At 42.9% G+C, this 512,844-nt stretch overlaps 1 protein-coding gene and 1 pseudogene across 3 annotated transcripts; both read left to right on the forward strand.

Moving 5' to 3' along the window:
- Positions 1 to 2,994: 2,994 nt before the first annotated feature.
- On the forward strand, positions 2,995 to 70,111 carry LOC145348615 (attractin-like; annotated as a pseudogene).
- An 82,597-nt stretch (positions 70,112 to 152,708) lies between these two features.
- Positions 152,709 to 482,496, forward strand: atrn (attractin). Of its 3 annotated transcripts, XM_080194537.1 has the most exons (29): positions 152,709 to 153,024; positions 193,175 to 193,258; positions 198,436 to 198,549; positions 222,474 to 222,602; positions 237,411 to 237,616; positions 243,474 to 243,636; positions 244,542 to 244,632; positions 247,035 to 247,278; positions 259,646 to 259,829; positions 264,739 to 264,893; positions 277,133 to 277,217; positions 279,164 to 279,384; positions 281,710 to 281,831; positions 285,890 to 286,028; positions 287,111 to 287,292; positions 290,740 to 290,959; positions 297,079 to 297,264; positions 305,146 to 305,367; positions 305,521 to 305,658; positions 307,141 to 307,234; positions 311,162 to 311,214; positions 319,217 to 319,311; positions 319,870 to 319,948; positions 324,465 to 324,622; positions 348,271 to 348,332; positions 357,521 to 357,599; positions 435,391 to 435,498; positions 466,829 to 466,943; positions 474,387 to 482,496. In XM_080194537.1, the coding sequence occupies exons 1-29, from the start codon at positions 152,753 to 152,755 to the stop codon at positions 474,509 to 474,511; spliced, it is 4,125 nt and encodes a 1,374-aa protein (XP_080050663.1). In that variant the 5' UTR covers positions 152,709 to 152,752; the 3' UTR covers positions 474,512 to 482,496. The 3 variants fall into 3 exon arrangements, with proteins under 3 accessions (XP_080050663.1, XP_080050758.1, XP_080050850.1); XM_080194632.1 differs by lacking the exons at positions 466,829 to 466,943; positions 474,387 to 482,496 and adding an exon at positions 441,578 to 441,869; XM_080194724.1 differs by lacking the exons at positions 435,391 to 435,498; positions 466,829 to 466,943; positions 474,387 to 482,496 and adding an exon at positions 378,443 to 378,850.
- Positions 482,497 to 512,844: the final 30,348 nt, after the last annotated feature.

Below are 512,844 nucleotides of genomic sequence, written 5' to 3' on the forward strand. Positions count from 1 at the left end.
TCATTGTATGGTGGAGTTTCTGGTGCAGATGGAGGAGGAGAAAGTGGGTTCCCGGACGCGCGTCCTTTGTTTGAATAGAGGGGAGTATGGTAGGATGAGAGAAGAATTGGCGAATGTGGACTGGGGGAATGTGTTGGAAGGTAGGTCTGCTGAGGAGCAGTGGAGGATCTTTAAGGAGATCTTTCTTGGTGCTCAGCAGAAATTTATTCCGATGGTTAAAAAGGACAGTAGGAAGAGAGGTAATAAGCCGTGGATAACGAAGGAGGTGAAGGAAAGTGTTAAATTAAAAGCGGAGGAATTTAGAGTAGCTAAGAGCAGTGGGCGAGAAGAGGATTGGGAAAGGTTTAAATGTCAACAAAGATTGACAAAGAAGTTGATAAAGGAGGGTAGGAGAAGCTATGAGGCTGGGCTAGCACTTAATATAAAAAAGGATAGCAAGAGTTTTTATAAATATATAAAAAGGAAGAGGCTGGCTAGGGTGAACGTTGGTCCTTTAGAGGATGAGAAAGGGGAGCTAGTGGTAGGGGATGGGGATATGGCGAAGGTCTTGAATAACTTTTTTGTTTCTGTCTTCACGGAGGAGGACGTGAATAATTTGCCGGGTGTTAGCGATGGAAAGGTGGTAGGAATGGAGGGTCTTAATGACATTACTGTTACTAGAGAGGTGGTGCTCGACAGACTGGAGGGGCTGATTGTGGACAAGTCCCCAGGACCGGATGGAATGCATCCGAGGGTTCTGAAAGAAATGGCGGAGGTGATAGTGGATGCCTTGGTGGTTATTTTCCAGACGTCGCTGGATTCTGGGGAAGTGCCGGAAGATTGGAAAACGGCTAATGTTACGCCGTTGTTTAAGAAGGGTGCCAGGCAAAAGGCGGGGAATTATAGGCCGGTTAGTTTAACGTCTGTGGTAGGTAAAATGTTAGAATCTGTCATTAAGCAGGAAATTGCGAGGCATCTTGAAGGGAATTGCTTGATAGGGCGGACGCAACACGGTTTCATTAAAGGGAAGTCGTGTCTGACAAATTTACTGGAGTTCTATGAGGATGTGTCTAGGGCAGTGGATAGAGGAGAGCCGGTGGATGTGGTCTTTCTGGATTTTCAGAAGGCGTTTGACAAGGTACCTCACAAGAGGTTATTGCAGAAGGTCAGGGGACATGGAGTTGGGGGTAGGGTGTTAGCGTGGATAGAGGATTGGTTGTCAAATAGGAGGCAGAGAGTGGGGGTCAATGGGTGCTATTCGGATTGGCGGATGGTGACTAGTGGGGTGCCCCAGGGGTCAGTGCTGGGGCCTCAGCTATTTACCATTTATATAGATGATCTGGAGGAGGGAACCGAGTGCAGGGTGTCGAAATTTGCTGATGACACCAAGATTGGGGGAACGGCAAATTGTGCGGAGGGTGTGGAGAGTCTGCAGAAGGATCTAGATAGGCTGGGCGAATGGGCCAGGAAATGGCAAATGGAATTTAATGTTGGCAAGTGTGAGGTGGTCCACTTTGGTAGGAAGAATGGTAGGAAGGACTATTACTTACGTGGCAAAAAACTGCAGCAGGCGACGGTGCAGAGGGACCTCAGGGTCCTTGTGCATGAGTCGCAAAAACCCAGCTTGCAGGTGCAGCAGGTGGTCAGGAAGGCGAATGGGATGCTGGCCTTCATAGCGAGGGGGATTGAATATAAAAGTAGGGAGGTCTTGCTGCAGCTGTATAGGGCATTGGTGAGGCCGCAGCTGGAGTACTGTGTGCAGTTTTGGGCGCCGCACCTGCGCAAGGATATTTTGGCCCTGGAGGGAGTGCAGAGGAGGTTTACTAGGCTGATACCGGAGTTGAGGGGATTGAGCTATGAGGAGAGGCTGAATAAACTAGGCTTGTACTCGTTAGAGTTTAGAAGAATGAGGGGAGATCTCATTGAGACGTATAAGATGATGAATGGGATGGATAGGATAGAGGTGGAGAGACTCTTCCCGCTCAAAAAAGACAGTAGGACTAGGGGGCACAGCCTCAAGATAAAGGGGAGGCGGTTTAGAACGGAGTTGAGGAGGAACTTCTTCACTCAAAGGGTGGTGAATCTCTGGAATTCTCTGCCCGTTGAAGTGGTGGAGGCTGCCTCGCTAAATATTTTTAAGAAGCGGGTTGATGGGTTTTTGATAAGAGAAGGGATTGAGGGTTATGGGGAGAGGGCGGGAAAGTGGAACTGAGCCACGACAGATCAGCCATGATCTTATTGAATGGCGGGGCAGGCTCGAAGGGCTAGATGGCCTACTCCTGCTCCTATTTCTTATGTTCTTATTATGTTCTTATTTGTCATCATAATAATGGGTAACAGTCCATAAACATTGTGGAAATTCACAAAAAGTTGATGTTGCATGAGAAACTGAGCCAGTGATCTGGCACTCAAGCAGGCCTGCACGTGCTTCACCAATGCAAACCTGCATATAAATTGGAGTCGGTGAGGGGGGAAGTTTTGTTCCTGGACCATGGCAGGAAGATACAACCATGCCATGCAGCATGGTGGTATCTGTTCATCATCATCATCATCATCATCCCCTTCTACCTCCAATTTATCCTCCTCCGTTTCTCCCCTGTTCTCAAGGTCCACACCTCTCCAGGGGGGTTGTTATGGAGAACACAGCAGACCACAACAATAACTGAAACCTTTACAGAAGAGTAATGGAAGACAATATCCAACTGGTCCAGGAACTGGAATCAAAACTTCAAAGCTTCCTGCTCAATGATTGTCTTGCTGAACAGGTGCTATTGGTTGTATGCCACTGTACTTTTGTCTGGGGCTCCCATACAGAGGTTAGTAGCCCCTTTAAGGGATGCCTTTGTATTCGAGAACCCATCAATGCACTTTGAAGGTTGGAGTAAAAATCTGGACTGGTGGAGGATGTAATCATCATGGAAACAGCCAGGAAGATGCAGTGGTGTGCAATCTTTTTTTGGTGCCACTGAGTATTTGGAAACAGAAACTTCCGTAAGTCAATAAAAGTCCTCGTATATGGCAGTTATGATCATCACACTCCTGTACTATAGTGAAACGTGGACTGTATCAGTGACAGATATGAAAGTGCTCGAGAAGTGCCGTCAGCAATGCCTCTGGATTCGATTTGTCAAACAAACATTACTGTTCTCCTTTAAATCCAGCTTCTTAAGTGTTCAGGCAAAGCTCTTGCAGAATCAACTATAATGGACGGAGAGTGTGTCTGGATGGCTGAAAAAAACTTACTTTTTTCAACTCTCAAAAAACTAATGTTCAAGCGGAGATAAGTAAATGCTTCAAAGACAACTTGAAGTTCTTCTTGAAGCACTGCAGCATTCACACTACTGACTGGCAGGCACTTCCGACGAATTATTCAAAATAATGCTGACTTGTCCATTAAGCAGTATCACAACTCATTAAGCAGCCACAATATCTTAATGATGAGGCAGGTGAGAAAAAGCAAATCCTGCACTCTGGATCCCAGTGCACCGTCAGACATCCTATCCCATGTGCCCAAAGAACCGTGGGTCCAGAATCAGGCCATTCGGTGACCTGAAGACCCATGTCTAAATTTCAGTTTAAAGTTTATTTATTAGTGTCACAAGTAGGCTTATTGCAATGAAGTTACTGTGAAAATCCCCGCACTCCAGCGCTGAGGGAGAATTTAGCATGGACAATGCATCCCAATCAATCACGAGTCCCTGGCGCTGTGAGGCAGCATTGTGCCACAATGCCACCCACGACACTGTGTACACATCATTCTTAAACTGAGGGACAGGAAACAATCTAAAGAAGAACATTCCAAAGACACCATTCTTTTCATCTGTGTTGTCGGTGCAGGCTTGAAGGGCTGAATGGCCTCCATGCGCGCTGAAGAAATCTGATTACAATGGCTCAGAATTTCTTTCACACATGCGCACAGTGCAGACGGTGGGAATCAGTGTGAGGTGGCGCGCATGCCCAGTGCCTGTGCTCTCCCTCTCGGGGACAGGCTGCGGATCCGACACAAAGTTGAGAACATGGCGGCGGGGGCATGAGGGATAGGGTTCCGGCTCCGGACTGAGCTTAGGCCGCGGAGGCTTCTGGCAGTTTCCTGAATTGGGGCCTCTTGCTGGCGCTGTGTGTGGCTGGCCCGGAGCCCAGGGCAGGGAGTGTGAGAAGCGGTGTGTCCACGGGAACTGCAGTGCATCGGGCGGACAGTGTGTGTGTCAGGCCGGCTGGGTCGGGGACCTGTGTCAGCATTGCGGAGGCAGGTTCAAGTGAGTAAAGAGGGTCATGGAGCCGGGCTCCGCATCAAGAGCTCGCCTCATACCAATCCAATGCCCTCTCCCCACCATCCCCCCAACACCCACCACCCTCCGCCCACGCCCGGCCTCTCCCTCCCCGTTGGGCGACCAGTGTCCAAAAGGAAGGCCCTTCTTCCATGAGCAGACAGCTCAACAACTGCCATCCGCCATCACCACTCCTCTGTCTGGCTAAACCTGCTCTGCCACCCAATAATTTCTCCTTTCACATGTCCTCTTTCCTGCAAAGAAAAGTTTTGGCTATAGGTACCTTTGCGGGCTCCAGTTATGCCTGTCTTTTTGTGGGGTATGTGGAACATTCCTTGTTTCAGTCCTACTCTGGCCTGCTCCTGGAATTTGTTTTCCATTGACCTTCAGCATCACTGATGCAATCAGAATTGGGTAAACTTGAGCATTATATTTTATGATGTTCCAGCACTCTAGATCTGGAACATCGCAATTAGCATTAGCAAAGGATAATTAGTGGGTGCTGGGAAGCAGTGACATTTGAGAATTCAGGGGTGGTCGTCCTGCCTTTTTATGAGTCGCGCTAAGCGCAAGTTAGGGTCCCATGTTCAGTGTTAGGAGCCATGGCCAAAGACATAACTAGTCAGTAGTGATGGTGAAGGACAAACAACTGCTTGCAGATGAAAGATCCTTTGAAAAAATGGCTTGCTTTCTTGAAGCACAGTTGAAAAAGGAAATGGAAAACCACCTCGTAGTTTTTTTCTTCAATCATACAAGTAGCTGGCGAAAAGGGCATATGGGACACTTGTCTTTATCAATCGAATAAGAAGTCTCACAACACCAGTTTAAAGTCCAACAGTTTTATTTGGTAGCAAATGCCACTAGCTTTTGGAGCGCTGATCCTCTGTCAGGTGAGTGCAGAGTTGTGATCACAAACAGGGCATATAAAGGCACACACTCAGTTTATAGAATACTGATTAGAATGCGTGTCTTCACAGCTAATCAAGTCTTAAAGGTGCAGACAATGTGAGTAATCATAGATTAAAGAGATGTATATTGTTTCCAGACAGGACACTAAGTGAGATGTTGCAAGCCCAGGTAAGTCTTAGGGGTTACAAATACTGTGACATGAACCCAAGATTTATCAATCGAGGCAGAGATTACAAAAGCAGGGAAGTCACGTTGCAGTTGAGGCCAGAGCTAGAGTACTGTGTGCAGTTCTGGTCACCACATTATCGGAAGGATGTGATTGCACCGAAGGGGGTGCAGAGGAAATTCACTAGGTTGCTGCTTGGAATGTATCATTTAAGTTATGAAGAGAGGTTGGATAGGTTTGGGTTTTTGTTGGAGTAGAGAAGACTTGGGGCAACTTGTTCGAGCTGTATGAGATTGAGAGACATGGACAGAGTGTATAAGAAGCAGCTACTCCCCTTAGTTAAAGTGTCAGTCACGAGGGGACATAGGTTCAAAGTCAGGGGCAGGAGGTTTTGGGGGGGGTGTAAGAAATTTTTTTACTCAGAGGGTGACGAAGGTCTGGAATGCACTTCCTAGGAGGTTGGTGGAGGTGGGTTGCTTCACATTCTTGAAAAGCAGGAGTAGGCCATCTAGCCCTTCGAGCCTGCCCCGCCATTCAGTAAGATCATGGCTGATCTGAAGTGGATCAGTTTCACTTTCCCGCTTTCTCCCCATAACCCTTAATTCCCTTGTCTGTCAGAAACCTATCTACCCGTGACTTAAATATATTCAGCGAGGTAGCCTTCACCACTTCAACGGGCAGAGAATTCCAGAGATTCACCACCCTTTGAGTGAAGAAGTTCCTCCTCAACTCCGTTCTAACCTGCCCCCCCTTGAGGCTGTGCCCCCTAGTCCTGCTATCCTTTCTAAGCGGGAAGAATCTCTCTACCTCTACCCTATCCATCCCCTTCATTATCTTATACATCTCTATAAGATCCCCCCTCGTCCTTCTAAACTCCAACGAGTACAGACCCAGTCTATTTAGTCTCTCTTCATAGTCCAAACCCCTCATCTCCAGTAGTGAACCTCCTCTGCATTCCCTCCAAGGCCAATATATCCTTCTGCAAGTGTGGTGACCAAAACTGCACACAGTACTCCAGCTGTGGCCTCACCAGTACCCTGTACAGTTGCAGCAAGACCTCCCTACTTTTATATTCTATACCCCTCGCTATAAAAGCCAACATTCCATTTGCCTTCTTGATCACCTGCTGCACCTGCAGACTGGGTTTTTGCGAGTCGTGCACAAGGACCCCCAGGTCCCTCTGCACCGTAGCATGCTGCAGCTTTTTGCCTTTTAAATAATAATCTCTCCTACTAGTATTTCTGCCAAAGTGGATAACCTCACACTTGCTAACATTATACTCCATCTGCCAGGTCCTCGCCCACTCGCTCAGCCTATCCAGATCCCTCTGCAAACTTGCCATACCCTCCACGCAATTTGCTTTTCCACTCATCTTCGTGTCATCAGCAAATTTCATCACCCTACAATCAGCCCCCTCTTCCAGATCATCCATATAAATGGTAAATAGTTGAGGCCCCAGCACCGATCCCTGCGGCACTCCACTAGTCGCCAACCAGAATAGTACCCATTGATACCAACTCACTGCTTCCTATTAGACAGCCAATCCTCTATCCACGCTAACACCTTACCCCCATCTCTGTGCACCCTAACCTTCTGTAGCAACCTTTTTTGAGGCACCTAATCAAACGCCTTTTGGAAACCTAAAAACACCACATCCACCAGTTCCCCTCTGTCTACCGCACTAGTCACATCCTCATAGAAATCCAATAAATTTGTCAAACACGACTTCCCTTTAACAAATCACCTCACTATAGGAAGGATGTGGAAGCTATTGAAAGGGTGCAGAGGAGATTTACAAGGATGTTGCCTGGATTGGGAGGCATGCCTTATGAAGATAGGTTGAGGGAGCTGGGACTCTTCTCCCTAGAGAGACGAAGATTGAGAGGCGACCTGATAGAGGTTTATAAGATGTTGAGAGGAATAGATAGGGTGGATTCTCAGAGGCTATTTCCCCGGGCTGAAATGGTTGCTACGAGAGGAGACAGATTTAAGGTGCAGGGAAGCAAGTACAGAGGAGATGTTAGGGGTAAGTTTTTCACTCAGGGTGGTGAGTGAATGGAATCGGCTGCTGTCAGTGGTGGTGGAGGCGAACTCGTTGGGGTCTTTTAAAAGACTTCTGGATGAGTGTATGGGATCTAATGGGATTGGGGGCTATAGATAGGTCTATGGCTTAGTAGGTATAGAAGTGATCGGCGCAGCTTGTGGGCCGAAGGGCCTATTTGTGCTGTAGTGTTCTATGTTCTAAATCCGTGCTGCGTCTGCTCTATCAAACCATTCTTTTCTAGGTGCCTCGCTATTTCTTCTTTGATGATGGATTCTAGCATTTTTCCAACTACAGATGTTAAACTAACCGGCCTATAATTCCCTGCCTTTTGTCTGCTACCTTTTTTAAACAGCGGCATAACATTAGCCATTTTCCAATCTTCTGGCACTTCCCCGGAATCCAGCGAATTTTGGTAAATAATTACTAAGGCATCCACTATCACCTCTGCCATTTCTTTCAGAACCCTGGGATGCATTCCATCCGGTCCTGGGGACTTGTCCACCTTCAGTCTCATTAGCCTATCAAGCACTACCTCTCTGTTGACAGTAATCGCATTCAGGCCCTCAACTCCTACCATCGTTCTATCTTTAAGATCTGGCAAACTATTCGTGTCCTCCTCCGTGAAGACCAAGGCAAAAAACTTATTTAAAGCCTCAGCCATTTCCTCATCTCCCACCGCTAAATCCCCCCTCTCATCCTCTAAGGGGCCAACATTCACTGTAGCCAGCTTTCTCTTTATATATTTGTAAAAGCTTTTACTGTCCTTTTTTATATTTAGTCCTAGTTTAGCTTCATAGTCTATCTTTCCTTTCTTTATCACCTTAGTTATTCTTTGTTGATTTTTAAATTTTTCCCAATCTTCTAATCACCCACTACTTTTAGACACTCTGAACGCATCAGCTTTTAATTTAATACTCTCCTGTATTTCCTTAGATAACCACGGCTGGTTGTACATTCTCCTACATTCCTTCTTTACCATCAGAATATATTTCTGCTGAGTATCTGGTACTCAGTTTCTGGATAAGCACTTGGCACACCATAACATTCAGGGCTATAGGCCAAGTGTCGGTAGGTGGGAATTCAGGTGTTTCTAATGTGTCAGTGCTCGATGGGCTAAAGGGCTGCTTCTGCACTGTATGATTCTAGGAATAAAAGTTTAAGTATGTACAGCAGACACTTCAAACCCTGACGAAGCCCCACCAGTGTTATCTCCGCAAGATTCTTCCAAGCTTGCATGATCATGCTGCCTGACTGAACTAAAACCCCTATTCTTCTGGGGACCATATCCCTCTATTCTCATCCTATTCATTGCTTTGTCAGGATGCTCCTTCAAAGTCACCATAGTATCTGCAAGATTGTATAAATCCATTGGCAGAATAGGCACACCAGCGTCAGTGTCTCACTTAGGCAATTATCCCCAGCATCAAAGCATTGACCACACTCGATCAGCTCCACTGGGTGAGCTACATTGTCTGCGTGCCTGACACGAGACTCTCAACACAGCAAATGAGCATCGGAAGTGCTTCAAGGACACTCTCAAAGCTTCCTTTATCCCCACCAATACCTGGGAATCCCTGGCCCAAAACAGTCCAAAGTGGAGAAAAAGCATCTGGGAACGAAGTGAATACCTTGAGATTCATTGCCGAGAGCAAGCTGAAGCCAAGTGTCAACAGCGAAAAGAATGTGTGGCGTCATGGACACTCCACCTACCTGTTCCACCAACCACCATTGTCCCCACCTGTGACAGAGACTAGGTTGAACGTTGGACTCAGCCAGCCTAGAACTCATTTTTAGCGTGAAAGCAAGTCATCCTCAACTGAGGGATTGCTTAAAAAGATGTACTTTTTTTAATGTGTTAATTACTGCCAATCGATCTCTAGCAGTGAAACTTAACTGGTATAAGTACAGCATTGCATTTGGAGATATAAAAACAAGTAAAATTGAAAAATAATTATTTTTTCTCTGGTTTGGCATTGATTTCATGCCTCCAAATTGCACTTGCTTTTAGATCTTATTTATTTCTGATTCCCTGGCTCTGGTTAATGAGGTGCCCTGTTCACTTGAGACCCAAATATCCTGTTTTCCTCACTGCACTGTTCCAAGTTTATTCTAGGAATTTGCCTTGCAAAAATGTAAAAGCCTAAACATGCAAAGCCATGTCTAGTGCTGTTAGATGCCACGATGTATCAAATTCTGGCTATGGCTGAGGCTTAGTATAAATTCCTTGCTTTTGTAGTCTACACCTCAGTTAGCCAATTATCCCCTATTCTGTTTTAATGTTCTTCCCACTTGCCTTGACGTTTTCATGCCTCTTTAGTATCGTATAAAGGGAATTCCAAAGAATATCAGATGCCACCAGTCACTAATGGAGTTAATCAAGACTGCATGCTAGTGCCAGTCCTCTTGATCGTTTTTTCTTTATGACTAATGAGATCGCAGCGGAGGAAAAGCAAAAAATGATGCTAGTCACAATCTGTGGCCCGCAAACTTAGTCTAGCGAGGAGCCTAATACCACCTGACGCATTGGATACATGGAGCAGGATTTTCCTCCCCCTCCGCGGTATGTTTTGCGGTGTCGGGGGGGCAGTGCATGCTCAACTGAGGCAAGATCTTATGGTCTTACTGTTGTCAATAGGGTTTCCTGTTGAGCACACTCCTTGTTGCCAGAATCTCACAGGGTGTGCCGTTGGCAAGACTGTAAGATCTCGGCAGCGTGAACAGCCACAAGATCTTGGCAATGTCTTTTGATCAGATAGTGGGATTAGTCAAAGAATATTTTAACCCGTGTCATTCAATCATCATGTTGGGGTATAAGTTTCGGCTGTAAGAGAACCAGAGGAAAATGTTCTGTGGGCAGATTGAAGGGCTAGCAGAGCACTGCGAACTTGGTCAGCTTTGGGGAACGATGCAAAGAAAATTAAACTCAGCAACAGGCCCTGCAGCTCTCCAAGCTTGCACTGATCATGCTGCCCAGCTGAACTAAAACCCCTATTCCTCTGGGGACCATATCCCTCTGTTGTCATCCTATTCGTTGCTTTGTCAGGATGATCCTTAAAAGTCAGCATAGTATCTGCTTCCACTACCTCCCCTAGCAGCGAGTTCCAGGCACCACCACCGCCCCCACCCTCCCACCGCATTAAAAAAAAAGACTTGCATCGTACATCTAGCTCTAGATCTAGATGTTAAGAGACTGTTTAGCCCTAGACCAAACTATCTCACCATATAAACAAAACTGCTGGCTGAGACGAAAATCTCTTTGAAAGAAGCCATAGAGATGGCTCAGGTGACTGAATGCACTGAGCAGGGTATAAGTGAATTACAAGGTGTGAGAAATGAGATAAACTGTTTGTGTTGGAAACGGCTGCTGTGAAGAAGAGACCAAGTGAGGACGCAGCAGGGCCTGAGAGGAGTGGTACAGCACCAGGCTTAGAAGCTTGTTTTTGGTGTGAGGGAGAGGACACCCAGAGTACTTGCCAGTGCAAAACTTATACATGTTTCCATTGCAAGGAGGAGGATCATTTGCAGGCTTGATGCAGAGCAAAGCAGTCAGGACACAAAAAAAACGACAGCAGTTAAGCTAACACTGTTAAAGCAACTGGATGAGGAACCAAACAACGATTCTGAAACTTGTACTTTTAACTCGGTCCAATGCAACAAGGTGCTACCTATTGAGATAGTCTTGAAGGTCAACGGCAGATCTTTAAAGATAAAGGCTGACACTGGAGCTGTGGCCAAAGTCATAAGCACAGCGTGACGTAAAAACATTTAAAGCTTCTATAAAAAAGCAAATTCAAAGGCCACAGCCTTTGCATTTGGCAAGTTTCTTGTTGTATAATGCTATACCGAACACCGGTTACACCGGCTGAATTATTAATGGGGCACTGCATACAGATGTACTTGGATTTGGTATTTCCAGATTTGTCTAGGAGGATGGAGGCTAGGCAAGCCTCCCAGAAGACCATGACAACTTAAAAAAAAGGAACTGAGTTTTTGAAGTTGAAGACCTAGTCATGGCAAGAAATTTTGGTGGTGGATTGGTTTGGGTGTCAGGAAGAATCATAGAAAGAAAGGGACCAGTTTCATACGTTATAAAAGTACAAAGTTGCCGTGTGGAAAAAACGTGGATCGTTTGAGGGAGAGAGCTGGGCCTGATGCAGAGGACCAACAGGTATGTCCTCGTGTCGGCTTGTGTATGCCAACTACAGATCCAGGCATACCTGCAGCTTTTGTGGACCATAAGCAGCCTATGGCTTCTGGAGCCAAGGAGGAAGGAACCACTGGAACCACTAAAAGTACCTTTTACTTCTGCAGGACCAGATTTGCTGCTTACTGAAGGGCTCAGTATCAAATTGCAGTGTTCTGCAAATCTCCAGACTGATTGACTTTGAATGAATGTTCCTTTGGTGTCCCTAATTTGATATTGTGTCTGTATCATATTTGTTTCTTTTTTGTTTTCATTCATAGGTGGACTTGAGTTAAGGTAGAAAGTGTGGTAACATGATCCCTTTAAGGGGCGATCCTTTATGGGCCACGTGGGAAGCTGGCCAATCAGGAGCGAGAATGTGTGCTGGGATGGGGAGGACCTTCAGTTGGAGCCAGGGAGGAGGAGAGTAGATCTGTGCATATGTTCTGTCTGACTCTTGTATATGTATGTAAAACACTAGTTCAATAAATTTTCTTGTTGGAGCCACAATGAATTGCCTCCAAATTTACTACAACCCCATCAAGCACCCCAGATAATGAATGTGGTCATTATTCATCTTGAAGGATGCACAAGAGTATTGTTCCGCAAAAGCAATACTTATTTATTATTGGACCACCTAACTTATATCACATCCCTTCATTCTTCTTTCCAAAATGCATCACACTTCTCTCTGTTAAATTTCATCAGATATATCTTCTGAAACCTACTGCCATCTTCCTCACTACTTCTGAATTTTATGTCATCTGTAAATTCTAAAATTATGTCCACTACATCCAAGTTCTGCTTATATCAAGACTCATGGGCCTAAACTGACCTCGAGAACACCACAGCATACTTCCTTCCAGTTTGAGTAACAGCTGACCACCACTAAGCCAATTTTGTTGCCCGCTAGCTAATACTGTATTCTCACAGCAGCTATATCATTTATCCCATGTGCTTTAATCTTCTTAAATCTAATTGTGATACTTCTGTATCAGTCTCCTTTCAAACATACAGAATAATCATAACATCTGTATCAATGGGGAGGCAGTGGTGTAGTGGTACTGTCACTGGAATAGTAATCCAGAGAACCACAGTCATGCTGTTTATGTCTGTGTTCAAATCCCACCATGGTAGATGATGCACTTTGAATTCAATAAAACCCTGGAAATAAGAGTCTGATGATCATGAAACCTTTGTCGATTGTTATAAAACCCATTTGGTTCACTCGTGTCCTTTAGGGAAGGAAATGTACCATTCTTACCTGGTCTGGCCTGTATGTGATTCCAGATCCACAGCAACGTGGTTGACTCTAAAATACCTAAGTAAATACCAATGTAGCCAGCGATGCCCACATCCCATGAATGAATATTTTAAAAACTCCTCTGAATTCATAAAAGAACAATTGAGTTTCCCTTCGATAATATGTATTGTTGTTATTCATTAACCTGTGATTTTCCAAGTGATGATTCATTTTGCACCAGATTGTTATGTCAAGTTTATTCATTGCCTGACCCATATTAAACTTGTTTATCTCCTTCTCATTTTTTGGAACAAAGATGTGACACCTGTAGCTTTTGAAACACTCTTAATATTCAAGGGAAATTGGAAGATTAATGGCTTTCACTGTTTACATTTGTAGCTACATCCTCATAAATCCAGTGTAGACTGGGTGACTTCCTACTTCTGAGTGCTGTTAATGTTTTGAATGTTTAGTGCTATATACTAGATACATTGATGACATTTTCTTCCTTTGGACTTATGGTGAACAATCATTGAAACAACAATATGATGACATCAACAAGTTCCATCCCACCATCAGACGCACCACGGATTACTCTCTGGAATCAGTTGCATTCCTGCAGACAAGCATCTCCATGAAGGACAGTCACCTCAGCACTTCACTGTACTGCAAGCCTACGGATAACCTCACGATGCTCCATTTCTCCGGCCTCCACCTAAACATGTTAAAGAAGCCATCCCCAATGGACAAGCCCTCCGTATACACAGGACCTGCCTAGATGAGGAGGATCGCAACAGATACCTCCAGACACGAAAGATGCCCTCATAAGAACAGGATATGGTGCTTGACTCAATCAATCCAACATGTCACAGTGAAAAACTGCACCGACCTCCTCAGAGGACAAACACAGGAGACGGTGGACAGAGTACCCTTCATCGTCCAGTACTTCCCTGGAGTAGAGAACCTAAGACACCTTCTCTGGAGCCTTCAACATGTCATTGATGAAGACGAACATCATGCCAAGGCCACCCTCAACCCCCACTTCTTGCCTTCAAACAACCACAGAACCTCAAACAGACTATTATCCGCAGCAAATTACCCAGCCTTCAGGAGAACAGTGACCACGACACCACACAACCCAGCCACAGCAACGTCTGCAAGATGTGCGGGATCATCGACACGGATACCATCATCTCATGTGAGAACACCATCCACCAGGCACACAGTACGTAGTCTTGGAACTCGGCCAACGTTGTCTACCTGATATGCTGCAGGAAAGGATGTCCTGAGGCATGGTACATTGGGGAGATCACGCAGATGCTACGACAGCGGATGAATGAACACCACTCGACAATCACCAGGCAAGAGTGTTCTCCTCCTGTTGGGGAACACTTAATGGTCACAGGCATTCGGCCTCTGATCTTCAGGTAAGCGTTCTCCAAGGCGGCCTTCACAGCAACGACAGTGCAGAGTCGCTGAGCAGAGACTGATGACCAAGTTCTGCACACATGAGGACGGCCTTAACCGAGATCTTGGGTTCATGTCACACTATCTGTAACCCCCATGACTTGCTTGGGCTTGCAAAATCTCACTAACTGTCCTGTCTAGAGACAATACACATCTCTTTAACCTGTGCTTAACACTTTCTCCACTCACATTGAATATACCTCTTGAGACTTGATTACCTGTAATGACTTGCGTTCCAACCATTATTTTGTAAATTGAGTTTGTGTCTTTATATGCCCTGTTTCTGAATAGAACTCCCACTCACCTGACGAAGGAGCAGCAAGCGCTCCGAAAGCTAGTGGATTTTCCTACCAAATAAACCTGTTGGACATTAACCTGGCGTTGTGAGACTTCTTACAATGTTTTGAATACCAGCTCAGTTAATTTTATCCAACCCACCTTCAGTACTGTCAAATCCTTTACATTGGCAGCAAGCCTTTAAAAACAGGAGTTACCAAATTCTTAAATACTTAAGTCACCAACTCACCTTCCAGAATATTACCTGATTTTTGGTCCATTTCTTTTGTATTTATTTATCTGAGCAGAGTTATGCTAATGGTACTAAATTAGTGACATAGTGGACATGAGTTCAAGTCTCACCATGGCAAATTGAATGAAATGTATCTCAGATTGTGGGCGAGCATGGAAGCTTATTTCATATGAATTCAACCGATTTGTTCATTGATACCAGCCCTATTTAATCAGACCCCTATGTGACGAGTCCATGTTAAATGGCTTGTTGGACCACTGAATTGTGCAAACTAATCACGAGAAATAGAAAACAAATGCATCCTTGCCAATGAGCCTTACCTCCAGCATTTTTTAAACTACTTTGATCTGTGCTAATTTAAATTGGTTGGCACCTCTCCTTCGACTGGCCACTGCATGCTGCCAATCTCAATCTAACTTCATACCTCGAAAGTAGCCTCCTGTGTCTTTCACTTGCTGAAGAGCCTTAGGGCATGATAAATGCAGTAATGCTAACAACCACCTGCTGAACAATTTTACTTTTGCAAAAGCTAAACTTGCTACACAGAGCAGATTGAAAAGTAGCAAAATACTGAACGAGTATTTGAATTGTTGAAGGCATCATCTCTGAGCTAAATCTTTAAACCAAGACCTTGATCCTTGGTTGGGTACAAAAGGTTGGTGCATCCAACCTTGGTTACTGCCTTAATGACTATCGCCCAGTGGCTCTGACATCCATCATTATGAAGTGATCCAAAATATTAGTCATGGCATGCATTGACTCCGATCTCCCAGATTGCCTGGATCTACTATAGTTCGCATACCGCTGCAGCAGGTCCATAGCAGGTCCATCTCCCTGCTCTGCATTCAACTTTGGAACACCTGGAAAACAAAGACACTTGTATCGGTCTCCTACTTATTGACTAGAGCTCAGCCTTCAGCACCATTATCCCCACACAACTAATCTGTAAACTTCATGGCCAAGGACACGGCTCCTCCCTGTGTTTTTGGATCCTAGACTTCCAAACCCACAGACTGCAATCAGTAAGGATAGGCAACGACACCTCCACAATTATCCTCAAGGCTATGTCCTTAGCCCCTTATTCTCCTTATAAACTTATAACTGAGGTCAAATTTGGCTCCAACTCCATTTTCAAGTTTGATGATACCACCGTAGTTGGTCGGATCTCAAACAATGATGAGACGGAGTACAGGAAAGAGAATCCGGTGAAATGATGCAACAAATTAACCTCTCCCTCAATGTTAGTAAAATGAGGGAGATAGTCATTTACCTCAGGGAGCATAGTGAAGGATGTGCCCCTGTCTCTATCAACGGGGATGAACTTCAAATTTCCAGATCACCAACCTGTACTGGTCCTTCCACACTTCCCATCCATTGACTCTGTCTACATTTCCTGCCACCTCAAAAAAGCAGCCAGCATAATCAAGGACCCTATGCACACTGGACATGCTCTCTTCCACCTTCTTCCAACGGGAGAAAGATATAGAAATCTGAAATCATGTACCAACCAACTCAAGAACAGCTTCTTCCCTGCTTTCATCGGATTTTTGAATGGCCCTACCTTATATTAAGTTGTTCCTTCTATGAATGTAACACTATATTTTGCACCCTTTCCTCCCCTGTGTACTCTTCCAATGCTTTGTCTGTTTAGGATGCGAGAAACATTACTTTTCAATGTACACCAATACTTCTGACAATAATAAATCAAAAAAAATCCCATCAGTAGTATTTTGAAGGAAATAGGTTAAAAAGTAGTCTTCATTCTTTCTTCAAAACTGTAATTAAAACTCAAAGGAAAAGATAAATTCTCAAGAAATTATATATAAAAGTAAGTTTAATAACTTTCTGCAGCCAAAAATAGCTTTTGAAGTTAAACCAAAGTGTAAGGCTTTCCATTTTATTGCTCCAGAATCGCTATTCTCTCACTAGAACAAAGCAGTGCTTTAACCTCTTGTATCATTTTATCATAACTTATCCTGCTCCTTACTTAGAACCATAGAAAAGTCACAGGACAGAATGGGACCATCTTGTCCATGCCAACCCGAGGACACCCAGGTGCCCTTTCTAATCCCAAGTGTCCCATAGCCCTGTAGTGTACAGCACTTTAGGTGCAGATTCAAAAGGAGCCTAGGGTCCCTGTCTCCACCAGCAACTCAGGCAGTGAGTTCCAGACCCTACTACTCTGCATTAATAAAAAGTTCTTCCCGTGTCCCCTCTGTATCTTCTGCCACTTATAGAACGTAGAACACTACAGCACAAACAGGCCCTTCAGCCTACGAGTTGCGCCGATCACATCAACACCTACCAATCTATAGACCTATCTATAACCCCCAATCCCACTAAATCCCATATACTCATCCAGAAGTCTTTTAAAAGACCCCAGGGAGTTCGCCTCCACCACCACTGACGGCAGCCGATTCCATTCACTCACCACCCTCTGAGTGAAAAACTTACCCCTAACATCACTTCTGTACTTGCCTCCCCGCACCTTAAATCTGTGTCCTCTCATAGTGACCATTTCAACCCGGGGAAATAGCCTTGAATCTATTATCTTGAATCTATGTCCCTGGTTCTAGAATTCTTCGTAAGAAGTCTCATAATACTAGTTTAAAGTCCAACAGGTTTATTTGGTAGCAAACACCAACTAGCTTTCGGGGCTCTGCCCCTTTGTCAGGTGAGTATATAAGGAGCTAGTGGCGTTTGCTACCAAATAAACCTGTTGGACTTTAAGCTGGTGTTGTGACACTTCTTACTGTGTTTACCCCAGTCCAACGCCAGCATCTCCACATCATGTCTAGAATTCTCCATCAAGGGAAACCAATTTACCCGGTCCACTCTACCTCTCTCTCATAATTTTGTACGCCTCTATCAATCCTCAGCCTTCTTTGTTAACTCTAATCCATCTAATCTATCCTCATTGCTACACTTTCCTAGTCTTGACGATATTCTTGAAAGCCTCTTCTGCATTATCTCCAGAGCAATTATGACCTTCCTGTAATGTAACTAAAACTGCACACAGTACTCCAGTTGTGGCCTCACCAGTGTTTTGGATAATTCCATTATATCCTTATTTTTATATTTTATACCTCTACCTGTGAAGAAGAGTATTCCATATGTCTTCTCTACAACCTTGCCTACTTGCACTGCAGCCTTTCGGGACCTGTGTGCTTGTACATCAAGATCTCTCACTTCACCTACCGCTCTTAGTATATTCCCATTTATTGTGTGCTCCCTACAGCTGTTTGACCTCCCTAAATGCATTACCTCACATCTCCATATTAAAATCCACCTGCCACTTTACTGATCCGTCCAACAACCCATCTATATCGTTTTGGAGATTGCAGCTATCCTCTACACAATCCACTACTCAGCGAGTCTTTGCATTGTCTCCAAATTTCCCAACCGGGCCCCTGATGTTGGTGTCCAAATCATTAATACATAATGCAAACAGTAAGGCCCCCGGCACTGAGCCCGGTGGAACACCACTTGAAACGCCTTTCCATTTGCAAGGGCATCCATCGACCATTATTCTTTGTCTCCTGTAACTACACCAATGTTTTGTCTAATTTGCCGCATTACAGTAACAAATTAAAACCTTTACTGTCAAAGAACAAAGAAAATTACAGCATAGGAACAGACCCTTCAGCCCTCCAAGCCTGCACCGACCATGCTGCCTGAGTGAATTAAAACCCCCTACCTTCCGGGGACCATATGCATCTATTCCCATCCTATTCGTGTATTTGTCAAGACGCCCCTTAAAAAGTCACCACCGTATCAGCTTCCACTACCTCCCTGGCAACAAATTCCAGGCACCCACTACTCTCTGTGTATAAAATCTGCCTTGTACATCTCCTTTAAATCTTGTTCTTTGCACCTTAAACCTGTGCCCCCTAGTAATTGACTCTTCCACTCTGGGAAAAAGCTTCTGACTATCCACTCTGTCCATGCCTCTCATAATCTTGGAGATTTCTATCAGATCGCCCTTCAACCTCCGTTGTTCCTGTAGGCTCAGATGTGCTAGTTAGATGGTAATAGAGATCGGGGGCGGGGCATTTCAGACATACCCTTAGGTATGGGGACAGGGATGACATCTGGGATAATCCCCACTTGACAAGTATGAGGTGGAATTATTAGTCCCACTCGCACCCATGCCCATGAACCCTATCAAAATATCACATGGCGTAAGGAGCGGCAGCTCAAACCTTCAAACCGCATCCCATTGCTTACAGGATAGGCAATCAATCACTGTCTACTTGGTCATGAATGTTGGAAAGCTGTGCCTCTGTTAGGGGCATAATTCTCTCAAGAACACAACACACAAGGATCTGTGTTCAATCACCGCCTGTTCCCAACCACAACTGTCCAATCAACTCCCGAGCTTGTTCTGTAGCTGCGCAACCTGTTCTTTGCTGCTCCCACAGTGCTTTGCCTGATACAAAGATAACCCCTTTCACCATTAGGCTTTGCTGGTCTCTTCACTTTGCTGGTCTTTTGTTAAGATACAACAGAATGACATACTACATAAATATAAGTTAATTGAATTTAAGTACTTAAGTTATATCTGACTAAAGAGCAAGTTCAAAAAGCCAAATCAGTTCAGAGGATCATAGAATGGTTACATCACAGAAGGAAGCCATTTGGCCTTTTGTGTTAATGCCAGCTCTGCAAGAGCAAATCAACATTTGTCTATCTTTTTCCCATACCTCTGCAATTTATTTCTGTTCAAATATTTATTAAATTCTCTTCAGAAAGTTACAATCGAATCTGCCTCCACAACACACTCAGGCAGTGCATTCCAGATCCTAGCCACTTGCTGTCTCCCCAGGTCTTTTAACAATCACTTTAAGAACATAAGAACATAAGAAATAGGAGCAGGAGTAGGCCATCTAGCCCTTCGAGCCTGCCCAGCCATTCAATAAGATCATGGCTGATCTGTCGTGGCTCAGTTCCACTTTCCTGCCCTCTCCCCATAACCCTTAATCCCCTCTCTTATCAAAAACTCATCAACCCGCGTCTTAAAAATATTTAGCGAGGCAGCCTCCACCACTTCAATGGGCAGAGAATTCCAGAGATTCACCACCCTTTGAGTGAAGAAGTTCCTCCTCAACTCCATTCTAAACCGTCCCCCCTTTATCTTGAGGCTGTGCCCCCTAGTCCTACTGTCTTTTTTGAGCGGGAAGAGTCTCTCCACCTCTATCCTATCCATCCCATTCATCATCTTATACGCCTCAATGAGATCTCCCCTCATTCTTCTAAACTCTAACGAGTACAAGCCTAGTTTATTCAGCCTCTCCTCATAGCTCAAGCCCCTCAACTCCGATATCAGCCTAGTAAACCTCCTCTGCACTCCCTCCAAGGCCAAAATATCTTTGCGCAGGTGCGGCGCCCAAAACTGCACACAGTACTCCAGCTGCGGCCTCACCAATGCCCTATACAGCCGCAGCAAGACCTCCCTACTTTTATATTCAATCCCCCTCGCTATGAAGGCCAGCATCCCATTCGCCTTCCTGACCACCTGCTGCACCTGCAAGCTGGGTTTTTGCGACTCATGCACAAGGACCCCGAGGTCCCTCTGCACCGTTGCCTGCTGCAGTTTTTCGCCACGTAAGTAATAATCCTTCCTACCATTATTCCTACCAAAGTGGACCACCTCACACTTGCCAACATTAAATTCCATTTGCCATTTCCTGGCCCATTCGCCCAGCCTATCTAGATCCTTCTGCAGACTCTCCACACCCTCCGCACAATTTGCTGTTCCCCCAATCTTGGTGTCATCAGCAAATTTCGACACCCTACACTCGGTTCCCTCCTCCAGATCATCTATATAAATGGTAAAAAGCTGAGGCCCCAGCACCAACCCCTGGGGCACTCCACTAGTCACCATCCGCCAACCCGAATAGCACCCGTTAACCCCCACTCTCTGCCTCCTATTTGACAACCAATCCTCTATCCATGCTAACACCCTACCCCCAACTCCATGTCCCCCGACCTTCTGCAATAACGTCTTGTGAGGTACTTTGTCAAACGCCTTCTGAAAATCCAGAAAGACCACATCCACCGGCTCTCCTCTATCCACCGCCCTAGACACATCCTCATAGAACTCCAGTAAATTTGTCAGACACGACTTCCCTTTAATGAAACCGTGCTGCGTCTGCTCTATCAAGCAATTCCCTTCAAGATGCCTCGCAATTTCCTCCTTAATGACGGATTCTAACATTTTACCTACCACAGACGTTAAACTAACCGGCCTATAATTCCCCGCCTTTTGCCTGGCCCCCTTAAACAACGGCGTAACATTAGCCGTTTTCCAATCTTCCGGCACTTCCCCGGAATCCAACGACGTCTGGAAAATAACCACCAAGGCATCCACTATCACCTCCGCCATTTCTTTCAGAACCCTCAGATGCATTCCATCCGGTCCTGGGGACTTGTCCACAATCAGCCCCTCCAGTCTGTCGAGCACCGCCTCTCTAGTAACAGTAATGTCATTAAGACCCTCCAGTCCGACCACCTTTCCATCGCTAACGCCCGGCAAATTATTCACGTCCTCCTCCGTGAAGACAGAAACAAAAAAGTTATTCAAGACCTTAGCCATATCCCCATCCCCTACCACTAGGTCCCCTTTCTCATCCTCTAAAGGACCAACGTTCACCCTAGCCAGCCTCTTCCTTTTTATATATTTATAAAAACTCTTGCTATCCTTTTTTATATTAAGCGCTAGCCCAGCTTCATAGTTTCTCCTACCCTCCTTTATCAACTTCTTTGTCAATCTGTGTTGACATTTAAATTTCTCCCAATCCTCTTCTCGCCCACTACTCTTAGCTACTCTAAATTCCTCCACTTTTAATTTAACACTTTCCTTCACCTCCTTCGTTATCAACGGCTTATTACCTCTCCTCCTACGGTCCTTTTTGACCATCGGAATAAATTTCTGCTGAGCACCAAGAAAGATCTCCTTAAAGATCCTCCACTGCTCCTCAGCAGACCCTCCCTCCAACGCGCTCCCCCAGTCCACATTCGCCAATTCTTCTCTCATCCTACCGTACTCCCCTCTATTCAAACAAAGGATGCGTGTCTGGGAACCCACTTTCTCCTCCTCCATCTGCACCAGAAACTCCACCATACAATGATCACTCTCTCCAAGAGGATCCTTCACCACAAGGTCCCTAATTCTGCCTGCCTCATTACATAGCACCAGATCCAAGATAGCTCGCTCCCTCGTCGGCTCCAACACACACTGTTCAAGGAAATTATCCCGGCAGCATTCCAAGAACTCCTCCTCGAGCCCACCGCGTCCAACATGGGTCGACCAATCAATATGCAGATTGAAATCCCCCATAACTACGGCCGTCCCGTTCCTGCACGCCGCACTTATGTGCGCGTTAACAGCCCGCCCCACCTCCAGATCATTATTCGGGGGCCTATAGATGACACCCACCAGCGTCTTCCTCCCTTTGCTGTTCCTAATCTCCACCCACAACGATTCCACTTTAAATCGGTGTTTTCTAGTTCACAGCCATTTGATCAATAGGAAAAGCTCCTCTCCATCCGCCTAGCCTGGACTCATGGGGGCAAATCTTACCGAAACATGGCAATATGTTGTTTTCAATGAGAAAACCGGCATGTTTCATTTTTGTCATGCGGAGGGGTGGGACCAAGGCATGCCGGCAAAACCCAGACCTACTGAGATTGGAGTGCCATCTTTAAAGATCAGAACATATATAAATCTCTTCCCCTCAGCTCATCACAGAAGTTTTTGGGGTTCCCCTCACTATTCCTGATCGGAGTCAACACTTCTCTGCCCCCCACAGTTGGAGCCAGTGCCAACCACCCCTCCCCACTCTGCCCAACAGCCTTTGCCAGTATCACAGCTATTCTATCCGATCCCAGCCACTGTCAAATACAAATGAATTCTCCCCCCCCCTTCCACATGAGGCTCCCACTAGGGCCCGTCCTTGGCACAGGTTGGTACTGCCAGGTTGGCCACAGCCTGGCCATGACCCTGTCCCCTGGGTGCTATACTTAGCTTTACACACTACCGGGAAGACACCCATGACAGGTTCATATTTAGGTGAACCATATCAGCAGGGTGTCAATATATGGTGGGGGTCAATATCTGGTGAGGGGTGGGTTAATTATAATAACATTTATGAAAATGCATGTAAAGTAGGTTCATTCCTGTTATGGCAAGGGACAGGAAAGATCTGAAATTGCAATCTCGTCGGTAATATCTGTGACTTCCGGATTTTGTGTCCTTGCCGGTATTTGCATGGACGGTGAACATGGGCTCAAGAACGCCCTAATGATTTTGAATTAGTTGAAAGGCAAATATTAGGAGCACTCAAAATTCTATGCTCGATTTCTGTAAATTTAAGTTTCACATTTTGCCGAGGCCACATTTAGACTAACCATAGGCAACTTCAGGCGTGAAGAAATTTCCTAATCCACCACACCAGTGGCCAAGCCAAGAATAGAGAACCTTAGTCTGCTGAGGGTGATTGATAATAGGTAAATAAATTAATCCAGCTAAAAAAGAACTTCAATAATAATTTTGTTTAAAAATTTGAATTCAGAGTAACCACTACATTGATGGGCCCTTAGAAATATTGAAGATGTGAGACCCCCCCCAGAAATTACCTCCATTTAACCACTGTGATGAAGTTCCTAGCAGATCAGATATAATTTATTAACAAATTGTTAAACTTAGTTTGTAATACATTATGAAGAGAAAAAAAGTTGATTGTTATTTTGCCTTATGTGAATATTTGGAGATTTGTTTATTCATATTTGAAGTTGCTTAGTTTGTGTACCTCTATAAAGCTCATTACACTGCTTCCCCAAATTGCATTACATTCTTTTCCTTTTTAAATTTTAAATAATGTGTTCATGTTATAAGCATGCTCAGTGCATGATAGAAATACAGAAAATAGGTGCAGGATTAGGCCATTCAGCCAGTCGAGCCTGCACCACCATTCAATATGATCATGGCTGATACTTTCAGTATCCTACTCCCACTTTCTCTCCATACTCCTTAATCCCTTCCGCCACAAGGGTCATGTTCATCTCCTCTTGAACATATCCAACAAGCTGGCCCCAACAGCTTTCTGTAGTAGGGAATTCCACAGCTTCAAAACTCTTGAGTGAAGAAGTTCATCCTCATCTCAGTCCTGAATGGCTCACCCCCTATTCTTAGACTGTGACCCCCAGTTCTGGACTTCCCCAACATCAGGAGCATTTCTTCTGCATTTGGCCTATTCAGTCCCATCAGGATTTTATATATTTATTATACCATTAAACCTATGATCTGACTATCTTGGTTTGAACTGTATTGTTCGAGTTTTTCCCCCAGTATAAGCAGGTTTTCTTGATGAAGATTAAAGTACAAAAATATTAGCATCAAACAGTAAAAATCTAGTTCTCATAGTTTGCTGTTCAGATGCAAGATTTTGGCTGGTTTATATGAGGCCTGAGCTTTAAATTGCCTCATAAGAATCATAGAATTATCAGAACTAGAGCAGGAGTAGCAACTGAGCCCCTTGAGCTTGCTCTGCCATTTAATATGATCATAGCTGATCTCCTCTCAGCCTGATCTCCACTTTTCTGCCCGTTTACCACAGCCCTTAAAATTCTTATTAACTAAAAATCTGTCCACCTCTTCCTTAAATTTACTCAAAGTCCTGGCATCCACCACATTCTGGGTAGTGAATTCCAGACTCGAGCCTTTGGAATCCCTGTTTTAAATTTGTACTCTTACTCTAAAACTGTGACTTCTTGCTCTCGATTGCCTTACAAGAGGAAAGATCTCCATGTCTGCTTTGTCAATCCCCATATTGTTTTGTGCACCTCAATTAGATCTGCTCTCATTCTTCTAAACTCCAGGGAGTACAGGCCTAAACTGCCCAATCTGTCTTCATAAGATGAACCCATCATCTCTGGAATCAATCTAATGAACCTCCTCTAAACTGCCTCCAATGCAACGACATCCCCCTTCAAGTTAGGGGACGAAAATTATGCACAATATTCTTAGTGCTGTCTCACTAATACTTTGTACAGCAGCAGCAGCACTTCACTACTTATATATTCTATTCCTTCAGCAATTAATGCCAAGACTCCATTGGCCTTCCTTATTACCTGCTGCAACTTTAAACTAGTTTTCTGCAATTCATGCATGAGGACACCCAGCTCCTTCTGCACTGAAGCATTCTGAATTTTCTGTCCATTTAGATAATAATTTGCCTTTGTATTTTCCCTATCAAAATGGAAAACCTCACATTTATCCACATTAAATTCCATCTGCCAGATTTTGACCCATTCACTTAACCTATCCATATAGAGACATAGAAAAACTACAGCACAAACAGGCCCTTCAGCCTGCAAGTTGCGCCGAACATGTCCCTACCTACTAGGCATACCTATAACCCTCTACCTTACTAAGTTCCGTGTACTTACCCAAAAGTCTCTTAAAAGACCCCATCGAATCCGCCTCCACCACCACTGCCGGCAACCGATTCCACGCACCCACCACCCTCTCAGTGAAAAACTTACCCCTGACATCTCCTCTGTACCCTAAACCTGTGTCTTCTTGTGGCAACCATTTCAGCCCTGGGAAAAAGCCTCTGAGAATCCACCCTATCTATTCCTCTCATCATCTTATTCACCTCTGTCAGGACACCCCTCACCCTTCGTCTCTCCAAGGAGAAAAGACCGAGCTCTCTCAACCTATCCTCATAAGGCGTGCCACCCAATCCAGGCAACATGCTTGTAAATCTCCTCTGCGCCCTTTCAATGACTTCCACATCCTTTCTGTAATGAGGCAACCAGAACTGAGCACAGTACTCCAAGTGGGTCTTATACAGCTGCAGCATTATCTCCCGACTCCTAAACTCAATTCCTCGATTGGTGAATGTCAGTACACCATACGCTTTCTTAACCACAGCCTCTACCTGCGAAGCTGCTTTGAGTGTCCTATGAACCCAGATCCCAAGATCCTTCTGACCTTCCACACTGCCAAGAGTCTTAGCCTTAATATTATAATCTGTCATCCTATTTGACACCACACACTTACCTGGGTCGAAGTCCATCTGCCACTTCTCTGCCCAGTCTTGCATCTATCAATGTCTCGCTGCAACTTCTGACATCCCTGCACATTATCCACAACACCTCCAACCTTTGTGTTTTCAGCGAACTTACCAACCCATCTCTCCACTCCCTCATCCAGGTCAAGCAGGGAATCAAGCCCAAGGTCCCTGGTGCTGTGAGGTAGCAGTGCTAACCACTGTGCCACCATGCCACCCTCCATTGTGCCACCCTACATTCCCTACTCTAGGATAAAGTATTAGAACTAAAGGCTGACAAATCCCCAGGCCCTTATCAAATGCCTTCTGGAAGTCTAGATATACTGCATCTACAAGAGTCTCATTAAGAACGTAAGAAATAGGAGCAGGAGTAGGCCATCTAGCCCTTCGAGCCTGCCCCGCCATTCAGCAAGATCATGGCTGATCTGAAGTGGCTCAGCTCCACTTTCCCGCTTTCTCCCCATAACCCTTAATCCCCTTGCCTACCAAAAACCTATCTACCCACGTCTTAAATATATTTAGCGAGGAAGCCTCAACCACTTCAACGGGCAGAGAATTCCAGAGATTCACCACCCTTTGAGTGAAGAAGTTCCTCCTCAACTCCGTTCTAAACTGCCCCCCTTTATCTTGAGGCTGTGTCCTCTAGTCCTGCTGTCCTTTCTGAGCGGGAAGAACCTCTCCACCTCTACCCTATCCATCCCTTTCATCGTCTTATACATCTCAATGAGATCTCCCCTCATCCTTCTAAACTCTAATGAGTACAAGCCCAGTTTATTCAGCCTCTCCTCATAGCTCAACCCCCTCAAGTCCGGTATCAGCCTAGTGAACCTCCTCTGCACTCCCTCCAAGGCCAAAATGTCCTTGCGTAAGTGCGGTGACCAAAACTGCACACAGTACTCCAGCTGCGGCCTCACCAGTGCCCTGTACAGTTGCAGCAAGACCTCCCTACTTTTATATTCAATCCCCCTCGCTATGAAGGCCAGCATCCCATTTGCCTTCCTGACCACCTGCTGCACCTGTAGGCTGGGTTTTTGCAACTCATGCACAAGGACCCCCAGTCCCTCTGCACCGTAGCATGCTGCAGCTTTTCACCCTGTAAGTAGTAGTCCTTCCTACCATTATTCCTACCAAAGTGGATAACCTCACACTTGCCAACATTGTATTCCATCTGCCAGGTCCTCGCCCACTCGCTCAGCCTATCTAGATCCCTCTGCAGACTTTCCACACCCTCTGCACAATTTGCCGTTCCACCAATCTTTGTGTCATCAGCAAATTTCGACACCTTACACTCGGTTCTCTCCTCCAGATCATCTATATAAATGGTAAATAGCTGAGGCCCCAGCACCGATCCCTGGGGCACTTTATTAGTCACCAACCACCAATCCGAGTAGCACCCATTGACACCCACTCTCTGCCTCCTATTTGACAGCCAATCCCCTATCCACGCTAACACCCTACCCCCAACTCCATGCCCCCTAACCTTCTGTAACAACCTTTTGTGTGGCACCTTATCAAACGCCTTCTGAAAAATCGAGAAACACCACATCCACCGGTTCCCCTCTATCCACCGCACTAGACACATCCTCATAGAACTCCAATAAATTCATCAGACATGACTTCCCCTTAACGAAACTGTGCTGCGTCTGCTATATCAAACAATTCTTCTCAAGATGCCTTGCTATTAGAACATAGAACATAGAACATTACAGCGCAGAACAGGCCCTTCGGCCCACGATGTTGCGCCGACCAGTTACAAAAACAATGACCCACTAGCCTATACCAATCCCTTTTCGTCCATAAACCTATCCATAGATCTCTTAAACGCCCCCAAACTAGGCGCATTTACAACTGCAGCAGGCAGGGCATTCCAATCCCTCACCACCCTTTTTTTCCTTGATTTTCTCCTTGATGACGGATTCAAGCATTTTTCCGACAACAGACGTTAAACTAACCGGCCTATAATTCCCTGCCTTTTGCCTGCTACCCTTTTTAAACAGCGGCGTAACATTAGCCGTTTTCCAATCTTCCGGCACTTCCCTGGAATCCAGCGAGGTTTGGAAAATAATCACCAGGGCATCCACTATCACCACCGCCATTTCTTTCATTATCCCCCTTGCTTGTTCCACCTTTACCCTAAAGTCTTAAAAGAAGTGGCTGTTGAGATAGCAGATACATTTTTTCAAAACAGATTGGAAAATAGCAAATGTGACTCTTTGTTCAAGAAAGGAGGGAGAGAGAAAGCAGGAAACTACAGGACAGTTCTCTTAATATCTTGTAGGGAAATTGCTGGAATCTATTAAGGAGGTTATATCAATTACTCAAATCTCAATATAATCAGTCAGGTACTGCATGGTTTTGAAAGGGAAATCATACTCTCATTAATCACATTATCACATGACCATGTTAATCTAAACTCACCTTCCACTCATTTAATCAAATCCCCCCTGTCCTTGCAAATTTTTCTTTTTATAAATTAAAGTCCATTACCTCTTCCCTAATTTATTGGAGTTCTTTGAGGAAATAACCTTTTTCTTTGAACAAACCATTAACAAAACTCAAAAGCTGTTTTCCCTCTGTTGGCGAATGTTGACTGGGGGAGCGCGTTGGAAGGTAGGTCTGCTGAGGAGCAGTGGAAGATCTTTAAGGAGATCTTTCTTGGTGCTCAGCAGAAATTTATTCCAATGGTTAAAAAGGACCGTAGGAGGAGAGGTAATAAGCCATGGATAACGAAGGAGGTGAAGGAAAGTGTTAAAAGCGGAGGCATTTAGAGTAGCTAAGAGTAGTGGGCGAGAAGAGAATTGGGAGAGGTTTAAATGTCAACAAAGATTGACAAAGAAGTTGATAAAGAAGGGTAGGAGAAACTATGAAGCTGGGCTAGCGCTTAATATAAAAAAGGATAGCAAGAGTTTTTGTAAATATATAAAAAGGAAGAGGCTGGCTGGGCGAACGTTGGACCCTTAGAGGATGAGAGGGGGGACTTAGTGGTAGGGGATGGGGAAATGGCTGAGGTCTTGAATAACTTTTTTGTTTCGGTCTTCACGGAGGAGGACGTGAATAATTTGCCGGGCGTTAGCGATGGAAAGGTGGTAGGACTGGAGGGTCTCAATGACATTATTGTTACTAGAGAGGCGGTGCTTGACAGACTGGAGGGACTGTTTGTGGACAAGTCCCCAGGACCGGGTGGAATGCATCCGAGGGTTCTGAAAGAAATGGCAAAGGTGATAGTGGATGCCTTGGTGGTTATTTTCCAAACGTCGCTGGATTCCGGGGAAGTGCCGGAAGATTGGAAAGCGGCTAATGTTACGCCGTTGTTTAAGAAGGGTGCCAGACAAAAGGCAGGGAATTATAGGCCAGTTAGTTTAACGTCTGTTGTAGGTAAAATGTTAGAATCTGTCATCAAGGAGGAAATAGCGAGGCATCTTGAGGGGAATTGCTTGATAGAGCAGATGCAGCACGGTTTCGTTAAGGGCAAGTCATGTCTGACAAATTTATTGGAGTTCTATGAGGATGTGTCTAGGGCGGTGGATAGAGGAGAGCCGGTGGATGTGGTCTTTCTTGATTTTCAGAAGGCGTTTGACAAGGTACCTCACAAGAAGTTATTGCAGAAGGTAAGGGGGCATGGAGTTGGGGGTAGGGTGTTAGCGTGGATAGAGGATTGGTTGTCAAATAGGAGGCAGAGAGTGGGGGTTAATGGGTGCTATTCGGATTGGCGGTTGGTGACTAGTGGAGTGCCCCAGGGGTCGGTGCTGGGGCCTCAGCTATTTACCATTTATATAGGTGATCTGGAGGAGGGAACCGAGTGTATGGTGTCGAAATTTGCTGATGACACCAAGATTGGTGGAACGGCAAATTGTGCGGAGGGTGTGGAGAGTCTGCAGAAGGATTTAGATAGGCTGGGCGAATGGGCCAGGAAATGGCAAATGGAATTTAATGTTGGTAAGTGCGAGGTGGTCCACTTTGGTAGGAATAATGGTAGGAAGGACTATTACTTACGTGGCGAAAAACTGCAGCAGGCGACGGTGCAGAGGGACCTCAGGGTCCTTGTGCATGAGTCGCAAAAACCCAGCCTGCAGGTGCAGCAGGTGGTCAGGAAGGCGAATGGGATGCTGGCCTTCATAGCGAGGGGCATTGAATATAAAAGTAGGGAGGTCTTGCTGCGGCTGTATAGGGCATTGGTGAGGCCGCAGCTGGAGTACTGTGTGCAGTGTTGGTCGCCGTACTTACGCAAGGATAGTTTGGCCTTGGAGGGAGTGCAGAGGAGGTTTACTAGGCTGATACCGGAGTTGAGGGGGTTGAGCTATGAGGAGAGGCAAAATAAACTAGGCTTGTACTCGTTAGAGTTTAGAAGAATGAGGGGAGATCTCATTGAGACATATAAGATGATGAATGGGATGGATAGGATAGAGGTGGAGAGACTCTTCCCGCTCAGAAAGGACAGTAGGACTAGGGGGCACAGCCTCAAGATAAAGGGGGGACAGTTTAGAACGGAGTTGAGGAGGAACTTCTTCACTCAAAGGGTGGTGAATCTCTGGAATTCTCTGCCCGTTGAGGTGGTGGAGGCTGCCTCGATAAATATTTTTAAGACGCAGGTTGATGGGTTTTGGATAGCGAGGGGATTAAGGGATATGGGGAGAGGGCGGGAATGTGGAACTGAGCCACGACAGATCAGCCATGATCTTATTGAATGGTGGGGCAGGCTCGAAGGGCTAGATGGCCTACTCCTGCTCCTATTTCTTACGTTCTTATGTACATGCCTGGCTCCTCCCATTAATCACATTATCACATGATCCTGTCAATCTAAACCCATCTTCCATTCATTTAATCAAACTCACCCCACCCTGGAAACTTTTCTTTTTGTAAATTAAAGTCCATTAGCTCTCTCCTAAGTAAACACTACATGGCTAAAATGAGTAATTATCCCACTTTTGCAGCATCTGAGCTACATTCCCAATAGACATACCAACTACCTGTGAAAAAAGACTTTAAAACATCCCCTTAAACATAAAAGTAATATATACATATATATATATACCCATAGCAATAGACCACTATCATCACAATGGCAACTTGGAAGAAATATCAAATGTAACCTTGGCAAATATGCATTTGTTTCAGCCTCGTACCTGCTCCCAAAGGGGTGCTGACCTGACAGAAACATCCTTCAGAAAAACCAGATAGATGGTCTAAAATGAAGAGCAGTATGAGAACATAATTTGTCCACTTGAGATCAATTGTCCATGCAGAATTGCCTTGATGATATTTCCCCTCCACCATCACCCTCTTTGTGCGCAACTCTTTATGCAGCAACAGACCCCAGAAGTTGATAATTGTGTTTAGTATCAAAATATTAAAGAACCTCAATTTTTTTCAATATAATAACTAATTTTGTTTGATTAACTGGATCATCTGGATACCTGGACCTGGGAACTATAAATACAAGAGAAAATGTACTTGGCTTATTGAAGGACAGTGAGTATTTGAGGCCCCCACTTTCAAAGTACAATGTTAAATTTTGTATTAAAGTCTTTCCTTCAATTTTCCTTGAGTCAAATGTTGCCATCAGCTCAAGGGTGGGGTTTTGGATTGACATAGCTGCTCATGCCATAGCAACAGCTGAAGAAATGTTAGAGCAGCTTGATAGTTGTAGCTGATCACTCCCCAGTAAATCTCTAAATGTTTTTAAGTAATCAGATATTATATGCAGCTCACCAATGACTCCCCTATGATCCAGAACCTGTGCCAGGAAGTGCTGTGGCCATTAGCAGCTGCAGACTGAGTTCACATTAAAGCACAGGTCATATCCCTGACAGTGTAGATAATTGTCCAGATATGTCTTCTCATGCTCTGGCACTTCCTCCAATCGGTAGTAAATAATCCTTGTTGCATTTCCCATTCTATGGTATGTTTGGAGTATCACAGGTATACTGTAAAATAAGGAATCAATCTAGTGAAGCTACCAAACAGCTTTTTGTGTCCCTCAAACCCAACAGCAGCAGCCCATACCAATGGATCAAAGCTATACTCTGAAGTCCCACCATATTCAGTTGAGAATAGTGACGAAAAAACAGGCAGTGGAAGAGGAGACATCACTGTCCTTAATGTTTTACATGAGATAATATTCCTGAATTGTTCTCATGGGACTTATTACACAGATGTGAGAGACAAGTCTAAAGTGTTTTAAGCCAGAAATGCCAAATGAAGGATCCAACTTTAAGTCATACCAAAGTTCAATTGTCATAGCTGTCCTCCCAAACTCTAACTTCTTCCAACCCTACAGCATCCCCAAACAGTATTCTTCTGAACTCTTCCTGCTGGTTTTGATTTGATTTGATTTATTATTGTCACGTGAATTGACATACAGTGAAAAGTATTGTTTCTTGCGGGCTATACAGACAAAACATACCATTCATAGAGAAGGAAAGAAGAGAATGCAGAATGTAGTGTTACAGTCATAACTAGAGTATAGAGAAAGATCAACTTAATGCAAGGTAAGTCCATTCAAAAAGTCTGACAGCAGCAGGGAAGAAACTATTCTTGAGTCAGTTGGTGTGTGACCTCAGACTTTTGTATGTTTTTCCCAAAGGAAGAAGGTGGAAGAGAGAATGTCCGGGTGCATAGGGTCCTTATTGATGCTGGCTGCTTTGCCGAGGTAGTCAGAAGTGTAGACAGAGTCAATGGATGGGAGGCTGGTTTGCAAGACAGATTGGGCTACATTCATGACCTTTTGGAGATCCTTGCAGTCTTGGGCAGAGCAGGAGCCATACTAAGGTGTGATACAATGAGAAAGAATGCTTTCTATGGTGCATCTGTAAAATCCTCAACCATCTTGGGCGGCATGTAGCACAGTGGTTAGCACGGCTGCTTCAAGCTCTAGGGACCTGGGTTCGATTCCTGGCTCGCGTCACTGTCTGTGTGGAGTTTGCACATTCTCCCCTTGCCTGCGTGGGTGATTGGAGAAAACGACATTGATCAACATAGACCAAGAGGTAACCAAAATCTCTCTTGGCTAAATGATTCAATGCTGCATTGTTATGTTCATAGTCATTAGGGTTGCCAAGAGATGAACTTTTGAACTGTTTATAAATAAAAACTGTCTTAACCTGAATTTGTTTTTAAAATCTAGGCCAAACACAATACTGAGGCTTCGATTCATTCACTTTGCCACAGAGTGCAGCTGGAACCATTTATCTGTGTATGATGGGGATTTGGTTTATGCACCATTGTTAGCCGTGTTCAGGTAAGGAGAGTTGCTCAGCTTGTTCAACTGGATTTAAAATGCTTTGATTAATGCAGATCATTGCTCAATTAAAGCTAAGGCCATAATGTCCAAAAAATATGGAATAAAACCTGGAGATGAAGGCAATTGTAAAGCCTAAATTTAATTCTTGGCTGGGAAGAAAACTCGAAATAGATTTCCTCTCATGATTAACACCATCTAAACTTGTCTTTAAATGACTGTTTTTTAATGATTCTGCATAACATAGTTTTAGTCTGCATTTTCCAGTTTTGTGAACACTCATTATCTGGTGTCTTGCCCCCATCTGTCAGTATTTAAACAGGAGACTGGATATTTAGTGTTATCACATAAGGGCATGGTGTTGATGCCATCAACCCTCATCAATTATTGTTTGCTCATGAACTCAATTTACAGGAGAAGGGGTGCATTTAAGGACCGCTTTCGTGAATGAACAACCTTGGCTAATTTTCTTGTCTTGTATCCTGAGCACTAATGTTATTGTGATATCCTCTTGGCTGTCCTTACTGAGATCAGCTGTATCAGCACAGATTTGTAATCTTACTTGTCCATATGGCTTAGTTCCCCTTTTGGCAGTAACTCTGAGATATCAAGATGCCATGATTTGTTTAAATTTTATGACACGCACTGATTCAAAGGGAATGCTTTATAGTTTCCAAGACACCAACTGAGTTTGTTTGTGTTCTCTTTTTCTTCCTCAGTGGTTTAATTGTACCTGAGAAGAATGGGAATAGGACTGTACCTGAAGTTGTGTCAAGATCTGGGTATGCTTTGCTGCATTTTTTTCAGTGATGCCTGCCTATGCTCTGACTGGATTTAACATAGCATACAGGTAAGTATCGGGTAATGTGGAAATCTAGAATGTGAGTTAAATTAACTTCAAAATAGAGAATTTTGGAAATAGAAAAAAATAAAAGATGACACTTTGATGATCAGTAAATAAGGTTCAAGTGTGGCACCAATCTAACCGTGTTGTTGACTGGCAAATTGCACTGCCAAAGACAAGACCATTAGACACTGGAGCAGAATAGGCCATTTGGCCCATTGAGTCTGCTCCATTCATTGAAATCATGACTAATCTATTGTCATGATTCTCAACTCCACTTTCCCCCCTTATCCTGGACCAGTACCTGGGACTTTGATGTTGTGGCCATTTCAGAGACGTGGATAGAGCAGGGTCAGGAATGGATGTTGCAGGTGCCGGGGTACAAGTGCTTTAGTCGGAGTAGAGAAGGAGGTAGAAGGGGGGGTGGAGTAGCATTATTGGTCAAGGACTATATCACAGTGTCAGAGAGGAAGTTTAATGAGGATTTGTCTGTTGAGGTAGTATGGGCAGAAATTAGAAATAGGAGAGGAGAGGTCACCCTGTTGGGAGTCTTTTATAGACCTCCAAAAAGTTCTAGAGAGGTTGAGGAAAGGATTGCAGAGACGATCCTGGTTAGGAGTGAAAGTAATAGGGTAATTGTTATGGGGGATTTTAACTTTCCTAACATTGATTGGAATAGCTATAGCTCTAGCTCGTTAGAGGGGTCAGTTTTTGTTCAAAGTGTGCAGGAAGGTTTTTTAACTCAATATGTAGATAGGCCAACTAGAGGTGAGGCTATATTGGACTTGGTGCTGGGAAATGAGCCAGACCAGGTGCTAGACTTGGAAGTTGGTGTGCTTTTTGGTGATAGTGACCACAATTCGGTTACGTTCACCTTAGTGATGGAAAGGGATAGGCATGAACCTCGGGTCAGTAGTTTTAGCTGGGGGAAGGGTAATTATGAGGCCATTAGGAGAGAATTAGGAAGCATTGGTTGGACTAGGAGATTACAGGGACTAGGAACGTCTGAAATGTGGAGTTTTTTCAAGGAGCAGCTACTGTGGGTCTGTGATAGGTATGTCCCTGTCAGGCAAGGAGGAATTGGTAGGGCTAGGGAACCGTGGTGCACAAAAAAAGTTGATTTGTTGGTTAGGAAGAAGAAGGAGGCTTATGTTCGGATGAGGCTTGAGGGCTCGGGTAGTGCAGTAGAAAGCTTTAGATTGGCTAGGAGGGAGTTGAAGAGGGAGTTAAGAAGGGCTAGAAGAGGGCATGAGATGACTTTGGCTGATAGGATTAAGGAGAATCCTAAGGCGTTCTATAGGTATGTCAAGAATAGAAGGTTGGTCAGGGCAAGATTAGGGCCAGTTACAGACAGTAGGGGGAAGTTGTGTGTGGAACCGGAAGAGATTGGAGAGGCATTGAACCATTATTTCTCTTCGGTGTTCACGCAGGACGATATGAATGTAGCTGAGGAGGTCACTGGGGTGAAGGGGTGTAAAATAGAAAGTATTGTAGTTGATACAGAGGATGTGTTGGATATTCTCGATGGGTTGAAAATAGATAAGTCCCCTGGTCCAGACGGGATTTACCCTAGGGTTCTATGGGAGGCAAGAGAGGTGATTGCAGAGCCACTGGCTCTGATCTTCAGGTCGTCGTTGGTCTCTGGTATAGTACCGGAAGATTGGAGGACAGCGAATGTTGTCCCATTGTTTAAGAAGGGGAGCAGAGACTTCCCTGGGAATTATAGACCAGTGAGTCTTACTTCTGTAGTGGGCAAGGTTTTAGAAAGAATTATTAGGGATAGGATTTATAGTTATTTGGAGAGTAATGAATTGATTAGAGATAGTCAGCATGGTTTTGTAGCGGGAAGGTCGTGCCTTACTAACCTTATTGAGTTCTTTGAGAAGGTGACCAAAGAGGTGGATAGGGGTAAGGCAGTAGATGTGGTATATATGGATTTTAGTAAGGCGTTTGATAAGGTTCACCATGGTATGCTTCTGCAGAAAATGCAGATGTATGGGATTGGTGGTAATTTAGGTACTTGGATCAGGAATTGGTTAGCAGATAGGAGACAGAGGGTGGTGGTTGATGGTAATTATTCATCATGGAGTTCGGTTACGAGTGGTGTGCCTCAGGGATCTGTTTTGGGGCCACTGCTGTTCGTAATCTTTATTAATGATCTGGATGAGGGTATAGTTGGGTGGATTAGTAAGTTTGCTGATGACACCAAAGTCGGAGGTGTGGTAGATTGTGAGGAAGGGTGTCGAAGTTTGCAGGGTGACTTGGACAGGTTGCAGAGCTGGGCCGCGAGGTGGCGGATGGAGTTTAATGCGGAGAAGTGTGAGGTAATCCATTTCGGTAGGAATAACAGATGTGTTGAGTATAGGGCTAACGGGAGGACTTTGAATAGTGTGGAGGAGCAGAGGGATCTAGGTGTGTGTGTACATAGATCCCTGAAAGTTGGGAATCAAGTAGATAAGGTTGTTAAGAAGGCGTACGGTGTCTTGGCGTTTATTGGTAGGGGGATTGAATTTAGGAGTCGCAGCGTCATGTTGCAACTGTACACAACTCTGGTGCGGCCGCACTTGGAGTACTGTGTGCAGTTCTGGTCCCCACATTACAGGAAGGATGTGGAGGCTTTGGAGAGGGTGCAGAGGAGGTTTACCAGGATGTTGCCTGGTATGCAGGGGAGGTCCTATGAGGAGAGACTGAGGGATTTGGGGTTGTTTTCACTGGAAAGAAGGCGGCTAAGAGGGGATCTTATAGAGACATATAAGATGATTAGAGGTTTAGATAGGGTGGATGGTGATAGCCTGTTTCCTCGGATGGAGAAATCTAGCATGAGGGGGCATGGCTTTAAATTAAGGGGGGGTAGTTATAGGACGGATGTCAGGGGCAGGTTCTTTACCCAGAGGGTGGTGAGGGACTGGAATGCCCTGCCTGCTGCAGTTGTAAATGCGCCCAGTTTGGGGGCGTTTAAGAGATTGGTGGATAGGTTTATGGACGAAAAGGGATTGGTTTAGATTAGTGGGTCAATGTTTTTTTTTAAAAATAAGACTGGTCGGCGCAACATTGTGGGCCGAAGGGCCTGTTCCGCGCTGTAATGTTCTATGTTCTATGTTCTATGTTCTATGTTCTATCCTCATAACTTTTGATTCCATTACTGATTGACAATATGACTATGTCAGCCTTAAACATATTTAATGACCCAGCCTCTACAGCCCTCAGAGGTAAAGAATTCCATAGATTTACTACCCTCTGAGAGAAGAAATCCTCCTCATCTCTGTCTTAAATGGGTAATCCCTTACTCGAGATTATGCCTCTGCTCCTTCTAAAATTGGAAAACTCAGTTTGCCAGGGTGATGCAACTCCAGTAACATTCAAGAGTTCAACACCATTCAGGACAAATCAACCTACTTAATTGGTACACCTTCTACAAACATTCACTCTCACCACCACTATAGGAGACATGGTTAGTAAGTTTGCAGATGCCACCAAGATAAGTGGCATCCTGGACAGTGAAGCAAGTTATCTCCAATTGAACGGGATCTTGATCAATTGGGCCAGTGGGCTGAAGAATAGCAAATGGAGTTTAATTTAGACAAATGCGAGGTGATGCATTTTGGTAGATTGAACCAGGGCAGGACTTACTCAGTTAATGGTAGAGCGCTGGGGAGAGTTACAGAACAAAGAGAACTAGGGGTTCATGTTCATAGCTCCTTGAAAGTGGAGTCACAGGTGGACAGAGTAGTGAAGGAGGCATTCGGCATGCCTGGTTTCATCGGTCAGAACATCGAATACAGGAGTTGGGATGTCTTGTTGGAGTTGTACAAGACATTGGTAAGGCCACACTTGGAATACTGTGTGCAATTCTGGTCACCTTATTATAGAAAGAGTATCACTAAACTAGAAGATTAGAAAAGATTTACTGGGATGCTACTGGGACTTGATGGATTGAGTTATATGGAGAGGTTGGATAGACTGGGACTTTTTTCTCTGGGACATAGAAAGCTGAGGGGTGATCTTTTAGATGTCTATAAAATAATGAGGGGCACAGATCAGCTAGATAGTCAATATCTTTTCCCAAAGACAGGGAAATCTAAGACTAGAGGGCATAGGTTCAAAGTGAGAGGGGAGAGATACGAAAGTGTCCAGGGTGCAGTTTTTTCACGCAGAGGGTGGTAAGTGTCTGGAACAAGCTGCCAGAGGTAGTAGTAAAGGCGGTATAATTTTATCTTTTAAAAAGCATTTAGATAGTTACATGGATACGATGTGCATAGAGGAATATGGGCCAATTGCAGGCAATTGGGATTAGCTTAGGTGTTTTAAAAAAAAAGGGCGGCATGGACAAGTGGGGCCGAAGACCCCCGCTTCCCCCCCACCCCCATCTGTCTGGCCCTGTCCCCTTAGCACTGCGTGATGTCTGGTGGGCAGCACCAGGGTGCCAGGCAGGTAGTGCCCACCACCCTTGTCCCCGATCTCCTGGGGAGGGCCTTCAGTGGCCTCTGATTCTACCAAAAAGGCCTTCACATCTAATCCTCGTTGCTGAGAACTAACCGTGATTCTCACCAGAGAGAACGTCCCCCTGCGAGGCCACAACGGAAGTGAGCCCAGACGATTGATTCCTGGGTTTGCTAATTGGACTTAAATTTTATTTAAACTTAGTTTAAATAATTTATTCAACCTCATGCCGGAAATGGGTGGGAGGCTGTTTGCGCCAGACTCCGGTGCTAGTTTGATCGCGAGAGACGAGAAATCGAGCGTGAACCTGATTTCTTGGCTCTTGCGCGATCTTATCAGCTGACCCTGCCAATCAGCCAGTGGACACGATGGTAATGTTGCCCCCCTGCCCCCCCCCCCCCCCCCCCCCCCCCCCCAACACCACCTGTGCCTCCCTTTGGCCTTCCTGTTATTGAATTTTGGGGAACTTTTTGAAGGTTTTCAGTGATGAATTAGCCTGCTACCAGCGTGTACTATTCCCTCGTTTCAGCTGTCTTTTAGTATTCAGAGATGATTTATGAGATTTAGTTATAGAAATCGTTAATTGCTTTTCTGCCCATCCATGAAAATAACAAGTCAGACTGTCATGCACTGTCTGTTCCTGGTGTGTCTGTGCAGGACCATTTTTAGCTCTGTTCCTACTTTTGCACATAATCCCTTACAGGGCTGTTCTGTAATATGGAATGTGACAGGAGATTTAACATATATGTTACTGACACCCTTAGCCCCCTTTGCACAATGATGCATTATTAGGCCAAGGTTTATAAATATCTGCAATGCCATTCGTCTCTGAAAGTGGATATAGTTATCTTCTGGATTGCAGTTGACTGATGAAGATTGGCTGTCTGCCCGCAAGAACATTTAGAAAATGATTGATTTTTCTCATCATGTGTCAGATGACTTGGCAATAGCCTCTGGAACTATTGCTTGACTTTTTTTCTCCTTAGACTGTAATTGCATATTATTGACAACTGAAATTTAGATATTTTGTCTGCTAATGGAATTTGTGACATCAGAGTTATTACTCAACATTATTCCATCCAATATATGTAACAGCCGCCCTTGGATATCTCCTTCAAACATCTTTGCTCATGAGTGAGGAAGTTGGCAAGCAGAGGTTAGGTTGACTACTAGCTTGGTAGATGATGATGTGTTCGTCTCCACGCTAACCTGATTCATATGTGTCATGTGCTGATGTTGTCAGTCAAATCTCATTCAAATTTGTATGGACCTATCATAAATTAAGTTGATCTTTCTCTACATCCTAGCAATGATTGTAACACTACATTCTGTACTTTCTCGTTTCCTTCTTTATGAACGGTATATTTTGTCTGTATAGCATGCAAGAAACAATGCTTTTCACCATATACCAATGCATGTGACAATAATAAATCGAATTGAATAAAAAAAACAAACATCAACAGGGGCCTTAGAATCATTGGTATTCATTAATGTATTAACGAAGTCCATTTAGTCTAATGCATTGTGAAACTCTTTGGAGTGATTCCCCTGATGTCTTCTTGCACCCTTGTATTTATCTGGTCTTCCCTTAAAAGATGCAGCAATCTACCTGTGAAAACAAATTACTGAAAACTTCCCCTTCATTATTTAAGGTACAATTTTGAGATACAATAAGCCATGATATAATTGATTTATCTCAAGAGGTTGATTGCCCTTTTCCCTTTTTCTTATGCTTGTAGTTTTAACTTGACACCTTTTTATTGATTTCCTGATCCAAAGATCAAAGCTTTTACAATTTTAGAAACATCTATTAATCTCTTGATCTTGTCTACTTAAGTGGAAGTAGTCCTATTATCTTCACAATCGATAATCGTTTCTCAGTAATGTCATCCAAGCAAATTATGGTGTGTGCTTTTTATAGCTTTCACTTCTTTTCTGTAATGCAGCACCCAACACTACATATTAAAGTAATTCATTAGTCATGCTGCTTTATATTAAACGTGTCAGCCAGCTTTGATTCTTGTGTTTTAGGCAACATTGAAAGCAAAAATTGTCTTATTGCTACTCCACGTCTTGCATCAGGCTTTGCTTGGAGAAATAGCCAACTTTCAGAACCCCTTCTTTACCCAGAGGGTGGTGAGGGATTGGAATGCCCTGCCTGCTGCAGTTGTAAATGCGCCTAGTTTGGGGGCGTTTAAGAGGTCTGTGGACAGGTTTATGGACGAAAAGGGATTGGTTTAGGTTAGTGGGTCATTGTTGTTTTTTTTTTAACTGGTCGGCGCAACATCGTGGGCCGAAGGGCCTGTTCTGCGCTGTAATGTTCTATGTTCTATGTTCTATTGCAGTATTACCAGGGGTAATACCTGTGGTTTTCTTACTCTGTATGGTGCAGTATCTTTGTAGAGTGGTAAATGGTCATCATGCCCATTGGGAAAATTGACTCTTCTGGAAATAATACTCAGATTTTGGAGATATTTCAGGATGACCAATAATTGAAAAGTTCATAGCTTCAATATTGATGAGTTGTCTTTTGTTTGTCAGGTTTAGCTTAATTTTTCCTTATTTTGCTTTCAAACAGCATCAACTCCTGCCCAAACAACTGTTCAGGCCACGGAGAGTGCCAGGAAGGTACTGACAACAGCACTGTGTACTGTGTGTGTAGTAAAAACTGGAAAGGAGAATCATGTGATGTCCCTTCCTGCAGAGACAATTGTGGATATCCAGATCATAGCAAATGTGACCTGAATGATACCAAAGTAGGCCTATGCAATGATGACTGACAAGGTAAGTTTCTTTGGACATACTGCCAAAAGAAAAGCAAATTTAACTGCTCTGTTCTGCTTCCCACTCTGACCACCCCCACTCCAATCCTCACCTCAGTTTTCTTTCCTGTACTACTGAAGGTTTTGGGATAAAGTTAGCAGCTGCAACAACTTGGAATCATAGAATATACTGCACAGAAAGTGCCATTTGGCTGATGGAATCTGTATTTACTTTTTTGAACAGCATTCCCATTAGACCAATCCAAGACTCTTTCTCCAAATCCCCAGAATTTTCTTCCCTTTTAATTATTTATCTAATTCCTTTTGAAGTCTACTATTAAACTTGTATCCAGCACTTCATCAGTGAGTGCCCTCACAACCACTTATTGCCAACAAATATTTTTCCTCATGTACCTTCTGATTCTTTAGTCAAATACCTTAAATCTGTGCCTTCTGATTATTGTCATTTCAGCTAAATCATTGAGCATTTGAACATTGAATTCTGCCCATCACATTTTGATTTGGTTTAGTATTGTCATATGTATCAGCATGCAGTGAAAAGTATTGTTTCTTGCGCGCTATGTAGGCAAAGCATACCATTCATAGAAGGAAAGGAGAGAGTGTAGAAAGTAGTATCACAGTCATAGCTAGAGAAAAATCAACTTCATGCGAAGTAGGTCCAAAAGTCTGATCGCAGCAGAAACTGTTCTTGAGTCAGTTGGTACTTGACCTCAAAGTTTTGTATCTTTTTCCTGATGGAAGAAAGTGGAAGAGAGAATTTCCTCCACACTCCAAAGATCTGCAGGTTAGGCTACGGAGCCCTTAGGCTCCGATTGGTAGAATTGGGCCCATTAAGTGGAATCATAGAAAATAGTGACAATCAACTCGTTCTCTTCGTGTCTGCGTGGGTTTCCTCCGGGTGCCCCCCTTTCCTCCCCACTCCAAAGATCTGCAAGTTAGGTGAATCGGCTACGATAAATTGCCCTTTAGTGTAAGAGGGACCAGGTGGGGTAAATGCATAAGGTAGATAGAGCTTGGGTGGGATTGGGTTCGATGCAGACTCAATGGGCCGAATGGCCTCTTTCTGTGCTATAGGGATTCTATGAGATCGTGTGGCACATGTCCCTTCTCGCATTTCCAGCCCCTATTTTATACAAGAACACTAGCTTTTATATAAAATACTGTATTTGTTACATTGGGAAATCTCTGATTCATCTGCATGAAAAATTCCTCTGCTTTAAGTTTTATTCTTATGTCAGTTCAACTCCTGAAACAAACAGAAGTACTTGGCCTATGTTGGTTAATATGTTGCAAGATTCTGGAGAGAAATTCTGTGAGCAAATGCCTCCTCCTGTATCTGCATAGTCTCTGCATGAGTTAATTGTAGAACTATAATAGTGACTTCATTGAATGATTTTGCTTCGTTTTGCATTTCATCAACCATCGAGAATGATCATGTATGCCTGTAATTTTGGATGAATGATGATGCTTATTTACATTACAAAACTGGCAGTAACTCATAATTACTTTATGTATATTTTTCCACAGTACCAGATTTTTTTAACTTTATTTTCAGGCTGGTTAGCAATAGGAATGGCTGTCAAAATTTTGTATTTCTTGCCCACAGATATGACCTGAGAGATCTGAAATGATTTCCATTGAAGGAATCTGTGAATCTGGTTGTTGGGAGATATGGGCATTTGGTGGCTTTACATAAGGTGAGATGTTTGCATTTAGCAACATTGGTGCTTGAGAACAAAGGAGCTTGCAATATTCACCAAGTTTTATTTGTCCTGTTACCTGTGCAGTTTGCACCTGTTAATGCATGCTGTCCTGCCTGACTGTGGGGGAAATGCAAATGTCCTGCCTCCCCCCACCCCCCTTCCTCTCTGGGATGTCCCAGTTCACCTACTACAAGTCCGTTCCCCTCCACCCCATAGCAGTGAATCAGACGTGCATCCAGCAGAATTTACCGCATGTGATCTTGATTAGAACTTAAGAACATAAGAACATAAGAAATAGGAGCAGGAGTAGGCCACCTAGCCCTTCGAGCCTGCCCCGCCATTCAATATGATCATGGCTGATCTGTCGTGGCTCAGTTCCACATTCCCGCCCTCTCCCCATAACCCTTAATCCCCTCTCTCATCAAAAACCCATCAACCCGCGTCTTAAAAATATTTAGCGAGGTAGCCTCCACCACTTCAACGGGCAGAGAATTCCAGAGATTCACCACCCTTTGAGTGAAGAAGTTCCTCCTCAACTCCGTTCTAAACCGCCCCCCCTTTATCTTGAGGCTGTGCCCCCTAGTCCTACTATCCTTTCTGAGCGGGAAGAGTCTCTCCACCTCTATCCTATCCATCCCATTCATCATCTTATATGTCTCAATGAGATCTCCCCTCATTCTTCTAAACTCCAACGAGTACAAGCCCAATTTATTCAGCCTCTCCTCATAGCTCAACCCCCTCAACTCCGGCATCAGCCTAGTAAACCTCCTCTGCACTCCCTCCAAGGCCAAAATATCCTTGCGTAAGTACGGTGCCCAAAACTGCACACAGTACTCCAGCTGCGGCCTCACCAATGCCCTATACAGCCGCAGCAAGACCTCCCTACTTTTATATTCAATGCCCCTCGCTATGAAGGCCAGCATCCCATTCGCCTTCCTGACCACCTGCTGCACCTGCAAGCTGGGTTTTTGCGACTCATGCACAAGGACCCCGAGGTCCCTCTGCACCGTCGCCTGCTGCAGTTTTTCTCCACGTAAGTAATAATCCTTCCTACCATTATTCCTACCAAAGTGGACCACCTCACACTTGCCAACATTAATTTCCATTTGCCATTTCCTGGCCCATTCGCCCAGCCTATCTAGATCCTTCTGCAGACTCTCCACACCCTCCGCACAATTTGCCGTTCCACCAATCTTGGTGTCATCAGCAAATTTCGACACCCTACACTCGGTTCCCTCCTCCAGATCATCTATATAAATGGTAAATAGCTGAGGCCCCAGCACCGACCCCTGAGGCACTCCACTAGTCACCATCCGCCAATCCGAATAGCACCCATTCAGATTTCTTGTCATCTTGTAACTGAAAGGAAGAAAAACAGTTTCTTGCCTCCTGAGCATTAACCAGTCCAAAGATGTGTGGGTTAGGTTGATTGGCCAAACTAAATTGACCCTAGTGTCAGAGGTTAGCAAGGTAATTGTGGGGTTACAGGAATAGAGCCTGGATGGGATTCTGGTTGATGCAGACTCGATGGGCCGAATGGCTCCTTCTTTCACTGTAGAGATTCTATGATTCTACTCTGTGTGTCGTGATCCTACAAATAAAGCAGTCATCTTGGTTATGTAGAGTTAACCATGACTTGTTATATAGATGGATTCCCTCAGAAGGAGTCATAGAATCATGCAGAACAAACAGTGGCCCTTCAGCCCATCATGTCTGTGCCAGCCATCATACATCAACCCCATTTTCCAGCATTTGGTCCATAGCTTAGTATGCTATGGTGTTTTAAGTGCTCATCTGAATGCTTTGTTAATGTGAGAATTCCCGCCTCTACTGCTGTTTCAGGCAGTGAGTTCCAATTCCCACCAAATCTGCCCACTTAAAAACCCAGAAAGTTACCAGAGACCCCAATACTTTACATGTTACCTTGTTTTTGGTTACCTCATATGCAGGATGCAATCCAAGCCATGTGCGCAGGATTTCTACAACTTTCAGTTCACAATATCACATGATCGAAACTAATTTTATCTTACGTATTCCAATCATGTTAAAACTTTCCAATTAGGATGTTCCATCTTTATTTTCAATAGTGCAACCAATGCTGATCTTCATTTGTTTATTTTCTCCAATTTTTTTTAGGATAAAATCTATATGTATGGAGGCCAAATCAATTTGACTGTGAATGTCACAGATGAGCTCTGGGTGTTTCATATTCAGAATCAATCATGGATACAGTTAACTCCAAAGCTAAGCAACAGTACGTCGTTGTAGGCCATTCCGCACATATTGTACAATTGAAAGATGGCAGTTTTGTGATGTTGGTCATCTTTTGGTGCTGTCCACTTTATGGATACATCAGCAAAATTCAGAGATACAATCTTGGTAAGTACTGACAAATTGAGGGCAGCAACCAAAGCGCTCGTTCTCAATTGAGAGGCGAAAAGAGTTGTGTAACAGATTTAACATTCATCCTTTTTGAAACAGTTATCCTAGTTATCCCACAGCAGGCTCGTCTAACCTTTTCGCCTGGGCTGGAACTGATGAGCTAATTATGGAAAGATAAGGTTTGGCGCAACATTAAAATGAAATAAAGCAAAGTCTAAGCAATAAATTAATGGGTTGAAAAAAATGTGTTTAATCAAAATGACCTTTAGTGTGGGAGAGACTGTGTATGTGTGTGTGCCTAGCTCACTTCAGCTATTGGATGGTATCTTACCAAAAAATAGACAATGTCAGGATCTGACAGAAAACCAGTGTGTTTTGCTCCAGAGAAACAAGCAGGTTTTCTCTCGCGATGTGATAGCACTTTGTCAAAAATAGCAGGGCAGTAGGGGAGTGGGAGTGGAGGGGGGTGTGTTTCACATTGTCATTTTGAGAGGTAGGGCCTAAACACACTGGCAAAGCCTGGCTCCAGAGAGATTTTTTTTAAAGGGCACCCAGGTCAGAGCCGAAAATAACCTCCCCCCACCCCACCATGGAGGTATCAGGGCTCCCCCACTCCCTCAATCATCACTTACCTCCCTCTTCAGTACATGCGCTCTCCCTTCCCTAAAACTACATGTACGTGCCCTCCCCTCAGCCATGAGGCTCTGACTTGGGTCCACCCATTTATGACCCCTTTGCCAACCTAGCAGTGCCAGCATGTGTCAGGGCAGTGCCTGGGCATGTACCTCTGTCCCAGGGCCTATATTTAACTGTTACACCCCCAGAGAGATCCCCATGACAGTTCACATGTAGGTGAACCTTTTATAAATCTTGCCGACGTGGGTGAGGCTGATTCTCTCCAGATTTTCAGCCCGTATTGCCATTCTCTCTGACTGTGAAGGCGGGCTGAAAATCGTCCCCACTGCACATGCACACAGCTTTAGCCTACAGGCTGTAGGTTGGACAAGCCTATTCTACAGCTACAGCCTTTGTGCAGTTTTTTTTCACTGAATGTGCCCTTTTCAGTGTTAGCCAACCTACTGGCAAATGTCTGTTGTTTAGTGAAGAAAATTTGCGCAAGAGATATGACAAAGTCCAGCTCCTGTGTCCAGAGTTTATAGACCAGCAGAGATTTGGCAAACAAATTGTATGTATTTCTCAGAGTGAATGTGATGATTGATAGAAAAAATACAGTGAGATGGACAAAGAGCTCTTGAGTAAACTGGGAAAAGAGGCCTTTGTTTTTGGCAGTCACAAAGTATTTTTGAACAGTTTCACAATCTGAATTAGCAGCAGAGATTGTTGATTTATAGAAGTCTTTAACCCAACAAAAAATGGTGGAAAAATTCCACCACTGTTGGCACAAGTATTACAGGCTTTTATTGAGGATGGTTTTTGAGTGAATGCCTTCTTTTTGAACCCATGTTTCAGTTTGTTGAAACTGTTGCCATGGTTTTGCTGCTTCTTATAGCTGGCAACAAATTTGTATGGAGCATTTAATTGAGCAATTCAACTGAAAATACAGGATTCCTTTGGTCAGATAAGTTTTGTGCATACCAGATCCTGGTTTACGATGACTAAAGGCTAAATTAAATTTCATATCTATTGCACATAACTCTTGCATTTCACTGGATTTCAAAGGATCACAGTTACGTCTGCAATTCTGGGCAAGCTGTAAACAACTTGGGCACAGTTTTACCGGCTGTTTACATCACACTCCCACTGCAGCAAAATTGGAGAATTTGGTGCCCAGCCAAATCTCAGTTTGTTACAGCAGGTGGAAAAATCCTGCTAGCATGAGCGGCTGTAACATTCCCACCCTCGCCTTTCCCAGAATAGCCATGGCAGCTGGTTTCTGGCGATTGAATCAAGCAAATTGCTTTGTTTCCACATAGGAGTTTTGAATCTTAGTCAAGTTTGGTGTAAGTTGTTTGAATCATTTATTAATAGTGTTTATTGTTTGCATACTAATTTATGGTTGTGCATGAGTTACAATTAATTTAGCAGCCTGCTTGACTAGCACTCCATTCATCACCTTAAACATTGACTTCCCCCATCGTCAATAAATAGTGACAGCAGTGTGCACCGTATACATAATGCACTACAACAACTCGCCAAGACTCCTGCAACAACACCTTTCAAACCTGTGACCTCTACGGAATAGAAGGACAAAGGAAACAGACACCTTGCGATGCCACCACCTGTAAGTTCGCATCCAAATCGTAGACCATCCTCACTTGGAATTACATCATCATTTCCAGAAGTTTGGAATTAAAATGTAGGGCTTTTGGAGAGAACCATTGGGCTGTCTTAATTAGCAGAAAAACATTTGGGTGAGGCAAATTTTAAGAACCAGACAGGAACCAACTTCGCTTGGAACTAACCACTTTCAAGGTCAGATGTCCATTCAGTTTAAAAGAAGTGGGTAGTGGCTATTCAGATATTTAAATGAAACCCAGCAGTCAGGTTTTTCCATCCCAGCAAATGAAAAAGGGCTAAATCTGTAAAGTATCATAAGAACATAAGAACATAAGAAATAGGAGCAGGAGTAGGCCATCTGGCCCTTCGAGCCTGCCCCGCCATTCAATAAGATCATGGCTGATCTGTCGTGGCTCAGTTCCACTTTCCCGCCCTCTCCCCATAACCCTTAATCCCCTCTCTTATCAAAAACCCATCAACCCGCTTCTTTTCAGCATTGTAGCAAACGCCACTAGCTTTTGGAGTGCTACTCCTTTGTCAGGTAAGTGGGAGTTCTGTTCACAAACAGGGCATAACTCATAACAGGACACAAACTCAATTTACAGAATACTGATTGGAATGTAAATCTTTACAGCTAATCGAGTCTTAAAGGTACAGACAATGTGAGTGGAGAGAGCACAGGTTAAGCACAGCATTAAGCACAGGTTAAAGAGGTGTGTATTGTCTCCAGACAGGAAAGTTAGTGAGATTTTGCAAGTCTAGGCAAGTTCGTGGCAAGCCCAGGCAAGGCAGCCTTCACGACACAAGACAGCGCAGAGTCACTGAGCAGAGACTGATTGCCAAATTCCGCATACATCAGGACAGCCTCAACCGGGATCTTGAGTTCATGTCACACTATCTATAACCTCCACGAACTTGCCTGGACTTGCAGAATCTCATTAACTGTCCTGTCTGGAGACAATACACATCTCTTTAACATGTGCTTAGTGCTCTCTCTACTCACATAGTCTGTACCTTTAAGACTTGATTAGCTGTAAAGATTCACATTCCAATCAGTATTCTGTAAATTGAGTTTGTGTCTTTTACATGCCCTGTTTATGAACAGAACTCCCACTTACTTGCCAAAGGAGCAGCGCTCCGAAAGCTAGTAGTGTTTGCTACCAAATAAACCTGTTGGACTTTAACCTTGTGTTGTAAGACTTTTTACTGTGTTTACCTCAGTCAAACACTGGCATCTCCACGTCATGGCTATAGGACAGGCCAGACACTTGGAATCCTCATCCCTGCCTCTCCAGAGCCTGTCCAACATCAGGCTTGTACAAGGCACAGGTCAGGAGCATGATGAAATATTCTCCATATCCCTGAAAAAGTGTAGCTCCAACAACATTCAAGCTTGACACCATCCAGAACAAAGCAGCCCACTTCATTAGCATCCCTTCCACAAACACTCATTTTCTCCACACAGTGATAGCAGTGTGTACCATCAGTACTGCAGAAATTCACAAAAGCAAGCAACCTCCAAACCCATGAACTGGAAGAACAAGAGTATCAGATGCATGGTAACACTGCCATTTGGAAGTTCCCTCCATGCCACTCATCATCCTGACTTGGAAATATATCGCCATTCTTTCACTGTCGCTAGGTCAAAATCCTGGAATTCCCTCCCTAATAGCATGGTTGGTACACCTATACATGTAAACTGCAATGGCTCACAAATGCTACCATCTACTCAGGGATAATTAGGAATTGACAAAAATGCTGCCCTAGCCAGTAATTACCACATTCCCATGAATAAATAAGCAAACGATCCAGGCAGAAAGAGAGCCATGATAGTGGTAGAGTGAGACAGAGAAATCTAAAGTTAAACACAATGTAATTGTGAACAATCATCTTCATAATTGATTGAAGTGGCCACCAGGAAAAGTTGTGAAAATTTGTGGTCCTTGCACTTATTTGGTAATGAAGTTTGATAGTGGAAAGGGTACTTGCCATCCTGACTTGGCAATATATCTCCATTCCTTCACTGTTGCTGGTCAAAATTCTGGAATTCCCTCCCTAACAACAATAAGATGAACCTACACATCAGTGACTGCAGCAGTTCAAGAAGATAGTTCACCACAACCTTTTCAAGGGCAACTAGGAATGGACAAGAAACACTGGTTTAGCAAAGGATGCCCACATCCAGCAAATTACTAAAAAAAAGTGGTGCTATCTATTTATCAAAATATCTTTGGGTACATTGGTCCAAGCTCTCTCAGGACTCTAAAATGTAATATTGAATTCTCTTCGGAATTCAGTTTTTAAAATCAAAATTGAACCATATTGTAAATTTGGTGAGTTTGAAACTGTAGGTGCTTTAATATTATCAAGTCAGATTACTTCTTTGTTTGAACTGAAGATGAGAGTATGACTGGTAAGGTTAGCACTTATTGCCCATTCATTTGTCCTTGAGAAGGTCACCTTCTTGACTTCAGCAGTGCTCGTAGTGTAGATATGTATACTGTGCTATCAGACAGAAACTAACATTAGGCAGATAACATTAAGATTGGTATGAGTTGCAGAGTTTTTTGCATGATAATCCATTTACTGAAATGCCCCGAGGTCTGGTCTGTGCTGCGATTTAATGCTAGGATCACAATCTGTGTCTCAAGTTTTTTCTCTCATCTGTGTTATCATGGTGTTTTGGCTATTATAACAAAACAATTAGAAGCTTGTCCTTTTGGCCCTTCAAGCATTTTCCACCATTCACTAGTTGATATATCTAATATCCCTTGATTCTCTTGGTATCCAAACTTATAAAGAAACATAGAACAGTACAGCACAGTACAGGCCTTCAGCCCTCAATGTTGTGCTGAGCTATGTCCAAATCCAAGATCAAGCTATCCCACTCCCTATAATTCTGGTGTGCTCCATGTGCCTATCCAATAACCGCTTGAAAGTTCTTAACGTGTCCAACTCCACTATCATAAAGGCAGTGCATTCCACACCCCAACCACTCTGAGTGAGGAATCTACCTCGGACATCCCTCCTATATCTCCCACCATGAACCTTATAGTTATGCCCCCTAATAACAGCTACATCCACCCGAGGAAATAGTCTCTGCCCATCCACTCTACCTATCCCCCTCATCACCTTATCAACCTCTAAGTCGCCTCTCATCCTCTTCCGCTCTAAAGAGAAAAGCCCCAGCTCCCTTAACCTTTCCTCATAAGACCTACCAACCAAAACAGGTAGCATCCTGGTAAATCTCCTCTGCACTCTCTCCAATGCTTCCACATCCTTCTTATAGTGAGGTGACCAGAACTGAACACAATATTCCAAATTTTGTCTCATCAATGTCCGGTATAATTGCAGCATAACCTCACGGCTCTTAAACTCAAACCCCTGTTAATAAACACTAATACACTATAAGCCTTCTTCACGGCTCTATCCACTTGAGTGGCAACCTTCAGAGATCTGTGGATATGAACCCCAAGATCTCTCTGTTCCTCCACATTCCTCAGAACCCTGCCGTTGACCCTCTCATCCGCATTCAACTTTGTCCTACCAAAATGAATCATCTCGTACTTATCAGGGTTAAACTCCATCTGCCAATTTTCGGCCCAGCTCTGCATCCTATCAATGTCTCTTTGCAGCCTGCAGGAGCCCTCCACTACTCCACCAATCTTGGTGTCATCAGCAAATCTACTAACCCACTCTTCAACCCCCTCTTCCAAGTCATTGATAAAAATCACATCTATCTTCATCTTAAGAATACTGAATGCTTGAACATTCACAGTGTGCCAGTGTAGAGAATTGCAAAGATTCACAATCCTCTGACAAAGGAATTTCTACTCTTCTCAGCCCTAAGTAGCCAATTCCTTATTCTTAGAGTGCAGTTCTAGAATCCCCAGGTAGGATAACATCCTCCCAAAATCTCTCCCATCAAGCCTCTTTGGAATTTTATGTTTCAGTTTTATATTTATCTTCCAAATCTGGAGGTATCAGCCTTACAGGCCAAATCCCTGTCCCAGGATAATCTGTCCTCGTCCCAGTAATCAGCCTTATGAACCTTTCTTGTACTCATTCCAAGGCACTATATATACTTCCTTTGCCAAGGAGGCACATGTATATATACCTCCTTCGCCAAGGAGGCTAAAGGAGTTCTGGTGTGGTCTCACCAAGGTCCATACCAATGCAATAAAACTTTACTCAGCTCGCCAATCCCTTTGAAACAAAGGTTAAAGGATCACCTGCATTCCAAACTAATTGCATATATACATGTCAGTTCCTGTGATTTATGTACAAAGACAAGAGAACTAATGCAATAAAACCTACCTCCGTCCATTGACTCTGTCTACACTTCCTACTGCCTTGGCAAAGCAGCCAGCATACTTAAGGACCCCATGCACACCGGACATTCTCTCTTCCACCTTCTTCCTTTGGGAAAAAGAACATGAGAACATAAGAAATAGAAGCAAGAGTAGGCCATCCAGCCCCTGGAGTCTGCCCCGCCATTCAGTAAGATCATGACTGATCTTATAGTGGTTTAGTTCCACTTACCTGCCTGCTCCTCATAACCCTTTTTGATCAGAAATTTATCTACCTGTGACCTAAACATATTTAACGAGGTAGCCTCCACTGCTTCAATGGACAGAGAATTCCAGAGATTCACAACCCTCTGGGAGAAGAAGTTCATCCTCAACTCTAAACCCCCTTACTTTGAGGCTGTGTCCTCTAGTTCTTGTTTCCCTTCTAAGTGGATAGAATCTCTCTGCCTCTACCTTTAACAAATAGCATGTCACAAAATGGTAAACAGGGGTATTATGAAACACAGTGAGCTGCATGGTTGGGAGTGCTTTCCACTCCTTGGAGCATATTATCTGGCATGGTGACATTGAATGTCACTCCCAATGCCATCACGTTGATTTCAGGTAAGACCATACGCAGGCAGATCAAAAAGTCTGGAAACCACCCACTTCATTCAGATATCAGTTTAAAAGCCCATTGAGGCAATTAACAACCACTCTGACTAAAATAAGCGAGTAAAAGACAATAAAATACCTTTAAGGTCAGGTTCTCATCAGGTGGGAAATCCATTTTTTAAGAGCAAGCTTGATTGGTTGGGTTTTAAACTGCAGCTGAGATAGTACTTCAGCCTTGCAGTTCAGAAACCATTGGCTGCATGGAATGCTCATTCAACTGGAAATTGTAGAATTCCAGATATTTTCTCTTCAAAATGACCCTCCTCCCATTCAGAGGGATCTTCTGAAACCTCATTTAAAATACTGCCCCAAAGCCAGCGTGAGTAGTGTCAACTCTCGGATGCAGATGAGGATTGTGCTCTCAATAAGAGACACGACTTCCAGTGAGGAGGAAAGGTGGATTCAGAAGAATAGAGTGAGGAGAAGGGTGAGAGAACTAAGGGATCAGATGGATACCCAGGAAACTGTGGGTCCTCAGGTTGGGGACAGAATAGCACCAGGTCCCAATGGTCAGGAGTAACTTTGCAGTCCCGTTGGGGGCACAGAGACATTCTGCTACACTCATTCCCAGACAGGAGCCAGGAGAGAGGGATGCAATCAGTGGTGAGTGAGCAGAGTTTATGGCAGCTGCAAGGACAATGGCTTTGGTCTTCCTGATATTTCACCGGAGGAATTTTCCACTCGCTCATTAATGGATGTCAGATAAACCACGTGTATGTTAGAGACAATGAGGGATTGGAAGCTGGTGTAAAACTGGATGTCATTGACATATGTGTAGAAATTGACACGTCTTCAAATGATGTCATTGAGACTGTGTCAGTGAAAAATGGGAGCAAGCCAAGAATAGATCCTTGGGGGGTGGTCACCACAATAAATGAGAATAGGAAGAGAAACTGATTGGCTGACTGGTGTTAACAAATTGTCCCTAAATTAGACCTCCCTTAATCTGGCGCGCATATAATTCTCTAAATTTGCACACCTTTATTGTGGAGTCCAAGAGGTGTAGACAAAAGTCATAGGTAGAAGAAGGTAGATGATGCACTCACTAAATGTTAAAATGGCGGCGCGGACTTGTTGGGCCCAAGGTCCTGTTTCCTGTGCTGTGTTGTTCTTTGCTCTTCGTTCTAAACCATTGGCAGCCATTGTCCGACTAGAGTCAGAGGTTTACAGCATGGAATCGGGTCCTTCAGCCCAACTTGTCCATGCCACTTTTTTTTTAAACCCCTAAACTAATCCCAATTGCCCGCATTTGGCCCATATCCCTCTAGATCCATCGTACCCATGTAACTATCTAAATGCATTTAAAAGATAAAATTGTACCTGTGACTAAATTGAATAGATAAGAACGGAATCAAATGAATGCAGCCCCTTCTGACTGGACAATAGTGAAGAGGAAGCTAATGTGATCAGCTGTGTCAAAAGCTGCAAACAGTTCCACAGGTTCCTCCTCAGCTACTTGCTAATTACAACCTCAAAAATGTCAAGTTGTACTTTTAGTTTTTTCTACTCCAAGTCTGTTTTTTTTTTAGGATTTGCAATTTCAACTGACTTTTTTTTAAGATGGACAATTTCAGTTAACTGGCATTTTGGGAATGTCTCATTTTGTAAAACAATTGCTACCAAATGTCAGCACATATTTGCTGAAAATGTCACAAAGCATTCTTAATGGCTGAAAGAAAGTTAAATTACAGAGTTGTACTCAGGTGAGTTTATGCACAGAATGTGATTGGAATGGGTTTCAAAGTTTGAGTGCTTGAACACTTTTTTGTGTTATGTGAGAAGCAGAAAATTATATACTGATCAGATTTCTGCCTGGTTAGCTTGTTTGAGCTTTGATTTCATTAAGTTTTTAAATACAATTTAAAGTGTGCAGCATAAATTTTCATTTCACTGTCAGTGCAGTTTTTAGTTTGATATGTACAGGATTGTATTATAGGAATTACGATGGACAAATAGGGAAATGTGACAATTGAATTGACAGCTGATAAAGGCTTAGGATTTGATGCTTCTTTTGTAGGATGTATTCTTGTCATCATTAACATCAATCAAAAGGCATTGTTTAAAACCAGACCTGTAAAATGCTTCATCCTTTTCTTTTGAAAAAAAGATAAAAATGACAGTATAAAAACCTGAGAACAACTAAGTTTATGGAAATAATTGCATTGAGGGTCATGCTGACCTCAATGAATGTCTTTTCAGAATGCAGACTGAGATTAAAAATGATTTTCTTTCATTGTGGAAAAAACCCTGTGACAGGTGTTATTGAGCAATTTATACACAGGTTGAATATACTTTATCTGAACATTTAAAACTGGAACATTTTTTTGAATAGCTGCACAGTTTATTTGGCTATGCAGATTAATAGTTAAAGCACATTATAAAGGATGTAGTAACAGAGCATTTAGAAATGCATAATATAATCAAACAGCATCAGTATGGCTTCATGAAGGGAAAATCTTGCCTGAAAAATTTAGTACAATTCTTTGAGGTGGTAAGGAGAGATAAAGGGGAAGTAATGGAAGTGAAAAATCCTCCCTACAGTGCAGAAATGGGCCATTCGGCCTATCAAGGTTGCACCAACACAATTCCATTCAGGCCTTAATGCCATAACCCCATGTATGTACCCTTCTAATCTCCCTGACACTAAGGGATAATCAACCTAACCCGCACATCTTTTGGATTGCGAGGGGAAACCAGAACATTGGAGGAGAAAGTGCAAACTCCACACAGATAGTCACCCAAGGCTGGAATCGAACCCGGGTCCCTGGTGCTGTGAGACAGCAGTGCTAACCACTGTGCCACCATTCTTCCCTTAAACTACATAGCTTCCTGTTAAGGAATTGAACGCCGGTCTTCTGTGTAATAGGTGGGGACACTAACCACTATACCAACGAGGAACTAATATATTTGGATTTCCAAAAAATGTTCAGTAAGATACCACACAAAAGGATACTTAATAAGAGCTATAATGTTTGGGTAGTCTTTTTGCAAGGATGGAGGATTGGCTAACTGAAGACAGAGAGTTGGGGTAAGAGAGAAATTTCCAGAATGGTAACCTGCAACTAGTGAAGTGCCACAGGGATTTGTGCTGGGGCCACAATTATTTACAATATATATAATGACTTGGATGATGGAAGTGAACGAACTATTGCCCGTTTTGGGAATGGCACAAAAATAGGTGGGAAGGCAAGTGGTAAGGGTGACACAAAGGGCAGAATTTTCCTATCCAGCTCATCTTGGGAATCATAGTGGACAGGACAGTTCCATTTAAAGGTCTGTTGATCTTGGCTGGGATTTTCCAGTCTTGGGGAACACGGAAAAAAAATCCTACCCACAGGAGGCAATTTTATCGTTTTGATTCTAAGCACTGAATCTGGACGTGATTCAGATCCGACTTGTAAACCTGTTCTCAGGCGCCCCGAATGCACTCAGCGTGAAAAAAAGTTGTGAATCACGCTATGGGTGGGGCTTATCACATCTGAAATGCTGCAGCTCTGATCACAATCTTCATCTGCACATGCGCAGTAAAAAAAATTTGAAAAATGCTCCCCTGCTACATTGCTTCCAGGCTGCAAATAGCAGATAAAGCAGCCCGGGAGTGATGGCCCCCACAGCCATTGCCCCACCCCACAACATAACTGTCTTCCTTATCCACTGCCCCCCACTACCCAGACTGATTGCAACCCCCTCCCCCACTTCTCCCCCCACTGATCGCCAGCAGAGTGAGAGTGGGCTCACCACTAACCTCCCACTGAATGTCCACAGAATGGCAGCGGACAACCTTCTTCTCCCCCACCGATCGCCCACAGAGTGGCAGCGGACCCCCCCGCTTCCACACCACCACCACCACCACCATCTGGCCTCCCTCTTCCACTCCCCCACCAGAGCACCATCTGGCCTGCCTCCTCCAAATTTGGATGGGCGAACGCGATGGTAAAGGGGAAATGCTAGTAGGTTTGGGCATTCAGCTCATGAAGTCAATTTAGATGCATTTAAATTGACGTCACGCCCGTTTTGAGGATGGTTCGGATTGCAGCCATTTTCTAGCTTTGGTAAAGGGCGAATCAGCGCGGAGACGAGTGTGGATTGCACTATTCACCTCACGCCCGACTTTAACAACATTTTGTGCTCGAAAACTGGCGCAATGCAATGGTAAAATTGGGCCCAAAGGGTCTACGAAGGAATATAGACAGGTTAAGTGAGTGGGGGAAGAATTCACAGATGGAGTATAACATAGGTAAATGTGAAGTTATACACTTTGGTAGGAAGAATAAAGCAGCTGAATATGATTTAAATTCAGAAAGCTTCAGAAGGATTTAGCAGCCCTCATGAGTAAGTCACAAAAAGCATGCAAATTCAGCAGCTGATAAGTAACGTAAATAGAATGTTAGCCTTTATTTCAAAGGGAATGGAATATAAAAATAGGCAAGTCTTGCTAAAACTATATAAAGCACTTCTTTGACCACGTCTGGAATACTGTGAATAGTTTTGGTCTCCTTATCTAAGGGAAATCATAGGCTGTCCATCAGGATTGGACTCTGTCTACATTGTGGTCAGGATCAATGGGGTATGTAAGGTGCAATCAACCATGAAGCAAAGTCAAAATAAACACTGGTGGCTGGAGGATGATAGAAATCCACTGAATTGACAGATGGACCTTTTACAAGGCACTACACAAAGAACAAAGAAAATTACAGCACAGGAACTGGCCCTTCAGCCTCCAAGCCTGCACCAACCATGCTGCCCGACTGAATTACTACCTTTCCGGAGACCATATGTCCCTCCATTCCCATCCTATTCATGTAAGTGTCCAGATGCCCCTTAAAAGTGACTTTCATATCCGCTTCCACTACTGCCCCCAGCAGAGAGTTCCAGGCACCCACCATCCTCTGCATGAAAAACTTGGCTCATGCGTCTCCTTTAAACCTTGCCCCTTGCACCTTAAAACTGTGCCTCCAAGAATAATTGACTTTTCCACCCTGAGAAAAAGCTTCTGACTATCCATTTTGTCCATGCCCCTCATAATCTTGTAGACTTCCATCAGGTAGCCCCTCAACCTCTATAGTTCCAGTGAGAACAAACCAAGTTTCTCCAACCTCTCATAGCTAATGCCCTCCATACCAGGCAACATCCTGGTAAATCTTTTCTGTACCCTCTTCAAAACCTCCACATCTTCTGGTAGTGTGGTGACCAGAATTGAACATTATATTCCATGTATGGCCTAACTGATATAAAGCTGCAAAATAGTTTGCCAATTTTTAAACTCAATGCCCGGCCGATGAAGGCAAACATGCCATATGTCTTCTTGACTACCTTCTCCACCTGCATTGCCACTTTCAGCGACCTGTGTACCTGTACACCCAGACCCCTCTGCCTATCAATATTCTTAAGGTTCTGCCATTTACTACATATTTCCTATCTGTATTAGACCTTCCAAAATGCATTACACGTTGAACTTGTTACAGATCAAAGGTTTCAAGTGCAATGGTTAGGGTTTAAATGATTTCAGCTTCAGCAACTTCAAACAAAGTTGTGTGCCTATATTGGGGCTTAGTGCACGGCTGGGCAGACTGGAACCCCCTTCCCCAGGTAAAATTGACATCTCCTTTCTGTCAGAGGACTTCAAAGGGTTCTGCTATTACCTGGAACTTATGGACCAGAGAAAGGAAAATTTTTGCTGTGGAATGGAGTGCTGAGTGGTTTAAGACCCTGTCAGATGACTAGGGTGCATGGAGATTAAGGCACCTGGCCATTTCAGACTGACAGGCAGGAATGCAGATATTGATCACAGGGCTGCCTGAAATCACCATGAAAGTGTTGATCTTCAGGTCTGCCAGGGTTAGAAGGGGCAGGACAGCCATGCCACCCCCATTCTGCGAACTGTAGTGAGGTCAACTGCCAGCCTTTGCCCCCAGCCCATGCCCAACCAATCTCCTAGACCCTTGAGAGACCTGTTCTCTGCAGCTTGGCAGCAGCAGAGGAACAAATAGCCACTGGACCTACCTCATTGAGTTCCCTCAGGGCCTAAGGCTTCAGGCCAGGGTGTCAGTGCCTAAATGCCAGAGGGCAGTGTGTTCTAGGCACTGCCAAGATGTGTGGCCTGAAGAGAAACCAAGTGGGGTCCTGTGGGGAAGGGGGCCTAAGAGGGGGATCTGGGGAGAAGGGTGGTGTCTGAAGGGGAAGTGGGCGGGTGCTAAGAGGGGTTGGGTCGGATAAATCTCATGCCTGTGTGATGTGGTGGTGAATGCCTCTCATTGCTGAGGAATTGGTGGTGCTTCTTTGACTCTCTGGGTCCAACTTGCCAGATTCTCACTTGTGAGGGCCTCTACGAAAGCCCACCCAGTGCTGATCCCACTGGGGAGGCTGGTGAATAGCAAAGACTATTTGACTCGTGCTGCAAGCCCTCTAACAGTATTTAAATGTGAGCCTTTATTCTGCATCAGGTGTATCAAATATGCCCTCCATGGGCAGGAATCCAATCAGGGCTGGCAGGACGGCCTGGGAAGGTCACAGCGGGTGCCAGGTGCCAAAGCTGCTTTTGCTCCGATTCCCAATTCTTCGGATCATCGTGATTCACAATTGGAACTAGCTGGCCCAGAAAATCCCTGCGTTATCTTGTTTGTCATTCTTTGCTGATTCTTAAAACCTGTCTAATCCTATGACTAAAGTTTGCTGATTTGTACAGTGTTTCTTTCAATTTAATATTATCCTTCCTATTTAGACATGGATGGTGCATCCTTTTCAAAGATCCTGGGCGGATTCTCCCAGCTCACTGCGCTGCTTTAGCAGCACAGCGGGTCAGGAAACTCAAGTGGAGGTCGTTTAGCAGGCTTCCCTCCGAGTGCTGTGGCTTCCACAAGTCCCCGCGCGCTGGAGTTCCATCAGCTTCACACCACAAATCATTGCAGAGCTGAATAAATTATTCTAATCACAATTTAGCAGGCTGGGGACTGAAATCTCCGTGCTCGCCAGAGTCGTTGTGACCCTCTTCCTCCCCCACACCCCTGATAGCCCCTGACAAGATGGGTCACTCCAGCATGGTTTACCAGCTCCTCACTTGCCTGCTGGCCCCAACCAATGCCCATTCCCCTCCACAGCCCCGACCCCCTGGCAGGCTAACCCCATCCCACCCCAATGGCCAGCCCCAATTGCTGGCCTCCCTCCCTCTGTCACCACCAATTGTCACTTTGCCTTTTGGGCAGTGCCAGGGACCCAGGGTGGGGGGGTGGGGGGGACTTGGCAGTGTCAACCTAGGTGCCTGGTACTGCCCAAAGGGCAAAGTGACAATGTCCAAGGGGCACCTTGATGCTACCCAGTAGGCATTGGGCAATACAAAGGAGTGAGGCCCGGGGGCCTACTGGGGGAACGGGGAGGGTGGGGTGGGGGGTGGTGTTGGTGGAGGAGGCTGCACTCTGTACTCGGTGATCACAAAGAGAGGGCAGCTGGTGGGGCTAACCCGGACAGGGCATGGGGGGATTGGAGGGGCAGCGATGTGGAATTGCGGGCTGGCCAGCGATCAAGGCAACAAGGCTGATCTTGGGACTGACTAAACATGAAATTCAATTATGTTATGACAGCTGTAACCCAGAAACTTCAAGATGGGAAAATCCCATTGGTGTGAACGGTGGCAAAAGTCAGCTCTTAAGTTTTAAAACAAACTAATCATCGAGGCATGGTTTTCAGATTTTGTGAATTAACATTTTCTTTTTTTTCATTCATGGGACATGGGCACCCCTGGCTGGCCAGCATTTATTGCCCATCCCTCGTTGCCCAGGGGCAGATAAAAGTCAACCACAGTGCATAAGAACATAAGAAATAGGAGCAGGAGTAGGCCATCCAGCCCCTCGAGCCTGCCCCGCCATTCAATAAGATCATGGCTGATCTGAAGTGGCTCAGTTCCACTTTCCCGCTTTCTCCCCATAACCCTTAATCCCCTTGCCTACCAAAAACCTATCTACCCGTGTCTTAAATATATTTAGCGAGGTAGCCTCCACCACTTCAACGGGCAGAGAATTCCAGAGATTCACCACCCTTTGAGTGAAGAAGTTCCTCCTCAACTCCGTTCTAAACTGCCCCCCCCCTTATCTTGAGGCTGTGCCCTCTAGTCCTGTGCTGTGGCTCTGAAGTCATATGTAGGCCAGACCAGGTAAGGATGGCAGATTTCCTTTCCTAAAGGCCATTGGTGAACGAGATGGGTTTTTCTGACAATCAACAATGGTTTCATTGAGATCTCATTGAGACGTATAAGATGATGAATGGGATGGATAGGATAGAGGTGGAGAGACTCTTCCCGCTCAGAAAGGATAGTAGGACTAGGGGGCACATCCTCAAGATAAAGGGGGGGGCGGTTTAGAACGGAGTTGAGGAGGAACTTCTTCACTCAAAGGGTGGTGAATCTCTGGAATTCTCTGCCCGTTGAAGTGGTGGAGGCTACCTCGCTAAATATTTTTAAGACGCGGGTTGATGGGTTTTTGATAAGAGAGGGGATTAAGGGTTATGGGGAGAGGGCGGGAATGTGGAACTGAGCCACGACAGATCAGCCATGATCTTATTGAATGGCGGGGCAGGCTCGAAGGGCTAGATGGCCTACTCCTGCTCCTATTTCTTATGTTCTTATGTTCTTATGTTTCATGGTCATCAGCAGATTCTAAATTCCAGATTTTTTTTATTGATTCAAATTCCACCATCTGCCATGGTGTGATTCAAACCCAGGACCCAGAACGTTAGCTGAGTTTCTGGATTGATAGTCTAGTGATAATATCACTGGGCCAGTCTGGTTCTTAGCTTTGGGCATTTCTGTTTGTTTTCATTTCTATGTTATGATCCAAGCCAGAAACTCCAAGTTGTTTTACAAAATTAGCGTAGACCATAAGTTTTGCACGTTGAATTTGGCCCGGATGAGCACAAGATGTTTCACTCCAAGTCTGATTCAAGTGAGTCATTAGGAAACTTATATCAAATAAAGTTTATTTAGGAAAACAGTTAACATTCAATAAGAAAATCAGCATAACTTTTACCAATTACAAAAGAACAACCAATAATATTGTACAAACCTTACAGCTAAATATACTGTTCCAAAATCAAACAACCTGCACAAACATACATCTCAAGGTTTAGTACAGAAAGCAAGTATGCAACTATGTGATGCTGGATTTTGCAGCTTTTTATCACTTGCTATGGATTCATCCTTTGGATGTTGAATTAAAATTCTGGGGCTTTCCCAGTCCTGGAGCTTTTATCACACCCCGAAATAGAGATAGAGACACTGCTTAGCTTATAGCTAGCAGCCACAGACAGCAGAATTTTCACTCCAAGGAGAGAGGGCCAAAAAAAAACTGCTTCCAGTCTGCAGTCCAAACAACTTCTGACCAAAATGAAACTGAAACCTTGTATTTTTCTGTTCGAAAAAAATGTCCAAAGCCAGTACCTGACCTGTCAATCATGCTCCACCCAACAATTCCAAAAGGGTCATAAAGCTCCAAGGACACTGTATTAGTCCAGATTAAAGATAAGCAAGATGCTCATTATGTTGCTTTCATAACAATCAGAGGAAATCAACTCAGACATTATGGCAACAATACAAAAAAGACCAAGCCTGCTGAAAAAACTCCAGAGAAACATAATTAAAATACATTTCTTAAAGACAAAGTAGTTCTTTCCACATAATGTGGTGAATGTGGCAGACACTGATTTGAGGGAGTGCAGGGCTGGTTGGCTGGCAGTGGGGGGATGGGGTTGGTGGCTATGGTGGTGGAGAAGGAAAAGGAAATTTGCAAAGGTTGGAGAAAATAAAATTTTTCAGCCCATGTTGCCACCAAGAGTTTTTAGAAATTGGAATTGAAGTGTATTCTGACCATCGTTCTGTTGGACGACAATGCGTCAAAGTGAAAAGTGGGCAGAAAACTGAAGCAAAATACTATGGATGCTGGAATCTGAAACAAAAGCAGCACATGCTGGAAAATCTCAGCAGGCCTGACAGCATCTGTGGAAAGATTCAGATTCAAAACGTTGGCTGTATTTTCTCACCTGCTGAGATTTCCAGGAAATTAAAATGTCCCTGAAATTAGTGTTATCTCTTTAATTCATAGCGAACCACAGTGCAAAGCAGTGTCACTCACTGTGTGCTGAGGATTACGTGCAGTGAGTGTACCGGCGGCAATTCTGAGTGCATGTGGCGCAGCAACATAAAGCAGTGTGTGGATGCAAATGCATATGTGCCTTCCTTTCCATTTGGCCATTGGTACACCAAAACTGGCTGTCAACGTGAGTATAAATTAATCTCTTTCTGTCTTGTTATAATTTGTGGTTCTTTCCACATATACTTTGAGTTCAATGATTCTTAATTGTGGTGAACTTGATGCTCATTGCTCTTCTAGATGGAGTTTTAAATCTTCATTAAAGTTCTCACGAGACATATTTGCCTTTTGACATATTACAGAATTTTATTTCCATATGTTTTGTTTTCATGTAGTTTATATACACTAAAAAGTTTGAAGTATTTGTTCCATACTAAATAGTAAAACCAAACGATTGTGAAATTGTGCATTTTTTTTCTCTCTTACACACCTCATTGCCCCTCACCATCCCACCCTAATTTTTTTCCTTTCTTCTCATGAAGAAAGAGGTTCAAATGGAAGATGGGATGCTTGGCAGCTACAAAAAATGTAAGTGGCCTGCATATAAGCAAAATAGGGAACGGACATAGGAACGAATAAAAGCAAGTTAAGGCAATAAAAAGAGTTATCATTTAGGAATTTAAAAAGATTGTTAAACTTGAAATGAGAGGAAATCCTATTAAAAATTAATTAAAACATCTGCACAACATATTGTCCATAATAAAACAAGGGAGCTGGTGGTAATCATGCATTGTGATGAACCCAAATATGCTAAATATGATGAACCCCAAATAAGCATGACGTTTTAAAAATGAGACAAAAATATTGGAAAATCTTAGCAGGTTTGACAGCACCTCTGGGGAGAGAAAAGAGCCAATGTTTCAAGTCTAGATGATCCTTCCTCAGAGCTGACGAAACTTGCTTTTAAAAATGAGAACTAGGAATCAGATGTTACAGGATACAAAACAGTTCAAAAAGATAGAGAAGGAAAATGGGGAGGTGGAATAGCTGTAGTTATTTGGAAAAATGAATGCAGCTGTTAGCAAGACAAAATTGGAATTCATATTATGCAATAAAGCAAGAACTTTCTGGCCGGAATTTTCCAGCTGAGTGCCAAATTTTCTGTCCTTCCTTGCAGTAGCGGCGGAGTGTGAATGGCTAGAAAATTCCAGCCAAAGGACAATAAATAATCATTCACATTAATAGGTGTGACCTATAGTATTACAATCCAGTTAGGAACCCTTAACATTAGCAGAGAAGTTACTCAGTGGTAATTCCAGAGGTTCAGGCTAATATCCACAGCAGCTGGTTAAATTTGAATTTAGAGTCATAGAGGTTTACATGGAAACAGGCCCTTCAGCCCAACTTGTCCATGCAGCCCATTAATTAATTTGCTTAATTAATAACATTCAATTGATCAATAAATTTCTGCCCACTTTATATATATCCCTTTGCATACTCCTTGTATCCTCCTTACATCTCCCTTTCTTTATATCATCTGCAAATTTAACTACAGTCGGTTCCTTCATCCAAGTCATTAACATAGATCATAAATAGCTGGAGCTGGGACCTCAGCTATTTATGATCTATATTAATTACCTGGATGAAGGAACCAACTGTAGCTAAGTTTGAAACACCAGCTTGCATTTATATAGCATTGTGAACATAGTTCACAAGTGTGTAAAGAAAAGAATTCAGATGCTGAGCTAGTGAAATAGATGTTGGGCAAGATCTTCTCGCTCATCACACTGGTGAGATCTTCTTGTCCCACCAATAGCACACACCCACCACAGGTTTCTCAACAGCATGGGATGAAATCAGTGGGAAATTCCATTGATAGTAGTGGGACCAAAAGGTCCCACTGCTGGCCAACGGCGGGTTAGCTGCATGCCGTGGGGAGGCCAGAGAATCTCGCCCATTAGCAGGAACAACTAAATAGTCCACGTGTTGTGTTTAAAGAATCTTCCCCTAAAAGCAGTTGACAAACTTTAATCACCTCCATTAAAACCTCACTCTGACCATATACTTTCTCATTTGGCTCAATGTCAATTCTTGTCATAATTTGTTGTATAATCCTTTTGGACTTTTTTTTCTAGTTGCTCTCTTTCTTCACAGTCTAGCCCTGCCCTATTGTATACAAATAATGTGTAAATATATTTTTGCATGGAATCATAGATCAAGTTGGGGACAGAATGTGCTTATGATGTATGTCTTTCCTGTTATTGTAGCTGAAACCTGTTCTGGTTATCGAACCTGCAATCAGTGTTTGGAGCTGCCAGGATGTGGGTGGTGTACTGACCCCAGCAATACCGGAAAGGGTCAGTGTATAGCAGGATCTTATCTGGGCCAGTGAAAATCCCCACAATAAATGTCCCCTTTTACCCATTCTGAGTGTCAGTATGTGCCAGCAGAAACAAAATACAACTGGTTCTTTATCCATTGCTCAGGATAGTAAAAGGCCTATCGCAGACAAATAGAAACTGTCTATTCTCGTATATTTAGTCCAAACACAATGTTTGGAGAGAGAAAATTACGTATTACTTGCTGCTTGCCATTTTATATCTCACATTGGATGAAAACATGTTTGTTTTTGGTTTCTCTTAGCTTGCCAGTGTAATGGCCATAGCAAATGTGTTAATGAAAGCAACTGTGAGAAATGTGAAGATCTAACAACTGGAAACCACCGTGAAACTTGCATCTCTGGTTATTATGGAGATCCTAAAAATGAAGGGAGTTGCCAATGTAAGTGTTAGTTTATTGATAAGCTTCTAATTTTGCAAATTTTCCTTCATTCCTAAGCTTTTGACTCTTGGGGCACAGTGGCCTTGTGGCATCTTGTAGGTGAAATGAAAATGGCCATTCTTCATCTATGAAGCTTCGCAATGACAATGGACAAGAAGATTCAAAGAATCAAAGCTGATTCCTTTATGACTCAAGAACGTTCTACACAAATCTTGAGGCAATAAGAAATAATTAATTGTACATAATTCGAATTTTTTTGATCTGAGCAGTTTGTTGCATCTTTGGCAGAGGATGAAGTATATACCTTTCATTTGCAATGGTCTCAATGTAGTATGAAGGATTAACAAATGGGATATGCCAGTGTATGGTGTAGGTAATGATATTTCACTGACACTGGTTAGTCATGTGTTCATCAAGAAAGAGAGAGGTTGGAATCATGCTTGGGGGCAATGTGCCTGTTCTGTACTAATAAACAGGTGTTAAGCACAGAATACCTGCAGTCTGTCTAAGAACCAAATCCCATTCCTAGAGTTTAAGATAGAAGGACCCATCTCGGAACACCATGATAACTAAACTTGTTGCAAGTCAGATGTTGCAGTTGTACAAAAGAGTTTTATTTACAACTTTTTTATTTTTTTAATATTCATGGGACATTGGTATTGCTGGCCAGGCAGGTTTTTTGCCCATCCCTAATTGCCCCCAACTAAGTGGCTTGTAAGAACATTTCAGAGAGCAGTTAAAAGTCAACCACATTGCTGAGGGTGTGGTGTTACATGTAGACCAGACCAGATAACAATGGCAGATTTCCTTCCCTAAAGGGCATTAGTGAACCAGGTGGGTTTTTACAACAATCAACAATTTTGTGGTCATCAGTAGACTTCTAATTCCAGATTTTTATTAAATTCAAATTTCACCATCTGCCATTGTGGAATTCAAACCCAGGTACCTAGAGCATTATCCTGGGTCTCTTTAGTCTAGTGACAATACCATTAGGCTACTGATTAGAATGCTGAAATATTTCTGTTGAATTACCAGCAGGGAATCTGATTCTTGCATAAAAAGTATTGTTCTCTGTTATTCTGCTCAATGCTGAAGTGTTATTGCCTATCTGTCATCAAGGCTCACAAAAGAACTAAATTAGACAAAGTCTCAGACTTTAATTGAAAGAAAAAGATGTTTTTTAGATATTGGTACAATGGTTTTAAGTAAGTTCCAAGTTGCTGTTTGAAATGAAGTTTTTATTCTTATTATGCAATGTGATTTTATTTAAAGTAGGGAATCTTGTGTAGTTGGATGATATGCTTCCATTGGTGATCTTTGAATGTTGATTGATGATATATGAAGACAATGGGCCTTCACAAACATCAGTCCTTTCTCTGGCAACATGCCATGATTGAATAGAAATAACCCATGGCCATTCAGTTGAATTCCTGAAACTGGAGGGCCTTCTCTGTTAGACAAAGACCTATTCTCGCTGACTAATAAATAACCATGTGTGATCGGGTGTGTTAGCTGACTGTCCTTTCATCTCTGTTCACAATTTGAATCCAGTTCTAGCTGGTAAAGATCTGCCTGTTTGATGAGTTGAATTGGGTCAATCTCCAACTTGGCAACAGTACGAAATGGCCTACAATTCTCTGTGCATTACAAAGCTGGCTATAAAGCTGGCATGGGAAATAGAAGTGCTATACTGATGCAGTAATGGATTATTTTCCAAAGTTGAGGTTAAGGTCTATTTTGGTGCAGATTGCATGGTAATAAAAGGACCCACATAAATTAGCCTGTTCTCTTCATGTGTAGTGAGCAAAGATAAATGCTTGTTTTTATAATTTTTCACTTGCTGCATTTTTTTGATTCTGTTTACTACTTCCTCAAGCCTGCAAGTGCAATGGACACGCAACCATCTGCAATACCAAGACAGGAAAATGTTTCTGTACAACAAAAGGAATCAAAGGTGACAAATGTCAGCTGTAAGTTACATCCAGCGCATTTTATGTGCACACTGCTTCTGGTGGATGTTTATAACTGCTATAAAATTCCTATTCATTTCAGATCCACTGTGACAATGACATTTTCAATTAATGAGCAAGCTAACGTAATCAAATTGTGTGTTTGGAGAGTAATTTAAAAAGAACCCTTCATAAACTAAGATATAAAAAGGGCAGGAGAATATTGTTGAATTCATTTCTTATCACAATTTAAGATACTTGTTACTTTGAAATAGTCAGGCTTTTCATCTCTTATAATCCAGGTCAGAAACTCCAAGATATTTTATGAAGTCAGCCTTGACCATAAGTGTTGAACTTTGAATTTGGCATGGGTAGCACAAGATGTTTCACTTCAGATATGATTCAAATGACCCACTGGGGAGCTTTTATCAAACAAAGCTTATTCAAGAATACAGTTAATAGATAGAAAGAAAATTAGCAATAACTTTTACCAATTACAAACAAGAAAAAGAAACCATGATATTGTATAAATATTAAAACTAAGTGCACTGTTCCAGACAAACAAACACTGTTCCAAACATCCATGGGTCCCAGGTGTAGCACAGAAAATAAGAATACTCACATGGTGTTGGATTTTCTAGCTGTGCGACATTTGCAGTGAATTAGTCCTTTGGATAGAGAATTGAAACTGATTTCTCAGTCCTGTAACTTCTAGCCCATCTAGAGGTAAAGATAGAGCCACTGCTGGCGTCCAGCTAGCAAACCCCTCACAGCAAAATTTTCACTCTAGAGAAGTAAGAAAGCTTCCAAATTAGCCAGCAGAATTTCAAATACCAGGAAGAGACACAGAAGTCTGGAGTCCAACAGCTTCTAACTAGCCAGCAACCAAAACTGAAAGTAAAAAAACTCCTGGGAAGAAAAATCTGTCCCACCTGACCTGCCAATCAATCTTCCCTCAAGAATTCAAAAAGGGTCATAAACTCCCAGAGACTGCATAGGCCCAAATTAAAAATAAAATAAAAATAAAAATAAAAACCCATTAAATAATTTAAGCAACAATAAAAGGATGTCTTGTCAGACAGGTCAGCAACAAGCACAGAAGTTGTCATTAGATATAGCCTACAGGGATCAAAGGACATGGGTGGCAGGGGAGATCAGGATATTGAATTTGATGATCAGCCATGATCAAAATGAAGGTGGAGCAGGCTCAAAGTGTCAAATGGCCTACTCCTGCTTCCAATTTCTGTATTTCTATATTTGCTCAGTCTTGTTTAGGCAGGCTATATGAACTTCCATAACAGATGGACAAGTGCAAGGACTGAAAGTCCTACAGTGCTACCCTCTGGATTCCCATATCTTTCCTTCTTGAATTCACACCCTCCTGTCCTGAACCATGGAGCAAATCTGAAGTAGTTAACCTCAGGGATGTGATTGCCTCCTGGAACCAAGTGTCCAAGTAACCTTCCCCCACTCTGATATGGTGCAGTGTCCAAAATTTGGACTCGAGTTCATCAAACCTAATTTGAAGCAAGCAGCAGATACTTCCCCCTTCCAGATGTTATTGCTGGGATCATGTTGGTGTCCATCGACTTCTACACGCTGCAGCTACTACACATCACCTAGGATCTCATCACTGTTATATTTTATTTAACTAAGTATTTAAGCTTTGAAATATCATTCACAACTATTTGTGCTTATACTAAGCAATTTAACAAGTTGAGCTAGATATTTAATATAGTGCTATTATCTCCCCAGTCCTAGCTTATACCACTGCCCCAGTTTTAAAAAAAGGAAATTGTAAAACTTGCCAATCACCTAGCCACTCAACTGATTTATGCCTCCTGACCTTAACTGTCAGGTTTCACTGTCTCTCACTCCCCCTCTTGGTTAGCAGCTTGCCTTGAAAAAAATAGAACAGCACCTCCTCCCTCACTGTACTGAATTCCTTCACACACCAAATTTACGACTTAATTATAGAAAATGCTGGATAAACTCAGCAGGTCTGACAGAATTTGTGCAGAGAGTTATCATTTTGAGCCCATTTTGAGCTTCTACTGAATGGTTATCATCAAATCCCTGCAGTGCAGAAGGAAGCCAATTGGCCCATCGAGTCTACATCAACCACCCAGGCCCTATCCACATAACCTCACATATTTACCCTAGCTAGTCCCCTGATACTAAGGGGCAATTTACCATAGGCAATCAAACTATCCCACACATCTTTGGAGTGTGGGAGGAAACCGGAGCAGCCAGAGAAACCCCTACAGACACAAAGGGAACGTGCAAACTCTACACAGACAGTCACCCAAGGCTGAAATTGAACCCGTGTCCCTGATGCTGTCAGGCAACAGAGCTAACTACTGTGCCACCGTGCTGTTCTATACTTGTGGATACTACAGGACTGTTTTATATGTATCTCCAGCTGCTCAATCTCGGAGTTTCCGAGAAGCAACTGGAGTCCCTGAAAAGCATTAGGAAAGCTGAGACTACATTCCAGGGTGTGGTTACCCCACAGGCAGGGAGAGTTCAAGATAGTAAGTGGGTGGCCCATGGGAAGAGCAGGAAGTGTAGGTATCTTCAGGATATGTGTCATTCTTATACTCAGCACGGAGACCACTAAGGATGACAAGTAACTTCAATTTAAAGTAACTGTGTGAAAACTACTTTGGAACTTCAATCAGAAACGTGATGAGACTTAATAATGGATATTTCTGTGCCTTACTGGTGTAGTCCAACATTTCAATCATTTTTTTTTGCCTTTCACAGATACTCTAATAATTGATTACCAGTTTATCTTCAGCCTCTCTCAAGAGGATGATCGTTACTACACTGCCATCAACTTTGTTGTCACCCCTCAGGCAGTAAGTATCTCTGGTGACTGACTTTAAGTAGGGCTTCAATCCAGTTCAGTGTCTTTATTAGAAGCAAATCCAGAGGATATATTACATTAGGCGCTTGCAGCCATTCAGCTGATAATCCTGTCCAGAGATCCAGCAGCATTGGACACTTATGTGTTAGAGGAGATGGAAGCAAGCTTCAAATGAAGACTTGCGTGGTCTGAATGGGCTTTTGTATTCATATTTTAGCTGCTTTGTTTGTTTTTCTGGTCTTTGGTTATTAATCTTGAGTAGTTCTACATTCATAGCTTAGGCATTTTATGATGTCTGATTCTCTTTATTATCTTGTTTCTTTGTGCAATTTAGGTTTCAAAGGTTCAATGTGTTACATATTCTTGTCTTGCAATCTTCAGCAATTAATCCCTTGATTTTTAATTGTTAGCTATCTGGAAACATTTAAAAAATAAAATTTTATTCATTCTGTTTCAGCGAAACCATGACCTGGACATGTTTATTATTGCATCAAAAGCTTTCGGTCTCAAGATTACATGGTCTGGTAGCTTTGTAGGTAAGATTGATGGGACTGTGATTGATGAAAACTGTGTTGCCTGGATCTTGTTCAACCTGAGTTGCAAAGTTGGACAAGACAAGGTCAGAAGAAAATTAAGGTATATAATTGGGCACAAGTGGCAATCTGACGCTGATTGCAACAGCGTGGAAGCTATGGACCATTGTCAAAACTCCAAATATTGCATTAAAATATTAGGGGACACATGAGACTCATATCTTTGCTCAAGCAGTTAAAAAATCTAATCTATAATGTACTGAGTTTAGAAGGTTGCTTTGTCTGTATAGCACACAAGAAACAAAATTTTTCACTGTATACCAATATATGTGGCAATAATAAATCAAATCAAATGAAAGTTTGTGACACGGTCTAATAAATATAATAAAGAGAACTAATAGCTCTCTTTGGGAATTCCAGAACAAGGGTGTATAATCTGGAGTGGTGTGTACAGTTTGGAACTCTGAACATAAGGAAGGATGAATTTACCTTGAAAGGGATGCGACCAAGGTTCACCAGATTGATTCCTGAGATGCACCAATTGGAGAGATTTGAACAGAATGAGTCAGTACTCCCTTGAATTTAGAGGAGTGAAAGGATATCTCATTGAAACTTCAGATTCTGAGATGGCTTGACGGGATAAGAAGCTGATGCCCTGGCTCAGCAGTGTAGAATTAGGGCCATGGTCTGAGTATAAGCGGACAGCCGTCTTGGACTGAGATGAGAAGAATTCTGCTCACTTGTGTTATGAATCTTTGGTAACCTCCAGCAGAACATAGTTTTGGATGCTAAGTCGATTAATTTATTTAAGACTGAGTATCATAGATCTTTGGATTGTAAGGACTAAATTTTCATCCCTGGGTCAGGTTCAGAGAGAGAGGGGATCTTCCAACCTTTAAACATATCCGCCTGCAGGTTGGCTTTTCAGTGTGGGGGTGGGGGGAAGGGGTGGGTAGAGTCGCAGTTGTTGAGCCAGGTGACTCTGTAACAAGCTAGGAGGCTGCAAGGTGCAGGGGCAGCCTGGGAGAAGACCTACACTGTGTTTAAATGAACGAAAAATAACAAAACAAAAAACATCCCTCCAGCCCTGAGGTTGACGATCTGTCATGATCTTGTTAAATGGTGGGATAGGTTTTAACAGGCTATTTGCCTACCTGCACCAGATTCAGTGACAGGTTAGGTTTGGAAAATACTGTTGAAGACCTTACCAGAATTTGTCCAAGTGTCAGGCTGAGTCAGAAAACTGGCGTCTCACTCTCCAGTTGCACAGACCAGTTTTCTGTCCAGATTTTGAGCCACAAACTTCATGGTCCTCCTGCTTCAGACATCAAAGTTTGGTAAAGATTAATGTGCATGGATGGGAATTACTTGAGCTTTTTACTGTTACTGTGATCTTTATGTAACTAACACTCCTTCAGAACAAACCATCCACAAGGTATCCAAAATGAGAGCATTCACAACAGCTGCATGGGATCATCACCAGATGTCATTCTCTGAATGGCATTCTGAACACATACAACTATCATAGTGCTGACTGTGACACATCATTCTTGCTGGACATGAGGGTGAGGATGTAGTCCTTGAAGCATTATTTTTCAAAACCAATGCTGTCCTTGTATCAACATCAGTAATACTGCGCATCTAGATAAAAACCAAATGTTTTTCAGCTCACTTGAATAGGCCCTCTCTGGCATTCACACACACAGTGCAGAAGTGAAACAGAACATGCTCAAAGACAGTATACAATATATAATACTACACTCAACATACGCAAAGCAGGACCAGAAGATGCTAACTGGTTCAAGGCTAGCATCACTGTTCTGGAATCAAGCAGCTTGAAGCCAAGCAGTCTACATGGTGGCACAGTGGTTAGCACCACTGCCTCACAGCGCCGAGGACCTGGGTTCAATTCTGACCTTGGGTTACTGTCTGTGTGGAGTTTGCACTTTCTCCCCGTGTGTGCATGTTTCCTCCAGGTGCTTTGGTTGTTGGTGATCTCTACAACTAAAAACTTGAAGCTCTTGACCTACTTCATCCCCATTGATGTAGACACTACCTGAGGTTGGTGACATTCTTCTTCATTTTGTTAACATTACTGGAGAAATTATTGTTGCCGCACCAGTTCACCAGATTCTCTATCTCATTCCTGTACTCTGTCTCATCATTGCTTGAGATCCAATGTCAGCAAACTTGAAAATTGAATTGGAGGGGAGGGGAATTTGGCCACACAGTCATCAGTCATAGATGTATAAGGAGTATAGTAGGGACTGGGAACGCAGCTTTGTGGGGCACCAGTGTTGAGGATAATCATGGAGGAGGTGTTGTTGCCTATCCTTACTAATTGTAGTCTGTGAGTTAGGAAGTTCAGGATGCAGGCGCACAGGGAGGTGCCGAGGCCCAGGCCACGGAGTTTGGAGGTGAGTTTTGTGGGAATAGTGGTGTTGAAGGCTGAACTGTAGTCAATAAATAAGAGCCTGACTTAAGTCTTTCAGCCCATCAACTCTGCTACTCTATTCAATGAGATCATGACTGATCTGCAATCATAATCCTCAACTCCACTTTTCCGCTTTATCCCCATAAGCCTTGATTCCCTTACTGATTAAAAATCTGTCTATCTCAGCCTTGAATATACTTAATAACTTGAATATATTTAATAGGATGCAGAGCTGGGCCGAAAAATGGCAGATAGAGTTTAACCCTGTTAAGTGCGAGGTGAATCATTTTGGTAGGACAAATTTGAATGCGGATTACAGGGCCAGTGGCAGGGTTCTGAAGAATGTGGAGGAACAGAGAAATCTTGGGGTTCATATCCACAGATCTCTGAAGGTTGCCACTCAAGTGGATAGAGCCGTGAAGAAGGCGCATAGTGTGTTAGCGTTTATTAACAGGGGGTTTGAGTTTAAGAGCCGTGGGGTTATGCCACAACTGTACAAGGACCTTAGTGAGGCCACATTTGGAATATTGTGTGCAGTTCTGATCACCTCACTATAAGAAGGATGTGGAAGCATTGGAGAGAGTGCAGAGAAGATTTACCAGGATGCTGCCTGGTTTGGAGGGTAGGTCATTTGAGGAAAGGTTGGGGGAGCTGGGGCTTTTCTCTTTAGAGTGGAGGAGGATCAGAGGCGACTTAATAGAGGTTTATAAGGTGATGAGGGGGATAGATAGAGTGGACGTTCAGAGACTGTTTCCTCGGATGAATGTAGCTGTTAAAGTTCATGGTGGGAGATATAGGAGGGATGTCCAAGGTAGGTTCTTTACTGAGGGAGTGGTTGGGGTGTGAAATGGGCTGCCTGCTTTATAGTGGAGTCAGACACTTTAGGAACTTTCAAGAGGTTATTGGATAGGCACATGGAGCACACCAGAATCATAAGGAGTGGGATAGTTTGATCTTGGTTTTAGACAAAGCTCGGCACAACATCAAGGGGCGAGGGGCCTGTACTGTGCTGTACTGTTCTATGTTCTATGTAACCCGACCTCAACAGCACTCTGTGGTAAAGAATTCCACAGATTCACTATCCTCATAGAGAAGAAATTCCTCCTCAACTCTGTCTCAAACGGCCAACTCCTTACTCTGAGATGATGTCCATTGGTCCTAGGCTCTCCCATAAGGGGAAAACAATCTCTCAGCGTCTACCAAGCCCCCTGTCTCAGTAAGTTTGCCTCTCAATCTTTTTGATTTGATTTATCATTGTCATATGTATTAGTACACAATGAAAAGTACTGTTTTCTTGTGTGCTATACAAACAAGGCATACTGTACACTGAGAAGGAAAGGAGAAGGTGCAGAATGTGGCGTTACAGTTCTAGCTAAGGTGGAGAAAAATATTAATTGACATAAGTCAGGTCCATTCAAAAGTCGGATGGCAGCAGGGAAGAAGTTCTTGAATCAGTTGGTACACGACCCCAGACTTTTATATCTTCTTCCTGATGGAAGGAGGTGAATGAGAGTATGTCCGGGCTGCATGAGGTCCTTGATTATGCTGGCTGCTCTTCCGAGGCAGCAGGAAGTTTAGGCAGAATCAATGAATGGGAGGCTGTTTTGTGTGATGGATTGAGCTTCATTCATGACGTTTTGTAGTTTCTTGCGGTCTTGGACAGAGCAGGAGCCATATCAAGCTGTGATACAACCAGAAAGGATGCTTTACATGGTATTACTGTAAAAGTTCTAATCTTCTAAAAGTCATAAATAACAGGCACTGTCTACCAGGCAATCGGGAAGTGGGGGTGGGTGAGTAATGACCAGAATTGCAATTGATGGCTTTGGCATGGGGGTACTTGTCTCAAATAAACTGGTTAAGTACAACACTGGCATCTACTCGACCACATAAAAAAATTGCCCAGGTATGTTCTGTACATAAAAATCCAACCCGGCCAATTACCGCCCAATCAGTCTACTCTCGATCATCAGTAAAGTGATGGAAGGGATTATCAACAGTGCTATCAAGGAGCATCTGCTCAGCAATAACCTGCTCAGTGACGCCCAGTTTGGGTTTCGCCAGGGTCACTCAGCTCCTGACCTCATTACAGCCTTGGTTCAGATATGGACAGAAGAATTGAATTCTAGAGGTGAAATGAGAGTGACAGCCCTTAACATCAAGATGCATTTGACTGAGTGTGGCATCAATGAGCCCTAGCAAAACTGCAATCAATGCTTATGGGGGGGGGCAAACTTTCCACGTTTGGAGTCATACCTGGTACATAGGAAGATGGTTGTGGTTGTGGAGGATCAGTCAGCTCAGATCCAGGACATCTCAGCAGGAGTTCTTCAGGATAGTGTCCTAGGTCCAACAATCTTCAGCTGCTTTATCTTTCCATCCTTCCCTTGGTCATAAGGCCAGAAGAGGGGATGTTTGCCAATGATTGCATGATGGTCAGCACCATTCACGACTCAGATATTGAAGCAGTCCATGTTCAAATGCAACAAGATCTGGACAATATCCAGGCTTGGGCTGACAAGTGGCAAGTAACATTCGTGCCACACAATACCAGGCAGTGATCATCACCAATAAGAGACACTCTAACCACCGACCCAACATTCAATGCTGTTACTATCACTGAATCCCCCACTGTCAATATTCTTGGGGTTATCATTGATCAGAAACTCAACTGGACTCACCACATAAACACTGGCTACAAGAGCAGGTCAGAGGCTAGGAATACTGCAGCAAATAACTCATTTCCTGACTCCCCAAAGCCTATTCAACATTTACAAGGCATAAGTCATGCAATGGAGTATTCTCCACTTGCCTGAATGGGCACAGCTCCAACTCAAGAAGCTTGACACCATCCAGGACAAAGTAGCCCACTTGATTGGCACCATATCTACAAACCTCCACCACTGACAGTCAGTAGCAGCAGTGTGCACTATCTACAAGATGCATTTGCAGCAATTCACCAAAGATCCTTCGACAGCACTTTCCAAACCTACAACCACTTCTATCTAGAAAGACAAGGGCAGCAGATACATGGGAACACCACCCCAATCAAGTTCCCCTTTATGCCACTGACTTGGAAATCTATTGCCGTTCCTTCACAGTTGTTGGGTCAAAATCCTAGAAGTGTCTCCCTAATGGCATTGTAGGCCAACCCACAGCACGTGGACTGCAGCGATTCAAGGAGGCAGCTCACCACCACCTTCTCAAGGGCAACTAGGAATGGGCAATAAATGTTGGCCCAGCCAGAGACGCCCATTCCCACGAATGAAAAACAAAAGTGATCGCCTTTTCATAAAACCAATCCAACTCTTCTTCCTGATTACCTTGAAGGTGGAAGAGAGAATGCCCAGGGTGTGTGGTGTCCTTAATTATATTGGCTGCTTTGCCAAGGCAACAGAAAGTGTAGATATAGTCAATGGATGAGAGGCAGGTTTGCATGATGGATTGGGCTACATTCATGACCTTTTGTAGTTCCTTGCAGTCTTGGGCACAGCAGGAGTCATACCAAGCTGTGATACAACCAGCAGGAATGCTTTCTATGGTGCATCTGTAAAAGTTGGTGAGAGTCATAGCTGACATGCCAAACTTCCTTAGTCTTCTGAGAAAGTAGAGGCGTTGATGGGTTTTCTTAACTATAGTGTTGGCATGGGTGGACCAGGACAGGTTATTGGTGATCTGGACATCTAAAAGCTTGAAGCTGTCGACCCTTTCTACTTTGTCCCCGCTGATGCTGACGAGCATGTTCTTGTTTGCGCTTCCTGAAGTCAATGACAATCTCCTTCGTTTTGTTGATATTGAGTTTTTCTAAGTGCCCAAATATAACCTCATTCTAACACCTTCCCCATGGCAGACATCAAGCTGTCATAAATTGACTTACAGTTTCCTGTTTTCTGGCTCCCTCCATTCTTGAAAAGAAAGGTTAAATTTATTGCTTTCTAATCTAATGAAACCTTTGCAGAATCTTGTGAGTCTTCACCAACACATGTACTGCTTTATTAGACACTTCTCTTAAAATCCTTGGAATAAGACCATCAAGACTTGGAGACTTGTCAGCCCGCAGCTCCGTCAGTATCATTTCCCTAATGATTGTAGTTTCATCAAGTTTCTCTTCCCCTCTGATTTACAGCTATTACCGGGCTGATTGTATATCCTCTATTGTGAAGACTGAAGCAAAATATTTGTCTATTTCATCTATTTCCTTATTATCTATTATTAACCCCCATTCTCACTCTCTAGAGGACAAACACTCAGCTTATCTACTCTTTTCCTTTTTAAATGCCTGCAGAAACTCTTGCTAGCCATTTTTATATTAACATCCAGTTTCCTCCTATATTCTAATTTCCCCATTAACCTTTCAGGCATTCTGTTACCATGCTGTATATTCGGACCAATCATCTGACCTGCCATGCAGCTGAATACTTTTTCCTTAAGTTTGATGCTTTTGTTAACTTCGTTAGTTAACCATAGATGGTGGGTCCATCCTTTAGAATTGTTCTATATAGTTGAAATATTTGATTTGATTTATTATTGTCACATGTATTAGCATACGGTGAAAAGTATTGTTTCTTGTGCATTATACAGATAAAGCATACCATTCATAGAGAGAGAACAGGGCTTTAAACTAATTGGGGGGGGGAGGGTGCGAGGGTAGGTGACGTTACGGGGTCTAAAGTTGAGGAGAGGGTACAGGTAAGGGAAGAGGCCGAGGATGTCCCAATAATAGAGGGAGTAGGGGGCGTGAGTATGGTTGGTGGCGTTACGGCAAATAGGGTCCAGGTGAAGGCTGGGATGAAGGCACTTTACCTGAATGCACGAAGCATTCGGAATAAAGTGGATGAGCTGGTGGCGCAGATCAGCACAAATGGATATGATCTGGTGGCCATTACAGAGACGTGGCTGCAAGGTGACAGGGACTGGGAGCTGAATGTCCAGGGGTATCAAGTGTTTAGGAAGGATAGGCGGGAGGGAAAAGGGGGGGGTGTAGCTCTGCTGATTAAGGATAGCATCAGGGTGGTAGCAAGGGATGATATTGGAGCCAAGGAGCAGAAAGCGGAATCGTTGTGGGTAGAGATTAGGAACAGCAAAGGGAGGAAGACGCTGGTGGGTGTCGTCTGTAGACCCCCAAATAATGATCTGGAGGTGGGGTGGGCTGTTAACGTGCAAATAAGTGCGGTGTGCAGGAATGGGACAGCCGTAGTTATGGGAGATTTCAATCTACATATAGATTGGTCGACCCATGTTGGACACGGTGGGCTCGAGGAGGAGTTCTTGGAATGCTGCCGGGATAGTTTCCTTGAACAGTGTGTGTTGGAGCCGACGAGGGAGCGAGCTATCTTGGATCTGGTGCTATGTAATGAGGCGGGTAGAATTAGGGACCTTGCGGTGAAGGATCCTCTTGGGGAGAGTGATCATTGTATGGTGGAGTTTCTGTTGCAGATGGAGGAGGAGAAAGTGGGTTCCCGGACACGCGTCCTTTGTTTGAACAGAGGGGAGTACGGTAGGATGAGAAGAATTGGCGAATGTGGACTGGGGGAGCGCGTTGGAAGGTAGGTCTGCTGAGGAGCAGTGGAGGATCTTTAAGGAGATCTTTCTTGGTGCTCAGCGGAAATTTATTCCGATGGTCAAAAAGGACAGTAGGAGGAGAGGTAATAAGCCGTGGATAACGAAGGAGGTGAAGGAAAGTGTTAAATTAAAAGCGGAGGCATTTAGAGTAGCAAAGAGAAGTGGGCGAGAAGAGGATTGGGAGAGGTTTAAATGTCAACAAAGATTGACAAAGAAGATCATAAAGAAGGGTAGGAGAAACTATGAAGCTGGGCTTGCGCTTGATATAAAAAAGGATAGCAAGAGTTTTTATAAGTATATAAAAAGGAAGAGGCTGGCTAGGGTGAACGTTGGCCCCTTAAAGGATGAGAAGGGGGACTTAGTGGTAGGGGATGGGGATATGGCTGAGGTCCTGAATAACTTTTTTGTTTCTGTCTTCACGGAGGAGGACGTGAATAATTTGCCGGGTGTTAGAGATGGAAAGGTGGTAGGACTGGAGGGTCTTAATGACATTACTGTTACTAGAGAGGAGGTGCTCGACAGACTGGAGGGACTGATTGTGGACAAGTCGCCAGGACCGGATGGAATGCATCTGAGGGTTCTGAAAGAAATGGCGGAGGTGATAGTGAATGCCTTGGTGGTTATTTTCCAGACATCGCTGGATTCTGGGGAAGTGCCGAAAGATTGGAAAACGGCTAATGTTACGCCGTTGTTTAAGAAGGGTGCCAGGCAAAAGGCAGGGAGTTATAGGCCGGTTAGTTTAACGTCTGTTGTAGGTAAAATGTTAGAATCCGTCATCAAGGAGGAAATAGCGAGGCATCTTGAGAGGAATTGCTTGATAGAGCAGACGCAGCACGGTTTCGTTAAAGGGAAGTCGTGTCTGAGAAATTTATTGGAGTTCTATGAGGATGTGTCTAGGGCGGTGGATAGAGGAGAGCCGGTGGATGTGGTCTTTCTGGATTTTCAGAAGGCGTTTGACAAGGTACCTCACAGGAGGTTATTGCAGAAGGTCAGGGGACAGGGAGTTGGGGGTAGGGTGTTAGCGTGGATAGAGGATTGGTTGTCAAATAGGAGGCAGAGAGTGGGGGTCAATGGGTGCTATTCGGATTGGCGGTTGGTGACTAGTGGAGTGCCTCAGGGGTCGGTGCTGGGGCCTCAGCTATTTACCATTTATATAGATGATCTGGAGGAGGGAACCGAGTGTAGGGTGTCGAAATTTGCTGATGACACCAAGATTGGAGGAAAGGCAAATTGTGCAGAGGGTGTGGAGAGTCTACAGAAGGATCTAGATAGGCTGGGCGAATGGGCCAGGAAATGGCAAATGGAATTTAGTGTTGGCAAGTGCGCGGTGGTCCACTTTGGTAAGAATAATGGTAGGAAGGATTATCACTTACGTGGCGAAAAACTGCAGCAGGCGACGGTGCAGAGGGACCTTGGGGTCCTTGTGCATGAGTCGCAAAAACCCAGCTTGCAGGTGCAGCAGGTGGTCAGGAAGGCGAATGGGATGCTGGCCTTCATAGCGAGGGGGATTGAATATAAAAGTAGGGAGGTCTTGCTGCGGCTGTATAGGGCAATGGTGAGGCCGCAGCTGGAGTACTATGTGCAGTTTTGGGCGCCGTACTTACGCAAGGATATTTTGGCCTTGGAGGGAGTGCAGAGGAGGTTTACTAGGCTGATGCTGGAGTTGAGGGGGTTGAGCTATGAGGAGAGTCTGAATAGATTAGGCTTGTACTCGTTAGAGTTTAGAAGAATGAGGGGAGATCTCATTGAGACGTATAAGATGATGAATGGGATGGATAGGATAGAAGTGGAGAGACTCTTCCCGCTCAGAAAGGATAGTAGGACTAGGGGGCATAGCCTCAAGATAAAGGGGGTGCGGTTTAGAACAGAGTTGAGGAGGAACTTCTTCACTCAAAGGGTGGTGAATCTCTGGAATTCTCTGCCCGTTGAAGTGGTGGAGGCTACCTCGCTAAATATTTTTAAGACGCGGGTTGATGGGCTTTTGATAAGAGAGGGGATTAAGGGTTACGGGGAGAGGGCGGGAATGTGGAACTGAGCCACGACAGATCAGCCATGATGTTATTGAATGGCGGGGCAGGCTCGAAGGGCTAGTTGGCCTACTCCTGCTCCTATTTCTTATGTTCTTATGTCCTTATGTAGTGTTACAGTCATAGCTAAGGTGTAGAGAAAGATCAACTTAATGCAAGGTAAGTCCATTCAAATGTTTGACAGCAGCAGGAAAGAAGCTGTGCTTGAGTCGGAAAGTATGTGACCTCAGACTTTTGTATCTTTTTCCCAATGGAAGAAGGTGGAAGAAAGAATGCCCGGGGTGTGTGGGGTCATTAATTATATTGGCTGCTTTGCCAATGTAAGGGGAAGTGTAGCTGGCAAATGGAATTTAATGTTGGCAAGTGCGAGGTGGACCACTTTGGTAGGAATAATGATAGGAAGGATTATTACTTACGTGGCGAAAAACTGCAGCAGGCGACGGTGCAGAGGGACCTCGGGATCCTTGTGCATGAGTCGCAAAAACCCAGCTTGCAGGTGCAGCAGGTGGTCAGGAAGGCTAATGGGATGCTGGCCTTCATAGCGAGGGGGATTGAATATAAAAGTAGGGAGGCCTTGCTGCAGCTGTATAGGGCATTGGTGAGGCCGCAGCTGGAGTACTGTGTGCAGTTTTGGGCGCCGTGCTTACGCAAGGATATTTTGGCCTTGGAGGGAGTGCAGAGGAGGTTTACTAGGCTGATGCCGGAGTTGAGGGGGTTGAGCTATGAGGAGAAGCTGAATAAACTAGGCTTGTACTCGTTAGAGTTCAGAAGAATGAGGGGAGATCTCATTGAGACGTATAAGATGATGAATGGGATAGATAGGATAGAGGTAGAGAGACTATTCCCGCTCAGAAAGGATAGTAGGACTAGGGGGCACAGCCTCAAGATAAAGGGGGGGCGGTTTAGAACGGAGTTGAGGAGGAACTTCTTCACTCAAAGCGTGGTGAATCTCTGGAATTCTCTGCCCGTTGAAGTGGTGGAGGCTACCTCGCTAAATATTTTTAAGACGCGGGTTGATGGGTTTTTGATAAGAGAGGGGATTAAGGGTTATGGGGAGAGGGCGGGAATGTGGAACTGAGCCACGACAGATCAGCCATGATCTTATTGAATGGTGGGGCAGGCTCGAAGGGCTAGATGGCCTACTCCTGCTCCTATTTCTTATGTTCTTATGTTCAATGGATGAGAGGCAGGTTTGCGTGATGGATTGGGCTACATTCATGACCTTTTGTAGTTCCTTGGACTCAGTTTTGGACTGAGCAGAAGTCATACCAAACTGTGATACAACCAGAAGTGTTGTATTCTATGCTTTCTATGATGCATCTGTAAAAGTTGGTGAGAGTCATAGCTGACATGCCAAATTTCCTTAGTAGAGGCGTTGGTGGGTTTTCTTAAGTATAGTGTTGGCATGGAGGGACCAGGACAGGTTGCTGGTGATCTGGACACCTAAAAACTTGAAGTTCTCGACCCTTTCTACTTAGTCCCCGTTGATGTATACAAGCATGTTCTCATTTGCGCTTCCTGAAGTCAATGACAATCTCCTTCATTTTGTTGACATTGAAGGAGAGATTATTGTTGCCGCACTAGTTCACCAGGTTCTCTATCTCATTCCTGCACTCTGTCTCATCATTGCTTGAGATCAGATTCAAAATGGTGGTGAGATCAGCAAACTTGAAAATTGAATTGGATGGAGGGGAATTTGGCCACAGTCATAGAAGTATAAGGAGCATAGCGGGGGCTGAGAACACTGTCTTGTGAGGCACCAAAGTTGAAGATGATCATGGAGGACGTGTTGTTGCCTATCCTTACTGATCGTGGTCTATGAGTTAGGAAGTTCAGGATCCAGTTGCAGAGGGAGGTGCTGATGTTGTACTGGAGAATTTCTTGTTTCCCTAGTTGTGATAATTAAACTTAACAAAGTTTGCTTTTCTAAAAATCAGCTAGTTTTTATTATCACAAAACTGCATGCAGTATATGGCTGAATCTTGGAAACAGAGAGCAGTCCACACTAACTGCTGATTTTATCCCAAGACTGCACCCACTACAAGGATCAATTCAATAATGATACATTTTCTTATCGGCTTACATGATTTTAGTAATACAAGCAGTGGTACATTGAACAAAACAAATTCTGTGACTCCCTTATCCCCAGCCTTGGTTCTGTGACTCCTTTATGCCTTGTTTTCTGTAATAAACAAATTCTGTGACTCCCTCCTCCCTGACCTTATCTAATGTCTCGTATGTTATTTCATGGTATATGGAGTCAACCGTGTTAAGACAGGCTTCCCTGGTGTTAATCATGTCTCATTCAGGATGTGTGGCGTCAACCTTATCAAAACAGACTGAGGCCAAGCATTTGGCCTTCACTGGTTGTAGTCATTTCTTTGTTCAGAGTCAGTCAGTTTTACAGGGGTCTGGCATTTTGAAATGGCTTGGTCTGCTGTCCTTATTTCATACTAAACGCTTGACCATTTTTCCCATCATGCCACTGCATCATTCGTACACTATCACACTGAGGCCCAGGCCACAGAGTTTGGAGATGAGTTTCATAGGAACAATGGTGTTGAAGGCTGAGCTGTAGTCAGTCAATAGGAGTCTGACATCGGTGTCCTTGTTATCTAGGTGTTCCAGGGTTAAGTGCAAGGCCAGGAAGTTGGCATCCGCTGTGGACCCGTTACAGCAATAGGCAAACTGTAGTGGATCCAGGTAGTCCAGGAGGCTGGAATTGATTCGTGCCATGACTAGCCTTTCGAAACACTTCATAACAATGGATGTCAGAGCCACCAGCTGATTGTCATTAAGGCATGCTGCTTGGTTTTGTTTTAGGTACTGGGATGATGGTCATCTTCTTGAAGTAGATAGGGACCTCAGATTGTTGTAAGGAGAGGTTGAAGATGTCTGTGAATACCCCGACCAGCTGATCCGCGTAGGATCTGAGAATAATATATATATTGTTGCTGGAAAATGAAATGTGTTGAAGGAAAAACAGCGATTTATACTGTAATGGAAGAAAGTGGTGGATTGGTGACTCTAATTCATGTAGCCATTGCCATGGAGAATGCACCAGGTGCCTGATAATTAACTTCCAAGCATTGTCTGAAATTTAAACCAGGCACCACCCTGAGGAATGAGTCAATGGATGGCTGGCACGAGGGGTGGCACAGTGGTTAGCGCTGATGCCTCACAACACCAGGGACTTGGGTTTGATTCCTGACTTGGGTCACTGTCTATGTGGAATTTGCACGTTCTCCACATATCCGTGTGGGTTTCCCCTGGGTGCTCCAGTTTCCTCCCACATTCTGAAAGATGTGCATTGATCCGAACAGGCGCTGGACTAGGGGTGACTAGGGAATTTCACAGTAACTTCATTGCAGTGTTAACGTAAGCCGTACTTGTGACTAATACATAAATTTTATTTTGTTTGGCAGTTAGGCAAAATCCCTACCAACTAATGTTGGCTTAACTCAGTGGATGGACAGCTGGTTAGTGATACAGAGCGACACCAACAGCACGGGTTCAAGTTCCATCACAGCTGAGGTTATTCATGAAATCCCACCTTCTCAACCTTGCCCCTCTCTTGTGATGTAGTGATCCTCAGGTTAAGATCATCACTAGTCACACGCTATGGTCAGCTGGGACTATGACAACTTTATTTTTACTTACTCTTAGTATTCTGAAATATCCCCTTAAAAGCCTGTCACTGCTCTTCTATTGATCTAACCCGTGGCCCACTACCCCAGTTCACTTCAACTAGCTTAGATTCCATGCCCACGTAATTGCCCTTATTTAAGTTTACATGGGCAAAGAAACGGCAGGTGGAGTTTAATCTGGACAAGTGTGAGATAATGCATTTTGGAAAGTCCAATGCATGTAGGAATTAAGTAGTATAAACCTTAGGAGTATTGACAGGCAGAGAGATCTGGACGTACATGTCCACCAATCACTGAAAGTGGCAATACCAACATCAAGCAATACATGGATAGCTTCTCCAATGGGAAGATTGATTTTCGCAACAGCCTCAATAAAAGCTTCTTTGTGTATGTCAACAACTTCACCTTTAAGATACAGGTTGCTTTCTTCCACCTGCCTAGTTTGGAGTAGTGCAGTACTTCTTGTTCCTTTTCTGAAAAAAAGCTTGAGAGTTTTTTTTTTGCTTACATTTCTGAACCAAAGCTGAAGTCTGTGTGTTTGCTCAAGTCCGGGACTGCAGGAGCTTTACAAACAATCAAGAACTCTTAGGCCAAAATCTTTCACCCCAATTTGTGGCTGGGATTTTCCAGTACTGTTGAAAGTGAATGGAGTTTTGGCTGGAACACCAAATTTTCCATTCTCGCTCCCAATGGGTCCCACCATGATGAGACCAAAGAATCCAGCCCTAAATGTCCAAAAGTAGTGCATTGATTGCAAAGGAAGGATTAGATTCACTTTGGAGTGGCTCAACTCTGAAGGTAGTGCTCATGTTTTGGAGTGTTAGTGCTGGCATTAGGAAGCAACACTTTTAATCATCCAGTCTTGTGACACCAGGCAATCCCAAAACCAGAATATGGCCAGGTTCTGAACAAACTCACTGATGTAACAGGTATTTCCCCACACATCTTCACAATAGCAATCTCAGCTGGACCACTGGCACATTTTTCTGTTTCTCCCAGCAGCCATCCTCTAACCAGTGTTGAACTAGGAAAAATGTAGGTAGAATATTTACAGAAAAATAATTTGGGAGAGACGTTCACTGTCAGTCTGGGTTAGATTTTATCTGGAGTAGATTTGAATTTTTCACATGGGGTGGAATTCTCCAAAAAGTATCTTAAGTATTGAATTTGTGGGAAAGCTGGAGTAATTCACACTGCTTGTTTCAGTGGGAGTTCACAGTGGAACCTCCCACGCTCTATGTGCAATGCATGCACAATGGCCCTGATCCGTCAGCCTCCCATTTGCTGGCCAGCCCCAACCTCCCCACAGCCCGATGGCGGCTCCACCCCCCAACCATTCTCGCTCCCCCCACCCCATCCTGGACTGCCCCAATATGCAGCCCCCCCCTCATAGTGCCAACCACCCCTGGCGGACCCCAGCCCACCCCAATCGCTGGCCTTCCACCTGCCCTCATCAATTCCAGTGCAGAGTCACAGCAGGAACCCCACCCCCACCAATTGCCCCCTTGGCCCTATGCTCCCCCAGGTGGGCAGTGCCAAGGTGCCCCATGAGCATGGGCACTTTGTCCTTTCAGCAGTGCTGGGGGCACAGGCTGGCAGTGCCAGGGTGACCATGCCCAGGGGCACAGGCCCTGCCATCCGACACCCAGGGGGGCCCTGATTGCCCCGCTCACACCAGCAGGGTCGGGCCACTAGCTCCGCAAACGTGGGGAGCTTGTATATCTCCACTGGATTGAAACACCCTGGCAGGGTGGGAGAGGCTAGTGGGCCCGGTGAATTCAGTCCTGGGCCTGCTATTCACATTTAAATGATATGTAAAATATCATTTAAATACTAGCCCTGCCTCCCTACTGATTTCCGGCATGGGCAGACTGCGCTGAAATTCCGGCACTGGGAGACGCTAGCAGGGCACGAACGCTTGTGGGAATCCCCCCCCGCCCCGTGATTCTCCCAGCCCGCTGTGCTATAAAATCGGTGTAGCAAGATGGAGAACCATCCCCGTGGTTCCCTGACATTCATGTATTTTGAATCGATGTTTAGATAGCAAGTACAAAAGCTTCCCTCCCTAGACATTCTTTCCTCCTGCATAACCTTCCTACAATACACTGAAAGACTGTCTCCCCTCCCCAGCATGGTGCCAGGGGCATGGAAAAGGAAATGAATTACCAATAAAAAACCCAGCACACTCAGTAGAGGTCATACTAAAGTACTAAAGAACTAAAGAAAGATTGAATGAGAATAGAAAATAAGGTTTCTGGAAAGAGAGACATTGTTAAGAGAAAACAGATAAGGCCTGAAGCTCAGTTACCATATTTGTGATATTTACACGTTAAAGAATTTAAAAACATCATCAGTTTTCTTTTGCATTTTACATTTGACAGTTTTTGATTTGTTATTCTGACTGCAAATAATGGCTAAATACAATGATTACTCTTTGTCAAGATTTCTATATCAAGCTCTTGAAACTGTGGATTTTCTGAAATACGCTAAACTCATTTAACAATTTAACCGATCAGTAAACTGTAACTGATTTTTCTTACCAACCAACACTTGAAGAATTTTTGAAGTAAAACTTGATATAAGACAACCAGGAGAAGATGATGGCATGGTGATATTGTCACAAGACTAGTTATCTAGAAAACCAGGGTAACACCCTTTAGGGAAGGAAATTTGGCATCCTTATGTCCTGACCTACATGTGCCTCCAGTGTGGTTGACCCTTATATGCCCTCTGAAATGACCTAGCAAGTTGTATCGAACCGCGAGACAGTCTATAAGTCAGGCTCCCCGGTTACCAGGCTGACAGCAGGGCAAAATCCACGCTTAACCTGTTCCAGGCAGCCAATAGACTGAGCCCTTCCAATCAAAAGAGAAAATGCTGGAAAATTTCAGCAGGTCTGGCAGTATCTGTAAGGAGAGAAAACAGCTGATGTTTTGAGTTCAGACGACCCTTTGTCAAAGCCCTTTTATCCAGCTCCTTCCAACCCTACCATGGTGTACAAGCTGGCATTACTGAATGGGCTTACAGAGATAGGGAAAGGCAAGGTCACAAGGGAATTGGAAGACAAGAAAGAACATTTTTTAACCATGGCAGCACAGTAGTTAGCACTGCTGTCTCATAGCGCCAGGGACCCGGATTCAATTCCAGCTGACTGTGTGGAGTTTACACGTTCTTCCGGTGTCTATGTGTGTTTCCTCTGGGTGCTCCAGTTTCCTCCCACATGCCAAACATGTACAGGTTAGGTGAATTGGCCATGCTAAATTGACTCTTAGGCCTTGATTTTACCGGAGGGAGCAAGGCTTATAAAATGGCATTCTCCATTGGTTTTGGGCACAATCTTACAATCCTTGGGTGGATGTGCTGGTAAACTTCCAGCACTGTTTAAAGATATGTAGGTTAAATGGATTAGCCATGGTAAGAATGGCCTCTTCTGTGCTGTCATCAGACTGTTGAATATTCTGCACTGTCTTCTTTCCTTCTTTCCTATGTACTCTATGAACAGTAAGTTTTGCCTGTGTAGCGCACAAGAAACAATACTTTTCACTGTATCCCAATATATGTGACAATAATAAATTAAATTAAATCAAATAAATGCGTAGGCTTATAGGTATAGAGTGAGGGAAAAAGGTCTGTGAGATACTCTGTCAAGAGAGTCAGTGCAGACTCAGTGGGCCAAATGGCCCACTGCAATGTAGGGATTCTATTATTCTGCAGCTGAGGAAGGAAAGATGGGTTTATCACATACGTATCAACTTGGGAGCCAGAGACTTTACACCTGAGTGGGGAACCATTGTATCAGTCATGGAAACAACATCATTATAAATGTTTGTCTGAACGAAGGCAAGAACCAGGCATAAAGAGATTAAAAGATGTTAAGCGCTGACCATCCAAACAGGATGTCTGTAGGAAATATGCTTACAGGTTTTTGATGAGGTTTTATAATAAAGAGGACGAGACAGCTTTGTCTTGTATTGCAGTCACTGAGGAGGGGCCAGGATCAGTTACCCTGATTCATGAACAAGAGCTCGCAACGCAAGGACCAACTGTGTTGAGAGTTGTAAGTATCAGCCAGTCCTGGGGGATCTTAGTGCTGAGGTTTAAAGATATTTAAGGGCAGCAATTAAATCCTGAGGACGCTTGAGTTGAGGTTTGTGCAGAAAGGAAGAATTTTGACTCTGGTTTCCCAGAACCTTTTTATTAATAAGTCGCTGATCGAGAGTTATGTGGCCCTATTCTAGTTTAAAGCTCTTGCAATAGGGCATCAGGGTAGTTTCTTTGTTAATAAAAACATTTGTGATTGAGCCTAAAAGCCTCTTTCTGTGCAAGCTTGTCCTTTATAAAATCCTAGTCAAGAACTGACAGTAATAGGAAAGGTGAGGGTGCATCACTTACTGCACCTGTGAAGACAGAGAAACATTCTCAGCGGTGACCTTTCAGTGTGAGTACAGAGGCAATGAGGAAATAACCTTGAAAGCTGTCAAATTGATGGATTTTACGACTGCACCTTCTTGTCCCTGCACTAACTTCACCCCACACTCCACCTCGTAAAAACTAACTTTACCAAGCAGCTTGTCATCACAATGGTCTCCTTGTCCTTTCCACCAAAATCTGCTACCTCAGACTTCTGTGCATTAAATTTAATCAGCTGATTGTTTCCAGCGTTTTCTACTTTTATATGAGACCTCCAGTCACCTCTGTATTTTGCCTTTGTGTTCAGGAACAAGAATTTCCCCTGCTGCAGGAACCTTGAAGTTTGTAATTAAAACAGATAATGTTGGTAATGTCGGGTCCAACAGTGTGATTGGAGAGAGAAACAGAGTAAACATTTCCAAGCGATGACCTCCCTCCAGTGTTTAGCTTTTTCACAGAGTGCAGGAGCAGTAAATCAAATAGACTCAGATGTTACAAACCCAACAGTTTATGACGAATGAAAATATTTTAAATACTTTCACATTCAGAATTCCCTCCCCCAAAAAACTGTCTTTACCAAGTAGCTCATTATTTTGATTTCAGTGACTTTGTGTGCAAGTGATGTTGCATCTCAAAGCAACTCTGATCATCACGTTCTGTATCTGAAAACAAATACTTTATAACAAAGGATGATTCTGTGCTAGAAGGGTATAATAATATTAGCATTTCACCCAATGAGGACAAACAAGTCTCAACTCAAGTGGTTCTGAATGCCATGATGATATTTTGGCTGGATATTTAACCTTGCTTCCTCTTTCACATACAGGCTAACTTAATGAGCTAGCTTCAATAAATTGACAGCCTTAAGCCAAACCTGGGCTCAAATCTTAGAGCATGTCACAGGAAAGAGTTCGACTGAAGGTGTAAAAAGACTATTAGAGCTGAAATGTAATGTTATCTATATGAGTTCATTCAATTTCAACACTGCACAGAGGTTAACACTGCTGCCTCACAGACCCAGGGAATTGGGTTCAATTCACGGCTTGGGTCACTGTGTGGCGTCTGCACATTCTCCCTGTGTCTGATGGGTTTCCTCCAGGTGCTCTGGTTTCTTCCCGCAGTCTGAAGGGCGTGTTGGTTAGCTGCGTTGGCCGTGCTAAATTTTCCCTCAGTTTACCCGAACAGGCGCCAGAGTGTGATGACGAGTGGATTTTCACACTAACTTCATTGCAGTGTTAATGTAAACCTGCTTGTGACACTAATAAATAAATATAAACTTAAAGTAGTTGCAGCTTTGGTAATCCTAATATTAACAAAGAGGAATATGGTCATTGAAGACAGGAGATTTAATTTATCTTGATGAAAATGGCAGTTTGTCCCTCCCTATGAAGAAGGTGGACATTGATACTTATCACTGGGATTGAGTTGCTGACGACTGTGACCTCTGGAGACTGACTGTCTGGAAGGACGTTAGAAGAAGTGATCAGAAAGGAAAAGCGTTTTGTGACACTGGGGATCGATTCTTCCAGCCTGCTGTGGAAGCCTGCTGCGGCTCTTGCTGGGTGCCACAGCCTCCATAAGTCTCTGACTGCCAGCACCAGAACTCGATATGGAGCTGTATAAATTCTGCAAATGTAATTAGCAGGCCCGGGACTGAAGTGTCGCCTCTCCCCATCCCCCTAGCCAGAGGCATTTCACTGCAGTAGGGTTTACAATGCCTTCCCACTAGTGGGTAACTGGTGGCCTGATCCCATTGGAGTGAAAGGGCCCACCCAAGGAGGTATGGGGTAAGGGGGGAGATACCCCCTGGGCATTGCCAGCTTGGCAGAGCCCGCCTGGCCCCTGGCACTGCCCAATGGGACAAAGTGGCAATGCCCAGAGGGCACCTTAGCACTGTCGACTGGGCATAGAGCAGTGCCAAGGGGATGTAGCAAGAGGGGGCAGGGCCTCTGGGGGAGATCAAATGAGATCAGAGGAGTTGGGGTCCTGCTGCCACTCTGTACTCAGCAGTGACTGAGGGAGGGAGGTCAGCAATCGGGGCTGGTCATCAGGGAGGGAGGAGGGGGGAATCGGGTCTGCCCGGGGAGGTGGGGGGGGGTGGCAGTGATCAGGAGGTTGGCAGTGCAGGGCTACTGCACATGTGCCAATCTTGGCTCTGACAGATCGGCGCATGTGCTGTGGCCTGCTCAGCACTTTGCTATCAGTCCCTCCAGTGGGAATTGGCCCTGCCCATAGCTTTTTAATGATATTCACGCAGTGTTTGAGTGTGTGAGATTCAGTTTGAAAATCCCACTGAAAAAACCAGCAGGATTTACTTCAGTTTTTACTCAAATTCGACACATTCCCACCTTCCATAGATTTCTAAAATTTAATTCATGGGATATGACCTTTGCTGGCTGGGCTAGCATTATTGCCCATCCTTAATTACCCCTCGAGAAGGTGGTGGTGCAGTGCATTCTTGAAACACAGCAGTCTATGTGGTCTACCTTTAGGGAAGGAATTCCAAGATTTTGTTCCACCGATTTGAAAATTGCCAATGTAACACTCTTATTTAAAAAAGGAGGGAGACAGAAAACATAACTTCGATCATTGCGAAAATGTTAAGAGTCCATAATAAATGATGTAATAGCAGAACACTTAGAAATGTATAATGTAATCAGGCAGCATCAGCATGGCTTCTTGAAGGGGAAACCATGCCTGAATGATTTAAAGTAGTAATGAGCAGGAGAGATAAAGGGGGACCAATAGATGTAATATACTTGGATTTCCAGAAGTGTTCAGTAAGATACTGCACAAAAGGCTACTTAAAAAGATAAAAGCTAGAGTGTCAGGGTTATGATATCAACATGAATAGAGGTTGGCTCAATGATGGAAGAAGGACAGTTGGGATGGTGACCTGCAACTAGTGAAGTGCTACAGGGGTCAGAACTGAGGCCACAATTACTTACAATATATATTAATGACCTGGAATGAGGGAAGTGAAAGTACTGTTTCCAAGTTTGTTGATGGCACACATTGGTAATTGCTAAATCGAAACCCGAGACTACCTGTTCTTAGATGATGGTAAAGAATATGTTCTTATGTTCTTAAGAAGGCCAATATTGCAATCTGTGAGTCTTGAGGCAAGCAAACATGGAACTGGCCAATGAGCAAAGAACAGTACAGCACAGGAAACAGACCCTTCAGCCCTCCAAGCCTGTGCTGCTCATTGGTCCAACTAGACCATTCATTTGTATCCCTCCATTCCCAGTCTGCTCATGTGACTATCCAGGTAAGTCTTAAACGATCCCAGCGTGTCTGTCTCCACCACCCTACTTGGCAGTGCATTCCAGGCCCCCACCACCCTCTGTGTAAAAAACGTCCCTCTGATAGCTGAGTTAAACCTCACCCCTCTCACCTTGAGCCTGTGACCCCTCGTGATCGTCACCTCCGACCTGGGAAAAAGCTTCCCACTGTTCACCCTATCTATATCCTTCATAATTTTGTACAACTCATTTAGGTCTCCCCTCATTCTCCGTCTTTCCAGGGAGAACAACCCCCGTTTACCCAATCTCTCCTCATAGCTAAGACCCTCCATACGAGGCAACATCCTGGTAAACCTCCTCTGCACTCTCTCCAAAGCCTCCACGTCTTTCTGGTAGTGTGGCAACCGGAACTGAACGCAGTACTCCAAATGTGGCCTAACCAACGTTCTATACAGCAGCAGCATCAGACTCCAGTTTTTATACTCTATACCCCATCCTATAAAGGCTATAAAGCAAGATGTGGAAAAATCAGCCCATGACATGACAGGTCAGTGCATGAACAAATATTCCATCAAGTGGAGTCCAGTGAATCCAAGTCTAATATCAGTGGCTTTGCTGGAGTCTGTTCTTTGTCCATAAGAGACTTTCTGAAGGCCAGTCTTCAGGGCAATGGGGATAGTGATTCGAACTATCTGCATGTGACCAGCAGCCATTATATCAGCCCAGCAAATGGTGGTCCCTTTCGAAAAACAAAATTTAAACAGGAGAATATGAAAGAGGGACACATTTTTAAGACTTTGTTGCTTCATTCCTTGTTGTCATGGCAATTCAGATTGCTTTTCTTGTACACTTTTTCTTCACAGAATCATCAATCACATCTTCATAGGTAAAATCTTGTAAAGATGCACTTTCAATCATCAATATTGCTGAACTTGTCAAATGTTCCTGACTCATCACACTTGGCAAATAATCGTTCACTCTTTTCTATGCAGAGAATGAATGTTCACCAAAAGTATTTGTCCAATGCCTGCATCTCCACCTCAGAAACATTAGTGATATGTATTGTTAAAAATATTTTTCAGGATGTTTCCACATTTGGACAGGCTGCCAGAAAGCCAACAATACAAGTCTGTACAAATCAATTGGTGATCTAGAAGCACAGAACTGGTCATAATCAATGAAATGAATGAATTGTTTCCCTTCTTCTGCAGATGGATTTATGTCTATGTCATCCCTGTGGAATTCACTTCATGTCTTACTGAAGTGGTTTTTAGCATTCTCATCCAAACTTCTGTCTAAAAGTGAACAAAGAACAAAGAAAATTACAGCACAGGAATAGTCCCTTCGGCCTTCCAAGCCTGCACCAACCGGGAGACCATATCCCTTTATTCCCAGCCAATTCGTGTATTTGTCAAGACGCCCCCTTAAATGTCACTATCGTATCCACTTCCACTACTTCCCCCAACAGTGAGTTCCAGTCACCTACCACCCTCTGTGGAAAAAACTTGCCTCATACATCCCCTTTAAATATTGCCCCTCACACCTTAAACCTATGTTCCCTAGTAATTGACTCTTCCATCCTGGGAAAAACCTTCTAACTGTCCACTCTACCCATTCCCCTCATAATCTTGTAGATTTCTATAAGGTTACCCCTCGACCTTTGTAATTTCAGTTTTTCCAACAAACCAAGCTTCTCCAACCTCCCCTCATATCTAATGCCTTCCATGCCAAACAATATCCTGGCAAATCTTTGCTATACCCTCTCCAAAGCCTCCACATCCTTTTAGTGGTGTGGCAACCAGAATTGAACACTATATTCCAAATGCAGCCTAACAAAGGTTCTATAAAGCTGCAACATGACCTGCCAGTTTGTAAAATCAGTGCCCTGGCCAATGAAGCCAAACATGCCATATGCCTTCTCAACTACCTTCTTCACCTGCATTGCCACTTTCAGTGACCTATGTACCTGTACCCCCAGATCCCTTTGCCTATCAATACCCCAAGGGTTCTGCCATCTGTATATTTCCTATCTGTATCAGTTATTCCGAAATGCATTACCTCACATTTGTCTGGATTAAATTCCATCTGCCATCGCTCCACCCAAGTCTCCAACCAATCTATATCATGCTGTACCCTCTGATGGTTTTCATCATTATCTGCAAGTCCACCAACCTTTGCGTCGTCCACAAACTTACTTATCAAACCAGTTACATTTTCCTCCGAATCATTTATACATATATTACAAACACAAATTAAACCAACAATTTTCTTCAGCAGTTCACTTCACCGCTGCAATTGTTGTGTCACAAATATAACATTGGCAGTTTCAACAATGATCTTCTCTCTCCTTTTTTAAAGTGACTTCATTGTCTCTATTTTCACCAAAAAATTACTTCCTGTGCCTTTTACACTTCTCATCATCAGAGGGATCTACATTAATGTTAGCGTCTCTGCTTCCACCGAGCTATAATCATTTCAAACTTCCCTGACAAAACTTTTAACTGAGGCCGACAATTGTGAATCATTCAGTAAAGAATCATAGAGTCATAGAGGTTTATAGGATGGAAACAGGCCCTTTGGCCCAACTTGTCCACGCTGCCCCTTTTCTTTAAGCAGTGTAAAGTTGTATCGATGTTTTGCAGTGATTTGCTAATGGCATTAATTCTTTGACGTAAACAGTTCCACAAAAGAGGAAAGAGAGCAGTATTGTATTTTTCAAACTTCTCTTTTAAGGATTTTGCTTCAGCTTTCACATGTCGTTTTTCTGAATTTGATGTGGCTACATCTGATAAAGTTCCCTTTATATCATTTTCAAAGCCAAAATAGCATTGGTCAGGGCCCAGTGCACAGGCGCTGATATGTTTCATCAGAAGTCCGCCTCTGTCTGTTCCCTGAACAACAGAACTGCCCTGCGGTTTTTATGGGGCTTTTTTTAAGTCTTTTTAATTTTGTCTCCAGGTTTCCCCCTGTCAGCCAGCCCTGACTGGCAACCTGATTGACTTGCTGGATCCATACAATAAAGTACAATTCCTACAGTGCAGAAGGAAGCCGTTTGCTCCTTTGGGACTGCACCAACTCTCCCAAAGAGTATCGTACCCCAGAATTACCCCATTAACCCCTGGGCACTTACCATGGATAATCCACCTAACCTACATACCTTTGGACACTAAAGGGTAATTTACCATGGACAATAAACCTAACCTGCACATCTTTGGAGTGTGGGAGGAAACAGAAGTACCTGGAGGGAACCCATGCAGACACAGAAACATACAAGCTCGACACAGACGGTGACCCAAGGCCAGAATCGAACCCAGGTCCCTGGCGCTGCGAGGCAGCAGTGTTAACCACTGTGCCAGCATGCTAAGGTTTAAATTATCCCTTAGATTCTATGAATCACAGTTTGTTTCTAAGCAAAACCTGTGGCCAGTCTTGTGAACAGATGGGTAACATAATCCATACAACACATAGAAACATAGGCCAGATTCTCTGATCTCTGGCTTGGATTCTCAGGTCCTGCTGTCGTGAATGGAGATTTGGCTGAGCACCAGATTCTCAGTTTCTGCTGGCAGTGAGCATGCAAGACCAGAAAATCTCATCCATAGAAAACATAGAAATGTGGAAATTTGGAGCAAGAGTAGGCCATTTGACCCATTGAGACTATCACACCATTCAATGTGATCATGGCTGATCTTCTATCTCAATGACATACTCCAGTGCTCTCCCCATTACCTTTGATGTCTTTTGCGTCTAGAAATCTATCTATGCTCAGTGACTTGGCCTCCACACCTTTATGTGGTAGAAAATTCCATTGGTTCACCACCCTCTGATAAATCATGAAATGATTTTAACATTAAATACATATCGGTTCTTTATGAAGTCACTCTTTTTGTTCATTATCTGCAAGATTAATTCGGGGGCTCCTGAGGACATGCTGTGCAGAATCACTCCCAGTTCCTGTGGTCTCATAATTCAATGTGAAACATGTAGCTGGGTGAGCAAGATCTATTTTTGGATGGTGGAAGCAGTGGGTGGAGCCTTAGATAATGTGGCTGTTTTTTCCTGCAGCGGTACCATAGGTTTATTTTTAGTATTGCAGAAATCGTGGATGCAAATAAATCAGTGTTGCTAGCCTTTCTTCTAAGACTCTTTCAAAGAGACAGATTCAATTATCAATGCCTGATAAATCAACATTTCATTCAAATAATTCACATTTCACTGTTCAACAAGGGTATAATCTATGTTTTCATGTGACCAATCTTATTTTATTGACACATCTGCAATTTGTATCAGTGGATAGCACAGTGATACAACTAAAATAGATTTATCTAACCATTTGCCTTAGTGCATGGTATCTAGTTTATATTACCTATCTGTATTATCACATGGAAAGGTGATGCCCTAGCGATATTATCACTAGCCTATTAATCCAGAAACTCAGTTAATGTTCTGGGAACCTGGGTTCGAATCCTGTCACGGCAGATGGTGGAATTTGAATTCATAGAATTATAGAATCTTACAGTGCAAAAGGAGGCCATTGGCCCATCAAGTCTGCACTGACCACAATCCCACCCAGGCCTTATCCCCTATAACCCCATGCATTTATTCTCATTAGTCCTCTTGATATATAGGATATAGTGGAAATATAGCATGACCAATCCACTTAACCCGCACATTTTTTGCACTGTGGGAAGAAACTGGAGCACCCAGAAGAAACCCACGCAGACACGGGGAGAATGTGCAAACTCCACAAGCAGGAACCTGGGTCCCTGGCACTGTGAGGCAGCAGTGCTAACCACCGTGCAGCCCAGTAAAAAAAATTTTGAATTAAAACTTTACCGATGACCATGAAACCACTGTCAACTGCCAGAAAAACCCATCTGGTTCACGAATGTCCTTTAGGCAAGGAAATCCAGGGAAGGAGACCTTACCTGCTCTGGCCAATATGTGATTCCAGTGCCATATCAATGTGTTGACTCTCAACTGCCCTCAGGCAACTAGGGATGGGCAATAAATGTTCAACAGCCAGCAATGCCCATATCCCACAAATGAATAAAAGATGTCTTCCACCTAACATGAGCATGAAAAGCCAGCAGGTAATCCAAGCATTTGCCTCGCTATATGAAGGAGCAAACTCGTCCAATACTGATAGCCAACCATTTATCTTAATTATTTTTTATTCATTCATGGAATGTGGGCATCGTTGGCTGGGCATTTATAGAGCAATCAAGAGTCAACCACATTGCTGTAGTTCTGGAGTCACTTGTAGGCCTGACCAAGATGACGATAGTAGATTTTCTTTCCTAGAGGACATTAGTGACCAGATGGGTTTTTATGACAATCAACAATGGTTTAATCATCATCAGTAGACTCCTAATTCCAGATACTTATTGAATTCAAATTCCACCATCAGCCATGGCAGGATTTGAACCTGGGTCCCCAGAACATTACCCTGGGTCTTTGGATTCCTAGTTTAGCCAAAATACCGTTAGGCCATTGCTTCCCCTGAATGCATCAAAATTTCTGCTCAAAATTTCTCAGGTATTAGAACCAGTCTGAATATGTTGATGGCCCTTTTGTCTTATGAATGGTATTTCCTTCATTAACAACTCCCCAAGCAATAATGGCTATAGAGCAAACTTGGGAATGTCTGGTATGAGGAAGTTAAACAATCCATGCTAATATATTATCTTATGAGTTCTTTTCCTTCATTTCCTTATCAAATGCCTTTTGGAAATCCTGGTATATACATCTACTGGTTTTCCCTTATCTACCCTACTCGTTGCATCCTCAAAACTAATAATTAGTCAAACACGATTTCCCTTTCAAAAAACCAGATTGACATTGTCTGATCATTCTACCATATCACGCAGAACAGGGCCAATGACCAAAGTTGGAAACTTTCTTTCCTGCTTTATATCTTAAGCCACGCATTGATCCTCCCGATGTTTCTATTTGTACTCTCACTTGTACGTGGCACTGGGCGTAATCCAGAGACAACTGCTTTTGAGGTCTCTCTTTTTAACTTCCTCCCCAGCTCCTGAAAATCTGACGTAGAATGCGTGGGACCTGCCCTCCTGATGGGCAGAATCTTACAGCTATCATGTAATCATGCAACCACTTAAATATATAACCTGATTCCTGACAATAGTTTCATGGAGAGAGGCATCTGCAGGAGACAGGCTGGTGAGGATGAGGTCAGGTATGTATTTCCCTCTTGTTGGTTCCCTCACTACCTGCCGCAGACCCAATTGAGCAACTCTATTCTTTAGAATTCGGTCAGCTCAGACTGCAGTGGTGCTACTGAGTAACTCTTGGTCAAGTTCACCACCCATATTCTGCACTCTTACTACCCTCAGTGTTACCCCCAAACATTGTCCGACATGGAGTAGTACTGATTCATTGGCTGCGTTGGGGGGCCAGTGGGTGGGGAGGGGAATGGAGGTAATGGAGGGGTATGTGGTAATCAATGGGAGGTTTCCCTGCCCATGTTTGACCTAACAACAACTTACATTTATATGGTGCCTTTTATACAATAAATTGTCCTCAGACCTTGTTGTCTGATTTCAAGAAGAAATTAGATATAGCTCTTGGGGCGAAAGGGATCAGGGGATGTGGGGGGAAGGAAAGAATCAGGTTATTGAATTCGATGATCGGCCATTAAATGGTGAAGCAGGCTCAAAGGGCCAAATGTCTACTCCTGCTTCAAGTTTCTATGTTTCTATGACTTTTCACAGGAACATTATAACACAAAAGATGAAAATGACAATAACAATGTCTGTAAGATGATATCTGACAGAAATCTTTGTCACAATTACCATCAATAGAAGAATATTTAGGACAGAGTAATGGAGAAGGCATTCGCATGCTTGGTTCCATTGGTCAGAACATTGAATACAGGAGTTGGGACGTTTTGTTGAAATTGTGCAAGACCTTGGTAAGGCCACACTTGGAATACTGTGTACAGTTCTGGTCGCTTCTATAGAAAGGATATTATTCAACTAGAAAGAATGCAGAAAAAAATTACTAGGATACTACTGGAACCTGATGGTAAGGAGAGACTGGTTAGACTGGGACTTTTTTCTCTGGAGTGTAGAAGGCTGAGGGGTGACCTCATAGCGGCCTGTAAAATAATGAGGGACATAGATCAGCTAGATAGTCAATATCTTTTCCAAAGATAGGGGAGTCTAAAACTAGAGGGCATAGGTTTAAGATACAAAAGTGTCCAGAGGGGTAATTTTTTCACACAGAGGGTGGCGAGTGGCTGGAACAAGCTCAGTAAGAAGTCTCACAACACCAGGTTAAAGTCCAACAGGTTTATTTGGTAGCACAAGCCACTAGCTTTCAGAGTGCTGCCCCTTCATCAGGTGAGTGCGAGTTCTGTTCACAAACTGGACATTTAAAGACACAAACTCAATTTACAAAATAATGGTTGGAATGCAAGTCTTTACAGGTAATCAAGTCTTAAAGGTATAGACAATGTGAGTGGAGAAAGGGTTAAGCACAGGTTAAAGAGATGTGCGTTGTCTCCAGCCAGCAAACTACCCAGCCTTCAGGAGAACAGTGACCACGACACCACACAACCCTGCCACAGCAACTTTTGCAAGACATGCCAGATCATCGACATGGATGCCATCATCTCATGTGAGTACTGTGTTCAGTTCTGGTCACCACACTACCAGAAGGACGTGGTGGCTTTGGAGAGAGTGCAGAGGATGTTGCCTGGTATGGAGGGTCTTAGCTATAAGGAGAGATTGGGTGAACTGGGGTTGTTCTACCTGGAAAGACGGAGAATGAGGGGAGACCTAATAGAGGTGTACAAAATTATGAAGGGTATAGATAGGGTGAACAGTGGGAAGCTTTTTCCCAAGTCGAAGGTGACGATCACGAGGGGCCATGGGCTCAAGGTGAGAGGGGCGAGGTATAACTCCGATAACAGAGGGACGTTTTTTACTCAGAGGGTGTTGGGGGCCTGGAATGCACTGCCAAGTAGGGTGGTGGAGACGGAGACGCTGGGATTGTTTAAGATTTACCTGGATAGCCACATGAGCAAATTGGGAATGGAGGGATACAAACTAATGGTCTAGTTGGACCAATGAGCAGCACAGCTTGGAGGGCTGAAGGGCCTGTCTCCTGTGCTGTACTGTTCTTTGTTCTTTGTTCACAAACAGGGCATATAAAGACACAAACTCAATTTACAAAATAATGGTTGGAATGCGAGTCTTTACAGGTAGTCAAGTCTTAAAGTTTCAGACATTGTGAGTGGAGAGAGGCTTAAGAACAGGATAAAGAGATATGTATTGTCTCCAACCAGGACAGTTAGTGAGATTTTGCAAACTCAGGCAAGTCATGGGGTTTACAGATAGTGTGACATGAACCCAAGATCCTGGTTAAGGCTGTCCTCATGTGTGCAGAACTTGGCTATCAGTCTCTACTCAATGACTCTGCGCCGTCATGGGTCATGAAGGCCACCTTGGAGAACGCTTACCCAAAGATCAGAGGTCAAGTGCTTGTGACCGCTGAAGAGTCCCCCAACAGGGAGAGAATACTCTTGCCTGGTGATTGTCGAGCAGTGTTCATTCATCCGTTGTCGTAGCATCTGCATGGTCTCCCCAGTGTACCATGCCTCGGGACATCCTTTCCTGCAGCGTATCAGGATATGGCTGAGTTGCAAATATATGTACCGTGTACCTGGTGGATGGTGTTCTCACATGAGATGATGGCATCCATGTCGATGATCTGGCATGTCTTGCAAAAGTATGGCCTAATCAACGTTCTATATAGCTGCAACATCAGACTCCAGTTTTCATACTCTATACCCGTCCAATAAAGGCAAGCATGCCATATGCCTTCTTCACCACTTTCTCCACTTGTGTTGCCACCTTCAAGGATTTGTGGACTTGCATACCTAGGTTCCTCTGTGTTTTTTATACCCTTGATGGTTCTGCCATTTATTGTATAACTCCCCCCTACATTAGTCCTACCAAAATGCACCAGTTTGCATTTATCTGGATTAAGTTCCATAGAACTCCCACTCACCTAACGGAGGAGCAGCGCTCCGAAAGCTAGTAGCTAGTGGCTACCAAATAAACTAGCTGGACTTCAACCTGGTGTTGTGAGACTTCTTACTGTGTTTACCCGTGTCCAACACCGGCATCTCCACATCATGGAACAAGTTGTCAGAGGTAGTAGTAGAGGCGGGTACAATTTTGTTGGTTAAAAAACGTTTAGCTACATAGGAAGATGGGTATAGAGGGATATGGGCCAAATGCAGGCAATTGGGACTGGCTTAGTGGTTAAAAACAAAGGTGTGGCAGGGGCAGGTTGGGCCAAAAGGCCTGTTTCCATGCTGTAAACCTATATTATTTTAATATTTTATTTTTAAACAACTTTTATGCAGCTGATTCTCATTCAACATCTAATGCGAGATGCTGAATTGTGAAATGAGACTCAGTTTTGCACGACAATATGCTAATTATACAGGCAATTCAAGAGTTTCCCTTTAGTGAGGCCCAGGCACATAATTCTCTGCCATCTGTCGTGTCTGACATTTGGTGCGAGCCAGAAGAGACTGACAAAAATTTAGATTAAAATGTTAATTACTACATTCAGATTTCAGGACAATGAAGAGAATATATTTCTATCAATTGTCATTTGATACTTATTCTGATCACTCGGAGCTTGCTCACATCTTATTTGCATTTCACAACAGTGGAAAAGCCTTACAAAGAGCAGGAAGATGTCTGGAAATGAAGGAAATTTCAGAAGAGAACTCTTTATATTGAGCAATTTATGCTGCAGCCAGTGTCACTGTCAAAGTAGATGCAGCTCAATAAAACTCTCATTAGTTCTATCGGTGACAAACCTGCTTTTATAATGTTGAGTTCACCACAAAGTCAGACTCTGTCAAAACCTAATATGCAGAAATGTGTGTATATGTGTTTGCATGTGTGAATATACTATTTATCACAAAGTCACTTTATAATCAATGAAGTTGTTGTAATGTAAGAAACTCACAGAGCGGGGTTTTCCAACCCCATCACCTCGAAACTAGAAAATCCCATTGAGGTCAAGGGACCTTTTCATGCTCCCCCCCCCCACCACCCTCCCCCGCCCCCACCGTTCACACCCCCTCCAACCCCCTCCACCACCCCCTCCACCACCCCCTCCACCTTCCACACCTTTTTCCCACCCCCATCCCCATCCCCCCAACTCAGCAATTCCCATGCGGAATGGAAAATTCCCCCCATAGAACTCCCTCAGTGTAGAAGGAGGCCATTCGGCCCATCATGTCTGCACCACCTCGCCAAAGGAGCATTTTACCCAGTCCAATGCCCTATCCTAACCCTGTAAGCCCACACATCCATATAACCTACACATCTTTCAACACCAAGGGGCAGGTTAGCATGGCCAATCCACATAACCTACACATCTTTGGACTGTGGGAGGAAACCGGAGCACCCGGAGGAAATCCACACAGGCACGGAGAGAGCATGCAAACTCCTCACAGGCAGCAGCCCGAGGCTGGAATTGAACCCAGGTCCCTGGTGCTGTGAGGCAGCAGTACTAACCACTGTGCTACCGTGCCTTACAATTTATACTCTACAAGACCCCACGCAATAGCAATATGATAAAGACCAAAATATTAGTTTTTGTGATGCTGGTTGAGGGATGAGTATTAGCTAGAAAACAAGGAATAACTTCCTTATGTTTCTTCCAAGTAGTGACATGATGGCTGAAGTTCTCCTGTCTCGCCTGCCGTGGAATTTGTAGCAGGTGACTCAGGAAATTTGGCAACTCAACAGACCGTTGAATGGTCTGCTGAACTTTCTGTCCAGCCCAGTTTGGTTCCCACAGTGGGCGAGATGTCAGAATTTCAGCCAGGGTCTTTTATATCCAGATGAAAAGGAAAATGGTGCCTGAGATTAACATCATGTCTGAAATACAGCACTCTCTCAGTGTGTGCTTCAATTTCTCCCTGTGTCTGTGTGGGTTTCCTCTGGGTGCTCTGGTTTCCTCCCACAGTCCAAAGGTGTGCAGGTTAGGTGGATTAGCCATGCTAAATTGCCCCTGAGTAGCAGGGGGATTAGCTAGGATAAGTGCATGGGGTTATGGAGATAGGGCCATGGTGGGGTTGTTGTTATTGCAGACTCGATGGGCCGAATGGCCTCCTTCTGCACTGTTTGATCGATGAAACCAATTTTCCTTCCTCCTGCGCTGGGAATGAGACAGTGACAGTGTACTCGAGGTGCACTGTGCCTGTCAAGGATGTAGAGATACTGGCATTGGACTGGGGTAAACGCAATAAGAAGTCTCACAACATCAAGTTAAAGTCCAACCAGTTTATTTGATAGTAATCCCACAAGCTTTCGGAAACACTGATCCTTCGTCAGATGTGTGGAACCTTCCTGACTGGTTGGACTTTAACCTGGTTTTGTGAGACTTGTTACTGTCAAGGACTCAGTTCTGGGCCACTGTGTTTGGAAGCGTAGGTCTGAACTGGATTACAGCAGTAAGGCAAGGAAACCATCAGCAGCAAACGTGGCTTCGAACTTTCAGTCAGAAGATCCTGTTGCTCATAGATCTCTGATGTTTTTCTCCCAGGTCACCCTCCTCTGCCCCACCAACAGATGCTCCACCTTTTGGAGGGTGCTCGCATAAACCCCACTTTGCATGGCACCCATTGCTTTTGACAGGCCTTTTCATTTCATTCATGGGATGTTATTGCCCATCCTTAATTGCCCCTTGAGAGGGTGATGATGAGCTCACTTCTTGAACCATTGCAGTCTGTGAGATGCAGGTACTCCCACTAAGCCGTTAGGAAGGGAGTTACAGGATTTTGACCCAGTGATAGTGAAGCACAGTGATATATTTCCAATTCAGAATGGTGAGTGTCTTGGAGGGGAACTTCCAGCTGGTGGTGTTCCCATGTACCAGCTGCCCTTGTCCTGCTGGATGCTCATGGGTTTAGAAGGCGCTGTCTAAGGAGCCTTGGAGAGTTCTTGAAGTACATCTTGTAGATAGTACACGCAGCTGATACTGAGTGTTGGTGGTGGAAGGAGTGGATGTTTGTGGATGGGGTGCCAATCAAGCAGACTGCTTTGTCCAGGTTGATGTCAAGCTCTTAAGTGTAACTGGGGGGGTGTATACTAATGGGACTTGTGCCATATAGATGTGCACAGGCTTTGGGGGTCAGGAGGTGAGTTACTTACTGCAAGTTTCCAGACCTCTTATCTGTTCCTGTAGACATGATACATATATATGTGGCTACTCCCATTGACTAACTGGACAATGGTAACCCCCATGATATCAATAATGTCAGATTCAGCAATGGTAATGCCATTGAATGTCAAGGAGTGATGGGTAGGTTTCCTGTTGTCGGAGACGGTCATTGCCTGACATTTGTGTGGCATGAATGTTACTTGCCACTTGTCAGCCCAAACCTAGATATTGCTCCGGTCTTATGGTGCTGAACATTGTGCAGTCATCATTGAACATCCGCACTTCTGACCTTATGATGGAAGGGAGGTCATTAATGTCATTGATGAAGATGGTTCGGACTAGAAGACTATCCTGAGGGATTCCTGCAGAGATGCCCTGGATAGACAATGAGGAACACACACAAAAATACTGCAGCTGCTGGAAATCTGAAATAAAAGCAGAAAAATGCTAAAAGTACTCAGCATCTGTGGAGTGAGAAATAGAGTTAATGTTTCAGGTCAATGAACCTTCCTTCAGAAAAAGAGGAAATTTTGTAAAAGCTTTTGTTGTGAAAGCTGGCAATGCATTTTCCTTAGCATCACAAGGCACAGAGAGTGCAGGAACTGTCAATATGGAAATGCTCTCGAAATGCAGTGAAGTTGTAGAGTTGCAGAGCGCACACTCACACATCCCTCTCCACAGTGGATGACCATTTCCCTGACGTTGCAGTGAGGAAAATAATCCGCTGGTGATTATTTCTAACAAGTGATTTGGACTTTTTTTTGCAGTCAACACCAGTTAAAAGGTAACTGTTTCTAGCTGAGTTCACAAAGGGCTAAAAAGATACCTGCAGTAATGCTAAGGTTTGTGAGAAATTACTATATTTGGGAGATGCTAAGCGTGATCTTACCACCTGTTCATGCTACAATCCCATTACAGCGAAGATGGAGAATTTGGCAGCAAGTCAAATTTCTGTTCACTGCAGTGAACTGGGAAAATCCCACCAGCATGAATGGGCGCAACATTCCGGCCCTTATTTGAAATAATCCCTTCCCTAAAGCACATTAGAAATAATTGTGCAAATCAATGGCTGGAACTCAGAGATTGTGTAAAAAACCTTTAAGCCAAAAAAAACTAAAAAGAGAGGTGTAAAACCTGAAAGTGAACTCTTGATGGAAGCAATGGAGGGAAAGTTTAGTTTAAACAAAGATTTGAAAACAGAATTTGAAAACACTCTTGTTGAAGTCGAAGTTTTCGTGACACAAGGTGGCTGAAAGCACAAGAATCATGTGGGGGCATTGAAGCCAGCTGAACTTCTTACAGTCTTGATTTTGCTTTCATTCAACTTCTTAAAGTCTTGTAATTGTGACTCCAGAACCACAGCAACGTGGTTGATTCTCAACCACCCTCATCAAGCCCAAGATGGGCTGCAATGCCTCATCTGATTTGGTTTGATTTGATTTGATTTATTGTTACATGTATTGGTATACAGTGAAAAGTATTGTTTCTTGTGTGCTATACAGACAAAGCATATGGTTCGTAGAGAAGGAAAGGAAAGGGTGAGAATGTAGTGTTACAGTCATAGTAGGGTGTAGAGAAAGGTCAACTTAATGCAAGGTAAGTCCATTCAAAAGTCTGATGACAGCAGGGAAGAAGCTGTTCTTGGTTGATACGTGTCCTCAGACATTTTTTTCCCGACGGAAGAAGGTGGAAGAGAGAATGTCTGGGGTGTGTTGGATGCTTAATTATGCTTTCCCGAAGCTGCGGAAAGTGTGGAGGAAACAATGCATGGGAGGCTGGTTTGTAAGATGGACTGGGCTTCATTCACGACCCTTTGTAGTCCAGCTTGCATCTTGCTTGTCTCTCTTGTGGGGACCATGAATTGGATTCAATTGGAATTTGAATTTTGTTTTTTGAATGGATTTAAAATTTGGAAAAAAATTAGGGCTTGGCAGCAAAGGCTGGCCTTGCCACTGACACCACATCACGTGAAAGTATCAAGAAAAATGAACTTGCATGATGAGGCCTGTAGCTTAATTTCCTGCTCCAACTTTCTCAATCTCACTTTGAAGTATGGTTGTGAACTTTCATCGTGGAAATGTTGGTGAGTCGGATTTTTATGTTCAAAACTTATGAAAGCAGAAGTTGACTCAGGCCATTTGAAGCAATCAGGACCAGACAGTAGGGGGTGCAGTGATATCATATAACTCCAGGCTTCCAACCTGCTGTGTTTAATGTTGTCTCTGCTGTCAGTGTTACTCAACTAAATGGGGAGCTACTGTTCACATGTATTGTATTTAAAATTTCTGTATATGAATTATAGAGATACAGATTATGAAGTTCGCCCATGTCAATGGACAAGAATGGGTTTCATGGGAAAATAGGGTTAAAAAGGAAAGATGTACAAGGATGTTACCGGGACTGGAAGCTTTGAATTATAGGAGAGTTTGGATGGGATGGGATTTTTTTCCCTGGAGCTAGGAGGCTGTAGGGTGACTTTACCGAGGTTTATAAATCCATGAGGGGCATAGATGAGGTGAATGGTCAAATGGTATTATTGTTACATTATTAATCCAGAAATTCAGCTAATTTTCTGGGGACCCGGGTTCAAATCCTCCCAGTCGAATATGAATTCAATTTTTAAAAATCTGGTATTAATTGTCCCATTGGTAAGACATAACATGGGTTCATGAAGAGAAGGTCATATTTGACTAATTTGGTGGAATTCTTTGAGAACATTACATGTGCAGTGGACAATGGGGAATCTGTGGATTTCCAGAAGGCATTTGACAAGTTGCCGCATCTTGTTACAGGCAATGTATTAGCATGGATAGAGGATTGGTTAACAACCAGAAAGCAAAGAGTGGGGGTAAATCGGTGTTTTTCTGGTTGGCAATCAGTGACTAGTGGTGTGCCTCAGGGATCTGTGTTGGGACCGCAGTTGTTTACAATTTACATAAATGATTTGGAGTTGGGGACAAATGTAGTGTGGCAAAATTCACAGATGCCACTAAGATAAGTGGCAGAGTAAAGTGTCAGAGGACACTGAAAGTCTGCAAAGGGATATAGTCTAAGTGGGGGGGGGGGGGGGGTGGAGGGGTTCTGGCAGATGGAGTACAATGTTAGTAAATGTGAGGTCATCCATTTTGGTAGGAATAACAGCAAAATGGACTGTTATTTAAATGGTAACTGGCTTGGGAGGAGGAGACAGCGAGTAGTAGTGGAAGGCTCCTTTTCCAATTGGAGGTCTGTCACCAGTGGTGTGCCGCAGGGCTCGGTACTAGGACCTCTTCTATTTGTGGTATATATTAATGACTTGGAAGAGGGGGTAGGTGGTGTGATCAGCAAATTTGCTGATGACACTAAGATGTTTGGATTGGCGGGTACTGAGGAGCAGTGCCTGGCAATGCAACAGGACATAGACAGGCTGGTAGATTGGGCAGATAGATGGCAAATGGAATTTAATCCGGAGAAATGCGAGGTGATGCACTTTGGCCGGAATAATGTGGAGGGGAGTTATACGATAAAAGGTAGAACTATCCGGAGTATAGAGACGCAGAGGGACCTGGGGGTGCAAGTGCACAAGTCCCTGAAGGTGTCGGTGCAGGTGCAGAATGTGATGAGGAAAGCGTATGGTATGTTAGCCTTCATAGGAAGAGGTATAGAATATAAGAGTAGGAGTCTGATGTTGCAGTTGTATAGAACGTTGGTTAGGCCTCACTTGGAGTACTGCGTCCAGTTCTGGTCGCCGTACTACCGGAAGGATGTAGAGATCCTGGAGAGAGTGCAGAGGAGATTTACCAGGATGCTGCCTGGTATGGAAGGGCTGTCTTACGAGAAAAGATTGAACGAACTTGGGCTGTTTTCCCTTGAGAGACGTCGGCTGAGGGGGGATCTAATAGAGGTTTATAAGATTATGAAGGGGATAGATAGAGTAAATGGTGTTAAGCTTTTTCCGATGTTAGAAATGGATAGAACGAGGGGTCACGGGCTTAGGGTGAGGGGGGCTAGGTATAAGACAAATATTAGAGGGCAGTTTTTCACTCAAAGGGTAGTGGGGGTGTGGAATGCACTGCCGAGTAAGGTGGTGGAAGCAGGCACGCTAGAGTTGTTTAAGAGTCACTTAGACAGCCACATGAGCGGGCTACATATAGGGGGATATAGTAGGCCTTACTAAACATTGTAGGCTTGGGAATACGTTTGGCCTTAGGGATGTTACAGTCTTTGCCTGTTTAATAATGAATTTTTTTGTCTCCACAGGCATTTAAGTCCAGCAAGGGGCATGCATGCGGCAGGTTGTAGTGGGCTGCTCTTGGACGTTGCTTCGGGAGTTGCCTATTGCTTCATGTCGTTAGTGTGCTTAAACTGGACCATCTCGAGGGCAACATGACAGCTCAGAGACTATCTCTGTTGCTGTGCGGACACATGGATTTGGGCCTGTGTCTGTGGGAGTTTGCACGTTCTCCCCGTGGTTGCGTGGGTTTCCTCCGGGTGCTCCGGTTTCCTCCCACATCCCCAAAGATGTGCTTTTAGGCTGATTGATTGGGTACTAAATTGTCCCTAAATTGGACCTCCCTGATCCTCGCACATTAGACGTAGACTAAAATCATGAATAGGACACTGAGACAGTGGGACGGCGGCGCGGGCTCGTTGGGCCGAAGGGCCTGTTTCCCGTGCTGTGTTGTTCTTTGTTCTTTGTTCTTTGGTAAATTACAGCATGCTGCTGTGCGGAGGGACTTGGTGTACTTGTGCAAAAATCTCAAGGAGTTGGTTTGCAGGTGCAGCAGGTAATTAAGAAGGCAAATGGAATTTTGTCCTTCATTGCTAGAGGGATGGAATTTAAAAACAGTGAGGTTATGCTGCAGCTGTATAAGGTGCTGGCGAGGCCACATCTGGAATACTGTGTACAGTTTTGGTCTCCTTACTTGAGAAAGGATATACTGGCACTGGAGGGGGTACAGAGGAGATTCACTAGGTTGATTCCAGAGCTGAGAAGTTGGTTTATGAGGAGAGATTGAGTAGACTGGGGCTATACTCAGTGGAATTCAGAAGAATGAGAGGAAACCTTTAGAAACATATAAGATTATGAAGGGAATAGATAAGATAGAAGCAGGGAAGTTGTTTCCACTGGCAGGTGAAACTAGAACTAGGGGGCATGGCCTTAAAATAAGGGAAAGCAGATTTAGGACTGAGTTGAGGAGGTACTTCTTCACACAAAGGGTTGTGAATCTGTGGAATTTCCTGCCCAGTGAAGCAGTTGAGGCTACCTCATTGAATGTTTTTTGGCAAGGATAGAAAACTTTTTGAACAGTGAAGGAATGGTGAGCGGGCAGATAAGTGGAGCTAAGTCCACGAAAAGATCAGCCATGATCTTATTGAATGGCGGAGCAGGCTCGAGGAGCCAGATGGCCTAATCCTGCTCCTAGTTCTTATATTCTAAGAATCTACTGATGACCGCAAAACCATTGTCTATTATCAGAAAAAAATCTGGTTCACTAACATCCTTTAGGGAAGGAAATCTGCCGTCTTTACCAGATCTGATCTACATGTGACTCCAGAGCCACATCAATGTGGTTGACTTTCAAAAAACAAAGAACAGTACAGTACAGGAGCAGGCCCTTTGGCCTGCACCAATCATGTTTACCTATCTAGACCAATTGCTTATATCACTCTATTTCCTGTTTGTTCATATGTCTATCAAGATAAATCTTAAATATCATCAATATAACTGCCTCAATAACCTCACCTGGCAGTGCACCCCAAGCCCCCACCACTATGTAAAAAACTTCCCCTGCACATCTCCACTGAACCTTTCCTCCCTTATCTGGAACTTGTGCCCCCTTTTAATTGTCATTTCTGTCCTGGGAAAAAGCTTCCAGTTGTTAACCCTATCTATACCACTTGTAATTTTAAAACCTTCTATCAGGTCACCCCTCAGCCTCCGTTTTTTCCAGGGAGAACAATCCCAGTTTATTCAATCTTTCTAATAACCAATACCCCCCATACCAGGCAACATCCTGGTGAACCTTTTCTGCACTGTCTCCAAAGTTTCCACATCTTTCTGGTAGTGTGGTGACACAGTATTCGAAATGTGGCCTAGTCAACGTTTTATACAACTGTAACGTAATTTGCCAACTTTTATACTTGATGCCCCGCCGATGAAGGTAAGTGTGCCATATGCTTTCTTCACCACCTTTTCCACTTGTGCTGCCACTTTTAAGGATCTGTGGACCTGTACTCCCAGCTCCCTCTGTACTGCTGATGTGTCTATGCTTCTGATGGATCTGCCATTTATTTTATAGCTCCCACCTGAATTGGATCTACCAAAATGCATCACCTCATATTTGTCCGGATTAAATGCCATCAGCCATTTCTCCACCCATTTTTCCAGTCTATCTATATCCTGCTGTATTCTCTGACAATGTTCATCACTGTCCGCAATCTTAGTATCATCCACAAACCGCTAATCGGACCAGCTACGTTTTCTTCCAAGTCATTTATATATGAAATTCCAGCACTGATCCACGCGGAGCATCACTAGTTACAGACCTCCATTCAGAAAAACACCCTTCCACTGCTACTCTCTGTCTTCTATGAAGTCTCACTACACCAGGTTAAAATCCAACAGGTTTATTTGGTAGCAAAATCCAGTAGCTTTCGGAGCGCTGCTCCTTCATTAGATAAGTGGGAGTTCCGTTCACAATCAGGGCATATAAAGACACAAACTCAATTTACAAAATAATAGTTGGCATGCGAGTCTTAAAGGTACAGACAATGTGAGTGGAGAGAGCGTTAAGCACAGATTAAGGAGATCTGTATTGTCTCCACACAGGACAGTCAGCAAATTACAGAGGAGATTACAGATAGTGTGTAGCATCTCCACTTCTATGGCTAAGCCAGTTCTGAATCCATCTAGCTAGTTCACCCCTGATCTCTTGAGATTTAATCTTTTGCACCAGCCTGCCATGAGGGACCGTGTCAAATGCTTTATTAAAGTCCATGCTGACAACATCCACAGCCCATCCCTCATCAATCATTTTTGTCACCTCCTCAAAAAACTCAATTGACCCACTCTCTCAGCTGCCCCTGAATGATTCAAAATGAGAAGCTCAGCTAGCCAAGAGGGCCCGGGGTAACTAAGGCCAAGCGAGCTGTGGCTCTCCTCAGCTCATTGTCTGCAGCAGAAGTGACAGAGGCAGCCATTAGCAGAGTAGGAAATCTGAGCCATGACAGGCAATACTTTACACAGAGTTGACCAGCGTTGATCAAACCATTGTCTGCCGAGATGGGAGGCTGCCCCGAGGCTGGTTAAGGATACTTCTTCCTTCGATACTGGAGCATTGGAGACTTGGGTCAGAAAAGTTTTACTTTTCCAAAATGATTAATCTCCCCCCCTTCCCCTCTTTTCCGGTTGCCCCACCAACTTCACAAACAGGTCTTGAGAGAGCCTTAAATATCTTAGCAGTGGAAACCTGTCAACCTCTTCGACTGGCAGGACATGATCCATTTTCCAGGCAGAGATATGTCATGTTGTGATTTCCTGAACAACACCCCCCTCCCCCCACCAAGGTAAAGGTCACAGATTGAGGCAAGCAAGGGGTATTCTCCCCTTGCCAGTGGGACATCAGCAGAGTCTGGGTGATTGAATAATGCAATGTGCAGGTGTCTTTGGCTGACCTGTTTATCACTGAGTATGTGACCTCCTTCATAGGTAAGCCGCAAGGTTTGATCTATCCCTCAGTGTAACCCGGCTGAGGGGTGCACTCTCTGTACACGATCGTGAAATTGATTCTGCTCATGTTCTTTCATTTCTCTGCTGATGTTGATGCTGAACTGCACAAACTCACTGGGGATTTTGAGTGCAGGGAAATTCAAGTTGGAAAATAACCTGTGGCTTGTCCCTCTGGAGAATTTGTGTTGTGTGGAAATCACAGGATGGAAGACTAAAAATTTGCCAGGCTCTGGGGAAAAGAGCAGGGCTGAGGAATTCGTTGCATGAAGCTAGCACCAGATGGAGGGGCCAAGTAGCCTCATCCTGCACTTGTAAACTTCTAGGATTGGAGGGTTGAATTTCACGTGGCTGGAAGAGTGTCCATTGTTTATACACGGATTGATTCACAGTAACTTCATTGCAGTATTAATGTAAGTCTACTTGTGACTAATAAATAAACTTTAATTTTGTTATTCTTCCCAGGGATTACAATTTCAGTTCTGGCCACACTCCGGTGCCTGTTCGGGTACACTGAGGGAGAATTTAGCATGGCCAATGCACCTAATCAGCGGGTCTAATCAGACTGTGGGAGGAAAACAGAACACCCGGAGGAAACCCACAAAAACCTCACTAAACAGTTACTGCGTTTCAAAATAAATCACTGTGTGTCAAAGGTGTAGAGGGGCAACTCCCAAATTTGGAAGGGGAGGGAAACCAGGCAGCTATTAAATCGCTCCCTATTATACTCCTGACCTTGTTTGTTTGTCCATAGAGCCAGTGAAACTGTGTGTGTGGGAGGGTAAGGGGGAGCAGGTGACTATCCTGTACCTTCCCCATTTATAATCATAGAATCACACAGTGCAGAAGAGGCCCTTCAGTCCATTGAGTCTGCACTGACACGTGAGAAACACCTGACCTCCTACCTGTCTTCCCTGCTGAGGTGGATTGATATCACTGTGAGGAAGTGTTACATGAAGACGAGGTTATCTCTCCATTTCTCTCACTGATGCAGGGCAGGAACTCAAACCAAGGATTTTGAAAAACATTTTTTAAATATTCAGATGAAGGAAACATAAGCAATGGCTAAGAATCAGTTTACTATTGTTTAAATTTATTTATTAGTGTCACAAGTAGGCTTGCATTAACACTGCAATGAAGTTACTGTGAAAATCCCCCCAGTCACCGCACTCCGGTGCCTGCTCGGGTACACTGAGAAAGAATTTAGCATGGCTAATGCACCTAACCAACACGTCTTCAGACTATGGGAGGAAACCGGAGCACCCAGAGGAAACCCACGCAGACACTGGGAGAACATGCAAGCTCCATGCAGACAGTGACCCACCCAGGGAATCATACCCAGGTCCCTGGCGCTGTGAGGCATCATTGCTAACCATTGTACCACTACTGTTGGCACAGAATGATACAGTAAGTTGTTAGGGCTAACCAGTTGCTGTGGTTCTGGTTTCAAATCCCAATCCACATGCAAGTTGGAAGGTGATTAAAAGGCACTGAACTTAGCCAGCTGCAGCAGGGAATTGTGCATTGCACATGATACAGTGCTTAGTCATGGAATGAGTACTAAATTACATTACTGAAATGATCTCTTAAATCTACAAAACCATCCTTCACATTTTTCAGCTTGTCTACTAATGAAGAATAAATCAGCATTTGGACGTCGTGTCTATTTTATAGGCAAAAAGATAAAAATGGATTAATTGCACTGGAAACAGACCTTCAGGATGATTCATCAAACATGGGTCAAAATAAGAACATAAGAAATAGGAGCAGGAGTTGGCCATCTAGCCCTCGAGCCTGCCCCGCCATTTAATTAGATGATGACTGATCTGAAGTGGATCAGTTCCACTTTCCCGCTTTCTCCCCATAACCCTTAATTCCCCTGTCTATCAGAAACCTATCTACCTGTGACTTAAATATGTGCAGTGAGGTAGCCTCCACCACTTCAACGGGCAGAGAATTCCAGAGATTCACCACCCTTTGAGTGAAGAAGTTCCTCCTCAACTCTGATCTAAACTGCGTCCCCCCCCTTATCTTGAGGCTGTGCCCTCTAGTCCTGCTATCCTTTCTAAGCGGGAAGAATCTCTCTACCTCTACCCTATCTATCCCCTTCATTATTTTATATGACTCTATAAGATCCCGCCTCAGCCTTCTCAACTCCAACGAGTACAGACCCAGTCTATTTAGTCTCTCTTCATAGTCCAACCCCCCTCATCTCCAGTATCAGCCTAGTGAACCTTCTCTGCACTCCCTCCAAGGCCAATATATTCTTCCGCAAGTGCGGCGGCCAAAACTGCACACAGTACTCCAGCTGCGGCCTCACCTGTACCCTGTACAGTTGCAGCAAGACCTCCCTACTTTAATATTCTATCCTCCTTGCTATAAAGGCCAACATTCCATTCGCCTTCTTGATCACCTGCTGCATCTGCAGACTGGGTTTTTGAGATTCGTGCACAAGGACCCCCAGGTCCCTCTGCACCGTAGCATGCTGCAGCTTTTTGCCTTTTAAATAATAATCCCTCCTACTCTTATTTCTACCAAAGTGGATAACCTCACACTTGCTAACATTATACTCCAATATGACATTGTTCGTATATACAATATGACATTGTTCTTTATGACACACTGACCCCAGACAGGGAAATACCTGTCATTAATCATCATTAAGTGTGATTTGTCATCGTAATAGCAGGCAGTCATTGTGGGAATTCACAAGAAGTCCCTAAGGGTAGGACTCATAGCAGTGTAGAGGATCAGGAGGACCTTGGGGTCCGGGTCCATAGGAGTCTTAAATTGGCCTCGCAGGTGGAGGATGTGGTCAAGAAAGCGTATGGTGTACTAGCCTTCATTAATCGAGGGATTGAGTTTAGGAGTCGGGAGATAATGCTGCAACTTTATAAGACCCTTGTCAGATCCCACTTGGAGTACTGTGCGCAGTTCTGGTCGCCTCATGACAGGAAGGATGTAGAAGCTATTGAAAGGGTGCAGAGGAGATTTACAAGGATGTTGCCTGGAATGGGAGGCATGCCTTATGAGGATAGGTTGAGGGAGCTAGGTCTCTTCTCCCTGGAGAGACGAAGGATGACAGGTGACCTGATAGAGGTTTATAAGATGTTGAGAGGTATAGATAGGGTGGATTCTCGGAGGCTATTTCCCAGGGCTGAAATGGTCGCTACAAGAGGACACAGGTTTAAGGTACTGAGGAGATGTCAGGGGTAAGTTTTTCACTCAGAGGGTGGTGAGTGAGTGGAATCAGCTGCCGTCAGTGGTGGTGGAGGCAAACTCGTTGGGGTCTTTTAGGAGACTTCTGGATGAGTACATGGGATTTAATGGGATTGAGGGTTATAGATAGGCCTGGTAGGTAGGGATATGATCGGCGCAACTTGTGGGCCGAAGGGCCTGTTTGTGCTGTAGTGTTCTATGTATTGCTACCAAAGTAGATACCATCACATTTATCCACATTATACTGCATCTGCCATGCAGATGCCCACACACTCAGCCTGTCTAAATCATGCTGAAGCATCTCTGCATCCTCCTCAAAGCTCACTCTCCCTCCCAACTTTGTATCAACTGCAAATTTGGAGATATTAAAAGAGTTCCCTCTTCCCAATCATTAATATTTAATGTAAACAGTGGGGCATCCTAGCACAGATCCCTGCAGAACCCTATGAGTCTTTGACTGTCAATCAGAAAAAGACCCATATATTCCTGTTTGTGAACCAGCTTTCTATCCATCTCAAGATATTACCTGCTTTCCCTTTACATAGTAGTTTGTTATGTGAGACCTTGTCAAAAGCCTCCTGAAAGTCTAAATAAACCACCAGTTTTCATTGATCATAGTTGAATCCTTAAAAAATTCCAATAGATTTCGTCAAGCTTGATTTCTCCTTTATAAATCCATACTGACTTTGTCTGATTATGCCACTTCATTCCAAATGCCGAGTTATGAAATCCTTGATAATAGACTCTAACCATTTCCCCAGTCGTGATATAAGACTCACTGGTCTGTAGTTCCCTGTTTTCTCTCTACCTTCGTTTTTGAATAGCAGGCTTACATTAGCTCTGGAATAGTTCCAATTTGTAGGAACTATTCCAGAGTCCAAAGAATTTTGGAAAATAACCACCAATGGATCCACTATTTCCAGGGCCACTTCCTTAAATACTTTGGGAAGATTATAAGGCCCTGGAGATTTATCCACCTTCAATCCCATTAATTTCCCCAAAACCATTTCTCTACTAATGCTGATTTCCTTCAGCTCATTACTAAAACATGTTTCTGTCAGAACTTCTGGTAGATTATTCATTTATTTCTTTGTGAAGACTGAAGCAAAGTGCAAATTTAATTCCTCAGCCGTTTCTTTATTCCCCGTTATGAATTCTCCCATTTCTGACTGTAAGAGGCCTACATTTGTTTTTTGTCGATCCTTTTCTCTTTACATATCTATAGAAACTTTTACAGCCAGTTTTTATGTTTCCTGCTAGTTTACTTCCAAGCTCTATTTTTCCCTTCTTAATCAATCCCTTTGTCCTCCTTTGTGGAATTTTAACTGCTCCCAATCCTCGGGCCTATTGCTTTTTCTTGCCAATTTGTATGTTTCTTTCTTGAATCTGATAGTATCTCTAATTTCCCTTGTAATTTCCCTTGGCCACAATTCCCTTACAACTCTTGTGCCCAACAAGAGTAATAATTTCTGGAGTTCACTTATTCATTCTTTAAATATCCACCATTGCCTGTCCACTGCTTTTCCTTTCAGTAATGTTTCCCAGTCTATCATGGCCAATTCATGCCACATACCATCATAGTTACCTTCATTGAGATTCAAGACCTTGGTCTCAGAGCCAACTACATCATTATCCACTATTCTACCATGTTATGGTTACTCATCCTCAAGGTTCTCTCACAACTAGATTGCCAACTACTCCTTTCCCATTGCACAACACCCAGTCCAAGATGGCCTCCCTTGTTGGTTCTGTAGGTTCATCAATGTATTGCTCCAGAAACCTATTCCCTATGCACTCCAGAAATTCCTCCTCTATGTGACTAATTTGACTCTCCCAATTGAAATCGAAAGGACTAGGGGGCACAGCCTCAAGATAAAAGGGGGGCGGTTTAGAACGGAGTTGAGGAGGAACTTCTTCACTCAAAGGGTGGTGAATCTCTGGAATTCTCTGCCCGTTGAAGTGGTGGAGGCTACCTCGCTAAATATTTTTAAGACGCGGGTTGATGGGTTTTTGATAGGAGAGGGGATTAAGGGTTATGGGGAGAGGGCCGGAAAGTCCTGCTCCTATTTCTTATGTTCTTATGTTCTTATGAAATGCTGATTAAAGTCACCCATAATCACAGATGTTCCTTTGGCACATGCATCTCTGATTTCCTGCCTAATGCTTTTCCTAATATTACCACCACAGTTTGGTCTGTATACTACCTTCATCAACGTTTTGCACTTTGTTGTTTCTTAACTCAACCCATACAAATTACATAATTTATGCTAATATCTTGCCTCAATATCATATTAATATCATATTTATTCAACAATGCAACTTCATCACCTTTTCCTTCCATCTGTCCTTCCTAAACACTGAATGGCCCTCAATGTTTACCTTGGAGCCACACCTCTGTAATGCCAACTATATCATACCCCTTTACATCTATGGATGATCAACTAATTCATCCATCTTATTTCGAATGCTCCGAGCATTCAGGTACAAAGCTTTAAGGTGGGCACTTTTAACATTTCTTTTCTCTTTCCTACTATTTTTTACTAGGTCCCTACCTGACTTTGGTCCTTGATTTCTCACTTCCCTTATTCTCTGTATTGTCTTTTCCTCTTGTTCTTAATTCTTCCTGCTCTGAGTCCTTGCAAAGGTTCCCAGCCCCCTCCCATTTTAGTTTAAACCTCCCCAACCACTCAACAAGTACCTGCCCAAGGACATCAGTCCCGATCCTGCCCAGGTGTAACCCATCCAGTTTGTATAGGTCCCACCTCCCCCAGAACTGGTCCCAATGCCCCAGGAATCTGAAACCCTCCCTCTCACACCATTTTTCAGCCAAGTATTCATCCAATGTATCCTGCTATTTCTACTCTGACTAGCACGTGGCACAGGTAGTAATCCTGAGCTCACTACCTTTCAGGTCCTACTTTTTAGCTTGCTTTCCAGCTCCCTGCATTCTGCTTTTAGGACCTCATCCCTTTTTTTACCTATGCCATCTGTACCAATGTGTACTACAACCACCGGCTGTTTGTCCTCCTCCTTCAGAATGTCCTGTAGCTGCTCCAGGACATCCTTGACCCTAGCACCAGTGAGGCAACATACCATCCTGGAGTCTCATTTGTGGCCACAGATACGCCTGTCTATTCTCTTTACAATTGAATCTCCTATAACTATTGCATTCCCACACTTTTTACCCCTCCTCTCTGCAGCAGAACCAACCATGGTGCAATGTATTTGGCTGTTGCTGTTATCCCCTGAAAGGCCCTGAAAGGTTGAATGGTGCAATAAGGAAGGTAGGATCCTTCTAGATAGATGAACTAACATAGCCTGGTGGTCACCCAGTCACTTCCTGCTTGTTGACTCTGAGCCTGCAGTGTGACCACCTCTCTCTCTATGTGCTATCCACAATACTCTCTGCCTCATGGATGCTCCATAGTGTCCTCTGCCGCCACTCTAGTTTGAAATGCAGGCTTCCAGGAGCTGCAGTTCGAGACACTTCTTGCACACATGCTGGCCCCAGACACTGAAAACATTCCCAGCCTCCCACAAGGAGCTCTTTGACACCAGTTCTTCCTCTACCCACTATACAGTCAGGATGACTGTGGCGACTTCTCCCAGAATACTCCTCGATGAAGTCTGTCTGCTGCCTCTGCTGGATCAATTATGCAAGACAATCAAGCAATAATCAAAAAGAAATTATTTGAAATTATGCTCCAAGAATCGGACAAGGCAGCACAAGTTCAAACTAGGGATTTAAGTTCAGAACATAGGTCAAGAAGATTTTCACACAGAGGCTGAATAACGTGGGGAGGCAATGGCCTAGTGGTAATATCATTAGACTGTTAATCCACAAACTCAGCTAATGATCTGGCACCCAGGTTCATGGCAGATGGTCAAATTTCACTTCAAGAAAAAATAATCCGGACTCAAGAATCTTCTGATGACCATGAAACCATTGTCAATTGCTGGAAAAACCATCTGGTTCACTAATGTCCTTTAGGGAAGGAAATCTGCTGTCCTTAGAACATAAGAACATAAGAAATAGGAGCAGGAGTAGGCCATCTAGCCCTTCGAGCCTGCCCCGCCATTCAATAAGATCATGGCTGATCTGTCGTGGCTTAGTTCCACTTTCCGGCCCTCTCCCCATAACCCTTAATCTCCTCTCTTATCAAAAACCCATCAACCCGCTTCTTGAAAATATTTAGCAAGGCAGCCTCCACCACTTCAACGGGTAGAGAATTCCAGAGATTCACCACCCTTTGAGTGAAGAAGTTCCTCCTCAACTCCATTCTAAAACGCCCCCCCTTTATCTTGAGGCTGTGCCCCCTAGTCCTACTGTCTTTTTTGAGCGGGAAGAGTCTCTCCACCTCTATCCTATCCATCCCATTCATCATCTTATACATCTCAATGAGATCTCCCCTCATTCTTCTAAACTCCAACGAGTACAAGCCTAGTTTATTCAGCCTCTCCTCATAGCTCAACCCCCTCAACTCCGGTATCAGCCTAGTAAACCTCCTCTGCACTCCCTCCAAGGCCAAAATATCTTTGCTTACCTGGTCTGGCATACATGTGACTTCAGACCCATGATAATATGGTTGATTCCTTATTGCCCTTGTGCAATGAGGGATGGGTGATAAATGCTGGCCCAGCTAGTGACATCCATGAATGATATTTTTTTTAATTGTAATTGGGGAACTAGGAATGTTTCAGTCATTTAAAAAAAAGTTGAATGGTGCAATGAGGAAGATAGGATCCTCCTGGACAGATGAACTAATATAGCCTGAATAGACTTCCTTATCTGTAAGTGGTCTTGTGACTTTGTTCTGAACATGCGTTGCACATTCTGCTAAAGTTATCTATCTCTGGCCTCCCAGTCGCAGAGGAAGAGCAACTTGTGAAATGTGATTTTATCACTATCACTTCCCTGAGTCCTTCATACTAACCCTATCATCCTGTCTAGCAAGCAGCAGTCTACAGAAGATAATAAGGCCACAAGACACAGTAAGTAGTCTCACAACACCAGGTTAAAGTCCAACAGGTTTATTTGGTAGCATGAGCTTTCAGAGCGTTACCCCTTCATCACCTGCCATGACATCTTTTTGCGGACTCAGCTCCATTTACCCGCTCACTCACCATAACCCTTAATTCCTTTACTGTTCAAAAATCTATCTATCTTTGCCTTTAAAACATTCAATGAGGTAGCCTTAACTACTTCACTGGGCAGAGAATTCCACAGATTCACAGATTCCACAGTTCTGATGTGATAATCCTCTTTCCTGCCTTGTACCCATAACCCTTGATTCCCTTACTAATTAAAAATATGTTCATTTCCACCTTCAACATTCTTAAACCTCTGCAACCCTCTGCAGTAAAGAATTCCGCAGATTCACTACCCTCTGAGAAAAGACATTTTTCCTCATATCTGTCTTAAATGGATGACACCTTGCTCTGGGATTATGCCTATAATACTCAACCTCCCCTCGTCAGAAAATCCCTCCATACTCGGAATCAACTTAGTGAACCTTCTCTGGATTGCTCCAATGCCAGTATATCTTACTTTTGATAAGAAGAGCAAAACTGTTCACAGTATTTCAGCTGTGGTCTGACTAGTGCCTTGTATCGTTTAGTGCCTTGTAGCAAGACTCTCCTATTTTTATACTCCATTCCCTTTGAAATAAAGGCCGAATTTCCATTTGCCTTCTCTACTACCTGCTGAACTTGTATGCTGGATTTTTGTGATCTATATTTGAGGATCCCCAAATCCTTTTGTGCTGCAGCTTTCTGCAGCCTTTGTAAAATAATATCCAGCCCTTTTATTCTCCCTACCAAAGTGGATCACTTCACATTTTTCTACATTATATTTCATCTGCCAAGTTTTTGTACACGCATGTAAGCTGCCTACATCCCTCTGTCTATATCCCTCCAGAGATCCATATAGTGACCTAGCTGCCAGGATGGAAGTTGTTAAGGGTTAGAGGGTTGACAATTGGTTGTCCTTGGCTCAAGAATCTCTGGATCTAGATGTCAAAAGTAAATTTACAAAAAGGAGCAGTAGACTTTTTTTAATTGATTCATTCTAGAGATGAAAAGATCACAGATAAAGTCAAGGCGCCACATCAAATGTTATTGCAGAAAATAAAAGATCAGCGTGTCGGGGGAAACATATTAGCATGAATTGAAGATTGGCCGGCTGGCAGGAAACAGAGAATTGCCATAAATGGGTCTGTTTGGTTGGCAAGATGTAACGAGTTTTCTGGGGACTCAACTTTTTACAATTTATATAAATGACTTGGATGAAGGGACAGCAGGTACAGTTGCTAAATTTGCTGATGACACAAAGCTGATAGAAAAGTAAGCTGTAAAGAAGATGTAAGCAGTTACAAAGGGGCATTGAGAGGTTAAGTCAGTGGGCGGATATCTGGTAAATGTGGGAAAAGGTGTAATTGTCCATTTTGACAGGAAGAATAAAAAGGAAGCATGTGATTTGAATGGCGAAAGATTGTAGGGGTTGGCGGTTCATACGAAACTGGGTGTCCTGTTGCATGAATCACAAAAGGCAGGCATGCAAGTATAGCAAGTAATGAGGAAAGCTGATAGAATATTATTTTTTATTGCAAGGCAACTTTAATATAGAAGTAGTGGGGTTTGTTTCAGTTGTACAGGACACTGGTGAGATCACATCTAGAGTTCTGTGTAAATAGTTGTCCCCTTATTTAAGAGAGGATGTAAATGCATTTGAAGCAATTCAGAGAAGTTTACTAGACTGGTATCAGGAATGGGAAGATTGTCTGATAAGGAAAGTGAACAGGCTAGGCTTATATCTGCTGGAGTAGAAGAGTAAGAGGTAACTTGATTGAAACATATGAGATCTTGAGGAATCCTAACAGGGTGGATGCAGAGAGGGCATTTCCTCATGTTGGAGAATCAGAACTGTAGAACTAATAGAATCATAGAGGTTTATAACATGGAAATAGGCCCTTCGGCCCAACTTGTCCATGCTGCCCTTTTTTAAAAACCCTGAAGCTAGTCCCAATTGCCTGCATTTGGCCCATATCCCTCTATACCCATCTTTCCCATGTAACTGTCTCAATGCTTTTTAAAAGACAAAATTGTACCTGCCTCTACTACTACCTCTGGAAGCTTGTTCCAGACACTCACCACACTCTGTGCGAAAAAAAATTCCCCTCCGGATACTTTTGTATCTCTCCCCTTAAATCTATGCCCTCCAGTTTTAGACTCCCCTACCTTTGGGAAAAGATATTGACTATCTAGCTGATTTATGCCCCTCATTATTTTATAGGCCTCTATAAGATCACCCCTCAGCCTTCTACTCTCCAGAGAAAAAAGTCCCAGTCTATCCAGCCTCTCCTTATAACTCAAACCATCAAATCCCAGTAGCATCCTAATAAATCTCTTCTGCACTCTCTCATGTTTAATAATATGTTTTCTATAATAGGGTGACCAGAACTGGACACAGTATTCCAAGTGTGGTCTTACCAGTGCCTGTACAACTTCAACAAGACATCCCAACTCCCGTATTCAATGTTCTGACCAATGAAATCAAGCATGCTGAATGCCTTCTTCACCACTCTGTCCACCTGGGACTCTACTTTCAAGGAGCTAGATCTCTTCGTTCTGTAACTCTCCCCTGGCTTTATTCAATCTACCAAAATGCATCACCTCTCCTTTATCTAAATTAAAATTCATCTGTCATTTGTCAGGCCACTGGCCCAATTGATCAAGATCCTGATGCAATCCAAGATAACTTTCTTCACTGTCCACTATGCCACCAATCTTGGTGTCATCTGCAAACTTACTAACCATGCCTCCTATACTCTCATCCAAATCATTAGTATAAATGACAAATAACAATGGACCCAGCACTGATCCTGAGGCTCACCGCTGGTCACAGGCCTCCAGTTTGAGAAACAACCCTCTCCAACCACCCTCTAGCTTCTGTTAAGAAGCCAATTTTGTATCCATTTAGCTACCTCACCCTGGGTCCCATGAGATTTAACCTTATGCAACAACCTAACATGCGGTATCTTGTCAAAGGCCTTGACGACATCAACTGCACTGCCCTCATCTAGCTCTTTTGTTACTCCTTCAAGAAACTCAATCAAATTTGTGAGACATGATTTTCCACTCACAAAGCCATGCTGAATGTCCCTAATCAGTCCTTGCGTCTCTAAATGTCTGTAGGTCCTGTCTCTCAAAAGACAGGATCTACAGTTTCTCCAGTGGAAGCAAAATGTTTGAATGATTTCAAGGCCGAGCTAGATGGATTCTTGATAAAAAAGGGACAAATGGATATCTGGGGTAGACAGAAGGTTACAGTGTGAGAATTTTTTTTATAATTTGGGTAAAATTGTATTATTCTGTAAAGATGGCAATGTGTGTGTATTTGTAAATGATTTAATTAAACCGGGGAAAGGTTAATGGGGATCACTTGGCTGCAAGAGTTGAGGGAGAAGTGGTAGAGGTGCCAAATTCAAGTGTTTGCAATAAAGCTACGGTTGAGTGGTTTTATAAGTAAATAAGAATTTGCATTAGAGATAAATAGAGACCTTTTTTTCAGCTGTTTTATTTCAAAGGGAAGTATAAATCTTTGCAGCTTGCAAAGGTTTCATAAGCAAACACAGGAAGTTTATTAAATTTTATTTGATCCCAGAATTGGGAGCAATAGAAAAGACACTAAAGATTTTTATATGTTGACAAAGTTAAGCTCCAAAAAAGTGCTGAGATCAATGGAACCAGAGATCAAAGGGGGGAAAAGGTCAATGGAACCAGAGATCAAAGGGGTGAAAAGGTATTATGGAGTTACTTGTAGAGAGTATAGGTGTTGGCTGTGTGAGGAAGATCTTCAAGAAACAGCTCTAGGCTGGGAGAAGGTGCTATCCAAGCCAGAAAATGGGAAAAGCAGTATTGTTCTGAAAGTTGAGATTTTCCAGCCCCATCGTGGTCCCTCCCCATCCCCATGGGAGATTCAGTGCCTCAGTGAAAAGTCCATTGACTTTTGGCAGGACCAGACAATCCTGGCAGGAGGTGATGTTGGATGATTAGGTTTCCACTGTAGGAAGACAGTTTGAAAGATTGTGTGGTATGGCTTTACAAAATCTACATCAATCTGTCGTGTTAGTGGATTTTTACAGTTGAACATCTATAAAGGAGTGTTACCTAAAAGGGTTTTACTTGTGGACCCGACCAAGCACGGAGTCTTTTGGGGCAATGTTTTGTTAGACTAATTTAAGCTGTGCTTAAATTTTGTTTTCTTCTTGTTAGTAAACCTATTGCTTTTAATTTTAAAATCCCAAAAGCAGGTGACATGGTGGCACAGTGGCTAACACTGCTGCCTCACAGCACCAGGGAACCGGGTTCAATTCCAGTCTCTGTGTGGAGTTTGTACATTTTCCCTGTGTCTGCATGGGTTGAGGAGGAACTTCTTCACTCAAAGGGTGGTGAATCTCTGGAATTCTCTGCCCGTTGAAGTGGTGGAGGCTGCCTCGCTAAATATTTTTAAGAAGCGGGTTGATGGGTTTTTGATAAGAGAGGGGATTAAGGGTTATGGGGAGAGGGCGGGAAAGTGGAACTGAGCCACAACAGATCAGCCATGATCTTATTGAATGGCGGGGCAGGCTCGAAGGGCTAGATGGCCTACTCCTGCTCCTATTTCTTATGTTCTTATGTTCTCCAGTTTCCTCCCACATTCCAAAGATGTGCAGGTTAAGTTGATTGGCCATGATAAATTGCCCCTTAATGCCGGGGGGATTAGGAGGGTAAATATGTGGGGTTATGGGGATAGGACCTGGGTGGGATTATTGTCGGTGCAGGCTCAATGGTCCAACTGGCCTCCTTTTACACTGTAGACACTGTTGCTGGATTTGTTGCTGCTGAGATCAAAACTTTTCTTCTCATTTTCAGAACACAAAAAAAAATGCTATGGCCCGTAGTACAAGTTCCCATCTGGGATTTGGTTTGCTCAACAACTAACATCTGCTCATAACAACTGTCAGATGTGCCATGATCTTATTGAATGGAGGCGCACACTCAAAAAGACCTTCTCCTACTCCTAACTCATATGTTCATATACTTGTATTCATCTCCTGTTCTTCATTTCTCTGCGAAGGTGCCAGTGGGGATGAGGTGGGGGGAAGGAGGCAATGTTCTGCTTCTTGGACCATTCATATAGTGGTTTGATACAAATGATGTGCTCACCCACTTAAAAGGTCAAACACGCTGTTGTGGAACAGGAGTCCTGTATGAATTGGTCAGGATAAGTACGGCAGACTTCCCTCCTAAAAGAACAGCAGTAAACTTGTTGAGTTTTTCCAACAATGCTACGAAACTAGCATCCCATCCATTATCCCTGTCTACACTTCCCGCTGCCTTGGCAAAGCAGCCAGCATAATTAAGAATTGAACACACCCCAAACATTCTCTCTTCCACCTTCTTCCTTCGGGAAAAATATACAAAAGTCTGAGGTCATGTATCAACTGACTCAAGAACAGCTTCTTCCCTGCTGCCGTCAGTCTTTTGAATGGACTTACCTTGCATTAAGTTGATCTTTTTCTATACTCCAGCTATGACTGTAACACTAAATTCTGCATTCTTTCCTTTCCTTCTCTATGAACGGTATGTCTTGCCTGTATAGCGCAAGAAACAATACTTTTCACTGTATGTTAATATATGTGACAATAATAAAAACATAAGAACATAAGAACTAGGAGCAAGAGTAGGCCATCTAGCCCCTCGAGCCTGCTCCTCCATTCACTAAGATCATGGCTGATCTGGTAGTGGTTCAGTTCCACTTACCCACCTGCTCACCATAACTGTTAATTCCCTTATTGGTCAAAAATCTATCTATCTGTGACTTAAACACATTTAATGAGGTAGCCTCCACTGCTTCAATGGGCAGAGAATTCCAAAGATTCACTACCCTCTGGGAGAAGAAGTTCCTCCTCAACTCTGTTCTAAATTGACTTCCTCGTATTTTGAGGCTGTGCCCCCTGGTTCTTGTTTCCATTCTAAGTGGAAATAACTTTGTTGCTTCTACCCTGTCTAGCCCCTTCATTATCTTATATGTCTCTGTAAGATCCCCCCTCAGCCTTCTCAACTCCAATGAGTACAGGCCCAGTCCACTCAATCTCTCCTCATAAGCTAACCCCCTCATCTCCGGAATCGACCTAGTAAACCTTCTCTGCACCCCCTCCAAAGCCAATATATCCTTTCTTAAATAAGGGGACCAAAACTATACACAGTACTCCAGATGTGGCCTCACCAGTACCTTGTACAATTGCAGCAAGACCTCCCTGCTTTTATGCTCCATCCCTCTCGCAATAAAGGCCAACATTCCATTTGCCTTCTTGATCACCTGCTGCACCTGCATGATTCATGCACAAGGACCCCCGGTTCTCTCTGCACAGTAACATGTTGTAATTTTTCACCATTTAAATAATAGTCCATTTTACTATTATTCCTTCCAAAGTGGATAACCTCACACTTACCAACGTTATACTCCATCTGCCAGATCCTTGCCCACTCACTTAGCCTATCCAAATCTCTCTGCAGACTTTGTGTCCTCCACGCAATTTGCTTTCATAGAACATAGAACATAGAACATTACAGCGCAGAACAGGCCCTTCGGCCCACGATGTTGCGCCGACCAGCTTTTAAAAAAAAACAACACTAACCCACTAATCTAAACCAATCCCATTTCGTCCATAAACTTATCCACAGATCTCTTAAACGCCCCCAAACTAGGCGCATTTACAACTGCAGCTGGCAGGGCATTCCAGTCCCTCACCACCCTCTGGGTAAAGAACCTACCCCTGACATCAGTCCTATAACTACCCCCCCTTAATTTAAAGCCGTGCCCTCTCGTGCTAGCTTTCTCCATTCTAGGAAAAAGGCTATCACTATCCACCCTGTCTAAACCTCTAATCATCTTATACGTTTCAATAAGGTCCCCTCTTAGCCGCCTTCTTTCCAGCGAAAACAACCCCAAATCTCTCCATTCATCTTTGTTACCCTACACTCAGTCCCCTCTTCCAGACTGTCTATGTATATGGTAAACAGTTGAGACCCCAGCACTGATCCCTGCGGCACGCCACTCGTCACCGACTGCCAACTGGAAAAGCACCCATTTATTCTGACTCTCTGCTTTCTGTTAGATAGCCAACCCTCAATCCACACTAACACTTTACCCCCAACTCCGTTTACCTTTATTTTAAGCAGCAACCTTTTGTGAGGCACCTTATCGAATTCCTTCTGGAAATCTAAATATACCACATCCACCAGTTCCCCTCTGTCAACCGCACTCATTATATCTTCATACAATTCCAGCAAATTCATCAAACATGACTGAAGTAGGGAAAGGGTTAATGGATTTTGTACCTAGAATATGTCACAAACATAACCTTTTCATCATGACTGATCTTCTTCAGTTTATACTGCTCCTGACATTAATATAAGTTATTTGTTCATGTATTACATGCTTTAACTCTCATTTTTATGAAGACAGATAGTTTAATGTGGCTGTTATTTTGTAGACTTTGCAAATCTTACCTATTTGTCTTAGCTGGACATCGTTACACAGATGGTAGTTTACGATACCGGCTTTTGACAGCTGCTGAGGGCAGATAGTGATACCAGCTTTTAACAGGAAGCCTCCTGCTGGGATATTCATAATCGCACAAGTAACTTCAAAGACAGAGATGCCGGTACTGCTGCAGGAAGGTTTTGAATCGTGACCGTATGTCATGACTGCAGCTGCCAGCTGGACTGTGAATTGTGATTAAATCTGGGGCTGCATCACGACCAAGGAAGGAAGACCCGGAGTTCTGGCCGGAATGGGAAACTTGTGTCGTGATTGACGCTAAGACTCATGATGTATAAATGCCACTTGTGTTTGTGTTCTATGAGAAGTCTGGTAGCTTCTCCCAAAATTCTGGAATGTACGCCAGAGTTTTGAAATAAAAACCACTGTATTTTGACTCACTAACAGTCTGAGGTATTATTTTACCTCCAACAATGACTTTCCCTTCATGAATCCATGCTGTGTCTGCTTGATTGAACCATTCTTTTCCAGGTGTCCTGCTATTTCTTCCTTAATGATAGATTCCAGCATTTTCCCATCTACGGATGTTAAGCTAACCGGCCTGTAGTTACCCGCCTTTTGTCTACCTCCCTTTTTAAACAGTGGCGTTACATTAGCTGTTTTCCAATCAGCTGGCACCTCCCCAGAGTCCAGCGAATTTTGATAAATTATAACTAATGCATTTGCTATTACTTCTGCCGTTTGTTTTAGTACCTTGGGATGCATTCCATCTGACCCGGGGACTTGTCTACCTTTAGTCCCATTAGCCGACCCAGCACTACCTCTTTAGTAATAGTGATGGTTTTAAGGTCCTCATCCCCTACAGTCCCATGACTGTCAATTATCGGTCTGCTATTTGTGTCCTCCACCGTGAAGACCGACACAAAAAACTTGTTTAAGGCCTCGGCCATTTCATCATTTCCCATTATTAAATCCCCCTTCTCATCTATTATGGATCCAACATTTACTTTAGCCACTCTTTTCTGTTTTATATATTTGTAAAAACTTTTACTATCAGTTTTTATATTCTATAATAAATCAAATCAAATCATATGTTCACTTTTACTGATACTGGCTTTTATTTCCATATTTATTTTTAAACAGAATTCAAATTTTCAAATGACCAGGGTGGGATTATGGGAATGGGAGTTTGGCCATTCAATCTCTCAAGCATGTCCCATCATTCAAGTTGTTTATCGTTGACCTGTATCTCAGTTCCATCTCAATCTTCCTTAGTTCAATGAGAAAAATCCATCAACCTCTACTCTAAAACTTTCAAATAACTCCTTGCCGCAACACTGCTTTTGAAAGAAAAAGTGCAAATTTCCACTAAACTTTGCAGGTATTTCCTGAATCATCCCTGAACAGCCGAGCTATAATATTAGCATTATGTAAAGTGGATAAAAGCAAATTACTGTGAATGCTGGAATCTGAAACCAAAAGAGAAAATTCTGGAAAATCTCAGCAGGTCCAGCAACATCTGTAAGGAGAGAAAAGAGCTGATGTTTCGAGGCCAGATGACCCTTTGTCAAAGCTGGAACTGGAGCTTTCACCCAGCTTTGACAAAAGGTCATCTGGACTCAAACGTCCGTTCTTTTCTCTCCTTATAGATGCTGCCAGACCTGCTGAGATTGCCCGGCATTTTCTCTTTTGATATTAACATTATGTGCCTTTTCATGGATTCATAGAATCCCTACAATGCAAATGGAGGCCATTCGGCCCATCAAGTCTGCACCAAATCTCTGACAGAACATCTTACCCAGGCCCAGTTCCTGTCCTATCCACGTAATCCCATACATTTAGCCCACTAATTCACTGAACCTACGCGTCATTGGACACAAAGGGGCAATTTAGCATTGTCAATCCACCTAACTTGCACATCTTTGGAGTGCGGGAGGAAACTGGAGCATTGTGAGGAAACACACACAGACATGGGGACAATGTGCAAGCTCTGCAAAGACAGTGATCCAATTGAATCTGGGTCCCTGGGGCTGTGAGACAGCAGTGCTAACCACTGTGCCACCTTCTGATCTGGGTTCCTTGGATGAGGAAATGATTTGTCTTTGTCTACCTTTCCAAATCCTTTAATCATCTTAGACATCTTTTGAGCAATGTTGAGGCATGAAATTGGAAGGCCTGGCTCTGCAGAACATTGGGTTATCCAAGTACAAAGAGTCAAATGCCACCTATGGAGCCTGAGCCCTTCCAAATGCATGTGTCATTATTCCTCTGTCAGAAGCATTTCTTAACGTGAAAGATATCTGCAGATCTCTCCCTTGAAAGGTGCTGGGTTGACTGAAATTTCTAAGACTGAGATTGATGAATCTTTGTCATTGCTGAGAAAAGAGACGCACTATTGAAACTATTCATCTCGTACTCACGAGGACAGCGATACAAGATAAACCGAAGCCGTTCTGCCTATCACACAGATGAGTAATGTGGTATATGAATATCAATGCCGGTGTGATGTCAAGTATGTAGGCCGCACAGCTCAATTACTTGGGGATTATATCAAATGGAACATTTCTTCAGCTTTTCACTGCAGGCAGAATCATTGAATCCATACAGCGCAGAAGGAGGCCATTTGGCCCATTGAGCACAATACCAGCCAGGTCCTATTCCTGCAACCTCTCATATCTACCCCACGAATCCCCCTGACACTCGGGTTTAATTTAGCTTAGCCAATCAACCTAACCCACACATCTTTGAAATGTGGGAGCAAACCGGAGCACCCGGGGGAAACCCACGCCAATATGGGGAGGACAGCTAAATGCCACACAGTCAGTGACCCGAGGCCAGAATTGAACCCGGGTCCATGGCATGTGAGGCAACAGCATTAACCACTGTGCCACCATGCTGCCCATACAGCCCAAAGAGTATTCGACCGGCCCATACTTGCAAAATATAAAACATAAGGGGGGATTTTCTGCTCCCATTTCTGAGGGATGGCAACAGCAGAGGGGACAGAGAGTCGTGCAGAAGCCCCAAAATGGTTTTTACACCGGCGGGATTTCCCTGATCAATTGTTTCCGGCTCCTATCATTTCCGTACGAGGAATCCCAGCTTTAAAAGTTGACACCATGGTTAGACTTTATGCTGATAGTTCCCCCATGCTAAACTGTCGACCCTTGTCATTGTGAAAGCATGCCAATGTGAAGTATGACAGGTCCCCCACAATGTATACCTGGCAAGCAGAAACCATCGGAGCCACACAGGTAAGTACAGTCCCCAGGAGGGGAGAGGATCAGGTCTGGGCATTGCTCCCAGCTCTGCAGCCTGGCACTGCCTCCAGTACTGTCCAGGTAACACAGCCAGGGGGTACAGTGCAGTGCCAGAGGGATCTTTGGGCGAGGGAGTTCCATGGGGAAGAGGGGTTTCCCTTTTTATTTTTAGAAATTTAAAAGCGTAATGCTGGCGAGGTACGACATCGTGGGAGCCACGTCTTCATTTTCTTTTATTCGTGAGTTTAAATATATGGTGGGAAAACCCAACAACAGGCCACCTTCCTCTTTTCCCACCCAAGCTAAAACACCCAACACATATGGATGCTCAGTGGTACAGTGGTTAGCACGGCTGCCTCACAGTGCCAGGGACCCGGGTTCAATTTCTGGCTCAGGTCGCTGTCTGTGTGGAGTCTGCACATTCTCCCCATGTCTGCGTGGGTTTCCTCCAGGAACTCCAGTTTGCTCCTACAGTCCAAAGATATGCAGGTTTGGTGGATTGGCCATGCTAAAATTGCCCCTTAGTGCCAGAGGGACTAGCTAGAGTAAATGCATGGGGTTCTGGGGATAGGGCCTAGGTGGGATTGTGGTTAGTGCTGACTCAATGGGCCGAATGGCCTCCTCCTGCACTATAGGATTCTAAACCTTAATGATAAAGGGAAGTATGCCAGGAGCAGCACCAGATATACCTAAAAATGAGCTTCAAACCCAGTGAAGCTGCAATACTTCATGACGTGCAAGCTCATGTGGAAGAGCCATGTGGTAGGCAGAACTATGCAATCCCACCACCAATCGATCAGCTCAAAATCTTGCAGTCCAGTCCTTAGTGGTGGCAGACAATTAAATAATCATCCGGATCTGGAGACTCCATGGACGTCCTCATCGTCAGTGATGGGGAAGCCTAGTAAGGCAAAAACAAGGCTGAACCCTAGGGTTAAGATGATTGGCTTCCAACAGCTACAACCATCTTCCTTTGTTCTAGCCATGAGTCCAACCAATGAAGAGTTTGCCCCCTGATTCTTCCACTTCAGTTTGCTGGGGCTCCTTGGCTCCACGCTCAGTCACATGTGGCCCTGGTGTAAAGGGCTGTCACTCTCACCTCAGCTCTGCAGCTCAGCTCTCTTCTCCATGTTTGGTTTACGGCAGTAATGAGTTCCGGGGGATGAAAACTGATGGAAGTGGTTATTGCTGCGTAAGTACTGTCGATGGCAACTGCTTGATTTTGCTGATAATTGAGTAGGCTGACAGCAGCATCATTGGCTGGATTGGATTTGTCCTGATTTTTGAGTACAGAATGTATGGGCAGTTTTCTGTATTGTCTGGTAGATGCCAGTATTGTACTTGTTCCTTGACCAGCTTGGCTCAGGGCGTTGTTAGTTCTGGAATCCAGATCAAGAGTGTTATTGTCAGGACGTTGTCAGGGCCCATCGTCTGTGATGTACCCATTGACTTCAGACATTTACTATTAACACATAGAGTAAATCAAATTTGGTTTGATTTATTATTGTCACATGTATTGATGTACAGTGAAAAGTACGGGGGGGTTATTCTCCCATCTGTGAGCACAGCGGGCCAGGAAGCTCGAGTGGAGGCTGTTTTGCGGGCTCCCAGCTGGGCGCCATGGTCTCTGTGAGTCTCCAAGCACCGGATTTCCAGCGCCCTCAGCTCCGTGCCAGAAATCGCCCCCCACTCCAATCGGGCTTACAGTAGCTCCCCACCTGCAGCAGGCTGGTGGCCTGATCCCACTGGAGTGATCAGGGGCAATCGAGGTCCCCAGAGGGTTGGCTGCTAGGAGGAGGCAGAATCCTATGGGCATTGCCACCTTAGTTGTGCCAGCCTGGGCCCCCTGAGCCAAGTGGCTAAATGTCAATGCAAAGAAATCCCACAACACCAGTTTAAAGTCCAAACAAGTTCATTTGTAGCAAACGCCGCAAGCTTTCGGGACAGCCTGTCCCTTCATCAGGTGACTGGGAGTCCTGATTGTAAAAATGACACAAAGACACAAACTCAATTTTCATACATAATGATTGGAATGTGAGTCTTTACAGCTAATCAATTCTTAAAGGTACAGACAATGTGAGTGGAAAGAGCTTTAAGCACAGGTTAAAGAGATGTGTATTGTTTTCAGACAGGTCAGTTAGTGAGAACTTGCAAGTCCAGGCAACTTTTGGGGGTTACAGATAGTGTGACATGAACCCAAGATCCCGGTTGAGGCCGTTCTCATGTGTGCAGAACTTGGCTATCAGTTTCTGCTCAGCGACTCTGCGCTGTCGTGTGCCCTGAAGGCCGCCTTGGAGAACGCTTACCCGAAGATCAGAGGCCGAATGCCCGTGACCGCTGAAGTGTTCCTCAACAGGAAGAGAACACTCTTGCCTCATGATTGTCGAGCGGTGTTCATTCATTCGTCCGCATCATAAATGTCAATGCCCAGGGGACACATTGCCACTGCCCAACGGGCATTGGGCAGTGCCAAGAGATGGGGCATAATGGGGGCAGGGGCTGATGAGGGGGAGGGGCAATGCCTCTGAAGGGAGATTGGTGGGGGTGGGGAAGTGTCCCGCTGCCACTCTGCCATTGGGTTCAGTGACAGAGAAAGGGGGGTCAATTATCAGGACTGGGCAATGGGATGGGGAAGGGGGGGGTAAACCTGCTGGTGGGGTCATGGTTACCATGGTTGGGGTGGGGTGGGAGTGGGAGATCGGGGTTGCGGTGGTGGGAGGGGAAAGGTACGTCGAGGCGGACTGGGGTTGGGGTCCCGGACATGTTCGGGAGTCAGCGATCAAGGTCATGGGGGGATGGTCGAAGGGGCAGCAATGAGGGATTGTGAAGCTGGCCAGCAATTGGGAGGCTGGCAGTGTGAGGCATACGCCAATCTCGGTGCTGATACCCATGGATGCCCAGATAATTCCAGGACCAGCCATAGTCTGCCAGTTGGTGCTGGTTGTTGGGGTGGCAGGAGCATAGACAATGAGATGAAAAAATGTGGGGGGTGGGGGGGAGGGGGGTGTGGTCTCTGATTGCCACCAGAGATCTGGTAAGAAGGCAGTCCCACACTGTCTTCACTGATCCAACCCTCCACGCAGACATGGGGAGAACATGCAAAACTCCACACAGACAGTAACCCAAGCTGGGAATCGAACCCAGGTCCCTGCACTGTGAGGCAGCAATGTTAACCACTGTGCCACCATGCCACCTGTTAAGAGTAGGTGTTTAAAACAATGAAGTAGAGGGAGCTCATCTTTATTGGACAATAAGTGGTTATGATTTGGAAAACACTGTCCAAAAGGCTGGTGGAAACAAATTCCACAGTAGCCTTCAAAAGGAAATTGGATAAATACTTACAGGAGCGAAAATTGCAAGGCTGTAGAGAAAGAGTGAGGGTGTCAGACCAACCAGATGTGGGTGCCGGCGACGTAGGCAAAGTGCGGACTGAGGATCTGGGGAGGGAGTTTGAGAAGCTGAGAATGGAATTAAAAAGTAGAACCGACAAGGTGGTCATCTCTGGGCTACTGCCTGAACTGAGTGCAGACGGGCGTAGGGTTGACAGGATAAAGGAAATGAATGGGTGGCTCAGGGATTGGTGTGGGAGGAATGGGTTCGAATTTATGGGGCATTGGCACCAGTATTGGGGTAGGTGGGACTTGTTCGGGCGGGATGGGGTTGGTCTGAACCGTGCTGGGACCAGAGTGTTGGCGAATTGAGTAAAGAGGACTGTAGACAGGGCTTTAAACTAATTAGGGGGGGGGGAGGGTGCGAGGGTAGGTGACGCTACGAGGTCTAAAGTTAAGGATAGGGTACAGGTAAGGGAAGAGGCCGAGGATGTCCCAATTGGTGGCGTTACGGCAAATAGGGTCCAGGTGAAGGCTGGGATGAAAGCGCTTTATCTGAATGCACGAAGCATTCGGAATAAAGTGGATGAGCTGGTGGCGCAGATCGACACAAATGGATACGATCTGGTGGCCATTACAGAGACGTGGCTGCAAGGTGACAGGGACTGGGAGATGAATGTACAGGGCTATCAAGTGTTTAGGAAGGATAGGCAGGAGGAAAGAGGGGGTGGCGTAGCTCTGCTGATTAAGGATAGTATCAAGGTGGTAGCAAGGGATGATATCGGAGCCAAAGAGCAGAAAGTGGAATCATTGTGGGTGGAGATTAGGAACAGCAAAGGGAGGAAGACGCTGGTGGGTGTCGTCTATAGGCCCCCAAATAATGATCTGGAGGTGGGGCGGGCTGTTAACGCACAAATAAGTGCGGCGTGCAGGAATGGGACGGCAGTAGTTATGGGAGATTTCAATCTGCATATTGATTGGTCGACCCATGTTGGATGAGGTGGGCTCGAGGAGGAGTTCTTGGAATGCTGCCGGGATAATTTCCTTGAACAGTGTGTGTTGGAGCCGACGAGGGAGCGAGCTATCTTGGATCTGGTGCTATGTAATGAGGCGGGTAGAATTAGGGACCTTGCGGTGAAGGATCCTCTTGGAGAGAGTGATCATTGCATGGTGGAGTTTCTGTTGCAGATGGAGGAGGAGAAAGTGGGTTCCCGGACACGCGTCCTTTGTTTGAATAGAGGGGAGTATGGTAGGATGAGAGAAGAATTGGCGAATGTGGACTGGGGGAGTGCGTTGGAAGGTAGGTCTGCTGAGGAGCAGTGGAGGATCTTTAAGGAGATCTTTCTTGGTGCTCAGCAGAAATTTATTCCGATGGTCAAAAAGGACAGTAGGAGGAGAGGTAATAAGCCGTGGATAACGAAGGAGGTGAAGGAAAGTGTTAAATTAAAAGCGGAGGCATTTAGAGTAGCTAAGAGCAGTGGGCGAGAAGAGGATTGGGAAAGGTTTAAATGTCAACAAAGATTGACAAAGAAGTTGATAAAGGAGGGTAGGAGAAGCTATGAAGCTGGGCTAGCACTTAATATAAAAAAGGATAGCAAGAGTTTTTATAAATATATAAAAAGGAAGAGGCTGGCTAGGGTGAACGTTGGTCCTTTAGAGGATGAGAAAGGGGACGTAGTGGTAGGGGATGGGGAAATGGCTAAGGTCTTGAATAACTTTTTTGTTTCTGTCTTCACGGAGGAGGACGTGAATAATTTGCCGGGTGTTAGCGATGGAAAGGTGGTAGGACTGGAGGGTCTTAATGACATTACTGTTACTAGAGAGGTGGTGCTCGACAGACTGGAGGGGCTGATTGTGGACAAGTCGCCAGGACCGGATGGAATGCATCCGAGGGTTCTGAAAGAAATGGCGGAGGTTATAGTGGATGCCTTGGTGGTTATTTTCCAGACGTCGCTGGATTCCGGGGAAGTGCCGGAAGATTGGAAAACGGCTAATGTTACGCCGTTGTTTAAGAAGGGTGCCAGGCAAAAGGCGGGGAATTATAGGCCGGTTAGTTTAATGTCTGTGGTAGGTAAAATGTTAGAATCCGTCATTAAGGAGGAAATTGCGAGGCATCTTGAAGGGAATTGCTTGATAGGGCAGACGCAACACGGTTTCATTAAAGGGAAGTCGTGTCTGACAAATTTACTGGAGTTCTATGAGGATGTGTCTAGGGCAGTGGATAGAGGAGAGCCGGTGGATGTGGTCTTTCTGGATTTTCAGGAGGCGTTTGACAAGGTACCTCACAAGAGGTTATTGCAGAAGGTCAGGGGACATGGAGTTGGGGGTAGGGTGTTAGCGTGGATAGAGGATTGGTTGTCAAATAGGAGGCAGAGAGTGGGGGTCAATGGGTGCTATTCGGATTGGCGGTTGGTGACTAGTGGGGTGCCCCAGGGGTCGGTGCTGGGGCCTCAGCTATTTACCATTTATATAGATGATCTGGAGGAGGGAACCGAGTGCAGGGTGTCGAAATTTGCTGATGACACCAAGATTGGGGGAAAGGCAAATTGTGCGGAGGGTGTGGAGAGTCTGCAGAAGGATCTAGATAGGCTGGGCGAATGGGCCAGGAAATGGCAAATGGAATTTAATGTTGGCAAGTGTGAGGTGGTCCACTTTGGTAGGAAGAATGGTAGGAAGGACTATTACTTACGTGGCGAAAAACTGCAGCAGGCGACGGTGCAGAGGGACCTCGGGGTCCTTGTGCATGAGTCGCAAAAACCCAGCTTGCAGGTGCAGCAGGTGGTCAGGAAGGCGAATGGGATGCTGGCCTTCATAGCGAGGGGGATTGAATATAAAAGTAGGGAGGTCTTGCTGCAGCTGTATAGGGCATTGGTGAGGCCGCATCTGGAGTACTGTGTGCAGTTTTGGGCGCCGCACCTGTGCAAGGATATTTTGGCCCTGGAGGGAGTGCAGAGGAGGTTTACTAGGCTGATACCGGAGTTGAGGGGATTGAGCTATGAGGAGAGGCTGAATAAACTAGGCTTGTACTCGTTAGAGTTTAGAAGAATGAGGGGAGATCTCATTGAGACGTATAAGATGATGAATGGGATGGATAGGATAGAGGTGGAGAGACTCTTCCCGCTCAAAAAAGACAGTAGACTAGGGGGCACAGCCTCAAGATAAAGGGGAGGCGGTTTAGAACGGAGTTGAGGAGGAACTTCTTCACTCAAAGGGTGGTGAATCTCTGGAATTCTCTGCCCGTTGAAGTGGTGGAGGCTGCCTCGCTAAATATTTTTAAGAAGCGGGTTGATGGGTTCTTGATAAGAGAGGGGATTAAGGGTTATGGGGAGAGGGCGGGAAAGTGGAACTGAGCCACAACAGATCAGCCATGATCTTATTGAATGGTGGGGCAGGCTCGAAGGGCTAGATGGCCTACTCCTGCTCCTATTTCTTATGTTCTTATGTTCTTAACACACCCTTGATGGGCCAAATGGCGTCCTTCCATGTTGTGCTATTCAATGATTTGTGATGTTTTCAGAAATGTTGGGGAACTTCTTTAAGAAGCACATTTCCCTCTTTCATCCAATCAGACAGTTCTAAAGATGAACTTTGGACCTAGGAATCAGAATAGGCCACCAGCCCTCAAGGCTGCTCCACCATTCAATAAGAGCCCAGCTAATCTTCACCCTCAGTCCCACTGGAAAGCTGCCCTTGATCCCCTTTCGCATTCAAAAACACTGACTGTACAGATTCTCCCCCGCCCTGCGCTTCCAGATTGATGTAAGGGAATGGGCCTGCTTGTTTACGGGGTGAAAAACTGCAGCAGGCGACGGTGCAGAGGGACCTCGGGGTCCTTGAGCATGAGTCGCAAAAACCCAGCTTGCAGGTGCAGCAGGTGGTCAGGAAGGCGAATGGGATGCTGGCCTTCATAGCGAGGGGGATTGAATATAAAAGTAGGGAGGTCTTGCTGCAGCTGTATAGGGCATTGGTGAGGCCGCATCTGGAGTACTGTGTGCAGTTTTGGGCACCGCACCTGCGCAAAGATATTTTGGCCTTGGAGGGAGTGCAGAGGAGGTTTACTAGGCTGATACCGGAGTTGAGGGGGTTGAGCTATGAGGAGAGGCTGAATAAACTGGGCTTGTACTCGTTAGAGTTTAGAAGAATGAGGGGAGATCTCATTGAGACGTATAAGATGATGAATGGGATGGATAGGATAGAGGTGGAAAGACTCTTCCCGCTCAGAAAAGACAGTAGGACTAGGGGGCACAGCCTCAAGATAAAAGGGGGACGGTTTAGAACGGAGTTGAGGAGGAACTTCTTCACTCAAAGGGTGGTGAATCTCTGGAATTTTCTGCCCGTTGAAGTGGTGGAGGCTGCCTCGCTAAATATTTTTAAGACGCGGGTTGATGGGTTTTTGATAAGAGAGGGGATTAAGGGTTATGGGGAGAAAGCGGGAAAGTGGAACTGAGCAGCGACAGATCAGCCATGATCTTATTCAATGGCGGGGCAGGCTCGAAGGGCTAGATGGCCTACTCCTGCTCCTATTTCTTATGTTCTTATGTTCTTATGTTTCTCAGCACCATGTTGCATGCACCCCTTTAAATAGAAACATTCTTCTTGCTTCCAAGCCTGCAGGACTTCTCAAGTACGCAGTAACCTAACAGAAAGCTTATTGATGCATCGATTTGTGGAGCTTGCCAGATATCTAGGCAGCTTTGATCTTGTAGGGTGGAGAATCACATGAGGCCAATTGCTGAAGTCGGGAGTTTCCTTGATCTTCTGAGATTTGTTGGTAAATGTTTGCGATCCATTCACCCTCTCAGTTGGGGAAGTTAAGCTCTGCTGGGAGGCCAGAGAAAGGGGGAGGAAGTAATAAAATGTATCCAGAATGAAACTGCAGCGTTGAACAGTGGTGGCAATCCTGTGCAGACCTGGCCCTTTCTCTGCATTGGGTCCTGCAATTAAAATTTAAAGGTAAACCATTTGACACAGTTCAGAGCATATATTTTCCAAATCCTGATGTAAATGTTATGAAATCTCTGGCACCTGGCCAGTACTGCTGCCGCACAGCACCGGGGACACAGTTTCGATTCCAGCCTTGGGTCAAAATTTTCTAACTGTTCCCATCATCTTGTCCCGCTGACAGTGACCCCTCACCTCACCGCAGGTTTCCCCAGTGGCAGAGGGTGCAAACAATGGGAAAGCCTGTTAACACCAGCCAGCCAATAGTGGGCTGTGTTTGTCACCACAAAATGCACCATGTGCGAGGTGCGGGGTGGGGGGCAGGGGGCAAAGATCCTGCCCTGGGTTTCTGGATTACTAAAATAAAAACAAATCAGTGTGGATTCAGGAAATCTGAAATAAAAACAGAAAATGCTGGAAAACCTCAGCAGATCTGGCAGAATCTGCAGAGAGAGAATCTGTATGCTGAACACGGCACAGCAGGGCGGCACAGTGGTTCACACTGCTGCCTCACAGTGTCAGGGACCCAGGTTCGATTCCTAGATTGTGGAGTTTACACATTCTCCCCGTGTCTGCGTGGGTTTCCTCCAGGTGCTCCGGTTTCCTGCCACACTCCAAAGATGTTCAGCTTTAGGTGAATTGGACATGATAACTTGACCCTTAGTGTCAGGAGATTAGGGCTTATGGGAATAGGGCCAGTGTGGAATTGTTGTCGGTGCAGGCTCAATGGGCTGAATGGCCTCCTTCTGCACTGAACTGATTCTGTGATTCTAGACTTTGCAGTCTGTTCCTTAAATTTGATACTATCCTTAGTTTCTTCAGGGATCATGGATGGTGCATCCTTCTCATAGAGTCTTTCTTTCTCAATGGAACATATACATCCTTGTTGACCACTATGAAGCATCTCCTTAAATGTCTGCCATTTCTTATCCGCCATGCTACTTTTTAACTTATCTGCCCAGTCCACTGTCTTCATATCTTTGCTAAGGCCTTGATTTAAGTTTAGGACACTAGTTTCAGTTCCAGGTTTCTCTTCCTCAAACTGAATGTGAAAATCTACCATGTTATGGTCACTCTTGCCTAGATGATCCTTTTCTGTGAGATTCCCTGTGTCTGGCGACTCCAGTTTCCTCCCACAGTCCAGAGATGTGCAGACGAAGTTAATTGCTTGAAGTTTGTTTATTGGTGTCACAAGTAGGCTTACATTAATACTGCAATGAAGTTACTGTGAAAATCCTGTAGTCGTGACACTCTGGTACCTGTTCAGGTACACTGAGAGAGAATTTAACAAGGCCAATGCACCTAACCAGCATATTTTTTGGACTGTGGGAGGAAACCGGAGCAGCTGGAGGAAACCCATGCAGGGACGGGGGAGAATGTGCAGACTCCACACAGACAGTGACCCAAGTCGGGAATTGAACCTGGTTCCTTGGCACTGTGAAGTAGCAGTGCTGACCCCTGTGTCATTGTGCCACCATGCTAAATTGACCCTGGGATTTTCCAGCCGCTCTCACCCCAAAACCAAAAAATCCTGCCGTGGTCAATGGACCTTTCCATGGTCTGCACCCCCCACCACCCCCCCCACCCCCCACACACCGCCCCCCCCCCCCCCCCCCCCTCCCCTCCCCCTGCACCCTACGATTCCCATGATGGGTGGAACAGCAAAACTCTCCCCTTAGTGACAGGGGGAATAGCTCAGATAAATATGTGGGGTTAAGGGGATAGGGCGTGGGTGGAATTGTTTTCTGTGCAGGTTCAATCGGCTAAATGGCCTCCTTCTGCACTGTAAGGATTTTATGATTCTAGAGGTTGGACTGCAAATGTAAATCTGGGCTGCTGTTTAAAGAAGGCAAACACGTGATAAGCTATTTTTTTGTCACCAACTAAAACAGATTGGCAACACTTCTTCCGACATGCTGCATTAACATTTATGTTCCGAAACTTAAATGTTAGATTGCCATAGCTGAAGGCAGCAAGTGTATCATTTCCTGATCAAAGAATGCTGTAAGGTCTGTGCTGCCACAAGTTAATAAGACTATTTTTAGTCAGGCTTTGTAACCGGTCTCAAGCTCATTATTTAGGGTCAGCCAAATGAAAGTGAAGGATACAATCAAAAGTCCCAAACTTGAAAGGTCCACATTTAAATTATTTCTCAGCATACTGTGGGTAAACCAATGTGCAATTAGATCCGCAGTCTGATTTTAACTCTGGGACAGTTTACGAGGGGTGAGTGATGCTGTTGAGTTTGAAACTCACCCAGTAATACAGATCGGAAGCCCAGTGCAATTGTGTGAATGGGCGAGTGGCCAGAGATATTCCCCGGGATCCACATACAGATGGCATCACGAGCATTAATCTGCAGGAAAGTAAAACAGAACAAGCTGGAAAAACTCAACGGGTCTGGCAACATCCATGGAGAGTCAAACAGAGTTAATGTTTCGAGTCCATAGGACTCTTCTTCAGAGCTGTGTTCCTTTCTTGTTTCTCTCTCCACAGATGCTGGCAGACCTGTTGAATTTTCCAGCATATTCTGTTTTTATTGCAGATTTCCTGATCTGCAGTATTTGCTTCTAATCTACAAGAAAAGTCTGGTGAAGAACTACAGCAACAAGGCAAGTATTGAAACTTTTAGAAAGAAGAATTTTGTAAAATAGCAGCAGAAATTATCAATAAAGGGAGCTATTTAACAACAGAATAATTATTTATGTTAATAATGGGAGGCATCTTCATCATGTTTTTGCTCCGTTTGCTACACTATTCCCTCTAACTGATTCAAGCCCCACTAAAAGACTTGAATACATGATCTTAGCCGATACTTCGGCACAGTACTGAAGGACTGCTGCACTGTCAGAGGGGTCATGTTATAAATAAGCGCCAGAAACCTCCAACCCCATCCATGTTTGGGATTCTCCGGTGTCGCTGCAGTGAATGGAGCTTTGGTTGAGCGCCAACTTCTCCATTCACACTGACAGCAGGGCAGAAATGAATTACATCAGAGAATCCCACCTGCAGGGTCCGTTCATTCCTCTGGCTAGACAGAGACAGCACTGATACAAAGTTGAATTTCTTTTATTGAACAGGTCTTAAAATTAACACAATACAGAAGGCAAAAAGAAGTTGGAGGGAGAGAGAGAGAGAGATACTGGCAAAAGCCAGTCCTTTACTGGTCAAAAAACTCAAAACATACTAGCTGGCTACACATGTTAACCCTTATCTCATATTGAAATTGTTTGGTACATGCTGTCTCTGTCTGCGAAAGCAGGTTTTTGCAGCTTGTTATGAGACCTTGCAGATGTGGCCATGAAAAGCTGCTGTTTATGAACAACTTTGACTTCTGAAAAAGCCTGTTTCTGCTAGCACTGTACTTTCAAAGAAAGTAGTCAATTTTTCGAACTCATGCCTGTGGTCAAGTTAGCTTTAAAAGCTGAGTATTTAAATGTAATAGCATCTGCAGAAATGAAGTCTTTGCATTAGTGAAGCAAACAGAGCAAATCATACGTAAGATCCCTTACCTCCTAAAACCTTGTGTGACCTCTTAAGTGGACACAAAAGACCCAACTGCAACCTTTGAATGAGAACATTGATTTTTTTTCCCAGTGCCGAGGCAAACCCTGAACCAACATCACCAGATGTATGAACAAACGGGGAATAGAGGGATATAAGCAGTTGGTCTAGATAGGTAAACGTGATTGGCACAGACTTGGAGGGCCAAAGGGCTTGTTCCTGTGCTGAAATATTCTTTGTTCTCTTTGTTTGTTCTTTGTGAGTCGTTTGTCATTTATCTCATGGTTTGAGGGACCTTGCTGTGAACAAATCGTTCACCACATTTCCCACATTATACCAATAGCTATACTATACAGTATTTTATTGGCACTTTGGAACATCCTGAGGTCATGAACGGTGCAATATTAATGCAAGTTTGTCCTTTCTTTTTGGGAAACAAGTTTAGAAACAATAAATCGCAGTTGCTAATCTCACGATGACTTGTCCAGCTCGGCACTGGACTAGGGAAGGACAAAAGAATTAAGGCAATCACTGCATTGCTGAAAGTGTGGTTGAGTATGGCACCAATTCTGAGATGGGTGGAACCTACTCCACAGAAATGGGCCTACAACACAACAACAGGGGTGTGGATGCACTGACAAAACAACTAAACGGGGAAGTGATTACTTATTTAAAATATGAAAGGCATCCTGGAAAATAAAGTCAGAAAGTAGCAGCTAGTAATGAAGGAAAGAATAGATGAGGCTTATGCTCATAGAAATTCTAACCGCATAGACAGGGTAGATTCAAAAAGAATGTTCCCAATGGTTGGGGAGTCCAGAACTAGGGGCCATTGTTTGATGATAGAGGATAAACCTTTTAAAACTGAGGTGAGGAGAAATTCCTTCACCCAGAGTTTGGTGAATGTGTAAAATTCACTCCCATAGAATGTAGTTAAGGCCAGTTTTCTGATTTCTAGAGGAAATTAGATATAGCTCTAGGGGCTAAAGGGGTCAAGGGATATGGGGGGAAGGGGGATCAGGATATTGAATTCTGTGATCAGCCATGATCAAAATGAATGGAGGAGCAGGATCGAAGGGCTGAAGAGCCTACTCCTGCTTCTAGTTTCTCTGTTTCTATGACATCAAATCGTCAATAGGAATGTGGAACTGCAGAATAAAATGAAAGGGACTTGTTATAAAAAGAAATCAGTTTGATGGGATTTTTCAGGCTAAAGGCTAAAGATAGAGAGAGAGAGAGAAGGGTGTTATAAAAAAGCAAAAAAGGGTTAAATACAATGCATGGAATGTGAGAAATAAACCAAGGGAATTTGATGCATTTATTTCAAAGGAAGGACTTATGCTGAGGTCTTGTGGCAGTGGGCAGCATCCCTGCCTTCTGAATCAGAAGGTCTGGGACTGAGTCCCACCCCAGGACTTGACGGCCAAAGGAAGTGTGTGATCATAATGTGGTCAAACAGGTTGAGTGTGCCAACCTGTAAATGCTTCAAAATGACTGTTGGTAAGATTGGAATAGACTGTTGGTCAGCCACACTTGATGTGGAATGGTGTAGATCAAGCTAAACGCTTCTAGAAACAGACTAGTAACCTGGAGTGCTGAATGTTGCTGAACATTGTAACATCATCAGTCAACAACCCCACTTCTGCTCTTCTGATGGAAGGAAGGTCGGTGATAGGCCATTATCTTGAGGAACTCTTGCAATGATTTCCGGGAGCTGAGATGATTGACCTCCACCTGGTTAGTGCCAAGTTTTCTTCTTAGTTCACATTCATTTCAATTTTGCAAAGGGTCCTTAATGCCAGATTCAGTAAAATATTGCCTTGGGGTTAAGGGCAGTCACTCTCACGTCCACTCTGGAAATCAGTGCTTTTGTCCATCCAAGGCTATAATAAGATCTGTTGATGATCCCTTCCATCACTTCACTGATGATCATGTAAATATTGATGGGGCAGTAATTGACAGGGTGGAATTTGTCCTACTTTTTGTGTACAGGACATACCTGGGCAATTTTCCATTTTGTTGGGTTGATGCCAGTGTTGTAACTGTACTGGAAGAACTTGGCTAGGGGAGCAACAAGTTCTGGAGCACAAGTCTTCAGTACTACTGCCAGAATATTGTTCGGGACTAAAGTTTTTGCAGTACCCACTTCCTTCAGCTGTTCCTTGATATCACGTGGAGTGAACCGAGTTATTTAAGACTGGCATCTGTGATGCTGGGGACTTTTGGAGAAGGCCGAGCTGGATCATCCACTCATCTGAAGATAGTTGCGAATGCTGTGGCTACAAGAGCTGTCAGATGCTTGGAATCCTGTGGTGAGTAGCTCAGCTCTTGACTCCCCAAAGCCTGTCCACCATCTACAAGGCACAAGTCAGGAGTGTGATCAGTTTGCCTGGATGGGTGCAGCTCCAGCAACACTAAACAATTTGAACAGCATCCAGGACAAGGCAACTGCTTGATTGGCACCCCATCCACAAACATTCACTCCTTCCACCACTGAAACACTGGCAGTCATATGTACCATCTAAAAGGTGCATTGCACAAAATCACCAAAACTCCTTAGGCAGCATCTTCCAAACCCACAATCGCTACCATCTTAAATGACACGGGCAGCAGATTCAATGGAACTTGATCATCTGCAAGTTCCCCTCCAAGTCATTCACCATTCTGACTTAGAAATATATTGCAATTCCTTTACTGTCGCAGGGTCAGAATCCTGGAGCTCCCACACTAACAGCTTTGTGGGTGTATAAACACCACGCGTACTGCATTGGCTCCAGGAGGCACATGTGAACTGCATTGGTTCACAGTTCGGCAGCTCACCACCATCTTCTCTAGGGCAATTAAGGATGGGCACTAAAAATGCTGCGTATTCAGGGGTGCCAATGAATAAATAAAACAAATTGTCGAAGAAGAGAGAGCAGTCAGTGGTAATCAAAAGGAAGGTTTTTTTTGCCCATGTTTGATCTGCTGCCATGATTCATGGGGTCTAGAAACAATGTTGAAAGTCACAGGATCATTGCAATCTTGATTGTACATATACGTACTGCCACCTCACTTTAGTAATTATGGCAAAGTCTTAGTGAAGATGCAGAAAGGATTTAACAGAGCATGAGAAACAGGAACAGGATTAGGCCAGAAGATCCCTGAGCCTGCTCCACCATTCAGTTAGTTAGACAGTTCCGACGTGCCACAGCGAAAAACCACACCAACCTCCTTAGAAGACAAACACAGGACACGGTGGACAGAGTACTCTTTATCGTCCAGTACTTCCTCAGAGTGGAGAAGCTAATGACATCTTCTCCAGAGCCTTCAACATGTCATTGATGAAGATGACCATCTCGCCAAGGTCATCCCCAAACCCCTACTACTTGCCTTTAAACAACCAAGCAGACTCAAACAGACCATTGTTCGCAGCAAACTACCCAATCTTCAGGAGAACAGTGATCACACCACCACATAACTCTGCCACAGCAACCTCTGCAAGACCTGCCGGATCAGTGACACGGATGCCATCGTCTCACGGGAGTCCACCATCCATCGGGTACACGGTACATACTCTTGCAACTCGGCCAATGTTGCCTACCTGATATGCTGCAGGAAAGGATGTCCCGAGGCATGGTACATTGGGAGACCATACATACACTACGACAACGGATGAAAGGACACTGCTCGACAATCACCAGGCAGGAGTGTTCCCTTCCTGTCGGGTAACACTTCAGCAATCAAGGGCATTCAGCCTCTGATCTTTGGTTAAGCGTTCTCCCAGGCGATCTTTATGATACACGGCAACACAGAATTGCCGAGCAGAAATTGACAGCCAAGTTCCGTGCACATGAGGACAGCCTTAACTGGTATCTTGAATTCAGGTCATACTGTCTGTAACTCCCATGACTTGCTTGGGCTTGCAAAATCTCACTAACTATCCTGGCTTGAGACAATTCGCACCTCTTTAATCTCTACTGAACCCTCTCTGCACTCACATTGTCAATACCTGTAAAGACTTGATTGTCTGTTAAGACTTGTGTTCCAACCATTATCTTGCAATTGAGTTTGTGTCTGTATATGTGCTGTTTATGCACCAAATCACCTCATGAAGGGGCAGTGCTCCAAAAGCTTGTGCTATCAAATTAAACCTATTGGACTTTAACCTGGTGTTGTGAGACTTATTAAGTTAAATTATTGTTGATTTTCTAATTCAACTCCACTTCAGTCGTGTATGGCGCTGGAGCAAAGCGACTTCTTGCAAACTGTGCCCTTCTAATTCTATCTCTTACTCTAATTCTGTGCTTCTAAAACTTCATTCTAAGTCTTTTAAACTCTCTCACAATGCTTTATCTTTCCCTACACCCTAACTATGACTGTAACACTACATTCCGCACTCAATTTGGTGTATTGCATTCGCTACTCCCAATGTAGCCTCCTCTTTATCGGAGAGACCAAGCGTACACTAGGTGATCGCTTTACTGAGCACCTTCAGTCTGTGCACAATCAGAACCCTGACCTTCTGGTTGCTTGCCATTTTAACACACGATCCTGCTCCCATGTGCACATGTCTGTTTTGACCTTCTGCAATGTTCCATTGAAGCTCAACACAAACTGGACAAACAGCATCTCATCTTCCGACTAGGCACTTTACAGCCTTCCGGTCTCAAGTTCAACAACTTCAGATGATTTGCTCTACCCCACCTCGACCCCTCTGTTTTCATTCTATTTTATTTAATTTTTTACTGTTCTCTACCTTCTATTTCTTTATGTCTTTCTTCATTTTTCTTCCACCCCCCACTCTTTCCTTCTTCATCCCCTTTTCGACATTCTGTCCATTTCTCCCCCCTCCCTCAACATCTCCACCTGTCACAGCTTACAGCTTCTCTACTGTTTGGCCATTCACACACTTTATTCTCTCTGTGGACTGCCATTACCAGTCTTTTCCCCTGGTTTCTGTGGCTATGACTCATCTTTCATTTCCTCTCCCTGAAATATAAATATCTCCTACTTTTTATGCCTTTTAGCTTTGACAAAGGGTCATCTGGACTCAAAATATCAGCTCTTTTCTCTCCTTACAAATGCTTCCAGACCTGCTGAGATTTTCCAGCATTTTCTCTTTTGGTTTCAGTTTCCAGCATCCGCTGTAATTTGCTTTTATTCTGCACTCTCTCATTTCCTTCCCTATGAACAGTATGCTTTGTCTGTATAGCATGCAAGAAATAATACTTTCCACTGTATAAGACCATAAGATATAGGAGCAGAATTAGGCCACTTGGCCCATCAAGTCTGCTCTTCTATTCAAACATAGCTAATATTTTTCTCATCCCCATTCTCTTGCCTTTTCCCATAACCCCTGATCCCTTTATTAATCAAGAACCTATCTATCTCTGTCTTAAGGACTATCAATGAATTGGCCTCCACAGCCTTCTGCAGCAAGGAGTTCACAGGTTCACCACTCTCTGGCTGAAGAAATTCCTCCTCATCTCTGTTTTAAAGAATTGTCCCTTTAGCCTGAGGTTGTGCCCTCTGGTTCTAGTTTTTCCTACTAGTGGAAACATCCTCTCCACTTTCAGTCTATCCAGGGCTCACAGTATCCTGTAGTCTCAATAAGATCTCCCTCATGCTTCTAAACTTCAACGAGTACAGAACCAGAGTCCTCAGCCGTTCCTCATACAACGAGCTCTTCATTCCAGGGATCATTCTTGTGAACCTTCTCTGGACTATTTCCAAGGCCAGCACATCCTCACTTAGATATGGGGGTCAAAACTGTCACGTACTCCAAATGGGGTCTGACTAGAGCCTTATACAGCCTCAGAAGTACATCCCTGCTTTTGTATTCTAGCCCTCTCGACATGAATGCTAACATTGCATTTGCCTTCCTAACTGCCGACTGAACCTGCATGTTAACCTTAAGAGAATCTTGAACAATGACTCCCAAGTCCCTTTGTGTTTCTGATTTCCTGAGCATTTTCCCATTTAGTCTATACCTCCATTTCTCCTTCCAAAGTGCATAACCTCACACTTTTCCACACTGTATTCCATCTGCCACTTCTTTGCCCACTTTCCTAACCTGTTCAAATCCCTCTGCAGCTCCTCTGCTTCCTCAATACTACCTGTTGCTCTACATAACTTTGTATCATTTGCAAATTTAGCAACAGTGCCTTCAGTTCCTTCTTCCAAATTGTTAATGTACAGTGTAAAAAGTTGTGGTCCCAGCACCGACCCCTGAGGGATCCCACTGGTCACCAGCTGCCATCCTGAAAAAGACCTCTTTTACCCCAATCTCTGCCTTCTGCCAGTCAGCCAATCCTCTATCCATGCCAGGATCTTACCCTTAACCATGGGCACTTAACTTATTTAACAGTCTCCTGTGCGACACCTTGTCAAAGGCCTTCTCAAAATCTAAATAAATCACGTCCATTAGATAATCTTTATCTAACTTCTTTGTTACCTCCTATAAGAGGATATAGAAGAATAAAGGAGGCATGGTTTGTCAGTTTGCAGATGACATCAAGACGAGTGGATAGTGGAGAAAGTTATCTCCAATTGCAACAGGATCTTGATCAATTGGGCCAGTGGGTTGACAAATGGCAGATGGAGTTTAATTTAGACAAATGTGAGGTGATGCATTTTGGTAGATTGAACCAGGGTAGGACTTACTCAGTTAATGGGAGGACACTGGGGAGAGTTACAGAACCAAGAGATCTAGGGGTACATGTTTGTAGTTCCTTGAAAATGGAGTCACAGATGGATAAAATGGTGAAGAAGGCATTCGGCATGCTTGGTTTCATCGGTCAGAACATTGAATACAGGAAATTGTACAAGACATTGGTAAGGCCACACTTGGAATACTGTATGCAATTCTGGCCACCTTATTATAGAAAGGATATTATTAAACTAGAAAGAGTGCAGAAAAGATTTACTAGGATGCCACTGGGACTTGATGGATTCAGTTATAAGGAGAAGATTGGAACTTTTTTCTCTGGAGCATAGGAGGGCTGAGGGGTGATCTTATTGAGTCTACAAAATAATGAGGGACACAGATCAGCTAGAGTCACTATCTTTTCCCAAAGGTAGGGGAGTCTAAAACTAGAGGGCATAGGTTTAAGTGAGAGGGGAGAGATTCAAAAGTGTCCAGAGGGGCAATTTTTTCACACGGAGTGTGGTGAGTGTCTGGAACAAGCTGCCAGAGGTAGTGGTAGAGGCGGGCACAATTTTGCCTTTTAAAAAGCATTTTCATAGTTATATGGGTACGATGGGTATAGAGGGATATGGGCCAAATGCAAGCAATTGGGATTAGCTTAGGGGTTTAAAAAAAGGGTGGCATGGGCACATTGGACCATTGGCTGACCAGAGGCATGTTTCCATGCTGTATACCTCTATGATTCTCTGACTGTATGACCCCTCCTCGACAAAGCTGTGCTGACTCAGTCCTATTTTATCATGCACTTCCAAGTACTCTGCGATCTCATCTTTAATAATGGACTCTAAAATTTTGCCAATGACTGAAGTCAGGCTAACCAGCCTATAATTTCCCATCTGCTGCCTCCTTCTCTTAATCAGTATAAGTTAATAGATGTGACAATAATAAATCATACGAATAGAAGCCGGGATTTTTCTCGTTAGGACAGATCAAATTATTTGGCAATTCCATGTGTTCAAAATTGTTCAGGGTTTGGATAGCATTCTACATAGTAACTTTCTCCTGATATGAGGATAAAGATGTAAAATCATTAGCAAAAAGAACAGGTGGGTTGGAAGGTAGAATTTTTTTACAGGGCAATTTGAACAACACTGCCTGATGTTGAAAGCAAATTTAAATGTAACTTTTGGATATGCATGAAAAATAGTGCATTTGCAGGGCTGGAAAGAACACGGAAGTGGGACTAATTAGGATCCACTTTCAATGAGCTAGCACAGGCATGATTGGATGAATAGCTTCCATCTGTACTGTAAAACCATAAGATATACAAACAGAAGTAGGCCATGCGGCCCCTCATGCCTGCTCTACTGTTCAATTGGAACATGGCTGATTGGAGATTCGTCAAATGCACCTTCCTGTCCCTTCCCCGTAATCCTTGATTCCCTTACTGATCTATCTCAGCCTTAAATATACACAAAGACTCTTCGCTCCCACCCTCAGCCCCCCCACACAGCTAAGACCCACAACCCTCTGAGAGAAGAAATTCCTCCTGGCGTCCCTTTATTCTGAGACTGTGCCCCCTGGAATAATAAGAACATAACATAAGAACATAAGAAATAGGAGCAGGAGTAGGCCATCTGGCCCTTCGAGCCTGCCCCGCCATTCAATAAGATCATGGCTGATCTGTCGTGGCTCAGTTCCACTTTCCCGCCCTCTCCCCATAACCCTTAATCCCCTCTCTTATCAAAAACCCATCAACCCGCTTCTTAAAAATATTTAGCGAGGCAGCCTCCACCACTTCAACGGGCAGAGAATTCCAGAGATTCACCACCCTTTGAGTGAAGAAGTTCCTCCTCAACTCCGTTCTGAACTGCCCCCCCTTTATCTTGAGGCTGTGCCCCCTAGTCCTACTGTCTTTTTTGAGCGGGAAGAGTCTTTCCACCTCTATCCTATCCATCCCATTCATCATCTTATATGTCTCAATGAGATCTCCCCTCATTCTTCTAAACTCTAACGAGTACAAGCCTAGTTTATTCAGCCTCTCCTCATAGCTCAACCCCCTCAACTCCGGTATCAGCCTAGTAAACCTCCTCTGCACTCCCTCCAAGGCCAAAATATCCTTGCGCAGGTGCGGCGCCCAAAACTGCACACAGTACTCCAGCTGCGGCCTCACCAATGCCCTATACAGCTGCAGCAAGACCTCCCTACTTTTATATTCAATCCCCCTCGCTATGAAGGCCAGCATCCCATTCGCCTTCCTGACCACCTGCTGCACCTGCAGGCTGGGTTTTTGCGACTCATGCACAAGGACCCCGAGGTCCCTCTGCACCGTCGCCTGCTGCAGTTTTTCGCCACGTAAGTAATAGTCCTTCCTACCATTCTTCCTACCAAAGTGGACCACCTCACACTTGCCAACATTAAATTCCATTTGCCATTTCCTGGCCCATTCGCCCAGCCTATCTAGATCCTTCTGCAGACTCTCCACACCCTCCGCACAATTTGCCTTTCCCCCAATCTTGGTGTCATCAGCAAATTTCGACACCCTACACTCGGTTCCCTCCTCCAGATCATCTATATAAATGGTAAATAGCTGAGGCCCCAGCACCGACCCCTGGGGCACCCCACTAGTCACCAACCGCCAATCCGAATAGCACCCATTGACCCCCACTCTCTGCCTCCTATTTGACAACCAATCCTCTATCCACGCTAACACCCTACCCCCAACTCCATGTCCTCTGACCTTCTGCAGTAACCTCTTGTGAGGTACCTTATCAAACGCCTTCTGAAAATCCAGAAAGACCACATCCACCGGCTCTCCTCTATCCACCGCCCTAGACACATCCTCATAGAACTCCAGTAAATTGGTCAGACACGTAAGAAACAGCTGGATGTTACGATGGAGGATGTATAAATTGAATGAGCATTCTCATCAATAAATATTTAATACATAAATAGGTGGTGTGCCTGAACAGAAAAAATCTCACTCTAAAACCACCTCCTCCTTCCAAACTGTATCCATCTCTCTGAGGTTCACACATGCGCAAACTTCCGTCCCGACCGTGGGAAGCAAGCAGGAACAAACACGCATGCCCATTGAATAGGGAGAATGCTCATGCCCATTGGACGAGGAGAACGCGCATGCCCATTGAACGGGAAGAGCGCGCATGCCCATTGAACGAGGAGAGCGCGCATGCCAATTGAACTGGGAAAAAGCGCAGGCTCGTTGAATGGGGAAAGCGCGCATGCCCGTTGATCGGGAAAAGTGCGCATGCTCATTAAGCAGGGTGAAGGAAGTGGGCGTGCCAATCAGTGGTAGCGCGCATGCCAAGTGAACAGAGTAGGTGCGCAGGCGCAGTGCCTGTGCTCTCCCTCTCGGGGACAGGCTGCGGATCCGACACAAAGTTGAGAACATGGCGGCGGAGGCGCGACGGAACGGGTCCCGGCTCCGGCCTGGGGTTAGGCCGCGGCTCCGAGTGGCGAGGGCTGCGGAGGCTTCTGGCAGTTTCCTGAAGTGGGGCCTCTTGCTGGCGCTGTGTGTGTCTGTGTGCAGCTGGCCCGGAGCCCAGGGCAAGGAGTGTGAGAAGCGGTGTGTCCACGGGAACTGCAGTGCATCGGGCGGACAGTGTGTGTGTCAGGCCGGCTGGGTCGGGGACCTGTGTCAGCATTGCGGAGGCAGGTTCAAGTGAGTAAAGAGGGTCATGGAGCCGGGCTCCGCATCAAGAGCTCGCCTCATACCAATCAACCCCACCACCCATCTCCTCATCCCCCAGCTTCCCATCACCAGCTGCCCCCCCCGCCCCGATCTCTCTCTCCCCCCCCCACCCCGATCTCTCTCTCTCCCCCCCCACCCCGATCTCTCTCTCTGCCCCCCCACCCCGATCTCTCTCTCTCCCCCCCCACCCCGATCTCTCTCTCCCCCCCCACCCCGATCTCTCTCTCTCCCCCCCACCCCGATCTCTCTCTCCCCCCCCACCCCATCTCTCTCTCCCCCCCCACCCCGATCTCTCTCTCTCCCCCCCACCCCGATCTCTCTCTCCCCCCCCCCACCCCGATCTCTCTCTCCCCCCCCCCACCCCGATCTCTCTCTCCCCCCCCCACCCCGATCTCTCTCTCCCCCCCCACCCCGATCTCTCTCTCCCCCCCCCACCCCGATCTCTCTCTCCCCCCCCCACCCCGATCTCTCTCTCCCCCCCCCCACCCCGATCTCTCTCTCCCCCCCCCACCCCGATCTCTCTCTCTCTCCCCCCCCCCCCACCCCGGTGTGTCATTTCCCCCACTCCCCCCACCCCCGGTGTGTCGTCCCCCACCCTGCCCCCGCCCCACACCCCTGGTGTGTCGTCCCCCACCTTCCCCACCCCCGGTGTGTCTTCCTGATATAATGGTCACAATTCCATTGCTTTTGATTATTTTCTGAATTTGTCAATTACAATTTAATGATCCACGTGCCTGTGACAAAAGTTGGGGCAGTTGATGAATGCTGGGATTTGTTTAGTTGACTATTGTGCTAACAATATCGGCTTCCTGCCGATACATCTGTCTTCCTAGAATCCCACAGTGCAGAAGGGGTCTATTCAGTCCATAGAGTCTGCACTGACCACAGTCCCACCCAGATCCTCGAACCCCCCGCATGTACCCTGCCAATTTCCCCAGACACTAGGGTCAGTTTACCATGGCAACCACACATCTTTGGAGCACCCAGAGGAAACCCATGCAGACACAGGTAGAATGTGCAGACTCCACACAGACAGTGACCCAAGGCTGGAATTGAACTCGGGTCTCTGGTACTGTGAGGCATCAGTTCTAACCACTGTGCCACCCGTGGATAAGTCAAGTATTTCTTTTTAATTCTTTATTGGCAGGGTAGTATCTGTTTGCTCGTCTGGAATGACCCTGAACTGAGTGCCATTTCAGAAAGAAGTATGAGCCAAGTACATTGCTGTGGGTCTGGTGTCACATGTAGGCCAGATCACGTAAGGACAGATTTCCTTCTGTAAAGGATGTTAGTGAACCAGATAGGTTTTACAACAATTGATGGTAGTTTCATGGCCACCATTACTGAGACTGTTATTCAATTAATTGAATTTAAATCCACCAGCTGCCATGGCGGGATTTGAAACCTTGTCCCAGAGCATTAGCCTGGACCTCTGGATTGCTAGTCCAGTGAAATTACCATGACACAACTCCAAATATATGATTAGTCTTTTATGTTCCGTTTGCAAAACTGCTTGAATACTGCAAACTGCTGGATTGTGCAAGTTTTAAGGTTACACTTAAGTTGAGCAGAAAACCTACTTGGAACCGTCCCCTGAGCTTGTTGCAGTGTGGTTAGACTGTCACTGAATGGAGTGAAGTTGTGACAATATTTTTGGGCCTTTCTGCATTAAATTGGCTCACAAATTTATATAGCTCTGCATTCTGAAATAAGTTGTCTGTATTAAATCTTAAAAGGCAGGTGGCGGAGGATAGAACTGGAGCCAATCTTTACTTGCTTTTATAAACATTTACTTGGGGATGCACATTGCAAATATACAGCCTGATGGTCCTGGTTTCACTCTGTTCCTAATCATTGGAACACAAATGAATCCCGACTTAATAGTCCTGCCTTTTGTCCAGAGGCACTTGTTATTTGCAGCTGGTGCACTTGGAGACGGCGTGTTTTGCCAACTCACCGGGCAACAGGAGGTAGATGGTGGTCCGGATTTCCCGGGAGGAGATGGTCTGCCATTTGCTGTAGCAGATGAGGCGGGAGGCCTCGGAGGCGATCCGCTTGAAGATGTCGTTGACAAACGAATTATGACGCTCATGGTGGAGCAAGAGATACTGGTGTCTGGGTGGACCTGCTTCAGCACCTTGTAGATGTAGATGCTGTAGCTCTCCTTGCGGCTCTTCTTAACCTGCTTCTCACCCTTGGCGTGCCTCTTGGTGGCTGGGGAGCCATACCCTTTGCCGCTCATTCAGGCATTGCCTATTGAGCTGAATAGTCTTGCATATAAATGTGATTAACAGTCTGTGATCTATAATGTATCTACACAGAGAACCCCTCGTGTAAAATAATGCACATTATTGAACAGGTGTCATGTGAAACTTGTTGTAGAACAAACTTAGCTCAGTTATAGGAGCTGCGTAGGCCCCTTGAGTCTGTTTTGCTATTCAGTTGAATCATCTTGTATCTGTATAAGACTCCATATCTTTTGATACTATCGCCGCACAATAATCTTTTAAATTTGTTTTTGAAACTTCCAAGTGCCCCAGCACCTATAGACTTCTGGGGCAGAAAATTATGCATTATAGATATCAGTTGTTATGGGACTGTTCCTGGTGGTAGTGGAACTATTTGAGGTGAGAACTTGTATTTGCGATGTTTGTATTTTTCATGTGGTTTGTTTATATTGACACGAATGAAAATACTGGTTTAAGTTTGGGATTGTGCTCAAAATAAATGAGCTTTTTTCACTTTTGCACAACAACTAAGTGGTGTGCTCATCATCTTGCGTAAGTTGGACCATTGGCTGACCCTTGATTTCAGGCTGATGTCTACTCGGCTGCAGGTTTCTGGGTGGTTTTGTGACTGAACGTGGCAAGTTTTGACCCATGGATCTTTGAGCACATAGAGCAGGATGTCCATGATATAATGGGATCTGGAGTGCAGGATTTTATTCCCTTTTCTGTCACTGCCCTGGCTCGTTATTTAAGAACTTGTGACTTGAGGCATGATGCAATTCATTTTGAATGATTGCCATGATGCAGAGATGCTGGCACTGGACTAGGGTGGGCACAGTAAGAAGTTTCACAACATCAGGTTAAAGTCTGACAGGTTTATTTGATATCATAAGCTTTTGGAGCGCTGCTCCTTCATCAGGTGAGTGGAAGTTGGGTTTACAAACAGGGCATATGTAGACAAAGACTCAATTGCAAGATTGGAATGCGAGTCTTTATGTAATCAGATCTTTACAATACAGACAATGCGAGTGGAGAGAGGTTTAAATCACAGGTTAAAGAGGCGTGATTGTCTTAAGTAGAACAGTTAGTAGGATTTTGCAAGCTCAGGCCAAATGTTGGAGGTTACACGTAGAGTGAGATGAACCCAAGATCCCGGTTTAGACTGTCCAAATGTGTACGGAACTTGGCTATCAGTTTCTGCTCCGCAATTCTGCGTTGTGTGTCTTGAAGGCCACCTTGGAGAAAGCTTACCTCAAGATCGGAGGCTGAATGTCTTTGACTGCTGAAGTGTTCCCTGACAGGAAGGGAACACTGCTACCTGGCGATTGTCGAGCAGTGTCCATTCATCTGTTATATCTATTATCATAGCATCTGCATGGTTTTGCTGATGTACATCCTTTCCTGCAGCGTATGAGGGAGACAATGTTGGCTGAGTAACATGGGTGTATCTGGTGGATGGTGTTCTCGCATGTGATGATGGCATTCGAGTTGATGATCCAGCATGTTTTCCAGGGGTTACTGTGGCAGGGTTGTGTGGTGTCTTGGTCACTGTTCTCCTGAAGGCTGGGTAGTTTGTTGCGAACAACAAATAGGTTGCGCGTTTGTTTGAAGGCTAGTAGTGGGGATGGCCTTGGCGAGATGTTTGTCATCATCGATGACATGTTGAAGGCACTGAAGAAGAAGTCGTATGTCCTATGCTCCAGGGAAGTGCTGGACGACGCAGGGTACTCTGTCGGTCGTGTTTTGTGTTTGTCTTTTGAAGAGGTCAGTGCAGTTTTTTTGTTGTGATGCGTCGGAGCTGTCCATCGATGAGTCGAGCGCCATATCATGTTCTTATGAGGGCGTCTTTCAGCATCTGTTGGTGTCTGTTGCGTTCTTCCTCATTGGAGCAGATCCTGTGTATACAGAGGGCTTGTCCGTAGTGGGTGGCTTCTTTAATGTGTTTAGGGTGGAAGCTGGAGAAGTGGAGCATCACGACGTTATCTGTGGGCTTGCGATACAGTGAAGTGCTAAGATCACCATCCTTGATGGAGATGCGTATGTCCAAGAATGCAACTAATTCTGGAGAGTAGTTCATGGTGAGTCTGTTGATAGGATGGAACTTGTTGATGGTTCAGTGATGTTCAGTTTCATGAATGCAGGATTGAAAAGCTCAAGAGTAGCTTGAAAATCTGACGCAGAGTGAGCAAAGACACTAATCATCTGCAAACTGCGGGTCAGGCATGTTTGTATGTGTAGTCAGCTTAGTTTTGGCACAGAGGCAACTGAGGTGAAAGTTTTCCATCTGGAATGTATTGAAAGCTCAAAACAATGGGCGGTTTAGGTGAATAACCTCTGTCAGATGAATTGTCAATTATATGTGAATATCACAGCCTTACTCGCTGCTCCTGATTTTGAAGGCATCTGTTTCAGATCTCTCGCAATCATATCAGCATGAAACAGTTGCGGAGTTGTAATGGAGTTTCTTGGACATTTAAACCTTTTGCAGCAAAATCCACAGTCTCAGTCAAATGCTCTGGTCAGGTTGACGAATGCAGTGAAGTGTTTCTGGTGTTGCTCTCAACATTTTCTTGATTTTTCTGGCAGCAGAGATTCTTCTAGAAGATCTAAAGCGACACTTTATTTACAGGGAGGATTTTCTCAGCCTCGGGAAGAAAATGATTCAGGCGAACGTGTTAAGGTTTTCGAGGGAGGCACCTCGATAGTTTCCACAACATGGTTTATTGCCCTTCTTGAAGATAGTTACAGTTGTTGCATTCCTGAAGTTGAGGAAGGAAAAGTCTTCCGCCCCTCAAATCTGTAGGGTAAATGCATGGAGTCTTGATGTGAGAGAAAAGCTCACTGGCTTTGAAGACCTTGGCTGGAGAACCATTGACACTGCAGGTTTTGTTGTTTCATTGCTTCCTTTAGCTGTCCCATTGATGGTAGATCACCTGTGGATTCAAGCACAGGTTGCTGGGGGGTAGTCTAGAGGGTACCAGCTGCCTTTGTAAATTATGAAGTGGGTGGCATGGTGGCACATTTGTGTTCCCCATTAATACCTCACTAGCATTATCCTCTAAAGGGCCAACACAAGGGTGGCACAGGGGTTAGCACTACTGCCTCACAGTGCCAGTGACCCAGGTTCAATTCCTGACTTGGATCACTTTCTGTATCGAGTCTGCACATTCTCCCCAAGTCTGCGTGGGTTTCCTCTGTGTGCTCCAGTTTCCTCCTGCAGTCCGAAAGACGTGCTGGTTGGGTGCATTGGCTATGCTAAATTCTCCCTCAGTGTACCCGAACAGACACCGGAGTGTGGCAATCAGGGGATTTTCACGGTAACTTCATTGCAGTGTTAACGTAAACCAACTTGTGACTAATAAATAAACTTTAAAACTTAAAACTTTAAACTTTACAACTGAAATTGCCAATATTAAATGTTATATATCAAGAATATAACCGTTTTACGCCGCAGATGTGTAAATACAGCATGTTATCTCCACCAGTTAGCAACTCTGTGAAAGACATTCACTCGTTCTCTTCAGTGTTTGACAGAAGTGACATGACAGTCTTGGTGCTGTCGTCAAGCGTTTTTTATTAGGGAAGGATGTGAAAAGGAAGGGAGATTCAAACTGTCTGTCCAATATCAACTATCTGCCAATTCATGTAATTGAAGTACCAGGTCTCTACTTTGCCTAGCTAATTCAAACTACTGGGATATTTGGAATCTTTAGCCTAAACAAAAGGCTGAATTTTCAGGACTTGATGTCATGATTATACGTGCGATCTCAAAACCAAAGAGAAAGTATTCAGAATGTGGCCTAAAAGGTTTTGGGAAGTGAAACTGTGTTGCACTTTCAAGTATTTTGAAAACATTATTTACTTGATGGCATTTTTTAGTCAAAGGTCATCATTCAGTAAGAATTTTTAGGAGCTGGAATTGATAAACTTGCGGGTTCATCTTCTGATATTATTCAAACTACATAAATGCCAATTTGTTTCTGGATTGAAAAATACTACTGAGCACCTTATGTATTCAGGACTGACTGTGGAGTTTGCATGTTCTCTCTGTGTGTGCGTGCGTTTCCTCCAGGAGCTCTGGTTTCCTCCCGCACTCCAAAAGTTCTGGGTCACTGACTGTGGGGAGTTTGCACGTTCTCCACTTGTTTGCATGCGTTTCCTCTGGGTGCTCCAGTTTCCTCCCATATTCCAAAGGTGTGTGGGTTAGGTTGGATTGGCTATGCTAAACTGCTCCATAGTGATAGGGGGATTAACAGGGTAAATACGTGGGGTTATGAGATAGGGCCTAGGTGGGATTGCTGTCCGTACAAACACAATGGGCCGAATGGCCTCCTTCTGCATTGTAGGAATTCTATGAGCCTGATTGTAGTATGTCAGAAGGGGACGGTTTGGTTGTCTGAGAGTAGTTGCAGATGAATATACAATAAATTTGAGACTTCATTTTCCATTTGTTACCTTCAAAAATCAAAAAATGGAGCAAAATTTGCAGACAAATATTTTAAACAATTCAGTAGTGTACATTATTCAGCGAGTTCAGCACACACCAATATTGCTTGTTGCCCTTGATAGGCACAGCTTGGTGCCAAACTCAAGCTAACAATAAATGCGCCATTGTTCATAATTGACTAACTGAATTATTTAGCAGTCCTCTACAGAACATGTGTATGTATATTTTTATGTTCTTTGAAGTTTTACTCCCTTATCGTGGAATTTTGATTTATTTGACTCTCTATTTACCTCTATTTTGTGTTTTATTTTTACGAGAGAATATCCTGAAATGCAGGAGAAATATGAGTGGAAAGTTTGTGGAGCAGTTAGCTGCAGTTTACTCCAAGATGGAGGTAGGAGGTTGTGTCAGATGGCGGGGGGGTTGAGCATGATTCATGTGAATAGGGCCCCTGTGGTAATGGCCAGAAAAGGTCATTAATTGCTCTGCAGCCTAGTAGTGTCAAGTCCTATTGGTTGTGCTAAATTGAGGCTGCTTTGTTCATTTGCAAGATGGTTACCATGATTCCTACAAGAATGTGCTGTGGGGTTGGTAACAAGACAATAGCTATATATTTGATCCTGGATAGCTTGGATTCAAGGGCAGTAAATTTGAACTTAAATCTACAGAATTTGTTTGGCTTGTATTGAAAGGCGACTCCCATCAATCAGTCTGATTTTTAACGGTCGAAAGCTGAATTGCTTCTCTTCATAATTTTAATCAATGCCTCCTAAACTTTTACACTTTTTGCCAAAAGTCCCAGTAATGTTTGATTGCAGCTTCAAAGACTGGACTGTAACTTCAAGATCCAACTCCAAAGGAATAACACAATAAAGAAAATATGCAAACTTTTGGTGACTTGACAAAAAATTTAAGTCTAAAATCCAATTTTTTTTTGTTGAGATCTGTGCTGTTTTATAGGAAAAAATATTAGATTATTCATGTATTTCTTTCATGGTTTTAAAAATAGGTTGCCAAAGTTATGATAAGCAAGCACGCAGGGAGATTAATGAAAGAAAGAACAGCAGTATCGTTTCAAGCCAGGAAGGTGTGTGACTTGGAGAGGAACTTGCAGGTGGTGGCATTCCCTTGTGCCTGCTGTCCTTGTCTTTACTAAGTGGTTGGGAGGTTTGGAAGGTGCTGTTCAAGGGGTTGATGAATTGTAGCTGTGCATCTTATAGTTGACACACGATGCTGTCACTGTTAATGGTGGATGGCGTGAAAAGGGTGCTGCAGACTGCTTTGTCCTGCGTTATGTTGAACTTGTTGAGTGTTGAAGTTGCAGTGATTCAGGCAAGTGGGGTGTATGCAGCACAGTTCTGACTTGCGCCTTCTAGATCATGGACATGTATTGAGGCAGCTGCAGTATTTATAGCCGATCAAGTTAAGTTTCTGTTCATTGGTAACATCCAAGATGTTGGTGGGGGATTCAAAGATTGGTAAGGTCATTGCATGTCAAGGAGCAATGATTCGATTTTCTCTTGTTAGAGTTGATCATTACTGGCATTTGTGTGACATGAATTGTACTTTTCATTTGTAAACACAGGCTTGTATGTTATCCATGCAGGCATGGGCCTCGTCAGTATCTGACAGGTTTTGAATTATGTTGTCCATGTGTAAATATCATAGAATATTCCCACTTGTAACAACTGATGGAGGGAAGGATATTGAAGCAACGCAACTGAAAATGGTTGGGCCCAGGATACTACCCTGAGAGACTTGTTAGGAGATAGAGTTGGTTTAAGGAAGTTATAGTTGTATTATGGATATTAGAAATAAGGTTTAAGGTTAATTTGTGTTTCTGTATGTGTGTACTAAGAAAAGGTTACAAGTTCAGTTGGCCTCTTATTAAACAAAGGTGCCTGCATGTCAATAGGTTTTACTTTCACTTTAAACTTTGCCTCCATTGTAATTAAAGTTTTGTGGCATAGAAACAATTATAGGGGTTAAAAAAAACCTAAGCTGTTGCTTAGCAACCAAAGACACATTGAAAAGCAGAAGCATTTTGAGTTCAGCTGGAACCAGATAACTTAGAACTTTTTCAGAGTTGTCAACACAGACTGGACAATAATGTAAGTGGCAGAAAGCATGTCCCGGAAACTAAAGAACAAATTCCAGAAACCACGGAAAAGACTTCCTTTCTGCTAGCTATGACCTCAGAAATACGGAGAGTTTCCTATCGAATTGCTACTCGCTTCAGTTTTGCTAGGGTACCTTGATATTATGTTCCATCAAATGCTGCTGTGATGTCAAGTGTAGTCACTTAATTTGCCTCTAGAATTTTACTCTTTTGTCCATGTTTGGACCAGAGCTGCTGTTAGGCCTGTAGTTGATTCACCCTCGTGGAATCCAAATTAAACATTAGAAAGCATGTTGTTCTTGTTTATGTGCTTTATAACACTATGACACCTCCATTTCTTTACTGATGATTGTGATGACTGATGGGATGGTAATTAGGAGGCAGGTATGTTAATCTGGATGCCCAGGCTTTTGCTTTGGGGGTGTTGGTTCAAATCTCATTCCAGCTGGTGAAATTTGAAATCAATTCATTAGAAAAATCTGCAATGGAAAGCTGACCTCAGTAACAGTGATCGTAAAACTATTATCAATTGCTGTAAAATCTATCTGGTTCACAAATGTCCTTTAGGGAAGGAAATCTGCCTCCTTCACCCAGTTTGACTTGCATGTGACTTCAAACCTACAGCAATATGATTGACTCTCAACTATACTGTGAAATGGTCTCGCAAACCAGTTAGTATTAGGGTTTGGCAACAAATGCTGGTCTTGCCAGCTATGCCCGTATTCCATGAAAGATGGCCAGATTGGATTTGTCCTTTTTGCAGATGTGGGCAAAAGAATTTGGTTAAGGGATCAGCTAGTGCTGGAACACACATTTTCAGTACCACAGCCATGATGTTGTCAGGAGCCACACTTTTACTGTAAGGAAATGAAGGCAAGGTATTAGAAAGGTTGGCAGTACTAAGTGGGTGAGTCAACTGGACTTGGTTATTTAGTAATATAACTGCAGATATGCCGGCCACAATCTTTTAATCCTCATTTAGATATAGGGGTGCTGCCAATAGCTGGAAGAAAGATTTGCATTTGTATAAGGGGTGGCGCGTTAGCACTGCTGCTTCACAGCTCCAGGGACCTGGGTTCGATTCCCGGCTCGGATCACTGTCTGTGTAGAGTTTGCACATTCTCCTCGTGTCTGTGTGGGTTTCCTCCGAGTGCTCCACTTTCCTCCCACAGTCCAAACATGTGTGGGTTGGGTTGATTGGCCATGCTAAAATTGCCCCTTAGTGTCCTGGAATGCGTGAGTTAGAGGGATTAGTGGGTAAACGTGCAGGGATATGGGGTAGGGCCTCAGTGGGATTGTGGTTGGTGCAGACTGGATGGGCTGAAGGTCCTCTTTCTGCACTGTAGCGTTTTATGATCTGTGATTTATATATTTTTATGACTGCTGGGCACCTCAGAGCACTTTATAACCAATTAAGTACTTTTGGAGTGTAACATAGGGGAAGAATTGCAAATAAAAACAGAACATGTTGAAAATCTCAGCAAGTCTGTCAGTCTCTCTGGAGAAAGCGAAAGTTGGCAGAGAGTGGGGGTCAATGGGTACTATTCGGATTGGCGGTTGGTGACTAGTGGAGTGCCCCAGGGATCGGTGCTGGGGCCTCAGCTATTTACCATTTATATAGATGATCTGGAGGAGGGAACCAAGTGTATGGTGTCGAAATTTGCTGATGACACCAAGATTGATGGAACGGCAAATTGCACGGAGGGTGTGGAGAGTCTGCAGAAGTATCTAGATAGGCTGGGCGAATGGGCCAGGAACCGGCAAATGGAATTTAATGTTGGCAAGTGCAAGGTGGTCCACTAAGGTAGGAATAATGGTAGAAAGGACTATTACTTACGTGGCGAAAAACTGCAGCAGGCGACGATGCAGAGGGACCTCGGGGTCCTTGTGCATGAGTCGCAAAAACCCAGCTTGCAGGTGCAGCAGGTGGTCAGGAAGGCGAATGGGATGCTGGCCTTCATAGCGAGGGGGATTGAATATAAAAGTAGGGAGCTCTTGCTGCAGCTGTATAGGGCATTGGTGAGGCCGCAGCTGGAGTACTGTGTGCAGTTTTGGTTGCCGCACTTACGCAAGGATATTTTGGCCTTGGAGGGAGTGCAGAGGAGGTTTACTAGGCTGATGCCGGAGTTGAGGGGGTTGAGCTATGAGGAGAGGCAAAATAAACTAGGCTTGTACTCGTTAGAGTTTAGAAGAATGAGGGGAGATCTCATTGAGACATATAAGATGATGAATGGGATGGATAGGATAGAGGTGGAGAGACTCTTCCTGCTCAGAAAAGAAAGTAGGACTAGGGGGCACAGCCTCAAGATAAAGGGGAGGCGGTTTAGAACAGAGTTGAGGAGGAACTTCTTCACTCAAAGGGTGGTGAATCTCTGGAATTCTCTGCCCGTTGAAGTGGTGGAGGCTGCCTCACTAAATATTTTTAAGACGCGGGTTGATGGGTTTTTGATAAGCGAGGGGATTAAGGGTTATGGGGAGAGGGCGGGAATGTGGAACTGAGCCACGACAGATCAGCCATGATCTTATTGAATGGTGGGGCAGGCTCGAAGGGCTAGATGGCCTATTCCTGCTCCTATTTCTTATGTTCTTATGTTTAACATTTCAAGTCCATGTGACTCTTCAGGATTGCAAACTCTTGCTCAGAAAAGGGAAAAGGATAACCTGCGAGTTATGGGCCAATCAGTTTAATGGTTTTGGTGGGGCACTTACAGAAGCAATGAAATGGCTCCATGGACCAATATGGATTAATAAAAGAGAAGCAACAGTGATTCTGCTGTCTGTGCTGATAGCTGTAGTTGAAAAAGTCTGACAAAGTAATGGTAGCAGCGCACTGCGTAATGCTTCTGACAGGATTGTGTTCCAGGTGTTGATATAGGGTGAGGGTGTACTGTACTAAATGAACTGAATCATTGAAATTGGAGCACTGTGCTTCGATATGAGTCATTGTGACATCTAAGGAATGTGTCTTAAATTGATTTACAGATTGGTTATGGCAATAGATAAACTGGTTAAAATATCATGTTCAGAATTAATTTTAAATCTAGATATTTTGCTGAGGGAAAAGTCCACAGTGTGGTATTTCTTTTCCTTTTCCTGAAGGGTTCTTTCTACATTGATACTTTAAGGAATCTCCTCATTGAAATCCACCTGGTGAAAGACATTTTGTGACATTAATTCTATTCCCTTGAGTAGTCAAGTTCCTTTTACATGTTTCTCTGTTGACATAATTTGTTTTTGAATATTTTTACCTCAATACTGAATTCTTCACAGAACTGTTCCTTGTAATTTTATGGAAGATTTGTACTGATTCTCATTTTAAATGAGACACAGTATACGTAGCAGGAACCATTATCTGCCTTTATACTGGAAGGTTAGTCATGGCATAAATCAATTCTGGCCTCCCAGACTGCCTGGATCCACCATTGGAGTAGGTCCACATGATATGCCATCTCCCTGGCCCTACACTCAACCCTGGAACCACTGGATAACAAACTCATGTCAGAGTCCTATTTATTGACTGTCGCTCAACCTTGCATACCATTATTCCTACAAAACTCATCTCTAAACTTCAAGCCTCCAGCTTGGCTTCTCCCTCTGTGACTGGATCCTAGACATCCTAACCCACAGACCACAATCAGTAAGGGTTGGTAACAAATCCTCCACAATCATCCTCAACACTGGTGCCCCACAAGGCTGCATCCTCAATCCCTTACTGTACCCCCCATACATCTATGACTCCTCCAGATCAATTTACAAGTTTGCTGATGACACCACCGTAGTGAGTCAGATCTCAAACAGTGATGAGACAGTGATAGAGGAAAGTGATAGAGAATCTGGAGAACTGGTGTGACGACAATAATCTTTCCCTTGATATCAATAAAAGCGAACGAGATAGTCATTGACTTCAGGAAGTAGTGGAAGCCATGCCCCTGTCTGCTTCAATGGGAAGAAGTGGAGACAGTCGTGAGCTTGCAGTTTCTAGGTGTCCACATCACCAAAAACCTGTCCTGGTTCCTCCACACCAACACTATAGTTAAGAAAGCCCACCAACACCTCTGTTTTCTCTGGAGGCTAAGGAAATTTAGCATGTCCCCTATGACTCTCTCGAACTTTTACAGATGCACCATAGAAAGCACTCTTTCTGATGGTATCACAACTTGATATGGCTCCTGTTCTATCCAAGACCGCAAGAAATTACAAAAGAGTCCTGAACAAAGCCCAGTCCATCTTGCAAATCAGCCCCTCATCCTTTGTTTCTGTCTACACTCCCCCCTGCCTCAGAAAAGGAGCCAGCATGATCAAGGACCCCATGCATTCCAGACATACTCTCTTCTACCTTCTTCTGTCAGGAAAAAGATGTAAAGGTCTGAGATCATGTACCAAATGACTCAAGAACTACTACTTCTCTGCTGCTATCAGACTTTTGAATCGACCTACCTTGTATTAAGTTGATCTTTCTCTACACTCTAGCTATGACTGTAACACTACATTCTGCACCCTCTCCTTTTGGAGGCAGTTCAGAGGGGGTTCACTAAATTGATTCCAGAGATGAGGGATTTGTCCCATGAAGAGATAGATTGAGCAGTTTTAGGCCCATATTTTCTGGAGTTCAGAAGAATGAGAGGAGCTTTAATTGAGATGTACAAATTGAAATGGGGATTAACAAATGTAAATGTGAAGAGAATGTTTTCCTCTTGTAGGCCAGTCTGGGATAAGAGGTCATAGTTTTAGGATAAAGGGTAGCAGATTTAAAAAAGAGACTTCTCTCAAAGGGTCTTGAATTTGTGGAATTCACTACCCCGGGGTGTGGCAGATGCTGGGGCATTGAGTAAATTTAAGTGGGGTATAGACAGGTTTTTAATTAGTAATGGGTTGAAAGGTTATAGAGAACCAAGGGCAGGAAAGTGGAGTTGAGACCGAGATGCGATCAGCCATGATTGTATTGAATGGCAGAACAGGGTTGAGGGGCTGAATTGTCTACACCTACTCTCAGTTCTCACGTTCTTATAGCTTGCTCCTTTCAAACCTACATAATGACATAATCTGCTGATGGAGTAGCAGCTGTATATTTTTGAACCGGTTTCACCAATCAATTAAACCACAGCTAGCCTGTACGGTGACTCCATACACCTCCATCCTTTCCCAAAAAAATTGCAGTCTCGGACATTTTGATTGACCAAGTAGCCCTAACCTCTTGAGAGTTCGAAATTTCCATGACTCATTTTTCATGAAAGATTAAATCCTGATTTAATTTCTAAATGGCCAGGATCTGCATTGCTCTTGATTTCCCTCACCAGAGGAAATAGTTTATTTGGATACGCTATACTGAATTCCTTTGTCATACTAAATTACATAGAAACAGAGAAAATAGGAGCAGGAATTTGGTCTTTGAATCATGGCTGATCATCCAACTTAATATCCTGAACCTGAATCCCCACATATCCTTTGATCCCCTTCACCTCGACAGCTATATTTAACTCCTTGAAAATAAATTCAATAGTTATCTCTCTAAGGGAAGTTTCATAAAACAAGTTATGCAATTTGTCCTCATAGGTTATCCTTTTAAACATTAGTCCCATTTTGATGAATCTACAGTGGTACCCAACCCCAAGTCTTGCCTGAAGTTCAACATATAAGGTAGAACATAGTACCGCAAATGGGGTCTGAGCAAGGTTTTGCACAACTGAATCATCACTCCCTCACTTGAATTTTAACTCCTTTTAAAAGAGAGGCCAGTGTTCCAGCAGCTCATTTGCTATATAAACTGGTGCTATCAATCTGAAATAAAAGCAGGAAATATTCAGGTTTGGACAGCATCTGACAGCAAGAAGCAAAATTAATGTCGGATCTGTGCTTTTGGTACTGATTCACCTCTTGTGATTAAAGTTCACAGAGCTGAGATGTTAGCACACTCCACCAATGCTGCCAGACTTGCTAAGATTTCTGGCATTTCCCATTATTAATCAACCTTTTTGTTTTTTCCTCTTGAGCCTCCTGAACTGACTTCAGTAATTTCTGTTCATGGACATGAAATCCCTTTGCACTTCCACAGTTCCTTGCATCTCACCAGGAAGGATGTGGGAGTCCTTGAGAGGGTGCAGAGGAGATTTGCCAGACTGGTCCCCTGTGGTGGGAAATTTAATTCACAAGTTTTAGGTTGGAAAAGCTGGGCTTGTTCTCCTTACAGCAGAGGAGAATGAGGGACGATTTGTTAAAAAATCACAGAATTGTCACAGTGCAGAAGGAGGCCATTTGGTCCAATATGCCTATACCAGCCCTCCAATGAGCAATTCCCTCATTCTCCTGCTTTTTTTCCCCCAGAACCCTTCATATTCTTCTTTTTCAGATAACAGTCTGATCCCCTTTTAAATGCATAAATTGAACCTGCCTGCACCACACTGTATGGCATTCATGGCCTTAGCCACTCGCTGCATGAGCCAGTTTTTTCTCATCCCCTTTTTCTTCTTTTGCCAATTAATCTTAAACCTCTGCTACCTTGTTCTTGATCCTCCCAATAATGGAAACAGTCCTCCTCCCTCCTTCCTCCATTTACTCTTGTCCAGACGTAGATTTTGTATAATCAAATCTTCTTTCAACATTCTTTTCAAGGAAAACAGAACTACATTCTCCAATCTCTCCGAAATTCTTCAACCCGGCACTCATTCTAATGCTTTGCCATTTTTCTTAAAGTATGGCACCCAGAACTGAATACAGTACTCCAGTTGTCTATACAAGTTTAACATAGTCTTGCTGTTGTACTCTATGCCCCTGTTTATGAAGCCTGTTATGCTGAACCTGAGCTGCTGCCGCCATTCACTTATAAAAATATACATCCAATTCTTGTATTGTCTTCAGAATTGAGATCTGGAATCCATAACCTGAGAGTTTGGACGAAGCCGGTTGGCATACTCTTTTTTTGGGCTGGTAGCTTACCCAGTTTCAATCATCCTTAGAAATTCTTGTTAATAATGGATACAGGCCAGTTACCTCCCCTGTTCATCATCCTGCTTCATCAGTGTTATAGTTTACAGGGCATGCTGAGGTCACATACTGACCCATTCTAAACACTTGCATCTATAAAGGGGTTACACAAGACACTACTCTACCCACCTAGGAATATCAACATTGGAAACCTCACCAAAGTGACTGTGCCATTTCCAAGGACTGTGTAGCCATTGGAATGTTTGGAAATTGCCTTTCCAGAGCGAGAATCAATGCTGTTTGCCTCCTGCATTGACCAAGACTAAGACTGCAAGAAACTACAAAGAGTCCATCGCTCAAACCAGTCTCCTATCCATTAGTTCTGTCTACATTTCCTACTGCTCCGGAAAAGCAGCCAGCATTATCAAGAACCTCACGCACTCCGGGCATACTCTCTTCCACCTTCTTCCATTGGGGAAAAAGATGCAAAAGTCTGACTCAAGAACAGCTTCTTCCTTGCAGCCATCAGACTTTTGAATGGACTGACCATATATTAAGCTGATCTTTCTCTACTTCCTAACTGTGACTGCAACACTATATTCTGCATCCTATCTTTTCTTTCTCCCCTATGTATTTTATATCTGTACAGTGTGCAAGAAACAATACTTTTCACATTATCCCAATACTTATGACAATCAAATTTATTGCGAGTGTATTGGAGTAAAGAACAAATTGTTATACCGCAGTTGTGTGGGGCCTTGTTGACGCCGCACTTGAAATAGATGTGCAGTTGTCTGTGTCCATGCTTGAGGGAGGATATACATCTGTCAAAGGCAATACAGCAAAGGCTTATTTGACTGATCCTGAGGCTGGGAGAGTTGTCCCATGCTGAAAGGCTGACTAAATTGGGTTAATATTCTCTGGAGTTTAGAAGAATGAGGTGAGCGCATTGGACTGTTAAAGTTAGGAACAGGGCAGCTACTGAGAGTTTGTTTTTGCTGGCTGAGGAAGTCTAAAACAAGTGGGGGCCCAGTTGCATGATAACCAGATGATCAATTAGAACTGGGATTATTCTTAATTTATTCTTTCATGGGATGTGTGCATCGCTGCCAAGTTCAGCATTTTCTGCCCATCCTAAATTGTTCTTGAGCTGAGTGGTTTGCTAGGGTATTTCAGAGGGCAGTTAAGAGTCTCATTGATGTGGGTGTGGAATCACGCGAAGGCTGGATCAGGTATGGACGGATGATTTCCTTCCTTAAAGGGCATGGGTGAACCAGGTGGTTTTTTTTATGACTGTTGTGGAATCCCTACAGTGCAGAAGGAGGCTATTTGGCCCATTGAGTCAGAGCTGATTCTCCAACAGAGCTTCTTGCCCAGCAACTTGGAATATAGTGTTCATTTCTGGTCGCCACACTACCAGAAGGACATGGAGGCTTTGGAGAGGGTAAGAAAAGATTTACCAGGATATTACCTGGTATGGAGGGCATTAACTATGAGGAGAGATTAGAGAAACTTGGTTTGTTCTCACTGGAACGACGGAGGTTGAGGGGTGACCTGATAGAAGTCTACAAGATTGTGAGAGGCATGGACAGAGTGGATAGTCAGAAGCTTTTTCCCAGGGTGGAAGAGTTAATTAGTAGGGGACACAGGTTTAAGATGCGAGGCGCAAGGTTGAAAGGAGATACAGGCCAGTTACAGACAGTAGAGGGAAGTTGTGTGTGGAACCGGAGGAGATTGGAGAGGCGTTGAACCAATATTTCTCTTCGGTGTTCACACAATGGGACATGAATGTAGCTGAGGAGGACACTGGGGTGCAGGGGTGTAAAATAGATAGTATTGCAGTTGATACGGGGGATGTGCTGGATATTCTAGATGGTTTGAAAATAGATAAGTCCCCTGGTCCGGATGGGATTTACCCTAGGATTCTCTGGGAGGCAAGAGAGGTGATTGCGGAGCCTCTGGCTCTGATCTTCAGGTCGTCGTTGGTCTCTGGTATAGTACCGGAAGATTGGAGGACAGCAAATGTTGTCCCATTGTTTAAGAAGGGGAGCAGAGACTTCCCTGGGAATTATAGACCGGTGAGTCTTACTTCTGTGGTGGGTAAGGTTTTGGAAAGGATTATTAGAGACAGGATTTATAGTTATTTGGAGAGTAATGAATTGATTAGAGACAGTCAGCATGGTTTTGTAGCGGGTAGGTCGTGCCTTACTAACCTTATCGAGTTCTTTGAGAAAGTGACCAAAGAGGTGGATAGGGGTAAGGCAGTTGACGTGGTGTATATGGATTTTAGTAAGGCGTTTGATAAGGTTCACCATGGTAGGCTTCTGCAGAAAATGCAGATGTATGGGATTGGGGGTGATCTAGGTAATTGGATCAGGAATTGGCTAGCAGATAGGAGACAGAGGGTGGTGGTTGATGGTAAATATTCGTCATGGAGTTCGGTTACGAGTGGTGTGCCTCAGGGATCTGTTTTGGGGCCACTGCTGTTTGTAATTTTTATTAATGATCTGGATGAGGGTATAGTTGGGTGGATTAGTAAGTTTGCTGATGACACCAAAGTCGGAGGTGTGGTAGATTGTGAGGAAGGGTGTCATAGTTTGCAGGGTGACTTAGAAAGGTTGCAGAGCTGGGCCGCGAGGTAGCGGATGGAGCTTAATGTGGAGAAGTGTGAGGTAATTCATTTCGGTAGGAATAACAGATGTGTTGAGTATAGGGCTAACGGGAGGACTTTGAATAGTGTGGAGGAGCAGAGGGATCTAGGTGTATGTGTACATAGATCCCTGAAAGTTGGGAATCAAGTAGATAAGGTTGTTAAGAAGGCATACGGTGTCTTGGCGTTTATTGGTAGGGGGATTGAATTTAGGAGTCGCAGCGTCATGATGCAACTGTACACACTCCAAGTGCGGCCGCACCAGAGTTATTGTGTGCAGTTCTGGTCCCCACATTACAGGAAAGATGTAGAGGCTTTGGAGAGGGTGCAGAGGAGGTTTACCAGGATGTTGCCTGGTATGGAGGGGAGATCCTATGAGGAGAGACTGAGAGATTTGGGGTTGTTTTCACTGGAAAGAAGGCGGCTAAGAGGGGACCTTATTGAAACATATAAGATGATTAGAGGTTTAGACAGGGTGGATAGTGATAGCCTTTTTCCTAGGATGGAGAAAGCTAGCACGAGGGGGCACGGCTTTAAATTAAGGGGTGGTAGTTATAGGACGGATGTCAGGGGTAGGTTCTTTACCCAGAGGGTGGTGAGGGACTGGAATGCCCTGCCAGCTGCAGTTGTAAATGCGCCTAGTTTGGGGGCGTTTAAGAGATCTGTGGATATGTTTATGGACGAAATGGGATTGGTTTAGATTAGTGGGTTAGTGTTGTTTTTTTTAAAAGCTGGTCGGCGCAACATCGTGGGCCGAAGGGCCTGTTCTGCGCTGTAATGTTCTATGTTCTATACGAGGCGCTTTTTTTACACAGATGGGTGCCTGGAACTCGTTGCTGGGACGAGGTAGTGGAAGCGGAAACGGTATTGACTTTTAAAGGGTGTCTTGACAAATATATGAATAGGATGGGGATAAAGTTTTAGTTAAGTTGGATGTGGAGGGCCGAAGGGCTGTTCCTTTGCTGTAATTTTCTTTGTTCTTTGTTGTTCTTTGAAACTTACGCAGAAAGGGAGAATGTGCAAACTCCACACAGTCACTCAAGGCTGGAATCGTACCGGGTCCCTGGCACTGTGCCGCTGATCTCTGTTGCTGCAAGTAGGGTAATGATGAATATCTAGAAGGGGAAATGAGGAAGAGAAAAATGAACACAAATGCCTTGATGCAAACTTGAACAAGCTGCATGAGATATCTGCAAACAATAACTCGAGTTGATCGGGATCGACATTGATGCGTTGGGAAGTATTTGCTGCTGACCAGAGTGCCTGAAGACGAGCAGGCAGGAAGGACATGGAAAAGGCTGAGGATGAAAGAACCAACCAGATGGCACAAAAGAGAGCCTGACGGATTGAAAAAAAAAGTTGATCCCGGAGTGGCACTGTTCATCTATGCCTGCTGCAGAACGGGCTGCCACTTGCATGTTGGCCTCTGCACCCATAACAGATGATGTTCAATCCAGAAATGGCATACATACCCCAGGCACTGTCTGCCTAAATCTTTAATGTATTCCCCAGCGCTCTCAAAACAACAATTGGCATGAACAAAGGGCAACTGGGGACAGACAATAAATATTTGCCTTGCCTATGATGCTCACATCCAAAAGCGGATGTATTAAAGAGTTCCTGTTTAATTTTAAAAAAGCATATTGAATTATTAACCTCCTCCCTCTACTGGACCATTTGTATCTGTGGGATAATATAATGCAGTTGCATTATTAGATTGTCTTTCATCAATTGGTTTTGATTATTTGTAATACTTAGTAATTATTCACCTTTGGTTATACTCAGTGTGAACTTTTCACAGCAATAAAGTTAAAACAAAAAACTAATTTTTTAATATTTTTCTTCAGTGATGGCCAAACTTAAATAAGCATCTTAAGTCTGTCAATTGTCTGAGGCATTTGAATACTAACAAGTATTAAATAGTGTCAGTCAAGAGCCCGAGAATACGTTTAATTTTCTTTTCTCCTATTCTGCCATGAAATTTTAACTTGCTACACAAAATATGTTTTGTCAAATTTTAACCTTTCAGAGCTTAACTTCAAAATTAATCAACAGTTTCTTACATGACTGTGAAACACTGATTGTAAAATCATTCAACACAGATAACTGTTTGGCCTACCATGCCCGTGCCAGGTCTTTGAAAGGGCTCTGTTGCATGTCCCTGTTCTTCCCCATTGTACTTCTGTTTCGCCCACTCAAATATTTATCCACTTCACTTTTGAAAGTTGCTGTTGCATCAGAGCTGTTCTGATGTAAGGTCATCTCGCCCTGAAGTGTAACTCTGTTTCTCTCTACAGATACCCACTGACCTGCTGAGTATTTTCAGCATTATTTGTTTTTACTCCAGTCACTTTATTCTTATGTAACTTCTCTTCCATCCCTCGTATCATTCTATTAAATCTGCATGTATCCCTGCAAGGTCTTGACATCTGTCCTACTCAAAATTGGATATGATGTGGCACAGTAGTTAGCACTGCTGCCTCACAACGCTATGGACCTGGGTTTGATTCCTAGCTTGGGTTACTGTCTATATGGAGTCTGCATGTTCTCCCTGTGTCTCCGTGGATTTCCTCCACTGTCTGAAAGACGTGCTGTTTAGATGCCTTGGCCATGCCAAATTCTCCCTCAGTGTACCGGAACAGGTGCCAGAGTGTGGCGACTGGGGGATTTTCACAGTAACTTCATTGCAGTGTTAATGTAAGAACATTGCCTCCTTGTGACAATAAATAAACTTTAAACAATGGGTTTTGTCTTTAAAACTGAAGTTAATGGTGATGTTTGTGTGCAAATGGTACGGTAACTGCAGGCTTGGGACGGATCATGAGTCGCAAAAACCCAGCTTGCAGGTGCAGCAGGTGGTCAGGAAGGCAAATGGGGTGCTGGCCTTCATAGCGAGGGGGATTGAATATAAAAGTAGGGAGGTCTTGCTGCAGCTGTATAGGGCATTGGTGAGGCCGCAGCTGGAGTACTGTGTGCAGTTTTGGGCGCGGCACCTGCGCAAAGATATTTTGGCCTTGGAGGGAGTGCAGAGGAGGTTTACTAGGCTGATACCGGAGTTGAGGGGGTTGAGCTATGAGGAGAGGCTGAATAAACTGGGCTTGTACTCGTTAGAGTTTAGAAGAATGAGGGGAGATCTCATTGAGACGTATAAGATGATGAATGGGATGGATAGGATAGAGGTGGAGAGACTCTTCCCGCTCAAAAAAGACAGTAGGACTAGGGGGCACAGCCTCAAGATAAAGGGGGGGCGGTTTAGAACGGAGTTGAGGAGGAACTTCTTCACTCAAAGGGTGGTGAATCTCTGGAATTTTCTGCCCGTTGAAGTGGTGGAGGCTGCCTCGCTAAATATTTTTAAGACGCGGGTTGATGGGTTTTTGATAAGAGAGGGGATTAAGGGTTATGGGGAGAAAGCGGGAAAGTGGAACTGAGCAGCGACAGATCAGCCATGATCTTATTGAATGGTGGGGCAGGCTCGAAGGGCTAGATGGCCTACTCCTCTTATTTCTTATGTTCTTATGTTCTTATGATTAGGTGTAAATATCCAAAATGTTGCAATCCAAGCCTCACCTTCAGCTTTGTGAAAAGCTGCTTATCTGACTATTGATAGAAACTGAATGGCTTGAAGTTGCTGTGTTTGCATGGTAGATGCAAACAAACTTGTTACAGAAAGTAAAGTTTTGATATTAAAAGTGTAAGTGCCCTTTTCAAGTGCAGTTAAGGCCAAGTCTGATCACTTTCTATCACTCACCACCCACTCCCACAGCCTAATCCTGTGTGCTGTGTATTTGGAGACATGACGCTTGGAAGCACTGAGTTAAAAATGAATGGAGTCTTTCATTGCGGTGTGTGATCCTTTCCATGGTTGCTGCTTTTCTGTCTTTTCAGCAGGGCTCCATAATGAGCCAATAGGTACAAATACAGAACATTTCCTCCTCCCTTAGTTTAAATGTCTCCAAAACAAGTTTAACGTGAACAATAGCCAATGAGTCACTCACTATTAATAAGTCAAACAGCCTGGAGGTTGCCGGAGAACCTCTGGCATCTGCTTCTTTGTCTTAATACTGATGTGAACCTTTGGTGCCTGAACAGGAAATGAGGTGTTGAGCTTGTGGTGTCAGGCTTGTAGGTTTGATAGATCTGAACCTGAATTTTCAACGGGGTCTGCTATTTTTGGATCTGTTCTTCCAGCCAATAACTAATCTACATGTCTCCTCCAGATAATGGACATGTCCGGACAGTGTAAGAGACAAGTCCACTCTGCAAGGACTGTGGCAGGAACCCATTTCTCCCCTGTGGAGTGGTTCTGAGCCAAAGCTCTGAGTCCTTGATGGAAAGCGTTTTGCCTTGCTTTCCCACTTGTGCTATTGCTGCTGTCGTACAATCTCAGTTTCTCGAGGTTTTTAGATATCAAATGCAACTGCATTTTCATCATGAGTAAGGCAGGAGAGATTTTGATCTTGGAGTATGTAGCATTCTGGTAGACTAGCAAGAATTTAAGGCATTTGATAAGTGAACCTGTTCCTTGGTTGCTTTCAAAGTGTGTTTCAGGGTTTGAATGATGTGTTTTGATAGTCCATTAGTAACAGGGTGATATGGTGTGGAAGTAATGTGTTGAGTACCATTTTCTAGTAGAAAGTCCTCAAGTTCCTGAGAGACTAATTGAGTTGCGTTGTCGCTTACCATCTTTTCAGGAAATCGTAAGTGACTAAATAGCTCTCCTATCTTCTCAGTGGTCTTCTCAGATGAGGTGTATGTCATCATAGTGATCTCTGGCCAGTCGGTATGAGCATCAACTGTTACTAAGAATATATATTCTTCACAGGTCCTTCAAAATCCACATGCACACATTGTCAAACCTCTTCAGGCCATTCCCACGGATGCAGCAATGCTAAGGATGGCAGGCTTCCTAATTTTGCACAAGAAGAACATGTTCTAGCTTTTTGTTCAAATCTCTGCATCAGGTCTTGCTATTTCCTTCATGCTTGTGACTCTGCAGTAGTTTTCTTGTAGCTTCTCGATGACCCATTAATCACTCAGAGGCCCCCAGTGAAGGCACTGTATGCTGTACTGATGGATTCATCCTCTTGGAGTAGTAGGGTTTTGGGTTAGGTATTAGTTCTGAAGTTTTTCCTCATAGAACTGTATCCATCAATTCTGAGAGCACCAGATCAGTGCATTTTCTCACTTGCCAAGAAGTGACAGGTGTGTTTTCTACTTGTTTGAAATGGAAAATATTCCCCTTTGAGCATCTAAAGAATTGCCTGATAGTGGCAACCTTGAATGTTCATCTGCATTACAATATAGACTTGACTGTTGGTGCTTAATGGTGTAAGTCCGTGCAGCCAAGAGCAATGCCCATCTTTGCGTTCTATTTGTTGCAAGTGACGTAAATCCTGCGAGTAGTGACTGGAAGATGGTCTGTTAGCAACGTAAACTTTGTTCCATACAGGAACTGATGAAATTTCTTTCCCCAAACATAATCCCTAATGCTTCCTGTTCGATCTCAGTATAGTTAGTCTCAACTTTGCTCAAGATTTGAGAAGCAAAAGCAATGGAGCTTCCTTCACTTCATGGTATGATGTGGAAGACCACCACTGCTACACCACAAGGGGGTGCATCACAAGTTAACTGCAAGTATAGGGTAGAATCAAAGTGCCTAAGAGCTTCAGATGTCAGCAGCTCTTTGAGTTGTGTGAAGATGTTGTTGCATTGACCTGATCACTTCCAAGTTTTGTTATGGTGTGAGGTTATGTAATGGTTTCAGAATTACTAAGTGTGGGACAAATCTTCCACAATAATTCAACAATCCCAGGAAGAAATGTAACTGACTTGTACTCTGAGATGCAGATGCCTCATAAATGGCTTTAACCTTGAGGTTTGTGAAGGCCAGTGGCATCAATCACATGCCCCAAATATTCAGCAGAGGATTGGAACAACGCGCACTTGTCCTTGTGGACTGTCGATACTAGAGAGTGGTATCCAAGTTTCAAAGGTGTTCCTGTCTTCCAGTGATAAGAATGTCATCCAGACAGCCCTGGACTCTGCCCAGCCTGACCCACTGCTCTTTGAAACACAGCAGGAGCAGATGTGATACCAAACGGCAGCCTTCAGACTTGGAACAAGCCTTTGTGTGTCACGATTGTCAGAGGTTTATCTGACTTCTTATCCAGGGTCACCTCTTATCGGCCTGGCTCAGGTTAATAATACTGAAATTTTGGCCTCCCAGCAATGACAGGTAATGGATACTGTTCAAGACAGCACTGGATTTATGTGATCTTGAAGCCCCCCGTAATCCTTACAGATCCATCTTTCTTGAACACTGGAACAGTAGGTGTGGCCCATTCACTGATGCTGACAGGTTCCAGAACTCTCACTTCCACCAATTGCTCCAAGTCAGTTTGAGCTAATAGGATATGGTGTAGATCTTGCCTTCAGACATGTTTTTTGGCTTCCTCTTTTAATTTTCAGTTTGACTGTAATGTCTTTCATGCTCGCTAATTCTCCGTCGAAAATGACAGTGTGCTTTTTAAAGATTTTCATGAGTCCTGATTCTCCATTGGTCGTTGCGTTGACTTTAACCCAGTTCAGTTGAATTTTCTGCAGCCATGCACGACTCATCAGTGCTGGGTAGTTTCCCTTCAGCATGTGCAGAGATAAATCTGTTGTTTGCCAATTGAGTTGCACAGTCATTTCAATGTGGCCCTTCAGGGTAACCACTTTTCCTGTGTGCGTCATCAGCACTGTTCTTAATGCTTCTAAGGGAATGTGTTGGAGTTTCTCATTGTAGATAGTCTCAGGCACCAGCGAGACTGCTGCCCCAGTCTTAACTTCCACCCTTACTGACTGTCGCTCCAGTAGTGTAGGGGCCAAGTATTTGTGCATGGTACCAGCAATCACTAGCACATGTTGTGATAGCTCCTCCTCTGACTGTGAGTGCCTGTTCTTTTTGGACCTAATGAACTACATACATTTTGCTTTTTATTTTATTTAAACGCTGTCTTGGTTTGTTCTTGTTTTCTATTTTATCCATGGCTTGCTGCTGCTTTCTGCAGGCATGCTTTGTGTTCTTGTTTTTTGCAACTTTGACATTCCATGTCTTTAAACCAGCATTCAGTGGCAGATTGCCCTGGCTTTGCACATCATTGATATGTACGAGCCCAGGAGGCTTTGGGTGTTGATTCAGTGGACATTTTACGTACTGGAGTACATAAACTCAATTGCTGAGCTTCCTTTGCAGACAGCTCCATAGAAACAGCGATTTCAATTGCTTTCTGCAGAGTAAGATTATTCTCAGTTAACAGACATTTTTGTGTTGCTTCATGGCATAGACCACAAACCCATTTGTCAGGAATGGTATCATTAAGTATGTCTCCAAACTCTCAATGTTCTGCAAGTATTTTAAGCTTTGCCACTAATTGTGCAATTCACTATGCTTGTTTTCTTTTATGGAATCTAAAACACTCAGCAATAAACAAGGGTTTAGGCAAAGAGTGGGCTTGCAGAATATCCCCAACATGCTTGTATGTTTTAGTGCCTGGTTTATCATGTTGCACAAGATTGGGGAGGAGATTGAAAGTTTTTTCTCCTTTCACGCTCAGGAAAGTGGGCACTATAAGCTATTTTGTTTGCTTGCTCAAAATAGTCAAAACGCTCGGTATAAAAGCTCCATCTCTCCACATTTTAATCAAAAGCTTTTGATTAAAATGTGGAGAGATGGAGCTTTTAACAATGCCGAAGAGATGGTGCTTTTAACAATGCTGAAAACTCCTGCCGTTTTTACTAATGCCGGTTTCCCGTTTGCACACTTTGCAACCAAGCCTACTTGGTTTTCTTACATACAAGGAATTTACCAAGCTTCAGCCTTTTTTTTTGTTACAGCCAGCTGTATAATTTGTCTGCAGAGTATCTTTAATTCACATCCACACTAGCCCGTTAGTTCTCCATAGCATGTGTGAAAGCATTTCTCCAACCCTTTTTTTATTAAAAGAACTTTGAGTGGCTCAGTAAGCACAAATTCGTAGTTCTCGTCACCATTTTTTAGAAACATTGCACTTGGAAGCACTGGGTTAAAAACGAATGGAGTGTTTGTGGTGTGTGATCTCTTTCTTGATTGCTGCCTCTTTCTCTGATTCCTGCTGTACACCTTTTCCATTTGCATATGTTACTACATCAAGGCTCCAAAATGAGGCATGTAGGAACAAATACATGCCACCTTGTCTATCTGTCCTGGGAGAAAACTACCCTCCAGTTTACTTGGTTAGACTTTTTAAAGTGCAATTCTATCTAGCCTTTGACCTCAGTTTGCCACAGTCACTGATTTATTCAACCACAGGCACTTCCATCGTTGTCCTTGTCCCCAGGAAAATCTCTCACCCTAGCCATTCCAGGCATATGGCTCTTGTTCCTGACAGCATCTTGCCGTGCCAGCATATCTTCGTCTCGCTCTATGCTTACCCATATTAAGTTGATCTTTCTGCACACCCTAGCTGTGACCGTAACACTACATTCTGCACCCTCTCTTTTCTTTGCCTATGTCTGGTGTGCTTTGTCTGTGTAGCTTGGAAGAAGCAATACTTTTCACTGTGTACTAATACATGTGACAATAATAAATCAAATCACTGATCCAAAATGGCATCCAGTCAAACAACATCTTGATTTTAAAATTACCATCCTTATTTTCTGTGACCTTGCCCTCCCATTTCACTGTGATCTATTCCACCCCCACAGAGGGTGGCACATGGTTGCACTGCTGCCTCACAATGCTAGGGACCCGGGTTTGATTCCTGGCTTGGGTCACTGTCTGTCTGGAGTCTGCACATTCTCCTTTGTCTGCGTGGGTTTTCTCCGGGTGCTCCAGTTTCCTCCCACACTCCAAAGATGTGTGGGTTAGGTTGATTGGCCATGCTGAATTGCTCCTTGGTGTCAGGGACATGATGGACCGAATGTCCTCCTTCTGCACTGCAGGATTTTGTCTGTGAACCAACAGAGATGCTTTTAGATGTGTTTCTAATTCTGAATGCTTGTCAATCCTATGTTTGAATAATTTGTCATTGGTGGTCATGGCTTCAGTTGCGAGGCCCCAAGCTTTGGAATTTCTTTCCTACAATGCTCCACCTCATTACCAGACTTTCCTCCTTTAAGATGCTCCTTAAAACCTATCTCTATGGCCAAGGTTTTGGCCATTTCCCTGGTATCTCCTTACATGTCCTGGTGTCATACTTTGTTTGCTAAAGCTCATGTGAAACACTTTGGGACATTTTATCACATTAAAAGATGCAATATAAATATGAGGTTTTTAATTGGTCATTTAACCTGTGCATGAAAATTTATTTGTACAAATGCGCCATTAGATCCCTTTAGATATCAAATGGAAATTTAAAAATAGGCTCCTTTTATGATCTCTTATTTCTATTTTCCGCTCTACCTTTCTGTACCTGATTGGGCATTGAATTAACCCCAGTGCAAGGACTTCCTTTTCTGTCCTTGCAAGGACTTCCTTTTCTGTCCTTGCACTGTTTATTTCACGGATTTTCAATCTGACCTGTTAATAGGATAGCCTATGCATTCATTTGCCTCGCTGCATTATCAGGTTGTACCTTTAGCATCATGCCACACCGAGAAAGTAAAAAGGTGGAGTCTTATGCTATCTGATGCTTCAAATTCTGGTTCCAGCTGAGGCCTAACTGATTTTTAAAGTTAATCTTAAATTCCTTGCTCTTGTATTCTATGCCCTAGTTTTTGAAACGTCAAGGATCCCATATGCCCTTTTATTATAGAATCTCTGCAGTGCAGAGGGAGGTCATTCTGCTCATCGAGCCTGCACCGACAACAATCCAACACAAGACCAAGCCATTACTCCATGTATTTACCCTGCTAACCCCCCTGACACTAAGGAGCAATTTATCATTGCCAATCCAACCTAACCTGCATATCTTTGGACTGGGGAGGAAACCCACGCAAACATGGGGAGAACATACACAGGCACCTGAGGTTGGAATTGAACCCGGATCCCTGGTGCTGTGAGACAACAGTGCTAACTACTGTGCCATCAACTTGTCCTGACACCTTCAAAAACATTGTCGCACGTCTAGAGATTGGGTAAGGAAGGCAAATTTTCTTCCTGAACCACATGGGCTTTGTCAATAATCAAGTTTGCCATAACTGACTAGCTTTCGATTCCAGATTTAATTAACTGAATTTTAATTCCACTAGTTGCTGTGGTGGAACTTCAAACAACACTCCAGAGTCTCGGCCTCTGAATTGCAAGCCCAGTGATAGTAACATGATACTACCATCTCCCCCTAGGCCACTTTACATGGTTAAACATAGAAACATAGAAAATGGGAGAAGAGTAGGCTATTCAGCTTTTTGAGCCTGCTCTTTCTTTCATAATGATCATGGCTGATCATCCAACTCCATAGCCTCATCCCACCTTTTTCCATATCTGGAGCATGGCGACTTCTTGCAATCTGTGCCCAGCAAACCTTCTGATTCTATCGTTCACTCTTGTTCTTTGCTATGACTGTAACACTACGTTCTCTACTCTCTCCTTTGCTTCTCTATGTATGGTATGCTTTATCTGTACAATGCGCAAGGAACAATACTTTTCACTGTATACTAATACATGTGACAATAATAAATCAAATCAAATTCTGCCTCAAGAGCTATATCCAACTCCTTGAAAATGTGCAATGTTTTGGTCTCAACTGCTTTCTATGGTAGCAAATTCCATAGGCTTACCACTGTTGGTGAAGAAATTTCTCCTCATCTTAGTCCTAAAAGACTCCATATCCTTAGACTATGACCCCTGCTTCTGGGCAGCCCTACCATTGGGAACATCCTTTCTGCATCTAGCCTGTGTAGTCCGTGCTGCCCACCATCTTCTCTCAATGAAGACCAACATACCATTTGCCGCCTTGACCATCTGCTGCACCTGCATGCTAACCTTCAGTGACTGGTGTACAAGGACATCCAGTCCTCATTGCACAGCCCCCTTTTTTAATTTATGACCATTCAGATGATCTGTCTTCCTGTTTTTGCTACAAAAGTGGGTGACCTCACATTTGACCGCATCTGCCATGCATTTTCCTGTTCACTCAGCTTTTCCAAATCATTGCATCCTTCTGCAATGGCTTAGCAGCCAAATGAACGCTATAAAATAATCTCCAGGGATGAGCAGTAAATGGAGCCTTCTCAGGGATGTTCACTTCCAGAGAATTCAGATAAATCTCTGATCTGTTCTGATCCTGATGCATGATTCCACTTCCAAACTGCCTAAGACCTCTGGGAGTAGCTGCATGAGCCCCTCATTTGCTGAAGGGAAACAGCCCACGTAAGCAAAGTAAAATATAGCATTGCTAACTTTAGTCACATTCTGAAGAATTTATAAAAAAAGTTGTGATGTGCAGCAGTTGGAAGAGCAGTAAAGCTCGGGGCAAGTGTTTGCATAGATGAAGGCATCATTTTTCTGATATTGTATTCAAAAGGCAGCTGGATATAGCACTTGGGGCAAGTGGGATCAATGGTTATGGGGTAAAAAGCAGGATTAGGCTATTGATGATCAGCCAGTGTTGTAATGAATGGCATAGCAGGCTCAAAGGGCCAAATGCTTCCTCCTATCTTCTTCGTTTCCATGATTTTTTTCTATTTAAGTGTACACCCTGATCCTTGGGGTGAATGCAAAAGACTCCACCAATGGCATTTTGAAGAATAATGAGATTTTCTCCCAATAGCCAGGTCATCATTCCTCCCTTAACCAACACAAGAGAAAACAGATTATCTGGAGGTACATTAATTTGGTGTTTGTGAGGCACTTTTATTATGCATATTGCTCAGTTTTGCCTATGCAATGACAGTTTGCTGTGGTGGAAAAGTAACCTATTGACTTTAAGGTGCATTTAAGCCCAAGTCCACAATGAGACACAACACAAAGTCATTGCTTGGTTTGGATTTAAAAATCAAATAATTTGTTTGATCTGTCATTTAAAGATTATTTGGTCACCCTTCTTTGTGAAGCATTGGAGAAGCTAGTGAGCACAAGTACTTTCCCTTGGATGTATCACCACCTTTCAATTTAGTAAATAGTTCCTGTGCTTTGTGATTCAAGTTGATCCTAGATGGTGGTGGAACAACAGTTGGGTATAGGATCCCAGAAGCATGTATTTTCCGTATTGATTCAACTAAGTTGCAAACTTGGCAATATCCCAGGTTTTATTTTGCTATAATTGAGCTGAGCTGAAGAAAAATTGTACCTGCCTCTACTACTGCCAATGGCAGCTTGTTCCAGACACTCCCCTCCCTCCCCAATTTGTGAGAAAAAATTGCCCCTCTGGACCTATTGTATCTCTTCTCACCTTAAAACTAAACTCTGGTTTTAGACTCCCCCTACCTTTGGGAATAGATGTTGACTATCTAGCTAATCTAAGCCCCTCATTATTTTATAGACCTCAAAAAGATCATCCCTAGGCCTCCTACGCTGCAGGGAAGAAAGTCCCAGACAATCCAGCTTCTACTTATAACTCAAATCATCAAGTCCTGGCAAGATCCTTGTAAATTTTTCTACACTCTTTCTTGTTTCTAGTGCTGGAAAGTGGGATAAAAATGAGTGGCTAGTTTTTTAATCTTTCTTGCCAGTGCAGACACAGTGGGTTGAGTGGCCTCTTTTTATGTTGTAGCTTTTCTATGATTTTAAACAGCCAGTCTGGGTGATCATCACTATGTAATGTCATTGGCTTCCTACTCAGAGTAGGTATGTCTTAAACTCCAACTTTTGTTCACAACATGGCCCATATTGCATGCTTGATCACTTGTACCAAGTTATAAGGTACCAGTAAGTTAAATGTGCATTTGTGAGATAGAAAATTGAGACTGAATTCTAATGCACATACAGCATGTCAGGGCTGAAAAGGGTATGTCAACTTTCGTGCCAAGAATCTGCAATATCATGGTTTTTGGAGCTGAGAAAAATGTCGTCAACTTGTATGTGACTATTTACAGTATCAAATTTCCTTTGAAAACCACAACTGAATCTGCCTCCACCATACCCTAAGCAGTGTGTTCCATATCTTAACCACTCTCATAAAATCATGTTGCCTCTATTCTTATGCCATTTCACCAAAGAGAATGGCTCCATCCTATCTACTCTGTCCAGACCCCTCAAGATTTGTTCAGTAGCAACTTTTAAGGCCACTCAAATTCTGTCTTTGCTGTTGACTGAAGCATCTAAGCATAAAGCAATTCCATATATTGGTTCTTTTTTTCTTAAAAGAACTCTCCTAATCCATCACCCAATGAACAGGCAAGAAATTGAGGCCTTTGGTTTGCTGAGGGTATTTGATAATAGGTATTTAGTTAGCAGCTACTGCTAATATTTGTTTCCTGCCTCTGAAAGAGCACTCCCATGAGTGCCTGTGTACTTCACGAATGACTACCTTTCTTTTGTATTCAGTATATGAAACATACTGTTTTTTACTTGTGTTGAAAGCAGGGTGTTGTGGTAATCGTAGCTTGTTAAAATTACAGTTCATGTGTGATCCTCAATACTCATTTTGCCCCAGGCAGTCATTTGACTAGAGCTTCACAAGTTTGTTCTGATCTTTATTCCCTGCGTCTAAATAAATTTTCCTGCGGTAGGCAGATGACTTGCCATCACTGCCTCGCAGGCAATTAGAGTTGGGCAACAAAATGCAGGCCTAACCGATGACACAGACATCCCAGGAAAGAATTCTTAAAAATTAAAAATTGAGAAGAGGATATTTGGGACTTTGGTCTTCCACCCACTTCACAGATAAAAAGATAATTGCTGCCTTTCCTGACAACTAATTAATTACATACCATTGCCATGTCCCTGGGAACTGTTGAGGAATACACTGCATGCTAGATTTATAGGCTGAGCGTTTTTTCATCCTACCCCAAAATAAATAATTGTTAAGATTGTTTGTTTATCAACCCTTCATTGACCCAAGATAAAACCTGTCTGAATTAGATTAGAGAATCATGAGTATTCTCTGTTTAGATAAAATATTACTTAGTGGAGATCCAAGTCAATTGGTCATTGAAATATTTTGTCGTCACTGGAGCACCAGAACTGAAGCATAGGGGAGGAAAGTGTCCAGCTTTTCACTATTTAAAAAGTTCTCTTTGCCATCCCTTCTAGGTCCAAAGGTGACGTCTAGACATTTGTCTGCATTGAAATCTATTTGCCATGGCTTTGTCTAATCAATCAATGTCTCTTTAGTAATTTTGCACTGTTTACAATGCTCCTCTCCCCCAGTCTTTGTGTTATTAGTAAATTATGATATGTGGCTTTCTCTTCCATCATTTCAATTTTGATGGAGTTAATGATCAGTGTGACTCAGCCACTCTCGAGATTTCATAAATCTTTCCCTTCCAACCCTACTGACTTTTTTTGTCCCTGACTGGGCTTTCTAAATAGTCGATTTGTATCAGAGATTGGTGATTGAAGAGTCTTGGATTGTGACATTCTGTGGTAGCACTGCACAGAATGTGCTCAGTTATGAATAGCAACCATATGCCAACAAATACAGGGAAATTATTTTCTTAATTGCACCAATTTCCACCGTACTATACAATCCTCTGACACATATTGTGCTGAACACTGAGTCACCAGAAATTCTTCTCTGTATAGTGCTACACATAGATCTGTTCCTGTGCACCCTTATAATGTTTGCATTATGTAGATTATCGCACATGTGCCATGTACTTGCTTCAGCTGTGTCCTTTGTAGACATTTTCTTATAATTGGTGTCTGACATCAACAGTCCTATGAAAGTTTTCTGGAAGCTTATTACTACAATATAATGACACTTCCAGTTTGTCTTTTAATGTCGCAAAATGTTCTGAATAAATAGTGGTAATTGTGTTGCATCTCATCAGTAAGCATATTTATTTTATTAGTGCAATATACTAGAGTAAAGGTAATGTGTTTTCTTCAAATATCCTTAAATTATCGCGTCAAATTATTTACTTGCTGTTATTTACTTTGCTGTGATGAATATACGCTCCTTTTTGTTAGACTCTTGCATGGCTCAAAATCCTCTTGCAAATTTAGTAAACTGGATTCCAGTTCTTTTGCTGGATATTTTCAGTATGAAAATTTCACCACCACGGAAACCTGGCAGTGAGGCTGGGCAGTGCCCCTCCCTTGAAAAATCAATCGAAATGGAATTTGTGAATGACCAGTGATGCATCCACTAGAGATTTCACAAATCTCCCCCTATATTGGTCTTTTAGCTGGATCCATTTCCTATATTTTCATTTATTCATTCCTGGAATGTGAGGGTTTCTAGTAAAACTGCCTTCTTTTACTACAGTCCATGTGGTGTAGGTTGTTTATTTTTATTATTAATTCATGAGATATGAGCATCGCTGGCTGGGCCAGCATTGTTGCCCAACCCTACTTGCTGTCAAACTGAACGGTTTGCTCGGTCATTTCAGAGGGCAGTTAAGAGTTAATCATGTTGCTGTGTGCCTGAAATCGCATGTAGGCCAGACCAAGACAGCAGAATTCCTTCCCTAAAGGACATTCGTGAACCAGATGAATTGTCAGTGCTGTCATGGTCATCATTAAACTTTTAACAGAAGATTTTCATTGAATGCAAATTTCAAAATATGCTGTGGTGGGATTCGAACCAGAGTCCCTGGGAACTGTCCTGAATTGCTGGCCCAGTGACTAGGCCATTGCCTCCTCAGTACTGTTAGCAAAGGAGTTCCTAGATTTTGATCCAACATCAGTAAAGACAGTGTAACCCCAAATCAGGATCATGTATGGCTTGGAGGGGAACTTGCATGTGATGGTTTCCCCATGGGTTTGCTGCCCTTGCCCTTCTAGATGGTTGAGGTCGGGTGTTTACAAAGTGCTGCCAGAAGAATTGGGGAATAGCTACAGCCTAGAAGGAGGCCATTCAGCCTGTCATGTCCATTCCAGCTCTCGGTAAGAACCCGTTTAGTAAGAAGTCCCATCCTCCTGCTTTTTCCTCATGGCCATGCAAATGTTTTCTCTTCAGATCGTTATCTGATTCTCTTTTGAATAGATAAAATAAGCCTTGTTGAGATGCTGCAGTGTTTCTTGTAAATGATACACCTTGCTGCTTCTGTACCGGGTGTAACTTTTTAGATTGCAGGGTGACAATCAGGTGGACTGCTTTATCATGGGTTGTATTAGCTTTTTGAATGTTGTTGGAACTATATTCATCAGGCAAGTGAACGTTATTCCATCACATTCCTGATTTGTGCCTTCCGTATGATGGACTTTCTTTGGGAGTCAGGAGTTGAGCTGCCTGAGTGGTTCAGTTGGTAATTGCTCTACCTTTTGAGCTAGAGGGCTCAAGTTCATGTCCCACATCAGGACTTGTTGGTCTTGGAAGGAGCATTGCTGCAGCTCAAATGCACTTTATTAACCAGCCTGCAAAATCCTCACAGGGGAGATGTACTGTAGTGATATTGTCATTGGACTAGTAATTTAGAGGTTCAGGCTAATGCTGTGGCCACATGGCAGCTTGTGCAATTTAAATTCAAATCAGGAATTGGTAAAAAAGCTAGTCTCAGTAATGGTAACTATGAAACTATCATAGAATCCCTACAGTGCAGAAGGAAGCCATTCAGCCCATCATTGATGTAAAAATTTATCTGTTTTATACTCAAGACAATAGCCCCTTTAGGGAAGGAAATCTGTCATCCTTACCTGGTCTGGCCTACATGCAACTCCATACCCAGATTCACAATTGCTTTTTAATTGCCCTCTGAAATGGTCTAGCAATCCATTCAGTTCAAGGACAGTAAGGGATGGGCAACAAATGTTGGCTTTGCTATTGCTCTTGAGGCAGAAACAGTTCTATATTTAGTCAGAAACCTTTAATATTAGAGTTTCATGAGCTGGTGCATTGTGGATTTTGTTCACTTTGAGTGCCATACCCATGTATACCAGCAAAGGGAGTCTACGAGGATGCATATTGAATACACTACACTCCTCCCGTTAGGTCCATTGTGTTGCGCTGGCTCTCCGAATGAGCATTTCAGTTTGTGCCATTCTCCTGCTTTCTCCCTGTAACCCTGAATGTTCTTCCTTTTCAAAAAAACGTCTAATTTATTTTTGGAAGCCTCAGTTGAACCTGCCTCCACTCCATTCTAAGGCAGTGTGAAAAGGTTTTTTTTCGGACCGCTTTTGCTTCTTTTGCCAGTTACTTCAATTCTGTGCCCTTTTCTTTTTGGCCTTTACACGAGTGAGAATAGTTTCCCTTGTGTACTCTGCCTAAGACCGTCATGATTTTGAATACCTCTGGCATCTCTTCCATGATTATCCTTAACACCGGTGCCCCACAACTTGGTGTTCTCCTCATACATTTATGACTGTGTGGCCAAATTCCGCTCCAACTCCATTTTCAAGTTCACTAATGATACCACCATAGTAGGTCGATTTCAAACAATAATGAAACGGAGTACAGGAAAGAGGTCGAGAATCCTGGTGGAGTGGTGCAATGACAATCTGTCCCTCAATGTCAGTAAAATGAAGGGATAGTCATCGACTCAGGAAGCGTAGTGGGAGACATGCCCCTGTCTACATCAATGAGAATGAAGTGGAAATTGTCAAGAGCTTCAAGTTTCTAGGTGTCCAGATCACTAACAACTGGCCCCTCCACACCAACGTTATAGTTAAGAAAGGCCACCAACCGCTATACTTTCTCAGGAGGCTAAGGAAATTAGGCATATCCACTATGACACTCACCAACTTTTACAGATGCACAATAGAAAGCATTCTTCTGGATGTATCACAGCTCGGTATGGCTCCTTTTCTGACCAAGACTGCAAGAAACTACAAAGAGTCGTGAACGTAGCCCAGTCCATCACGCAAACCAGCCCCCCATCCATTGACTCTGCCTATACTTCCCTCTGCCCCGGAAAAACAACCAGCATATTAAAGGAACCCACGCACCTCGACATTCTCTCGTCCACCTTCTCATTGAAAAAGATACAACAGTCTGAGATCACGTATCAAACGGCTCAAGAACAGCTTCTTCCCTGCTGCTGTCAGACTTTTGAATGGATCTACCTTAAATCTTTTTATACACCCTAGCTATGACTGTAACACATTCTGCAGCCTTCCTTCTCCCTTATGTCCTCCATGAACGGTATGCTTGTTTGTGTTTGCAAGAAACAATACTTTTCACTGTACCAATACATGTGACAATAGTAAATCATATCAGCATATCACTTCTCAGCCTTCTCCTCTCCAAGGAGAATAGTCTCAACTTCTCCAGTCCATCTTTGTAGCTGTAGTTCCACATCCTTGAAACCATTCTCATAAACCTCTTTTGTACACTCTTCAATGCCTTCACAGCCTTCCTATAATACAGCACCTATAACTGGTCACAGTACTCTGGCTGAGGTCTTACTAGTGTCTTACACAATTAAGGGAATATTGAAGAATTGATAAACTTGGTAGTGATATTGAAAGACAAAGGGGCCATTGTTAAACTCCGGTTGGGAATGAGGACCACTTTGGCACATATGTAAGTTAACAATACAGAACAAGGTCATTCATACATAGTCAGGCCCATTGCCCATTGTGTTGTGTCGAATTAATGCAGTTGTGTTTCTGCTAGATTTTGGCTAGAACAGTTTAAAGCATCTCACCTCTGCTTCTTTTGCTAACTACGTAAATCTGTCCTCTGGTTACTGGTGCTGTCAGTCGGAACATTTTCTCCTTGTTTATTCTTACAAAAACCCCTCATAATTTCACCAACTCTATTAAATCTCCCATTAACCTTCTCTGCCCTGAAGAGAACAATTCCAGCTATTCTGTCATCTCTCCTCTCCATATAACTTAACTCCCTCAAGCTCCCTTATAACGCAAATCATAGAATGATTCTATGATTCCCTAACTTATTTTATGTTCATCAACTTGAGGCTTACTTATGTACAGGCTGTAATCAAGTGACTTTCAGCTTTGCACAACATTACATTGCTGTCTTTGTATAATAAGTCATTGACGCTCTTCCTTGTCATTTTGGAGTTTTGAGTACATTTAGGATAGTCACCAAGACAGAACTCTGTGCATAGGGCGTTCAGCTTTTGTGTACAATCTGGAAGGTAGTTGATTCCAGGCCACTGGGCTGAATTGATAAGCCACTGGATGCTCTAACTGAGAAAATTTAAGTCCAATTTTCTGGAAAGACTTTCTTCTTTCAAATCGATCGTGATTTAGAATATACTTCTGGATTGGATCATGGAAGCTGTGCGATTTCTATTTTGCGACCAAGTTGAGATGGAGAAAGGAGCTGTTGGATTTTTTTTACAGATTGGCCAATTGAGAAATCAGATTATCGTTCTTAGCTTGTGATTTTTTTTTCTTATCCAACAGTTTGAAAAATAGCAGCATTGTTGAATATTGAAAGTAAGTGTGGTTCAGTGTTACTATATTTTCATCAAATTGACTGCTATAGCTTATGCCACTGAATGATTGAATGCGTCACTGGAACAAAAGCCCTCAGGAAATCTTACTTCAAACAGTACAGTAATACTTCATGGTTAGATTTGATTCTGCATTATCATTTAATATCAAAGTTTTAGTGATTCCTGTGTTGTCTAAAGCAAAAAGACATCATTAACAACTACAAGACCAACGTAAATCAGTTTGAAACAATTTCTTTTCATCTGCTTGACTAGAGGAAATTGACCAAAATGCTCTTTGGTGCTGCTGTGAGTTGTGCTAAAGGGCAGTTTTCTTAACACAGAAACATTAAAGACAGGAGGAGGCCATTTGGCCCTTTAAGCCTGCTCCGCCATTCATTACAATCATGGCTGATGGTTCAACTCAATAGCCTAATCCTTCTTTTCTCCCATAACATTTGATCCCATTCACCTCAAGTGCTATATCTAGCCGACTCGTGAAGACATTCAATGTGTTGGCATCACACAGGCTCACGACTCTTTAGGTTACTTATAAGTAAACTTATACTTGTAAGTACACTCTCTGAAATTAAATAATAAAACAGTAGGCAGATAATTTGAATTGTTCTTCAGGATGTGTACATTATTGTTGTCCATCCCGAGTTGCTTTTGGAGAAGGTGCTGATGTGCCTTTTTTCACTTCAGTCCATGTGAGGGTGGTGCATAATGCTGATCTTAATATGGTGGCTATTGGCTGTTTGAACTTTTTGAATCTATACCATTCATGGTTAATCTGTGACCCAATACTTGCCATCGTTCCATATCCCATGATGTTTTTGGTTCACAGAAAAATAGAAATCTTAGATTAAAAATTAGCATCAATTATCATCAGGAGAAGAGAATTGAAAACTTCCACCACCGTTTGTATGTAGAAAAGTTGTTACCTAGTATAACTCTTGAAATATCTGGCTTGAACTTTTACGTGACATTCTCAGTTTTAGACCTTTTAACCATCAGAAAAATGTTTTTCTCTATCCTATCAATTCCCTTTAAGATTTTGAGCATGTGGATTAAATTACCCCTTAAAACTAAATTTTATGTTTGTAATTCTGGAGAAAGTGACCCTAATTTGTGTAACCACTTCTTTATAATTTAACTTGTGGATGCCAGGCATCATTCTGGGAAATCTTTGCGCATGCTCCATGGCTAATACATCATAGTAAGAAGTCTCACAGGTTAGAGTCCAACCAGTTTATTTGATAGTAATCTCACAAGCTTTTGGAAACGGTGTTCCTTCGTCAGGTGTGTAGAAGGTTCAGAAACTTCCACACACCTGACGAAGGAACACCGTTTCCAAAAACTTTTATGCTCTGTTTTGGGGTATCTGAATCCAAATCAAACTGTGGGGGAAATTGTTATCTGGTGCTGAATTTTCCGCTGTGAATTTATATTTGAGGTTTGAGAGCTGAGATCTGTTCCATATGGGTTGACACAGCAACAACAATGCATGTTGAGCAAGCAGTTGGGAAATTCTGTTTTTCAAAAGAAAGTATGCAAGATAATCCAATCCCAGCATTGTCTTCCCAGATTATAGTAAAATCTTAATGGAATTTTGTAGATTGCACCATGGTTGTGGTATTTTGCACTAACCTATTTTCATTTGCAGTTGTTCTTGTTAATTATTGAATATGGTGTTGTCAATGGCCTTGATTGGTGTAAGGTATTTGTTGACTTTGGGAAAAATTACTATAAGCCAATTCTATTTATTGATTTTTCTATTCTTTCATGGAATATGGATGTAATTGGTTGCCCATCTCATGGCTGCCAAATTGAGTAGCTTGCTGGGTGGGCTATTTCAGAGGACATTTAAGAGTTAACCATATTGCTTTGAGTCTGGAGTCAGGTATAGGCCAGACGAGAGCTCATATTCTTGCCTAAAGGAAATGGTGAACAAGATGGGTTTTTAACCACAATTGAAATTGTCTGAAATAGTTGTCATTACTGAGATGAACTTTATATTATAGAATTATTAATTAGTTGAATTTTATTAATTCATGAATTTAAATTCCACCAAATGCTATAGTGATACTTGAACCTTGGTCCCCAGACCAGAAGCCTGGGACTCTAAGTTGCTAGTCCCATGTTATTATCACTGCATCATTGTCTCCCCATTGTTGTCTGCCACCATAGCCAGCAGTTCTTCGGTTGTATGCCTCATCCCCTCTTCACCCACCCACTCTAAGAAGTTGATCATTTTATTTAACTTTTTTCAAATAGTACCAAACTGTAAAGTGAACCTTGCATTTCTGAATGAACCATTAATAACTGTAATTTCATTTAATTTGCAGATTAACTGGGCCATTTGGGTATCTTACTGATGGACCTGGCAACTATAAATACAAAACAAAATGTACTTGGCTCATTGAAGGACAGTAAGTATTTGAGTAGCCCACTTTCAATGCCTAATGTCAAATTTTATATTAGAATTTCCATCAATTTTCCCTTTCAGAAGTTTTCATCAGCTCAGAGAAAGGGGTTTTCTATTCATGTAGCTGCTCATGCCTCCTCTACTGCTGAGTTAGGGTCAGAGCATCTCAGATAGCCGATTGCTTGGTGAACTTTTAAGTGTATGAGCAATCAGCTGAATTGTAAAGATCGTCAGTGATTCCTGTTTACCTGAGACCTGCACCAGGAAGTGCCTTGGATTATTAGCAGCAACAGAATTGTTTTCCATTACAGGATAAGACAATAAGTAAGGCATTAAAGCTTAAGATCAGCTACCTGACAGTATAGATGATGTCCCCCATATGCTAAGACTTCCTCCAGTCAGTGGTTGGAAATTCACCCCATTCTGTGGAATGACAGGAGCATCCATGTAGAATGAGGAATCAATCTAATGAAGCTACTAAACAGTTTTCTGTGTGCTCAATCAAAAGCAGCAGACTGTGGATGGCTAACTGGTTCCACACCAATAGATCAAAGCAATACTAAAGACCACGTTCAGGTAAGAATAGTGTAAGAGGATCAAGCAAATGGTGACTCTGGGCATCCCTACCTTTTTAACCATGTGGGCCTCCCTGAGAGCAAGAGTGCAATGAAATGCTCATTAGTTGCTCATTGCACTTAGTCAGGCAGTCAGATCAGAAAATAATTGGTGGCCTTCTTGGTGTGGCATGTGTGCAGTGTCTTTAGTCCTTACAGTGGTAAAATTACTGTTCCCTATCAAAGTTTTCACATAAATAATCATTTGTTTTAAGGCATTGGAGGTTACTGGATCTGGTCACCACTCCTGTACTGCACTGAGACCTGGACTGTGCATCAATGACACATAAGAATGCTAGGAAATTCCATCAGCAATGCCTCTGCCACATCTTCCAGATTCAATGAGACACTGGTATCTTTCTTCAGGTCTTCAGTACAACAAACATTCAGGCCAAACACCTACAACAACAACATCGATGACCTAGACACCGTGTCCGGATGGCCAAAAAGCATCTCCCAAATCAGGTCCTGTTTCTCAACTCTCAAATGGTCAACATTCCAAGGCAGGACATAAAACACTCCTTCGAAGGATGTAAATGTGGAGAAAAAGAAAATATTTGTGATGAGGCATAATGGGTCTGCACTTCATTTTGGGTGCTCTTACCTGCATTTGTTTAATTAATTATCCTTGCCTTCTCTTGACACAGTGTCAGCAATTTTGAATTCTGTGGCTTCTTGCCATTGAAATCAATGTTTTTATGTGATCCATTTGTTCAATTGGCACTTGATTGTTTTGTCATCTTGGTAATACATCTGGGAATGGAAAAATTTCATCATGCAACATCCTTAAGGTTTTGTGACTCAAAGCATGATGCAACCTCTGGTGGACAAGTTTTCGCAAGTTGAATGATTGGTAGCAATCTGCTTCCAATGATTAATCTCAATGTTGCTGCCCTTCAGTGTGTCTTCGAATCATTTCCTTTGTTCTCCCTTGGAATGTTGACCGTTTGAGAGCTGAGAAACAGGACCTGACTTGGGAGATGCTTTTTGGCCATCCGGACACGGTGTCTAGGTCATCGACGTTGTTTTTGTAGGTGTTTGGCCTGAATGTTTGTTGTGCTGAAGACCTGAAGAAAGATACCAGTGTCTCATTGAATCCGGAAGATGCGGCAGAGGCATTGCTGATGGAATTTCCTAGCACTCTTATGTGTCACTGATGCACAGTCCAGGTCTCAGTGCAGTACAGGAGTGTTGACCAAGATTTCTCTGTACATTCGGACTTCTGTTGACTTCCAGAGGTCTACTGCTGTAGTTTGTAGAAGGTTGAGTTGACACAGTTGATTCAGTGTTAGATCTCGTCATCAATGGCAGCCTTTTCAGAGAAGTGGCTGCCAATGACATTACTGTTACTAGAGAGGCGGTGCTCGACAGACTGGAGGGGCTGATTGTGGACAAGTCGCCAGGACCAGACGGAATGCATCCGAGGGTTCTGAAAGAAATGGCAGAGGTGATAGTGGATGCCTTGGTGGTTATTTTCCAGACATCGCTGGATTCCGGGGAAGTGCCGGAAGATTGGAAAACGGCTAATGTTTGTTACGCCGTTGATTAAGAAGGGTGCCAGGCAAAAGGCAGGGAATTATAGGCCGGTTAGTTTAACGTCTGTTGTAGGTAAAATGTTAGAATCCGTCATCAAGGAGGAAATAGCGAGGCATCTTGAGGGGAATTGCTTGATAGAGCAGACGCAGCACGGTTTCGTTAAAGGGAAGTCGTGTCTGACAAATTTACTGGAGTTCTATGAGGATGTGTCTAGGGCGGTGGATAGAGGAGAGCTGGTGGATGTGGTCTTTCTTGATTTTCAGAAGGCGTTTGACAAGGTACCTCACAAGAGGTGATTGAAGAAGGTCAGGGGACATGGAGTTGGGGGTAGGGTGTTAGCGTGGATAGAGGATTGGTTGTTAAATAGGAGGCAGAGAGTGGGGGTCAATGGGTGCTATTCGGATTGGCGGATGGTGACTAGTGGAGTGCCTCAGGGGTCGGTGCTGGGGCCTCAGCTATTTACCATTTATATAGATGATCTGGAGGAGGGAACCGAGTGTATGGTGTCGAAATTTGCTGATGACACCAAGATTGGTGGAACGGCAAATTGTGTGCAGGGTGTGGAGAGTCTACAGAAGGATCTAGATTGGCAGGGCGAATGGACCAGGAACTGGCAAATGGAATTTAATGTTGGCAAGTGTGAGGTGGTCCACTTTGGGAGGAATAATGGTAGGAAGGATTATTACTTACGTGGAGAAAAACTGCAGCAGGCGACGGTGCAGAGGGACCTCGGGGTCCTTGTGCATGAGTCGCAAAACCCAGCTTGCAGGTGGTCAGGAAGGCTAATGGGATGCTGGCCTTCATAGCGAGGGGGATTGAATATAAAAGTAGGGAGGTCTTGCTGCGGCTGTACAGGGCATTGGTGAGGCCGCAGCTGGAGTACTGTGTGCAGTTTTGGGCGCCGTACTTACGCAAGGATATTTTGGCCTTGGAGGGAGTGCAGAGGAGGTTTACTAGGCTGATGCCGGAGTTGAGGGGGTTGAGCTATGAGGAGAGGCTGAATAAACTAGGCTTGTACTCGTTAGAGTTTAGAAGAATGAGGGGAGATCTCATTGAGACGTATAAGATGATGAATGGGATGGATAGGATAGAGGTGGAGAGACTCTTCCCGCTCAGAAAGGACAGTAGGACTAGGGGGCACAGCCTCAAGATAAAGGGGGGGTGGTTTAGAATGGAGTTGAGGAGGAACTTCTTCACTCAAAGGGTGGTGAATCTCTGGAATTCTCTGCCCGTTGAAGTGGTGGAGGCTACCTCGCTAAATATTTTCAAGAAGCGGGTTGGTGGGTTTTTGATAAGAGAGGGGATTAAGGGTTATGGGGAGAGGGCGGGAATGTGGAACTGAGCCACGACAGATCAGCCATGATCTTATTGAATGGCGGGGCAGGCTCGAAGGGCTTGATGGCCTACTCCTGCTCCTATTTCTTATGTTCTTATGTAAGATGTGGGAAGCGCTCAACATTGTCTGGAGTCCCTACTCACCATATATGGTTGGTGGAGTATTTTGGGTGACCAGGTGTGGGTTGATACAAGCTTTGTTTTGGCAACTTTGAGTTTCTTGGATGTAGGATGGGAGAGATCAAGAGTGGCTTGAAATCTAGTGCCGAGTGGTCAATTATAATGCAGTCCACAGTAGCCAATTTAGTTCTGGCACAAAGACAACAAAGGTTAGAGTTTTCCATCCAGGTGGTGGTACTTAACACTGACACCAGAGGGCAATTGATCTGAAGTTGAATTACCGGGGTGACATAGATTGTAATAATCGGGGGTGGGGGGGGGTGGTGGATTGTTTCTTGGACAGCCAAATCCACATAACCTTAGATTTTACTGGGTCTAATGCTTTGGTCAGTTTGATGAATGCAATGAAGAATTCGTGTGGTGTTCCCAACATCTTTCTTGGATTTGCCTGGCAACAAAGACTATCGGAGGTTCCTCTGAAAGATCTAAAGCACTGTGTCTCTGGAAGGATTTCCTCTGCTACAGAAACATAGAAACAAAGAATAGTACAGCACAGTACAGGCTCTTCAGCCCTCAATGTTGTGCCGAGCTATGTCCAATCCCAAGATCAAGCTAACCTGCTCCCTATCATTCTGGTGTGATACCCGGAGGAAACCCACACAGACATAGGGGAAAGTGCAAACTCTGACACAGACTGTGATGCAAGGCTGGAATTGAACCCGGGTGGTTGGCAGTGTGAGGCAGCAGTGCTAATCATGGTGCCATTCTGACAGCTTGTCAGTTTCCCCAGAATGATTTATCTCCCTCCTGGAGGTCCTGGAGGATAGTTATAATTGTCATATTCCTGAAGTTGGGGAAGAGGGTTGGGGTAGGAACTATTTTTCCTCCCAAACCTGTAAGATGAGTGCATTTAGAGTCTTAACGTGAGCAAAAGTCTACCAGCTTTGAAGACCTTCACTGGAATGCCATTGGAGTTGCAAGCTTTGTCATTTTTCATCCGTTTGATTGCTTTTTGCAGCTGCCACATTGATAGTGGTTCACCCATGGATTCCATCGCAGGATACTGAGAAGCAGCCTGGAGAGTATCAGCTGGCACATTCACAACTTACCATACTTATGAGAAGTATCATCCCATGAACACAGGGGATAGTATGGAGAAGGTTTTGACCTTCGTCCAATTGGGATTTTTCATTGTGGGTCTGGAAAGCAAGTGCCAGGATTCTATTCCAATTAGGGATTAAAGGAAAAAGCATTCAGTCTGCATAACACTTGTTTCCAAGGAAGAGCAGTGGCTAGCAGTCATAATAATGAATTGGTTCTGTCTCCCCCTATTAAGTTTCTCAGCCTTTGATTAATTATCCGCTCCAACCTGTCCATACCAGTGGAGAGAGATTGCAAATAATTGGAACAAGCTCATTGCCACGCTTGCTGATTTGAGCAAACATAGTTCAGAGATCTTATCATGACTCTTGATTTTGTGATTCAGTGCTGCATTATACTTTTCATAGACATTGAATTTTTGAATGCGGATTGTAAATAAAAAGTGCCTTAACCTGAATTTGTTTTTAAAATCTAGGCCAAACACAATATTGAGGCTTCGATTCATTCACTTTGCCACAGAGTGCAGCTGGGATCATTTATATGTGTATGATGGGGACTCGGTTTATGCACCGTTGTTAGCCGTGTTCAGGTAAGGAGAGTTGCTCAGCTTATTCAACTGGATTTAGAATGCTTTGATTATGGAATTTCCCAGTAAATGTAAATAATTGCTGCATTAAAACCTCAGCCATAGTGTTGTATATGAGAGGTGTACCATGCTAATGTTTAAAATCTAAGACATGGATTGTTGGTGTGAAAGATATATGGAATAAAACCCCTGTGTAAAATTGGAGTTGAAGGCAATTATAAAGGCTTAATTTTGGACTTTGGGTGAAATTTCAGAATAGGTGTGTTTTCATGATTAATGTCACCTAAACTTGTCATGAAATTATATCTTTGTTATGATTCTCACAATTACGAGATTGCCAAGCTCTGACCAGGTGAAGTAATTCAGAAGAATAATACTTGTATTTTTTATCTTTACACGTTGTTCATTCAACAGTTGTCAGTGAAAGTTGAATATTGGTTGAATCTGCTATTTGTGACTTGCCGAATCAACTGTTTAAACTGACTTTACAAGATAAAAGCAAAATACTGCGGATGCTGAAATCTGAAACAAAAACAGAAAATGTTGGGAAATCTCAGCAGGTCTGACAGCATCCATGGAGAGAGAATAGAGCCAACATTTCAAGTCAGTTGGCTCGATTCTGTCTCCGCAGATGATATCAGACCTGCTGAGATTTTCCAGCATTTTCTGTTTTTGTCCCTGACCTTTCTTAGCCGAAGTTTCATAATTGGGACTCATTGCTTCAGTATGTTGTGGGCAGCACATTGCTCCATTATCCAATTACCATTTAAATTGATATTAACTCCAGCCAGTATTTAATCACAAATTTAGTCCTTAAATTGTTGACTCGTAAGGTTCCTTGTCAGTTTATTAAATTCCTTAGTTCTTTTCTCCTTGCCTTAACAGTGAATGTGTAGTAAAAACCCATCTAGATTCTTTAAAGCTGAAAAACTGAAAACTTGGCTTCTCTGACCTTTTTCAACAGTCATCATTCATTCTTCCTTTGTAACCACAACTGAATACAATCCAAAGTCTCTTTCTAATAAGTGCAACATGTTCTTTTCTCTTTTTGGTCTGACCTGATTATTTTTGTGCTAATTAGAAAGTTGCAGGTTTAAGCCCCACCCCAGGATTTGAGCACAATTGCACATTGACACTCTGCGTAATACAGAACAAGTTTTGATGAAAAGTCATCGCTCTATAATATTAACTGTACACGATACCATCTTGGTACCGCGCAAGTATTACATTATCGGACATTCCTTGAGAAGACATGTGAAACTAGAGTTTTATCTGCAGTACAAGTTGTGGAGATGCTGTCGTTAGACTGGGGTGGGCACAGTAAGAAGTCTCTCAAAACCAGGTTAAAGTCCAACAGGTTTATTTGGAATCATGAGCTTTTGGAGTACTGATCCTTCATAAGGATAGCACTTACCTGATGAAGGAGCAATGCTCCGAAAGCCCATGATTCCAAATAAACGTGTTGGACTTGAACCTGGTGTTGTGAGACTTCTTACTATAGCTCAAGTGGATGATTAAGGACCACTTTTGAAATAATTATAAAATTTAACCAGTGGCCATTATTCTGATATTGATATTTATGGATCTTCCTATGCGCGTGTTGATTGTCTGGTTGGTAACAAAAACAAAATGTATTTAAAATAGTGTTTACACTTAAGTTCATTTGTTTTCTTTTAATTCTGTGAGATGTTGGCATTGCTGGCTAGGCTTGCATTTATTGCCCATCTCCAGTAGCACTTGAGAAGGTGGTGGTGAGCTGTCTTTGAATTACTACAGTCCGTGAGGTCACGGTACACGTGCGGTGCTGTTAGGGAATTCCAGGATTTTGACCCAGCGGCAGAGAAGAAATGGCAGTATGTTTCTAATTTAGGATGGTGAATGACTCGGAGGGAAATCGCTCCGTGATTGTGTTCTCAGGAATTTGCTGCCCTTGTCCTTCTAGATGGTAGCAGTCATGGGTTTGGAAGATGCTTACTGTGGAACCTTGGTGAGCTTCTGCAGTGCATTTTGTAGCTGGTATACACAGCTGCCATCGTTCAGTGGTAGAGAGATTGAATTTTTATGGATGCAGCAGCAATTAAGCAGGCTGCTTTCTGTGGGATGGTGTTGAGTTTCATGAGTGTTGTTGGAGCTGCACTTATCCAGGCAAGTGAAAAGTATTCCATTACGCTCTTTACTTGTGCCTTGTCTATGGTGGACAGGCTTTGGGGAAGTCAGTAGGTGAGTTAATGCAGGATTCCCAGGCTTTGACCTGCCCTTGTAGTGACAGTATTTCTATGGCTAGTCCAGTTTAATTTCTGCTCAATCATAACCCCCCCGAGATATAAATAATGGGGATTCAGCAATGATAATGCCATTGAATATCAAGGGGCGATGATTGCCTCTTGTTGGAGATGATCATTGCTTGGCATTTGTGTGGTGCGCAAGCAACAGAATCAGAGAATTGCTCCAGCGCAGAAGAATGGATTTGGCCCATTGTGTTCACACCTGCTCTCCAAATGAACATTATGGTTTAATGCCATTTCTGCATCTTTTCCTCCAATCCTTGCATATTGTTTCCATTCAAATAATCATCTAATGCCCTCTTGCATGCTTCATTTGAACCTGCAGTCCATTTCAGTCCCGAAGCACTTGTGTGAAATGCAAATCACCTTAAATCTGTTCCCCCTCATTTTTTTTATCCTTTTGTGTAGTGGAACAGTTTCTCCCTATCTACTGTGTCCAGCCCCCTCATGATTTGGAACATCTCTATCAGATCTCCTCTTAGCCATCTTCTCTCCAAGGAGAAACACCCTCGTCGCTCCAATCATTCTCATCCCTATCCTCATAACTGAAGTTTCTCATCTGTTACTTACCACTTGTCAGCCTGAGCCTTGATATTGTTCAGGTCTTGCTGCATTTGGACATGGATTGCTTCGAAGTATTGTTAGATGTGTCCATTTTATGGAAAGGCACTATCTGCAAATCCTTTTTATCCGCTTCAAACATTTTGCATGTTGGAATAATTTCTATGCATACGTTCTGTACATCTGATATTGAATCCCTCATTTTGTTATTTGGTTATCTATATGATTTTCTTGATTATGTAAAAAGACTGATTTTTAACCACTAACTGTTATTTTGCTCACTGGCATTTTTTTCCCTCTGAGTTAGAAGATAGTGGACTTGTGAAGGCTTGTGAGGATTGGGAGTAGTATAAAATTCAGTAAAAGAGATTGATTAAGAAGGGGAAAATAGCTAACGGAACATAAAAACCGATTGTAAAGGTTTCTATATGTACGTGAAGAGATTGACAAAAATGAATTTAGGCCCCTTAACAGTCAGTAACTGGCAAATTCATAATGGGGAATAAAGAAATGGTTGAAGAATTAAATTTGTATTTTGCTTCTGCCTCCACAAAGGAAGACATGAATAATGTACCAAAAGTTCTGAGAGACAAGTTTTCATGAGGAGCTGAAGGAAATCAGCATTAGTAGGTAAATGGTTTTGGTGAAATTGATGGGATTGAAGGTGGATAAATCTCCAGGGCCTGATAATCTTCATTCCGGAGTATTTAAGGAAATACCTGGGGATAGCAGATCCAATGGTGGTAGTTTTCCTAATTCTTTGGGCTCTGGACTGGTTCCTACAGATTGGAGGTTAGTTAATGTAAGCCGTTATTCAAAAAGGGAGGTAGAGAGAAAACATTGGGCATGTCTGTGGCAGATGCAGTCTAAAGTGGGGTTATCTACTTGGTAGCAACAATAGGAGGAAAGATTATTATCTGAATGGGTGTAAATTGAGAGAGGTGGGCACTCAGCAAAACTTGGTGTTCTTGTGCATCAGTCGCTGAAAATAAGTGCACAGGTACAGCAGACATTAAAGAAGGTAAATGGTATGTTGACTTTCATAGCGAGAGGATTTGAGTCTCGGAATAGGGATGTTTTACTGCAATTGTATGAGTCATTGGTGAGGCCACATCTGGAATATTGTTTGGAGTTTTGGTGTCCTTACGAGGAAGGATGCCCTAGCTATAGAGGGAGGGCAGTGAAGATTTCTGAGACTCATTCCTGGGATGGCAGGTCTGTCAAATGAGGAGAGACTCAGTTGGTTGGGACTATATTCATTGGAGTTTAAAAGAGTGGGAGAGGATTTTAGAAAAACTTGTACAATTTTAACAGGATTAGACAAAGTAGGTTCAGAAAGAATGTCCCTGATGGTGGGAGAGTCCAGCACTGAGTCATAATTTGAGGCTATTGGGCAAACCTTTTTGGCCTGAGGTGAGGAGAAATTTCTTCACCTAGAGAGTCACTGCCACAAAAAGTGGTTAAGGCCAAAACGTCTAATTTCAAGAAAGAAATAGGGAGAAGGCGGGGGGAATCAGAATATTGAATTTGATGGACGGCCATGATCATAATGAATGGCAGAGCAGACTAGAAGAGCCCAATGATCTACTCCTGCTGCTAGTTTCTATGTTGTGTATTGAATGCAATCAAAGATTGAACTGAAACCTTATTTCTGTTCGGGTGAATTAAAATAATCAGAAAGGGAGTTCCTCTTACAAAAGAATAAAATACAGGAAATGTTCAACAGACCAGGCAGCAACTTGGAGAAAGCAAGTTGTAGGTTTACAAACTTTGGTCCTGGGATCTTGGTGACATTGCTCAGGTTGTAATTATTGTCTGTCCTTGGCAGTTAGCAAGGCGGCAAGAGTGTAGTGTGAAATGATGTCAATGGTGTGGGTTTAATCACCATACTAGCTGTGGTAGTTCATGGAGGCCTGCTTCCTTGCCTTGCCATCATTGTCCCACTCCTCATAGACTTAATGTGGGGTTGGTTACCCACTCTGGCCACCTTTTTGGAACCACTTGTGTCTCTGTTTTTCTACCAGAGATAGTTGCCTATGGTCTCTCATGGACTATAGCTGATTACTTTGGCTTTTATCTAGTTGCTGGGATTAATTTAAGAATCGACTGCATTATGTTAGACTGGAGTTGCATGTAGGCCAGATGAGATAAGGTGGCAGCTTTCCTTCCCTGAAGGACATGGTGAAAAACCCAATTGATTTATTGATGTGTTAAAAACTTTCATTGTAATTTTGAGGTACTAACCAACAAATTACTTTTGAAAGCATATAAAAAGGAGGAGCGCCAACTGAAATGTAGCCAAATTCACTGACAATACAGAAGTAGGTAAGAACGTTGAATAGGATACAAAATCTACATAGAGACATAGGTTAAGTGATTGGGCAAAACTTTGGCAGATAGAACACTTTATGAGGAAATGGGATTTTCACTTTGGCATAAAGAATAGAAATGCAGAATGTTATTTAAAGGGACAGAGTCTGCAGAGTGCTGCGATATAGAGTAATGAGTGTTCTTGTAGATGAATCACAGGTATAGCTTATAGCTGAGAAGACATCTGAGTATCCTTGTGCCCTTCTACATGAGTCACAGGTATAGCAATATAGTTGGGAAGGCAAATGGAATGTTAGTCTTTATTGCCTGAGTGGGTGGGGGGGGGGTGCAGTTTGGTTGAGTGCAGTAAGTATGTTTTAGGAATGAAAGTAAACTTGCAAATTAGAACATAGAACATTACAGCGCAGTACAAGCTTTTTGGCCCTCGATGTTGCACTGACCTGTGAAACCAATCTAAAGCCCATCTAACCTGCACTATTCCAATATCATGCATATGTTTATCCCATGATCATTTAAATACCCATAATGTTGGCGAGTCCACTACTGTTGCAGGCAGGGCATTCCACGCCTATACTACTCTTTGAGTAAAGAACCCACCTCTGACATCTGTCCTATATTTATCACCCCTCAATTTAAAGCTATGTCCCCTCGTGCTAGCTATCTGAGTCCCAGGAAAAAGGCTCACCCTGTCCACTCTGTCTAATCCTCTGATCGTCTTATATGCCTCTATTAAGTCACAGGAGGAGAGGTAATAAGCTGTGGATAACGAAGGAGGTGAAGGAAAGTGTTAAATTAAAAGCGGAGGCGTTTAGAGTAGCTAAGAGTAGTGGGTGAGAAGAGGATTGGGAGAGGTTTAAATGTCAACAAAGATTGACAAAGAAGTTGATAAAGAAGGGTAGGAGAAACTATGAAGCTGGGCTAGCGCTTAATATAAAAAAGGATAGCAAGAGTTTTTATAAATATATAAAAAGGAAGAGGCTGGCTAGGGTGAATGTTGGTCCCTTAGAGGATGAGAAGGGGGACTAAGTGGTAGGGGATGGGGATATGGCGGAGGTCTTGAATAACTTTTTTGTTTTGGTCTTCACGGAGGAGGACGTGTATAATTTGCCGGATGTTAGAGATGGAAAGGTGGTAGGACTGGAGGGTCTCGATGACATTACTGTTACTAGAGAGGTGGTGCTCGACAGACTGGAGGGGCTGATTGTGGACAAGTCCCCAGGACCGGATGGAATGCATCCGAGGGTCCTGAAAGAAATGGCGGAGGTTATAGTGGATGCCTTGGTGGTTATTTTCCAGACGTCGCTGGATTCCAGGGAAGTGCCGGAAGATTGGAAAACGGCTAATGTTACGCCATTGTTTAAGAAGGGTGCCAGGCAAAAGGCGGGGAATTATAGGCCTGTTAGTTTAACGTCTGTTGTAGGTAAAATGTTAGAATCCATCATCAAGGAGGAAATAGCGAGGCATCTTGAGGGGAACTGCTTGATTAGAGCAGACGCAGCATGGTTTCGTTAAAGGGAAGTCGTGTCTGACAAATTTACTGGAGTTCTATGAGGATGTGTCTAGGGCGGTGGATAGAGGAGAGCCGGTGGATGTGGTCTTTCTTGATTTTCAGAAGGCGTTTGACAAGGTACCTCACAAGAGGTTATTGCAGAAGGTAAGGGGACATGGAGTTGGGGGTAGGGAGTTAGCGTGGATAGAGGACTGGTTGTCAAATAGGAGGCAGAGAGTGGGGGTCAATGGGTGCTGTTCGGATTGGCGGTTGGTGACTAGTGGAGTGCCTCAGGGGTCGGTGCTGGGGCCTCAGCTATTTACCATTTATATAGATGATCTGGAGGAGGGAACCGAGTGTAGGGTGTCGAAATTTGCTGATGACACCAGAATTGGTGGAAAGGCAAATTGTGCAGAGGGTGGGGAGAGTCTACAGAAGGATCTAGATAGGCTGGGCGAATGGGCCAAGAAATGGCAAATGGAATTTAATGTTGGCAAGTGCGAGGTGGTCCACTTTGGTAGGAATAATGGTAGGAAGGATTAGTACTTACGTGGAGAAAAACTGCAGCAGGCGACGGTGCAGAGGGACCTTGGGGTCCTTGTGCATGAGTCGCAAAAACCCAGCTTGCAGGTGCAGCAGGTGGTCAGGAAGGCGAATGGGATGCTGGCCTTCATCGCGAGGGGGATTGAATATAAAAGTAGGGAGGTCTTGCTGCGGCTGTATAGGGCATTGGTGAGGCCGCAGCTGGAGTACTGTGTGCAGTTTTGGTCGCCGTACTTACACAAGGATACTTTGGCCTTGGAGGGAGTGCAGAGGAGGTTTACTAGGCTGATGCCGGAGTTGAGGGGGTTGAGCTATGAGGAGAGGCTGAATAATTAGGCTTGTACTTGTTAGAGTTTAGAAGAATGAGGGGAGATCTCATTGAGATGTATAAGATGATGAATGGGATGGATAGGATAGAGGTGGAGAGACTCTTCCCGCTCAGAAAGGACAGTAGGACTAGGGGGCACAGCCTCAAGATAAAGGGGGGGTGGTTTAGAACGGAGTTGAGGAGGAACTTCTTCACTCAAAGGGTGGTGAATCTCTGGAATTCTCTGCCAGTTGAAGTGGTGGAAGCTACCTCGCTAAATATTTTTAAGAAGCGGGTTGATGGGTTTTTGATAAGCGAGGGGATTAAGGGTTATGGGGAGAGGGCGGGAATGTGGAACTGAGCCACGACAGATCAGCCATGATCTTATTGAATGGCGGGGCAGGCTCGAAGGGCTAGTTGGCCTACTCCTGCTCCTATTTCTTATGTTCTTATGTTCTTAACCACCTTCTCTCTAACGAAAACAGCCTCAAGTCCCTCAGCCTTTCCTCATAAGATTGGACAACCAAGGATATCATCATTAGCAAAAAATGCAAACTGAAAATTAGTGTTGGCACTGCTTCACAAAGTGTTCAAAATTATATTTTGCTGATGATTATCTTGAAACCAGAGTCTGGGGTTTTACAGTAGCTTTGAAGATACTCATTCATTTTAATGTATTATCAGGAGTATTATCAGAAAAACAAGGCCGAGATATGAACATAAGAACATAAGAAATAGGAGCAGGAGTAGGCCATCTAGCCCCTCGAGCCTGCCCCGCCATTCAATAAGATCATGGCTGATCTGTCGTGTCTCAGTTCCACATTCCCGCCCTCTCCCCATAACCCTTAATCCCCTTGCCTATCAAAAACCTATCAACCCGCGTCTTAAAAATATTTAGCGAGGCAGCCTCCACCACTTCAACGGGCAGAGAATTCCAGAGATTCACCACCCTTTGAGTGAAGAAGTTCCTCCTCAACTCCGTACTAAACCGCCTCCCCTTTATCTTGAGGCTGTGCCCTCTAGTCCTACTGTCCTTTCTGAGCGGGAAGAGCCTCTCCACCTCTATCCTATCCATCCCATTCATCATCTTATATGTCTCAATGAGATCTCCCCTCATTCTTCTAAACTCTAACGGGTACAAGCCTAATTTATTCAGCCTCTCCTCATAGTTCAACCCCCTCAACTCTGGTATCAGCCTAGTGAACCTCCTCTGCACTCCCTCCAAGGCCAAAATATCCTTGCGTAAGTGTGGCGACCAAAACTGCACACAGTACTCCAGCTGTGGCCTCACCAGTGCCCTATACAGCTGCAGCAAGACCTCCCTACTTTTATATTCAATCCCCCTCGCTATGAAGGCCAGCATCCCATTCGCCTTCCTGACCACCTGCTGCACCTGCAAGCTGGGTTTTTGCGACTCATGCACAAGGACCCATGTCTGTATGTAATGTTAAATTATATAGGACAGAAACTTTTCAATAAGAAACTAAGATTCAAAAGCTTAACAACTGTCAAGCTAGCATTTATGGAGAAATGTTTAAACAAAATAACCAAAAACTTGTGTTTAATGGGTGCACCCCATTGTAAGCCAAGAGCTTGACAACTAATAGATACATTCTGAAGTCTGGACATGATGTGATCGGAACAGGTTAACAAACAGGCTATTGGGCCCCATATGAAAATGGCCTCCCTCAGTAAAATTTATCGTAAGAGTGGATCGTAGTAGTAAATTATTTAATTCTTTCTTACTCCAGTAACTTGACAGCAATATACCTCAGGAAGCAGATGCACAACACAGGCTTAATTTCTGACCTTGCAAAATTTGAAGTAACAATGACAATTTTCCAGTGAATTGCTCTTTATCTGCTTTGAATCAAGGTGAAAGAAATTGAAGTCTGTGCATTTGTCAGTTGCCAACAGCTTGCGTGTTTGATTAATCTCTTGGAAAGTTGAATCAATTCTTCATACCCCCGAATTGCATTCTATCTCCTACACTACTGACATCATACAACAGTTTTTGTAAGAACTGTTGTGGGGAATTTAAATTTAACCTTTAATTATGGGAGTGAAAAAATCACTAATTATGGGAGGAAAAGTTAATTCAACAATTATTATCCTGCTGTGCAAATCATCTTCCAAACTATCCAAATCATTCCACTTGGTTTTTTTTAAGCTATTTTATCTTTCAATTTTAGCACTCGTAAATTTAAAATCAGTCACATGTTTGAATCTAGATTTGGGTTTTCTGGGGTTATTTTCTTATCTCTGTATGCCACACTGTTGATCAGGGCGTAATCTTCTTGTTGTTTTTCTTTTTCTGGAACTCAGCAATCCATATATGGTTTCTGTGTGTAGAATAGTTTTGTGTTAACAGTATGATTTTTTTTCCTCTTGAGCTGAAGTGTTTTTTTTGTTCCATTTGATTTTAATCAAGTACCCCCCTTCCCCCTCCCACCACCCCCAGTACCAACCAACCGTTCCGTGATGCACTGTTTTTTACTGTATTTTAATAGTAATCCTTACTCTTGCTTGGTGACTTACAGCACTATCTGACAATTGGCTATTAATTTTAAACTACAGAAGGTGATGCGTTAGTCAATGCTTAATACGGTTGTTTTTATTTGCACTGCCTTTTAACTATATCAATGTGGGACATCTATCACTATTGCAGTCAGTGTTGCAGATGAGCCAAGTGGGCATGTGGTACCTTTTATCCCTACACATGTAGGGATAAAAATGTTGTCGCAGGGATCAGTGCAATATCCTAGTCCAAAGGTTTTTGATTTTGATTTGATTTATTATTATTGTCACATGTATTAGTATACAGTGAAAAGTATTGTTTCTTGCACGCTCTACAGACAAAGCGTATTGTACATAGGGAAGGAAAGGAGAGAGAGCCGAATGTAATGTTACGGTCATAGTTCAGGTGTAGAGAAAGATCAACTTAATGCAAGGCAGGTCATTCAAAAGTCGGATCGTGGCAGGGAAGAAGCTGTTTTTGAGTTGGTTGATAAGTGATCTCAGATTTTTGTATTTTTTTCCCGATGGAAGAAGGTGGAAGAGAGAATGTCCGGGGTGCACGTTGTTTATGTTGGTTGCTTTTCCGAAGCAGCAGGAAGTGTAGACCACAATAGATGGGAGGCTGGCTGAGCGATGGACTGGGCTTCATTCACATCCCTTTGTAGTTTCTTGCGATCTTGGGCAGCGCAGGAGCCATATAAAGCTGGAAAGAATACTTTCTATGGTGCATCTGTAGAAGTTGGTGAGAGTCATAGCTGGCATGCCAAATTTCCTTAGTTTCCTGAGAAGTAGAAGTGTCAGTGGGCTTACTTAACTATAATGTCCACGTGGAAGGACCAGGACAGGTTGTTAGTGATCTGGACACCTAAAAACGTGAAGCTCGCAACCATTTCTATTTTGTCCCCATTGATGTAGACAGCGACATGCCCTCCACTACGCTTCCTGAAGTCAATGACTTATCTCCTTTATTTTGTTGACAGTGAGGGAGAGATTATTGTCATTGCACCAGTTCATCAGATTCTCCATCTCTTTTCTGTACTGGGTCCTGTGCAAGTCTTTTACTTCTGACTGCATTTCAGAATTTACTAATGTGTGCAGAAGGAATGCCACAATTGAGCATGTTTTTATTCTATTGAGATTTAAATATATGGGATAGTTGAGAAGCATATCAAAGTGCAGAACAAGAGTCTTTACACTTCACTTGGCCAGCTCAAAAATTAACATGTCTTCAATTGTTTACATCCTCAGTTGTGTCCTTCATTATTTATGTTGTCTGCTTCCAATACCTTCCGAGAAACCATTCCATACCCTAATTTCCTGTGTTGTCTAAACTGCTTCTGAACCTTCCCTCTTCTAAAATTGGGTTTGTGGCAGTCTTGAGTTTGGTTTATCTGCTCTCTTAAATATCTTTGCAAATTTGAAATAAAATCCTAATGCTGGAAAAATTTAGATCTAGCAGTACTTGTGGAGAGAAACAAGGTCTGAAGAAGAGTCGTATTCTACTCAACGTTAAACTTCTATCTCTCATCAAAAATGTTGCCAGGCCTGCTGAGTTTTTCCAGCACTTTGTTTCTAGCCCTTTGGTGATTTTCATCCCGTTTGGCTATACCTATGCTTTCAAGAATTTTATCAGGATTTTCTTTCCTGGATTGACGAACAATAAAATAACTAAATTCTCTTAGGTTCCTTATATCTAACAATTGTTTAGATACTGCTAGTTTCAAAAGGAGACATTGGCAATCAACCTCTGTCAGCTTATGTTCTCTTCTATAGCCTTCAAAATGTTGGAGACAAAAGCATATTAGCATTTTAGAAAGATATTTTGGGCTTCATGGGTATAATTTAATGTCCTCCCCCAAGGCAAGTTTGGAAGCTGGGTGCGTGGTTGGATGGATGGACCTGGTGAAGGTTTCATCCCACTGCCTCTGGTATTCACCCAGTGGAGGGTGGGGGGGTTTACCATTTGGGAAGTCTGCAAAATAAACCCCTTGGAGGGTTTTTCTGGGCTTTCCCCAATATTTCATCTAAAGGCATTCAGTGCCTGATTGAGAGAGTAGAATCGGTTAGTAGTGGGGGAGGAGATGGTGGGGTTGGCTGAGAGCCACCTCCTGCCTTTGCAGCCTCCCCACCTGTGGGCCTCAGGTGAGTGAATCTCCCGACAGTAGTCACCGTTCCTGCTGAGCTTTGCAAAACTGTCTGCCTGTGGCTGGCATGCTTTCTGGGGTGGGTAGGAAGTGGGATATTTGGCACCCACTTCGGTAGACCTTCCCGAAAGGAAGTAAGTGATATGGGGCTCATGGTTTCTCTGCAACCTGTGGAGTGAGACCCCATTGCTTGTATTAAATACTACTTCATGTCTCCAGGGCAAAACTTCTGCAGAGATCTAAACTGACAGAAAAACAAAGCTTTTAAACACGTTTCTTTACAGGTTTTGAACCATTTTACGGCTTGTTTAGTTAAAAGCGTTACCAGTGACTTTGTTTATCTGACATTAAAAAAACCAAGCCTGCAGCAGTTACAGCTTAAAGAACGCTGCTTGTGATCTACCTTTTGTATTGTCAGCTGCCCAAAGCAACCAAAGTTACATGGATTCAGAGATCCATTGCAAAGAAACTTCCCAAGATGTTGCATTATAGAGGAGTGAGATGCATAGTATGCCCATGAGTCGTACAGATTGGGAGGTTCCAATGCCTGAGATGGTGATCTCAGCTGAGATGAAGTAGAGGAACCTGAAATGGCACAAAGGAGAAACAAAAATAATAGATGCTCCCTGGGGTTGAATAGCTTCTTGTGGGTGGCACTGCTGCCTCACAGCACCAGGGATCAAGGTTCAATTCTGGCATCAGGTCACTGCCTGTGTGGAGTTTGCACTTTCTCCCAGTGTCTGTGTGGGTTTCCTTCTAGTGCTCTGATTTCCTCCCACGTTCCAAAGATGAGCGAGTTAGGTTGATTGGCCATGCTAAATTGATCCTAGTGTCACAGGGATTAGCAGGATAAATGTGGGAATAGGGCCTGGGTAGGATTGTAGTCGGTACAGATTTAATTGGCTGAATGGCCACTGTTGGGATTCTGTTCTAAATCTCAACTACACATTTAGTTTGTAAGTATGATTCAGTAAGACAAAGAATTTATTTTTCATTTTACGAAATGTGGATGTCAGTGACTCAGCCAACATTCGTTGTCTATCCCTAATTTCGCTTGAGAAGGCGGGTAGTGAGCAGCCTTCTTGAACTGCTGCAGTCCATGTGGTGTTGATACACCCACAGTCATGTTAAGAAGGGAGTTCCTGGATTTTGACCAAGTGACAGTGAAGGAATAACGACATATTTCCAAATCAAGATAGTGAATGACTTGGAGGGGCACTTCCAGGTAGTAGTGTTTTCGGGTATCTGCTGCCCTTATAATTCTAGTTGGAAGTGGTTATGGATTTGGAGGTGCTGTCTCAGGCTCCTTGGTGAGCTGCTGTGCATCTTGCAAACAATGCACACTGCCACAGTGCGTCATTGGTGGAGGGAATGGATGTTTGAGAAAGGGGTGCCAATCAAACAGGCTTGGATGTGCTGAGCTTCCTGAGTGTTGTTAGAGCTGCAGTCATCCAAGCAAGAGGAGAGTATTCCATCACACTCCTAACTTGTGCTGTGTAGATGGCCGGCAGACTTTGGGGAGTCAGAAGGTGAGTTACTTGACACAGCATTTCTAGCCTTTCACCTTTTCTTGTAACAATATTATTTGTATGGCTAATTCAGTTGAGTTTCTGGTCAATGGTAATCCCCAGGATATGGATAGTGGGAGGAATTCAGCAATGGTAATACCATTGAATCTCAAGGGGTGATGGCTAGATTCTGTCTTGTTGTAAATGGTCATTGCCTGGTACCTTTGTTATGCGAATGTTACTTGCCACTTATCAGCCCAAGCCTGGCTATTTCCAAGTCTTACTGCATTTGGATGAATTACTGTGCATTACTCTTGGGCCTGCTCTGCTATTCTGTAAGTTCACGATAATTTATAAAAACTTGGCTTTCCTGTCATGTTCTTTGATTTTTGGGCACTCAAAAAATGAATGGATCTTTGATTTAATATATCCTGAGCATCCAAAATTCGTTCAGTTAGGGCATTGTAAATGGCTTATGACTTATACTGAGAAAATACTGAGAAAAGCATAGATGTTAGGGAACTTGGGGAAATAAATAGTGATGTCTTGAGGAGTGTGCATATTACAGAGGAGGTGGTGCTGGACGTCTTAAAGTGCATCAAGGTACGTAAATCCCTGGGACCTGATGAAGTGTATTCCAGGACGTTGTGGGAGGCTAGGGAGGAAATTGCGGATCCCCTAGCCGAGATATTTGAATCATCAATAGTCATTGGTGAGGATTGGAGAGTGGCAAATGTTGTGCCTTTGTTTAAAAAGGGCTGCAGGGAAAAGCCTGGAAACTATAGGCCAGAAAGCCTCACATCTATGGTGGGTAAATTGTTGGAAGGTATTTTGAGAGACAGGATCTGCAGGCATTTAGAGATGCAAGGACTGATTAGGTACAGTCAGCATGACTTTGTGAGTGGAAAATCATGTCTCACAAATTGAGTTGAGTTTTTTGAAGGAGGTAACCAAGAAGGTAGATGAGGGCAGTGCAGTTGATATTGTCTACAGGGACTTTAGCAAGGTCTTTGTCAAGGTACCCGTGTGTAGGTTGTTGCATAAGGTTAAATCTTAGAGTATCCAGAGTGAAGTCTCTAAATGGATACAAAAGTGGCTTCTTAACAGAAGCCAGCGGGTGGTTGTAGAGGGTTGTTTTTCAAACTTGAGGCCTGTGACCAGCGGTGTGCCTCAGAGATCGGTGCTGGGCCCACTGTTATTTGTCATTTATATTAATGATTTGGATGAGAATATAGGGGACATGCTTAGTAGGTTTGCAGATGACACCAAGATTGGTGGCATAGTGGACAGTGAGGAAAGTTATCTCCATTGCAACGGGATCTTGATCAATTAGGCTAGTGGGCTGACAGATGGAGTTTAATTTAGACAAATGCAAGGTGATGCATTTTGGTCGATTGAATCAGGGCAGGGCTTACTCAGTTAATGGTAGAGCGTTGGGGAGAGATAGAGAACAAAGAGATGTAGGGGTACATGAAAGTGGAGTCACAGGTGGACAGAGTGGTGAAGAAGGCATTCGGCATGCTTGGTTTCATTGGTCAGAACATTGAATTCAGGAGTTGGGATGTCTTGTTGAAGTTGTACAAGACATTGGTAAGGCCACACTTGGAATACTGTGTGCAATTCTAGCCACCATATTGTAGAAAGGATATTATTAAACTAGAATGTGCAGAAAAGATTTATGAGGATGCTACAGGGACTTAATGGATTGCCTTATAAAAGGCTGGATAGATTGGGACTTCTTTCTCTGGAGTGTAGGAGGCTGAGGGGTGATCTTATCGAGGTCTATAAAATAATGAGGGGCATTGACAAAGTAGACAGTCAATATCTTTTCCCAAAGGTAGGGAAGTCTAAAACTAGAGGGCATTGGTTTAAGGTGAGAGGGGAGAGTTACAAAAGTGTCCAGAGGGGCAATTTTTTCACACAGAGTGGTGACTGTCTGGAACAGGCTGCCAGAGTTAGTAGTAGAGGTGAGTACAATTTTGTCTTTTAAAAAGCATTTAGATAGTTACATGGGTACAATGGGTATAAAGGGATATGGGCCAAATGCGGCAAAGTATATCTTTCTCCTGCTCCCCTTCCTTCCTGGGACCTCCCCCTGTCCCCTGCCTGGAACTCTTCTCTGGTTCTGGTGCTCCAGTCCTGGGTCACTGTTTTGACTCTGTTTTTTCCCTCTTCATGTGGGGACACTGTGTATTCCAAAATGTTGTGCTGCACTTTTACACTCACAGCATGCAGGGAACTTGACATGGCATATTAGGAATTGCAGTTCTTAGCTCACTAATGATAAGGTAAATCTGGATTTCACAACACAGTCAAATATAATTTTAGCAATACTTATATTCCAACACCTTTATGCAGTAAGTGCTAACAGACCATTTGCTTCCCTAATTGCTTGCTGTACCAACATGTGAACTTTGTGATAGTTTCCTGAAACAATATATCCTAGAACCAATAAATAGGGTATTAGATTGAATTATGAGCCTGATGGAGTAATGATTTAGCTTTTAGCTTAATGATTTAGCTTAAAGTATGATTTAATTCCATCTAGTGTTTGAAAGGGAGAAATGTGAGACAGCCATTAAAATTCTAAATTTAGATAAGGTTGACTTCAATTGAATGAAATACAGACTGTCCACAATAAACTCGACGAATCTGCCAAAATTGGGTTATAAATAAAGTTTATTTATTAGTCACAAATAGGCTTACATTAACACTGCAATGAAGTTACAGTGAAAATCCCCTAGACGCTACACTCCGGCACCTGTTCAGGTACAAGGAGGGAGAATTTAGCATGGCTAATGCACCTAACCCAGATGGAAAAGCATGAGTTGTGATAAGTGGTTGATATTCAGACGACGGGATGGTGGACAGTGGTGTTCCTGCAGGTACTTGGATAACTGCTTTTGATAAGTTTAGATTGGAAGTTGGTAAATGTTGCAGCACGTCTCACAGGAAGGCTTGGGTGGAGAGAGTAAACAGCTTATTAGCTCAATGTCAGTCGTTGGGAAAATTCAGGGATCTATTCTTGAGGAAATCTCAACTTTGCACTTCGAAAGGCATTGTATGATTAGAACAAGTCATGTTTTTATGAAAGGGAAGTCTTATTTGACAATTAAGCATTTTGAGGATGTAATTAGGTACTAGGGTAGGTAAAGGGGAACCAGTGGATGTCATAGAGTCAGAGAGGTTTACAGCATGAAAAGAAGCCCATTGGCCCAACTTGTCCATGTCGTCCTTTTTTTTAAAACCATTGAGTTAGTCCCAATTGCCCGCATTTGGCCTATATGTCATACACCTGGATTTCCAAAGGTATTTGATAAGATGCCATGCAAAAGGTTGATAGGCAATCTAAGGGCACATGGAGTTGAGGGTAGTATTTTAGAATGGAATTGTGCTTAGAGGCAGAGAGAATGGGGGAGATCCTGAATGAATACTTTGCGTCGGTATTCACGAAGGAGAGGGGCTTGATGTCTAGTACGGTCATTGAGAGAGCGGTAGACCAATTGAAAGATCTATCAATTACGAGGGAAGAGGTGTTAGGGCTTTTAGAGGGCATTAAAACCGATAAATCTCCGGGGCCTGATTGCATTTATTGTAGGCTGCTTAGAGAGGCGAGGGATGAGATTGCTGGGCCTCTGACGTGAATCTTTGTCTCTTCTTTGGACACAGGTGAGGTCCCAGAGGACTGGAGGATAGCAAACGTGGTACCGTTGTTTAAAAGGATAGGAGGGATAGCCCGGGTAACTATAGGCCGGTGAGCTTAACGTCAGTGGTGGGTAAGTTGATGGAGAGGATTCTTAGGGATAGGCTGTATGCGCACTTGGAGCGTTGCGATCTGATTAAGGATACGCAGCATGGCTTTGTCAAGGGGAAGTCTTGCCTTACGAATCTGGTAGAATTCTTTGAGGAGGTAACAGAAACGGTCGACGAAGGACGAGCCGTTGATGTCGTCTGTATGGATTGCAGTAAGGCGTTTGACAAAGTCCCTCATGGTAGGTTGGTACAGAAGATTAAAGCTCATGGGATATGTGGTCAGGTATCTAGATGGGTAGAGACCTGGCTTGCAAAGAGGAGTCAGAGAGTAGTAGTGGAGGGGTCTTTTTCTAGCTGGAGGTCTGTCACTAGTGGTGTGCCGCAGGGCTCGGTACTCGGACCTCTTCTCTTTGTAGTATATATAAATGATTTGGAAGAGGGAGTAGGCGGTGTGATCAGCAAATTTGCTGATGACACCAAGATGGCTGGATTGGCGGGCAGTGAGGAGCAGTGTCTGGCAATACAGCAGGATGTTGATAGGCTGGTTGATTGGGCAGATACGTGGCAAATGGAGTTTAATCCGGATAAATGTGAGGTGATGCATTTTGGCTGGAATAATGTAGGGGGAAGTTATATGATAAAGGGTAAGCCCGTAAGGAGTATAGAATCACAGCGAGACCTGGGGGTGCAAATGCACAAGATAGGAGATAGCTAGCAGATAGGAGACAGAGGGTGGTGGTTGATGGTAAATATTCGTCATGGAGTTTGGTTACAAGTGGTGTGCCTCAGGGATCTGTTTTGGGGCCACTGCTGGTTTGTAATTTTTATTAATGATCTGGATGAGGGTATAGTTGGGTGGATTAGTAAATTTGCTGATGACACCAAAGTCGGAGGTGTGGTAGATAGTGAGGAAGGGTGTCATAGTTTGCAGGAAGACTTAGGTTGCAGAGTTGGGCTGAGAGGTGGCGGATGGAGTTTAATGCAGAGAAGTGTGAGGTGATTCACTTTGGTAGGAATAACAGATGTGTCGAGTATAGGGCTAACGGGAGGACTTTGAATAGTGTGGATGAGCGTGTGTGTACATAGATCCCTGAAAGTTGGGAATCAAGTAGATAAGGTTGTTGAGAAGGCATACGGTGTCTTGGTGTTTATTGGTAGGGGGATTGAATTTAGGAGTCGCAGCGTTATGTTGCAACTGTACACAATTCTGGTGCGGCCGCACTTGGAGTACTGTGTGCAGTTCTGGTCCCCACATTACAGGAAGGATGTGGAGGCTTTGGAGAGGGTGCAGAGGAGGTTTACCAGGATGTTGCCTGGTATGGAGGGGAGGTCCTATGAGGAGAGACTGAGGGATTTGGGGTTGTTTTCGCTGGAAAGAAGGCGGCTAAGAGGGGATCTTATTGAAACATATAAGATGATTAGAGGTTTAGATAGGGTGGACAGTGATAGCCTTTTTCCTCGGATGGAGAAAGCTAGCACGAGGGGGCATGGCTTTAAATTAAGGGGGGGTAGTTATAGGACGGATGTCAGGGGTAGGTTCTTTACCCAGAGGGTGGTGAGGGATTGGAATGCCCTGCCTGCTGCGGTTGTAAATGCGCCTAGTTTGGGGGCGTTTAAGAGATCCGTGGATAGGTTTATGGACGAGAAGGGATTGGTTTAGGTTAGAGGGTCATTGTTTTTTTTTAACTGGTCGGTGCAACATCGTGGGCCGAAGGACCTGTTCTGCGCTGTAATGTTCTATGTTCTAAGTCTTTGAAGGTGGCAGTGCAAGTGGAGAGTGTGGTGAAGAAAGCCTATGGTATGTTAGCCTTTATAGGAAGGGGTATAGAATATAAGAGCTGGAGTCTAATGTTGCAGTTGTACAGAACGTTGGTTAGGCCACATTTAGAGTACTGCGTCCAGTTCTGGTCGCCTTACTACCGGAAGGACGTGGAGACTCTAGAGAGGGTGCAGAGGAGGTTTACCAGGATGTTGCCTGGTATGGAAGGACTGGGGTATGAGGAAAGATTGAAGAAATTGGGGCTCTTTTCCCTTGAAAGACGCCGACTGAGGGGGGATCTAATAGAGGTATATAAGATTATGAAGGGTATAGATAGAGTAAACAGAGGTAAGCTATTTCCTATGATAGAGACACGTAGGACAAGGGGCCATGGACTTAAGGTGAAGGGGAAGAGGTACAACACAGGTATTAGAGGGAGGTTTTTCACACAGAGGGTAGTGGGGGTATGGAATGCTCTGCCAAGTAAGGTGGTGGAGGCAAACACGCTAGAGTCCTTTAAGAGTAACTTAGGCACATTTGAGTTGGAGATGGGTGGATATAGGAGATCCTTTTAAATAAGGGTCATTAGCATTGGGCCGTCCCTGGTAATGTAAATGGGTATAGTATGATAATGTTTTTTCTCTTTTCATTCACAGGTTTTAAGTCGGTCCACCTCGTGTCCAACGAGGGGCATACACACGATGGGTCGTACTGGGGCTGCTCTTGGTTGTTCGCGATTGGCCTAGTGCTTCATGTCGTTAGTGTGTGCCTAAACTGGACCAGATACTGGGCAAGATGACAGCTCAGTGACTATCGCTGATTGCTGTGCAGACACATGGATTTGGGCCGGTGTCTGTGGGAATTTGCGCATTCTCCCCGTGCTTGTGTGGGTTTTCTCCGGGTGCTCCGGTTTCCTCCCACACCCCAAAGATGTGCTGTTAGGCTGATTGGCAGGAATAAATTGTCCCTAAATCAGTTTCCCTCAAGCTGGATGGCCATAAAACATTAGACAGGGGTCGTGGGTAGAGAGGTGGACTGGTGGTGTTGAGATGGCGGTGCGGGCTCGTTGGGCCGAAGGGCCTGTTTCCCGGGCTGATTTTGTTCTTTGTTCTTTATAAAGGATTTTGGTTAATGGATAGTAAGAAGAGTGGGCATAAACAGGGCTTTTGCAAGTTGCCAGCTAGTGAATAGTGGAGTGCTGCTGGGGTCAGTGCTGAGGCATCAGTTTTGTACAATTCTTAACAGTGACTTAGTTGAAAAGACTGGGAGTAATGTATCAAAGTTTGTAAATATCTTCCCATCTAGCTTGGTGGTAAGCTGTAGGAGGGCACAGGCTACAAAGAGATACAGACAAGTCAGTTGAGTGGGCAGCATAGAGTCAAAAAGGTTTACAGCATGGAAACAGGCCCTTTGGACCAACTTGTCCGTGCCGCCCTTTTTTTAAAAAACCCCGAAGCTAACCCCAGTTGCCTGTATTTACATGGGTACCTGTTGTACCATGTAACTATCTAAATGTTTTTTAAAAGACAAAATTGTACCTGCCTCTACCACTACGTCTGGCAACTTGTTCCAGACACTCACCATCCTCTGTGTGAAAAAAATTGCCCCTTTGGACACTTTTGTATCTCTCCCCTTTCACCTTAAACCTATGCCCTCTAGTTTTAGACTCCCCTACCTCTGGAAAAAGATATAGACTAGCTAGCTGATCTGTGCTCCTCATTATTAACATGATGGCAGATGGAGTATAATTCACTTTGGTGATAAGAATAGAAAAGCAGAATATATTTTTAAAGCTGTGAAACCTGTAGGTGTTGATTTGCAGACACGTGGATGTGCTTGTAGAAAGAAATCAAATTTAGTGTGCAGGTGTAGCAAGCAGTTGCGAAGGCAAGTGACATTTGGCCTTTATTACAAGGTGACTTGAGAATAAAGAGATTTCATTACAATTGTATTGGGAAAGTGGGAAGTTGTTGGTCTTGTAAACTAAAAATTGCGGGTTTGATCTCCTGTGCCTCGATATTTGATCGGAGTAGTGCTGTGCTAAGTGAACACTTGTGAGCATATTTGCAATTCCACACTCACAGAAGGCCTTTAGCCTATGGCTACACTCATCTGAAAGTCTGATCTCAGAAGCTAAGCAGAGTCAGACCTGGCTAATATTTGGATGGGAGACAGCCTGGAAATACCAAATGCAGTGGGCTTGGCCGTACTAGTCTGAAAACACCTGATCTTTTCTGATCTTGGAGGCTAAGCAGACTCCAGTACTTACGTGGGAGACTGTGTGGGAATACCATATGTAGTAAGCTATGGGAGGGTTGATTTGTTTAGTTGGATGGACAGCTGGTTCATGATGCAGAGCGATGCCCACACCGTGGGTTCAATTTGAATACTGGCTGGAGGTTATTCATGAAGGCCTTGCCTTCTCAACTTCCCCTCACCTGAGGTGTGATGATACTCAGGGCAAGATCACCTTTAAGGGAAAAAAAGTGTAAAATCAGTTCTCCGCCCCCAAAAGGGAGAGCAGCCTATGGCCATCTGGGAGAATGGCAACTTTACCTTTCAATAATGGCATCTAACATTTTCCTTATAGCGGATGTTGAGCTCACTGACGTGTAGTTTCCTGCTTTCTGTCTTCCTTTTTGAATAAAGGAGTTAGATTCATTGTTTTCCAATCTAATTTTTTTTATATAAAAGTGTCCAGAGTCCAAAGATGTGTGGGTTAGGTTGATTGGTCATGCTAAAATTACCCCTTAGTATCCAGGGATGCGTAGGTTAGCGGGATTAGTGGGTATAATATGTAGGGATATAGGGGTTGGGCCTGGGTGGGATTGTATTCGGTGCAGACTTGACGGGCCGAAAGGCCTCTTTCTGCACTGTAGGGTTCTATGATTTCTGATGGAACCTTTTCTAAATCGTGAAATTTTCAAAAATTAACATCTTTGAAATAAGCTGTGGTGTGTTTCCCAAACCTATTTTGGAGGTAATTTTTTTTTAAAGTGATTAGCAACAAATTGTCTTTAGGATTAAATCCTAAGTGTAGTTGATACCAGCGTTCAGACCGAGGAATGGCTACAACTTCATGCGTGGACACAATAGCAGATGGAAAGAAGAATTTTCACTACTATGACTAATTTAATGAAAAAGTGCACAATTTGAAGAAAAAGTATCATGTAATTGCCAGAGTCCAGGGAGTTGGGGTCCAGTAAGAAGAGTTCCTTCATGAAGGAGCTGTAGTTAAGCTAGCTGAAGTATGATTCTGCAGATTTCCTTTCAAGGTGATGGTGATGCAGTGATTTGAGGTTGGTATACAGAGACTTGGTCTGCTCAGCAGGGGATATCAGGAATCTTCCAGTGAAACAGCGTTCAAGTTGGGCAGCCTGGAATCCTGCTTTGATGTTTGCAGGCTGGAGGTTAAGCAGCAAATTGTGTCGAGTCTGGAAATGTAATTAAATTTTACAAAAATCAGTAGTGTGAACCACATGATGGTATCCATTAATGAGTCAGTTGTAGATGAGCAAACAGTTTCTGAGTGCCTTTGGTCTACGTTTGTTGTCATCTAACTAGATAAAAGGAGGCTTTTTACGTTTCTGCAGGTATAACAAGTTTCAATGGCTTTCCTTTGTTTTAGGACCAGGCTCAGGAGATGTCATCTGCTGGTCCCTAGTTTCATTGATTGACTCCTCACTATCAGTCCATAAGGAAAAGGTGCAGAATTAGGCCATTTGGCCCATCAAGGCTGCTAGTATGAGGGTTGGGCTTTTGTCATGTAACTGCTATTGTAAATTCACGTTAACTGTAGTCAACATAGAAACTGTAGCAGCCATCTTTTTGTTCAGTAAAGTCCACTTTTCAAATAAGCAAGAAGGTAAGCTTTAAATTTGCTGTTTAAAATCTCTTGCATATCCTAGGGACATGGTGGAAAGTTTATGGATGAAGGGCTTGTCCTATGATAAGAGGCTGCTTAAATTGGGCTCATTTTCTGGCATTTATAAGAATGAGAGATGATCACGTTGAAATTTATTAAATTCTGAGGAGTCTTGATCGGCTGAGTAAGTAGTCTCACAACACCAGGTTAAAGTCCAGCAGGTTTATTTGGTAGCATGAGCTTTTGGAGCGCTGCTCCTTCATCAGGTCAGTGCTGACAACTCCACATCATTGATAGGCTGAGTGATTGTTTCTATTGTTTTGAGAATCTAAATCATGGCACAGTCTCCGGATAAGGGTGAGATGAGGTGAAATTACCTCACTGAAAGAAGCGTGAACCTTTGGAATTCTCTACCCCAGATGTTGGTGGATGCTGCATTGTTGAATACATTTAAACCTGATTTAGACAGATTTTCAGTCTGAGAATTAAGGGATACAGGGAACGAATGAGAAAATGCAGTTCAAGCTGATGGTAGCCAACTGGGAGAATGTCAAACTGAGGAAAATACTAATTGATGGGAACAGGACTTGTGCTAACTAAATGGACAGAGAGTGGCAAATGGAATTTAATACAGAGAAGTGAGTTGATGCTTTTTGCTAGAGGGATGATTAGTGAAATGTCCCGTCCATTTGGTTTTTGACTGGCAGGATTTAGAGAGACAGATTTACCCAGACATTAAAATGCTGCTTGTATAAATTTTACAAAATGTGTACTTCATTGACTGATTCTCACAGCAGGCTTGAGTGCTTTCTTGTTTCCAAGACACCAACTGATTTTGTTTTTGTTCTTTTTTTCCCTCCCTCAGTGGTTTAATTGTACCAGAGAAGAATGGGAATGAGACTGTACCTGAAGTTGTTTCAAGATCTGGATATGCTTTGCTGCATTTTTTTAGCGATGCTGCCTACAATCTGACTGGATTTAACATAACATATAAGTAAGTATCAAGCAATATCGAAATGGATCTTAAGAGTTGCGGTTAATTCAAATTCACAAAATCGAATTGTTAAAATCGATCAAATCCAATCAAGTATTTGTGGGTGGACCTTAGGAAAAATATGCAAAAGCGTCACTCATCCTAAGTCCCCGGAAGGAAGCTCCCAGTTTGAATTGGGTTACAGCTGACCTGTTTGAATTCAGAAGTTTAAAGTGCGTACGGTGCTATGATTTCTTAATTCAGGTGTGTCTGAACCAGACAAGCAAGCCATAAGAAAAATCACACAACTGTAGAGAATGAAGGTCCACAGAGGCTGGACACTATGGATTAACAGAAGAATAATTAAGGGGTCTGCAAAAGATGAGGACTGTTGAGGGGATTGAGCTATGAGGAGAGGCTGAATAAACTAGGCTTGTACTCGTTAGAGTTTAGAAGAATGAGGGGAGATCTCATTGAGACGTATAAGATGATGAATGGGATGGATAGGATAGAGGTGGAGAGATTCTTCCCGCTCAAAAAAGACAGTAGGACTAGGGGGCACAGCCTCAAGATAAAGGGGAGGCGGTTTAGAACGGAGTTGAGGAGGAACTTCTTCACTCAAAGGGTGGTGAGTCTCTGGAATTCTCTGCCCGTTGAAGTGGTGGAGGCTGCCTCGCTAAATATTTTTAAGAAGCGGGTTGATGGGTTCTTGATAAGAGAGGGGATTAAGGGTTATGGGGAGAGGGCGGGAAAGTGGAACTGAGCCACAACAGATCAGCCATGATCTTATTGAATGGCGGGGCAGGCTCGAAGGGCTAGATGGCCTACTCCTGCTCCTATTTCTTATGTTCTTATGTTCTTAGAAGGCCAGTTTACAGTCAGGTTAAACTTCCATATTCATCAACTAAAGTTCATTTCATTTTGATAACAGCTTACAGACCACAGCCAGCAGATGCAATGAAAAGGGTCGGTACTATGATTTTTCTTAAATGTTGAGATAGCTGATAGAAATGTTGAGTTGGTGATTGCGTCCACATCCTTGGAGGCATTCCAGAAAGACCTGCAAAGACAAGCCCAAAGCATATAGCTTCAAAAAGCTACTCAAGGATGGACACAAGTACAAAGTGATCCTTGCAGATTGATTAGGCTTACAGGTCCCAAGTACAACCCCAATTGTTGACACTGCCTTGAAGCCCCAAACTGAGCAAGATGTGTGGAAGGTGCAATCATCTGCATGCACCAAGGGACTGCCCAGCTTTTCATTAACTCGTTAAGGCATGTGGCATTATAGGTCATTGAATGGAACAAAGGCTGATGCAGCTACAAATCATGATGTGGCGATGCCGGCGTTGGACTTGGGGTAAAACAGAAAGAAATCCCACAACACCAGCTTAAAGTCCAACAAGTTTATTTGTAGCAAATGCTGCAAGCTTTCAGAACAGGTTCTCCCTTCGTCACGCACCAGATGTCTGTCAAGGCAATGGCGTCTGACATTGCAGTTTTTTGGTCCCAGGGAGACAATTATCCTGGCAATAGATGCCTCATTGATAGGTATGGGAGCATGTGTGCTACAAAAAGGCAAATTGGTTATACTTGTTTAAAAACCTGTCTCTAATGCAATCCAACTGCTTCAACATCAAGCAGGAAACATTAGCTTTCATGTTTGGAATCATGTGTTTTCAAACTAATCTATTTAACAAAAGATTTGGGGTAGAGACCAACCACAAGCCTCTGAAGATGATTTGGCAGAAAAGGATAAAGGATATGGTTACAACCATGACATTAGGCATTATTTAGGTAACTTGATAGGCACATCAGATGCACTTAGCAGATTGCCTAACCCAACGAAAATAGAAGAAAAAAATCTCAAACCTGAGTTGATTTCATTGACATCAAATTTGAAGATACTGTCAGATTGATCTGGTACATTTTGTGCAATGCAAACAACAGGAGCTGCAAATAGAAATGCCAAAAGGTTCTACACGATAGTTTTCCATATTTTCTATCATCAAAGGATGACATAATTCATTTTGACCTGTCCACAAACACGAAACCTAGTTTGTCTTACTGGATGAGCATAGCACTTCCTGACGAGTCATTTTTCAAGGCAAGTAAGGTCATCATACTGGAATCTTTATAACCTTATATTCCCCAACAAGTCATTCTTCTCACATGGGCATAGATTTGATGAGAAGACGTGCAAAATAACAGTTTATTGGCTGGGTTTGAACAGTAACATTCAAGTACTAGACATATGAATACATGGCTGGTCAGCACAAAGCACCATTGATCCCACATGAAGTTGCCAGCCATTCTTGGTCGGCTACTTTACCAAGTACCCCGTTCAAAGATAATTGCATCATACACTAAGCATGTAGTGCACATTGTAAATGCTGTTTTCAGTTTATTTGATGTCTTTGGAGAGACCGTTGCTGGTGGTCCAAATATTGGTAAGCCATTTCAGGATAAGTGAGAGAAGTGGCATATTGATCACACTGCAACCTCATCATGACATCACTAGAATGGAAATGTTGTGATCCAGTCTTAGTTTCACTTTTGCTTTGAACAGAGCACACGTACACAGCTCTGATGCATCGAGCTTTGTACCAATGAACTCTTTTAACTGTTCTCATGTGCCTAGTTTTAGTAAATGAACATTCAGTATATTTATCCAACCCTTTTTGAATGAATAGTTCCTTGTGTCATGCACAGTGAGTAAGTATAAGGTATTACTTCATTGTAATAACACACAATGGTCCAGAGGTGAGTGAGAGTGATTGCCTTTGACATCAAGATTTGATTGACTAGCATCAAGGTGCCTTCGCAATATTTAAGTAATCGAATCAAAGAATCCCTACAATGCAGAAGGTGTCCATTCGGCCCATTGAGCCTGCTCTGACAACAGTCCCACCCAGGCCCTATTCCTGTAACCCCACATATTTACCCTGCTAGTCCACCCTGACACTAAGGGTCATAAGAACATAAGAAATAGGAGCAGGAGTAGGCCATCTAGCCCTTCGAGCCTGCCCCGCCATTCAATAAGATCATGGCTGATCTGTCGTGGCTCAGTTCCACATTCCCGCCCTCTCCCCATAACCCTTAATCCCCTCGCTTATCAAAAACCCATCAACCCGCGTCTTAAAAATATTTAGCGAGGTAGCCTCCACCACTTCAACGGGCAGAGAATTCCAGAGATTCACCACCCTTTGAGTGAAGAAGTTCCTCCTCAACTCCGTTCTAAACCACCCCCCCTTTATCTTGAGGCTGTGCCCCCTAGTCCTACTGTCCTTTCTGAGCGGGAAGAGCCTCTCCACTTCTATCCTATCCATCCCATTCATCATCTTATACGTCTCAATGAGATCTCCCCTCATTCTTCTAAACTCTTAACGAGTACAAGCCTAGTTTATTCAGTCTCTCCTCATAGCTCAATCCCCTCAACTCCGGTATCAGCCTAGTGAACCTCCTCTGCACTCCCTCCAAGGCCAAAATATCCTTGCGTAAGTGCAGCGACCAAAACTGCACACACTCCAGCTGCGGCCTCACCAATGCCCTATACAGCTGCAGCAAGACCTCCCTACTTTTATATTCAATCCCCCTCGCTATGAAGGCCAGCATCCCATTCGCCTTCCTGACCACCTGCTGCACCTGCAAACTGGGTTTTTGCGACTCATGCACAAGGACCCCGAGGTCCCTCTGCACCGTCGCCTGCTGCAGTTTTTCGCCACGTAAGTAATAGTCCTTCCTACCATTCTTCCTACCAAAGTGGACCACCTCGCACTTGCCAACATTAAATTCCATTTGCCAGTTCCTGACCCATTCGCCCAGCCTATCTAGATCCTTCTGCAGACTCTCCACACAATTTGCCGTTCCACCAATCTTGGTGTCATCGTCAAATTTCGACACCATACACTCAGTTTAGCATGACCAATCAAGCTAACCTGTGCATCTTTGCGCTGTGGGGGGAAACTGGAGCACGTGGAGGAAACCCGTGCAGACATGGGGAAAATGTGCAAACTCCGCACAAAAGTCACCTGAGACCGCAATTGAACCCAGGTCCCTGGCGCTGTGAAGCAGCAGTGCTAACCTCTATGCCACCCAATGGTGATCGGAGGTAAAATTCTCTACTGGTAAAAGTTATACCTAGAATAGGTGTTTGGAAATCAATCACCTTTGTCCCAGGATATTGCTGCAAGAATTGCTTGGGGCCATGTCCCAGGTTTAAACATGTTCACCCGTTTCATCAGTAAGCTCCCACTTTGTTGTAAGGTCAGAACTGGGAATGCTGGCTGATGATTGAGCTCTGTTCAGCGCCAATCAGGTATTGAACTGGTCTATGCCCACATCGAGCAAGACTAATATTCAGTCTTGTGCTGAGAAATGACAACTAACATTCGCACCACAGAATTGCCAGGCAATGCCCACATCCAACAAGAGAGAATTTAACCGTCTCCCCCATGCCAGTGGTATTACCATTTTCTCTTCTCCCGCTATCAACATCCTGGGGTTACCATTGACCGGAACTGAACTGGACCAGCCATATTGATAGAGCAGATCAGACTCTGGGAATTCAGCGGCAAATTCCTGACTCCCAAAGTGTGTCCACCATCTACAAGACATGAGTCAGGAGTATGATGGAATACTCTCCACTTGTCTGGATGTGTGAGGCTCCAATCACAGTCAAGAAGCAGGATAAAGTAGCTACTTGCTCCTCTATTGTGAACTGTTCTGGTCACCACACTGCCAGAAGAGGCTTTGGAGAGGGTACAGAAGAGGTTTACTGGGATGTTACCTGGTCTGGAGGTTATCAGCTGTGAGGAGAGGTTGGATAAACTCGCTTTGTTCTCACTGGAACAACAAAGGTTGAGGAGTGACCTGATTTACTAGTTTGAGTGGCATGGACAGAGTGGATAGTCAGATACTCTTTCCTAAGGTAGAAAAGTCAAGTACTGGGGGGCATAAGTTTTGATTTTATTTATTATTGTCACATGTATTAACATACAGTGAAAAGTATTGTTTCTTGTGCGCTATACAAACAAAATATACCGTTCGTAGAGGAGGAAACGAGAGAATGCAGAATGTACTAGTCATAGCTAGGGTGTAGAGAAAGATCAACTTAATGCAAGGTAAGTCCATTCAAAAGTCTGACAGCAGCAGGAAAGAAGCTGTTCTTGAGTCAGTTGGTACATGACCTCCGACTTTTGTATCTTTTTCCTGATGGAAGAAGGTGGAAGGGAGAATGTCCGGGTTGTGTGGGGTTGTATTATGTTGGCTGCTTTGCCAAGGCAGCAGTAAGTGTAGACAGTATAAATGGATGGAAGACCGGTTCGCGTCATGCATGCTACATTCGTGACCTTAGGTTTAAGGTGCATGGGAAAAAGTTTAGAGGAAATGTGCGAGGCAAGTTTTTTTACGCAGGGTGCTGAATGTCTGGAATGTGCTGCCTGAGGAGGTGGTGGGAGGAGGTATGATAGCATCATTTAAGGGGCAAATAAACAAATAAAGAATAGGATGGGAATGGAAGGATATGGACTCTAAGTGCATTTGGTTTTAGTTTAGGCAGACATCATGATCGGCGCAAATTTGGAGGGCTGAAGGACCTATTCCTTCGCTGTACTTTTCTGTTTTTTGTTCTTTGTTCTTTGAATGACCGTCGTCCCACCACCTGAATCATTCACACCCAATAGCACCCCAGGGCACACTGGCATTAGTGTTTATCATCTACTGATGCACTGCACCATCTGGTCAAGTTGCTTTTGATAATACCTGACAGGCCATGACCTCTATCACCTAAAAGAACAAGGGCAGCAGAGACATGGGAACATCACCACCTGCAAGATACACACCATACTAATTTGGAACTATATCATTGTGTATTCGTGTCACTAGGTTCAAATCCTGGTACTCACTCCCTGACAGGGTGTACATACATTACACGGACTGCAGGAATTTAAGAAGGTGGCTCACCACCCATTTCCCGAGTGCAACGAGGGATGGACAATAAATGTTGGTGTTGCCAGAGATGCTGTTATTGCATACTGTTATTGAGGTGAAGCTGAAATCCGAGGTTGGACTTGAGGAGGCATGAGTGGAAAATCCAGAATCATCATCAGCAGCTCATAGCCAGAAAAACAAAAGATGCAGACGTTATGACCTAAAATCATTGGTTTTAAATACTCTATGCGGGTCAAATTTTGATTTGCGAGTGGTTTTAATATGGTGTGATGTATTAGCTGCTCGTGATGTCAGCAGCCTTGCTCTGGGGAGACTAAATGGAGATCGGGTGACCATTTCGTGGAGCATTTCAGTTAAGTTTGCAGGTGTGACTTAATCTTCGGTAGCCTTTTGTTGTCAGTCTCCACGCCATTCTTATATTACCTTCTTAATCCTCATCCTCCCATATTCCAGTGACATCAAATATAAACTTAAGATGCAGCGTCTCATGTCGTGAAAGGGCACTTTCATAGCTTTGGATTCAACAATTTGAGATCTTCTGTCCCATTTAATTTCTCTTTTTGAGTGGCTGCTATTATTTACCCATTTACCCTTCCTCTAGAACTGTGTTTACGTTTCTTGTCCTGTTAAAATCTCTTTGTGCCTGGCCTATCTTCAAATTTGTCATTTAATCCCTCTTGAGTTTCATGTTACCTTTTGAGCTTGACACCAATCCCAACCCAACCACTCTCCAAGGCATCATTCTTATCTCTGTCCTTGCCCGAAGTCATATCTGGCTTTTCCCATTTCTGACAAAGGGCCTTTGATCAAAACCATAAGTTCTGGTTCTCTCTTCACAGATGCTCCCCGACTGCCTGGCTATTTGCAGCACTTTCTATTTATATTTTGTAAAATTAAAGTTAGCAGCTTTGCAGTCTCTTTCCCAACCTCCTTAATCGCTGTGGATGTGTACCATCTCAGTCTGGTGATATTTTAGTTTCGCCACCTTTTTCATTGGATTGTGAACATTGACAGATAAATATTGTCATTCCTTCTATAAATGGGATCAGCGCAGATGCTTGACAATGTGAGCTCCAAATACTTCGTAGGTGAGAATCGATATGGCGAATATGTTTCTTGCAGAAGATTGAATTTTTATTCTCTTATTGGGGTTATTGTTTTTGTTGTGGTGCACTGGAGTAAAATCTGTTTCTGAATTTGCATTCATCATTGAATCACAGAATCCCGACAATGTAGAAGGAGGCCATTCGGCCTATCGAGTCTGCACCGGCCACAATCCCACCCAGGCCCTATTCATAATCCCATGCATTTGCCCTTTCTTGTCCTCCTAACACTAAGGAGCAACTTGGCATGGCCAATCCACGAACCTGCAGATCTTTGGAGTGTGGGAGGAAACTGGAGCACCCGGAGGAAACCCACACAGACACGAGGGGTATGTGCAAACTCCACACATAAAGTGACCCAAGCCGGGAATTGAACCCAGATCCTGGCACTGTGAGGCAGCAGTGCTAACCACTGTGACACCGTGCTGCCAAATGCTCCACTTTCCAATGTACATTTTAAATGTTCAGTTTTAAACTTGTGCCTTTTGAAGAGCATAAAAGTTGAACTTTTTTTTACCATTTGCTAAAAAAATACACAGCAATTATCAGTGAGTTTTTTTCAAAATCAAGAATTGATTCAAGTTTTGTCTGTTGGATTTGAATTATGAGCATTTCATCCAGGTAAAACGTGGAACAAATGCTAGCTCAAACTGACTCAAGTCTAAACGTGGATTAGTGATGTCAGCACATGGTTTTTTAAAAACTAAAAATAGATTACTGCAGATTAAGATCACTTTATCCCATTATAACCTGCACGTCATGTGCCTCCAGTGTTGCAGGAGAAGTGTACCAAGACTTTGAAGAACTACACCTGACTGTGTGCACCTTGTTTTATTCTTAAATTTATCCTGTGCAATGAGGAAAAGCACGTAAAGTTGAATTTAGTTCATGTTGCTAAACCTGATGAAATACGAACACTTGAACAGATTGTTCAGCGTTATTTCTCAATAATTCCAGTTCACCAGCACAAATTCTATTTCTGTATAACAAACTTTTACATTTATATAGTTGATAATCAGTTCATAATCTGAGGATGTCCCGAAAAGTTTACAACGAGCGAAGTACTTTTGAAGCACAGTTAGTTATAATTGCCGGGAAGATGACATTATGCGCACAGCAGGCTCTCACAAGCAGCAATATGACATGACCAGGTAAAGTGCATCCTTAGTAGTTTTGATCAGAGGCAAAGTTTGGCCCGGATGCCAGGGGTGACCGAAATATAAACAGAATGGCCATGCACATCAGGTCTGACAGTACTTGTGGAGAGGGAACAGTTAATGTTTCAGGTTGATGATCTCTTGTCAGAACTGTGAACACACTGGGGATTTTGAGCAAGGGGTGGCTAGGTGGGACAAGTTCAAAAGCAATGCCTGTGATAGGATGGAAGACAGGAGAGATTGAATGACAGAAGCATTAAGTCTTATAGGACTAAAGGGAATGGTGATGGGGCAAGAAAATAAATAAATGAACAATATGTTTGGAGCTGGCATGTTGCTGTCTGAAAGCAATATTAAAAGGAAAATAAAGAGAAATGTGCAAATCAAGGTCTACAAAATGCAATTACGGTATGCAAATGTTGAATTCCATGTTGGTTCTGGACAGCTATAAAGTGCCTATTGATAAATGAGGTGCTGTTTCTCAAACATGCTCTTTGCTTCACGAGAGATAACTCCCTGTTCTTCTTCAAAGCAGTGTCAGTGGGGCTTTTAATACCACCTGAGACTTCTGTTTGATGTTGTATTCAAAAAAAAATGGCACTTCTGACAGTATGGTGGTCCACAAATTCTCTATTGGGGTATCAGCTGAAATTTATGTGCTGAAATCTCTGGAGTGGGACTTGAAACCAATACTTTCTGACTTGGGTGAAAGTTGGTGGTGAGTATTAGTGATGTAATTAGGGAAGTTGGTTGAGGTTAATAATCACACAGTCCTTATCCCCAGGCTTTCACCTTCCACCGCTGACCTTTGTTGTCTCCTTGGGTATTATCTGGAAGATAAATACAGCTTATCAACCTTTTTGAAAAGAAATATCAGTGAGAACAATTAAACCATTGCTTAAAAATGACTGTTCCAATGAATGAAATGAAAGTACAACCATTCACAAGCGAATCATTCGGACTGAGATCGGTATCTTTCTTGAAACAGTTCTTTAAATATTGGATTTCTAGTTATTCTTTCATCCAAGATCTTAACAGGATCAAAATTTGGGGGGGAGAAAACAACATAAAGCTGTCCATGTTTAAAAATCGAAAAGCAGAATCACCAACTTTATGAAGGGGCCTGGCCTTGTGACTTGTTTATAGCTATAGAATAAGAAAGCCTGATGGGGACCGTTTTCTTCTGAAAAGGCAGATTTACTTTTGATGGGCTTAGACTTGTTTGGGGAATTAACATTCTAATCCCTTCAAAATCTACCTTCAGCAACTATAATTGAATAAAACAGCTTTCGAACTGACAATCTTGTTCTATGCCCAAGTTTTTTTTGTAGCAACTTGAGTCGAAGTTTGTGTGATGACATTGTCATTGATGTTAAACTGTGTAGAAACTCTGGTTCTATGGCAAAAAAGATAATAGACTGGACCCTCCAAAGTTTTTGATTTTTTTAAAAAACTTGCCTGACAACTTAAAAGTTAAAGTTTATTTATTAGTGTCACAAGTAGGCTTACATTCAACTGTGTTGAAGTTACTGTGAAATTCCCCTAGTCGGATACACCTGAGGAAGAATTTAGCATGGGTAGTGCCCCTAACCTGCACATCTTTGGACTGTGGAGGAAACCGGAGCACCCGGAGGAAACCTATGCAGACATGGGGAGAATGTGCAAACTTCACACAGTAACCCAAGCCTGGAATCGAACCTGGGTCCATGAGGCTGTGAGGCAGTAGTGCTAACCACTGTGCCCCGTGCTGCCGTGTGAATGTGCATGGTACCTTGAGAATGCCCACATAGAGCAGACCCCGTGAAGTGAATGGCAAAGGTGATGACCACCCACAGTCATGCCAGTGATCAATTTTATACTCAGGGAATCAGTCAATTTCATTTTTGGAGAAATTGTTTGAGGCTCCGGAGGTTGACTTAGATGCCAACATTTACATTATATTCCTAACTTTATAATAATTAACAATACTTTGTAATACTATTCCTCATCTTGCACTGTGCTCATTGCTGTTGACACCGCTAACTGTTGGTGGTCATATTTGCAGCCTGTCCTGAATGTTCCTCACTTGGTTCTCCCTGCATTCCATCATTCCCATGCTTTTTCCTATCTTACTATTTTTATTCCACACCTTCCATCTCTCCAGTGCCAACCCCATACCAGACTGGCATCCCTGTCCCACCTTCGCAGAAACCATCCTCTCAGCCTAGGTGAACCCAAACTGAAGCTCCCTTTGGCTTCAAGTTCCAGACAAACGTGCCATTAGGATTACAATATAATCTGGCAATGAACATGTAAACATTTATTCCCTTGAACAGTAAAACTCAGTAGTACAGTTGTGGATTTTATCTTTCCAAACTTATGTTAAGTCTGGAGAAACTGGTGAGAGGTGGGTGGTTATAGATCTCTCTGTGATTATATAAGTAGTGGAACAATTTTAAATGGTGCAACACTCAGACTCGACCTTGAAACATTTTGGTTTCTGGCAATGTAAGCAAGATTATTCCATCAAGTTAAATTTGTCTGTAGATAACATAGCAATATAGGAGCATATACATTAGAGGCAACAGCAGATCAATCAATCCCTCAAGCCTGTTGTCATTCAATAAGATCATGGCTGAGCTGATTGAAGTCTCAATTCCATACTCCTGTCTACCCTGGGTAATCTTTGACTGTTGTTAGTCGAGAATCATATCCACCTCTGCATTAAAAATACTCATCCATGTTCCCTCTTCTGCAACCTAGGGAAGAGAATTCCAAAAACACTCAACCCTCAGAAAATGTTTCTCCTCAACTCTGCCTTAAATGGAAAATCCCTTATTTTTAAACAATGTCCACTAGTTCTATTTTCTCCCGTGAGTGGAAAGATGCTTTCAGCATCTGCCCTGTCGAATCCCCTCAGGATTTTGAATGTTTCCCACGTTATACTCCACTCCCTGGCATCAATTATATTCCTCTGTGTAATGGAACAGTATTAAGCGTCTCATTTCACACCTTCACTTTCTGTTGGTTTAGTTGACTCCACCAAACATTTGCAGCTGTATGCACATCACACGCTCCAGTTCTCTGTGTCCCCATGCCTCTGTGTGCACTGCCCATCAAATCAACCCACTGACCAATCAAAAATTCGACAGAGTGGTTAAACAGTCATTTTTAATGAAGGTTGTTAGTGAAATTCCAAATGTTATGTGTGGTAAATTGGAGGGTGAATGATGTTGATGATAATGATAGCTATTTAAGTCCATTGGTTTTAGCCATTGGCAATTTATGTGTAACTCACTGACATTCAATGTGTACCTCATTGCACCTTTTTCGTATCTGATAATGTCCCTCTAAGTGACTAGTGTACTTTCCATTGCTTGCAGACAAAATTTTTTAAAGGAAAATTAAGTCATTATTGTAAGACTTACATAAATATAAAACACCTATTATGTGTCCAAAATGCCACGACACACAATTTTAAAGTTTGGTGCATGTTGAACAGGTTGTGCAGCCAGTTCCTGCACAGCAATATGGTTACTCACTAGTTAAATGATTTTTTGATGATAATTGAAAGATTAATGTTGCTCAGGACATCATGAGGGCTTCCTGCTCTTGAAGTAGTGTATTGGACTTATATTGGTCATTGGAAGAGACACCAGCCTTCAGCTTTACATGTGGTCAGCAACGAGGTATCTCCAGCAATCACACCACTCTGCCCTACACTGGAAGGTTCATAGAAAGAATGTCCTGGAATGTCTGAGATGAGAATACTGCCACCTGAATCAAACTCAATAATTCACAACCAAGCCATGGAAGTTGTATTCACCTGCAATTTTCAAAACTGTGAACATTGATATTGTTGACTTGCAGTTGGCATTGCATCAATACCTGAGCGGCCCCCATATCCAGACTTGAGGTTGTATGCCTTATAATGTGGTTTCATTGGAAATTTGATTTGATTTATTCTTGGGCATAGAAAGAAGTCTCATGACACCAGGTTAAAGTCCAACATGATTTATTTGGAATCATGAGTTTTCAGAGTGCTGCTCCTTCAGGTGAGTGACTCCACTCACCTGTTGGAGTTTAACCTGGTATTGTGAGACTTCTTACTGTGCCCACCCAGTCCAACGCCAGCAACTCCACATCATGATTTATTATTGTCACGTATATTAGTATGCAGTAAAAAAATCGTTAAAATTTGAAACAATCTAGTGAAATGGAATTTCATTTGGAGATGTGGCCAATTTTAAAATGTTTCATATTCTGCATTCATCACTTGTAGCTATTAAGTTGTGGAGTTGAAGAAATTTCATTCGCATATACTGTTGTGCATTTTGAAAATGAGATTTGACTATTTTGAAGACATTTCTGTATTGTTTTAAAGCAAATATTCATTTCCAAGTGACTGCAAAATGTGATCCTTTTTATCCCACTTAATGCTGGATCGTTCTGCTGAATCCACGAGCTCCATTCTGAAGTAAACAAACTGAAACCTGGCGCATTTAGCTGGCGGGAATACAATTTAACTTGTTGGGGTGAAAATAATTGAAGGAGATTTTCTGCTCCGTTGAAACTGGTTAATGTGGTTGGAAACAAGACAGAATTTTAATGGTGTTTAAACAGGGTTATGTGCATTCAGAACCATTTGCACTGCTATTAACAATGAAGAAATTTCCAGTCTTGGAAGTTATTTAGTATTCTGAGAGACTTTCTGAAAAATGGTTCTCTGAAGAGTTCATTGCTTTTGAACCCACACATGGGGAAAGAAAACAGATCAGAAATTCGTGCACTGCTTATTTTCTGATGCATCTTTGCAGGACCTCTTATTTAGCACTGTTACTACTTTACTAACAATATGTTGCTTGGCTGTGCTGCTTAGCAGAATGTTAAAAGCAGAGGCAAAGCGCCTTAACACATTATTGACACCACTCCTTAACCTGATAATGCAGTAAATGGTCCAAGTTTTAAGTATTTGCAATGTCATTGGTCTCTGAAAGCTGCGATGTTTATATTGCGGATCCTAGCTGTCTGATGGAGATCTGCTGTAACACTTAGAAAATGCTTTCTTTTTTCGCCATAGTCAAATGAGTTGGACAATGGCCATTGGAAAGTGGAGGCAGTGGATCTTTTTCCTCTGTGCTGTCATTGCACATGTTTAGAACCTGAAATTTGTGTGTTTAATTTATGAAAATGATGATGTTGGAGATAACAAGGTTGTAGCGATTTTTGGATATCTCCTTCAAGCACCCTTTCTCATGACTGCGAGGAGGTGGCATGGTAGATGTTGGCTACTTCCTTGTTAGTTATTGATGTGTTTGTCTAAGTCCGATTTGGAGCTTGAATGGTATTCACATGGTCTGTGTGGATGTGTGTGCAAGTGAAATGAGAACATAGAACATTACAGCGCAGAACAGGCCCTTCGGCCCACCATGTTGCGCCGACCAGTTAAAAAACAATGACCCACTAATCTAAACCAATCCCTTCTCGTCCATAAACCTATCCACGGATCTCTTAAACGCCCCCAAACTAGGCGCATTTACAACTGCAGCAGGCAGGGCATTCCAATCCCTCACCACCCTCTGGGTAAAGAACCTACCCCTGACATCTGTCCTATAACTACCCCCCCTTAATTTAAAGCCATGCCCCCTCGTGCTAGCTTTCTCCATCCGAGGAAAAAGGCTATCACTATCCACCCTATCTAAACCTCTAATCATCTTATACGTTTCAATAAGATCCCCTCTTAGCCGCCTTCTTTCTAGCGAAAACAACCCCAAATCCTTCAGTCTCTCCTCATAGGACTTCCCCTCCATACCAGGCAACATCCTGGTAAACCTCCTCTGCACCCTCTCCAAAGCCTCCACATCCTTCCTGTAATGTGGGGACCAGAACTGCACACGGTACTCCAAGTGCGGCCGCACCAGAGTTGTGTACAGGAAGGAAATTTCCAGTCGCCTTTTCGAATCTTATGTGTCCAGTCCTTTGAGGAATGACACAAATTATCCATCTTCTTGACAACAAAATATTTTGTCAGTGTAATGCATGAAATAAAATATTTTTAAACTATTTTTTATGCTTGAAATGACCAACTTGTCAACTTACCAGCTCTCAATAACTGTTCTCCTGCTCACTGCTTCCTGTCTCCAGCTCACCTTTCTCTTACTTTGCCTCATCTCCCACTTGCTCCCTTGCCACCTCCCTAAAATCTCCTGCTTGCCTTCTGAAAGAGTACTCAGATGTTGGAGATATTTCAAGATGATTAATAAAGTTTATTTATTAGTTACAAGCAGGCTTACATTAACGCTGCAATGTAGTTACTGTGTAAATCCCCCAGTCGCCATGCTCTGGTGCCTGTCCAGGTACACTGAGGGAGAATTTAGCACGGCCAGTGCACCTAACCAGCACGTCTTTCGGACTGTGGGAGGAAACCTGAGCACTTGGAGTAAATGTGTGCAGACTCTGCATAGATCGTGACCCTAGCCGGGAATCAAATCTAGGTCTCTGGTGCTGTGAGGCAGCAGTGCGAACCACTGTGCCACCTTAATAATGGAGGAGATAACGGCTTTAATATTGATAAGTTGTCTTTTGTTTGTCAGGTCTAGTTGAATTGTTTAATTTTTCCTTATTTTGCTTTCAAACAGCATCAACTCCTGTCCAAACAACTGTTCAGGCCACGGAGAGTGCCAGGAAGGTACTGACAACAGCACTGTGTACTGTGTGTGTAATGAATACTGGAAAGGAGAATCATGTGATGTCCCTTACTGCAGAGACAATTGTGGGTATCCAGATCATGGCAAGTGTGACCTGAATGATACCAAAGCATGCCTGTGCAATGATGACTGGCAAGGTGAGTTTCTTTGTGGATACTTCTAAAAGAAAAGGGAACACATTTATCTGTTTTGTTCTGTTTCCCCAATCGTTCACCAGCCCTCCCGACTAAACTTCCTCCCAGTATTACTGAAGGTGCTTGATAAGGTTCTATGGTGTCATCAGTTAGCAACAAATAGAATAATGATCGAACAGTGGCTAGGACTGCTGCCTCTCAGCGCCAGGGGCTTGGGTCAGATTCCAGCTTTGGGTGACTTTGTGGAGTTGGCGAGTTCTCCCCGTGTCTACATGGATTTATTCTGGGTGCTCTTGTTTCCTCCAAAAATTTGCAGGTTAGTTAGATTGGTCATGCTAAATTGACCCTTAGTATCCCAAGATGTGTAGTATTAGCGGGATGAACGGTCACTGTGGGGTTTCTCATTAAATATTTACCCAACTTGTTTTGAAGACTTTGGTTGAATCTGCATCCATTACATAGAACGTAGAAAAACTACAGCGCAAACAGCCCTTCGGCCCGCAAGTTGAACGTCTGTACCTACTAGGCTTACCTGTAACCCTCAATCCTACTAAGTCCCATGTACTCATCCAGATCGAATCTGCCTCCACCACCACTGCCGGCAGCCGATTCCACACACCCACCACCCTCTGAGTGAAAAACTTACTTATTACTTTTCAGGTGCCTTCCAAATCGTAACTCTACGACGTCTTTTACTCGTGTAGCTTCTTGTTCGCTAATCTTCCAAAGATGTGTGGGTTAGGTGGTTTAGTCATGCTAAATTGCGCCTTAGTGTCATGGGAGAGACTAGCTAGGGTAAATGCATGAGGTTATAGGGATGGGACTGGGTGGGATTGTGGTTGGTGCAGGCTTGATGGGCCGAATGGCTTCCTGTACTGTAGGATTCTATGACTGTAAAACCTTCAACATGTGCTTCTGATTATTGGCCTTTCCATGTTGGAACCATTTTCTCTTTAAAATCAGAATTAGATAAATCAACATCTCCGGTTTGGCCTCAACTGGACCAGTGTCCAATTCTGGGTACCGTTGCTGCACTCTAGATAGCCATTTGGGGAAGGAGGAAAGCTAAGCCAATCTTGGGATGCATATATTCACAGAATGAACATTACAGTTGTATAATTTCCTCATTCCATTCCACTACTATGTCCGAAAGGGCTGCTTTCCTTGTGTTCAAGTAACCATCTAATGAATGTCCTCATTCTTGGGTGCTTAATTAGGTCACATTGTATAATTAACAACCACATGGATGCAATGATATTGGAGAGGGTGTAGAGAATTATTCCAAGGATGAAAGATTTCAGTTACGTGGATAAATTGACGATGCTGGGTTGTTGCTCTTGGAGAACAGAAAGTTGAGTGTTGATAGAGGTGTTTAACTCCATGAGGGCTCTGGATAATGTGTGTGGCAATGATCTGTCTAAAGGCAGGTTCTCTGCTCGTTTCACCAGGCCTTGCGCTTTCCTCTTTGTTGCTAGCTGAAACCTCATATTTTCAATGTCAAGTTGTCTTATGTCATTCTCTTTTTCCTTCTTGGTTTACACCACACTAATCTTCATTAAGTCACCTTCAGCAAGTTTTCTTTTTTGGGGCCACTGCTGTTTGTCATTTTTATAAATGACCTAGATGAGGAAGTAGAAGGATGGATTAGTAAATTTGCTGACGACACCAAAGTCGGAGGAGTTGTAGACGGTGAGGATGGATGTTACAGTTTGCAGAGGGACATAGATAAGCTGCAGAGCTGGGCCGAGAGGTGGCAGATGGAGTTTAATACGGAAAAGTGTGTGGTGATTCACTTTGGTAAGAATAACAGGAGTACAGAATATAGGACTAATGGAAGGACTCTTAGTAGTGTTGATGAGCAGAGAGATCTCGGGGTACATGTGCATAGCGCCCTGAAAGTTGGCACCCAGGTTGATAAGGTTGTTAAGAAGGCGTACGGTGTGTTAACTTTTATTGGTAGAGGGATTGAATTTCGGAGCCGTGAGGTCATGTTACAATTGTACAAAACTCTGGTGCGGCCGCACTTGGAGTATTGCGTACAGTTCTGGTCGCCGCATTATAAGAAAGATGTGGAGGCGTTGGAAAGGGTGCAGAGGAGGTTTACCAGAATGTTGCCTGGTATGGTGGGAAGATCTTATGAGGAAAGGCTGAGGGACTTGAGGTTATTTTCATTGGAGAGAAGAAGGTTACGAGGTGTCCTGATTGAGGCATACAAGATGATCAAAGGATTGGATAGGGTGGACAGTGAGAGCCTTTTACCTCGGATGGTGATGGCTAACACAAGGGGACATAGCTTTAAATTAAGGGGTGGTAACTATAGGACGGATGTCAGATGTAGGTTCTTTACTCAGAGGGTAGTAAGATCGTGGAATGCCCTGCCTGCAGCAGTTGTGGACTCGCCAACTTTAAGGGTGTTCAAATGGTCAGTGGATAGGCATATGGATAATATTGGAATAGTTTAGGTTAAAGGGTCATTAGATTGGTTCCACTGGTCGGCACAACATCGAGGGCCGAAGGGCCTGTACTGCACTGTAATGTTTTATGTTCCATTAGTCCGCCTTCATTCACCTCCTTTCACAAGTTCTCTGCCTGTGCAGTTGAGTCCTGAGCTTAAGTGTCATTGGAGTTGCATTCATTCAGATATGTAGACAGAATTCCATCAGACAGTCCACTCAGCGCTTTTGACTGGAGATAGTTTCAAAAGCTTCAGTCTTTTGCAGTTGTGTACTGGGCTTTGACAATATCACAGATGGGATGTTTGTGAAGCTGCCTCCTCCCGTTAGTTGTTTCATCGTCTACTGCCATTTCAAATTGGATAAGGCAGAATTGAAAAGCTTTGATCTAATAATTGGTTGTGGAATCATGTAGCTGTTTCTGTGGTCGGCAATTCATTTTTAGGCCCATCTTGTGCTGCTACTAGTGTACTTTTTTTACACTCCTTATTGAACCAGGTTTTTCTCCTTTGGCTCCATGTTAATAGTGGCCTGAAGAATATGATGTATCCTGAGCTTTACAGGTTATTGTAAAATGCAACTCTCATTCTGATCGCGTCATGGTTCTTCAGTTTTGAGCTATTTCTTCTGAATTTAACCCATTTATCATGGCAGTAGACCACTCAGCATAACCTTGGGTTTCTTCAGTGTGAAGGTAGGACTTGTCTCCATAAGGACTGCACTGTGGTCACTTAACAAGGCTTGGAGGGCTGACAGGCCTATTCCTGTGCAGTACTTTTCTTTGTTCCAACACCAATGTACACTTTTAACATAAAATATCCCATGGCAATATTGTACCAACACTGTAATGGACAGATGCATCTTAGATTACTGAGGACGCAGTTAAGGAAGATTTTCCCATGTGTTGGTTCTCACCATCTGCCCCAAGCCCAGTCTACTGCTAAGCTATTCAGGGCTCTGCCTGTTCATTCAGTTGCGGTTCTACTGAACCACTCTTGGTAATGGACAAGTCTGTCACTCAGTATATTTTTGTTGTCAGCTCAATGCTTGTTTTGAGTTCTATTCAGTGTGGCCAAATACAAGCCAAGGACATCAGGTTTCCTTCCATATGGAGTGTTACTAAACTAGTTCATAATCACCTGCACTTAGCCTGTTACTGTGAACCATGACTAATAAATGTTAAAGTACGAGTGGATGAAAATAACAGATGTACAAAATAGGAACAATAGTAGGCTGTTAGGTCCTACAGGCCTGCTCTGCCATTTAAGTTGTGTTTAGAATTCCACATTCCCAACTACCCTAATAATCTTTGATTCCCTTGCTAATGAGTATCTGTCGACCGACATCGTAAAAATATTCAACGGCCATGCCTCAACTCCCTTCTGAGATAGAGTTCCAAAGCACAGCAGTCAGAGGAAAAAAAAGTCCCCCCCCATCTCTGTCCTAAAAGGATGATTCCTAATTTTAAAACAATGCCCGTTATTTCTGGACTCAGCCACAAGAGAAAACGCCCTTTCCACATCCACCTTGTTCAGGATCTTATATACTTCAGTCAATTCACTCCTCACTCTTCGGAACACTAGTGGAAATAAATCCCATGTGTCCAACCTAACCTCATAAGACAACTGCTCATTCCAAGTATCAATCTGGTAAATCTCCAGACAACTGGCATCCTTCTTTAAATAAGGAGACTTATGCCACATACAGTACTTGCGATGTGGCCTCACCACAGCCTCGTGTAACTGAAGCATGACATTCCTAATTTTATCTTATAATAAAGGATAACATTCCATTAGCCTCATTAATTACTTGCTGCACCTGCACACTAACCTGTTGTGACTTGTGTACAACAACATTTAGATCAGTTTGCACCTTGGAGTTCTGCAGTCAATCTCTATTTCAGTAATACTTTTTTTTTCTCCTTCCTGCCAAAGTGAACAACATCACTTTTCTTTTATTCACTTGTGGGGTGAGTGTCATTGGCTAGGTCAGGATTTATTGCCCATCCCTAGTTGTCCTTGAGAAAGTGATGGTGAGCTGCTGTCTTGAACCTGCTGCAGCCTCTGAGGAATAGGTACATCCACATTGCCTTTAGGAAAGAATTTCAGGATTTTGACCAAGCAACAGTGAAGGAACGGCGATATATTTCCAAGTCAGGAGGGTGAGTGACTTGGAGGGCAACGTTATTGGTGGTGTAGTCATAATGTCACTGGACTAGTAACCTAGAAGGGCAGGGACATGAGTTCATATCCCACCAAGCAGCTGATGGAATTTAAATTGAGTTAATAACATCTGGAATTGAAAACTAGTCTCAGTAATGGTGAGTATGAAACTATCATCAATTGTCGTAAAAAGCTGCTAATGACCTTCAGTGAAGGAAATCTTCTCCTCACCCAGTGCTGACCTGTATGTGACTCCAGACTCTCAACATTGTGATTGACTCCTAACTGCCTTCTGAAATGACCGAGCATGACACTTAGTTCAAGGGAAGCTGGGCAAGAAATGGTGGCCTTGTCAGTGGCGTCCACATCCCATCAAAGAATTAAAAAAAGCACTCAACCACTCACCCAACCAATTTATATCCATCTGCCATGTCCTTACGTCCTCTCCAAAATACACTTTCCTGCCTATCTTTGTATCATTGCAAATTTCGCTACCATGCCTTGGCTCCCTTAATTAAATCATTGCTGTCAATCGTGAAAAGCTGAGGCCCCAGTATTGACTCTTTGGGACTACTTGTTACATTCTACCAATCAGAAAATGACCATTTATGAACACTGTCTGTTTTCTGCTGGCCAGCCAATCTTCTATCCGTGTTTTTATTTTCTACGTTAACCTTTGGTGTGGTGCCTTTTCAAATGTCTTCTGGAAATCTCAAGTACAGCAAGTTCGTAGTCTTTCCTTTATCCATAGTGAATGTTATTCCATCAAAGAACTCCAATAGATTAGTTGAACATGATTCCCTTTCACAAAACCATTCTGACTCTTCGTGATTACCTGGAGTTGTTCTGAGTGCTCAGCTATAATCAACTAAATGATTGATTCGAGCATCTTCCCCATGACAGACGTTAAGCTAACTGGCCTATTGATTCCTGCCTCCCAAGTAAATTCTTGTTCCTGCATTTTGCTGAGTACTTGTGTGTGGGACTGATGCTGATATTTATTGTATTTTTGTCTACATGGTACCAAGGAGATTCTACAATTTCTGATTGCTGACGAAGGTTGGATATTTGCCCGATGTGTTTGTTCTGCTCAGTATCAAACATTAATGAGTTGGTTATTTTTAGTAAGTGGTCAGAAAGATTTGATGGTTTGCCTTTGGGATTTGTGTACGCTTTTAGTGGGGTGATCGTGCATTCTGTAAAAAAAAGTGTTTATACAGAATTGATTTTTTTAACACCCAATAGGTCCTGACTGCTCATTGCCTGCTAACCAGCCTTTTTGGGATCGGAAAGAATATGGGGTACCAATGCTCGCCCGGGCTTCCCACAAGGCAGTCGTCAATGATGATGTTATGTGGGTTATTGGAGGATACGTGTTTAATTACTCTGAGTATCAGATGGTTGCAGCGTAAGTAGAGCAAATCATTGCACTGTTTAGTGACTAACCATTTTGAGAACATTGCTTTTGATCACTCTTATTGATTTCATGTTGCATTTTCATGCTGGCATATCCACGACTTTCTGAATTTGCCCTGTTGCCCAGTCTTTTCAAACATTGCACAGTTATCCTGAAAAGTTTTAACACCTGTGAAAAATCTGCTCAACATTTTTATATCTCTTTTCTGTCACTTGCTTATGCTTCAGAAAACTAGTTTTCAGCATGAATCATCTTCTGTCCCCTTAACGTTGCAGGTTTGCCTGAGTTTGTGTAGTGGCAGTCAGTGTATACCAAGCTTCTACAGAAGCAATGTTTCTCATTCTTACAATTGCATTATTTATTAAGTTAAAAACAGATCTGAATATAAATGTTATTAACATCTGTACAATGCAGATTCCACAAGTGTAAGTTCAGTTGACTTTGATCCATTGTGATTTATCCTTCAGTTGGATCTTGCATTTTGAAGTACTTGGCGTCTGTTAGGTTAATGTATTGTAATGTCTACATTTAATTCTCCACGATCAAAAGTTAATTGCATCTGTCCAGCAAACAGATGTCAATGGGAGCAAATTCCATTAGCAAATGCCCCCTGCTGGATCTGCAATTAATTGTTGAATTATAAATGTTTTCATTGAACTTTGTTTTGCATTTCACTAACCGTCTGGAATTTTAATGTATGACAGTAAGGTTAGCTGAAGGAAGATAATAATTTACATTGCAGAGATGGTAGTAATTTACAAATAATTACCCCCATTATTTCCTCTGTTCCAGATTTGTTAAAATTTAGTTTCAGATTATGTTGGAAAATCCAAAAGATAATAGGAATGGCTGTAAAAAAAAATCCTTATTTTCTTTTCTCTACTCCTTGCCTATAGATATGATCTGAAAGATCTGAAATGGTTTCCATTGAAGAAATCTGCAAACATGGTAGTTGGGAGATACGGGCATTCTGTGGCTTTATATAAGGTAATATATATTTGCGCTTAGCCATATTGATGTTTTAGGAGAAGGAGGTAGTATCCACCAAATTTTGTTTATTCTTTTAGCAATGCATTTTTTCATCCAGTAGTATTTATGGTGTTGCTTGTGTGTGGAAAGTACTGGCACTCTGCTTACTTTGCTCAGGAGTGTCCCAATGCTCCCACTCCCCCAGCAGCCACTTATCCAGGTGCAGATTGCTGGCAAATACATGTGCCATGCTGCGCTGAGATGCTTCCACAAATTAAAAATTAGTAATCTTGGCAATGTGGAGTTAATTGCGACTTGTTAAACAGAAGAGCTTCCTTGGCAAGAGAATATCTGTGCAAGTTGCCCATCTGAAACCTAGTCTGTCCAGCTCTGGTAAAAGCTATTCGTGGTCACTATTGCTTTTCAGCCTTCTGGCTAAGATCAAGCATGAGATCAGGTGTATTGTCTATTCTGGTCAACGTGGATCTAATATTTCCCTTTTAGAACAAAGAACAACCCAGCACGGGAAACAGGCCCTTCGGCCCAACGAGCCCGCGCCGCCGCATCACCCTACACCTATCCTACCCTGCGTGTCTACGAATGGAACCCCTAACTTAGCCAGATTCAGGGGAGAATAGTGTCAATTTGGTAAAACCAATCAGCCTAAGAGCACATCTTTGGGGTGTGGGAGAAAACCGGAGCGCCCGGAGGAAACCCACGCAACCACAGGGAGAATGCGCAAACTCCCACAGACACAGGCCCAAATCCATGTATCTGCACAGCTAGCAGTGCTAGTCACTGAGCTGTTGCGGCGCCCGTCTACCGGTCCAGGATCAAGCACACACACCGACACGAAGTACTAGGCCACTCCCGGAACCTCCAAGAGCAGCCCACGCACGACCCACCGTGTGCATGCCCCTCGTTTGACACAAGGTGGACCTCCACCTGCGGAATAAAAAGACAAAAACGTTAATCTTACAAGTCTGCTTTTCCGGTGTCTCCCGAGGTTCTAACCTTATTTAGTAGTCCCTACCATAACCCTCCATCCTCGTTTCACTCATGTGTCTATCTAACTGAACCTTAAACAAGTCCAATGTTCCTGCCTCCACCACCCTACTCGGTAGCGCGTTCCATACCCCCACAACTCTCTGCGTAAAGAACCTTCCTCTCACATCCAAATTATACCCCCCCCCCCCCCCACACCCTTAAATCATGACCTCTCGTATTTGTACCCAGTCTAGGGAGCAGTCTCTCACTATTGACTCTATCTATTCCCTTCAGTATCTTATATACCTCTACCATGTCTCCCCTCAATCTCCGTCTTTCCAAGGAGAATAGTCCCAGTTTCTCGAACCTTTCCTCGTAACCCAGCCCCTCCATGCCAGGCAACATCCTGGTAAACCTCCTCTGCACCCTTTCCAGAGACTCCACGTCCTTCCGGTAGTAAGGTTTTGTGGGATTCGCTTTTGAAGATGCAGATGGATTAATGATTTGTCCTGTCCATCTTGTGCATTGGCTTTGTAACTCTGGGAAAGGAGTAAACTTTAAAGAAAACTAATAAAAACTATAAGGGGAAGTGATGGCCTAGTGATACTAACAGTAGACTGTTAATCCAGAAACTAATGTTCTGGGGACCCGGGTTCGAATCCTGTCATGGCAGATAGTGGAATTTGAATTCAATAAAAGATATCTGGAATTAAGAATCTACCAATGACCATAAAACCATTGTGGATTGTCAGAAAAACCCATCTGGTTCACTAATATCCTTTAGGGAAGGAAATCTGTCCTCACCTGGTCTCACCTACATGTGTGTGACTCCAGAGGCCACAGCAATCTGACTCTCAACTGCTCTCTGAAATGGTCTAGCAAGTCACTCTCAGTTCAAGGGATGTGCTGACCACTCAGCGATGCCCATGTCCCAGAAATGAATTTTTAAAAAAGTGCTGTTTATTACCTTGTGTGGGATACAATCCAAGTGCTGCACAAATATATTTGTAAAGATTTCTATAACCTGAAGTTCACAACGTAACATCAAAACTCATTTTATTTTATGTATTCTATTCATGTTTCATCTATATTTTCCTCAACAAAACCAATGCTGATCTTCATTTAACGTGATGAACACAAGGGGTCACAAGTTCAAGGTGAGGGGGCAAGGTTCCACACAGATGACAGGGGAACGTATTTTACACAGAGGGTGGTGGGGGCCTGGAATGCAGTGCCAAGCAAGGTGGTTGAGGCGGACACGCAGGGATCATTTAAGTCTTATCTAGATAGCCACATGAACAGACTGGGAACAGAGGGATACAAACAAATGGTCTAGTTGGGCTCATGAGCGGCGCAGGCTTGGAGGGCCGAAGGACCTGTTGCTGTGCTGTGTTGTTCTTTGTTCATTTAGACGTTTTTCTTGAAATTTACAGGATAAAATTTATATGTACGGAGGTAAAATCGATTCTACGGGGAACGTCACGAATCAGCTCTGGGTGTTTCACGTTCAGAATCAATCATGGATACAGTTAACTCCAAAGGCTAAGCAACAGTATGCCGTTGTGGGCCATTCCGCACATATTGTACAATTGAAGGACGGCAGTGTTGTGATGTTGGTCATCTTCGGGTACTGTCCACTTTATGGATACATCAGCAAAATACAGGAGTACAATCTTGGTGAGTACTGACAAGAATGAGAACCCGCAGCCTAAATTTTTGTTCCCATTTAAGCAGGTGAAAAAGAGGCAGGTAATTTGCTGCAGCAGGTTTGCGGAGGTCTAATTCTTTGTGCAGTGTGTGCATTTTTTTTTACAGAAAGTGTTCTCTCTCAAGTTGACAGCATCTGTTGGCTGAAAGGAATTTTGCAGGCACGTAGTTGGATAAAGAAAATTTGTGGAATAGATGTGAAGAACTCCGTTAGGTTTTTCCTGAAAGATGCACTCCAGCCAAAGCTCCTTTGACAGCACCTTCCAAACAGGTGACCGTTACCAACTCTAAGGACAAGGACAGCAGACACATGGGAACACCACCACCTGCAAATTCCCATCCAAGTCACTCACCATAATGACTTGGAAGCCATTGCTTCATTTTCACTGTCAAAGTACTAGAACTCCCTCCCTAACAGCACTGTGGATGTACCTACCCCTCATGGACTGCAGCAGTTCAGAAAAGTGACTCTCCACCACCACCTTGAGGGCAATTAAGAATGGGCAATAACATTGCTAGCTGAGCCAGCAACACCAAGTAAATAATTGAATGAAAAAATGCATGAGATTCATAAATGCCTGCTCCTTTACCTGGATTTTGCAGATCAGCAGTGGTTTGGCAGTTGCTTGCCTGTATTATTGGGAGGAAATGTGAAGGTCACTGGAATATAACTTGAGTGGCTGCTAAGAGGCCTGGAAATAACAAAGAAATTTTGAACAATTTTGCAATGAAAATTATCAACAGAAATAGTTGATTATGGAACTTTTTATCTGTACAAGAAATAGGGGAAGGTTATTATTATGATAAGTAGGTTATAGCTGATGTCTAAATGATGCAACATCTTGCCCTTTCAGTGTAACATCTATATTCAGGGCTGTTTTTGAGTAAATTATTTTTGAATCTTCATTCACATGTCTGTGTTTTTAAGCTATTGCCCATTGTTGTTCCTTAGCCAGGGACAGGGTTGGCCCACTCAAGGACAAGGGAGGGAATCTATGCGTGGAACCAGAGAAAAAGGACGAGGTATTAAATTAGTACTTTACTTAGTATTCACCAAAGAGAAGGGACTTGGTGGATGATGAGTCTAGGAAAGGGTGTGTAGATAATCTGAGTTGTGTTGAGATCAAAAAAGAGTTGGTATTGGGGTTCTTGAGAAACATTAAGGTAGACAAGTCCCCAGGGCCGAATGAGATATACCCCAGAATACTGAGGGAGGCAAGGGAAGAAATTGCTGAGGCCTTGAGAGAAATTTTATATCCTCACTGGCTACAGGGAATGTCATGATGTGGATGTGCTGGCGTTAGACTGGGGTAAACACAGTAAAAAATCTGACAACACCAGGTTTTAGTCCAACCGACTTATTTGATAGTAAACGCACAAGCTTTCGAGGTTTCCCTCTTCGTCAGGTGAATGGAGAGTTCTGGCCTCGGACAGAGCATATAAAGCACAGACAGTTTAGAGATTACTGATTAGAATGCAAATCTTTACACCTAACCTGCTGTTCAAGTCCTAAAGTGGCTGACAATGTGTGTGGAAGGAGCACTGATCACAGGTTAAAGAGATGTGTATTGTCTCCAGACAGCACAGTGAGTGAGGTTTTGCAAACCCAGGCAAATCACGGGGGTTACAGATAGTGTGACATGAACCCAAGATCCCTGTTGAGACTGTTCTCGTGTGCGGAACTTGGCTATCAGTCTCTGCTCAGCGACTCTGCGCTGTCGTGTGTCGTGAAGGCCGCCTTGGAGAATGCTTACCCGAAGGTCAGAGGCTGAATGCCCGTGACCACTGGAGTGTTCGCCAACAGGAAGGGAACAGTCTTGCCTGGTGATTGTCGAGCGATGTTCATTCATCCGTTGTCGTAGCGTCTGCATGGTCTCCCCAATGTACCATGCTTCGGGACATCCTTTCTTGCAATGTATCAGGTAGACAATGTTGGCCGAGTTGCAAGAGTATTTACCGTGTACCTGGTGGATGGTATTCTCATGTGTGATGATGGTATCCATGTCGATGATCCGGCATGTCTTGCAGAGGTTGCTGAGGCAAGGTTGTGTGGTGTTGTGGTCACTGAGGATTGGAGAATAGCCAATGTTGTTCCTTTGTTCAAGAAGGGTAGCAAAAATAATCCAGGTAATTACAGACCAGAAGAGTGCATTTCTGAATGAAGGACTGTGACAAGTGGCGTTTCTCAGGGATCGGTGCTGGGACCTTTGCTATTATTAATATATATAAATGATTTGGAGGAAAATGTAACTGGATTGATAAGTAATTTTACGGACAACACAAAGGTTGGTGGATATGCAGATAGCAATGAGGACCATCAGAGGATACAGCAGTATATAGATCAGTTGGAGACTTGAGCGGAGAGGTGGCAGATGGAGTTTAATTCAGACAAACGTGAGGTAATTTTGGAAGGTCTAATACAAATAGGAAATATACAGTAAATGTCAGAACATTAAGAATATTGATAGGCAAAGGGACCTGGGTGTACAGGTACATAGGTCACTGAAAGTGGCAACGCAGGTGGAGAAGGTAGTCAAGAAGGCATATGGTATGCTTGCCTTGATCGGCTGGGGCATTGAGTTTAAAAATTGGCGAGTCATGTTGGAACTTTATAGAACCTTAGGCCGCACTTGGAATATAGTATTCAATTCTGGTTGCCACACTACCAGAAAGAGGCTGGAGCCTTTGGAGAGGGTACAGAAAAGATTTACCAGGATGTTGCCTGGTATGGAGGGCATCAGCTATGAGGACGGGTTGGAGAAATTTGGTTTGTTCTCACTGGAACGACGGAGGTTGAGGAGGGGGGCGACTCTGATAGAAGTTGACAAGATTATGAGGAGCATGGACAGAGTGGATAGTCAGAAGCTTTTTTCCCAGGGTGGAAGAGCCAATTACTAGAGGGCACAAGTTTAAGATCCGAGGGGCAGGTTTTAAAGGAGATGTACAAGGCAGATTTTTTTACACAGAGGATGGTGGGTGCCTGGAACTCGTTGTCGGGGGAGGTAGTGGAAACAGATACAATAGTGATTTATAAGGGGAGTCTTGACAAGTACATGAATAGGATGGGAATAGAGGGATATGGTCCCCAGAAGAGTGGAGGGTTTTAGTTAAATCGCGTAGCATGGTTGGTGCAGAAATGCCTGTTCCTGTGTTGTAATTTTCTTTGTTCTTTGTTTGTTCTTAAAGCTGGCATCAAATTTGCATGGACTATTGAATTAAAAAAGGAAGTGAAAATACGGGAGAGAACATGCCTTTGTTTAAGTAAATAGTGTATAACCAGATCCTGATTTGCAGTGACTGAAAAATAATAAATTCCACTTTCATTGAATGTAGCTGTGGATTTTTTACTGGAGTTTAGAGGATCATGTTACATAAGTATCTCTGAGTTTCTAAGCAATTTGAAAACCAGTGACGTTTCCTGGAACAGCCAAGTATGAGCTGTTGTTCCTCAGCCACTGCAGCTGGCTTCTAGTGATTGAATCAAGCAAATTGCTTTTCTTTCATATAGGATTTATTTCTATGGTTGTTTTTTGAGTCTCGTTCGGGTTTGGGTAGTTAAGTGCTAATTGTTGAAACCAGACATTAATAGCATATAAAATGCCCATTGTTTGCAACATGCTAGATTGTTGAGCATGATTTGCAATAAATTCAAGAATGTCATTTTTGAGACACTCAAAAGAGGGTTCCACAGTTGTGGCCTTGCTGTCTCTCAGCTCCACACTTGCCTCACAATGCCAGGGACCTGGGTTTGATTCCTGGCTTAGGTCATTGTCTGTGCCGAATCTGCATGTTCTCCCTGTATCTGCGTGGATTTCCTCTAGGTGCTCCGGTTTCCTCCCACCGTCTGAAAGACATGCTGGTTTGATGCATTGGCCATGCTAATTTCTCCCTCAGTATACCCGAACCGGCGTTGGACTGTGGTAACGAGGGAATTTTCACAACTTTATTGCAGTGTTAATATAATCCAACTTGTGACACTTGTTGATTTTTAAAGCTTCCCACTCTTCCAATGTGCCACAGGCCTTGATCCAGAATGTTCATGTGGGACTGCAATTTCTCACCCTCAAACTGAACTTAAAATTCTAGCATGATAGATTTCTAGATTTCTTGATAAATTCTAGCATGATTCCCTAGAGGATCCTTAACTATTACAATTTATTTGCCCTATCTCACTGCATAATACCAATTTACCATGCACCTTCTACCTTTGTGCTACTAAATGGTAGAGATTGTGGATTTGGGAGATGTATTTAAGAAGCCTTGGCATGTTGCTGAAATGCTTCTTATAGATAATAGGCACTGCAGTCATGATGCACAAGTGATTGAATGTTTATAAGGTGGTGAAAGATGTGCTGATTAAATGGTTGAGTTACCATAGGTGAGGAATTTGAGCTGCACTAATTCTTTCGAGTGTATCCCAGCACACTCCTGAATTGTGCTTCTAGATGACAAACAGGCTTTAGTGGTTCAGGAGGTGAGTTGCTCACTGCAGAATTCCCAGTCAGTGACCAACCCTCGTAATCATAGTATTTGGCTGGTCCAGTTAACTTCCTGGTCAGTGTTGACACCCCTGCTTCCCAAGGAAGTTAATTTTGGGTATTTGTCAACCATCTTGTTTGCTGTCATATATACAAATTGCTTAGTGGTGTCATTTATTTAAACAAATAGAAGATGTGCTTCCTTCAGTAGCTCAATAGTCTTCCCCCATGGTTGTTCTACGTTGTCCATACAAAAAAAATGGTGTTGGTTTTCTCTTTTGGTCCCTGAAACTTCCATTCAGTATGAACACCGTCTGATGAAAAGCTTCTTCACTATAAGGATCCTTAGGTGCAGAGTCAAACAAATACAAATACCTCATAAGTTTGGCCATGCAAAGCACCCCAGAATTTCTTGAAAATTTCCAGAATACTCAACAAAGCCGCCAGATATTGATGCAAGAATTGAACACAGCCAGTGCGTTTCAGGTTCAGCCCAAGTTGAAGGAGTGGATCCAAGTTATCAACTTTCATACAGTAGTGACTGCTGCGAATGCACCTTCTACCAGATTGATATCTTTTAATTTACCTTCAGAAAGGTTACACTAGAGTGATGGAATGCTAGTATAAAGCTCTTGTTCTCAGTGAGCCACACTCATAAAGGTAATTGAAGAGAAATTTCATTACACTCCTGACATAGTTTGTGCACATATGAAGTAAGGCCTGGACATTCAGGCTTGGGCTGATAAATGGCAAGTAACATTTGTGCTGCACAAGTGCCAGGCAATGACTACCTTCAACAAGGGCGAATTCAACCATCTCCCCATGACATTTATAGCTATTACGATCACTGAGCGTCCCCCCACTATCATCATCTTTGATTGACGACCCCCCCCAGCACCATCCTCCCCCCTGCCAAAGCACCATCCTCCCCCCCCCCAAAGCACCATCCTCCCCCCCCCCCCAAAGCACCATCCTCCCCACCCCCCAAAGCACCATCCTCCCCACCCCCCAAAGCACCATCCTCCCCACCCCCCAAAGCACCATCCTCCCCACCCCCCAAAGCACCATCCTCCCCACCCCCCAAAGCACCATCCTCCCCACCCCCCAAAGCACCATCCTCCCCACCCCCCAAAGCACCATTCTCCCCACCCCCCAAAGCACCATTCTCCCCACCCCCCAAAGCACCATTCTCCCCACCCCCCAAAGCACCATTCTCCCCACCCCCCAAAGCACCATCCTCCCCACCCCCCAAAGCACCATCCTCCCCACCCCCCAAAGCACCATCCTCCCCACCCCCCAAAGCACCATCCTCCCCACCCCCCAAAGCACCATCCTCCCCACCCCCCAAAGCACCATCCTCCCCACCCCCCAAAGCACCATCCTCCCCACCCCCCAAAGCACCATCCTCCCCACCCCCCAAAGCACCATCCTCCCCACCCCCCAAAGCACCATCCTCCCCACCCCCCAAAGCACCATCCTCCCCACCCCCCAAAGCACCATCCTCCCCACCCCCCAAAGCACCATCCTCCCCACCCCCCAAAGCACCATCCTCCCCACCCCCCAAAGCACCATCCTCCCCACCCCCCAAAGCACCATCCTCCCCACCCCCCAAAGCACCATCCTCCCCACCCCCCAAAGCACCATCCTCCCCACCCCCCAAAGCACCATCCTCCCCACCCCCCAAAGCACCATCCTCCCCACCCCCCAAAGCACCATCCTCCCCACCCCCCAAAGCACCATCCTCCCCACCCCCCAAAGCACCATCCTCCCCACCCCCCAAAGGACCATCCTCCCCACCCCCCAAAGCACCATCCTCCCCACCCCCCAAAGCACCATCCTCCCCACCCCCCAAAGCACCATCCTCCCCACCCCCCAAAGCACCATCCTCCCCACCCCCCAAAGCACCATCCTCCCCACCCCCCAAAGCACCATCCTCCCCACCCCCCAAAGCACCATCCTCCCCACCCCCCAAAGCACCATCCTCCCCACCCCCCAAAGCACCATCCTCCCCACCCCCCAAAGCACCATCCTCCCCACCCCCCAAAGCACCATCCTCCCCACCCCCCAAAGCACCATCCTCCCCACCCCCCAAAGCACCATCCTCCCCACCCCCCAAAGCACCATCCTCCCCACCCCCCAAAGCACCATCCTCGATTGACCAGAAACTGAACTAGACCAGTCATAGACTGTTGAAGATTTAAGTCAATTCTTGGTTGCGTCTCAATGTACAGCTGACTGATTGGAGACCATAAGCTTCCTAATGGCCTTCAACAAAAGCTGTTCAGTCGCAAGAATGTTTGGTTTTCCTGGACTAGATTATGTTCTGAAAAGCGGCAGATTTTGTATTGCATCTCTGTTGTCAGCTGTTTAAACGCTGTGTGGAAGATGGAGGAACATCTAAAGAATGGAAAACTGCTCTTGTTGATCTTTTTAAAGAAAGGGAGCAGAAAGGATGCTGAGAATTATCAGCTGGTCAGTTTCATTTACCACGTTGGAATATTAATGGAATCTTGTGTCGTACAGACCATCTGGACTTTTTGGAAAGAGTGTGGTCTTATTGGAGGCAATCAATTTGGCTTCTGCCCTGGAGGCTTGTGTGTCTCACAGTTATTTGAATTTTTAGAAGATGTGTTTGCTACATTGACAAATGCCAGTGGTGTGACACAATTTACTTGGAGACTTCAAAGCCTTTGATTCCGTGTGGTTATTGAACAAGTTATCTGCATTGGTTGATTTTTATGATGGTATATAGTGAAAAGTATTGTTAGTTGCGCACTATACAGACAAAACATACCATTAATAGAGTACATAGGAAAGAAGGAAAGGATAGGGTGCAGAATATACTGTAGCATAGGACGAGAGTAAAAGATGGTATTAGAAGGTTCCCTGGGGACAGCTCACAAGAAGTTGCCATGGCACACTTTACCAGTGGATAAAATCATTTTTGTTGGGCTTATGTGGAAATGGTCGCTGTTCGTTGGCAATTATCAAATCCAACACATGATTTCATTACACTCCTAACGCAGTCTGTGCACATATGAAGTAAGGCCTGGACATTTAGGCTTGGGCTGATAAATGGCAAGTAACATTTGTGCTGCACAAGTGCCAGGCAATGACTACCTCCAACAAGGGTGAATTTCTCTTAGGGCCCTTTTATTTGTGACTTATACTAATGACATTAATGACTAGATTCAGCATATTACAATTTTGAAATATGCAATGACATTAAAATTTATTTGGAAGTGAAGAAAAATAATCCAGGACACTCAAAAAGACTTTTCCAGAGTGAAGTCTCTACTGTGGCGCAGTGGGCCCAAGAAGTGGCAACTTACCTTTAATGTGGCAAAGTGTTTAGTTCTCCATTTTGGTCACAGTAATCCTAATTCACAAAACCGTATTGAGGGGCAGCCTTTAGAGCATTCAACTATTGAAAAGGATTTGGGTCTAATTATGAGTGATCTGAAGTTTACGAATCATGTGGCTCAGGCAGTCTGACGGGTAGAATATGTCTTATGAGCACCGAATGCATCCCTTTTGAGTCGGGATGTCAGTGTTTGTCTTAAACTCTATAAGCAGCTGGTTTGCCCACATCTGGAAAATGTATCCACAGTTTGGAATCTACATTTTCCGAGAGATACATACATGTATAGAGACTGCAAAGATGTATTACTAGGAAAATAAGAGTTTACAGCATGGAAACTGGCCCTTCGGCCCAACTTGTCCATGCCACCCTTATTTTAACCCCCAAGCTAGTCCCAGTTGTCTGCATTTGGTCCATATCCCTCTATACCCACCTTGCCCATGAAACCACATAAATGCTTTCTAAAAGACAAAATTGTACCCTGCCTCTGCTACCTCTAGCAGCTCATTCCAGACATCCACCACTCTCTGTGTGAATAACTTGACCCTCTGGACCCTTTTGTATCTCTTCCCTCTCACCTTAAACCTATGTCCTCTAGTTTTAGACTCCCCTTCCTTCGGGAAGAGATATTGACTAGCTGATCTATGCCCCTCATTATTTTATAGACTTCTATAAGATCACCCCTCAGCCTTCTATGCTCCAGGGGAAAAAGCCTCAGTCTATCCAAACTCTCCTTATAAGTCAAACCCTCAAGTCCTGGTAGCATCCTAGTAAATTTTTTCGGTAGTCTTTCTAGTTTAATAATATCCTTTCTATAATAGGGTGACCAAACTGTACATACAAGTGTGGCCTTAACAATATCTTGTACAACTTCAACAAGACATCCTAACTCCTGTATTCAATGTTCTGACCAGTGAAACAAGCATGCTGAATGCTGCCCTTCATCACTCTGTCCACCTGTGACTCCAATTTCAAGGAGCTATGGACATGTACCCATGCCATTAACTGAGTAAGGCGTGAGGGGAATATGTTATGAGGAGCATTTAAGAATTCTTGGATTACAATCTTTAAAGATGAGAAGACTGATTTTTGATTTGGTTGAAGTCTATAAATTGAAACATGGCCTTCTAAGCCTGAGAAGTACTTTACTTGCAATTACAGTAATTTATTAATACAAACTGCAGAGATTTGTTTGATGGCTTAATATTTGCAATTTTTAATATAAAATTGTTGATACTTGCAATATTTTGCCTGATTTTGTTGTGAATGCTGAAAATGTAGTGACTTTTAGAAGGCTTGTCAGAAACAGAGCTTGATTTCTGTGTGTGTATTATCTGATGTTGTCACTGTTCTTGTTTTCATTATTGTGCCTGTGTGCTTTGCACTGTATGGCAATAAAGATAAACAAATATAAATAGTGTCTACAAGAGCAGGTCAAAGACTGGGAATTCTGTGGCGAGTAACTCACCTCCTGACTCCCCAAGTCCTGCCTACCATCTACAAGGCACAAGTCAGAAATATGAGACAGTACTCTCCACTTGTCTGGATGACTGTATTTCTAACAACATTGGAGAAACTGGACACCATCCAGGACAAAGCAGCCTGCTTGATTGCTACCTCTTCCACCACTATGAAAATACACTCCCTCCACCACAGGCATGCAGTGGCAGCAGTGCGTACCATCCATCAAGATACACTGCAACAGCTCATTAAAGCTTCTTCAATAGCATCTTCAAACCCATGATCTCTACCACCTAGAAGTACAAAGACAGTGGATACATGGGGCCACCCATGTTCTCTCCACTCACACCATCCTGTCTTGAAACTATATTGCTGTTGGTTCACTGTCACTGGTCAAAATCCTCCCTAATAGAATTGTGGATGTACCTATCCCACATGGACTAAAGCTGTTCGAGAAGGGGCTCATCACCATCTTTTCGAGGACACTTAGAGATGAGCAGTGAAAGTGTTGGCCTAACAAGGGATGTCCACACCCTGTGAAAGAATTTTTAAAAAATTGTTTGTAGATGATGAAAAGGCTTTTGATTTTAAAACCGGAAAATAAGGATTTGAACTCTTATGTTTAGTTTTATGCGGCTCATTTTCCTTGTGTGGAAATTGGAGTATTTCCTTCACCCTGCCATTGACTGTGGAGAGAATCTCACAGTGTGCTCATTTGTGGAGTCCAGACATGGGTGGAATGCATTTGCAACATCTGAAAATGAGATGACTTGGATATCGTTCCTGTGTTATATCATCAGTATGACTGAACATTAGGAATTGAAGAACCTTTTTTTATTGGAGGTGAAGCTCCAGGCGTTTGATTCAAACTGTCTCTCTTTTCCAATTGTTTTGTTCTTCATCTTACTGTGTTATGATCCCAGTTGGTGTTACTATTGGATGAGAAGATTCCAGACTGGAATCCTGGCTCAGAAGATCGCAACTTTACTGTTTTTTAGAAAACGGGGTGGAACAGAGTTGCAAGACTACTACTTAGCTTTAGCAACAACAAAAGAATTTAAAATTGAAATGTTTAATTATAATACGAAACTCCTTTACCTTCCCCTTAGCGGCACAAATATATAGTTTTCATAAATAAATAACGCCCCACTCCGAACCAGATGGCACTTGACGGATCTTTCATAGATTTCTTCTCTCAGTCCTTCCAAATGATTGATACATGTGGGTATCCAAATTCCACTCCCAAAAATACACTCTTTAAAATTAAAAACCCAACCACCCTTTCAAACAAAGCTTCCACTTAACTTTTAACAAGGAATCCAAGACCAAATTTTCCACCTCTCCTTGCAGGCTTGCTTTGTCTGAAATGCTTTTGCACAAACTCAGGTTTAGTTCCCCAGCAGAATTCTATTGTTTCAAACATTGAAAATAGGGGCAACAAGGGTTTATAAAAGCAAATTACTGCGGATACTGGAATCTGAAACCAAAAGAGAAAACGCTGGAAAATCTCAGCAGGTCTGGCAGCATCCGTAAGGAGAGAAAAGAGCCGATGTTTCGAGTCCAGATGACCCTGTGTCAAAGCCAGAGCTTTGTACAACTGCACCAACCATTCTTCATAGTGTTGGTCATGAAAGGCATACGTTTAGCAAAGTGATACATGGTGAGCTCACTGGCCTTGCTGAACATCAACAACTGGCTGATGTGTGGCATTTTCTGCTTGAGCCGGAGTTTTGTTTACAGGAGATGTGATTTGGATAGTTAGCTTATTTATGCTGAGATCATTTTGGAATCTAATATAACCCACAGGTAAACTTAAAATAGATAAACCAATAAAGTTACTCTCCCATGAGATTGTGGAATAGCCATGTCCAATCATGGATGTTGGGAAAAGGTTTCTTCAGGAATTAATGGATTCAGTTGGTTCATGTGCATGAAGGAATGCTTTATTTTATATCTTAAAATAAGCACTTAAAGAATTCTGTCAGAATTGAGCATCAGTTCTGATCACTGGTATTTTTCCTGGTAATCATTATGGTTATGTTACATGACATTGAGTGTCAATAGGCTATTTAACTCTCTTGTTTTTACACATCAAATCCACCTTTGCCACAATTGGCACTTGAATTGGGTTTTACTGGGTTGTGTCTGCCCCAGTTAGTGACGCAAATTTTTTTTTTTTTACACGGAATGGTTAGACTGTGGAGTACTTTACCACAAACCATTGTTGAAACACAGTCCATATTGAAAGCCGTGGGGATTGTGCAGAAATGCAGTGTGTGGAGTGGAAACACTGAGCCGAATGTTAACTCTCAAGAAGGTGGGTGGGAGATGCAGTCAGATGTTAAAATTTAAGAAGTCTAGCGCATGATTTCAACTTAATTTGGCCGTGACAACTTATTGTTGAAGTGAACTGATCTGTGGATGACGAGTCAGTCTGTAAAAGTTGGATCAGCCATTTTAATAAAGCTGCATGCCTTCATTTCAATCTCAATTTTATTTTAAACCACAAGTAGCTGGGTTTCCAAGCCCTTGAGAAAACCTGTCAGTTGCAAAAAGGCCAAATCCTTGAAGTATTAGTTGCGAACAAATAGTGTTTCTTCCAGGCCAACAAGCTACCCTGTTGCCTCTTAGTCCATCATTGGCCACACCCTGTCCACCATCAGAATCCCCTACTAAACTGACCTATGCTCAGGTCAGCTTGGCTGCAGTTCTGTGCTGTTGGCTTTCCTGTCTTAATAAGCAGCCAATTGGTTGAGGAAATAAAGGCCCAGTGGTGTACAAAGATGATCTGAGCATGAATTAATGTTTAAGATTAGTTGCATGGAAAAATGGGCAGAGTTTAATCCTTATTCAAGGAACTTAAAGGGGTATGGTGAGAAAGCAGGAGAAAGGGTCTAAGCATATAATTATTTGGCAGGCAATGCCTGTATAACTTTACCTCCTTTTCTGCCATGATGTAGATCCAGATTCAACATGAATGTTAATTGTGTTTGAAGGTACGTGTTTGAAGTAATACGCAGCTTTTTTTTTGAAACAGGTAAAAATACATGGCGTATACAGCAAACAAATGGGGCCTTGGTTCAAGGAGGATATGGTCACAGCAGTGTTTTTGATCCCAACACGAGGGCAATTTACATACATGGTGGATACAAAGCTGTCAGTGCTAATAAGTATGGCCTTACTGATGACCTGTACAAATATGATGTGGATACAAGTACATGGTAAGTGTGAGAGATTGATGTTTTTCTGTGTGTTTTTCCTGAAGTAGCATTTACCTTTAATCCATTGTTAATCATGTTTTCACCCTGAAGGATGAAGCATGAAGGACACTTTTTTACACAAGGTTGATATTTAAAAAAAGATTTTAAGGTCTGTGACCTTTACAACTGTGGGAGATTCGTAAATTGAAAATAGAGGATGAGCTTGTGGACAACTTAGAAAAGTACAGTCTAATCATTTACCATCAGCATTGATATTTCTACGCCATTGAATTGTTCTGAGGGAATCACAGCTGTGCAGATGAAAGAAATTCAGTTATGTATCGGTGTATTTCAGAAGGTCTCACTGTGTTGAAGCCCGATGTTGATGAGTGGAAGATAGCCCATAACTATGAGACAAGCAGAGAAGAGAGTAGGAATGAGTCAATACTTTTGAGTTCACAGTGTGATTTTGGCAGAGTTGCACTTAGCCCTTATCCATGCTTGTCCTGTGAAGATGCTGAACTGCTGGGAATGAATCCACATAGAAACATGGAAAATAGGTGCAGGAGTAGGCCATTGCGCCCTTCAAGACTGCACCACCACTCAATATGATTATGGTTACATAAGAACATAAGAACATAAGAACATAAGAAATAGGAGCAGGAGTAGGCCATCTGGCCCTTCGAGCCTGCCCCGCCATTCAATAAGATCATGGCTGATCTGTCGTGGCTCAGTTCCACTTTCCCGCCCTCTCCCCATAACCCTTAATCCCCTCTCTTATCAAAAACCCATCAACCCGCTTCTTAAAAATATTTAGCGAGGCAGCCTCCACCACTTCAACGGGCAGAGAATTCCAGAGATTCACCACCCTTTGAGTGAAGAAGTTCCTCCTCAACTCCGTTCTGAACCGCCCCCCCTTTATCTTGAGGCTGTGCCCCCTAGTCCTACTGTCTTTTTTGAGCGGGAAGAGTCTTTCCACCTCTATCCTATCCATCCCATTCATCATCTTATACGTCTCAATGAGATCTCCCCTCATTCTTCTAAACTCTAACGAGTACAAGCCTAGTTTATTCAGCCTCTCCTCATAGCTCAACCCCCTCAACTCCGGTATCAGCCTAGTAAACCTCCTCTGCACTCCCTCCAAGGCCAAAATATCCTTGCGCAGGTGCGGCGCCCAAAACTGCACACAGTACTCCAGCTGCGGCCTCACCAGTGCCCTATACAGCTGCAGCAAGACCTCCCTACTTTTATATTCAATCCCCCTCGCTATGAAGGCCAGCATCCCATTCGCCTTCCTGACCACCTGCTGCACCTGCAGGCTGGGTTTTTGCGACTCATGCACAAGGACCCCGATCATGCACTCTTAGTATTGACCTCACCATGGCCCTGTTGATTGTAGTCAGACATCCTCACTCCTATATTCAAGTTCTCTTGCTATGAAGGCCAGTATGTCATTAGCTTTCCTTGCCACCTGCTGTACCTGTACATCAATCTTCAGCAACTGTTCCACCATGACACCCAGGTCACGTTGCACTTTTCCCAAACTGCCACCATTCAGATAATCTTCATTCCTGCTTTTGCCATCAAAGTGGATTACCTCTCATTTATCCACATTGTATTGCATTTGCCGACTCTACCAACTTGCCCAAGTCACCCTGTAACCTCTTAGCATCCTCCTCACAGCACATACTGCCATCCAGCTTAATGTTGTCCGTATATTTTGAGATAAGGTATTCAATTTTTTTGCCCAAATCATTAATGCCTATTGTGAACAGCTGGAGTCACAGCACTGAATCCTGCAGTGCCCCACTAGTCATTGTTTGCCACTCTGAAAAGGACCTGTTTATTCTCAGTCTTTGCTTCCTGTCTGCCAACCCGTTCTCTATTCACATCAATATGTTACCCTCAATACCATGAGCTTTAATTTTGCTCACTAATCTTTTGTGTGAGATCTTGTCAGTACAGAGAGAGGCCATTCGGCCCATCAAGTCTGCACCGATCACATTCCCACCCAGGCCCTACCCCCAAATCCCTCCGTATTTTACCCACTAATCCCTCTAACCTACACATCTCAGGATACTAAGGGGCAATTTAAGCATGGCCAATCAACCTAACCTGCACATCTTTGAACTGTGGGAGGAAACTGGAGCACCCAGAGGAAACCCATACAGACATGAGAAGAATGTGCAAAGTCCACACAGACAGTGACCCAAGCCGGGAATCGAACCCAGGCCCCTGATGCTGTGAAGCAGCAATACTAACCGCTATGCTACTGTGCCGACCCTGTTCAAGTCAGTGTGGGAGTACAGGTTAAATTGCCCCTTTGTGTCCAAAGATGTGTAGGTCAGACAATTATGCATGGTTAGGGTAATGGGTTGGGGAGGGAAGGGGGCAGTGTTATTGTGTAAGATGCTCTTTTGAAGAGTCAGTGCAGACTTGATGGGCCAAATGGTCTCCTTTGCACTGTAGGGACTCTGTGGCTTCTATCCTTAATGCCAATGTTTGTGAGGATTTGACAGATCAGGTGATGAGTCATCGTCAGGTCACCTTCTGGCCATGATGTTGATATGCCTGGTCAAGTTAACTCTGGTCATTTATGATGGGTGATCCCAGTGATAGTGGTATCAGTACATTAAAACTAGATATAGGAGGAGGCCAGTCAACCCTTCAGGCCTGCTCTGCCATTTATCTTGGTTGATCATCAAATTCAATATCCTGATCCCCTTTCCTCCCATATCCCTTTAACCCCCAAGACCTGGATCTAATTTCTTTTGAAATCAGACAAAATTTTGGCTTCAACTGCATTCGATGGTACCAAATTGCACACATCCACCGCCCTCTGGGTGAAGAAATTTCTCTTCACCTCAGTTCTAAAAGGTTTACCCCTTATCCCCAAACTATGAGCCCTAGTTCTGGATTCCCCACCGTTGAGCACATTCTTCCTGAATCTACCCTATCGAATCCTGTTAGAATTTTAAAGGTTTCTCTGAGATCTCCTCTTAGTCTTTTAAACTCCAGTGAATATAATATTAACTGATTTAGTCCCTTCTCATAGGACAGACCTGCCATCCCAGGAATGAGCCTGGTAAACTTCCGTGTGCTCCCTCAATAGCAAGAACTACCTTCTTCAGATTAGGACACCAAAACTGCACAAAATATTCCAGCTATGGCCTCCCCAACACCCTAAATAACTGCAGCAAAATATTCCTATCCCTATACTCAAGTCCTCTCGCTCTGAAGACCAACATACAATTTGCCGCCTTTACTGTCTGCTGTACCTACATGCTTACTTTCAGCAACTGATGCACGAGGATGCCAAGGTTCTGTATCCACCTCTCTCAATTTACACCCATTCAAATAATAATCTATCTTCGTACTATTGCTACCAAAGCGGATAATCTCAGATCTATCGACATTTTAGTGCATCTGTCATACAGATGTCCACACACTCAGCATGTCCAAATCATGCTGAAGCATCTCTGCATCCTTCTCACGTCTCACCCTCCCACCTCACGTTATATCATCTGCAAAGTTGGAGATAATGTATTCAGTTTCCTCTTCCAAATCATTAATTTATAATGTGAACAATTGTGGATCCTAGTCCCTGCAGAACCCTACTAGTTACTGACTGCCAATCAGAGAAAAAAACCTTTATGCTGACTCTCTGCTTCCTATCTGTTAACCAGCTTTCTATCCATCTCAAAACATTACCTGCAATCCCACGTGCTTTTAAACTTCTCATAGTAGTCTGTTATTTGAGATCTTGTCTACAACTTTCTGAAAGTCTAAAAAAAACCACATCCACTGGTTCTCCTCGGTCAACTCTACTTGTTATATCCGCAAAAATTCCAATAGATTCGTCAAGCTTGTTTTCCCTATTGTAAACTTTGTCTGATTATACAAATGCTGACTTTGTCTTATTATACAAATGCTAAGTTATGAAATCGTTGATAATAGACCATAGCAACTTTCCCAACACTGATGTTAGTCTTTCTGGTCTACAGTTCCCTGTTTTCTCTCTACCTCCCTTTCGAATAGCAGGCTTGCATTAGCTACCTTCCAATCTGTAGGATCTAATCTAGAGTCTAAAGAATTTTGAACAAATAACCACCAATGGATCTATTTCCAGGATCACTTCCTTAAGTACTCTAGGGTGAAGATCATTAGGACTTGGAGATATATCCACCTTTAATCCCATCAGTTTCTCCAAAACCATGTCTCTACTACTGCTGATTTCCTTTAGCTCCTCACTAAGACAAGTTTCTCTCAACAGTTCAGCATTTCAAAAAGAGATGGTGTGGCCTTTTCTGATTGGCACCTTCCTCTCTCCCTCCAAACAAGGGTCTGTTTCCCCCCTCCCACCAAACAAAAAGTACTAAATAATTACGACCTTGAAATAAATTAGTGAGTAATTTATAACCACAAAAAGTGTAGTATTTGGGGACGAAATTGTGGCTTTCATTGTTTTGGGTTAAGGATCCACAACATGAATCTTCCCTGAGTCGCTTTGCAGCAGACCGTGCGAGAGTAAAGAGATACAGACGGCAATAAGTTTCAAATTCAGTGTCATTATAATGAGGACCCTATTTAAAGAAAGAACAACTTTTGACTAGAGTAATTGTAGCTCTCTGGATACTAGAAACTGACCTAAGAATGGAATTTATAGTCTCACTATTTATTAACTTTCTCTGTGAGGTTAATGGATTAAGTCTTGCTTTGGCATACTTCGTGTCAAACTGATGTTATGGATCTTAAATGCCAAAGCAATTGTTTCATAGCTCCCCGCTGCCCAACACACACACAACAACCACCGCCCTCCAACCTCCCTCCATTGGTCAAGAACTATAAACGTTTGGAAACTGCTACTTTAAAAAAGTGCTAACTTGTTAAAGGCTTAAGGAATGATATCCGTTTTTTCCCATTTCAAAAGGACAATCTTGAAAGACCGAGGCTTCTTCCGTTACTTGCACACGGCCATTATTGAAAGTGGCACCATGTTGATATTTGGTGGAAACACTCACAATGACACTTCAATGAGCCATGGAGCTAAATGCTTCTCTTCGGACTTCATAGCTTATGACTTGGGTAAGCTGTTGGATAAGTTATGTTTGGTTCAACAGTAGTGCTATGAAACTTGCGTATTAACTGACTGGGGTACTTTGTGCTGTGATGTTCCACTGTTGTATCGGTCTTTTCTCACAGAGAAAATTATTCCATTCTTAAATCTACAAAGCCAATTCTCAGAATGGAGCTGGCAAATCCATTCCTTGAATGCTCCAAAAACCAAATTCATATTAAATCCAATTCAAGGTCCCCACAAGAATCGCAAATAAGATCCAAGCTGAGAATCTGGGACTTGATCTTAGCCAAAAGGCATGTTGTGTTGGTCTTCAGATTACCATCCCCACTCCCACTTGCTTTTGATTTACTCCCAGCAGCTCACATTACTTATGACTGTATTGACCTTTTACTTATTACTCAAGCTCAGGGTTGAAATCCAAAGCAGTTCTTTATCATGTAGCCTTCAGTAATTTTGTTTCCTTCTCCCTCTTTCCTGGAACGATTGATATATTTGGCTGCTGACCTACTTGGTTTGGCCAAATGTTTGATTCTTCGTATGTAAAACTGGATAGTGAGGCCTTTTGAGTGTGGGAAGCTTCACAGCCAAACCCAGCCTTTCTCCCAACTGATACCTTTACTTTTTCCTGCAAGGGTTAAAGAAAATGTTTACTGCTGTCTGCCCAAATGAAAATTACTTTCCTACCTTGTCTGCCAGCAGTTGGCCGAGTGTAGATTGGATAAGAGCCTTGGATCGTTCTGGTTTGTACAATTAAGCCACCAAGTGAGCCATGGTGGCTACCTTATTTAGGGAACAAATCAGCAGAGTGTAGAGGGGAACATAAAGCAATTAGGAGAGAAAAGTGTGGCATGATAAAACACTGGCAGCTAAAATTAGGGAGAATCCTAAAATATAATTGTACAGTAACTTCATTGCAGTGTTAATTACTTGTGATGAATAAATAAACTTTTACTTTAACTTTGTATGCTATGGGGAAGAGGAGAACCAGGGAAAGAGTAAGGCCCAGAGAGGCAATCTATGCAAGGAGCTAAAGGACATTGATAGGGTATTAAATGAGTAATTCAATTCTGTCTTCACTCGGAAGGAGGAGGATGTAGGTATAGAATTCAGGAGAAAGACTGAGAATTTTGAACAATTTGACAAAAGGAGTGAGGTGGTATTGGAAGTTTTGCCAGACTTAAAATTGGACAAATCCCAGGTCTGGTTGTGTTGTAAGTGGGCTGATGTGGGAGGCAAGGGAGGAAATTTGCAGGGGCTCTGACCGAAACTTTTAATCCCTCTCTGGCCACAGGAGAGGTGCCAGAGGACTGGAAGGTAGGTAATGTGGTTCCACTTTTCCAAAAGGATGGTAGAGATAAACCAGGGAATCACAGACCAGTGAGTTTTATGTCAGTGATATGGAAACTATTGGAGAAAATTCTGAAGGAGAGAATTAACCTCCATTTGAGATGCAAGATACAATTGTTGGTGGAAGGTCATGCGTAATGAATTTGAATTTTTCAAGGAGGTGACTGGATGTGTATGTGAGGGTATTGCAGTTGATGTGGTTTATATGGATTTCAGCAAAGCCTTTGACATGCTCCCACATGGGAAACTGATCAAGAAGTTCAAACCTGGGATGAGGTTAACTTCCAAAACTGGCTTAGTGGTAGGAAACAGAGGGTGGTGATAGGGGGCAGTATATGTGACTGGAGGCCCCATCTTCAGTGGCATATCACAGAGATAATTGCTGCTTTCTTTATTGTTTGTGATGTACATAAATGATACAGATGAGAATGTTGGGAGGAGGGGAATGATAAGTTTGCAGATGATGTGAAGATTGGTGGGTTGGTTCATAGTGAGAAAGAAGGTCTTAGGTTGCCGGAAGATATTGACAGGTTGGCCAGATGGGCAGATCAGTGGCAGATGGAATTTAACCCTGAAAAGTGTGAGGTGTTGCACTTTGGTAGGAGTAACAAGACAGTGGATAGGAGGACGCTTGGAACCTCAGAAGAATAGAGGAATCTTGGGATGCTTGTCCACAGATCCTTGAAGGTAGTGGGACAGATGAATAAGGCAGTTAAGGCGGCATATGGGATTCTTGCCTTTGTCAGTTTAGATTGTGAGAACCTGGATGTTATGATGGAGCTGTACAGAATTGGGTTATGCCACAGCTAGAGTGCTCTGGTCACCTCATTATAGGAAGGTTGTGATTGCACTGGAGAGAATGCAGAGGGATGTTGCCTGGGATGGAGCATTTAAGCTATGAAGTGTGGTTGGATAGTCTTGGGCTGTTTTCTTTAGAACAGAGAAGTCTGAGGGGGGACCTGATTGAAGTGTATAAGATTATGAGGGGTAGGGGTAGGGTGGAAAGGAAACATCTGTTCCCCCTAGTTCAAGGGTCAATAACAAGGGCATAATTTTAAGGCAAGCGGCAGGAGGTTTAGAGGGGATTTGAGGTAAATTCTTTTCATCCAGAGGGTGATGGGAGCCTGGAATGCATTGCCCAGGTGGGTAGTGGAGGTGGGAAACCTCATAACCTTTAAAAATTATGTGAGTGAGCAGTTAAAATATCATAACATTCAAGGTTATGAGCCAAATGCTGGACAGTGGGATTAGTATAGATATAGTGTAGTTTTGTCAGTCTAGGCTCGATGGACCGAAAGGCCTCTTCAATCTTATGTGAATCTATAACTGTATAACTCATTTTTTTGAAACCTGTTGCTCATTGTGAAGTTTTGCTTTTCTAAACAAAGCAAAATTTTGCTTTTTTAGTAACAAATGTGAATGTTCAGATGATTTTCAATGCAGGTAAGAATGTTAAAGCTCAAAAGCACATTTTTAACTGCACACGTGGATAATGTTGGGTAATTTGCAGAATTTACAGTTTGCCAGCGCTGTGTGTTGTCAAAAACTGCAAGTAATAAATACCAGGGTCTCTGTGTTGCAGCCATTCTGGAAATTGGATAATGGCCAATGTATTGAAGGATGGGAGACATTTATGCTCGTGTTTCATATTATAATGGACAGCAGAGCCAGACATCAGCTGATACTATCCGCTAATTTGCTTGATCACTAAAGTTGTGATTGGGTGCACTGCACCAGGGAGGAAGCAGATATTTTCCCATTCTGGACTGAAAGAAGCTCTTTATATTAGCCACCTTAATGTGCAGAAGAAGCAACAGAAGGAGAACAGCTGTAGATGCTAATGATTTCAACGTTACCGATGCCTTCTTTCAAAGCTGTATGTAATAGCTGAGGCATAGTTAAAGATCTTGTCTTCATTCAGAATTGCTAAAGCAGGGCTTTTCAAACTGTGGGTCTCCTAATGAAGCCACAAAATAAAATTGGTGTTGCGAGCTCTGAAGTAGCAGTTGTTGCCGTGGAGCCCCACCCAAGTGTTAATAGCTTTGGGACTCCTTTAAATATTTGTGCTTTTTCAGTGGTGGACATGGCCAGATGGACCAATCATGGCCCCTGCTCTAGAAAAGTCAGTGAAATTGTTGGTGTTTTGCAATTGTTTGGCATCCACTTGCTCTTGACAGCTCTCCACTTCCGCTTCTGCCTCCTCGCTTGCACAGCTCTGCACCCCCCCCCCCCCCCCATCTTCCAGCCCCCTCCCCCCCCATCTTCCAGCCCCCTCCCCCCACCGGCATCAGGATCTCTCATCAACATCTGAAACAGGGAATATAATTTAAATTGGTTTTCTCCTTCAGTGACTAAAATAACAAGGAGGAGCTGTGAAAGTCACAAATCTGTACCGAAACGGTAATAGGTAGAAGTGTACAGCAATCCAGTCAAAATCAGCGCTAAAGCAAATTGTTGAGTTAGGGTTACAGCCCCAAATTGTCCAAACTTGCCTGTTTTTCTAAACAGCAGTTCTTGCATTTCTTTCGGGTGCTGAATAGTTATCTTTCTGTTACTTTGTTGTGTTAAATAGATTGCTCCCTCCCACCCATGAAAATCTTGGAAGTTTTCTACCAGAGGAAATATATGAGCAATTCACTGTTGGCTTTCGTCACTTTTCTGAACTGATTTTTTTTTGTGTGTGCAGCCTGCACTCTTAATATCTGTTTGAGTGCTAGCGGGCTAATAGTCAATCAGGAGCGGTTTCTGCTCTATTAAGCAGAAAGGTGTAGTTTAATTAATACCCTGACTTTGCTGTGACCTAAAATAGACATTTTATGTACAGTACATAGTGTAGAAATATGCAGCAGAGGGCAGCATTGCCATTTATATGTGCTTTATGTGTACTTTATCAAGGCAGGATGATCCTGCTTTTGCTTTGGCTATTTGTACAGTGAATTTCAAATGTTTCTTCATTTTTGTTTCCTTTCTCTATCTGCATTCGCGCGCACACCTTTAAAATCACCTTGATCCATGAAGTGCTAAAGATGCTATGTAAATGAATAACTTAAATTTATGCTGCCTGATAGACCTTCAGGTTATCCCAAAGCAGAGTGAATTATTTTAAAGTGCTTTTACTGTTGCAAACCAAGGTTAATAATGGTAAATTTAATACTGCATCTTGTGGTTTCACCGGCAACTGCTTGTATTTATGTAGAACCCATAACACTGTCCAAAGGCACTTCATAGAGAAACATAAGGGTGGGGAGAAAGAACATTCAACCTAAAAGCAAGATATATGGAGGGGTGTGGAAAACCATTGTCAACAAGTGTGATTGTGAATGGAGCAAAGTGAAGGGTTTAAGTTGTTAGTTGCAAAGCATCAGGCTTGGACAGCTGAAGGCATAGTTGTCAATGTGAAGGACAAGGTTATTGTCGAAAAAGTCACAGCTGGAGGAGATTGCACTGATGGAAATTGTAGCAAAGCTGTGGAAGGATTTAAACACAAGGAAATTTGAAGTTTTGATGCAACAAGAACAAATTTGGGTCAGAGAGGATAAAGGATATTATTTTTCCTTGGATTAATATGATTAAGGACAGTTCTAATTGAAAATATAACCAGACTGTTTTATGTCCTGAGTTCACTATATGTAGGAGAAGTCTGGTCCATACCTGGAAAACCTAAGGAGCAATTCAGAATTCAACTCTTGGCATTTGGGAAGGTGTTTGTTACTTACTTCTACAATATAGAAATTTCATTTTTATCCTCCATGTCTTTATTATATGTAAAATTGCTGGCACTAATACACCCCTCCCTGATGAGCTCAACACATTCTATGCCCGTTTTGAGAAAGAGGTCAGCAAGGTCACATCCTCCACCCCAGAAGCTTCGGACGAACCTGTATCCGAGACTGCAGACGTCACGAGCACTCAGATCCCGCGCACTGGATCTCTCTTTACACCAATCTGAGGTCCTTATCTGCTTCAAGAAGACAACCATCATCCCAGTACCAAAGGAAAGCCAGGTAGTGTGCTTTAATGACTTTCTTTCGGTGACTCTGGCATCTGTCATTATGAAGTGCTTTGAAAGATTAGTCATGGCACAAATCAGTTCCACCCTCCCAGGTTGCCTGGATCCACCACAGCAACAGGTCCGCAGCAGATGCCATCTCCCTGGCCCTACAGTCAACCCTGCAACACCGAGACAACAAAGACACCTATATCAGGCTGCTATTTATTGACTACATCTCAACCTTCAACAACGTTATTCCAACAAAACTCATCTTCAAGCTCTGTATCCTGGGGCTTGGCTCCTCCTTCTGCCGCTGGATCCTAGACTGCCTAACTGATAGACCGTAATCAGTAAGGATAAGCAACAACACCTCTTCCACAGTCACCTTCAAGACTGGTGCCCCACAAGGCTGTATCCTCAGCCCCTTACAATACTCCTCATACACCTATGACTGTGTGGCTAAATTCCCCTCCAATCCATTTTCAAGTTTGCTGATGACACCACCGTAGAGGTGGTGAAACAATTATGAGACAGAGAGGAATGAGATAGAGAATCTGGTGAACTGGTGCAACAAACCGCTCCCTCATCAAAACAAAGGAAATAGTCATCAACTTCAGGAAGTGGAGGATATGCCCCTGTCTACATCAATGGGAACCAAGTGGAAATGGTCGAGAGCTTCACTTTTCCAGGTGTCTGCATCACCAACACCCTGTCCTGGTTCCTCCGTGCCGACACTATAGTTAAGAAAGTCCACCAATGCCTCTACTTTCTCAGAGGGCTAAGGAAATGTGGTATGTCCGCTGTGACTCTCACCAACTCTTACAGATGCACCATAGAAAGCATTCCTCCTGGTTGTATCGCGCTTGGTATGAATCCTGCTTTGTCCAAGAAACAAAAAACTACAAGAGATTGTGAGCAAAGCACAGTCCATCGCTGAAATCAGCCTCCCGGACGTTAACACTGCCTAAACCTCCCGCTGCCTCGGAAAAGCAGCCAACGTAATCAAGGACTCCGTGTACTCTGGAGATACTGCCTTCCATCTTCTTCCAACGGGAAAAGGATTCAAAATTCTGAGGACACATACCAACAGATTCAAGAACAGCTTCTTCTCTGCTGCCATCAGAATCATAGAATCCCTTCGGTGCAGGACGTGGCCATTCAGCACATGGAGCCTCCTCCGACCACAATCCCCCATCGGCTCTGTCCCTGTAACCGCCCATGTCTACCTAGTTACTCCCCCAGCAATCAAGGTCATGGCCAATACATCTTTGCACTGTGGGAGGAAAACTGAGCACCTGGAGGAAACCCACACAGACATAGGGTGAATGTACGAACTCCACACAGGCAGTCGCCTGAGGTAGGAATTGAACTTGGGTCCCTGGCACTGAGGCAGATATGCTAACCACTGTGCTTCCGTTTGGCTATGAAATTTAACTTTTCTGTATTTATCTTTATACTTGCAGCCAGTTTAACTTAGCTGCAAATTGTTGTACTTGAAAAGTATTAAAATGATGAAATTAAGTAATTTGTATTTGTCTTCGTTTTGTAAGTTTTTTTTGTCTGGCTAAAATACTAGTTATTGTAGTTCAAATATTTGGCCAGTTGTGATGCAGCTCATGTGACATGGGGAATATCAACTGCAAACCTACTAAAGCATTGAATTTAATTAATGTCACCCTGGTTTAATTAATAAAATGCCAGTGAACAAAATTGAATTTTTTATTTGATCGTGGCATGTGGGCATTGCTTAGCCATGTCAACATTTATTATTATCCCTAATTACCCTTGGGCTGCCATCTTTAATCAATACAGTCCATGTGATGTCGGTACACCAACAGCACCGTTAGGCAACAAGAACCAGGATTTTGACCAAGGGACAATGAAAGAGTGGTGATATACTTTCAAATCAGGTGGTGTTTGCTGTTTGCAGTCATTTTTTCTAAGTGGTAGAACATGCGGATGTGGAAGGTTGAAGAAGAATTGGTGAGTTACTTCTAGGTGGCACAAATTACAACCATGGTGTGTTGGTGGGAGAAAGTGAAGGTTTAAGGAGGCCAATGGGATACCAGTCAAATGGGCTGTTACTGCTGTATGGTGTGAAACTTCTTGAATTTTTGGAGCTGGATTCATCCAGGCAAATGGGGAGCATTCCAGTGCACACCTGACTTATGCTTTGTAGATGGTGGACAAGTTTGGGGGAATGCTAAGGTGAGTTACTTGTCATAGGATTCTGACCTGTTCTATTAACCACTTCAGTGTGGCTGCTCTGGTTAAATTTCTGGTCAATGGTTTTCTGCAGGACATTGATGATGGGGGAGTTCAGCAATAGCTATGCCATTAAGTGCCAGGAGGAGATAGCTAGATTCCCTGTTGCTGGCAGTCACCGTTGTTACTTGCCCCTTGATAGCCCAAGCTTGAATGTTGTCCAGGGTTTCCTGCATCTGGGCATTGTCTTCAATCTTCATTATCTGAGATGTTGCAAATGGTACTCAGTACTGCAATCAGCAATGGACATCCCATTTCAGATCTTTAGGGAGAGTCATTGAAGCAACTGGTGATAATTAAACCATGGATGTTGCACTGACGAGCCTCTGCAACAATATGCTGGGGCTGAGATGATTGGCCTTCTGCAACCACAGCCATCATCCCTTACGTTAGTCTGACTTCAGTCATTGAAGAACTTACTCCCTGATTCCGATTGACTTCTGTTTTACTCTGGTTACTTGATAAAGCATTTGGTCAAGGACCAACTTGGTACTCATACCTCATCTCTGGAATTCAACTCTTGTTCATATTTGGACCAAGGCTGTAACAAAGTTGGGAACAGAATTGTTTTGGCAGAACTGAAACATCGGCAAGTAAGTGCTGTTTGATAACACTGCCAATGACACTGTTATGGTCAGGTGAAAAGTGGTAGAATGACTTCCCTCTTTAGAATGCCTCTTAGTTGGTTGCAACAGTTGTATTTAAGAGTTTGCTCATAGGTTTTGAGAGTATTTAACTGTTTAAGTGCCATGATTTTAAAAGTTACAGACGGACAGAGGTGTAAGATTTAAAAGAAGAGGAAATTAACGCCTTAGAGATAAAAAAGTTAAAAACTCACACACATACATCCTACTCCCACCCAGAGCTCTGATGAAGGAACATACCGACTTGAATCTATTCTCCACAGATGCTGTTAGACATGCTGAGATTTACCAGCATTTTCTGTTTTTGCTGTTTAAGATCTTGATGGACGAGCAATCTCTGTGTTTTCCTCTGAAGTCAGTAGCTGTTTCATTTGTATTGAAGATGCTGCTTTCACTGTTGGTTGGTCAGATACACACTTGTAGAATGGCTGTAGAGTGAGAGTGGGACCATAAGTTATCTTCTCGCTGTTATCCATTTGTAGTCTGTCTGATCTTAAGGTAAAAGCAAAATATTGTGGACGCTGGAATCTGAAACATCAACATAAAATGCTGGAGAGCAGACAAAGGTCATCTAGACTTAGAATGTTGGCTGTATTCTCTCTCCACAGATGCTGTCAGACCTGCTGGGATTTTCCAGCATTTTCTTTTTTTTGTTTCTATTTGACCTCAACTCTGGAAGGTCAGTGTCTTTTTTTAACACACAGGATTAGTTTGCTATTATCCTGTTACAGAAAAGATATTAGTAAACTAGAAAGTGCAGAAAAGATTTACGAGGATGCTACTGGGACTTTGATGGTTTGAGTTATAATGAGAGGCTGGATAGACTGGGACTTTTTCCCTCGAGTGTAGAAGGCTGAGGGGTGCTCTTATAGAGGTCAATAAAATAATGAGAGGCATAGGTCAGCTAGATAGTCAATATCTTTTCCCAAAGGTAGAGAGCCTAAAGCTAGAGGGCAGAGGTTTCAGGTGAGATGGGAAAGATACAAAAGAGTCCAGTGGGCCAATTTTTTCATAGAGAGTGGTGAGTGTCTGGAACAAGCTGCCATAGGTACTGGTAGAGGCGGGTACAATTTTGTCTTTGAAAAGATATTTAGATAGTTACATGAGTAAGACGGGTATAGAGGGATATGGGCCAAACGTGGACAATTGGGACGAGCATAGTGGTCTAAAAAAAGGGCGGCATGGATAAGTTGGGCCGAAGGGTTTATTTCCATGTAGTGAACCTCTATGACTCTATCACATAACTACACTCTCAAACTTTTTTCCTTATTTGCATAAGGATATATTGGCCTTGGACGGAGTACAGAGAAGATTCACCAGGCTGATACCAGAGATGAGGGAGTTAGCTTATGAGGAAAGATTGAGTAGATTGGGCCTGTACTGGTTGGAGTTTAGAAGGCTGAGGGGGGGATCTTACAGAGACTTAGATGATAATGAAGGGGCTAGATAGGGTAGAGGTAGAGAGATTCTTTCTGCTTAGAAAGGAAAACAGAACAAGAGGGCACAGCCTCAAAATAAGTGGGGGGGGAGCAGTTTAGAACGGAGTTGAGGAGGAACTTCTTCACTCAAAGGGTGGTGAATCTCTGGAATTCTCTGCCATTGAAGTGGTGGAGGCTACCTCGTTGAATATATTTAAGTCACGGGTAGATAGATTTCTGATAGACAAGGGAATTAAGGGTTATGGGGAGAAAGCGGGAAAATGGAACTGAGCCACTTCAGATCAGCCATGATCTTATTGAATGGTGGGGCAGGCTCGAAGGGCTAGATGGCCTACTCCTGCTCCTATTTCTTACATTGTTATGTTCTGATAATTTCAACTTGCAGTTTACAAAGCAATGTAAATGTTGAGCCATTTTGAAAACTGCAGTTTAGGTCATCAGCTGTCAGTCTTTTTGAAACTTACCCTGTGGTTTGACCCACTCAGTAAATACATTTTTTGATATGAAAAAGGTATAGCAACACCCTTCATTACTTCACTGATGCTTGAGAGAAGATTAACATAACTGATGCAGTCTATGAATTGTTAGTACCTTTTGCTTTTGTCCTGAGGATTGACTCAGCCTGTGGTGTGCTTCCATGGATACTACCTTGAGTATTGAGAGTCTCTGTGGACGACGGTAGTGTCTTGGAACGCAGCTGAGCATGATTCTGATCTTAACTGGTGTCCAAGTCCCAAGAGGTGTATTTACTCATTATCCCATTAGAGGAGATTAGTGACTATGAATTTTTTTATTCAGAATTTTTAATGAGCTGGTTTTAGATGCAAATAACAAACTGTGGAGGAAAAGAAAGGCAAATTACTGCGGATGCTGGAATCTGAAACTAAAAGAGAAAATGCTGGAAAATCTCAGCAAGGAGAGGAAAGCGACATTTCGAGTTCAGATGTCAAAGGGTCATCTGGATTCGAAACATCAACTCTTTTCTCTCCTCACAGATGCTGTCAGACCTGCTGAGATTTCCCAGCATTTTCTCTTTTGGTTACAGGCTGTAAAAGCTGAGGTTCCAGTCTAATGTGTGCTACTGTAAAAGATGCAGAATAAATGTTGTCTAAAGAATCATAAGAACTAGGAGCAGGAGTAGGCAATTCAGTCCCGTGAGTCTGTTCCGCCATTTAATCCGATCATGGCTGATCTCATCTTGGTCTCAACTCACTTACCTGCCTGTTTGCCATATCCTTAAGAACAAAGCACAGGGACAGGCACTTCAGCTTAACAAGACTGTGCCGACACAGATGCTTCTCTAATCTAATACGTTCTTGCCTCTAAGTGGTCCATATTCCTCTATTACCTACCGTAACATGTATCTGTCCAGATGTCTCTTGAACGTTGCTATAGAATCTACTTCCACCACCACCTCAGGCAGCAGGTTCCAGGCATTCACGACCCTCAGTGGACAAACTTGCCCCATACATCTCTCTCAAACTTCCCCCTCTCACTTTAAATCTATGCCCGTCGACCCTGGGAAAAAGACTCTGACTATCCACTCTATCTAAGCCTGTCACAATCTTGTAAACCTCTATCAGGTCCCCCCTCATCCTCCGACACTCCAGTAAAAGGATTCCATGTTTGTTCAATCTTTCTTCATAGCCCATATCCTCCAAATCAGGCAACGCCTTGGTAAATCTCTTCTGTACATTTATCAATGCATCAACATCCTTCCTTATTTATTAAAAATCTGCTTCTCTCCTCAAACTTACTCAATGCCCAGGCATCCACCAGGCTGTGCAGTAATGATTTCTGTAGACTCATGGCCCTTTGAGAGGAATAATTTCTCATCTCTTTTAAATTTGCCACTACATATCCTAAGACTATTACCTCTTGCAGTAGGTTGCCCTACAGAGGAAATGTCTCCTCCACATTTAATCTTGTCAATCCTGCTAATCATCTTGTATATCTCAATTAGATCCCCTCTCATTCTTCTAAACTTGAGGGAGTATAGACCTTAAACTGCCAAATCTGTGATAAGTTTAAGATGTGTTCACTTTCAGGAATTGTGGAGCATTTGTACAGACAATTGAATGGGTTTGGTGCCAACTGCTCTTTTGTCTGTCAGTGCTTTGTTTTTAAATGTTGGGATAAAACACATTGATAACTTCAGTCTGAAGCTGGAGAACTAGGACGTGCAGCTAGATTCCTGAAACTAAGTCAGAGTTGGATATGCATTCTAGTTGTGATGGTACAAAATCAGTAACCCAGAGGTCATGAGATTGCATGTCAAACAACTGTTCTGGTTTGCATGTAACTCTGCACCTACACTATGTCGTTGATAGCCTCATGTCAACTATGACAAAACAAATGGCAGATAATTGAGCCTGCAGTGGAAAAAATAGTGAAACTTTAAATTTCCAAAGTAAACTTTATCATAATGAACAAAATCAGTGTAATTGTGCCAGTAATTAGAGTAAATTTTATGTAAGTTACGTGGTTTAGTTTGGGTTCATTTAATTCACAACCAAGCTTGATGGTCTTTTGGATAACTTACATCTGTGTGTCCACAGCTTGCGATGAGTGGTCTGTACTGCCGACCCCTGACCTTTCTCACGATGTCAACCGATTTGGCCATTCAGCAGTATTCAACAATGGGTAAGGAGCAGAGATTTCATTATTAATCACCGCTAAAGCTTTGTCTATTTTAATCAGGAGATAAGAGAAATTTTCAGTATTTACATGTGTCAACAGTTAAATGTTTAGATACAGTTGAGAAAAAAAGTTCGATATCAGTTTTTCCTTCAAAACCATCACATGTCGGCTCTTTGTGACGTTACCGTTTTTAGTCACTGACTGTCTTTCTATTTGAGATAACCCGACCACAAAAAGGTAGTTGAATGCTTTGTGATATTCAATCTTATGAAAATATTGAAACGGAGTACTGCATGGATTCAGAACTGGGGGCAGCTAGTTATACAGGTCCCTTATGGTTAAGACGAGACCTGTGAAAAGCTGCACTGCTGATGACATCCCTCATGCATGCTCATATCATCTAAAGACATCAGTATATGCATTTGAATTGGAAGATGCTTACTGCAGCACTCTGAAAATCACCCCTGTGGGCTGTTCTGCCTTGATGCATTCCTCCTCAGCAATACTTCTAATCTCTCCTTAGCACTGCCCCTCATTATTAAAGTCTGAGTCATTGGAGGTAGATGAACGTGTGATGATGACAGCCATAAGCCTCCCTCGCTTTGTTTGTATTACTTATATCTGACAACATTTGCACCACCTGAATTTGATAGTAGTCTGATAATAACTTTGGGGATTAGCATTTCTGAGGGATGTGGGTGCACACCCAGGCATTCTGGGGCCCTCACAACTCATTGTAGCTTGTAGGTAGTGTATACAATAAAAATGCTGAAAAAACTGAGCCAGCCTGCTTACATTTGTGGAGAGAGAGTAAGAGTTGATGTTTCGAATCTATACGGATCTACTTCAGAGCTGTGAATACATGCAGAAAAATGATATGATGCAGAAGGAGGCCATTTGACCTACTGTGTCTGTGGCAGCTCTCCAGATGAGCATTACGACTCAGTGCCATTCCCTTGCCTTTTCCCTGTATCCTTGATTCTATTCAAGTGATCGTGTAACGTCCTCTTGAATGCCTTGATTGAACCTCCATTCACCATAGGTACAGGCAGTGCATTCCAGATTCTAACTACTCGTTGTGGAAAAGCTTTTTCTCATGTCAGATCTGCTTCTTTTACAAATCACTTTAAACCTGTTCGCTGTCATTCTCAATGCTTTTACAAATAGGACCAATTTCTCTCTCTCTACTGTCCAGCTCCCTCATGATTTTGAACATCTTTATCGAATTTCCTCTCGGCCACTTCCTCTCCAGTGAGAACAGTTTCAACTTCTCAAATCTATCTTCATAACTGAAGTTTCTTATCCCTGCAATTAGACTGCTCTGCATTCTCTTCAATGCATTCATATCTGTCCTATACTGTGATGTCCAGAACTGTACACAGTATCCCAGCTGAGGCCTAACAAGTGTCTTTCTTGAGTTCATTTCTCCTGTCATCTATTCCCCTATCAATAAAGCCTAATAAAGTACTTTATTAACTACTCTGTCCACCTGTCCTGATCTGTGTACATATACAGCCAGACTCCCCTGCTCTTGTGTTCTCTTCAGAGATGTCCCCCTTATTTTATGTTGTCTATCCGTGTTCTTCCTACCAAAATACATTAACTCACATTTCTGCATTGAATGTTATCTGCCCACATCTCCAACTTGTTTGTTCTTTTGAAATTCCACACTGCTCCTGTCAGTTTACAATGCTTCCAAGTTTTGTACCATCTGCAAACTTTGAAATAGACCCCTGCTGATATATCAGGGAAAGCAAGGGTCTTAATACCAACCCCTGGGGAAACTCCACTATAAACTTCTAATCTCCAATAATTTCTTGCTCTGCATGGAATGGACTAGGAATGAGTAATGAGATAAGATGTTATCTTTATCTTCAAGGGCTTTTGAAAGAGTTTTGTGAAGTATTCTGGACAAAGACGATCTGATGTGTGCTTTTCTTCGTTTTCAGCACAATGTACGTCTTTGGTGGGTTCAACAGTCTTCTGCTAAGCGACGTCCTGATGTTTACCCCGGCCAGCTGTGAAGCTTTCTCTGATGAAATGGCGTGTGTTGGTGCCAGCCCTGGAATCCGCTGTGTGTGGAACACCAACATGATGCATTGTGTGCCCTGGGAAATGGCAACAGCAAAAGAAAAGCAACAGATTATTAACGTGTGCCCCAACAAGACATGTATGTCCATAATATTCCTTTCTCCCTTTCTGACATTGCTAGTTATTTTTTAAATTTCTGTATCTGAATGTTTTAAAAATGTCTTGCGCTTCCCTGCTTACATTTTTCAATTGATTCTTCAATTTGTTGCTGTTCGTTAGCTCAAAGAACAAAATCCACCATTAACTTTTCCTCAGGGCCCAGTAGAACCTACATGAGCGTTGGCTTGAATGATTTTCCTCCCTTGTTTCTTGTAAGTCTTAGTCATTGGCATGATTTATTTATAAAGCAAATTTGGTTTCTTCTGTCTGTGGAGTGAAATTACAAGTGGCCTTCATGGTGCTGTAGAGTCCTCTGTTCCTAGGGATGTGAGAGCATTTCTGGGTCGTTTGGCATTGTACTTTCTTGTACCTTTCGAATAACTGTATTATCCTGGTGTTTGAATGCTATGCAGTCAGGGAAAGATTTACCATTGTTCTTCCCGAAAAACGCCACACGATTTTCGACATAAGCAAGAGTTGGCATAAATGGATTGTTTTTCTGATTGGCAGGCAGTGACCAATGGGGTTCCGCAGGGATCTGTGTTAGGTCTCTAACTGTTCACACTATATATTAATGACTTGAAATAGGGAGCTGAATGTGCAGAAAATTTGCAGATGAAACAAAGGTGGGTGAGAGGGTGAGCTGTGAGGAGGATGCAGAGATGCTTCAACATGATTTGAACAGGCTGAGTATGTGAGCATCTGCATGACAGATGTAGTATAATGTGGATAAATGTGAGGTTATCCAGTTGGGTAGCAATAACAAGGAGGCAGACCATTCCTTGAATGGGTGTAAATTGAGAGTTGGATACTCAGCAAGACCCTGGTGTCCTTGTACATTAGTCACTGAAAGTAAGCGCGCAGGTACAGCAGGCAGTTAAGAAGGCAAATGGTATGTTGGCCTTCATAGCGAGAGGATTTGAATACTGAGATGTTTTGTTGCAATTGTATAGGGCATCACTAAGGCTGCCCCTGGAGTATTGTGTGCAGTTTTGGTGTCCTTATCTGAGGAAGAATGTCCTTGCTATTGAGGCAGTACAGCAAAGGGTTACTGGGCTGATTCCTGGGATGGCAGGTCTGTCCTAAGAGGAGCAGCTAAGTTGGTAAAGATTATATTGACTAGAACTTAGAAGAGTAGAGGGGATCTCAGACAGGGTAGATTCAGAAAGAATGTTCCCAATGGTGGGGGAGTCCAGAACTAGGATAGTTTGAGGATAAGGGGTAAACCTTCTAAAACTGAGTTGAGGAGAAATTTCTTCATCCAGAGGGTGGTGATTGTGTGGAATTCGCTACCACAGAATGTAGCTGAGTCCGAAATGTTATCTGATACCAGGAAGAAACTAGATATTGCTCTAGGGATGACGGGGATCAAGGGGGATCAGAATATTGAATTTGATGATCAACCATGATCAAAATTAATGGTGAAGCAGGCTCAAAGGGCCAAATGGCCACCTCCTGCTTCTAGTTTGTATGTTTGTATGACAACCCACTCCACCCCTGTTAGCTCCAAACTTGGAAATAAACATTAGTCACGACTGGATAGTGTGAAGCTCAGTGAAATAGCAAATTTTGTTTTCAGTTTTCATTTGTTTCTTCTAAATTCAGATAATTGGCAGCTTGTTTGAAGTTTGCTGTCTCCATTGGGAAATGGACAAGTTGGCTCTTTGCTCTGTCGGTTATTATGTGGAGCCTGATTTCTTGTTTGCTTCTGTTGATGTACAACAGAATGCAAGGCTTCACTGTAACTATGGTGTTGCATAACACTTGAATTTTACAGGTTTTGATCATGTTCAGTGGAATTGGTAAGGCGGGCTGAGTAACAGTAAAATGGCAATAATACTGCTAGTATAATTAATTGTGGCAAAAATTACAAAGTACTTTGTTAGAATAGATCAGGGTGAACAGTAAGAAAGCAGTTTGTTTCATTCTGAATTGGTCTCTTCCTGGTGACAGGATTGATTTGCACATAGTTTATATAATGCACTTACCGTGATTTGTCACTTCAGAATATGTATTAAGTGGTCTGCAGTACAAAAAACAATTTATATGGAAATCTTTTGATGTTTACAATAGTACTTTAGATCAAGTTCAGTTTGGAAATTCCCTGGAGTTCTAACAACAGAACAATCACCAAGTCCGACTGGTGGTAGGACTGCAGGGAGTGTTCAGTTAAGATGAAATTACCTTTATCAGATGGTTGTTGGGCATCTTTCCATAGAAATCAATGAGAGTAGATGCCAGTGCTTGAACATGTCTTATTTGTATACTAATTAAAAATGTTTCTTTGCTCCCCACTGTACTACAGATGCAGATAATGAAAAGTGTGATCAGTATACTGATTGCTACAGCTGTACAGTAAACACAAATGGCTGTCAGTGGTGTCATGATAAGTGCTTGTCTAAGAATAGTAACTGCACGGAAGCCACTGTGAGTATTACAACCAATCCTTCAGAATGGGTTCTAATTAATTGCCCTTCTAACTATCATTCTTCTGGAAGTCCAGTCTTGAACTGTTTTAAAAAAGAGCTATTTTTGTTGTGTTTGAACAAAATTATAGTAATAAACTTGATTCAGTTCAGAATACTGTGGACATTAATGCCCTGCTGTTCATCATGGTATGAAACAAGGAAGCAGGTGGTTTGCATTTATACAGATCTCTTAATCTCTTAAATTCCTCAGATGTCTGCAGACACTTCAACTGCAATTCATTACTTGAAACAATTAGGATTATTACTTAAACAAGCCTCTAAACCATTTTCACATAGCTGGATTTGAGATGAGCATTTGCACTTTGGTGATGGAGGTGATGTTTGAGAGCTTGAGTGGAGGTTAGCTCAGGCAGCAAAGGAAACTTGCCGACTTGTTGAATTGATTTGATTTATTATTGTCGCATGTATTAGTATACATTGAAAAGTATTGTTTTTTGCATGTTATACAGAGAAAACATACTCCATGCGCCTCAGTTCCTCCCTCTGCTACTGGATCCTGAACTTCCTAACCCACAGACCACAATCAGTAAGGATAGGCAGCATCATCACTTTCATGATCATCCTCAATGCTAAAAACCCGTGTTCTCAGCCCCCTACTATACACCTTATACATTTATGACTATGTGGCCAAATTTCCCTCCAACTCTATTTTTAAGTTTTCTGACGACCCCACCATATTGAGTTAGATCTCAGACAATGACGAGACAGAGTACAGGAATGAGATAGAGAATCTGGTGAACTGGTGCGTCGACAATAATTTCTTCCTCATTGTCAGCAAAACAAAGGAGATTGTCGTCAGCTTAAGGAAGCATAGTGGAGAACATTCCCCTGTCCACATCAATGGGGGCGAAGTAGAAATGGTTGAAAGCTTCAAGTTTTTAGGTGTTCAAATCACCTACAATCTGTTCTGGTCCTCCCATGCCGACACTATAGTTAAGAAAGCCCACCAATGTCTCTATTCTCTCAGAAGACTAAGGAAATTTGGCATGTCAGCTACGACTCTCACCAACTTTTATAGGTGTACCATAGAAAACATTCTTCCTGGTTGTATGGCTCCTGCTCTGCCCAGGACTGCAAGAAACTACAAAAGGTCATAAATGTAGCCCAATCCACCTCCATCACCAAAGTGTAAAAGCTTGATCAAAGAGGTACACTTCCTGTTGTCTTGGCAACCAGCGTAATCAAGGACCCCACGCACCTTGGACATACTCTCTTCCACTACCTCCTGTTGGGAAAAAGATACAAAAGTCTTAGGTCACGTACCAACTGACTTGAGAACAGCTTCTTCCCTGCTGCCATCAGACTTTTGAATGGGCTTACCATGCATTAAGTTGATCTTTCTCTACACCCTAGCTATGACTGTAACACTACATTCTACACTCTCTCGTTTCCTTCTTTATGAACGGTATGCTTTGTCTGTATAGAGTGCAAGAAACAATACTTTTCACTGTATGCTAATACATGTCATAATAATAATCATCTTCACATAATGGCTTGTGATCCCTAATATAATATGCAAACCACCGAAAACTGCAGTTCGAGTCTTGGTGTAATGTCTGATCTGAAGAATGACATCTCTTGAAAGCAGCGCTCCTACATTACCGCTCTAATGTCAGCCCAGATTATGCACTGATGTCTTGGAACACACCTTTGAGTCCACAGCCTTGCCAAACTCAAGTCCAAGAGTTTATGAAGGGCAGATAGATACAAACTGTAAATTAAAAGAATTGGGATGAAGAATGCAAAGTATTTAATTTATATGTTTTGTTTATAGACATGATAGTATCCATTTTACTTTCTGTTTGCAAAGATGCTCCCTTCAATTCAGACAGTAAAAGCATTAATCCTACAATATTATGATCTTTGTACAAATGATTAAAGAAATTATCAAAATTTTTTCTGCTAATAACCAAACAGCCTCATTACTTGGAATCTAATTGTTATGGTAGTGAGTACCAAATGTTGTGTTTCCGTTGTACTGGTGAAAAGGTGGCAACAAAGAAGGGCTGAAATAAATAGATGATGTAAAGTGACATTGCTTAAATCTTCACTGATATTTATGTGTGGCTTATTCTTGGAGTGGCTATATTGTAGTGAATATTTATTGGCAAGATTAGATGAAGGGTTCAGCAATTTTAGGCTGATTGATTGGGTACTAAAATTGTCCCTAAATTGGACCTCCCTGATCCTCGCACGTTAGGCGTAGACTAAAATCATGAATAGGTCACTGAGATAGTAGGACGGCGGCGTGGGCTCGTTGGGCCGAAGGGCCTGTTTCCCGTGCTGTGTTGTTCTTTGTTCTTTGTTCAATCTACTTTGCCAGACAGCATGCAACCGAGCAAAGTACAAGAGAATGAAGTGGATCAATAGGTAAATGGTTAGGTAACACCAACCTTGAATATTGCAAGACGATGGAAAGACTGAAGAGAAGGATTTTCAAAGATTGGATTTTCTGGGAGATGATGAAATCACGATTGAAGCTTAATTTTAGTGCAGATGTTTTATGCAGCATGAAGAGTCTCTCATGGCACATTTGGAGTGTTGGTGGACCAGTAGAGCCAAATTTGAAAGACTGTCACCATTTTAGCAGCACTGATACAAGTAGTGTAACATGTTAAAATGAGAGTTCAGCTGAGAGATGGAACATGCCTTGACTTTCTTGTTACTGAAACAGCAAAGCTTGCATTTGTGTTGCATCTTTAATTTAGTTAAAATGTCCCAATGAGCTTCACATGTTACTGAACAAAATAATAGATGAGTAAAAGCTTGTTCAAAAAGGTAGGTTTTAGAGAACATGTTAATGGAGGACAGATGACAGAAGAATGGGAAGGTTTAATGAAATAATTCCAGAACTCCGCCACTGAATGTATGGCCACCAATGATGGAGCAATGAAAATCAAGAATGCATACGGGACAGGAATTGGAGGTCATAACTACCTGCCTCCCCATTCCAGCGATGCACTGGGATTCTTCCCAGGTGAGGGTTTACACGGCAGTTGTCCAGAAGGGTGAACTTCACTTTGACAAGTGCGCTGGGAATCATCCAGCAAAGCATTTTAAATTGCTAATTTTGAATGGTTCTGCCAGTTTTACTGTCATAGTTACTCCCAAAGAGTTAGAAGGGAAAATAAACACATCTAACTTCAGAGTAACTATTTTAAAGCAAAAACAGAAACTCAGCAGGTCTAACAGCATCTGTGGAGAGAGAATAGAATTTTGAGTCTTGATGACCTTTCGTTAGAGCTAAAGACAAAGAAAATAGGACAACCTCTCCTTCCTGCTGTGCTGGGACACCCCCACCCTCCCTCCCTGCTATACCAGAACATCGCCTCTTTCCTGCCATGCCGATACAATCCCCCCTCCCTCACCAGCCATGCTGAGACACACCTCCTACTCCCAGCCATGCCAGGATATCTCTCTCTCTCTCTCTCTCTCTGTCTCTGTCTCTGTCTCTCTCTCTGTCTCTCTCTCTCTCTCTCCCCCCCCCCCCGCCTCCCCCCCCCACCCCGCCCTTTCTGTCATGCCGGGACCACCGCCACCCACCATGTCTGGTGCTTTGTACTTGAAAGCACAGGTAATTCGCCAAGGAGCGGTAATCTGCCATTCATTGCTAATCCGAGGAGGGCAAGATCCAAGGTCTCAGACTGTTGTGATATTGGAAGAGATGACAGACATAAGGATTTTGTGGAATTTGAGGCCAAGAATGACAATATTTGGATAGATGATGTTGCTAGACTTGAAGCTGAGATGGGCTAGCTGTTGAACAAGACTACTGAAATTAAGGCACAAGCAGCAGAGTTTAGAATGAGCTCCGTTACGTTCAGTGAAAGGTAAAAGGCTGGCCAAGCAAGCATTCGAATGGTCGAGATTTGAGATAGCAGATTGGTAATGATGTAATGCCATGTACTTTTAAGCTTCCTGATTTTGAGTCTTCATCCATATCATAAAGTAACATCATGAGATGTGACTAAACAAACATCTTAATATTTCTTTCAGGTATCAATCTGGGATTATGAAGCCTGTCCAAAAGATAAACCTGAGTATGTTTGTAATAAACTAACTAGTTGTAAAAGCTGTGCCATGGACCAAAACTGTCAATGGGAATCCAGGAACCAGGAATGCATCCCGTTACCAGGTAGCTTTTTAGTTTGTGTTTGCTTGTACATGAGATAATTTGCAATGCTCCAATCTGTTTAAAACAACCATGGTGATTTTCACCAGTCCCAAGTCTTGATGTTGCAGATGCTGTTCTGCAGGAATATAAATAACAGTTGTTGAACAAATCTTAAATCACTGGGAGGATAACATGCAAATTTAGTTTTCTTGACACCAGGATAGTTCGAATCCTGGTTGTTTAATTTGAGCAGCCTCATCACCCCAACACCTCACCCTTGCTTCACAGACAATTTTTGCCACATTGTAGTTATCATGTATGGAATCTTTCACATTTCACGCAGGTTACATTATTGACACTAAACAGTGTAGAATTAAAAAGGTTTCCTGGACTAGTCCCTCACCATCACTAGCAGAAGTGGTAGATTTTACATTTGAAATTACTTGTCTGTGATTGTAAATTACGTGATATCTAAACAGTATTTGTGGTAATGAGCCATGAGACACAATTTTATATCCTACTTGTGATGATGGTGCAGTTTTGTTGCATGTGAATTATTATTCGTTCTGTTATCAAGTCAGCCCATCTGTGAAATATGAAGTATATCCCTTAACTACCACTCTGGAGCACAAATCTCTACTTGCTAAATTGTGCTTTAAAACTGATATAAACTGTGTCTTAATTTTGAAGACATGAATACATAATTTTGTTGAAAAGGGAGAAGGAATTTGTTGGCATGTGGCCTCAAATAATTCCAGTTCAGCTTGCTACAGAGATGCTGTTTACTTGTTTTACTGGCACTCCATAATTGATGGGATGTGAAGTGGACATGTGAAAGGGGAATAATGGTGATGGAGGGCAATGGAGAAGCTTACTGTTACACTAACATGTCAACAGCCATTTTATATTTTATATATATATATATATATATATGGTCTACTTGGAGGAACAAGATATATTTCTGTGCAAACTTGAAACATCCTCCTATGTGGTCTTTAAAATGTGGTTGCTGTTATATATCTTTGATTTTCAATTTGAAATGGAAAGAAAGCCGTATTGTGTTTCATCTTGAAGTATTTGTTTTTCCAAATTGGCAACTACAGAAACCATCTGTGGAGAGAGTTGGCACTTGGTGGGAAACTCATGTCTGACAATCACCATCGCAAAAGATAGCTATGATAACGCGAAGCTGTTCTGTCGGGGTCAGAATGCAGCACTTGCCTCACTTACATCGCAGAAGAAAGTCGAATTTGTCCTCAAGGAATTGCAGATTATGCATGTGTTGGTGAGTTTGAATTGGTTTCCAGGAGACTTGCTTGGGAGTTTTGGGCTCAACTGAACTTCTCACCATTCAGAATCAAATGTCTGCATGAGTGAAAGTAGCATTTCTGTGTGTTTTATGATTGGTGAGTACAGCGATTGTTTGGTTTGTGATTGAGCAAAAACATTTCCTGCAAAAAAAACACAAGACAAGCGTAAGCCCCAATCAAAAATTTAAGCAATTGTTAAAGTAACCATAATTGATAATAGAACATAGAACACTACAGCACAAACAGGCCCTTCGGCCCACGAGTTGCGCCGATCACATCAACACCTACCAATCTATAGACCTATCTATAACCCCCAATCCCATTAAACCCCATATACTCATCTAGAAGTCTTTTAAAAGACCCCAGCGAGTTCGCCTCCACCACCACTGACGGCAGCCGATTCCATTCACTCACCACCCTCTGAGTGAAAAACTTACCCCTAACATCACTTCTGTACTTTCCTCCCCGCACCTTAAACCTGAGTCCTCTCGTAGCGACCATTTCAACCCGGGGAAATAGCCTCTGAGAATCCACCCTATCTATTCCTCTCAACATTTTATAAACCTCTATCAGGTCGCCTCTCAACCTTCGTCTCTCCAGGGAAAAGAGTCCCAGCTCCCTCAACCTAACTTCATAAGGCATGCCTCCCAGTCCAGGCAACATCCTTGTAAATCTCCTCTGTACCCTTTCAGTAGCCTCTACGTCGTTCCTATAGTGAGGCGACCAGAACTGCGCACAGTACTCCAAATGAGGCCTGACAAGGGTCTTATAAAGTTGCAGCATTACCTCCCGACTCCTAAACTCAATCCCTCGATTAATGAAGGCCAGTACACCATACGCCTTCTTGACCACCTCTTCCACCTGCGAGGCCGATTTAAGAGTCCTGTGGACCCGGACCCCAAGATCCTTCTGCTCTTCAACATTACTAAGACTCCTGCCCTTGATAGTGTACTCGTTCATCCCGTTGGTTCTGCCAAAATGGACGACTACACATTTATCCGCGTTGAAGTCCATCTGCCACTTCTCCGCCCAGTCCTGCATCCTATTTATGTCCTGCTGCAATGTTTGAATTGAAAGCTTAAATAAAATTTAATTTTTTAGCTTTATTTTTTATTCAAAGTCCTGAATTTGGATAAGGCTCAATTCACTGAACAAGCCTGAACTAATTGATTTCCAACTAACAACCAAATTGCCACAATTTAAAGCAAACTTGTTCATGAGCAAAGCTGGGCATAATAGCATCTAAATATTCAAGGCTGCAGGATCTTTAGAACAAGTGTAAGTTGAGTGGTTATAATGGAAAGTTTTAATTTTTGCATGGAACAACAATTTGAGTCGTAAAGATAGTGAGTTTTTAATATGGATTCCGGATCATTTAATAAAACAAATCAATTAGTGGAATTGTCGAGAAATAGATGACATGATTCAAGGTCACTGACAAAAGAACTAAAAACAACATGAGGGAAAACTCTATTTTAGAGTGGGTGGTGAGGAACTGGAATGCAATGCCAGAGAGTGGTGGAATTAGATTCAGTAGTGGCTTTCGAAACAGAATTGGGCAATTATCTAAGGGAAAATCGTAGGAGTGGCGCAGTGGTTAGCATTGCTGCCTGACAGCGCCAGGGACTCGGGTTCGATTCCCGGCTTGAGTCACTGTCCGCGTGGAGTTTGCATGTTCTCCCTGTGTCTGTGTGGGTTTCCTCTGGGTGCTCTGGTTTCCTCCCACATTGCAAAGATGTGTGGGTTAGGTGGATTGGCCATGCTAAATATCCCCTTAGTGTCAGGGGAGACTAGCTAGGTAAATGCATGGAGTTACAGGTTTAGGGCCTGGGTGGGATTGTTGTCGGTGCAGACTCGATGGGCTGAAAGGCCTCATTCTGCACTGTAGGGATTCTATTCTGTGAAAAAAAAGTAGAGCTAAGGAAAAAAGGCAGAGAGTGCAACTGGCTGAATTGATCTCTCAGAGATCTAGCAGTAACATCACGGCTGGATGGTCCCCTTCTGTGGTATAACCATTCGCTGATTGTATGAAAATATTTCAGATATGACAAACAAATAGGCCATTCTGGCTTTAGCGATGACTGAAAACCATGATTTATTAGCAATCTGATGACAAGGAAATATCTGGAGAATAGTGACTGTAACCAAGGTTTTAAATTAATGCCTGGGACTAAACGCAAACTACCAACCTCCCATACGTGACCCATGCAGAGGGAAACAGCCTGCAGACACGCAAGAAATCTGTGACAAATCTGGGAAGGCCGGAGGCAGGATAAAAAGCTGAATTATGGGACAGTTGGTTACAGTGGCTGACCTTGCAGTTGATGTCCTCATTCTATGAATGAATAAAGCAAATAAAGAAATTTTCAAGGGATGATAAACAAATTGATTGCAGTAAACTGGGTTGAAATATTGATGTGCAAACCTTACACACCATCTGTGTGGGACGTATTTGTGATGATTCAGAATTCACATGTACATTGCAAATGGGTAAACCTCCATCTTCGCTTTAAAGCAATCATGGTCAACAAACAAAATAAAAGACAGTATTAAACTAAAATGATTATACAAAAGCAATTAAAAGCATTAATCCAGAAGACTGGGAAAATTATATTTTAAAGACAAGAGCTACTAAAACAGGAAGTGCTTACATAGCCTTCCAGAAGGCGTTGGATGTGATCCCATGTCGACAATTATCAAAAATTAAAGCACATTGAATTGACATAACCATTTGATATAGCTTGGTATTTAGTCATATGTTCTGACTCCAAGTAGGAATAAAGAGAATATTCTCTGTACGAAACGGCTTTCTGCATGCATTTGTACTGAGGCCTCAGATTTACACCTGAAATATCAATTATTTATTTGGAATCACAAGCTTTCGGATTGCTTCTCCTTCATCAGGTGAGTGCCAGCGCTCACCTGATTAAGGAGCAGTGCTCTGAAAGCTCATGATTCCAAATAAACATGTTGGACTTTAAGCTGGTGTTGTCAGACTTCTTACTGTGCCCATCCCAGTCCAATGCTGGATTCTCCACGTTATCAGTTATTTGGATTAAAGACCAGGGAGTTTGTAGATCCAAGTTTACAATGCAAGGAGACACAGTGAGTTGTGTAGTTGGAAGCTGGAATTTAAAGGTTTACAATAGACAAAGTGAATGGACAAAACAACAAGAATCAAGGATGCTGGAAATGCTTTGCCAGTGTCTTCCATTCTTGTTTCAGATTCCAGCATCGGTAGTATTTTGATTAATTGAGTTGGTCATCAGTGTGGGTAATTGCATGATCATTTAATCTGGACATAAGAAAGAATAATTAGAATATTTTTTCAAGATGTGAAATTCTGGAATGCATGTCTTTTTCTGTTCCTATTGTAACAAATGTCATCCATATTAACGTTGACATAATTGTTAAAATTACAGTACAAAACTAGCATAACCCCATGGGTTGGATTACGGAAAATCAATGTTTCATATTGGTGCTGGGAAGACATGTCACCCTTCACAAACACATCACTACAGTGGATGATGGAAGAGCCAAGTGATGCAGGATTCTGTGGTTATTTGGCAGAACCTAATTATGCTAGTTTGAAAGCAGCTACCTGTGTCAATCCAGTGAATGGAAGCGTGTGTGAAAGACCGGGTAAGTGTTCCAACAAGTTTTATTTACTCAATTTCGTTGGAGTGTTGTAATTTGTTATGTTGCATCACAAAGAACGAGAATAAATTTGATTAAAATGTGCAAGTGTAATAGGTTAGACATCACGACATGTCTATAGACTGGCCACTGAGCAATAAAATTGTGCTTAAACTGCTGCATACTCCTTTTTGTCCTCTTGAATACTTAGCCCAGTTTTGGTTAGGGACCCAAGAGGATATTCTTGTCTTGACATCAGCACATTGAGGAGCCTAAAGGCTGACATTCTGTAAAGTAGTAAGTTCTGAAGAATCTTTGGAGAAATTGGGGTATTTCAATGTTGGGAAGAGGCAAGAGGGACATTGCAGAAATGTAGAGAAAAGGGGTAATAGAACAAGTGATGTAATTCTGCAACATTAGCTTTAAACCACTAAGCTCCCCCAACCTCCCACTGACTGAATGAATGTAACATTTCCAAGTTTGTGACACAAAACTGGGCTGAGTTGTGAGGAGGATTAATGGAGGCTTCTCAAGGTGATTTAGACAAGTTGAACGAGTGGGTAAGCACATGGCAAATGCAGTAGGAAGTGTCTAAATGTGAAGTTATACACTTCGCTGTGAAAAACAGAAAGGAAGAGTATTAGTTAAATGGTGATATATTGGGAAGTATGGATATATGAAGAGGTCTGGATGTCCTTGTACACCAGTCAATGAAAGTGGAGAGGCAGATGCAGCAAGCAGTCAGGCAAACCAAATGGTATGTTGGCAGTCATTACAAGAGGATTTAAGTTCAGAAGTAGAGGTGTCTTACTGCAATTATATAGGGCCTTGGTGAGACCACACCTTGAGTCTCCCTATCTAACATCAGATGCCATGGATTGAGTGCAGCAGAAGTTCGTTATGCTGATACCAGAGTTGGCGGTGCAGCCCTATGAACAGAGATGAGTTCAAATGGGCCTGTATTCACGAGTGTAGAAGGATGAGAGGAGATCTGATTGAAACATACAAAATTCTAACAGGGCTGGGTAGACTAGATGCAGGGAGGATCTTTTTACTGATTGGGGAATCTAGAACCAGGGGACACAGGATATTGGTGCAATCATTTAGGACTGAGATGTGGAACAATGTTTTCACTCAAAGGTAGTGAGCCTGTGGAATTCTGGACTCCAGAAGGCTGTGGAGGCCAAGGTAGCATCAATGGGCATGTGGAGAAATTGGAATATAGCATTGAGATGGTGGCCATGGTCATTGAACAGCAGAGCAGGCTTGAAGGGCTGAATGGACTATTCCTGCACCTAGTTTCTGTGTTTCTACGTGGACTGTCGAGCCTGCCCTAACAATTATTCCACTTCCCTGCCCATTCCCCATGTGCCTTGATTGACTGAAAAACCAAAAATCTTCCTCATCCTTAAATGTATTCAAGGATGGAATATCCAGAACCATTTGGAGCTAAGAATTCCAAACTCTTTGAGTGAAGAAATTTCTCCCCCTTCCCTCACTCTTAAATGATCGCCCACGTATCCTGAGACTGTGCTTCTGTGTTTTAGATTCCCCTACAATTGGAAGCACTCTTTCCATCTGTCCTGGCGCCAAGCCACTTCAGAATCTTGTATGTTTCAACAGGATCACCTCTCATCTCAGGGACCAATCCAGTGAACTCCCACTGCACTCCCTCCAGTGCAAGAAGATCCTTGCTTAAATATGGAGACCAAAACTGCAAATGGGTCACTCCTTTTGTGGCCTCACCAAATCCCTGTACAGTTCCCTCTGATTATCAGCATTCCCCAGGGTTTCATTATTTAAAAAAAATCTGCTTTTTTATTTTTTACTTTTCAAAAACATAACTTCACATTTCTTCACCTTGAATCCCATCTGCCAAGTTGTCCACTCATTAAATCTGTTTTCCTTTTCCTTCTTGCAGCGTTTGTACATCCTCCTCAGAGCTTACCACCTGGCTTTGTCTTATCAATAAACTTGAATTCATTGCACGCAGCCATCTCATCTAAGTCACTATAAATAGCTGAGACACAAGCAGTGACTGTTACAGTCCCCCATTATAAGGGCTTGTTAAGTGGAACATGTCCCTTTTATTCCTTCTCTGTTTATTAACCAGTGCTGAATCCTTCCTAGTATATCCCCTAATCCCGTGGGCCCTGATTGTGTATAATAATGTCTTGTATGGTAACATATCAAATGCTTTTTGAAAATTTGAATGCACCTACAATATTATAAACCTGTATTGAAATAGCACCTTTAACGTAACAACATACCCCAAAGCAGCTCACAGAGGCATTACAAAACAATGTCTCAGTTGTAGAAATGTTTACGTTACAATCCATTTCTTGCACTGTATCCAAGGTCTGGTCTGTACTGAGATGTAAAGCACTAACCATGGCCAGAGTCGCATTGTGTGTATTTTGTGTGTGCCAAACTTGTTTTTGTCCCTCATCCGTGTTTTCATGATGCTTCAGCATACTGTAGAACATGAGGCAGCCTGGTGAAACAGTGGTTAGCATTGCTGCCTCTCAGCGCCAGGGACTCGGGTTTAGTTCCAAGCCTGGTTCAATTTTTCCTCTGTGTGCTCTGGTTTCCTCCCACAGCCTGAAAGACATGCTGGTTAGGTCTGTTGGCCATGATGAATTCTCCCTAAGTGTACCCAAACAGGTGCTGGAGTGTGGCAACTAGAGGATTTTCGCAGTTAGTCATTTGCATTGTTAATGTAACTTGTGACAGTAATGAAGAAACTTAACCACATAAAGGAAATATTTGAGCAGATAGCTAAAAATGTATTTATTAGTCACAAGTAAGGCTTACATTAACACTGCAATGAAGCTACTGTGAAAATCCCTTAGTCACCACACTTGGGCACCTGTTCGGGTCAGTGCACCTAACCAGACTGTCTTTCAGACTGTGGAAGGAAACCGGGGCGCCCGGAGGAAACACGCAGACATGGGAAGAAGGTGCAGAGTCCACACAGACAGTGACCAAGCCGGGAACCTGTGTCCCTGGTGCTATGAGGCAGCAGTGCTAACCACTGCTACCATGAGAGACATAGACTTGACAGAGTATCTTAAAGGAGAAAAGTAGGATGGAGAGACCAAGATTTAAAAAGGGAATTCTAGAACTTAGGGTCCTGGCAACTGAGGGCATGGCCACTAATAGTGGATTAATTTAAAATTGTGGATGCTTAAGAGCAGAATTAGGAGACGTGCAGCTATCTGAGGATGGTAATGCTGCAAGAAATTGGGAGAGGTGAGGCCACTTTCGCTATGAAAGGGAGGCTGAGAATTTTAAAATGGAGGTATTGTTTAACTGACTGCCAGTGCAGGTCATTGAGCATGGGTGTAATGAATGAATAGGACTCCTATTTATTTGGGATAAGGAATTTTCTCCTTGCTTATTAATGGATGTCAGATAAACTGTTTGATGTGTTGGAGAGGGATTGAGAAGTGTTGGTGAGATAAAGCTGGATGTTGTCGAGATACAAATGGAAATCAACATTCCTTTGGATGATGTCTCCATCCAAACGGGTCTATAGGTTCCCCCTCATCTACTTGGTAGTTACAACCTGAACATGCCCATGAGATTTCACAACCATTGGTTTTAGTTTTATCTGTTGCGGTGCTGTGCTTTTTTTTTAAAGTTACAATACCAACTGACTTCTTGCAAAAAAAAATTCAGAAATTCCAGTCAACTGACATTTCAGGTATGCTGCATTTTTTTTATAGAACTATAGCTACTAAATGTCAATATACCTCAGCACGTATTTGCTGAAAATGTCACAAAGCAATTTTAATGGCTGAAAGACAGTGAAATTGCAGGGCTGTACTCGGGTAGCTTTATGCACAGAATTTGATGAGAATGGCTTTCAAAGTTTTGGCACGTGAACACTTTCTTGAGAGATGTGGGAACTTGGCAAAGAAGCAGGAAATTATAGGCTGGTCAGAAGAAAGACTTGTTTGAGCTATGAATTCATACATGCAAGCTTTAAGTTTTCAATACAAAGTGCAGGTGTGCAGTAGAAATTGTCACTGTCAGTGCAGTTTTTAGCTTGATGTGTGCAGGCTGTATTATAGGCATTCCATTGGACGTAGGGAGAAATGGCAATGAAATTGAAGGCTGATGAAGGCTTAATATGCAAGACACCCTCTGTATGATGTATTGTTGCTATTATTAACATCAATCAAAAGGTATTATTTTAAAATCAGAACTGTAAAATGCATTTTCCTTTCCTTCAAAAAAATGCAAAAATGACAAAATCAAAACCTGAGAACAACCAGAATAATGGAAATAATAGCACTGAGGATGAGGATGACGCTGACATCTGTGCATGGCTTTTCAAAATACAGGGCTTTGATTAAAAACAAATTTGCCTCATTATGGAAGAGATTAATGACAGAAGCTGTTGGACAATTTATAAATTTTAAAACCCCTTTGGACCTGGTCATTGTGATCCAAGAAAAAAGCTTTCTTTATTTACTTTGGGGGTGTGGACATCGCTGAACAGAACAGCATATATTGCGCAAGCCTGGTTGCCCTTGAGAAGATGGTGGTGAGCTGGCTTCCTGACCACTGCAGTCCCTGTGATGTAGGTGCACAGCCAGTGCTGTTAGGGAGGGAGTTCCAGGAATTTGATACAGTGACAGTGAAAAAAACAATGATATATTTCCAAGCCAGGATGGTGAGTGGCTTAGAGGAGAACTTCCCAGTGGTGGTGTTCCACTGCATCTGTTGTTCTTGATCTAGATAGTGGTTCTGGATTTGGAAGGCATTGCCTAAGAAACTTTGAGTTCCTGCAGTGCATCTTATAGATGGTGCACAGAACTGCCCGTGTTTATTGGTGGTGGAGGGATTAATCATGGAACCCCTACAGTGCAGAAGGAATCCAACCAACCCATTGAGTCTGCACCGACTCTCCAGATCATCTTACCCAGGCCCTATCCTCATAACCCCACATGTTTACTCACTAATCCCCTCAGCTACACATCTTGTGATACTAAGGGGCAATTTAGCATGGCCAATCCACCTAACCTGCACATCTTTAGACTGTGGGAGGAAACTAGAGCACCTGGAGGAAACTCAGGCAGGCGCAAGGAGAGTGTGCAAACTCCACAAAAACAGTCACCCGAGGCTGGAATAGAAGAATCCTGGTCACTGGTGTGGTGGCTTCTTTTTATGACAATTGACAATGATTTTGTTGTCATTAGAGTTTAAATTCCACATTGTTTTTCAGTTGCGTATAAATTCCACCATCTGCTGGGATGGGATTTGAACCCAAGTCCCCAGAGCATTACCCAGGGTGTCTTTTGTTATGATTACTGTTCAATTGACAATACCACTGCACCACCCGCCTCCAATTTTTATTTTCTTGTCACCTCTCCTAGTCTTTCCACATTAAAGCAAGCCAGTCTGAGCTGTATGGTATTTCTCAGAGATATCGAATTTACTTGAGGCTCCTTTCCAGTTGAAGTTGGCCCTAGATCTTTTGCTTTGGGCATCAAATAGAAGAAGTGGATGTTTGTTCTGCAAATCTGGTAGTGAATTATTCTCACCATGAAATCATTTCAGTTGTGTTTTGGGCTCCTGACTACTCAAAGGGTCTTAGCGATCTTGGAATTTTGATCTGGAGAATAACGGACATTTGAGAGTAATAAAGGAATGGTCTGGCGGCTCGGTGACTTTCTAAATTGGAACAGTAAATCTCTTTTATAATTGGCAAATGAACAAAGTGGTGAATTTGCCCTCTTACGAATAGCATCTAACTCAAGTGTTAAGCCAACTAACCTCCCAAGGCATGGTTTACAGATTGTGAATTGACCTTAGCTTATGATTCTAAACAAGTTGCATTTTAAACACGTTTGTTCATGTCTGCTACCCAGTGAAATGACAATATAGTCGATTTGCCAGGCACTGTCTTTGTCTTTGAGGGTTTGGGAGGAAAAGGAGAATTTTGGACAAGTTTGAAACAACATTGCTTTTTGGTTTATGTTGCTGTCAAGCTTTTGAAAAATGGCATTGAGGTTTGTTCTGACCATCCTCCAGCTGGAGGGAGGTGCATCAAAGTGAAAAGAGGTCCAAAAATTAAAATGTCGCTAAAATCTGTGTTATCTCTTTTTATTTCATAGCGAACCACAGTGCAAAGCAGTGTCGCACACCTTGTGCACTGAGGATAACGTGCGGCGAGTGTACCAGTGGCAATTCTGAGTGCATGTGGTGCAGCAACATGAAGCAGTGCGTGGATGCAAATGCTTATGTGCCTTCCTTTCCATTTGGCCAGTGTATGGAGTGGTACACCAAGACTGGCTGTCAGCGTGAGTATAAATTAATTTCTTTTTGTCTTGCAATTGTCTATGGTCCATGCCACATATTAATAGACTTTTTTTTAATTCATTCGTGGGACATGGGCTTTGCTGGCTGTGGCCAGTATTTATTGCCCATCCCTACTTGCCCAAGGGCAGTTGAGAGTCAACCACATTGCCGTGTCTCTGGAGTCACATGTAGGCCAGACCAGGTAAGGACAGCAGATTTCCTTCCTAAAGGATATAAGTGAACCAGATGGGTTTTTCTGACAATTGATAATGGTTTCATGGTCATCAGTAGATTCTTAATTCCAGATTTTTTTCTATTGAATTCAAAATCCACCATCTGCCACGGCGGGATTTGAACCCAGGTCTTCAGAGCATTAGCTGAGTCTCTAGATTAATAGTTGACTCCCCTGATTTGGATTTTCAATTGTAGTTAATTATTTTTCCAGGTGGCATTTTAAAAAATGTAATTGAAGCGCTCAAGCAATTTACTTTTCATCCCTGTATTAAGGAATCTTATTTTGGTGAATCTCTGGATATTCCAAGGCTTGTATTTATACCAGTGGTGAAATTTTATTTTTTGTCTAAACTCTCCATTTTACAAAACAACATTTCATTCTCATTCTTTGTATTTGCTGCCCCAAAAACTGGTTCCCTAGCATCATAGTTTTTAACTTTTTATGTCATGATGAACCTACAGGTGGACCTTGCTTCCCCCTTTGGTCCAAAAACCCCCTTCCAAAGTAAGTTATACCATAACCCAAAAATCATAAGGAGAGCCATTGCTGTATACACCGGTCATTGGATTGTGTTATATCCCACCATATACTTTGAACAGTAAACTGAGTAGCCCTCCCAGCTAGCCAAAACGCAAGCATCCGAAGAACAGTTGATTGTCTTTACATGAATTAGCTGAGCAGAGTTTTCAGAGGAATTTTTCTCACATCTTGCTTTTCTCTAACTATCTTAGGTGTTAAACTCTGTTTCGGTCTAGAATTGAATTCTAAACCATTCAGCATTGCAGCTTGTTACTGTAGGTTACAAGCATGCTTGCTGACTTTTGCCTCCATCTCTGATGCTCGTTGAATGCCTTCCATGCATATACTGGTGATCTAGTAGAAAATCAATAATCATTTAACATAGGCCACAATCTGTTTACAGATTGTCAGGCGGGAGGTGCCTTTCCTTTGTCCTATTTTATGACAATTGTACAAGTTTTCCTTCCATCATTCCTGGTCGAGCTTTTGTATACCCTTTCTATACCTTGATTATCATGCTTAAAAGCTTTCCTTCCGTATATAATCAAAAATGTCCCATATTGTGAAGGTAATTTGCATAGCGACAATGAAGATGATTATCTTGTACTCCTGGTGGCTGCCATCGCTGTTGTTCCATGAAAAATAAAGTTGCATGAATGTTGCATTGCTGCTGAGGAATGTTAGGTGGTGCCCTGATAATATCCATTTGTATGCCTTGGATTCGAGCTGTTTTATCCCAGATTCAGGCTTCATTTCATTGCAATTGACCTTATCGAGGCACCATTGTCTGAGCAGAGAGTTTCAATTAGAGTATCTAATTGTGTAATTTTATAATGGCAGCAATCATGTTGTTGACAGATTAAACATTTAAGTGATGAAATTATGTTTCTGCATGTTGCACAACACCAAAGTTAACAATGTTCAATTATCACAATTATACATGGAATCAAAGATGCAATAAGGGAGTCCTGGCATCCTTAGAAGTGACTTTGTTTACCACAGCATCAATTTTATTTGAAGTTTGATGCATTGGGAGATTATTTTGATTTTTAAAGACTTTGGCAATGACTGTGAACCTGGTGCTCAAGGTGAATGATGTCATTGCTGAAATATGGCTCTAGTGCAGAATCCAGTGTCATCACCAGGCAATGGTTGGATTAAATTTATACAGAACCAAAGAATTCAGCTCCAAGTGCTAAGCTATCCCTTGCATCATCTCCATTATCTCTCGCAGAAATTGTGGCCATTCCTAGTTAGACTGTCAGTTTAATGTCAAACCCTGACAATTTTATTTAGTGTTTATATACCCACATATTCAATCCCATTTTGTTCCATGGAAGTCTTGTGCAGTAAGTTTCAAATAGTTCGCAAATTGAAAATCCCCTCTGTTAAAGGTGAAAAACCAGTATCCAATGACTGAACTACCTGTATGCCCCATGAAATTCAAAAGTTGACTTTCATGTTAAATGAAACCAGATGAATAAACTCATACTGTTTGACTTGGGTTCGCAATCGTTCTTGTTAGCAGCAGTTCAAATCTTTTTCTTAAGAAGAATCATTAATCTCTACTTGGAGATGCAAGATTTGATCACGGATAGTCAGCATGGCTTTGTCAGAGCGAGGTCATGCCTAACAAATTTGATTGAATTTACCGAGGAAGTGAGGGTGTGTGGAGCAGAATAGTGCAGCTGATGTACAAAGAAAGAACAGAAAATAATACAGCACAGGAGTATAAAAGTTAGGGAGGTTATGTTAGTGCTGCAGGCCACAGCTGGAATTCTTCTCACCTCACTATAGGAAGGATATGATTGCACCTCCCCACACCCAATCATAGAACATAGAACATTACAGCGCAGAACAGGCCCTTCGGCCCACGATGTTGCGCCGACCAGTTTAAAAAAAAACAACAATGACCCACTAACCTAAACCAATCCCTTTTCGTCCATAAACCTATCTACAGACCTCTTAAACGCCCCCAGACTAGGCGCATTTACAACTGCAGCAGGCAGGGCATTCCAATCCCTCACCACCCTCTGGGTAAAGAACCTACCCCTGACATCTGTCCTATAACTACCCCCCCTTAGTTTAAAGCCATGCCCCCTCGTGCTAGATTTTTCCATTAGAGGAAAAAGGCTATCACTATCCACCCTATCTAAACCTCTAATCATCTTATATGTTTCAATCAGATCCCCTCTTAGCCGCCTTCTTTCCAGCGAAAACAACCCCAAATCCCTCAGCCTCTCCTCATAGGATCTCCCCTCCATACCAGGCAACATCCTGGTAAACCTCCTCTGCACCCTCTCCAAAGCCTCCACATCCTTCCTGTAATGTGGGGACCAGAACTGCACACAATACTCCAAGTGCGGCCGCACCAGAGTTGTGTACAGTTGCAACATAACGCTACGACTCCTAAATTCAATCCCCCTACCAATAAACGCCAAGACACTGTGTATGCCTTCTTAACAACCTTATCTACTTGATTCCCAACTTTCAGGGATCTATGTACACATACACCTAGATCCCTCTGCTCCTCCACACGATTCAAAGTCTTCCTGTGAGCCCTATACTCAACACATCTGTTATTCCTACCAAAGTGAATTACCTCACATTTCTCTGCATTAAACTCCATCCGCCACCTCTCGGCCCAGCTCTGCAACCTGTCTAAGTCTTCCTGCAAACTATGACACCCTTCCTCACTATCTACCACACCTCCGACTTTGATGTCATCAGCAAATTTACTGATCCACCCAAATATACCCTCATCCAGATCATTAATAAAAATCACAAACAGCAGTGGCCCCAACACAGATCCCTGAGGCACACCACTTGTAACCGAACTCCATGATGAATATTTACCGTCAACCACTACCCTCTGTCTCCTATCCGCTAGCCAATTCCTAATCCAGTTCCCTAGATCACCCCCAATCCCATACATCTGCATTTTGTGCAGAAGCCTACCATGGTGAACCTTATCAAACGCCTTACTAAAATCCATATACACCACGTCCACTGCCTTACCCCCATCCACCTCTTTGGTCACTTTCTCAAAAAACTCAATAAGGTTAGTAAGGCACGACCTACCCGCCACAAAACCATGCTGACTATCTCCAATCAACTCATTACTCTCCAAATAACTATAAATCCTATCCCTAATAATTTTTTCCAAAACCTTGCCCACAACAGAAGTGAGACTCACCGGTCTATAATTCCCGGTCTATAATTTCCTCTGCCTATAATCCTCTGATCCCTTACCCCTGTTATGCAGCTCAGCAGTGCCAGGGATCAGCTATTTTGCTTGCTCCTACACTTGGCAGCTATGATAAAATTTGAGTCCCAGCCAGGTATTTATTCTTGGAGTGGGCCCTCTTGTCAATGTTGAAGCAATTCTCCAGGCTTTACATCTGCATTTCTTCTATTCCTGTAATATTTGTGGCCCCAGCTTGTTTTGTACTGCCAGTTATTGAGTAAATTCCCCGTAATGTTCCTCTTTATTTTTGTTTATATTTAGATTTTAGCTTCTCCCCTCTTCTGATAATATTGGTAGGAATTCTGTTGTGCAAGTGGTGCTAATGTAAAATGAATCATATCATATAAGGTGTGTTTAAACCTCTTTTACAGTCTGCTAATACCACCAGTGATGGAGGATCTCTGTGTTAGTACTTGGAAGCATTAGTACAATATAATCAATATCAAAATCTGAATCTACAAGCATGCTCTGCCTTGTTTCAAGTGAAGTTTAATAACTTGTTTCAGCATTCACTGTGTGCTCTCCATTGCATTCTTGGCTTAATTGTCCCTCAGTCCTCCTCTTTATTGTGTGGGTCTGTTTCAGAAAAACATAGGAGCAGGATTAGGCCATTTGCCCCTTTGCGCCTGCTCTGCCTTTCAGAAAGATTATAATTGATCTGGTCATGGTCTGAATTCTGCTTTACCATTTGCCCCTTGATTCCCTTGTCTATCAAGCACCTATGGTACTCTGACTTGAATAAGTTCAGTGAACAGTGTTCACTGTTTTCTGGAGAAGAGAATTCCAGATACGAACAATCCTCGTCTCCGGAAATCTCCTAATTAGGCCTTAAATGGTAGACTTCATATTCTTAAACTGTGTTCCATAGTTCTGGTCACTCCCAGAAGTGAAATTACCCTCCTGGTATCTATTAGGTTACCTCAGGGTATTTTATGTTTCAAAAAGATGGTTTTTGGTGCCTCTGAACCCCAATGGTTATTGGTCCTTTTCATCTTTCTTCACAAGATGAGTCTGTCATGACAGGAATGACTCTAGTGAATCTTTGCTGAATCGCTTGTAATGCAGCTATAGCCAATTAGGAGACCAAAACTGAACACAGTATTCCAGATGAGGTCTCAAAGCTCTGTTCAGCTGCAGTAAAAACTCTCCACTTTTATATTCCATTATCTTCGCAATAAATTGCCAAAATTCAATTCCAGTCAGTTCCTGTACTGCGCACTAACTTGTGATTTGTGTAGCTGGACACTCAGATCCCTCTGTATCATCAGGTTCTGCAATCTATCTTCACTTAATACGCTGCTTTTCTATTCTTCCAGTCAAAGTGGACAAATTCACGTTCTCCCTCATTCTCTACCAATTTTTTGCCCACTCAATTAACCTGCCTATACTCCTTTGCAGGCACTCTACCTGCTCTTGACAACTTACTTTCCTAACTGTCTTGGTGCCATCAGTAAATTTAGATGCCATACATTTGATTCCTTCATCCAAATAATTTCTGTAACCTGTAAGTAGTTGAGGTCCAGCATGGCACTTCTCTAACTGCAGCTTGTTGACCCATTTATCTTATTCTCTACATCCTGTGACATAACCAATCCTTCATCTGTGCTAATATGCTATTCTCGACACCACGTACTCTTACCTTGTGTCATAACCCTTGATGTAATTTATTCAGTGCCTTCTAGTAATCTGAATACACATCTACATGTTTCCCATTATCTACCTTGCTTATTACTTCCTCAGAAACCTCCAGTAAAGTAGTTAAGCAAGATTGCCTTTCACAAACCCATGTTAACACTCTGATCATTTTATGATTTTCTAAATATCTTTCTGTAACCTCCATAATAATGCATTGCTGTATTTTCTCTATGGCAGATGTTAGATGAACTGGCTTCTTTTTGTTTGTCCCCTTTCTTGAATCAGATAATGCAACAACATTAACTATTTTCTAATCCATTGGGACTCTTCCAGAATCTATGGAATTTTGGGAGCTTACAACCAATAAATCTACTGTCTTTGCAGCCGCTTATTTTGAGACTTTAAGATGGAGGCAATCTGGCCTGGGGACATGGCAGCCTTCAGGTCTAATTTCTGTGATTCTGTCAACTCACTTAAAAGGTGCCTGAATATGCCTGTCAAGCATTGCAACCTGCAGGGCTTGGAACAAGGTGCTGGAACTTGGAATCAGGCCTAGTGGCTCATTTTCAACCAGTAAAGATGTGGTGGCCAAGTGCCTTTTTCTGTTCTGTAAACTTTTCATGATTTTGATAATTTTCTCAGCACCTTTTCCCGAGTGATGGTGATTATTTTAAGTTCCTCCCTTCTGTTCACCTTCTGACTTTTAAGTAACTTTGGGAAGTTTTCTAAATCTTTTATAATGAAGACAGACACAAAATACACATTCAATGTCCATGCCATGACATTGTTTTGCATTTTCATGTCTTCCTTGTCCGTCTATCTTTTTTAGTCATTCTTTGCTGGTTCTTAAAATTTGAACTATCTATTGACCTACTACTAATCTTTGCAGATCTGTACAGTGTTTCATTCAACTTAGCACCATCCTTAACTTTCTTCGAATCGTTCTGGTGGAACTTGCAGCCCTTAAGTGCCAATGCAGTATGCTCTGCCTTTTTATTATGAAAAGAACATCATATTTCACCATGTGTGTGTTTGTGCATGTATATGCTTGGTTATTAATGCAATGTTGTTAACTTCTATTTGTACAGCTCTTTCTCGTAAATCTTCATGAGGGGGAGGATATAATTTGCTCAACAAAATGTTTTTAGATGAGGAGAACCTTGTTAAAATCTCCTTCGCTTACGATTATTGTTAAGTCAGCCTCCCCCTGTTCTCCCTGTATCTGCATGGATTTCTGCCGGGTGCTTTGATTCCCTCCCATAGTCTGAAAGACATGCTGGTTAGGTGCATGGGCCATGCTAAATTCTCCCTCAGTGTACCCAAACAAGTGCCAGAGTGTGACGTCCGGGGGATTTTCCTGTAACTTCATTGCCTACAGGTGACACTAATAAATAAACTTTAAACAAACCAAAGTATCCTTTTTGACAGGCCCACCTATATTCCTAAAAAAAATCTGAATTCATTAAGGATATTGCTTTAAACTTAAACCCCCCCACCCCCTTTCAAATCAAGGAGTTGTAACTGCATGTAGCAGGGGTACCCTGTGTGACTACATAGTACCTTCACAGTAGTTGTCTGTCTTTGTCTGTCCGTCACACCTCCTTCCACACACTTCCACAATTTCTAAATGTGGATTCAAGTATTTTTCAGTAAATTAGATAATGCTTGAATACAACATTTCGTGGCTTTAATCCCAGTGCAAGTATCAATACCTAACCTTCTCATCATTTTAAATTTCTTAGGACCAAAAGTAAATAGATCATTTGCAAGATGATAGTAATTGTTCATGTCGTGGTACTTTTATAATTCCACCCATTTGAAGCAACTGAGAAACATTTGCATTGCGCCACAGATGATAAGTGCAATAATTTCCCAGCTCATCACTTGAGTGACTTTGCCATTTTGTGCCATAATTTGTACACATTGATTCTGTGATTCCTAGAATCCCTACAGTGCAGAAGTGAATTTTTGTAACTTGTGTAATTTTTTGTGGAGGTAAAAAAAAGATTTGGACCATTTTGTCTCTGGCTAATCATTTTCTGAGCTCTGTCTTTGGTCATCCTGTACTTCACTGCATGATCTGTTTGGACAACTTTTTTCTGATTACCTTCTATCTTCACTGTCTAGACCTGTCCTATTATATATGAATAATGTGTATATATATATATATATTTTTTTTTGCATGGAATCACAGATGAAGTTGAAAACAGAATGTGCTTATGATGTATGTCTTTCCTGTCATTGTAGCTGAAACCTGTTCTGGTTATCGAACTTGCAGTCAGTGCTTGGAGCAGCCAGGGTGTGGGTGGTGTACCGATCCCAGCAATACCGGAAAGGGGCAGTGTATAGAAGGATCTTCTCGAGGGCCAGTGAAAATCTCCACAGTAAATGCCCCCTATTTACCCATTCTGAATGTCAGTATGTGCCCAGCAGAAACAAAATACAACTGGTCCTTTATCCAGTGCCCAGGTTAGTAAAAGACCTATCGCAGCCAAACAGAAACTATCTATTCTCGTATATTTAGTCAAAGTGCAATGTTTGGAGAAAATTGTGTATTACTTGCTACTTCTCACTTTATATCTCACACTGAATGAAAACATGTTTGTTTTTGGTTTCTCTTAGCTTGCCAGTGTAATGGCCATAGCAAATGTGTTAATGAAAGCATCTGTGAGAAATGTGAAGATCTAACAACTGGAAACCACTGTGGAACTTGCATCTCCAGCTACTATGGAGATCCTAAAAATGGAGGGAGTTGCCAATGTAAGTGTCAATTTATTGATAAGCTTCTAGTTTCGCACAATTTCCTCCCTCCCAAAATCTTGACAGTTATGTGGGTAAGATGGGTATAGAGGTATATGGGCCAAACATGGGCAATTGGAATTAGCTTAGTGGTTTCAAATTTAAAGGGCAGCATGGACAAATTGGGCCTGTTTCCATATTGTAAGACTCTGACTCTATAACTCTATGACACTATGGTCAAGAATCTCCTCTTTGCTTCAAAGGAGTGTCGATGAGATGAAGTGTAGCAGCTTTAATCCAAACAACAGTTTGAAATGGCCCACATTTCTCTATGCATTTGCTGTCTAATTAAACAGATGTGGGAAATAGAACTACCAAGCTGGTACACTCGTGGGTCCTTTTCCAAAGTTGGGGGTGAGGCTTATCTCAAAGTCAATCTATTTTCACCTCCATCACGTTGCTCAACTTCGCCCCTGCCTCAGCTCAGCTACTCTTCAAACCTTCACCTGTGCTTTTATTAGCTCCAGCCTCAACAATTCCAACGCAGTCCTGGCTTGTTTCCAACATTCTGCTCCCCATATACTTTATTTATTGTCACAAGTAGGCTCTCATTAACACCGCAGTGAAGTTACTGTGAAAACCCCCTAGTCGCCACATCTAACGCCTGTTCGGATACACTGAGGGTGAATTTATCATGGCCAGTGCACCTAACCAGCATGTCTTTCGAATTGAGAGGAAACTGGTGCACCCGGAGTAAACCCACGCAGACATGAGGAGAACGTGCAAACTCCATACAAACTGTGATCCAAGCCGGGAATCAAACCTGGGTCCTAGCGCTGTGAGGCATCAGTGTTAACCACTGTGCCACCGTGCCGCCCCATATACTTGAGGTTATCTAAAACTCTGCTGCTTGTAGCTTCACTCACAACAAGTCCCATTCTCCTACCATCACTGTGCTTGTTGACCTACCTTGGTTCTTTGTGTAACACCTTGTCTTGATTTTAAAATATTCATCCTTGTTTTCGAATCTCTCAATGGCATCGCAACTCTATCTCTGTAATCGTCTCTAGCCCCACAACCCCTGAGGTATTTGCACTTCTCTAATTCTAGCTTCATCAGCATTTCAGAATTTAATTAGTCCACTATTGGCGGCTGTGCCTTCACTTGCGTTGGTGCTAAGCTGTGCAATTCACTCTCTATACTCTCTGTCTCTACCTTTCTTGCCTTATTTCAGACACTTCTTTAAACTTACCTTGTTGAGCAAGCTTTTGGTCATCTGGTCTAATAGCTCCTTCTGTGGTTTGGTGTCGTACTCTTGCGAAGAACCTTGGGATGTTTCATTACATTAAGGGTGCTAAATTATTGTACCTAGGGGCAGATAGCATGGTAATAAACAAGCCCATGTAAATTCGCCTGTTCTCCATGTACAGTGAGCAAAGATAAATGCTTGTTTTTGTAATTTTTCACTTGCATTTTTTTGATTCTGTTTACTACTTCCTTAAGCCTGCAAGTGCAATGGACACGCAACCATCTGCAATACCGAGACAGGAAAATGTTTCTGTACAACAAAAGGAATCAAAGGCGACAAATGTCAGCTGTAAGTTACATCCAGCGCATTTTATGTGCACACTGCTTTTGGTGGAGCTTTATAACTGCTATAAAATTTCCATATATTTCAGTTCCACTTTGTGACCATGACATTTCCAATTAATGAGCAAGCTAACGTAATCAAATGGAGTGTTTGGAGAGTAATTTAAAAAGAACCCCTCATAAACCACAGGCATCTGTTGTTGTGAGATACACAAAGTGCAGAAGGATATTACTCAATTCATTTCTTGCCACAATTTAAGATTCTTTATGACTTTATTCAGTTTTCACATCAAATATTGTTTTTGACATCTATTACACGCTATTTCATATTAATGACTTACTCTGATATCAAGCATTGAACCCTGAGTTTATATTGATGCAATCAATGAAGTTACTAAGTTTTGAACAAAAAGAATTCTATTCTGTGCAATGCCGAGCTAGTTAAATCCTTGATGCTGAACATTGATTATATTGCGGAATATACACAGTGGAGGCAGAAAATCCTATCAAAATTCTTGACTATCATTAATACTATTGCATGGTAGTAATCTATGTCAGACTCCTATTTATTGACTACAGTTCAGCCTTCAACACCGTTACTCCTCCGAAACTTCCTAACTCACAGACCACAATCAGTAAAGATAAGCAACAACACCTCCCACACAATCATCCTCAACACCAGTGCTCCACAAGGCTGTGATATCAGTCCCCTGTTATACTCCTTATACGCCTTATATGATTGTGTGGTCCAGTACTCCTCCAATTTGATTTTCACATTTGCTGATGACACCACCGTAGTGGATCAGATCTCAAACAGAGTACAGAAATGAGCTAGAGAATCTGGTGACCTAGTGCGGCAACAATAACCTCTCCCCCAGTGTCAGTAAAATGAAGGAGATTGTCATCGACTTCAGGAAGCTAAAAGGAGAACAAGCCCCTGTCTACGAGGGCTTGTTCAACGGGGATGAAGAAGAGAGTTGAAAGCTTAAAGTTTTTGGGTGTCCAGATCACCAGCAACCTGTCCTGGTTCCCTCATGCTGACACTACAGTTAAGAAAGCACCTCAACGCCTCTACTTTCTCAGAAGCCTAAGGAAATTTTTCATGTCAGCTACGGCTCTCACCAACGTTTACAGATGCACCATAGAAGGTATTCTTTCTGGTTGTATCACAGCTTGGTATGGCTCCTGCTCTGCCCATGACTGCAAAATTACAAAAGGTTGCAAATATAGCCCAATCCATCACGCAAACCAGCCTCCCATCCATTGACTCTGTCTACACTTCCTGCTGCCTCGGAAAGTAGCCAGCAAATTAAGGATCACACGCACCTGGACATTCCCTCTTCCACCTTCTTCTGTTGGGAAAAAGATACAAAAATCTGAGGTCACATACCAACCGACTCAAGAACACTTCTTCCCTGCTGCTGTCAGACTTTTGATTGGACTTTCCTTGCATTAAGTTGATCTTTCTCAACACCCGAGCTATGACTGTAACACTACATTCTGCATTCTCTTGTTTCCTTCGCTATGAACAGTATGCTTTGTATAGTGTGCAGAAAACAATACTTTTCACTGTATGTTAATACATGTGACACAATAAATCAAATCAAATTTCCTTCTCCGCAACATCAACTTTGCCTCGGCTTATCTGTTGCTGAAACCTGTGTAACCTCTCGATGTGATTATTCCGACCTACTCTTGACTGGCTTCGTGCATTCAATGAACTTGAAGTCATTCAAAGCTCTGCCTATTCCAAAATAGCATCCTCTCTGTTGCTTGCTGATTTACGTTGGGTCCCAGTCAAACAATGCCTTAATCGTTAAACTGACCATCTTGTTTTCAAATCCCGCCATGAGCATTCTTGATTTAACTCACTCCCCGGTTTTTCTCCCTCAAGCCGATCCTTAAACCTGCCTCCACTTTGTTCATCTGGTGCAATATTACCTTTGTAATATTTTGTTTCATTATACTTAGTTTGTTACCCACAAATTACCATCTTTTTCGTGTTAGAGGTAAGCCATCAGCTTGTTCGTCCACTTAAGCTAGTAACTTGAACTAACTGGTCCAGAAAAATCTGGCAAGATATCAAGATGCCAATTATGGCATCCTGATATCTTCCTTCATTTCTAATTATTTTGTTCATGGATGCAAGTGTCACTAATAAGGCCAGCATTTCATTTATTGCCTATTCCTGGAGTGAACTAATATAGCAGAGACTGAAAATTAATCTAACGGAGCCTTTATGGACAAAGTGGCTCAACACTTTCACCAATATGATGCAGCACCTCCTTGTGGAAGATGTTCTTGTTTGTGACTTTGTGCTAGAAGTTGCACGTTCTCTTGCCTTCTCGCTCCACATGTGAAGGATGCTGACTTGGTGAAGGCTCTCCCTCCGGGGATACTCTGCTGCTACACCATTGAACCTTCAGAATAGGAATTTGGGAATCAGAATTAAAAACGTTAAACGTCTTCAGAAATTTTAAAAAAATCTATTCAGGGCCCACAGGGATCATTTCTGTCTGCAATATTGTAGGACAACTTGATTTGAAACGATGGTGATTGTGATCTTGAACCTACGTGAGAGCTAAAGTGAAATCTTCAGACCTTGTGCAAACACAATGGCTGGGTGAAGTGTTTTATTCCGAACTCCTGTTTAAGTAATTCTGTATCACAAAGGGGCTTTTTATAGAAAGCTATTATTTGAAACCTGCAAGTGACCATTTTTAGCTTTCAGTGTGAAGAATGGGTACTTTTATTGGTGTTGAATGTAGTGCATGCAAGATCAGAACTCACTGCATAAAATATATCTCATCTTCCCTCGGGTGCTTTTTCTAATTATCTTCCATCTGTGTCTACTGGTTAACTCTCCCACCATTGGAAACAGTATATTTTTGGGTGCGGGACATCATGTTGGACTATTGGAGGAACAGTTTGCCCAGTATCTTGGCAACGTTGATGCTTGCACCATGACGGAAGCCTGAAAAGTCATGTCCATGACTATCTTCCTCCAACTTGCTGAATTTGTTTTCTCACTGAACAATTTCCCTTTAACTTGTCTCACTTCCTCCAGAATAAAGGCATGAACCTGAGTTATACCTGTCTTTTTGTGGGGTATGTGCAATATTCCTTGTTCCAGTCCTACTTAGGCCCTCTCTCACAACTCTCTCTGTTCATCAACAACTATATATGCTGCTTCCTGTTCTTGTCCTGAACTGGAAAAAGTCATCAATTTTGCTTCCAGTTTCTACCCTTGTCACCTTCAAATGGTCCATCTCCAACACTTCCCTCCCTTGAAAGGAGGTAGAGAGAAATCAGAATTATAAACTAGTAAGTCTGGTGTCAGTGGTGGGGAAAACTGTAGAATCCATTATCAAAGATTTTATAGCAAAACACTTGGAAAACAGTGGCAGGATTGGATAGAGTCAGCATTGATTTATGGGTGGGAAGTCATTCTTGATGGATTTACTGGAATTCTTTTGAGGATGTAACTAGTAGAGTTGATTAGGGGGAGCTAGTGGATGTAGTTTTTGGACTTTCAGAAGGTTTTTTCTGATTGTCTCTATCTCCATAGATGCTGACAACACTTTTGAGCTTTTCTAGCACTTTGTTTTTGTTTCAGCGCTTTGAAGCTTTGTCATTGAGATCATGGCTGATCTTTTAGTTTGACTCAATACACCTCCTTTCAAGACAATTTATTATTTCTAAGGTGTTAGAAGTTTACGGCGTTGTCTCAATGTGATCTCAGCAGGGTTTTTGACAGACAAAACAAAAGTTATCTACTTTATATTCTAGGCATCTAGTTATAGGAACTTTTTAGCCTTTGTGTTTCAAAACTAAAATGTTTTCAGGCATAAACTTTAAATAATTCCAATGTCAAACCAAATAAATGGGAGAGTTCATGATTGCTTTAATCAATCTGTATTAAATTTGCTTCTAGGTGTGATATTGAAACACGATACCAAGGCAACCCACTGAAAGGAACCTGTTACTGTAAGTGTATATACGTATTGGTTAAGTGGAAGAAAAATAAACATGAATTAAATTGATTAACATGACAAACCCTTTGAGGAAGAAATTGTGCACAGCTTAGCATTTTCGATGTACTATCGATAGTGAAATTCTAAAACTTTTATTGGTTTCTGAGCCAAGACCGTGATCAATATCATGATTTAGGAAATTGATGAGGCCCAGGGTTGCAAGTTGTTTTAAGAGCACTATTAAGGCCTCAACATAACTGGTAAGTTTATCCTTTTTGTTCACAGACAATTCTTTATAAATGAATTATAACATTCTATTGCCTGTCAGCAGCTCGGGCATCTCCCTCAATTTGGTCAGCAAAAGTTAGAGTCAGTGCATTTTTGGAGGGAGAATAAGAGAATCCTATACACACAATGCTAAAGCTGTGAGTGAGTAGTGGAAGAGTGTCTTCGGAGTTTGGATAGACATCTATAAAATTGGGTAATAAAACAGTAATATCTTTTCTTTAATTAGCAAATATAGAGTCCTAGGTTTCATAACTAGTAGGATAGAATGTAATAGCAAAGAAGTAACACTAAACTGAAAGAACATTTTGCATCAATTTGACTGCGAGGGCCAGCTACTTTACAGAAGAAACTAAACAAAAAACAAAGAAAATTACAGCACAGGAATAGGCCCTTTGGCCCTTCAAGCCTGCACCAACCTTGCTGTTCATCTGAATTAAAACCCCCTACCCTTTCGGGGACTGTATCTCTCTATTCCCATCATATTCATGTATTTGTCAAGACGCCCCTTAAAAGTCACTATCGTATCTGCTTCCACTACCTCCCCTGACAGCGAGTTTCAGGCACCCACCACCCTCTGTGTAAAAAAACAACTTGGCTCGTACATCTCCTTTAAACCTTGCCCCTTGCACCTTAAACCACCCTAGTAATTGACTCTTCCACCCTGGGAAAAGGCTTCTGACTATCCACTCTGTCCATGCCCTTCATAATCTTGTAGACTTTTATCAGGCTGCCCCTCAATCTCCATTGTTCCAGTGAGAACAAACCAAGTTTCTCCAACTTCTTTTCATAGCTAAGGCCCTCCATATCAAGCAACAATAGGTAGAATAGACCACATGGTCTCTCTGTCTCAAGCCCGCTCACTGTTCAGTAAGATCATGACTGTTTTGGTCTTTGCCTTAACTCCACTTTTCCCATAACCCTTGGCTTTCATATAGCTCAAAATCTGTTGATTTCAGCATTGAATGTATCCAATGACTCGGCCCCCATACTACTGAGATAGAAAATTCCAAAGTTCCTCAACCCTCTGAGAGAAACTCCGTTTTAAATGGCTAAGCCCTTATTCTAAATGATGCCCCTTAGCTCTAGATTCCCTTATTAGAGAAAATATTCATTAGGCATCACCCTTGGTGCATCCCCTGAGAATCTTTTATATTTCAGTGAGATCATTTAGCATGCTTCTAAACTCCAATGAGTATAGACTCAACATGCTCGGTATTCTAATGCCCGGTACAGTTATAATAAGATTTCTCTACATTTATACTCCATTTGCCTTGAAATAAAGTCTCACACTTTCCCCGACATTGTACTCCACCTGCCAAATTTTTGTGCACCCATTTGACCTATCTGGATCCCTTTGCAGACTTTTTCTGTCCTTGTCGCAACTTGCTTTCCCACCTCTTTTCATATCATAAGGAAATTTGGCTGTGTTACCCTCAGTATGTTCAACCAAGAAAATATAGATCGTAAATAGTTGAGCCACCAATACTGATTCCCGTGGTAGCCCACTAGTAACAGTTTGCCAACCTGAAAATGATCCTTTTGTTTGCTTTGTTCTTTCATGGGATGTGTTGCCTATCCCTAATTACCCTTGAACTGAGGGGCTTGCTAGGCCACTTCAAAAAGCAGTTAAGAGCCATCCTCATTTTTCTGGGTCTGGAGTCACATGTTGGCCAGGTAATTACAGCAGATTTCCTTCCTAGAGGGCATTAGTGAACTAGATCAATGATGATTGATGATGGTTTAATTGTCATTGTTCCTGAGACTGGCTTTTTATTCAGTGTTTATTATTTGAACTTAAATTCCTCTGGAGCAGGTGGTGGCAAAGTGGTACTGTTAGTGGACTAGTAATCAAGGCCTCAGGTCTTGAGGACCCAGGTTCAAATCTCACCTTAACACTTGTTGAAATCTGAATTTATTAAAAATCTGCAATTAAAAGTGAACAACCCATTTCGTCCACAGATGTCCTTTAGATGAGCTAACCTTCCATTCTTGCCTGGTCTGGCCTACATGAAATTCTGGACTCACTACAACGTAGTTGACTCTTAAATGCCCTCTGAAATGGCTGACTCCAGGATGGTATGTTGCCTCCTTGGTACTAAGGAGCCTTACCTGGTGTAAGGGATGATGATTATGGTGATTGGAGGTCAATCATCTCAGCTGCAGGTGTCCTATGTGCAACCATCTTCAGCTGCTTCATCAACAACTATTCTTCCCTTCATAAGGTCAGAAGTGGGGATGTTCGCTGATGATTGCACAATGTTCAATATCATTTATGACTCCTCAGATACAGAAACAAATGCAGGAAGACCTGGACAATATGTCGGCTTGGGCTGATAAGTGGCAAGTAACTAGCTGTGCTTTTGGGTAACGGGAGGACACTTAAGACATCCATGTTTGCTATGTTCAAAGATATACTCGTGAGCCGACAAGAACAGTTTCGGTTGCTGGATCTAGCAGAAGCAATTGGTGAATTGCCTTGTTCTTCTTGAAAAGCTCTAGAAGCAACTTACAATCTGTGATCATATTAAAATATCTTGTGTAAATGTATTAAGCTTCTTGATGTTGTGGAGAGCAGTCGCCTTTTTTCTATGTGGGAGTAATCTCTTTCTGCATCTAACAGGGTTCTTGATGCATAACCAATGTGTCTCTTGGACATGTCATCCATTGTGTGAGATAACGCAATCCCAACCCTACATGTTGATGCATCACATACATATTACCTACTTACAGGGATCAAAATGCACTAATAAGCATGTTAACTGAAGTATCTGCTTAACTTGGTTAAAAGCTTCTTTTTGTGGTGCTTTCCAACACCATCTCTAATGCTGTTTTAACAGTGCATGCAATGATGCTAGTAATATGGACAGATTTGAGAGGAACCACCCTTAATTGTTGACCATCCCAAAGAAAGTTCTGAGGTTTTCCTAGGGGCCGTTGCTTGCTTAATCACTTTCACTTTGTCTTCCATTGGGTGTACACCTTGAACATCAACCCAGTAACCAAAATAAGCCACCTCATCTGCTTGGGGGGTGTACTTTCTCTCTTCTTAGGCGCATTCCCACCTTCTGGAATCTCTTCAAAACTTTGTTCAAATATGCCAAATGTTCCTCCTTGGTGGACGTTTTTGGGACTTCATACAAATGAAAGACCACTCTGGGCAAATCCAGCACAAAACTTTCCACAGTTCACTGTAAGATAGCACCAGCCATCGAAACTCCAAACGGTAGACTTGTATATTGATACAGCCCTTTTTATGTATCTGTGGTGACAAAGCTTTTCATACGAACATCCTCACTGCTGACCTTCTGATGGAAGGAAAATCATTGATGAAGCAGCTGAAAATGGTTGGGACTAGGACAAGGTCTGCTTCAATATCTGAAGTGTCACAAATGGTACTTTGTGCAGTCATCAGTGAACATCCCCAGCCTAATGGAAGGAAGGTCATTGATGAATCAGCTGAATATGGTTGGGTATAGGACAGTACCCTGAAGAACTCCTGCAGCAATGTCCTGGTGCTGAGATGATCAACCTGCGACCACCCAGCCATTTTCCTTTATTCCAGATATTGACTGCAACCACTGATTCCCATGGACTCGATTTTGCTGGGGCTCCATGATGTCACACTCAATCATACGCTACCTTGATGTCAATGGCAGTCACTCTTACCTCAGCTCTGATATTCAGCTCTTTGGTCCATGTTTGAACCAAGGCTGTAATGAAGTCAGGAGCTGAGTGACCCTGGCGGAACCTAATCTGGGCGTCATTGAGCAGAATATTGCTGAGTAAGTGCCACTGGATAGCACTGTTACTGGTGGAATGAGAGCACTTCAGAGGAAATTAAGCCCTATCAGCTCAGGAGTAATGACTCAGTTGTGAGGATGGTGTCATCATTTGGGAAGCAAAGTGGGAACCCGCAAAGCAGGAAGAGAGTTAATGCTTGAGGAATTGCACAGTGCCTGTCCGGCATGTCAAAGATGAAAATGCTAGTGAGAAGCTATATCTGATTGTTACCTGAACAGGTTAAATTGAGAGGGATGGCTACACAGATTTCTACATTAGTGCTGATATAGAAAGGAATGTCAAACAATGTGGCACTTTCAGCCAAAGCTATCAGCAATCAGCTCATGAGAATGGCCAGGTTGACCATATTTATGAATTCACATGGATTATGTTGGCCCATTTATGGGTGTGATGTTCCTTTTGTTACTGGATGCCCCTTTTGAAATGGATGGAGGTATTCAAGATTGGGTCCACAACTTTGCATATCACACTTGAGATGTTGTGTCAACGTTTCACCACCTGCAGTGTACCAGAAGGACTTGTCAGCGCGGTGGCACAGTGATTCGCACTCCTGCCTCACAGTGCCAGGGACCCGGGTTCGATTCCCGGCTTGGGTCACTGTCTGTGTGGAGTTTGCACATTCTCCCTGTGTCTGCATGGGTTTCCTCTGCATGCTCTGGTTTCCTCTCAAATTTTTTCACCTAGAGGATGGTGAATGTGTGGAATTCACTGCCAGAAAGTAGTTGTGGTCAAAATGTATGTGAGTATTAGGTGGATTAGCCAAGCTAAATTGCCTCTTAGTGTCAGGGGACTAGCTAGAGTAAATGTATGGGGTTATGGGGACATGGCCTCCTTCTACACTGTGAGATTCTATGAAGCCATGATTGTCTCAGACAATGGGACAGCATTCACAAATAACAATGGGACAGCATTCACAATTAACAATGGGACAGCATTCACAAATAACAATAGGACAGTATTCACAAGGACAGTGGTGTGATTAGGGGAAATTTTTTGAGGAGCTGAAATTCCACAAGTCCAATCGAGGCATTCAAGAGAAATTAGATTATCTGGAAATGAGTAATATGCAAGGAGGACAATGCAGAGAACGAGGGAGAGTGGCATTTGTTAACCTTTCAGAGAGCCAACACAGACATGACAGGCCAGATGGCCACTAAATGTGCTCTAACCTGTTGTATTATGCCTTTAAGGGATATCATCTTGGCATTGTGAGAAGGGAAATGTCATGTGATTCAGTCTGTTTCATTTTTGCTTTGATGTCTCCAAACTTTGTGCCATATATAGCTGTTCTCATATGTCTCTTTATAAATGAACCCACTACATGTTTGCCCAATCCCTTAGGAGCAATCATTGCCTTGTGTCTTATAGAGTAAATAAGCCCAGTGTATTTTGTCATTATAACACAGCGTGGTGATCAGTGGTGGTTACAGGTGGCAACAAGATTTAGTACATGACATGAGATGGATAGAAAGCTGGTTCGCAGATAGGAAGCAAAGAGTTGGCATAAATGGATCTTTTTTTGATTGGAAGGCAGTGACTAGTGGTACCGCAGGGATCTGTGCTAGGACCCCAACTGTTCACATATATTCATGATTTGGAAGAGGGAACTGAATATATTACCTTCAGATTTGCAGTTGATAGAGAATTGGTTGGGAGGGTGAGCTGTGAGGAGGATGCAAAGATGTTTCAGTGCGATTTAAGCAGGCTGAGTGAGCGGGCATATACGTGGCAGATGCAGTATAATGTGGATAAATGTGAGGTTATCCATTTTGGTAGTAATAATAGAAAGATGGATTGTTACTTGGACAGGTGTAAATTGAGAGGGATGGCTCCTCAGTGAGACCTTGATGACCTTGTGCATCTGTCACTGAAGGTAAGCACGCAGGTACAGCGGGCAGTAAAGAAGGCAAATGGTATGTTGGCCTTCATAGCAAGAGGATTTGAATACAGGGATAGGGATGTTTTGCTGCAATTGTATAGGGCACTGGTGAGACCACATCTGGATATAATGTGCAGCTTTGGTGTCTTTGTCTGAGGAAAGGTGTCCTTACTATAGACGGAGTATAGTGAAGGGTTGTCAGGCTGATTTCTGTTATATGAGGAGAGACTAAATTGGTTAGGACTATATTCACTGAGGTTTAGAAGAATGAGAGAGATCTCATAAAAACTTAATCTCATAAAATTCCAACAGGGTTAGACAGGGTAGATTCAGAAAGAATGTTCCTGATGGTGGGGGAGTCCAGAACTCGGGATCATAGTTTGAGGATAAGGGATAAACCTTTTAGAACTGAGGTGAGAAGAAATTTCTTCACCTATAGAGTGGTGAATGTGTGGAATTCACTACCACAAAGTAATTGAAGTCAAAACGTATGTGATTTTGAGAAGAAATTAGATAAAACTCTTGAGGCTAAAGGGATCAAAGGATATCGGGAGGATGGTTGGAGGTGGTGTCAGGATATTAAATTTGATGATCAGCCGTGATCAAAATAGCAGAGCAGGCTCAAAGGGCCAAATGGCCTACTCCTGCTTGTAGTTTCTAGGTTTCCATGGCATGAGAAAATCCTCGGCATTTTGGTGCGACTTCACTGTGGTCTGAATGTCAGAAAGTGCGGAGAATGCAGTATCGTGACAGCGAAGAAAAGCTTTGGAAGCAAAGCATTGACCTAGTGCTTAAGTAACAGCGTTAGCCTTATCTTTTGCTCTCACTTTGGGCTCCACTCTCATTGAGAATGAGCTTATTCGTGGAGCTTTCCTCTCCTTTGAGTTGCTTAATTGTATACTGTTGTTCATGACTGACTGTGGCTGGACTGCAGAGCTTTGAGCTGATCCATTGATTGTAGGATTGCATTGCATGTTGCTTTTGCTGTTAAGAACACATCTAGGTTTATATGTTAAAGCTTCATCAACTTGGCAGCATCTTGATACTGATGTTGCTCTCAGCTTACTCTTTTCTACATGTTTTATTTAAATGGGATTAGTCACGTGGAACAAGTTCTATGCAGGGCCATGAGGTTATAGATTGTGATATGAAGTTCTGCCACTAATCCCTAACTGTGCCTCTTGGATACCCAATTTTGAGCTGTTAGATCTGTTCCTCATCCATTCCATTTCGGACGGGGATGTGACAAATGGGGGGGCCACAACTTCCTTGTGAAGATGAGACCTAATCTCCAGAAGAATGAGAAGGTAGCCACTCCTACTAATGCTACCATGCACAGGCACATAGAATTGCAAGTTTTAATTTTATTTTTGTTTTTTTTTATTAAACCGAGATTCTAACCATAAGAGTATTGTTCCACATATGTGCCATCACTAAAACCACTAGCTTCCACCTCTGCAACTTTGTTTGACACTGTCCCTGCCTTGGCACATCTGCTGAAGCCCTTGCCAGCTGTGGACTTGACTATTCCAATACACTGGCCTCGCTCATTTTACTGTCTGTAAACTTGACGTCATCCAAAATTCTGCCGCCCATGACCTAACTGGCACAAACTCTTGGTTCCCCTGTGTTCGCTGACCTACACTGGCTCCCGGTTAAGCACTACCTACATTTTAAAATTCTTGGCCTTGTTTTCAGAAAGGAAGTTCAACTTTAAGTTATCTGAACAGCACTGGAATATTTTTGAGAGTGATTTTGTTCATTCGAGGGCTGAGAGCTTCACTGGCAGGGTAGCATTTATTGCTTATCCCTTGTTGCCTTTGAGGAGATGGTGGTGAGCTGTCTTCTTGAATCACTGCCATCCATGAAAACAGCTGACCACCTTCTCAAGGGCAGTTAGCGGTGGGCAACAAGTGCTGGCCAGCCAGCGATACTCACCTCACATGAATAATTTTAAAAACCCCTATGAGACCCTTTAAAAATCCATAATGTTTTAAATGTTTAAATGGATATGCATTTCAGCTCATCATTTTCGTTTCTTTTCCAGATACGCTGCTGATTGACTACCAGTTCACCTTTAGCCTCTCTCAAGAGGATGATCGTTACTACACTGCCATCAACTTTGTAGCCACCCCCGAGGAAGTAAGTATCTCAGGTGACTGACTTTAGGTCTGGCTTTAATCGAGTTCAGTGTCTCTATTAGAAGTGAGTCTGGGTGCCTCAGGCCAGTTTCTTGCAGACATGTCCACAGGATACAAAATCTCATTAGGCAAAAGCAGCTATTCATTTGATAGAAATCCTGCACGGATGGAGAGAAATGAGGAGTGGGAAGCATGTCAAGGTTTCTGATGAAGGCCTGGGCAATGGGGTCGCCCTGCGTGAGGTTTTGTGTTGTTAACTTGGCTGCCTTGTATGTTTTGCAGCCTTCAGTTCCACTCACTGCTTCATCTTGTGAAGTTGTGAATTCAGAGCTTGAGTGTATAGTGATGCCTGAACCTACTTAAGGTCGTCTTAGCCTGTTTCTTATGCAAATCACTTAAAGAAAATCTATAGGTTCTAGGAATACCTCAACATTTTCCAACATGATTCATAGTCATGCAATCCTTGGCACTGCTTATTATTCTCTTCACTCCAGTAGTGGTTAAGTGTTAATTCTCTGGAAATATTTTTTAAATAAACCTTTTATTCATTCTCTTTCAGCAAAACCGAGACTTGGACATGTTTATTAATGCATCAAAAAATTTCAATCTCAACATCACGTGGTCCAGTAGCTTTATGGGTAAGATTGATGGGTATAGTTATTTAAATATTTTGAGGGGATGTGATTTAACATATTGTGTATTTTTGCATAAGTTAGAAGCAGCAGTTTATGATTTAGCTTGTTTAGTCTTTGGAATGATGTATATCTATCTACCACATTCTTCAGCTCCTGCCTGATGAGAGCATAAGGGAAAAAAGTAATTTTCCTTCTCTTAGCTATCCAGTGGTTGGACAGATATCAGCAGGCTACTTTACCATTCTGCAAGGAGTACTTCATAGCTTGGTTTACTTCAACTAAACAATCATTCCAATGTATAAACAGCAGTACAGGGTGTAGTGTGGATTCACCACTTCGTACAAATACTTAAATGATTAAAATATGAGATTTAGTTGTTGGAGGATATCGAATAGGAGGGTCTGATCTTAAAGTTAGAGCTAAACCATTTTGGTGTGAAATCGGGGATCACATTTTCACACCAACAGTAGTGAAAATCTGGATCTCTATTTCTTTAAAGACTGGGAATGCTGATTCAGTTCAAATCATTTTGATTCATTTATGGGATCTCGGTAACAATGGCAAAACCAGCATCTATTACTGACTGCAAGTTGCAAAACTAAATAGCTTGCTAGGCTATGTCATATAGATACAGCCAATAATTATGAAAGTAAATGGCATTGGACCTATATCGGTGAATGGACTTAAAGTACAAGAGTAAGGAAGTTTGGCTTCAGTTGTATAGGACTTGGTGAGACCACACAGGGAATGCAGGGTACACTTTTAGTCTCTGTGTCTAAGGAAGTGGTATCTTTTTGCCTGAGGGGATGCAACAAATGCTAGATGAGAGGATTGGTCCATGAAGTGAGTATGACTATGTCAGGCTGTTGCTTGGCTAATCTATGGGGAAAGCTTGTGCTATATGGGTAGAACTGAAAAAGAAGACGACTTTGATAGGTTTGAACTGTTGGCCCCCAAATAGTCGGCGGGAAATTGAGGAACAAATATGTAAGGAGATTACAGATAGCTCCAAGAAAAATAGGATGGTAATAGTAGGAGATTTTAACTTTCCCAACATTGATTGGGACAGCCATAGTATTAGTTGGTTGGATGGAGAGAAGTTTGTTGAGTGTATTCAGGAGGAATTTCTCGTTCAGTATGTGGATGGCCCGAAGAGAAATAAGATGGCCTCTTGGGAAATAAGAAAGGGCAGATGACAGAAGTGTTAGTGAGGGATCACTTTGGGACTAGTGACCATAATTCTGTTAGTTTTAAGATAGCCATGGAGAATGAGATATCTGGCCCAAAAGTTAAAATTCTAAATTGGGGCAAGGCGAATTTCGGTGGTATCAGGCAAGAACTTTCAGAATTTAATTGGTGGAAGTCTGTGGGCAGGCAGAGGGACATCTCGTAAGTGGGAAGCTTTCAAAAGTGTTAACCAGGGTTCAGGCTAAGCACATTCCTCTTAGAGTGAAGGGCAAGGCTGGCAGAAGTAGGGAACCCTGGATGACTTGGGATATCGAGGCCCTGGTCAAAAAGAAGAAAGAGGCACATGACATGCATAGGCAGCGGGAATCAAGTGAATCCCTTGAAGAGTATAAGGGGTGAAGGAGTAAAGTTAAGAGAGAAATCAGGAGGGCAAAAAAGGGGACTCAAGATTGTTTTGGCAGACAAGGCAAAGAGAATCCAAAGAGCTTCTACAAATACATAAAGGGCAAAAGAGTAACAAGGGAGAAAGTAGGGCCTCTTAAGGATCAACAAGTTATCTGTGCGCAGATCCACAAGGGATGGGTCAGATCCTAAATGAATATTTCTCATCAGTATTTACCATTGAGAAAAGCATGGATGTTAGGTTAGGGAACTTGGGGAAATAAGTAGTGATGTCTTGAGGAGTGTGTATATTACAGAGAAAGAAGTGCTGGAAGTCTTAAAGTGCATCAAGGTAGATAATCCCCACAACCTGACGAAGTGTATCCGAGGACATTGTGGGAGGCGAGGGGGGAAATTGTGGGTACTCTAGCTGAGATATTTGAATCATCGATAGTCACGGGTGAGGTGCCGGAAGATTGGAGAGTGGCAAATGTTGTGCCTTTGTTTGAAAAGGGCTGCAGAGAAAAGCCTGAGAACTACAGGCCAGTGAGCCTAACATCTGTGGTGGGTAAGTTATTGGAAGGCATTTTGAGAGACAAAGTACTTAGAGACGCAAGGACTGATTAGGGATAGTCAGCATGGCTTTGTGAGTGGAAACAAATGTCTCACAAATTTGATTGAGTTTTTTGAAGGGGTAACGAAGAAAGTAGGTGAGGGCAGTGCAGTTGATGTTGTCAACATGGACTTTAGCAAGGCCTTTTGACAAGGTACCGCATGGTAGGTTGTTGCATAAGGTTAAATCTCCCGGGGTCAAGGGTGTGGTATCTAAATGGATACAAAATTGGCTTCTTGACAGAAGCCAGAGGTTGGTTGTAGAGGGTTGTTTTTCAAACTGGAGGTCTGTGACCAGCAGTGTGCCTCGAGTATCGGTGCTGGGCCCACTGTTAGTTGTCATTTATATTAATGATTTAGATGAGAATATAGGGCGCACGGTTAATACGTTTGCAGTTAACACCAAGATTGGTGGTATAGTGGGTAGTGAAGAAAGTTGTCTCTGATTGCAATGGGATCTTGATCAATTGGGCCAGTGGGCTGACGAATGGCGAATTTAGACAAATGTGAGGTGATGCATTTTGGTAGATTGAACCAGGGCAGGACTTAGTCAGTTAATGGTAGAGCGTTGGGGAGAGTTACAGAACGAAGAGATCTAGGTGTACATGTTCATAGCTCCTTGAAAGTGGAATCACAGGTCGATAGAGTGGTGAAGAAGGCATTCAGCATGCTTGGTTTCACTGGTCAGAACATTGAATACAGGAGTTGGGACGTCTTGTTGAAGTTGTACAAGAGATTGGTAAGACCACACTTGGAATACTGTGTACAGTTCTGGTTACCCTATTATAGAAAGGATACTATTAAACTAGAGGGAGTGCAGAAGAGATTTACAAGGATGCTACCTGGACTTGCTAGTTTGAGTTATAAGGAGAGGCTGGATAGACTGGGACTTTTTTTATCTGGACAGTAGAAGGCTGAGGGGTGATCTTATAGAGGTCTGTAAAATAATGAGAGGCACAGATCAGGTAGATGGTCAATATCTTTTCCCAAAGATAGGGGAGTCTAAAACTAGAGGGCATAGGTTTAAGGTGAGAGGGGAGAGATACAAAAGTGTCCAGAGGAGCAATGTCTTTCACACAGAGGGTGATGAGTGTCAGAGGTTTTAGTAGAGGGGGGTACAATTTCGTCTTTGAAAAAGCATTTGGACAGTTACATGGGTAAGATGGACATGGATGAATATGGGCCAAATGCAAACAATTGCGATTAGCTTGCGGTTTTAAAAACAAAGACAGCATGGACAAATTGGGTCTAAGGGCCTGTTTCCATGCAGGAAACCTCTGTGACTGTATGACTCGACCTTGATATTCGTATACATGTTTTCCAGGATCAGTAGGACTAGGTGTGCCTTTATCATTTCTGATCCCTAGATTGTTATTGGATGGCCTATCTGGTTTCATTCCTTTCAGACTTTGTAACAGTTTGTAATGGGTTTGCTAGGGCATTTGGAGTCAACCACTTTGATGTAGTTCTGAAGTTATATGTAGGCTCAACCAGGTAAGGATATCAAATTCCCTTTTCTAACTGATGGTGAATCAGTTTTTACAACAATCACTGGTAGATTCATGGTCACTGTTACTGAAGTTAGATTTTTTAAATTAATTTTTTTGTTAATTTCAATTCCTCCAGCTGCTGTGGTTGGAATCGAACCTATGTCCCCAGATCATTGACCTTGGCCTCTCTAAGTTTATTTATTAGTGTCACAACTAGGCTTACATTCACAGTGCAATGAAGTTACTGAGAAAATCCCCTAGTCGCCACACTCAGGCACCTGTTCGGGCATACTGAGGGAGAATTTAGCATGGCCAATATACCTAACCAGTCTTTCGGACTGTGGGAGGAAACCCACAGAGACATGAGGAGAATGTGCAGTCTCTGCACAGACAGTGACCCAAGTGACCTTGATCACTAAACCAGCCACACAACCACTTTGCCACTACCTCTTTTTCCTTTTTCTTCCTTTAAGATGCTCCTTATAATGCCTGTTATTGACCAAACTTTGGGCCACCTTCCCTAATAACTCCTAATTTTGTTTAACAATAAGCTCCAGTGAAATTCCGTGGGATGTTTTTCAATGTTAAAGACTCTATCTAATTACAAGTTGTTATCTTAGCTGCATATATGACGTGAGTGAACTTGATCAGTGATTTTTATTTTTGGCTATGTTGAGCTATGTGTAAACATATTCTTTCTCTGCTACGTTGGCTGTATAAAATACATTTAGCTTTATGTTTTTATCTCCATCTCGTGAGTTTTTTTACTAATGCACATTGGACAGTTTGTGCTTTTGCAAAAGTATACAATTTTTTTGAAAAATGAATTTTGTTTCTGTACTTTATAGCGGGCACGCCTCCAGGTGAAGAAATGCCAATTGTTTCAAAGACTAACATCAAGGAATACAAGGATAGCTTCTCCAACGAAAAGTTTGATTTTCGCAACAATCCCAATATAACCTTCTTTGTCTACGTCAACAACTTCACCTGGCCTATTAAGATACAGGTTAGTTTCTTTGAACTTTCTTCCAGCAAGGATATTTTAAGAAAAATAAAGTTCAGAGGGGTACTTTTTTTAAAAACAAAATCACCGTTGGCCAATGTTGTCCCTTTGCTTAAGAAGGGAAACAGGGATAATCTGGGAAATTACAGGCCAGTGAGCCTTACGTCAGTGGTAGGGAAATTATTGGAGAGGATTCTTATGGGCAGGAGTTATTAGCATTTGGAAGCATCTGGAATTACTGGCAATAGGCAGCATGGCTTTGTGAGGGGGAGGTCGTGTCTCTCAAACTTTGAATTATAGAATCCCTACGCCAATAACAATCCCACCCAATCCTATCCCCATTACCCCATGTATTTACCCTGCTAATCTCCCTGACACTAAGGGGCAACTGAGCATGGCCAATCAACTTGCACATCATTGGACGGTGGGAGGAAACTGGAGCGCTCGAGGAAAGCCATGCTGACACAGGCTCCACACAGGCAGTGACCTAAGGCTGGAAATGAACCTGAGTTACTGGTACTGTGAGGCAGCAGTGCTAACACTGTGCCACCACAGACCATGTTTGAGCTTGTTGAAAAACTTGGTGAGTTTTTTGAGGAAGTGACAAAGATGTTTGAGGGCAGGGCAGTGGATGTTGTCAACATGGACTTTAGCAAGACCTTTGACAAGGTCCCTCATGGCAGGTTGATACAAAAGGTGTAGTCACAGGATGTGCAGTGAGCCCATAAGATGGATACAGAACTGACTTGATCATAGAAGACAGAGAGTAGCTGTATAAGGGTGCTTTTCTGACTGGAGATCTGTGACCAGTAGTGTTCTGTAGGGGTCAGTGCTGGGACCCCTGTTGTTTGTAATATATTTTAATAATTTGGAGGAGAATGAAGGGTGGTATGATTAGTAGGTTTGTGGATGACACAAAGATTGGGGAAGCTGCAGCTACCAAGGAGGATTGTCAGAGGATACAGCTGGATATAGATAAGCTGGAGACTTGGATAGAGAAATGGCAGATGGAATTTAATCCAGACAAATGTGAAATGATGCATTTTGGAAGTTGTAATGCAGGTGGGAAGTATATGGCAGAATCCTTAGAAGCATTAACATACAGAAAGACATGCAGGTCCACAGTTCCCTGAAACGGCAACTGAAGTGGATAAGGTGGTCAAGAAGGCAGGTGGCATGCTTGCCTTCATCAGTTGAAGCATAAAGTATAAAAATTGACATGTTATAGCTGTATAGAACTTCAGGCCACATTTGGAATGCTGCATGCAGTTCTGTTTGCCACACTACCAGAAGGATGTGGAGGCTTTTGGGGAGGGTACATAAAAGCTTTACCAGTATATTGCCTGTTTGGAGGCTATTAGCTATGAGGTGAGATTGGACAAACTTGCCTTGTTTTCACTTGAACATTCAAACATGATGATTCCCCTCAGAAGAAACACAGAAACTAAAGTCTTCAAAGCAAACTAGGAATCATTGAACGTCAAGAGGAATCAGCAAAAAGAAGTAAACCTCTAGAGAACATATTAAAAACGAAATGAAATGATGACACTTGGAGAATAAAGAAGTTACAAAAGAAGTTATAAAACGAAGTTAAGGAGACAATGTAGAATGTACTGAACTCTATGAAAAGCAACAGAAAATGAGAACAAGTCCAGTGAAAAGTTGAATCAGGAAAATAAGAGCTTGTACAAGGGAAGCTTGGCAATGAAAAATTGCTTGATGAGATAAAATGATTGAAATTGATGGCAGAATCAGTTATTCAGACAGAGAAACTGCGATTATGCGCCCGAACAGGATTGCTGAAATGGTCACACCAATAGAAAAGCACAAGAATGAATCTGATAAAATGGTCAACAATAAAGGTGCTGAATTGAAATGCTGGAATGAGAAGAAACTTTGTCACACCACCTAAGTATAGAGTGCCACGATCATCCCTTTACACATGACAGACGAAGATTGTGAAACAACTGTCAAGACATAAGACCTTTGTTATATTGTGATGATATGTCCCTGTACACATTATAATGTCAGCGACTTGGCAGAGCAAGAGCCACTGTGGAACTGGGGAGTCGTGCCATCCACGTTGATTTATATACAGTACATAGTTAAAGCCTACCAATAAAAGCGTATATGTTTAAAAACACATGCTTCAGGATCTTATCAATGAGCCATCACCACTGCAATAATAAAAAATTAAATACATAACATGACATAGTGTCATTGTTTGAAACTTTGATAACAGATCAAATTAGATCCCTGGAATTACTGTCTCTGAGACCGGAACCCATCGTGCCAAGTAAATATGGAGGGACAGATTGTTCGTAAACACGTGGACCACTTGAGATGCTCCAGCAGTCAGTGTTGCCATTAGAAATGTTTTTGAACCCATAAGCACTGGAGTACCTAATTGATCTGTTATAAACATAACTGATGTCTATAACAGATCAATCAGGTACTTTATAGGAGACAGAGGGTGGTGGTGGATGGTAAATATTCATCATGGAGTGCAGTTACGAGTGGTGTGCCTCAGGGATCTGTTTTGGGGCCACTGTTGTTTGTAATTTTTATTAATGATCTGGATGAGGGTATAGTTGGGTGGATTAGTAAATTTGCTGATGACACCAAAGTTGGAGGTGTGGTAGATTGTGAGGAAGGGTGTCATAGTCTGCAGGGAGACTTAGATAGGTTGCAGAGCTGGGCCGAGAGGTGGCGGATGGAATTTAATGCGGAGAAGTGTGAGGTAATTCACTTTGGTAGGAGCAACAGATGTGTCGAGTATAGGGCTAACGGGAGGACTTTGAATAGTGTGGATGAACAGAGGGATCTAGGTGTGTGTGTACATAGATCCCTGAAAGTTGGGAATCAAGTAGATAAGGTTGTCAAGAAGGCGTACGGTGTCTTGGCGTTTATTGGTAGGGGGATTGAATTTAGGAGTCGCAGTGTAATGTTGCAACTGTACACTACTCTAGTGCGGCCGCACTTGGAGTACTGTGTGCAGTTCTGGTCCCCGCATTACAAGAAGGATGTGGAGGCGTTGGAGAGGGTGCAGAGGAGGTTTACTAGGATGTTGCCTGGTATGGTGGGGAGGTCCTATGAGGAGAGACTGAGGGATCTAGGGTTGTTTTCGTTGGAAAGAAGGCGGCTAAGAGGGGATCTTATTGAAACATATAAGATGATTAGAGGTTTAGATAGGGTGGATAGTGATAGCCTTTTTCCTCGGATGGAGAAAGCTAGCACGAGGGGGCATGGCTTTAAATTAAGGGGGGGTAGCTACAGGACGGATGTCAGGGGTAGGTTCTTTACCCAGCGGGTGGTGAGGGATTGGAATGCCCTGCCTGCTGCAGTTGTAAATGCGTCTAGTTTGGGGGCGTTTAAGAGATCTCTGGATAGGTTTATGGACGAAAAGGGATTGGTATAGGCTAGTGGGTCATTGTTTTTGTAACTGGTCGGCGCAACATCGTGGGCCGAAGGGCCTGTTCTGCGCTGTAATGTTCTATGTTCTATGTTCTATGTTTATACAATGAAGATTGTATAAAGGAGTGAAAGAGGAAGGGATGTGGTGATTGTTTAAGAACAATACAGCAGAGTAAGGGCCACCTGGCCTAGGTGACTGATTAGGATGCAGAGTGGGTTATCACTCCAGGGGATAAACTCCTCTCAAGCAGAAGACGTATTGGGAACTGTGTGCAGACGTGTGGCTGCTGTAGTTATTAATTAATACTGTTGTGTTTCTAATGAAGTCTGTGAAAGTGCATCATTACATCTCTGTGATTGTTTGCTTCCCATGTGTAGAATAAAGCTGAGGTAAATCGACTGGTGACCTCATGAGCACTTTTCATAGAACTCAAAAAGAATAGTTTTGAAATTGAGATTATTGCATAACCAACACACAATGCAAGGTTCCAGTGCTTGTCTAAAGCTGCAATTGTGACATATTTGACAGAAAAAAATTTGTCAAGAAATATTCAATTTAAAATTGGGAAATGAAACGGTCATGGGATTTTATTTTTCTGGAAGCGCAGGAATGTTTTTGAGGAAGAGACTTGCAGAACTATAGGGAATGAGAAATGAAATGGGATTGCATTCCAGAGAGTCATTGTGGAATTGGTGAGCTGATTGGCCTCTTTCTCTGCTGTAAGAAAAACAGAAAATGCTGGAAAATCTCAGCAGATCAGACAGCATTTGTGGGGAGAGAATAGAGCCAACATTTCATATCTAGATGACCCTAGGGACAGTGCTCACGGAACGAGATAGAATATCTATAGAGATATAATAGAGGAGCTTCAAGATTGCATCACCAATTTTTGAAATTTCTCCATTTGGGTTTGATTTCATTGTGTGTAGATTTTTATTTTTAATCTTCCTGTTAGATTTTGTAAAAAGCCTTATTCTATGTATTGTGAACATATATATTTATTTTCAGTTACAAAAACATGTTTCACAAGACATTGTTTCCTTCTGGCAAACATGATGTTCCTGAGATATCTTCCCTCACCCCTAACACTGAAACATTATCTCTTTAATGGTAGGGCGGGGTGTGGGGGGAGCTGTGTAATGAGAACAATAGAAACCCAGCTCAGTTTGTACATGTTGGAACAATAAGCACCAGTGCAAAGAAAGGTCAAATAAGACTGGCAAATCATGTTTCTGGAAACTTAGTTAAAGATGACAGTGGCTGTCTCAGGAACTCAAGAACTGCAGTGACTGATTTATTAACATAAACTTTAAGGAAGTTAAAAATGTTACCAGTTTTTCAAAATCTTTGACAGTATTCAGCTTTGTTATTCCTCCTACACATTGTGGTTTAACCTTGTTTCTGCAGCCATGGTTTAGAAAGCTTGGAACCTGAATCGTAGCTGCCTTGCAATTTCGTATTTCAGTCTTTAAATGGCCATAGAGGTTTACAGCATGGAAACATGCCCTTCGGCCCAATTTGTCCATGCTGCCCTTCTTAAAAAAAAATTCCTAAGCTAATCCCAAGTGCCCATATTTAGCCCATATTCCTCTTTACCCATCTTACTCATGTAACTGTCTCAATGCTTTTTCAAAGACAAAATTGTACCCGCCTCTACTACTACCTCTGGCAGCTTGTACCAGACACTCACCACCCTCTGTGTGAAAATAATATTGCCCCTCTGGACCCTTTTGTATCGCTCTTAAACCTATGCCCTCTAGTTTTTGACTTCCCTACCTTTGGGAAAAGATATTGACTATCTAGCTGATCTATGCCCCATATTATTTTACAGACTTCTATAAGATCACCCCTCAGCCTTCTATGCTCCAGAGAAAAAAAAGTCCTAGTCTATTCAACCTGTCCTTATAACTCAAACCATCAAACCCTGGGAGCATCCTCGTAAATCTTTTCTGCAGTCTTTCTAGTTTAGTAATATCCTTTCTTTAATAGGGTGACCAGAACTGTACACAGTATTCCAAGTGTAGTCTTACCAATATCTTGTACAACTTCAACGAGACGTTCCAAGTCCTTGGTGAGCCAATAGTAGCATGCAGACTGTTAATCTATTCATGTGCAATTCTTGATTTTACCTTTTTAAAAAAGGTGGTATCCTGTTCAAAATGGGTTGACGTCTTATCCCAGTTTATTGAGTTGGAGATACTTGGGCGATTCACAGTGTAGCTTCATGGGATATGTTTTCCATCAATTAAGGTTTTAAAAACTGGTGATTTAATGTGTGTGCAGTTATAAGGAATACGGATAGGGTAAGTAGGAAGCAACTGGTTCCCTTGGTTGATGGGTCGATTATGAAGGGGCACAGTTTTAGGGTGAGGGGCAGGAGATTCAGAATGGATTTGAGAAAAACCTTTTTCATTGAGGGCACTGCTGAGGGAGGTAGTGGAGGCTACAAACTTTACAACCTTTAAAAAAAATATTTGGATGAGCACTTGAAATATCATAACACTTGACATGGAACAAGTGCTAAAGAATGGATTTAGCGTGATTTTAATGATAGTTGTCGGTGCAAACTTTGTGGGCCGAAGGTCCTTTTCTGTGCTATGTGACTCTATGACACTATGAAGCCTCTTTATGTTAATGCATTAGTTTGAAATTCCAGGTTGCAGTTTATCTACAGTGGCTTATTTTTGTGTGTCAGTATTTGTAGGGGTTTCCTGTTCTGACCCCAGCTGATTATACTCGACAAGTCAAATCCCAGAGTGAAATCTGGCTTGATAGATCCTAACTTTCTTTTTAGAAACTTTGGAGGAAAGTTACTGAACAAATTCACTGGAGTCTGCGGATGAAATTTTAACACATAGAATAATTCACTAGACAAATACACCAGACAAAAAGCTTAGCAAAAACAAGAAAATGATTAAAACTCAGATATCCCAGAAATGTCTTTACAGATATAAATAAATTCGGAAAGATAAAACAACTTACAATATCTATTTTAAACTCTAATATTCAGGCAAGTGTGAGGTCCATGTGAATTAACAGGCGAATTGGTCAGACACATTCCAAATTAAATGACAGATATGACCAAAACAGATTTCATGGATATCTCAAAAATCCACCCAGGTGTTTGTCATATTTTGAGTCAGCCAGTCTCATGAGAACCTTGTCTTTCTTACAAGAGTTTCTAGTGAAGAACCCAATTTGGAATTCTCTCCAAACCGTACGCCTGTTCACATGAAAGTAGCAATGGCTTCAGTCTTGCCTTCTGAGATTCCTTTCCCCTGGATTTCTCAGCACATTCAAACTTCATTTTCCAAGCACAGTTTCAGATCATCAGCAGCACCAAGCAGAACACTGCTTCAAAAAATCTGTCAGACTTTGCATCCCTATCCCTGTCTTTGTTCCTTCCTTTTACCTCCATCTGGGATCTCGTTCTGTTGTGTCCCCGCCCCTGCTGCACCTTTCTCACAACGGTGTTCCATTATTAGATCACCTGGCCTGTTAGTAGCAGCATTTGACTTTTTCTCTTCTGTGCATGGGCGGAGGCCAGCTCCCCACCTGAAAAACACAGTTGATGTGAACTGCAAGTGTCTGGCCACTTCCCAGCTGGCACATGCGCATAAAACCCAACTCCCAGTGGGAACTGTAGTTTCAGATCTGCGACTGCAGGTATAAAATTAATGAATTTTTTTTCTGTTCATTTTAGAAATTTTGATTGTCTGAAATATAGTTGAAAGATTAAATGTTTGGCTGTTTGATGATTGGTCTTGATTTTATGAAATGGGTGGAGTGAGAGATATGAGATCTCATTCGAAGATATATAAGCAATCACGAAATTGAGTGCTCAGTTTGAGCTCTCTTCATGCCAACGGTTGAATTTCATTTTGTTCCAGGCAGTGAACAGCGGCACATGTAATCAGTAGCAAAGTAAACGTGAAAACACGTAGATCTGTTATGTAGTTGAATACATATGTCAACTTAAAGTTGTATGCAAAGTCCTGGGAGGGAGTAGAGGGCACATTATCACATGCTTCCCCTGCTTCATAAAGTCAAGATCTGACATTGAATGGGTATGTTCTCATTTAGTCTTGTGATTTTATTTCATAATGCTGATTGTTAGAAATAACATAAGATTTTCAAGTTAAAACTCGGGCCTTGCAGTGGTAGCGTAAAACAGTTGTACTGGGGATATTTCATTTGTAATTCATGTAGTGCGACATGCAAACCAAATTTAGTCAAATTTGCAGTTTCTGCAGTGCTTTCAATGTAATCCATTGACAGGTGCCCATGTGAAAGAACACAGACACTATTGTCCAACACTGTGCTTCACCTGTTTGTATTCTAAATCTATGTACATGTAGAATATGAAAATATGGTCCCTCTGGCAATTCCCTCTCTTGAGGATCATGTTGATTTCTATTCAAAAAAAAACACCGAACAGTTCAAGACTTTCATTCAGAAAATACTACTCTTATAAGATTAATTAAAGTGGACACGAGTGATCAGTATGAGGCCAATATTTTCTCAGATGCTTGTAAACAAAAACTTGAATCTGATTGGAATGGTCTTGTTGCAGCTTTGCAACCAGTTTTCCCTGATTTGCTTTGCTTCAAAAGATCATTCACTTGGAAAATAAAGGAAGTAGGAGTTTTTTTTTGCAAATTGCTTATTTCCTGTAGATGTATGGCCAGTTGACTTTGTGCAGACACCAAAACAATTGACATGCATGTTTTAAGACTGAGATATAGGAGAAGAATTAGGCTATTCAGCCTAATTCTTCCATTCAATCGTGCCTGATATGATTCTCATCCCTATTCTCCGTAACCCTTGATCCTCTTATTGATCAAGAGCCTATGTATCTCTGCCTTAAAGGCACTAATGACCTGGCCTCCACAGCTCTCTTTGGCAAAGAGTTCCACAGATTCACCATCCTTCCTGGATGAGAAGACTTTGGCGGATAGGATCTAGGGAAATCCTAAAGCTTTTACAGGTATGTCAAGAATGAAAGATTGGTTAGGACAAGATTAGGGCCAGTCAGAGACAGCAGTGGGAAGTTGTGCGCGCAGTCTGAAGAGATAGGAGAGGCACTGAATGAGTATTTTTCGTCACTATTCACGCAGGAAAAAGTCAGTGTAGTCGAGGAGAATACTGCGATACCAGGTAATAGACTAGACGGGATTGAGGTACATAAGGAGGAGGTGTTAGCAATTCTTAAGAGTGTGAAAATAGATAAGTCCCCTGGGCCGGATGGGATTTACCCTAGGATTCTCTGGGAGGCTAGGGAGGGGATTGCAGAGCCTTTGGCTTTGATCTTTACGTCGTCATTGGCTTCAGGTATAGTACCGGAAGACTGGAGGATAGCAAATGTTGTCCCCTTGTCCCCTTGTTCAAGAAAGGGAGTAGAGACCATCCTGGGAATTATAGACCAGTGAGCCTTACTTCTGTTGTGGGCAAAGTTTTGGAAAGAATTGTAAGGGATAGGATTTATAATCATCTAGAGGGAAATAAATTGATTAGGGATAGTCAACACGGTTTTGTGAAGGGTAGGTCGTGCCTCACAAACCTTATTGAGTTTTTTGAAAAGGTGACCAAAGAGATAGATAAAGGTAAGGCAGTTGACGTGGTGTATATGGATTTTAGCAAAGCATTTGATAAGGTTCCCCATGGTAGGCTATTGCAGAAAATGCAGATGCATGGGATTGAAGGTAATTTAGCAGTTTGGATCAGGAATTGGCTAGCTGATAGAAGACAGAGGGCGGTGGTTGATGGGAAATATTCAACCTGGAGTTCAGTTACAAGTGGTGTACCTCAAGGATCTGTTTTGGGGCCACTGCTGTTTGTCACTTTTATAAATGACCTAGATGAGGGTGTAGAAGGATGGATTAGTAAATTTGCTGACGACACCAAAGTCGGAGGAGTTGTAGACAGTGAGGATGGATGTTACAGTTTGCAGAGGGACATAGATAAGCTGCAGAGCTGGGCCGAGAGTGGCAGATGGAGTTTAATACAGAAAAGCGTGAGGTGATTCACTTTGGTAAGAATAACAGGAGTACAGAAGATAGGGCTAATGGAAGGACTCTTAGTAGTGTCGACGAGCAGAGAGATCTCGGGGTACATGTGCATAGCACCCTGAAAGTTGGCACCCAGGTTGATAAGGTTGTTAAGAAGGCGTACGATGTGTTAGCTTTTATTGGTAGAGGGATTGAATTTCGGAGCCGTGAGGTCATGTTACAACTGTACAAAACCCTGGTGCGGCCGCACTTGGAGTATTGCGTACAGTTCTGGTCGCCGCATTATAAGAAAGATGTGGAGGCATTGGAAAGGGCGCAGAGGATGTTTACCAGGATGTTGCCTGGTGTGGTGGGAAGATCTTATGAGGAAAGGCTGAGGGACTTAAGGTTATTTTCATTGGAGAGAAGAAGGTTACGAGGTGACCTGATTGACGCATACACGATGATCAAAGGATTGGATAGGGTGGACAGTGAGAGCCTTTTACCTCGGATGGTGATGGCTAACACAAGGGGACATAGCTTTAAATTGAGGGGTAGTAATTATAGGACAGATGTCAGAGGTAGATTCTTTACTCAGGTAGTAAGGTCGTGGAATGCCCTGCCTGCAGCAGTTGTGGACTCGCCAACTTTAAGGGCGTTCAAATGGTCAGTGGATAGGCATATGGATAATATTGGAATAGTTTAGGTTAGAGGGTCATTAGATTGGTTCCACTGGTCGGCGCAACGTCGAGGGCCGAAGGGCCTGTAGTGCGCTGTAATGTTCTATGTTCTAATATGTACATAAATATTACAATGCAACCAGACAGTGACATATATAGCTTTGACAAAGGGGTCGTCTGAACTCAAAAATGTCAGCTCTTTTCTCTCTTTCCAGATGCTGCCAAACCTGCTGAGATTTTCCAGCATTTTCTCTTCTGGTTTCAGATTCCAGTAATTTGTTTTTATCCAGTGACATACACAAACAAGATGAGAGGAACAAAATCACAGGCATGAAATGAACTAGCCAAGACTTTCTGGAAATGATGCATACCTGAAGGCATGTATGCGAGGAAAAATGAGAAGCACTTTGGAAGGAGGAATAGAGGCACAGACTACTTTCTAAATGGGAAAATGCTCAGGAAATCAGAAACACAAAGGGACCTGGGAGTCATTGTTCAAGATTCTCTTAAGGTCAACGTGTAGGCAGTTAGGAACGCAAATGTAATATTGACCTTCATGCCGAGAAGGCTAGATTACAAGAGCAGGGATGTACTTCTGAGGCTGTATAAGGCTCTGGTCAGACCCCATTTGGAGTAGTGTGAGCAGTTTTGGGCCCCGTACCTAAGGAAGGATGTGCTTGCCTTGGAAAGGGTCCAGAAGAGTTGCACAGTTTGTGTAGTTGCAACATGACCTCACGGCTCCGAAATTCAATCCCTCTACCAATAAAAGCTAACACACCGTACGCCTTCCTAACAACCTTATCAACCTGGGTGCCAACTTTCAGGGAGCTATGCACATGTACCCCGAGATCTCTCTGCTCGTCAACACTACTAAGAGTCCTTCCATTAGCTCTATCTTCTGTACTCCTGTTATTCTTACCAAAGTGAATCACCTCTTACTTTTCTGTATTAAACTCTATCTGCCACCTCTCAGCTCAGCTCTGCAGCTTATCTATGTCCCTCTGCAAACTGTAACATCCATCCTCACTGTCTACAACTCCTCCAACTTTGGTGTCGTCAGCAAATTTACTAATCCATCCTTCTACACCCTCTAGGTCATTTATAAAAATGACAAACAGCAGTGGCCCCAAAACAGATCCTTGATATTGTGTACAGAAAGCTTGTAAGGCAAATAAAGTAGCCTTTAATTCTAAATAATTAATTTTGTTTCTCTTAAGCATTCCATCTCCCTCCAATGTGTATGGTGCCATCGGATGCACCCAATCCTAAGCCTGAGGAATCACTTATTTGATAAAGGTGTCCCCTTATCAATTTTATGGCACGGAGTTAACACATTGTCAATGCACCAAGTGATCTCATCACAAGCTGCTGGGGAAAGATCCATTTTTCTGTCAAAATGACCTTTTATCTTTCAAAGCCCATGTTTTTCCTTTTTTCAAGCCCTTTGTAACGCAATGGCCCATATTGTGTACCAGAGAAAGCAGCCACTAATTTGCCAATCTCAGAGGAAACAAATCACTTTGATTTGAGGCCAACAAGCATTTGCAGAGACAATATATTTAACCTGATTTCGTGGATGAGTTCAGTGTGAAGCCGAGAAAGGTAATTTTGTGTACTGGAACCTGAACTAATTTGTGTGGCTGTTTGACAAACCAAGGTCAGGTAGTTCCTCTGGCTGCACTCAATACTCGCTGTTTTGGCAACAAGTAAGATGAATATATCTGCCACTACAGTGTTATTGTTGCTCCACGTTGTTGCAAGTGGCTGTTTCAACAACTTTGTGAAAACTTGAGATCCTGAGCTCAGCTCATTTGTTAATGCTCAAGTTCCATTCCATTTGAATTTTCTGTATTTTCCTATGTTACATTGAGATTGGTATCGAAGATTGGCATCTTTGAGGCCACAAAAAGGTCCTTACTGAGGAATTGTGCAGTCATGTCTGAAGTGTTCATTTTAAAATGGTGGTAGTTTATAAGTTCATTCATAGAGTCATAGGGATCTACAGCATGTATACAGGCCCTTTGGCCTAACTTGTCCATGCCAGCCAGGTTTTATAAACTGAACTAGCCCCATTTATGTAGAAACATAGAAGGTAGGAGCAGGAGAAGGCTATTCGACCATTTGAGCCTGCTGTGCCATTCATTGTGATCATGGCTAATTGTCTCACTTGATAGCCTAATCCAGCTTTCTCCCCATTACTGTTGATCTTGTTTGCCCCAAGTGCTCTATCAAGCTACCTCTTGAATACATTCAGTGTTTTGGTATCAACTACTTTCTGTGATAATGAATTCCACAGGCTCACCACTCTTTGGGTGAAGAAATGTCTCCTCATCTCCGTCCTAAATGGCCTACCCTCAGACTGTGACCCCTGGTTGTTGACTCCCCCACCATGGGGAACATCCTCCCTGCATCTGCCCTGTTTAATCCTGTTAGAATTTTATAAGTTTCAATGAGATCCCCCTCACTCGTTGAACCACAGTGAAGACAATCCTAATGTAGTCAATATCTCCACGTGCATCAGTCCTGCCATCCCCGGAATCAACCTGGTCAACCTTTGCTGCACTCCTTCGAGAGCAAGAACTTCCTTCCTTAGAAAAGGAGACCAAAATGGCACACAATACTCTAGGTATGGCCTCACCAAGGCCCTGTATTGTTGCAGCAACACATCCCTGCTCCTGTATTTGAAACCTCTTGCAACAAAGGCCAACACACCATTTGCCGCCTTTACTGCCTGCTGTACCTGCATGCTTACCTTCAGTGACTGGTGCACTAGGACACCTGGGTCCCGCTGCACACTTACCTCTCCCAATTTACAGTCATTCAGGTAGTAATCTGCCTTCTTGCTTTTGCTTCCAAGGGAAATAACCTCACATTTATCCAAATTATACTGCACCTGCCATTGATTTGCCCACTCCCCAACCTGTCCAGATCATTCTCCCACCCAACTTATATCACCTGCAAGCTTTGTGATGTTACATTTTGTTTCCTCATCAGCATTAAGGGCATTTAAATTGTCATTGGATAAACATATGGATGATATTGGAATCATGTAGGTTAGATGGGCTTTCGATTGGTTTCGCACGTCGGCGTAACATCAAGGGCCGAAGGGCCTGTACTGCGCTGTAATGTTCTGTGTTCATTCAAATCATTAATATATATTGTGGTTAGCTGGGATCCCAACACCAATCCCTGCGGCACCTCACTAGTTACTGCCTGCCAACTTGAAAAGCACCAATTAATTCCTACTTTGTTTCCCTTCTGCCAACCAGTTTTCTATCCATCTCAATTCACTTCATCCAATCCCACACGCTTTAATCTTGGACAATAATCTCTTATGCGGGACTTTGTCAAACGCTTTCTGAAAGTCCAAATGTACCACATCGACTGACTCCCCCTTGTCACCTCTACTGATTACATCTTCAAAGAATTCCAACAGATTTGCCAAGCATGATTTCCCCTTTGTAAATCCATGCTGACTGTGTCTGATCTTGCCACTGCTTTCTAAAATGCTCTGCTATAAACTCCTTGATAATGGATTAGAGAATTTTCCCCACTACCTATGTTAGGCTTACTGTTTTCTCCCTAACTCTCTTTTTGAATATTGGAGTGACAGTCAGTACTCTCCAATCTGCAAGGACTATTGTAGAGTCTATAGAATCCTGGAAGGTGACCACTAATGCATCCACTATTTCTAGAGCCACTTCCTTAAGTACTCTGGGATGTAGATTGTCAGGCCCTGGTGATTTATCTGCCCCTGCGTTTGGCCCATATACCTTTAAACCTTTCCCATCCATGTACGTGCCCAAATGTCTTTTAAATGTTGTAATTGTACCTGCCTTTACCACCTCCTCTGATAGCTCATTCAATAAATGCATCATCCTCTGCGCCAGGAAGTTGCCCTTCAGATTTTAAATCTTTCTTCTCTCATCTTAAACCTATGCCTTCTAGTTTTGGACTCCCCCACCTTGGGTAAAAGACCATGGCTATTTACCTTATCTGTACACCTCATGATTTTATAAACCTTTATAAAGTCACCTCATCCTCCTATACTCCAGGGAAAAAATGTCCCAGCCTATCTGATTTGATAGATTGAGGATCATGCAATATTCATGATTTTGTCTCCTTGCTCAGGCATAGCATTTTCAGTAACACCTTAGTGTTGTAGTCTAAGAATTTCCTCATCAGCTCCTTAAATTTCAAAGAACAAAGGAAATTACAGCACAGGAACAGGCCCTTCGGCCCTTCAAGCCTGCACCTACAATGCTGCCTGACTAAACTAAAACCTCCTCCCCTTCCGGGGCTATATCTCTCTATTCCCATCCTATTCATGTGTTTTGTCAAGACGCCCCTTAAAAGTCACATTTCTTCAATGCATTGTATTGTTGAGGTATAAAAGCTTGCTTGGCTGGGCTATTAAGTTCAAATTCTAATTCATATGCAGAAACAGTGTTCAAAATGGCTTGATGTGATGTAGCTTCCCAAACATCTTTATGGCTGCTCAATCGACCCCCGATATGTTCACTTTCAGTTTTGACATGGTCGTGATGCTGTGCGCTCTCTCTTACTTGAGATGCATTAGAACAGGCTGCTGAGGTTAAAAGGTTTCCTAATTTTGGCTCAGCTAGCGTCTGCCTGACAGCTGGTGGTTGGTTTGGCACAGCTTGTGTCTTCAGAGTCCTTGTCCCCTGTCCATGCTTGTTCTGCAGATACCCAGGCGGGGTGGAATCTCAAATTGAGATCAGGTTTTAAAAGGTCAGGCTTCAGTGGGTCTTTGTGCTGTTTCAGCTTGAAGCTGGCATTGACTAGCAGGGCTATAGCACTCTAATAGGGGCAGCACAGTGGTTAGCACGGCTGCCTCACAGTGCCAAGGACCCAGGTTCGATTCCCGGCTTGGTCACTGGTCGTGTGGAACCTTCACATTTCTCCCCGCGTCTGTATGAGTTTCCTCCGGGAGTGGGATACGAATATGGTTTCCTACCACAGACCAAAGATGAGTGGGTTAGGTGGCTTGCCATGATAAATTGACCCTAGTTTTAGGAGGATTAGCAGGGTAAATGCATGGGGTTATGGGAATAGGGCCTAGGTGGGATTGTGATTGGTGCAGACTCGATGGGCTGAATGGCCTCATGCACTGTAGGATTATATGATCCTGTTGAGTTTCACTGAGGGCATCATCGTGTATAGATTTCAAGGCCACTGTGATTCCCTTCACCGGGACCTGCTGCACCACTGGAAAGTTGTGTTCAAGCAATGAACCAAATGATTCTGGTTTTCCCAAATCATGGGATTCATCTTTGGATCTATTAAATTATAGTTAAACCCCGCCCCATGGGGGCTTGTCAGAAAGCATTCATAATCCCCACATGTTCATCCCTCAGTGCGTCTCTCTCCTCAGAGCAAATCTCGATGGGAAATCAGTGGATTGTTTTTCATGTTATTTTGGAGTTTTGTCACCAAACGCCGATTGGTTACCCATTGGTGATCCATCTTCAGAGCACACGATCCAGATCTGAGAGCATCAGCTGATTCTTCAGGATATGAAACTATTGCTCCAGTGACTGCTGCGCTTGGGGGAATGAAGTAATCATATTCATAATCAGTGCTCCCATGTTCCAGCTCACCATATTCATCAGAGTATTGCTCAGAATCAGCCAAGGCCTCATGCAGGCTGGCTTGACTGTTGTGGTGACTTCTCATCTGATTTGACCAATAAGCACCAATTGCACTCCCACTGGCATTGCCGTGACTGCCACTATTGACACACGTCATGCACAAAGCTTCACCCGTAGTTTTCAGGTGCTTTGTTTCCGCTCTTGACTCCAAAAACATTACTTCTAAACATTCCATCGGACAATCAGTAGTCCCTTTCATGTCTCAGACATCTTCAGTCTGGCAACTTTCTGCACTCTCTCCTTTCCTTCTCTATGGTATGCTTTGTCTGTATAGCACACAAGAAACAATACATTTCATTGTATTCCAATGCATGTGACAATAATAAATCAAATCAAAATTTTGTCTTTGGCTTTCATGCCAGACTCCAAAGAGCAGGCTGCTGCCATCCTAACCGAAGACTTTCCTGACCTGACAACCGTCAACCCACCTGAAGGCTTGAGCTTCATGCTGCTTACTAACATGTTGCCCAGATGTAGGGTTGACTCTGGCCCAAGACGGGGCTGAAAGGCCATGGCTAGAAGCCCCCACCTCTGTTTTTTGCATTCCTTTTGTTGTTCTTTTCCTTCCTCAAAAACAATGGGCGAAATTTTCTTGTCCCGCCTGCCATGGGAATCATGGCGGGTGGTACGCAGACCTTGGATGGGATCTTCCAGCTTTGGGGCGAGCATGGCCAGAAAATCCTGCCCAATATCCCAAAAATACTACGAAGTCTCACAACAGGTTAAAGTCCAACAGATGTATGAACTGTGCTCACCTGATGAAGGAGCAGTGCTCTGAAAGCTCGTGGTTCCACATAAACCTGTTGGACTTCAACCTGTTGTGAGACTTCTTACTGTGCCCACCCCAGTCCACGCCGGCATCACCACACCAAAAATATTAACAATGTAGCAAATATTTGGATAAAAACCTTCATATTATCTTGCTTGACACAATAAGATGGCAGGCCAATGGTCTGAGTGTGGGCAAAAAGGGCCTCACATCATTTTGGATTATCATGGATACGAAATGAAATAAACAAATTATTTAGCAATTTTCTAACTGATGATTAAACTGTGACTGATTATCTTACTAACAGACACTTGAAGAGTTCACTAAATTTCATTAAAATGTGCTGTATTTTAATCACTGATGCTGAGCAGAACTGCCATGAAGCTAGTGCTTCGATTTGTGACTGTAAAATGACCATTTATAATCTCTTCTGGTGAATTACAGTGTCTTAATCAAATGGAGCTAATTGAAGTTGACATTAAATTATCTTGGCCCCAATTGCTTCAGCCTGAAACTGAATTATACTACATTATGCTTTGTCCTTTAACTTGCAATCAGCCTAACAGCTGTGTCCAGTTCAGTTATATGAAGCATGTCATTTTCTGCCTGAAGCCACTGATACTGTCTGTTACGTTGCTTGATTTAATCCCTGGTTTTCCTAATTATTAAATGACTTTTCAAAAAAAACTCCAGTTTTGTAATGATGGCAATGTGACCTTACAAATGTTGCGCCGCATAATTTTGCGTTACCATCATAAACACCCAAGTAATTTTTTCTTTGTGATTGCACGATGATTTCTTTTAAAAATTGCTGTTCAGAGTTTGAGGATGAAATTGCCAATCAAACTCTGGGGACGTTTTGTCTAGGGGCAATCTTGTGCCATCTCATCACTTGTTCTTCCTTTTGTAATATGAAATTCTGATGGTTTGTCATTTTGTACTATACAGTAGATTTTTTTGCACATAAACTGTGAAATTAGATGGTTCCATTATGTTGTTTATGAAGCTTTCATGTACAAAAATAAACATGCTTGATCTACAGTTATCTATTGGCAGGATTGCACTGCACAGCCTTAGCACTCCTGTAGGAAGTACTAGCAAGCATTTTGGTGCATTGGGATGTGCTCTGATTAACCCATTCCATCTGAAAACTGAATTGCACCACTGAAGTCATGTAATTAATTTAATGTACAGCATTTCAAAAATTCATTCATGGGATGTGACTCTTCTGGCAAGGTCATCATTTATTGCCAATCCTAATTGCCCCTGTGAATGTGCTGGTGTGCTGCCTTGTTGAACTACTGCACTACTTGTGGTGTCGGCATTCCCACAGTTCATGTACCAACTGATTGCTCACGTATCAACTGGCTGATCACGTACCAACCGACTCAAGAACAGCTTCTTCCTGCTGTGATCAGACTTTTGAATGGACCTACCTTGCATTAAGTTGATCTTTCTCTACACTCTAGCTGTGACTGTAACACTACATTCTGCACTCTCTTGTTTCCTTCCGTCTGAACGGTATGATTTGTCTGTATGGCGCGCAAGAAACAATAATTTTCACTATGCTAATAACGTGACAAGAACAAATCACATCAAAGTGCTGCTTGGGAGGGGTTTCCAGGATTTTGACCCAGCGATGTTGAAGGAGTGCTCCAAGGGGGACCAGCAGGTGCTGGTGATCCTATTTGCCTGCTTCCCTTGTACTTCCAGGTTGTAAAGGTTGCAGGTTTGAAAAGTGATATCAGAGAAACCTGGTGATTTGCCACATGTATCTGATTTACACTGCTGCCAGTGTGCCCTTATGGTGGAAAATATTTAAAGTGTGGATGCGTTGCCAAACAGGCAGACAGCTTTTTGTCGTGGATTATCTCAAACTTCTGGAATGTTGTTGTCACTGCATGCATCCAAACAAGTAGTGTTCCATGACACTCCTGACATGTGGCTTGCAGATAGTGGGCTGGCTTTGGGGAGTTAGGGGATGAGTTAGTCTCCACAGAATTTGCATCCTCTGACCTGTTCTTGCAGCCACAGTTTTTATGTGGCTGCTGTAGCTTGATTTCTGGTCATAGGTGGTAACCTTAGGATCATACAATAGAATCACAGAATCCCCACAGTACAGAAGGAGATCATTCTGTCTATTGAGTCTGTAACGACCACAATCCTACCCAGGCCCTATTCCTGTAATCCCACGCATTTACCCTGCTAATCTCCTGACACTAGGGTCAATTTAGCATGGCCAATCAACCTAACCTTTGATCTGTAGGAGGAAACCATGCAGACATGGAGAGAATGTGCAAACCCCACACAGATAGTGACCTGAGGGCGAAATCGAACCTGGAACCCTGGTGTTGTGAGGCAGCATTGCTAACCAATGTGCCACGCAGATGGATGTTGATGTGTGCTTAGTGCTCATGGAAGTTCAGTTTGGGTTCTGCCAGGGCCGCTCAGCTCCTGACCTCATTACATCCTGGTTCAAACAGGGACGAAAGAGCTGAATGTCAGAGATGAGTATGACTGTCCTTGACAGCACTTGACCGAGTGGCATCAAGGAACCCTAGCAAGTCAATGGGATTCAGGAGAGAAACTCTCCATTGATTGGAGTCATATGTAGCATAAAGGAAGATGGTTGCGGTTGTTGGACGTCAATCATCTCCGCTCCAGGATGTCACTGCACGAGTTCCTCAGGGTCATATCCTAAGGTCAACCACCTTGCTGCCTCATCCGTGACTTTCCTTCCATCATTAGGTGAGAAGTGGAAAATTTGCTGATGCATGCACAACGTTCACCCTTTGTGGCTCCTCAGATACTGAACAAGCCCATATCTAAAATGCAGCAAGACCTGGACCAGGCTTGGGCTGACAAGTGAAGTTTTTTTTACATAGAAGGTGGTGAATGTCTAGAACGCGCTGCCTGGGAAGGTGCTGGGAGCAGGTACAATAGAGGCCTTTAAGGGGCAGCTAGATGAATACATGAATAGGATGGGAATGGAAGGATGTGGACTCCGTAAGTGTATATAGCTTTAGTTTAGGCAGGCATCGTGATTGGCGAGGCTTGGAGGGCCAAAGGGCCTGTTCCTGTGCTGTATTGTTCTTTGTAACGTTCATGCCAAACAAGTACCAGGCAATGACCATCTCCAACAAGAGAGAATTAACCATCGCCTCTTGACTGTCAGTGACATGACCATTGCTAATCCTCCACAATCAACATCCCAGGGATAACATTGACCAGAAAATAATATGGACTAGCCGTGGAATTATTGTGGCCACCAGAGCAGGTCAGAGGCTTGCAATTCCTCAGCAAATAATTCTCCAAAGCCTTTCCACAACCTGTATGGCTCAAGTCAGGCCCATGAGTTACACTCTTCCCTTGCCTGGATGAGTGTAACTCCAACAACACTTGAGGAGGCTTGACATTGTCCAGGACAAATCAGCCTGCTTGATTGTCCTCAGGGATTTACTCTCTCCACCACTGATGCACGGTAGCAACTGTGTATACCACTTAAAGCACACTACAGGAACTCAAGGCTCTTAAGATAGCACATTGTAAACCCGCGACCACCACCATCGAGAAGAACAAGGCCAGATGTATGGGGACATCACCACATTGAAGTTCCCCTCCAAGCTACTCACCATCCTGACTTGGAAATATATCGCTGTTCTTTCACTGTCTCTGGGTCAGAATCCTGGATCTCCTTCTCTAACAGCACTACACTACATGGACTGCAGCACTTCAAGAAGGCAGCTCACCATCATCTCTCTGGGGACAGCTAGGGTTGGTCAATAAATGCTGACCTAGCCAGCAAAGCCCATGTCCCTTGAATGAATACAAAAAGGAACTTGGTAATAATAAATGCTGTTAAATGTCCTTATGTCATCCTTTAATAACAGGGCTACTCATCCTCCTATTTCATTCTGTCTGTTTTTTTGAAATGTTCAGTGTCTTAGAATATTTATTTCCAAAACCTGGTCACCCTGCAACCACAGTAGAAGACACAAGTTACGTACCAGAAATCGGGGTAACCTCAGGCTAGAAAAAAGGGAGATTAATGTATTTAATATGAACAAAGCCAAAGAACCGTGGAAAGTCGGGAGGTTAGATTTGATTTTTAATTTATTTATGGGATGTGGGTTTTGCTGGCTAGACCAGCATTTTTTGCCCATTTCCTTTCTTCCTAATCTGCTCTGGCTGTTGTAGTTAAATTTCTGGTCAATTATAACCCCAGGACATTGATGGTATAGCATTCAGCAACGGTAATGTTGTTAATCTTCAAGGGGAGATGGTTAATATCCTTCTTGGAGATGGTCGTGGCCTGGCATTTGTGTAGCGTGAGTATTAGTTGCCACTTACCAGCCCAGATCTGAATGTTCTTTAGGCCTTGGATGAGGTGTTCAAGGATTTTGTGTGGGAACAACAGGAGAAAGATTGAGTGGCAGCTAGGTACAAATATGGTGTTTTTATTGGACTTTGGTATGACTTTAGCTGTCCACCATTACTTTTGAGTGGTGTTGGAATTTATGACTATTGTGTAGAACTAGGTCAGGCAGGGAAGAGCTTTGAGTCCCATGTGTTTCATAAACTATGGTGCGATGTAGTCATATCTTGCTGCCTGCCACACTTCAAGCCCTATAGGATCTTCTTTATTCTGCAACCTCAAAATGGGCAGGTCTGATGTCTTCTGTTGCTGATGGTGTTGTCTTAGTTCACCCTGGATGTTTCTTCTGCTATATTTGTCCAGGGCTGCCCTAGCTATGGCAGGCAGGTGAATGGCGGCATGGTTGGGACTAATTGAGGGGTAGTTTTGAGTGAGAGACTTTTGGGCTGCTGCAAAGTGATGAATTGACTCTTTCTGCTGGAGTGTGTCAAGTTTAGCTGTGGTACCGGTTCCTCCCACCTGATATGAAGGGCAGTCACTGGCATCCCTTCTGGAATTAATCTTGTTTGTTCAGGTTTGGACCAAGGTCTGGTCCAGTGGAGTGGTCATGGCAGATGGTAAACTGAGCATCAGAGAGCAGGTTGGTGAATAGGTGCCACTTGCTAGCGCTATTGACTTCCACCACTTGATTGAGAGTAGACTGCTGGGATGATGATTGGCTTTTCCCACTTTTGTCGCGGACAGGACATATCAGGGCAGTTTTCCACATTGTTAGGTAAGTTTAATGTAGCTATACTGGAATAGATTAGCTGAAGAAGTGGCTAATTCTGGAGCACAAGTCTTCAGTACTACTGCTGAGATGTTGATAGGGCCTGTAGCCTTAACTGTATCCAATGCTTTCATCCTTTTTTAAATCATGAATTGAATTGTCAGAGCCACCTGCATGCATTTGAAGTTGGAGCTGTGATAGATTAAATGTTATTCTGGAACTAAAATAGGCTGCTTCCGTCTGAACCTGTTTGTGCTCTTTTTGATCCTCTTATGAAAGGGTTAAGTTTGTGCTGTAGTACAAGGTTTATCAGGAAAGGAAACAGGAGGTTCATAGAAAGGCGTTGAATTTCCTGAAACGAACAAATGAAACTTTTGTTATTCTGTCTCGCAGTTAGCTTTGAGAGTGTTATCCAGTGTGCCTGATAATTTTCCAGCCAGTTTTATCACAGCTTTTCACTTACCTCTCAACAGTGTTTTAGAACTTCGTTTGGACCTCCAGTGCAGTGCTTGGATCCAAGTTACAATGTGTGTCACTGTCATTGTCTTTATGTTCATATTCTTCTGAATTGTGTGTCTTGTTGCTGCCCTTTGTGTGAGTTGTTTGATAATTGGGAGGCTGTTTTTTGAGAAAAGTTGTAAAGCAATTCGTGAACTGCACTTTTTAGTAACAGGACAATGCTTAAAATCTTTTCACTGTGAAGTGAAGTTATGGATGTTGAAGAGGTAAGACCTGCAGTACAATTTATACTGTTTGTTGGTGGGTTTGTTTTAAAGTACTGAAGCATTTTACTCAGTTAAATGTCATGCTTAACCATTTTCCACTGTATTAAGTTATTGTGCTGCACTCCTGTTTATTTGAATTATTGTAATTGGAAATATGCAACATTATGCACCCAGCTTGCATTAAACTCTGATTGCTGCTGTTTTATATAAGTGTGTTCCAGTTAGACAGTAGTTCCAGAATGATTAGATTTTAATTTTGTCATGATTGTTGCATCTGATCATGCACGTGACATTTTATGTCGTGGTCCTACTTGAATATTGAACTTGTTTGATCAAAAGGAGAGATACTTTGGAGAGGAAAATGGGAATAGAGTCGCTCTCATGGGCGAGCTAATAAGCCACAATAGGGCGGAATGGCCTCCTCTGTATAAATTTGTATACTACTTCAGAAAGGCAGGAGATTAACATTATCACTATCTCACCGTGTTACATGATTTATGACATTAACAAAAATGTTGTGTAAGTATTTGAAAAGGTCAGTGGATGACTACAGGCAAACAGTGATCCATTTTATAGAAGAAAAGAATTTGCTAAATAAAAATTGTTATTCATTTAAATGGAAGACTTCTGCCTGAGGGGTAGTGATCCTTACTGTGGACCAGATTGCATTTTGAAAACACAGTGCACATCTTTTTGAATGCGACTGAACTCTCACTTGAACTGGTCAAGGGTGGCCAAGCTTGACCATCATGACTGACAGTTGTAGGAGAGATTAATTTAGCGTATTCCAGGTCCTTTTTAACCCTGATTCTTTTTCATTTGCTCGACTCTGGACAAGTGTAAGTTAATAGCAGTAACATAGCTTCAGAAATCATTAAAGTATTTATTATTGCAAACAACCTTTCCAGCTAATAGCACATTTTCACCGACATAAGGGCCTGTTTCCATGCCGTAAACTTCTATGACTCAATAACCTGTTCACCTACCAGAAGCCATGTTAAAAAGGAAAATGTTGCAGTCACATCTCCAACCCAAGTCTGTCTCTAACCCGGTTCACTGCTGGGAACGAGATCATGAAATTATCTTAATGTTACGTAGGGACCTGATTATTGTAATCCTGGAGTCTGTTCTTAGTCAGAGAGAGTACACTGAATTCAATTAATTGCAAAATTGAGTTAAGTAATATCTTTATGATCATAATGTATTCAATCTCTTTGCTGGCTTTATTTTAAACTTTGTGTATCCCCTTTTCTTTGTAGATTGCCTTTTCTCAGCACAGCAACTTCATGGACCTTGTGCAGTTCTTCGTCACATTTTTCAGGTTAGTCATCAATATATATCTGATCCATATAAGGTATGTTCCAGATTTTTAAAATCCGCAGTCTCATTTGCACTCGCTTTATTCAAAATGTGCATGTTTGCAGAATTTTGTGATTATTGCTGTAGTATTTCTCATTTTGAGAGCAGTGTACAAGTTCAGCTGGTAACCTGGAGTTGCCAAAGTAGTATCAATTATGTAGTGAAATTATTGAGTCAGTCAATGTTCCATTTCAAAACACATTGATAAGCCCTCTGCCAATGCAGATGTGTCAACATTCCACATTGTTAGTGGAATATAATATTCGCTATAATAGTCGCTGCATCTTAAATTGAGTGCACAAAGTCTTTTCGTGCCTTCTGTGCTCAGCGCCACCTGGAATTTAATATCTTTGGTGAAATACTGTATTGTGTGATAGACGTATTTAAGCTGCAGCCTCTGGTTCACATTCGCCCTGCGAATCCTGAGGGTCCAATTCACAAAGCATTGATGTGATATTCTATTTGTGTCAATGTTTCTTCTTCGCTGGGTTTGGTGCAGTTGAACTTTAATGGAAGCATACAAAGACTTGTTCTTGGCGTTACAGTCTTACTCATGGATAAATCACGGTTAGAAACCCCCAATAAACGTTGTCCACAAATTGAGGTTTATGCAAATGAATAGAAATTGTTTTTCAACTTGAATGTAGTTTGTGCTGAATGTACTCCATGCTGAATGACATGCGCTGACAGTAACGTGGAAGGCACAAAAACTTGGATGCTCAGGACTTAACATGATTGGAACATAGCAAATGTAACTTCTTTATTTGAGAAAGGAGGGAGGTAGAAAGCAAGAAACCACAGGTCTGTTAACTTAACATCTATCATGGGGAAATTGTTGGAATCTATTATTAAGAAGTTTATAGAAAACCTAAATGCAATTAAGCAGAATCAACATGCATTTGTGAAAGTGAAATTTTGACTAATTTTCAGGTTGACAAGATGTGACGTGTGGTATGCCACAGGGATCTGTGCCTGGGGCCTCAACTGCTTAGAATTTCTATCAATGACTTGGATGAAAGGATTTAATGTATGATTGTTAAATTTGCTGATGAGACAGAAATAGGAATGAATAAGTTGTGAAGAGAACATAAGGAGTCTGCAAAGTAATAATAGTTTGAGAATGATGCAGTTGGAATGATTGTAGAATTGGGAGTATTTTCATGGACGTGTCTTCCATACTTTGGATCTCTGGATCAGCACTATACTATTTTATGTGAGCAGATATTGCTGGCACAGCTATTTTTATTGCTCATTCCTGGTGAAGGTCTTCCCATAATGATGGGTGGCAATCGCAAGATGAAAGAAGGCTGACAGATATTTAAGTGAGGATGGTGTGTGACTTGAAAGTAAACTTGAGATGGTTGTCTCCCCAACATTGTTACACATGGCCTTCTTGGTGATGAATGTCACAAGGGAGACAACTGACGGCGTAATAACCTAAAAACTTTCTGCAGCTGGCTGGGTTTCCCCCTGTACTTACTGCTGGGTTTTCTACACTACATTGTCGTGTTATAGCAGCAGATCGTTATGATTTTGCAATTACTCAGATTGGGCCAGTATTCCCACAAACAGGCCCAAATTTATTAGTTTTATCCAAGAACAGCTTATTGCTTGATGAGATCTTGCTTTTCAGAAAATGACTATCACATTGGAAGTGCATCAGAACATTGAATTGTGACAAGGTGTTGTATGAATGCAATTTCCACAGTTCTACAATTGTTTTCTAAGGATGATGTTGTTTTAGTGAGTGCAGCTTAGGACTTTGCTTTTCTTGTGAAATATTCAATTATATTAGTCTGTGTTTATCTGTATCTCTCTACACACTGAAACAATGTTTTTTAGTAATGTGGGGAATATGTGAACTTAATCACTTTGGTATAAAAAATCAAAAGGCAGTGCAATGTTTAAATGGAGAAAGATTGCAGAACTTTTAGTGTTGTGGCATAACGATCACAAAATGTAAGTAGGCAGGTAAAGCAAATGATTAGGAAGGCAAATGCAATGCTGTCATTTAATGCAAGAGGGCGAGAATGCAAAACTAGGGATGTTTTGCTGCAGTTGAATAGGGAATTGGTGAGACCGCATCTGGAGTACTTGTATGCTTTGGCCTCCTCATTTAAGAAAGAATATAAATGCATTTGAAACAGCTCACAGTTGATTTGACTGATACCAGGGTGTTATCTTAGGAGGAAAGGTCAGACAGGCTGGGACTGTGTCCATTGGTGTTAAGGAAAATTCAAGGTGATCTTATTGAAACAGATACTGAAGGGATTGAGGGGTAGGTACAGGTTGGATGCTTCCCCTTATGGGAGACACGATAAGATGGGGGCACAGTTTAAAGGTAAGGGATTCCCACTTAAGATGAAGATGATTTTTTTTTCTTGACTCTTTAGAATTCTTTCCCAGAGAGTGTAGAGGCAGGGCCACTGAGTATTTGTAAGTCAGAGATAGATTCTTGACTAACAAGGGTATCAAAGGGTATAGGAGGTAGGTAGGATTATGGAGTTGTGGCCACAATCAGGTTAGCCATGATTTATCTCATTGAACGGTGGAGGAGACTCAAGGGGCCAAATGGCATACTCTTTCTAATTTGTATATTAACAATGGCAGTAACAGTAACTTAGAACAAGTTTTCTACGCTTCGAGTCAGTGACAAGTTGTTTTTGCATAGTGCAGAGTTATGTTTTTAATGCAATTATGCGCAGATAATAAGTGAGAATCGACTATGACAAACCTTGGGATAACTATCGCCATTCCTGGGTCTTGAGCTATAGTAAAATGAGTGGGTAGACAGATTGCAGTAATCGCGAGGTGATGTGTGCAAAAAAAAGGCTAGCTAATCTACTGAAGATTGTTCAAGGTGGTATGTCATTTGGAGATTGTGAAGCAGAATGATGTGTAAAGATAATGGCTCAGAAGTCCTTAAAAAGCTGCTGTAGTAATGTGGGGAGGGTGCTATAAGGAACATGTTCATAAGATGAAGATGTCAGAAGTTCAACTCCAGTTGCATTCTTTTAGTTGAGTATCAACAGAGGTGAAGATCATTTGAAGAGTTTGAGAGAAGTATTTGTGCAGTTGCAGTGAATATTTAGAACTTAGATTTTCATCACCATCTTTGAAAATTGCTTCGATCAATAGTTGAGAAAATAATGCTTGGGTGAAGCTGTAACAGAGCGAACTGGCTGATACTGAAAGGTTAAACACAGGACAGACATAAGTACAAATGCACTGTGTGTTCATTAGTGGATTCTAAAGACAGATTTGGAAACTTCTGCAATTCTGAAATAGCGCACATAAACAGTAACTTAGAACAAGCTTTCCATGCTTCGTGTCAGTGTGACAAACAGTTTGTTTTTGCATAGTACAGTTATGTTTTAATGCAATCATGTGTATAAATATTTTATGATAAAGTGAGAATAAAATTGAGAATGTTTGCTGAAAGGCAAAGATCCAGCCAAGAAGGAAAGCTGACGCAAATCTTGTTGTATTTAAGTGATTCCAGTTGAGTGCTTACTTTTAAGCAGAGGTCAGAGTTCTGCCTTTCTATATACCTTTGTGCAATTTCTAATGTTGAGATCGTACACAAAAATTGGCGTGAGGTTTGAAACCTGCTGGGGATGGAGAATCTGAAGGAAGTATGGCTATATTGAAAGGCTCAGAAAAATGAGCAGGAGCGAGCCACAGATCCTGATTTTTACATTCTCCCCTTTCTCCCAACAATATATTGGGTATTTAAATTAAGGATGAACAGAAAAGAGTTTGGACTAATAAATGTAGTTGTATTGATGAATTATAAACTGGTTGCTTTAATAATTCAGCCCCGGTAATGCCCACATGGAGGTGCTGTTTACAAGTAAATCTATTGAAATATACGAGGTATCAGAACTGGAAAGAAGTACCTCTGAAATGTGAGGTTTCTGCTGTCCCAGGTGCAGGCTTTATGACAGGTACATCAAAAGAATTCTTCCTTTTAATAGAGCTGTCATTTTTCAGTAGGTGCAGGAGAGAAATGGGGCTTACTGAACTGGCTAGGTGTCAGCTCTGACAAACAGCTTTCATTTACGTGAGTCTGTGTGGCATGTGAAAGAACAGTGTTTTCATTTAAAGCTGTCTATACCCACTTCAACCTGTGGTTTGTCAGGTAACAGTTAGAGATTTTCTTTCCCCCAAGAGTGAAAACACAAAATAAAAAGAGAAACATCTCCAGCAATATCTTGTGATGCACAATTGACATCTCAAGATGATCAAAGGAGTCTTAAGCAAGTGTTGTCTTGTACCTGTCACCCCACTCCAAGGGCTCAATGTTCAGACCACTTTCACTGATACAGACCTGGATTTTTTATGGTTGGGTTTGATGAGGTTTGAGAACTCTGTCGCCATTCAAATTGTAGGTTATTCTTACAAATCCCTTCTGCGTCTCGTTGCTGCGTCTCTGGATAATCTGTTTTTGATCAAACATAGATACCCTAGCAAAAACTAAACAGTAGATGTAAAATAAGCTCGCATCCAGCTTCTGTACATCTACCTTTCCTGTCAGAAGACAAAGTAACCTCTTGGTCCTTGGGGAAACCACACTTTTAAAGAGGTGTGGAGAAATAACTACTTCATTTTATCTCACTTGAATATTATGAGGCAGGCTTTGCTTACAAGTCATCAGTGCAAGGTGACAGCCTTAGAGGTATTTAAACCAGAGTATAAGCATTATTGGTTGGAATGCATCAGCTCATGAGTTACATTGTAGAGCTGGGAATATTTTTATGGACTTGCCCTCCATGCTTTGGATCTCTGGATCAGGAATAATGCACTGTATTGTTTTATGGGAGCAGACATTGCCAGCGCAGCTATTTTTATTGCACATTCCTAGTGATGATGGGTGGCCTTCCCATAATGATGGGTGGTAATTGCAAGATGAAATAAGACTGACAGGTATTTAAGTGAGGATGGTGTGTTTTTTTATTCATTCATGGGACATGGACATCGCTGGTTGGTCAGCATTTATTGCCCATCCCTAGTTGCCCTTGGAGGGCAATTGAGAGTCAATCACATTGCTGTGGCTCTGGAAACACATGTAGGCCAGACTGGGTAAGGATGGCAGATTTCCATCCCTAAAGGACATTAGTGAATGAGGTGGGTTTTTCCAACAATCGGCAATGTTTTATGGTCATCAGTAGATTCTTAATTCCAGATTTTTAAAAATTGAATCCAAATTTGCCATGGTGGGATTCAAACTTGGGTCCCCAGAACATTAGCTGAATTTCTGGAATAATAATTTGGTGATAATACCACTAGGCCATCGCCTCCCCTTGTGTGACTTGAAAGGAAACTTGAGATGGTCATCTTCCCCCAACGCTGTTACACATGGCGTCCTTGGTGATGAATGTCACAAGGAAGACAATTGGCCATGTAATAACCTTAACACCTAGCACTTTCTGCTGAGTTTTCTGTTGTAGTGTTATAGCAGCAGATCATAATGATTTGCAATCTATTTTGGTTGGGCCAGTGTCCGGTTATCCAGGCTGATTATATATTCTCACAAACAGACCCAAATTTACTGGTTTTAGCTAAGAACAGCTTATTGCTTGATGACATCTTGCTTTACAGAGAATAACTATCACATTGGAAGTGCGTCAGGACATTGAATTGTGACAAGGTGTTGTATGAATGCAAATCTTTGTCTCTTTGCATTTCCACTGTTCTACAATTATTTTCTGAGGATGATGTTTTAGTGAGTGCAGCTTAGGGCTTTGCTTTTCTCCTAACATATTCAATTATATCAATCTGCGCTTATCTATCTCTCTGTACACACTAAAACAATGTTGTATGACAAATTGGAAATAGGATGATCTTATCTTCTCATAAGGTTTATGTTGCCTATGGAAAAGCACTAAGAAAAATCTAGAGTAAGAATAATTAACTGAGTGAAAGTCAACTTCAGTGAGGTAGGAACAGATCGGGGACAAATATATTGGAGTCAAAGATTGACAGAAAACATGGTAGCTGAACAATGGGCTCCATTGACTCTGTCTACACTGCCCGCTGTCTCAGAGAAGCAGCCGCACACACCCTGTTAGGAAAAAGATAAATGCTGCAACTGTACAAGATACTGGTCATCTAGAGTACTTTGGGTAGTTTTGGCCCCTTTATTTAAAGAAAGATACTATTTAACGGTAGGCAGTTCAGAGAAGGTTCATTTAAGATGATTCCAGATATGGAGGGGTTGGGTGTCCTTGATTATTGGGGTGCATGGGGTCCTTGGCTATACTGGCCGCTTTTCTGAGGCAGCGGGAAGTACAGACAGAGTCCATGGATGGGAGGTTTGCGTGATGGACTGGGCTACGTTCACATAAGAAATAGGAGCAGGAGTAGGCCATCTAGCCCTTCGAACCTGCCCCGCCATTCAATAAGATCATGGCTGATCTGTCGTGGCTCAGTTCCACTTTCCGGCCCTCTCCCCATAACCCTTAATCTCCTCTCTCATCAAAGACCCATCAACCCGCTTCTTGAAAATATTTAGCGAGGCAGCCTCCACCACACAACTATGTAATTTGATTTATTATTGTCACATGTATTAGTATACAGTGAAAAGTATTGTTTCTTGCATGCTATAAGACAAAACATACCTTACTGAGAGAAGGAAAGGAAGGAGTGCAAAATGTAGTATTACAGTCATAGTAGGGTGTAGAAAAAGGTCAATTTAATACAAAGTAAGTCCATTCAAAAGTCTGATGGCAGCAGGGAAGAAGCTATTTTTGAGTCAGTTGGTACGTGTCCTCAGACTATTCTTTCTTTTTCTCAATGGAAGAAGGTGGAAGAGAGTATGTCCGGGATGCATGGAGGTCCTTGATTATGCTGGCTGCTTTCTTGAGGCAGCGGGAAGTGTAGACAGAGTGAATGGATGGCAAGCTGGTTTGCGCGATGTACTGGGTTTCCTTCATGACCCTTTGTAGTTTTTTGAGGTCTTGGACAAAGCAGGAGCGATACAAGTTGTGATACAACCAGAAAGAATGCTTTCTATGATGCATCTGTAAAAGTTGATGGGAGTCGTAGTGGCATGACAAATTTCCTTAGCCTCCTGAGAAAATAGAGGTGTTGGTGGGCTTTCTTAACTATAGTGTCTGCACAGAGGGATTAGGACAGGTTGTTGGTGACCTAGACACCTAGAAACTTCAAGCCCTCGACCATTAGTTCTTTGAGAATGTGACTGAACACATTGACGAAGGAAGAGCGGTAGACGTGGTTTACATGGACTTCAGCAAGGCGTTTGACAAGGTACCCCGTGCAAGGCTTCTTGAGAAGGTGAGAGGGCATGGGATCCAGGGGGCTTTGGCCTTGTGGATCCAGAACTGGCTTGCCTGCAGAAGGCAGAGAGTGGTTGTGGATGGGTCTTTTTCTGCATGGAGGTCGGTCACCAGTGGAGTGCCCCAGGGATCTGTTCTAGGACCCTTGCTGTTTGTCATTTTCATAAATGACCTGGATGAGGAAATGGAGGGATGGGTTAGTAAGTTCGCCGACGATATGAAGGTTGGTGGTGTTGTGGATGGTCTGGAGGGATGTCAGAAGTTGCAGCGGGACATAGATAGGATGCAAGACTGGGCGGAGAAGTGGCAGATGGACTTCAACGTGGATAAATGTGTAGTGGTCCATTTTGGCAGGACCAATGGGATGAAGGAATACAATATCAAGGGTAGGAGTCTTAGCTGTGTTGAAGAGCAGAAGGATCTCGGCGTCCGGGTCCACAGGACTCTTAAATCGGCCTCGCAGGTGGAAGATGTGGTCAAGGAGGCGTATGGTGTACTGGCCTTCATTAATCGAGGGATTGAGTTTAGGAGTCGGGAGGTAATGCTGCAACTTTATAAGACCCATGTCAGACCCCACTTGGAGTACTGTGCGCAGTTCTGGTCATCTCACTATAGGAAGGACGTGGAAGCTATTGAAAGGGTGCAGAGGAGATTTACAAGGATGTTGCCTGGATTGGGAGGCATGCCTTATGAAGATAGGTTGAGGGAGCTGGGACTCTTCCCCCTGGAGAGACGAAGATTGAGAGGCGACCTGATAGAGGTTTAAGAGATGTTGAGAGGAATAGATAGAGTGGATTCTCAGAGGCTATTCCCCAGGGCTGAAATGGTCACTACGAGAGGACACAGATTTAAGGTGCAGGGAAGCAAGTACAGAGGAGATGTTAGGGGTAAGTTTTTCACTCAGAGGGTGGTGAGTGAATGGAATCGGCTGCTGTCGGTGGTGGTTGAGGCGAACTCGCTGGGGTCTTTTAAAAGACTTCTGGATGAGTATATGGGATCTAATGGGATTGGGGGTTATCGATAGGTCTATGGCTTAGTAGGTATCGATGTGATCGGCGCAACTTATGAGCCGAAGGGCCTGTTTGTGCTGTAGTGTTCTATGTTCTACGTTCTATTTCCACTTCATCACTGTTGATGTAGACCAGAGCATGTCCTCCCATATGTTTCCTGAAGTCGATGACTATGTCCTTTGGTTTACTGCAGGGAGAGATTATTGTCAGTTCACCGGATCCTCAATCTCTTTCCTATACTATACTCAGTCTTGTCATTGTTTGAGATCTGACCCACTGTGGTGGGTCATCAGCAAACTTGAAAATTGAATTGGAGGGGAATTTGGCCACACAATCATAGATGTATAAGGAGTATAGTATGGGGCTGAGGACACAGCCTTGTGGGACATTGAGGATAATTGTGGAGATGGTGTTGTTGCCTATCCTTATTGATTGACAGGGTAGATTTGGAGAGGATGTTTCCTCGTGTGGGAGAATGTAAAAAATGTAGAGGAGAAATTTTTTCTCAGGGATCTTCATCTTTGGAACTGTTTTCCTCAGAAGGAGGTGGAAGCAGAATCTTTTGGATATTTTTAAGGCAGTGTTGTACTGTTTTTAGATCATTCAGGAGTTGGTTGGGGGGAGACAGGAATGTGGGTTGAAGCTACGGTCAGATCAGTCATGATCTTATTGAATGCCAGAGCAGGCTGAATGGCCTACTCCTATTTCATATGTTCATCATTCAGCTGATACTTCATTTTCTTTTCTGCCAATGTCCAGTTCAGTACATTAAACTGTCTGCAAATGTCTTAAGTATGTATTTCTCGAAGTTGACTGTTCATTTTTCAACTATTATTTTACAGTTGTTTTTTGTCGTTACTGTTGGTCGCTGCTGTGGTGTGGAAGATTAAACAAAGCTGCTGGGCGTCAAGGCGGAGAGAGGTAAGCTTATGTTCACAGAGATGCCGACTGACCACCTACCGGTCACTCCACCACTGCTAATGTATGCCTGGGTATGTGTCCTTTAACTGTTATGAGTAGAGTCCAATTCAGTACGAGATTATGCATTGAGCCCAAGACTAGTTAGCGTGTTTAAATGTACCGTGTCTATTTTTTGGGCAGGTTTCAAAAGTTCATGCTGAAGCAGCAGACCTTCATTAGGTGCCAGGTTAATCAGTTGTTGTAACAGATACAAAAATATGCAGATTTGATAGCTGGCAGTGACCATCAAAGTTGTTACAGTAATCCCTCGGGGTTTTATTGTCTCGGTCTCTAGTTTTATTGTGTGCAAATGGTGTGTCTAACTTGATAGAAAAGTCCCTTTTTATGCTGCAAAATTTATGTCAAATGTCTTAATCTGACTATTGAAAGAAGTAAGCTTTCTGTGTTAACATCTGATTAGTGCTGAACCAATAGAATGAAATGTATGGATATGTATGGTTTTGGTGAGGGGATAATGATATTAAAACTAAAACCCAAGAACAATTCTTCCAGTGGGACATTAACTTAAAGCAGAAACCCTTAAATGTGACATAAGCTGCAATATTTGGATAATGCATTGATAAATTATGATAAATGGTGCACACGTTGCAGCAAGTGGACTTTGTTTAACGTTTCTCGAGGTGCTTCCCTTATTGCTGCTTTTCTAAAGTCAACAGCGTGCATTTGACTTCATGTGGCACTGCAACCTTCATGTCTTTGCTCAAGTGTGAGTCAAAATTGTGAACGTTGGCATATTTGGCCATAGACACCATGGCCAAATGACACATCAGCCCATTGGTCCTCTCTTGCCTACTACAGCTGCTTCAGTTTTATGTTGCTCATTTATCCCTGGAATGTCAAAACTAATTGTAATGCAAAGTTTGACCAACAGTACAGAATCTGGATTGACCGTGACACCGCATTGCCATAGAGTCATAGAGGTTTACAGCATGGAAATGGGCCTTTTGGCCCAACTTGTCCATGCTGCCCAGTTTTTTTCCAGTAAGCTAGTCCCAACTGCCCACGTTTGGCCCATATCTCTCTATACCCATCTTACCCGTAAAATTGTCTAGATGCTTTTTAAAAGACAAAATTGTACCCAGCTTTGCTATTACGTCCGGCATCACATTCAAGACACTCAGCATCCTCCAAGTGAAAAAATTGCCCCTCTGGACTCTTTTGTATCTCTCCCCTCTCACCTTAAACCTATGCTGTCCGGTTTTAGACTCCCCTACCTTTGGGGAAAAGATGTTGACTATCTACCTCATCTGTGCCTGCATCTCATTGCTTGTACCAAAATAGTTCATTTATTGATATGTGATCAGTCTTAGGCTATAAATTTGCATGCTAGGGAGTTGCTTCCAAGGAATGAATTATTTTTTCATATTGCAATAATACATTATCTGAGCTTGGTCTTCATAAATCTTAAAGTACCATAGTTTTCAAGCAAGACGTGGCAGTGAAATATTGCACGTGGTTTAGATTTCTTGCATACCTTTGATTTTGTTATGGGAGTCTGAAAGGCAGGCAACATTTTCACTTTATTGTCGGTTTAGCTCATTGAGCTGTACAAGGTTAGATGTGGATTACATCTTTGTGTTTTGTTTCGTTGTGAACATAATATTTCCAGGCGTTTTTCTTGTCTGTATTATTCAGTGTAGATGACTAAAACTCAATGGTATGGCATAATGAAATTTTACACAAGAGAAACACTGGTGAGAAGCTATAAGGCTGTCCGCAAAATAACTTATTTCAAGTACAGTTCCAAATTTTCATCTTCCAATTTCACAACTTTTAGAAACACCCACTTTGGGAATAAGTCATTTGAAGTGAAAGTTGCAGAGGTCAACTCCAGTGCTGCTGTTTGAAATCCTGTAGCATGGCCATTTTTATAGGCATATTAGAAAACAAATGCGTGCAGAAATAGAAGAATTTTTTTTATCACTTGTGCATAAATATTTAATGCTGAAGAGTGATGATAGTAATATGGTGCTTGGATTTTCATGAGTTACTGCAGAGAAAGACAAAAATAACATGCCTTTATATCATTCATTTGGTGCCCATTTTCATTTAAGAATGGGAGCTATGTTTATTACTTTCCAGCCTTCTTAGAATTTGTCCAAGTCCAGCAGGCATTGAAAAACATTCACTAAATGTCTCGCAACAGGCTTGTCCAAGCTCCAGCCCGTGGGCTGAATGCGACCCCCTGAACCATTTGAATCTGACCCACCATGTTGAGGGATTCAGCCATGACAATCTTCTTAGATTTTCCCAGTGACAGGCAGACGGGAAAACGATATAAAAGTCTGAGGTCATGTACCAACTGACTCAAGAACAACTTCTTCCTTGCTGCTGCTGAAGACTTTTGAATGGATTTACCTTGTATTGAGATGATCTTTCTTTACACCCTATAACTGTATCACGACATTCTGCACTCTCTCGTTTCCTTCCCTATGAATGGTATGTTTTGCCTGTTTAGCGTGCAAGAAACAATATTTTTCGCTGTATGTTAATTCATGTGATAATAAATCAAATCAAATTTCTTCATGCCAAGTGGCCATTACTTCAGTTTGCTCCAGGCCACGAAGTGGGGTTGGGGGGGGAGATGTTTGTGTGTGTGTGTGTGTGTGTGTGTGTGTGTGTGTGTTGCGGGGGGGTCACTGGGCATGCACATGTGTGTGGGGGGGGGCGGTGGAGTCATGGTGGGCATCTGCCTGTGGGAGGGAGGTCATTTTGGGCATGTGTGTGTGGGGGAGTTCATGGTGGGCGTGCACGTGTATTTGCGTGGGGGTCACATTGGGCATGCACACGTGTGTGTGTGGGGGGGGGGGCGGTCACGGGCATGCGAATGTTTGTGCAGAGTTCACGGTGGCTGTGTGCAAGGGTCACAGTGGGTGCTCTGTGTGTGTGTGTGCATGTGTATATATATATACACATACACACACTCTTGGGGGAGGGTTACTGTGTGGGGTTGGGTGGGTTACTGTGTGGGCATGTGTGTATTAGTTGTCAGAACCTAGAGCATTATCTGCTTCTGAGCTTCACCACCTTCCCAATATGTTCCCTGCTGAATTTTCATTCTATTCAATCTATGTTTATTTTAAACTGCTCCCTTTTCTTTATGTACACTGTTTAAACAAAATTTGATAAGTATCTTAGCATTTTTTTTCTATTTTATGCTACGCACTCCCATGGTTGCCCACTTTAGTCCCAAGTGCGATAGATCAGAGTATTTTCTAAATGCCTAGAAGCCAGGATGAGCAGAGAGATTTTGGAGTGCAAAGAGCAGAAATTGCTCAGAGCTGGTGGACTGGTACAAAAAAAGGCTGATCTACTGCTGGACTCGTCATGAAGCTGAATGACAAAAGGGTTAAAGTTATGTCACAGTTTTCCAGAGGTCTGGTGATGCCCCATCTGGAGAATTGCATTCCTTGTAGATCAGAACTCAAAGGATTTAAAATTTAAGGAGTTGCACATTTAATCTGATGATCAGTAGATCAGTGGAATTACTTACAATAGCTTGAGAAAAGCTACTGTCATTTTAATATACCAAGTGGGCAGAGGTAAGGCTTTGTGACAGTTTTATATTAAAGATATTCTTCATGTCTTATTCTAGAGTACTGTTTAGTCACCCTTATGGCGGTTAAATTATGAGCTTATTGTGCTGCAGTTTCATCCTGTTGATTTCTGCTGCAGTTTGTGAAGCTCATTTTAAGGTTTCCCTAACCCTTAACAGAAAACTGATATTGGAGAAAGGAAGCAAGGAAGACTCCTGCAAGAAAATACAATAAACTCGAGGCTAACTCAGCATTTAGTACTGGCTTAGTGAGAAGTCTCACAACACCAGGTTAAAGTCCAGCAGGTTTATTTGGTAGCACGAGCTTTCGGAGCGCTGCTCCTTCATCAGGTGTGGAGAGTTGGGTTCACAAACTCCTGAGTGGAGTGAGGTGAGTGGAGAGTTGGGTTCGAGATAGACACAGGCTCAATAAGAAGGTAATGGTTAGAATGTGAACCTTAACAGGTAATCAAGTCTTTGAAGGTACAGACAATGCGAGTAGATTGAGAGTTAAGTGCAGGTTAAAGAGGTGTGAATTGTCTCAATCCTGGACAATTCATAAAATTTTGCAAGCCCAGGCCAAAGCCAGTCAGGGAACACTTCAGCAGTCAAGGGCATTCAGCCTCCAATTTTCAAGTAAGCGTTCTCCAAGGCGCCCCTCAAGACACTGGACATCGCAGAATCGCTGAGCAGAGACTGATAGTCAAGTTCTGCAAACATGAAGACGGCCTCAACCGGGATCTTAGGCTCATGTCATACTATATGTAACCTCCGTCATTTGGCCTGGGCTTGTAAAATCTCATTCCAGTGGCTGGAGACAATACACATCTCTTTAACCTATGATTATCCCTCTCTCCACTCTCATTGTCTGTACCTGTAAAGATTTGATTATCTGTAAAGACTCGCATTCCAACTATTATCTTGCAATTGAGTCTGTGTCTATATATGCCCTGTTTGTGAACCCAACTCTCCACTCACCTGATGAAGGAGCAGCGCTCTGAAAGTTCGTGATACCAAATAAACCTGCTGGACTTTAACCTGCTGTTGTGAAACTTCTTACGTGCCCACCTGAATCCAACGCCTGCATCTCCACATCATGAGTACTGGCTTATGCAGCAGAGCAGGACTATTGATTTGGGGAAGGGACTGTATCATATGAGGAAAATAAGTTACATAGAACATAGAACGCTACAGCACAAACAGGCCCTTCGGCCCACGAGTTGCGCCGATCACATCAACACCTATCTATAACCCCCAATCCCATAAAACCCCATATACTCATCCAGAAGTCTTTTAAAAGACCCCAGCGAGTTCGCCTCCACCACCACTGACGGCAGCCGATTCCATTCACTCACCACCCTCTGAGTGAAAAACTTACCCCTAACATCACTTCTGTACTTTCCTCCCCGCACCTTAAACCTGAGTCCTCTCGTAGCGACCATTTCAACCCGGGGAAATAGCCTCTGAGAATCCACCCTATCTATTCCTCTCAACATTTTATAAACCTCTATCAGGTCGCCTCTCAACCTACGTCTCTCCAGGGAAAAGAGACCCAGTTCCCTCAACCTAACTTCATAAGGCATGCCTCCCAGTCCAGGCAACATCCTTGTAAATCTCCTCTGTACCCTTTCAATAGCTTCTACGTCTTTCCTATAGTGAGGCGACCAGAACTGCGCACAGTACTCCAAATGAGGCCTGACAAGGGTCTTATAAAGTTTCAGCATTACCTCCCGACTCCTAAACTCAATCCCTCGATTAATGAAGGCCAGTACACCATACGCCTTCTTGACCACCTCTTCCACCTGCGAGGCTGATTTAAGAGTCCTGTGGACCCGGACCCCAAGATCCTTCTGCTCCTCAACACTACCAAGACTCCTGCCCTTGATAGTGTACTCGTTCATCCCGTTGGTTCTGCCAAAATGGACGACTACGCATTTACCATTGGTCTTTTTTACGTTTTTCCAATGATGCGGGTCAAAACCAACAATTGAACTTTAAGCATTTAGCCCGCATTTTACTGCAGCTCACTGAAAATTAATAGGAAAGCTAGTGGATGGAAGATTTCGATATCTGTTTTTGCTGCTATAGTAAATATCAGGATTTGTATTCAATTGACGCCATTTGTCGTTTTTTTAAAATTCAGAATGCTGAAAAGATGTGGTACTGTAAAAACATCCAGCCTTTGGGAATATTGCTTTCGGAGTAGAAAGGGTTGAAAGCTTCAAGTTTTAGGTGCCCAGATCACCAACAACCTGTCCTGGCGCCCCTATGCCAACACTATAGTTAACAAAGACCACCGATGCCTCAGCTTTCTCAGAACACTAAGGAAATTTGGCATGATGTGGAGATGCCGACGTTGGACTGGGGTAAACACAATAAGAAGTCTCACAACACCAGGCTAAAGTCCAACAGGTTTATTTGCTAGTCCCCTCCTATACTCCTTATGCACCTATGCTTATTGGCTTAAAACTTGATGTTGTGAAACTTGGCATGTCAACTACGACTCCCACCAACCAGAAAGCATTCTTTCTGGTGGTATCACAGTTTGGAATGGCTCCTGCTCTGCCTAAGACCGCAAGAAACTACAAAAGGTTGTGAATGTAGCCCAATCCATCATGCAAACCAGCCTCCCATTCACTGACTCAGGCTACATTTCCCACTGCCTCGGCAAAACAGCCAGCATAATTAAGGATCCACGCACCCTGGACATTCTGTCTTCCACTTTCGTCCGTCGGGGCAAGATATGAAAGTCTGAGGTCATGTAACAACCTCAAGAACAACTTCTTCCCTGCTGCCATCAGATTTATGAATGGACTTACCTTGCATTAAGTTGATTGTTCTCTACCCCCTAGCTATGACTGTAGCACTACATTCTGCACTCTCTCATTTCCTTCTCTATGAATGGTTTGCTTTGTCTTTATCGTGTGTAAGAAACAATACTTTTTCTGTATGTTAATACATGTGACAATAATAAATCAAATCAAAAAGATCATTGCTTGGTTGGCAGTCAGTGACGAGTGATGTGTCATAGGGACAATGCTGGACCCACAACAGTTTACAGTTTATGTCACTGATTTGGATGAAGGGACTAATGGTACAGTTGTTAAATTTGCTGACGTTACAAAGATAAGTAGGAAAGTTATGAAGAGGGCATAAGTAGGCTAAGTGGGCAAAGATCCAGCAAATGTGAGAAAATGTGAAGTTGTCCATTTTGGCAGGACAAATAAGAAAGAGGTATGTTATTTAAATAGTAAGAGATTGCAGAGTTTTGAGATTGCAGAGGTATCATAGTAAAGGATTACTATGCAGGTGCAGCAAATAATTAGCAAAGCAAAAGGAATGTTATTCCCATTGCAAGGGAATTAAATACAAGAGTATGGATATTATACTTAAATTATGATGTGGAGATCCCGGCATTGGATTGGGGTAAGCACAGTAAGAAGTCTCACAACACCAGGTTAAAGTTCAACAGGTTTATTTGGTAGTACAAGCTTTTGGAATCCCATTCCTTCACCTGAAGAAGAAGCAAGACTCCAAAAGCTTGTGCTACCAAATAAACCTGTTGGACTTTAATCTGGTGTTGTGAGACTCGGTGAAGCCACATCTGTTAAAGTTTAAAGTTTTTATTTATTAGTCACAAGTAGGGCTTACATTAATACTGCAATGAAGTTACTGTGAAAATTTCCCAGTCGCCATATTCCAGTGCCTATTGGGATACACTAAGGGAGAATTTAGCATGGCCAATCCACCTAATGCGCACATCTTTGGACTGTGAGAGGAAACCGAAGCACCCAGAGGAAACCCATGTAGACAGGGGGAGAACGTGTAGACTCCACACAGACAGTGACCCAAGCCGGGAGCTGAATTCGGGTCCCTGGCACTGTGAGGAGGCAGTGCTAACTATCGTGCCACCATGCTGTCCTACTGCATTTGGAGTAGTATGCGCAGTGTTGGTATTCTTCTTTAAGGCAAAATGTAAATGCATTAGAAGCAGTTCAGAGAAGGTTTATTATATTAATAGTTGGAATGGGTGGGTTGCCTTATGAAGAAAGGCTAGACAAGCTAGGCATGTATTCACTGGAGTTTAGAAGAATAAGAGGCGACTGGATTTAAATATATAAGATCCTGAAGGAAATTGAAAGGATGGATGTGGAAAAGATTTTACCTCTTCTGGTAGAATCTACAACTCCAAGTCATCGTTACAAAATGAAGGGTCGCCCTTTTAGGAAAGAATTGAGGAGATGTATTTTCTAAGGGTCCTGCGAGACTTTGGAATTCCCTTCCTCAAAAGCTGGTTGAGGCGGAGTCCTTGAATGTGAATGTGAGGTTATTCACTTTAGAAGCAAAAACAAGGAGACAGATTACTACCTCAATGACTGTAAATTGGGAGAGGGGAGTGTGCAGCAGGACCTGGGTGTCCCTGTGCACCAGTCGCTGAAGGTAAGCGTGCAGGTGTTAAAGAAGGCAAATGGTATGTTCGCCTTCAAAGTGAGAGGTTTCAAGTACAGGAGCAGGGATGTGTTGTTGCAGTTATCCAAGGCCTTGTTGAGGCCACACCTACAGCATTGTGTGCAGTTTTGGTTTCCTTTTCTGAGGAAGGGTGTTCTTACTCTCAAGGAAGTGCAGTGAAGGTTAGCCAGACTGATTCCAGGGAGGGCGGGACTGATGTATGAGGAGCGATTGACTAGGTTAGGATTGTTTTTGCTGGAGTTCAAATAAATAAGGGGGGTGATCTCATAGAGACTTTTAAAATTTTAATAGGACTGGAAAGGGTAGATGCAGGGAGGATATTCTTGATGGTGGGGGAGTCCAGAACCAGGGGTCATCGGCTGATTCAGGGTAGACCATTTAGGAAGGAAATCAGGAGATATTTCTTCAGCCAAAGAGTGGTGAGCCTGTGGAATTCATTACCACAGGAAGTAGTTGATGCCAAAATATTGAGTGTATTCAAGGGACGGCTGGATATAGCACATGGGGCGAATGAGATCAAAGTTTGTGGGGATAAAGCAGGGTTAGGCTATTGACCTGGATTATCAGCCATGGTTGTAATGAATAGGTGGCACAGGTTCGAAGGGCCAAGTGGTCTCCTCCCCCTGTTATCTTTATGTTTTATGTAATATCTTTGAGGCAGAGGTGATTAGGTCCTGTATAAGCAAGGGGGTGAATGTTTGTTTGGGGGAAGTTGAGTTTAAAATTAGATCAGCCTTGATCATATTGAGCAGTGGAAGAAGCTGGAGGGGCCGAGTGGCTTAATCTAGCTCCTAATGTTTGTTCACATTTCTTCGAATTGAACTTAATCTACTATTTGTCTAACCAGTTCCATCAACTTGCCTCTGTCCGTATGAAGTTTTACACGATCCCCCTACAGTTCACAATGCTTCCAAATTATATATCAGTTGCAAATTTTGAAATGTTCCCATGTACACCATGGTTTAGTTCATTAATATACATCCGGAAAAGCAAGAGTCCCAACACTGACCACTGGGGTACTCTACCATAAATCTTCCTCCAGTCTGAAAAACATCTGTTGACCATTACTCACGGTTTCCTGTTACTCAGTCAATTTCATATCCATGTTACCACTTTCCCTTATATTCCATCAACGTAGCTTTGACCACAAGTTTGTTGTACAGTACTGTATCAAATGCCTTTAGGAAAACCAAATATACAGCTTCAATAGCATTGCCCTTATCTACCCTCACTGTCACCACCTCCATAAAAAAAATCTCTGGCAAGTAAGTTAAACGCAATTTTTCCTTAAGAAGTCCACGCTGGCTTTCCTTAATTGTTTTGCATTTGTATAGGTAATGACTAGTTTTGTCCCTAATTATCTTTTCTACACCACCAACGTTAAACTAAAGTTAAAATATTTCTTAATTTTCTGAATTACCTGGGTGACGTATAAAAATGTCATAAAAGCAAATCACTGCGGATGCTGGAATCTGAACCAAAAACAAACTACTGGAAAATCTCAACAGATCTGACAGTTTCTGTAGAGAGCAAATAGTGCTAAGAAGTCTAGATGCCCCTTCACAGAATCATACAGCACAGAAACAGACCCTTCAGGCCACCATGCCTATGCTGACTATCAACTACCAATCTACGAATCACGTTTACCAGTGCTTGAACTATTGCCTACTGTGTCTTTGCGATTTAAGTGCTCGTCCAAATGCTTCTTAAACGTTGCAAGAGTAAACTGCCACCACGACCTCCTCAGACAGCGGGTTCCATATTTTCACCATCCTCTGGGTTTAAAAAAATTTCCTCCAACCCCCTCTAAACCACCTATTTCTTACCTTAAACCTATGCCCTCTGGTCTTGGACACTGCCATGGGGAAAGGATTCTTACAATTTACCCTCCCTATGCTCTCATAATTTTGTACACTTATATCAGAACCCCCTCAGCATCCTCTGCTCCAGGGAAAACAAACTCAGCCTATCTAGACTCTCCTCGTAGCTGAAACTTTCCATCCCAGGCAACATCCTGGTGAATCTCCTCTGCACTCATTTCTAATGGGCCCCACTGTTTCTCTCGTCATCCTCTTGCTCTTAATGTACTTATAAAGTACCTTGGGGTTTTCCTTAATCTTTTCTGTCATTGATATTTCGTGGTTCCTCTTTGTCCTCCTAATTTCTTTTTAAAGCACCCACCTACACTTGCTATACTCCTGAAGAGCCAATCAGTAGTGCAATGCTCCCTCTTCTCTTATGTCTCCCCCATCATGCCTGAAACTTCTATACCCTGGAATGTTGAGTTGCTAGTCCTGTCCTTCTTTCAACTATATCTCTGTCAAGGTTAAATATCTATGTCATGATACAATATACTGCTGATAAACTGTTTTTGGTTTTAGAATAATCAAAATTAAATGGCACAAATGATGACTGACTGAAGTGAGGTTTGGTTTGGGAGAGCGAAACACCACGTTTCCTAAACATTGAGAAATTTGAGTTTGTTTATCCGAACATACCTCCCTTGTTGTTCTCCAAGCTTCAAATATTCTGTCCTATGTACTGCATGTTCTTCCTTCCATGCTTACTCTGCAACCCACTGTTTCTCCTACAACTTGATTTTTAAACCAAAAGGTGGTTTTCACCCAGTCCTGCTTGACCCTCATCCTCCTTTTGGTACAAGTGTTCTGCAGGATAGACCTTGTCATTTTTTAATTTTAAAAATGATTTAAACTGTCCGATTTCTGAATAACTAACGTCAGGACCTACATAAGCAGACTTTATTCCCAAGAATTTTGATGTTTTTTCATACTCAATCTTTACCACAATGAGAATAAACCTGATTCCATTTGCAGTATTTTATTTGATTTTAAACCAAGAGTGTTAAACTCTTTCTGTGGGTGTAGGTGGGAGTCTTGATCTGTCATTCTCATGCTCGGTGTAGGTGTTTCTATATGTTGTACGAGGTTTAATTTACTGCTACTGCTGCACGTTGTATCTGGAAATCTCTTTTTTCTCATTCCTTCTCGCGCTCAAAGAATATCCCATTTCTTGGCAACAGGAGTTTGATCAGGCATTCAGTATACGGCCTGAATAGAGGATTATAAATTTTGATTATCACCTCTTCTGATTTGTATCAACCATTTTGACTGTGTAGTTTGTCAGTTTATTAGCTTTTGTTCATTGATACCCTGCATCAGTTGATCATTTTTGGTACCATGTTTACAAGCATATTCAGATTTCTGTTAGTTTCAACGTACTGTTTCAACACCATTCGTGCTCGCATCTAATTCCCTGTTTGTATACAACACATTACGCTTACCTGCCATAAATATACTGCATTATTGATCTGTTCACTTGCATAAATTGTCCAACTTGCTTCATAATTTCTGAATTGTCCCTCATTCCATTGTCTCTCCTAATTTGATGTCAACTTAAATTTGACTTCTTTGAATTGAGTTTCTGAATCAAGGTGGTTTTCATCTAAATTTGAAGATGTTCTCATTACTGAGACATGAGGGACCCCACTTATCACTCCTCTCACCACCACTCCTGCCATGTTCACTGTTTATTTCCAAAATTCTATCTAAGTTTCAACCCGTTCCTACCAGCTCCCAGCATTTTCCCTGAATTCCCACAGCTTTGAGATTAATAGACTCTCCATATGAAACTTTATCAAGAATCATTTGGAAGTTGAAATGCAGTACACTACATTCGGATTTAAATCTTTAAATTTCATGCATCGGTGCAGACACGATGGGCCAAAGGGCCTCATGTAGTATTCTATGATTCTGAGAAATCTACCCAAGTTTGGCAAATTCTGGGAAATTAACCTTTGTTAGCCAAGCCATTCAACTGAAGGGGGGTCTTTACTGATAGTGCGACATGAGCCCAAGATCCTGGGTTGAAGACTCCGGAGAAAATGTCGTAGCTTCTCCGCTTTGGGGAAGTACTGGACGACGTGTTCAACATATCATTGATGAAGATGAACATCTCACCAGGGCCATCCCCACAAGCCCACTTCTTGCCTTCAAACAACCGCACAATCTCAAACAGACCATTGTTCGCAGCAAACTACCCAGCCTTCCGGAGAACAGTGACCACAACACCGCACAACCCTGCCACAGCAACCTCTGCAAGACATGCCGGATCATCGACATGGATGACATCATCACATGTCAGAACACCTTCCACCAGGTACACGGCACATACTCTTGCAACTCGGCCAACGTTATCTATCTAATACGCTGCAGGAAAGGATGTCCCGAAGCATGGTACGCTGGGGAGACCGTGCAGACGCTACAATAACGGATGAATGAACATCGCTCGACAATCACCAGGCGAGACTGTTCCCTTCCTGTTGGTGAACACTTCAGCGGTCATGGGCATTTGGCCTCTGACCTTCAGGTAAGCATTCTCCAAGGTGGCCTTCACGGCACACGACAGCGCAGAGTTGCTGAGCAGAGACTGATAGCCGAGTTCCGCACATATGAGGACGGTCTCAACCGGGATCTTGGTTCATGTCACACTATCTGTAACCCCCATGACTTGCCTGGGTTTGCAAAATCTCACTCAATGTACTGTCTGGAGACAATACACATCTCTTTACCCTATGCATAATGCTCTTTCCACTGACATTGTTGGCATCTTGAAGACTTGAATAGCAGGTTAGTTGTAAAGACTTGCATTCTAATCCGTAATCTGTAAACTGTCTGCTGTTACATGCTCTGTCTGAGGCCAGAACTCTTCATTCACCTGACGAAGGACAAACCCCGAAAGCTTGTGAGCTTACTATCAAATAAATTGGTTGGACTTAAACCTGGTGTTGTCAGACTTCTTACTTAATATATTAATACCAGTACATTCCCACTATGGTAGCACGTTTATCTCTTAGTGTAGGTTCAAAACCCAGGAATTTGAGCAGAAAACCTTGGCTGCCCTCACAGATGGACCTAAAAAGGTCTTGTGATATGATTTTGATGAAGAGCAGTGAGTTCTCCCTGGTGTCTTGGGCAATATTTATATTTATCCTTCAACAAATTTCACTAAAACAGATAATCTGATTACTTCACTGCTGTTTGCCAGCTCTTGCATAGAACATAGAATAGGAATGCCTGTGTCAGCTTGGGTTAAAAATGTTGGTTAGAAAATGATAAACAGTGAGTCTTGGGAAATAATTGTCATTTCTACTGGGGAATGGTCGACACTGGTCCCCACGTATCCATGCTTCTTAAGTACATCAATGACTTGGATATTGAAATCCGGAGAAATATTTCAAAATTTGCTGTTAAACTTGGAGGTATCACAGTCAGTGAGGACAATGTCATCGACGGTAACTGGACATAGATAGGTTAGCAGAATAAACATACAGCTGGAGCACATGGGCTTAGTTTGCACTGTGTTCACTGGTACAAGCAGTGGTTCTCCCACTGCTGATGCTTTGGTGTGTGCAGTTCACGTTTGCGGTATCCAGCGTCTTCAGCCGGTTCTTGATATCATTTGGAGTGAATTGAATTGGCTGAAGGCTGACATCTGTGATGTCGGGAGCCTCTGCTCAGCTGGATCATCCACTCCACACTTCTAGTTGGAACTTGTTGCAAATGTCTTATCTTTTGTCCTGATGAGCTGGGCTTCCCCCCATCGTTGATAGGGGCAATATTTGTGGAGCCTCCTCCTCCAGTGAGTTGTTTAATTGTCCACAATCATTCACAATTGGATGTGCCTGAGCTGCAAAGCTTAGATCTGATCTGTTCGTTGTTGAGTCACTAAGCTCCATAGTTTGCTGTTTATGCTGTTTGGCATGCAAGTAGTCCTGTCCTGTAGCTTCACCAGGTGACATTCCTTTATAGTTATGCCTGATGCAGCTCCTGATACACCCACCTGCACACTTCATTGAATCCAAGTTGATCCCCTGGCTTGGAGGTAATGGTAAAGTGGGGGAATATGCCGAATTGTGAGTTTGCAGGTTGTACTCAAGTCCACTTCTGCTGTTGCTGATGGATCACAGCGCCTCATGAATGCCCAGTTTTAAGTTTCTACTATCCAAATCTATTGCATTTGACATGATGGCCATTTGTTACTGATACTATCTTGGACAGATGCCTCTGCAGCAGGCAGGTTAGTGAGGATGAAGTCAAGTATGTTTTATCTGTTTTCCCTCACCACCTCCTGCAGACTCAGTCTGGCAGGTATGTCCCTTGGACTCTGTCAGTCTAGATTGTGTGTACAAGTCTCTGGAGTGTGACGATAATGGTCAAAAAGAAAGCCCGGCAACAACAACTCAGGCAATTAGGAGATGGGCAGTATGTTTTTTAAAGAACCAGTCTTGCTGACCTTGCATGCTGTGAATAATTATTTTCAGTAAATAATATACTGCAACTTGAAGTCTCTTGGCTCATTATACAGCTTCATGTTGGAAGAAATGGATTTCACTCATTTTTTTCTCCATATCCTTTCCATATTCATCCTTACTTGGTTTCCCTAAGTTTTGTACTTGTCACAGCTGTCGTATTTCATTTGCCTTCATCGGCACTATTCAGTTGCTCTCAGGAGACGCAAGAAAGCAGACTGATGGACAGATATTCTCTGAAGATTTAGTTTTTATTTGATCTGTGTGTGGGGCTGTCTGGCCTCTATTCAGTTCACTCCTCAAATTACACTTTGTAGCTGCCTTGAGCAACCCATTGGAATGGAGATTAAAGCACCAACAACAACTTATATCTATGTTGTGGTTTTAGCGAACCAAAACATTGCAAAGCACTTTACAGAAGAGTTAACAAACAAAATTTGTCACATTGTAGCACCAATGCTTAATGTCACTATATCCAGCCTGTTTCCCAACAAAATGAAGCTATGGATGAAACTCAAAATTGTAATCTGTGAGATCTTTGCCTTTTCCTTTCTTTCTCTCTCTCTCTCTGATTTTTCTTAGCCTTGTCTTTATAGTCTTTGAGTTATAATGAAACAAAGGGTCACTTGCCGTGTGGATTCCATACATTTCTTCATTGAGCAACCAGCTAGTCCCATTCCCCTACTCGATTCCTGTAGCCTTGCAAGTTTGTTTCTCTCAAGTGCCCATCCAATTTCCTTCTGAAATAATTGATTTTTTTCTGCTTTCTCGTGCCTTCCTAGACAGCCAGTTCCAGATCAATGCCACTCACTGCGTTAAGTTCTTCCTCACAACCCCTCCTATATCTTTTGACTACCGTATATAAACCTCTCACAGTCTTGTACATCACTATCAAATCTCTCAATTTTCTTTGCTCCAAAGTGAACAACTTCAGCTTCTCACATCTAACCTTGTAACTAAAATATCTCATCTGTGGAACCATTCTAGCAGATCTCTTCTATGCCTTCTAAGAAGTGGAAACCAGACCTGGATGCCATACTCCTATTTTGAGGTGGTCCAAAATTTTTACATGATGCCGTATTTCAAATTTTTTTCTCATTCAAGGGGCCAGTGAGCACACTTCTGAAAGTTAAGATTTGACAAATTAAATGTAAATTTCAAAAACAAAGTTTTGAAAAACCAATGTCAAAAGCAATAAATTGACAATTTTTAAAAAAGGGATAATTAACAAAAATGGCCAGGCAGCAGAGCTAATCAATAAAACCGGTTTTGTGTCTCTGCTTAAGAAACAAAGTTAGCTAGACAGACAAAGGCTCCAAGTCCAGGTCACCAGGAAATAATTGGGGACCAGCGAAGAACAAAGGGATTGGGTTTAACTCATGCTGACGCTAACATCAGTAGGAAATTATTGGAAAAAGTTCCAAGGGACAGAATTAATCTCCATTTTGAGAGGCAAGGATTCTCAGCATGGCTTTGTCAGGGGAGATCATGTCTAAGAAAAATGATTGAATTTTTTGAAGAGGTGACTAGGTGCCTAGATGAGGGCAGTTCAGTTCATGTTTTTTTTTACAGCATGGAAACGGGCTCTTCGGCCCAACTTATTCATGCCACCTTTTTGTTTAAAACCTCAAAGCTTATCCCAATTGCCTGCATTTGGCCCATGTCCCTCTATACCCATCGTACCCATGTAACTATCTAAAAAGATAAAATTGTACCCATCTCTACTGTTACCTCTGGCAGTTTGTTCCAGACACCACCCTGTGTGTGAAAAAAATGGCCCCTCTGGACACTTTTGTATCTCTCCCCTCTTTCCTTAAACCTATGCCTTCTAGTTTTAGACTCCCGCACCCTTGGGAAAATATATTGACTATCTACCTTGTCTGTGCCCCTCATTATTTTATAGACCTCAGTAAGATCACCCCTCAGCCTCCTACGTGCCAGAGAAAAGTCACAGTCTATTCAGTCTCTCCTTATAACTCAATCCATCAAGTCCCAGTAGCATCCTAGTAAATCTTTTCTGCACTCTTTCTAGTTTAATAATATCTTTTCTATAATAGGGTGACCAGAATTGCATACAGTATTCCAAGTGTGGCCTTACCAATGTCTTGTACAACTTCAACAAGACGTCCCAACTCCTGTATTCAATGTTCTGACCAATGAAACCAAGCATGCCGAATGTTGTCTTCAGCACTCTGTCCACCTGTGACTCCACTTTCAAGGAGTTATGCATGTATGCCTCGATCTCTTTGTTCTATAACTCTCCCCAGTGCCCTACCATTAACTGAGTAAGTCCTGCCCTGGTTCAATCTACCAAAATGCATCATCTTGCATTTGTCTAAATTAAACTCCATTTGCTATTAGTAAGCCCAATGGCCCGATTAATCAAGATCCTGTTGCAATTGGAGATAACTTTCTTCACTGTCCACTATGCCACCAATCTTTGTTTCATCTGCAAACTTAGTAACCATGCCCCTTTATATTCTCATCCAAATTATTAATACAAATGATAAATAACAGTGGGCCCAGCACTGACCCCTGAGGCACAATTCTGGTCACAGGCCTTCAGTTTGAAAAACAACCTTCTACAACCACTTTCTGGTTTCTGTCAAGAAGCCAATTTTGTATCCATTTAGATACCTCACCCTGGATCCTGTGAGATTTAACTTTATGCAACAACCTACCATGTGATATCTTGTCAAAGGCCTTGCTAAAGTCCATGTAGACAACATCAACTGCCTTCTTGGTTACCCCTTCAAAACAACTCAGTTAAATTTGAGAGACATGATTTTCTACTCACAAAGCCATGCTGGCTGTCCCTAATAAGTCCTTGTGTCTCTAAATGCCTGTAGATCCTGTCTCTCAAAATACCTTCCAACAGATGTGAAGCTCACTGCCTGTAGTTCCCAGGCTTTTCCGTACAGCCCTCTTTAAACAAAGGTACAACATTTCAAACATAGAGCACTACAGCACAAACAGGCCCTTCAGTCCACAAGTTGCGCCGATCATATCCCTACCTACCAGGCCTATCTATAACCCTCAATCCCATTAAATCCCATGTACTCATCCAGAAGTCTCTTAAAAGACCCCAGCGAGTTCGCCTCCACCACCACCGACGGCAGCCGATTCCACTCACTCACCACTCTCTGAGTGAAAACTTACCCTGACGTCTCCTCTGTACCCCAGCACCTTAAACCTGTGTCCTCTCATAGCGACCATTTCAGCCCTGGGAAATAGCCTCCGAGAATGCACCCTATCTATACCTCTCAACATCTTATAAACCTCTAACAGGCCACCTCTCATCCCTCGTCTCTCCAGGGAGAAAAGACCGTGCTCCCTCAATCTATCCTTATAAGGCATGCCACCCAATCCAGGCAACATCCTTGTAAATCTCCTCTGCACCCTTTCAATAGCTTCCACATCCTTCTTGGAGTGAGGCGACCAGAACTGCGCACAGTACTCCAAGTGGGGTCTGACAAGGGTCTTATTTGCCACTCTTCAATCTTCAGGCACTTCACACTGTGACTATCAATGATTCAAATAGTTTATATGGACTTCAAGGAGTTTTGGCAAGGTCCCACATGGGACACTGATCAAGAAGGTAAGAGTCCATGGATTCCAGGGCAATTTGGCAAATTGGATCCAAAGTTGGCTTTGAAGCAGAGGGTGATGGTTGAAAGATTTTGTGGAAAACCGTAGATAACAGGTTGGTTTTGATGGCTGGTCAGATGGGCAGTGTAGTGGCAAGTAGAATTTAGCTCTGAAAAGTGATTCTTGATGCGTTTTGAGAGGACTAACCAAGTAGGGGAATACACAATGCTAGGGGAATGCTAGGAAGCACAGAGGACCAGAGGGACTTTGAGATGTGTGTCCAAAAATCCTTGAAGGCAGCTGCACAGATAGAGAAGGTGGTTAAAAAGGCTCATGGGATACTTAACTTAAATTGCCAAGGCAAGGAAATAGGTTGCCTTTCAATCTGGGTTTTCCTCCTCTCTCAGCTTGCAGTGTAGCAGATGAGCAATTGGAACAGGAATATGCAATTGAAAGCAACAGGGAATTCTCTTGTGGAAGGGTTTGGAGCTAATTACTCTCCCAGTATGTCCTGCTGCTTGCAAAGATTTATGTACATGAACAAGAAGATCCCTTTCTCCCTGTACAGCATGTCATTAAGGATGTATTGCCTCTCCCTATCCCTTGCGTGAAACTATATCACCTCACACTTTGTGTTAAATCCCATATGCCACTTGTCTGCCCATGCTAGGCTCTCCTCTTTATCTTTCTCTCTCTTTAATGGACATTCCAAATACATAAGTGGTGCTGTATGTTTCCTTTCTCCTTTGGGTTGTATAATGTTTCAGTACTTAAAATTTTTCCCATGTTAAATCCAGCCAGCAATTGTAATTTTCATTTTTAAATCAGATTTAGAAAGCTGCTTCATACAGATGTTTTGTGTGTGTTAACTAACTTAGGTATACTGAATTTGTCCAAGTTGATCTCGTAGGAACACGTCTTGGTGTCTGGAAACTAATCAATCACAAGATTGGGGGAAAAAAATACTCAACTTCCGACCTCTTACCTTATGTTCACTGACTCTTGCAATGCCTTCATACTAAGTGTACTGAAGCTCAGGTTTTTCTCAAAAAACTGTTTTGAGGGGATTATTTTTACATTGCTAATTTGACTCGTATGTTAACTAAAAAAGGAAATTAGTAGAGGAATATTTGAAACAAAATACATATATATTTGAATTATAGACAATGGTTCATTCTTGAAGTTCTTGTGAACTTAAGGAAATTGTAGCAGATAAGCAATTGGAACAGGGATGTGCAATTGGAAGCAACAGGAAATTCTACTATCGGATATATTTTATTCATTCGTGGGACACAGGCATCGCCGGATGGCCAGCATTTATTGTAAGAAGTCCAACAGGTTTATTTGGTAGCACAAGCTACATGCTACCAAATAAATCTGTTGGACTTTAACCTGGTGTTGTGAGACTTCTTACTATGCTTACCCCAGATCAATGCTGGCATCTCCACATCACAGCATTTATTGCCCATCCCTAGTTGCCTTTGTTTGGAGGATGGTTGAGTGTTAACCACATTGCTGTGGTTCTGAAGTCACGTGTAGGCCAGACTGGGTAAGGGCAGCAGATTTCCTTCCCCAAAGGACATTAGCGAACCAGATGGGTTTTCTGACAATTGACGATGGTTTCATGGCCACAAGTAGATTTCTAATTCCAGATTTTTTTTGTTCAGTTCAAATTCCATCATCCGCCGTGGTGGGATTTGAATCCAGTGCCCAGAACATTAGCTGAGTTACTGAATTAACAGTCGAGCCATAATATGTCCCTCGAATATGGGTGTATGATTGTTCATTGCAAAATTGAAGTTGGGCAGAAATAAAAGCCACAGTAAACTGATCCTTTGCTTAAAACTGGATCAGCAGATGGGCACCACAACGGCTCAGTGACTATCACTGCTAGCTGTGCAGATACATGGATTTGGGGCAGTGTCTGTGGGAGTTTGCACATTCTCCCTGTGGTTGCGTGGGTTTCCTCCAGGTGCTCCAGTTCCCTCCCACACCCCAAAGATGTGCTCTTAGGCTGATTGGTACAACAAATTGACCGTAAACTATTCTCCCATGAATCTGGTTACAATAGGGGTGCCATACGCATACACACGGATCAAGGTATGTGTAGGAAAATGCTTTGTTAAGATGGCGGCGCGGGCTCGTTGGGCCGAAGGGTCTGTTTCCCGTGCTGGGTTGTTCTTTGTTCTTAAATAAATATTAAAATATAGCATTCACGCTCATCTAGTTTATACTGTTAGACAAGGATGTATGCCATTGTGACTTGTAGTATTTTACAAAATCCCAAAGGCTGTGTTCCAAGTTTACTTGGTTGCTTCTGAGTCCTAAAGTCAAGCCAGTTCCCATTGCTGCTCTGATTTTGAACTTGTGACCCTCCCCCATCCCAGCAACTACCCATGAGAGGGCCACCATCTGATGTTCTCTTGATCTGCCTCGTTACTTCTCTTTCTGTCTTTTGAAAGGTTTTTCATACTTCAATTGCCTCATTTCCCTCCCCAACACTTGTTCTCCACAAGTAAACCACTTGGTCAGATTAATTTCCAAATTTAAAAAAAAGATTGAAGCAAAGAAAAATCACAGGAGACGACAAACAGGAATTGGAATCGATTTAGGAAAGCTTGACAGGAAGGTAATGTATCCTTCAGGAATTTCTTTGTTACAGTTTCTTGGAATGTAATATTTTCTTCAAATGATTCAAAACCTTGGTGTCCTGAGAGAACATGTTGGGCTTTCTTTGCTCATTTGTCCTGAGTGTCCCCCACGTATCAGAGATATGTTTGTTTTTAACCCTGAGGAGATTCGTATACTTAAAGCTGATATAGAAATAGTCAAGCAAAACAATGTATTAACTTACTTCGCCAGGTAATATAGAACACCTGCAGAGCAGAAAAAGGCCGTCTGACCAGTCCATCGAATCTGAACCAACTCCGAAAGAGCATCCCACTGAGAGGAAACCCATGCAGACTACGGGGAGAACGTGAAAACTCCATGTAGTCATCCGAAGCCTGAATCAAACTCTGGTCCCTGGCCCTGTGAGCCAGCAGTACTAACCACTATTCCACTATGCAGTATAGTTTGAAATTAATGGCTATGTGTGTATTGCATCTTGGGTGCAATTATTTGAGTCACTTGCTTGGTTCTCCTTTGTTTTTAGTTGAACAACAGTTACTGCTGTTGCCAAGTCATGTTTGTAACCTTCTGAAGGACTGTGCAGAGTTTATGTATTGCAATACACTGTCCTTGCTGTATATACTGCTGCGATTTCTCTTGAAGTGGTACTTAATTTTGATTAAAAAATAGCTTGTGACTGTTAATCTCATTGGAATATTGTTTGAATTGCAAACACATCTGTCTTTTACTTCAATTCAACTGAGGAGTGATTTAAAAAAAAACAAAAGCACTTGGATTTTCCTGTCAGTGCTTTACACATCTGAACAGCAGTAAAGCTAACTCAAGTTTTGGAATTATGTCAGTTCCATTTCAGAACATAAATAGTCTACTTCCTATTGGCCTAAATGGAAGAGAGAGAACAGAGTATAGTGCCACTAGATTTTTAGTTCATAGAATTTAGCTACGTACAATTGAGTGGCTCTACTTCTGACTGTTTGCAGTGGTGAAATGTTGTTGTTTGACAGGTAGGCTTTGGGGAATGTACCTGGAGGTTTCGCAGATGTGCTGTATTCTTTAGCAGCTGAGCTTTGCGGGGCCATATGTTGCAGCTGTGAAAAAAAGATTACGGTCCGGGTTAAGGCAAAAGCGTCCAGCATTTGTTTCAGTGTCTGGGCAGGTGGAGAACCTAGATGGGAAAATTGGAAGATTAATGGCTAAAGAGGTGGTTCTGGAATTACTGAATGCATGAATATCAGCCGTGATTGAATGGCGGAGCAGACTCAATGAGCCAAACAACTTAATTCTGCTCCTATGTCTTATGGTCTTATGTTGCAATTCCCTGCACTAACAAAATGATCTCAAACCTCCACTTGGTTCTGGTAGATTTGGCTTGAAATATGTATTATCTTGCCCTATTTAAAATTTAGATCTAAAAGTTCAGTCCACTCAATACATATGAAGAATGTACATGAAAAGAGTTTATTTGGCCCGATCATAGAACCTTACAGCTCAGAAGTAGGCCCTTTGGCCCATCGAGTCTATACCGACCACAATCCCACCCAGGCCGTATCTCCATAACCCATTACGTTTACCCCAGCCAGTCCCCCTGACACTAAGGGATAGTTTTTTAGCATTGCCAATCCGTCTAACCCCCACATCTTTCAGACTGTGGGAGGAAATCCATGCAGGATGAGGAGAACGTGCAGACTCTGCACAGATATTTACCCAAGCCAGGAATTGAACATTGGTTCTGGCACAATGAGGCAGCAGTGCTAACCACTGTGCCACTCCGAAGTTGGTCTAAATTTGGAGAAATTCATTTACAACCATAAAACAGGGCAAGGTCTTGACATGTACGTTGGTCTTGTTACACCCATGTCCCTTGGCTGTGACCTTAGTGCTCAAAGAAAAGAGTGATTTCACTTCCTTTTTCAGGAGATCCGGATATTGGCAAAGCTTCATATTTTTTGACCAGCTGGATGTTGACACTGAGAAAATTGAGTAAATTTAAAGCAAAGTTAAAAAGTTATGGTGAAACATGGAGCTGCGAAAGCAGCAATGCAGACATGGCAAACTTAGTCAAAAGTAATGTTTTTTCTTTATAAATGAAGCATGGTTGAAAACAGAAGCAGTTAACTGACTCGCTTGACATACTACATTGTCAAGAAAAAGATTGTTGCATTGGTTTTCATGTTAACATTGCAAGTTTAGAGAAGCTGTGTAAAGCAGTTTATGCCAAACTTGTATTCAGGCTTGAAATTAGCTTTTAGTGAAATAGAGCAAGGCTTCCTCGAGGCTGTGGTGAGTGTTGGATTTACTTTAAACGCTTTTTGACTGCATTTCCGGTTCGCGGGGTTTCTGTGAGTACTTTTTACTTCTGTACCGGAAGTTAGGCGAGGGGCTAGTTGGGAAGGGAGAGCGCGGGGCGCTATAAAAAGAAGGCAGTAATAGTCAGCGGGCAGCTGAGTGAGAGGTATAAGGGCTTTGGCTCGCTGGGCTTAGGCGAGAGCAGGCTTAGGCAAGGTGAGTTGCAGTTTCTGTCTTTCCCGTGTTACATTTTGGCGCCTACAAATCCAAGTGAGGTTGGGACATGGCAGAGGCTATGGGGAGGAGCGTTAGCTGTGTTAGGTGCCGCATGTGGGAGTTCTTGGAGGCATCACGTCTCCCGAAGGCCCACATCTGTGTCAAGTGTTAGAGCTGCAGCGTTTGAGGGCCCGGGTCAGGCAACTGGAGGTATGTTTAGAGGATGCATTTCTGGTCAGGGAGAATGAGGAGCTAATGGCTAGGAACCATGAACAAACGGAGGTCCCAGGGGCTGAGGAACAGGATGGGTGGACAACTGTTAAGAGGAAGAAGAAGAATGGTCCTGGTCCAAAGACCACCCCAGTGGCCCCCCAAAAGGCATCGACAAGGGTACAAAAAGAAAGACTGGAGGGCCAAAATGACTCAGAGGGAAGGAAGGGGGCTGGCAATGTGATAGTGGTGGGGGATGGGAGGGTCAAAGGAATTGACAGGAGGTTCTGTGGGCAAAAGCGTGACTCCAGGATGGTAGTCTGCCTCCCTGGAGCAGGGGTACAGGACATATCAGAGAGGATAGAGGGAATTTTGAAAGGGAAGGGGACCCAGGCAGAAGTAATAATACACGTAGGTGAGAGGGACGTAGGAAGGCAGATTAGGGCAGATGTACGCAGGCAATTTAGGGAGTTGGGGTCCAAACCGAAGAGCAGGACCTCCAGGGTAGCATTCTCTGGGCTGCTGCCTAGTACCAGCAGGGCTAGGAATAATGAGATCATGCAGCTTAATGCATGGTTGAGGGATTGGTGCAAGGTAGAGGGCTTTATTTTTGTAGACCACTGGGAAGTATTTGTGAGAGAAGGGCAACTGTACAGGAGGGATGGGGAAAATTTGAATGGGAGGGGGACAAATGTCTTAGCAGGGAGGTTAGCTAGAGTGTTTAGGCAGGGTTTAAACTAATAGGGAGGCGGGGTGGGGATGAGACTGACAGCTCATTAGACACTGGGGTCGGGAGTGAGTTGGGTGATAGGGTAGGTTTGGGTGAAAGGAAAATTATCAGGGGGAAGGAGGTTCCGAGTGGGCCTGGTGGGTTGGACTGCGTCTGTTTCAATGCGAGGAGTGTGACAGGTAAAACGGATGAGCTTAGGGCCTTGATGTTTGTGAGGAATTTAGATGTGGTGGCAGTGACGAAGACGTGGTTAAAGGAAGGACAGGACTGGCAGCTGAATGTTCCTGGGTATAAGTGTTTTAGGTGTGACAGAGGAGGGTTAAAGAGAGGTGGTGGGGTGGTGTTGTTCGTAAAGGAGCACATCACAACAGTGCAGAGGGAGGATAATATGGAGGAGTTAGGGATTGAGTCGCTGTGGGTGGAGTTGAGGAATAAAAAGGGAGAGTTCACGATGCTAGGGGTATACTATAGGCCACCCAACAGCCCGAGGTCAGTGGAGGAAGGTATTTGCAGAGGCATTTTAGATAGGTGCAGAAAGAATAAGGTGGTTGTAGTGGGTGACTTTAATCTTCCTGGATTGGATTGGAAGGTGCCTAGAGCTGGAGGTACGGATGGGGAGGAGTTTGTAAAATGTGTGTTGGAAGGGTCCTTAGAGCAGTCTGTAACTAGCCCGACTAGGGAGGGGGCTATACTGGATTTAGTGTTGGGTAATGAGCCGGGGCAGGTGGGTGAGGTTGAGGTAGGTGAACATGTGGCTAACAGTGACCACAAGTCTGTCTACTTTAGGATAAAAATGGAAAGGGATGAGTGCCGTCCAAAGGGGAGGGTGCTGAACTGGGGGAAGGCGAGCTATAGCCGGATTAGGAGGGAGCTGAAGGACACTGATTGGGAGGGGTTGTTATCTGGCAAATCCACGGTTGGTAAGTGGGAGGCTTTCAAGGGCAAACTGATAATGTTGCAGGAAAGGTATGTGCCGGCAAAGAGAAAGGATAGGAAAGGCAGGATTAGAGAGCCATGGATTACAGGGGGTATTGAAGACTTGGTCAGGAAGAAGAGAGAGGCATATGTTAGGTTGAAACAACTGGGAACGGAGAGAGCGCTGGAGGAATATAGAGAGAGTAGGAGGGAGCTTAAAAGGGGAGTTAGAAGGGCGAAAAGAGGGCATGAAATGGCTTTGGCTGATAGGATTAAGGAAAATCCAAAGGCATTTTACTCTTATATTAGGAGCAAGAGAGTGGTTAGAGGGAAAATTGGTCCTCTTAGGGACAAAGGAGGGGAGCTATGCATCAAGTCTGAGGGAATGGGGGAGATCCTGAATGAATACTTTGCGTCGGTATTCACGAAGGAGAGGGGTTTGGTGTTGTGTAATGTCTTGGAGGGAGCTGTAGAACATTTGAGGGAAATATCCATTACAAGGGAGGAAGTGCTAGGGTTTTTAGGTAACATAAAAACAGATAAAGCTCCGGGGCCTGATAGTATTTATCCCAGGCTGCTTCGGGAGGTGAAAGATGAAATTGCTGGGCCTCTGACGCAAATCTTTGTCTCTTCTTTGGACACAGGTGAGGTCCCAGAGGACTGGAGGGTAGCTAATGTGGTACCGCTGTTTAAAAAGGGTGGTAGGGATAACCCTGGTAATTATAGACCAGTGAGTTTGACATCGGTGGTAGGAAAATTATTGGAAAAAAATTCTTAGGGATACGATGTATAAGCATTTGGAGCGTTGCGATCTGATTAGGGATATGCAACATGGCTTTGTTCAGGGGAGGTCTTGCCTTACGAATCTGGTAGAATTTTTTGATGAGGTGACAAAAACGGTTGATGATGGGCGAGCCGTTGATGCCATCTATATGGATTTCAGTAAGGCATTTGACAAAGTCCCTCATGGTAGCTGGCAGAAAAGGTTAAGGCACATGGGATACAAGGACAGGTAGCTAGATGGAATGAAAACTGGCTGGGCAATAGGAGACAGAGAGTAGTAGTAGAAGGGTCCTTTTCTGGCTGGAGGTCAGTCATCAGTGGTGTGCCGCAGGGCTCAGTACTGGGACCTCTCCTCTTTGTAATATATATAAACGAGTTGGAAGAGGGCGTACGTGGTGTGATCAGCAAGTTTGCAGATGACACCAAGATGGCAGGATTGGCGGATACTGAGAAAGATTGTTAGGAGACACAGCAGGATATAGATAGGTTGGTATATTGGGCAGATAGATGGCAGATGGAATTTAATCCTGACAAATGCGAGGTGATGCATTTTGGAAGGAATAATGCAGGGAGGAGTTACATGATAAAAGGTAGACCGATTAAGAGTATAGAAATACAGAGGGACCTGGGAGTGCAGGTGCACAAGTCTCTGAAGGTGTCAACACAGGTCCAGAAGGTTGTGAAGAAAGCTTACGGAATGCTAGCCTTTATAGGAAGGGGTATAGAGTTTAAGAGCTGTCGTCTAATGCTTCATTTGTACAGAATGTTGGTTAGACCTCATTTGGAGTACTGCGTCCAGTTCTGGTCACCTTACGACTAGAAGGATGTGGAGACCCTGGAGAGAGTGCAGAGGAGGTTTACCAGGATGCTGCCTGGTATGGAACGACTGAGTTACGAGGAAAGATTGGAAAAACTGGGGCTCTTCGCCTTAGAAAGATGGAGATTAAGGGGGGATCTGATAGAGGTGTATAAAATAATGAAGGGAATAGATAGAGTCAACAGTGGCAGGCTTTTCCCTAGACTGGGGACAACTATTGTGAGAGGTCACGATCTAAGGGTGAGGGGGGAGAAGTATAATTTGGATCCTAGAGGAAGGTTTTTCATGCAGAGGGTCGTGGGGGTATGGAACGCACTACCAAGTAAGGTGGTGGAGGCAGGCACGTTGGACTTGTTTAAGGTTTACTTAGATAGACACATGGGTGAAACAGGGATGGAGGGTTATAGTAGACGGTATTAGAAAGGGTCAGAGCCTCGGGACGACACTGGAAATGTAATATTACATGTTAATGTTTTGTCTCTTTTAATCCACAGGTGTCGGTCCACCTTGTTGTCAAACGAGGGGCATGCACACGGTGGGTCGTGCATGGGCTGCTCTTGGAGGTTTCGAGAGTGGCCTAGTACGTCGTGTCGTGGTGTGTGCTTAATTCTGGACCAGCAGACGGGCACCACAACAGCTCAGTGACTATCACTGCTAGCTGTGCAGATACATGGATTTGGGCCTGTGTCTGTGGGAGTTTGCGCATTCTCCCTGTAGTTGCGTTGGTTTCCTCCCACACCCCAAAGATGTGCTCTTAGGCTGATTGGTGTACCAAATTGACCCTACACTATTCTCCCCTGAATCTGGCTACATTAGGGGTACCATTCACATACACACGGGGCAGGGTAGATGTAGGAAAAGGCTTTGTTGAAATGGCGGCGCAGGCTCGTTGGGCCGAAGGGCCTGTTTCCCGTGCTGGGTTGTTCTTTGTTCTTTGTTTCTTTGTTTGAAATCTTACTGAGCTTGGAGATGTTAAATCAGACCTGCCTTCAGATTGAAGCTGCATTTATACTATAACTGCGATGTCATTGTGACACAGCAGTTGTATTGAGAATGCTCCCTCAGCTACTAAGGAACAATAAGAAATTTTATAACACCAGGTTAAAGTCCATTAGGTTTATTTGGTAGCACAAGCCACAAGCTTTCGGAGTGCTGCCCCTTCATCAAGTGAGTTGGAGTTTTGTTCACAAACAGGGCATATAGAGACACAAACTCAATTTACAAAATAGTGGTTGGAATGCGGGTCTTTATAGGTAATCTGACTAAACCACATCCAGCACTATTAGGTCTCCTTTCCCCTGCTGTGTTTTATTACTATGCCAGAATCATCCTCAAAAGCAAAGTTAATCCAGTCCATTTTTTTTCCCACCTCCAAACTTTTCTGTGAATGTCTATCTTGACCCTAACACCTTGAACTCCAACAACAAGTTGGAGGAGCTCGTGGATGACTTTGTCACTATGAATTCGAGCATCTGTTCAGCTGCGCTGAGCCTGCTTCATTTTCTAATTATTGCATCTAAGTTGTTAGCACATTGACCTTGAGTCAGAAAGTGATTGGTTCAAATCCCATTCCAGAACCTAAGAACAAACATCAAGGCTGATGACACACCAGTGCAACACTAAGGAGTACTACAATTTTGATTAAACTGAGGCCCTATTTGTACTCCAGTAGATGTAAAATATCCCATGACAGTATCCCGAGGGAGAGCAGAGGAGCTGGTCAATTACAGGTGTTGAATGAATGCTTTTCTTCAGTGTTCACTAAGGAGAGGGGCCATGTTTTTGAGGATGAGTGCATGATACAGGCTGATGGGATGGAGGAGGTAAATATTCTGAAGGAAGATGTATTAGCAATTTTGAAAAACCTGAGGGTCAGTAAGTCCCTTGGACCAGATGGGATACATCCTAGGATACTTTGGGAAGCAAAGAATGAGATTGCGGACCCTTTAGCTTTGATCTTTGGGTCCTCACTGTCCACGTGGATTGTGTCAAAGGACTGGAGAGTGGCGAATGTTGTTCCTCTGTTCAAGAAAGGAAATAGGAATGACCCTGGTAATTATAGGCCAGTTAGTCTTACTTCGGTAGTCGGTAAGTTAATGGAAAGGGTCTTGAGAAATTATGACCATTTGGAAAGATGCAGTTTAATCTGGGATACTCAGCACAGTTTCATGAGGGGTAAGTCCTGCCTCACAAATTTGATTGAATGCTTTGAGGAGGTAACTAAGTGTGTGGACAAAGGTAGAGCAGTTGATGTCGTATACATAGATTTTAGTAAGGCGTTTGATAAGGAGGTGTGGGATAGAAGGAAATTTGGCCGATTGGATAAATAACTGGTTGTATCATAGAAGACAGAGGGTGATGGTGGAAGTAAAATTTTCAGATTGGAGGCCAGTTACCATCGGTGTACCACAAGGGGTCAGTGCTGGGTCCTCTGCTATTTGTGATTTTTATCAATGACTTGGAAGAGGGGGCTGAAGGGTGGGTTAGTAAATTTGCTGATGACACCAAGATTGGTGGAGTAGTGGATGAGGTGGAGGGCTCTTGCAGGCTGCAAAGAGACATTGATAGGATGCAGAGCTGGGCTGAAAAGTGGCAGACGGAGTTTAACCCTGATGAGTGCGAGGTGATTCATTTTGGTAGCACAAACTTGAATGCGGATTACAGGGTCAACGGCAGGGTTCTGAGGAATGTGGAGGAACAGAGAGATCTTGAGGTTCATATCCACAGATCTCTGAAGGTTGCCACTCAAGTGGATAGAGCCGTGAAGAAGGCTTATAGTGTGTTAAGAGTTTATTAACGGGGGTTTGAGTTTAAGAGTTGTGAAGTTGTACTGCAACTATACCAGACATTGGTGAGACCACATTTGGAATATTGTGTTCAGTTCTAGTCACCTCACTATAAGAAGGTTGTGGAAGCATTGGAAAGAGTGCAGGGGAGATTTACCAGGATTCTGCCTGGTTTGGAGGGTAGGTCTTATGAGGAAAAGTTGAGGGAGCTGGGGCTTTTCTCTTTAGAGCAGGGGGAGCATGAGAGGCGACTTAATAGAGGTTTATAAGATGATGAGGGGGATACATAGAGTGGATGTGCAGAGACTATTTCCTTGGATGGATGTAGCTTTACGAGGGGGCATAACTTAAGGTCCATGGTGGGAGATATAGGAGATAAGAGTCCAAGGTAGATTCTTTACTCAGAGAGTGGTTGGGTGTGGAATGCACTGCCTGCTGTGATAGTGGAGTCGGACACTTTAGGAACTATCAAGTGGTTATTGGATAGGCACACGGAGCACACCAGAATGATAGGGAGTGGGATAGCTCGGGTTTGAACACAGCTCAGCACAACATTGAGGGCCAAAGGGCCTGTACTGTGCTGTACTGTTCTATGTTTCTACAGTGCAAGTTTATGCCTTCGATGCCAGCTTTAAATTGACATTGGAGCTGCTGTTAGCTTACAGACATTGAATTGTTTCAAGAAGGAGATAGATATATTTCTAATAAAGAAAAGGTATGGGGAACAGGTGGGGAGGTGGATTGAGACCAGGGAGAGATCAACCATGATCTGATTGAATGGCGGAGCAGGCTCGAAGGGCTGAATTTGCCTACTTCTGCTCCTAATTCCTATGTTCTAATGTACCGACTTCAGCCCTCGAACCTTTGTCTATCAGACATCAAATGGCAAGGCCCAGGCTACATAGGCTGTCCAATTAAAGACAGGATTATTGGTCTTCTTCACTGAGAGGAGCGATAGATTGTTGATTTTATGTTATTCTCAATCAGTATACATCCTTTTCGAATGGCAATGTGGGCATTCTTCAAGAAATCCTAGCAAAAACAGATGGTGCCTACCATTTCAATGGTTCACTCTTTTATGCAACAGTTGATTTTCAGGCTGGAGGATGGTAGACTTTGGTGTTCCCCAAGGGTCAACACCGGGACCTGTGTTTTTCAGAAATGTCTAAATGACTTGGATGTTGGAATACAGAACAAAATTTATTAATGTTGCCAAACTTGGAAGTGTGGCAAATTGAGAATGATACCAATTGATAACAACAGGACATAGTTAGGCTTGCAGAAAGGACAGGCAAGTGGTCTATGGGAGAATACAGAGAAGTGTGAGTTGATGCATTTTAGCAGAAGTGATGGAGAGAGAACACAGTGTAGACTAAAGCATTTGCAAGGACAGAAGGACCTGGAGATTCATGGACAAAGGCCTTTGAAGCAGGCAGGGACATATTGAGAGAGTAGTTAGCTTAGCACGTGGGATCTTGGGCTTCATAAATTGAGGCATTGTGTCGAAAAGCGGAGAAGTAATACTGAACCTTTCTAAAGTTCTGGATAGAGAATTGTGTCCATTCTGGTCACCGCGCTTGAGGAAGGTTGTGAGGATCCTTTGAGAGAATGTGGAGGAGATTTATTGAATTTCCAGGGATGAGGGAATTTAGCTATGTTGTTAAGTTGGAGAAGCTTGAGTTGTTCTCCTGGGAGCAAAGGAAATTGAGGGAGATTTGAGAGAGGAGTGCAGGATTATGACAGGTTTGGATAAGGTAGACGAAGATAAGGTATTTCCATTGATACTGCAAGGATTAGGAGACATAGATTTAAGACTTTGGACAAGAGCTGTGGGGGAAATGTGAGGAAGGAATTTTGATGCAGTGAGTGGTAATGATCTGGAACTTGCTGCCAGGAAGGTAATAGAAGTGGAGATAATTGTTCTTGCAAGAAAACGATCAAAGACCTTCAAAACATTATTCAAATTAGTATATTTAACCAATTTCATTCTCCCCTCCATCCCACCTTCCCTTCCCAAGCTATCTCCTCCATCCCAAGACACCCCATACTCCTCCCATGTTAATATCCCTCTCCCTCCTATGCCATTGTTTGATGTTAAGAGACCTGCAAAACATAGCTGTCAAATGAGTAGCTTCACTGCAAATTGAGATATAGGATTTCTAGTTTTTTTTCACTAAAGATGATAACAACAGACCAGGAATATAAATACAAATTTTGTCAAAAGCCTTTCCTTGTTTATTGCCATTGAATAGGAACTTCTCATTGGGAACTTTTTCCTGAGTTGAAAAGGTAGATTTAGATCTGATGTTATTTGATGACTGAATCAATTTCCTGGAAATCTGCCTGTTATAACTTCAGCATCTATTGTTGAAGAAAACAGTTTTCAACAATGATGAGACAGAGTACTGTCAAAAAGAGCTGGAGAATCTGATGCGGCAACAATAATCTCCCTCAATGTCAACAACACAAAGGAGATTGTCATCGACTTCAAGAAGCATGATGGAGGGCATGCCCCTGTCTACATCAACGGGGACGAAGTAGAAATGGTCGAGAGCTTCAATATTTTGGGTATCTGGATCACCAACAACCTATCCTGGTCCTTCCATGCTGACATAATAGTTAAGAAGCCCACCACTTTACTTTCTCAGAAGACTAAAGATATTTGGCTACGACTCTCACCAACTTTTACAGATGCACCACAGAAAGCATTCATTCTGGTTGTATCACAGCTTGGTATGGCTCCTGCTCTGTCCAAGACCACAAGAAACTACAAAGGGTCATGAACGAAGCCCAATCCATCACTCAAACCAGCCTCCTCTCCATTGACAATGTCTACTCTTCCCGCTGCCTCGGAATTAAGGAACCCACACAGCTTGATATACTGTCTTCCACCTTATTCCGTGGAGGAAGAAGATACAAAAATTCGAGGATACGTACCAACTGACTCAGGAACAGCTTCTTCCCTGCTGCCATCAGACTTTTTAATGGACCTATCTCGCATTAAGTTGATCTTTCTCTACACCCTAGCTATGACTGTAATACTACATTCTGCACTGTCTTCTTTCCTTCTTTATAACGGTATGCTTTGTCTGTATAACGCACAAGAAACAATCATTTTTTTTAACTATATGCTAATACATGTGACACAAATCAAATCATGTTATCAGTTCTTAAAGCAACTTGCTGCCCTTTTTAAATATATATACAATATATACTTCCCCTCTGAGCCTTCTACATTCAGCCAGTTTCTCCCTTGTATCATTCATCTGACATCTGTTATAAGCACAATTTTTCTTCTTGAGTTTAATCTTGATCACTTTTCATCATGGAATTCTGGATTTGTTTGCCCTACCTTTGTGGGAATTTATGTTGCATGTGCTGAAACTATCTATTCTTTGAAGGTAGCCTTTTGTTCGGATACTGTTTGACTGCACGCCTTTGATTACAATTTATTTGGCCCAGATTCATTCTTATCCCAATGAAGTTGATGTATTATTTTAATTGACCTGTTCGCTTTCATAAAAACGAGTGAGAATTAATTTTTGGTACGAAGAATAGTTTTCAAATAACAAATAATATTGAACATATCAATGCTATCACCAAATGGGAAATCACACAGTTGAACTTCTTGGGAAAATAATTCTCTTGTACTTCAATTCAATCTCTCATTTTTCATCTGAGAATTTAACTCTGTGCCCCCAGGAATATTCTTCCAAAGGTTTGTTCTTTAACAGTAAATTGGCTACCCTGTGGTTCATGTAAAGGATGGGTGAATGCGCATTATCTCACCTGCCTCAAGCCCCCACCCTCACTTTAAACGGAGGACTATACATCTTAGCCCAGGTGTTCTGTATCAGATGAATCAAAAAATTGTTTCTCTCAGTGCCTGTATTTGACAAAAGTTTTAAGATATCTGATTAACCAACCTCAGGAATGTCCAGCACCACCCACCAAATAAATCCACCAGCTGATACATGTCTGAGAAAGAACAATTGAATCAGACCAGACAGACAAAAACTATTGCACATTGTAGGAATGTTTGAGAGAAATGAATTTGGCGACTGTGGTATAGAGTGCAGAAGTGCAACTGACAGGATTACTTCACGGACGACCAGCATGGAATCGATTGACAGCATGGCCTCCTCTGTGCCATTGTGACTTCCAATGACTGCACTTGTGACTGTGGTGCATTTATTTGTCCTTGTCCTTCTCAATCACTCCGCAGCTTTTGATGTTTTAAACTGCTCTGTCCTGTTCCAACATCTCTCCATTGTCCAATTGAGTTGGACTGCCCACTTTTAGCTATCCAGCCATTGCCAAAACATCTGCAATTAGTTCTGGTTACCTCTAGTATTACCTTGATATTAAAAGCCATGGAGTCAGCTTCTGCATCTGTACTGATAATGGTAAGCTCTGCCTCTTCCTTCATTCTATGCCTCTGTATTTTCATATTACTTGTGGGTCATCTGGTTAAATTTGAGCCACAATTGTTTCCTGACAAAGACCAAAGCCATTGTTTTCATCCCTTGCCACAAACTCCAAACTGTGTTGCTGATTTCTTCTACCTGTATCACATTAAAAGCTGGTCACAAACTCAGCACCCTGTTTGAGTCAAGCTTCCAACTGTCTCAGCAGATCTGCTGCCAAAGTCTCTAACTGTATCTTTATCACCTCAGTAATTGACTATTCCAAGCCCTTGGCATTTTGTTTTCTAATCCTTTTCCTCCACAAACATCAGTTCATCAAAAACCCTGCTGCCCTTACCTCATCCTGCCACAGGTTTAACATTTTCCTCATGTATACCAACCCTCCTCCTTTCTGTAACCATTGCAAATAATTTGGCATGTGTCTGTCCAGAGATTTGTTTTGTTGGTTGATTGTCGAAATGGTGTTTACCTGCTTTGCATTCATCATTGAAAGCAACATGGTGCATGCCAATTTATTAAATCATTCTCATGTTTGTTTTAAAGTTATTTTCACAGCACAGCATATGGGCAGCGTGGTGGTACAGTGGTTAGCACTGCTGCCTCACAGCACCAGGGACCCAGGTTCGATTCCCAGCTTGGGTCACTTGGGTTTGTGCGGAGCCTGCACGTTTTCACCGTGTCTGCGTGGTTTCCTCCCACAGTTCGAAAGACACGCTGGTTAGGTGCATTGACGATGCGAAATTCTCCCTCAGTGTACCCGAAAAGGCGCCGGAGTGTGGCGACTGGAGGATTTTCACAGTAACTTAATTGTAATGTTAATGTGAGTTTACTTGTGATACTAATAAATAAACTTTAAACTTAATATGGATTCTTAGTTTGAACTCTACTTCTAAAATTCAAGACGCATTAATCCTGTGGATTGAAGCTTTGTAAACCTGTTTCTCTTTATATTTCAGAATCTCAAAGTCAAACTAAACAGTGATGTAAATTTAAAACAAAGTTCTCATTAAATACTACCTTGCAAAACCAGCTTGTTAATTAAAATCATTAACGTTCTAAAACAGTTTTAAGATATAAGCCAATGTGCAATCCATGACTTCACATGCAAATGTGCCTTCTCAGCAGCTGATTTAATTAATTCCGTGATGGTAGTTAACCATCAAGGGAGGATTGGCTATCAATGTATCATTTATGTGTTCACTCTCATGAGTAGTAACTAGGGATGGGTTTTATTTTGTCTCACAATATTCATTTGTTGACCTCTGACTTATTGTGGGGAGGGCACATCACTAAAACTGTGGCCTCTCTCAGCAGAGAATCCCTTTTGTGAATTTAAATGATTTATCATCAAATCAAAGCACAGATACAACACAGAAAGCAGCCATTGAGTCCACTGTGTCTATATCATGTCTCTGCAAGAAGTCCTCAGCTAGTCCCATATCCCTGCCCTTTCTCTGTAAAGGGATGAAATATTTGCACGATTATTGAGTTTACAAAGGAACAGTACTCTCTGAGTAGACAGGATAGATTTAGAAAAAAATGTTCCTGATGATGGGGGAGTGCAGAACTTGGGGTCAGAGTTTGAGGATAAGGGGTAAACCTTTTAGGACGGAGGTGAGGAGAAATTTCTTCACCCAGAGGGTGGTGAATCTGTGGAATTCAATACCACAGAAAGCAGTTGAGACCAATACATGTGACTTCAGGAAGAAATTAGATATAGCTTTTGGAGCTAAAGGCATTAAGGGATATGGAGAGAAGGGGGAATCACGATGTTAAATTTGATAATGAGCTATGATTAATATGAATAGCAGAGCAGGTTCGAAGGGCTGACTAGCCTCCTCCTGGCTTCTAGTTTCTGTTTCATAAATGCTGTGTTGTGTTGCTTGAGAAAGATGCCATTGTAACACAGCAGCAGCACAAGTTTTCTAGCCCCTTGAGTTTACTCAGAGCCTGTGTTTCCCAAAAGTCCAGTTTCACCTCTTCGCTTTGCATATCATGTGGGAATCCTTTCTATTTCCCCCAACAAAATATGCTGATTGCTATACAAATAGTTCAACTTACTGCAGCACACATTGCAACCTTTATTGGGAATACAATACAATTTTCAAACATATCTAGATGTTGTGATTAGTTCATTTAAAATTTGACAGTTCATTTTTGAAATTAGGAGGTCAAACATTGAAAATCTGAGAAGTGCTACTTGTTCAGGTTATAGAACAATCTATGGGCATTCTTAAAAAATACAATGGGGGAGCAGAAATCTGTTATGTATGAAGAAATGAATTAGGAGCAGGATTAGGCCACTCTGTTCCTCAAACCTGCTCTGCCGTTCAATAAGATTGTGGCTGATCTGATTGTAACTACAACCTCACGTTCCTGCCTACCCACGTTGACCTTTCATCCCCTTATTAATCAAGAATCTATCTAGCTCTGCCTTAAAAATATTCAAAGACTCATGATCCTCAGAGAAAAGATTTCTCATCTCCATCTTAAATATTCTATTTCAAAGTTGTGAATTTTATTATTTTATCTGTGCACAAGGGAAGCCACTACAGTCAAAGTATTTGTCTATCCAGGATCTATGTAATATATGTTCTTCATATTTTAAACTCCAAGCAAGGCCTCATGTACTATTTCATCATTTTTGAAATGTGAAATGAGATCTCAAGTGGATGTACTGAAGGTTTATCAAAATCTCCAGACAAAGGTGTTGCTGGTAGGAATTCACTTTGAGTGTAACCTAAGATATAAGAATCAACATAATTTAGAAAGAGGGTTAGAAAAGAGCAAAACTATGACTGTCAAAGGTGACTTTTTTTTTCCAGGAAGTTAGTGCTGATTAAGTTGTAGGATCTTTGTGCTGGAGAATGAACACTTTCTGCTTTGATACTCAATACTACTGTGTTGAGTATTTCCAGGTCAGCTTAAGCTTCCTAAAACGAGAGTCAATCTCCCAATCCGTACCTAAACCATTTCTCTATCCTCTGTATTGGCAATGCTATAGTGTGAGATTGCCAGTTTAGAACCATTTGGTGTTGAGTTAATGGAATTTCAGTGCTTGAACACATGCATATGAAGAATTGGATCAAGACTATTCAAACTAATTTCAAATTGAACTTCATGGGAGCTCACAAAATACTAATGTTAGCTTGACTCAGTTGATAACACGCATCTTACTGAGTCAGAAGATTGTAGATTTAAGATTGGAGTTGAAGAACGCCACCCAGCCTAACACTTTGCCACAGTGTTGGGGATGACTGTGCTGTCAGAAGTGCAAGTGATCTTTGTGCAGTAAAGAAGGAACCATTCTCCTGATGGTCACTGCGTGTTGAGCGATTATTGTAAAGAGATGCAAAATCAGTACTTCTTCAGAAATCTGAACAAATATGGTGATTTCTCTGTGTTCGGACAAAATTATTTGCCCTCAGATATTGAACTTAAATGCCAGTGAAAGTGGTAGTATTTGCAAGGACTGGTTATGTGAAGCTAGCTATAAAAATTAAGGTCTTGCTAGTAATTCGCTGCTTGGTAACAATGTAAAATAACTCTAGAATATATATTCCAGTGGTAACGGCTGGCCATTGCCTGTGTTACATTCAAACTAAAACCATGTTCTGGGTTTTGAAGGTGCTTTTAAAATATTCAGCTGAATAGTGATAGATTGTGATCATGTAGTAATATTGTAGAATCTTACAGTGCAGAAAGAAGCTGTTTGTTTGTCTAACAGGGTTAGACAGAGTAGATTCAGAAAGAATGTTCCCAGTGGTAGAAGAGTCTAGAACTAAGGGTCATAGTTTGAGGATAAAGGTAAACCTTTTAGAACTGAGCTGAGGAGAAATCTCTTAACCCAGAGGGTGGTGAATGTGTGGAATTCACTGACACAGAATATAGTTGAGGTCAAAACATTGTCTGATTTTAGGAAGAAATTAGACATAGCTCTTGGGGTGAAAGGGATCAAGGGACATGGGGGGTCGTGGGGGATCAAAATATTGAATTCGATAATCAGTCGTGATCTAAATGAATGGCGGAGCAGGTTCGAAGGGCCAAATGGCTCCTGCTTCTAGTTTCTATGTTTTCCCAAGTATTTATCCAATTCCCTTTTGAAAGTTAGCATTAAATTTGCTACCCTTTTGGACTGCATATAACAGTGGTACAGAGGGTGGACAATTTAGAAGGGTCATGTAACAAGTTACTGTGGGTGAGCTCAGAAACAGGAAGGGTGCAGTCAGTATGCTGGGTGTATACTACAGGCCTCCCAACAGCCCACGGGAAGTTGAGGAACGGATATGTAAGGAGATTCTGGATAGGTGCAGAAAAAATAGGGTAGTTGTAGTGGGAGACTTTAATTTCCCTTGTATAGACTGGAAATCATTTAGGGCTAGGGGACTGGACTGAGAGGAATTTATAAAATGCATACAGGACGGTTCTTTGGAACAATATGTTGATAGCCCAAATAGAGAGGGGGCTATAATAGACCTAGTACTGGGGAATGAGCCCGGTCAGGTCATCAAAGTTTCAGTAGGGGACCGTGTGGCAAATAGTGACCACAATTCTGTAAACTTTAGGATAGTAATGGAAAAAGATGAGTGTTGTCCTATGGGTAATGTGCTGATTTGGGGGAAGGCTAACTACAGCCAGATTTAGCAGGATTTGGTGGCTGTTGATTGGGAGAGGCTGTTTGAGGGTAAATCCACATCTGGCATGTGGGAGTCTTTTAAGGAGCAGTTGATAAGGCTGCAGGACAGGCATGTGCCTACAAAAAGGAAGGATAGGAAAGGTAAGACTCGAGAGCCATGGATAACCAGGGAAATCGTGGGTCTAATCAAAAAGAAAAAAGAGGCATACATAAGGTCCAGGCAGCTAAAAACAGTTGGAACACTGGAGGAATACAGAGAAAGTAGAAAAGAGCTCAAACAGGGAATTAGAAGGGCAAAAAGGGGTCATGAAATGTCCTTGGCAGACGGGATTAAGGAGACTCCTAAATTGGAGGATAGCAAATGTGGTCCCGTTATTTAAGAAGGGTAGCAAGGATAACCTGGGTAATTATAGGCTAGTGAGCTTGACATCTGTGGTAGGGAAATTGTTGGACGAGATTCTTAGAGATAGGATATATGCGCATTTAGGACGGAATGATCTCATTAGCGACCGACAGCATGGTTTTGTACGAGGGAGGTCATGCCTTACAAACTTGGTTGAGTTTTTTGAGGAGGTAACAAAAACGATTGACGAGGGAAGGGCCATGGATGTCATCTGTATGGATTTTAGAAAAGCATTTGACAAGGTCCCTCATGGCAGGCTAGTGCAAAAGGTTAAATCTCACGGGATAAAACGTGAGCTCGCTAGATGGGTGGAGAACTGGCTTGGCCATAAAAGACAGAGGGTAGCAGTGGAGGGGTCTTTTTCCAGTTGGAGGTCTGTGACTAGTGGTGTTCACAGTAAGAAGTCTCACAACACCAGGTTAAAGTTCAACCAATTTATTCGATAGTAAACTCACAACTTTCGGAGTTTGCCTCTTTGTCAGGTGAATGAAGAGTTCATCGTTAGTGGTGTTCCATAGGGCTCTATACAGGGACCTCTGCTGTTTGTGATATATATAAATGATTTAGAAGAAGATGTAGCTGGTGTGATCAGTAAGTTTGCGGACATCACAAAGACTGCTGGACTTGCGGATAGTGATGAACAACGGGATATAGATAGACTGGAAAATTGGGCGGAGAAATGGCAGATGGAATTTAATCCAGATAAATGCGAAGTGATGCATTTTGGTAGATCTAATGTAGGGAGGAGCTATGCAACAAATGGCAGAACCATCAGGAGTGTAGACACACTAGGGGGACCTGGGTGTGCAAGTCCACAGATCCCTAAAGGTGGCAGCACTGGTGGAGAGGGTGGTGAAGAAGGCATATGGCATGCTTGCCTTTATTGGACAGGGCATAGAATATGATGTTGCAGCTATATAGAACGTTGGTTAAGCCACACTTGGAATACTGCGTCCAGTTCTGGTCGCCACACTGCCAGGAGGATGTGGAGGCTTTGGAGAGAGTATAGAAAAGCTTTACCAGGATGTGTCTGGTGTGGAGGGTCTTAACAATGTGGAGAGATTGGGTAAACTGGGGTTGTTCTCCCTGGAAAGAGAGAGGATGAGGGGTGACCTAATAGAGGTGTTTAAAATTTTGAGCGGCATCAGTAGGATAAACAGTGGGAAGCTTTTTCCCAGGTTTAAGACTTATCTAGATAGCCACATGAACAGATTGGGAATAGAGGGATACAAACGAATGGTCTAGTTGGGCGCATGAGCAGCGCAGGCTTGGAGGGCCAAAGGGCTTGTTCCTGTGCTGTACTGTTCTTTGTTCTTTGACTGTACATTCTGGATTATAATCATTTGCTGTGTAGATCATTTCTCTTAATCTCACCAATGGTTATTTTACCACTTAACATAAATCTGTGTCCTCTTGTTACTGACCTTCCTGCCGGTTAAAAACTTCTCACTTATGCTATCCAATTCCTTTGATCATCTCTGTTATCTCTACATCCCTTAACCTTCTCTGTCCCAAGGAGAACAGTGTTGCCTTCTCAAGTGTCTTCATATAACTGAAGCCCTTTATCTCTGGTATCATTCCAGTAAAGCTGCTCTGATGTTTTGCAATCTGAATTATTCTTCCCCTTATTGCTTGTACAGGGTTATCATCATTCCTCAGGGAATTATCTTGCAGGTTTAGTTCTGAAACCTCACTTTCAATAACCTTGTTTTTGTAGAATATCTGCTTCAGCATAAGCTTTATCAGTGACTAATTATTTTGTGGGAGGTGGAATTTTGAGTGAAGTATTTCACTTGTTAGAAATATTTACACTGATCACTCCTGGTGGTGTTTTCAATTATCCTTGGTTCTGACTATTCTGCTGACAACCAATGAGCCATAAATTCCTTGCAAATAATGCTGCTTTTTAAAAACAAACTTGCCTCTTGAACAATTCATTTGTATTGTGATGTTGCTGCTTTGTTGACATATTGTGGAATTATTGAATGAGTCCACCCATAAGTAACACACAAAATGGATTTTTAATGGGTATTGCTAATCCAGTCGAGAAAGTAATTTTGCGTTGTCCAAAGTTGGAGGGTCTGAGTCATATATTTTCTGAAGCAAATAACATGGTCTGCTTGTAGTGTTGCGTGTGCAGATCTTTTCCTTTATTCAGTGTGGGCATTGCCGACAAGACCAGCATTTGTTGCCCAGTTAGATTTGAGAAGGTGCTATAAGCTACCGCAGCCTGAATGGTGAAAATCGTCTCCTAGGGCTGTTCGATGGACAGTTCCAGATTGTGATTCAGTGATGATGAAGTAACAATATATTTCCAATTCCGGATCGTGTGTGACTTGAAGGTGGTGATCTTCCCATGCTCCTGCTGCCCTATTTGCAAATTCTCCCCGTGTCTGCAGGGCTTTCTTCTCACAGTCCAAAAAGTGTGCTGGTTAGGTGCATTGGTGATGCCTAATTCTCTCTCCGTGTACCCGAACTGGTGCCAGAGTGTGGCTTCTAGGGGATTTTCACAGTAACTTCATTGCTGTGTTAATGTCAGCCAGCTTAAAACTTATAAACCTTAAAAACTATTTTTAGGCTTTAGAAATTTTCACCTTCAGTTGTGAAATATTGTGAGAGATGAATTTACATCTTGTGATTTCTGTTTTTTGGTTTGCGACCTCAGTTTCATACTTCAACAAAAACTCAAAATCCAGCAGCAATTATGCAATTTAGCACCCAGATTTAAAAAGGCCCAAAGAAAGATTAATTAGATGTAATGAACTGATAAGCCATGATTGGGCTTCCGAAAGCTGTAAGAATGAGAGGACAGTTTTTTTTTTATTCTTCCATAGGATGTGGAGTTGTTTGCTAGGTCAGTTTGTTGCCCATACTTAATTGCCCTTGAGAACATGATAAACCACCTTCTTGAACCATGTGGGGTAAGTACACACACAATGTTGTTAAGAAGGGGTTATCATGTTTTTGATCCAGCGACTGTGAGGGAATGGCAATATAGTTCATTAAGTCACAGTGACGTGTGATTTGAGAAGAACATCCGTCTACTGCCCTTGTCTTTCTAGCTGGTAGAGGTCAGATGTTTGGAAGGTGCTGTCAGGGGAACCTTGGTGAGTTGCTGCAGTGTATCCTATAAGTAGTACACACTGTGACAACATGCACTGGTGGTTGAGGGAGACTCACACTTTTTTTACTCACCATTTAAGGTGGTGAATGGGATGACGATTAGGTGGGCTTTTTTTCTCCTGGATGATGTGTAGCTTCTTGAGTGTTGTTGGAACTACAATCATCCAGGCAAGTGTGTTCCATCACTGTCTTGACTTGTACATTGTAGAGGATGGGCAGTCTTTGAGAAATCAGGAGAGGAGTTATTCTATGCAGAATTCCCAGACTCCGACCTGCTTTTGGAGGTACAATATTTATATGACTGGTCCAGCTCAGTTTCTAGTCAACGGCAACCCCCGATTAATGGTGGAGGATTCAGTGTTGGTAACACAGTTGAGTATTGAGGGGAGATGATAATGATCCTTTTGTGGCATAAGGGCATATCAGCCAAGTCTTAATGTTGAGCAGGTTTTGTTGCATATGGAGATGGACTGCTTCAATATCTGAGGATTGCTATCTGATGACCAACGTTAGAAACGCGTCCACTGAGAAATTGCACACCTATTGTTCCTAGATTAGAGTTGCATGTGGTGGCAGATTAGGTGAGGGGCTGAAAGGGTCTAGTTGTGAATGGTACTGAATATTATGTAATCATCAGCAAACATCTCAAATTCTGGAGGGAAGGACAGTGATGAAGCAGCCGAAGATTGTTGTTCCTCGACACCATCCTGAGGAACTCCTGCAGTGATGCCCTAGGGCTGAGATGATTAGTCTCCAACGCAACAAACTTTTATGCTAAGTATGACTCCAATCAGTGGTCCAATTCCCCAATTCGCATTGAATTATATTCTGTTCAGGTTCCTTGATGTCACATTTGGTCAACTGTTTGATATCAAGGTCAGTCAGTCTCACCTCAACCCTGCAATTTGGCTTTGCTAGCCATGTTTGGATTAAGGTTGTAATGAACTCAGGATCGAGTGGCTCTGGCAGATCTCAAACTGAGCATCAATGAACAGGTTATTGATGGAAATGTGATGCTTGATGGCATTATCAATGGCACCTTCCATTATCTTGATGATCAAGAGTAAATTTATGGGATGGTAATTGACAAAGTTGGACTTGTCCTGCTTTTTGTGAATATGACATACCTGGACACTTTTTCACATTGTCAGTTAGATGTCGATTTTGTCACTGTACTGGAACAGCTTGGCTAAGGGCGCACTCAGTTCTGAAGGAAAGTCTTCAGTATTACTGCTGGGGTGTTGTCAGGACTCATAGCCGTTGAGTACCTTGAGCTGTTCCTTGATACCATATAGAGTGAATTGAATTGGCTGAAGACAGACATTTCTGATGCGAAGGACCACAGGAGGAGGTCGAGATGAACAATCCATTTGGCACTTCTGACTGAAGATGTCTGCAAATGCATAATAAGGAAGGATATTAAAGGGTTATTCAGTATACTCCAAAGTTCTCTGTGCATGAGTTAGCCTTGTCAGTTGAAGCTATAGTTTAGGTGCTGATTGACCTGCAACCTCAGCAGGGTGCTGAATGCCACTTGCTTGGAATTCCTACTTCTTGGTTGAATCATAGAATCTGAGTGCAGAAGGAGGCCATTCAGCCCATCAAGACTGCACCAAACCCTGTCCGACCCAGGCCCTGTCCCCGTAATTCCATGCATTTACCCTAGCTGGTCCCCCCTGATACTAAGGGGCAATTTAATATGGCTGATCCATCTAACCCGCACATATTTGGACTGTGGGAGGAAACCAGAGTGTCTAGAGGAAACCCATGCAGACATGGGGAAAACATGCAAACTTCTCACGGACAATGATCCAAGCTGAGAATTGAACCCGAGTCCCTGGTGCTTGTGAGGCAGTAGTGCTAACCACTGTGCCACCGTGCTACCCTATCCACCCTATCATTGCTATCTGATGACCAACGTTAGAAACACATCCACTGAGAAATTGCACACCTATTGCTCCTAGATTAGAGTTGCATGTGGTGGAAGATTAGGTGAGGGGCCGAAAGGGTCTAGTTGTGCTGGTGGAACAATGTTGCAGCAGGATTCAATACCTTCAGGTTCATGTGAAATTCTACTTTTAAATAACGAAAGTTCATCAAATGCTGCACAGCTGATATACTCGCCATGACCAGCATTCGAGTGGTTAAACAAAGCTTGATGTGTGGTAAACAGTGCTTTATATGCTGAGAGTATATTCAGAAACTCAGTACCCAAAAGACTAATATAAACCGTTTGGGTAAACAGATAATAGCACTGTCAGAAAGCGTTGGCATGCACATGCATACAAATGCCTTGCAATCCTCTGCAAGCTGTGCTATTTTGCAATGCTAGTGGAGCATAGGTAACAGCAGGGGGAAACTACATCTCCCATGTCATTAGTGCTTTTAATATAATGTCAACTGAAACCTGCTGCTTTTTATGTCACCTGATTGAGTGATAGATTTTAGTTGTGACTTGAAATCTATTAAAACACACATTAAAATTTGTCATTTGTAAAGTAGTCTTTCTATAATTATGTTCTGCTACTGTTTTAATTTAATCGGTTTGGCACGTGATATTGTGACATATAAAGCACCTGTCTCATGGAAGAAAGATTCTTGATTTGGAATGTGGTAGTGCCTTTACCAAACTGAGTGCTGTGTTTCCCTGTGGAGTCAAAGGGGAATAGCTTTCCTTGTGGGTCACAAGCATTGCAATGGGATTAGATTGGATAGCTCCAAATGAAGAGCTAGCATTGGTGCCCACAATGGGTTGAATAACTTCCTCTGTACTGCAATTCTTGCAAAAATTGTAATTAATTTTACATAAAGTGCTACAGGGGCTTTTCCTTGTATGGCTACTGATACTGATGGGCAATAACAGAAGTAACAGCTCAAGGTAATAAGATCATAAAGTAACTAATCTCTGTGTAAATGACTCAATTTCTGAACATTGCTAGCAAAAGTCATTAAGTCAAGCAGTGCTCTGAGGACAAGGCTTAAATCTAATCTTTCATTTGTTTTTCTGTGACTATTCCTTGGCAAATGTGAGCCTTTTTTTTTGCCTCTACCTCTTGTATGCTTACCAGCCAAGGTCCAAAACATTCATTCCAGGTTAAGCAGCATTTTACTTGCACCTCTTTCAATTTGATGTATTGCATTCTCTGCTCCCAATGTGGTCGTCTCTATATTGGAGAGACCAAACATCAACTGGGTGATCGCTTTGCTGAGCACCTTTGGTCTGTGCGCAATCAGGATCCTGACCTTACGGTTGCTTGCCATTTTAACACACAATCCTGCTCCCATGCCTGTCCTTGACCTGCTGCAACATTCCAGTGAAGCTCAACAGAAACTGGAGGAACAGCATTTCATCTTTTGGGTAGGCACTTTACAGCCTTCCAGTCTCAACATCGAATTCAACAACTTCAGATGATTAGCTATGGCCCACCTCGACTCCTTTGTTTTCATTCTATTTTATTTAGTTCTTCATTGTTCTCTATCTCATTTCTTTATTGACTTTCTTCATTTTTCTTTCCCCCAATTCTTTCCCCCTGTTCACACCCTTTATTCTATCTGTGGACTGCCATTAGCAGTCTTTTCCCCTGGTTTCTGTGGCTATGACTCATCTTTCATTCCCTCACTCTGCAGTGTAAATATCTCCCACTTTCTATGCCTCTTAGCTTTGACAAAAAGTTATCTGGACTTGAAACATCAGCTCTTTTCTCTGCTTACAGATGCTGCCAAACCTGCTGCGATTTTCCAGCATTTTTTCTTTTGGTTTCAGATTCTAGCATCTGTAGTAATTTGCTTTTATTGAGAAAGCTTCCATCGGCACATAGAACTAAGCACTGCAGATAGTCCAGACAAATATAGGCAGTGCAGAGACAAGGGAAATAGGATATCAAAGAGAGGGCATGAAACAGGATTAGCAAGTGAAGTTGAAGAAGATGTTTCATCAATATATTGTTGGTAAAAGATTAGTTAAGGAAAAGCTGGGATCTATTAAAGTTGAAAAAGTGTGTAGATTAGAGGCTGTGGGAAGGGTTTTAAATGAATTATTTTGTCTCTGTTTGCAAAGGGAAGGGTTGGAATCTTTGAAAGTTGATAAGTCACCAAGGCCAGATGTATTGTTTCTGAGGCTGTTGGAGGAGACCACGGGAAGATAGCAGATGCTCTGAGGATGATTTTCCAATCCTCACTCAATACAGAGGAGGTACTGGAGAAATGCAAACTTAGTTCCACTGTTTAAAAAGGGATCAAAGGAAATGCCAACCAATTATAGGTCAGTTAGTCTTACATCCATGGTGGGCAAATGAGTAGAATCAATCCGAAGAGGTAGGATTAACTACCACATAGAAAGGCATGGACTTGTCAGTGATGGTCAGCATATATTTGTTAAAGGATTTGATTTGATTTATTATTGTTATGTATTAGTATACAAGTGAAAAGTATTGTTTCTTGCGCACTTTATAGGCAAAGCATACCATTCATAGAGAAGGAAACCAGAGAGCACAGAATGTAGTGTTACAGTCATAGCGAGGGTGTAGAGAAAGCTCAACTTAATGCAAGGTAAATCCATTCTGAAGCCTGATGGCAGCAGGGAAGAAGCTGTTCTTGAGTCGGTTGGTTCATGATCTCAGACTTTTGTATTGTTTTCTCAATGGAAGAAGGTGGAAGAGAAAATGGATGCGCCTGCCAATGGAAAACTGTTTCAAGTGATGTTCCTCAGGGCTCAGTGTTGGGACCTTGCTGTTCGTGTTAGATGTTAACAATTTGGATGTGAACGGATTGGGGGGGGGGCATGATTAGGAAATTTGCAGATGACACAAAGATTGGCCACGCCGTGGATAGTGTGGAGGATACCTGGGTCTGCAGTGTAAGTGCTGTAAGGGTTATGGGCTGGGTATAGAAAGTGCTGTTGGACTGTCATGTACACGATGAGCCAAATGGCCTCCTTTGTGCTGTAACATTTCTATGGTTCGTTGATGCTGTGAAAGGGGAATGGCTGGTTCTTTCTGGTTGGATAAGGCAGAGTGAGCTGATCTTGGAAGTCACAGATGGATAAAGCAATTGTGTGCAGCTACTCAGCCGTTTTTTTGTTAATGTGGGCAACAAGTGGACCGTGTAGCTGATCATTTCTGGGATTGATTTCATTTTCCAATCAGGGACTAGGTTCTTTCTTGAATCCTCCTGTTTTGGATCCTGCTGTTATGCTTTGGCTAGTGTGAATTTCCTTGTGGGAATTAGTGGAACCGAGGGGCCACCACTTTTGGGCATAAGGAAGATTCAAGACTCGCACCCCCTTAACACTACATCAAAGTATTTCCCCTGTAAACCGGGCAAATTCCTTGCAGAACCGGGTTACATAAGAACATAAGAAATAGGAGCAGGAGTAGGCCATCTAGCCCTTCGAGCCTGCCCCGCCATTCAATAAGATCATGGCTGATCTGTCGTGGCTCAGTTCCACTTTCCCGCCCTCTCCCCATAACCCTTAATCCCCTCTCTTATCAAGAACCCATCAACCTGCTTCTTAAAAATATTTAGCGAGGCAGCCTCCACCACTTCAACGGGCAGAGAATTCCAGAGATTCACCACCCTTTGAGTGAAGAAGTTCCTCCTCAACTCCGTTCTAAACCGCCTCCCCTTTATCTTGAGGCTGTGCCCCCTAGTCCTACTGTCTTTTTTGAGCGGGAAGAGTCTCTCCACCTCTATCCTATCCATCCCATTCATCATCTTATACGTCTCAATGAGATCTCCCCTCATTCTTCTAAACTCTAACGAGTACAAGCCTAGTTTATTCAGCCTCTCCTCATAGCTCAATCCCCTCAACTCCGGTATCAGCCTAGTAAACCTCCTCTGCACTCCCTCCAGGGCCAAAATATCCTTGCGCAGGTGCGGCGCCCAGAACTGCACACAGTACTCCAGCTGCGGCCTCACCAATACCCTATACAGCTGCAGCAAGACCTCCCTACTTTTATATTCAATCCCCCTCGCTATGAAGGCCAGCATCCCATTCGCCTTCCTGACCACCTGCTGCACCTGCAAGCTGGGTTTTTGTGACTCATGCACAAGGACCCCGAGGTCCCTCTGCACCGTCGCCTGCTGCAGTTTTTCGCCACGTAAGTAATAGTCCTTCCTACCATTCTTCCTACCAAAGTGGACCACCTCACACTTGCCAACATTAAATTCCATTTGCCATTTCCTGGCCCATTCGCCCAGCCTATCTAGATCCTTCTGCAGACTCTCCACACCCTCCGCACAATTTGCCTTTCCCCCAATCTTGGTGTCATCAGCAAATTTCGACACCCTGCACTCGGTTCCCTCCTCCAGATCATCTATATAAATGGTAAATAGCTGAGGCCCCAGCACCGACCCCTGGGGCACCCCACTAGTCACCAACCGCCAATCCGAATAGCACCCATTGACCCCCACTCTCTGCCTCCTATTTGACAACCAATCCTCTATCCACGCTAACACCCTACCCCCAACTCCATGTCCCCTGACCTTCTGCAATAACCTCTTGTGAGGTACCTTGTCAAACGCCTTCTGAAAATCCAGAAAGACCACATCCACCGGCTCTCCTCTATCCACTGCCCTAGACACATCCTCATAGAACTCCAGTAAATTTGTCAGACACGACTTCCCTTTAATGAAACCGTGTTGCGTCTGCCCTATCAAGCAATTCCCTTCAAGATGCCTCGCAATTTCCTCCTTAATGACGGATTCCAACATTTTACCTACCACAGACGTTAAACTAACCGGCCTATAATTCCCCGCCTTTTGCCTGGCACCCTTCTTAAACAACGGCGTAACATTAGCCGTTTTCCAATCTTCCGGCACTTCCCCGGAATCCAGCGACGTCTGGAAAATAACCACCAAGGCATCCACTATAACCTCCGCCATTTCTTTCAGAACCCTCGGATGCATTCCATCCGGTCCTGGGGACTTGTCCACAATCAGCCCCTCCAGTCTGTCAAGCACCACCTCTCTAGTAACAGTAATGTCATTAAGACCCTCCAGTCCTACCACCTTTCCATCGCTAACACCCGGCAAATTATTCACGTCCTCCTCCGTGAAGACAGAAACAAAAAAGTTATTCAATACCTTAGCCATATCCCCATCCCCTACCACTAGCTCCCCTTTCTCATCCTCTAAAGGACCAACGTTCACCCTAGCCAGCCTCTTCCTTTTTATATATTTATAAAAACTCTTGCTATCCTTTTTTATATTAAGTGCTAGCCCAGCTTCATAGCTTCTCCTACCCTCCTTTATCAACTTCTTTGTCAATCTTTGTTGACATTTAAACCTTTCCCAATCCTCTTCTCGCCCACTGCTCTTAGCTACTCTAAATTCCTCCGCTTTTAATTTAACACTTTCCTTCACCTCCTTTGTTATCCACGGCTTATTACCTCTCCTCCTACTGTCCTTTTTGACCATCGGAATAAATTTCTGCTGAGCACCAAGAAAGATCTCCTTAAAGATCCTCCACTGCTCCTCAGCAGACCTACCTTCCAACGCGCTCCCCCAGTCCACATTCGCCAATTCTTCTCTCATCCTACCGTACTCCCCTCTATTCAAACAAAGGACGCGTGTCCGGGAACCCACTTTCTCCTCCTCCATCTGCAACAGAAACTCCACCATGCAATGATCACTCTCTCCAAGAGGATCCTTCACCGTAAGGTCCCTAATTCTACCCGCCTCATTACATAGCACCAGATCCAAGATAGCTCGCTCCCTCGTCGGCTCCAACACACACTGTTCAAGGAAATTATCCCGGCAGCATTCCAAGAACTCCTCCTCGAGCCCACCTCGTCCAACATGGGTCGACCAATCAATATGCAGATTGAAATCTCCCATAACTACTGCCGTCCCATTCCTGCACGTCGCACTTATTTGCGCGTTAACAGCCCGCCCCACCTCCAGATCATTATTTGGGGGCCTATAGACGACACCCACCAGCGTCTTCCTCCCTTTGCTGTTCCTAATCTCCACCCACAACGATTCCACGTTCTGCTCTTTGGCTCCGATATCATCCCTTGCTACCACCTTGATACTATCCTTAATCAGCAGAGCTACGCCACCCCCTCTTTCCTCCTGCCTATCCTTCCTAAACACTTGATAGCCCTGTACATTCATCTCCCAGTCCCTGTCACCTTGCAGCCACGTCAGGTTCCTGGTCCAACCACCAACACCACCCATCCAAACCCACGTCTACCCCTCCATCAAGAGTGAAAATGTGTTCCTAAACTTGAATAATTTGAGGGCCATTCGATCTACCAGAAATCTGTAATTCGTGCTTTTAAGTGTCACAATTTCTAATAATTTCCATTTTGTTGACTTGAAGAAATCCAGAAGCAAATTTAAATACAATGATAAGAAGGAGACATCAGTCTATGATTCGCCTGTGTTCACCAATATTTTAACAAACATGAAGTAATTGAGCATGCAGCAGCAGTTCACAATGATTGTATCTGAAATGACTGAGAATTTTCCACATCTTTGCACTTGAATAGCAGATCTCTCCTACATAATTGTGTGGGCTGTATTTGGATGCTAATAAACTAAATGCAGTGGTTGATCTACATATCATTAATGGTTGATCTTCATTTCCTTAAATGGAGGGTATTGTTTCATCATGTCATGAAGTAGGATTATGACAAATGGCTTTTTAATCTCTGCCTGATTTAAATAAATTTGCGCAATTAAGACTGAGAGAGTTGTCAGTGGATCAGTCGCTAATCACAGAATTGTTACAGCGCAAAAGGAGGCCAGTTGGCGCATCATGTCTGCATTGGCTCTTCAAACGAACATCATGACTGAATGCCATCCCTAACTTTCCCTCCAACCAGTGCATATTGTTTCTCTTCAACTAATCATCCAATGCTCTCTTGAATGCTTTAATTGAACCTTTCTCCACCACATTTCCAGACTGTGCATTCTAAACCCAAACAACTGATTGTATGAAAATTGGGCAGCACTGTGGCACGGTGGTTAGCACTGTTGCCTCACAGCGCCAAGGACCCAGGTTCGATTCCTAGCTTGGGTCACTGTCTATGTGGAGTCTGCAGATTCTCCCCGTGTCTGTGTGGGTTTCTTCCTGGTGCTCTGGTTTCCTCCCACAATCCAGAGATGTGCAGGTTAGGTGGCATGCTAAATTGCCCGTAAGTGTCAGGCAGGCTAGCTAGGGAAAATGCATGAGGTGATGGGGATAAGGCCTGGGTAGGATTATGTTCAGTGCAAACTTGATGGGCTGAATGGGCTCCTTCTGCATTGTATGATTCTATGTTTTTTTTCACATCACATTTGCTTCTTTTGCAAATCACTTTAAATCTGTGCCGTTCGTTCTTGATCCTGAGCAGGAGCAGTTTCTCCCTGTGTGCTCTGTCCAGCCAACTCCTGATTTTGAGCATCTCTATCAAATCTCCTCCTAGCTGCCTTCTCTCCAAGGAGAACAGTCCCAATCTCTCCAATCTATCCTCATGACTGAAGTTTCTCATCCTTAGAACCATTCTCATAAACTATGTATTGAAAAACACCACTTCAAATTTAAAATAAAGCCACTTTATTGTTCATGAATTTCTACAAGAAGAGCAAATATGATTGCAGTTGAAACCACCAACTTTCTAATGGTAGATTTTGAAGGGTTCAGGAAAGAGCTAAGGAAACTGGACTGAACAATTTGAGAAACACATTTCAAGAAAGTGGTCCATACAAATACAAGCACCACACACACAATACAGAACAACGATATAAACCACTGAGGAAGAAGGGGAAACTAAGGAAAATGATTGATGTGGGCAACAATGGAAGTAATGATGGAAATAAAAGCACAACTACATTGCTAAAAGTATAAAGTTCCAGGTAGCACAGCGGACCAAGATAAATTTGAAATTGAGCTAAAAGATTCTAAGGAACAGTTTAGGAAAGCTGGAATAGAAAATGGGATTAGGATAGTGGGGAATAATAGCAAAAAAAACCCTGGGATATCTTTCACTATACTCACAGTTTTCTGGTTTAAAAAAAAAGGAAAACGGTGGGGCCATTGGAATAAGTAAGAAATAGTGGTGCAGTGGTATTGTCGTTGGACTAGTAACCCGAAGACCCAGGGTTATGTTCTGGGGACCTGAGTTCGACTCCCTCCAATCCATAAAAATCTGGAATTGAAAATTGATAATCATCGTAGAATTCCTACAATGCAGAAGGTGGCCATTTGGCCCATCAAGACTGTGCCAACTCTGAAAGAGCACCCCAGCCACGTCCTATCCCCATAACCCCACTAATCCCCCTAACCTACATTTCTTGGACTGTGGGAGGAAACCAAAGCACCTGGAGGAAACCCACATTGATGTGACAGGAATGTGGAAACTCCACACGGGCACCCAAACCCGGAATTGAACCCGGGTCCCTGGCACTGTGAGACCATTGTTGATTGTTGTAAAACCCCATCTGGTTCACTAATATCCTTCATGGAAATAAATCCTCCTTTCTTTCCACGTGACTCCAGGTCCACAGCAATGTGGTTGACACTTAAATACCCTATGAAATGGCCTCGCAAATCACTCAGTTGTATGAATCTGCAAGAAAGTCAAAAACGAAACTGGACAGACCACTTTGCTTTGACCTGGGCACTCATTTAATTTGATTTATTATTGTCAAATATACTAGTATACAGTGACAGTATTGTTTCTTGCATGCTATACAGACAAAGCACACCATACATAGGAAAGGAGCGAGTGCAGAACATAGTCATAGCTACGGTGTAGAAAAAGATCAACTTAATGCGAGGTAGGTCCATTCAAAAGTCCAATGGCAACAGGGAAGAAGCTGTCCTTGAGTTGGTTTGTATGTGTCCTTTGACTTTTGTACCTTTTTCTCAATGGAAGAAGGCGGAAGGGCACGCCAGGAGCAAAGCAGGCAAACCTAAAACTGAGTCAACCTAGTGAAACCACAACACAGGATTACTTGTGTGCCAAACAGCAAAAGGAACAAATGATAGAGCTAAGCAATTCCATAACTAGCGGATTAGATCAAAGCTCTGCAGTCCGTTGTATCCAGTTTTGAGTAATGGTAGGCAATTAAACAACTTACTGGAGGAAGAGGCTCCACAAATATCCCCCTTATCACTGATGGAGGAGCCCAGCACAACAGTGCAAAGGATAATGCTTTACCAAGTGGATAATCTATCTCAGCCTTGTCCTGAGATCCCCAGCATCATGGCAGTGCTGAGAGAAGATATTTCTGAGGGTTTGCCCACTGAGCCTGTATAGGTAGAACTGAGAAATAAGAAGGGGGAAATTACTTAGACAGGGTTTTACTATAGGCCCCAAATAGTCAGCGGGAAATTGAGGAGCAAATATGTAAGGAGATTACAGATAGCTGCAAGAAAAATAGGGTGGTAATGGTAGAGGACTTTAACTCATTGGCTGGGACAGTCATAGTTTTAGAGGTTTGGACAGAGAGATATTTATTGAGTGTATTCAGGAGGAATTTCTTATTCAGTACATGGAGAGGGGGCAAAACTTGACCTCCTCTTGGGAAATAAGGAAGGGCAGGTGACAGACGTGTTAGTGAGGGATCACTTAGGGACCAGTGACCATAATTCCATCAGTTTTAAGATAGCTATAGAGAATGATAGGTCTGGCCCCAAAAGTTAAAATTCTAAATTGGAGTAAGGCCAATTTTGATAGCATCAGGCAGGAATTTTCAAAAGTTGATTGGGCGAGTCTGTGGGAATGCAAAGGGATGGTTGGTAAGTGGAAAGTTTTCAAAAGTGTGTTAACCAGGGTTCAGGGTAAGCACATTTCTTTTAGAGTGAAGGGCAAGGCTGTTGGAAGTGGGGACCCCTGCATGACTCAAGATATCGAGACCTGGTCGAGAAGAAGGAGGAGGCAATGACATGCATCGACAGCTGGGATCAAGTGGATCCCTTGGAGTATAGAGGGTGTCAAAGTAGAGTTGAGGGGAAATCAGGAGTGGAAAAAGGTGACTTGATTGCTTTGGCAGGTAAAGGAGAATCCACAGAGCTTCTACAAATACACAAAGGCCAAAAGAGTAACTAGGGATAGAGTAGGGCTTCTTAAGGATCAACAAGGTCACCTGTGTGTGGATTCACAAGAGGTGGGTGAGATCCTAAATGAATATTTCTTACCGGTATTTACTGTTGAGAAAGGCTTGGATGGTAGGGAACTTAGGGAAATAAATAGTCATGTCTTGAGGAGTGTACCTATTATAGAGGCGTTGGCGCTGGAAGTCTTAAAGTGCATCAAGGTAGATAAATCTCTGGGACCTGATGAAGTGTATCCCAGGACATTGTGGGAGGCTGGGGAGGAAATTGCAGTTCCCCAGCAGAGATATTTGAATCGTCGACAGCCTCAGTTGAGGTGCCTGAAGATTGGAGGGTGGCAAATGGTGTACCTTTGTATAAGAAGGGTTACAGGGAAAAGCCTGAGAACTATAGGCCGGTGAGCCTAACGTCTGTAGTGGGTAAGTTGATAGAAGTTATTCAGAGAGAGACAAGACTTGCAGGCATTTAGAGAAGCAAGGACTGATTAGGGACAGTCAACATGGCTTATTGAGTGTAAAATCATGTCTCACAAATTTGATTGAGTTTATTGAAGGGGGTAACCAAGAAGGCAAATGAGGGCAGTGAAGTTGACATTGTCTGCTTGGATTTTAACAAGGCCTTTGACAAGGTACTACATGGTAGGCTGTTACATAAGGTTAAATCTCTCAGGATCCAGGGTGAGGTAGCCAATTGGATACAAAATTGGATTGAATGCAGAAGACGAAGGATGGTTGTAGAGGATTGTTGTTCAAACTGGAGGCCTGTGACCAGCGGTGTGCCTCAGGGATTAATGCAGGGCCCACTGTTATTTGTCATTTATATTAATGATTTGGATGAGAATTTAGGAGGCATGGTTGATAAGTTTGCAGATAAGACCAAGACTGGTGGCATAGTGGACAGTGAAGAAGGTTATCTAGGATTGTAACAGGATCTTGATCAATTGGGCCAGTGGGCTGACGAATGGCAGTTGGAGTTTAGATAAATGTAAGCTAATGCATTTTGGTAGATTAAACCAGGGCAGGACATACTCAGTTAAGGGTAGGGCATTGGGGAGAGTTCTAGAACAAAGAGATCTAGTGGTACATTTTAATAGCTCCTTGAAAGTGGAGTCACAGGTGAAGAAGGCATTCAACATGCTTAGTTTCATTGGTCAGAACATAGAATACAGGAATTGGGACACCTTGTTGAAGTTGTGCAAGACTTTGGTAAGGCCACACTTTGAATACTGTGTACAGTTGTGGTCACCCTATTATAGAAAGGATATTATTAAACTAAGAAGGGTGCAGAAAATATTTACTAGGATGCTACCAGGACTTCATGGTTTGAGTTATAAGGAGTGGCTGGATAGACTGGGACTTTTGTCCCTTGAGCATAGGAGGGTTAGGGGTGATCTTATAGAGATCTATAAAACAGTGAGGGGCATAGATCTGGTAAGATAGTCAACATCTATTCTGAAAGGTAGAGGAGTCTAAAACTAAAGGGAATAGGTTTGAGAGAGGGGGAAGATATAAAAGGGTCCAGAGGGGCAATTTTTTTCACTCAGAGGGTGGTGAGTATCAGGAGCGAGCTGCCAGAGGTGGTGGTAGTGGTAGGTAAAGTGAATTTTGTCTTTTTGAAAAGCATTTAGACAGTTACATGGGTAACATGGGTATAGAGGGATATGAGCCAAATGCAAGCAATTGGGATTAGTTTAATTGCAAAAACTTGGCAGCATGGACATGTTGGGCTGAAGGACCTGTTTCCATGCTGTAAACCTTTATGACTCTATCACAAATGCTAGACTTCAACCAATTTGATTCACTCCAAGCAATATCAAGAAATAGCTGAAGGCACTGGATACTGCAAAGACTTTGGGCTCTGCCAATGTTCTGGCAATAGTAATAAAGACGTGCATCAGGCCCTGTCACGCTCCTAGCCAAGCTCTTTGAATACACTTAAATCATTGACATCTACCTAGTAATGTAGAAAATTGCCCAGGTATGCCCTGTACACAATAAGCAGGCCAAATCCAATCTGACCTGTTGCCACCCTATCAGTCTACTCTCGATCACCAGTAAAGTGGTGGAAGGGTCAACCCCTGTGCTATCAAGCAGCACTTGCTTAGCAATAACATATTCCATCCGCCAGGGCCACTCAGCTTTTGACCTCATTGCAGCCTTGTTCAAACATGGACAATAGAGCAACACACGACCACCTTCTCGAGGGCAATTAGGGATGGGCAATAAATGCTGACCTAGCCAGGGATGCCCACATCCCATGAATGAATAAAAAAAAATATACTGAACCTGAGAAGTGAACAAGGTATAGCAAATATACTAAATGAATTGTTGAGTTTATACACAGTGAACCAACGACAATCTGAGCAATTTTCCCAGAATCGAACTTGGAATTTCTAGAGAGGTCAAAATCGAAGCTTCAATCACTAGTAGACTAAAATTGTTTAAGAAGACATGACAGCAGTCTAAATGATCTACCTACAAGGAGGAGTGGCTAGCAAATTTGGCCACATCTTTGTCACCATCTAACAGAATAACTAAAAACTGGACTAATCCCTTAGGATTGTAGCAATCTGTAAGAGTCTTTTACAAAGGCCAGAGGGAAGACCTCATAGAATCATAGAATCCCTACACTATAGAAGGAGGCCATTTGGCCCATTGAGCCTGCAGTGACTCTGACAGAGTGCCTTACCCAAGCCCTATCCCCATAACCTCACATATTTACCCTGCTAATCCACTTAACCTACACATATTTGAATTCGAGGAGGAAACCGATGGTCCTGGAGGAAACCCACGTAGCCAATGGGAGAATGTGCGAACTTTCTCACTCAAGGCCAGAATTGAACCAAATTCCCTGGTGTTGAGAGGCAGCAGTGCTAGCCAATGTGCCACCCTAGAGAACTGAAAACAAGTGTGTGTAAAATTCAGGAAAGCTCCCTGAAAGAGGCAATTCCATTATACATAGGTGCTGTAAAAGGGAGTTGGCATTGAGTTATGGGAAGATGACCTTGGTTTAAAAATTTGAAGCTTGGTTACATGATGGAGGCTGGATTCTTCACTGTACTGCTGAAAGAAGGTAGTCTGACAACACCAGGTTTAAGTCCAACCGATTTATTTGATAGTAAACTCACAAGTTTTCAAGGTTTGCCTCTTCATCAGGTGAATGGAAAGCATTCACCTGACGAAGAGGCAAACCTTGAGAGCTTGTGAGTTTACTATCAAACAAATCGGTTGGACTTAAACCTGGTGTTGTCAGACTTCTTACTGTGTTTACCCCAGTCCAATGCCAGCATCTCCACATCATGACTGCTGAAAGGATGCAGAGCCTTCAGAGGTGTCATTTTTCGGATGAGATGTTACACCCTGCTGAGGCAGATGTACATAATCTATGACACACTATTGAGTAAAAGCAGGAATTGTTTCCTGGACCATATTTATCCTTCAACCATCACTGCTGAATGTATTACATCAGCAAATTGGCATTTGCAGCACCAGCGTGTGTGAAATTGGCTGCTGTATTTACAATTATTTTGCTTTGTTCAAGTACCTCCTTGTTTAATGTTTATTTATTTGTGTCAAAAGTAGGCTTACGTTAACACTGCAATGAAGTTACTGTGAAAATCCCCTACTTGCCGCACTCTGGCGCCTGTTTGGGTAATGGAGAATTTAAAATGGCCAATGCATCTAACCAGCACGTCTTTCGGACTGTGGGAGGAAACCGGAGCCCCCAGAGTAAACGCATGCAGACACAGGGAGAATGTGCAAACTCTGCACAGACAGTGACCCAAGCAGGGAATCAAACATGGGTCCCTGGTGCAGTGAGGCAGTTGTGCTAACCACTATGCCACCTATGTGTCCCATCCAAACCTTGCTCAAACCTATTATATCTCTAACCATTCCTGGTACTGATGAAAGGTCATCTACCTGAAATATTAATTCTTGTCCTCTCCATAGATACTGCATCAAGGAGGTGGACTCTGCTTTACCTGCTGGGTTTTTCCATTATTTTTATTGCAGATTTCCAGCCTTTGCAGCATTCTGCTTTTTGACTGAAATAGACTGTTCAGTGCAATAATAGTGTATTGGTGTTTACTCCCCATGCGAACTCCACTACCAATTCCATGTACCTATCATATTTCTTTATCTCTTCATTCAGCCGTCTGTACTTATACTCATGCTCTGTGCAAAAGCCAGCTCCTATAGAAAAGCTCATGCAATGAACATGCAAGACCTTCCTGTACAAAATAACCTACAATGGTGATTGTATTGCGTGACAGTTTTCTTTCCACCTCCTTGATACAGTATGGTAGTCTTCAATATTAATGTTAGAGTTTATTCATTAGTCAGAAGTAAGGCTTACATTAACGCTGCAATTGCAATATTTACTTGGCTTGCAGCTTCCCGATAGCGTACCTCAGGCAGAGTAGCAAAAGAATACAAAAGCAAAATACCACAAGTACTGAAAATCTGTAATGAAAGCAGAAAATGCTGGAAATACATTTTATTTTAAAATTAGACATGGGACCAAACATTCCCAGCAATTTAAATGCTGGGCTAGTTTATGATTGGACTGCAAGCTGACGAATGCAAAACTTAAGTTCCAATTCCCAGGAAGCAATAGAAAAGCAAAATACTGCAGATGCTGAAAATGTGAAACCAAACCATCCATCTGGAGAGAAGCCGTTAAGGTTTCAGGGCATGAGGACCTTTCATTAGAACTTGACATTGTGCTGTGCAGTGCTCTTTTCAGGCTGGACTTGGTTGTCATGATCAAATGATCATTTTTTTATGCTGTATCTGAAAAGATGGAAGAGAGATGATTATTTTTGTTACTCTTTCTAGTTCTTCTTACGGAAGAAAGATGTGCAGCAGAAGAGCATTAAATGACTGTGGGGTGGTGATGTTTTGATATGAAATTACTTTGCACCGACTTTTTGTTCTGACAGCAAAAGTTGATTTTGTGATTGGAAGCTTGCAATACTTACTTGATAAAAACCGTGTGATTGCCATTCAGTTGCAGCACAGATTTCCGCCGTCAAATTGCTCGCCAGTTGTTTTCTTAATGCGATGTTGCTTTCAGTTCTGATTGCACATTTTTAAAAGTTCCACAAGCATCAAGCAGTTGTGGGGAATCTTGGATCTGAGACATCTGTCAGTGAAATGAGTTCAAAGACCGGCTTTGGCAATCCAGCAAATTTGCAGCAATTCATCTTTTATTCATCCTGTATCTCTCCGCAATCTGAAAAAAAAGTGATTAATTTAACAGAAGCACTTCCTCTGTTCTTGCCCTCTATCTGACAGTCTGTCATACAAGAAGCTGAGGAAAGAGAAGAGAAAGACAAGACATGTAGCTGAAAAATACCTGCTAGTTTAAGTCACAGAATGCTTTCCTCTACATCTAAAAGGATTGGAGGTGCATGTAGGGGGTCATTTATATTAGGAGAGCAACAGGGTGCAAATCACTCTAACTTCTGCGAAGTTTGAATAAATCAAATAGTTGACTTTGATGAGATTTGAGAATTCTACTACCTTCAACTTCAATTTTTATGAAGCAGTCATTTGAAAAAAATGTGCTTGAGTGTAGGTCTGTTGCAGCTTGGAATTATTTGATGTAGGAATGTCATTTACAGAGCAAGCAGTTTGTTGTCTTGCATTTATGAGCACCATTAAGATGGCCATCCATCAAAGGCTCTCTGCTTGTTATTGACAGTCTTCATGGCATGGTCCATTCACCCTTGGCACAAGGCTTTTTTTAAATGCTTATGAACACAATTTAGCTGTTTTTTTCATCTGGCTTATGCAAAATGAGGTTTGGAGCCACATTCCCCCATGGGTTTGGTTTTAAACCTGGAAATCAGCATTTTTGTTTTTCAGGTGAGGTAACTTTCCAATTGGCAGCAGATTGGTTTAACTTCTCAGCCAAAAGGCATACCTTCAATGCTGCAGTGCAATGGAGAAAGAGAAAGAAAACCAGCACCCATGTAAAGAAAAGCAGAGTTAACTTTTCAGGTCAATGAATCAGATGGGAGATGCTAGAGATTAATGACTTTTGTGGTTGTTGTTAACCTTGTTTATTTCAAGTTTATTTATTATTATCACAAGTATGCTTTCATTAACACTGCAATGAAGTTACTATGAAAATCCCCTAGTTGCCACACTCTGATGCCTGTTCGGGTACACTGAGGGAGAATTTAGCATGGCAATGCACGTAATCAGCACATCTTTCTGACTGTGGGAGGAAACCTAAACAGATACAGTGAGAACATGCAAACTCTGCATAGCCAGTGACCCAAGCTGGGAATCGAACCCAGGTCCTTGGTGCTGTGAGGCAGTGGTGATGATGACTGCAATACCATCATATCATTGTCCTTTGGCCTTACCATTATCTCCAGGCTTTTAATAATATTTTTTTCTTAGGAGAGAGACGTCTACATTCCTCCTTAAACCAGCAGTTTCTCACAAACAGCCTTCAAGGTCTCAGCTGTTTGCTACAGTATGCACCAATACTTAAACTTGCAGAATCTTTTCTCTCCTCTGCCATACATCTAACTTTTCCCACTTTATTACCAGGACAAGTTCCTATTCAATTTGGATGATAGCTTTTCATAATACTATAGATTTTAACAATTTTTATTCTGGTTAGTAATCTCACAATCTTACACCATCTATAAGGCACAACTGGAGAGTGTGATGGAATATTCTCCACTTGCTTGGATGAGTTCAGCTGCAACAACACTCAAGATACTCGATGCCATCTAAGACAAAACAGTCTGCTTGACTGACAATCCATCCACCGCTTGAAATATTCACTGCACCCCACCTCCCCAATCCCCAGCGCACTGTGGCAGCAGTGTTAAACATTAACAAGATGCACTACGGTTACTCATCCAGGTTCCTTTGGCTAGCATCTTCCCAAACCAAGACCTCTGTCACCTGGAAGGACATGGGTGGTGGATGCATGACAGCACAGCCACCTCCAAGCTGCACATTACCATTGAGTTGGAACTGTGTTGCTGATCCCGCACTGTTACTGGGGTCAAATTGCCTGGACTCCCATGTTCAGTTGTTCATGAAGTTGAGTCATCCAGTGCCTGCATCCATTTTAAAGCTCGCCATGGCCTCCTTCGCCCTAATCTCCAGTTCTACAACCCTCTGAGATCTCTGTGCTCATCTACCATAAATGTTCACGTAAGATTATCCCATTTTCCTGACTCCAAAAGTCTTTTGCATATGCTTGATGTGTGAGGCGTCTGTCAGTTCCCCACCAACCGCCCCCTTTCAGTGATGGCTTAGTACTTGCATTAATATTCAGTCTCAATTTTTCACTCTGCAAATGTACATTTTACTTACAGGGACCTTCTAACTGGACAAAAGGAATCAGGCAGGCGATAGTAAGTGATAAGATAGTACCTTTTTTTTAATCACCTCTTAAGAGCCTGGAGATGGTGATAAATCCAGGTGATAACAGGCGATATGGGCAGTATTGTGAAGTGTGGGAGTTTAAGACAAACCTGCTCTGCGTCATGCACGAGTGACAATCAAAATGGTGACCAGCCACACTGACACTGGCTGTTCACTTTTTACTTTGTGTACTAGGTAATCCATGTTTTTGAAGGGCTTCTTCAGGTCTTCAAATGGTCAGCCCCAGTGCAAATTCCCAGCTGTTGAACAACCTGATTTGAATTCCTCCACCAGTGGTGGCTGTGCCCACATTGCCTAGTCTCCAAGTTCTTGAATTCCCTGCCGACACAACACCGCCGCTGCAACCACCCATTTCCTCCAACTTTTGACCAACTTTCGCTCATTTTATATCTCATTTTTGTTTTATGATACTGCTTTAAAGCATCGTGGGATGTTTTACTACACAAAAGGCACCATATAAATACAAGCTGCTTTTTGAGACTGGAGATGGGATTGTGGAATGACTGGCATCGAGCCTACTTTGCAATAAAATTCTACGATTCTAAGTGTAACAGAATGATATCCTTGGTATATTCAAGGAACAGTGAATGTGGCAGAAGGGCTGGAGTAGCTGATTAATTCTCACAGCTCATCCTATCACTTATCCACCCATCTTCTCAATTTATGAACCTGCTCTGTAGTTTAAAGAAGCTTGTATGTCTTTGTGAACCAATAGACAGTTTATTTGAATGCAGAATTTGGATTATGGCTCCAGGCTTCCTTATAAACGAGGTAATATTCTACATACTCAAAGTTGGTTGTAAAGTGCATGTTTCCCTATGAAGAGATTTGAGAGATTAAGGGGAGGAGGTTAGACTTTGCCAGAAAATTACTTTTCTGGTGAAAAAAGTTTTGTTGTTGATGATTTGATGTGCACCCTTGAGCAGGAGGTGCAAGACTATGCAGCCTTTAGATTTCAGTATCTATCAGCTATTGTGACATCTGGTGCAGAATGCCAACAGCCTGCTAACTCATAATGGATACGCTTAGAGTGTGGTAAGCATCAGCTATGAAACATGGTTTTAATTCCCCAAGTCAAGTTAGAGTAATGAACGATATATAAGTTATTTAGAAACTTAAAATTTCCTTGAATTGATGGAATTTTGCAGGGGACTGGGAGTTCAGGATATCACTATTTTGTGGCAATAGAAATTAAGTTACTAATTTTCTTGTCTTTTTGTGCCGTTCAATTTGAAGAAATGAATAGAAAATCAAAATCACATTTTTCGAACAAATTTGCTTGGTGCAAATAAAAAGTACCATTCGTCTGTAATATAACTAGGTGTTTCAAATGATCAATATTGATAGCTGTTCTTGTTGATGTTGTTCACTTTGGTGTGTTTCCAGATCTTGTTTTCTTTATTTAATTATTCTTGTGTTTCTGATTGTGCGTGACCCATAAGTACAATGTCAGCCTGTATTTTAAACAGAAGAACTGGTTAATGTTAGTAAAGGGCCTTGTATCATAACATTGCTATTGATGTATATGGATATGAAAGTTATGAAGTCCCACTCAAGGCATTATGTTGAGAAAGGGTCCTGACCAATACTTAAACCTCAGCCAACTTCACAAAAGTTTGTTACCCCGTTGCTGTTTGTAGAACCTTGCTATGCCTAAATTGGCTGCTGCGTTTCCTATGTTATAGAAGTGACTATATTTAAAAAGTATTTACTTTGTTATATAGCAGTTTGCAACATCCTGAGGTTGTGAAATGCTCTATGGAAATGAAAGCCTTTATTCATTTTTGCTGCAGTACCATTAGAGTTCAAAAACAAATGAGTGGAGCTTTCTTTTTGTACTATTGTCACATGTATTGGGATGCAGTGAAAAGTATTGTTTGCTGCGTGCTATACAGACAAAATATACCATTGATAGAGTACATTTTTTTTTCTATTCATTCATGGGACATGGGCATCACTGGCTGGCCAATATTTATTGCCCATCTTTAGTTGCCTGAGGGCAGTTGAGAGTCAACCACATTGCTGTGGCTCTGGAGTCACATGTAGGCCAGACCAGGTAAGGATGGCGGATTTCCTTCCCTAAAGGACATTAGTGAACTGGATGGGTTTTTACAGAAGAAGGAAAAGAACGGCTTCAGAATATGGTGTTACAGTCATTGTTAGAGTGTAGAGAAAGATCTGCTTAGTGTATATTCCATTCAAAAGTCTGGTGGCAGCACGGAAGAAGCAGCTCTTGAATCGGTTTGGAAGTGATAGAGGTTTATAAAATGTTGAGAGGAATAGATAGGGTGGATTCTCAGAGGCTATTTCTCCGGGTTGAAATGGTCGCTACGAGAGGACACAGATTTAAGGTGCAGGGAAGCAAGTACAGAAGTGATGTTAGGGGTAAGTTTTTCACTCAGAGGGTGGTGAGTGAATGGAATCGGCTGCCGTCAGTGGTGGTGGAGGCGAACTCGCTGGGGTCTTTTAAAAGACTTCTGGATAAGTATATGGGATTTAATGGGATTGGGGGTTATGGATAGGTCTATGGATTGGTAGGTATTGATGTGATCGGTGCAACTTGTGGGCCGAAGGGCCTGTTTGTGCTGTAGTGTTCTATGTTCTATGATCTCAGACTTTTGTAATTTTTTTCCTCAAGGAAAAAGGTGGTAGAGAGTATGTCTGGGGTGCGTGTGATCCTTGATTATGCTGGTTGCTTTTCCAAGGCAGCAGGAAGTGCAGACAAAGTCAGTGGATAGGAGGCTGGTTTGAGTGATGGACTGGGCTTTGTTTGCAACTGTTTGTTGTTTCTTGCAGTCTTGGGCAGAGCAGGATCCATACCAAGCTGTGATACAACCAGAAAGAATGCTTTCTATAGTATAGCTGTAAAAATTGGTGAGAATTTCCTTAGCTTCCTGAGAAAATAGAGGTGTTATTGGGCTTTCTTAACTATAGTATCAGTGTGCAGTGATCAGGACAGGTTGTTAGTGGTCTGGACACCTAGAAACTTGAAACTCTCGACCATTTCCACTTCACCACCATTAATGTAGACAGTGACATTTCCTCCATTACTTGAAGTGCTTCCTGAAGTCAATGACTATCTCCTTTGTTTTACTGATGTTGAGGGAGAGAACATTGTCATCGCACCAGTTCACCAGATTCTCTATCTCCTTCCTCGTCGTCGTTCGAGATCCAACTTACTACAGTGGGGTCATCTGCTGCTGGGGAGAGTTATGGGTGTCCATACTTGCCCCCTCCCCAACTGCTAATCTCAGCATAAAGCTCACACAAATGCTGTGGATGAGAACAATCTGAAATTAAAAACAGAAAATGTAAAAATAGCCAGCAGGTCTGGCAGATTCTGCAGGGAAAGAAATAGCATTAAAGCTTTGTGTCTGTGACCTCACATCAGAACCAAATTAATACACACACATAGCATTTAATTGGAACATCACAATGCACTTCACAGGTTCAATTGCTTTTGTAGTAAAATGACATAATAAAGGCAAAGCATTTTGTACCAGCAATGAAGTGAGTGACTCATTCTGGCTTTGATGGTAACTGTTGAGGGAGGAATATTACCGGAATGCTTGGCAAGCCCCTTGCTCTTTAGAATGTGCTATAAACAAGGCAAATGAAGCCTGAGTTTAACAAGTCCTTTGAAATATGAGGATGGGGGAAAAAAAACATTTAGGTGAATGTCAACCCCAACATGCTACTTGCATCTGCCTCCCAAACATGTATATGCAGTACACACACCTGGTATATTTAGCAGATTGAATATAAGCTGATTGTGGTGATTCATGAACAGCCGCAACTGAGGCAGAGATGCTAAGCTGCTCCTTTTATATTTGAAATTAATGTCTGCTCCCTGCCAATAAGCCATGTGTCAGCTTTGTTATGCTGATACGGGTGCTTCTGAATGAGAGAATGAGAGGTTTCAGTTCTAAAGTTTAAGTTTAATTATTAGCGTCACATTACATTACATTAACACTGCAACGAAGTTACTGTGAAAATCCTCTAGCCACCACACTCTGCCGCCTGTTCGGGTACACCGAGGGAGAATTTAGCATGGCCAATACACCTAGTCAACACGTCTTTCAGACCGTGGGAGGAAACCCATGCAGACACGGGGAGATAATGCTGACTCTGTACAGAGAGTGACCCAAGCCAGGAATCGAACCTGGATCCTTGGCGCTGAGAGGCAGTTGGGCTAATCATTGTGCCATCCACACTCCAAGAATATGAACTCCAAACCCCACTCCAAGAATATGAAGTCAATTTAGTGCTGTGTGAGGGCTGCACTGACAGAGATTCTCGCCTTGAAACAAGCCTCTACCTGTTCTGGTGATGAACTAAAAGTTGAACATCCGTCCTTTGGCACTGAAGAGAAGCAGGGAGTTTTCCTACTACCTTACCTAATGTTCTGCCAGCAGCATCCAACGTCATGACAGTATGAATAACTAGTTGTTTATCTCATTGCTGACGGTGGGTCTTTGCCTTGCACAGAAGTCACAACACAGGAACAACTAGTCCTGTTCCAATACCCTCATCTTGTTTCTGTACAACTCCATTCCCTTTTTCTTCAATCATCTATCTGGTCTGCTGGTGTCGTCTCTACTTCAATCACTCATTCTGGCAGTATATTTGAAAGCCTCACAGTTATGTATGGGTATATCAAAAGAAAACTCTCCTCCTTTCTGTTCTAAATGTCTCATATTTAATCTATATTTATGTCCCTTTGTTACAGACCCTCAATCACTGTTTCTATCAACTGTCATATCCCTTCACAATTTTTAAACAACTCTGTCAAATCGCCCTTTAATCTTCTCTGTTCTAATGAAAACAACCCATAACAGTAACTATGCTTTACAGTAATACATTGTATATGAATTGCTATGGGAAATTTCTGAGAGATGTGATAAGGTGGCATATAAATGCAAGATTTTTCTTTACTGTTTTATTATCTTGCTTCTGCAGTCGCACACACTAAGCCTTAAACTGCCTCAGGCTGAAGTTACAATCTGCTATTTCAAGCATGAAAGTTTCATTTGTGACCTCTTCAAACAAAAAGCAAACACTTTTGCATTGTCAATCTTATACATATTTCTGTTTCCAATAGCAAGTAGTCATGCCATTGTGCTTCTGTCTTGTAGCTAATGTTGAGTCTGGCGATACAAAGGAGTTAACCTTTGCATAGTTGACACTAACTGTCATATTAGGATGTTCAGGGCTGAAAGGGTTCATGTGTGAGGCTGGAGAAACTACTGCTCATATGATGTAAGAGAGAGAGTCACAGGACTAAGAGTCTAAAAGGAGAAAGCTCATGGCTTAGACTGAGTTATATCTGTGGTCTTGTGTGTCTGTAAATAGTTATGTTCATACAATAAACAGTTATTGCTCAGACAGCCATGTCTCTGCAACCATTCCTTAGCCAGTCACATTAATATATAACCCTCAACAACTGCAGGAAAGTATCTGTGTTTTGCTCTTGCATATTTCTTTCCATTCATCCTTGAGATAGAGCCTGACCAGCTAGATGGGCATTTATTGACTTAACTGATCCTTGAAAGTGGCTTTGGGCAAACTGACTTGTTTGGTTATTTCTAAGATAGCATTCAGTCACATTGACGTGGGACTGGAAAGTCCTCCAACAGTCTTAGTTGCATCTTTTAATATGGAAACTTATGGGTTCATTTTTTATTTTCCCTGATCAGGTAGGCAGTTCCAGTCAGACTGTAGCCTTGTCTGCCGACATGCTGCTGTGTTCTCATGGACTTAAATTTTTGAGCAGGAAGTTACGACTGAGTGAGGAGGGTTTCCCTTTATGATCATGACAAATGTTCATAAGTTTTTTTGCCCCATAGATGCCTTTACCAATCAGAATTGAATTAGATTTTTAAATTTTTTAAACTAGACGCATTTTTATGACCAGGCAAAGACCCAAGTTAAAACCATAGGACCATTCCTTTGCAAAGAGAAGCTGTTCAGTCCATCGAAAGAGAATCCCACCTAGGCCCTTCCCTCCGCTCCATTCCCTGCACATTTGGCCATGGCTAATCCACCTAACTTACACATCTTTGGATATTAAGGGGCAATTTAGCGTGGCCAATCCACCCAACCAAATCCTTGAAATATGCAAGATAAGGTCTAATTCCTTGTTCAGGCCTAACTAATCTTAACTCGTGGCCTGATTGGGGAAGCATTGTGGCAAATCAGTATTCCTAGTTCAAACAGAGAAAGACTTCCCTTGGTCTGAGTTTCTCTTCTACCACCTCCCCCATTTCCTAATCATGGCCCCTTTATACCCTAAATTGATTAATTTAATTGAAAGCAAGTTTCAGCTCCTTTACAGCCAGTCGGCCCTTCTGCTGGAGCTCAAAATTACTCCCCTGTCAGCCAATCAGATGTAGTTTTCAGATAACCCACTTGTTTATGGGAAGATTTCAAGTCAGGCCTGAAAGTTTAAAATTTCCCAAGTTTCTTGCTGCTGAGACCAAAATGGTTGACACTTGCCTTGCCAACCATTCTTCCAGTCACATCCAATTCCCTCTCCCAGTTAAAACCAAGGTTCTTATACAAGATAATCGCTGCTTAATTTATTTTGTCGTCTTTCGTACTGTTGAACTTTTCTTCTTTCATGCAGTGGACCTTGACTTTTTGCCTTTTTCTAAACTTGAGCAGCTTCCAGATGGTGTTTTAAACACTGTCTCTAAAACCAAGCTTTCTTCAATAATACAAAAGCAAAATACTACAGATGCTGTAAAACTGAAATAAAATGGGCTGCTGCAATATTCAAGTGGTCAGATACCACCTATGGAGACAGAAACAGAGATAGCGCTTCAAGTCATTAACCTAGAAAACTGATGTCTTGGTGAGAGGTCATTGACCTGAAATATTAGCTCTGTTTTTCTTCTTCTGTGGTTGATGCCTGATCTTAATATTTCCAGCACTTCCTGCTTTTTATCTCTAACTGCACAACATTGATGCGGTGCCCAAAGTGATTGGTAATCTTGCTTAATGCAGAGATAACAGCGAGAACCCACCCCTTGAAATGAATTCTAATTGCTCACTTGCAGAAAGAGGTTGTGGAGTGGGCATTACCAATAGGTAATGAAGCAGCAGTTAGGGAAAGTATGATCTCCTTCATTGAAAGAGCATCTTTTTCATTTGTCTGCGTTGTTTGTAGAACATCTTATTCCACAGGATTTGCATATTTCACTGCTCTACATTATCCACAAGTGCAATTAAAGCTATTTGCTGCAGTAAATTATTACCACTCCAATTACAGAGAAATTCATTTTTTTTCCAACAAGTCCCTTCGTAAACAAAAGCAACAAATTCAGACTTTAAGCAACAAAAGTAGACATGGGCCTCATCAGTGGAGGGGTTGAAGTTTGGTGTTAGAAGGACGTTAGTACAAGTAGCAATGAACTGGACACCCCATCAGCTGCAGTAGTGCATGACACTCACTTGGCCTGTGATTGTATCAGCTGAAACTCAACTACCTGCGAGTGTTATAAATTTCATAGGTGTTTGCTGGCTCCAGTTGAACCTGAAGGCACATCACTGAAACCCTTAAGAATGAAATGAACCAAAGTACAAGAAAGTAAGTAACAATGAGTGGGGGAAAATAAGATTAAGGATGAAACAATAGGCAAGGCATCAAATCCATAGAAATTGGGTAGCATGGATTCACACCAGTGGCAGCAGGGATAGAAAGCTATAATTGAGGAGTGATTTGTGATTTTGGGGCTATTTCCATTGGAGCTAAGAAGACCAGGAGCCAATATAATCAAGGTTTTTAAAAGAAATGAAGAAGCTTGGATTTGAAAAATGTAATATGAAATCATCCATTTAAAATCATCAGTAACTGACAAGTTAAAGACATTTCTTTACAAAGTGTGGAATGCTTTATTGTTAGTCACCTTTCATTGTAAGAAAGGGATGAATATTTAAAACAGAAAAAGATACAAGGTGAAAGGCGAAGTGTGAAGAAATGGAATTAGTTAAGATTTACTCAAAGGGGAGGCAATAGCCTAGTGGTATTATGATTAGACTATTAATTCAGCTAATCTTCTGGGGACCCAGATTTGAATCCCATCACGGTGGAATTTGAATTCAATGAAAAATATCTAGAATTAAGAATCTACTGATGACCAGGAAACCATTGTCGATTGTCGGAAAAATCCACCACGTCCACCAATGTCTGTCATCCTGACCTGCTCTGGCCTACATGCGACTCCATGTGGTTGACTCTCAACTGCCCTTGGCAACTTGGGATGGGCAATAAATGCTGGTCCAGCCACTGACGCCCATGTCCCATGAAGTAGTTGAAAAATCAATAAACCTTCACACACACGATGATGGCCTGAATGGTTTCCTTTTGTGCTGTTACCTGGGTTTTATGAACTTGGTGGGGAAGGAAAATGACATTTGAGTTTGAAAAGAAGCATCAAGAGAAACATGTGAATGAATCAGAACAGAATGTTGCATACCACAAATCATTGGAAGCAAATGAACCAACCACTCTATACAAACAGCATATTAACCCTATTTTCTGATGTTCCACAATAGCTAGGTTAAGTGAGGGGGAGTGGAATCGATATGCTGTTGCTCAATGGAAAGGTTATGTATCATGGTTTTTCTGATCTATAATAGCCATTTAAGCTTTCCTCGGCCACTTTTGTTTCTGAAACCAGAACTGAAGTCTCCAGGCTAAACAGTATGGCTTTTCCCAAGTCCTGACTGAAATGTTAAAAAGTGCGTAACACTCTACTCTGACTCTGCCAACCATCAGGTTATCTTTCACTGAAAAACATCCTGAGGTGGAAAAAAGAACACTTCTTCCTTTTTTATTGCTCAGCTTCATTCTTGTGGAATTCATTGTTTTCTCTTTTGGCGCAACTGGAGTATTGTGTGCAGTTCTGGAATCCACATGAGAGAGGTGGAGTAATTGCACTGACAAGGGTTCAGAGGAGATTATTTTAAACAGTCATGGGATATGGGTGTCACTAGCTGGCCATCATTTATTTCCCATAAGAAGGTGAAGGTGAGCTGCCTTCTTGATATACTGCAGTCACATGCTGTGGGTTGACCCACAATGCCATTAGGGAGGGAATTCCAGAATTTTGATCCAGTGGGTATGAAGGAATGGTGATATATTTCCAAGTCAGCATGGTGAGTGGCTTGGAGAGGAACTTGCAGTTGATGGTGTTCCCATGTATCTGTTGCCTATGTCTGTCTAGAAGGAAGTGGTCAGTGATTTGGAAGGTGCTGTCTAAGGGTCTTTGATTAATTGCTGCAGTGTGTCTTCTAGATAGTACACACTGCTGCTCCTGAGCGTTGGTGCTGGAGAGAGTGGATATTTGTAGATTTGGTGCCAATCAAGCAAGCTGCTTTGTCCTGGGTGGTGTCAAGCTTCTTGAGTGTTGTTGAAACTGCAACCTTCCAGGCAAGAGGGGAGTATGTGCCTTGTAGATAGTGGACAGGCTTTGGGGAGTCAGGAGGTGAGTTGCTCATTATAGTATTCCAGGCCTCTGACCTGCTCTTGTGGCCAGGTCCTTTATGTGGCAAGTCCAGTTGAGTTTCTGGTCAATGGTAATACCAAGGATGTTGATAGTGGGGAATTCCATGATGGTAACACCACTGAATGTCATGGGGTGATGGTCATTGTCTGGAATTTGTGTGGCGTAAGTGTTATTTGCCACTTGTCAGCCCAAGCTTGAATATTGTCCAGATCTTGTTGCATTTGAACCTCTTCTGCTTCAGTATCTGAAGAGTCACGAATAGTTTAAAGCTTATTTATTGGTGTCACAAGTAGGCTTACATAAACACTGCAGTGAGTTACTGTGAAAATCCCCTAGTTGGCATACTTCGGCACCTGTTCAGGTACACTGAGGGAGAATTTAGTATGGCCAGTGCACCTAACCAGCACATCTTATGGACTGTGAAAGGAAACCGGAGTCCCTGGAAGAAGCCCAAGCAGACATGGGTAGAATGTGCAGACTCCACATAGATAGTGAACCAAACTGGGAATCAAACCTGGGTCCTTGGCTATCTGAGGCTGTGGTGCTAACCACTGTGCCACCATGCCGCCCATTGTGCAATCATCAGCGAACATCCCCACTTCTGTCCTTCTGATGGAGGGTATTTCATTGAAGCAGCTGAAGATGGTTGGACCTCGGACACAACCCCGTGGAACTCTTGCAGTGATGTCCTGGAGCTGACGTGATTTACTAACAGCCACGACAGCCACCTTCATTTGTGCCAGCCTCCAACCATCGGAGGCTTTTTCTCCTGATCATCAATAACTCCGGTTTTGCTTGTGATACCACACTTGGTCAGATGCTGCTTTGATGTCAAGAGATGTCACTCTCATCTCACCTGCAGCATTCAAACTCTTTTGTCCATGTTTGAACCAAGGCTGTAGTGAGATCAGGAGCTGACAGAACCCAAACTGAGCATCTGTGAGCAGGTTATTGCTGAGTAGTGGCACTTTACTGATGATCAAGAGTAAATGGGGTAGGTTAGATTTTTACTGTTTCTTGGATATGGTTATACCTGTGCAATTTTCCACATTGTTGGGTAGATGCCAGTGTTGTGGTTGTACTGGAATAGCTTGACTTAGGGTGTGGCAGGTTTTGGAGCACAGGTTTTCAGTATTGTTGCTAGAGTATTGTCAGGGCCCCTAGTCTTTGCAGTATCCAGTGCCTTCAGCCATTTCTTGATGAGACACGGAGTGAACTGAATTGACTGAAGTCTGACATCTGTGATGCTAGGGGCCTCCAGAGAAGGCTAGTATAGATCACCCACTCAACGCTTCTGGTTGAAGATTGTTGCAAATGCTTTAGCCTTACCTGCTCCATCACTTAATATTTATGGAGCTTTCGCCTTCATTGAGTTGTTTAATTGTCCACAACCATTCATGTGGATGTGGAGGGACTACAGTGCTTAGATCTTATCCGTTGATTGCGGAATCATTTAGCTCTGGCTATTACTTGCTGCTTATGCTGTTTGGCACACAAGTAGTCCTGTATAGTAGCTTCACCAGGTTGACACCTCATTTTTAGGTATGCCTGATGATGCTCCAGGCATGCCGTCTTGCATTCTTCATTGAACCAAGTTGATCCCCTGGTTTGGTGGTAATGGTAGAGTGAGGGATTTGCTGGGCCATGAAGTTACAGATCGTGGCCAAGTGTGAAGACAGGATTTTGTCTCCACAGGACTGTGCAGTGGTCACTCCGCGCTAATGGTCGCAGTGATGTCCACGACGCATGAATGCATTTTTAAAAAGGGATTTCAGAAAGCATTTATTCTTAAGTGTAATTCACATTTTTTTAAAAAAACTAATCGTCCAGACTGTGATCCAAAGTGATCATATTCTCCATATGCAATAGTAAATTTTATTTGTTTTGCTATTTTCTCTTGTTTCCTCTTCCACATTAATGTTCCCACACAAAATAAAGGAAGCAAAATATGATTTGAAATAGTCCAAAGTGGATGAATTGTCCTATTTTTTACCGCTACAAGCATTTAATTAGATAAACAGTCCCACTCCAAGATATAATGAGAAAATGCTGGAAAAACTCAGCAGGTCTGGCACGTTCTGTGGAGACTGAAACAGAGTTAACGTTTTGAGTTTGTATAACTCTTCAGAGCATGTTGGGTTTCTTTCCTTCCTCCACTCTAGAGACCCTAATTATAGAGCTTACATGTTTTAGAAAAGGTAAACAGAGGATAACGGAGCACAGAGGTAAGTTTCTTTAGACAGAAGTTTACATTTGTGTGAAAGTAATTAACATCTTTTTTAAAAAAGTGGGGTATTAAGATAGCTTTCCACTTTAAAACTATAAAGTAAATATATAGTAAACATGACTTGTAACATAACTAGGACTTGGCAAAATCTTGTTGCTGGTTGATGCTGTGCAAAGAGTTAATAGTATTCTCCAGTTCTCTTCAACTCTTCGTGAATTCTTGAGTTCTGGCATATACCAGCCCTGTGCTGTACATGCTTGAACTGAGGCATTCACTTGGGTATTTCGGATGTTGATAAGTAACAGATATTGATGGGCCACCATGCTTCTCTCAATGTAACATGAGCTCCAAATGAATTATTTAGTATGACGTTTTGACCTTTTAGACTAAAGCCCTTTGGTGGTTTATCACATGTTTGTGAATGTTCTCTCCTCCTCTCTCTCTCTCTCTCTCTTTCTTTCTCTCTTTCACTCTGTTTCTGGAAAGTACATCAAATCTGTGGGCTGTACCCCTGTATTTTTTTTCCCAACGAAAATAAAGTGATGGTGAGAAGCAGATTGCTTCAGTCTTTAGTGTAATTATTCCCTAAAGTGATTCTTAAGTGCTTCTTCCTGACAGCATCACAACCAGAAAGCCAGCTGTTAAGATAAAATATGGTAGTCAAAGTGGCAAATCATATTCACTCTTCAAGAATGAATTACTGACATTTTTCTTCCTGTCTGTTTTATATATGTTTTAAAAATAAACACTGCTTACAACAGTGAGGAAAGCGAGTCATTTAGAAGTAGAGAGCAACCAGATCATTTTATTCTAAGCTTCACTTTAATCTGTACATTAGTTGATATTTGAAACGGTTATATAGTCCGTGCAATAGAAACTGCAATAAATCTGAGATGGTGAAACGTCATTGCATTACACATTATTGCTCACATGACACCTTAAATTACATAATACAGCATGTTTTCAGCATTTTTGGAAAGCAGGAAATGTAATCTCAGAGAAATTTTATTAAATGTACTCTGATTCATTTTGCAATTAGTGTGACAGTATTTGAATATCTTGAAGCAGTCTCTGACTGAACACTTCTACTGGCCTCCCTATAATAAACTGCAAAACTGCCTTGCAGGAATTAGAGTAAAAGTATTCAAGATTTTTTGCTTCTGGGCTTCTGTTGGGTATAGTCTGGGTAAAATTGTATTTTTCAAGTCATCCTTTTGCATTTTAAGAGCCCCTTGTTTGTGTACCTCTCCACCCTTCCCCCTTGCTTCCTCTCAATCTCTCGGTTTCCAATTTGCCTGAGAAGTTGCCTGCTTTTGAGGAGATGTTCCAGGCAGTCTTTTCCACCTGAAGTCAGTTCAATTCGACAGTTCCCTGTAATTATTATGGAGCTGTCTTTAATGTTGGGGGCTTGATTTTTTAAAATTGTTTTTGCATTAATCAATTCCTTCTCACCACCACAATACATCTTGGGGAGTTGGTTGCTTGGGCATTAATAGTCATTAGTTTTGTCATTAGAAATGCAGGAAACAGCAGGGTCATTTAGAATTGATCATTGTTTTCCCAAGCCCAGAGCTACAATGCCTGATTTGCTGAAGCTCTGACTCCCACATGGCCTTAACTTCTTGCCAATAATTGAGGTTCCAGTAGAGTACAGATGTTGCTATTTAACCCAGTTACACAAAATTGTGTACAATGCACTTCTACTCAGTTGCTTTAGCTCTTTCCAATTAACTTCTGGCAAACTTGTTCCACTTTAATAAGATCCAAGAAATAAATGTACTGGGTTTCAGCCAATTTGTAGTTTCGTGGAAAAATAGCAACCGTTAACAGTGGAATTAGAAAGTATGCCTAGTTCATGTAGAACCCTGAGAAAAGTGTTCTTTTAATGGTTACCTGGGTCTGTGTCAGTGGTGTGATCTAAAGAACGTTTAATAAGAAAAATGAATATCAAGTGAGATGTGGAGCAAATTTACCTTAAAAATCCAATTCTGGGGAGGCAATGGCCTCGTGATATTATCGCTGGATTATTAATCCAGAAACTCAAGGTAATGTACTGGATATCCAGGTTCGAATCCTGCCAAGGCAGATGGTGGAATTTGAATTCAGTAAAAAAAAAACCTGGAATTATTTGTCAATTGTTGGAAAACCCCAGCTGGTTCACTGATGTCCTTTAGGGAAGGAAATCTGCCGTCCTTACCTGGTCAGGTCTACATGTGACTCCAGAGCCACAGCAATGTAGTTGACTCTCAACTGCCCTCTGAAGCAACCTAGCGAGCCTTAAGGGCAAGTAGGAATGGGCAATAAATGCTGGCCAGCCACTGACGTCCATGTCCCACAAATGAATGTTAAAAAATTAACGGGGTGTCTATGGCTTCGATTATTTGATGCCTTTAACTTTGATTTTAAACATCTGTGATAGCTGTCCAGTAGTACAGATGTACAGACCCGGCAAATTTCTGGTATGATCGCTGCTCTCTCTCCTGATTATTAAGTTCCTGTCTTTTTAGTGATGCCCTTGTGGAGCCAGAGAAAGAGATTGCCTGGAGGTTCCTATTCTTGATGTCTGTCTTTTAATTCCAGGAGATTCAGAATTTCTATGCACAGAAATTTTTTTTTTTCTAAATCTTGATGAAGTAACATTTTTTCTGTCCTGCCCACTGCAATTAGCATTTTACTCAAATAGACCAATTTCAAAAACAGTTCAACTCAGATGTGAATACTTTTCCCTGGCCTGAAGGTTATGGTTTGGATGTAGCCTATATAAAGGAATGATGGTGCAGGCGTTAATATACGTGTGGGAGGAAGTTTGAAAAACTGTCGACTTGCTTTTCCAGGGTTTTTCCCAGCTTTGGATATCTTTGAAGTCTTGTGTGACTTCTATGTTTATGGATGAGCCTATTTGACCTTATAGGTCCATATGAAGCATGAAATTTTACAATGCCCAAAAAGGCCATTTGGTCCACCACATCAGTGCCATTTCTCTGAGAGAGCTATACACTTAACTAGATATCTTGACCTTGTGTAAAGTTTAGAATGGATTCTGAAAATTTTCAGCAAATTTCTGAATTTATTATTTTGAGTAAATTGAGGCTAGATTTTGCTGTCAAAAGTAATGTTGAGGCTAGTAGTTCTTTCCAGTATTAATACATAATTGGTACAGAAATTTCAAGTGAGCAAGGTTAAATGCAAACATCTGTAAATTATTATGTTCTTATGTTCTTATTGCTGTCTAAGATGTCCTGCTCTCCTGTTAACTTAATGCAAATTATAATTCATTGTCTGCCTCAGAACACATGTACTGAATTTGCCCGGTAGATATAAACTAAACCGGGAGTTCAGTATTCTCATTTCAAGCCTTTTTAATGAAGTGGTTTTTAATCACTGTCAGTCAGCTTCTCCGGCACTGAAAAATTAACAGTCAGAAGTAGGAACCCTCATTCCTTCAAGTATTTATAAGATTCTTTATAAGACCCTTGTCAGACCCCACTTGGAGTACTGTGCACAGTTCTGGTCGCCTCACTACAGGAAGGATGTGGAAGCTATTGAGAGGGTGCAGAGGAGATTTACAAAGATGTTGCCTGGATTGGGAGGCATGTCTTATGAAGATAGGTTGAGGGAGCTAGGTCTCCTCTCCCTGGAGAGACGAAGGTTGAGAGGCGACCTGATAGAGGTTTATAAAATGTTGACAGGAGTAGATAGGGTGGATTCTTGGAGGCTATTTCCCAGGGCTGAAGTGGTCGCTATGAGAGGACACAGGTTTAAGATGCTGGGGAGCAAGTACAGAGGAGATTTCAGAGGTAATTTTTTCACCCAGAGAGTAGTGAGTGAGTGGAATCGGCTGCCGTTGGTGATGGTAGAGCCGAACTTGCTGGGGTCTTTTAAAAGACTTCTGGATGAGTACTTGGGATTTAATGGGATTGGGAGTTACAGATAGAACTGTGGCCTGGTAGGTGTGAATATGATCGGCACAGCTTGTGGGCCAAAGGGCCTGTTTGTGCTGTAGTGTTCTATGTTCTATTAATTGTTGAGGATTTTAAATGTAAGTTTTCTGTCCTTCCTTTCATTTGTGCCAAATTTTGGAGATTAAATTTATGCTGCCTTCACAATGTTCTTATTGCGTCTCAATTCTTTGGTTTGGGAGATAACTCTATTCAGTTAGGTCCCAGATGCCCTCTTCCCTCACTATATAAGTACAAGCTGATTACATTGACAACTGATTGGGCAATGTTTTATGCTGGAGAATGCAGGAGCAAGTCTCCTTCTTACAGAAAATTCTACTATTACAATGATGATCGCTGATTTTTCTCTCGGGCATAAACTTTGATAGTTCTGAAATGACTAGCTCTTTATTTTCTTCAAACATAATACAAGTACATTAGCATAATTTAGAGACACATTGGGTAGGTTATCATTAATGTACCGTCCATCTCTTCCTCCTCCCCCTCTTCGGCAAAGAAATTTCAGAAGCTACAGAAGATTTTGGTGTGTGTTACAGAGCCTTAATGTTAGCTGATGATATACCTGCTGTGCTAAATGCACTGTAATGCCATTAGGAAACTAGAGTGGTGGTTGATGCAGAATCACGTACACAGTTACGAATGGTACAGTGAGCTTTGCTGTTTACCTTCTGTATGTTCTTGTGTCTCCTAGCAACTTCTACGAGAGATGCAGCAGATGGCCAGTCGCCCTTTTGCCACCATCAATGTTGCCTTGGAGACAGAAGAGGAGCCGCCTGACCTCATTGGAGGAAGTATCAAGGTAAGCAGAAGTTGCTTTGTTTGCCTGTTATTTTAGAAGAAGGGGGGACTATTGATAAATCATTGAGTCTGCTTGTGTACCTGGATTATTTGGTTGCTTTTGTTCCTGTTTGCGAAATGTCCAACTGTCCCTGGTGTTCATTAAGATCTGTGGTACAAAGCTGTCGGCTTATTGTAATATTACCTCCATTCTCTCTATCAACATGCGTGATGAAACTCAAATGCCTTAATCAGAAGTCGGAGATTAGGAATTCCAATTCTTGACGAGCCTGGGGACTTTTGCGCATGTGCTGGCTGGGAAATGCCCCACATGCGCAGTTTATTTATTTTACCTTCAGGCTGGGAACTAGTCCTACAGAAGCAAGCTACAGCAAATGGTACAAAATGCAGGTTAGTTGACCTGGACCAAAGTGCCATTGCCAAGTAGGTGTCCCAAGGAGCAGGACATGGGAGGGAGTTAGGGGAAAGTTTAAAAACCGGGAATTGCGGCTGGAAGAGGTGCCGAAGGAAGTCTCAGGTACAAAGACAACAGTCAGGGATAGGTCCCTTAAATTAAGCTTGAAAAAAGGGAGCAGAGAAATAGACTCAGAGTTAAACAAAGCATTGCAATCAGCAGACTTGAAGTAAACTGGGCTTGAGTGAATGCCTGAAGATGTGAGAAGGCAATCTGAGGTTAGTGACACTGTGCTGGGGAAAAGGTACCTTTTTAAAGCAGTGGGGTTCTGCTTTGGAAGGTGACTATTACTTACGTGGCGAAAAACTGCAGCAGGCGACGGTGCAGAGGGACCTCGGGGTCCTTGTGCATGAGTCGCAAAAACCCAGCTTGCAGGTGCAGCAGGTGGTCAGGAAGGCGAATGGGATGCTGGCCTTCATCGCGAGGGGGATTGAATATAAAAGTAGAGAGGTCTTGCTGCAGCTGTATAGGGCATTGGTGAGGCCGCAGCTGGAGTACTGTGTGCAGTTTTGGGCGCCGCACCTGCGCAAAGATATTTTGGCCTTGGAGGGAGTGCAGAGGAGGTTTACTAGGCTGATACCGGAGTTGAGGGGGTTGAGCTATGACGAGAGGCTGAATAAACTAGGCTTGTACTCGTTAGAGTTTAGAAGAATGAGGGGAAATCTCATTGAGATGTATAAGATGATGAATGGGATGGATAGGATAGAGGTGGAGAGACTCTTCCCGCTCAAAAAAGACAGTAGGACTAGGGGGCACAGCCTCAAGATAAACGGGGGGCGGTTTAGAACGGAGTTAAGGAGGAACTTCTTCACTCAAAGGGTGGTGAATCTCTGGAATTCTCTGCCCGTTGAAGTGGTGGAGGCTGCCTCGCTAAATATTTTTAAGACGCGGGTTGATGGGTTTTTGATAAGAGAGGGGATTAAGGGTTATGGGGAGAGGGCGGGAAAGTGGAACTGAGCCACGACAGATCAGCCATGATCTTATTGAATGGCGGGGCAGGCTCGAAGGGCTGGATGGCCTACTCCTGCTCCTATTTCTTATGTTCTTTGCGTGAAGTCCATCACGCAAACCAGTCTCCCATCCATTGACTCTGTCTACACTTCCCGCTGCCTTGTCAAAGCAGCCAGCAAAATTAAGGGACCCCACGTACCCCAGACATTCTCTTTCCACTTTCTACCTTCGGGAAAAAGATACAAAAGCCTGAGGTCACGTATCAACTGACTCAAGGGCTTCTCTCCTGCTGCTGTCAGACTTTTGAATGCTCTTACTTTGCATTAAGTTGATCTTTCTCCACACCCTAGCCTTGACTGAAACACTCACTCTGCACTCTCTCGTTTCCTGATCTATGAATGATATGCTTTGTCTGTATAGTGCGCAAGAAACAATACTTTTCACTGTGTGTAAATATATGTGACATTAATAAATCAAATCAAATGACTTCAGGAATAAATGAAAGCACTGGAGAGAGTGCAGAAAAGGTTCATGGGAAGCATTTTTGGGATGAGGAACTGTTTTTCTTAGAGAAAAGAAGACTGAGAGGAAATTTGGTAGAGACATTCAAAACCTCAAGGGGTCTGGACAGCAGAGAGAGAGAGAAACTGTTCCCATGAGTAAAAGGATCTTGAATGAGAGAACATTTACAGTAATTAGCAAAAGAAACAATGTGATGTGAGGTAATTGGCACGGCAGGGTGGCACAATGGTTAGCACTGCTGCCTCACAGTGCCAGTGACTCAAGTTCGATTCTCGACTTGGATCACTGTCTGTGTGGCTTTCCTCCGTGTGCTCTGGTTTCTCCCACAGTCCAAAAACGTGTGGGTTAAGTTAATTGGCCATGATAAATTGCTCCTTTGTAGTAGGGAGATGTCAGGGGGATTAGTAGGATAAACATGTGGGGTTACGGGAAGAGTGCCTGGTGGGATTGTTATTGGTGCAGAATCGATGGGCCAAATGACCACCTTCTGCACTGTAAGTATTCTATGATTTTATTCTATTGGGAATTTGACTGTCATTTGGAAAGAATGAATATGCACCGTTGAGGGGAGAAGGCAGGAGAAGCGGAACTAAATGAGTAAGTTAATCGGAGATGTGGTGCAATGAGTGTACACCACAACATTTCGGTGATTCTGTGTTCTGAATTGGATTCTGATTAAGTACCGTGTCACCCTTGTTTTTGAATCTTTCCATGTCCTCACCACTCTGTACCATAGAACATAGAACACTACAGCACAAACAGGCCCTTCGGCCCACAAGTTGTGCCGATCACATCACCTACCAACCTACAGACCTATCTATAACCCTCAATCTCATTAAACCCCATATACTCATCCAGAAGTCTTTTAAAAGACCCCAGCGAGTTCGCCTCCACCACCACTGACGGCAGCCGATTCCATTCACTCACCACCCTCTGAGTGAAAAACTTACCCCTAACATCACTTCTGAACCTCCCTCCCCGCACCTTAAATCTGTGTCCTCTCGTAGCGACCATTTCAAACCGGGGAAATAGCCTCTGAGAGTCCACCCTATCTATTCCTCTCAACATTTTGTAAACTTCTATCAGGTCGCCTCTCAACCTTCGTCTCTCCAGGGAAAAGAGTCCCAGCTCCCTCAACCTAACTTCATAAGGCATGCCTCCCAGTCCAGGCAACATCCTTGTAAATCTCCTCTGCACCCTTTCAATAGCTTCTACATCTTTCCTATAGTGAGGCGACCAGAACTGCGCACAATACTCCAAATGAGGCCTGACAAGGGTCTTATAAAGTTCCAGCATTACCTCCCGACTCCTAAACTCAATCCCTCGATTAATGAAGGCCAGTACACCATACGCCTTCTTGACCACCTCCTCCACCTGCGAGGCCGATTTAAGAGTCCTGTGGACCCGGACCCCAAGATCCTTCTGCTCCTCAACACTACTCAGACTTCTGCCCTTGATAGTGTACTCGTTCATCCCGTTGGTTCTGCCAAAATGGACGACTACACATTTATCCGCGTTGAAGTCCATCTGCCACTTCTCCGCCCAGTCCTGCATCCTATCTATGTCCTGCTGCAACTTTTGCCATCCTTCCAGATCATCCACAACACCACCAACCTTCGTGTCATCAGCGAACTTACTTACCCATCCCTCCACTTCCTCATCCAGGTCATTTATGAAAATGACAAACAACAAGGGTCCCAGAACAGATCCTTGAGGCACTCCGCTGGTGACTGACCTCCATTCAGAAAAAGCCCCATCCACAACCACTCTCTGCCTTCTGCAGGCAAGCCAGTTCTGGATCCACAAGGCCAAAGGCCCTTGGATCCCATGCCCTCTCACCTTCTCAAGAAGTCTTGCATGGGGGACCTTATCAAACGCCTTGCTGAAGTCCATGTACACTACGTCCACGTAATTTACCACTGTAAATTCCAGTCCCAGAAGCCTCTCAGATATCTGCACTCATCTAATTCTGGCATTTTGAACATCGTTGATTAATTTCTGCACCATTGATGGCTGTGCTTTCGTTCGCCAAACCTTGAACTCTGCAGAAGGAGGCCGTTCAACCAATTGACTCTGCACTGACTCTCTACAGAGTATCTTATTCATCAGCCCCACCCTGTCCCCGTAAACCCACACATTTGCCATGCCTAATCCACCTAACCAGCACATCTTTGGAGTGTGGGAGGAAACCCATGCAGACATGGGGAGACTGTGCAAACAGTCACCCAAGGCTGGAATTGAACCTGGGTCCCTGGGGCTGTGAGGCAGCAGTGCTAACCATTGTGCCACCATTACCAATCCCCTCCAAGTGATTCTCCATTTGTTTTCTCCTTTCAAGACACTTTAAAACCTACTTCTACCTACCAAGCTTTTGGTCATCTGACTTAATGTCTGTCCATATGTTTCTGCCATGTTTAGTTTGATAATGTTTATATTAAGTGCCCATAATGTCAAAGATGCTATTTAAACATAAGCTGTTATTCAGATGGCTGTAAAAATTGTAACTCTGAGTAGAACCTTTACCCAGATTCGCCCACATATCAGAATGGTGAACACAGTCCGTTTGCATTGATCATGTTCATTTTTCCACTTCTCTTGTACCTGGCAAGTGTGCCTGACTAAACAGCTCTAGCACAAGCTTTTACTGGTTCATTAGTACCAATTTACCTGGTGAAACAGAGTTGTAAATAGCGATACCATGAAGATTTCAATGAAACGCGACCTTTCGTATGAGGCTAAAAAGATGTGTTATCAGCCATTAATATTGTACATTTGTATTTATTTTTTGAAACATAACATAACATTACAGACTAAATCAGGATTAGATCCTTGAATCTCATTTCATGGTTTTTGATATTTGTTATACTGCCTGTAGTTTGTGCTTTCCTGGGGACTTTCAGTATCTAAACTGAAAAGTTACCAAGATGTTGGCTTCTAGAATGGCAATATGCAATGATAGATGACTTTAATCCTGCTGTGCCTCAGTCTGCCAAGCTTCTTGTCTTTATTTGTTTTTTTTTTGATGTGTTTATAGTGTCTTTCATGACCTCAAGACATGTCAAAGCACATCAAAGCTGATGAAATTTGCTTGCGATGACAATGTAGGAATGTACCAAAGTCTTTTGCACACAACCATGTACTTCAAGAAGCAGGAATACAAGAATGAGCAGTAGAAGTAGGCTATTTGGCCTCTTTGCCATTCAATAAGATGGCGAGCGATTTGATTTTGGCCTCAAGTCTACAAACCTTGGGATAGTGACCGGGTATTCCAGTTTAGTGACTTAGTGGCATGAATGGAGGGATGAATGATAGTCTGAACAGTTCTCCTACTTGAAACATGCTTGGGTGAAATTGTTACTACAAGATAAAAACTGACACCTTAAAGCAAGCTGTTAGCCACAGGAGGGACGTGCTAGACCATGCTTCTGTCATGGTGATCACATTGGGCAAAGCGTCCTCTCCTTTCTTTGTCATTTAATTTGTTATTGTCACATGTATTGGATATAGAGGAAAGTATTTTTCTTTGTGCGCTATAGAAACAAAGCATACCATTTGTAGAGTATATAGAGGAGAAGGAAAGGAGAGGGTGCAGAATGTAGTGTTACAGTCATATAGCTAGGGTGTAGAAAAAGATCAACTTAATGCAAGGTAAGTCCATTCAAAAGTCTGAGATCAGCAGGGAAGAAGCTGTTGTGAGTTGGTTGGTATGTGATCTCAGACTTTTGTATCATTTTCCTGATAGGAGAAGGTGGAAGAGAGAATGTCCTGGGTATATGGGGTCCTTAGTTATGCTGGCTGCTTTTGCGAGGCAGCAGGAATTGCAGACAGAGTCACTGGATGAGAGGCTGGTTTGCACGATGGTCTGGGCTACGTTCACAAACCTTTGTAATTTCTTGCGGTCCTGGTCAGAGCAGGAGCCATACCAAACTGTGATACATACGGGAAGTATGCTTTCTATGCTGCATCTGTTAAAATTGGTGAGAGTCGTAGCGGACGGCCAAATTTTCATAACTCCTGAGAAACTAGAGGCATTGGTGGGCTTCCTTTTTATATGGTTTTGGAGTTGGCGAGGAAATAAATGTTAACCTTAGATTTCAGAAAAGTAACTTACTGAGTAAATTATTGTTTCACTGTTCAAATTGTCCCTGTGCAGGAAGACGTTGGGAATTTCAAGTTGTCTTTTTTTCGATTAACGTTGTGATCATCTGCAACTCTTCAGGTGATCCCTGGTGCTTAAAAAATCTTAGGCATATTCTTCAAAAGTTACCCTACCAGCTTTGTGCCTTTGTGAGTGACTGAATGAATATCGACACACCCAACAAGTGTCTTAAAGCAGCAGATGTTACGTTGGTAAATCTCTATCCTGAGAAAATATTTCAACTTTATAAATGGTAACATTGCTTTGCTAGCTGGAACTCATCTCACACAAGAGATACAAATGTTCAAACAAGGTATTGACATGTACTTTTGATACTTCTGTGAGTTGAAATAAAAAGAACTGGAAAATATGTAACGCTATATTCATTTTAGTATTGGGCAGTTCTACACTGGTTTCCATTTCATTGGATATATGGCAATAAAACAACCTGTTCAGCCCAGCCAGATAGACAAGACTGGCATTTGAGTTCCACTTAAGCCTCCTTCCACTTTTCATCATCTTAGTCTATCGTTGAGACCCTTCTTTCCCTCGTCTTCTTGTCCAGTTTCGCCTTGTATGCACCTATACTATTCACTTCAACCATTTCCTGTGGTCACAAGTTCCACATTCTCATCTCTCTTTGGGTAAACAAACTCCCTCTGAATTTCCTATTGAATTTCTTGGTGACCATCTTAGATTGATGTTCTTCAGTTATGCTCTTTCCACAAGTGGAAACATTCTTTCTTGTGCCCACTCTTATCAAAAACTTTCACTATTTTAAAAAAACCTCTATCATCCTCAGCCTTTTATTTCAAGAGATCCAGCCTGTTCATCCTTTTCCAGGTTAATATACCAATGCATTTCTGGTTTCATTCCTTGTAAATCTGATCATTCCAGTAATTTCCAGCTCTGTCGGTCATTGTCTCAATGCTGTATATTTTGCTCTTACAACATGAATGAAGAGAGCCCGCTGCTGTAGCTGGCATTTACAACATCCTGTGTCATACAAGTTTGATCTGCCAGAACCTGCGTGATTAATTTCAGATGCAGTCATTAGCTGTGCACTAAAGCTAAGCCAGAGTCCAGTCATTCCACTGTAGTCCTATTGTACTTTGTTTAAGCCTAGAAGCATGGTTCATTTATTTGGATTCCCTTTGCAAAGACTGAGAGTAGAACTTTCTTAAGGGTGTGTTTACACGTTGTTTAATTCTGTACTTTGTTCCCCCCCAAAAAAAGTGTCTGGTCCCTTCTGCTTATGGTGCTAGTCTGGTCCTGCAAGCACCAGAAGGTATCATGTACTTTGCTCAAATATCTATTTGTCATGTATTGCCAGGAGAACAGTACAGTCAACACATTCCTGAAGCACTAAAACTGTTAGTTTAACTTTCATTGTAATCATGAATTATGGTACTTTATTGATCTTTTTCATTTTTTTGTGCATTTAATTCTGTGAAGGATTCCTGACAACTTCATGAATTGGGTATATTGTGTAATATTTTTAGCTTACTAGAAAATAGTATTCCTTCAGAGTTGCTCCAGTGGATCCCAAGCTTAGGTAAGTCAGGGATATTGGGCGAGGAAGGATCAGGCACCTTGGGGGATGGGGGGGATATGGTGGTTGTGGGGGATGGGTGTGTGACGGTTGTGGAGGATGGGGGTGTGTGGTGGTTGTGGGGATGGGGAAATGTACATGGGACTTAATAGGATTGAGAGTTATAGGTAAGCCTAGTAGGTAGGGATATGATCGGTGCAACTTGTGGGCCGAAGGGCCTGTTTGTGCTGTAGTTTTTCTATGTTCTATGATGGTGGTGGTGGTGGGGGGAGGCGGGGTGGTTGTGGTTGTGGAGGATGAGGGTGTGTGGTGGTTGTGGGGGGAATGGTGGTGGGTGTGGGGAGGAAGGGAGTGGTGAGGGACGGTGGTTGTGGGGAAGGGGGTGGGTGTGGGAGGTTGCGGTGGAAGTTGTGCAGGATGGGGGGAGTGGTGGTTGTGGGGGGTGGACACGTGTACCCAGTACATGAACAGCACTCTTCTTGCCTGCCTGCCTTTTAATACATTTTTTGGAAGAAGCCGCTGACCACTTCTGCCTACCTGCCCATGTCAACCGTGTTAAAGCGTAGGCAACCTTAATTTTGAGAGGAACGGATCAGGATGGGTGAGAAGGCAATGGGCTACGCACTCATTGTTTTTTTTGCGGGTCCCCTGCCAAAATCACACGCAGTGGGGGCTGTAAAATCCAGTCCCATGTGTTGCATTCTGCCAATTCTTTTGTATTTGTAATTATGTTGACTTAAAGTGGGAGCCCATTAAAGTCCATTATCAAGGACTTTATAGCAGAACGTTTAGAAAGCAGTGGCAGATCAGACAGAGTCAGCATAGATTTATGAAGGGGAAATCATGCTTGACAAAGCTGTTGGAATTCTTTGAGGATGTAACTAGCAGAGTTGACAAGATGGAAGCCAGTCGATGTGGTATATTTGGACTTCCAGAAAACGTTGACGAAGTCCTGCATAAGAGATTATCATGCAACATTAAAGCGCATGGGATTGGGGTAAGTGTATTGAGATGGACAGAAAACTGGTTGGCAGAGAGGAAACAAAGAGTAGGAATTAATGGATCCTTTTTAAATTGGCGGGTAGTAACTAATGGGGCGCCACAGGGATCATTGTTGGGACCCCAGCTATTCACAATATATGTTAATGATTTGGATGAGAGAACAAAATGTAACATCTCAAAGTTTGCAGATGATACCAAGTTAGGTGGGAGAGTGAACTGTGATGAGGATGTAGAGATCCTTCAGCATGATCTGGACAGGTTGGGTGAGTGGGCAAATCAGTGGCAGTTGCAGTATAATTTGGATAGATGTGAGGTTATTCACTTTGGAGAGGGGAGTGTGCAGTGGGACTTTGGTGTCCTTGTGCACCAGTCGCTGAAGGTAAACATGCAGGTGTAGCAAATGGTAAAGAAGACAAAATGGTATGTGAGCCTTCATTGCGAGAGGTTTCTCAGGAGCAGGGATGTGTTGTTGTACCTACACAGGGCCTTGGTGAGGCCACACCTACAGTATTGTGTGCAGTTTTGCTCTTCTTTTCTGAGGAAGGATGTTCTTGCTCTTGAGGGAGTGTGGCGAAGGTTTACCAGACTGATTCTGGGGATGGCAGGATTGATGTTTGAGGAGAGATGACTAGGTTAGGATTGTTTTTGCTGGAGTTCAGACGAATGAGGGGGATCTCATAGATACTTATAAAATTCAAACAGACTTAATAGGACAGATGCAGGCAGGATGTTCCCGATGTTGGGGGAGTCCAGAACCAGGGGTCACAGTCTGAGGATTCAGGGTAGACCATCTAGAATGGAAATGAGGGGACATTTCTTCATCCAAAAAGTGGTGAGCCTCTGAAATTCATTACCACAGGAAGTAGTTGATGCCAAAACATTGAACATATTCAAGGTACTGTTCTATGTTCTATAAGAGGTGGCTGGATATAGTACTTGGGGCGATTGGGATCAAAGGTTATGAGGAGAAAGCAGGATTAAGCTGTTGAGTTGGACGATCAGTCACGATTGTGATGAATGGCAGAGTAGACCTGAAGGGCCAAATGGCTCCTCCTGCTCTTATCTTTTATGTTCGTATGAGAGGGCTCTGCTGATTGTAAATTTATATGATTGTAAATTTGGATATTTCAGCTTTCAAAGTTAGGAGCATTCCTGAAATGTGGGGAGCGAATGGAAATGGTGTATTATAGGGCTAATCGTAGCGTAATAAAGAATGAGACTCTTTTGATGGGCAGGTTTGGGTTGGTGACACTCAAAAGTTGGGTTTGTGGCAGTATATTCACGAGGACTTAGGAGGAGAGAGACCTAAGGGAGGTTACAACAGCCTCAGCATTGTTACTGTTTTTATTGTGGCTGCATTATTTAGTTGAGCACTCTTGAACTTCATGGCTCTTGTGAATGGGTATGTAATCAGGAGGGAAGGTCACAGCTTGAGCAAATGCAGCAGGGAAATTTGAAGCCAAGTGTCACAAATGAAGAAGCAGAGCTGTTGTGTTGAGCAAAGATTTGTTTTCGTTAGTGAACAACACTGCTGGAAACGAGTAACCGCAAAGAATTTGAAAAAGTGACATCCGAAGAAAATATCAATTTTTCGTCCATTTGATCAGAGCTGAAAAGCTGCAGAGATCTCTTCTAGAGGGCAAAGTGGAGGACAGCAGAGCTAGGCATAGCAGGATGACAGATGTCAGAGCGCTTGAAGACATGCTACAGTGGGTGTGTGAGGATAGTGCAAGATAGACGAGCTGACATACCATGACAACAGATCTCCTGGTAGGTGTCGCTGCAATCAGGACATCAAACTTAATTGATGAGAATGCTGCTTTAGACGCCCTCCCCCTTCCTCCCTACCCCAATCAAGATGACTGTTTGGCCAACACGATGTGGCGTTTACCTGGAGACTGAAGAGCTTCGGGTCTGTGTAGTGTAGCCTGTTCTCTGTTCAGTGACACGGGATTCTGCAGCATATCTCAGTATTATTGGACCAAAGGGAGAGAACCTCGGTCAGAGATCCTTGTGAAAGTTGTTCAGTTGTGCTCACAAGCTTGCATGTGGATAACAGACACTGGTTCAGTGTAAAAGAAAAACCCCACCCCCAACGCTACCAGTACCTGCGTTCACTGTAATGCTTCACTTTAGTGGAATGGCGGCGTCCCTGGGTGAGGAATCTGCTATAGAACTTTACCACAATCCGAGATGCATCTTACAGAAAAGCTGAAGGAGAAACTACAAAAGAGAAGAACAGCTAAATTGAATCGAAATGTAGCTGCATCTCTGCCCTTTGATGTGACATTCTTTAACTTCAAGTCTGTCAATCAGGACTAGGTAAAAATAAACTGGCCCATTTCCCAAAAGAATTGCTACCTTTGAATTTCTGTATTCTCATAGGTTTCCGTGATGAAGCGCAAAAGCTTTTAGAATTTGAAATTGTGTTATTTAATAGTCTTCTATTTCTAACCAGCTGTTGATACTAAAAATCAACTGAAAACAATATTTATTTTCTCGAGCTGGATTAGCTGCAGCCTGAGGGACTCCGTGCAATTTAAGTGTGACTATAAAAATGATAAAACATTATGTAACAAGTTGTGTTTACTTTGGAAATGATAAATTGATCAGATGAAATCACTTAATCACAATGCAAAATCATATCCACATATGCAGTTTGCAAAGATTAACAGCATGTGCAGAGAACATAGAACATTACAGTGCGGAACAGGCCCTTCGGCCCACGATGTTGCGCCGACCAATTAAAAAAGCAATGACCCTCTAACCTAAACCAATCCCTTTCCATCCATAAACCTATCCACGGATCTCTTAAACACCCCCAAACTAGGCGCATTTACAACTACAGCAGGCAGGGCATTCCAATCCCTCACCACCCTCTGGGTAAAGAACCTACCTCTGACATCCGTCCTATATCTACCACCCCTTAATTTAAAGCTATGCCCCCTCGTGCTAGCTTTCTCCATCCGAGGAAAAAGGCTATCACTGTCCACCCTATCTAAACCTCTAATCATCTTATATGTTTCAATAAGGTCCCCTCTTAGCCGCCTTCTTTCCAACGAAAACAACCCCAAATCCCTCAGTCTCTCCTCATAGGACCTTCCCTCCATACCAGGCAACATCCTGGTAAACCTCCTCTGCACCCTCTCCAATGCCTCCACATCCTTCCTATAATGTGGGGACCAGAACTGCACACGATACTCCAAGTGCGGGCGCACCAGAGTTTTGTACAGTTGCAACATGATGTTGCGGCTCCTAAATTCAATCCCCCTACCAATAAACGCCAAGACACCGTATGCCTTCCTAACTACCTTATCTACTTGATTCCCAACTTTCAGGGATCTATGTACACATACACCTAGATTCCTCTGTTCATCAACACTATTCAGAGCCCTGCTGTTAGCCCTATACGCTACACATCTGTTATTCCCGCCAAAGTGAATTACCTCACACTTTTCCGCATTAAACTCCATCTGCCACCTCTCGGCCCAGCTCTGCAACTTGTCCAAGTCTCTCTGTAAACTATGACACCCCTCTTCACTATCTACCAATCCTCCGACTTTGGTGTCATCAGCAAATTTACTGATCCACCCAACTATACCCTCATCCAGATCATTTATAAAAATTACAAACAGCAGTGGCCCCAAAACAGATCCCTGAGGCACACCGAACTCCATGACGAATACTTTCCATCAACCGCCACCCTCTGTCTCCTATCTGCTAGCCAATTCCTGATCCAATTAACTAAATCACCCCCAATCCCATACACCTGCATTTTCTGCAGAAGCCTTCCATGGTGAACCTTATCAAACGCCTTACTAAAGTCCATATATACCACGTCAACTGCCTTACCCCCATCCACCTCTTTGGTCACTTTCTCAAAAAACTCAATAAGGTTAGTAAGGCACGACCTACCCTTCACAAAACCGTGCTGACTATCTCCAATCAATTCATTACTCTCTAAATAACTATAAATCCTATCCCTAATAATTTTCTCTAAAACCTTGCCCACAACAGAAGTAAGACTCACCGGTCTATAAATCCCGGGGAAGTCTCTGTTCCCCTTCTTAAACAATGGGACAACATTCGCTATCCTTCAATCTTCTGGCACTATACCTGTGACCAACGACGACCTGAAGATCAGAGCCAGACGCTCTGCAATCGCCTCTCTTGCCTCCCAGAGAATCCTAGGGTAAATCCCGTCAGGCCCAGGGGACTTATCTATTTTCAAACCCTCAAGAATATCTAGCACATCCTCCTTATCAACTGCAGTACTACCCAGAGAAGTATTTGATATACACTAAGTCCACAAGTTCCTCTACTTGGCAAGTTTTCGAAGAAAATAATAGAATTCCAAAGGCAGTTTGCTACTTGTCTCTCAATTAATATTGCCAGCTACGGCAGGCATCATTTGGGTCACTAAATTCACCTCCACAGCAATACGTAATCTGCAATCTAAATTTATTCTGAAGTGTGACTTTTAAGGCCTTTTTAACTTGCAGAAGAATGAAAGCCTCCGGTTCTTAAATTTTGTACGTATATATACTCCTATCTTTTCTGATGAATAAAAGTTTGCCTCGTTACAAGTTTGCACTCTGAAGTAAGTCTGTTGAAAAGTAAAAGCTGGATGGAGTTAACAGCAAGTCAGAAACACCTTGTGAAAGATCAGACGCAGAAAACCCCTGGCTTGCATCTTCTGCAAAGCTCAAGGACAACCTGCAAACACATCTGCACAAACCATGCCAGATGTGGATACTTGATGCACAAATGAAAAATTATAAGTTCTCCAGTGCCCGTCTGTTTTCACTCACAACAGGCCAAGGAGCTTATAATGGGTTAATGCCTGATTCTCTCTCACAAAGGAGACTTCACTGTGATGCATACTCCTGCTGATGCAATTAGCTGGCTTAACCACCTGAATTAAAATTATAATTGTTCCTCTATATCGACATCAGTCATAAGAAAGAGAGACTGAACTATGCTTTGAGTCTTGCCTCTGTGTTCCTATCACATTAGGAGGGCTAGCTAGCGCAGTCAAGCATACATATTAAATGCCTTAGAAACTTTCTGCTGTCTTAGACGTCATTGTCAACAGAGACAGATTTATGTATGTCCCGGAGCAAGTGTTATCATATTCTCTGCTGCAGACAGATGACTGATAGATGGTGGGAATGTTGATGTGACCAGTGTAGGTGACATTGCTGTCGGGGGTTTATGCGGTTCTGGGGCTTATCAAAATTTGGTAATTCGGTTGTAATTTCAGAAAACCAAATTGTACATAAAATTTCAATCCAAGTTTCAAGTACATATCTGAATGTTCAGTCGTCCACAACTAGTCCAAAGATGTGCCGGTTAGGTCGGCTGGCCATGCTAAATTGCCCTTTCAGGTTATTGGACAAGATGAGAGGTCACACGACAGCAGGTTATAGTCCAACTGGTTCATTTGAAATCACAAGCTTTTGGAGCGCTGCTTCTTCGTTAGGTGAAGTGAAACGAGATGCGCAGACAGAATATACAGCAGAGTGACAATAGCCTGACACTAACAGGTAATGAAGAGTGTCAAAGTATAAGTTGAGTACTGAAACAACTATATAAGGACATCAATGAATCCCATCCCACCATCAGACTCACTGGGCTACTCTTCAGAATCAATTCCATTTTTAGACACAAGCATTTCCATCAAGGACGGTCACCTCAGCACTTCACTCTACCGTAAGTCCACAGATAACCTCACGATGCTCCACCCCAAGCACATTAAAGAAGCCATCCTCTATGACAAGCCCTGTGTACACACAGGATCTGCTTGGGTGAGGAGGAATGTGATGGACACTGATGGAGACTGAAAGATGCCCTCCTAGAAACAGGATATGATGCACAACTCATCATTCGACAGTTGTAAAATGCCACAGCGAAAGACTGCAATGCCTTCCTCAGGAGGCAAACATGGGACACGACTGACAGAGTATCCTTCTTTGTCCAGTACTTCCTTGGAGTGGAGAAACTACGGTAAGAAGTCTGACAACACCAAGTTTAAGTCCAACCAATTTATTTGATAGTAAACTCACAAGCTTTCGGTGTTTGCCCCTTCATCAAGTACCAAATAAATTGGTTGGACTTAAACCTGGTGTTGTCAGACTTCTTACTGTGTTTACCCCAATCCAATGCCAGCATCTCCACATCATGGAGAAACTACGCCAGGTTCTTTGCAACCTTCAGCATGTCATCAGTGATGATGAACATTTAGCCAAGACCATTCCTGCACCTCCACTACCTTCAAACAGCCACCTAACCTAAACAGACCATCGTTTGCAACAAGCTACCCAGGCCTGAGGGAACAGCGAACACGACACCACACAACTCCGCCATGATAACCCCTGTAGGACATGTCAGATCATCGACATGTATACCACTATCACACAGGGGAAAACTACCGACCAAGTACATTGCAGTTGATAAGGAGGATGTGCTAGGTATTCTTGAGGGTTTGAAAATAGGTAAGTCCCCTGGGCCGGACGGGATTTACCCTAGGATTCTCTGGGAGGCAAGAGAGGCGATTGCAGAGCGTCTGGCTCTGATCTTCAGGTCGTCGTTGGTCACAGGTATAGTGCCAGAAGATTGAAGGATAGCGAATGTTGTCCCATTGTTTAAGAAGGGGAACAGAGACTTCCCCGGGAATTATAGACCGGTGAGTCTTACTTCTGTTGTGGGCAAGGTTTTAGAGAAAATTATTAGGGATAGGATTTATAGTTATTTAGAGAGTAATGAATTGATTGGAGATAGTCAGCATGGTTTTGTGGAGGGTAGGTCGTGCCTTACTAACCTTATTGAGTTTTTTGAGAAAGTGACTAAAGAGGTGGATGGGGTTAAGGCAGTTGACATGGTATATATGGACTTTAGTAAGGCGTTTGATAAGGTTCACCATGGAAGGCTTCTGCAGAAAATGCAGGTGTATGGGATTGAGGGTGATTTAGTTAATTGGATCAGGAATTGGCTAGCAGATAGGAGACAGAGGGTGGTGGTTGATGGAAAGTATTCGTCATGGAGTTCGGTTACAAGTGGTGTGCCTCAGGGATCTGTTTTGGGGCCACTGCTGTTTGTAATTTTTATTAATGATCTGGATGAGGGTATAGTTGGGTGGATTAGTAAATTTGCTGATGACACCAAAGTCGGAGGTGTGGTAGATAGTGAGGAGGGGTGTCATAGTTTACAGAGAGACTTGGACAAGTTGCAGAGCTGGGCCGAGAGGTGGCGGATGGAGTTTAATGCGGAAAAGTGTGAGGTAATTCACTTTGGCAGGAATAACAGATGTGTAGAGTATAGGGCTAACGGGAGGACTCTGAATAGTGTGGATGAACAGAGGGATCTAGGTGTATGTGTACGTAGATCCCTGAAAGTTGGGAATCAAGTAGATAAGGTAGTTAGGAAGGCATACGGTGTCTTGGCGTTTATTGGTAGGGGGATTGAATTTAGGAGTCGCAGCGTCATGTTGCAACTGTACAAAACTCTGGTGCGCCCGCACTTGGAGTATTGTGTGCAGTTCTGGTCCCCACATTATAGGATGGATGTGGAGGCATTGGAGAGGGTGCAGAGGAGGTTTACCAGGATGTTGCCTGGTATGGAGGGGAGGTCCTATGAGGAGAGACTGAGGGATTTGAGGTTGTTTTCGTTAGAAAGAAGACGGCTAAGAGGGGACCTTATTGGAACATATAAGATGATTAGAGGTTTAGATAGGGTGGACAGTGATAGCCTTTTTCCTCGGATGGAGAAAGCTAGCACGAGGGGGCATAGCTTTAAATTAAGGGGTGGTAGTTATAGGACGGATGTCAGAGGTAGGTTCTTTACCCAGAGGGTGGTGAGGGATTGGGATGCCCTGCCTGCTGCAGTTGTAAATGCGCCTAGTTTGGGGGTGTTTAAGAGATCCGTGGATAGGTTTATGGATGGAAAGGGATTGGTTTAGGTTAGAGGGTCATTGCTTTTTAATTGGTCGGCGCAACATCGTGGGCCGAAGGGCCTGTTCTGCGCTGTAATGTTCTATGTTCTAAGTCCATGGTACACACTCATGCGACTCGGCCAATGTAGTCTATCTCATATGCTGCATGAAATGACTGGAGCATGATACCTTGACGAGACCATGCAGACGGATGAATGGACACTGCATAAATGACAGATGAACGGACACTGCACAACAATCACCAGTCAGGAGTGTTTCCTCCCAGTCAGGGAATACGTCAATGGCCAACAATATTCGGCCTCCAATCTTCGTAGCCTTTGAAACGCAGAATCGCCAAGCAGAAATTGATAGCTAAGTTCTGCACTCATGAGGATGACCTGAACCATGATTTCGAGTTCATGTTGCGCTACATGTAACCCCACCATACTCTTCTGTGGGGGAAAATCTCCCTGACTGTCCTGTTTTGACATTCTGCACACCTTGATTATGGAGATGATTTCTCTGCCTGAATTAGTCTGCATAGTGTTTCACACCATCTCACTCTTTGTTTGTAATTATCTCTCTGACTTAAATTATCGGTTCTTAGGTCATCCTTTCACTTGTTGTACAGCCTGTTGACACTTTACACATAATGATAATACTTAACTGCTTGCATTTGTCTATTAGCACTGGTGATTACTTGTAAAGACTTGTTATTCATCCGGCCTACACTGTCTGTACTTATTCTTTGATTCTCTTGATTACCTGTTTGTGTTGGGCTATTGTCACTCTGCCTATATACTCTGTGCCTGCACACCTCGCTCAGTTCACCTGACGAAGGAGCAATCCTCCAAAAGCTTGTAATTTCAAATAAACCTGTTGGTCTGTAACCTGGTGTCATGTGACCTCCGATCTTGAGCACCCCAGCATCTTCATGTTATTAATGTTGGGGGAGTTAGCAGGGTAAATACATGAGGTTACAGGGGTAGGTCTGGGTGGGATTGTTGTCAGTGCAGACTCGATGGGCCGAATGATGACCTTCTGCATTGTAGGGATTCTGTGATTCAATCCTGGAAATTCTGCATGCTGAGACTGATTATACTGTTGACCATGTTCGTAGCTGATACTCAAAGATCTATGGTCTGCACAGAATTTCACTTGACTTGCTGTATATCAAAGTTATGCCATTATATCTTGACATAATGAGCGAAGCCAGCACAGCAAATGTTTGTGAATCTCATTTCCTTTATCTGGAGCCGCACCTCCTTTTTTGTCATTAGCAATTTTCTCCACAACAAAATTTCAGCAACTCACAAGCTCGGCTGATTGAACTTTGCTTACTGACAGGTTGATGCAGTAGTAACAGCTTCAGGTTCAATTACAGGAAACAGTCAGTCTTGGGATTGCAACCTTTTGATGAAACATCCCAGTCAATTTCTCATCAAGAATTTAACCTGAAACTGACTGCATACTTCATCAAAAGGGTTTCATTGCAGCCTCGAGATGGACAGTTCACTGCAGTTGAATTGAAATGACCACTTTAAAAATAGTCTTATTAAAAGATTCAGTCAGTGTCAGCAGAGATAAAGCACATGGTGACTGCAGGCGTCGCATTTAATTTATTGAGTGGTTGATTCTACATCTATTTAGGTGAACTAAATAGATGATTAAGATGATTTCATTACAAACAGGTGGACATTTCAAAGTAACAAGACTGATGCATTTGTATGTGATACTTTCCGCTTTTTCAGTGTGGAACATAACATAAGAACATAAGAAATAGGAGCAGGAGTAGGCCATCTGGCCCCTCGAGCCTGCCCCGCCATTCAGTAAGATCATGGCTGATCTGTCGTGGCTCAGTTCCACATTCCCGCCCTCTCCCTTAATCCCCTTGCCTATCAAAAACCCGTCAACCTGCTTCTTAAAAATATTTAGCGAGGTAGCCTCCACCACTTCAACAGGCGAGAATTCCAGAGATTTACCACCCTTTGAGTGAAGAAGTTCTTCCTCAACTCCGTTCTAAACCGCCCCCCCTTTATCTTGAGGCTGTGCCCCCTAGTCCTACTGTCCTTTCTGAGCGGGAAGAGTCTCTCCACCTCTATCCTATCCATCCCATTCATCATCTTATACGTCTCAATGAGATCTCCCCTCATTCTTCTAAACTCTAACGAGTACAAGCCTAGTTTATTCAGCCTCTCCTCATAGCTCAACCCCCTCAACTCCGGCATCAGCCTAGTAAACCTCCTCTGCACTCCCTCCAAGGCCAAAATATCCTTGCGTAAGTACGGTGCCCAAAACTGCACACAGTACTCCAGCTGCGGCCTCACCAATGCCCTATACAGCCGCAGCAAGACCTCCCTACTTTTATATTCAATCCCCCTCGTATGAAGGCCAGCATCCCATTCGCCTTCCTGACCACCTGCTCACCTGCAAGCTGGGTTTTTGCGACTCATGCACAAGGACCCCGAGGTCCCTCTGCACCGTCGCCTGCTGCAGTTTTTCTCCACGTAAGTAATAATCCTTCCTACCATTATTCCTACCAAAGTGGACCACCTCGCACTTGCCCACATTAAATTCCATTTGCCAGTTCCTGGCCCATTCGCCCAGCCTATCTAGATCCTTCTGCAGACTCTCCACACCCTCCGCACAATTTGCCTTTCCACCAATCTTGGTGTCATCAGCAAATTTTGACACCATACACTCGGTTCCCTCCTCCAGATCACCTATATAAATGGTAAATAGCTGAGGCCCCAGCACCGACCCCTGAGGCACTCCACTAGTCACCATCCGCCAATCCGAATAGCACCCATTGACCCCCACTCTCTGCCTCCTATTTGACAACCAGTCCTCTATCCACGCTAACACCCTACCCCCAATTCCATGTCCCCTGACCTTCTGCAATAACCTCTTGTGAGGTACCTTGTCAAACGCCTTCTGAAAATCAAGAAAGACCACATCCACCGGCTCTCCTCTATCCACCGCCCTAGACACATCCTCATAGAACTCCAGTAAATTCGTCAGACACGACTTCCCCTTAACGAAACTGTGCTGCGTCTGCTCTATCAAGCAATTCCCCTCAAGATGTCTCGCTATTTCCTCCTTGATGACAGATTCTAACATTTTACCTACAACAGACGTTAAACTAACCGGCCTACAATTCCCCGCCTTTTGCCTGGCACCCTTCTTAAACAATGGCGTAACATTAGCCGCTTTCCAATCTTCCGGCACTTCCCCGGAATCCAGTGACGTCTGGAAAATAACCGCCAAGGCATCCACTATCATCTCCGCCATTTCTTTCAGAACCCTCGGATGCATTCCATCCGGTCCTGGGGACTTGTCCACAATCAGCCCCTCCAGTCTGTCGAGCACCACCTCTCTAGTAACAATAATGTATTCGAGATCCTCCAGTCCTACCACCTTTCCATCTCTAACACCCGGCAAATTATTCACGTCCTCCTCCGTGAAGACCGAAACAAAAAAGTTATTCAAGACCTCAGCCATTTCCCCATCCCCTACCACTAAGTCCCCCTTCTCATCCTCTCAGGGTCCAACGTTCACCCTAGCCAGCCTCTTCCTTTTTATATACTTATAAAAACTCTTGCTATCCTTTTTTATATTAAGCACTAGCCCAGCTTCATAGTTTATCCTACCCTTCTTTATCAATTTCTTTGTCAATCTTTGTTGACATTTAAACCTCTCCCAATCATCTTCTCGCCCACTACTCTTAGCTACTCTAAACGCCTCCGCTTTTAATTTAACACTTTCCTTCACCTCCTTCGTTATCCACGGCTGATTACCTCTCCTCCTACGGTCCTTTTTGACCATCGGAATAAATTTCTGCTGAGCACCAAGAAAGATCTCCTTAAAAATCCTCCGCTGCTCCTCAGCAGACCTACCTTCCAACGCGCTCCCCCAGTCCACATTCGCCAATTCCTCTCTCATCCTACCGTACTCCCCTCTGTTCAAACAAAGGACGCGTGTCCGGGAACCCACTTTGTCGTCCTCCATCTGCACCAGAAACTCCACCATACAATGATCACTCTCCCCAAGAGGATCCTTCACCGCATCTCTGAGAGGGCTGTAGTAAATTGTTCTGCAGAAAGGCATAGAACAGTGTCTAAGATAACCACATAGGTTGCATGCAGCTGAAGTGTCCTGTCAGTCTGCTCTTCAAAAATCCAACAGATTCTGCTCCATTTGCAGATGAACCAGCAATCTTCTGACTGATGTTAAAGTGTCAAACTCATAAACGGCATAATAACATTCTCACCACTAGGTCAGAAACATTGTGAGTTCAAGCCTCACTTAACATGTGACCTGGGATGACCATTCACTGTAGTACTATACTGCAGGTCGGTTGGTTTAGCTCAGTTGGCTGGACAGCCGGTTAGTGATGCAGTGTGACGCCAACAGCGCGGGTTCAATTCCCCGTACCGACTGAGATTATCCATGAAGGCCCCACCTTCTCAGCCTTGCCCCTTGCCAGAGGTGTGGTGATTGTCAGGTTAAATCACCGCATTCAGGTTAAATAACCCCCATTCTACAGTCATCTATGATTGTGGTAACTTTGCTGCGCTTACAAGGTGCTGTTCTCTTGGGAAAATTAAAAATATCTTGTGGTTTTAAAATCATTAGCTGATTATTTATCCTGTTATTAACTGAGAGTTTGTTGATTGATATGTTTCCCTATATTACAGCAGTGCTTACGCTTCACAAGTACCTAATTGACTGTAAAATGCTTTGGAACTTGTTTATTCATTCTTTTATTTGTTGGTCTACCCTGGTTAAATTTTATTGGCCTGTACGTTTGTAGAAAATTGTTTTCAGGACTGTTGAATAAATCCTTAATTAGAGCATATTATTATCAGCAATTTAATTGGAGCACAGAGTTAATCTTGATGTTTGACAAGGTTCTGTGGAATCTCACAAGAACTGGAGCACAGGTCACAGAATCAACCTGTGGCCTTCTAACCATGCTTATATGATCCATCTTACAAAGTATGCATCTAGGTGACTTCCCAAGATACAAAGCTGATGGTGTAGAGAGCATGATATTGAGTCTTTGAATAATAGGAAATATAGAAGCGCATCATTCACAGAAAATGGCAGAAATGCTCAGTCAGTCAGTCTGAAGGCAAAGGCAGCTTTAAATTTCAGGTGAAACCACTTGTCAGGTCATTTCATCTATCTCACAACAATGATGATCCGTCTTTCTGTTTCAGGCACTGATCCGTTTATTGTGTTCAGCATTGTCATTTTATTTTATCTTTACTGTCTAAAGGCTGCACTATTGTTTCCCTATACTCCCTCCATTCTGTTACAGCAGACTTCTAAAATGTAGAGTTTGTAGTACGCGCAGTATAAATGCCTCTTATTTTTCTGTGTAAGTTATATGTTTAATTGAGTGAATGCTAAAACTTGACATATCAGGCAGTCATGCTGACATAGGTGCATGTGGTGCACTCCTGAGCTGGTTTTTCCCCCCTGCTTGTTTTAACTTACATTGTGAGTCTAGCTTCTGAGCCAGTACTCTATACTGCTAAACCTGACTCCGCGGCTCAGCCAGAGATCAACAATTTTGCTTCCCAGATCCAAACTAAACCAACTACTGGATGAAAAGGAACTTGAAATACTCAGTGGCAATTCTAGCACTGTCAGTTCCACTCATAAATCGTACCGTATACCTTGTTCTTGCAGAAGTAATGCATGAAAATTTGTTCACAAATCTGTGATATTCTGCCCAAGGAATGACCTCTTTTTGTGTTCTGCTGAACTCCCAAAAACAGATCAGTGCATCAGGGTTCTTGCGCTGTTAGACACACTGGCTCAGTGCCTGTGTCTAAGCTCTTAACCCAAATTCTTGTTAATGCACATTTTCTTTAACTCAAGGGGATACAAATCACTCAAACAGACACTGTGCTTCCATTCCCATAGAATGCAATTGGAGATGGATCTACACAAGGAGAAACATCTACTCAGATTAGTGTATGGAAATATGGAAGAGCAGCACAGAGATTGATTTAGTATGATTTGCTGAAGTCCAGGAAAATTCAGCCAGAAGAATGTATCTCGTCCCCGTTCTCAGACAAGGTCTTTGTTGTTCCAGAGCTGTGAAAATACAGAAACAGAATCCAACGGAAGTTAATAGAGGCTGAAAGGAGAGTATGGAAATAAAACTTGAGTGATAACAAAGCTACAATAAAAGTTGTAACTACCTTGAGAGAATGGAGTGTAGGGGAATGCAGACCTAAAATTTGATACTACTGAAACTATAATTGATTAAATGAAATGGTGTGCTTATTTAATGCTAACTTTATTACTGGAGAGGGACATCACAAGTGGAAATAATTCGAGAAAGAACTTATTAAAATTGTAATGGAGAGCGTAATGAGATTTAAGTCTCCAAAATTGATTGTTTCAAGGGAGAGTATTAAAAGAAATCAGTAGGGAAATTGCAGGCACATTGGTTATAATTTATTATGAAAGTTTACTAGATTCTGAAATTGTACTTTTGGACAAAAATTGCAGCTGTTATTCCATTAAGTCAGGAAGGAGTGGGAAACTCCAGGCCTCAGTTGTAGGAAAGTTCTTGAAGTCTATCGAGAATCGGTAATTGACTGAGTATTTGAACAAGTACGAAGGGAGTGAAGAGTGTCAGGATATGTGAAGTTTAGAGTACATTTAATTACATTGAATTTTTAAATGCTGAGAAACTGGTGAAAATAGTGAGATGTCCTGAGGTCAGGGAAAGCTCAAGATGAGCACAAGTCCTTTTGATGTGACTTGTTCTCCTATCTTTTAAATATATCCTTTAAAATTTTACTCTGAAACTTAAGATTGTTTATTTAGATCTTTCTGTCCTTTTGCACTTTTTTATTTTACGCTTGGTTTAGCTTTTCTCCTTCTAGCCCCTTACATTTCTCTGTATTAAATGTCTGCCTGTTTTCCTCTAATGGTCCTCTTCAAAGCTAGCCATGCTCTCCATTTTTTAAAAACTGTGCTCCTGAACCTCCTTGCCTTGCCACATCTGAGTCCAGATTATTAACAGAGCAATGCTCTTGACATTGAATCCTGTTGGTAAATTGCTGTTCCCATCTCTCCAATCCAAAAAACATCCATTAGCCACAGCCCTGTTCTTCAACCAACTTCCTTTCCTATCCATCCTAAAACATTTGATTCACAAGTGTCTTTCCTAACTGCATTAACAGTTGTCCTATGAACTACCTTATTCAGCATGAATTAAAAACCCATATGTTCAGCATTCATTTAATTTCCTATCTTAATACACTCCATTATTTCCTCAGAATTAAATTTGTCAGACAAATCCATGCTGGCTGTCTTTAATTAAATCATTAATTTCTAAATGAGTATTAATTATGCTCATTACCGACGTACAGTTAACTAAGTTACCCAGCATACCCTTTCTTCTTCTTTGAACAAATGTGGTACATTGGTACAGTTGGAAACATTCTCTGCACTGTGGCAATGTAACAACTCAAGTGGAGAATCTACACCTGAAACACCAACTCGTGTTCATAAACACTATATTAAACGTAGGATTCACAAGATTAAAATGACAAAGGTCCATCTTATCTAGGTAGCCACATGAACAGACTGGGAATAGAGGGATACAAATGAATGGTCTAGTTGGGTGTGTGAGTGGCACAGGCTTGGAGGGCCGAAGGGCCTGTTCCTGTGCTGTATTGTTCTTTGTTCTTTTTGTTCTTTATCTAGTTTCCTTTCTCTTATCCTGGCAGTTGCAAGAAAAGACTGTGGAGATGTTGACTGATCATGGCAAACAATCTCTATGAATTAGTCCACAATAGAGCCAGTAATGATTTGAGGAAATCCCCATTGGTGGAGAACTTTGAGTGTCATGGGTAAAGTCACTTGTTCCTGCCAAGCATACTCCGTTTACAATATACCATATCCCAAAATATTTCCTAAAAGAAATCTATCAAATTTGGATAAGTCAACACTTTATCCCTCTTGACTTTGTTCCACAGATTGACACCACACTCAGTGAAATTTTGTTTCCTTAGATATATTTTGAACTTCCCTTTAAGCCCAGCCATGCCCCCCCTCCCCCCGAGGTGAAGCATCTAAAATTAAGGGGCACAGTTAAGTAGTCTCTGATCTAAGACAGAGTTGAAGAGGAATTCCTTCTGAGGGTCATTCACCTTTGGAATGCTGTAGCCAGAAATCAGTGAAAGCTGGATCATTCAAAGCTTAGTTAGACAGGTTTTTGGTCTACAGGGGAGTTGAAGATTATGGGGGATGAGCAAGGAACTGGGGAAGAGAAATTTAAATAGAAAAAGAATGACTAAAGCTAATGTTAGCCCTTTAGAGAGAGAGTCTGAGGAATTGATAATGGAGAGAACAAGAAAGTGGCATAGGCATTGACAAATATTTTGTTTCTATCTTCATTGTAGAAGACTTGGACAATTTCAGCTCTTTATGTTGAAGTATCTTTGGGAACAGGGGCAGAAATTTAAGACAATCACCATCATTAGACTGAAGCATCTGGGACATGATTAAACCAAAAGATTTGATAGGATGGATGTTGAAAGGAGGTTTCTACTTGTTGGGGGGGGAGACTAGAACTGGAGGACAGTTTAAAAATAAGGGGGTCTCCCTTTTAAGTTGCAGAAGGGGAGTGGTTTTTTTCTGTCTGTGGAGTTATCTTTGCCAGAAAGCATTTGTATGCTGGGTCATTGAATTTATTCAAGGCTGAAATAGACAGATTTTTGATTGACAAGGGAGTCAAGGGCTGGGAAGCAGACAGAAAAGATATTTAAAGCATTGAATTTTTTTGCATTGAATTTCATCTGCCACTTATCTGGTTTATTCACAAGTATATTGAGTTTGTTCTGTTGCTTATCCTGTTCATCTCATGCAGTCTACACCTTCATAGAATCCCTCCAGTGCAAAAGGTGGCCATTTGGCCCATTGCGTCTTCACCGACTCTTAGCCAGGCCTACCCCTGCCATTTCCCTGCAACCCCATGCAGTTACCACGGCCAATCCACTTAACTTAAGCAATTTATCATGACCAAACCACCTAACCTGCACATCTTTGAACTGTGGGAGGAAACCAGAGCACTCAGAGGAAAACTACACCAGACATGGGGAGAGCGTGCAATTCCACTCAGACATGGGTTCAAATCTCACCACAACAGAAGGTGAAATTTGAATTTAATAAAAGTCTGGAATTAAAAGTCTAATGAAGCTGTTGTTGATTGTTGTTAAAAACCCATCTGGTTCACCAATATCATTTGGGGAAGGAAATCATCTGTCTTTACCTGATCTGATTTACCGTATAACTCCAGATCCGCATGTGATTGACTCTTAATTGCCCTCTGAAACGGCCTAGCACATCACTCAGTTCAAGGACAGTTGGGGATGGGCAGCAAATGCTGGCCAAGCAGAGTTGCCCACATCCTGTGAATGAATAAAAAACTTAAGGGGGCGATTCTCCCAAAAAAAATTCTGTTTTAAATATGTGTGAAAGCTGGAGTAAATCAAACTGGTTTTTTCATTGGGAGTTCAGAGAAGAATCTCCCACACTCTATGTACTGCTGAGTGCACCAGTATAAATCATGTTAAAAATATCAATGGGTGGGACATATTCTTGCTGGAGAGGCCGGCAGCATAGCGCTGAGAGGGCCACTCCGCATGTGTCAATCTGTCAGTGGCGGCCTCTCGATTGCCGGCCAGCTTGATCTCTGGCCAGCCCCATGACCCCTGCATCGCAGGTGCGATCGCTGGCTCTCAAGCATGTCCTGGATCAGCCTCAACCAAACTCTCACCCAGCCATCCGCCCACTCTCCCACAATCCCGATCCCCTGCACCCCTCGCCCAAAAAGTGGCAGCTTTGACTCCGCCCCCTTCCCCCTCACCCCGATGGACAGCCTCAGTCGCTGACCTTGCTCCCCACCGATCCTGCAGAGTGGCAGGGGGCTGCCCAAATTACCAAACTCCCCATAAGGCCCACCCCTCCCTCAGTTAGAGCTCTGGCGGGTCTTGACTGCCCGCCCTCCTTCACTCCAGCGGTTCGGGCTGCCAGCTTCCAAAAGTGCAGAACTACTGTAAACACTGCTGGAGTGAAAAACTGGGGAACGCTAGTGGGCCCGGAGACTTCAGTCCCAGGCCTGCTAATTATATTTAAAATGTATCCCTAAATATGTAATGTGGCTCTGCGCCTAATTCCAATGCGGAACTGATGGCAGCAGATATCCGGCACTGGGAGACCAGATGCCGAGTGCAGATCACGCTAATCGGACGCAGCATAAATCTCCCTGGCCGCTGTGCTAAAAAAAGATCAGCACAGTGGGATGGGAGAATCGCCCCCCTTATGTTTGAGAGTAATCAGAAAGGATGGACTCATACTTGCTGTCCATTTCCTCTTCCCTATGTCTTCATCTTAAAAGCCGTGCATTTATAATGCATTTTTTTAGTTGTGTAATTGCCGTTGTATTTAAATCATTTCAGTGTTTAAAATTAAATGGGTTTGATCGATGAAGGAGAAGGAATTTGGAAACAAAGTGGGAATTTTGGGACAATTTTAAGCAAAATGGCTGAGTGGGAAGATCAGAGGATCAGGTGGAAAGCTGATTTTACACCCAGCCCATGGCACTAGTCTTAATGCCTCCTGTTAACTGACAAGTTTGGATGAAATGTTGGTTTTGCACCCCCACCGATTTTACTCTCCTCTGAAACCAATAAATAATATTAGGTGGGAATATTAGATCAGCATTTCACCAGATTCTGTGGGTGTCCCACCCCGGCAAGCTTGGTTATGATGGCCCCCTATCTATTTGAACCCCTCGGTGTTTGTATTTATTTGTTCTCTGAGGGGGGGTGGGGGGCGGTAAGCAATAACCCAGTTGAGTCCATACTTTTTCCCAAATTGGGACTCCTATGTATTTCTGACCGTCACAAGAACAAGAGATTAATCGTAAACCAAGGAAGCGGGGTCTGCTTCAACTTCAATGGTCTGACCATTCAGCCTCCTGACATTAGCACCTCATCAATCCCTTCGAGGAATCAATGATACAACCAGTGCATGTGTGAACAGTTATGTACAGCTGAATAGAGTCTGGCCCTTTTTCAAGCAAATTACATTGTTGGAATGTTTGCTAGTTTATTTTGTAACAGGAGGACCAATTTTGCAGCAACAATAATACAGTACGTGTTTCAAAAAGCAAAAATCTAGATATTCGCGCTTACAGAATGTTTCTACTTTTGGAAAAGATGATGATAGTATTTTACCAAATATATTTTTATTAACCTTTATAATTTAAGACAATGTCAGGATATCGGAGTTTTCCAGTTTAATCTCCTGCTCCAGAATCCTGTGTCACTGCAGACAAAACAGGAATATTGCTGCTGTTAAAGTGAGGGCAAGAGAAATTGCTGGTGGTACCAAGAGTAATGTTAACTTGAAAACAAACTAACTACTTTGCTTAATAAACAGCAGGATGTGTATTACCCAGAAGGGCGATAACAAAGTTGTTTGTGCTCAGAAAAGCACTGCTTCAGGATGTGACGCAATAAAAAGAGAGCTGCTTTCTTCCTCAATCATCCTTATGTGGTGCTTCTTCAACATCCTTTCTGTTAGATGTCGGTCCATGCGATTTGGGAAATGTTAATTGCATTTTAATTGTGTTTAATACTTAGTAAGTGGTGGACAACAATTGGGGATTCACATGTGTCCCTGGAAATGTTTGTAGAAGCACTGTTAACTGTTTAACTGAGGAGGGCTCCCCCCTCTGCGACTGGATCATGAATTTACTAACTCACAGACTACAATCAGTAAGGATAGGCAACAACACCTTCTCCACGATCATCTTCAACACCGGTGCCCCACAAGGTTGTGTTCTCAGCCCCCTACTATACTCCTTATACACCTATGACTGTATTGCCAAATTCCCCACCAATTCGATTTTCAAGTTTGCTGATGACACCACCGTAGTGGGTCGGATCTCAAACAATGACAAGACAGAGTACAGGAATGACATAGAGAATCCGGTCAACCCTCTGTCAATGTCAACAAAATGAAGGAGATTGTCATTGAATTCATGAAGCACAGTGGAGAACATGCCCCATCTGCATCAATGGGTATTATGTAGAAATGGTCGAGAGCTTCAAGTTTTTAGGTGTCTCGATCACCAACAACCTGTTCCTGGTCCCCCCCCTTGCCGACACTATAGTTAAGAAACCCCACTAATGTCTCTACTTTCTCAGAAGACAAAGGAAATTTGGCATGTCAGCCACGACTCTTGCCATCTTTTACAGATGCAGATGGTTGTATCACAGCTTGGTATGGCTTCTCCTCTGCCCAAGGCCACAAGAAACTACAAAAAGTCATGAATATGGCCCAAACCAGCCTCCCATCCGTTGACTCTGTCTACACTTCTCGCTGCCTCGGCAAAGCAGCCAGCATAATCAAGGACTCCACACACCCCGGACATTCTCTCTTCCACCTTCTTCTGTCGGGATAAAGACACAAAAGTCTGAGGTCACGTACCAACCGACTCAAGAACAGCTTCTTCCCTGCTGCTGTCAGACTTTTGAACGGACCTACCTCGCATTAAGTTGATCTTTCTCTACACCTTAGCTATGCTGTAATACTACATTCTGCACTCTCTCACTCTCTCGATAATAAATCAAATCACAATTTTTGAAGGAATTTTTGTGTCTGTATTATTTTCTTTATTTTATAAAATAAAATTTTAACAAAATAAAGTGCGGCATGGTGGCACAACAGTTAGCATTGCTACCTGACAGCACCACTAACCCAAGTTCAATTCCAGCCTCAGGTCACTGTGTGGAGTTTGCACATCTGTGTCTGCGTGGATTTCCTCCAGGTGCTCTGGTTTCCTTCCATGGTACAAAGATTTGCAGGTTAGGTTGATTGGCCATGCTAAATTGCCCCATAGTGTCAAGGAGACTAGTGGGAGTTACGAGAATAGGGCCTGGGTGGGATTGTTGTCGATGGGCCAAATGGCCTTTTTCTGCTCTAAGGATTCTATGATTCTAAATGTTTAACTTGAATATTTAAAATCATCACAAGTTGTCTGAGTTGCTTATCTTGATTTCAGATACCACCTCATAATAATAAAAATTGCAAACCATTGTGGTAGCTTATTTCAAGTTTCCCTTTGGGATTTGGGCAGTCTGACACTTGTCACAAGTGTCATAACTGAATTAACAAGTGAACTGTAGTTGAACATATATTGTATAATAGATAGAAGATACAACCAAAACAGATTCCACAGATTTCTCAACAACCCGCCAAATGTCAATGTCCACTGTGAGTTCCCCAATATCATTAAAACCTTGTTTCCCTCGTGAGGGATTTCCAAACTTCATCACTGAAGATCTAATTTCTGAATTCTCCACAAAGGAACTCGGACTGCTTCCATGACCACTTACCTCCTGATGGTTTAATTTCTTCTGAGGCTCCTTCCATTGGTTTCCCAAGCTGCTCTCCAGCACCCGCTCTCAGGCACCGCTCCAGCTCCTCAGCCGTGCCAAGTAGAAGACTGCTTGTATCATATGGGTAACCTTTGCCCCAGTGTTCCTCAGCACAGTGTTACCCCAACCTTGCACTGTCCTTTTAGCTCTCCAGGGATTCTTCCCAACCATCAATACCTGGAATCTGTGAATTGTTGTATCATTGATGTCGACAGCCTCTTCCTTTTTTTCTCTTTCTAGAAGATACTCTCCTCGGTGGTTTCTACTGGTGGTGCCTCTTTCTCTGTCTCTCTTTGGGTCCTCTCCTTGGTTTCCTTCCCTGGTGGTTTCTTCTGTCTGTGGACTTTTGCTGATGGTTCCTCACCTCTAGCTTGGGACTCCCTCTTTTTTACACACATCGCAACTGCTGTCAGGATGGCTGGACTCTTTAACTGCAGGAAGAACCCAGAATGGAGTAGGTGCGGCCAGTCACACTGCTGCACACTGCGCAGGGGTCAAATCTAGTAGCTTTGCCTCTTGTCCTTGGCCTCTTCCTCCTCCCACCTACCCCAGAAAAAAGGCAAGTCAGTTTCATAACAAATGAAGCTATTGCTTGGCTTCAGAGATTTGCATTAACTAAATAAAAAGAAATCAGAGCGACTGGTGACATTAAACTTGAGCAAATAGCTGACTTATAATCCTGCAATCCAAGGGTTGAATCAAGCACCTGGGTAAGAGGAAAGAAGACCGAATTATAATTAGTAGACATTAGTATTCATTTCACCTGCTCTCATTCATTACTTATTGCCTGCTGCGGTAATGTCTGACTCCTTGCCACTGTGGGAGAAAATCAATGTGTGGCTATATGTGTGCACATACAGCTTAATTTAACAGAGCGCCTGTCAGTCTAAACATCCAGTCCTGCCAACCCATCTGTGCAAACCAAGTTACTGAACCAAATTTATAGAAGTGAGCCTCAGTACTGACAAGATATTACATCCAAATTTTGCCAAAGGAAGATGGTTTGTTGGGTGGACAGATTGATGTGTATGATGTATTTCAGTTTTATTCGCTGGCCTGCTGCCTTCATCAAAACGAATGTCTGGTGTTCAAGAAAAAGCTCATGAGAAATGGTGCTGTATGTGTCTTTTGACTGAGAAATATGATATGGTGCAAAAAACTTTCTGCGTATAAATGTTTTAGACTGGAGTCCGGATATGCCAGTCGCAATAACCAATTGCTATCTGTTCCCTTAGCCCCAGCACCACCTTTAAGGTAGTAAATATAGTAATGTAGTAAATATTTTATTTCTCCTTCTCTTGCAGAGTATCCCGAAACCCATTGCATTAGAACCATGCTTTGGTAACAAAGCAGCTATCCTCTCAATATTTGTACGATTACCCAGAGGAGTGGGAGGAATACCACCACCAGGGCAGTCAGGTTAGTGATAATCTCTTGCTTAATATCAATAACTCATAATGAACGCCTTGCTCCTGGATATAATTTAATGTATTCAGCTCCATGCCTTGTCAAGCAGTTCCAATGTTTAAAACAAAACTTTTGCTTGGTGGGGTCAAAAGAAGACTCTTTAAGCATGTGAAGGGCCATGTTCTCTTGCTGTTTGATAACTTTGATGAGGGAAGGGGTGAGGATTTGTGGTTACTTGGTTAACTTGCATAGAACAGTGTGTTTCTGTAAAGCAGAAGAAAATGTTGCTGTGTGACCCCTCTGCAGTTTTCTCCTCTGACAGCATTCTGACATTTGATACTGTCTTCTTTGTTTCCAAATGGAATCCTGCTTTTAATTAAAGAATATCCTTTCCATACATCTTGACATAGAAAGCTGTATGTGCACAATGAAATCAAAATCCACTGTGAAAATGTAAAGGATAAGTTGCAGCCTCAGAAGTTTACAGCATGGAAGGCATTTGGCCTATTGTTCCTCTTCTTGCTCATTGCTGGAACATGGGAAAAATAGGAGACCATTCAGCCCTTGACCCTGTTCTATTATTTAGCTAAATCATAGAATACGTACAATGCACCAACTTTCCAACAGAGCATCTTACCCTGGCCCACTCCTTGTCCGATTCCCTCAATCCTGCGCATTTACCCCGCTTATCCCCCTAACCTACACATTTTAGAACTGTAGAAATGTTACAGCAGGGAAGGAGGCCATTTGGCCCATTTTGTCATTGCCAGCTCAAAGACACCCTAGTGCCCTTTTAACCCGACCTTCCTGCCCCTGATCCAGAGTCCTGTAGCTTACAGTACTTAAGGTGCTGATCCTTAAACCTCTCCTTTAAAAGAGTTTAGGGTCTCTGTCTCCACCACCAACTCAGGCAGCAAATTCCAGACACCCACAGCTTTCCTTAGAAAAAATATTCCTCTTCATGTCTCTTCTGCCCCTTCTGCCACTTATCTTAAGTTTGTGCCCCCTGGTTCTAGAATTCTCCATCAAGGGAAACAATTTTAACCTGTCCACTCTTAGCTCTTCCACTCATAACTTTGTAAACCTCAATCAAGCCACCCTCAGCCATCTTTTTTCCAAGGAAAATAACCCCAACCTATCCAATCTCTCCTCATAGCTGCACTTTTCTAACCCCGGCAGCATTTTTGTGAACCTCCTCTGCGCTCGCTCCAGAGTGTAAAGCTCCTCTGTGCTCGCTCCAGAGTGTAAAGCTCCTCTGTGCTCGCTCCAGAGTGTAAAGCTCCTCTGCGCTCGCTCCAGAGTGTAAACCTCCTCTGCGCTCGCTCCAGAGTGTAAACCTCCTCTGCGCTCGCTCCAGAGTGTAAAGCTCCTCTGCGCTCGCTCCAGAGAAATTAGGTCCTTCCTGTAATATGGTGACACTAAGGGGCAATTTAGCATGGCCTGTCCACCTAACCTGTGCATCTTTGGACTGTGGAAGGAAACTGGTGTGCCAGGAACGAGAGAGAGAGCGCATGCAAATTCCACACAGTCACCAAATGTCGGAATTGAACGTTGGTCTCTGGCGTTGAGAGGCAAACCACTGTGGCACCACTCTGTTTTATCCAGCTCCAATCATATCCCTTGATACCCTTATCAGAAAAAAGTCAATCTCCATTTCATAGGATTCAATTGTTGCACCATTTGTGGCGAAGAGTACCAGTCACCTCCCCTGTGGAAAAATGGTACAGAAATTAGACCCTGATTTCACTACTTTCAGACCAATAGCAATTTAAAATCAATCACACAACCCTGATGTCCTTCAGTATTCTTGTATCTTCCTGCACATCAAATATTTACAAGTCGTTCCTTTAAAATTGTAGTGATTTCTGTCCCAGAATCTTGCATAGAGTCATTGAGGTTTGCAGCATGGCAACAGGTCCTTTGGCCCAATTTGTCCATGCTGCCCTTTTTTTAACCCCTAAGCTAGTCCCAGTTGCCCACATTTGCCCATATCCCTCTATCCCCATATTATCCGTGTAACTGCCTTTTTAAAAGACAAAATTGTACCTCTGGCAGCTTGTTCCAGACACACCACCCTCTGTGTGAAAAAAATTTGCCCTCTGGACCCTTTTGTATTTCTCTCCTTTCACCTTAAACTACGCCCTCTAGTTTTAGATTCCCCTACCTTTGGGCATGTTCCACTATTGTTATCACTAACTTTATCATTCATGTTTTAGCCTTATTTTAAGTGCTTCATCAGTTGCCTAGACTGTAGGATTTGGAATTCCCTCTCTAGACCTTTGCCTATCTTTTCTCCTTGGGGTCATTTTATAATGCCTAACCCTTTAACTGAGCTGTTGGTCATCTGTTATACCTAACTGGCCAAATGTCCTCCATTTACCTGATAACACTCCTGTGTGTGTCTTGGGACATATTCCTACATTAACAGTGCAATAGAAGTAAGTTGTTTAGTTTTATTTCATGGAACACTACATTTGGTACTTCATTTTAATTTGTTTTGCTTTATCCTATTTTATTTCTAACACTGCATCCGATACAAAGGTTTCTCATTGCTAATCTGTTTGCTGATTTCTTTACCATGTTATTGTGGGTCAGATTTCTTCTCAACTTTCTGAACCTTGCCTTTTTCCAGTTCAGCACCTTTATGTCTAATTTATTATCATTTTCTAGCCTTACATTGAACCCGTGTAATAACCATTTCCCAATTCCTCTGTCCATCACTTGCTTGCACTACTACATTTGCTAGAAATAAATAAGATCATAAGAAACAGGAGCAGGACTAGAGCATTCAAATCCATTTGCAATTCAGTAAGATTGTCATAGAATTCCTGCAGTGTACAAGGAGGCCATTTGGTCCATCAACTCTGCACCAACTCCCCGAAAGAGCATCTTGTCCAGGCCCACCCTGTAGCCTCATGCATTTAGAACATAAGAACTAGCAGCAGGAATAGGCCATCTGGCCCCTCGAGCCTGCTGCACCATTCAATAAGATCATGGCTGGTCTTTTTGTGGACTCAGCTCCACTTACCCGTCTGCTCACCATAACCCTTAAATCCTTTACTGTTCAAATCCTTATGTATCCTTGCCTTAAAAACATCCAATGAGGTAGCCTCAACTGCTGCAGTGGGCAGGGAATTCCACAGGTTCACAATCCTTTGTGTGAAGAAGTTCCTCCTCAACTCAGTCTAAAATCTGCTTCCCCTTATTTTGAAGCTATGCCCCCTAGTTCTAGTTTCACCTGGCTGTTTCCCTGCTTCTATCTTATCTATTCTCTTCATAATCTTATATATTTCTATAAGGTCTCCTCTCATTCTTCTGAATTCCAATGAGTATAGCTCCAATCTATTCAGTCTCTCCTCATAAACCAACTCTCTCAACTCCGGAATCAACCTCGTGAATCTCCTCTGCACCCCTTCCAGTGCCAGTGTAGCCTTCTTCAAGTAAGGAGGCCAAAACTGCAGGTGTGGCCTCACCAGCACTTTATACAGCTGCAACATAACCTCACCGTTTTTAAACTCCATCCCTCTAGTAATGAAGGACAACATTCCATTTGCCTTCTTAATTACCTGCTGCACCTGCAAACCAGCTCCTTGAGATTCCTGCACAAGGACACCCAGGTCCCTCTGCACAGCAGCATGCTGCAATTTTTTACCATTTAAATAATAGTCCATTTTGCTGTTATCCCTACCAAAATGAATGACCTCACATTCACCAACATTGTACTCTACCTGCCAGACCCCTGCCCACTCATTTAGATTATCTGTATCCCTTTGCAAAATTTCAGCATCCTGTGCACACTTTGCTCTTTCAGCCATTTAAGTGTCATCTGCAAATTTTGACACACTACACTTGGTCCCCAATTCCAAATCATCTATGTAAATCGTAAACAATTGCAGTCCCAACATTGATCCCTGAGGCACACTGCTAGTCACTGATCGCCAACCAGAAAAACACCCCCCCCCCACCCTTTGATTTCTGTTAGTTAACCAGTCCTCTGTCCATGCTAATACATTATCCGTAACACTGTGCACCTTTACCTTATGTAGCAGTCTTTGGTGTGGCACCTTGTCAACTGGAAATCCAGATACACCACATGCACAGATTCCCCATTGTCACTGCACATGTAATGTTGCCAAAATATTCCACCAAATTAGTCAAACATGACCTGCCCTTCATGAACCCATGTTGCACCTTACCAATGGAACAATTTATATCCAGACGCCTTGCTATTTTTTCCTTGATGATAGATTCAAGCATTTGCTCTACTACAGAAGTTAAACTAACTAGCCAATAGTTACCTGCCTTTTGTCTACCTCCTTTTTAAACAGTGGCGTTACATTTGCTGTTTTCCAATCTGCGGGAACCACCCCTGAGTCCAGCGAACTTTACTAAATTATCACTAGTGCATTTGCTATTTCTCCCGTCATCTCTTTTAGTACCCTGGGATGCATTCCATCAGGACCAGAAGACTTGTCTACCTTTAGCCCCATTAACTTGCCCAACACTACCTCTTTCATGATAATGATAGTTTCTAGGTTCTCACCTGCCATTGCCTTCCTGTCATCAATTTTTGGCATGTTATTTGTGTCATTTACCATGGCTAATCCACCTAACTATACGTCTTTAGACACTGAGGGGCGATTGGCAATTCAGCATGGCCAGCCCACCTAACCTACACATCTTTGGACTGTCTCATTAATCGTGGTTGATTGATTGTAGCCTTATTTCCAAATTCCAGCCTGCTCACCATAACCCTTGACTTCCTAGTAGATGAAAAATCTGTCTAGCTCAGCTTTGAATATCTTCAATGACCCACTTCTACTGTAGTCCCTGGAAGACCACACCACAAAGACCCTCCAAGAGAAAAAGTCCTCCACTTCTCCATCTTAAATGTGAGAAGCCTTTTTTTCCAACTGTGCCCCCACTATTTCTACATTCCCCACAAAGGGAAACATCTCTTCAGCATCTACCCTTTAATCTTATGTTTCAATAACTTCACCTCTCATTCTTGCAAATTCCAGTGACTTTAGGCCAACCTGCTGAACGTTCTTTCTTAATGCAATGACTTCATTCCACGAATCAACCTTCTCTGAATAGCTTTCAATGCAGAGATATCCTTCTTTAGGTAAGATGACCAAAACTCTGGGTGTGGTCTTGCCAATGCACAGTTGTGGCAAGACTTCTGTACTTTTATTTTGTTCAATTCTTTCAAGGAATGTGATGGGCATTGCTGGCAAAGTGAGCATTTGTTGCCCATCCCTAATTGCCTTTGATTAGAATGGCTTGATAATCAAGAGTCAACCTCATTGCCATAGGCACATGTAGACCAGACCAGATAAGGAAGGTAGATTTCCTTCCGTAAGGAACATTATTGATACAGACAGTGATTGCAACAATCAAATGCAGTTTTATGTTCATTATTACTTAGACTAGCTTTTAATTCCAGATTTTATTCATTGAGTGTAAATTCCACCAGCTGCCATGGCAGGATTTGAAGCCATATCACCAGTGTATTAACCTGGGTCTCTGGATTATGAGTCAAGTAACATTACCACTACCTCACTATCTCCCCTTGCAGTAAAGGCCACAAATTGTGTAAAGCTTCTATCAAGTATGTTGACCTAAGAAAAGATACGGAATACATTTTAAAAAGCATTCTACACTTCACATGCATTGTCTTATTCCAGTCTACCTTGAAACATAGTAAATCATCCAAAGGTATTGCTGTCTTTTTATATGACTCTGAATTATTTGCAGATATTTCCCTCTATTCCACCTCCAGTGTTTAGCAGTATGTGATATGTAAGATTTGTACCGTTTACTGATTCTTTCCATATGGATTCTATTTAAACATAATCTCCTAGCATATTCCTCTGTCTGGTGTTGAGACTGAAGTCTTCACTAAGACTATCATTCCGCCTCCCTCTGCCTCCCCACCTCTCCTGTAAATGTTCTGACTTTGAATATTAAATTCCAAAGCCTGTCCAAGTTTAAACTATCTCCCCACTATGGAACTGTGAGCTTTGTTTTGGAGCTTTGTGTTTTCAAATACTAGCTGATCCAAGTTTCTGGAACAACTTTTGAAGGTAGTTGGACAAGCTGAGGATATTATAAGTGTATGGGGTCATTGGCTTTATTACTAGAGGCATCGTGTATAAAAGAAGGAAATTATAACATTCTGTTTAGCTCTGAAATGGAGTATTGTGTTCGTATCTTGGCACCACATTTTAATGACGGTGTCAAGGCCTTAAGAGAGGGCGCAAAACAGATTGATTAGTGATAGCATTGATGAGGGACTTCAGTTTGGTGGAGAGACTGCAGTTGTCCTTAAAGCCAAGAAGCTTTGGAGGAGAGGGAAGAGGGTGGTGGATTTGGTAGAAGTGTTCAATCTTGAATAGTTTTGGTAGAGTAAGGAAAAACTGTTTGCAATGACAGAAGGGTCACTAACCAGAGGAAACAAAGTGATTGGAGAAAGACCCAGAGGTGATATGAGGCAAGTTTTTTTACACCAGTTTGTTGGAATTTGAAATGTACTGCCTGAAAGCGCAGATTCAGTCACAACTTTCAAAAGAGAATTGGACAAATAAAGAGAAAATATGCATTCAGTGGTACAAGAGAGAGATAGAAGGTGTGACTAATTAGATAGCTTTGCTAAAGACAAGTACTCTCCTTCAGTGCTGTAACATTCTCTGATTCCTGCTTCCCATTTTCCTAGTTTTGTTAATTTTCAATGAGATATTTATACCTCTCACTTCATTTTCCTTCCCAAATGAATTCTTCCCCTCTGACGTGCAGGTATTTTTCCCACCAAAAGAGCCCAAAATAAGCCGGAACGAGAGTATCTGAGTTCACTACAAATCCGGCAGAGGTTCTTCCAAAAATTGAAATACTGAATTCATTTTTCAGATAAACAGTTCAGGGTTTTAAAATTTTTATCTTTTTTTAAGAAAAACTTAGCTTTAGTTCCTTTTAAGTCATAGAAATTTAAGTCCAGAAACAGGTTGTTTGTCCCGCTCTGCCTGTGTCTTTGTCACAAGATTGAATTCTAATTCCACTCCTCATTCCCTTCAACTTCTTCCTTTTAGCAAATATTTAAATATTGCAATTGGCTGAAAAGCTACAGAGAATAAAGCGTTCTGTCCCCATTGACTCTTTGTTATTTTGGAAAATATTATTTCCAGGGATCTTTCCTGGGTTGGGGTTCCAAGTCTGCCACAAGGTATTAAGGCTACTAATGCATTGAGGTGCTTTAAAGTACTTGCTGCCGGCTTGTGAAGTTGACATCCACTTCCTTTGCCTTCCCTATACTTAACCCTCTTCTCACACCACACCCATGTGGAAAAACACACACACCTGCACCCCATGTGACTTCATGCCAGTCACATTGTTAATTTGTCAACAGCCATGTCATAGCTTTTGGTGTATTAAACTTGTTTTGTTTTGTCCTTTCATTAGGTCTTGCTGTAGCCAGCGCATTAGTCGATATTTCCCAACAAAAATCAATGGATCACAAAGAAAAGTCTGGAGCCGTGCGGAACAGAAAACACCTCCCTCCTGCGCAGCCAGCCACCTGCATTTGACACTTCAAAGCCTCATTTTGTTGATCTCTAAAGGATTTTTAAAAAAAAACTTAGCTTGCGGTGCCGGTCCACTTCTGTTCCGAGATTGTGGCCAACAGAGACTAAAACCATTTTGAGAAACACATATCTCTCCATCTGCCCCTCTTCTGTGCATGTGTGATATTTGCTCGCTGAAGATTATGTGCTAGTGTCTGTATTTCAGAGACAGAGGTTCTCACCGTGCCACATTTCTTTTTGTTTTTGCATTCACTTAGTGAAATCCCATTAAGACCACATTGCCCAGAGAAGGAGGAAATGATGATTGAAAGCAATATGTTTTTTAAACATTTTTATTCATCCCTAGGAACTTCAGGTGAGGGAGGGCCAGAGAGAACTTTATAATTTCATGATGTATAAAAGAAGTGACCAGATTAAAATTATAGTACATGCTTTTGACCATTGTAACAGATTACAGCTCTGTTGTTAGGAGGGGGGAAGTAAGCACTGTCTGTCTCAAGTCACTAGGGCTGTCAGCTCTGTTGACTTGTTTCAGAATGATCACAGATCACATCCGCACAGGAACACTTAAAACATACCTCAGCTTGTATATAAAGAAATAGTCATTCAGAATCGCTACATCTCAATTTAATAATATCCAGGAGCCTTCCAAGAACACTACAGAACAAAAATTGTCCTTGAGTAATACTACTTGCTGATTTGAATTCTTTTTCTCTCCAGTTTTGCCCAGGTGAGCAGATAGCCTTGCACTTATTTCAATCCACAGGAAATTTGGTAAGAAACACTAAATCAGAGGAAATTTATCTGCATCATTTTTAATTAAGGAAACTTGGTCGTGATTTTTGTTTTCTCGCCCTGAAATACGAAAGTTAGTGAGCAATAGGTTCTGTTTAGATGTGACACTTGAACTTTGTGAAGCTGCCTTGGCCAAACATGATGGAATAGTTCACCTGTGAAAGTGGTTTGCATGTCTAGTGGAGCTTGATCAACAATAAGTCTCGATCAAATTCTACATATAAGCTTTTATTAGTAAGATTCTATCATCAACAGTAATTATCCCCTTCATATGATTACTTTGGTGAGCTGTTCATTCTGTGATTTGGGTGCTCTGTACTAACATCATGTCTTTAACACTTGCTGCCAGCCAATTGGGGTAGCATGGAGGTGCAATGGTTAGCACTGCTGCCTCACAGCGCCAGTGTCCCGTGTTCAATTCTGGCCTCAGGTGCCTGACCGTGTGGAATCTGCACATTCTCTCCGTGTCTGCATAGGTTTCCTCTTGGCACTCCCAGTTTCCTCCTACAGTCCAAATATGTGCAGGTTAGGTGGATTGGCCATGACAAATTGCCCCTTAATGTCAGGGGTTTAGGAGGGTAAATAAGTGGGGTTACTGGGACAGGATAGGACCTGGGTGGGATTGTTGTCAGTGCAGGCTCGATGGGCCAAATGGCCTCCATCTACACGGTAGATTCTATGAACAGAATATTGTTTGACTTTTCTGTTGTGAATGCTTCTTTTTGTAGATGTGAAAAACAAACTTTCCACACTTTGCTGTTTTACTGGAAACCTTGTTCCATAAGCTGTGATGGTCTTATAATCTGAAAGCTTGTTAAGCCCATTGATGATGAAGGTTGCTCTTTTCAGCTGAACTGCTTGATCAGCTTTGCTGAGCCAATAATATTGTAATTATAGATTAAAAACTGGAAATGATGGCGATTTAAATTATAAGTTAAGAATACTGGAAACGTAACAGGTCAATCAACATCTGTGGAGGGATCAGAAAGGTCAGTATTTTCAGCGCAGTTCTCATGCAAAATTTCAGTTTGATCGGTGTGTTAAAAAGAATGATTAGAAATTAATGTTTTAGATGTAACCATTCATCAAAAATTGCATTACGTTACACCAAAAATGTTCATCTTTAATTTCTTTTTCAACTGTTGAAATGCCACAATGTGATTCCAACAGTTTTAAAGCAAAATTGTTTCAGAGCTTCCAGCATTTCTAACTATTTCTGAATCACTCCTCCTTTGTTATTCCTGCTGAATTCTCTATTACAATTGACTAACCTAACAACCAGCATTAGTGCACATTCAAATGTTATTCAACTGATCCAAAACTCAACTATCAAACCGAACTGATACTAATTGAATTCATGGCATTCAAGCAACCCAGAAATATAATGATGACAGATACTGATCACTCTCCAGCACTGTGATACAAGAAGGCCCAGGGAATCAATTTAAAAGTAAAGACTTCCAGGCCTTAATAAAAATAGCAACATAATAAAGATTAGCAAGGCTCGATCCCTTCACGAACTATATTAAATGGTAATGATTCAGGATTGTGCAAGGAAATTAACCCATTCCAAAAGGTTTACTTGAGTCTTTTCCACAGTGTTAACAGCACACTGTACTGGCACCTTTTGACTCAGTCATTCAACCCAGGGCACTTTCCAAGGTCAGTGGCCAAACCATGCACACCAGGGATTAGTGCGCATTGTAGAAAACGTGAATATTTGGCACTGGGGAAACCAGTTTGTCCTTTGATTTTTGTTCCTATTTATTCCTGTTGAGATGAGGACAAGACAGCTTAGGGTACTGCATCTCTTTAACTGACAATGTTGTTTGGGGTATTGGTAAGGCTGGTTGTCATCCTTATTGATTTGGAGCAATGTTTTTTTTAATCTTCCGGGAAGCCGCATTGCATTGTCCCTGTGCTATAGACATGTAATGGCGGCTGAAACTTTGGTGGCTTTGAAGCACAATGAGTAAAATCATAATCTGGAATCTAAATGCTTACCTAAAATTCAACAGAATAAATTAGGAAAAGTACATGCTGATGGGGTTTGAGCTCCTGGTCTGTTTGTCAAAAGGGCATTGACAGTAATTGGATTAGCTGGTCAGGTGGCACACCCCTTTGGCTTTTTTATAGCTTGGAGATGGTATTACTTTTACACTCACTAGATTTTAAATATTGGGGACATTTTTTTAAACTAAAGTTCCTTCAGCATTCATAGACAGCCAAGCTTTGGACGGGAAGGAAAGCCAGAAAGGCACCTTGCAGACAGATGTAGAAACATGTACGCATGGGGAGGCTTTTGTTTGAACAATTTATTCTTTAACAACATTTTTGTCGTAGAGTTAAAACTAGTTGGAGAACTTATCTTTTATCAAGAAGCGGAAACAGTCAACCTATTTTTCTTTCCTCTTTATAAGGTTGTATTTAAAAGATAATTTATGATTGGTGCAGCTGTAGTTGTCCCTTGCTTTTCACTTTTATATCTTCCTTATAAAATTATTTATATTGTTTTGCTATCTGTGAAGAGGGGGAATGAGTAACTAATGACTGGTTGAGCTAGTTCACAAGCTCACATTTTCTTTTGTCTTAAAGTGAAGCAGGAATATTAACAATTCTTCTCTTGGCTTCCTCTCCTTGAATAATTCTGCTTATTATTATTATAATACAGATGGGACTGGAAACCATACCTGGCCATTTGGGCCAAGAGTCCAAAACAGAGACAGGACTCTTTTCTAATTCCTACAAGGCCAGTATTTGTTGCTCATCTCTATTGAACTTGAGAAACATAGTATAGATGTATCACTATATTGTATTTACAATGAGGATGAGTTATTTTCATCTCAATCATGTATGCTTTGAATCAGATAGAACTTACAAATGCTGGCAGCTGGAATAATGAAGGAGGATTTAAATTTGGCCCTTTGGTCTCTTATCAATTCTGTGAGAAATCTGCCTGTATTCTTTAATGCTACCATGAAGTCCTCCTCTTATCCTTTATTAACCTTTTAATTTCTTCATCCAAACCTTGCGTTAGCTCAGTGATATAAGTCTGTATGGCAACACTATTATTCTTTAACTTGCCTCTCCAGGCAGTTTTGGGTGAGCTGGTTATAATGAGCTGAAACCTTGTAAATATAATCCAAGTATCAGCACCCTCCTGTTTGGTATGCTTTTACAGCTCCCCGATGAAGTAAATGAAGGCCTTTTCAAATAAATCGATTTTCCTACCCAGGCTCAACTTCCTTAGATGTAAAACAAATTGCTACTCTTTTATATCCAAGTGTCTAAAACCAACGATTCAGGAAGGCAAGCAGCTGATAAGTAGGCACAAACTTGTAAACATTACACCTTTTTAAATGAAGCAGTAAGACCCTGACTATCTGCTCAACAAGCGTGCTCTCCCGGTGTACTGGTTAACGTACCTTTCCTCACCAATTCCACCAGAAAGAGATTAACAAATCATTAATTGTGGCATCTTGGTATGCACAAATTGGCTGCTGTGTGTCCCTAAAGCTTAAAATTTTAAAGTTAAAGTTTGCATATTAATGGCACAAGTAGGCTTACATTAACACTGCAATTAAGTTACCGTCCCCTATTTCAGTTCAACATTAACCCCTTGAATGGAAGCACATTGGAATGTCTTGAGTTTGTGATGGGGTGCTGTGTAAATATAGATTTTTTTCTCAGCGATGTATTAGGCATGGAGGAGTTCACGCTATAGCCTTCTGAGGCTTCTGGGAGATGGAGATAAAGACTCTCACTTCTTGCTGAAGGCCAGCTTTCAGACAGGCTTTGTGCATTTACCCGTCTATGGAAAGAGGTAGTTTCTTTCTGCCTTCAGCATTTGAACCTTTAAAGCCTTCAGCAATCCCTCCTCTTACCCTAGAAATCTGTTCCCTTATCCATGCTAACATTTTATTGCTTCTAATTTATTTCTTAAAATTCAAGTACTTTTTAAATACTCAAAAGTTACAAACATACAAATTAAGAACAGGAGTAGGCCACTCAGTCCCTTGAGCCTAGTCCACCATTCAATGAGATCATGGCTGATCTAATTTTAACCTCAATTTCACATTCCTGCCTACCCCCGATAACCTTTCACCCCCTTGCTTAATAAGAATCTCATCTATTTCTGCATTAAAAGATATTCAAAGATTGTGCTTCAACCATTTTTTGAGGAAGAGAATTCAGAGGTGTCTCAACCATCAGAGGAAATAAATTCTTATTTCTGTCTTAAATGGGTGACCCTTAATTTTAGACAGTGACCCCTAGTTCTAGTCTCTCCCACAGGAGGATACACCCTCTCCACATCCACTTTGTCAAGTCCCTTTAAGTGGATACAAGCCTAACCTGTCCAACGTTTTGTAATAAGACAACCTGCCCATTCCAGGTATTAATCCATAAACTTACTGAGTTGATTCCTCCTTTCTTTATCCACTAATACTGGGCTCTGACAAAGGGTGATCTAGACTCAACGTAGGCTCTATTCTACCCCCCCAGCTACTGTCAGACCTACTGAGGTTTTCTAGTATTTTCTGTTTTTGTTGGCCTAAATGGCTGTTGGAAGTAACTGAAATTAGCCACAACCTATGTTTGCAAGATGAAATTGCTTACATTATTTTTCCTTCCTCCTCCTTCAACTCCTACATACACAACCAATGAGAGCTAGACTGCTGACGTATTTTACCTTTTTGTTACTTGATCTCAACATTTTGAACGTTCCATTCTGTATAGGTCAATAAAAGGTGCATGTTATCTTGAATTAGCTTTCTATTGGGTTTACAGTTCACCAATAATCAACCTATCCAAGTTTCTTTCACCTTGTTACATATAAATATAAAATAAGCGAGGTTATGCCATTAATAAATGGATTGTATTTTCAAAAGTACTGTTAAACATTTTTTTAAGATCATTCGAAGAATGCACAGTGCAACTTGTTTATCTTTGAAACAAGTGTCACATTTTGCCCTTCCAGTTAGCCACTTTTGCATTTTGTCTCAGTTCCAGAAGGGGAGTGAGTTCAACTTTGCTGCATCCCTTAAGAAAACCCACAAATTGCTTTCAAAGCAATAGTTAAGAATTGCATTTTTAGTTGAGTAGAGTATTGTACTGTTGAGCTAGGATCTTATCTTTAAAAATGCAGGGAGTGATGGTTAACATTAAAAATGTAAATACTTTAAGCTCCATGGGAGGGGAGCGCAGAATCTGGTCTTCACTAACAAATTTACAATATTCTAATTAGCTGTAGTAATCAAGTAAAGTTGGACAATGTTTTAATTGCTAATTTGGATCAAACCTTGAAATTGGAGCATTGAAAAATTGCAGATACAAAACTTTGAATGGAAATTTGTTGTTTTCTTTGGGAGTCGATAAATTCTACTTTAGGAAAACCTTTTTTTTAACGCTTAGCAGAATGCGCAGCATTGCAATGTGCATTGCAAAAGTGCTCTAACATCAAGTGTTAGAGTTGAAAAGTTGTCATGTCGCCGGGTGCATTGTTTGCATAATATATGGAAGTAGCAAATCCTCTAACTTCTTTTTCCACTAGCTTGGAGAGCTGCTATAGAAAATTCTGTAGGGATAATAGGTTCCTGCAATTATATGATGTGACACTGGTGATTGGGCTGCTGAGATGTCAGCAAATTTGGAGTTTGTTTTATTAACTGATATGGAAGTCTAGCATCTTGCTGCAACTCATTACGAAGATATAGCAGATCCATCAGCATGTGAGTACATTAAAGGCAAATTGGGGGAGGGGTGGGTTCTGAAAAAAACGTAACCTCCCTTTATGTTCAGATGCTGACGGACTTGCTGAGTATTGTCGTCATCATCTGTTTTTGTTTCAGATTTTCATCATATGCTGTATGTAATGTTCCCACAAAAAAAATCACCCCCAGTAAACCAAGTAGGCTTAAATTAATGTGAGATGTGGTACAGGAAAACCTAGGGGTTTTAAATTCTAGTGATATCACAGCAAAGAGACTGAAAGATAATGTTTAACGAATGCCACATTTTATTGAAGTGCCCACACAATCCCACCTTATGTGCACATCTGAAAGTGTGCATGCATTGTCTTTTGGATGATAGCTATCTTCATTTTGTACAATCACTGTGTTTAGTCAATTTGCTGTCTGTTGAGAGGGGAGAAAAATACCCAACTGGAATAACATTCTGGAGCCTACCTGGACTTGTGCGTTTAACTGGTCTGGTACTCACTTCTTTAATAAAGTGACCAAACAGTAGAAATATTGAGCCTGTCTTTGAGCTACTATCTTGGGAAATCCAGAAAGAGGAGAATTCAACAATGTAAAAAAAGAGATTTTTTTTGGAAGTGGTGATATTTTGGAAAATTATTGACTTAACTTTCCAAACTTTTCTAAAATGTACTGCATTGAAAAAGAGAAGATTGGTAAGTCACTGGTATCCTAAGGATCAAGCATTACGGTGACTTCACCTTCCAGAATTCCAAAATAGAATTGGATTTTACCGTTGTTTTGGGGATTACATTTCACAGTTGTGTTCTGTTTTGGTGTAAAACTGGATTTATGTACTTGGGCCCTGCTAGCCCAGTGATGATAGCAAAGCTATTCAATCCTTTTTGATTGCTGCTAATCAGAAGAGTGAAGTCTCCCCTCTCTTAACTCTTTCCCTCCTAATTCTGTAAATATGCCCTATCTTAACAGATGCACACAGCAGAGAATTGTACTTGAAACCTTGGGACCAGCTGCTCACTAGTCTTTCCCTGATGTATCATTTCCCTGATCCCTGAATGTGTGTTAATCCTGAACCATGAGCTGTGAAAACGCACAAGGCGTCATATAAGCCAATGGCTGATTTTTCTGTAAAGTCTTCACTTACTGCTTCCAGAATGTTCTTCCTGTACTCTTACTTCCATGTGCATAAAATTAGTAGTTTGTTAATATGTATAATTTAGCATCAATTGCACTGGTATGTAAATATTGAGTAAGTATTGTGAACCGTTTCACTGCAGGGGGGATTATCGAGGGGGTAACATTTAGGATTGCACTTTTTCGTATAATTTTTGTATTGTAAAATAACAGCTAATTTAATGGTTGAAATTTGAATTGAAATGAAAATAATGGAGGACTTCAAAATGGGGGAAAAGGTCTGTAATACACATGTAAATAAAGGATGAAATTTCACTGAAATAAAACTAGTTCCAGTTGTGATACTGTGCACATGATTTCCTCTATTACAACAGTGACTACTTGTCCGATTCTTGTCATCCGTGCAGCACTTTGGACCATCCTGTGGTTGTAAAAAAATTATTTTGTATAAATGCAAGTTCACTCATTATTGTGAAGTTCCACGCAGGATAGTGTTTTTAACTGTATCAGATAGTTTATAGGTTCAAAGAAGGGGGTAAATTGCAGCAACATACCTCTTGTTGTGACATCTCCACCAGCACGTTCACTTTTGTGTTAATTTTATACTGTTCTCACGTGTCTTAAAACAATGCTTCAGAAGCAGTCAGGACATGCAACCGCGTGATTACTATCATGATTGAGCAGCACTCTAATACTCTCTTACTCACTCTATTGTAGACAATGAATAAATATTTGAGCCTGGTGCTGGAGAGATTGAGAGTTTTCTGTACATGAATCAGGGGAGATGGACAGGTGGCAAAATAAGCACAGAAGCATGAGTGCTGTGTAAAATGCCAGGCTACAACAGCAAGTAGCTCATGCTGTCAATCATGGAGTGCTCTTCAGGGAACATGCTTAGTGTCTCCATTGTACAAGGTTGGGGATAATCCCAGTATTCTATTAAAGTAATTATCCTCATCTCCATGAGGAGATGGAACACACTCCAAAAGGGAGAAAAATGTAGAGCAAGGAGTGGGAGAAGTTGGACAGTGATCAATGGAAAATGATGGTGTTGCGTTTAGCGTCAAGTCCATGTTCAGTTTGAATTCCTTTTCAATTTATAGTGAAAGGTTTGAATCTATTCGGCTCTGGTTAGGATGCCAAGTAAAGAAAATCATTGCCTGCAATGTTGCGATTTACCTTCTCAGTCAAGTGCTGCCCTGTTAACTATATGCATACAGAGCTGAATTGACTGATTGCCTTAGATCTCACAACTGTGTTCTAAATTTCATAATCTATCTGCTGATTAGCCAACATAGCTTGGAGGAGGCTGTGGCTAACTGTAAATATTAGTCTAGCTCTGCTGGACAGTAGGACAACTGATGGTTCCAATAGTTTCCTTGCCTCTGCAACTGAAGCTAGGAGCCTGCCAACCTCCCATGCCCAAAATCCCACTGAAATAGCCTCAAAGACAAGGAAAATGATTCAGTGAGACCAGAGGGCCTTTAAACCCTACCTGAACCCCTTTGGAGAAACCGAGGGGGCATCAAGATAGTGTGTCCTGAGGTCAGAATGGTAAAACAACGGCAGTGAGTTGTTTTTGCAGAAAATAATGTTTTTGACCATAAATAAGGACATACTTTTAAGGGCTGTGTATTAATTTTTGCTACATTATACCTATTGCTAGTTCTAACCTTGTTTGACGATGACTACTGCAGCAGTACGAAGATTATAAAACACTTTGATGTGAATACCGATCAACAGCAAGTAACAGCTCTAAATATTCACACTAAGACATTATTTGAGCTCAAATATTCGCTGAAGTAATTATTCCTTTTCTTCACTCTTATTGATAATTCCTTCTTCTTTTCATAGTTTTTTTGAGAATCAGACATTTCCCACAAACGGCATTGTTATTTTTAATCAGTGTTCAATGATCTTTCCTATGTTCCTTGGCAGCAGACGCAAAGCATGGTTACCGTACAGACTGCATTTTCTAATAATACAGAAGTTCATGATATTTAAATGACCCAAAATAATCCTGTAGCTTAACAGGGCATTCTCTGAACCAGTGCCAGTGTACTGACCAGTTTGGGGTGAAGGTATCTTGTTGAGTTGGCTTCTTAACCAGCAGGTTACGCTTGGGACTTGTTTTTGAAGTTCAGAAATTCTGTTGCACTGAATGGGGATTAATGAGTCAGTTCAGTGAGAGGCGATGGATTCCACGCTGTTAGCCAGCTAATAGCGATGTGGCACATCTGGAAAGTGCTTGTACTTGATTAGAAGCTGTTCTAGGTGATAGTAGGAGGTGAAGGTTTATGAGGACAGGCTGACCTAGAGCACCAACATGCTTCTCTGAAGCTATTCTGTTTGAGCGAGACGTACATTTGGTGTATTAGAAAACACATTTTGGTTTCCATCACGAAATGCAGCAAGGGATCCCACTGGTATTGGTGCTTGAGGTGATTCTTCAGGTCATTGCAGCATACAAATTGGATATTGAAGCCTGTGCAGTATTCAGAAATGAGCAGGTTGGCTCTGTCCTTGTGAGAAATGTGTAGGGCAAATTGTACCTTTTTTTTAAAACAGGATTGTAGGATGTTGTATGGTTCAGAGGAATCCCACTTGTATCACTTCAGTCAATTTGCATGAATTGATCTGATGCAGCTGGAAGCTATGAAATTATGTGACCAAATTTTGGATTGTATCCACAATCTGTACCCCAGCTCCGAGATCAGTATACTGTTACAGAAGAATCTGTGCAAAGCTGTTTCTGTCACATGCAGAGATGGTAAAATGCTTCACTGTCACACATGCTCTGTCTCACCCCGAAAGCTTGTGAGTATATTATCAAATAAATAGGTTGGACTAAAACCTGGTGTTGTCAGACTTTTTACTGTGTTTACGCCAGTCCAACGCCGGCATACCCACATCATCACTGTTGACATGCATCGAATGGCACAGATTTGGACCAGAGAATATTCAGTGTCTGTTTACCTCTTTTGCTGTTAACACTGCAATGTAGTTACTGTGAAAATCCCCTAGTCACCATACCGGCGCCTGTTCAGGTGGGAGAAATGAGTTATAGAATCTTTCGGACTGTGGGAAGAAACCGGAGCACCCAGGGGAAGTCCACGCAGACACATGAAGAACATGCAGACTCTGCACAGACAGTGACCCAAGCCATGAATCAAACCTGGATCCCTGTGCTGTGAGGCAGCAGTGCTCACCACTGTGTGGGGGAACCTCAGGAAAAAGCCTCAAACATGGCACCATGGTCCATGCCCTCCTCCACAGGATAAGGAAGACAGAGCAATACATTATATGGGTAAAATGCAACAAATGGGACCTAACTCAGCATCCTAAGCAATGATAGACCATGCCAGAATAAGGGTATCAGGATGGCACAATGGTTAGCACTGCTGCCACACACTGCCAGGGACCTGGGTTTGATTCTGACCTTGGGTGACTTTGTGGAGTTTGCATGTTCTCCCCGTGTCTGCATGGCTTTCCTCCGGGTGCTCCAGTTTCCTCCCACACTCCAAAGATGTGCAGGTTAGATGGATTAACCATGGTAAATGCACAGGGATCGGGAGGAAGGCAGGGCTGGGTGGGATTCTCCTTTGCAGAGTCGGTGCAGACTCAGTGAGCCAGATGGCCTCCTTCTGCACGTTAGAGACTCTGTGGTTTTATAGATTCCACCATCAGCACAAGATGTGGCAGTGTACCTCCCCAACCCAGAGAGAGAGAGGAACACCAGGAATTTCCTATAGACACCAGATGTGGTCTAGCCATGTACGCTTTGACAGAAAGGATAACAGGATCAGAACAGAATAACCTCATTAAAAAAAACAGGATATTGCCCGCTCCATGAAGTCCAAGCCTCAAGAAGGGGGACAGTCTGGCAGTCCCTAGAAGAGACCACTCGAAGGAGGGTGACCTCATCCATCCAGCCTAAGAAAGAGTCTAACAATGCTGAACTGAAGCACTCAAACGAAGGCTCCAGAGCCAACAGGACACTACAACTCCAGGGAAACCAAGACTCAGGAAGGCAAATAGTCTAGAATCCCCAAAAGAGAACATCTCAGGAGAGGGTGACCCATATCCCTGTCCAACATACGTTCCACCTGACCCAGATAAGTGCAGTTACAACTGCCGTAACCAAATCAATGGAGCTAAACTAGGATCAGTGACACACTACAATAAGGGCCACCATCAGAGGATACTCCCCTCACTCTTATACATTGAACATAGCAAACTACTCCTATCTCTAGACAACCCAGAGGCACTGCTATCTTTGAGATTCCACCCATTTCCCCTTATTAAAGAAATCCCAACAGCAGGATGATATGCCCACTGTACATTCCATGAGCCAAGAAATCAAGTAACTTCTGTCACTATTCTTGCAGCCAAATAAATATAGACCAACCCAAGAAAGGTCAGATATCCAAGGATTAGCTGACCACGCCCAGATATATACCAGTACACATTCCCCCTACTCCAACAGCACCAACAACAGAAGAAAAAAAAATCCCAGGCTTTTCCAGGATATGTGATCTGTCAAAAGTACAAAAGAAAAGTGAGTCCAGTAGTTCTGATGAGGCTTTCCTCACCCACAATGAAGACTTGTAAGGCCATACCAACCATCTCCCATCCATTGACTCTGTCTACACTTTCCACTGAATTGGCAAAGCAGCCAGTGTAATGAAGGACCCCACATACCTCGGACATTTTCTCTTCCACCTTCTTTGGGAAAAAGATGCAAAAGTCTGAGGTCACGTACCAACCAACTCAAGAACAGCTTCTTCTCTGCTGCCATCAGACTTTTGAATGGGCCTACCTCACATTAAGTTGATCTTTCTCCACACCCTAGCTATAACTGTAACACTACATTCTGCACTGTCTCCTTGCCTTCTCTCTGTCTGTATAGTGTGCAAGAAACAATACTTTTCACTGTATATTAATATATGTGACAATAAATCAAATCAATTTATCTCTATACCAAACTGCCTACCCAGCACCATGATGCGGTGCTACTCATCTGTTGTTTGTCCATTGTCGTTGATGAGGACCTCAACACCATTAGTCATTTTGAGGCTGGATGCGGTGTGTCCGAAGATGACTGATCAGGCCAATTCGGGTGCAGAATGTCCTGGCACATATTAGACAGACTTGTGTAGGCACCGTAGTTGTTGTGCTGATGGCTCTGGACTTGCACAGCTCACGCTTAAGTTGTCCTTCAGCAATGCATCTTGCTTCGTAAGCTTGACAGCCCTTGTGGATGAGGCAGCGCCAGGTAGGGCGGTTTTGTGCCAGCGTTTCCCAGGTGCTCGTATCTATGTCAAGCGACTTCAGGGAGGCCTTGAGTGTGTCTTTGTAATGTTTCTCCTGCCCTCCAAGAAATTGACTTCCAGCAAAGAGTTCCCCAAAAAGGAGCTGCTTGCGTATGCACTCATATGGCATATGGATGACATGACCTACCCACTAGGTCTGTGCTCTCATCGGCAGTGTGTGGACTGAAGGTAGACTTACTCTAGAGCGAACTTCAATGTCTGGTACTTTGTCTTGCCATCTGATGCGTAATATTCTGCAAAGACAAGTCATGTGGAAATGATTGAGCTGTCTTACACGCCTTCGATACACAGTTCACATTCCACAGGCATACATCTATGTATGTATACTCATCTATAAATAAAGTGAAGGGTGAAGGGTACCAAAAAATATACTTCCTCAGTGAGGTTATTCCTCAGCACATAATAACCAGGTAAGTACCACACAACCCTCATGCTGTACAATCAACTCAGCATGCTTCCCAATAGAAAGGAGACCTTTGACAATCTCCAAACAAGGAAACCTCCACTGTGTCATAGTTCCAAAGCTTTGGTAAAGAGAAACCCAGGCCCTGGTGGGTAGTGATGGCCTATTGCTCCAGTTGCCTCCAGCCCTTCTCAACAAACTCTGAGGACAAGACAATGTAAGACCAGTGGTCAGAGCCTTCGACTGACCACTGACCTTGAATTCTGGATACAGTCTGCTTCATTGAACTCAAAACTAGTTCTGAAATTTAGGATATCATCTTCAGCACCCCTCAGGATACCAAGCGCACAGATACTCCTTTGGACCCCATCTCTCCAAGTCAGCCAGAATGTACAATGTACCATGCAGTAGGATTTCCAAAAATTGAAAGTGAGCCTTCACTAAGGAAACTGCCCTTTTGACTGACAGGATTTTCTTCCATCCATTCTCTTTCGGATATCTCTCAGTTCAACTATGTGAGCACGAAAAGTCTGTGGCGGTGAGCCGAGACCATCAACCACAACTTCACCTGCAACAATAGCCATCATCTTGATGCCTATAGCACTGCTGAAGTGTGGGCCCACTCTCCAATACAAACTACACTCCACCCCTGTCATCTCTAACACCTCAATTGTACAAGAATTTCCTTGACTTAACTCGGCTCCCTTTTGTCAAAATTCAGCCAGGATCTTCCAGGAACAAAGCGCTGATAATACACTTCAGGATCAAATAATTATGAGTTGTGCATCAGGATAAAAAAGAAATTAAACATAGAAACTAGGAGCAGGAGTAGGCTATTCAGCCCTTCGAGCCTGCTCTGCCATTCATTTTGATCATGGCTGATTATCAAATTCAATATCCTGATCCTCCTTTCTCCCATATCCTTGATCTTTTAGCCCCAAGAGTTATATCTCTTTTCTTCTTGGAGATGAGTAGCACCAGAGCATGACCCCCAAAAGTTAACAATTAAAATTATAGCCTCATTCCTCGATGGCCGCATTCTCTTTGTTACATTTTGTCTTCGCCGACTTTCTTTCTCTCACTTTAATTCTCTCTATACCTGCCTTGACATTGAATTCATTTAATTTACACTTACCTCTCAATCCTTCCGTTTGTTTTCTAATTCTTTAATGAGATGTTGTGATAAAGTGTTATCTAAGGAGGTATCTTGTTCAGTGTTCTGTTCAGCACTTCAAGATGTCCCATTTCCTCTTCAGTGCTGTTAATAGCTCCTATTTTCAGCAATTAGGGATGCAAAAAGCTCAATACCCAACACGCAGGGGAAACTCTGGCTTTGTAATACTATTGTAGCATTTTCAGTGAGTTCTGAAACATTCTTTTATATGTGGATGCCTTGGTGCTGAGATAGAGTGATTTGGTTTGCATGGTGCAAGGGGAAATCTTAACTATGTCCCTTAAACCATTCCTTCAAATTACAAAGATTCTGGACTTTTTAAATGCTAACTAGGCCCCTTTTTGGCATCTCTATTCACATGGCCTCCATCTAAGAATGGCAGTGACCTGCTTTAGAATGAACACTGCTGTAAATGCCATTCAAGTAAAGGCCTCCACTTAGGAGTTTGTGCAATTAATTGTTTGCAAAGCAATTTATTACTTGAGAAGCACTTCCAGATACCCCGAGGCTGTGACAAAGTGCTATCTAATTAGACATTCTTTGTTGGCATCTAATGATCAGCTAGTGACAATCTGCCTTGGGAATAGGTAAATAGAATCATTTTGGGATCAAGGTGATATACAGATGCAAGTTATGAACGACATGAATTCATTCAGTCATTCAGTCCCTCAGGCAGATCTATTATCACAAGCTGTCTTATATTAACACTGCAATGAAGTTACTGTGAAAATCCCCTAGTTGCTACACTCGGGCACCTGTTTGGGTATGAGGAAGAATTTAGCATGGCCGATGTACCTAACCAGCATGCCTTTTGGACTGTGGGAGGAAATCAGAGCACCCGGAGGAAACGCACGTAGACACAGAGAGAACGTGCAGGCTCTGCACAGACAATGACTCAAGCTGGGATTCGAACCCAGGTCCCTGGCGCTGTGAGGCAGCAGTGCTAACCTCTATGCCACTGTGCCGCACAGTGGGGGCACAGTGGGGGCAGCATGGTAGCACAGTGGTTAGCACTACTGCTTCACAGCTCCAGGGTCCTGGGTTCGATTCCCGGCTCAGGTCACTGTCTGTGTGGAGTTTGCACATTCTCCTTGTGTTGGTGTAGGTTTCCTCCGGGTACTCCGGTTTCCTCCCACAGTCCAAAGATGTGCGGGTTAGGTTGATTGGACATGCTAAGAAATTGCCCCTTAGTGTCCAGGGATGCGTAGGTTAGCAGGATTAGTGGGTATAGTATGTAGGGATGTGGGGGTAGGGCCTGGGTAGGACTGTGTTCGGTGCAGACTCGATGGGCCAAAGGGCCTTTTTCTGCACTGTAGGGTTCTATGTTGTACTCCAAGGCACTGGTGATGGTTACCTGGCTTAGCAATGGACTCTAGAGATCGTCCATGTGTGCAGGGATTCCGGAGACTCTGAAACACAAAGCAATTCTGTGTTCATTGGACAACAAAAATTCGGTCAGTGCGTTCTTCATTTTATCATATTCAAGTATGATTTACAAGGTAAGATATGCAACTTATGACAAGGGTGTCATTTCATCGCCTTAGTCTCAGTTGGGTATTTGTGAAAAACATGAAAATTATACAGACACACACAAACTGCTTATCTGTAACAGCAGCTTGTCAATAGTTAATTTTCATTAAGATACCAATCATCTGATCTGTTAATATCCCTCATCAGCAATTCACCTCTGAATGATTTAAGAGCAACTGAATGACTTACAGCAACTGAACTCTACATCCTTAAAGGGACGGCCACCTAAACTTCAGCAAAATCTATGGTTTACATGGCAGAGCATTCCAGTCTCTCCAGTCCATGTAAACCAGCATGTCAGCAAAATTCATGGAATCATTGAGTGCAGACGAGGTCCTTCAGCTTAACAAGCCCACACTGACGTATTAGAAACAGCTGAACTCCCATCTAATCCCATCTGCCAGCACTTGGCCCATAGCCCTGAATGTTATGGCGTGCCAAGTGCTTATCCAGATACTTTTTAAAGGATGGAAGGCATCCCTCTTCCACCACCCTCCCATGCAACACATTCCAGACCACCACCACCCTCTGAGTAAAAAGGTTTTTTCTCAGATCGCCCAAAACCTCCTGTCCCTCACCTTGAACCTATGTCGCCTCATGACTAAACCTTCAACTAAGGGGAATCAGCTGCTCCTTATCCACTCTGTCCGTGTCTCTCATAATCTTGTACACCTCGATCAGGTCGTCCCTCAGTCTTCTCTGCTCCAGAGAAAACAACCCAAGACTATCCAACCTCTCTACCTAACTTAAATGTTCCATCCCAGGCAACATCCTGGTGTATCTCCTCTGCATCCTCTTCAGTGCAGTCACATCACATTCAAAATTATTTGAATAACTGGTGAAATCATATTTCGTCGATGTGTTAATTGTTACAAGACAGAATCCAGGCTCTGCAGTCAGCTGAGTACGTGACTGCAGTATATAACTCGACTTGCTACTAAATCAAAATGGTTTTGACACTAAATGGTCCAACTGTGGCATTTAATGGAGAATTTGGATGTATTGTCTATGCCATGTGACACACTTGCAAATACTGACTTTTAGTTAACACTGTTTAGTAAAACCTTTGCTTGCATCTCCTGTGATTATTGGAACAGGTTGGGTTTCTCAGGTTTGTGAGGAGCGGCGCGTTGGCACTACTGCCTCACAATGCCAGGGACCTGGGTTCGATTCCTGGCTTGGGTCACTGTCTGTGTGGTGTCTGCATATTCTCCCCGTACCTGCATGGGTTTCCTCTGGATGCTCCAGTTTCCTCCCACAGTCCAAAGATGTGCTAGTGAGGTGCATTGGCCATGCTAAATTCTCCCTCAGTGTACCTGAACAGGCAGTGGAGTGTGGTGACTAGGAGATTTTCACAGTACCTTCGTCGCAGTGTGAATGTAAGCCTACTTGTGACTAATAAATAGACTTTTACTTTAAACATTTCCCTTGCTGTATGCCAAGTGATTTCTTCTCATTAGACCGAGCCGTCTGTGTATCAATAAGTGCCAATTATCTTACTCAGTGCAGGCAATTTGTGCCAAGTCTCGAGCACTTTCCTTTGTGAATTCCTTGTGAAAATAGACAACATTGTGCACAATCCAGGCATCTCTCTGCATGTTCAGATCTCAGTTCACACTAAGCACTTTCCCTCATCAGGTTCTTTGTCAATGTTAAAGCTGAACTAGTTGGGGGAAATCTTTCCCTGTCAACAACCAAACTGAAGAGAAAACCACTGTATGCAGTGTGCAATCTGACTGAAACGGGAAATAGAAACAACGCTCACAACATATCAGCTAAAGCTCAATGTATATTGGCTGTGTGTCACAGTCACACTTTGAAGTTTATGTTTGCTATTCAAAGGATTTTTTTCCCACTTTGAATTTTTTGAAGTTATATACTGAACATGATTACTGTTTGCAATAAGTAGAAAAATGTTCACGTTGATTCTTCACGAAATACAGTCGTGTGATTGTCTTTTTGCACTTTCTGTGAATAGTGGCTCTGTTGGCTGCACGCTCACTTCCAAGTCAGGGGGTTTGTGGATTTAATTCATCCAGTGACTTAAGCACTTTAGGCTGGAACATAATTGAGCGCTGTTCTGAGAGAGTGCCACATTATTGAGGGTGAAACAAGGCGATAAACCGAGGCTCTGTCTTCCATCTGAGTTGGACAAAGGAAATGGCACTGTTTGTTTTAGAAAGTTGTATCTGGTGTTCTAGCCAATACTTTAACCAACGTCAATAAAACAGATGATTGGTCATTATCACAAGGTCCTTGATCATGTTGTTACCTCCCCAATCTATTACCAGATATTAAATTGATCTTTCTCTACACCCCAGCTATGACTATCATTCTGCACCCTCTCCTTTCCTTCTCCATTATGTACTCTGTGAACGGTATGCTTGGTTTGTACAGTGGGCAAGAAACAATATTTTTCACTGTATCCTAATTCAAGTGACAATTATAAATGAAAGCAACCAGAGCCCATCTTTCCTGGAACTTTATGTTTGAATTCCTCCAAATAGGTTTCCACCCCACCAGAAATAGAAATGGCTCTTACCAAAGTCACAAATGTCCTGTGTGATGGCGCTAGAGGTAAACCATACCATCTTGGCTATCCTTGTCTGTTTGCAGCAGCTGACAGCTGACTACACCATCCTTCTCTGACATCTATTTACTGTGGTGCAGCTGTGTAGGACCACTCTCACTTACTTCCATTTTTATCTATCTAGTCATAGCCAACATATAATTTGCAATGGCTCATTTTCCCACATCCGAACCAGTATCTCTGATGCCCCCTCCAAGGATCTATCTTTGAGCCCCTCCTATTTTGCATGTAAATGCTACCCCTCAGTAAGACTGTCCAGAAGCAGTTAATATTTATATGTACAGTAAACACCCAGCTTTAACTCACCACCATCTCCCTCAATAGCTAAATTATCAGACTGCTTATCTGACTTTCAGTGCTGGGTGAGTAGAAATTTCCTCGGTCAAGTATTGAGAAGACGGAGCCATTGTTTGTGGCACCAAGTTAAAAGCAAATTACTGTGAATTCTGGAATCTGAAACAAACACAGAAAATGCGGGAAAATCTCAGCAGGTCTGACAGCATCTGTGGAGAGAGAGTAGAGCCAATGTTTTGAGTCAGGATGACCCTTCGTAAGAGCTCATTGTTTTTGGTCCTGTTCTGAACTTTATTCCCTAGCTACTGACTCCATGCCTTTCCCTGGCAACTGTCGGAGACTAAATCAGCCTGTTCACAACCTTGGTGACATTCCACGCTGGGATTCTAAACACACATTTTCACCATCAGCAAAACCACCTATTTCCATCTGTGTAACATCACCCCATTTTGTCCCTGTGTCAGTTCTGCTGGTAAACCTTCAGGCAATGGCGGGTTAAAAGTTCCAGAAGGCAGGAGGAAGCCGCTGGAAAAATCATGCTGTTCAGTTGGAATGTAGAGAGTAGTGGAAGAAGCAAAAGGAGCAATGGTGAAGATATAGCTGAATGTTTGCACAGCAGTAGGGTAAGGGAGATATGAAAGTGAGCAATGATCTATAGGTGGCAGATTTGATGCAGAGTTGAGAAGTCAACTCATGATTGAGTAGAACGCCAAGTTTCATGAGCCATGTCGTTGCCGACGACACGAAGGTTAGTGGTTTTGTGGATAGTCTGGAGGGATGTCAGAAGTTGCAGCAAGACATAGATAGGATGCAAGACTGGGCGGAGAAGTGGCAGATGGACTTCAACACAGATAAATGTGTAGTGGTCCATTTTGGCAGGCCCAATGGGTTGCAGGAGTATAATATCCAGGGTAGGACTCTTAGCAGTGTTGAGGAGCAGAAGGACCTTGGGGTCTGGGTCCATAGGACTCTTAAATCGGCCTCGCAGGTGGAGGATGTGGTCAAGAAGGCGTATGGTGTACTAGCCTTCATTACTCAAGGGATTGAGTTTAGGAGTCGGGAGGTAATGCAGCAACTTTATAAGACCCTTGTCAGACCCCACTTGGACTACTGTGCGCAGTTCTAGTCACCTCACTACAAGAAGAATGTGGAAGCTATTGAAAGGGTGCAGAAGAGATTTACAAGGATGTTGCCTGGATTGGGTGGCATGCCTTATGAAGATAGGTTGAGGGAGCTAGGCCTTTTCTCCCTGGAGAGATAAAGGATGAGAGGCAACCAGATAGAGGTTTATAAGATGTTGAGAGGTATAGATAGGGTGGATTCTCAGAGGCTATTTCCCAGGGCTGAAATGGTCGCTATGAGAGAACACAGGTTTAAGGTGCTGGGGAGATGTCAGGGGTAAGTTTTTCAATCAGAGGGTGGTGAGTGAGTGGAATCGGCTGCCGTCAGTGGTGGTGGAGGCAAACTCATTGGGGTCTTTTAAGAGACTTCTGGATGTGTATATGGGAATTAATGAGATTGAGGGTTATAGATAGGCCTGGTAGGTAGGGATATGATCGGCGCAACTTGTGGGCCGAAGGGCCTGTTTGTGCTGTAGTGTTCTATGTTCTATGGAGGCTGATGGAATTAGAAACTAAGCCATGTAAGAGCCCACAACTGGTTTCAGTCTTCTCATTGCTGAGCTGCAAGGAATTTCAGATCATCTGGGATCATCGGAGGTTGTTGATTCCTGGAGCAATATCCCTTAAGTTAGTGATGGTTTGGGAGAGACAGGAATAGGTATGGTGGGATACCAGCTAACTTCATATTTGTGGTTGATATCACCAAGGATAGATCAGAATAGAACAACCAGAGGCCATGGCCTTCTTTGATTTGATTTGATTTATTACTGTCACATGTATTAATATATAGTGAAAAGTATTGTTTCTTGCCAGGAAATGGATCCCAAATTAAAATGTGCCTTAGAAGAATTCTCAAAGGGATTTGTGCTTTTTCAGAGTGTGGCTATTCACAAGCTTCAGCAACAGGATGGAAAATACAAAAGAGAGCCAAATAACTTTTAAAGTTTATTCATTAGTCACAAGTAGGCATACATCAACACTTCAATGAAGTTACTGTGAAAATCCCCTAGTTGCCACACTCCGGCACCTGTTCAGGTACACTGAGGGAGAATTTAGCATGGCTAATGCACCTAACCAGCACATCTTTCAAACGATGGGAGGAAACCGGCGAACCTGAGAAAACCCACGCAGACGTAGGGAGAATGTGCAGAGTCTGCACAATGACCCAAGCCGGGAATTGAACCCGGGTTTCTGGTGCTGTAAGGCAGGCAGATGGACTTTTGTTTCCTCTTCTGCTGGGGCAGGTCCCTGAGCCTCTGCAGCCTCCCCACACCCCTCCCCATTGCCCCTCCCCATCCCCGCCAGGGCCAAGGCAAGGGAAGACCAGCTCTCATTGTGAATGACACAGTGGGCTTGGAGCCTTAGCCAAGGTTAGAGAGCAAGTATGAGATTGGTGGAGGTCTATTTTCCCTTCTGAAAATCCAAGCTCATATTCTGACAGGAGAAATATGACTTCCTTTAAAATATTTGAAAAACATTGAAGAAGATTTTCCTTGTGTCTGAAGCTGATACTTATATTTATATACCACCTTTAACTCAATAAAACAGCCCAAAATGCTTCACCAAATCATTATGAAACAGACTACGTTAAGAGATATTTGGTCAGGTAACTAAAAGGTTTGTCAAAGTAGTAGGTTTCAAGAAGTGTCTTAAAGGAGGAAAGTAAAAGATGATAAATAACTCTGTGTTCTAACAAAGCTCTCTTGGGATATGAGTGAAATGTAATTTACCATTCTGGACACCAATCCAAGTTCCATCTCAATGTAATTTTTCTTGCTGCACAGTCAGAAGGTATAATAAGAAACTTGGCAATCTGTATCAATGCATTTCACAACTTGGGGCTTTTAATCAGTGTCACTGAAACGCCAGATAACCAACTCTGACTCTGGGTATCGCATTCTTTCCTTCTCCTTTCTGCAAGTGCTGACGTGTGTTTCTCTCTGCAGCTATAGTCTTGAAATAAAAGGCCTTTTTCATACGTGCCACTTGTGGTTCAAGGGTAACATATTTATTTCTGCTTCAGGTGGTTGTGGATTCAAGCCCTATTCTGGAAGTTTGCAGTCAAAATTTAGGCTGATGCCTACTGCTGTACAAAATTGATGCTGCATTGTTGAAGGGGTCGTCTTAGTCTCAGGTAGCTGTGGAAGTTGCCCTGGCATCATCTTGAGGAACAGGGGACTAGTTGACATGGTGGCACAGTTGTTAGCACTGCCGCCTTACAGTGCCAGGGACCTGGATTCGATTCCTGGCTTGGGTCATTGTCTGGATAGAGTCTGCACGTTCTCCCTGTGTCTGCATGGATTTCCTCTGGGTGCTCCAGTTTCTTTACACAGTTCGAAAGACGTGCTGGTTAGGTGCATTGGCCGTGCTAAATTCTCCCTCTGTGCACCCAAATAGACACTGGAGTGTGGCAACTAGGGGATTTTCACAGTAACTTCATTGCAGTGTTAATGTAAGCCTACTTGTGACACTTATAAACTTAAAAATAATGCACGTATTCAAATTGGCACAATGTTATGTGTGGTGTCCCCCAGATGTCTGGGGCTTCAGTTTTTTTACTATATTTATAAATGATTTAGAAGGAACAGCAAGCCATTTATATAGATTTTCTGATGACACCAAGGCAAATAATGTAGAAAATTGCTTATGGACATTGTTAGATTAAGCAATGGAGTAGGTGCATTTCTATTCAGGAAGTGTGAGATCATCTCACCTTGTCTGTAAGCAAGACACATCAATGTATTTTATAATTCATGAAACAGTAGGATCTGTGATGGAGCAGAAATTTTAGAATTCAAGTACAAAAATCACTAAAAGCTAAGTGACAGGTACAAATTAATTTTAAAAGATAACAGAATATTTGTCTTTGCCTCAAATGGATGAATGTTTTATTACAATCATATAAAGCACTGGTTAGACCCCACACAGAGTCCTGCATTAATTCTGTACAGCGCATTTAGAAAGTCTTGGAGTGTACTGTAGATTCGCCAGCATGATAACTGGTTTAAAAAGTTAAATGATGAAAAGAGGTAACATAGACTAGGTTTGAGTTCTCTGTCAGGGATGATCTAATGGAATTCCTTAAGACAATTAATACAGGAGATGGAGAAAAACTCGGGTGATTTCAGGAAGACCTTCCTCACATAAAGGATACTAGAAATCTGGATCTCTTTTCCCCCAAAGAACTGGTTAGAGTAAATCAATAGAAAATTTCCAGACTGAAGCTGGTAAGATCTTTGTTATGAAATTAGGATAAAGATGCAGATATGGAGGTGACACTTCAAAAGTATTTTATTTAGCTGTAAAGTGTGTGAAGTGCTTTGCAACATCCTAATCTTGTGAAAGACATCACATCAATGCAAATTATTCCTTTCTCTCCCAGAATCAGCACTGCCCCATGAACTTCGCTTGACTTTATAAACACCATGTTATTACATGAGTGGGGCAAACTGATTGATAACAATAGCATAATCTGGGCAGAGAGAATATTAGACCATGTCTGATTTTCTTTTTTGGCTGTGCTGGGTAAAAAGTGGGCTGCCAAATCCCTCTGAATTTTCTGGGAAGAGGATGGAGGCTATAGGAAGCTGTTTTCTCCCAGTGAATGATGGAGGGAATCTTTTACTATACATTAAAAGCATTCTCCTCTGTCCCAATGCACAGAACCATTGACTGCCCTTAGCAGACATAAGCACATTTCATATGTGTTTCTATATATATGTATTGTATATATATATATGTATAAAGGGTTATGTCTGACTGGCAGTAAAAAAGGTACCAATATCCTTATCTTAAAACACATATCTAAAATTAATTCAATAACTGCCTACAACCCTGCATTAATGTGCCCTTCTGGTAGATTTTTAGTTTGATAATGTTATACTTTGTCTAATTACTGGGATTCTGTTACCATGCATTTACATTATGATTACATTTTTTTCTGTGTTATATGGAGAGAATGTCTAAAAAAATGTGCTTGAAGATGTAGTCATGGAATTGGGCAGGCAAATGTAATTGTACCTTTTTAAGAAACTTGCAAATAATATGGATCCAACTGTTCAATAAGAAAACTGGATTAAAGTTTAATTATGTAATTTATATTTTTATTTAAAGCTTTCATTGTGTAGAATAAAAAGCAACACACATCCCTGAGCTTACGTTACTAAAACTGGCTCCTCTTCTTCCAGTGATAGGATTGCATATGTACAAGGCCATAGAAATAGACATTGGCAGATGGAGTTCAACTCAGATAAGTGTGAAGTGGTTCATTTTGGCAGGTCAAATAGGATGGCAGAATATAATATTAATGGAAAGACTCTCGGCAGCGTGGAAGATCAAAAGGATCTTGGGGTCCGAGTTCCAAGGATGCTCAAAGCAGCTGCGCAGGTCGAAGCTGTGGTTAAGAAGGAATATAGTGTACTGGCCTTTATCAATCGAGGAATTGAGTTTAGGAGTTGAGAGATAATGTTGCAGCTATATAGGACCCTGGTCAGACCCTACTTGGAGTACTGTGCTCAGTTCTGGTCGCCTCATTACAGGAAGGATGTGGAAGCCATTGAAAGGGTGCGGAGGAGATTTACAAGGATGTTGCCTGGATTGGGGAGCATGCCTTATGAGGATAGGTTGAGGGAACTTGGCCTTTTCTCCTTGAAGAGACAAAGGATGAGGGGTGACCTGATAGAAGTGTATAAGATGTTGAGAGGTACTGATCGAGTGGATAGCCAGAGGCTTTTTCCCAGGGCTGAAATGGTTGCCACAAGAGGACACAGGTTTAAGGTGCTGGGGAGTAGGTACAGAGGAGATGTCAGGGTTAAATAATGTAGGGGGGAGTTATATGATAAAGGGTAGACCTATTAAGAGTATAGAAACACAGAGGGACCTGGGGGTGCAAGTGCACAAGTCTAGCCTTTGTAGGAAGGGGTATAGAGTACAAGAGCTGGAGTCTAATGTTGCAGTTGTATAGAATGTTGGTTAGGCTGCATTTGGAGTCCAGTTTTGGTCGCCTTACTACCGGAAAGACGTGGAGACCCTGGAGAGAGTGCAGAGGAGGTTGGTATGGAAGGACTGGGTTATGAGGAAAGATTGGGCAAACTGGGGCTGTTTTCCCTAGAAAGACGGAGACTGAGGGGAGATCTAATAGAGGTATATAGGATTATGAAGGGTATAGATAGAGTAAATGGTGGTAAGCTTTTTCCTAGATCGGGAAACACACATTACGAGGGGCCACAGGCTTAGGGTGAGGGGGGCGAGGTATAATTCGGATGTTAGAGGGAGATTTTTCACACAAAGGGTTGTGGAGGTTAGGAATGCCCTGCCAAGCAAGGTGGTGGAGGCAGACAAGCTGGAGTTTTTTAAGTGATACTTAGATAGGCACATGAGCGGGATGGAGATGGAGGGATATAGGAGACTGTTTTAAATAAGGTTCAGTAGCCTTGGGACATCTCTGGGAATCAATTGATTCCTATGGACCTTCCAACATATTTTCTGGCTCACTTATTTTACTTTTGAGCTTCTGGGGATTCCCTTGAATGTTTGCATAAGGATGTGCATGTTATTGATGTTTTTCTCTTTTAATCGACAGGTGCTTCAGTCCGCCTTGCTGTCCAACAAGGGGCATACACAAGGTGGGTCGTACGAGGGCTGCTCTTGGATGTTTCGAGAGTAGCCTAGTGCTTTACTTCGTTAATGTGTGCTTAAACTGGACCAGATGCTGGGCAACATGACAGCTCAGTGATTATCACTGTTTACTGTGCAGATACATGGATTTGGGCCAGTGTCTGTGGGAGCTTGCACATTCTCCCCGTGCTTGTGTGGGTTTTCTCTGGGTGCTCCGGTTTCCTCCCACACCCCAAAGATGTGCTCCTAGACTGATTGGTGTAACAAATTGTCCCTAAATTAGTCTCTCCTCAATCTGGTTTCCAATGTGGAGTGCCATAAGCGTAGACAAGGGTCATGGGTGGAGAGAGGTCTCACAATGTTGAAATGGTGGCGCAGGCTCGTTGGGCCGAAGGGCCTGTTTCCCATGCTGTGTTGTTCTTTGTTCTTTGTTAAGTTTTTCACTCAGAGAGTGGTGGGTGCGAGGAATAGGCTGCCAGCAACGGTGGTGGAGGTGGATTCAATAGGGTCTTTTAAGAGACTTTTTAGATAACTACATGGAACTTAGTAAGATAGAGGGTTATAAGTAAGCCTAGTAATCTCTAATGTAGGGACACGTTCCGCACAACTTTGTGGGCTGAAGGGCCTGCATTGTGCTGTAGTTTTTTGTATGTTTCTATGTTTCTGATATGTTAGGAGCAAATTATCCCCAGGTAGTGTGGGTCATGTCTGTCAGTTTTATACTGCTCAAGAAAATGGGGTCAACTTATTCAGAATCTTAGAACACTACAGCACAAACAGGCCCTTCGGCCCACGAGTTATTCACTGATCAGTGAATCTTATTCACTGATCGGCCGAATCAAATCAAACTCGTATGTTTGAAATTCGCTTCTGATAGGGAATGAAGGTCCAGATCATTTCATCTTATGCAATCCCAAACTCCCCAACAGAGCTGCCAACAGTTTCAAGAGATGGGCCTATTTCCTGTGCTGTGTTGTTCTTTGTATGGGTCCTGGGATATCCACCACAAGCTCGGCTGATGATACCTAAGGAAATCCATCAGTGAAGACCAAAGGTGGTACAATGCCTCATGCAAAAGATTTGTGCCACATCAGATTTCTGTATTCACCAGCCAAGGCCTCTCGAATGTGGTTTGTACAACATTGCATAGCATGTTGCCAATTCCGTAGCTAAAAAGATGTTTGAGTGGACATTTTTTCTGGGAGTTTTTGTAAGTTAGCACCTGTGTGTGTGTGTGTGGGTGTGTGTGTATGTGTGGGTGGTCTCCAGCACTGCGTCCCTCTCTCTCTCTTCACCCGGCATTCTTTGCTGGTAGGATCAAAGAACACATTTTGTAAAAGTAGAAGATCAGCACGATGGCACAGTAATTAGCACTGCTGCCTCACAGTGTCAAGGACCTGGGTTTAATTCCCGACTTCCACTGTTTGTGTGGAGTTTGCACATTCTCCCTTTGTCTGTTAGGGTTTCGTCCGGGTGCTCCGGTTTCCTCTCACAGTCTGAAAGACATGCTGGTTAGGTGAACTGGCCATGCTAAATTCTCCCTCAGTGTACCCGAACAGGCCCCTGAATGTGGCACCTAGGGGATTTTCACAGCAACTTCATTGCAGTGTTAATGCAAGTCTATTTGTGACACATTAAACTTTAACTTAAAGAAAGGCTAGCAATTTTACAATCTTGCATTTGGCAATTTCTGTTTTTTTTTAGGATGGTGGAAGAATGAGCTTGCAACAAAGGATCTGATCCTTTGAAAGTTTGGTAGTAATTGATATTGTCGTGTAGTCTGTAAACAGCATCAATTGTTTTATCTCATTGGAGTAAGTGGGGGTTCCTGAATCAGAAAATGGCAGACATCTCATTCAAACTGGCCAGTTCTGGCAGGCTCCAAGACCAAGAGGCGCACAAGGTTATTAGAACATTAAGGGCCTCAGCACAAAAGTTCGAACCCTCCATGGGCATACTCAATCAGGAATCACTGAGCACAACTTTTCGAGTGAATGTTATACAATTGTAATCTGTCACATCTCCCAGATTTCATTGGAAATACTGAGTTCAATTCTGGCATCAGTTTTTTATTTATTCGTGGAACGGGAGCATCGCTGGCTGCCCATCCATCATTGCCCTTGTAGCTTGCCATTTCAGAGGGCAGTTGAGAATCAACCACGTTGCTGTGGCTCTGGAGTGACGTGTAGGCCAGACCAGGTAAAGATGGCAGATTCCCTTCCCTCAAGGGAATCAAACGGGTTTTTCCGACAATCGGCAATGGTTTCATGGTCACCAGCAGATTCTTAATTCCAGATATTTTTTATTGAATTCAAATTCCACCAGCTGCCATGGTGGGATTTGAACTTGGGGTCCCCAGAACATTAGCTGAGTTTCTGGATTAATAGTCCAGTGATAATACCACTCGGCCATCGCCTCCCCTGCTGGTCATGGTGAAAGAAGAGCAAAAACATGTCGGGATCTCTCTGCCCCTTTTGTTGCTACATTTCTTTGGCCTTCAAACATTTAGACGTTCATTAGAAAAAAAAACCCTAAGCCACAGAAATGCATCATTGCACATGCTGAACCAAAAAAAAAAGCCAAGATTTGCAGCCAAGCCAGATCGATTGAAAAGGCTGAAACCAAATGCAAGTTGCTGGAGACTTATAATTATCAGTTGTGTTGTTTACACATGGGATCAGAAATTGTCTCATTAAACAATGGGAAGTGTCAGGGGCTTGGAAAGAAGCGAATGTTCCAATTTCTAAATAGAAAAAGGTCAAATGTAATCCTGGGAATTCCAAGACTGTTAGCCAGACATGTATAACGGAGTCAATTATAAAGTCAATGATTCAAGTGCATTAAAAAAGATTAAAGACAGCAAATCAAAGCCAACATGGTTAATAAAAGGCAGTTTGGGCTGAGCTGATCTGATGCTTTGTGCACACTGTTGTCTTTAAATTCGAGTAGGATCACTCACTGCAGACTGGACAGTAAAACAGAAAATTACTAGGAAGGGGCGAATTGGATATTAAGTTGGCAATGAACAGAGCACTGTGATTAACTGTAATGCAGTGCCCCAAGGAAGAGTCTGCAACCGTTACACGTCTAAATGTTTACAATCTGCTGGTACAGTGGTTAGCACTGCTGCCTCACAGCGCCAGAGACCCAGGCTCGATTCCAGCCTTGGGTCACTGTCTGTGTAGAGTCTGTATGGTCTCCCCGTGTCTGTGTGGGTTTCTTCTGGGTGCTCCGGTTTTCTCCCATAATCCAAAAGTTGTGCTGGTTAGCTGCATTGGCCGTACTAAATTCTCCCTCAGTGTACCCGAACAGGTGCCTGAATGTGGCGGGTAGGGGATTTTCACAGTAACTTTATTGCAGTGTTAATGTAAATTTGCTTGTGACACTAATAAGCAAATTCTAACTTATCTCAACCCCGTTGTCGCCCCTAGATCTAACCCAGCGACCCTGAGCCAGCTCCGAATGTAGCTCCACAAACACGCAAATCATCAAGTTTGTTTCAATCCATGGCTTGTGCAGAAGCTAAAAGCTGATCTCAGCCAGAGCTTTAGTACCAGTGTCCTTGAACTGGAGAGGAAGAAGTATTACCCTCCAGCTCTCAGACTGGTATCTGCATGTCAATGATTGGCAGATGAGGGCAAAGTGACCCAGTTGTGGTTGCTGCCACTCAAATTTTAACTGTCAGGTTTTGATGCAGGGACAATTCTCCAGTCTGAGAATATGGTGAAATGCTTCAAGGTTAGAACAAGAAACGCTGACAGGTGGAGCAGACAGCCTCTGGCTATTTTCAACTGAGGAGTTAGTGGATAAATGGTAACAGGTTGCATAGGCTGGATTCCAGAGAGGCCTAGGTAGAGTGGATGTGAAGAGGGTGTTTCCACTCATGGGAGAGACTAAAACTCTGATTTTCTTCTTTATGAATTGTATGCTTTGCTTGTATAGAAACTAGAAGGAGGATAAGGCCATTCGGCCCTTCGAGTCTGCTCTGCCATTCACTTTGATCATGACTGATCACAGAATTCAATATCCCGATCCACCCTTCCCCCCATATCCCTTGATTCCGTTAGCCCCAAAAGCTATAATTAATTTCTTCTTGAAATCAGACAACAGTGGACATGGAGAGGATGTTTCCACTAGACTAGAACTCGAGGGTACAACTTCAGAGCAAAGGGATTCTCTTTTAAAATTGAGATGAGGAGGAATTTCTTCAGTCAGAGGGTGGTGAATCTGTGGGACTCATTGCCACAAAGGGCTATGGAGGCCAGGTCATTGAGTGTCTTTAATGAAATAGATAGGTTCTTGATCAATAAGGGGATCAAGGGTTTATGGGGAGAAGGCAGGAAAATGGGGATGAGAATCATATCAGCCATGATCGAATGGCGGAGCAGACTCAATGGGCCGAGTGGCCTAATTCTTTGATTTGTCACATGTATTAACTTACAGTGAAAGTATTGTTTCTTGCGCGCTATACAGACAAAACATACCATTTATAGAGAAGGAAACAAAAGAGTGCAGAATGTAGTGTTACAGCCATAGCTAGGGTGTAGAAAAAGATCAACTTAATGCAAGGTAAGTCCATTCAAAAGGCATTTGATAAGGTTCACCATGGTAGGCTTCTGCAGAAAATGCAGATGTATGGGATTGAGGGTAGTCTAGGTACTTGGATCAGGAATTGGCTAGCAGATAGGAGACAGAGGGCGGTGGTTGATGGTAAATATTCGTCATGGAGTTCGGTTACGAGTGATGTGCCTCAGGGATCTGTTTTGGGGCCACTGCTGTTTGTAATTTTTATTAATGATCTGGATGAGGGTATAGTTGGGTGGATTAGTAAATTTGCTGATGACACCAAAGTCGGAGGTGTGGTAGATTGTGAGGAAGGGTGTCATAGTTTGCAGGGAGACTTAGACAGGTTGCAGAGCTGGGCCGAGAGGTGGCAGATGGAGTTTAATGCGGAAAAGTGTGAGGTAATTCCCTTTGGTAGGAATAACAGATGTGTTGAGTATAAGGCTAACGGGAGGACTTTGAATAGTATGGATGAACAGAGGGATCTAGGTGTATGTGTACATAGATCCCTGAAAGTTGGGAATCAAGTAGATAAGGTTGTTAAGAAGGCATACGGTGTCTTGGCGTTTATTGGTAGGGGGATTGAATTTAGGAGTCGCAGCATCATGTTGCAACTGTACACAACTCTGGTGCGGCCGCACTTGGAGTACTGTGTGCAGTTCTGGTCCCCACATTACAGGAAGGATGTGGAGGCTTTGGAGAGGGTGCAGAGGAGGTTTACCAGGATGTTGCCTGGTATGGAGGGGAGGTCCTATGAGGAGAGACTGAGGGATTTGGGGTTGTTTTCGCTAGAAAGAAGGCGGCTAAGAGGGGATCTTATTGAAACATATAAGATGATTAGAGGTTTAGATAGGGTGGATAGTGATAGCCTTTTTCCTTGGATGGAGAAAGCTAGCACGAGGGGGCATGGCTTTAAATTAAGGGGGTGGTAGTTATAGGACGGAGTAGGTAGGTTCTTTACCCAGAGGGTGGTGAGGGATTGGAATGCCCTGCCTGCTGCAGTTGTAAATGCGCCTAGTTTGGGGGCGTTTAAGAGATCTGTGGATAGGTTTATGGACGAAAATGGATTGGTTTAGATTAGTGGGTCATTGTTTTTTAACTGGTCGGCGCAACATCGTGGGCCGAAGGGCCTGTTCTGCGCTGTAATGTTCTATGTTCTTTTTTAAAAGTCTGACAGCAGCAGGGAGGAAGCTGTTCTTGAGTTGGTTGATACGTGACCTCAGACTTTTGTATCTTTTTCCCAATGGAAGAAGGTGGAAGGGAGAATGTCTGGGGTGTATGGGATCCTTAATTATGCTGGTATTTTGCTGAGGCAGCAGGAAGTGTAGACAGAGTCAATGGATGGGAGGCTCATTTGCGTAACGGATTGGGCTACATTCACGATCTTTTGTTGTTCCTTACAGTCTTGGGCAGAGCAGGAGCCATACCAAGCTGTGATACGACCAGAAAGAATGCTTTCTATGGTGCATCTGTAAAAGTTGGTGAGAGTCGTAATTGACATGCCAAATTTTATTAGTCTTCCGGTGAAGTAGAGGTGGTGGTGGTCTTTCTTAACTATAGTGTCAGCATGGGGGGAGCCAGGACACGTTGTTGGTTATCTGGACACTTAAAGTTCTCGATCCTTTCAACTTCATCCCCATTGATGTAGACAGGGACATGTTCTCCTTTATGCTTCCTGAAGTCAATGACAATCCCCTTTGTTTTGCTGACATTGAGGGAGAGATTATTGTCGCTGCACCAGTTCACTAAATTCTCTATCTCATTCCTATACTCTGTCTCGTCATTGTTTTGAGATTTGACCTACTATGGTGGTGTCATCAGCAGATTTGAAAATTGAATTGGAGGGGAATTTGGCCGCACAGTTGTAGGTGTATAAGGAGTATAAGGGGGGCTGAGAACACAGCCTTGTGGGACACCAATGCTCTGCTCCTTTATCTTATGGTCTTAGGATATGGAGTTAGCTAATCAGGGCTAGAGTAATGTTGAGAAATATCACAGGGAGAAACTTCCCACTCCAAATGATGCTTGATGTAATCAAATAAGAACAGTATTGGTTCAACTGTGGTGATGCTTATAACCACAATTAGGAATAACAGATGTGTCGAGTATAGGGCTAACGGGAGGACTTTGAATAGTGTGGATGAACAGAGGGATCTAGGTGGATGTGTACACAGATCCCTGAAAGTTGGGAATCAAGTAGATAAGGTTGTTAAGAAGGCATACGGTGTCTTGGCGTTTATTGGTAGGGGGATTGAATTTAGGAGTCGCAGCGTCATGTTGCAACTGTACACAACTCTGGTGCGGCCGCACTTGGAGTACTGTGTGCAGTTCTGGTCCCCACATTACAGGAAGGATGTGGAGGCTTTGGAGAGGGTGCAGAGGAGGTTTACCAGGATGTTGCCTGGTATGGAGGGGAGGTCCTATGAGGAGAGACTGAGGGATTTGGGATTGTTTTCGCTGGAAAGAAGGAGGCTAAGAGGGGATCTTATTGAAACATATAAGATGATTAGAGGTTTAGATAGGGCGGACAGTGATAGCCTTTTTCCTTGGATGGAGAAAGCTAGCACGAGGGGGCATGGCTTTAAATTAAGGGGGGGTAGTTATAGGACGGATGTCAGGGGTAGGTTCTTTACCCAGAGGGTGGTGAGGGATTGGAATGCCCTGCCTGCTGAGGTTGTAAGTGCGCCTAGTTTGGGGGCGTTTAAGAGATCTGTGGATAGGTTTATGGACGAAAAGGGATTGGTTTAGATTAGTGGGTCATTGTTTTTTAACTGGTCGGCGCAACATCATGGGCCGAAGGGCCTGTTCTGCGCTCGGGGTCCTTGTGCATGAGTCGCAAAAACCCAGCTTGCAGGTGCAGCAGGTGGTCAGGAAGGCGAATGGGATGCTGGCCTTCATAGCGAGGGGGATTGAATATAAAAGTAGGGAGGTCTTGCTGCAGCTGTATAGGGCATTGGTGAGGCCGCAGCTGGAGTACTGTGTGCAGTTTTGGGCGCCGCACCTGCGCAAGGATATTTTGGCCCTGGAGGGAGTGCAGAGGAGGTTTACTAGGCTGATACCGGAGTTGAGGGGATTGAGCTATGAGGAGAGGCTGAATAAACTAGGCTTGTACTCGTTAGAGTTTAGAAGAATGAGGGGAGATCTCATTGAGACGTATAAGATGATGAATGGGATGGATAGGATAGAGGTGGAGAGACTCTTCCCGCTCAAAAAAGACAGTAGGACTAGGGGGCACAGCCTCAAGATAAAGGGGAGGCGGTTTAGAACGGAGTTGAGGAGGAACTTCTTCACTCAAAGGGTGGTGAATCTCTGGAATTCTCTGCCCGTTGAAGTGGTGGAGGCTGCCTCGCTAAATATTTTTAAGAAGCGGGTTGATGGGTTCTTGATAAGAGAGGGGATTAAGGGTTATGGGGAGAGGGCGGGAAAGTGGAACTGAGCCACAACAGATCAGCCATGATCTTATTGAATGGCGGGGCAGGCTCGAAGGGCTAGATGGCCTACTCCTGCTCCTATTTCTTATGTTCTTATGTTCTTATGTTCTATATTTATATTGTACCTTCAACATAAGAAAATATCCCAAATGGCTTCATAGTATCATCAAACACTGGCTGCAGAAATAGTGTAATCTTCCAAAATTTCCTGGATTCTGGAAAGGCTCCAACATATTAGAAAACTGCCCCCTATTCAGGAAAAGAGGGAGACAGAAAGCCAGACACTGGGGTGGCACGGTAGCTAGCTTTCTGGCAGTCTATAGAGTCGATTGTTTTCAGAATGCATTCTTCACCGCTGTGTATTAAGACATGGCCTGCTTCAATTTAATGTTCTTCATTGGCACGTTACTTCTAGGGCTAGACTTACTAGGATGTACTCTGGACTGGATCTTGCCCGTGCTAGGTTGCATTTGGCTCTTGCGACACTGTTTCAAAGAACAAAGACAATTACAACACAGGAACAGGCCCTTCAAGCCTGCACTAACCATGATGCCTGACTGAACTAAAACCCCCTACACTTCTGGTGACCATATCCCTCTATTCCCATCCTATTCATGTATTTGCCCCTAACACTCTCGTATCTGCTTCCATTACCTCCTCGACAGTGAGTTCCAGGCATCCACCACCCTCTGTATAAAAAAACTTGCCTTCCACATCTCCTTTAAACCTTGCCCTCGTGCCTTAAACCTATGCCCCCTAGTAATTGACTCTTCCACCCTGGGAAAAGCTTCTGACTATCCACTCTGTCCATGCTTCTCATAATTTTGTAGACTTCTATCAGGTCACCCCTCAACCTCTGTCGTTCCACTGAGAACAAACCAAGTTTCTCCAACCTCTCTTTTGGCTAATGCCCTTCATACCAGGCAACATCCTTGTAAATCTTTTCTGTACTCTCTGCAAAGCCTCCACATCTTTCTGGTGGTGTGGCAATGAGAGTTTAATACTATATTTCATGTGCGACCTAACTAATGTTCTATAAAGCTGCGACATGACTTGCCAATTTTTAAATGCAATGCCCTGGCTGATGAAGGCAACCATGCTGTATACCTTCTTGACTACCTTCTCCATTTGTATTGTCACTTTCAGTGACCTATTTACCTGCCTCTGCCTACCAGTATCTTAATGGCTCTGTTGTTCACTGTATCCTTTCTATCTGGTTTAAACATTCGAAAATGCAGTTCCTCACATTTGTCCGGATTAAACTCCATCTGCCATCTCTCCGCCCAAGTCTCCAACTGATCTATATCCTGCTGTATATCTGATGATCCTCATTGCTATCCACAAATCCACCAATCTTTGTGTCATCTGCAAACTTACTAATCAAACCAGTTACATTTTCCTCCAAATTATTTAAATATATATTACAAACAGCAAAGGTCCCAGCACTTGAGCCCTGAGGAACACCTCAGATGAGTCACCTGATGGAGCAGTGCTTTGAAAGCTAGTGGCTTTTGCTCCCAAATAAGTCTGTTGGACTTTAACCTGGTGTTGTAAGACTTCATAATGTGTTTAAACCCGGTCCAACACCACATCATGGCTTCTATGATCGATGATGTGGATATGCCGGCATTAGGCTGGGGTAAACACAGTAAAAAGTCTGACAACACCAGGTTTAAGTCCAACCGATTTATTTGATAGTAAACTCACTAGCTTTTGGGGTTAGTCCCTTCGTCAGGTGAATGGAGAGTTCTGGCCTCAGACAGAGCATATAAAGCACAGACAGTTTACAGATTACTGATTAGAATGTGAATTTTTACACCTAACCTGCTGTTCAAGTCTTAAAGTGGCCAACAATGTGAGTGGAAGGAGCACTGATCACAGGTTAAAGAGATGCGTATTATCTCCAGACAGTACAGTAAGTAAGGTTTTGCAAACCCAGGCAAGTCACGGGGGTTACAGATAGTGCGACATGATGCAGGGGTGTAGCACCCTCCCCTTAGGACAGCACTCATCTTTTTCCATTCGTATCCTAAAGTAGACAGAGTTGTGGTCACTGTTAGCCACATGTTCACCTACCGCAACCTCAACCACCTGACCCGGCTCATTGCCCAGAACTAAATCCAGTATAGCCCCCTCTCTAGTCGGGCTATCTACATACTGCTGCACAATACACATCTTACGAATTCCTCCCCGTCCGAACCCCCAGTTCTAGGCACCTTCTAAAATACCCCAGGGAGATTAAAATCTCCCACTACAACAACCCTGTTCTTCCTACACTTGTCCAAAGTATCTCTACATATATCCTCTTCCACTGCCCGCGCGCTGTCAGGCAGCCTATAGTACACTCCTAGCACAGTAATGGCCCCCTTCCTATTCCTCAACTCCACCCACAGAAACTCAATTCCCAACCCCTCCATGTTATCCTCCCTCTGCACCGCTGTGATCTGCTCCTTAACTAAGAGCGCCACTCCCCCTCCTCTTTTCAACCCTCCCCTATCATGCCTAAAACACTTATACCCTGGAATATTTAGCTGCCAGTCCTGCCCCTCCTTTAACCATGTCTCTGTCACTGCCACCACATCTAAATTCCTCGCGAACAACAAGGCCCTAAGTTCATCCGTCTTAACTGTCACACTCCTCGCATTAAAACAGATGCACTGAAGACCCTCAGGCCCACTCGGATCCTCCTTCTCCTGGGACTTTTTCCTATCATCTAGGCTTAACCTGACCTCCAACTCACTCCCACTCCCAGTGCCTAAGCTGTCTGTCTCCTCCCCACCCCCCGTCCATATTAGTTTAAACCCTGCCGAAACACTCCAACTAACCTCCCAGCTAAAATATGTGTACCCTTCCCATTTAAATGTTCCCTATCCCTCTTATACAAGTGCCCTTCCTTCGCAAAGACTTCCCAATGGTCTACAAAACTAAAACCCTCTATTCTGCACCAATCCCTCAGCCACGCATTCAGCTGTAGGATCTCGTTATTTTTATCCCTGCTATTACTGGGCACTGGCAGCAGCCCAGAGGTCGCCATCCTGGAGGCCCTGCACTTCAGCCTGGCTCCCAACTCCCTGAACTGCCTACGTATTTCCCCCCTACTCTTCCTTCCTACGTCCTTCTCTCCTACGTGTATAATTACATCCGCCTCTTGGCCCTTCAAGATTCCCTCCACCCTCTCCGACACATCCTGTACCCCTGCTCCAGGGAGGCAGACTACCATCCTGGAGTCCCGCTTTTGCCCACAGAACCGCCTATCAATTCCTTTAACCCTCCCGTCCCCCACTACTATCTCACATCCAGCCCCCTTCCTTCCCTCTGAGGCATTCCGGTCTTCCCCTGGTGCCCTTTCCACCTCAGTTGGCGCCTTACTCCTGATATCTTGAGAGACTACCCCTGGGGTAGCCTTTGGAACATTTCTTTTTCCCCTTCCTAACTGTAACCCACCCATCCCCGCCCCCCCCCGCCCCTGGCTCTGGGATCCCCTCCTAAATGTGGTTACTATTCATTAGCGCCTCATTTTCCCTAACTAAAAATAAATCCTCCAGCCTCAGCTCCAGCTGCCTAGCCCGGGCCCTCAAACGCTGCAACTCCAGACATTTGGTGCAGATTCAATTCCCGGCTTGGGTCCTTGTCTGTGCAGAGACTGTATATCCTCTCCATATCTGCGTGGGTTTCCTCCGGGTGCTCCGGTTTCCTCCCACATTCTGAAAGACGTGTTGATTAGGTGCATTGGCCGTGCTAAATTCTCCCTCTGTGTTCCCGAACAAGCGCCGAAGTATGGCGGCTAGGGGATTTTCACAGTAACTTCACTGCAGTGTTAATGTTAGCCTACTCGTGACACTAATAAACAAACTTTAAACTTCAAACCTTCTCAAGGGCAATTCGGGAGAGGCAATAAATGCTGGCCTAGCCAGCGACGCCCTGTTAAAGAATTGTTTAAAAATGCTGAGCCCCAGTTTGCTGGCGGATGGGTGAGGTGGGAATGCATGAGTTGGTGTTTCTGGCCTTGATGGCTGAACATTCACACACTGCACCCCATCCCACGAGCAAGCGGCAGACGTTCATAAACAACAACTAGCCCATAATTCCCCTTGGAATATGCCGAGCAAAACCCTTTGGAAAGGTAGCTCCCAAGGACAGACAGCTACACTTGCAGAAAACCACATCAGTGTAGTACCTGAACAGGCGCCAGAGTGTGGCAACAAGGGGGATTCTCACAGCAATTTCATTACAGTGTTAATGTAAGCCTACTTGTGACACTAATAAATAGGCCACTTTGCTTAAAGTCACTGGGGAAAATGCTGAAATCCATTATTATGGAGATATTAGCGGCAGACTTAAAAAAACATAATGGTTTCATAAAAGGTCAATGAAGTTCCATCATTCCATATTAGAATTCTTTGAAGATGTGTCTTGTGCATTTGGATTTTGAAATGGCATCTGACAGTGCGTCACATTAAGAGTTACAACAAATATAAGAGCTTATGGATGCTTGGGCATAATTCATTAGCAGAGGCAGGCACTTGGCTAACTAATAGGAAACAGAGTGTCAGGATAAATGGGTCATTTTCAGCTTGGCAAATGTAGCTAGTGGAGTGCCACAGGGATCAGTGCTGGAATTTCAATTATTTTGAA

The sequence above is a fragment of the Carcharhinus amblyrhynchos genome, chromosome 1 (genome assembly GCF_965287045.1).
Source record: "Carcharhinus amblyrhynchos chromosome 1, sCarAmb.v2.hapA, whole genome shotgun sequence".
NCBI lineage: Eukaryota > Metazoa > Chordata > Chondrichthyes > Carcharhiniformes > Carcharhinidae > Carcharhinus > Carcharhinus amblyrhynchos.

Bases quoted from the DNA above. Each gene is read 5' to 3' on its own strand.
- atrn (XM_080194537.1), top strand. From the start codon at position 152,753: ATGGCGGCGGAGGCGCGACGGAACGGGTCCCGGCTCCGGCCTGGGGTT. The intron at 243,637-244,541 runs GTAAGTAGAGCA...CCTTGCCTATAG, and splicing joins GAGTATCAGATGGTTGCAGC to ATATGATCTGAAAGATCTGA. The intron at 324,623-348,270 runs GTTAGTTTCTTT...TTTTCTTTGTAG, and splicing joins CCTGGCCTATTAAGATACAG to ATTGCCTTTTCTCAGCACAG.